A 572775-nucleotide genomic window follows, 5' to 3' on the forward strand; every position below is an offset into this window, starting at 1 on the left:
TGTTTGTTTGTTTGTTTAAATTCCAAACAGGATAACAGGAGAGAAAATAAAAAAAAATTTCATTTAAAACGGAAGTCAACGTTTTTCCAAAAGTTGTTGCTGTTTGTTCTTGCTGAATCTCATATAGTTTTTTTTTCATTTGTTTCAAAACGAAGATTTCATTAATTTTCAATCAATCAATCAATCAATGTTTGCATACACAAATTCAAATACGTTGAACTTGAATTTTTTTTTTGTTTGAACTATAGTGGACACCACAGATAGAGAAAAAAACACACGATAATCATCGATAGTTTTGGTCACTTCACTATCGATTTTTCTTTTGTCAGAAAAAAATGCTGTTTTTTTCTGTTGATAATTTTATATATATGAAGAATTTTTCAACGATAATAATCAGAATATATATATATCTGAACATCAAGAGAGACAGTTTTTGATTGTGATTGAGTGGAAAATCGTTTGGTTGTCAAATTGAACGAGTTTTTTTTTTGTTTGTTTGTTTTACATCCTTTTTATTCATCATCATCATCATAATTCTTTCAGGATTTCATAATTTTTCATAATCTGAAATTCTTTTCTTGTTGTTGTTGTGGTTTAGTTTTTCAATATGATTTACGAGTTGATTAGTGTGTGTGTGTATGGATAATCTAGATGATGTGATTGAAATTTATTTTTTTTTCTATCGCTGTCGACTATCACCATAGTTGATGATAATTTTTTTATGGTAAAAAAAAATTTCTGGTTCAATCAAGTACCGGAAATACAGTTTTCAAAAAAAAAGGAAAATCCATGAAAATTTGCAATAATTCAGGTCACCAGATATTAAAAAAAAAAATCCATCAGATGTGCACTTGTTGATCTCGATGATTGACGGTGGTGGTGGTGGTGGTGGTGTTTAGGAGATTATATATCAAATGATGATGATGATCAATTTGTGATGATTTTTATTTTGTTCAATTAACACACGTACACCAACACGTGTGTATTAATGTGTGAGTTGTCTTTCCACCATTACAGATTTTTAAATACCAGAAATATTAAATTTTACAAATGAACAAAAAAAAGAAAAACTGACATTTGTCATCAATCGAAAGTTTATTTCTATGTGTGTTACAGTGCGATATTCATTTTTTTTTCTTTCTTTCACTTTCTGTCAACCATTATTATCCTGAACAAATATTAAGCACATAGAAAATGAACGGTTGAAATGAAAAGAGAGAGAGAGAGAGACAGAGAGAGAAAGAAAGAGAAAAAAACCAACAAAAGCAAATAAACATGACCAAACGAACTCCACGACAACAACAACAACAACAACAACAATACAATACATGCATGTTTGGTGACAAATGGACAAAAAGAAAAAAAAATCCTTTCATCAGCAAGAAATGATGTGATTATCATCATCATCATCATCATCGTCATCGTCATGATATGGTTGAATGATGACCGTAGACATTTTTTTTCTCTCCCTTTACCATTTTAAAACAGAGCAAAAGAATGGAATATTTCAAAATCATAATGCAATAAATACTCATGTCTATTTGAACGTTCGTTGGTGTTTATTAATCAATTAACTAAAATATAAAAGGTATTTACATTCACTGATGTGAATATATGATGATATTTTATCATGGATATGTTTTTTTTTAATTTTTTACCAAGGTTCATATTAAATATTCCGGTCGATTAACCACGATACATCAAATCAAATCAATATAAATCATCATCATCATTGAATTAAAAAAAAAAATCAATTACCCATTCCTAGATGGCGACACACAATCGACAACCTGTTGAACGAAAAAAAAAATTGGAATTTCAAAATTAAAAAACAAAAATCATCAATCAAAATCAATGATCTTATTTACCCTTTTCCTACAGAAAAATTAAATTAAATCCATTTTAAAATGTTTAATAGAAAAAAATAGAGAAAAAAAAAACATCTGTATTCAAACAACAATATTGTTGAAATAACCAGTTGTTGGCCACAACTCAACATCAACATCATCACTATATCTGTCCTCAATACTGAATGTTTTTCTTGTCTTGTTTTTGTTGTTGTTGTTGTTGTTGTCGTTATCTTATATCGTCAAATTGAATAACCACATTTTGTTGAACCAATCCGTGTAATAATGATAGTGATGAGATACAACAAACATCGATTGTATCAAGGTAAGTCAGCTGAATTCAGGTGAATTGATTTTTTTTTCTACTGTTGTTGTTGTTGTTACCTTGCCAGGGTTTTCATCATCATGGCAATAATAACCTACTTATGACAGCAAAATCACCATGCTACAACGATGATATATCAATGTCATGAATCATGGATTCATGTTATCAATGCCAATCATTAAGAATTTTAAAACCAAAAAAAAAAATCGAATTAAATTCGATGAATCCTTTTTTTTTGGTCTGTTGATGATAATAAAAATTTCTGATTATTATCGGGATTTTTTTTTCGCGGTAGGAAAAAAATTGATCATAAAAAATGGATTCGAACCATTTTTTTTATGATCATCATCATTTCCTTATGTGGCGATTGGATGTGTATCCAAATTGTGAACAAGTTTTTTGCCTAAAAAGTTGAACACACACACACACACAGACAAAAACATTTGTTGAAAAACAACACCAAAGAGGGTAGTCGTCGTCGACGGTCTTTGTCGTTTTTCACATCCATTCATCATTGATTTACACTACTACTATACCACTACTAAGTGGCTAAAAATTATTTGAAATTTTTTTTCCTTCTTTATCATCATCGTCATCAACATTAAATGGTATCGTATTTATTATGGGGTCGATTTTGTTGTGGTAGTGTGTGACCTTTAACATGACAATCAATGATGATCAGTTTTGGTTGGTTTCGATTCGGTCAATATGTGTGTGGTGTGTTAATGTTGTTGTTGTTTTTTTGTTTGCTGATGTTATGATCTTGGTTTGTGTGTGTTCTTGCACACACAAAAACCAAGATCATAAGAAAAGAAGAAGAAAAAAAAACGAGGTCAAACGATCATGATGAGCGATTTTTTATTTTTATTTTATTTTCTGGTAAACAATCTGACCATTTTTTTTCTCCAGTGATGATGTTGGTGATGATGATGGCGACGTAACAAGAAAAAATCCGACTCTCTCTCTATCTCTTTCTTTTTGCTGTTCGAGTTTTTTTTCCACCAGGCAAAGGAGGAAGAGATTCAAGTTTCAAGATTTCATCGATCAACCAACCGACCGACCAACCAACCAACCATGTTACGGTATGTAAAGATATCGATGTATAAATTGGTTTTTTTTTCTCACAATTCAATATTGTTCAACCGAACAACAACAACAACAACAACAAAAAATAGAGAAAAAGAGTTACGATATATATATATATATTAATATGAAGTGAAGAAATCCAAGCGATCCAATCACATTGAACATCACATTTACTTTGGTAAAATTTTTTTTTTTTTTTGGTTTTGGTTTTGGTTTTTCAAGTTTCTCTCAAATTTTTTTTTCCTACCCGTCATATATAGAATTCAAGGAAGAAGAGAGAGTTGACCTTGAAGATGGTGAAAATCTTCGTTGTTTAAAATGATGAATTGATGGTCCGATTATTTTTTTCTTCATCTTTTTTTTTGTTGCTACGTTTGATTGAATTTCGGGAAGCAAATCAACAAATTCATTTAACTGAATCAAACTAGAGAAAAATTTTTTTTTCGTTTTTTTTTGTTTTTTGTTTTGTTTACTACAATCATTGATTGGCTACCGTTTAGTACACATTCGTTGTTGATCGTTCAACGATCAATGATCATATATATCCGGTGGATAGCCAGAAAACAGAACCAAAAAAAAAATTCTTCAGCAATTTTCAATCTGTGTTGTTGTGAATGTGAATAAAAGATTTTTTGTTTTCTCTTTACCATACAGGACGACACCCAAATATTTGAACTTTGACCTCAATCGCATATGTGTGGATTTAAAATCATTTATTTCTATGTTCTATTCAATGTATGATGATGATGATGATGATTCGAGCATTTGTTTATCCATATGAATCCAACAATTTTCATGTTTAATTTTTCATTTTGAACATTTTGATTTTCATCAACAGTCTCTGTATATGAAATATCCATCTGTATAAAGTTTGTTTGTTTGTTTGTTTGTGAAATTCTTCTTGAAATAAATCGATATTGATCAACGATCAAAACATAAAGGTATGTGCTTTATTTATATATGCAGATTTTTTTTATTGGTTGGCTTCTCATTGTTGCATAAATGTTTGGAACAAGATTATCGTTTCCTGTTCGAATCCAGAACGGAAATTTCTTACATTCATTCAATGAAAATGGCTTTTTTTCGATTGAATTTAATTGAACTTAATTATCGTCAATCATTAATGAACAATTTTATTCGATGATGATTCATCAAACCGACGATCGTTTGATTACTTGAATTCAAAAAAAAAAATGATGATGATGATAAAATGAAATTTATCATCAAACTGTGTCCTCCGTTTGAAATGCTAATGACGATGATCATTGATTCATTCAATTTGTAATTTTTCCTCTTGGTTTTCGGCTTCAAATTGCCAATTTTTTTCCACTGTTATCATTCATTTAATTATTTGATTTTTTTTCTATTTATTTATTTTTGATAAATAAACATTAGGGAGACATTTATTATTGGCCAACTATAAATCAATGATGATGATGATGACGATGGATTCAATACAGACCAATGAACTACCAGATCATATTCATCATCATCAGCATTTTAATAATCATAATCTTAATGATGATGATAACGATGATGATGATCATCATCATCAGAAACCACCACCACCATATGAAGAAATACAACGGGAATCAATCAATCAATCACCAACAGCACAACCAATTGAAACATCAAGTAAAACTGCAACAACAACAACAACAACAACAACAACCACAACCACAAAAATGGCTTCTGAATTGTCTTTCAAACAATTACGACATTCACTTTCAATTGAAAATCCAATGGCTGAAGTATTTTCGAATCCAGAATTTGATCATGTTGAATTGAAAATTCAAGGCCATATTAATCCAATTCATCAACAACATGCTAATAATAATGATGATGATGGTGATGGTGACCATGTGAATGATCAAAAATCGAATAAATGGATCGTATCGATTGTTGATGGTGTGGAAAGAAAATCACATCAAGTTTTCTGCCAATGGAAACAATGGCAACGACCTGAAGTGATTGCTATTCGTTTATTCATTTTTTTGGTCACATTATTATTATTGATACAAATGATTCGTGTATGCATACCTAATGATAAAACAACAACAACAACAACAATAATGAATGATGATGAATCGAATAAATCAACAATGCCATTGATGAAACAGACATCTGAATTAAAAATGTATTCAGGACGGACTGGAAAAGCACTGTCTATTTTATCATCAAATCCATCATCATCAACATCAGATTTATTATTATTATCATCATCATCATCATCATCAACGATCGATGATGAACATCAACAACAAGAAGGAATCAATGTAATGGAAACAAAATTATTACAACCAGATCAAGATTTGATTAACGCACAGCCATCATCATCATCATCAACATCATCCAAAAGCCATAATGATGGTGATGATGATGAGAGAAACAAATTTAAATTCAACCACATTGATTCAATTCATTCACAGGAAAATGAACCGGATTTTTCAAGTAATTTTTAGATTTTTATTTTTTTTTCTTTTACAATTTTTTTTATGAATATTTTTTTCCAGGTCAAAATATTGATCATCATTATGATAGCCGAATGGATGAACACCCGGCTGAATTTATTGATGATAATCATCAACATGATGATGATACAACATTGATTCATTTTTCATCATCATCATCGTCGACAACATTGAGTCAAGGAACATCGACATCTGAAACAACAACAATGCCACCATCATCATTGCAATCAAGTAGCACAACGATGACGACAAAATTATTGCCAAGAATCATGAACAATGGTCAAATAACGAATTCGAATCGGATACAATTTCAGCCATCATCATCGTCAACAACAATGGCACCTGTATCAGCCATGACGACAACGGCCAATAAATTGTATAACATATCAATTATTATACATTCAGCAAATGTACCAGATATGGATTCCGGATATTTAATGGGCCGTGCATCCGATACCTATTGTAATGTTTTCATTGATGATGTATTGGTTGGTAAAACGCCAATCATTGATAATTCCAATAATCCAAGCTGGCATTATCTATTGCCAAGACAATTTACAGTAAAACGTGAAACATGGATACGAATCGAATTATTAGATAGTGATCATGTTCGTAATGATCATATTGGTGGTATTTTATTGAATTTCGGTGATTTACTCAAAAATGGTAGTATCAATAAACCAATCAATATGTTTCATGGTCGTGGATATATTTGGGTAACAATTTCGAGTGTTCCGGTTTCATCTTGATAAAGATGATTATATTTATAAGAACCAATTCAACAGCAGCAGCAGCAAAAACAACAACAGGAATAGATCAATTTTTTTTTTCTTGAAACACAAACGCATACACCATTTCGAATTGAATGATTGTGGTTTTTTTTCATTCTCTTTTTACTTTTCTTGACATTTACAATTATTATTATATATCATAATTATCATCTATATATGATTGAAGAAAATGAATATGAATAAATAATTTATTTATGCAAATTACAGATTATTATTTTTTCCAAAACAAAAATCAATATTTGATCAAATAAATCACATGATGAGCAGACAAAAAAAAATTTCATTCATTTTTCAGTGAACGTTATAACCTGGATGGAAACATTGATGATGGAATTGCATAGAAATCGATCTGTGTGGACCGCTGCTGCTGCTGCTGCTGTTTCGATTCTAATGATATCGTCGAAAAACAACATGAACATAGATGAACATTAATGATTGTGAATAGAGCAGAAAATACTATAGAAAAAATCAATAGAAATTTGGAATAAAAAAATTTTTCTAAATCAATCAATATCCAGATTACCTTGACACATTCATTCATTGAGATTAGTTCAAGTTTTCCATATGTGAAACCGTATTTATTTTTTGAATGAAAATTCTGTCCATAATTGACTAGCTTCAATCGATTAGCCAGATCAATGTGACTATTAAAATGTTGATGTTTATCAGCCAATATGTGCATGAATCTGATGCTTGATTTTTGAAATTGTCGGTTAGCTAATGCAAATAATAGATGTATGCCGAATATACAGATTATTTGATCAGCAATAACCGAACCAGCAAGATAACGAATTATCCATGTAGTTTGCATACAAACAACAAATACCAATAGATAACAATTGAATGGAATATTGGGCAATAAAAATATAATTAATGCACGCGAATAAATATTACCAGTTATTATTCGTTCAAGATTTTTTGTATGACGCATGTGAAACCGTTTCAACGTACGCCACAGATTTATTGATGATTTAGCATTTCTATGATGATGATTGCCACGATGAAGCAACTGGCCGGTTTGCCAACAGAATATATACACGACAATTAGATAAGCAATACAAATAGTACCCATCAATATAGTAACATGACCATAAACATAAAGACCAATGAATAAAATCAAACGATTGATTATACATTGAATCAGTCGGATATAACCAAAAAATCCAATGCCAAAAAATTCATTGAAATTATTCCAAATAAATTCAATAGCCGTTACACTGAATGAAATGAGGTATAAATCTAATTTAATGACAAAAAAAAATATAATTCCATATATATATGGAAAATACAGAAAAAATCTCGTAAAAAACTCACCAACATTTATCTTGAAAATATATATTGAATATAGCCAGATTTTAATGATAAAAACCATAAAATTTACAGCAACATATTGTTTATATCGATATGGATGATAAAAGGATCGATTTTCATGCATTATTAAAACACGATCCAATATTTGAGCTGTTGGATTATCCAGATATAACATATTCAGATATCGGTAAGATTGATAAATTAATGCAACCATAAAAATATTGGCATAATAATCAAATCCAACTTCACCCAACATATCGCTATTGATCACATCCCATAATTGATCACGAATATGATGGTAACGAATGGCAAAATAAGCATGTCGTATTGCCAACCAAAACATGAATACATTCAACAACCTGATTGGATCATGTATTTTTCGTTGAAATTTGTTTGGATTTTCTCTGGCCAATCGATGACTATCAAAATAATGTTGTATATAAAATGATGGACGATAAAATAATAATGGTGATAATAGCCGAATAATTCCCACCATATTGGCAGACAAATTATGTCGGATTCTAAGCAAACGTCTTGAATGGATGTTTATTTTTTTAATAAATTTTTTGAACAACATTGTTTCGAGTATTTTTGTTTATTCATTGAAACTAAATCACTGAATGAGAATGGAATAAAATATCAAATATCAACTCGAGAAAAAAAAATTCAGTTTTAAAATTGAAAAATTCCTGAGAATTTAAGTGTGATTGTGTGTGTGGGTGTTTGTGTGTGTAAACATGTTATTAAATTCAAAAATTAGTACCATTGTCATTTTCATTCAACAGTGAATGGTGACGTTTTTGATGAACCAGCAAGATTGAAAACAAAAAGTTAAAAAAAAATCAATTCAAAATTGCTGCTTCTGTTTGAGTTTAAAAGTAAAAAAAAATTGCCCATTTTTTTCCGTTCGATTTTTTTTCTCTACCGGTTTTTTTGTTGTAGTTGTTGTTGCTATCAAGACCACTATTCATCGATCACGTTGAGCGCTTGATAAAAAAAAACTAATGACGGAAACGTTGGTTGGAAATTTTTCTTTTATCAAATCAAAAATTTCAAATTCCAAAAGTCAAGTTTTATGAATTTAATTTATTATTATAGTAATAATAATGGTAATGAAAAAAGTTGAAACTTTTTTTTAAATTGTTCAAAATCCAATGAGTGAAATGGAAAAAAATAGATATTTCGATAATAAAATTTTATCGTCATATTTACTGATAATGAATTTGACCAATTTTTTTTTCTGCATGTACTTTAATTCTGATATGAATGATAAACAACATGAACATAGATGAACATTAATGATTGTGAATAGAGTAAAAAATACTATAGAAATAGCAAAAAAAAAATCAATAATTAAAATTGGAAATAAAAAAAAAATTTTCAAATCAATCAAACAATCAATATCGAAGCAGTTACCTTGAAACATTCATTCATAGTGATTAATTGAAGTTTTCCATATGTGAAACCGTATTTATTTTTTGAATGAAAATTCTGTCCATAATTGACTAGCTTCAATCGATTAGCCAGATCAATGTGACTATTAAAATGTTGATGTTTATCAGCCAATATGTGCATGAATCTGATGCTTGATTTCTGAAATTGCCGATTAGCTAATGCAAACAATATATGTACACCAAATATACCATAAATTTCACTAGTTATAACTGAGCAGGATATAAATCGAATTATCCATGTTGTTTTCATACAAACAACAAATATCAATAGATAACAATTGAATGGAATATTGGGCAGTAAATATAAAAGTAATGCACGCGAATAAATATTGCCCGTTTGAATTCTTTTTAGATTTTTTATATGACGAATATGAAACCGTTTCAACATACGCCACAGATTTATTGATGATTTATTATTTCGATGATGATTGCCACGATGAAGAAGCAATTGACCGGTTTGCCAACAGAATACATAAATAGCCATCAGATAAGCAATAACAATAGTAGCCATCAATATATTACCATGACCATAAACATAAAGACCAATGAAAAAAATCAATCGATTGATGATACATTGAATCAATTGGATATAACCGAAAAATCCAATGCCAAAAAATTCATTGAAATTATTCCAAATAAATTCAATAGCCGTTCCAACCAATGAAATGATACATAAATCTAATTTTTTTTTTTTTTTTTTTGAAAAAAATAAAATAATAATTTCTATTGAAATCTAGTGAAAAACTTACCAATACTTATTTTGAATAAATATACAAAACATAGCCAGAATTTAATGATAGAAACAATAAAATCAACAGCAAAATATCGATTATATCGATATGGATAATAAAAGGATCGATTTTCACGCAAAATCAAAATACGATCCAATATTTGAGCTGTTGGATTATCCAAATATAACATATTCATAAATTGATAAGATTGATAAACTAATGCAGCTACAAATATATTTGACCAATAATCGAATCCAAGCTCATCCAACATATCACTATTGATCACATCCCAGAATTGATCACGAATATGATGGTAACGTATGGCAAAATAAACATGTCGTATTGCCAACCAAATCATGAACACTTTCAACAACCTGATTGGATCATGTATTTTCCGTTGAAATTCATTTGGATTTTCCCTGGCTAATCGATGACAATCAAAATAATGCTGTTGATAGAATGATGGACGATATAATAATAATGGTGATAATAGCAGAATAATGCCTTTCATATTAACATTGAAATGATTTATCAATCTTAATAATCGCCGTGAAATGATGAGAATGTTTTTCACTAATTTTTCAAACGGTAGTATCAATAAACCGATTAACATGTTTTATGGTCGCGGATATATATTGGGTAACAATTACGAATGTTTCGGTTTCATCTTGATGATGATGATGATGATTATATTTATAAGAACCAATTCAGCAGCAGCAACAACAATAGATCAATTTTTTTTTCTTGAAACACAAACACATACACCATTTCGAATTGAATGGTTATGGAATTGTTTTTTTATTCTTTTTTTGCTTTCATTGACATTTATAATCATTATACATCAATATCATCTATATACGATAAATTTTTTTGTTTTCCAAAGAAAATGAATGAATCATTTATTTATGCAAATTCAACAAAAAAAAATCAATATTTGATCAAATAAATTACACGATGAACAGACAAAAAAAAATTCCATTCAGCGTTCAATGTATATTGGAATCATTATGGAATTATTGGAAATAAAATAGATAATGATGGTTTTCAATAATTTTTAGCCAACATTATATTCTGATGGCAACATTGATGATGGAATTTCATCGAAATCGATCTGTGTGGGTTGCTGCTGCTGTTGCGCTGTGTCGATTCTAATGATATCGTCGAAAAACAATATGAACATAGATGAACATTAACAATTGTGAATAGAGTAGAAGATACTATAGAAAAAATCAATAGAAAATAAAAAATTTTCAAATCAATCAATCAATATTCAGATTACCTTTACACATTCATTCATTGTGATTAATTCAAGTTTTCCATATGTGAAACCATATTTATTTTTTGCATGAAAATTTTGTCCATAATTAATTATTTTCAAACGATTAGCAATATAAATGTGACGATTAATATGTTGATGTTTTTTAGCCAATATATGCATGAATGTGATGCTTGATTTTTGAAATTGTCGGTTTGCTAATGCAAACAATAGATGTATGCCGAATATACCGGCAAATTCTTCAATTATAACTGAGCAGGATATAAATCGAATTATCCATGTAGTTTGCGTAAAAATCACAAATACCAATAGATAACAATTGAATGGAATATTGGGCAATAAAAATATAAGTAATGCACGCGAATAAATATTGCCCGTTTGAATTCGTTCTAAATTTTTTGTATGACGCACCTGAAATTGTTTCAACATACACCGTAGATTTATTGATGATTTATTATTTCGATTATGATGACGATGCAGATGATGATTGTCACAATGAAGCAATTGATCGGTTTGCCAACTATATATATAAACAGTCAATAGATAAGCAATACCAATAGTAGCCATCAATATAGTAACATGAGCAAAAACATAAAGACCAATAAATAAAATCAATCGATTGATTATACATTGAATCAATCGGAAATAACCAAATAATCCAGAAAATTCATTGAAATTATTCCAAATAAATTCAATAGCCGTTATACTCAATGAAATAAAGCCGAAATCTATTTTTTTTAATTATAATTTCTAGTGACAAACTCGTGAAAAACTTACCCAAATTTATTTTGAAATAATAAACGAACCATAGCCAGATTTTAATGATAGAAACAATGAAATTAACAGCAGAATATCGATTATATCGATATGGACGATAAAATGATTTTTTTTCACGCAAAATCAAAATACGATCCAATATTTGAGCTGTTGGATTATCCAGATATAACATATTCATAAATTGATATGATTTATAAATTAATGCAGCTGCAAATATATTTGACCAATAATCAAATCCAACTTCATCCATAACATCGCTGTTGATCACATCCCAGAATCGATCCTGAATATGATGGCGGCGTATGGCGAAATAAGTATGTCGTATTGCCAACCAAATCATCAACATATTCACCAACCGTATTGGATCATGTATTTTCTGTTGAAATTCATTTGGATTTTCTCTGGCCAATCGATGACAATCAAAATAATGCTGTAGATAGAATGATGGACGATATAATAATAATGGTGATAATAGCATAATAATTCCTTTCATATTTGAAGACAAATTATGTCGGAATCTAAGCAAACGTCTTGAATTGCGGATAATATTTTCTATAAATTTTTTGAACAACATTGTATTGAGGATTTTTCATTGAAACCAAATCACTGAATGAAAATAAAGTAATATATATGTAATTCTGATAATTCTGATATATATATATTCAATTTTAAAATCCAAAAATTCCCAAGAACTTAAGAGTTTGTGTCAACATGTTATTGAATTCAAAATTGATTCAATTTTTATTTCATTTTTTCTTCATTCGCAGTGATGATGAAAAAATTTCATGAAAATGAAAAGAAAAAAAATTGTTCAAAATTGCTGTTCGAGTTTTTTTTTTAAAAAAAAACAACCTTATTTTTTCCATTTGATTTTTCTTCTCTACCGGTTTTTGTTTTTGTTTTTGTCGAGACCAATATCAATCGATCACATTAAGCGCTTGAAAAAAAAACTATTGACGGAAACGTTGATTGAATTTTTTTTTATTTTTATTGCATAGAAAACGATCTGTGTGAACTGCTGCTGTTGCTGTTTCGATTCTAATGATATAGTCGAAAAACAATATCAAAAGATTCGACGTTGCACTCACAATTTCATATGTAAAATTATCGTACTTTATTATTCTTTTTAGATTAGCTTTTATAGTAAATTTGGGATTCATAATTTGCTTTGTTTTAACAATGTTCATGATGTTCGTATGTTATGATTTTTTTTGTATATTTTGTAATAGACAAAGCAATTTCCTAACATGTATCATTTGTTAGTGTTTTACATCTATTAGAATTTACTAATGACAATGTTGTTTTGATGTTTTTCACATCCTTTGATATTCAGATGTTTGATTGATCATTTTGGTTTGATTTTATGAAAATCATAACAATTCCTTGACAACAATATGAACATAGATGAACATTAAAAATTGTGAATAGAGCAGAAAATACTATGGAAAAAATCAATAGAAAATTAGAAACAAAAAAAATTTCCAAATCAATATTCAGTTTACCTTGACACATTCATTCATTGTGATTAGTTCAAGTTTTCCATATGTGAAACCGTATTTATTTTTTGAATGAAAATTTTGTCCATAATGGACTAGTTTCAATCGATTAGCAATAGTGATGTGACAATTAAGATGTTGATGTTGTTTAGCCAATATTTGCATGAATCTGATGCTTGATTCCTGGAATTGCCGGTTAACTAATGCAAACAATAGATGTACACCGAATATAGAGATTATTTGCTCAGCAATAACCGAACCAACAAGATATCGAATTATCCGTGTAGTTTGCATACAAACAACAAATACCAATAGATAACAATTGAATGGAATATTGGGCAATAAAAATATAAGTAATGCATGCGAATAAATATTGCCCGTTTGAATTCGTTCTAAATTTTTTGTATGACGCATGTGAAACTGTTTCAACATACGCCACAGAATTATCGATGATTTATTATTTCGTTTATGATGATTGCCATGATGACAAAGCAATTGACCGGTTTGCCAACAGAATACATACATGACAATAAGATAAGCAACACAAGTAGTAGCCATCAATATATTAACATGGGCATAAACATAAACACCAATGAATAAAATCGAACGATTGATTATACATTGAATTAGTCGGATATAACCGAAAAATCCAATGCCAAAAAATTCATTGAAATTATTCCAAATAAATTCAATAGCCGTTACACTCAATGAAATGAGAGATAAATCTAATTTAATGACAAGAAAAATATGATAATTCCATATACATAGAAAAAATCCCATAAAAAACTTACCAACAGTAATCTTGAAAATATACATTGAATATAACCAACTTTTAATGATAGAAACAATAAAATTTACAGCAAAATATTGTTTATATCGATATGGATGATAAAAGGATCGATTTTCACGCATTATTAAAACACGATCCAATATTTTTTGAGCTGTTGGATTATCCAAATATAACATATTCATATATCGGTAAGATTGATAAATTAATGCAGCTACAAATATATTTGACCAATAATCGAATCCAATCTCATCCATTACATCGCTGTTGATCACATCCCAGGAATGATCACGAATATGATGGTAACGAATGACGAAATAAGTATGTCGTATTGCCAACCAAATCATGAACACATTCAACAACCGTATTGGATCATGTATTTTCCGTTGAAATTCATTTGGATTTTCTTTGGCTAATCGTTGACAATCAAAATAATGCTGTAGATAAGTGGCTGGGCGATATAATAATAATGGTGATAATATCTCAAAAATGCCTTTCGAATTGAGAGATACATTATGTCGGATTCTAGACAAACGTCTTGAATTGCTGATAATATTTTCTTTAAATTTTTTGAACAACATTGTATTGAGGATTTTTCATTGAAACCAAATCACTGAATGAGAATGGAATAATGATATTCATTTTTTTTAAATTGTAAAATTGAAAAATATCTGACAATTTAAGAATTCAGGAATTGAAAATTAGTTCGATTGAGATTTTTTTTTTGCTTCATTTTAACAGTGAATGATGATGACGTTTATGTACCAGCAAGTTTGAAAACAAAAAGTGAAAAAACAAATCGATTGCTGCGTCTCTCTGTTTGGGTTTAATAATTGAAAAAAAATTGCCCATTTTTTTCATTCGATTTTTCTTCTCTACCGGTTTTTTTTTTGTTTTTGTCGAGACCACTATTCATCGACCATGGTGCAAATGCACTTTAAGTGCTTGAAAAAAAGATACAAATGACGGTAACCTTTGTTGGAAATTTATGGAAATTTTTGTTTGAAAATATTAAAGTAATGCACTTGAATAAATATTACCCGTTTGAATTCGTTCGAGATTTTTTTTATGATATATGTGAAACCGTTTCAACATACGCCACAGATTTATTGATGATTTATCATTTCTATGATGATGATTGCCACGTTGACGAATCAATTGGCCGGTTTGCCAACATAATATATACATGACAATTAGTAAATAAATCAATAAATAAATTGCAAAAAACAATTTTCACACTGGAAATTTTTCCCGAATGAAAAATCAATATTTTATGTTTGCCCATTTTTTTCATTCGATTTTTCTTCTCTACCGGTTTTTTTTGGTTTTGGTCGAGACTACTATTCATCGATCACATTAAGCATATGACGGAAACGTTTGTTGGTTAAATTTTTCTTTTCTCAAATCAAAAAAATTTCCAAATGAAATGAATTTCCAATATCAAGTTTTAATGAATTTATTATTTTCGTGGTGATAAAAAAAAACTTTTTTTTAATTGTTCAAAATAAAATGAGCAAAATGAAAAGAAAAAAAATTATAGATTTTGACAAAAAAATTTTTTATCGTCATATTTACTGATGAATTTGACTAGTTTTTTTTCTGCTTGTACTTTAATTTTGATATTAAAATTGTCGATATACCATACGAAGATAGATGAACATTAATAATTGTGAATAGAGCAGAAGATACTATAGAAAAATCAATAATTGAAATTTGGAATTAAAAATTTTTTTTTAAATCAATCAATATTCAGATTACCTTGACACATTCATTCATTGAGATTAGTTCAAGTTTTCCATATGTGAAACCGTATTTATTTTTTGAATGAAAATTCTGTCCATAATTGACTAGCTTCAATCGATTAGCCAGATCAATGTGACTATTAAAATGTTGATGTTTATCAGCCAATATGTGCATGAATCTGATGCTTGATTTTTGAAATTGTCGGTTAGCTAATGCAAATAATAGATGTATGCCGAATATACAGATTATTTGATCAGCAATAACCGAACCAGCAAGATAACGAATTATCCATGTAGTTTGCATACAAACAACAAATACCAATAGATAACAATTGAATGGAATATTGGGCAATAAAAATATAATTAATGCACGCGAATAAATATTACCAGTTATTATTCGTTCAAGATTTTTTGTATGACGCATGTGAAACCGTTTCAACGTACGCCACAGATTTATTGATGATTTAGCATTTCTATGATGATGATTGCCACGATGAAGCAACTGGCCGGTTTGCCAACAGAATATATACACGACAATTAGATAAGCAATACAAATAGTACCCATCAATATAGTAACATGACCATAAACATAAAGACCAATGAATAAAATCAAACGATTGATTATACATTGAATCAGTCGGATATAACCAAAAAATCCAATGCCAAAAAATTCATTGAAATTATTCCAAATAAATTCAATAGCCGTTACACTGAATGAAATGAGGTATAAATCTAATTTAATGACAAAAAAAAATATAATTCCATATATATATGGAAAATACAGAAAAAATCTCGTAAAAAACTCACCAACATTTATCTTGAAAATATATATTGAATATAGCCAGATTTTAATGATAAAAACCATAAAATTTACAGCAACATATTGTTTATATCGATATGGATGATAAAAGGATCGATTTTCATGCATTATTAAAACACGATCCAATATTTGAGCTGTTGGATTATCCAGATATAACATATTCAGATATCGGTAAGATTGATAAATTAATGCAACCATAAAAATATTGGCATAATAATCAAATCCAACTTCACCCAACATATCGCTATTGATCACATCCCATAATTGATCACGAATATGATGGTAACGAATGGCAAAATAAGCATGTCGTATTGCCAACCAAAACATGAATACATTCAACAACCTGATTGGATCATGTATTTTTCGTTGAAATTTGTTTGGATTTTCTCTGGCCAATCGATGACTATCAAAATAATGTTGTATATAAAATGATGGACGATAAAATAATAATGGTGATAATAGCCGAATAATTCCCACCATATTGGCAGACAAATTATGTCGGATTCTAAGCAAACGTCTTGAATGGATGTTTATTTTTTTAATAAATTTTTTGAACAACATTGTTTCGAGTATTTTTGTTTATTCATTGAAACTAAATCACTGAATAAGAATGGAATAAAATATCAAGTATCAACTCGAGAAAAAAAAATTCAGTTTTAAAATTGAAAAATTCCTGAGAATTTAAGTGTGATTGTGTGTGTGGGTGTTTGTGTGTGTAAACATGTTATTAAATTCGAAAATTAGTACCATTGTCATTTTCATTCAACAGTGAATGATGACGTTTTTGATGAACCAGCAAGATTGAAAACAAAAAGTGAACAAAAAAAAAATCAATTCAAAATTGCTGCTTCTGTTTGAGTTTAAAAGTAAAAAAAAATTGCCCATTTTTTTCCATTCGATTTTTTTTCTCTACCGGTTTTTTTGTTGTAGTTGTTGTTGCTATCAAGACCACTATTCATCGATCACGTTGAGTGCTTGATAAAAAAAAGCTAATGACGGAAACGTTGGTTGAAAATTTTTCTTTTCTCAAATCAAAAATTTCAAATTCCAAAAGTCAAGTTTTATGAATTTAATTTATTATTATAGTAATAATAATGGTAATGAAAAAAGTTGAAACTTTTTTTTTAAATTGTTCAAAATCCAATGAGTGAAATGGAAACGAAATAGATATTTTGATAATAAAATTTTATCGTCATATTTACTGATGATGAATTTGACCAATTTTTTTTCTGCATGTACTTTAATTCTGATATGAATGATATTGCCGATAAACAACATGAACATAGATGAACATTAATGATTGTGAATAGAGTAGAAAATACTATAGAAATAGCAAAAAAAAAAAATCAATAATTAAAATTGGAAATAAAAAAAAAATTTTCAAATCAATCAAACAATCAATATCGAAGCAGTTACCTTGAAACATTCATTCATAGTGATTAATTGAAGTTTTCCATATGTGAAACCGTATTTATTTTTTGAATGAAAATTCTGTCCATAATTGACTAGCTTCAATCGATTAGCCAGATCAATGTGACTATTAAAATGTTGATGTTTATCAGCCAATATGTGCATGAATCTGATGCTTGATTTCTGAAATTGCCGATTAGCTAATGCAAACAATATATGTACACCAAATATACCATAAATTTCACTAGTTATAACTGAGCAGGATATAAATCGAATTATCCATGTTGTTTTCATACAAACAACAAATATCAATAGATAACAATTGAATGGAATATTGGGCAGTAAATATAAAAGTAATGCACGCGAATAAATATTGCCCGTTTGAATTCTTTTTAGATTTTTTATATGACGCATATGAAACCGTTTCAACATACGCCACAGATTTATTGATGATTTATTATTTCGATGATGATTGCCACGATGAAGAAGCAATTGACCGGTTTGCCAACAGAATACATAAATAGCCATTAGATAAGCAATAACAATAGTAGCCATCAATATATTACCATGACCATAAACATAAAGACCAATGAAAAAAATCAATCGATTGATTATACATTGAATCAATTGGATATAACCGAAAAATCCAATACCAAAAAATTCATTAAAATTATTCCAAATAAATTCAATAGCCGTTCCAACCAATGAAATGATACATAAATCTATTTTTTTTTTTTTTTTTTGAAAAAAATAAAATAATTTCTATTGAAATCTAGTGAAAAACTTACCAATACTTATTTTGAATAAATATACAAAACATAGCCAGAATTTAATGATAGAAACAATAAAATCAACAGCAAAATATCGATTATATCGATATGGATAATAAAAGGATCGATTTTCACGCAAAATCAAAATACGATCCAATATTTGAGCTGTTGGATTATCCAAATATAACATATTCATAAATTGATAAGATTGATAAACTAATGCAGCTACAAATATATTTGACCAATAATCGAATCCAAGCTCATCCAACATATCACTATTGATCACATCCCAGAATTGATCACGAATATGATGGTAACGTATGGCAAAATAAACATGTCGTATTGCCAACCAAATCATGAACACTTTCAACAACCTGATTGGATCATGTATTTTCCGTTGAAATTCATTTGGATTTTCCCTGGCTAATCGATGACAATCAAAATAATGCTGTTGATAGAATGATGGACGATATAATAATAATGGTGATAATAGCAGAATAATGCCTTTCATATTAACATTGAAATGATTTATCAATCTTAATAATCGCCGTGAAATGATGAGAATGTTTTTCACTAATTTTTCAAACGGTAGTATCAATAAACCGATTAACATGTTTTATGGTCGCGGATATATATTGGGTAACAATTACGAATGTTTCGGTTTCATCTTGATGATGATGATGATGATTATATTTATAAGAACCAATTCAGCAGCAGCAACAACAATAGATCAATTTTTTTTTCTTGAAACACAAACACATACACCATTTCGAATTGAATGGTTATGGAATTGTTTTTTTATTCTTTTTTTGCTTTCATTGACATTTATAATCATTATACATCAATATCATCTATATACGATAAATTTTTTTGTTTTCCAAAGAAAATGAATGAATCATTTATTTATGCAAATTCAACAAAAAAAAATCAATATTTGATCAAATAAATTACACGATGAACAGACAAAAAAAAATTCCATTCAGCGTTCAATGTATATTGGAATCATTATGGAATTATTGGAAATAAAATAGATAATGATGGTTTTCAATAATTTTTAGCCAACATTATATTCTGATGGCAACATTGATGATGGAATTTCATCGAAATCGATCTGTGTGGGTTGCTGCTGCTGTTGCGCTGTGTCGATTCTAATGATATCGTCGAAAAACAATATGAACATAGATGAACATTAACAATTGTGAATAGAGTAGAAGATACTATAGAAAAAATCAATAGAAAATAAAAAATTTTCAAATCAATCAATCAATATTCAGATTACCTTTACACATTCATTCATTGTGATTAATTCAAGTTTTCCATATGTGAAACCATATTTATTTTTTGCATGAAAATTTTGTCCATAATTAATTATTTTCAAACGATTAGCAATATAAATGTGACGATTAATATGTTGATGTTTTTTAGCCAATATATGCATGAATGTGATGCTTGATTTTTGAAATTGTCGGTTTGCTAATGCAAACAATAGATGTATGCCGAATATACCGGCAAATTCTTCAATTATAACTGAGCAGGATATAAATCGAATTATCCATGTAGTTTGCGTAAAAATCACAAATACCAATAGATAACAATTGAATGGAATATTGGGCAATAAAAATATAAGTAATGCACGCGAATAAATATTGCCCGTTTGAATTCGTTCTAAATTTTTTGTATGACGCACCTGAAATTGTTTCAACATACACCGTAGATTTATTGATGATTTATTATTTCGATTATGATGACGATGCTGATGATGATTGTCACAATGAAGCAATTGATCGGTTTGCCAACTATATATATAAACAGTCAATAGATAAGCAATACCAATAGTAGCCATCAATATAGTAACATGAGCAAAAACATAAAGACCAATAAATAAAATCAATCGATTGATTATACATTGAATCAATCGGAAATAACCAAATAATCCAGAAAATTCATTGAAATTAATCCAAATAAATTCAATTGCCGTTATACTCAATGAAATAAAGCCGAAATCTATTTTTTTTAATTATAATTTCTAGTGACAAACTCGTGAAAAACTTACCCAAATTTATTTTAAAATAATAAACGAACCATAGCCAGATTTTAATGATAGAAACAATGAAATTAACAGCAAAATATCGATTATACCGATATGGACGATAAAATGATTTTTTTTCACGCAAAATCAAAATACGATCCAATATTTGAGCTGTTGGATTATCCAGATATAACATATTCATAAATTGATATGATTTATAAATTAATGCAGCTGCAAATATATTTGACCAATAATCAAATCCAACTTCATCCATAACATCGCTGTTGATCACATCCCAGAATCGATCCTGAATATGATGGCGGCGTATGGCGAAATAAGTATGTCGTATTGCCAACCAAATCATCAACATATTCACCAACCGTATTGGATCATGTATTTTCTGTTGAAATTCATTTGGATTTTCTCTGGCCAATCGATGACAATCAAAATAATGCTGTAGATAGAATGATGGACGATATAATAATAATGGTGATAATAGCATAATAATTCCTTTCATATTTGAAGACAAATTATGTCGGAATCTAAGCAAACGTCTTGAATTGCGGATAATATTTTCTATAAATTTTTTGAACAACATTGTATTGAGGATTTTTCATTGAAACCAAATCACTGAATGAAAATAAAGTAATATATATGTAATTCTGATAATTCTGATATATATATATTCAATTTTAAAATCCAAAAATTCCCAAGAACTTAAGAGTTTGTGTCAACATGTTATTGAATTCAAAATTGATTCAATTTTTATTTCATTTTTTCTTCATTCGCAGTGATGATGAAAAAATTTCATGAAAATGAAAAGAAAAAAAATTGTTCAAAATTGCTGTTCGAGTTTTTTTTTTAAAAAAAAACAACCTTATTTTTTCCATTTGATTTTTCTTCTCTACCGGTTTTTGTTTTTGTTTTTGTCGAGACCAATATCAATCGATCACATTAAGCGCTTGAAAAAAAAACTATTGACGGAAACGTTGATTGAATTTTTTTTTATTTTTATTGCATAGAAAACGATCTGTGTGAACTGCTGCTGTTGCTGTTTCGATTCTAATGATATAGTCGAAAAACAATATCAAAAGATTCGACGTTGCACTCACAATTTCATATGTAAAATTATCGTACTTTATTATTCTTTTTAGATTAGCTTTTATAGTAAATTTGGGATTCATAATTTGCTTTGTTTTAACAATGTTCATGATGTTCGTATGTTATGATTTTTTTTGTATATTTTGTAATAGACAAAGCAATTTCCTAACATGTATCATTTGTTAGTGTTTTACATCTATTAGAATTTACTAATGACAATGTTGTTTTGATGTTTTTCACATCCTTTGATATTCAGATGTTTGATTGATCATTTTGGTTTGATTTTATGAAAATCATAACAATTCCTTGACAACAATATGAACATAGATGAACATTAAAAATTGTGAATAGAGCAGAAAATACTATGGAAAAAATCAATAGAAAATTAGAAACAAAAAAAATTTCCAAATCAATATTCAGTTTACCTTGACACATTCATTCATTGTGATTAGCTCAAGTTTTCCATATGTGAAACCGTATTTATTTTTTGAATGAAAATTTTGTCCATAATGGACTAGTTTCAATCGATTAGCAATAGTGATGTGACAATTAAGATGTTGATGTTGTTTAGCCAATATTTGCATGAATCTGATGCTTGATTCCTGGAATTGCCGGTTAACTAATGCAAACAATAGATGTACACCGAATATAGAGATTATTTGCTCAGCAATAACCGAACCAACAAGATATCGAATTATCCGTGTAGTTTGCATACAAACAACAAATACCAATAGATAACAATTGAATGGAATATTTCGAAATTAAAATGTCAATTTTATCGACAAAAATGTCAAGTCATGTTATGATCATTTCGAATCAATAGAATCCATCCATCATCATACCATATTTGCCAAATTTACCGTATGGTCCATACATTCCGTATTTACCCATTCCGTAACCGTTATAAAAACCACCACGACCCATCATACCATTGTAGCTCATCATTGGTCCAACACCATAACCAGTAGCATGGCCATAATAAGGAACTGCATCGCATTGAATGGTCATAGCCAATACCAATACCAATGTGGCGATAATGATCAACGATTGTTTTATCATTGTGACGATTTTTGTTTTTTTTTTCAAACGTTCAATTCGATTTGTTGTTCAATCGACTAATCGACAACGATTTATATATGAGCAGTGTGAACAAAATCAAAAACAAAAGAAACCTGAAATTCATCAAAATTAACTCACTCACGGATATTACCGATTTTATGGGAAACACACACACACAAAACGATAAATCTAATTAACCACAGTGAATAATTATGATGAGCAATCAAAAAAAAAAAAAATGGAAATTGGAAATCCAGATTTTTGAATTTCACACACACACACACACACACACACACACTTTACACACGCTTTTGACAGTCGAAGTGAACAGACGTCTCTCCTCAGCTCTTCAACAGCAACAAAAAACTCTTTGTTTTTGTTTTTCTCTTTTTTTTTTTCTTTTTTTTCTTTTTTTTCTTTCTTTTTCTTTTTTTTTTCTTTCTTTTTTTTTTCTTTTCTAGGTTCTAGGTTTTTTTTTTCTAGCTATCCATACAGGAAGATATCCCAGCGAATCCTTCCCGGCACGGGAAAAATCACCGAAAATGGGGACTCAGGTCAACAACTCCCCCAGCACAAACGACAACAACAGCATCAATGGGCTCACCATACAACTAAAAAAGATAGCCGACACCCTCAACAATGCAACACATATCTCAAAAAACATGCGAAGTGATGTCAAAGTGTCAGTCGACGAAGCAGCTAATACAATCCGTAACAGAATCCTACCTCAATTAGGAGTTTTAATCTCAAATTGCTCAAACTTTCAAGCCAAAGAAAATGAATATCGAAAGAAGATCGATGATTTGGAAAATGAATTAAAGCTACGTGAAACAGAAGCACCAAGGTTGGCAAAAATCGAAGAATTAGTAAAGCAAAACAGTCAAATGCTATCACAAATCAACAAGCACGAAAGCAACACGTATCATAATTCATATTCAAAAGTGGCCTCATCATCGGTAGCACACAACCAATACCAGCCACCTCGTAACAGCCACGCCTCTGTGTTGTACATAAAAAATGACAAACAAAATACAACGGCCGCCGAAGCACTCAAGATGGCAAGAGTAATAGTCAGCTCGAATCCAGCAGGCACTGCCGTGGTAGCCAACAAGTTGCTTTCAAATGGAAAAATTCTAGTCTTCTCTAAAAACCAAGAATCAAAAGAAAAATTGGACCAAGTCATCAATTCATCAAAAGATATGGTGGCAGAAGAACCCAAACGATTTGATCCACTAATACTGATAAAAGGAGTACCAAAGGATATATTAGGCGACATGGAAGATCGAGAACGCGCGTCAAACCTAATACCAAAATTGATAAAAGAGTGCAATCAAGATATAACCAACGCCTGTGAAAACGAAGAATCGATCGCCGTAGTCTTCTTCCGTAAAAATCGGAAAGATCACCTGGTAAACGTAGGCATCAAAGTAAGCCCGAGAATTCGTAAAGTCATACTAGAAACACAAGACGGCAAAATATCATTTGGCTTCAATCTGGTTCATGCGGAAGACGTTTCACCGCTCAAACAATGTTTCCACTGCCTTGGTTTCGGACACACAAAAAAGAATTGCCCAAAAAAAGAAGAAATGCCCCAATGTAAACATTGTCCAAACAAACATGTGAGCAAAAATTGTCCAGCGAAAAACAACACAGTGATATGTTGCAATTGCCAAAGCCGTACCAACACATCGAAGAATCAACCTATAGACGTTAACCATTCACCTATGTCACTGACGTGTCCAATTTACAAGTCCATGTTGAATAAAGCAATGAATAAGACCAATTATGGATAATGCCAACACAACAGCCAGAAATAATCGAAGTACCAGCAAATCATACAAATGCCTACAAATCAACTGCAGAAAAGCATATGCACCAACAAAAGAAACATTGAACTACATTTTGAATGAAAACATCGACATAGCATTCGTATCGGAGCCGTGGCTTATGAGCCAAAATCACCCTGCAAATATAAGTCCGTTAACGTGTCTGTACCACGACACACCAAACAATCGAACAACAGCAGCCATCTACGTAAACAACAACAATATCAATCCAATCTTGATCCAACAGCTCAGCAGCAGCAAATTGTGCGTCGTTGACGTGTCGTTAAATGGCCAGCTAACAAGATTAGTCAGCGTCTATAGATCACCAGCCGACCTTGACATCGAAAAATTGATCGACGAGCTAGAACAGACGTTCCCATCCACATCCAACCATGACATTATCATCGCAGGTGACTTCAACGCACACCATACCGAATGGTCCTGCCCGACAAACGACAGATTCGGAGAGTACATTTATGATTTCAGCATAGCAAACAATCTCAATATTCACAACGAAGGAACCAGCCCAACATTTGTCAACATATACAACAACACATCATCCATCATTGACTTAACCTTCTCCTCAACCGGCACGAATATCGAACAGTGGAAAGTAAAGCCAGATGCTATAATCGGAAGTGATCATAGCGCAATCGAATTCTCAATTAATCCGTCACCAGCTCAATCGACAGACAACAACAGAAGGAAGTCAACATATAAATACAGAACAGAAGACGTGAATTGGGAGACAATAGCACCAGCTTTTAGAACAGAAATGGACAGGAAAAATATCAGCAAACAAAGCATCGTAGCAGCAAAAACACCGGAAGAAATAGACAATCTAGTGACCAGCATAACAACAACAATAATAGAAGTGTGTGATCAAAGAATAAAGAGAAGAGGCCGCTTCATCATCAAAAAATGTCCTTGGTGGGACGATGAACTTGAACAAATGAAAAAATCAACAATAAGATCGAAACATCAATATCAAAATGCCAAATCGAACGGCCAGCCAAACAACATCTTGCAACAAAAGCTGGAAGTCTACATCGAGAACAAACGAAATTATGCCAAAAAAATCAGACAAAAAAGTACCGACAATTTCACCAAATACCTACAGTCATGCCAAGGTATGACAGATATAAAAAAGATCAACAAACTAATAGCAGACACGACAACAACCAAGTTTCCAACAACACTGATGGTTAACGGCAGACCAACCACTGATCATAATTCAAACGTCAATGCATTAATGGACCGTTTCTTCCCGGCACATCCGCCGCAAAATTTATCGAATCCAAATTACCTTTCCCTATTCGGCGACGACGAAGTACCATTCTCAAACGATGAAATTCTGCAAGCCAGTAAATCAATGAATCACAAAAAAGCGCCTGGAGCTGATGGCTTAACGGCCGACATCATATATCATTTTATCACGGCAAACATCGTTACCGTAAAAGAATTGTTCAACAAATGTTTATCGATGGGACACTTTCCCAGTCCATGGAAAGTAGCGACAATAAGATTTCTCCCGAAACCTGGAAAATCAAATTACAAACTTATAGACAACTACCGCCCTATTGGACTTCTTCCGGTGTTTGGAAAAATATTCGAAAAACTGATAGCTGATAGAATCACATTCGACCTGAGACGAAGAGGTCAATTATCTAACAATCAATACGGATTCACACCTCAAACATCGACAGTCAAGGCGATCGCTGACGTAATTGATTGGATCAAAACGATGAAAAAGAAAAGATATCATGTAAGCGCCGTATTTATGGACATCAAAAATGCTTTTCCATCAGCAGACTATCAAATACTGGCAGAAACGCTTATGAACAAACAAATCAGGACAAATCTCTATCACATAGTAGCCAATTTTCTTACCGGACGAACAGCACAGATGGAAAACTGCATAAGGCCGAACAACATTGGGTGTATCCAAGGGTCAGTTTCGGGTCCAATTTTATGGAACATATTGATGGACACCATCTTCGATATCGCTCTCCCAGACGGATGCAAGCTAGTAGCTTTTGCAGACGATTTGCTGCTCTTAACAAGTGGAAAAGAAATGAATCAGCTCGCCGAACGGACACAAACAGCAATCGATTTGATCATAGAATGGGGAAACGTAAAAAGACTCACCTTCTCAGCAGCAAAAACATATATCATGGGATTTTCACAGATAGCAAGAGCCATCGATGTCAAAATAAATGGTGAAAGTCTGACAATGAAAGATAACGTCAAATATCTGGGCATAGTAATTGACCAAAAATTAAAATTCGATATTCATGCAGAATATGTTATGAAAAAGCTGGCAAATTTTTATCATATGTTTTCAAGACTAATCCGTCCAAACTGGGGCCTGAATCCAGAAATAGCAAAAATGGTATATAAAACGGTGGCGGAACCGATGGCACTATATGGTGCGTCAATATGGCACAAAATCATGGAAACAAAGAAATACGCCCAACGATTGCTAAAAATCCAAAGGAGAATCTTGGTCAATGCTTGTCGTGGCAATCGTACGATCTCATATACTTCGGTATTTCTAGTCAACAACGTGATACCTGTCGACATTAAAATCATGGAAAGGGCGGCCATAGAAAAAGCGAAATCACTCACCGGTATTGAGCCACACCTATGCTTCGGGAACCTAGAGATGCCGGTGCCGACAATTAAATTACCGCACCCAGGAGAACGTGTCAGAACTGGATACACGCAAATGTTGAACCATAACCAGATAGATGAGAAAATATTGGGGGATGGTATCTACATATTCACCGACGGCAGCAAACTAGATAATCGCACAGGAGCTGCAAGCGTGTTCACAGCAAATGGTCAAGTAATAGAGCAACATCAATGGAGACTAGCTGATGGTTGCTCAGTATTTCAGGCTGAATTGATTGCAATAAAAGAATCAATCAGCAGAAGCATGCAAATGAATTACAGCTCGATCAGCATCTTCTCTGATTCAAAATCATCCCTTGAATCAATAGCCAATCGGATGAACTGCCACCCGATTGTTTTCGACATAAACAAACAAATTGACATACTAAGAGGCAAAAACATCACAACAACGCTGCACTGGATTAAGGCACATAACAATTACAAATGGAATGAAATGGCAGACGAATTAGCCAAAGGAGCGACAACACTAAACCAAACCAGTGCCATCTACAAAAACATACCAATATCGTCGTTCAAATACCTGTGCCGGCAAGAATCGAACCAGAAATGGATGATGAGAACAGCTACATCGTGTACCGGGAGATGGACCAACCGATTATTGCCAAACACTGACATCATCAAAGAATTCGACCAAAAGATAAAATCCACCAAACAAATCACCCAATTCCTGACCGGCCATGGACCGACGAAACACTATCTACACCGATTTAAAATAGCAAACGATGACAAATGCCCATGTGATGGTCACTCATCTCAAACCATGGAACACGTAATTCAATATTGTGACGGGTGGGCCCGAGAGAGGCATCTACTAATGATCAAACACAATATCCAACCGAATGACCTATTGGACATCAAAAAAATCCTAGCGTCCAACGAACTGACCGAAGACTGGCGCGATTTCATCACAGCCGTGGTGGATGGAATAGCGAAATTTAATAGCCATTCAACATGAATCACCACGAACATATAATCCTTCACACACACATAGGACACAAATCACACACACACACACACCCAGGCACAAACACACACCCAACATAGGACACACACATTGTTATATTTTTATTACTATCGTTTCATTCTTTTCTTTGTTTGTTATTATTACACATCTTACACGATTTGACATCCACACACATATATTATATTATAATAATTATATTATTATCTTTATTTTACCGTTTTAATTTTACATTTTTTTTTTTTTTTAATTTTGCATACATTATTATACACGTCATGATCCACATCTACACACATACATTATTATTATTACTATTGTTATTATTATTATTATTATTATCCTAATTTTACATTTTCAATATCACACACTTTATTACACACAGGCGATCACACAATACAGATACTGACACATCTTTTATGTTTCCATTGCATGTGATGTGGTTGGTGGAAATAAAAGGAAAAAAAAAAAACACACACACACACACACACACACACACACACACACACACACACACACACTCTTTTTAATCCATGCAAGAACCTGAGCAATAATTCATTATTTTTTTCCCAAATACAATGAAAAAACAAACAAAAACCAATGAAATATAATTTTAATGCACTTGATTTCACATCATCAGTGTTATTATTAGTTCATTATCGATCAATCAATTGATGATGATGCAACCAGGAAAAAAAACCATATATCACACACACACACACACTTGGAAAAAATAATGTTTCATTTCCGGGAAACAAAAAAACATCATAATGATGATGGTCAACATTTGGTTGTATCCAGAAAGTAAAATTGGTAATGGAGGTGACCAATTTAAATTTTCGAAATTTTTATTTTTTGTCACTTTCAAATTCAATGTTTGTCTGTTATTGTGTATGTCTTATCACAATTATATATATATAATATAATATTTCCATTAATATCCACAAATGAATCATATGAATCGTATGCAGGTAATATATTCGTATATTTATACATTTATATATGGTATATATGCGTGTGTGTGTGTGTGTCTGTGTCTGTGTTTATGAATGATTCTCAATGATTATGATGATGATGATAATTTCATGGATCAATGTGTTTTTTTTTTGCAGAAAAGAAAAACGAACTGGTTCAAGATGTAAATTATTTCGCTGATATTCTGTGTCTTAGTGTGTGTGTGTATTTATTTGTGTGAGAAACGTATATATTTCAAATCTATTTTTCTATTGTAGAATTATTCAAACAGAATTATTCTGAATGAATCAGAATTACAATATATATATATAGCTGCAAATATTTACACCTTGCGATCTGAATGTAATGATGATCCATGATACATGAATGAGTAAATAGGCGAGGCAAGTTTTTTTTTATAATATTGATTATTGATTATTATAATCATCATATATATGGCATTTAATCATTATAATATATATACAACAATATATAAATCAATGAGATCGATAATAAATCGATAGATTTGTTTATCTATAAGACGAAAACAAAACGGAAATTAATTCAAATGAAAAAAAAGTCAATAATACAATACTTACATGGAAACAAATTGAAATGTTAAGGGTAGAATGAGAAGGAAAAAAACAAAACCGGATAGGCATTCGTGTGTGTGTGTGTGTGTATAGTGATTAGAATTTTTCATCAATCAAATTTTAAATTCTGGCCACAAACGATATATATAGGAGACCAATAAAAGAATAAGGGTGACACACCAACAAACACAAGGTACACAGAATCTGAAACAATGAGAAAAAAAAATTCAAAATTTTATCATTCATCAATGCGGTTTACCTTGTGACCACAACGATGGCTGGTATTCAGCATTGACGAATACATCGAATGACATACATAGGTGTGTGTGTGATGAAAAATTTTTTTTCTTCAAAAATTTACAAAAATGAAATTTAACCAAAAAAAAAATGATACATGATGTGATGTTTTGTGTGTGTGTGCGAATGACGATTTTTTCTTTAATTTTTACACGTGATGAATAAAATTTTGATTATCATCATCCATAGACCAATAGATGTCGTGCATGTTCCCCAGAAATGAAAGTTTGTTCAAATTGTTGAATTTTCAAATGTGTTCAACGATAATCGAATCGAATGTGATGGATCCATTTGATGATGATGATGATAATGATAATGATGATGAGAAATTACGAAAGACATTAGGCAAAATATGTGTGTTTGTGTGTGTGTGTATGGGCGTGTGGGTGGATGAAAGGTTAGATGAAACAAAACAAAAAAAAAGTGAAGAGAAAAAAAAATAGCCAAACAAAATGATGATAATGATGATGATGAATATTTAGATGTCACATTGATTATCATGATGATTTTTTTTGTTATGTTTCACTTTACCAAATGAATTATTCGTATTGAATCGATAATAATAATTGAATCATTCCAAATCATCAACATCATCATCATCATAAATTGAATGTCATCGTCTTTTTTCCAGATTATTACTTGCAGCAAGAATACCATGTGCTGGACTATTACTAGTACCGGGTATTCCTGCAGCAGCAGCAGCTGCTGCCATCGCTGATGATAGGCTACCATTACCGATACTACCAACGCCTACACTGCCGCCGACGCCACCACCACCACACCCATTCGATGATGATGAAGATGATGTCGAAGATGACGAAGATGATGATGATGATGATGATCCATTACTACCATTAAGATGGCCACCTTTTTGCTGTTGTTGTTGTTGATTATAATATTGATGATGATGATTATAATATGGTTGCTGTTGATGTTGATGTTGATGATGATTATGATTGTAATTATCAGAATTATTCATCATCATATTATGACCAGAATTTTCTTCTTCCCAACCATTCTCTTTGATCATATGTGCCAATTCAATTATATATTTGCCTTCTTTATATTTTTGACTTGATTCGAATGCATGTTCCTGAATGATGGGATAAATGGAAGACAAAAAAAACCGATTAGACCAAAAAAATAAAAAAAAAATCATCATCATCAACAACAATAAAAAACAAATGGGATGGGATAGGATCATATATATAAACGCCTACGAAATGACCGGCATATAATAGAATAGAATAGAATAATTTGAATTAATGAGGTTATCATCATCATCATCAAATGAGAGGATCATTATGAATGAACAAAAAAAAATGGATCAAAATAACTCTACATATACGTCTGTCTGTCATCACCGATTGTGGATTGGATTAATGGAAATCAAACAAACAAAAACAACAAAAAAAAAAAAATTTTTCTTTTCCACTCCCACCACTATGAATGTTCCAATAGAAACTATTTTCACACTATTGAAACTTTTGTTATTTCCACTCAATCACAATCACACATTCATCATCATTTATCTATTTGAACCATGAAACGAAAAAAAAAATTTCGAATACAATCATTATTTATCATCGTTAAATGATCAATGGATGGTTTATTGTGTGTATGACAAAAAAAAAAATCCAGGAAGAGAAATAACCTACGCAACCACCACAAAGTAGAAGAAAAATGATCATTATGTCATCATCCTACACAAACAAAAAAAAAAATAATACAAAACAATGATACAAAGTCGAAATAGTCGAATTATAAACATTCGAATTTTTTTTTCTTGTTCATAGAAATAATAAATAAATCAAATGAGAGACAAAAAAAATCTAATCTTTTTGTTTGTTTGTCCATTGTGATTAGCATCAACGATGATGACGACGACGAAGACGATGACAACGACCATCATCATCATTAATGTCAACCACCACAGCATCAGAAGCAGATAAAATGAAAAATCCAATCCAATTCAATTCATTTCAGAAAAAAAATGAATTGAAAATGAAAAAAAAAATTTTTATGAAACAAAATCTATATATTCGAATGTATAACACACTTCCTGGATATTATCCTATGATGAAGATTTAATCCCTGAAAACTGATATTTATCATCATCATTATCCATATGACAACAGAAACATCACTAAGCAGCAGAAGCAAAAGTCATGAAATAATGAAAATCCATAAGACAATATATTAAACATGAAAATAATCCTTAAAATGTATGTTTTCAATTGTGTATCACACAACAACAAATGAAAATCAATTTCGGTTCATTGGACCACATTGGCAATCTCTCTATCCACGATATGCTATACTATGAATTGAATTGAATTCAATCGATTCAAATTCAATTGTACCAACTGACCGACCAATCAATCAATCAATCCTATACCACCAAACAGAAAACAAAACAAAACCGACATCGACCAGACCATAAATGACCCAAATAATTGATCAATCGAAAAAACAAAAATCAATTCGAGTTACTGTATAAAAAAAAATGTATAAACCTTTTTTTTACACAGGTGAATTGAATTATCGGTCAACAATGACCGTAAAAATAAAATCTCATCTCATTGTACATTGTTCAATCATGTAGCTGTGTGGAAAAAGATAAAGAGAACAGCAACAACAACAACAAAAACCAGCTTCACAACAACAATAAAGTCAACGGAAAAAAATCCAGAATCATAAGTCATATTATACTGAGGTCGTCGTACTTGATGTCGTAGTATATATAGAGATTCTTATGGATTAAAAAAAAAAAATATTCAACCACTACCACTGCTACTACGACCAACCAACGCTAATGGACGCCAATCATCATCATCATTATCATTGTTTTGTTAACCCTTAGTGTCTATATATTTGGGCGCCAAACTCGATTTTTTTTTCTTTGCATTATTCACAAAAAAAATTGATGAGAACCACTTGAGAATTGTGAATACAACATACACACACACACACACCTACATTACATGATTACTAAGCAATGATATGAAGCGAAAAAATATATTCAAGTTCAATTCGACAATAATTTCTCAAGAACCTTAGAGAAATCTATACTAAATGAACTTTGTGTGCAAAGTTAAATTCAACAACAACAACAACAAAACAACTGAAAGAAACTGGTCTTGATGAATGAACGAGGGAGTGGTGGTGGTGATGTTTTAAATGGGGGAAAAGAGAAAGGCGCAAAAGATGATGATCATCATCATCATATGATCGAGGATAGAGGATCATTCACCTTTTTATCGTGAATTTATTCCTCTGGTTTTGTGTGTGTGTGTGTCTGTGTTCTGGAGCAAAAAGAAAACACCACCATCATCTTCTTCATTCTCGATTCTGATTTCATTCTGTTCTATGTAGAGAATCGTACAGAAAAACAAAAATAATTTACGTATGCATCAATAGAACAAAATGATGATGGTGGTGATGAACAAAAAAAACCAAACTGATTGATTGATCATCTCGATACATGGCCAGAACATAATAATCGATCATAATCATCATGATGACAAACACACACATACACACACACACACACTTAGTATATAAACCAAATGACAGCAATATTTTTATTTTCTTGTTCACATATATTCAATATATTGATCGCACACAACCAAAAAAAAAAAAAAAAAAAAATCTCAAACATATGTGTGTGTGGTGGCAAATAATAATGTCCTTGAATTTTGATTCAATTCTTTATATATGTAGATTGTTATAACTCACAATCGTTTTATTTGGTCGAAAAATTTCTAATTGATTTTCGTTTTTGTTGTTTTTTTTTTGGATCATTATACAGGATATGTGCATGTTCATGTGTACATAAATCATACACACACACACACACAGCTGTTTCTTTCACTGTGTCAATATAATGGCCAGGAAGCTTGAAAACAAGAAAATTGTCAACATCAATGAAAATCATCATCATCATCATCATCATACGATTATGATCAAAACATTGAGGCTGACAAAAAAAAAAAATTTAACACATTGTATACCATCACCACTACCACCACCATTACTGATCATAGATTGAAATGTAAAGGCATCACCATCATCATCATCAAAATAAACGACTACGACGACAACAACAACGATAACAGCAACAACAAAATAATCATCACATTGTTAACGATGACGACAAACAGCGATAAATCATATGATGATGATGATATGATGATCAACAAATAAAAAAAAATTGTTGTTGTTGTTGTTGTTGCTCATTAACAAAAGAGAAAAAACCATATTCAATAAAATAAAAATAAAAATAAAAAAAAAATAAGATCATCATCACCTGATCAACAATAACAGAAAAACAAATGTATTGCGAAATCAAAAAAAAAAAAAAAAAATCATTGTGTTTTGTTTGTATTGGTGAAGCCAAAAAAAAAAAAGAAGAAAAGAAGAAGAATATAGACGAAACCCAAAAATCGAATCGACCTATTTTTTTTTTTGGTTCATTTCATTGGTTTTTTTTTGCTTTTAGATTTCTTTTTTCTTTCTCATGTATCACACACACATATATATATAGACACTTGAAATCATGGATAAAAAGAGAGAAACAAATGGACTATGGATTGTGTTTGTTTATTTTGTAAACATACACACACACACACACACAGAGAGAAAGAGAAAATAAACGACCCAAAAAAAAATCGGTTTCAATCGATTCGATTTATAATTTATCAATCAATTTTGTGTTGTATTTAATCATCATGTGATTTTGTTTTTATTATGATAAAATCAAATAATAACCACATCAACACATCAGAATTTTATATATATGGTGGTGGTTGATTGAATTGATAGAGAAAATAAATAGAGAATATATTCTGGTGTAGAATGAATAAAAAAAAATAAACCACCAGAATATTTATTCATCATCATCATCGTCGTCGTTTTTTTTCCTATTTTGAAAACTAATCCTTTCTGACTTCGATTTCGTATTTCATATAATAATAATAATGAAACAAAAAGGCAAAATTCGACAAGTGTTCCAGTGAGAAAATCTCTTCATTCATTCATACACACACACACACACACACACACTCGAATACATTTGCAAAAAAAAAAAAAAAAAGTTTACAAGAATAGGCCCGTATGGAATAAAATGAAACGAAAAATATATCATGTGATATAGCAGCAATATTGGGTTCCAAACATTGGGCTTACTAAATACATTCTATAATTGAAACTTTTCTTTTTATTTGTTGTTGTTGATGTTACAAGGGCGACGACCATGTTGCAATAATAATGCGTAATAAAAAAAAAAAAAAAAAAAAATTCTGGTCCCATACAATGATCATGCGTACAATCATCATCATCATTGATTCAAAATTATTTATTTCTCAATGTCGTTCATCGAACTTGGTGTTTACCGATCATCATCATGAACACCAACACTATGATGATGATGATCATTATTATCAAAAAAAAAAGTGGTAAACATCCAAATTCTTTTTTCTTTTTTTCTTCATTTCAATTTCATTCATCTAGAGCTCAATGTTTATTTTTCATTTTATTTTTTTTTCCACAACATAAACAACAATAATTTTCTTGTCATCAAGAATCTACAATAACAACAACAACAAAAACAACAACAGCAATGTTCCAAATGGATTCATTAGATTGCGCCATAATTTGGATATATATGGGACGCGCGCACACATACAGACATTTTATTCAATTCTGATCATGATGATGATGGAAAAGTATCAATCAATCAATCAATCAAACAATCAAACAAACAAACAAACAATTGCCTGGATACAGACAAATAATAATGATAGGATTTTGTTCTGTGGTTTTTTTTTCCACATTTTGTTTGTTTGTTTGTTTTCGATGCACACGCATAAAACAAATTGAATTTAAAGACACACACACACACAGAGAGAAAAAAAAGGATTGCCCTATGGAAAATTTTTCAATAGAAGGATTGTATGTTTTGCTTATCATTTGTTTGTTTGTTTTTTTTATGGAACATATCAATCAATCAATCAATCAATCGATAATAATGTGACGAGCACACACACACACACACACACATAAAAATGCTTTTTGGAACAACAACATTAAAACAAGAGACACTTACATATTTCCAACCAAGTGTTGTTTTACAGCATTCACAATAGATATCAGCAACGGCATGTAAACCGGTGAGTAGTACACGTTCTTCGGCTATACCGCATTGAACGTTGACACTGTGAAAAAAAAAAATATCAGTTAAAAAAAATTTTTTTTTTTTTCAAAGAAAAATTTCAAACTTACACTGAATTGAATAGATATGCTCGTCCTTGGCTGCCTTGAAATGACTGTGAAAAAATTAAAAATAAAAAAAAAACATCAACAATCCGATAATATAAAGAATTTAAAGAATTTTTCCATCAATTTACCTTTGATATCAGTTCATCATGATTGGCAAGATGAGCACGGCAGTGTACACAGCTATATGTACGATGGCAGTTTGGTTCTAAATATGCCTGAAATGTTTTCATTTTTTTCTCAAATTGTTGTTGCTGATTTTCCGTCATTGATTTTTGTTGCTGTTGTTGTTGTTGTTGAAACGAATCGTTTAAATAATCATTATTATCATTCATTGATGATTGAATTTCTATACGTTCATTCGTTCGTTCGTTTGTTTGTTTGTTGTTTCGTTTTGATTTGATTTGAGTTGAGTTGAGATGAGTTGTGTTGATATTTTGCGGTAAACGAATGTGATAAATAAATTTTCAACTATCTTTTGTCATTTATTATCGATGATGATGATGATGATGACAATATCAGTTTTGTATCGATAATTATCGTTTCATTATTATCATCATTATAAAACAGTGGCCAACATTTTTGCATACTAAACGATAATGATAATGATAACAAATGAATGATGATCACCATCATTGATTGATTGATTGATTGATTAAATGATGAAAACAAAAACAAAAAATTGTTTCAAATAATCGATGATGATGAATACAATAGAGAACCAATATCACTGTAAAACAGAAATAGAGAAAAAAAAGTGAACAAAATTCAAGTCATAATTGATTGATTGATAGAAAAATTTTTTTTTTTTTTTTTTTGAATCAAGAAAAACAACAAAAGATCAAAAAAAGTGACAATATCACATGTACACACACAACACATAAATCCCTGACTATTTATGATGATGATTAAAATGCAAACATTTAACCATCATCGTCGTCGTCATTATGGTGATAATCTTTTTCAAGCAAACAAACAAAACAAATCAAACAACAACAATAACTGATGATAAATACATATTAATTTCTGCATATATATAGAAAATAAAGTGTTAAAAGAAGAAAAAAAATAGAGAAAGCAAAGCCAGAAAAAACACACACATGCACACGTTAACAGCATGGATACAAACCACCACCACCACCACCACCACCACCACCACCATAAAATCATCATCAGCAACAACAAAAAAAAGATGATGCGTATTGGCCAATGTTTTGGTATGGTTGAAAAACCTTTCTTTTTTTTGATGTTATTCTCGTGTTTTCATCACATCATTATATTTTTTTTTTCATCGTTGTTTATGGAAACAAAAAAAAATTGGCTTTGAATATTACACATGCACACAGGCAAATATTCACTAGGTGTGTGTGTGTGTGTGTTTAATGCACACAGCATGATGTTTTGTTCACACACACACACACAGAATGTAGAATCAAGAATTTTTTTTTTGTTACTCGCTGCCATTCATTTGTTTGTTTTTACAAGCGAATCAATTTGAATTTGTTTCTGTATTTCATGAATTCATTAACCGCAAAAAAAAACGAGAAGGGTAAACCAGAAAGAACTTTCTTGAAAGAAATTTTCTCACGAAAATGACAACAAAAAAAAAAATTTTATCTATCCTTTTTGTCGTGGGAGATAGGAGATAGAGGGTGTTAATCATAAAGGCCACCGACCATTCTTCTCACGTGATGATGATGTCTTCACAATAAACAAACAAACAAAAAAAACATCGTTTTTTTCGTTGATTAATAAATAATATAATATATATTAGATGCGGCCGTTGCCATGTTGTTTGCTTGTATTTTTTTTTATATCCATCTTTTATACTAATAATAATAAAGATGCACAATTCTGTATGCGTTTGTTTTGGTTGGCTGTTTGTTTGTGTTTATGAGCTGCCAAAGAAACGACGACACTTTATTTATTTTTTTTTTTTTTTGCTGTTGTTGTTTTTTGTCATCGTTAGTTGGTTGTGTGTGTGTTTGTTGTCAAAAAGCTCAAACACACACACACACACAAAAACATCCGTTTTGATAAATAACGAAAAAGAAAAAAAACACACACACACACAGAGAGAGAGAGAGATACTTGTTGGACTATTCATTTTGTTGGCCAGATGGTGGCCATATAATTTTTAATTGATGATGATGATGATGATCCAGTTTCACAATATAGTAGAGCTATAGTGTGCATCAATATTTTGGATCATCAGAATCATTATGTTTCTGCGAGTGTGTGTGTGTGTGTGCCAGGCACTATTGAAAAAAAAACACAGCACAACGCACAAGAAAAAATTTTTCATCGTTCCAAAAATGATCATGATTCCATTCTGTTTTCTTGTGTGTTTTTTTTAGATTTACCTTTTTCATTACATTGAATGATGATGATTGTTGTTTGTTTTGTATATGTATCAGATTTCCACACATTCACATCCATATAGAACTTGTTTCTGGAACAAAATAATGGATGAAAAATGGGGAAAAAAAATTTTCCACTGACTTTTAGTTTCAAAAATGAAATTAAAAAATGAAAAATGAATCTTTTTTTTATTCTTCATTTTCGAAACAAAACAATTTCATTTCACATTCGTCGTCGTCGTCGTGGTCGTTTTTCGCTTGCTACCTGAGAATTGTTGTCAAGGTGATTCCAGGCACACACACACACACAAAAAAAAGAGATAAGAAAAATTTTCATTGCGAAAAAAAATACAGAATTTCAAGAAAAAAAATCCAAAAAAAAAAAATAAAAAATGTAATTTTTAACTCAAACAAATGAACAGAGCAGAGCAAACAATTAACAACGTCGTCCATCCACCGGGAAAAAAACAGATAAAAAAATAATGAATTTTTTTTCCTCCTGTGTCTTGTTCCAATTTCTACAGAATATAATGACGATGATGATGATGATAACAAGGACAACGGTAACAAAAAAAAAAAAAAAGAAACGACCAGAAGGAACGTGGGAAAAATTAATTTCATTCATTCATCATCAGCAACGCTACTGGATTTGTTTGTTTTCAAAGGGTGTGCGTATCATTTAATTCGTAAAAAAAAATATTGATAACAGCAGCGAACAAAAAATATTCCAGAAATTTTTTTTTTTTGTGAACAAAAAAAAAATCATCTGCTGCTAACGACGACGACGACGACGACGACGACGGCGATGAACAAAAGCAGGTGTTTGATTTGCGAAATCATACACACAAATTGAAATTATTCAATCTATACACATACAATACAAATATAAATGTTCCATAAGTTTTTTTTTTGGTCCAAATACTCGTTACATCATTGAATTGAATTGAATTGAATTCAATTCGATCAATCAATTGATTTGTCGTCATCGTCAATATCGTCAATATCAATCAATATATATAAAAAAAGACGATGACGACAACGTCAAAACTACAACGTTAATTCATTTGAATTCCGTTTTATTGGTACTCTCCATAAACACTACTAAAATTGTTACGCAGAAAATCTAGAAATTTCGAATTTGTTGTTAATGATGAACAACAACAAGAAATCAATCAAATCAATCAATAAATGATCAATTTATAATGGAAAAAAAATCAACACTTGGATTGCTCAAAGCTTATGGGCTACATTATCATCATTTTCATTGGAAAAAGGTCACAAGGATACTGTTTTTGATTGATCTCTACAAACATAAAAAAGAAACGTACCTTTAAAGGGTTAAATTGATGATGACAAGACATATGAAGTGGTAATTTCAATTAGTTGTCAAACACACACAAACACACACACACAAAGAGAAAGATAAACACACGTCTGACCTCTGACACAGAAAACATTCACAAAGAATTTCCAAAATTTAAACACAAAAAAAAAATTCAATCGTTTTTCTTACTGACAACGATGATGTTCATACGTGATAATCAATGATGTTTTTTTTTATTCGATTCACAAAGATTGCTTTGCTTGTTTTTTTTTGTTTGTTTGTTTTGTTGATTTCATTTCATTACGTTTTACATTTCAGTCATCATTATCATCATCATCATCATCATTTTTTTTTATCAAGAGTTAAGTTCATTTTTATAATAGATGATGATGATGATGGTGGTGGTTTTTTTTGCAGTCATCAAAACAAAATGACAACAACAACAACAAATGAAGACGAAGAAGACGACGACGATGATGAAAATTGGTATATGTGTGTAAGTGTTGTTTTTGAAGATTTTTTTTCCACAAAAAAAGCTATATATCGTTGTTGTTGTTGTTGTTGTTTGTTATTTGTTCGATAACACAGCAAAAAGAGAAATGAAGAAAAAAAACAGGATCCATTCACAGTGGTGTTGGTGGTGGTGGTGGTGGTAGTGGAAATTGATTTTTTTTTCTTTTAAAAACAGAAGACGAATTTCGAAATAAAATACCAAAAAGAGAATGATGATAATGGGTTCGTTTGTAGTAGTAGCTCCAAAAAAAAAAAAAAATCAATGATGAAATGTGAATGAAAATAAAAAAAAAAAATAACAACAACAACAAAAAATTCAAGTTTCTCTTTCTCACTCATTCAGCTATATATGAATCGAAATGAGAAAGAGAGAGAGACAGAGAGTCATAGGATTTTGGATTTTTTATTCTTTTGTGTTTTGTTGGAACTTGTTTGAATAATGTTGTTGTTGTTGTTGTTGTTGTGGAAGATGTTCATTGATATTATGATGATGATGATGATGATGATGAACGTCATCATCAAGTTCATTTCAATAGAATGGAAATAAAGAACCAAGGATGGATTGTACCTTTATAATTTTTTTTTTTTTGTTATTCGATAAATGAAAAATATATGTATATAATTTGGTAGTGGCACATATATATATATGTGATGTTGTTGTAATTTTTTTTTGGTAGTGGTAAAATTTTGGTTCAAACATCAATTTGCAAACAACAACACTGCAGTTTATGATAACAGAATTTTTTTTGTTGTTGTTGTTGTTGTTGTTGTCAGGTCGTCCAAATCAGAATTATATATTCTAGCTACTACCACATTTTTTTCTGAATTTTATTCTGGATCTGGATCATTTTTATTTTTCTGAAATTTTTTTTTTTTTTTTTGGTTACCAGGTATTATATAGAATTTGTGGCCATTTCAAATGATGGTATTCAATTTCGATAGTAGTAGTGGCAACTCGACGACAATGAATTAATTGTGTTTTTCTTTTTGTTCACAATCTATCGATACAAAATAAAATTTACGAATGAAACATAAGACACACACACACACACACGAGGAGATTATTCTATCCATTCATTCATCCATGTCTAATCATGTCATTCAAAAAAAAAAAAAAATTTAAATGATCATCGACCAATCGACCAATTTAAATGTCTTGACCATTAATGTATATCTTTGGCTAGTGCTGCTAGTTTTGAACATTTAATCCATCTACATACACACACACAAAGCGAAGAAAAAAAAACAGCTGAGTTGTGTACTAGTGGACGAAAAAATATATCCTTTTAATGCAGAACTGGTAGTGGTAGTGTATTGTGTGTGTGTGTGTGTGTGTGTTTTGAAACATATTGACCAACAGACAAACAAAATTGTGCAGAATAATAAATCAGCACAATTTGTGAATGATGAGAATTTTCATTCATTGAACAATTTACCAATTCAATTATTTTAGAGTTCAAGTTCATGAACTTTGGCCACACACACACACACACACATACATGCACACCTCAACAGACAGACAAATTATTTTCATGTTTTTTTTTTGTGTTTCATTCATATAAAAATACCAGGCCGCAGAGAGAGATAGAGAAGACAAAAGACTTTGTGGCCCATTTACAACCATGACCCTTGAACCAGAGACAAAAAAAAATCAACACTGGCCATAATCAAACAACACACCTTTAGGAATGTACAAACATTTGGATCACGAATCATATATGATCTTTGACCCTTGGGCAAAGCGAAAAAAAATTCAAACAACCAAAAAAAAAAACATTCACATAGAAAGGATATTTGGATCATTTGATTTGATGATTTAATCAAACATGTGTGTGTGTGTGTGTATGTATCAAGCATCAAGTCTTGTGATTAGAACAAATTTTTCTTATTATTCTTCAATCATGCTACATTCGATGATTATGTTCATCAACGATCGAGGTCGTTGAATATAAACCAAAAAAAAAAATTGTTGAATTGAAAATAATGGTGGTAAGAAAACGAAAACGAAAAAAACAACCCACAAGCCAATAATAATAAACACCATATAATATAGAAATCTTTGAATTTTGTCATGTGATTTTTTTTTGTTTTAATATGTGCATGCAATGTTTGTACTTGTGTATTGATAGACATCATCATACAAAAAACACAAACACAAAATTTCTGCTGTGTATTGAAAGCGAGAAATGACGCCTAATGATGATGATCATCATGTGTTTTTTTTCTGTGTTTTGTTTTTGCATCAATCCAATCAACGAACTTGGTATTATCCTGGTTTTTTTTTTGTTTTGATTTTTTTTTCTTCATCATCATCGTTGTCGTAGCAGCATTAGTAGTAATGGTGGATGTTGAAATTGGATCTTTTCTGTTTCAGTAATCAGCGAAAATTGATTTAAAAAAAATGAGCTTAAAACGAAACAGAATAATCTGGAAATGGGCATTGTTTTTTTTTTGTATTTTTCTGGACGAATGATTGGTTCATGATGTTTTCATCATCATCATCATCATCATTACCGGAAATTTGATTTTTTTTTTTTTTTGTTGGTTTTGTTTTGTATTCTCGCTACTGCTTATCAACTAAATATGGTTTCTCTCTTTCTCTTTCAACGATAATAATAATAATAATCCACATGCTGTTGTCAAGATTATCGACATTTTTTTTTTTTTTTTGGTTCTTTTTGTTTTCAAAATTGAAAATTTCGCTGTTTGTATACGGATTTTCCAGTTTCTTTTTGTGTATGTGTGGATTTAGTAGTAGATGTTTTATATTCGAAAAAAAATTGTCACATGAGCAAGAAAAAAAAAGAATGATTTTTTCGTCACATCAATGATGATGATGATGAATTATACAGATATATAAACCATATATATGACACATGTTTTCTTTTGTTTTGTTTTTTTTTCTTACGACAAATCATCCCATACAAACAGATAAACAAAAAAAAAACACACCACATGCCCAGATTCCAAGAATTTTAATGATTTGCAATACATGTAGGTTTGTCCATGTGTCCATGTTCATGTCCACTGGAAAAGCAAACAAACGAAAAAAAATTCCAAAGAATTTAATTTCAAAAACCAAATACCGTTTGTTTGTTTGTTTGAAATTTCAATTTAAAAAAATTTTTCTTCCCTGGAATTTTTTTTATTTTTTTTTTTTTTTTGGCTTTTCAATTTCTGTTTCTGATTTTTTTCTTGTTTTACCAATTTAAACAAATCGAATCGATGATTTTGGATCTGGTTCTAGGTAAATTTCTATTTTCTTCGCAAACATTTTCAATTTCATCGGAAATTGCCCAGGCTAGAAGTAATTTTTATTTGTCATTCGATTCAGTTTGTTGTTGTTCTTGTTGTTGTTGTTGCAACACACATAAATGATTAATGAATGAATGAATGAAATCCAGAATCCAGAATCTGTTTTCATTATTCTTGTTAATTGTGATTATTTCAATAATCATCATCATCATCATTATTGAAATAAATGAGAAAAAAAAAGTTTTCACACACACACATGAATAATTAAACACTAAATAATCGAAGAAAAAAAAATTCTTCGATTCTACCAAAAAAAAAACTTTTCATATGGTGAAAATTCTGTTTTTTCACAAGAATTCATTCATTTACGTAATCTAATTATGATGAATACACACACACGACAAAAAGGTGGATTTTTTTTTATTTTTATTTTTATTCAAAGTTCATCTGTGTCCATCAAAATTGTTTTCGTATGTCATGTCTCTGTTTTGTTTGTATGTAATCCCATAGGCCAGAGACAGGTGCTTGAAAAAAATTAAAAAAAAAAATGAACTACATCAACAATGTAATGGTCGAAAATTAAAATGAAAAATCGTGAGGCATCACACACACACACACACACATTTTATTCATTCGTTCATTTCTCTCATTTTTTTTCCTCATTCATTTTTCCATCTATAAAGATCATATCTCGATGACCGAAGCAAAAAAAAAAAAAGAAGATCCTGTTGTTTGTTGTCCACCACCACCACCACCACCATCGTCATCATTTGAACAAGAAGGAAAAAAAATACAGGAAGCAACAATGATGATTGTGTTGAATATGCGAAACAATCGAAAATTTAAAAATTTCACGAATTTTTTTTTTGTTTGAATTCCATGGTTTTCGATGAATTTTTCATTTTTTTAATGATGTGTAATATTTCGATTTGAAATGTAAATCTCTTTGGACATAAATGATGTGATGATGACATTCTTTCACTCTGTGTGTGTGTGTGTATTATAAACAAAAATCCAGAATTATCCAGTTTCATTCTATGTTTGTTATGTGAGTTTTTTTTTTTTTTTTGCTTTTCAGATTAAATCATCATCATCATCAACAACAACATTAAAATTGATCATCGATTGATTGATCAATCGATCGATCATGATTATGACCAATGAAATTTTAAATTCAAGATCAAATCAATGACCGAAAACAAAACAAAACCAAAACAGAAAAAAAAAATTCAATGACCGTAATTTAGACATTTGTAAAATGGGAGGAGAATAAGAATGAGAATGGGTAGTAGAAAATGTAAAAGAAGAGAGCAAAAAAAAAAAAAGAAAACCAGAAATTCAATTACACCTCATATCAATGACTCATTCACAATCAATAATCATTTATTCTGGCTGTCTGTGTGTGTGTGTGTGTATGCGACTAGAGAATCTAGAAATTCGTGCATAGTACCCGTTTACACACACACACACACACACGAAGAATGAATAATAATTGAACGATACAATACAAGAACAATGAACTTTTGATTTAAATTAAAGTTTTGTTGTTGTTGTTGTTGTTGGTTGAAATCAAATGACAAATTACCTGTGTGTGTGTGTGTAATATAAAATTTCATCTTGATGATGAAACACACACACACACACACAGTGTTAATTGAATGAAATTCGGAATTCATTGTGTGTGTGTGTTTGGTTGTTGTTGCGCAATTCGAACTTTCGGAAGTTCCACTGATGACAAATCAAAAAAAAAAAAATTTTTTTTTTTTTTTGCAGAATCAAAATAAAATGATGCTGCTGCTGCTGCTGCTGTCAGCGATAAACAACAAATGACAACGGAGTTCATTAAACCATTGTGTGCCAAGAAAAAAACCGTTTGTTTTGTAGCCAAATCAAAAAAAAAAAAAAAAAACAGAAGTTACAAATTCTTTATGCGAATTTTTTTTTTTTATTACAACCATTTGGTCCACTCTAATCGCTTGGTTCTGGTGTTTATTATACCGACAGCTATTATGGACTGAAATGAAACGCAAATGATCCATGTTAAAGATTGTGAGAGAGAAAGTCGTACATTTTTGTCATTGTTAACCGGATAACGAATCTTTCGTTTTTTTTTTTTTTTTTTTTTGATGATGTCAATGACTTTTCAACCATCATCGTTTGTGTGTGTGTGTGACATTTTATTGTTTTGAATGAATAAATGAATGGATGGTAATTATAATGAGTGACAAAAAAAAATTTTTTCTTCTTCTTCTTTCCGTTTTCAATTATTGGATGATATCCAGAAATGTTTATGTTTATTTTTATTTATAAAAAAAAAAAATTTGTTGATCAAAAAAAAATGCAAATTTTTTCACATACTCGACCCTGTTGCCATCTGTTGGTTGACGTTCAAAATGATAGGGAAAAATTTCTTTTTTGAAATTTAAAACTTGGCGCCAAAATCAACATGATCATGGTGGTGATTACATTTTTTTTCCCCACAGTTGATTAATGTCCTTCACATTTGTAGAAGGCTACGACAAATTTTTATTTTGTACTGAAAAACGTTTGTTAATCGATTTTCTTCGATCAAAAAAAAAAAAAAAAAAAAAAACGAACTAATGAAAGAGGCAAAGAGAGGGAGAGAACGTGCAAAGATTAATCGAATTGAATAATTTAGATAAATTGAAATTGAAAATTATCAGTGAGAATAAAAATTGATTTTTTTTGATGATAACAAAAAAAAAAATAAGAAAATTCAATCATTGAAACCACCAAAAATAAAACATGATCGATTCAAGTATTTTACATACACACACACATACACACACACACACACATATCGATAATCGATAATGTGATGAATTATAATTACAAGTGAAATGAAAAATTTCATTCGATGATGATAAACGATAATGTTATCGTATTGAATATGTTTTTTTTTCTGCAGCAAAACGTTGTCTGTGTGCGTTCGATTCGATTCAATGTTGAACGTTTTTTTGTTTTCTCTTTTTTTTTTTTTTTTTTTGTTAATTTTTGATCGATGAATATATAAATACAACCACCTTAAAATTCAAGTCAAGTTTGAATTTTCATTTCATTGAAAATTTTTTTCTCTTTTCCTGGCTACCATAATGAATAGTTGTAAATTGTTGACCATCATCGTTGCCATTGTTTTGATTATTCATCAATGTTTGGCAAATGATGATTATTATGTTCATGTCAACACTGGTCTCGGAGAAATTGTTGGCAAACGATTGACCATTGAACAAGTGAATCGTTATGTTGATCAATTTCTCGGTATACCATATGCACAGCCACCAATCGATGAACAACGATTTCGTCGACCACAACCAATTGTTGATGGTTATGATCAAAAACCATTGATGGCTTTAAATTGGCCATCAAATTGTCGTCAAATAGCTGTACCAAAATTTAATGAATATTCTGTCTATTTGAATCAAACATTTCAAGAAGATTGTCTTTATCTAAATATTTGGTCACCATCATCACTTGATAATGCGATGTCATCGAACGATGATCAATGTGATCAACAGAATTGTGATAATCAACAACAACAACAGCAGCAGAAATTACGACCAGTATTTGTATATTTTCATGGTGGATGTTTTCTATATGGTGGTTCTAGTCTACCGCTTTATGATGGCAGAATTTTTGCCGCAATGACCGATGCATTGATTGTAACGGTTAATTTTCGGTAAATTTTTCTTTTCTTACAAATTATCCACTATAGTAATTTACTTTTGATTTTTTTTCAGTTTATCCACTTTTGGTCTTTTATATGCAGATCATATGAATGATGTTAATGGTAATATGGTGTTATGGGATCAAATAATGTCATTACATTGGATTCGTGATAATATCCAACATTTTGGTGGTGATCCCGATCAAATCACCATAGCCGGTAATAGTGCTGGTGGTTGGTCAGTCAGTGCCCATATATTATCACCGATATCACGTGATTTATTCAAACAAGCAATAATAATGTCCGGCAGTGTACAAAGGCAAATAATGACGGCAGAAAAAGCGAAAAAATTCTGGCTTGATAATATTCGCCATACAGAATGTGCCAATGATCAAGATGAAAATATTGATACGGCAATGATTGAATGTTTGATGAAAATGACACCAGAACAATTGGAAATGATTCCATATTATACTGGTAATGGCTGTGAATGTAAGTTTGTATGTGACTGTGTGTGGTTTTTGTTACGTTTTCATTATTTTTTTTTTCTTCACTACAAATCAATGAAGCTTATTTGGTTGTCGATGGTGAATTGATTCCCGAACATCCGGTTGAAATGCTGAGAAAAGGAAATTTTAAAAAAAATTTCAACGTTATCATATCCACTGTTGATGAAGAAACATCTGGTCTACTTCAATTCTTGGCCGGTTATCTAATGGGTGAAGAAATTGGTCAAAAATTTGCCTTTGAAAATGCAGATTCATTATCCACTGATGATGCAATCAAAGTGATTGCAAAATTGTCCGGACAATATGTGACAAAATCCCCTTCATTGGATGATATATCCAAGGTATATTTCAATGGTATCCGTAAAGATGAAGATGAAAATGTATTAAGAAAAATGGTGGGAAAAGCATTCGGTGATGTTTGGTTAGCATGTCCAACAATTGAATTTGGACAAGAAATGGCAAAAAATTCCCATAAAAATGATGATATACGTGTATATCAATTGTATAGTACATTTAAATTGAATGAAAAACCATTCTGTCCAAAATGGGCCGGTACATGTCATATGGATGATTTATTTCCAATGTTTGGCATGCCCATTCAATATCCCGATCATCATCATCAACGTGAACGTGATATTTCCAGAGAATTTCTATCATTATTGCATTCATTTTTACGCTATGGGTATGTGGTTTTTTTTGTCGGATTGAATTTTCATTTGAAAAATTTGTTTTTTTTTTTGTTTTCGGTTATACATGTGTACATCTCCCCAGTCAACCAAATCAATCGGAACAACCAGAATGGAAACCATATTCAATGATTGGCCATGATAATGATCGACAATTAGTAGCACCATCATATGAATTATCAAACGATTATCCAACATATCAAAATTATCATTTAAATCTACATACTGTTCAATGTAAATTCTGGCAAAGACATTATTGATGTGGTTGAAAATGAATAAAAAAAAAATTTTTTTTTTTTTGTTTCTTGTCAAAAATCAAATTTGATCGTCTGTGATTGTTGTTGTTGTTGTTGTTATGTAAAAAACACACACACACACAAAGATTGGATGTAGATGATTAAGAAAATAAATTTTGAATGTCAAATATGTCAACCAGACACACACACGAAAAAAAAACAGATGAACAAATTGTCATGCAAATTGAAATCTAATCACAAATCATGACAATTTAAATGATTAAAAACAAAAATAATAATCGATCGATATATGTGTACCCGGCTACGACAAAACCGATACTATCAAATCGAATCGAATCAATTGATATTGATATTTATCGAACAACAACAAAAAAAATATATAGTTTATATTTAGTTTCTTTTTCGTCTTCAAGATACATTTTAGGCGAGTCTGAAAACAAAAAAAAATTGAATTCAATGATGATGGTGATGGTGATTATTATCAAATCAAGGCTAAATGCACATACATACACACAAATCAAATCGAATGATGAACATGGAAATTTTATTATTGTAGTTGTCGTCGTCGTTGTTGTTGTTGTTACTGTTGTTGTTGTTGTTGTTGTTGTTGCTGTTTTGGTTGGCCACAATTATTATTATTATGATCAATTATAATCAAAAAGTTTTTTTCTTGTTTGTACGTGATTATCATGTCATTTTTGTTGATTTTGTGAACAGTGTATGTCTGGACACTGTAGTGGTTTTTTTTTGGTGATCATTCATTATATAACCGAAATAAAAGCCGAGCCGGTAATTTGATTTTGTTGTGTGTGTATTACCATCATCATTTATTCGAAAAGACATCATCATTTGACAACGGTGTTAATGATGGTTTCGAGAAAATCTTTCATTTTTCTTTTTTCAATATTATCATGTCTTTCATTATTGGAACAAACATTGGCAAATGAAGCCGTTCAAGTTTCAATTGAAAGTGGTAAAATTATCGGTAAACGACAACAAGATGAACAAGGTAGATGGTATGATCAATTTTTGGGCATCCCATACGCAATACCACCAATTGGTCATCGAAGATTTCGTCGTCCTGAACCGATTGAAAAATTGACCAAACAACCATATGAAGCATTAGAATGGCCATCTATTTGTTTACAATCAAATCCATGGGAAAATAGTTCCAGTTATTATAATTTCAATATGGATGAAGATTGTCTTTATATGAATGTTTGGTCACCAAAAGTAGATGTCCATGATGAAAATGAATTACGACCAGTTCTTGTTTATATACATGGTGGTGGTCTTATCATTGGTGGTTCGACCATCAAACATCTGGAAGGTCGTACATTAGCAACAATGGCTGATGTTGTTGTTGTTAATTTCAATTATCGTTTATCAATTTTTGGTCTACTTTATTCGGATGAAGTGGAACATATCAAAGGTAATATGGCATTTTGGGATCAAACATTAGCATTGGAATGGGTACAACAAAATATTCGTTATTTTGGTGGCAATCCAAAACAGGTAACCATTGCTGGTTGTAGTGCTGGATCATGGTCGATTAGTGCACATATTTTATCGCCAATATCAAGAAATTTATATCAAAATGCAATCATGATGTCTGGATCGATACAGAATCAAGTATTATCACGTGAAGATTTTATTGATTTATGGTTAAGACGTATTCGTGCAACTGGCTGTGCTACAGATTCGGATCATTCAATTAGCCAAAAATTGATTGATTGTATAAATCAAATGAATGAAAATGAATTATTAAAAGTGATTGATGCAGATAATTTGATATTCAATGGTTAGTAGCAGAGTAGTTGCTATTGTTGTTGTTTTTTTTGCTACAATTTTTGTTTTTTCATTCATTCAGGTTATACAGTTGTGGATGGAGAATTCCTACCTGATCATCCAATCAAAATGTTACGTGATGGTAATCATAAAAAAGATTTTAGTCTTTTATTATCGACAGATAAAGATGAAGGTTCAGCATTTATGCAAATGTTTTTGACATTATTGAATCGAGTGGATGATGGTCGAAAATTTTCATTTGTAAATCCAGAACCATTAGATTCATTGGATGAAGCTAAAGATTTATTGGCCACAACAATTGAACCATTTTTATCGAAAAAATATCCAGTTCCTACAGAACAGTTAGCAAAAATTTATTTTAATGGTTTAAATCCAAAAACAGATCAACCAGATTTATTAAGACAAACCGTTGGCATTGCATTCGGTGATATGTGGCTAGCATGTCCTACAATTAATTTTGGCCACCATATTAGCCATAATGATGGCCATGCTAATGTTTATCAACTTTATCATTCATATTATCCAATTAAAACTAGTGAATGGTGTCCAAAATGGTCCGGTGCATGTCATGGTGATGATGAATTTCCATTGTTTGGTGATCCAATTCGTCATCCATCTAAATATAATCAACGCGTACGTGATATATCGATGGAATTGATTTCATTTGTACATTCATTCACAAGAAATGGGTAAAATTATTTATTTATTTATTGTGAAAAGAAAAATTTAATAACTTAACTTTTTATTAATCAAAATCAAATAGTCGACCAAATCAAATTGAACAACCAGAATGGCAAAGCTATTTCCATGTAGATGATGGTGAATCATCGCAAAAAGTTGTCGTTGAACCATATTATGAATTATCCAATGAATATCGAACACATCAAAGTTATGGATTGAATTTTAAACAAATTGAATGTAAATTTTGGCAACAATATTATGAATATCATCGTCAATGATGATGATGATGTTATGATTATGATGATGAGATAAAAATTTTTTGTAGTTGATAAATCAATAAAAAAAACAACTTGAACATTGGCCACAATAAAAATAAAATTTTAAAATTTCATTCGAAATTTCAGCATGCGAGTGTAATAAAATATTTTTTTTTTTGGTTCAAAGATGTCAGTCCCGTCGCGTTGGAAACAAACAAACATCTTTTCTCATCATCATCATCATCATTCCAATGTGACAGACAAATCGTCAGTGATTATCATCAATATCATATGTGTTTTCAAGCAAAACAGTTTTTTTTTAATTTCATAAATTTCAATCAATCAATATAAATGGATTATTATTCAATTCATCATCAATATATCATTCTAGCTGTGTTATTATTATGGCCAGTGGCCATTGTTCTGGCACGAACATTCAATGAACCAAAAGAATTGGAATTAAAATCAGTTCATGTTCTAATGCGTCATGGTGATCGTACGCCTACACATTTCTACCCAAATGATCCATTTCAAGATGTGGAAAAATATTGGCCCGAAGGTTTAGGTGAATTAAATGATCGTGGACGTTTACGTATCCATTTTGCTGGTGAATATTATCGTAAAATTTATGATAAATTTTTACGCCAAACAAATGGTTGGCCACAACATTGTTTATCATCACCGGCACATCGTGCACAAGAAACGGCAATATTATTTATGGAAAGTTTTCTTAATGATACAAAAATTGCTTGTGAAATCTATACAGATGGTAAAATGTTATCCACTGGTGAAAAATGTCCCCTTCATGATCGTGTTTGGTTACAACAGATGAATACAAAAATGGTTAAAAATTATCTTGATTCCAAACGAGATTATATTGATTATTTGTCCACAAAAACTGGTCAAGATTATTGGTCCAAAGAATCATATACATTAAGAAATATGGAATTTTTAGCAACAACATTAGAAATAGAACGTGATGAATATCGATTATCAGTACCGGATTGGGTGCAAAATCAAACAATCATTGAACAATTGAATGATATGAAACATCATGCATTCTGGTATGATTGGCAACCACATGAAATACAAAAACTTCGTATTGGATTATTGTTGAACAATATTACTGAACATATTCGTACATTAATGATGATCAATGATGATGATAATGGTGAAAAAAATGATCATCAACGTTTTTTTCTTTATTCAGCACATGATGTTAATCAGGTAATTTTACTTCAATCACTTGGATTATATGAACAAATTGATCGTCAACCACCATCATATAGTTCGGGTATTGTTTTTGAACATTATCAAACCGTATCATCATCTATGACCAAAGAAACAAAACATTTTATACGTATAATTTATCGACAAATTTTAAACAAAAATCCAATCTTACCAAATAATAATCAAACAATGACATTCAATGTTTCCGATCAAATATTAACAATGGATTCTTGTCATTCTTCTAGCCAAATGAAATTCAATAACATTGATGATCATAATGAATTTTGTCCATTTGAAAAATTCATTAAATTTACACAACCATTATTGATAACGAATGAAAATGATTGGTATAATGAATGTTATGAATCGAATCATATTGTTGATCATATTATGGCCAATCAATCGATGATAATTATAACTTTGATATTCACCATTATGATGACCAAATATTATTCTGTAATATAATTATTATTCGATAATAATGTTTTTTTTTTAAATAAAATAAAATTGATTCGATGATTATGGTGAAACAAAAAACACCTGTTAATTTTTTTTTATACATTGATGTTTGCTCACGTTAGATGGCAGTGTTGGTGATTTTTTTATTTTATTTTAGAGAGGCAAGAAATTCGAAATTCAAAAATTCTTATCATTATTCCTTCACTGTTGGATTACTCTAAACACACGTGCTTGACTCAATCAATCCGGTTCCTGAAAATCGAACTTCGAATTGTTGTAGTTGGTCAAATTAGTGTGAAAATTATTTGTATTACAATTCTTTCATATACTACATTAATTGGTGAGCTCATGTGTGTAAAACATGTAACAAATTGTGTTCGCTCGATAAAATGGGAACAAATCATTAAGTTTCCATTTTTTTTGTCTGATAAATTATTGGTAAGTTATCATAATTAAATTTTAATGATATAATAATCAATTACGATTCAATTGATTTTTATTTAGATTGATCAAGAAATTCATTGTATTGTATCCACATACAAAAATAAAATTGATCTGGAAAAAAAAATTCGAAAAATCGTTATACGAACATTGATAACATACAATGTGTATATAACGATATTTTAATTTTCATTTTAATACATGAAGAAAGATGATAATCCGTTCATCAAACCTTTGGACATAAACATATTATTAGATATTAATGATATAATTAATTAATTTTAAAAGGAAAAATTGTTATAGCAATTTTTTCCTATTTTTCTTTCACATAAACAAAGTAATTCCACATCAACTATTGATATTTTGTAATGAAATTATTATTGATATGATATTCACACCATTTCACAAATGAGTGTGGATTCAATATTATATTCAAAAAAAAAAAAAAAAAAAAATTAATAAATTTTTATTTTTTCTATCATAATATATAAATGGTTTTGAATTCATTTTGAATACCAATTTCAGAATCTGGCAGACACTAGATTATGAGTTGATTCTTTGAGGAAGGTAAATTTTTAGGAGTTAAGTATTTTAGTAGGCAATTTCGTTTAACCCTAAAGTTTGCCTACATGTTGCTCTGCCTAAGTGTTAATTGAAAAAATTATGATAATAACGACGTCGATGATGATGATGATGATGATTCGATTGTTATCATACACGTACAATCGATACAATCATAAATCTGTAATGTTTTTATTGTCAATTTTTTTTTTCATTTTTGGTCGATGAATGAACAAAAAAAAACATGTAAAGGCAACAACAACAACAACAAAAAAACTTTCACACTTTATTAGACACACAATTGACACAATTCTTATCTTATGGCCACCACCACCACCATGGTTCAAAAGATTTACGTATGTTCGTGTGTTTTTATGTTTCGACAATCATCGTTTTCACGATTTTTTTTCGTTTAGTCGTCGCGCCTCGTCTCTTTTTCCCCCTCATATAGAACTTTTTTGTTCAATGTAAAATAATAAACTTTCACTTTCACATCATCATTCATTCATTCATTCACGTTTGGAATGCTTGAATGCATCGTTATTCGCCTTACGGCCATCATAATAATGATTATTATCAACATTGAGAGAATGTGAATTTTGAAAAAAAAACATGGATGACCTAGAATCATCATCATCATCATCATCATCGCCACCATTGAATGATAATATCAACATCTATAGATCGTCACAAGTAAGTACAAGACAAAACCAGTCTAGAAACCCTCAATCATATTTAGCTACCGTCAAAACACCTGTTGATAAAATTCAGGTCAAGTGTAACAACAACAAATGGAAAGTGTGTGTGTGTGTGAGAGAGAGAGAGAGACCTTTAACCTTTTTCCTGCCGACCATTTTATATAACAAGCGAAAAAAAATTCAAATTTTTTTAAACTAGAAAACAAAAAAATTTTCAACTTTATTTATTTACATTTACATTTACGGTAATGGTAATGATAATTTTATATGTGATTATATAATGATGATGATAATTTGTGTGTATATATGTGTGTGTGTGTGGGCGTATATGTATGGTTTCACATCTAATGATATAAAATCGATTGATTGAATATTATCGATTTATCCACAATAATGATCAATTTCGATCAATAATAATGAAAAGATGATGATTGATGATTGATCAATTTTCTTGTTGTCTTGTTTGTTGTCCAAACGAACAAAACAAAACAAGAAAACTTCCGTTGATTGTTCCAAACCAATGAAAAAAAAATGTTATGAAAGAAAGAAAAATTAAACAAGATTATGGTATATATAGATTATGTAATGTTTACGTGTGTGTGTGTGTATGTCTGTTTGTTTGTGTGAAATGTAATCCATTTGGATGGATTTTTTTTCTCTATTTATTAATAATAATAATGATCAGGATGATGATGATGATGATGAAAAAAGTGGTAAAAACCAAGCCGATTTTCCGTTGATTTATTATTGTTGTTGTTGTTGTTGGATGATTATTATGAAAATTACACTAAACACACACACATGCACAGTTTAACACAAAACAACAAATCATCAATATAATGTAGGTTTGTTGTTGGTTTCATTTCCTTTTTTTTTCGTTTTTGCTTCCTTCTTTCATTTTCATTTTCATTTTTTTTTTTTAAATCAATTTACTAGATTTTAGCCGTTTGATGAGAGAAAACTCGTTTCATTTCTTCCTGTTTTTCATAATGACGAATAAGAAAAGCATAAACATATGCACATAAAACTATGGCTGATGATGCAAAAAATGATCCAACATCCTCTTTAGATAATTCAGCTATTTCCAACATTAATGCAATTGTCATTAATATTGCATATGTCAATACCAATGGAAAATGTTTACGCCAAACACCAATAACGCCCAACATACAGAATAATATGACCATAATACAAGCAAATATTAATACACGATGATTATTACGAAATTCCGGTTCACCAAGATCACGGCCACTAATCAATACAAATATTGAACCAATTATAACAAGACCATTCGATACAAGTAATATCCATTTTAATATCTTGAATATTGATTCCAATGATGGCATATAATCATTAATATTGATGGCCATTTTTTAGTTTAGTTTTCAAAAACAATGACGACGATATTTTTTTTTTTTTTTGGTGATGCTATGGACAAAAATGATGAGATCTGTTGAGATAATTCGAAGAACAAAAAAATCAAATCAAATCAATCAATCACCAGAACAAACACACACACACACACACGCACAGAAATTTATTTGAAAGACAAAAAAAAAAATTTAAAAAAATTTCAAATTTTTAAAATTTTTATCAATGATGAAAACAAAATGAAACGTTTCACGACAATGATTGCGTTCCGTAAAACTGACTGTAATGTATGTGGTATTTGGCTGAAAACTGAAAATTTTTCTCTTCTCTCTCTCTCTCTCTCTCTCTTTTTTCATTCGTTCGTGGTTCTTTCTCTCTCTCTCTTTTTATATACGATAATGCTGAAAAAAATGTTTCAGATTTTTTTTTCTTCTGATGATTACTTTCTCTCTTTCTGTTTCTCTTATTTTCTCGCTCTTTTCATCACTGCAAATCTTTGCATCAATGTTTATCGATTGCTTGATTTTTATTTTGATCAAATCAAATCAAAATAAAATAAAAAAACTGATAAAAATCGTATTATTAATCACATAATTATCGATTGATTATCAAATATCATTGGTGATTTCATTCATTTGTTTTCACATCACATCATTTCGAATACGTACCTTTTTTTGAAAAAAAATTTTTTTTGTTGTTGTTGCTTTTCTCACTCTCTCTCTTCTTACACGTGTGTTTCAAACGATGATCACTTCTGTGTCTATGATGAGTCAGTGAGCATTTTTGATTTGATTTCGATTTTGTGGATGTTGTTGTTTTCTGCATGCCACACAGAGAAAGAAAAAAAAATCGTCTCAATATCCATCTATCAATAAACAACGTTACCATTCAATTTATATTGGTAACTTTGTTTATTGACTGGATTTTTTTTTTTAGACGATTATTTCTCTCTGTGTTCACTTTTTCTTAGTGGATATATCTTCCATTATCATCATCATCAATGCGTTTAAGTTTGAAAGATGAAAAAAAGGAGGAGTTTTCTTTCGTTTTTTTTTCGAGAGAAAAAAAAATTGCTGATTTTGCAATCATCAAATTCACTGAAAAGAGACAACAACAACAACAACAACAACAGTGACAAACCATAATGATAAGTAAATTTGCTTGCGAATGGCTTTTTTTCCCATTTTTTTTGTTCTCGCTATCTGCAGAGAGAAATGGATTTTTGATTCGAAACTTTTATTTACCATTCAGATTGATTGATTGATTGATTGATGTTCTTAATGATGATGATGATGATAAAGTTATAGTTTTTTTGTTTTGTTTTCAGTAAAATAATAATTGAAACAAATCAAACAAGAATGAAAAAATGTTCAAAGTTCAACAAGTGTCTCAAATGATTGCTTATTTATTCAAGTCATGAGGATAATTTTTTTTTCTCTTGCCTTTACTTATTATCACATTGATCGAAAAAAAACCCATACGGTTTTTTTTGATTATTGTGGTGATGATGAAGAATTTTCATTACAATTGGACATTTTGTATTTTTTTTTTTGGTCTACCTGTTGCTTGATCACTTGTTGCATGCTATGTTATGCTTGCCTGGCTGCCTGTCTACCTACACATGTGACACAAACCTAAATTGAATTTTAAAATTCATTAAAATTAAATTGAATTCAGCAAAAAAAAAAAATTCATTTCATTTCAATTCATCAAAAATTTAATTATTTCTTTTCATTCAATTAGTCAAAATGTCATACATATCATATGACGATTGTTTTTTTTTTTTTTTTTTTTTTTTTTTTTTTTTTTTTTTGGTTGATGATGATTAAGAAGAATAAAACACACGCACACATTTGAGAAAGTGAATGATGAAATTAAATGTACCAGAACGAGAGAAAAAAAAGAAAAAGAAGAAGAACGAATCAAAACAAGAAAATCATACAACAAGTAAACACTGGTTTCATGGAGAAACAAAAAAAAATTTGTGACTTCGAAGCCAAACGCAAACATACAATTGTCTAATTTTGTTTTTTTCCTGTAAAAATCTTTTTGTTTTTTTCCTTCTTCTTCTTTGTTGGATATAAAAAAAACTAAAAACGAACAAAGCAAAAAAAAAAGGACAACAGGATGGTGAGATTATTATTATGATTACCGACGATGACTACGACGACGAAATGACACAGTTATATGAAAATGAAAAAAAAATTTTCTTTGCAACAACAACAACAACAAAAAACGGGACAAATTCATCACCAGAATGATATTATCATCATCATCATCATCATCATGATAATAATATCTTTTCTGTTGTTGTTGTTGTTGAAGACAATTGAGAGAGAGAACGAAAAAAATGGAAAGAAAATTAAGTTTCAAGATGATGATGATGATGATTATTATTATTAACGATAATTATCCACCATTGCCAGCAGCCATCAAGCATTTTTGATCACTTTTTTTTGTGTCCAATTAAATGTTGTTGTTGTTGCTGCTGTTGTTGTTGTTGTTTTTTTTGTCATCATCATTATTTTGGATGGATAGTGATCCGGTCAAATTGTCATAATTTTTTTGTTTTGTTTTACTTACCTTTGTTGTTTGTAGTTTTTTTTTTTTGTAATTAAGGTCGAAATAGCCACACATGATGATGATGATGATGATCTGGGAAGGAGAACAAAACAAAAAGTGAAATGAAACACAAAATCAATTTATGATTGTAAACTATCGACCTGGATATATAATACACACACACACACATCTTTCGATTTGATTTGAAATCAATCCATACACATTTTGTTGTCGGTGATCATTTTTTTCTTTCTTTTTTTTTGATTGATTAATTCCTTATTCAATTAACTTTTATTTGTTTAGACATTGATGATTTTGATTGATTGATTGATCGATTTACTTGTTGATTTGGCTTTCCTTACGAAATTGACTGTTTGAATTTGATTTTATTCGATAGATCAATTGATTAATCATTGATCCGATTTCATTCGTATTGGATATATCAAATTAAAACAAACAAACAAACAAACAATGTTTATCGACACACATAGGCATTAATTTTCGAGGTTAAAATCTCTTTGCAGACAGTGTAAAAAAAATTGAAATTATCAAGTCCATGGACTTTCAATAAAATGATGAGAGATGGATTCTTTTTGAGATGGAGAAAAAACAAACAACAACAACAACAACAACAAACATTTGCACTAGCATCATACGTCATATATGTGTTCATGACCTCATGATGATGATGATGATGGTGATGTGTTCCGCTAATGATGGAAAAAGAAACGTTCGATTTTTTTTTGTTTTATTATTTCTCTCTGAACTGTGACCATCATCATCATCATCATCATCAAAATCAAAACAAAACAAAACAAAAAAAAATGGAACAATTTTTTGTCCAATTCTTGAAGCGATTTTCTCCTTTTCCTCCCTTCACCATCACCATCACCATCACCACCATCGCATTACAATAAAGCGTTGACCTTAATTTATTTTTTCACCTTTTTTACATTCATTCATTCATTCACAATATAATAACTTCTGTTTATTTCAAGAAAAAAAATGTTCTGAATGATACAGCAATAAATGTGTGTGTGTTTGGATTATTCATATTTTTTTCGATCATCATCATCAATGTCATTTTCAATAGCAGAAAAAAAAATTTTTTTTTTTGAAGTTCATGGTATATAGATCCCTTGTGTCGTTTTTTTTTTCATTTCACCATCTCCACTTATTATTCAAATAAAAAATAATGGCCGCATCATTATCGTTTCGTTTCGTTTTATGATGTGAATTTTTTTTCCAAATTTCTTTTTTCCCTCATCATCATCATCATCATCATTATCAAAATGGCACATTAACTCAACATTTGACCAGAAAAAAAACAAACAAACACAATCCATGATGATGATGATGATGTACAACTGTGTGTACCGAGAAAACCAAATTTATGACTACAAAAAAAAAATTGAATGAATGACAATGAAGAGGTCAACAACAACAACAACAACAACGACAAAAAAAACCCAAAAAAAAACGTTTTGATGAACTTTTAACATCTTTTTTTTGTTGAACTTTAAACTTTGTATACTATCAAGTCTAAACAAAGAAACAAAAAAAAATTTCTTTCCATTTTATCATTGTCTGTGTTTTTGGTGATTACATCAGAAATAGGAAAAAAAACAACAACAAGACAATCAACACATCATCATCATCATCATCATTTTTTTTTGGAACATTTAGCATTTGGTTTTTTTTGTGACAGTGATAAATAAACAGTGACGGAGATAAAGAGAGAGAGAGAGAGAGAGATGGAGAAGAAATGAAATCAAATAACTGAACAGAACGGCTTCATCCATTTCATATCTATAATCTCGTTTTTCGAGTTGCTGCCGATATCTATATCCATCTATCTACTATAATAATAAACTGTCAAGGAAGCTAAATAGTTTTTCATGAAATTGGATGATCCACATGGCTTGATGGTTTTTTTTTCACTGTTTATGTGTGTGTGTGTGTGTTTAAAATGTGTCAAAATGAAAATTTTGTGTGACAACAATGATAATAGTGTGTGTGTGTGTGTGTGTGTGTGTATGGATTCATTTACTGAAAAAGGATTTGTTTGGTACTTTTGAGTGGTGGTAAAAAAAAAATCTGTCACAGATATACAATTATTAGATTAGTGTGGAAAATTTGAGAATCCGGACATGTATTGGATTTATCCGTGGATTTTTTTTTTTGCTTTGCTTTGCATTGGATTGCTGTTACCCAAAAAAAAAAAAAAAAAAAAAAAAATCCGTAGTTTTCATTCGAATTTCATTGCATTTCATTTCATTTCATTTGATTCATCATGGATGATGCTAGTGATTCGAAATGATGATTTATGATGATGATGATGATGATGAAGATGATATCGAATTAAAATGGAATAGAGAAAAAAAAACTGAAATAGAATGTCCAAAATTAGAAATAAATGATTATGATGATGATGATATTCATATCATTGATCCAAAATTGGATGTTAAATGGTCGTAATTTTGAAGATAAGTGTGTGTGTGTGTGTGTTGTCAAAATTGTTTCAATTATATAATAATGGCAACGACAACAACAAAAAAAAAATCGATTGACAATCATCGTTATTATGAACAATTTGAAAATTTGAATTTGATTCGATTTTTTTTTCTATTTATATACAACAACAACAACAACAACAATAAAAGAAACAAAATTCAAATATCAAAAAAAATGGCATCCATAGCGACATCTGTTGTTGGTGGATGGAATTTTTTTTTCATATTTTTAAATTTTAAAATTTTTTTTTTGTTACCATCCATTTTAATCATTTTTTATTATTATTATTGCGAACAAAATTACTGGCAGTTTGTTTTATCATCCATAATGATGATGAATCATTGATTGTCATGATTGAAAGCTGCTCAATAATGGTTGGTGGTGGTCATTTTTTCTTGCATTTTTCCTGCGCAAAATTTCCTATTTTTTTCAATTTAAAATGACAAATATTTCCGCATTTTAAAAATCTGAAATTGTGTGCGTGTGTGTGTGTGTGTGTGTGTGCGAAAAAAATCATTACAAATCAATTACAACGATTCGAAACAATTATCATTAAAAAAGGGTTTAATGAGCATTTTTTCTGGTGAAATGACAAACATACACACACACACACACGCAGCAAACGCGACTGACAAATCATTTTTCATTACAAATTGCACAGCACTTAAATTAAACTGAGCTTTTTGACCTGTTGTTGTTGTTGTTGTTGAATTTGAATGGGGCAAAAAAAAATAATGTCCAGGTATCATTTGTTTGTTTATTGTAATGAAAATCGGTCACCGGAAAAGAAAATAAATCCGACCATATATATATTCATACAAAAATGTGACAACAACGTTTAAATAACGTGTGTGTGTGTGTATTTGGATAAATCTAAATTACCAAATGAAAATGGACAATGAAATAGATAATGAATTGTAATGAGAGATGAAATGGAATAGAAAGAAGAAAATTTTCATTTTTTTTTTAAAAATTTTGAAAATAGAAATCGGAAATCTCAAAACAACAACAACGACAGCGACAACACAATGAGCTTAATGATATTTTTTTTATTATTATCATTATTATATAATAATCAATCAAGCGACACTACTTTTTTTCTGTTGTATTTAATGTTCATTTTATTCATTCCATTTTCATTCGTTTTAAAATTTACACAATCATTTTATTTTCATTCCAAAGACACAACACAATGAATTGAATTGGTGGCATGGAAAAAAAACCGAGAAAACGCGAGAAAGTAAATAAATCGAGCCAGTTTTTCGCCATTTTTTTTTCGTTTTGCCTTTTTCATTGGATTATTGATGGAAAATCATCATCATCATTTGTTGATCTATTAATACACATACACACACACATATGATAATCATGGTGTTAATTAGAATAAAATGGCTGAATATAATCAAATGAAAATGAAAGTCATTATTGAATCGATTGATTCAAATTGATTTCATTTCATTTCATTTCATTCCATTTTTTTAATAATTCAAAATCATCATTCATTCATCTGTTTGTTTGAAAAATGAACATCCAAAATTGTCGAAATATTTTGGTGGATCAAAATGGAACAACTATGTATCTTTTTCTTTTGTGTATTTTATTTTTTTTTTCGTTGAAAATATTTTTAGATCCAAAAAAAGCAAAAAAAAAAAAAAATTACACACTGAGATTATGTATATAATTGTTAAATATATTGGATAAAATCTTTCTATAGAAAGTTATTAATATCCATTTTTTTGTTTTGTTTTGTTTTCGAATGAAAATCCATATAATACGTAATTATCATCATCGTCATTATAATTAACCGTTTGCCGATAATTATCATTATATCTTATTAAAAGTAACAGCAGATGATTCGGTTGAATAGATTCAAATGTGATTTACCGGATCTTTCGTTTTTATTTTCGTTCACTAAAACTTTTGTTTCGATGATGATGATGATCATCATCATTATCACCATCACCATTATCATCGTTAGTGACGTTCATATTTAATAATTTGTCGTTTTTGTTTTGCTCTTCTTCACCCGGTTTTCTATACAATTCCATCATCCTGAAGGTTTTTTTTTCTTGTCTGCAAACAATTATCGTCGTCATCTACTCAACCAATATTCAAACGAAGCGACGAAATAATTATTTGCACCAATTGTTTAATGCCATCGTGCCATATTCATCATGATTTATAAATCACTAATACTGCAACGGTGTAAATATGAAACTTGTGCAATAATTATCGACTTTAACCGAGCGTTTTTTTTCTAAAGATTAAACGCCAAAGAAAAAGAACAAAAAAAAAATCCAACAATTCAACACACGATGGTGGTGATAAAAATAACAACGATGAAAAAATTTTTTTTTTTTTTTTTTTTTGGTTGACAAAGTTTTTTTTTTTGTTTGTTTCGGCTGTAAATATATATTGTATTGATGGATTCAATCCAAGCAATAATCGATCATCCACTGTTCATCATCAATGATCGAACGAATCGTTTATTTTGTACGACAAAATCTAGTTTAGTAATCATTTAGTAAGTCATCGTCATCGTCATTATGTTTATGGATTTTTTTTTTCACTGAAAATTTTTTTTTTTTTCACTCTCAATTAGAAACAACAAAAAAAAGGTCATGATAATTTGTAAAAAAAAAAAAATGTACACATTGTTTATCTGTTTGCTTACCTGAAACAAAATGAAAACAAAAAAAAATTAATATCCAACGTTTGGTGTAGCGAAACGAATATGGTAATAATCGTCATATAATAATAATAATTGTAATATATATGGAACAAATTTTTTTTTTCACGCAGAAAAAAAATGATCTGATCTATGAACAATACAATTTCTCCAGTGTCTCCAGTTAAATGCCATTGTGTGTGTGTGTGTGTGTGCATAATTGGTCAGTCCAGTTTTTTGATCAAAAATTTTATTTCAACATTATCGTCAGAAAAAAAAAGCTGACCATTGATTGAATCAAATAATTTTTGACTTTATAGCATGGAAAAGTGTTTTTTTTCTGGTTCGAGGTCAAACTGATTTTTTTTCACCATTAATGACAACGACAAAATTGGTGTAATGATGAAATTCTTGGTGGTGGAAAAAAATTTTTTAGACAGGCCATTGCAATTTGGATTTGAAACCTGAAAAAATCTAATTTGATCTAATTTTACATTTTTTTTTTTTTTGATTGATTGAATCGAAATCGATCCATCAAAGAGAATTTTACAAAAAATAAAAATATCGATGCTATGCTTATTTTATTATTATTATTATTATTCATTTCAAAATTGCAAATCAATCACTGATTGAAAACATCATTTGATTGTCCCAGATTCATTTACCTATTCATTGCATCAATTTTAAACAAAATAAATATATTGATTGATTGATTGATCGATGAATAATAATATCGATGACTATGACAACAATGACGACAATGACGACAAAATGAAAAGAAAATTCATTTCCTATTATTATCATCTTAATTTTTTTACCTGGGTATAAATAGATCAAATTCAATCGTTTTTTTTGTGACACAAACGTGCTCACTCACACACACACACAATGATTTTAATAGCTGTACAAATCATCAATCTATCGAATTGATCAATCATTTGTCATTTGTTTGTATCATCATCAAATCCGAATGAATGAATGAATGAATCGATTGATTCGAATCAAATGAATCAACGAAATGAATTATCTATTGATGAATTTGGAGAAAAAAAAATTTTCATCTCCATTTGTATTCAAAGAATTGGTAGATTTTTTTTTTTTTTTGAAAATGGATTCTTTCACTATGAAATTCCATTGTTAATTTAAATCAATTCACAAGTTGTGTGTGATTAACGCATGCGTGTATGTGTGTGTGTGTGTGTGTGAAGAAGAAAAAGTAACAAAAAAAACAACAACAACAATAACAAAATCAATCGATTGGAAAATGATCACGATGATGACAAGAACAGAAAAAAAATGTTTGAAATCACACACACAATTGAAATCTCTTCAAAAAACAGAAAAAAAATTTCCAATCTCGCTATTTGTTGTTGTTGTTGTTGGTTGCTCTTTTTTTTTCTTTCTTTTACTGAGCTAGAAATATTTATTACAATGATGATGATGATGATGATGAACGACTTTCGATGATGAATCTGTCTAAGTTGCCGTTATTATTTTGTACACCATTTTTGATTCAAATGGAGATATACAATTAGCGATCAAAAAAAAAAAGTAAAAAATAAAAAGTAAAAAGAGAGAACAAGAAAATCTGTTTCTGGATTGAATTTTTTGTTTTCTTTTCGTTTCTTTTCTATTTGCTGAGAATTGAATTATATTTTTTTCCCACTGGTGAGTTAGTGAAAAAGTAAGAGAAAAATATGGGTGAACAAGGTGGTATATATAAAAAGGAAATTGAATGAACAATTATTATTTATCATTTGAAAGTTGTTGTTTGTTGTTGTTTTTTATTGCGGAAAAACCCAAACCAAAAAATTTTGCCTTTTTTTCTTCGTGTGTTTTGTTTTATATTTTTTTTACCATTCTCGCTACTATACCTGAATCGCCGGTGTGTGTGTAAACGTGTGTGTGTGTATGCAAGTGTGAATGTAGTCGGTTATAGGTGTTTGTGTTTTTGTGTGTGAGTGTGCGTGTGTGTGTAGGTCTGTTTTTTTTTTTATTCCAGAATTCCATCAAGAATCAAGAATTTCAATATGAAGAAAATTGAAATTTATCGTTGTCGTACTCATAATAATCAACTTCATCATCGTCATGATTTATCAATGAAATTTATAACCATCATGATTGTCATCATTACAATGATAATGATGATGATGATGACCGTATCGGCTGAACCACAAGAGAAAAAAGGTCTATTTTCACAGATGAATAATTGGTTCGCTAAATTACGTGGTAATAAAGATCAAAATAATCAACAGAATCAACAGGATGATCAGAAAAAAGATGAGAAAAAAGAAGATGTAACAACGATACGTCCACCAATGCCAATGGGACCAGCTGCAATGTATCCACCGATGCCAATGTATGGTATGGCAGCTGGACCTGCATTTGGTCCACCATTTGCTGGTATGGTTTCCGGTGGACCACCAATGTTTCATAGTCCAATGACAGCAATGTCTACACATCAATTTGCTGCACATCATCATCCACCAGCACCACCACCACCAAGACATATGATGCATGTTGGTCCATCACATACACATGGTTTTGGTCCATTTATTGGTGGTTCTGGTGGGCCAATATTTTCACCATATTCACAGCCATCACATCTTATGCCGTAAGTGAATTTTTTTTTTGAATCAACACACCTTTGTTCCTATCTTTTCCAGTTGAATCAAACATTGTCACACACACAATAAATAATAATATATATATCGTGACCAATGAAAAAAAAATATAAATAACACGCACGAATAAAGGAAAAAAAAATGTTCACAATGAAATTATTTAATTTTTTTTACACCGATTACACAATCACAATCAATCTCAATTTTAATCATATTGCATACATTGATATATAGCAAACAAACAAACAAACAAACAGATGAACAACAACCAAAAGAAAATGATTTCAAGTTGACAATCTAATATCAAACACATACACACATATACACGAACGAACAGATTTTCCATCTATTTTTGGGTTTTCATACAATTTTTTTTTCTGTACATTTTCAATTTCATTCATTCATTCATTCATTCATTCAACAAACTTTCAAGTTTTGTGTGTGTGTGTCTGTTTTTTATTTTTTATTTTTTTTTCAACAATCGGGTTATGGTTTTGGGCTAAAATTTCTGTTGTTTTGTTGTCGTTGTCTTCGTTGTTGTTGTTGTTGTTGTTGTTGTTAATGTTCATTTCAATTAGGTGCAAATATAACGTACAATACCCGAACACACATGCACACACACACACACGTCAACAACAGCAGCAGCAGCAGCAGCAGAAAAAAAATAACAGTAAGATTCGGGAATAATCAGAGCAAGACAATTTTCAATTTTTTTTTTTTTTTGCTCAAATACAACAATACCCTATACATCATCAGTATTGTGTTTTGTAGTTTTGCCCATTGCTTCTCTGCTGATGATGATGGATAGTGTTTCCATTTTCATTCATTGATTCAGACAACAACGACAACGAAGACGAAAAAGAAAACGAGAAATGAAATGAAATGAAAAAATTTGATTCAAACAATTCAATCTATCTATATTGATTATATTGTTGTTATATAATCAATATATATATACCAGACACACACACACACCTGAAGCTATATAGATAGATATGATTGATCATCAATATAATCAATTTTGAAGCTAAAAATTAATTTCATCTTAATAAAAAAAAACACATGAAAAATATGAATCAGTATATGGCCGTGTGGTGTTATTCCAGGAAGTAGGTTTTTTTTTATTTTCTCTCTCGTCTGGAAAATTAGTTCCTCAAATTATAGTAGATTTTTTTATATTTATTTATTATTATTATCGATTACTGGATTGTGTGAGAAAGGAAAAAAAATTGATTCAATTCATCCGGGTTTTGTTTTTTATTTTTTGTTTGTTGTTGATTGGAAAATTAATTTTTTTGAAAAAAAAATTTTTGTTTCCAAACGATAGATGGCGATATGTTTGTTAATTTTTTTTTCATTTTAATTTTTTAAATTAATTTTCTGATTTTTTTTTCTTATCCATTTCTTATATATCTATATATAGCATTCATAATGATTTTGGTGATACATATGGTTCATATGGTGGTCCATATTCAAGTGAACCAAATGATCCAACTGAAACATTCCAAGGTGGTGGTCCAATGTTAGGTGGTGGTGGTGGTGGTCCCGGTGGACATCCACATCACCATCATCATCATCATCATCATCTTTCTGGTTCAAATGCCGATTCAATGAGCGATTCGGCTCCTGGTTCATCTAGCTATGATGATCAATACAATAAATGATGATCGATAATGGATAAAAAAATTGAAACACAAATCAATAAACACACACACACAAAACAAAAATACATCTTTATTCAATCACCTCGATTTTTCAAAAAAAAAAAAAATGTTCAAATCTTCACCAAATTCAACAATCAACAACAAAAAAAATCTGAAATTCTTGATCAATTTAATTTCTATTTCTATGCTCACATTTAGTCATCGTATCACCACACACACATTTATATCCTCATCATCATCATCATCATCATCATCATCATATTCATCTTTATCATCATTTTACACTGACCACAAAAAACTAAAATTTAGAAAAATTTTCTAGAATTTTTTTTATCATTATTATTCCCAAAAACAACCAAAAAAAAAAATTTCCGGAAAATTTTCCCCAAATTTTTTCCATTATATTATTATTATTATAAAACACAACAAACAAGAAAAACATTTGCCATATAGAAATTTTTTTTCTCTTTTTCTCTCTTTTTTTGAATTTCAATTTTTTCCACTTTTTCATCCACAGTATTTGCTTGTTTGTTCGTTTGTTTGTTTGCTTTTTTTTCATTTGGCTTGCTCGCTTACTTGCTCGCCTGATTCCGCTTACTAAATCCATATATATTAACATTTAGATAGTCAAAACAATTTTTTTTCCATTCATCCACTCATTCATTTTCTCTGTTTCATTTTCATTTCAATTCAAATTCATTCATTCATTCATTTTCTTTAAATTTTTTTTTCTCATATTCCACATTAATTTCATTCCATTTTTTCTTTGTTTTTCTGTGAATTCCTGATTCTTTGAATTTTTAATTTCTTTTCTTCACATCAACACACACACACACAAGCCACAAAATTGATTTTTTTTTTATTTTCATAAAATTTGTTTCCAAAAATCTAACTAACTAGAAAAAAACCAAGAAAAATTAACCCAGTTCTGATGATCTCTCTCTCTCTCTCTCTTTCTATCCAATTTCACTTTTCTTTTGTTGTGCAGAATGTTTTCTTTACTAAAAAAAATTCAAAATTCTTCAATTCACCAAAACAATTGTTTAATTGAAACTACAATTTTACCGTTTTTCTAACATCAAATTTTGATAATTCTTTTTAAAATTCAAAATTCTGTATTTTTAAAATTCTAAATTCTTGTTTTTTTCACTAGAAATTTTTCACTAAAAAAACATACACACACACACACACAAATCAAACAAAAATGATTCATTTGGATTTTTTTTTCCTAAAAATTTTCCTGAAAATTCATCATCATTATCATCATCATAATTGTCTGTGTAGCTTATTAATAATAATAAAATAAAATTCATTTCGTTCTCCAAGAGTTTTTTTTTCTTTATTACATTCAATCTAATGATCTGAAAATTTTCCATTTTTGTTTTCTGGTGGTACCAATTTGTTTTTTATTTTTTTTTGTTGCCTGATAATTACTTTGAATGAATTCTTCAATTCAATTATCCAAAAAAGTTGATTTTGATTCTGTTCTGCTTACATGGAATGACATTTTTTTTCTCCCAATCAATTTTATCGCCTTGTTCTCAATGATGTGCTTACTAATGATGAAATCAATTTACTGATTAACGTGATCAAGTTTTATTTTTTTGGGCAAAGTTTTTTTTTTACAACAAGATTGATCGAAATCTCTATCGATCGATCGATTCTGTTTTCATTTTTATTTTCAATTCCTACGCACTATTCAAGATTCGTTTATGTGTTTGAAGAAAATAAAAAAAAAAAGATGTCTAAATCTGATGAATGATTATGATGATGATGATGACGATGCAATTTGGTGTCAACATTTAGAATTTTTCATTGTGTAAATAATAAATATATATATCTCAATTGGGAATCTGTTTTTTCCAACTAATCAATCACTTGATTGAAATTCGTTGGAATTCGTTTTTTTTTATTGAAAATAAAAATATCTGTCACCGACACTCGCTACTCATCATGTTGAATTTTATTTATCGATCCATCACATTTTAATCGATCACAACGGAAATAGAATTCAGTATAATCAGGATTACAGTTTTTGTTGTTGTTGTTGTTGTTGTTGTTTTTTGAAATTGAAACAACACAATGTTTCTGAAATAAAGTGGCAAATAACAAATTTTTTTATTTGAAAATTTATGGCTGAAATTTATTCAATTTTTGAACAATCAATAGTCTCTTTAATTGACCGATTGGTAATAGGTATTATTGGATTTGTTGTTTGTTTTGGTGATTGTGGTGGTTGTTGTTGTTGTTGTAATTGTTGTTGCTGTTGTTGTTGTTGTTGCTGTTGCAGTTGCAGTTGTTGTGGTGGTGTTGTTGTTGTTGTTGTTGCGGTTGTAATTGTATTTTATGCGTTTCATATTGTTGCTGTTGTTGTTGTTGTTGAGAAAAATCATCAGCATCCCGATAACGTGGTTCAGTGGCCACAAAAAAATCATCAAAATAACTATAAAGATATTCAAATGTTGGCCGTTTTTCTGGATCCTTTTCCCAACATTGTAACATTATTTGATATAAAGAATTTGGACAATCAACATTTTTTGGTTTAGGCATTCGATAACCACGATCCACTTGTTCCAATACATCACGATTACTCATACCGGGATATGGTACCTGTCCTTTGGTTATTAATTCATATAACAGTATACCAAATGACCATACATCAGATTTGCTTGTAAATTTTCCTTTACTAGCCGCTTCTGGTGCTGTCCATTTTATTGGAAATTTTGCACCAACTTGTGCAATATAATAATCTTCTTCAATAATTCTAGCCAAACCAAAATCGGCAACTTTCACAACACGATTATCACCAACCAAACAATTACGTGCAGCCAGATCACGATGAACTAGTTTTACTTTTTCCAAATATGCCATACCGGATGCAATCTGTGATGACATATCAATCAAATCGATTATCGTTAATGATGATGATTCCGGATGATCACGTAAATAATTCAATAATGATCCTTTTGACATGTATTCCGTAACGATCAATAATGGTTGTGCTGTTTGTTTGTTTGTTTGTTTGTTTTTTAAAAGGTTAATTTACATGAATACAAACAAAAATAAAACTCACACTTACCAGTTGAACAAACACCATATAATGGTACTAATTTTTCATGACGATAACGACGCATTATTGCCGCTTCCTGCAGAAATGCCGATACAGACATTGAACCAGGTTTCAATGTTTTTATTGCAACTTGTGTTTGGCCACGATAAAGGCCATAGAAAACTTTACCAAAATTACCGGAACCAAGTTCACGTATAAGTCGTAGGTCACGACGATCAATTTCATCCGATCGTACGGATGGTCCAACAACAGCACGTGCCACTTTTGGACATGATTTCGTAAGACGAAAACATAGCCCATTACTGGCCATTGAATAATGTTCAACTAGGTCCTGTAATTTTAAAAATGAACGTCTTGATGTAATGAAAAAATCACCATTCGATTTGGTTTGAATTTTATAATGTTTAACATGATTCAATTTCATTGCATCAAAATCTCGAACCGAAAGCGAGAAGCATCCTATGTGTTACACATAAATGAAATAATATTCGATTTTTTTTTCGTTCATCAGAAAAAATAATTTCATTCATTCATTCATTGAATATTCACCTGGATCTTGTTCACTATTACGAATTAAAAATGTACCACGTGGATAATCACCAAATAATAATAAACGTTCAGCTTCACGACGTGATATTTTTGAAAAAAACCATTCTTCCGTTTCAATTACATTCGATACGACAAAATTCATCGGTATATAACCTTTACGTTCTGGTTGTGTTAGTTTATATGCTAGCCACCAATCCGGTTCTGTATCATCCAATATGACTAATTTTTCATTCTTTTCAAATGATAATTCACCTTCATCACGACTTTCATATGCATATAATGCTATAACAATTTTTTGACTATTCTGTTGCTGTTGTTGTTGTTGTTGTTGTTGATGTTGATGTTGTTGTTGTTGTTGCTGTTGTTGATGATTATGATGTGAATGATGAATATGATTATATGATGAAATTGATGTGTTTGCGTTGTTGTTGTTGGTGGTTGCGGTAACATTGTGATTGGTTACATTATTCATTGGTGTCGGTAATGTACGATTATGTGAAAATCCAATGGATTCTTTACGGCCATTCAATAATGGCGCTGCAGATGATGATGATGATGAATTCGCTGTTGCCGCTGATGATGATGATGATGATGATGATGATGAATTTAAATTTGTAATTGCTGAAAATATTGATTTCTTATTACTACCTGATAATTTATTCGAACCACTTGTTGTTGTTGTCGTTGTCGCTGTTGTTGTTGTTGTTGCTGTTTTATTTGATTCACATATAGAATTTTTATTATTTATCATTGAAATTGAATTTGTACGATTTGATGTTGCTTTTAGATATGGATTCTGTTGTTGTTGCGAATGCGATTGCGGTTGTTGTTGTTGTTGTTGTTGTTTTTCATCATTTTGTTGCTGTTGTTGATTTGAATCCATATCATTTGTAGTTATAATTAATTGTTGTTGTTGTTGTTGTTGCGATTGTTGCGATTGTTGTTGTTCTGATTGTTGATTATTAATATTATTCGGTATTGTTGGCAATGGTTTTTTTGGATGTTTTATCGGTTTGGGTGATATACAGCCCATTTTTGATATTAATTTAAACATTTTTGTTGTGGTTGTTGTTGTTGATTTATCAATTATCGATTTTGATTATCACCGTTGATTATTTCAAACACTCAACAAACATATCAACAAAATGGTTATAAAATTATTATTTAAAACTTTGGATTCCCTATGATGATGATCAGATTTTTTTTTTGTTTTGACATTTAATTTGGGTGTGTGCGTGTGTTGGATTTTGATTCTCATCAACGCATTATGAATGACGAATTACAACAACAACCACCATTATGATGATGATGATGACGAAGACGATTCATTATCATCATTAGAAAACGAAACAAAAAAAAATGCCAATGTCAAACAAACAAAAACAACCAAAAACAGGATATGATTTGATAATGTCAAAAATCAAAATTGACAATTGACGAATATTTAATATTGAAATAATGGCAGAACAACAACAACCACAACAACAACATGACAAAAATTTAAATCGGAACCACAATCATCACCATCATCATATACAAATTAACATTGAATAATTGAAAATTTCATCAATGAAATTTTCAATTCAATCAATCAATTGATCTAGAACGCAATAGACAAAACATACAGATGATGATGTTTGATGTTGTTGAAACGAAATCAAAAATATACCATCATGGCCGTCCGTCCATGGTCGAAATGAACAAACGAACAAACACAAATATCAACAACAACAACAACAACATTTGGAAAAAAATTTTCCAACGAAATATCTGGGGCAATTTTGTCGGTTTATTTATTTTTTCCAACAACAACAACAACAACAACAACAAAAAATCCATCCCTCTTTTTTTTGGCTATTGATTTAACGTGATTTTTGTTTTCTCTTCATTATTTATCTTTAAAACCGGAAATCAGGTTTCCTTCCTGGTCTACACATCGTCATGTTGTTGTGGTCGCCACCATCGCCAAACAAAAACATGTACATATGCTAACAAAAAACATTGAGCACCACATTCATCATCATCATCATCATCAGATTTTGGTGTTGTGGTTACTATTCATCATATTTAAAAAAAAAATAAAAAAAAATTTCAATCCAAAATTCTATAAATTTCCGGTATAACTAGAATAAAATGTTCCACTGATGATGTATTTGGATGTTTCATTTTTTTATTTTTTTTTCTATTAAAGAATCCATCACCAAACCAAAACATTGATCGATTAATCGATCGATCCATCAATCAATATGAGTTTATTAGCCAATCATCCGGCCATTATTCAAACCACCACCACCACCGCCAACCAACCAAAATGAGGATGATGATGAAACCAAAACTTAAAAATGGAATGGGTTTATTTTCCATGTTTTTTTTTTAAATTTTTTTTTTTTGGCCACAATGTTGTAAACGGAACTTACAAACTTACAAACAGTTGTGTGTGTGTTTTTTTTAACGGGAAAAATGAAAAAACAAACAAAAAAAACTTTCTAATGTTCTGAGTGGATGACGACAGTAATTTAGTTGAAAAAAAATAAATTCGACTTCCGTTACTGTTGTTGTTATTGTTATTGCTGCTGCTGCTGCTTTTGGTCAATCTCACAAAACAAAACAAAAAAAAACACATCGGTCAATGGTCGATTTCGTTTCGTTTCGTTCGATCATCATCATAATCATTAAAAAAAAATTGTGCAACATTTAAAAATATTTCATGACATGCAAACAAAAGATCAGTAAATATATATGGTGATATTAATTTGCAAAAGTAAAAAAAAAACACAGGCAAACAATTGAAAAAATTCAAATGAATAATTAGTTTCAATTTTTTCATTATTTTTTTTTTCATAAAAGAAAGTTTATTCTTGGGAAAAAAAGAATATTCTGGATTGAAGAAAAAAAAAACGACGACCACGATGATGATGATGATTCAGTTTTATTTAGTCTGATAACCAATACAAAACAAAATGTCTTTTGCTCAATACACTGATGTTAATGATATAAAACAAAGTGGATATTCAAAATGGCGTTCAATATTATTACGAATGAATTATTCTGGTATGGATTATCAATATCATCAAATCAAATTAAATTATCAAACATTTCGTCATACAATATGGCGTACATTGAATTCATTGGCAATAATTATACTTATGATTATATCACTTTTTACATTGAATAATAATAATTTTTTCATCACAATAATTGATCTGGAATTGATTACCAATACAAAACGTCTTGATCTATTGGCCATTGAATCAATATTTCTTTGCATTTTAAATGAATATATGTGGTTTTATTTTTTTTGTAGTGTACTAAATTATCGTTCATCATTGGATAATCTATTATGCAATAAAAAACGTTCATATTCAGAACGACGATTATCGAAATATAATCGCCAATATTTATGTCATTATTTTACCATTTCAAATCGTATATTCATGTCATTGATTCATTCAATTAGCTGTACGATTATAATCAGCATATTTGTGGCCACATATTTATCATTTAATTATTATCTAAATGATGATATTAGTTTCAGTAAATTTATTCTATTCATACCAATCTATTTGATTGGTTCATCGCATACAAATTTTCTTGTCAAATTATTCATTGGTATTGGTAATTATCTATTGTTTTATACAAAATTTCTGGAATTAAGATTTTTACAACTAAAACGTATGATGAACATTATTGTACGTGGACGAAATGTTGAAATGAAAACATCAAAACTAAGATTACCAAGTCATTATTGGTATCATTTTCAAATTGGCTATGTACGTTGTTATGAAGAGCTGAAAAAATTCAATCAAACAACAAGGACATTATTTTTATTCGGCGAAATAATCAATAAATCAGCAACGATATTTGTTTGTTCATTTTATAGTAAACAACAACAAATGAACATGTTCAATTCATCATGTGTATTTGTATCGATATTGATATTCATATTGATGAATATTGTTTATTATCGTTTGGCAACATTACCTGGTTATAATCATTATTGTTGTCATCGGTTAATATTACCGTGGTTAGCACGTATACAAACATTCAATGTACGACGATCACGGACAAGATTTTGGTTGAAAACAAATTTTTTCCTACAAACAATGACTGCAAATCATTTTGGTTTTACTTGTGGACAATTTTTTATTATTACAAAATTTAAACATATTGAATTGATTCTGTTGAATTTACCATGGATAATGTTGTTTTATAAGAAAATTTGTCTTGCTTAATAATATTTTTATCATTCATTCAAATAAAGTAAACTATTTGGTCAAAATGCAGCAATAAAATTGATTTTTATGTCAATTTTCTGTCCCCTTAGCTATTCGCTCATGGGCAGTCAATTTTTTTCCACCATTTCAACCAGTGATCTTGATCTAAAATGACAGATGTCTATTTTTTTTTTTTTTGCTATTTTGCCATTTTCAATCCAGATGTATTGTATTGTTATGTGAATTTTTTTTCCTGATTCTGATGATCATGATAATGATGATGACACTTGATTAACACACACACATAAACACATCATTTGCATGACCGAATATTTAAATTCTAGGTGATTGACATGTTTCGATCGGTTAGCATCCTTGTTATGTCTGCAATATTGATAGTCCGATTTATTGATTAGAGCTGAAAATGGAATTTTTTTTGAATGTTTTGAAACTTTTCGTTTTCGTTTTCGTTTTCGTTGTTGTTGTTGTTGGAACCAGACTTTTTTTTTGTTATTGCAAGGATCATCTCATATAAAATGACCTCGACCTAAATAAAGTTCTTTAGGTTTGTAAACTTCCTTGTCATGTGTGTGTGTATGTGTGGTTGAATACATTCATCATCGTTATCTCGTTGTTGTCGTCGCTGGAATTGGCATTGAACCAGAAATAATATGATGATGATGATAATAATAATGTGTATGCGTTTCAAAGTAAAAAAAAAATTTCAAAACATTTTAAATGGTGGTACGTTTGAATCCATTATGCATATGATTGACATGATGGCTCAATATAAATACTTTGGATCAATTTAGGACAATGGATCCATTTGATCATCATCATCGTCATCATCATCATCATCATCGACGAAACTTTGAAAATAATGAAATATTCAATCATCATCATTGTTAGCATATCGATATTAGTATCGATAATTGGTGATCATATTGTTCACTGTGTTTATGGTGATGGTACGATAATTGTGCAGAATTTTACATCAAAAATTGTGGACAATGATGAAAGTAGCACCAGCACTAGCGACAATGATAATGATAATGATGGAACAGAAAATTCTGAAACTTTTATCGGTTCCGGTGGCTTGAATTCAGCATTAACATCATCACTAATGTTTCCACAACAACATCAACAACAACAACAATTACAACAGCCACAATTACAACAGCCACAATTATCATTATCAATGCCGTTTACATATCAAACACAAACATTTTCAGATAATACCACAAATACAGATAAAGATCGTACTCTGATTATCCCAGCTCCAGGTTCCAGCACTGGTTTTGTTTGTCCAACACCTTTTGGTCGATTTCGTTATGAACTTTGTGAATATTATTATGTGTGTTTTTTTGGCTATCCATTTTTAATCAAATGTCATCCGGCTAAAAGATTTGATATACGTGTTAAAATGTGTGTATCATGGCAACAGGCATACTGTCAGGATGTTATTGCAACGATTGGACCACCAGCACCAATACCGCCTGGTGAACCACCAATGTTACCAACGATAATACCACAGCAGCCAAAACCTTTTATTATGCAACCAATTCGTACACGACCGCCACCAATAAGACGACCACCAAACGGATTTTTTAGACCACCACCACCACCACCACAACAATTTCCACATATATCACATATTCCACATATTCCACAAATACCACAATATCCACAATATCCAAGACCACCATATATTCCAACAATGTCTGGCATACCAAATGGAATGCCTGCAATGCCTATGATACCGCAATTGCCAACCGTTTCCGGTGTACCAATGTTACCTGGCATAATGAAAGATCAACATCAACCAATAATGGGCGATATGAACAACAACAATCAACAAATGGAATTTCCAATGAATAATCAAATATTCAATGGCAATAATCAATGTCCACCACCATCATCATCGAATCGTGTGGGTAAAAAACTTGTCCATCATCATCAAGTGGATAACAATAATAATACATTGAACGATACTACTAATCTAAATGAACGATCATTTGGTCTTTTATTTGGTAACAATAATAATAATAATGGTGATGATAATGATGGTGATGATGGTGATAAAAATGATATTATCTGGTGTTGATTTAATTTTTAAATTCTGGATTCTGGTAATTTTATTGTAATTTGTTTTTTGTTTTTTTTTTTTTTTGAATAATTTAAATTGAAATAAAATTTTTAAAATTTAATATCAAGATTCAAACAAATTTTTTTATAAAACAACAAAACCAATACAATGCTAAACATGATTAATTCAGAATATTTATATTTTGTAATTGAAAACAATTGACCACATGTAAAACCTAAATGATTATCGGTCATTGTTTGCATGAACATGTTCATTTTTATTACCATACGTTTATGTAGACAAAAATTACGTCGCCATTCACGTTTAACATTGTGATTTGTACTCATTGATTGAAAACGTGCATTCCATTCAAAAATCTGTCGACAACATTGTTGATTATATGATGGTACATTCGCCAAACGTGAATAAATACCGGTTGCAGAGCAAAACATTAATATAAGCGATATAATAAATGAAATATTGAACAGATTCATATCGATCTGTTGGCTATAAAACAATGCACAAATTATAATGGAAAATTTTGATAACATATCAATTGCAAATAAAAAAATGCTAACTATTTGATTGATTTTCAATATTTCATCATATAGTATTGAATATTTGCGTTGAAAATAACGGAAATAATAACGACGATTATTGATTTTGATCAAATTTTCTTGATTACGATGACGAAATATTTGTCTAGTTTTGTACATTAATTCTTTCAATTGTATTATATAAAATTCAATGATTATGATTAGAAATTTAAATGCAACAAATCCTTGGCCAATCGTATATATTAAACGGCAATAAATAATGGTCGATATTGGTAATGAAATGATTATTCTTATGATACTGATAAGATTTTTATGCAAATAACTTTTAAATAAAATTATATTCAACAAGATGAAATAAATGGTCAACAATGTTAATCTTATTGATCCCAAAATACCAGTAAACATATTGGTTATTCTGATCAAATTATAAATATATTGATGACCACGTTGGCTAAGATTATTTTGACCAAATTGGCTATATTTTACTATCAAATCATTAATACGTAAATCATAATTGATTAGACGATAAAATGTTGCACACCATACATATTCTAATGTTGAAAATGCACATATTGATACAAATGAAATCAATTTACTACCATGAACAGCGGTCATTTGATCAATATCATCAAATGAAATTGGAAATACATATTCTGGCCATTTTAATATTGCTATCCAGAATATTATGTTCAACCAACACATTGCCGTTATCCATATGGTAAGTTGCAAAATACGTGATTTCCATGGTATCAAATGATTATTATATTCATCTGTAGTATATTCAATACGTAATAAATAGAATTTCATTGATTCAAAACATTGTCGCACTAATTCTTGGATACAATTATTTTTATTACAACGAATTATAAGATGTTTCATATTTTCATATGATAAGAAAAGAATCTACAGAATTTTATTCTTATCTTTTTTGTCTTGTCACAATGAATATAGGTGAATGAATGAATACAACAACAACAAAAAAAATTCAGATCAAGAATATAGAATATAGAATTTAATCAATGAAGTTTCCGTTTCTAGCTGTTGTTGTTGTTGTTGTTGTTGTTGTTGTTGTTGAACAAGAATTTATCCATTTTCATGTCGAAGAACTTTTAACATTGAAAATTCTGGCCATTCATTCTATTGATTATTTATAATGATGATTATACTTCGTTTTTTTTTATTCTCATAGTCACGATTCTTTAAAAAAGGATTATATGTGCATATATATTGATTGTCTGTTTATCACAAAACACAGAAGAATATTATCTAACAGAATAAATAATTTAATCAATAATCATTTTTTTCACAATATAAATAATTCAAATGTATTCAACATTTGTTTCGATTAAATTCTTATTCCGTAAACCATTGATTGTTGTTGTTTTTTGATCATCATCATCATCATCATCATCTACAGTATCCATAGTGGATTTCAAGGCCATTTTATTCTTATTTTTTTCATACGATAATTCAGCCAATAATCGTGCAATCAATATTCTGTTCCGTTCATCTTCATCACCAATGTTCTGTATGTATCGTAATCGTGTATTGATTGATGGATTTTTTTTGTTTGATTTGTTGTTGTTGTTGTTGATGTCGTCGTTATTGGATATCGGTCCATTATTATCAACATCATCATAGTCATATTTGATTGTTTTAGCTATTGATGGACAATTTGGATCGGCACTTGGAATTTTAGCCAAATATTTAACTAGATCAGTTTCATTCATATCCATATTGATTGGTTCAGTAATAACTCGATTTATATTGCTTTTATCATTCAGTTTTGGTTGTTCATTGAGGATCTGGTTTCCATCAATTTGCATTGATGACAAGCCATTATTGTTATGGTTTTTGTTTGTTTTCAAACAACCACCACCACCACCGCAATCATCAGATTTCATTGATATCGATTGATTCAGATGATTTTGACCATATTTTAATGCATGATCAACATTGATTTTACTCGTATCAAAATCGAATGAATTTCTATCAATAATCGAAAATGGTCGAACATAAGAATTTTGTTGAAAATCAAAATTTCTTGCTGTTTCAACATTATTCCACAATGAACCAGACGGCAATGAATTTCGATGATCAGTTTGTCGTTGATGCTGTTGTGGTTTTTGATTTGAATTTATTGAAATTTTTTTCATTTGTTCTGCATCATCATTGTGATTTAAATTTTCATTGAAATCAATTTTTATTGATCGATCCAAATGACCATAAATTGTGGTCATTGTTGATGAATCAACCAAATCTAATTCATTCAATGATGATATTGTCAATAATGAACTTTGATTCGAATTATCGCCCCTTATTTCTGCAGAACTCATCATTTTCATGTTTACATTTTGATTTATTGTTTCCGGAATTTCAGACATTATTCTCAGCTGCTGCTGCTGCTGCTGTTGTTGTTGTTGTTGTTGCTGGATTTTCATTTGTCTTAGCTGCAATTCCAATAAATCACAATGATCTTTTAGATGCATATATTCCAAATCTTTCAATAACAATTCTTCTTCAGTTAATTTCCATTTTGTGTAGAATAAAATATGCAACAATTCATCATCATAAACTTTGAAATTATAATCGGCAATAAATGTACGAAATATGTGATCATATCTGATGAATATTGTTATTATTGCATAACAAAGTGTGGCTATATATGCTATTGATCTTTCATAAATTGTGTTCTGCTGATTTCTGATCAATAATTCAAAGTCCGATGTCGATGTTGACGAATCATGTGACATTTGATTATAATACTGGAAAAAACCATTCAATTCACGTTGGCCACGTTCCATTTCGGCAAACAATTCTCGTATCGAACGTTTAGCATCGATGCGGATGCCTTCAATCTGTAGCCATTGTTCAACATAATCAATATTATTCTGATTTTTTTGTCTTTGCAATGGTTTCGAACGTTGTTGTTGTTGTTGCTGTTTTTGTGATTCATTTCCATATAAACATTCGTGATGATTCGAAGCACGAATAATGACAATATCTTCAAATAATTCAATCAATTCCGATAATACATGACCATCGGATAATTGATGCAGTTCCTGTATCGATGATGATACACAATGTAATGATTTTTGTAAACGATTTATTATTGAACAGCAAATTTTATTAATCAAATGATTAACGGATAATGATTGTTGTTGTTGTGGCTGCTGTTTGAGCATATTTTGTCGATGATTATTATCCATTATTTGAAACCAAAAAAAAAATTCTGAATTTTAAAATTCAGTGGAAGAGAAAAAACAAAAAATTCCGAGCAGGTGAAACAAAACTCCCACTACCATTATCCATTACGACCACAATATTTTGATCAAAAAAAAATCATCATCATGATGATGATTAGATAAAGCATCAGCAAAATTACAACCATTAAAGATTTATGAGTGTCGGTATGGTAAAAATATAAATGAAAAAAAAATTGGCTGTCATCATCATCATCATCATCATCAACGATACAATTAAATGATTTACATCGGTGTTACCTGGTTATCTAGAAACGAAAATTATCGATTACCATTGGTAACCATCATACCATATATAATCTCTATATATGGTTCAACAAAACAAAAAACAAAAAAAAAATTTTTTTGTTGCTGCTATCGAAATTTTGTCAAGGCAGACAAAAAAAAAGAAATTTTTTTCCATCCGATAATTATGAATTATTATTATTGCATAATTGAAAATTATCATCACCATCATCATTGGCATCATTTTACTTGTATATCCAAAATTAATATCCAAATTCCAACAACAACGACAACCACCATATCACCAACAACACATTACATTCATTATTGAATTATGTCTAATGTAGAAAAAAAAATAATCAATGAAAATAAATGATTCCCAAAAAAAAATACAACTATTGTGATGTTGTTTTTCGTTGTTTTAAATTTTTTTTTCCACGAAATATACAGAATTTATTACAAATACAAATTCTTCAACACAGTTGCAAAGTGGGCGCCGCTGTTGTCAACATTTTCTCTGGTATATGAAATGAAATTGATTTTCATTTGTTTCATCATCACATGAAACATGATTTAGAATGAAAGCAAAATGAAAGGAAATGAAGAGGATTATATTTCCTTTGGAAGACCCAAAAAGGGAGAGAGAGAGAAAAAAAATGTTTCTAGAGTTTAGACAAAGTTTTTGGCTCATTTTTTTTTTTTTTTTTTGGTCGATATGGAAAAACTTTCTTTTTTTTCTGTTTCATTTCTCTCAATATACACAACATTATACGGTTAATAGTATGGTCTCCATGTGTGTGTGTGTGTGAGGGTTTCACTTTTTTTCTTTTTCCATCTTTTTCTCTCACTCAGTAACTAATACAAGTTGTCACCTTCAGAATTTCCAAAAACAAAAAACAAAAAAAAAAAATTCTTTCTGTTGACATTATTATTATTTATTATTATTCCATGTGCTTTCAGCAAACAAACGAAACAAACAAACGAAACAAAAATCCGATTCACAAGTGTGAATCAAATGGAACAATAATAAAAACTTTTGAACTTTTTGTTACAAACAAAAAAAAACAAAGATCAAGTCAATTAGTCGATGTTTGTGTGAGTGTGTGTGGACCAATAGTGTCCAAAATGTTTTTTTTTCTGTCAAATGAAAATTTATGGATCAATTTTTTTTCTCATATTTACCTTCTGTTGTTGTTGTTGTTGTTGTCAAAATCAAATAACAAAAATAAGAAGAAAGCTGCAAAATTGTTGATGTTGAAATGTGCTGAAAAATTATCAGATATCTGGATACTTGATTCTGGATGTCAAAGAAAAATTGGTAATGTTGTTATTGAACCAAAACCAAATTGAAAAATGTGGCCTATGGTGGTTTGCGGTTTTAAGATAAATTTTGAAGAAAATTGTCAAGTTAATGTTTTGTTGTTGTTGTTGTTGTTGTTTACTTTTTCTTGATCCAATTTTTGTCACCATTTTTTTTTGTTCGTCTGAATTTAGGAATCCATAACCTTTTTCTTACACCAATCTTGCAGAAAATGAACAAAAAAGAGTGAGAGAAAAAAATGTGAATCGAATTTTAAAATTTAAATTCATTTAATTTTTAATTTTTAATTTTTTTTTTGCTTTCACATTCAAATTAATTTAAATTAATTATAAAAAAATTAAAATTTTTTCGTCTTTGAATTTTCTTTTTTCGGTGTAAATCTTGCTGCACTTTCATTGATTATGGTGGTAGTAGTACTACTACTAGCAGTAGTAGTATGCATATCCGATGGTGTACAACGAAATTTTGATTTTATTCGATTTGGGTTCAAATCATTAGTACCGGAATGATTTTCAGTCAATGTTATCACTAGAATTGTACGAAATAATGCCATTACAATGATAAATATTGCCACCTGGATATAGGTAAAATATCTGGTAAGAAATGAAAAATTCATCAATGGACCACCGGATAGAAACCAAAGAAAGTAAATAATTTGTAATGGTAACATCATTACAAACGTTATGATTGTGATCCATTCTTTTTCAATTATATTCTGTAATTGTTTGGCCAACATTGGTGATGTTGGCGGTGCGGCCACAATCATTGGCACCATCGATTCCAATACAAACGATTTGATCAAATCACTAGCCATACGTAGAATATCGCCAAACATTGATGCCATTGCTTGCTTGCTTGTTATTTATAGAAAATTTACAACCGAGAGGAAAAAAAATACAAATTTAACACTGAGTAGAGGGAGGAAAAAAAATCTTTTCAAAACAAAACAAAAAAATTCACAAATATAATAAACTTTCAAACGGCCAAATTTGGCTGAATTTATATGAAATTTCAACAAAACAAAAAACAAAACACGAATATATTGTTCGAAAGCCCAACATTGTTTCATTTGTTCCAAATGGAAAAAAAATCAGATTAATTTATATTAATGAAGCCAAATTCTTTTTCTCTCTCTGTGTGTGTGTGTGTGTGTGTTTGTTTTTCATTTGAAAAAGTTTTCCGAAATGTTGGCCATTCACATTCATTCATTCATTCATTTTTTTTTTCACTATTCCAGTGTTATTAAAATTTTTTCATACCGTTGAATATTCTATTACTGTGTGTGTGTCTAATACCTAATGACTAATTCAATGATAATTCGTGGAAAATTTTTCTTTTCCATTTCAATGATTCCATTTCTCTGGTAAAGATATCTTTTTTCAATGTAGTGAATTATTTATTCAATACCGTTGAATCCGTTGTCGTCTATCATCTCATTCTCTTAGAGACCAGTATATATTATGTAAAGAATAAAAATAGAATCCACATCATCATTAGCATTGGAATCATCATTCTTAGGAATATTCCAACCTACCAAAGTGAATGTTAGACAGAAAAAAAATTTTTTTTTTTTTTTTAGAAAAAAAATCCACAAAAACTTTAAACACAAGTAGAATACCGGTGTACAAAGCAGTAGTGGAATATTTACCTCCATTGTGTGAATCATTGATGATTTGGATGGAAAAAATATTGGCTCAAAAAATTCAATTCGCTTTTTTTGTATTTTTCCACTTTTTTTAGCGAATTCTTTTTTTTGCCATTTTATTCATTTGTAATGATCATTATGATGATGATGATGATGAAGCAATAAAGTTTCAAAAGATTAAGATTCTGTTGTTTCACACTTTTTTCATCATTATCATCATCATCATCATCATCATCATTTACACAAATAATTTGGATCTGAATGAAAAACAAAAAACAAAATGATCCTGATGATGTGAAGATTACCAAACGAGATGAAGAGAGAGAGAGAGAGAGAGAGAGTCAAAAACTAGAAATAAACAAATAAATAAATAAAGAGCGCCGAGTAAAAAAAAAAAGAATGTCCTTTGAGAATTTAATTCGTCCGACAACAACGACAACAACAACAAAAAAGAATTACGAACGAATCATTTTCTTTGTCATATTCACATTTATATGGTCCCATTTCCAACACAATGTTGATGATGATGATGATGATGATTCACCGCTGCCATCACGGTATTTTTTTTTATTATTATTCTCGAGTTACGGCCATTTTTTTTTTTTTTTTTTTTTTTTTGGTGGACATGATTATTATCGTTGCCACATATTGTCCATACACATTATATTCTGTGTGTGTGTGTGTGTGTGTGTGTGTGTGTGAGATAATCATACATTTAGACTATGTGAAAAAAAATAGAAATGTGGTCTTCACTACATGAATTCGTTCAAAAAAAAAAAAATCTGTAAGATGAATGTATATATAAAAAAAACAATGTGGGCGTTGATATGATGAGAAACAAAAAAGTGTACTACTGTCAAAGGTGGTGGGAGTGTAAGTGGGCGGGGATAATAGCATAGCTTGTATTGTATATGATCATCATCATGATGATGATGATGATGAACACTGAAGTGAATTGATGATTTTTTTTTATTTTATTTTGAAGATGGTAAAAAATCCATTATAAAGATTGAAACAAAATGAAGAAGAAAAAAAACAAAACAGAACAGAACAGAAGAAGATAAAAGAATTTGAAAGAATTTCTCTCTCTCTCTCTCTCACTGTCGCTCTCACTTTTTTTTCTGTATTATCAAAACAAATGTTTGTGACTTGTGTGTGATCATCTTCAATAAACAACAAACAAATAATAATATAATGGTGTCAATCTCAATGAATAACAAACACAGACTTACACACACAGACACACACACACTTAATGTTCCTGGAGAATTTTGTTTTTTGTTGTTCCAGAAATTTTTTTTTCAGTTTTGAAATGTTCTTTTGTCTGTTTTGTTTTGTTTTGTTTTGTTTGTCGGCTAAAATTAATGCCAAAGTTTTCAAAATGGCCAGTTTTTGTTACGTTTTGGTTAATAGAATATATGAAATTTTTCTTTTTTTTTTATGAAAGAATACACCTGAAATCTGGGATATTCTGTTGTTCATAGAATTAAATTATACATACAGAAATTATAAAGAACCATGGTGAAAACTATTGCCTCAAGAATATTTGTTTAAGAAAAAAAAAATAACTTATCCAAATAATGAAATTGATCACTGAAGCCATATTATTCAGACAAACAAACAAACAAATGTATTCAGTGTGCTGTATTCAGTCAGAAAAAAAAATCCCATCATCATTTTGATCATTGATGTAATAAATGATTCTTATAGAATATCAAAGAAAAAAAAATGGTGGAAAAAAAATCGTTTTTCCCATATATGCATGCAACACTATATAATAAATGTTTTTCATTAACATGAAATGATTGCATATTCATTCATGCATGATGGTTTTCCAGAATATTCTTGTAAATGTAAATATTAGAAAGAAAATGGAGAAAATTCTATTTGGAAAATTTCTTTCTGTGTTATGAGACACGCAAAAAAAATATTCTGTAAATATTCTATTCATGGTAATATTCTATTTTTTGGTGCATAGTTATTAACCGCTGGACTTTCTATTTGAGGATATTAGTATATTTTTATTTCAATTTAATTTCATTGTTTGAGTGATAAAATTACGATACTTGTCATTTTTTTTTTTGATTCTCCAGAATTTTCTCATCTGCTTTTTCTCATCATCTAACCATGGCCATCAAACTTTGAAATTGGAAAAAAAAACTAGAGGCCAACATTCTATTTAGATCAGTCGTCAGTCGTACAGAACACAGAACAAGAATAAAACCAAAATTTCGGATTCTGGTGGCACAGGTGCATTTTTGTGTTTCTATGAAATATGAAATGTAAAAAAAAATTCTAATTTTTTTCAACTCGTTCAACATTCAATACAATTTGACATGTGTAAAAGACACAGAAGCCAAAAAAAAAAAAATTCATTTTGATTAAAAAAAAAAAAGAAAAGGAAAAAACCAAAATCAACCATATTCCATTTGTATATGAATGAAAATGATAATGATGATATTGCTTGTAGCATCTTTTTTTCTGGTCAATATAGAAAGCTGAAACTGTAGAAAGAAAAAAAAAGAATCCAGGTTGTCCCGTAGGGTTTGTTTTTGCTTTTCTTTCAGAAAAAAAAATTGCATATCTGTATGCAAATGCCAGATTTTTCTTTCTTCTTATCATAAAAAAAACCTACTAACACCACCATTCATTCATTCATTGTGTGTGTGTGTGTGGTGACAAATTCAATTTTTTTTTGCCTTCATTTTCCATCATCAATGGATATGGTTATTATCATTTCAAATAAATTCTGGGACAAAAAAAAAATTCATAAGCACCATTAACATGCACACACACACACAGAATACATAGAATACAAAGAGAATACAGTGGATATAGATTGTTTATTTAGGTTCGATGATGATGATGATGATCTAGTTTTACATGCACATCCAATATGTGGATTATTTTATTTTGTGTGTGTGTGTTTTTTTTCATTTTTGTTGGTTGTTGTTGTTGACATTATTTTTTTTTTGTGGCTGCTGGGTTTTTTCCTCTCTCTCTCTCTATTTTTTTTTTTTTTTTTTTTTTTTTTTTTGGTTTGTTCTTAAAATGTTTCACATGCAATACATGAAAAATCTATAATTTTTGTTGTTGTTGTTGTCGTTTTTTGTTGTTGTTGTTGTCGTTTTTTGTTGTTGTTGTTGTTGTTGTTGTTTACGGATGACATACTTGAATTACCACTCACGTGTATGTGTGTGTGTGTGTGTGTGTGTGTGTTTGTGATGTGTATTATCCGAAAACATTGACAAAACATCGTTGTCGTTGTTTATGATATCTAATTTCATAAAAAAAAAATTTCATATAACAATCTACGCCCACCACGAATCAATATCGATAATCAAGAAGAAAAAAAAATTTTTTTTTCTCTCTCTCTCAAATGACAAACCAATTTGTGGATGGTGGTGATGGTGGTAGTGGGGGTTTGGAAAAAAAAGGGCACTACAACAAAATACTATCCATCCATCCATTTCATTTCATTCAAATGAGAGAAGAAAAAAACCCCATATTTTTTCTCATATAATGCGAGATTTATCTGTGTGTGTGTGAAGAAAAAAAAGAAGAAAGTTTTTCACACACACACACACACACACACACGCAAAGATTTATTATTATTGATATGTAAATTCAATGAATGGAAAATTGTCAAAATGAAAATGAAAATGATGAATAATAATAATAAAAAAATGGCGATTCAAAAATGACGTTCACCATTTTATCTTCTTATTTTATTTTCTACGATCAAATTCAGAAAAAAAACAGAAAAAACAGAAACGGAATTCTTCACATCATAAGATGATGATGATGATGATGACAATCTGCATGATGTTCCACCACATTCATATACGTCAAGTAAATTTAATTCAATTCATTTTATCATGGTTAGATTGTCTCAACAGTATCCGATGAACTGAATTTTGAAAATTTAATTATTCAAGACGTATATATATATATTTGAAATGGAATCATCATCTTCATTCACATGTTTAATTTTGTTTTTCATTTTTATTTTCCACTCTGACAACAGCTGACGGTGTCATTGTCGAATAAAAAAAAATGCGAAAAAAAAACTCAAACAAAAGTTGGTCAATAAATGAAATTTTGTTTGGCAATCAATTTATGCAATGGATTTTTTCCTTACTTCCTTCTACTCGATAGTCGTTTTCTACCAATCATCATTTATTTTGTTCACTGATCAGTGATCATACAATTGGTTTAAATCGAGAAATTTTCATTTTTCTTAGTGGTTCTTAGATACCTCTGTGTTCTCAATCATCATAATGATTCTCTTCTTCTTTTTTTTTTCTCTCTCTCTCTCTCTCTCTCTCTCTTGTTCTTCGAATCAAATTAATTCAATTAGATTCATTTATATATTGAGAATTGAATCACCAAACCGATCCGAAATGGATCTATGGATAAAAGTGAAATTATTTATCTAACGAACCAGAAATTTGGGTCAAAATCAATTCAAACAGACAAACAAACAAACAAGAAAAAAAAACAAGAAAAAAACCAGAAAATAAAGAATAAGAAACGAGAGAATTCTTTTCACACACACAGACATTACGCACAAACACCCACGCATCACAACACACAGACACATCAGTAAATACAACAGAGAATATTCTCTGTATTGTTTGTTTGGTTGAAAACTACTACAACTACTGCTACTACCTTTCTTGAAGCCATTTATTAACTTTCTCTATCTCTCTTTCTCTGTCGTTCTTTTTCCTAAATGAAAAATGGCATTAATCACTTTTCATCAAAATGAATGAAAAATTTTATTAAAGCAAAGCACTCGCTTTTTCCACACACACACACCTACACACGCAAAATATTAATATTGACCAATCAAAAAAAAAAAAAAAAAAAAAAAAAAACACGAAAAAACAAATTCTAGAATTTTACAATTCAGGTGCACATTGATTGTTCAGTGATGTGAATGTATGTGTGTCTAGACCAAACAGGAAAAAATCGTTTTTATTGTTGTTGTTGTTGTTGTTGGTTATTGTAAAAATGTGTAGAGCACGAAAATGTAAGAAAAATGCACCAAAAAAAAATACCAATGTTGGCGAAATATCAAAAAAAAAATGTTAATATTCTTAATGGAATTGTGGATGTTTGTCGTGTGTGCCTGTGTTTGTCGGTGTGAAAGGTGTGTGCCTATTTTTTTTCCTCTATTGTCATTCCTGTAAATTCCTGTTTTGTTGATAACACAATAACAATAAAATTCAACAATCAAATAATAGTAATAATTCTGGCGTAGAGTGCCAAAAAAAAAAAAAAAAAAAAAATGCTGACATACATTCAAAAAAAATGTACTCTGTGAAAAAAAGAAAAAGAAAAAATCGTTCTGCTGACACACTCACGCACACAAACACACACAGAGAGAAAAATTAACCTTAAATTACCTTTTTTTCTGTGCAAAATTCAGAGAGAGAGAGAGAGAGACTGCAAAAGTAATAAATTTCCTTTTCTTTTATTTCTTACCTAGCAAAACAAGACAAAAAAATTGAATTAAATCCAGAAAATTTTTTCCAGTGCGTCTCTCTCTCTCTCTCTGAATTCTGTGTATGTTCAATTCAATTTAATTAAGCGAAAAAAAAAATTCTTTTAATTTTCTTTTGAATCGATTCTGTGTGTTTGTGAATCGAAAAAAAATTTTTTTTTTGATGAATTCACAAAAACTTGTTCATTTGTAGAGAGAGAGAGATTCTTGAAAAAAATTCTTAAAAACACAAATGTGTGTGTGTGTGACATCTTCATTTATGCAAATTTTTTTTTGCTTTTTATTTTGTTTTTTTCTTGTCATTTTGTGCAAAAATTACACACACACAGAGAGACAGAGAGAAATACGAAAAAAGAAAATGTAAAAAGTTTTCATCGAAAACATTGAAAACATTTTGTGAGACATAAAAAAGAAAATTCAAATTTTTTTTTTTGGATCATCATTCACGAATGATTTTGTTGCACAACTAGAATAAATGGTAAAGTTTTATGGCCAACGAAAAAATTTTGTCGTCGTCGTCCTCCTCATCGTTGATTCTAGATTGACAATTCTTCATCTGATTGGTTTATTTACCTTGAAGTTTATACAGATTTATTACAATGGAACACAAGAAATAAAAAAAAAAAATTTTTTTGTCACATTATGAATATTAAAACTGCTGCTAGAAAAAAAAACAAAAAACAAAAAATCAATAAATAAATTGAAGAAATGAAATTCTTGCCTTTGCCTTTTTTTTACAGAACAATGACATTTACATGAAAATGGATCATATACAATGAATTTAATGTGTTTTTTTTTGTTTTCTCTCATTCCATTCTGGTATGGTGCAACAAACATTGCCATTTTCATTTCATTCAATCCAATTCAATATTATTGATTGGCAAATTTTTTTTTGGTTCGTTTGTTTGTTTGTTTGTATTCAAAAAAAAAAAAAAAAAAAAGAGTGAAAACATTGTCGATAAACAACAAGGAATGGTGGAGAAAAAAATCCTCTGCGTGTGTGTGTGTGTGTGTGAGAGAAAATGGGCAAAAAAAAGTTTGTAGAATTCTCATTTTGAATATACACACAGACACGCACACGCCAACAACGAAAAAAAAAAAATGATGATGATGATGATTTGTAGTTGAAGTGGAAAAAAAAACAAATAACAACAACAACAACAACATGTTTCTTCACTCGATTTATTCATTCATATAGAACAGGATGTTGATAACGGACAACATATCAAACAACAACAACAACAGTATTTCCGGGAGTTTCATCACATACTCATCATTTACCTTTATGTTGTTTGTACTGGCGGATGGAGAAAATGAAAAAAAAAATAAATCGTTATCAACTCGAAAAAAAATTCATTCAAGTGAATAAAAAAGAAAGAAAGAAATTAAAAGAAAAAGAAAAATAATGACTTGAAAATGAATTAAAGGAAATGATGATGATGAGAATATCAAACGAACAAAAAAAAAAAAAAAAACAAACGAAAACAACCAAACAACTTTACTCAACTATTTTTTTTTTTTTTTTTGGAATGGGGGGATCCATCATCATCATAGAATTCTGATGAAATATAAAGGAATTTGTTTTCTTTCTTTCTACACAAGAATTCTTTTCATCATTGTTGAAATTGATGTTTTCAATAATGATAAACATCAACGATTATTTTTTTATTTATAGATAAATAAAAAAAATGACAATTATAATGACCATCATCACCGTTATCATTGTCCACTATTGCCATATCATTATTATTATTATTGACAATTTTGATTGTAGACAATCATCATCATTATTCTATAGAACAAATGATTCTGTCAATGAGAAAACTTTTTTTTTCTTTAAAATTTAGCAATAAAAAGTTATATACTGGAAAAAAACAAAATAAGAAGAAGAAGATGAAAAAACTAATTGGATCGAAATAGTGTACGGAATTTAAGTTTTTCAACTTTTCCAAAGTTTTCATGTCGATTTTTTGTTTGTTTGATGATTATGATGATGTCAGGAGAGCGAAAAAAAAATTGTGATTAAATTCCATGAATAGTTAACCATCGATTACAGGCAGCAACAACAACAACAACAAAAAAATCGATTTATTGATATAACCACGGCCAATTTTTTTTTCATTCAAAACTTTTTTTTTCACTTTACTTCACTGTCTATTATATATATAGAATTTATTTACACAATCGATCATTTTTATGGTGAATACCACCTACCTTACCGAACTTTGATCATCATCATCATCATCCAGAATGGTTATCTATCGATTGATTGGATTGTGATTAGAAAATCGATTTGTAAAAGAAATTGAAGAAAAATGAACCTGAAACAAAAGAAAACAAAAAAAATTTTTTTTTTTTTGAATAAAACATGAGCAAAATGAATGAAAAAAAACAAGACAATTACACAATCATTATTTGTAAATCACGAATTTTTTTTTTTTTTTGGTTGTTTCACCATTCAACAAACATAAAAAAAAGTGCACTGACCTAATGGATAATGATGATGCTTTAACCCTTTGTTTCGTAGAGAATTGATTTTGATTTGATCAAAAAAAAAAACCAAGTAGAAAAAAAACTTGTCTATCAAGTGTGAAATATTGTGGTTACGAAAAACCAATCAAGAATGTTGGTGAATAAATTAATTTCAGAATTTCATTGGTAATCACTCATATAATAATGGATTCGGTAAAATGTTGCAGCCAAGAAACGAAAAACGAAAAAAAAGTTGAAAATCCACATAAATTTCAAGTTTTTTTCCTTTCTTCTTCATTCTCCACACCAGTATCAATACCAATACAGATCAATAAGATCATTTTGATCGTCGGATGATGATCATTTCATTTTATTTCATTTCATTTTTTATTCAATTTCATTTCATATCAAAGAATTGAATAGATTGAATTCTTGATCTATGCTATTCACTGTGTTATTTGATGACAAGAATGATTCAATCTAAATGTCAATTCTCCTTCTGTCATTATTATTTGTTGACAAAATCCATCATCCATTTATCGTTTTGGTTATTATTATCACCATCATCAATAAAATACAATGATTGTCGACTAAATAAACATACAACAGCTGATTTTTGGCAACAGTTTCATACTACATTGGTTAATATTGGCAATTTTCCATCTGTTTCAACATCATTATCAAAAAACGAAACAATTTTACATTTGAATGGCAGTAAAAATAATGATGATGATGATGATAATCGAATTCAATCAAATCAAATAAATGAAAATTGTAATAATCTTGATCATCACCATAATCAATTTCCTGGAATCACATCTAGTTCCGGAAACAATCATCAACGACGACGACGACGACAAAAACGACATAATTCTATTCGTAATAATACGGCCATTTCAAAACCATGGACCACAATACCGGATCGTGTATATTGTGGCATAGTGAAAAAATTATCCAATCAAACAACATTGAATGGTGTCGTTAGGCCATCATATTATTATCATCGTTTAAATGAAATTGTAACACCAAAACGTTATCGATTACGATTACGTTTTGATTTTGAACAGAAAAAATTATTCGGTCATCTAACCATTCAGATACGGATTCATAATAAAACCAATCAAATTGAAATGAATGGCCGTGGTTTGAAAATTTTAAAAGCCACATTCAGTACCGGTTCAATTCAAAGTAAGTTTAATTGAACATCCAAAAAAACGCATGATTTAAAATTTTTTTTCTTCATTTTATACTGAATTTAGTCAATACGAACATGATTTATTATTGTCCAACAACTGAAACGATTGTTTTACATTTTCCTAAACAATTACATCGTGGTGGTGCTAATATTACGATAAATTATTCCGGTAATTTGACCAATCTAATACGAGAACAAATCATTCGTCAATCATATCGTGAATATCAACAAATTTCGTGGATCGATTTTGGACCAATTGATGCACGCCATGTGATACCATGTTGGGATGAACCACGATATAAAGCAACATTTGATCTATATCTAATCATACCGAAAAACACAATGGCCATATCGAACATGAACATTGATCGTCGACGTTCATATTCACATTATTTGGATGAAATTCATTTCAATACTACGCCATTAATATCTACATATCAGATGACCATAATGATGGCACCGAAATTTGAAATAACAAACAGTGAAAAAAATCATACCAAAGTTCGTGTTCGATTAATCACTACGGCAACGGATTCAAATGATTCCAATCAATGGCAATTTGCTCTTGAATCTACGGAACATCTTTTAGAATATTTTCAATATTATTATGGCCATAAATATCCATCAGATAAATTGGATCTAATCACGTTGGAATCAAATCAAGGCCAACAAACATCGATGGAAAAATTTGGATTAATCTATTTTACTCATCAAGATTTATCGATCAAAAATTTGACTTTGATTGGCGAACGTGATCTTCAAACAGTTGTTTCCATGCTTGCTCATTCCATATCACATCAATGGTTAGGCAATATGGTTACATTCGATGATTGGTCTGAATTTTGGCTATTCGAAGGATTGAATCAATTTATGGAAAAACAAGCTATGGATGATGTATTTCCACAATGGCGTTCATGGCAACAATATACAGCTGATGAAATGAGTTTAGCATTACGATTGGATTCAAGTTTGAATGCTGAATCTATTCAAAACAGTATCCGTAATCCAATCGAAGTATCAATGATGTATCCACAAGGTGTCAATATTTATCGTAAAACAACATTCCTGTTACGAATGTTGAAACAAAATCTGGATCATGATATATTTAGGTTGGCGTTACAAAAATTTATAAATAAATATTGGACAAAAACCGGTAGCCTAAAAGATTTACCAGAATGTTTCTTGATGGCTATCGATGGAATTGATCAAAAAGATGAGAAAAAATATCACCAATATCGACAATTTCAAAAACAAATTGTTCGAATATTTTCCAATTGGACTGAAATGGCTGGTTTTCCTGTGTTGCATGTTGATGAACAACGACAAAATGGCAACACAAGAATATTACTCATCCATCAGGAGAGATTTGTTGAGCTTCGTCAAAATTTGTCAACAACAAAAGTTGTTTGGCAGCAAAAATCATTATGGCCAATACCGATTAGTATTGTTAAATCATTTAATCCGTTTACACCGACAAATCAGGCTTTAATCGAAAATGAACGTGTTGAATTACGTATACCGGGCATTTGGTCAGGTGAATGGATCAAATTGAATCCGGTATTCAGTAATTTTTATCGTATACATTATTCCGATGAAATGCTCAATCGTTTTATTGTGCCGATTGAAGAGAAACTATTGCCACCATTAGATCGTTTGAATTTGATTGATGATGTATTTGCTATGATTCGTGCTGGTTATACATCCACTGTAACTGGTTTGAAATTATTACAATCATTCGAAAATGAAGATAATCCAAATATTTGGTCAGTAATCATTACAATGTTGACCGATTTACATTTAATTATTTCAAATATCGAATCCGATCATTATAGACAATCGATACAATCAAATTTTGAATATTATGCTCAACGTTTATTGAAACGTATGTATCATCGTTATAATAATAATTGGTATTCATTGGCCAATCAAAGACCAGTTGGATATCGAATGAAAATCAATCAATTTGCACGAAATCAATTACGTACACGAATATTATGTGCAATGGGACAATTTGGTTATGAAAACTTTCGCCATGAAGCAAGAATTAAATATGAATCTTATATTGAAAATAAAATCAGATCAGATTTACCATTGGAAATACTTGAATGCGTATTTCGTTCATTCAATTCATTTCGGTTATCGATCGATGGCGCTAGAGCAGCAAAAACAATGACATCAAAATTACAATTTGAAGACTTATTCAAGGTAATTACTAATGATGATGATGATGATGATTGCATGCTAATAATCAATAGCTGAATTTGGTTCCAGAATTTCCAGAACCGCCAGCATATTTTTTTTTTTAGTGCAATCAAAATTAATGATAATTTTATTTTTTTTTCTCTTTTTTTTCCCGGAATTTTGTACAATCACAAATTCATGTCTGTCATAAACACACTTGAATGGAACAATAATAATAATAATAACAACAACAACAAGCATTACAATGAATATGATAATGAAACTAAACAGCCTGAAGCTAAACATTTATTATCAATTGCATTAGGTTCGACCAATCGATTTGAAGAAATTCGTCAAGTAATTCAATTTGCCCTAAAGTCGTCCAATGATGATGATGATGATGATGATGTCAATGATTATGATTCACGATTGATGTTGATTGAATTGGCACGCCATTCTCATATTGGTAGACAACAAGTATTGGAAACAATCATAATGGACAATCATTATTTGGATTTTATTACCAACAAATTTCAAACACTGAATCAACTTTATGAATTTTTTCGAGTATGTATTCTTCGGTGAAGAAAACAGAACCAAAAAAAATAATTGGAAAAGTTTTTCACCATCTTTCATCTTTTATTGCAGCAATTTTGTTTCCCTATTGTTTTGGACTAAATTGGATTTTTTTTTTTGATTTTTTATGTTTTTTTTTTGGGTAGGATCTAATCGAAACATTTACGATACGATCAGAATTACAACCATTGGAACAATTAATGGCAAATCATACACGATTATTTGATCCAATCAAACAAACGTTGAAATTATCATTGGAAAAGGTACAAATTATGGAACAATGGTATCGAAATGATATTGATTCTATAAGAATATTTCTTGAACAAATGGCCGAAAAATCTTCACGTCACGATACAAATGGTGATGATAACGACCACAATAACAATAATAATCATGCCATGTCAATGGACAATATTCATCAACCATCAATGATTGATTTTTCAGATTTATCAAATGTAAATCATAATGATAATATTGATATTGATATTGGTTTCGATGATGATGATGTTGATGTTGATGGTAGAAATATTGTCGATGATAATAATCAACTACTACCATCGACAACAGCAGCAACAAATAATTCAGTGATTGTAAATGATTTATTTGATGATGATAAATTTGAAGGTTTTGATGATGATTAAAAACAATCAATTATTGGCCATTTTTGGACATTTGAAATTTCGAATCAAAATAAATACATAAGATACATGTATATTGCTTTGGAAATGATGTGCAGTAAAATTTTCATTTCGGTTATTATTTTTGCCGGTCATCATTATGGTACGAATTTTTTTTTATGATTCATAATATGGCTCATATGGGAAATCGAAAGATATCATTTTTTTATTTGTTGTTGTTTTGTTGTTGTTGTTGTTGTTGTTTCTGGAATAAATAGAAGAAACAGAATTTTTCTTATTCTTCTTTTTTTTGATTTCCCAATTCTTGGTAAAAGTTAAAAATTGAATTGCAGAATTTTTTTTTCATCTTCGTTCTTCGTTGAATATGACAAAAATAAGCCAGAATAAATTCTTGAATTATTGAATTCTTTGCAACAGAACAAGAGAAAGAATATTATTTTCAATTTAATATTCTTATATATTCGAATACTAATTCAAAATGGACCATTCGCATATAGAATAGTTTTCAATAGAAAGAGAAAATAAGATTCTTATTTCATAATAACTAGAAAAAAAAGTAGAAATTCTTAAATTCTGTTTGCCTTTTTTTTCCACCACCATCATCATAAGAATAGAGGCTTTATTCTTTCTCTCTCTCTCGTTCGTTTGCTCGCTATTTCAACACATGAGATGCTTAAATAAAGTATATGACACTGATTATGTTGATGTTGATTGAATTTGCTTTTTTTTCATTTCATTTCATTTCATTTTATGATGAAACGTCATTTTTTTTTTTTTTTTTTGGTTGTTCCAAACAGCATACATGGAGAGAAAATGATGATGAAAAAAATAAAGAGAGAGAATTATGAATCAGTGAACCAAAAAAAACTATGGACCGACACACACACAGAAAAAAAGGTAAGCATTTTTTTTTATTCGTCGAAACTAATAAATCTGCGTCCGGGTGTGTGTGCAGCCAATGGCAAGAAAAAAAAAAGAAAAAGAAAAAGAAAAGATTAACCTCGTACCACAGACACACACAATGTCTTTTTATATTAAAAATGTTCATATTACAAAGTTCTTCGGGTGATATTATTGAATTTTGTTCTATATTTCCCGTGATTTTCATTGTGTGTGTGTGTGTTGTGTGTGTTCGGGACCATTCATCGTTGATGATTCATTGGCCGTCGTTTTAGTTGAGCAAAGAGAAAAAAAAATCGATTATGATTCAATGATGATACTAATGGCATCATTGTTATATAGGTGATATATATCTGAAAATTGAACCATAGAATGTTTGGAACCAATTTTTTTTTCTTTTTTTTTTTTGGACCAAAACAACTACTACCATCATCATCATCATCATTATGGAATTTGAATTGTCCTCACTAAAACATCTTTTCTTGTCGCTGTTGTTGTTGTTGTTTGAACAAATACCGATGCTATTAATCTTCTTTTTCTTTTCATTTTAAGTTCAATTTAAACTTTTGTTATCGACAAAAAAAAACAAAATACAAACATTTTTCGTCGTGAAACATGCTGTTTTTTTTCCTCTTCTTCTTCTTCTCACTCACTCACACAACATATATAAGAATTGAAATTGGAAACAGACAAAAAAAAATAAAAAGATTCTCAAACAAGGTCTCCACGGAGAGCAATACTGAACGTGAACACGGCAGTGGAAAAACAAAAAAAAAATTTCCGCTTGAATAGACTGAAGAAATATTGACTGGTGTTTATTCTCGCTCTCTCTCTCTCCCATTCTTCATCATCAGCCATTATTTCATTATTCTTTGGTGAAGAATCGAACAAAAATCAATATATATTAATAATAATAATAACGAAAATAAAAAGAGATTTGCACATTCATAACAAAAAGGTTAGCGTTCACTTTGTATATATATACAAATAAATAAATAGGCAACTATTTATACAAAACAAAACAAAACAGGCATATATAGTTTTTTTTTTTTTGATTTGATTATCATGAACAACTTATCAGATACAAACAAACAAACAAACAAACAAAAAAGGATCAGATAGATAGAGAGAGAAAAAACTTGATTTTCACATTTTATATGCCAGATTTTCTTCTGGTTTGAATGTTTGATCATCATGATGATCAATTGATGAAAAATGAAGAATGATCGTTTTCGTTTGATAATAGAGACCAGATTTAAAAAAAACATGTAATGATCACATGTTCATCTTCAATGTATGTATACGAAACGAATGATTTTGTTTTCCACAGAAAAAAAAACTTGATTTTTTCTTTTCTTGTCTTTTTAAAAAAAAAAATCATGTACTACAGAAAGACAGACAGACAGATAGATTGATTGTGATCATCGTCTGCATCGATGAAATGAATGATGTCAAGATTGTTGACTTTTCATGATGAAAACACTTAACACAGACACACACGCATACATGAAAACAAAGAATCCCACCATTATCATCTCTCTGAAGAATGTACGAAATACGAAAATTCTTTGAAACAACAGCAACAACAACAAATCATCAAGACTGAGCGAAAGAAGAAGAAACAAAAAAAAAATCCAAATTATGTGCCCCCAGAAATAAATATTGATTGATTCAAATAGTTGATAGTTTGAAATCTAATCAAAAAAAAAAATTATCGACAAACAATTATCAATATCTTATCAAACAACAACTGTGTGCATTTGTGTTTGGAAAGTCGAATTTTTGAATTATAATAAAAATTTCGATGTACAAAAAAAAGCCTGTTCTTGTAATCATCATCGTCTACTTTGTACGAAAAAGTAGGACAAAAATTTTCGTTGAAAAATATTTCATCGATTGAAAAATTCCAAATATATATAGAGTGAAAATTGTAAAATTTAACAAAACCAAAAAAAAAAAAAGTTTCAAATTTCATCGATATTTTTGTTTTCTAGTATCCGTGAATTGAATACATTCGCCATTTATAATATACAACTTTATTACACCAAACACCAAAAAAAATAAAAAAAGTTTGATGAAAAGTTTACATTCGAAAAAGTTGTTCCAGCAGAAAAAAAAGATAAATAAACGATTCAATTCCGTTTTGCTGTTGTGGTTTTTTTTTCTCATTATACACAAACAAAATAATAATATTACCTCACGCACACACACACCAAAGTTTTTTCTTTCTTTCGTTCATTTCCATATTTCATCATTATATACGAAGAAAAAAAGTGTAAAAAAAACTTGACTACGACGCCTTGTAAACACGACCAAGTTTTTTTTTTCGTTGTTGTTGTTGTTGTTGTTGTTGTTCGTTCAATATTGAAACATAACAACAACAACAACAAGAAAATTGAATATTCCATGTGTGTGTGTAACGTAATATCAAGAATTTAGATTCGTTACATTCGCTAAAAAGAATTTACCGTTGAAAATTTTATAACCGAAAAAAAATGGTGGTGTTTTATGGTGAAATGTAATGAAATCTGTGTGTGTGCGCGTGATGATTTGATTCTTTTGGTGATTTTTCATTTGTTATCTTTCACAAAGGGGAAAAGAATCAGAATTTTTTTTTTGCACATCAATTGATTCTGATGAATGAGAAAAAAAACTGAAAAAAAATTCCAATGATTATTCCGCATTGTTTATTCTGGTTGACAAATATAAACGAATTGGTTGCCAAAAAAAAAAAAAAAAAACTAGAGAAACGTAAACATAAACAAAACAGACAACGCAAACACAGACCAACAAAATGCCATTATTACAAACACGATCATCATCTGATTTGATTAATAATGACATCTATTATAATGATCAACAATTTCTTATCAATGGTAATTTTAATGTTACCACCAATAGCAATGAACAACAACACCATAGACGACAGCAATCATCATCATTGCAGAATCAATCATCATCATCATCATGGTTGTTTGCACAATTGGATCGAAAAACATTGTCAATTATCTATACAGTTCTATTATATTATTCATTTATTGCTGTGGTAAGTTTTTTTTTTGTTTTATTCTGTTCCACTACCTTGTTTTCACTCTTTTTTTTTCATATATATTTTTCTCGTAATTAAATCAATTATATCATATACACATCATAGAATTCAATAGAATAACAAAAAAAAAGTTTCAAATAACACCAGGAAATGTTCCAAAAAAATAACTGATGATTGATGATTTAAAACCAATCATCATTATGGCATGATTAAGCAAAAATTGTTATGTTTTTTTTTGGATGGGCCGTTAATTGCATTCATCATCCGATTATAATGGAAATCCTTGGTGAATTGCAATTTGTTTGTTTGTTTGTTTTCATCCAGTTATCTAGTTTTGAATAATTTTGGAACTATTTTCGAAAAAAAGATACCAATTCTTCTTCTTCTTTTTGTTTTTATTTTTTTCGCCTTTTGGCCAAAAAATTTTTCATTTCAATTCCATTACGAATTTTTTCAAAGTTTTTGTTTTTTGTTTTCATAAAAAATTTAAAACAAATCCCCATTTCTGTTTTTGTTTGTTTTCCGAATCCAAATATCAAGTATTACGGTTGAAATTCTCATGACACATGCAATGGGGTCCATATTGCCTGCAAAAAAGGTGAAAAAAAAAATTTTTTTTTCATCATACAAAAATCATACTTGAATGGGAAGTGTGTGTGTGTGTGTGCAATGATAATAATGACTTTCAACAAAAACAGAGAAAAAAATAACCTTGATAAACTGGCATTAAACAAAACAAAAAAAAAATTCTGATATCCAAAACAGAATAAATGGGCCAAACATCCCTAGAGATGTGGATGATGATGATAATGGCATCACACGCACATCTGAAACTAAAAAAAATGGAAAAAATAGAAAAAATGGAAAATTGTAATGAATAATCATGCAGTGCAAAACTAAACAAACGAAAAAAAACCATAGACACACACACACACACAGAGTGAAAGAGAGACGATAATGATGATGGCACAAAAAAAAAGAATTTTTTTCAAAATATACAAACATTATCAAGATGAAATGAAAATTTCGAGGTTTTATGGACCATATATTAATGTGTGTGATGATGGTGGTGGTGGTGGTGGTGGTGGTAGTTATCCGATTAAATCAAGCTTGTCATAATTTTTTTCCATTCATTCATTCATTCTGTGTCGGTTAATTTTAATTCCATCATATCATAAAATGGCGTGCGGTCCAGTCATTTTTTTTTTGGGTTTTTTTTTCAAAAGTTTTTTTTTCATTTTTTTTTCTTTGAAAAGTTTTCGAACCAGAAAAAAAAATTGAAAAACGAAAAAAAATACTAAAATGTCAACACCATTTGTTATGATAATGATAATCCTGAAAAGAGCTGATTATTCATATACATATAATGATGACAAAAAAAAGTGGAGAAAAATCAAACAAACAAACAACCAAAAAAAAAAATTGAATGAATGAAAATTCCAAATTCTAGAAATTCTTTACAGGCAATGAGAAGCCGAAAAAAATGGCAGATATGTGTGTGTGTGTGTGTCATAATAATCCAAATATTGTCTCTCTCTCATGTGTGTGTGTGTGTGTTTAGTGATCAAAACCAAATTTCCATATTTTTCAGTGATACAATCATCAACATATATAAACACATATGACATTCATGCACGATATGCAATAATAATGATGATGATGAATAATAACACTATAAATTTTTTTTTTCGTTTTATTTTTCTTTTTTTTTGTTCGTAAATTTATTCGTAAACAAACATCTAAAACATTCATCTTCATATATTATTATTATTATAGGGATTGTGTGCATCCATATTTAATCCAACATTATTACAATTAAGTCATGTATTCCATACGGATTTACAAACAGTTTCGGTTATATTTCCATTACGTGCAATTGGCTGTGTGGTTGGCACATTGACCAGTAAGTGTGTTTTGTTGTTTTGGATTTCTTTTCAAATTGATTTATCAATGATTAATCGATTTATTTGATATTCTAATTGGTCATAATTTAGATGGACTTTTGAATTCATATTTTAATCGTCAAATATTATTGGTCATTTTTCTAATACTTAAAGCATTGACCACATTTCTTGTACCACATTGGACTGAATTGAAACAATTTTATGTGAATGCATTTTTCAATGGATTTTTTACCGCTGCTGTTGTTGTTATGGTCAATGTTTGGATCAATGAAATGTGGTCATGGTCATCAAGAAAATCTTATCGCCAGAATAATCATGTTGATGATGATGATGGTGAAAGAAGAAATAACGATGATGATGATAATGAAAAATCACGTACAATAATATGGGCAAATGTTACAATGCAAGCATTACATTTTTTCTTTGGTTTTGGCACCATACTTGGTCCATTGATTGCTGAACCATTTTTATTAAATCCATTCAATGGTTTTGATGATCATTTTGTTGCCAATAATCTTGTATGGCCATATACAATATCGGCAATATTGGCATTATCATCAGCTGCAACTATATTTATCATGTTCATTCTCATACCATATGATCAATCATTGTCGAAAAAAAATCAAAAATCCAATCAATTCAATCAAAACTTGTTGCATGAACAAGAAACTGATGATCAACAACAATTACAACAACAACGTAATGAACGTTTATTTCGTTATTCTGTCGTTACATTGGCCGCATTATTTTTAGCAATGTATTCATTTTCTGAATCAACTTATCTACAATTTTCAGCATCATTTTGTTCAAAAATTAAACTTAAATTAACACAATCACAATCGGCATTAGTATCATCATCATTGGCCATTTCATTCACAGCATTTCGTGGTGTCAGTGCATTTGTTGCATTGAAATTAACACCAATCAAAATGATTATTATCGATTTCATTACAATTACAATTGGCAATCTTTTTGTATATTTTTTAGCCGACACAAAAATCATTGGCCTCATTGTTGGTTACATATTATTGGGTGCCGGTTTTAGTTCCGTTGTGCCTAGCCTGTTTCCATTATTAGAACAACGTGGCTACACTGTTACCAATTGGATTGGTTCTATAATCACATTTTCAGGCGGTGTTGCACAAGTACTAGCACCATTTGTTATTGGCATTTGGATTGATCATATACCTTATATATTGGTTTATTTTACATTTTTAAGCATTATAACAGCAACATTAATGTTTATGATTATGTTTTTATTGATGAAATTTGATCAAAAACAACGACAACAACAACAACAAAACCAGCAGCAGCAACAACACCAGCAGCAATAATAATCTGATGATTGAATAATCAAATGTTTATAACCGATAAAAAAAACAATAACAATGAATATGTGTGTGTGTGTGTGTGTAATCAAAATATTTACCGAAATATTACGGTGAAGCAGAAAAAAAAACAAAACAAAACAAAAAAAAATTTCCATGACAACCCAAACAACTGGATTATCAAAGACTAAAAAAAAATCCATAAAACTATTTCGATATCGCCAACAACACCATATTTCCAAGCATGGTAACCACACATTTTTTTTTTTTTTTTTTGATTGAAATTAATCATCATTATCATCATGTTTTTCTTTCTCTTTTGCTCTCTTTTTTTTTGATATATACACATCTCATTTTGTTTTTTTTTATCAATCATATGCCCGTTTGTTGTCAAATGACGTCTTGATGTTTTTTTCTTTCTTTCATTCATCATTTCATTATTATTGTCACTAAAAAATTGTAATTCAAGACATTCGTTTGTTTACCACTAAATAAAATCCGAAAATAAAACAATGTCAATGCAAGTAACCGATACGCTTTCATATATTCAAACATCAAACACCAGGATAAATCTTCAAGGATTTGGACCAAATTTATTGGAACAACAGCAGCAATCATCAACAAGAACCGAACAGCAACAACAACAACAACAACAATATTCATCATCATCATCAAATTATGTACAACATTTACAAACGGAAAATTTTTTTCAACGTATGACTAAAAATGAAAAACGTCTATCAATATTGGTGGGCGTTTTTGCCATATTAACCATCATTTTTCTAATAACAACCATAATATTTGCAAGTAAATATTCTCATTGTAAAAAATGATTGAATAATTAGTTTGACATACATACTTTTTTATTCTTTATTATAATCATAATAATATTTTCAACTGAAATAAAATTTTTTTTTTTGGTCAAAATCAATCAATCAATCAATTAATCGATAACAGAAAAAAATAATAATAACACAAACAAATACCACACACATAAAGAGAGAAAAAAAATAGGGCGACTTTGGGAATCGTCGGGATAATTAAGTTAATTTTTGTTTCAGCGGAAAAGTTTGTTTGTTTTACCTTTTTGAATATTTGAAAAGGTAAATGATGGTGATGATACAGACAAAAAACAATTCAGGTAATCGAAAAATTGTGTATGTGGGAGCAAATGTGAGTGAGTGAGATGTGTGTGTGTGTGTGTGTGCGATACAAACTTATATAAGTCGTCATTATTCTGGAAAATCAATGTGGAAATCTAAGGCATTTTGGGTTGGTTAGGTTGGTTAGGGTGATTTTTTCATATATATCAATGGTGAATGTTTTTTTTATTGTTTTAAATCAGTCGACAAATTGAGGAATCTTTTACCATATTGATTATATCAGCTGATGTACCGTTACCACCAGTACCAAGATTTGGTTTCATCATCAACATTGAATCCATATCATCATCGGTTTTATCCTGTGAACCAGTTCTTGATCCTAATTCCTATTCTTGTCGTAGTCGTTGTCGTAGTTGCCGCTATCGTTGATGATGATGATGATGATGTAGTAGTAGTAGTAGATGATCGATCAGTACCGATTATTGGAAAGATTTTCGTCTTAGAACCGGGTATTAATTTTTTACCAATACCACCATTAACCTGTTGTGATAAACTTTTGTTTGTTTTTCCAACAAAAATTAATGAAAAAAAAATTTTTTTTTTCGTGAAAAAAATTCTAAAATCAAACATACCCAGAATCCTGTACAGATCCTTGTCCGGAACCAGAAACACCAGTTTTGCCAGTAAATTCAGGAAAACATGCAAACATACTTTGTTGCTTTTTCAACATTTTATGTTTTGGTCCAATATTACGCAATTTAGATATCATTCTTGATCTGGTTGTTGAACCACTACCAACACGATCAAATGTTTTATTTGAATCTAGATCCTGATGATGTCCTGTCCATAATTGTTCACGTGATCCAAATGGTGATGCTAAACTTGATGCAATACCACCACCGCCTATACCTGCTGCACCAATTTTTCGAAAATCATCAACACTTTGTCCACGATGTAACATATGTTCAAAATAGAATGAATCAAATGATTGTTCACGTTTTAAAGTTCGAGCTGCTAAAACTGAAACATTCGATCGTGATGATGGTCCAATTAGACCGCGTAACCAAGCCGAAGATTTTTCTTCAGCTGCTGCTGCTGATGATGATGATGATACTGGTGTACCAACCGAAGGTAATTCAACATTGATATGTTGTGATGAATTATTATGATGTTTAATAATAGGTAAAATATGTGAACTTGGTCCAAGCCATACAGCCAGATAAGTAACGGTTAATGATGAATAAACATGAGAAATATTATGATGAACATCCAACATTGATAATCGAACACCATTATCACGAATATCCCATAATTGTAATGTATTATCTTCAGAATATGATAAAGCTCTTGATGCATCCGGTGTTAATATAACACCTAAAATATTTGCATTATGACCCATCAATGTAAATAGATCGGTACCAGTATTCATATCCCAAACAATTAGATTACAATCCTGTGCACCGGATACGACAAGCATTTCATCTAATGCTGCCGTTGCTACACATGATATTGCTTCTTCATGACCAACAAGTACTTGTGTTAATTTTCCCGTCGATGTTTCCCAAACTTTTAATGACATATCCTGTGATCCAGTGATTAATGTTTTACCTGAATGTGTACAAGTAAAACATGTAATAGTATCACTATGTGATACACTTTTTTCCATTTCAGGCTCAAATATATGCCAATATTTAAGGCTTTTATAATAAAATAAAAATAAAAATAGATAGATAGATAGATATGCCAGTTAATAATAATAAATCAAATGATGATGATGATTTGAAAACATTCAAATACATTATTATTATTATCATCAAATTCAAACGACTTACCAATTGTCAATTTTGCCACCAATAGCAAAACACGTTCCACCATGTACAAATAATCCATTTATAGGTTTATGTTGAATTATTTTAATCTGTATACCATTATCCACTTGCCATAATCGGATTATATTCTGCACATCAGCCGATAATGCACGTTTATTATCCGATAATATTCGAATAGTAGCCAATGCATTAGGTATATGTTCACCAAATTTCGATAAATACATTGATAATGTCAATGACCATGAACGTATTTGTCCATCTTCACCACCGGCAATAATAAATTGACTATTTGGTGAAATATCCACACATGTTATTGGTGCTGAACTTTCATCCAATGTTGTATGTGTTTCGGCAGTTGCACTGAACCATATTTTTACTAAACAATCACGACCACCGGTTACAATGTATTGACCATCTCTAGCTACTGAAACACAGGTAATTGGTTCACGATGATTATCGATCGTTGAAACGGAAACTTTTTTTCTAAATGATCCATGTGTCGATGATGATGATGATGATGTTTTATGTTTACGACGATCAGATGATGAACGAGAATTTCGGCCACTACCACTACCACCACCACCACCACTAATGCTTCCAGATTCTTTAGAATCTTTACCCGTATCTTTTCCAGATGAATTATCCATAAATGGATCATTCAATGAAGACATTAAACCAGTTGTCGAACTGATAGCCATCGATTCAACAATATTTATTTCATGTATTGATCGATCCAGACCTTCTACAGCTAATGGTGATGGTGTATGATCTACACGACGAACTGGATAAAAATTCCAGATAATTATCTTATTACCACCACTAGTGAATAGAAAATGATCATCTTTTTGTGGTAAAATCGATGTAATCATTTCACTATGACCATTCAATGTTTGTAGCTGCCGTGATGAATGTATATCGAATAAAAGTAAACGGCCATCAGCATAGCCAACAACACAACGACAATTATCTTCAGCAAAACGTACATAGCTAACAACAGCCGTTGTAGCCATATTCGATGATGATGGCTGCAATGTATGAACACCAGTACCAGTGGTTAAAGCTCTTATTTGTAAGCTATTATCATCCAATGATAATAATAAAAATGTTGAATCCAATGAAATATCCATATGTAATACGGGACGCATTAATAATATTTCATTCAATATACAGAATGAATCCAGACTCCAAACAACAACTGTACGATCAGTTGAACCGGAAACAAGTACATCATCACCGGTATTTATACCAATACAGGTAACCATCGATTTATGATGTTCTAATCTTGTGATTAATGTACCGTTATGAAGATTTACTGCACAAATAGCACCATTTTCCGATCCACTAATCACTAATGTTTCCATATGATTAATGGTAATACATAAAACACTTGCACTATGATGACTATGATGAATGAATAGAAAGAGAGAGAGAGAGAGAAAGAAAATTCGTGAGGAAAAATTCCGGGAAAAAATCATTTCAAATGAATCACAAACAAACAGAAAAAAAAGACTTACATAAATCTATGTCGTATTCTACAATCATTGATTTCCATTAATTCAGCATCAATATACCATAAATGTACGGAACTATCATCCGATCCGGTTGCTAACCATTTACCGCTTGTGGATAAATGCAAACATGTTATCGTTGATTTATGACCTTCTAAACTTTTCGCTACAGTTTTTGTTGGTAAATGATAAAAATGTAATGAACATTGTTCGCATACGATTAAATGTTGTGAATCCGGTGTCGATACTGCACGCGTTATTGATGGCCATGGACTTGTGATCATTGTAACCTGTGGTGGTATTGGTAAATTAAGCCATATATTTATTGGATATAATAATGGCCTATCCATTGATTCAATACAGCTACGATAACATTGCCTCAAAAATTCAGCTAAATAACTTGATGTTGTTGACGATGATGACGATGTTGTTGATAATAATGATGATGATCCAGGTGTATATGATGATGACGATATTGATGTTGGCAGTGATGATGTAGGATGAAGTAATGTATGTGATGATGATTTATTCTGTGTTGATTTATTCGGTTTAACAACCGTATCAAAATTCGATAAATTCGTTGTTGTTTTGATCAAATTTGTCAATGATAATTGTTGTGTTTGATTTGTAGCTGTAAATGGTACCAGCCATAGTAATGCTTCCACTGGTAATTGATTCGGTTCCTGTGTTACTACATGTACAGATTGTTTAAGCATTGCATATAATTGTTCAATATCCCAGTCAAAAATCTGTGATCGTACAGCATCCAATATACAACGTAGATAACAAAATGAAACACCCTGTACAATAGTATTAAGGAAACGAATATTCAATAATGCTTTTGTTTTAAGTTCGACACGATTTCCAGAATACAATAGATGATACCACAGTTCATCGGCTTCACGAACTGATTCGGATTCTTTTCCGGAAGAATTTAGCTATATAAAAAAAAGCATAATTGATAAATTTTTCAATGGAAAAAAATTAATTTAATGAAAAAAAACGGCTTTTTTTACCTCAGTAAATGAATTATAAAATGCTTGTGCCAATTCTAAATGTATGGCTCGAATTTGTCGTATTTCTGTTAGATAACGTTCCTGTATTGCTTTTGTTATTTTCGAACTACGCCATTGGAAATATAATTGTCCCTGTACATAATATTCTTTTAGTAAATGACGCAATTTTGATTTCAATATAATCCATGTTGATGATGTTGATCTTGGTGGATCATATGGATCCGGTGTAGTAGTATTACTTGATGTACATGTATCCGTTGTTGTTGTTGTTGTTGTCGTCGTCGTCGTTGTTGTTGATGTTGTTCGCATTCTCATATGTTGTTGTTGTATTGCTGGCCATATTTGACTCGTTAATGTTTCCTGTACTAATTGAAATAATTCCATTTCTCTTAGGCCATATTTTGTACATGTCAAATATGAACAAATTCTTCTCACTAATTGATATGGTATACAATCCTCAAGATCATCCAGAATTGTCGTTACTAATTCATCTACATTTGTTGGTAAATATTCTGGTGTATAGAATGATTCCCAATTACTTAATACAGCTGTAGCTAACATATTAGCAAATAATGGTGTCATTAAAGCTTCTTGATGCTGTTGTTGTTGTTCTGTACGTTGACTATTACTGTTAATATTGCTTAATAGATCAGATGAACTATTCAATTTTTGTCGTACAAAATCCCATTGAATCGATGTCAATGTTCGTTTTTCATCACGTAATTTTGATTGTACCATCGAATAAATAGAATGACAATGTTTCATAGAATCAATACGATGATCATCATCAAGACAGATAAAATTTTCCGATGAAATACGTGATCGTAATATACTTAATACAGATTCTGATTCTAATGCAACTGAACATATGAAATGTACATTTGGTGGAAGATGCCATGGCATCCAACCTAATAATGCACTAGACTGTAATGCCGATTGTAGATGATGAAGATCATCCAAAATGATTAATAGATCACAATCATTAGGATTACGAAGTTTAAGCAATTCCTGGAAACAGATTGCCAATTCAGATAATTCATGTGCCGATGCACTACGTGTCAGATGCGATTCCAATCCATATGCAACCGATGTTTGTATACAAAGACTGCGTAATAATTCTGATGCAAAATTTGAACTAGGACTTTGACCACATTGTCGTACAATACGAATTACTTGATCACGATCAGAATTTTCTGCTAACCAATCCGGTGCATAGGTAAATACCTGTGCTAATAATGTTGATTTACCTGATCCTGATCGACCGGTAACAATAATTGGTTGATGACGAAAATTCTGTTGTTGTGAATGATGAAGATGACTTGTAGCTGTACAACGTGATGCAGATGTTCCAGTATTTGTTGGTCCACTAGTAACGGTATTAGTGGAACCACTACCAGCACCATGTATATCAGTTATTAATAATTCACGAATATGAAGTAAATGTCCAAAATCAGAATGATTTATAGCCTGTGCCATACCCAATGAACGCATTACACGACGAAAATTTGATAAATGTGAATGTGCTTCACGTACAATATCGCCAGGATATTCAAAACTAGAACCAGGAGCAATTGGACCAAATATTGATTGTTGCATTGCTTTCCAATGTTCATCAATCGATGATTTCAATGTACGTAATACTGTTTCACCAAAACGTTCAATATAATTTGCTGGTAATGTATATGTTCGTGTTTGAATACATTGATCTGGTGGTGGGCTCCATGATATGCTGATAGAAGAAAAATAAATGATTAATTTAAACAAAAAAAAAAAATGGAAAAATTCGTTTTGTTTCACCAAAAAAAAAAAAAAAAAATAAAAATAAAAATAAATCTGCTACTCACTTAAAATAATGTACATTTCCTTTTTTCAATCCAAGTATTACATCTTCAATCAATTGTTGTATATCATTTTGAGCTGTAGGTGCATATAGTTGTCTCATTGTTGATTGTTGTTGTTGTTGTTGTTGTTGCTGTTGATTATTCGATGGAATTGGAAGCGATGAATTCATCGATTGTTGTTGTTGTTTCAATTCATCACTGGAAGACGTTGTTGTTGTTGTTGTTGTCGTCGTCGTTGTTGTTGTTGTTGTTGATGTTGACATTGTTGTTGTTGGTGTAACATCAAAAAATCTTGTTACAGATGCATTGTTAAAATTAACACCTTCTAATTGACGAATAAAACACAACATTCGATCAACTGGTTGTTGCATTAGTTCATAATTTGTTGACACCGATGTTTGTCGATGTGTCATTTGAATTTTTTTCTGTGTTGGTCCCTGTTGTAATGATACCTGATGCATTAAACGATGACGTGTTGGTGTTAATGGTGGTGATGGTTTTTTTACAATTTTCATCGATGAATGTTGATTATCATTATTGTTGTTGTTATTGTCATTTTGATTATTATTGCTACTATTCACATTAGTGTTGATGTTAGATGTTCCAGTTAATAATGAACCAAGTTTACCGGAACCAAGAATTTTTTTCTTTGCTATTGTTGTCGATGATGATGGTGATGATGATGATAATCGTTGTGGTGGTGATTTAAGTGGATGAATTCGTTGTTGTTGTTGGTGCATATGATGAGGATGATGATGGCGATTGGAAGAAATGTTATTATTAATTGTAGTTGGTGATGTAACAAGACCACCTAATTGATATTGGCGAGCACAATATAATGCATGTAATGTTTGTTGATGAACGGCTGACATTACAACACCAAAATTATTACTTAATAATCCTTCACGTGCAGCAACTTTTGAACCGTATTCAACCAGTTTAGCAATATGTTCCAATTCTTCTTCATATTGTCGTGATGCACGACGTGGTTCCAACAATACATAATGTGGTTCTGGTTGTAGATTACGATTTTCTTTATAACATGAACGTAATAGATTCACATCGCCTAAACCGGATTCAGCGGCAGCTGTAAAAATTTGTTGAAAATCATCCGATGCAATCACTGTTGGCAATGCAATTGGTCTATATTTATGACCAATCAAGCACATAAAAAATGTTGATATTGATTGCTGTGAACATTCTTCAATCTCTTTTAATTGTAAATCAAATTCATGTGGATCAATTAGATTAGAATTTTGATCATATATCACCGGTGTTACTGTTGATGGTTGCTGTCTTATCATTGTTGAGCATTTATCACCATTATTATTATTATTATTATTATTATTACTACATGAATTCTGCTGATTCTGTTGTTGAGAATATTCTATTGTAATCAATGGTGGCTGTAATTGCCAATGTGGATCAATAGTTAATAAATCTAATGATAAACTATTACAATAACGTTCTAATTTTGGTAGAATAATTTCATGTAAATGTTGTCGTTCAATTTCAAAATCAGTACGTGTTGAACTTATAAATAATTTTATCAAACGTGATGGTGGCTCTGGAAAACCTTTACAAATATTACCATTCATAATAGCATGTATTAATTCATTTGGATTTGGATATGGTGGTGTACTATTATTATTTGCATTCATTATTGTATTGTTTCCATTTCCGATTGCATGAATATTTGACATCATCGTTGACGATGATGATGATGATGATGATGATGTTGGATTTCGTTGATCCATTTTTTTCTGTTTTCTTTTTTAGTTTTCTTTATTCATCCATGAATAATGAATAATGTTCGAATGAATGAGATGGCCATCTCATAATTTATATATATATTTTGTTTATGAATCTATAGAAAAAAAAGAAGAAAATTTCAAATTAAAAATAAAATTCCATTAACACAGATTAAATTTCAAAGAAATAAACAAAACTGGTTTCCCATACACACAGTAGGAAATTCTTTCAGAAAAAAAACCATGTTGCTAGGCAAGGTAATTTTTCGTCATTGAACATTGATTACATTGATGATAACAAACGTGTTTGTCCTTGAATCAAATCATATCATTCGAATGAGATGATAACATTCATGTATTTTTTTTCCATTCATTTGAGTTTCAATCAAGTTCAAATTCAGTTCAGTTCAGCTGATCATCATCGTTGATGTTGAAGTGAAGTGATTTTTTTTTTGATTTTTCTGAATTTTGAGCCAAAACAACAACCACCAAGATCATAATGGTGAAACCAAAAACAGCGATTATAAATTGTGAACAAATTGTAACAATTTGTTCAAATAATCAACCATTTTTAGCTGGTGAAAAACAAGATAAAATTGAATCAATTGAAAGACGTGATCATGGTGTTGGTGTTTCGATTGTATTCGATGATGATGGCCGTATAATGGCCATCGATCATCATGATCGTATTGATAATTGGCTATGTCAAAATTATGGTAATAATTGTTGGCAAACAATCGATACGATCGATGGTATTGGTCGTTCAATAATACCGGGTTTAATTGATTCACATTCACATCCAATTTGGGCCGGTGATCGTATTGATGAATTTGATCGAAAATTACGTGGTGCAACCTATATGGAAATACATGAATCTGGTGGCGGTATTAATCATACGGTACGTGAAACAATACGTGCCAATGAATCGGAACTTTTACAATCATTATTATTGCGTATCAATCGAATGATCAGCTGTGGAACAACAATATTAGAATGTAAAACCGGTTATGGACTTGATTATGAATGTGAAAGAAAAATGTTACGAGTTATTCAACAGGCATCAACCATGACACCGATACAATTGGTACCAACATTTTTGGGTGCACATTCGATTCCAAGGTAAACAAAGAAAAAAAAATTTGAATTTTTCGAATTAAAATTTTCGTTTTTTTTTCTTCAACTAACCAGCGGAATGACAGCCGATCAAGGTGTTGAACATGTATGTAAAATGATGGAAAAATTATCAAATGATGATCCGGAATTAAAAATTGAATTTTTCGACGTATTCTGTGAAACTGGTGTTTATGATAATCAACAAACTGAACGAATTCTCCGAAAAGCACAACAATTGTATCCAGAATCAAAACTAGCATTTCATGGTGATGAATTAAGTGATCAGAATTCCGGTTGTTTAGCTGCACGGCTTGATGCCTGTTCAGTATCACATCTAGAATATCTTAATACTGCTGGAATTGAAGCAATGGCTGCAAAAAACATAGCTGGCATTATAAATCCAACAACTTGTTATCTATTGAAATTACGTAAACCACCTGTACGTGAAATGATAGCCAATAATGTACCGATTGTAATAGCTAGTGATTACAATCCAAATGCAATGTGTTATTCATTACCAATGGCAATGAATCTTGCCACAATTCATTTAGGTATGACAATGAATGAATCATTGATTGCAACAACATTGAATGCAGCATATGCATTGAATAGATCAAATGAATATGGATCATTAGAAATTGGTAAACGTGGCAATTGTCTGTTATTAAATTGTTCAGATTGGCGTCATTTAATCACTGAATTTGGTAATACATCATCATTGATATATAATGTTATTATCAATGGTAAAAATGTATCATCAAATAGTAATTTTTAAGAAATGCCAAAAAAAAAGATCATTTGTTTTGCAAATGTTTTTTTTTTCACTAAACCATCAAAAACACGAAAAAAATGATTAATTATGATCTGGTGAAAAATGAAAAAAAAAATTTTGTTCGTTCGTTTGTTTGTTTGTTTGTTTGTTTGAATTCAATAAATCAACATCTGCATTTTTATTTTTTTTTCGTATCCGGTAAATTTTTTTTTACCAGATCATTATCGTACATGTCATTTATGAATGGCATAACAATTTTTTTTTCTTTCGCTCATTCTCATTACATTCATTCATTCATGATCATTCTGAATGGAAATTGAATTTCGAATGAAATATCAAAAAAAAAAGAATCTTTTCATTCATTTCGATTTTATTATTATCATTATATCATGCCAATCATCATCATCATCAAAAAATGATCTTATGATTATAATGATGTTATATAAATTGTCATTACTCGTCATCATCATTATTATTATTTGGAAATAATAATCATCATCGATATATTTGAAACATTATTATTGCTACATCATCATCATCATCATCATTAGCAGCAGCAGCAGTAGCAGCAGAATCATCATTATTTCAAGTGAATAAAAATGATGGTAATGAAATTAATGAGAAATGTGTGAAGAAAAAAAAAGAAATTGAATGAAAGAATCTCATCGTCATAGGAATGATGAGAATTACATACACACACAAACACACATTCAGCGAAAATCAAGAATAAGAATAAAAACAATGAAACAAAGTCTCTAAAGAGAGAGAGAGAGAGACAGGCGTGCACACACACATTATATACGTTTTCATATTTGTTTTGTCTATGATGGTGTTCTTTTGTTCCAAGAAGAATTTGAAACTTTTTTTTCGGGTAAGTCATCAATTTAATAAAACCGGATATAATTAGGATGATGAATCTATGATTTTTTTTTTCGTACCAAAAATTCCAATTTATTTATTTATTTATTTATTATTCTTGGTTGAAATGGAAATGGCACTTTTTTTTTCGTGTTTGTTAATTTATTCGCAGTGAAAATGTTTATCATTACAACACCATATGACATTTTAATATCACGATGTATCAATGTATCGTTCGAATTTGCATATAAACCATTCTTCAACACACACACACACATGCACACACAATCAGCAAATAGATTGGCAAATAAAATATTGATCGATTTGATTCGATTTATTCTCGACCGTCTATATATAAAACACAATCAAGTTTGTTGTTGTTGTTGTTGTCGTTGATCGAAAAACGATAACAACAACAACAACAAACAAACAAGAATAATAATAACAAATATATATTCCTTATATTTCTAGGTTTCATAATTAAGAATATTCTAGACACACACACATAAATATTCTATATTTAGAATATATCAACGATGATGATGATGATGTATAGTTAATTAATATCAATCAATCAATCAATTAAATTGAGTGGAAAAAAAATTTTTAATAAAAACTAGTCATCATATAAAATTCTGACCAAATTCTTGCTGTTTTCATTCTGAACAACTGAAGATATCGATGATTCATAATATGTGTGTGCGTGTGAGTGTTTTATCGATAATTGATTTCTTATGTTTTTCATCGTTCGTTTTGTTCTTTTTTTTCCATAAAAAAAAGAAACGATAAGATATGGTTCAAATATTTGTTTTTCATCATGATCATCATCCATTTAATGAATGAATGATGACGAACGAGGACAGCAAAAAAGAATATGGACCCGAAAAAAGTTTTTTCTGGCTTTCAATTTCAATTTTTTTCTCTGTTAGTTTTCCACAACGTCAGTGTTTAATCTCTTTTGTTTTTGATTTACGATAATTTTGTTAATAACCACCGCTACTACTCTTTATGTCGGTCATTTTTTGTGATTTGATTTGATTTGATTTGATTCATATATGATTGGTTATCAAATGAATAAATGTCACGCAAACATAGAGATTCTGCAATAATGATCAGCTTTATGGAAATTCTATATCTCAACATGAGTTTCTCTCTCTCAATGAATAATTAAAAAAGCCCAAAAACAATGGAATAAAAGAAGAAGAGAATTAAAAAAAAACTCGGAATATTATGATGAATATATATATGAATTCATTATTCCGGAACGACAAATTGAATTGTTGATCACGTTTTTATTCTGTTTTCATTGTCTTTGTACTGTTACCATACACATACACACACACACACACACAGAAACATTTTATCCAATTTGATTAAAAACGACAATAATAAAATTAAAAAAAAAACAGAATTTTGACCAGAATCCAAATTTGTAGAAATTAAGTTTTTGTTACAATGAATAAACTTGATATTCTTCTTCTTAGCCATCATGGTGATGATCGATAATATATATACACACAGTATGTGTGTGTGTGTAGAAAAAGAAACAAAGTCATAAAAAATCAATCAGACATCACCAATAGTAATCATCATCATCATCATCATATGATAACCAGCAATATTGCATAACTTTAGATATGCAATATTTTTATGGGTCACCAAAAAAAAACCTTGGCCTAACCATCATGATTGATGATGATGATGATGATGATGATGATAATGAGACCATGGAACGGCAACAACCAAAATATCTAGTTAGGTTGAGTTTCATGAATGAGTTTTATTCATGTTCGTCAGTTGCTTGTTTGCTTGCTTGCCTGTTTGTTTGTTTGTTTGTTCATCCATTTCACCATTATATATTCATTATGAAAGAATTTTAAATTTAATTTTAACAAACCCAAAAACGAAAAATTTGTTCATGTAAACTTTTTCTATTTTTTTTTCACACACACATTTTAAACAGACAGACACCCACACACACACACACACACGGTGAGAGAAACAAATTCTATCAATCTATTTTTTCTCATTTCAATTTCAATTCACTATGTGCAATGAAATCAAAATTCTTTTCTCGATTCTCGGCACACACACACACACATACACAGAGAGAGAATGGGCAATTCAATAACACGTTCATCATCATTTCATTATTATTATATCAACAAAAACATTTTCAATGGAACCAAAAAAAAAGAAAGAAAGAAAGAAAAAAAATTCAATTCATTTACATATGACATACATAGGGTGAATGCAGTGGCAAAATAGATCCAAAAATACACACACACGTATGCAAATGAATGTTATTGAATGATGATGATGATGATGATCGAATACAGATGGCCGATTGTAAATTTTTTTTTTTGGCTTCACAGTTTCAATTTCACATTGGATTTCAATCAACAAATTTTTTTTTTGTTTCGGTTATCAAGCCAGGCAGGCAAGCAAACCAAAAAAAAAAAAAAAATCAATTTTCAATCACTAATCGAATGAAAAAAAAAAATTAAACAGATTCATCATATTGGAACAGAAAAAACAATATATATGTGTATATCAAAGTCGAAATAGCCGAAATTATTCAACAAAACTTGCATTTTCATTCAATTTATTTATCGATTTCTTTTTTTTTATTCACTTCGTCAACATTATAATATTTCGACTGTGCCGAAAACAACAACAACAACAACAACAACAACCGGATGAAATGTAGAAGAAAAGACGACCAAAGAAAAAAAATGTAGTTTAATTGAATTTTCTTGCCAGGCTAAAGAAAAACATTTACACAAACATAACAATAACAACAACAAAAAGAACGCCAAGTCATTATAGACGACGGGGCACGAAAAAAAAGGTAACGAAAATTTTCGGACCACCATACACACACACACACACAGACACATTATCATCAAATTTTATTCCGTTGCGTTGGTTGTGGTTCTCCAAAAACGAACTATCGAAATATCAGATATATATGAAAAGAGAGTGAAAAAAAAACCATAAAATGAAAATAAAAAGATGGTGAGCCAGAAGCAAAAAAAAAAGAAAAAAAAATTTCAAATTAAAAACCATGAATACACAATTTTTCTATTTTCAGAACTTTGGCTTCACTTTGTTGTTGTTGTTGTTGTCGATGTTGATGTTTTTTTTTCATTATAATTTCACATTAATAACAACAACAACAACAACAACAATAGAAACAGCAGCAGCCAATTCATGTTTAAATAATCAAATTGAAAGTGTGTGTGTGTGTGTGTGTGTGTGTAATAATATAAATAACCAGAATTTCAATGTAATGTCTGAATTAACCATCAAATGATTATATGGATCGGTTGTTGTTGTTGTTGTTCGTGTTCGTGTTGTTTGGAACATCGTTATTATTTCGGGCTATTTTTTTCCATTTTGATATACGTGATTATCGTCGGTGTGTGTGTGTGTATTTAGGGCAATAGAAACCAAATACAGGGACCAGATTTTTATTTTTTCCGTTGTTAATCCGAAAATTCTAGTCATAGTTTTATTCTTGATAACATAGTCATAGTCGGCCCCAAAAACAAATTTGAAAATGGAGAGAAAAAAAAAGTCAAAAAATTGATGGTTGATGGTGATTTTTGATCGGATTTTTTTTTTTTTTGGTTTTGTTTTGTTTTGTTTGATTGATCGTTTTATAAGCTTGAAAAATATTTTTATATTTGTACATCATCACCAACACCACTGCTAGAGTGGTTATTAGCTAAACAAACACACAGAGACCGCAAATAAAATAATAATAAATCCATATATTAACCAATCAATCAATCAATCAAATGGAATGATTAAGAGAGAGAGAGAGAAAGAGAAAAATTTGAATTTTTTTTTGTTTTGTTTACAAAAATTAAATGAAAAAAAAATTTACCAGAATATTCTACATTAAGAATGATAAAAATCATCATGAACACACACACAATCAATTAATCATGGTGACATGTTGATTTTGTTGTTGCTGTTGTCGGTAGGTCGGTTGGTTGGTAGATGGTGAAAGAATAATTAGGAAATGATGACCATGATTGAGAAACACGATTGATGATTGATTAGCGGATTGGTTGATTCACAGCACACAGACAAACACACACACACACAAAAAAAATCAATAATGAACAAAATTCAAAACTTTAAATCCTGATGATGATGATGATAAAATCGAAGCATAAAATAATGAATGAAAATTATAGAGCAATCAGAGAGCAATGAAAAAAAAATTACCAGACACGGAAATTCAAGTAATTTTGGAAAAAAAAGTTATGTGCCCGACGACGACGACGACGACGACGATGATGATGATGATGGTTTTCTGTTATGGAGAAGAATAAACACACACATACATAATACATGAACAGCAATGGACAGAAACAACAAATAGATTCTGAATGGAAAAAAAAAGATTGCAAACTGAATGTTCTGTGTTTGTGTATATCTGGTGTGTGTGTGTTGAGAGCAGAAGCAAACCCGCGGGAAAAAAAATGAATATACACTGTTGGCTGGTTCGTTTTGAGCATCCTCATCATCATCACCAATTTCAGATTCTACCTATTCATTGGTTGGTTAGTCTTGGTTATTATTGCTTCTGCTCATATAATATATAAACTTTTTATTTATTCTATAAAATGACGGCCATAAAAAAATGATCATCATCCATGATGATATTCGTTTTGGATCGATGGTTAAGAAATTCGTATTGTTGTTGGTTCAATATTCATTTACCAAAAAAAAAAAAAAAAAAAAAAAATTTGTTGATGTGCGCATAATGTACATATTTGTTTTTGAAGAACAAAAATGAAAAAAAATTTTTTTTTCATTTGATTCAGCATTTTTTAAAATGAAAATGAATTTTGAAATGAGAAAATGAAAATTTTTTTCAAAACAAAACCAAAAACAAAAAACAAAAAAAAATCAATTCTAAATCAGATGTTTATTGATTTTTTAAAAAATTTTTTTTTCTTCACAATTCTCTGTGGATGCTGCCATCTAGTGATGTGGATTTGAATTCCATCTAGAAAAAAATTTTTATTTTCATTTTTTAAATTCTTCAAAATTATTCATATATATGAATATTGCCGATTCTGCATGATAACATATTTATAGATGAACATTAAAAATTGTGAATAAAGTAATGTATACTGTTTTAGGAATGGAATAAAGAAAAAAAAACATACACATGCACACTGATTAATGAATAAATTTCGATTTTTTTTTTTTTTTTTTGATGAAGTTTTTTATTCAAACCTTGACAAATTCTTGCATTGTAATTAGTTCCAATTTTGCATATGTAAATCCATATTTATTCTTTGTATGAAATGCTTGGCCATAATTTGAAAGTTTTAGAAGAATTTTAAAATTTTTTCCAATAAATCCAGAAATACGAATCAAAAGATTGATAAAACAAATGGATGGCTGTTGAAAATGTTGATTACAAATGACAATTATTAGATGAAAAACAAAGATAACCAATGTTTGTTGTAGAAAAATCATGATGAGAAAGAATTCGAGAATAAAACCACCACGTTCAGATAGAATATAGATAATTATATAACAATTGACAGGAATATTGACAAATATAAATGCAGTGAATGCTTCGAAATAGCTCCAGCTTTGTTTGATCATTTGTAAATTATTTGTTTGATAACATTGAAAACGTAGCATTTGTTTACAAATAAACGGCATGATTAGTATGAATTTTTTTCTACCATTCTGTGATACAATTAATGACCAGCATAGATTTAATAATCGTTGTGTTTGCCACACTTTTATATAGAATATGAATAACATGGATAAAGCACAAATGGCCATCAATAAATGTACATGGCCATAAATATAGATGAAAAATTCTACAATTTTCCAATTGATTATCATCAAAATGATTTTCATAAATTGAAAAATCGAATCCATCGACAGATTTTGATGATTTATATTCAGAATAAAATCATGGACATGTTTAATAGTGATAAGATTGAAAATTAATTGAACACAATCTAGGGATTGTATAAAACAAAAACATTTTTTTTAAACAAAAAAAAAAAAAAAATTGACATATTCAAATTACTCACTAATTGCGATGAAAAAAATACCGAATGTTTTGGAAATTTTTCTCAAATTATTTCGAACAATCAAATTGGCCATCTGTTCACGATATTTAAATGGTGGATAAAATTGTCGATGGCCATCGTTTTTAAAAAGTACTGAATATAATTGTGATGCTAAATAATTTTTATAATAAAGATAATGATTACTTGTAGCAATCATTATGATCCAAATGGCTGCAAATAGATTAATAATTGGATCCAAATGGAATAATGAAATTATATTGGCATTCAATATTGATGAATCGATCGATGAATATTGCTCACTAGCATTAAAGAAATAATGATGGAAAAATTTTAAAAATTGTATGACTAAAATCGTATCAATAAAATTAGTTGCCAAACAAATCTGGCAATTAGAATGTATTTCGATCGATGTTTTCTGATAAATGAAACCATCATTAACATCATGATAATTTAAACGTCTACATTCACGATGACCGATATACATTTCAAAATATCTTCGTAAATATTTCATCATACGAATCCAAACTAATGGACCAAGTATAGTCCATATAGCCGAAAATTGTCGTCGAATTGTTGAAAATATTCCGAAACAATATTTGCTCATCCATATTATTTGATGATGATTAAACATCGTCAAATCATTGAAATTCATTGACATTGTCTTAAATGATAATAGAAAAGTGATCTCTCTGACAATCACTACACAATAACTCACTTGTTCCAATAATTTTTTTTAAAAAAATTCAAATTATCAACAATCATTTGAAACCATAACAACGTTCAAAAAAAAAGTAGAATAATGACAATTTTATCATTTATGAAATAGAATTGAATAAAAAATTTTCGTCATTATTCATCATAAATTTATTTATATATATGGAGAAATCGAATAAAAAAGTGAAATCATTCGATATGTTTGCAAGAATTTCATAATATTAAAAACATTTTGCCAACCATTAACTTACTTAAATAAAGTTTTAAATTCAAGCAAATATCATTCATTCATTTTATTGTCACTTTGTGGTCGATAATTGGTTGGAATTTTCTTTTTTCTTCGAAAAAAAAACCTAAGTTCCAATACAAATATAATCGGAAACGAATGTCATCATCATCATCATCATCATCATTCATTCATTCGGCATCAACAACAATCATTCATATATGAAAACAAAAACGGATCAGAGAAAAAAAAAAGAAAAGAAAAAAAAAGAGAAAAAAGAAAGAAAAGTTTCCAAGAAGAAAAAAACACTTGAAATCTACCACATTCACATTTTATTATTATTAAATCGACTATATTCATTGTTTGACAAAGATGGAAACTGTGAAAATAATTGATTTAATCATCAACATGATGTTCATTTATCGTAACATCATTTTATCGATTGTAGATTTATATAATGAATTTGCAGAAATTCTTTTCTCATTCCTCAAATGTGATCTAATGAATCATCTGAAAAAATATTTCAATAAAAAATTGACAATAAAAAAAAAATTCAAAATTTACACCATATCTTTGATTTGATATTTCTGAACTTTCCACTTTTGAAAAATGATTTTTTCTTCTTTAATATAAAATAGAGGTGTGATTCAATGAATAAACGTTAAAATTTAACATAAATAATCAGATTAATAATTTTTATAGCGGAAATAAGTTAGGCATATCAACTACGTAAAATTTACGTAGGTTACCTTTTCCGCAATATCGATAAGGTTACCTTTCTAGGGTTAATTACGATGGAAGAATTTGCAATGGTAAGTATTTCAATGAGTTTTATTCTAATCAAATTGATTATTGGTTCTTTTTTCTTTTACATTAGTTTATTCTAATTTATTTTCAATTCTTCATGTTTGTCTATAAACATTTTTATTAAAAAAAAAAAAAAAAATACACAATACTTGTTCTCAATTCTCATCAAAAAATTGTTGTCAAATTGTTGTAAATATCCACAAACAATATTTGCTCATACAAATTATATGTTATGAATAAACATTGTCAAATCATCATTGAAATTTATTGACATTGTTTTAAATGATAATATTAAAGTGATCACTCTGACATTCACTACACAATTACCCACTTGTTTCAATAATTAAAAAAAAAATTCAAATTATCAACAATTCGATCATTTGAAACCATAACAACGAGCAAAAAAAAAGTAGAATAATGACAATTTTATGATTGAAATTGATCCTAAATCATCATAAATTTATTCATATATGGAGAAATCGAACAAAACAGTGTATTTCATTCTATAAATATTCTCAAAAATTTTATAATGCAAAAAACATTTTGCCAACCATTAATAACTCAAATAAAGTTTTAAATACAAACAAATATCGATATCATTCATTCATTTTATGGCCACTTTTTTTGGTCGATTATTAGTTGGAATTTTCTTTTTTTCTTAGTTTTTATTAGTTGGAAAAAAACCCAAGGTCCCATAACAATATAATCGGAAACAAATGTCATCATCGTCATCATTCGTTCATTAATTCGGCATCAACAACAATGGTTCATATATGAAAACAAAAACGGATTAGAGAAAAGTTTCAAAGAAGAAAAAAAAACATTTGAAATTCTACGCATTTTTCACATTGAATTATTATTAAATCGATTTATTTATTATTGACAAAGATAAAAATGGCCAAAATAATTGATCTAATTATCAACATGGTATTCATTTTTCGAAACATTATTTTATCGATTGTAGATTTATTTAAAGAAATGACAAAAATTCTTTTTTCGTTACTCAAATTGGATCTAATGAATCATCTGAAAAAATATTTAAAAATGTACGCTGAACAAAGAATTTGTAAACAAAAATATGATTATAATCCATACGGCATGGAATACAAATTCAATTTGGTGACCGCATCAACGAAATTTTCATATAATCAACATCAACAATGTCGTATTTGTCGTGTTATTGGATTGATCGATTTGATTATCATTGTCTATATAGTTAAAAATTTCTATGAACATTTCCTTATCAAAAGAAATGTATTTGATAAGCATTTGAATGCCAATGTAATTGGCCTATTCATGCAATCCGATCCAATCGTTTGTTTATTTTGCTATTTATTAGCCATTCAAATTATAATATATCTTCACTGGCTTTATTATTCAAATCCAAATGCATCAGCGTTATATGATATAATATTCAAACAACGATCCGATAATTTTCATCCACCATATCATTATCGATCTAAAATGGCATGTACATTTGTACGAGATATGGCACGAATAATTATCATTTCATTTTCAATTTTTATCATCATAATAAGTAAGTACAAATTGAATCAATTGATAAATTCAATTCATTTATCGATTCTCTCTCTCTCTCCCTCTATTCTTTATTTAGATTTTATTACATTAATGATAGATCTATCAACATTAATATTCGTGTTTGAAAATTGGAATTATTTTTTCCCATTCAATACAAACATTTTCGAATGTTTTAATCATTCAATAACATTAGTAATGATGTTTTTCTATTGGAAAGTGATAGAAATTACAGTCATTTTCTATGCACATTGTTGCATAATAATGGCTACATGTGGATCAATATCAGCATTTGTATTTCGAATCAATGTATGGCAAACAAAACAATTGTTGTCGTCAATCCATGAACATCAAATATTCATTCAACGACAATTGATACAATTTCAACATTTTAATACAAAAAATTTACGTTTCCTTCACTCAACTCGTATATATTTCGAAGCGTTTTTCATATTTTTATTAATTAATATTCCACTCAATTGTTATTTGATCATATTAATTATGAATGGCAACGAAAATAAATTTATCATTTTCTTTTTCATTGCACTTGCTGCACAACAAATTATATGCATTTTCGGTATCCATCTATTTGCTGCCATGTGCAATAAAGAATTTCATTCGTCTTCTAATCGATTTATAAATTTATTGGTTCGATCACATCGATATTGGCATCGGCGACGATTATCAACTTTGTTGAAATTATCACATTATGGTCAAGCATATCATACGAAAAAAAAATATGGTTTCACATATGGCAAATTACAATTAATTACGATGGAAGAATTTGCAATGGTATGTATTTTAGTTTAGCTTTATTCAAATACATTCTGACCAATGGTTATTTGTCCATTTTCTTTTTCATTAGTTTACTCTAATTTATTCTCAATTCTTCATGTTTATTTATGAACATTTTTATCAATAAATAGACTAATGGCACGTATATATACTTGTTCTCAAGTCTCAACAATTTCTGCATCAATCGATTAGAAAAAAAATGTCAATTATTTCTGTGGTCGAAATTCTTTATTTCTACACATAGGCATACAAACTTCAATTGTTTATTGGTAAAAAAAAAATCTAAATTATCAGCAATTCGATCATTTGAAACCATAACAACGTGCAAAAAAAAGTTGAATAATGACAATTTTATCATTTATGGAATAGAATTGAATAAAAAATTTTCGTCATTAATTATCATATATAAATTTATTCATATATGCGACGAGTAATTTTTCAAAAAAAAATTATTCCAAATAAAATAGTGGATTCTTTCGATATATTTTCAAGAATTTTCTCATGCAAAAATTATTTTGTCGGCCATTAATTTAAATAACATTAATAAAGTTTTAAATGCAAAAGAATATCGCTATCATTGATTCATTTTATTGCAACTTTGTTTTTGATCGATTATTGGTTGGTATTTTCTTTTTTCTTCAACCCAAGTTTTTAAAAAAAAAATTCCCATAACAATATCATCATTCATTCATTCAGCATCAACAACAATGGTTCATATATGAAAAAAAACGGATAAGAGAAAAATTTTCAAGAAGAAAAACAAAACTTTAATCATAATCATATTGCATTATTATTAAATCGACTATATTCATTGTTTGACAAAGATGAAAATTATGATCATAATCGATTTAATTATCAACATGGTATTCATTTCTCGTAACATCATTTTATCGATTATAGATGTATTTGAAGAATTGGCAGAAATTATTTTTTCATTCCTCAAATGTGGTCGAATGAATTATCTGAAAAAATATTTCAATATGTAAAGTGAACAAAGAATTTGTAAACGAAAATATGATTATAATCCATATGGCATGGAATACAAATTCAATTTGGTGACCGCATCAACGAAATTGTCAAATAATCAACATCAACAATGTCGCATTTGTCGTGTTATTGGATTGATCTATTTGATTATCATTGTCTTTTTGGTTAAAAATTTCTATGAACATTTTCTGATCAAAAGAAATGTATTTGATATGCATTTGAATGCCGATGTAATTGGCCTATTCATGCAATCCGATCCAATTGTTTGTTTATTTTGCTATTTATTAAACATACAAACTTTGTTGTATCATCACTTGCTTTATTATTCAAATCCAAATGCATCAGCGTTATATGATATAATATTCAAACAACGATCCGATAATTTTCATCCACCGTATTGTTATCGATCTAAAATGGCATGTACATTTATACGAGATATGGCAAGAATAATTCTAAATTTATTAATAATTTTTATTTTCACAATGAGTAAGTACTAATTGAGTCTATTGATAGATTCAATTCATTTATCGATTCTTTCTCTCTCTCTCTATTTCTCTCTACAAACATTTAGATTTGATTATATTAATGGTGAATATATCAACATTAATATTCGTATTTGAAAATTGGAATTATTTTTTCCCATTCAATACAAACATTTTCGAATGTTTTAATCATTCAATAAAATTAGTAATGATGTTATTCTATTGGAAAGTGTTCGAAATTCCATGCATTTTATATGGACATTGTTGTTTATTAATGGCTATATGTGGATCAATATTAGCATTTGTATTTCGAATCAATGTATGGCAAACGAAACAATTGTTGTCGTCAATCAATCATCGTAAAAATGAACAAAAAATGACAAAGATGATATTCATTCAACGACAATTGATACGATTTCAACGTTTTAATACAAAAAATTTACGTTCAATGCAATCATATCGTATATATTTAGATGCATTTGTCATATTTTTATTCATTCATATTCCATATAATTGTTATTTGGTCATATTGATTATGAATGGCAACAAGAGTTCCATTATCCTTTTCATTATCACCATATTTGCTACACAACAAATTCTGTGCATTCTATGTATCCATCTTTATATTGCCATCTGTAATAAAGAATTTCATTTTTCTTCCAATCGTTTTATGAATTTATTGGTTCGATCACATCGATTCTGGCATCGGCGACGATTATCAACGTTGTTGAAATTGTCACATTATGGTCAAGCATATCATACGAAAAAAAATATGGTTTCACATATGGCAAATTACAATTAATTACGATGGAAGAATTTGCAATGGTATGTATTTCATTGAGTTTTATTCCAATTTGATCTAATCAAATTGATTATTGATTATTTTTCTTTTTCATTAGTTTATTCTATTTTATTCTCAATTCTTCATGTTTGTCTATGAACAATTTTATCAATAAATAAACTACACGTATATATACTTGTTCTCAAGCCTTAACAATGTTTGTCTGTATCAATCGATTGGAAAAAAATGTCAATTCCTTATTCCTACACATAGACACTCAAACTCCAACTCACCTACTTACACATTGAAACACATTTAATGCACCAAAAACCAATTTATACACACAGTACACACACACACACAATCCAAAAATTTGTGATCTCCATATTATATCCTTAACTTGTGAATTTTTAATTTTATTTTCATTGTTACATTATTATTATGATATATATCAGAATTATCCGTTGCTGTTTCACTCAATATTCACTCAATAATAATTATCGTGCTTTATTATTCTTTTTAGATTAGCTTATATATAGTAAATTTCAGAATTATAATTTGTTTTGTTTTATCAATCGTATGTTCAAAGGTTTACTGATGTTCCGAGTTTTACCCAGTTGTTTTTTCTCAAAAAAAAAAAAAAAAAAAATTTCCAGAATCATAAAAATAAGAATTGACGATCATTATGAAAAAAATTTCAAAAAAAAAACCAAAAAACAAATAAACAAACGTAATGCCCAATTCATTGTGCATTTGTGTTTGTTTGTCAATTTTAAAAATTTACAATTTTACAAATTTCAGACACTAGATGGAAGCCAGTAATGATAATAAACATTTATTTCAAATTTCAAATTACTAATTTATTATATTGTATTGAATTCTATCGATAAACAAGTTATTATTACAAGTTTTGAAATATATTTGATTGTGATTCAAATATATTGAAAGAAGAACATTATAAATTGACAATAAAGTAATAGAAACTGTTGGAGAGAAATAAAAATCAATTTAAAATAAACAAAAATTGTATCGGTTTTTTATTTCTTACCATAAGGAATTCACGCATTGATATTAGCTGCAATTTTCCATATGTAAAACCATATTTATTCTCCGTATGATATGCGTGGCCATAATTGGACAGTTTCAATAACAATGATAAATTCTTCACATGTGATTGTCTACAGGATTCTCGAGCCAATAGATTCAAGAATCGTGTAGATGATTCTTAAAACTATTGTTACAAATGGCAATAATTCGACAAAAATTTTCGTATTTGACAATGAACCTTTGACATTTTATAATGATTTAAAAAAAATAGAACCAATTTGAAATTTGAATTGATTGTGTTATATGGACTTGTTGGAATTTTCTATGATTCTGAACTGGTCGTGTTAGGTTGGATTTGTATTAATTTGGATTTTGAATTCTGAATTGATTGTGTTAGGTTGGATTTGTTATTTTATGGATCTTAAATTGATTAATAATTGTTTTGTTTGCCAAACATTTATCACTTGTTATCATCATAAACAACAATAAACTGGTCGTGTTAGGTTGGAACAATGTATTTACTGGATTTTGAATTCATATAATCTGAATTGATTGTGTTACATTGCCACATGGCGTGATTTAGAGAAACGAAAATTGGCCTGGATTTTGTCCAAATTTTCCATGATAATTTTCAACGATAATAGCTCCATTGATTGTGATTAACTATGGAATTGTTATTTTCTAGATTAAAATTGAACTTTTCGTGTTAGGTTGATGATCATGAATTTTGAATTCTGAATGATTTTTAGGTTGGATTGTTATTTTCTGGATTTTAAATTTTGAATTCTGCAGGTTGGATATTGATTGTTGTTAGAATTGATTGTGTTAGTTTGGACTTGTTATTTTCTCGATTCTGAACTGGTCGTGTTAGGTTGGATTTGGATTGATTGTGTTAGGTTTGTACGATATTTTCTAAATGATTGTTGTTTATCTATTGAATCAATTCTGCATCAAGAATGGATACAGTTATATTGATAATAAAGCCATGATGAATGATTGTGTCAATCTGGATTTGATGAATTTTACGATTCTGAACTAATTGTGCAATTGCAAATAGATTAACAGTTGGATTTGTTATTTTCTGAATTCTGAATTATTGTGTTAAAAACATTTGATATTAGGATGAATAATGCATATTTTGAAAATTGATTGATTAAACAAACATTATGACAAATGGAAGAATTTTGATTTTGATTTGTTTGTTTAATTATTACTTATTTTTCCTATACCGATTCCACTACAAACAATTGTTCACAACTTTAATAGATATTTGAATAATCGAAGTATATCGTTTTCTTTTCAGGATTACCATAATATTCAAATGTAATCGTAAAAATGGATTTTCATTTTATTATAAAATGGAAATTTCGCGGCACACAAAAGTTTTTCGAAAACAGTGGTTGAGAATTGATTGTTACTGGAATGAAAAAAAAAAAAAAACAAAAATTACAAATGAAAATAAAAAAAAATTTTTACTTAATCTTAAATACTGGTTTGGAAAAAAAAATTCCACTAAAAGGCGAAAAAAATAGCCAGTTTTCTTCACAGAATTATTGACGCAAAACAGAAAAAAAATTTATGTACACAAGAAATTAATCAAGAATCATTGGAATTTTTGTTGCTAAAAACATAAAAAATAATCATGTGTAAAATGTACATTCGAAATATTCATCCGGACCGATGAAAAAATTTATTCTTTTCCCGGACTATGAATTTGACACCGCATGACACACACACACACACACACACACACAAAAAATTATGTGATCAAATAAATGGGATAGTAAATATCGTTTTTGATTGGGCTATACAAAATAAAATTCCTGTGAATAAAGAAAAAACCAATGCTCTTCTTTTATCGAAAAAGAACAAACCAACACCAAACAATCTTATAATCAAAACGGTCGAATCAACTAAAATCCTTGGTGTAACTTTTACGAGAGACCTTAAATTCAATTTACATGTTAAGAAAAAAATTTTGGAAGCTTACAAATATTTACAAATCCTCAAAACATATGTATCGCACAAATTTGGTTTATCAAGTGATAAAAGAATCACTCTATATAATTGTTTTGTCAAGCCTAGCCTTTTAAATGCTTCAGAAATATGGTCAAATAATATTAATTATCAATCAAAAAGAAGCTTGGTCACACTTGATAATGCATTATTAAGAAATGCAATAAAACAGTAATGCTTTCAAATCTACACCGATCGATTGTCTGCTGGCCATTTACAATCTCAAAACTATGTACACGTACTCCACTGATTAATTGTTTTATACTTTTAAATTTTGGAGAAGATTAATTCAAAAAGAAGCTTGCACTTTAATGCATTATTAAAAATGCAATTAATGCTTTCAAATCTACACCGATCGATTGTCTTCATCTACTAACACGTACTCCTCTGATTAATGATATACTAATTTTGAGAAGAAATTCAGCTGCACTTAAAATACGCAAAATTCCTGTTGGACCAGTAGATGCACTGAACAATAACATAATAATCATGGGCAATTGGAACATCGAACACGACATTACTATTGACATAAATTATCAATTCAATGATCATTTCATTCTTTGTCACTCTTCTATTAATATTGTACAAGGAAATCACACATTCGACGTTTACACAAAATACTGGTTTCATACTGGCTTAGTTGATGCAATAGACAATAGCATTCGGAAATCTTTAAAATTGCTGCTCAACCACCACTATTTACATCAATCAAAGATTATTGTATACACACCAATAAAATCTGGTCTCTACAAGATTCAGACAATTTCATCCAAAAATATTATGAAAATTGTTCAATTTTTGAACTTATCATATTCAACAATTTATGTAAAACATATTGAACGATACACATACACAAATCAAGTTGACGTTTCACGAATTAAAATCAGCTTTAAGTACTATGCCAAATCAAAAATCAACGAAATCATTAAATCACATCTGAATGAATCTATGGTTAACTTATCAAATAATTGTAACAAAGAAGAAACGACAACTCTAATAAATCATAAAAATTTCAATATAAATCTAGTTAACCAAGAAATTACATCCTTATGCACAGGCCACGGCCCAACAAGGGCGTACCTGTTTAATAAACGAAAAATTGGTTTATCAGCAAATTGCCCTGTGTGCAATTCTCCACAAAATTATAGCCACATCACCACATGTCCGATGTTTGATGACATTATGAACATCTTTGAAATTAACGGCAACGAACATTTGACCTCCACAATTGGTAAATTGTTAAATAACAACAAACTATCTGATTTCTCCCATCTCGTCCACCGACGCTTAAGGGATATGAATGAACGCCTTAAATTCATCATTTAAAGCTCTATTCTTAATTTTATCTCTTATCTACATGATTATTATCATTGTATGACTTTTATTCTCGTTTTTTTTATTGTATTTACATTTTTCATTATTTGATAATTTTAAATAAAGCTAGGAGTCATGCTCCGTTAAAAAAAAAAAAAAAAAAAAAAAAAAAAAAAACACACACACACACACACATACACAGCAAAAATAGTTCCAGTTTTTTTCGATTAGAATTATTTAACGAAGAGAAAGCTGAATTGGTCGTAATCGATTGGTTTATACTTGAGAGATATGAATTTCTTTCACAGATAAATGTGTTATTATTAAGATTTGACAAGAGGTCTTGGAAGTATTGATTCAATAGTTATATAATATTCAATAAATAGGCTTTTAGAATGATATAAATGATTTTTAATAATAATGAATAACTGGTAAACTATTACACCATTGATCGCACTAATTAAATATGCTTTTATAGTGACATTAAACAGTAAAACAATCTTTCTTTCAACAATTCAAACAGTTAAGTTTGATTAAAATTTCATAAAATTCCTTGAACAATTCTCGGATCAATTAGATAATTCGATTGACACCTTGGATTGGATATCAAATAGGAAACGACGCAGGATATTTCATTTTGTGTGAACAAATTACAGGTTTTCAGTAGAAAATGAGAATTGGAAAATTTTGATTTTAACTTAAATGTATTCAAAGAAGAACATTACAAATTGACAATACAGTAATAGAAACTGTTGGAGAGAAATAAAAATCAATTGAAATAGACAAAAATTGCATCTGTTTTTGTATCTTACCATAACAAATTCTCGCATCGATATGAGCTGCAATTTTCCATATGTAAAGCCATATTTATTCTCAGTATGATATGCATGGCCATAATTAGACAGTTTCAATAACAATGATAAATTCTTCATACGGGATTGTCCACTGGATTCACGAGCCAATAGATTCAAGAATCGTGTAGATGATTCATGAAAATTTTGATTACAAATGGCAAACAATAAATGAACACCAAATATGCACACTATTTGTTGACAAGCAAAAGTGGATAAAACCAAAGAATAGACCAAATCTGAACGTCCAGACATTATGAATAAGATGATGTAACAATTGATTGAAACATTAACGAATATAAATACAGTGACCGTTTCACAATAAACATTTCCCCATTGTATTAATTTCAGATTATATGTATTGAAATGTTGAAAACGTTTCAATCTTTGAAAAATCGATACACGGCTTAGATTGACTAATAATTGTTTTGTTTGCCAAACATTTATCAGAAAGATCATCAGATATGGCAATAAACAAAGAGCAAATAGTGCACAACATTGGGCATAAATAACATGGAAAAATTCATATAATTTCCAAAAGAATGTCATTAACATTAGCCACATAGCGTGATTTAGAGAAACCAAAATATTTCGGTTGAATATAGCGAAAAAATAGTTCAAATTTTCAAGGATAAATTTTACTAATAATAGTTCCATTGATATGATAATCAAAACTGAAATGATGAAACAAATCAAATTTATTAAGATTACAAAACATTTTGAATGACTCACTAGTTATAAACATAAAAAGATTGACCATTTTGATCGCCATCATGGCAATATCTTTGGCTACTTTACCTGCCATTCTAGTGCGATAACGATATGGTGGATGAAATTGTTGTCTATCTTGTTGAAATAATACAGCATTGAGAATGGAAACAGTTTGATTCCGGTAATAAAGCCGATGAAGATAATATTGGATCTGTATGACAAACATGATGATAAACAGAACAAGAATACGACGACCTACTTGTGTGATTGCAAATAGATTAGCAGTAAGATAATTATTAAAAGTATTGCTATCGTCTTGAAACATTTGAACAATAGGATGGATAATGCATATTAATAAAATTAATTCGATGAAACTAACAACTTGACAAATGGAACATTTCTCGTGATGATGTTGACCAATCCATGATAAACGAAATTGTTTACTAATCTGGTCACAATCGAATTGTTTACATTGTCTTTGTGGATCATTGTACATGTCGAAATATCTTTTCATATAATTCAATCCATCTAATCGTAGTAATGGACTAATCATTCTTACTATACCAATGGAAATGATTCGAATGGATAGGAAATTTTTCCGAAAAATTTCAATCATTTTATTCATTGTTATGACTGAAAAGAAAATTTCTTGTGAACATAAATATTCGTTAGATGAATCAAAAAAATAAAAAATAAAAAAAAAATTTACTCTTAAATTTAATCTTAAATACTTAGAAACGAAAAAAAAAATCCAATAAAAGGTAAAAAAATAGCCAGTTTTCTTCACAGAATTATTGACGCAAAACAAAACAAAAAAATTTATGTACACAAGGAATTCATCAAGAATCATTGGAATTTTTGTTGCTAACGATATATCAAATGTAAAATGTACACTCGAAATAATCATCAGGGACTGATGAAAAAATTTATTCTTTTCCTGGGATATGAATTTAACCTCACACACACACAAAAAAACAGTTCTAGTTTTTTTTTCGATTAAAATTATTGAACGAAAAAAAAGCTGACCTGGTCGTAATAATCAATTTATTCATATTTGAAAAATGAATTTCTTTCACGGTAGATAATTGTGTTATTTAAAGTCTATGATGATTAAATGTCGATATTTTATGGTCCAAAATCTCTCCTATTTAATTTGTCATTGGTATTTAATACATAAAATAATCGACATTGATTAATAATAATAATAATAATAAAGAATCAAAGCAGCGAAACAAATTGATAAATATAACCACCACAATGAATTCGGTTGAGCTCGGTCAGCGAAATGATCAAAAAAAATTTCATATCACAAATCACAAATATATGTGTGTTGATTGATAATAAATAAAACACAAATCGAACAACAAAATTTTCATGTCAATGTCAATCGCATTAAAAATATTTAAAAAAAAATTGGTTCATTTTATCATCATCGTCATCGTGATTTTCAACAGAAAAAATATGACATGAAAATTATATCAAATATAACATTACCTCGTGCATGCGCATCAAAACAAAAAACACATGCATAATGATCACAAGGTAATTGAAGTGATAATGATAAAAACTTTTTTTTTGGATTGATTAATATTCAATATATATAAATGGGTGATATGATTTGATTCGATTTAATTTCATTTCATTTCATTTTTTTTTTTTTTTTTGTTAAAACAAATGACGATGGTCACGACGACGACGACAACAACAACAACAACAACGGCGACAAATGGAACGAATGTTGAAAAATTCGTTCATCAAATAATACTTCTATTTATACGTTATGGAATCATATCCATTATTGTTTCATTACTTTTGCTACGTTCAATAAGGATAATTCAACGATGGTTACGATCAAGATCAATGATTTGTAAATTTTCGGGCATAAATGTTCCATTTTGGAAAATTCCAATTGGAAACATTGACATGTTATTCATTGGAAGTTGGACAACAGAAACAATTGTTGATGGTAAAAAAAAAAAATTTTTTGCTTTATAAATTAATGACAAATTCACTTTTCATTTATTAAAAAAACCATCTAGATTATTTTAAAGTGATGACGGGAATGTCCAAACTTTTTGGTGAAACATCTCATGTTTGGCTTTCATTGTTTCCAACTATGATTATTAGTCATGCCGATGTTGCTGAAGTAAGTATAGATTGTGGATTTTTGTGTGGAAATAGTATTCGAAATTTTTTTTTTGCATTTAGAAAATATTATCCAGCACTGATACATTTTTAGATAAAGATTATTTTTATGAAATGGTTAAACCATGGCTGAATGAAGGACTGTTGACCAGTGCATCGAATAAATGGCGTTCACGACGAAAATTATTGACACCAACATTTCATTTTAATATTTTGGAACAATTCTTACCCATCATGAATGAACAGGCACAAATTCTTTCTCGTATAATCAATGATCGTCAACTGAAAGCAGGTGGTAATGGTTATCTAGATATTGTGCCACTAATAACAAATGCAACGTTGGATGTTATCTCGGAAACTGCAATGGGTGTGAAAATTGGTTCACAACTCGATAAAAATCGTGATTATGTGGATGCAGTTACAAGGTTAGTGATCATGGGTGAATTTTTATTCCTGTCATAATTGAATACGTCAAATTTTCAGAGTTACAGCTACAGCTTTGAAACGAATGTTATTGCCATGGTTTCAAAATAATTTCATTTATTTTAATTTTTTGGCCGAAGGACGTAAACATCGTCGTGATATTAATCTAGTTCGTGAATTCACAATGAATGTTATTAAAAAACGTAAAAACGAAATTGTCAACCAAAAGAATCTTGATTTGAATGCGAATGAAAATGGTCGTCGTTTAGCATTTATGGATCTATTGATTGAACAGCATTTAAATGATCCAGATAAATTTACTGAATCGGATATTCGTGAAGAAGTGGATACATTCATGTTTGAAGGTCATGATACGACGGCAATGTCATTGATATGGACATTACATTTACTCGGTAATCATCCTGATATTCAGGATCGTATACATGAAGAAATCGACGAAATACGGCAACAATCTGATGATTATGATCAAACACAGAATTGGTCTCAAAATCAATTAAGACAGATGAAATTTCTGGAGGCCTGTATCAAAGAATCGTTACGAATTTATCCATCGGTACCGGTAATATTACGTTATACACATCAAGATACGGAAATAGAACCCGGTCGTATCATACCAAAAGGAACGTCCGTCGCTCTCGTACTTTATATGATACAAAGGGATCCAAAATATTTTCAACAACCAGAACGCTACATACCGGGTCGTTTTATCGAAGATTCTGAACATTATTGTGGCCGTATAAATCCATTTGCTTATGTACCATTTTCAGCCGGGCCACGTAATTGTATTGGACAGAAATTTGCTCTACAAGAAGAGAAAATCATGTTGGCCACTTTATTGTCTCGATATCGTGTTGAATCTGGTGATAATCGTGGTAATGTCGATGTAAAAGCGGCATTAATTTTAAGGCCAAAATCATCAGTCAATATTCGTTTCATACAACGTATATAATTTTTAATCAAACCAAAATAATAAAAAAAATAAATCCTTTTATTCCACCAACTTCTGTTTATCTTTGTTGTAATAGTTTAGTTTAGGAAGTCCGGATCTATGACGTGTGTTGATAATAAATAAATCAAACCGCACAAAAAAAAACAATTTTGCATGTCAATGTCAATCGTATATATCCGAATAAAATACAATTTTGACTTTTATTATTGTAAATCAGCAAAATTATATCTGTTCGATCAACAATTTTAAATTTAAAAAAAAATTATCCAAAGTTTCAATAAATGGTTACAATTCAAATCAAAATTTTCATTAAAAATGAATAAAACAAAACAGAAGCTGTTGATCATCATGATTGACTCCCCTTATATTGGCATTTTCAGGCTTGACCAATAAGCTTGTTATTCAATTTTAAATCAAATTTTTAATATATCTCAACCAATTCATTATCAGGCGTTGCTGATTAACCAAAATAAAATTTTGACGTAATTGGTAATTGGTAATCTTACATTTTAACGTCATCATCATCGTGATTTGCATCAAAATTTTATTATCGATTCAACACACACAAAAATATATATGACATGAAAAACAAATCAAATAACATTTCCTTATAAGGTATATCTATATCAGTATGTATCATCAGAACAACAACAAAAAAACACACACAAACATTTGAATATAATGTTTACAAGGTAATTGAAGTGATGATAAAACTTTTTTTTCTGATTGATTAATATTTAATATATAAATGGGTGATATGATTTGATTCGATTTCATTTTTTTTCCGGGTTAAACCAATGATGATAGCCATGACGACAAATGGAACGAATATTGAAACATTCGCTCATCAGATAATTCTTCTAATCATACGTTATGGAATCATATCCATTATTGTTTCATCATTTTTGCTACGTTCAATGAGAATTATGCAGAGATGGTTACGATCAAGATCGATGATTTGTAAATTTCCTGGCATAAATGTTCCATTTTGGAAAATTCCAATTGGAAATATTGACATGTTATTCATTGGAAGTTGGACAACAGAAACAATTATTGATAGTAAAAAAAAATTTTTTTAATTTATGACAAATTAACTTTTCATTTATTAAAAAATCATCTAGATTATTTTAAATTGATGATCGGAATGTCCAAAATTTTTGGTAAAACATCTCATTATTGGCTTTCATTCTTTCCAACTATGGTTATTAGTCATGCTGATGTTGCTGAAGTAAGTATATATTGTGAATTTTTGTGTGGAAATAGTAATCGAAAATTTTTGTTTTCGCATTTAGAAAATATTATCCAGCACTAATACATTTTTAGATAAAGATAATTTTTATGAAATGCTTAAACCAATGCTGAAAGAAGGACTGGTGACCAGTTCATCGGATAAATGGCGTTCACGACGAAAATTATTGACACCAACATTTCATTTTAATATTTTGGAACAATTCTTACCCATCATGAATGAACAGGCTCAAATTCTTTCTCGTATAATCAATGATCGTCAGCTGAAAGCAGGTGAAAATAGTTATCTAGATATTGTGCCACTAATAACGAATGCAACATTGGATATTATCTCGGAAACCGCAATGGGTGTGAAAATTGGTTCACAACTCGATAAAAATCGTGATTATGTGGATGCAGTTACAAGGTTAGGGATCATGATTGGACTTTTTTCCCGTCATAATTAAATTCGTCCAATTTTCAGAGTTATGGCTACAGTTGTGAAACGAATATTATTGCCATGGCTTCAAAATAATTTCATTTTTTTCAATTTTTTTGCCGAAGGACGTAAACATCGACGTGATATTAATCTAGCTCGTGAATTTACATTGAATGTTATTAAAGAACGTAAAAACGAAATTGTCAAACAAAAGAATCTTGATTTGAATGCGAATGAAAATGGTCGTCGTTTAGCATTCATGGATCTATTGATCGAGCAACATTTGAAAGATCCGAAACACTTTACCGAATCGGATATTCGTGAAGAAGTGGATACATTCATGGTTGCAGGTCATGACACGACTGCCATGTCATTGATATGGACATTACATTTGATAGGCAATCATCCGGACATTCAGTATCGTATACATAAAGAAATTGACGAAATAAGGCAACAATCTGATGATGATGATGACCAAATAACACAGAATTGGTCTAAAAATCAATTAAGACAGATGAAATTTCTTGAGGCCTGTATCAAAGAATCGTTACGAATTTATCCATCGGTACCGGTAATATTACGTTATACACATCAAGATACGGAAATAGAACCCGGTCGTATCATACCAAAAGGAACGTCCGTCGCTCTCGTACTTTATATGATTCAAAGGGATCCAAAATATTTCCAACAACCAGAACGCTACATACCGGGTCGTTTTATCGAAGATTCTGAACATTATTGTGGCCGCATGAATCCATTTGCTTTTGTACCATTTTCAGCCGGGCCACGTAATTGTATTGGACAGAAATTCGCATTACAAGAGGAAAAAATAATGCTTGCCACTTTATTGTCTCGATATCGTGTTGAATCCGGTGATTATCTTGGTAATGTTCATAAAAAAGCGATAATAATTTTAAAACCAAAATCATCAGTCAATATTCGTTTCATACGACGTACATAATTTTTAATTTAATCAAACCAAAATTAAAATTAAAAAAAAAGAAATATTTTTATTCCACCAACTTTTGTTTATTCTTTGTTGTAACGTTTAGTTTAGTAAGTCCGGATCTATGATGTTCGTTTGCTGAGAGAAAAAAAAAGGAAAAATATTATTAAATGTTAAAAACAAAACTTTAATCATAATCATATTGCAATTATTAAAGCGATTAGAACGATATTCTACAATAATGGGGATTTTGAAAATCATTGATTTAATTATCAACATGGTATTCATTTCTCGTGACGCCATTTTATCGGTTATAGATGTATTTAAAGAATTGACAAAAATTCTTTTTTCTTTACTCAAATTTGATCTAATGAATCATCTGAAAAAATATTTCAAAATGTACGCTGAACAAAGAATTTGTAAACAAAAATATGATTATAATCCATATGGCATGGAATACAAATTCAATTTGGTGACCGCATCAACAAAATTGTCATATAATCAACATCAACAATGTCGCATTTGTCTTGTTATTGGATTGATCTATTTGATTATTATTGTCTTTTTGGTTAAAAATTTCTATAAACATTTTCTGATCAAAAGAAAAATAAACAGTAGTTGGTGGAAATTAAGACAATTTCACCAACTACTGTTTATTTTTATTCAATTTATATGTTTTGGTCCAGATACCAATTGGTAATTCACAAATCATACCTTGTATAACGAGAAGATAATTGGCATGTATTTTTGTTTATTGATCAATCATTGAACATTGATAAACACAGCCACGAATTTAAGATAGATTGTGCAATCCACCAAAAGAAATTTAAAAGCGAATCCAGAATGCTGGAGCATTTGCGATCATGTTTTTTATTCAGCGAAAAGCTCATCGGTACAAAACATTGATGAAAAAGCTTGAATTTGAAAATTATGGATTTGAAACCAAAATATGACTATAAACTCAAAGTCATATTAATTTGACCTGTTTGTGTCGAACAAATTTTAATTGAAATTTTAAAAAAATAAATAAAAAACTAAACTAACAAATTTGAATTATTTTATTCGTTCAATGATTAAGAATCAAGGTCATTTCATCAAGAATCATGAAATATATGCACAAGTTAGAATTCGTTCAAATGCCTTTCTTATCATAAAAAATTTTTAATTTTAAATGTCATCATCATGTTTTAAATGTAATGATGATGATGATGATTTTTGGTCGACTCATATTTTTTTTTTTTTTTTTTTGAGTACGTCATATAAGAATGGTGGCTGTGAATGAGCGTTTTTTTGTGTTGAGTCAGTGATTGACTGCGCAACTCAGTGAGTCAATGTTCTATTGAAAATAGTGATGATGATGATGATAAAAGAAACGTTGCAAATCCGTTTTCTTTCAATTCCGTTTTCGACTTGCTCAAATGTGGTTTGATTTTGATTTTTCATTTTTTGTCCACATTTTTATTTCATCATCGTCGAAATCAAATCATCATCACCATCAAATCATAATTGGTTCAATTAATTTATCGCAATCAATTATTGAACGGTTAATTCACCAGTTTTTTTTCATTGTTGGCATGTTTGATTTTTGTTTTATATTTTCTTTTATGTCTGTTTACCGTTTTCGAGCAGTTTTTCTGCGCGGTGTCGTCATCTAACACGAATAAAATTAAAAAAATGGAATTCATTAATTTTGGTGATGATCAACAACAACAACAACAACCACCACAATTCATATTATAATTATTAATTAATTATATAATTATTATAACTGCACATATGCTGGTTGTAATTTTAGAAAAAAATATAGACAATGTTGTATAGAACACATTGCCAAAATACATACACACACGAAAATCATACCACAGATTAAAGAAACAGTGGTACAGCGCTAAAGTGGTAACAACAACAAAAACGTGGTATGATTTTTGTGCGTGTATGAACATGCGGTTTCCATGCAAGATAGCTGGTTGTGAAAAAACATTTCGCCATCAATGCTCAGTGTATAGGCATATTCATATGAAACATCAAAAGAAATGCCGGCCAGCACCACCATCATCTTCATCATGACCATCTCCATCTCTAAAACCGATAAAAGATGATAATGATAGAGAAGAGTTTTAAGAAATAACAAGCACGAATAATAATGTTTAATCAGAACAAACATATATAAATATCAAGAAAACGTATTGTTTAAACTAATCAAATAACGAATATTCTAGTAATGAACGGCCGTTACAATAGGTTTTCATGTCCATATCAAGGCTGTGAAAAAAATTATTCATCTTCAAAAATGTGTAAACATCACATATCATCTATTCATCACAATGAACAAATTCGATGCCCTATACAGAGTTGTGGAAAGGTATATAGATATCCAAGATGTGTATCGAGGCATCTCTATGCAGAACATTATAATGAATATAATGAATACTCGCCAGCACCACCATCATCATCATCATCATCTAGACCATCAACTTCAACATCACCACATCTAAAGCCGATAAAAGATGATAATGATAAATATCAATGTCCATATTATAGTATGAATATAATAAAAAACACAAATAATAAACACACTAATAATAATTTTTTAATTAATTAATATTTCTTACAAACTCATTCATATTTATACTGCTTTTAACAATCAATTAATAATTGAATTAATTGTAATATTTGACATATTACAACACATATGGCTGTCAAAAAAAAATATACATCTTTAAATATGTGTAAACAACACATATCATGTATCCATCACAACGAACTAATTCGATGCCCTATACCGAATTGTGGAAAAATATATAAATATCCAGCAACTATTTACAGCCATATGAAGAAAAAACATAAAGATGAATGGCCACCAAAAACATCATCATCTACATCATCATCTACACCATCATATTCAACATCATCACATCTAAAGCCGATAAAAGATAATAATAAAAATTATCAATGTCCATATCATGGCTGTCAAAACAATTACACATCTTCAAAAATGTGTAAACATCATATATAATTTTTTAATTAATTAATATTTCTTACAAACTCATTCATATTTATACTGCTTTTAACAATCAATTAATAATTGAATTAATTGTAATATTTGACATATTACAACACATATGGCTGTCAAAAAAAATATACATCTTTAAATATGTGTAAACAACACATATCATGTATCCATCACAACGAACTAATTCGATGCCCTATACCGAATTGTGGAAAAATATATAAATATCCAGCAACTATTTACAGCCATATGAAGAAAAAACATAAAGATGAATGGCCACCAAAAACATCATCATCTACATCATCATCTACACCATCATATTCAACATCATCACATCTAAAGCCGATAAAAGATAATAATAAAAATTATCAATGTCCATATCATGGCTGTCAAAACAATTACACATCTTCAAAAATGTGTAAACATCATATATCATATATGCATCACAATGAAGTTATAAGATGCCCTGTAGACAGTTGTAATCAAATATATAGATATCCTTCAAATCTTTACAGGCATATAAGAAAAAATCATAAACTTGAATGCCCTTTTCTGGAAGATGACATTTGTAAACTAAATGGTTTTTGTTTTTTTTTCACATGATGAGAATCTAATAATGTAGAATCATTTAGCAAATTTCCATCATATATTTGTTATTACTTAAACTTAATGAAAAAATGTAATTGTACCGTTATTGGTGACGTATTTATATACTCACATTTATAATATTCATTCTTTTTTTTTAAAAAACGATTATTGTTCCGTATGTAATACATCTAATTAATAAATAACGTTTTAATATTACAATTTTGTGTTTTCTTTGTTTTGTTTTTTGCTGAAATATTATCACACTCCACAATGGAGATTATTGCCCACTGCCTCAGAATAATTTCGCTGATCTTTTTAATATGATGACGATTTCGTTCATCTATCTTTTTCTCCACAAAAAAAACACTACAATAGCCGATAATTTAATTTTATAAAAAATAATTTATTATTCAAAGAAAAAAGAGAAAAAATAATAATAAAAAAATGTCAGGTGTTATTATTTCAAAATGGCCAAAAATTGTGGATTAGGAATTTTTGGTTTTTCGTTTACCAGCAATAAAAAAAATTATTATAATACAAAAAAAAAAAATTTTCTATTTACAGAAAAAAAGAATATAAAAAAATCATCATTATCCCTAGAAAAATAAGATCGATATTAAAAGTTGTGTTATCATTCTGTGTGTATAGGTGTGTGAATTATTAATTAGGACACAAAAAAAAGAAATAGCTGCCATATTGTAAAGGAAATACAAATGTTTTCTTTATATAAAAAAGTATTAAGTAAGTTGTTTGTGTCTATGCAGGTTGAGAGAAAACAAAAAAAAATCAAAGAATTAAGAACTTTTTCATTGTGTTTGTGGTAAGCTGCCAAAAAATATATAGAAATTTAATACCTTCAACACACAGCAATTGAATCAATGAATAAAAAATTGAAATGAAGAATGACCAGCAAATCTATTTTACATAAGCAGATTAATTTGATGATGATGATGATGATGAATAAAGAGAGAGAAATAAAAATTTGGCACTAATAATCTTTGATTCATTATTATGATTCATCCCATTATAATTGATTATTGTTTTTTTTGCCCATTACCCAAAAGGAACATGCCCAATGTTTTTTTTTTGCTTCGAAAACCCGATAAATGTATGATAATAAATGAAACAATTTGACGAAAAATAAATTTTACATATGTCGTTGCATTGATGGATAATAATCGGGTAATGGTTCAATCAATGATGGATCAGGTGTTGTATATAATGGATTTGGAAAATCCGGTGGATGAGGCAGTGGCCCAACACCTTTTGGACGACGACGATAAGCCATCAGCCAACAGGATATGGCAACAGCAACAGCAACTAATGCCAATAATGTGGTGATAATCATTGAAATGATTAGACCAAGTTTTGGTAAACAAACATGTTCAATATCTTCCACATGAATCGAATCATTCTCGACAATATTTTCCGATTGTTGTAAACCATGTTTTTCAAATGTCAATATGGCATTCGATTGTACCATAATTTCTTCACGAAGTGCACCTTCTTTAAATGTATCGGTAAGTATGAAATCATCTTCATCAACTTCAATTTGACGTCGTCGTCGACGACGACGACCAAAGGCATCGATACCATCACAATTAACGGGTGGACATGATCCAAAACATACACGGATATTACATTGAAATCGTAGATTATTGCTGCTTGGAAATTTAAATGCATTGAATCGAGCCATTAATGATTTTTTATGTGGATCATATTCCCAATTGCCAAATATACTTGGATCAGTTGCACAGCCATTTTCATCTGTAACTTCATATTGAAATTCGCCTTCTTCTTCCATAGTTTTAGCAAAACAACTTCGAGCAAAGCCTCCGTAAATGAAATCTGGTTGTACATCCACTTTGAGTATAAGGTCATCACCAATTTCAGCGCTGTTAATTTCTTTACCATCCAACGTACAGATTGACATGATACATGTTGGTGGTGGACCAGTGTTGGCAATAGTTCCAGAGGTAGTGATCATACTGACATTGAATCCTAACGTAACGGTCTTTTCACCGGTATTGTAAACACATTTAATATGATAAGCTCGAGCACGATAGGTGATAAGTTTAGGATGTTTTTGAATGACCAACACAAACGATGCTTCACCATCGATGTGAATCAAGCCACAATGACCGAATAAAACTTTAAAATCAATAGAATCACCTTCACCACTGGTGACCAATCGACGGCATTGTGGATCTTGACTATGTCCTTTTACATAGATAAGACCATCGAATCGATCCAATTGGACGCTGACTTGTACACCATCAGCCAGACACATGACTAGAATGATTTGAATGCATAAAAATTACAGATTATTTAAATTCATTGAACATTAATTAAAACAAACCTAATATTTCTGATGGCGGTGGAATGGTTCGTGATTCAATCGGTAGATCTGGTTCTTCATAACAGCCAACCAATTTATCCAAAGGTTCCCCAATTCTTCCAGGTGGGCAACTGCAAATAGCTCGATGATCGATAGCCGTACATTCAGTATGCGGACCACAGATATAACATGGACTTATACATTGTTTGCTGCCAATATCGCATTCACGATCACTAGCACAATCAGCTGTAGAAATACAGCCTTCAATTTCGAAACAGCCTTTAACATAGGCATCGCCAACTGTATCCGGGGGACAGCTACATTCATAACCGCCAGGTTTATTATTACAAACAGCACCGGAACCACAATGAACGTGAAGACATTCATTGAGATCAATACATTCACCACTTGGATGATATTCGTAGCCATGTGGACAGACACAGAAACCATTCAAACTTCCAGTGTATACACATTCTTCATTCGTAGGGCATGGATTATTTGTTGTACAATTCAATGATTTCATGTAACAATAATCATTCTCTTGAAGGAAATTCGGTGGACAACCACAAGTATTACTGTCCAAACAAATTAAATTGCCTGGACAATGATAATCAATACCACAGATGATTTTCTTATGACAGGATTTAAATGGATCGCCTTCATAACCACCAGGTGGACAAAAACATTCAGGATTATGATTTTCCGTTATACAAATAGCATTTAGACCACATTTGTAGCCAAGACGATGTTCTCTTGAAACACAAGGATCTGTGTGTTTATTGATAGGAGATAATTAGTTTCACAAATCATGAATCAAATTACTCAAATTAAATACGAACCATAACATTCTCCTAGATGAGCATTACATTTTTTGTTTAATGCACAATCACTATCCTGAAGACAACCTTTCAATGGTGGTGGTGTTGAACGACAACCTTCACGATATGGATCACCATCATGGTTTTCATAACAACGACATTCATATGATCCAGGTAAATTATGGCAATCGGCATTTGCAGCACAAAGTCCTGTTTGTTCAATACATTCGTTGATATCTGTGTGTGAAGAAAATCAGAAACAAAAATTAACACAAAGTTTAGAGAAAAAAAATTCATTTTCATTTATCAACTCACCTTGACATTCGCCATTCGAAGAAAGCCTAAAACCACGCATACAAACACAGAAACCATTTCCTTTGGTGAGGATACATTCTTGATTACCTTTACATAATTTTGTCGATGAACAACCGATCGATGATTCTAAAAAAAAAATTCGAAAATGAGTAATGAAAATAATTTTTTTTTCTTACTCAAAAAACCTACTTATACAATAATCCAATTGTCGTTCATATCCAAGTGGACAGCCACATTTTTGATCCGACATACAGGCCAAATTACCTGGACAATTATTGTCTGATAAACATTCTACAGGTTTACGACAGATAGAATATGGATCACCAAAAAACAATGGCCTACAATTACATTCTTTTCTATGGTTTCGTACAGTGCAGATGGCATTTTGACCGCAGCTGTTTTCTTTCAAACAAGGATTGACACAGTTTGTTTCCACACAAGCTTTGTCCGCATCACAATCACTGTCCACGAAACATCCTTCACGGAAATTATCAGTCAAACATCCTTCATTGTATGGATCACCACCGAATGGACATGAACATTTATAGCTTCCAATCAAATTCGTACAAATGGCACCAGATCCACAGATGTTTGAGTTTTGTTGACATTCATCAATATCTTTGCAACTACCATCCAATGAAAGTTGAAAACCTCGAGGACAGATGCACGTTCCTTGATGAGTATTACCACCGTTTATAAAAACGCATTCTTGATTTAATGGACATGGACTTTGAAGGGAACAGTTGAAACTTTGAGCTAATTACAAATGAAATAAAATATGAGTTTTTCCACTCCAATTAAACAATCACAATCAATCAAACATATTTACCAATACAGAATGTGCCCAATTGATGTAGATGTTTAGGACATGAACAATAATCAATTTGACATTTAAGATTACCCGGACAATCATTATCAGAAACGCATGAATCACCTATAATAATTATTAATAATTGTTATGATAATGGCCAAAAATTTGATCATGTTGAAAAACTTACGAATCGTGCATTCAACATGTGGGTTGCCTTGATAACCATTTTGACAAAGACATTCAGCTTTATAATCAAATCCTCTACAAATGGCACCCTTACCACAGACGCCGGGCCTAGAACAGATATCTAAAGAAAAACAATAATGTGAAATAATCGTAAATGCTGCAACGTCATCGAAATTACCATAACATTCTTGTGTAACTGGATTGCATCGTTGATCCGGTTTACAGTCAGCATCATGAAGACAAACTGGCTGTGGTGATCGACAACCAAATGGTCCATATGGGTCGCCAACCAAAGGCATGGGGCAAGAACATTTGAACCAACCAGGTAAATTAGTGCAACTGGCTCCAGGTCCACAAGGCATTTTTTCCTGCAGACATTCATTTATGTCTAAATGGAAATGTTTTTATATTTAATTGCCAATAATTATAAACAAACTTGAGAATTTTACCTTTGCATTCGTTATTAGCGCAAACATATCCATTACCACAATCTTTATTCTGTTCACATTCGACTGAAAGTTTTGAACATTGTTTCAATGGATCGCCAGTATAAAGAGGCATACATGAACATTGAGCTTCATGGCGTTCAGCACGACAAATTGTATTCACTCCACACATTCCACCGATATTGCATGGACTTTGGCACAAACCATTCACACAGGCTTTATCCATCGGACAATTTCCATGCATTCGACATCCAACTATTTATAGAAAAGAAGAGAAAAAATTTTAATAAAAAAAAGTTTGAATTTTTTCATTCTTTACTTACCAATACATTTTTGTTTCAAACAGATACGTTCCGTACCACAATCATCATCAGTTCGACATTCAGGTGGAATTTCTATTTTGAACAATCGATTGTTGTTGTTGTTAGTTAAAAATCAAACAATTTAAAATTGTTTTTACCTTTGCATTCGAAATTCGGTTCGCCAATAAATCCAGCAGGACAACTGCAAACGGCAACATGACTAGAAGCCAAACAGATTGCGTTTCGGCCACAAGCACCACTTTGTTTACATGGATTGATGCATTTTTCTTGTACACAGGTTTTATCTTTCGGACAATTCAATGTTGATCGACATCCATCTGCATAGAAAAAACGAAATCAATGAATAAAAATTCAACTCAAGACAAACAATCGCGTTAAGAACTTACAGGTACAACGTTGATTTTTGCAAATATGTTCAGTGGGACATTCAAAATCAGAGAAACATTCTGGTGGTGGTAGTACACGTTCACAGGAAACTCGTGGATTTCCGGTAAAATCACTAACACAGGTACAAACTCGATCATGATTCAATGGTTTACATACGGCATTTTGACCACAAGCACCAAATAAATCGCATGGATTTTGACATTGTTTATTGATACAAGATTCTTCAAATCGACAATTAGCATCATTTCGACAGCCATCTATTCGATATTGAAAAAAATGTTATTCATTCAATTTAGACCAACAACAGCAAAAAAAAAATAGCGAGAGAGAAGCTCGTGACGGTTTGGCGATGTCCCGGTGAACCGGGCGAAGCGATACAATCAACAGCTGATCATTCAGGTGTTACAACGATGCATTATTGATGGCCGGAGCTCGCTGTGAAACTAGTTTAGGTTAGGAGGATGAATTTCACCGGTGGATTGTCATAATGGAAGTTTATGTCCAACTTGACTTTGCTTAAAAGGGGTTTTTTTTAAACTTTATGGCGGCAATGGCCACCTTGAAAGGGGGTTAGGTTAGGTTGGTTTTTTTTTAGGTTAGGTTTTTTTTTAGGTTAGGTTGGTTAGGTTAGGTTAGGTTAGGCAGATGAACTGCACCGGTGGATTGTAATAATGGAAGTTTATGTCCAACTTGACTTTGCTTAAAAAGGTAATTTAGGTTAGGCGAATAAACTACACCGATAAATCGCCATAATACTAGCATATTCAACTTATCTCCAGCTTTTAAGTTCTTATTGTTTTTTTCTTCATGGTCGATGACAATGAAAATTGTTGCAAGTATATATTTTTGATCACTTTCGCTCTTTTCGTATATGTATTTTCATTCGCTATTTTGAGTCGGAATCTTCAATTTATCTACAGCAATAGAAAAAAACTTACCAATACATCTGTTGTTTTCACAGATTTTACCCAATGAACAAGCCTGATCTTGTTCACAATAATCGTCTGGAACTAGAATTAAAAGTTTTTATTATTCAAAAATTTATTCTCATTATTTTTATGATTGAAACAAAACAAAAACAATACTTACTTGGTTCACAATGTTCGAATGGATTTCCACGGAAATTTTCGATACATTCACATCGGGCTCGATGATTGAACGGTTGACAAACGGCATTCAAACCGCATGCTTTTGGCAAAAGGCAAGGATTTTGGCATGTTCCATGAACACAAATTCGATCTTCAGGACAATTATTATCTTGTCGACAACCCGAGATACATTGATTATTTTCACAAATTTGACCGACAACACATTCATTATCTCGGAAACATTGTGGTGGAGCATCCGTACAAAGAACATTCGGATTTCCTTTGAGTCCAACTGGACAGCTACAAACAGCCGAACGATTCATTGCTTGACATATTGCATTTCGGCCACAAACACCATATAAACTGCAAGGATTTTGACAAATACCATTTATACATGATTCTTCATCTGAACATCCTGAACTATCTCGACATCCAATAACACACGTGGAACGTTCACCACAAATCAATCGATGACCGCAATCACGATCGGATTGGCATTGTTTGATCTCTTCAAATGGATAACATGAAACACCATCACCGATGAAACCGGAATGACAAGAACAAACAGCACGATGTCCATTCGTTGTACAATCAGCATTCAAACCGCAAGCATTCGGTGATTCACAAGGATTTCGACATTCAGAATTAATGCAGGCTTCATTCGGCACACAATGATCATTATGATGACATCCTTCTATACAAGATCCTTGATTACAAATGTATCCAAAACCACAATCATCATCAGCTAAACAATCTGTTGGCTGTAAGATGATTTGTTGACGATCACAAGCACTGAATAGATGATCATTTTGATCACCACCACCAATACTTGATGATGATGAACATTTACAAACAGCACGATGATTTTCAGCCTGACAAATAGCATCATTATGGCCACAAGCACCGTATACACTGCATGGATCTTGACAACGTTGATTGATACAGGCTGTAACATATGAACAGGTATCATCCGTTCGGCAAGCATCGATACATTTACTTTTCTCACAAATCTGTCCAATACTACAATCAACATCTTGAACACAGATTAACATTGTCGATACTGCACATTGTCGATTAGGGTCGCCAGTGTAACCAGCCATGCAAGAACATCGTGGTCGATGGCCAACGGTCGTACAGATAGTATTCTGACCACACGAATCTGATAAATCACATGGATCAACACATTGTTTGTGTATGCAGGCCAATTCTGATGGACAACTTTTATCAACACGACAGCCAATTGTACAGATATTCAATTCACAGATAAATCCCAATGGACATTGTTTATCATTCGTACATCTTGTTGCTGGTAATTTGGTCATTGGTTTACAATAATCGTAAGGATTTCCATCATAACCAAATGAACAACGACACTGGGGCCGATGAAGAACAGGTTGACAGTGAGCATTCGAACCACATGGTGTTTGAATCGTACATGGATTCTGGCATTGGCTATTATAACAAGCTCGATCGAATGTGCAATCTGAATCACGGCGACATCCACTAATACATTTTCCTTGGTCACAAATTTCTCCCGGATGACAGTTATTATCATAGAGACATTGCTTAATGATATCGACACAATAATGATGTTCACAAACTTTTCCTGGACCACATCCAACATCATCAGAACATTCATATAATTCTAGTTTTTGTTTGCTTTCCACACAATGAACTTTAGCATCGCCAATATAATTTGGCTGACAAAAACATTCGGCTTTATGATTTGCTGGTCGACATAATGAATTTACACCACAAATTTGTTCCAATGAACATGGATCAATACATTTTCGATTATAGCAAGTTTTTTCGAATGGACAATTATCATCGTTACGGCAACCAATAATACAACGATTAGAGATACAAATTTTGCCAATACCACAATCTTTATCCACGTGGCAATCATTTTGTTGAATTCGACAACCTTGATAACCATCGCCGATAAATCCTTCTGGACATCTACAAACAGCTTCATGATTGATGGAAATACAAATAGCATTAGGACCACACGTTTTCATTGAGCATGGATTTTGACATAGATAATTAATACAGGCCATTTTGAATGAACAATCACTATTGGAACGGCAGCCTTCTGTGCAACGGTTATTCAAACAGATTTCCGTCATACGGCATTCATTATCCGAAACACATCCAATCGATTGAACACATTTATTTGATTGACAAAGATAACCAATAGGGCATTCATCATTTTTACGACATAACGGTAATGGTAAACATTCAGTTTCAGGATGACCAATATGGTCAGCGGAACAAAAACATTTTGCATGATGATTAAAGGGCTGACAAATGGCATTGTTACCACAAGCACCACGAGTGTTGCATGGATTATGACATTGTTGTGATTGACAGGCCATATCCAATGGACAATCATCATCTCGACGACATCCGGCAAAACATTTTCCTTGTATACAAATGTTGCCTATAGAGCAGTCTTTATCTTTACTACATTCATTGTTTCGAATACATCGTTGATGGATGCAGGAACTATCCATTGGACAATCGTTCGATGATCGACATGATAATTCTTCTTGTTGTTTAAGCATACATCGTACGGTTGGATTTCCATCATAATTAGAAGAAGGACAAGAACAATATGGTTGATGATCAATAGTCTGACATATGGCATTCTCACCACAAACTTCAGCAAACATACAAGGATCAACACATTGTAAGCTGATACAACTTTCACTGGATGAACAACCAGAATCGGATCGACATCCTGGTTGGCATTTATAATTTTGACAAATTTCTCCATCATTACAATCGATATCGATTAAACAGTCTATATGTTTGCATTCAATTTTTGGATTTCCAGTTTGCTGAGCATGACATGAACATTGAGCAAGATGATTGACAGCAATGCATTGGGCACCAAGACCACATGATGTTGGATTATGACAGGCATTGATACATTTACGATTGATACAAATATCGGTAGTTGAACATTCGGAATCTTGACGACAACCAGGCGTACATTGTTGTTGACCAAATTCACAGACAAATCCACGTGGACAAGCATCATGATTAGTACAAATCGTACTACAAATACCATTCAAACATCGTTCATTATTGTAACAATCTTGATCACGATTGCATTGAGCAAAACAATATGATGATTCACAAATTTGTCCAATTCCGCAACCACCACCTGTTTGTTGATCACAGCTAACAAATTGACGCACACATTCAACGAAAGGATTACCAATCGTATCTTCTTTGCATGAACAAATCTTTTCATGATTATGAACCGAACAAATGGCATTCGTACCACAAGCAGTTGGACTTGCACAAATATCCATACAGAAATTATTCATACAGGTTTCCGTCGATGCGCAATCCGCATCGGAACGACAGCCAACATTACAGAAATTATGCAGACAAATTTCACTTGTCGGACATTCACGATCTTTGGTACATTGAATATGACAACGGCCACTCACACAGCGTTCATCAACGGCACAATCTTTATTGGCCGAACAAACTTGTCGACATTGATTATTCGTACAAATCAATCCGGCATCATGACAATCAGTGTTCGATTGACAGGAAATTGATTCACGCATACAGCCAACATTTGCAGATGGACGACCGACAAAATTTATCGGACAGGAACAGGATATTCGATGATTCACGACACTACAAATAGCATTCGGTCCACATGCTGCTGAACCTTCACATGGATCGATACATTGATTTCGAGTGCATACCAAATGTCCAGCGCATTGATTATTGTTACGGCAACCAGTTTGACAACGATTAGCGTTACAAATTTCATGTGTTGTCAGACATTCATTATCATGACGGCAAAGTAGAACGCAATGACCACTGAAACATTTCTCTCCAATAGCACAATCTTTATCGGCCAAACAAAGCGATTTACAACGACCATCAATACAGATATGATTTTCCGGACAATCAATCGGCGATAAACACATCCGCATGATACGAATACAGCCCATTTTTGAATCACCAGTAAACCCATATTTGCATGAACAAATTGGTTGATGAGCCACCATTGTGCATAAAGCATTCGCACCACAAGCAATCGGTGTATCGCACATATTCTTACAACTATTCAATATACATGCTTCTTTCATTGAACATTCATTATCATTGCGGCAACCAGCTTGACATCGATTATTCATACATATTTCACCGTCTGAACATTCTTGATCACTGAAACATCGAAGCAGACAACGATGATCGAAACATTGTTCATTTTTAGCGCAATCTTTGTTCGTTGCACATTGTGGCCGACATTTTCCAATATCACAAATCGTTCCAATGGGGCATTGATTTTCATTTTGACATTCAATCAGATTACGTTGGCAACCACGTCTTGTATCTTTTGGATTTCCTTGAAATCCATCTGGACATTTACAGATTCGTTGTCGATTCGATACAGTGCATAGAGCATTGATTCCACAACTATCATCCCGTTCACATGGATTCTGGCACATCAATAGACCACGTGATGAATTAAGCTCACAAACAGCATTAGGTGGACAATCGGAATTTCCGTTTGGACATTCATTAGGACCACGACATCCAGGTTCTTCAAATGGTGAACCAATATTTTTATCTATTGGACACATACATTCATAACCGGAAAGTTTATTGATACAGATGGCGGTTGGATGACAAACTTTTTTACTACAATAATCAATACGTTGACAGCCAACGATCGGATCATCACCTTCAAATCCATCGAAACATCGACAAATTGCCGAATGTTTTTCCGAACTACAATATGCATTTTTACCACAAATAAAACTGTTTTGTTGTTTACATGGATCAATACATTTATGATTTGAACAGGCTTGATTCGTTTTACATTCTTGATGTGATGAACATTCAATAGGACGACAACCAAATCGTTCATCATTGGGATTGCCAAAAAATCCTGATAAACATTCACAGATTGGAGAATGATTGATAACTTTACATTGAGAATTACGGCCACAAATAGTATTTTCACATGGATCTTTACAATCATTAAAACCACCAGTATCATCAGCACGACAGGCGGCATATTCACCACATTCATTGTCATTGTTACAACGATTTTCAATACGTCGTATGCATCGCCATTCAACACAGTAATAATCGGATGAACAATCAAAATCATTTTTACAGCTTTGAATACATTTGCCCATTTCACATTTTTCATTTTGATTGCAATCACGATGGCTAGCACAGGAACTACGACAAAAATGATCCATATGACAGAATTCAGAAAATGGACAATCTTCATCTGAATCGCAAGCTAAACGTTTACGGCAGCCAGCAATTGGATCGCCAAAATATCCATCGGCACATTTACAGCTGTAGCTATGTTTTTGTGGAACACAATAAGCGTTTTCACCACAAGCCACAGTAGGTGAAAGACAAACATTAACACAATGATTTTCAAAACAAATATCCGTTTCATTTGTACAATCCAAACTGCCAGTACATTCGACACGTTCACAACGTTCTAATGGATTTCCAAAAAAATTTTTTGAACATGAGCATTTAGGTTGATGATGTATGGTCATACAAATGGAATTCATTCCACAAATTGTTGGATCATTACATCGATCACGACATTTTGGCACACCGGCAACCATTATACAGGTAGAAGAATCGGGACAATCATCATCACCATTGTAGCAAACATCTGATTCATGGCAGCCAGGATGTTCGTAAGCATTTCCAACCAGATTTGTTGGACATTTACAGCCATAACTTCCGGGTATATTTTCACAAATTGCTGTATTATGACAAGGATGAAGATGGCATTCATTTATGTCGACACAATTTAATAATCCATTGTTTTCGAATCCAATTTCACAACGACAAATAGCTTGACGATCACGTATGATACATGAACCATGAGGGCCGCAATCGACCTGATCGCAAGCATTTTCACAGACAAAATTACGACATTGTCTATCGGATGGACAATCTGAATCGTGAAGACATTCAACTGCTTGACAGCCAATTTGATGATTGAAAGCATCGCCACTGTATAAGCCAACTTCTGGACATTTACATTGAATTTTGTGATCAACAACATTACACAATGAATTCGGTCCACATGGCTGATAGGAACAAAGATTTACACATTTCGATAGTCCACCATTTTGATTACTTCGACAGGCAGCATTCGATGGACAATCAATATCACCTCTAGGACATTCACCAGGATTTTGGCATCCAGTCCATCCATCTCCAATTTCTCCATCACGACATGAGCATCTATAACTTCCAGGTACATTTTCACATATAGCAGTAGGATGACAAGGTTCAGTAAGACATTCATCAATATCTACACATCCAACACCAGCAATATATTCGAATCCAGGTATACAAGAACAAAGGGTATTGGCACAGATTTGATTCAATGTACAATCGGCATTTGAACGGCATCCAGTAATGCAGACATGATTGATACAAACTTCACCGGCTGGACAATTAATATCACTGGAACATGTTTGAAAACAAGCATCGGCAATACATTTTTCTCCATCCACACAATCGTTACATTTCGGTCGACATTTATTATTGGCACACACTAATCCAAAAGGACATTCCATATCGCTAGAACAATGATAATATTTCCGTTTACATCCCATAATTGGATCTGGATTGCCTTCGAAATTCTCTTGGACAATAACAGGTAAGATTATGACTTTGAATAGTACATAATGCATTGTTGCCACAAATATTTTTGATTTCACATGGATTCTGACAACGATTCTGGATGCAAGCTTGATCCGCTGGACATTCAATATTGTCACGGCATCCAAAATTACAATAACCTTTGCTTACACAGGCTTCATTCGGTGAACAACTATCATGGACGATACAAGCTTTTACACAGAAATTATCGACACATTTCTCACCATCAGCACATTCACTATCAAGCGTACAAACAAATCGACATTGACCATCAATACATTCTTGGCTATCGTCGGCACAATCAGGATTTGTTTTACAAAATCTTGGAATTCGTGAACATCCAAATGAATTTGGTTGGCCGTTGAAATTGTCCAAACATTGACATTTTGGTTGTTGATCACGTATCTGACAAACAGAATTCGGTCCACATTCGATTTGGTCACATGGATTTTTACATAAAAATAATCCAGTAGCATCAGGCATACACACTGAGTTTGGTGAACAATCAATATTTCCACGTGGACATGCATTAGGATGTTTACAGCCATCAATATCTTTGGAATATGGGTCCCCAATAAAACCGGAAGTACATGTACATGTTAACGATCCAAGTGTATCATTACAATAAGCCATTTCATGGCAAGGATTTGAATCACATAATCGAACCAACGAACAACCGATTCCATAAGGTTCTCCAGTAAAACCAGATAAGCATTTGCAATGAGCATAATGAGAATGTGAAATACAAACAGCATTCTGACCACAGCCATTGATGCATGGATCATAACAATGATTGTGTGTTGAACAAGCTTTATCATCTGCACAATCTTTATCGGTAATACATTCGACACGTATACAGCCATTATTACGATCATATGGATTGCCAACAAAATGACCATTTGTTGGACAACGACATTCAGGTGCACGATTTTCAATCACACATACGGCATGTTTACCACATTCGAATTTCAAACATCCATCAACACATTTTCGAATACCATGTTGATCAGCTAAACATATTTCATTGGACGATAAGCAATCATTGTCATTGTTGCATTGATGTAATGAAATTTGGACGCAACCAGTACGGCTAAGTGGATCGCCAGTAAAACCTGATTCGCAAAAAAAAATTGATTTAATTTGATTTTATAGTTTATCAATCGTTCTCAATTTAAATCAATTACCTGGTTCACATTGACATTGTTCTTTATGATGCATGGCCACACATCGTGAATTCGGCGTACAAGTGAAATCAATACAAGCTTCGGCACATTGTCGTATGCCAAGAACATTCGTTTTACAAGTTGATAATGCTGGACATTGATGATCGGAAACACATTCATCTTTACGTGGTATACAGATCTGATTCTGATCACGTACAAATCCTTCAATACAATCACAATAGGCACGATGTTCAACTGCCACACATATTGATCCAGTTCCACAGGTGATAAATTGACAAGCATTGAAACATTTTTTAACACCATTATTCAATGCTTTACAAACATCGGATCCATTGATACAATCAATATCTTCATTACATTCATCGTGATCTTGTTTAATACAACCGATGGCGAGATCAGTAGCAGAGCCAACATAACCGGGAATACATTCACAGGTAGCATCATGATTATGTATTTGACATTTAGAATTTGGCCCACATTGAACAGTGGTGCAGACATCGATACAATCATTGATTCCGGAACGGGTAGGTAAACATTTGTAATTATATTTACAATCAAAATCATTCTGGCATAGATTATTGATGACCGGTATATGGCAACCATGAATAAGATCATATGGATCACCATCAAATGATGATTGGCAAAAACATTGTGCTTTATGTTTATGTGTTTTACACAGTGCATTTTTGCCACATTCACTGTAAAGACAAACGTTGACACATTTATGTGTGCTGGTAATTTGATCAAATTTACAAACACTATCGTTTGGACAATCGATATCTAATTTGCATTCATCCGGATTATAGCACATATGGAATGGATCTCCACTGAAACCGGGCAAACACGCGCAATGTGCGCGATGATTCAATGACGAACAGATAGCGTTTTCACCGCATAAAAATTGTTTACATGGATCTTGACATATATTAATATCTTCTGGACCTTGTACACAGATTGCATTGGATGGACAATTTTCATCATTGAAACATTCATTAGTGATTCGATAACAGCCACCACCATTTTGATCACTAGCACGACCAGTAAAACCATCTGGACAGGTACAGGTAACGAAATGTTCATTGGTCAAACAAATAGCATTTGGACCGCAAACATTTACCGAACATCCATCCACACAGGATTTGACACCATACTCATTTAGATGACATACTTGTTCAGTATTGCAATCGGTATTTGATGTGCAACGATCTTTTGGAACACAACCGCGGAATAAATCTTCAGGATTTCCAAAAAAAGATTTCTTACATTTACATGTGGCTGTATGATCGATGGCAATACATTCGGCATTCGGACCGCATTTGATTGATTCGCAAACATCGACACAATCCAGTATACCTTTACGAGTGATTGTGCAGATTTGATCATTACGACATTCTCGATTTGTTTGGCAAATATTTGGCGCACAGGTAGCACCGTTAGAATCACCCGATATACGTGTATAGCCAGCCATACAATCACAATGGGGCCGATGATTTTTGGCAACACAATATGCACCTTTGCCACAAATATGATTGAAACAAATATCCACACAATCTTTTACATTTTCGGTGGTCAGCACACATTTTTTATCCACCGGACATTGTTCATCACGTTGACAAAGATGTTGGCTTGGTGTTTGACATTGTCGTGTGGGAGGGTCCCCACTGAAACCAGGTAAACATTCACAAACAGCTTGATGAGCACGGCCAACACAACGAGCATTTTGTCCGCAACGAATATTATCACAAACATCAGTACAATTTCGAAGACCAGTCAATACACGTCGACAAGCTTGAAATTCAGCACAGCTATTATCATCCGAACAAGTAAGCTGAACTGGTTGACAGCCAATTTTTCCATCATATGGATCGCCGGCAAAATTTGGCCGACACTCACAATATGCTTGATGTGCGCGACCACGACAAACACTATTGATACCACATTGAAAATCTTTACAAACATTGTCACATTCACGATATCCTTGTGAATATGATGAACAGATTTCATCCTGTTTACAATCACCATCATCTGTACAAGCATGGGCACTACATCCTTTGATTAGATCATATGCATTTCCTTCAAAATCTTCATGGCAAACGCATTCTGGTCGTCGTCGTTCTCGTGCAATGCAATGAGCATTTGGACCGCATTCTATGATATCACAGACACTGACACATTGTTTCGAATCTGATCGTGATGGTATATGTTTACAAACAAAATTCGATTGACATTCATCATCATGATCACAAGTTGATGGTAAACGAATTTCAGCAGCACTTGGTGAACAACCAATTTCTAGATCATTTGGATCCCCAGAATGAGCATCGATACAAAGGCATTTTGGTTTATGTTCAATAGTAAAACAGAATGCATTCGGGCCACATTGGGTTGTGTCACATGGATCGATACATTGAAATCCAATTTCCTGGTTGACTAGAGCACATACATTGTTACTATCACATTTAGAATCTTCAATACATCGGTTTGGTTGCACACAAATACCACGGAAACATACAGTGTTTGGTGGGCAATTTGAAGTTGTCGAACAGGAAATACCAACACCATTGATTTGATTTTCATATCCAGGTTTTTTTGGCAATTGGCATGAAAACAAAGGGTTACCCACATAACCGGATCGACAGACACATTGATAACTGCCGATAACGTTGATACAATTGGCATTTGTGCCACAAATATTTCCATGATGATTATCGCAAAGATCTTGTAAACATTCATTAACATCTTCACAGGCAATATATGGATTACCATGGAACCCAGCTGGGCAAACACATTCAACACTTGTTGCACTTTCCAAACAATTAGCGCCGGTACCACAACGAATCCTATCACATCGAGGAATCGTCGTACAAGCGATATATGGATTTCCGCTAGTTCCACTATTGCAGACGCATTTATTCGGCGTATCGTAAGCACAATGACTGTTGAGACCACAACCAGGATAACATGTCGGTGGTGTTATCAACGGTGGTATCCTATCGATACATACGTGATTAATACAAATTTGATTCGATGGACATGGTAATTGATTCGAGCATTTAATTTCCGGCGCACAAACACCACCGGCCCAAGGATTACCATAGAACCCATTTCGGCATCGACAAACTGGTTGATTTTGTGTGTTTACAATACAATGGGCATTAAGGCCACAATGAAGATTACTACAAGGTGATAAACATCCTTTAACTAGATCATTTCCTTCACCAGAATAGCCGGAAATACATTGACAGATAGCTGTATGATTGATGCCGATACAATAAGAATTTGGTCCACAAATAGCCTGATTGCAAGCATCGATACAAACATTAAGCTCTTTGTTGCAAATCGTATCATTTGGACAATCATCATTTGATTGACATATTGATGATCCTTGACATCCAGATTCATAAGCATTGCCAGTACCATCAGAACATTCGCAACGATAACTTCCCAATAGATTGATACAAACAGCATTGGCTCCACAAGGACCATTAGGATCTAATGGCAGCAATGATGTACATTCATTTATATCATGACATCCTTCATTTGGATTTCCTATACAACCAGGCTTACATTGGCAATGTGTTCCTTCATCTTTGTCGAAAATACATTCAGCATTTTGGCCACATTGTTTCCAATCACATGGATGTCGACATGATTGACCATCAAAAATGAACGGTGATGAACATTCACACGAATGATTTCGACATTGATAATTTTGTTCGCAATCAGTATTGGATTGACAATGTTGAACAATACGATCGCAGCCAACTTTACCGATACCAGTATAGCCAACACGACAAAGACATTCATAAGCACCGGGTAGATTAATACATTCGGAATTTGATCCACAAAGATTAAATTCTTGCATTTCTGTACATTCATCGATATCGCGACAGAATCCATTAGCTTCCAATGTAAATCCTTTTGGACAGATACAGAAACCAAATCCTGAACTGGTCATCATACATTCTTGATTCTGTGGACATGGATTAGCATTCGAACAATTTCGGCTAGTCATAATACAATAATCGCCTTCACGAACATATGGATCTTTACAGCCACAATGAACACCATATTGAATATCGTTAATACAAGCCGTATTACCGGGACATTGTTTATCATCATTGCATTCGATTATATCGGGATAACACAATGAATATGCGTTGCCAGTTAACCCATCAGGACAATGGCATGTATAGCCACCATCAAGATTCATACAGAATGCATTCGTTCCACATGGTGATTTTTTTGATTCACTACATTCATTAACATCACGACAGGATTCCGTAACCAAATCACGAACATAGCCACGTTGACATACACATTGATTTATATTATGCGCTGAAATACATTCTTCATTTGGATGGACAAGATAAATTATCATTACATTCGATACGATCTTTGCCTTCCAATAGGCATTCAATGAATGCATCGCCACGATAATCGTGTGGACAAAGACATTCAAAAGATCCAGGAGTGTTACGACAGACGGCCAATTTTCCACAAGGATTGTTGTTGGCACATTCATCCAAATCTAATTATGAATGAGACAAAAAAAAATAAATAAATTATTGATCAACAGGTGTGTAATTGAATCATTTTCCGTAACAAATTTAAAATAATATAATATTATTATTATTATCATTAAACATACCGACACAGCCAGGAAGACTATTACTTTTGCCAGTATAACCATCAATACATGAACAAACTGGATTTCCGTGACGATCCAATTGACATTTGGCATGCTCACCACAGAATAGATCATCACATGGATGTTTACAATTTTCACCAAAAAAAGGCGGTGGACAATAACATTTTTCTTGTTTACATATCGAATTTCCTTGACAATCTTTATCATTTGAACAGGTTTGTTCCAGAAAGCAACGTATTTTTGGATCACCATAACTTCCGGGTGGACAACGGCAGCTAAAATTACCGAAAGAATTTGAACATATGGCTGAAAATCCACATTTTCCATTTGCACCAAACGCTAACGAGCATTCATCAATATCTTGACAGGATTCATGTGCATTACCGGTCATTCCGGATGGACAAGAACATGAATAGCTTCCCATAAGGTTTGTACAGATGGCATTTTCACCACACTTTCCATATTGCCCATATCGACGATCACATTCATCCATATCTTCACAATAACGGAAAGGGTCCCCACTTAAACCAGGGGAACAGTGGCAATGATGACTTCCAATAATATTCGTACAGACAGCACCTTGTCCGCAGAGACCTGAAGGACCATGATCAACATCACATTCATTAATATCCAAACATCCGGCGCTGATATTGCTCGGATTAAAAGTAAATCCTGGATCACAAACACAGGCAGCTTCTTGACCATTAACGTGACAGGTTGCATATTGACCACATTGTACTGAATCACAAGGAGATTGACATCCACTTGTTGCATTTCCAATGAAACCTTCTTTACATGAACATTTGAAATGGCCATCCTGATTGATACATACGGAATTTTCACCACAAGGATATGGAATACGAACACATTCATCAATATCTTGACATTTGCTTTTCGCTGATTGTTGAATTTTTTCGTAGCCAAATTCACAAAAACATTCATAACCACCATCTAAATTTATACAGGTTGCGCCTTTACCACAAACATTTTTGTTTGTTCGACATTCATCAACATCGATACACATTATTCCATCGATTCGATAACCAGATTTACATTGGCAATTACCATCAATACAAATAGCATTGGCCGTACAATCGGATTGTTCTATACAATAAACATCGACAGCGGTACGATCACAACCTAATTCAGCATTACCATCACGAGCTAGATATTTATCCGGACATTGACATTGAAATGAACCAATCGTATTCAAACACTTTGCATTCGGTCCACAAGGATTCGTTGAACATTCATCAATATCTGTAATTACAAAAAATGGTTGAGAAAAAAAATCATCATAATTTACAACAAAAATTTAAATTTTTTTTCGCAAACAACATCATCATCATTACCTTTACAGCCACGAATAGGATTTCCTGTATAACCTGTTGAACATTTGCATTCATATGATCCTGGTTTATTATAACATAAAGCATTTGGTCCGCAAAGATTTTCTTGTCGACATTCATCGATATCTATGGTAAAAAAAAGGGTAAAAAAATTTTAAAAATTCACAATAATTATATTATTTATATGAATGAATGGAATTTTGTTGTTTACCTAAACAACCAGCCGAATGATATGGAGTTCCAGTGAAACCAGGCTTACATTGACAACTATAGCTTCCAATATTATTTATGCATATTGCATCAACACCACATGAAGCCGACGGACATTCATCAATATCTGAATATGAGAAAGAGAGAAAAAAAATTTCAAACGATAAAAAAAGGGTAATTTCACTCATAAATCTTTGTTTTTTCCTTTCTCTTTAAGATTTTTTTTTCCATTCTAATGATGATTTTTTATACGATTATTTTTATTATCATCTTCATCATCATCTATCGTGTAATCGAAACGATGATGATAAAGTCATTCAGACACACACACTTTACCTTCACATTGTATTTTTGGATTGCCAGTGAATCCGGATCCACATTCGCAGACAAAACTACCAGGAATATTTATACAAACAGCATTTGAACCGCATATTAATGGATTTTGACATTCATCTATATCGATACAACCACCACCAAGTGCGGTAATATTGTTATTATGATAACCTTCTGGACATGAACATTCAAAGCTGCCGACAGTATTTGTACAGATTGCACCAGATCCGCATGGATTATTTTCACATTCATTCAAATCTAAAAAAATAAAATTAAACACATGAATAATAATAATAATAATAATCAGATTACGAATCATTTACATATAAATAATATATAATATAAAGTACACATTTACCTAAACATTCAATAGATGGGTCGCCAACAAAACCATTGGCACATTCACATGAATAACTACCAGGTATATTGGTACAAATAGCATTCTGGCCACAGTATCCTCCATCTTGACATTCATCAATATCCATACAAGCAATAGTTGCGTTACCAGTGAAACCTGATTGACATTTGCAGACAAAATGTCCAGGTAGATTACAACATTCAGCATTTTCACCACATAATGCAGCCAATGATGGTATTTCACATTCATTAATATCTAAAATAAAGCAAAATGGATAGAAAATGGATTAAATGTTGTTAACAAAATTCGAATAAAGTTATTATATAAAATTTGAATATTTATAGCCATAGGCAATAACAAACAAGAATAATATCTGATGATCGAACATAATATATTCACAATCGATACGTTCAATAATAATGATGATTATTAAACGCCTAACAAATCATAATAATGAATGGTTACCAGAACAAAAAAAAAAAAAAATGTTAATAATCATTCTTCGTAAGAAGATTATCATCATACTGATGATAATAGGAATAAATAACTGTGTTCAAAACATCATTTTTCAAAGCGAAAAAAAATAAAAAAACATTTTTGATGATATAATTATCCATTTTGCTCGAAATTTCATGCATGTTGTTTCAAGAATTATTAATGATATTATGTTAATAGTTACCTTTACATGAGAATCCATCGCCTTCATATCCTGGAAAACATGAACAATAATAGCTACCCATTGTGTTTGTACAATGGGCAAATACATCACATGGTCGATATTTGCATTCATTTTCATCTGACGTCGTCGTCGTTGTCGTTGTTGTTGTCCAAAAATGAAAATTTAACAAAAAAAAAAAAAAATGAGTAAAGGAATTAGAATTTGAAGAATGAAAAATGATTTGAGAAAAGGAAAAAACCAAACACACACACACATTCGAATATATGATAATCAGGGATAAGAAAAACGAAAAAAAAAATTTCTTTGACAATTGATTAAGATGAATGATCATGGAATTTTTTTTCTGTCACAAATCTTTTTTTTTTGTTTGTTTGTTAATTATATCATCAAATATTAAAAAAAAATAAGAAAATTCTGATGAAAAAAAACAAAACAAATAAAAATTCAAATATCAATGGTTTGCAAATCAACAAACAAAAAAAAATTCCGTAAAGAAATCTTTCTGGGAAAAAAAATTGTTACACAACAAATTGTAATCTTTAATTCTGATGAAAATTGAACAATAAAATTATAAATTATAATAATAATAATGATTAAAATAGATTTCATACCTTTAAAAATTACACTGGAACAAAAATCAAATTGATCACAACACAAGCACAAATCATTTGTATACAGAAAGTTCGATAACATGTGCTTTTTTAAATTCATTGAATGTATTTTCACTCTTCATTTTCTGCTTGATTCACAGACAACGTACGGTTACAAAAAAATTATCCATGAAATTAGCATACAATTTTTCAACAACAACAACAACAAAAAAAATCGAGAAAAAATTCCTCACTTGTTGATCATCCTGATTATCCATCCATTATTTATCATTATTATTGCACAGATGGCCATGATGTTTAGACGGTAATAACACACACACACACACACACATTATAATAATCAACATGATTATCATCAAAAAAGCAGAGCAAATGCAAATGCCAAAAAAAAAAACTAAAATTTGCCCATCAAAATCAAAAAAATTTTTTATTTTTCGGAAAAAAAATAAATAAATAAATTCTTAAATGTTGAAATAATTCATTCTTGTTTGGTTGTGAATTTTTGTTTTTTTGTTTACGAACCAAAACAAAAACAAAAAAAAAGAAGAAAAGAAGAAATTATCCATTAATTTTAAACACACACACACACACAGTTATATAATCAACATCAATTACTTTAACGATAAAAGAGTTGTATAATTGACTATAAATACATGACATGACATGACACCAAATGTTTGAAAGAAAAATTATTCATTTTTTTCTGTTCTTCTTCTTCTTCTTCTTTCAAACATAAATTACATAATAATCCTGGATTTTTTTTTTGATGAAAAAAAATTGCAAAAAATTTTTCATCATCATCATCATCATCAGTCATTTATTTTACACACACACACGGATGATCATGATCACTATAATCTTCTGGTAATAGTCTGATTACTTTTTTTTCGGTAGCTTTTGATGATGAAAAAAAAATGTATTCTAAGAGCGCGAAAATTTTTTTCAGTTTTTTTTCTGAAAAAAAATTTCATTAAAAATGAAAAATTAAAATTCTTCAAATCAAATCTAACCTTGCCTAATAATCAGAATAATCACATATACCATTGGATGATCATCATCATAATCAATCATCAAAATTAAGATTATCATATTGAACATTATTATCTGAATGAATAAATCAATTGGTTAGGTTTTCAATTTTTTACTATTTTTTTTCACATGGAAATTTTCTCTCATGATTTATCGTATACGTTTTGCTTGACTTTTATGCAAAAGTTTATTGTACCTTTTTTTTCATAGGTGACAATTGTTGTCATTCATATTGGATAAATAAATGGAAACATGATTTGTTTAGCCAAATATTTGCTGCTATTATAAGATGAAAATTTTCTTCCCATTTTACTATGAATAGGTTTTTTTTCTCGGTTGTTTCTATGTTTGTGAATTGATCATCATCATCATCATCATTCTTTAAGTCATTTCAGCAAGGGCGTATTGTTGTCATTGTGTTTTGCATGTGGTTAATTTTGACAATTTTTCTCCCATACATGCTTATACACACACACATAGCTAATAGTAATTGTATTCACAAACAAACAGAGAGAAAAAGAACAACAACAACAACAACAACAACAGAAAATATGCCGAAATTTGATGATGATGATAATGATAATTATCAAAAATTGAATATTAAAGAAAGCGACAAAAGCAACAACAACGAGAGAGAGAAAAAAAAAAGAATCTCATTATCATTGAATAAAATAAAAAAAAAACTTACCTGGTATATCACAACTTTTGCCACCAAATCCATCATTACAATAACAAAGATGATCAAGGCATACGCCATTTGTACATTTAGATTGTTTTGGATGACAATTATCTATGTTGAAGACAAAAAAAAAAATAAAAAAATTAAATGGAAATAATTAGTAAATATATATTCGGTTTATAAATATGTAAATTGAATATAAAATGTAAATTAGTTATATCATCATCATTGAGATTGCCACTGTTATATTGTCATTAAAATTAACTGTATATAAAAACCGGAAATGGAATCAAGAATTTTAAATTTTTTTTTTGCACACACACACACAAACACACACACACACATACACATATACATACCGTTTATGCATTTTGTACATTGATTACGATCATTACATTTCAATTCTAATGAAACTTCATCAGAACCTTGAAAACATTGAGGTATACCATCACATAGTTTAGATAATTCAAATAATTGTAAAAAATCTGTCGATTCATTCACTTGGCAACCAAAATAACCATCTTCAAGATTTAATACAAATATTTCACGTTGTACATAAGGACTAGGCCATTGTGGACGATATTGTGCATGTACATTGATGGTGGTGATTAAATATTGTGATAATGATGATAATGATAATAAAAATAAAAATTTTAAAATAAAAATGATAAATAATATAAAAATTTTGTTCAATTTTTTCACATGATTATGATGAGAATTTTGTTGTCGTTTTTTAACATTAAATGACGATGATGATGTTGAAAAATATTGATGTGATGATTGGTGATGATTAGATTTCATTTCATTTAATGACAATGAATCATCATCATCATTATCATTTGCATATGAATCACTATTAATGACAATTGATGTTTTTGATTCGGCGGTATTGTTGTTGTTGATGATTAATATTGGCAGCTCATTCATCATCATCATCATTATTATTGTTGATGATAATTTTTCTGATAAAAATTGATCATTTATCGATTTTGAACGTTGTGAATGTCGTCCACCAACATGAATATCATCATCATCATTATTGTTATCCATTTGATCACGATCAGGATCGGTTTTTTTTGTAGATTCTATTTCCAATGTTTATCCTGTGAAGAGAGAGAGAGAGAGAGAGAGAGAGAGAGAAGAAAAAAAATTATTTAGACAAGTCAATAAACAACAACAACAAAAACAAATGTGAGAAAAAAACAAATTTCATTTCATTCTTTATTGCCAATTTTTTTGTTTTTTTAAAAAAAAAAATCGGAAAAAAACCTGTTGCACACTGTTGAACCTCAGCATCACACACACACACAAGGAAGGTATTTCAAATCCATCGGAATGCGACAACAATTTTACAAGTGTGTTTTGTCTACGTTTGTTTAAAATAAGTGATTTTTGTTTTGTTTTGTTTTGTTTTCTTAAAGTTGGACAAAAATCACATCATCATCAATATGGCGGTAATTTCAAGACAAAACGATTATCGTCATAATGATGATGATGATGATGATGATGAAAAATTCAACTCACACACACACATATACATATTTAGTTTTCTATCATTTTAATTGTAGAAATATTTTTTTTACTTTCCGGCCAGAATTATTCGATTGATTCATCATCATCATCGATTCGATTATGAATGTTTTTTTTTTGCTGGGGGGGGGGGGTGATGAATGAAAATTACATAAACACACGCAAATTTTTGTTGTTTGAATATTTGTAGAAAAAAAAAACAGACAGATAAACAGATAGATAGATAGATAGAGTAGATCAATGTGAATGTCATGTTAGATAAATGGATAATGTTATTATCGCGTGTGTATAGCGTGTGTGTGTGTGTGTATGTATCATCATCATCATCATCATCATGAATTCAAATCCTTTATGTTCATATGTTGTGTACTGTTTTATAATGAAAAAATTCTTGATTTTTCTCTATTTTTTAAGTTCATCGAATACTTATAATCACGTGTGTGTGTGTGTGTGAAATTGTTTTTCATTTTCATCTTTGATGGAGAAATAGAGAAATAAAAATTCAAATCTAAAACGTAATATGATATAATGACCATCACCGGTCATTGGCCATAAATTTTTTTTTTATTGTTTGCTGTTTTTGTTTTCTATATATCAACAAATACGTGCTGCTATCATTATAATAATCTAGTAACACTTTTGTTTTGTTGTTTGTTTGTTTATTGTAAACAAATTTTTTAAAAAGTAAATTGTCCGAATAATTTACCTGTCCAATTTATCATCATTATCATCAAAGAAAATATAGAGAAATGAAAAATAATTTTAACCATTCATCCAAGACGACAAATAACGACATATCAAAAAAAAATAATAATAAAGAATACCCTACTACTTTATCCACCCACTACCAATCATCATTGGTGACTGACCATCACTGCCACCACCGCTACCACCACCACCATTCATTATTATAATGATAATCATTCTTGGATTCAGTCATATGGTTAAAATAGTAATTGCAGGTAACGGATAACACACATATAATTGATATATATACACACACACACACAAACATGATAATTTTCATTTTTTATTCTTCATATTTTGTCACATACACATTATGTGTGTGTGAAAACGAGACAAAAGACATAATCAACACACACAACGAATATAAACATGGACGCCAACAACAACAAAAAAAAGCTGCATATTTGAATATAAAGAAGAAAAAAAAAATTCACAATTACAAATCATAAGAAGATGGAAAAGTAAAGAAAAGAAAAGAAAAAAAATTGTCTAAAAGGTCATGACCCTTTTTGGTCGGTCAACATCATCATCATCATCATCATCAAGAATGGTGAAGAGAGAGAGAGAGAGAGAGAGAGAGAGAGAGAGAGAGAGAGAGAGAGAGAGAGAGAGAGAGAGAGAGAGAGAGAGAGAGAGAGAGAGAGAGAGAGAGAAAAAGAGAAAGAGAGAGAGAGAGAGAGAGAGAGAGAGAGAGAGAGAGAGAGAGAGAGAGAGAGAGAGAGAGAAAGATTTTCTTTTCAACCATCTCTGATTTTAAGAATTTTCTTTCTTTTTTTTTCACCTTCTTTATTTGTCAAGTAAACAAGCAATAAAGATCTGGCTAAAGCGTTTTTTTTTTTTTTTTTTTTTTTTTTTTTGGTTTGATTTGCTAAAGTGAAATGAAATGTTGAAAAAAAAGGCGAGAAAAAAAAATTCAAAGAAAATGATTTTCTTTTCGCTTTGCTTCGTTTGGACAGAAAAAAAAGGATTCGTTTTTTTCTTTCGCCAATGTATTTTGCTTATTGATTGTGATGATGGTGATGAGGGATGTGTCACAATAAATACGTTGTCATTATCGTTACGGACCAATGGGGATATATTATAACCTGTTGCTGTCGTTATTATTATTATTATTATGGTTGTCATCATCATCATCATTATCATTTCTTTTGACAAGCAAAGAATGAAAGAATTTTTTTTTTGCTGTTGTTGTTGTTCCTTGTTTTGGTTTTGGCTGGTATTAATTTTCAGAATATGACAATTGTTTGAATTGGTTTTTTTTTTTGGAAAATTGTGGTGGCGGTGACTTTTTTTCCCTTGGTTATGCTGTTCTGTTGTTGTTGTTGTTGTTGTGGTGACAATTATGGTTGTATGTTGTGTGTGTGTGTGAAATTCATATCATCATTATCATTTGAGATAAATTTTTTTTTAAAAAGAAAAAACCGGCAAACGATTCTTTGTTTAAAAGAAAAACGTTTGTTTACGATTTTTTTTTTAGTTGTTGTGACAATTATGATAATGATGATGATGATGGGGGTTTTTTTTTGATTTACCTAGCCAATCGGACAATTTATTCAATTTGAATAGGAAAAAAAATAACGATTCAATTCTTGAGAATATTTTTTCAGTTTGTTTTGGTTCATTGATGATGCAATATAATAACTACTACTATTACTACTACTACAACGATTGACATTCTTTTATTTGAAGAATAATGACATAAATTGTCAGCTTGAATTCATCATTATCATCATCATCATTATTAAAAAAAAATAAAAGGTGATAATGACGATGAAGAGAGAGAGAAAAAAAATTATGTAGCTACATCACTTTGGACACATTAAACACGAATCACGAATTTGACGGTAATTTCATTTTTTCATTTTTCATTTCATTTTATTAGCATCATCATAACAATATTATGCTATCAACATTATAATCATTATCGGCCAAGTATTATGATCATGATGATAATGATAATAATTTACGAAAGGTGATGTTTTTTTTTCGTTGTTGTTGTTGTTGTTATTGCGACCAGGTGAAGGTTATATATCCATCATCATCATCTAATTCAATTTGTCATCATCATTAAAACACACACACACACAAATGGATGATAATGATGATATGAAATGTGGTAAAAAAAAAATGAAAAACAATCAACAAAACAAAAACAAAAATTAAATTGAGCAAAAAAAAAATCGAACAAACATTGACATTCGAATTCGATAATATCGATGTACTTGAAATAACATATTCACATTCGATTATTGGATGTAAATATTCGATGAAAACTGAAAAAAAAAATTTTTCACAAAATGGACAAATAATAATATCATCATCATCATTATCATAACAAGATTTTTGTGTCTTTCGAATTCTTAATGATGATAATGGTAATGGTTCGATGATGATGATGATGATGGTGATGGTGATGGTTTTCCATGTAAGTATATATTCTTTGATGATTATTGTTCAACTATGATAATGCTCTTTTTTTATCTAATGTCTTGATATCTCTTTTTTTTCATTTCAATAAGTGTGCGAAAATGCTTCGGGACAATTCATCCAAAACAAAACATCCACAACACACACACACACACTCACACATACATTGATTTCGGTAAAATTGCTTTATTTTCAATGATCACCATCTCATCATTAACTTTGAAATTCAAAAAAAAAAAACAAAAAAAAACAAGAAAAAAAAATTGTCGAAACAAACAAACAAACAAAAAAAATCATCATCATCATCGTATCTTATTTTCAATTCGATTCTCAATCCACTCACTCAATGCTTATGGGTATTATTTGCATAATTGCATCTTTTTTTTCACTTACAGGTTCCCATCACCATCATCATCATCATCATCATCAAGGTACTTTTTGCACTCACAGTATATTTACTGGTGATGAAGAGGAAAAGAAAAAATTCTCATCAAAAAGAGACAACAGCAACGACAAAAAAACACACACATTTTATCTTTTGTGATGATCATCAATGTCTTCTCTAACTTTTTCAACAGTATTTTTTTTTTATTATATTCCACCAGAATATTGATGCGGCTTGAATTGTTCAGATATAATTATTTTTGTTTGTTTGTATGCCAATCATCTCAAAATGATTACCCCTTCATCATCATTTGTTTAACAAGAAAAGATTTTTTTTTTTTTTGCCATCTATGAATTCCCGGCGCATTTCATTGAAGCATCCATATATCATCATATATCAAAAACAAAAACAAAAAAATTACAAGGCAGCTGAGTTGTGTATAATATAACCATTTTTAGGCATTTAAAAATACATCAATCATCATCATATAAATGAATCTTTTTTTTTCTCTCACACTTAAAATTACCTTGTGGAACAGAATAATTATCATTGAAATATATCTAATAATAATAATAATAAAAATTCCTATCCCATCACAATGAATGATGATGATGATGATCAAAAGATAAGATAACGGTTAACCTTACCTGTATGTTTTTGTGTGTGTATCGTTTTTTATGAACAGGAAAAAAAACAAATATTTATATTGTTGTGTGATATGAATCTTTTCATTTGAAACTTCCTTTATCATCATCATCATGATAAAACTAATAAATCACAGGCGGCAAAACAATTGCGTGGTCATATGCGTGTGTGTTTGTGTGCGTTTCAGGATCGATTCAGAAAATCAAAATCAAAAAAAAAAAAAAATAAAAATAAAAATTCGTTCATATACAATATACACATGCACGCAAATGTCAGAATGTTGATGTAAGATATTTTTTGGATCGTTTGAAATAGCTACAGTAAAGAAAAAAAAAAGAAAAACGAGGACAAGGTCGCAAAGATATTTTTGATCGTTTTTATTATGAATCTCTACTACCACACGTATACACACAACATTCTATTCTTTCATGTCATAACGTAATAATCACATATAGAAATTAAAAATAAAAAAAACATTTGTTTTGTCAGTCAGACAACACCTGTATGAATATGAACAAATAGTTTTATCATTGGATCTAATATTTGGACAATTTTATTTACTTTTTTTTGTGAACCACTACCAAGTTTTTTTTGTATCTGGTCGATATACATATTAATTATGACATTTTTTTCTGATGACAATCAAACATATCATCATTGAACATAACTTGGAAAAGAAAACTTTGAACATGTCCATATAAAGAAGACCTGCTTGCCTGTGATAATCATGAAATAAATTGGATTTATGCGATTTGGCATTGTAAATCAAACGCACACACACACACATCCGTCTTAGTCAGTTTTTGCCAAAAAAAAAAATGGTGTTTTTCTTGGTGTTGAAGTTGATGATAATGATGATGATGAAGATCGATTACATTGTCTATGTAAGGGACAACATTGATAAATTCGAATATTTTTTTTCGAATCATTTTGCATTCACACCCACAAAGTTTGAAGAAGCTCTACATTTTTTTTCCCTGTCCTAATGATCAATTTGTTTCATCTACAAAAAAAAAAAAAAAAAAAAATAGCCAGCAGCCGTATCATCATCATCATCAATGATGATTATCTTCATTTTCATTAAAATTTGGATTTTTTTTTCCAATGTTAATCATTATCGTTACCACAATAACAACTACCGGAAAATTGAAATCTGAATGATGATGATCGTCATCAGCATCATCATGATTATGACATGATAATCATTATCAATTTTTTTCAATCAATTTTCCATGAAATTCTAAACCAAGACAATGAGCAAGATTGAGCAAGAAATCAATCAGATTTAATGTTTAAGCAAGAACATCAAGAACTTGATTCTCAATGTTTTATGTCGAATATCATCATCATCATCATCATCAACAACGATTATCCACCAAAATCGAAAATGAGAAAATTTTCTTCAAATTTGATAACATATAACGGCTGCCATTCGTTTATAAACACTGACAATGAAATAAATCAAAAAAAAGAAGAAAAAAAATCGGTCTACCAAATCGAATCGAATCAAATCAAATCAAACAAGAAAGATCAAATCATACATATACGTCAGTCAGTCAATCATCATCATCATCAACAGCAACAACATTCGATTGATTCGTGTGATAAAGTGATTCACATTTTTTTTTCTCCTGGTTTCACTGATGAACAAATGATGATGAAGATGATGATGACAATGAAGAAATTTTTCCATCAAAAAAACGAAAAAAAAAACGAAAAGAAAATTTTTGTTAAAGATAAAACTGACAGTTGAAATTATTATTGCCATACAAACATACACACACACACACACAGAAGATTGGATTTATTTCGAATCGAAAATTGTTGTTGTTGAAGATTCTTCTTTCGTTTTTTTTTGTTCCTCAAGATCATCACCATTACCATTATCAATTGGATGGTAATAGTGATGACGATGATGATGATGATGATAAAGAAAGAAATAAAAACGCTAAGATAATGACAATAATGATTAAATAATGATGGTCTATCTCTCTCTCTCTCTATCTATCTATCTTGCAAGATTTGCTTCGTGTTGACCATTGATTCATCAGCATTCCAACAAACGAACAAACCATCGAACAAACGTGTTCAAGAAATGAATCGAACCGAAAAGCCAGATTTACGTAAAAAAAAGCATTAAATGATCAATGTTTTTTTTCTGGTGATACACACACACACACACACACACAAAGATCATCATCAACTTTTTTTTCTTCTTGCCTCCTATTTTAGAACATTTTTTCGTATTTTTGTTGTTGTTGTTGTTGTTGTTGTTCATCTCCTCATCACCTCAGCTCATCTAACTTTAAAGAATCTATATATCTAATCTATGATCGTTTTTTGTTGCTTTTGTTGTTTCTCTAAACAAGAAAAAAAAACCACAACTGACAATGGTGTTGAAATAGCAATGTTGATGATGATGACGATGATGATGATTCTTGGTGATGATGAACATCGAATACAATATTGTGATGGTGAGAGTTTTTTTTTCGTTTTCATTTTCATTTTTTTTTATTATTAATTTTTCTTTCAACAAAAATTTGCTCGAGAAAAAAAAATGAAATAATGAATTGAATTTCGACGTCGGTGGTAAGCCGATGATGATGAGTTTTAATATGAACAGAACAGAAAAAAAAATTGCCACCGGAAAAAAATGAATCAAAAAAAAAAAAAAAAAAAGATCCCCACCGCTGTGGTCAGTTGTGTGCTTGGAAAGGAATCATGATGATGATCATCATTATGAATCTGGATGAATAATGAATTGTCAACATTGTGTGTGTCACATAATGATAAATTCAATTGAAATCAACAAAGAATTGAACAATTATGTTGTACGAATTTTTTTTGCGGTTAAATAAATGATGATCATAAGTTATGAATCATTGAATGACCATCATCATCATTATGATAAGTGTTTGTGTTTTGTGTCTGGATAAATAAAATTTAGCGGTCAATAACTTTATACTTTTGAAATTTTTTTTTCGTTTCTTTTGTTTAAATCCATGTAGATTTACAGCAAAAAAAAAAGTTTAAAGTCTTTTTAGGGTTCAGAGACAACAACAACAGCAACAACAAAAAGAACGAAATCATCAAAGGTATGGCTCTCATCATGTCCACTTTTTTTTTGTTTATTTTTAGCTTTTTTTTATTGTTTACCATTTCAAGATTTTATTTTTGTTTTTTTTCCGGCCATTATTTAAGTTCAATCACAACCTTTTTCTTCATGTTGATATATAATAATAAATTAAATCAAGAAATAAATGCTAAAAAAAAGCGAAATCTAAAACCATCATCATCAAGTTTTAAAAAAGGGTTAATTCTATTGCTCTCGATCTTTTTCTCTCTCTCTCTCTCTCTCATATCATCATCGTAAAAAATAGACGATGAAAAAGAATAAAATGCTCGAAATGAAATAAAATAAAAAGAGAAATGAGAAAACAAACAAACAAACAAAGAGTGTGAGAAAAAGAATGAAAGAAAAATTAACCTTTTCTCACATATTTTATTCATCTATTACTGTCAAGTCTTGATGAAATTGAAAGAATCTGATCATAGTCATCACACCATTATCATCCTGTTTTTTTTATTAATCGTTCATCGTCATGGTAAGAATTTCAGGTAACAAAAGGAAAGAAGAAAATTTATTTATGGCGCAAATATTTGCGATAATCTGGCGCCAATGATTCTTTTTTTTTTGAATTTTATAATTAGTCAATCTATACGGTATTATTATTGCTGTTGATGATGATCATGATCAAATTATTTCGGTATGGGCGGTTTTTTTTGTATTTTAAATGAGATATATAATTACACTCATTATCTGGCCATATAAAATGATGATAATAATCATCTTCAATCAACCGAAAATCGATTCAAAAAAAAAATTTTTGTCGCGTGTCATCATGATCAGTTCAACTAGCTGATAATAATGATGATGATCATCATCATCATCATTATGAATAATCTGCGTGCATCAATTAATTAAGCTAATTAATTGATTAAATTTTCTCTGTATTCCCTTGTATGTGCTTTGTATACATCTCATCACATCAATCTTTCCAATTCTTTTGTTTTGTTTTTTAATTTTATTTTATTTGTTCATCACAATTGTGTGTTTGATTTCAAGAATAAACAAAAAAACAAAATTGAATGGAAAACAATGATAATTGTCATTATTTATAGGGAGAGTAAGAGAGAGAGACAGAGAAACAATTTCATTAAAATTTTCAACGTGCAATTCTTAGAAATGATGCGATGTGTGGGTGTGTGCATGTTTTTTTTTTTTTTTTTTTTTTGGTAATGACGATGACAATAATTTATTAAATGAAATGGAAATATTTTCTTTTTCATTTGGTTATCATTGGAATTATCATCATAATGATGATGATGATGATGATGATGATGATCATAATTTTGTTTTGTTTTGTTTTTTTTTATCAATTTTACTATTTTCATCTATAAATTAATTTTCAATTTTCAATTTTTTTTATTTGTTTGCAATGTTTGCAGAAAATCGTGCCAAATGATGGTGATGATGATTCTTTCGATCCAAAAACAAAATGATGTGCGAAAAAAAAAATCAATGTCAAGATGGAAAAATGATTATTATATGATGAAAACATAAGGCGATTTTCGACAAACAACAAACAACAACAACAACAACAACAAAAAAACACATGTCCAGTTTCGATTTGAATGTCACGATTTCTTGAAGAAAACAACAACAACAACATCATCATCGGATGCACAATTGTTGGAACGGTGGACACGATGGACACTGAATATTGTCTATGTTCTGGTGTGTGTGTGTATATTTGGAATCGACTACAGAGTGAGTGAAAAAAAAGATCACTTTCATGACCATTCATTTTATTTTATTCATCATCAATTTATTCGAAAAAAAAATCGAATCGAATTGAATTCAATGTAAAAGAAAAAGCCAACATTAGGACATTAACAACAACAACAACAGCATTGATTTGAACAATTGGCCAACAAACAATCAAATAATAAAAAAAAACTGATCAATAATCGATTGTGATGATCGAATCAACGATGGTGATAATGATGATGAAATGAAAAAAAAAGAAAGTTTATCAAGTATGAGGAAAAAAAATTCTCTTTTTATATATTTTCATTCACAAAAAAATAAGTAAAAGTATTATTTGTGGATGAAACATCATCATCGCACACACACACACATCGAATGATAATCAATTCTGAAAATGAAAATTATCTTATGGTGAAATGTACCTGGAAATAAAACATCAGCAGCAGCAGCAGCAAACAATAATAATTTTTTTTTTGTTGAATTTCATGCTGATATTAATATGTTTGAATCAAAATGTTCAGTTTGATTTTGATTTTGGAAAAAAATCAATTTTAATTTTTTTTCGCTATGAGAATATCATGCTGTGATATGATTATTGTGTATACAGAATCACAATGATTGTTTGTTTGTTTGTTTGTTTGTTTGTTATAACCCATGATGATGATGATCATCATCATTAAATGAGAAAAGAATGATCAGATAAATCTCATTTGTTGTTGCAGTTGTTTTTTTTTTGTTTTCTATAGAAATGACAAAAATTAATATTAAAAGAAAAAACCATATACAACCCACTGTGGTTTGATTCGATTCTTTTATGTTTTTTTGTTGTTGTTGTTGTTGTTGTTGTTGTTACACAATAATTATCAATCCATCATTTACGAGAAACAAAAAACAAAAAATAAAATGAACACAATGTGATCATGACCAATAACAAATGATGATGATGATGATAATCAAATCTTTTTCATCTAACAAAGTTCAGATAAAAGGTCATCATCGTCATAATTGAATAAATCATTAAAAATCTGATAATAATCAATTGATCGAAATTGATTTTTTTAATTTTTTTTATAATTTAAAATGAAATTGAAATTGAAATTACGACCACCACCACCCATGATGATGATCATCATCATCATCATCCTCATAATAATCTTCAATCAATCAATCACCAACTTGTTGATTGAAAAAAGAAAAATTTCATTTTCTTTTTTTTCCCATTCCCTTCTCGTCCATAAACGATCGGTCAATTGGGAAATTTTTTTCTTTTAAACAGAATAAACAAACAAACAGATAACAGACTGACAGAAATAAGATTCAACAATTTCGATCATTATTATCAAAAGAAGAAAACAAAAATTGAATTTATTGTCGTGCAACAAAAAAAAAAAAAAAAAATTCTCCTTTCACTGATGACAACAAATTTTGATCGACGTATTTGGATGGATGAAATGTTGAATGTTTGTCCTACGATGTTTTTTTTTTCTTGAACAGCAACAGCTATATTTGATCACAATTCCAAATTTGGTATGTGTTACTCAAGGATTTCAATGGTTCGATCTTTTTTCTTCTATTGAAAAATTTTCTATGAATGAAGACGTTGACGGCTACGACGACGACGACATTTTTAGCATCTTTATTCAATGATGATCATGATCTTTATAATTAAGAGAATGGCAGTAACAAAAAAAAGGAGAAAAAAATTTGCCAAAAAAAAAATAAAAATAATAAATTTAGTTAACCCTGAACCTCTTCCTCCACACACACACACACACACATAAACAGTCACAAAAATTACCACCAAAATCAACGCCATCGCACCAATTTTAATGTTCATTATGATGATGATGATGATGATGAATCATTGGATTCTAATTTTTTTTCCGTTATTAACAAAAAAGAAACAAAATACAATCGATACACAAACTTGTTGCTGTAGTGTAGAAAAAAATTATTGAATCAAGGTTAAATCTGAAAACAAAATAGATTCAAATCAATTCAGAAAAAAAAACGAACCGGAAATAAACAATGCAATCATCATCATCGGTGAACAATATTTATGAACACCCCCGGAATGAATGTTTCAAGTAAAATAAAAGTATTGATGATGATGATGATGATGATGATTATCATCATATGATATGAGTGAGTGAAAGTGATTTTTTTTTTTGGGGGGGCATAATTGATGGTTTATTTGGTGATAATTTTAATTTTTTTTTCTCGTTAATGATGAAACGCCCATCGATCGAAATGATTTCGAAAGTTTTTTTTTTTTTTGCAAGCCATTTTTATCCGGGTCATCATAATCATCATCAACCATCATCATCATCATCATCATTATTACGAAGACGGGAATAGTCTGGGGAAAATTTATTAATCTTGATATTTTCATCATCATCGTCAACTTTGTTTCATTTCATTTCATTTCATTTTTTTTTGCCATTTTATTAAAAGAGAAATGGAATGTCTGTCGTGAAACAGCGTGTTTTATTATGAGATTTTTCCGTCCGCGGATCATCATCATCATCATCATCTTGATCATATCCATCCGCATCAATTGGATCTGCTTCTTCTTTTTTTTGTCTTTGTGTGATGGATTATAACACAACTATGATGATGATGGTGATTATATAATCTCAACATTACAATCTAATTTCAACAACATTAACCAGACTGCTCCTTAAAATACAAGACAAGAAAGGGAAAAAAAATGAATGAACATTTCGTGCATCGTTTTTTTTTCTTGTTCTGAAAAAGAAAGCTCACACAGTCAAACATTTTTATATTCATCCTCAACCAGTGTAATTTTTTGGCCATTGTTCCATCATCAATTGATTTGTAAACCTAAAACCTAGTAACCTACTGTAATAATGAGAATATTTTCATTTAAATTTTGTTGTACACAACACGGGTAGAAACAATGGAAAAAAAATCATTCAATATAGGCCATTTGTGATGTTTAGTGATAATTATTATTTAACAATTTAAACAAAACAACAACAACAACAACAACAACAACAACAATAGAAACAGAAAGCGCACATTGAATCATCTACAAAATCAAGTTCGACATCGATAAATAACAAAATGGAAACAAAAAATAACAAAAAATAGAAACGAGAAACATTCATTCAAATTAACTAAAAAAAATGCGATTGAATGTTTCGGGTGTGTGCGTGTGTGTGTGTTATAGATATAGATAAATCTATATGTTTATATTGGCCATGGCCAACATGGTAATTCATAAAAAAAAAGTGATAATAAAAAAAAAATTATTGTTCAACAACAAGTTGTTATTTCAATGTTGTTGATGATTATTGAACGATAATTTTCGATGTTGTTCATGATAATGATCATGATTTTTGTTTATTACTTTCGCTCTGATATATCTAATAACCACACAGACATAAATGCCGAAAATGAAATAAAAATCATCATCATGTTTGATGATTTTTGCAGTCAATGGATCAAATTTGTTTATTTTTTTTTTCTTTGCCATCAACATCGTCATATTGATCTTGGTCTTTTATGTGAAATTTTTTTTTTTGAATGAAATTCATGAATAAAACATGAACATTTTCTATCGTACTCTCTGACTTTTTTTTTGTTTTTTTTCTCCAATATACCAGGATCTTCAGATCATTGATAAATAAATAGATCAAACAAGAAAAGAAAATAAAAAACGAAAATGAAATTATCATGATATTAACATACCTGGATGTATTAAATATTAGATTGATGATCGAAAAATTTAGATCAAAGAAAAAAATTCCAAGTTGAATGATTATCAATGTTGTTAGTCGGTGGTGGGTGGGTGTTGCCAGACAATTAAAATTTCACAGATATCAAATTGGCAGTTGTAGGTATCGATGTTGTTATTGTTGTTGACGAGAGACCAGAAAATAACGGTCACCGGTTAATTAAAATATCGGTCATCATTTATATTGATTTTGAAATTCATAAAAAATTAAAATAAAACAAAATTTTTGAATCCCGATTCAATCACGATGGGATCAATCGTCGCACACACATCGGACACAGACAGACACACAATGGTCAACTACACGATGATGATGTTGGATCAAAAAACAAAAAATTCGTTGACCATAATAATAATGAAAATAAAAAACCGAAACTAACCAGAAAAGAAAACAACGAAATAGTTTATTTTTTTTCTATTTCTCATTCATTTACAAAATTGTAAATCAAAATCTCATCAAGTTATTAATAACGAAAAATAAAAGAAAAGAAAATTATTTCCATCAAACATGCAACAAGTGTTATGAAGTAGAGAAACCGCCGATGAATGAATGAATGAAAAAAAACGGAACAACTGTTGTGGATGTGTGTAGCAACAAGTTAAAAAAAAAGAAAAGAAAAAAAAACTAGCACAAACTGCATCTGAATAGAAACTGAAAATGAAAATGGACTGACGACGACAACGACGACGACGACGATGATGATGATGATGATGATGATGAAGACGAAAAAAAGTTATAACTGGACTATACAAACAAACAAAACAGGAGTTCAGGTTCTACATACATTCATTCATTCATTTTGGAACTACCATCTCTTCAAATGGCCTTTCTCTTTATGTTTTTTTTTGTTCATTTTATTTTCTTACCTGTATTTTCATTAGATATGAACAGACAGACAAAAGATGAAAAGAAAAAAAGAATAGAACTAAAGGCAATGGATGCTTTTGATGCACACACCACACACACACACACACACACACACCGAACACAGAGAAAAGAAGAAGTATGAAAAACAATTGAATATAAAAAACGAAGAAAGAAATTAAAATCTTGAATTTGAAGAAAACAACAACAACAACAACACATACACACAATAAGAAGAAGCATTGAATTTGAATCTGGCAAAAAAAAAAACATTCATACAGGTGATATAGACAACAACACCAAAAAGAGAGATTCACTATTATATACAGGATATGTGTGTGTGTGTGTTTGTTGACTACAAAATTGATCAGACCACTTATTACATACACACTATTCAAGACGATATATCCGCTGTTTTGGATGATGATGATGATCAAACAGGATTCAATGAGAGATATAGCGAGAGAGAGAGAGAGAAGAGAAAAATTCAAACTTTCCATTCATGACCAAAAAAAACATACATGGATTGAATCTGAATGAAAAAATAAAATTAAAATTTAAAAAAAGCGAAAAAAAAATTTTTTTTTTTGATTGATCAACAAACAAACAAACATTGCATGCATGATGATGATGATGATGATGATAATGGACTAGAATTCAATGGTCATCATCAATAATAATGATCATCATCATCATCATCAGAAATCTGTATTGACCACACACACATAACCACCATTTTTGAGCCGGTTAATATAATTCTTTTTTTTTTTTTTGGTCAAAACAAGTAATTTTGAACCAAAAAAGAAAAAAATTAGTTACAAAATAATTGAATGAACTATTTGATCTATCTATCATTATAAGAAATAAAAAATTATCCGTAACTAACCGAAAATTGAACGTGAATCAACTGGAACCAACCAACTAAGAGATCGCACATCACATACACCAAAACATACCTGGTTGAAAGTGGACATACACACACACATCATGAAAAAAAATGGATGGACAACAACAACAACGATAGCAATTTGTCCAGAGAGTATATTTAAAGATTTTTTTTTTCTTTTTTTTCATAAAAATGAAATGAAAATGATCATCATTTGTCGACAGAAAAAAAAGGACGAAGAAAGATTGAAGACAATTGTATAGAAGCCGATGTGATAGAAGCATCGAAAGTTGATTTATCATCATCATTATGACGATGATAATAATGGTGGTGATGGTGGTACTGTTGAACATCATGACAATAGATTTTTTTCAGATAAGGTGTCGGCTTACGGTTTGGATTTTTTGTTTTGTTTTGTTTCATTATCTATTCAAATCGAAAGGAAAATCATGAAGCCAGTGAACATTTTTTATTCTGTCATTTTGTTTGTTTGTTTGTTTTAATTCATTCACAATTGTGGTGAATCGTTGATTGATTTAAAAGTGGTGAATCGCAATTTAATCTTATTTTAATTTTTTTTTTGACAATAAATTGTTTGTGTGTGTGTGTGTGTTTTATTATTGTTTTTTTTTTTTTTTTTTATTTATTTCACATTTCACCATTCATTCATTTCGATTATCATGTCAAGTGTGTGTGTGTGTGTGTGTGTATGTGTGATTTGTCAGTTTATTATATTTGTACGACGACAAGAATGGATAATCAACAGGTCAAGTAATGGGAATAATAAATTTTAATAAAATTGGATCAACAACAACAACAGAAAAAAAACTTGTTGTTGTTGTTGTCTTTGTTGTTATATGGCTTTTTTTTATTTTGAACGTTAAATGAATGATTTACAAATAAAAAATAATAAAAAAAAACAACATTCACCACAAACAATAAAAAACAACAACAACAACAACAATGATGATGATGATGATGGTCAAAATAATAATGATCAATCCTGGAACTTTTCAATCTTGTATATCATTTTTTTTTCTTTGAATAAATGAAATGAAATTTATGGACACACGATATTTTTTACAAACGAGTTTATTTCGTGCATGAAAGCAAAATTTTATAATGTTTGCATGTGTGTGTGTGTATGGGAATTTTAAAATTCTTGTTGATGACACCCATGACAGATGATAATGATGATGATGATGATGATGGTGATTAAGACGTGTGAGAAGTGAAAATTTTTAAAACAAAAACAAAAACCATTGATTTTTAGAATATTTCATGATTTTCTCGAAAAAAAAAAATTTTTTTTGATTTGCATTTCAATGAATTTGTTCGAAAAAAAAACAATTTGAAGTTCAATGATGCCATCTCGGATCGTAGAATGTAACTGTAGTTTTTAGTAATATCAACTTTATTCAAATGAAATACAATCATTTATTATTATATACAAGCTTAAAAAATAGAAAAATAAACAAATAAAAACAATATATATAGTAAAACAACCATGACACGACTTGACATTCACAGTGTCATAGTCATGTTGACACAACAATGTCTGCATGAAAATATTCAACTTGCAGAAAATTCGAGTTTTTTGGAATCAGTATTCAAATCATAAAATTTTTTTGAAAGTAAATAGAATTTTAAGAGACTAGTGTGGATATAGTCGATTTTTAGCCTCTAGTGTGGATATAGTTGGTTTTTAATTTTTTTTCGTTTTTTCATTATGTGTCCGTTACCGGTATGAGCAGCAGTTGAAATCGATGAACATAAACATTTTTCATCATCATTTCGATTTTGTTTTTTATTCGTATTCGTTTATTATGTCGTTTTAGGTTCCATTTAGAATTGAATGATTGGTTGCAGCGTTCACAAAAATAAAGTAGTTTCTTGCCAATGGATGCTTCATTATTCAAAATTTGGTTCTGTCTATGCAGGCAAAAGTATGCCGGTTATTTAGCAGTCCATTTAAAATCGACACATGGTGTCGAAATTCAGGTGAAAAATTTGAAATTTAAAGATTTTGAAATGTTCAAATTATTTTTGGAGAAAACTGAAGAAGAAACAAATTATATTTGCTCGTGCCGTGGAACCATACCAGCTAATAGATCGGAGCGAAAAAGAGCTGCAAAATCAAACAAAACAAAATTGGCAATACAGTAATACCCCGCTTAACGCGGGGGTTACGTTCCAAAAATTCTGAGCGTTAAGCGAAACAGCGTTAAGTGGGGCTATTTTTACATAATGCATTTTTACCCTTCATATACAACGTAACAATGTAATGTAATGTAGGGTAATTGTACAGCGTTATATCGAATCAGCGCTAAACAGGGCAGCGTTAAGCGGGGTATTACTGTATATGTCCATCCCAAATTAGTTTAACCAGGATCAAAGATGGCACATGAAACACTGCTAAATGGACAACAACCCATGTCGGTCATGAATTAGATATGAAATTTTGTCGATTGCCCAATAAACACAAAGAATTGATTGCACATTATCTAAAGATTGGATTGCAACCATCCGAAATACTTTCAATTCGAATTTGGTCATATCAAACTATTTTCAGTCAAATTTCAAATGTGAATTTATCAATTTTGATTTTTCATCACATTTATATTGCAGTAAAAATCCAAAATATTCGGACTTGGAAAAATTTTTCATATTTTTTGGCACCGTTAATAAAAATAAATATGTTACTGTTATAAGAAATGATACAAGAAAAATTTATTTACACGTTACATGATTATACGTTTTTTTTACTTTCAATGTATTAATCAGGCTCAATGTAAATGCCCTCGCTTTCTCATCATATATAATCTCCTCCCACCGTGTACTTTTCGCTGTACATCATCAACCCTTGATTGAGGTTGCAAATTTTTTTACTGTGTGTACAACTGTATCTCTGGACCATGTTATCTTTCTTGATAGAAAACATGTTTGACTGTAAAAAAAAAAATCAAGCTACAATTTAAACCATGCATGCCAGCGCAGTGTATAGCAACGGCGGATATTTTTCTTTGTGTGTTGGCCATCCTGAAGTTTTATTATATTAGAGATGAATAGTTGATGAACATTGAGTTTTATTTTCTATGTTTGTATGTTATGTATCTGCATATATATGAAATATATTTGTTATACCATCAAGCGTTTTTTTTTGAGATCGGCATAATACCATTATTACTTTTTATTATCTAAACACCATTTAGTTTGTTATGATTATATATGTTCGATCATCATAACATTTAATGATTAAAAAATATTCTATGAGAGCGAGAAAAGTTTGTCTTCCATTGATGAGTATATATATTAATTTGTGCTGATTTATTATTTTCTGTTTTTTTTTTTGGAAATTTTACTGAGTCAAAAGGTAAGTTTTTCTATAGATTCGTTGCTATTATGATTGATTGATTGTTGGTTCATTTTTTTCATTCTAGAATTCGGCTTTATATAGTTAGTGATATTCATGTTGTGATATAGTAGAGAAAGTGTAAGAAAAACAACGTGGTATCACTAACGTTCGAGCATTTTTATTATTGAAACCAACCACCACCACCAAAAAAAATGGATAAATCATCACTGCAAGAAATAAACCAAAAACGTCGAAAAGCTATACGTAAATTTGATGCTTATTTTGATAGTTTTAATGATGGTCATACATCGGAAATTATTGTGGATAAAATCGAAATACGTAACGTAATTGAATTGATACGTAAATTTAATCGTAATTTGGCCGATGATGATAATCTATATGATGAAGAATTGGTTGATAAATTCAAAATGCGTGCACGTCGTATGGCTAATTTTTTAAATGATTCCACTGCAAATAATGAGGATAGTAATAAGAAAGAATCATCATCATCATCATCGGAGAAAATAGTGGCCAACAACATGGATAAACAGCCAAAGACAGAACCATCACCATCACCGCAACAACAACAAAAACAAAAGCAACAGCAACGACAATGTGAACCAGAAATGATTAGAAAAAATGATAAAAATCATCATCATGCTGTCATTGGTAATGAAGAAAATATCGATGCATTATTAAATGTTTATTATATTAATAAACTGGAATTAACTTTTACAAATTGGTTCGATTATTATCCACAAATGATGGAATTTATTGTAAATGGCCCAAAATCAATGGACATGAAAACAAAAATGGATTATTTGAAAAAAACTCTTCGTAACAATCCGAAAGCATATTTATTAATTAGAAATAAAAATGAAATTAACGATGCTGTTATGATATTACGAAAACGATTTAATGTTTGTTGCCAAGCTATACGTGAAAAAAATGTCGACGATCTAATTGATAAATTTAATCATAGTATGGATGAAAGAGATAATGAAAAAAATTTTCGTCAATTATTTCGTATTGCATTACATATTGCTTATACGGTTCGTGAAGATTTTCAAACATATTATTTTCACAAGTTGATGAAAAAATTGCCAAAATTATTACATTGTGGTACACCATTTCAGTTTTTAATAATGATTAGATCAAAACTTCGAATATTTGATGGCCATCATGTTTTGAAACCAGGAACATTTGAAGAATTAGAACAACTATTTAATCGATTAATCAATGATGATGTTTCATTATGTCCAATCTGTTTTAAACTTAAACAACGTATTCGATCACATTCAATAGTCAAATGTCGCTATATTGACGAGCTAATCTATACATATGGTTTTCGTAAAATCAACTATTCATCAATTTCATCTGCTCAAAATTCAATGGTTTCATCGGATAAAACTTCAATTAACCGTAATCGTTCCAGTATGAACAATCGAATAAACAATCAAAATAATGGTAATGATCAAGTAAATCAGAAAAAAATTTCTAATACCACAAACAATGATAATCAATCAACTGAATCTGATCAAGTGAATCAGAAAAAAATTCCAATCATTATTATTGGTTCAAAAAGTGAACAAAATTATCGAAACGAAGCATCAATCATCGATCAGAATGCCACTAATCATGAAGCATTTATCGAAATAGACTATTTGAGATCATTGGAAATTGATGAGGAAATAGATTACAGAGAATTTTCCGATTTGAGATCACGTTTTATTATTGGTCATTTAGAGCTTAAAATAGCCATTGGATTTTTGGTTCGTACGATAAGATTTTCGGTTTTTTCCTCACAAAAAGAAGAGCCAACCATATATATGTCGGCCGATATTCTCAAACAATTTTCATTAATTTGGCCATCAAAATTTGAACAACGTTTTGCTCAAATAATTGATTGTTCAATTGAAAGAAAGCGACGAATTTCAACTAAAAATTTAGATTTAAAGATCGATCCTTTATATGATGATGTGGCTGACAATGTTTGTGATGGTAAATCGAAAAACAATGTGTTGCAAAAATTACTTACCGCCAATTTCATCGTAAAATCTTCATTGTCAAATGTTCAAAATGATTTGTTGAAAATTTCTTCAATTGATGATAACACTGCTAATGAAGATTATTTTATCAATCAAGATGATCATATCTATTATTATTGTAATGGAAATCATTCATTTAAACAAGAAATGAAATATAAACGTGCACACATTTATCATTTTAAAGGTGAAAAAATGAATTCTAATAATGATATGGATTCCATGTTGATCAAATTTGATGATGAAAATTTTTCAATTCTCATTCAATTACCATATACAAATGATGAAAAGAATGAACAAATCAAACGAAAAATTGAAGAATGTCGTAAATTGTTGGACTAAAGAAACTCACTTTTTTTAAAAAAAATTATACCACTTGATAAGAAATGATAAATTTTCCCAGAACATAATGAGCCATCATCATTATGTTTTTGAAAAATTTTTCATTTCATTACAATCGAATTTTTTGCTGCTGCTGCTGCTGCTGCTGGTCCTGTTGACATGACAGGTTTTTTCAAGGCGTGATTTTCGATAAATTTTTTTTTCTATAAAAAAAAATTCCTGATTGAAATTTTGTTTTTGCACATTTGCTTATTCAATAAAATTGACAATAAAAATTTAAAATTTTTGAAAAAAAATCGAGAAAATTTTTATTCAAGACAAGATTAAAATTATTTAAAAAAAAGGTATAAATCATTCATGTAAACAAATGTGAGTGTTTGTGTGTGTGTGTGTGTGTATGTTTTTTTTTACAGCACAGATCAATAATCAATAATCAATAAAATTATTATATATATCATATACAAAAAATATAGAATATAGTGAAATGAGATATTTGGGAAAAAATATAGACTAGATGAATTTTCCGGTTTCGTTTCGAGTTTGTTTTTTGTTGCTGAATCAATTATCATCATTTTTACCGTTATTATTGTTATTATAATAGTAATGATAATGATGAAATGAATGTGCAAATATTGGATAACGAAGTGTTGTATGTAGATTATCATTATGTTCTTCCAATGATGTCTTCGAATAATGCAATACAAGACTCATTAGATCTGGAAAAATATCATATGGTTCAGAAAAACCATAACCACGATCCGTTTGTGATATCAGACAATGATAGATATTTCCATCACTAACAATAGACAGGGCATATTTGCCCATTTGTTGTCTACTTTGTCGTATTAGGAATGTACCATCTTTTTTATTCTTCAACAATTGTTCAGCTTCATTACGTTTACATTCATTTATTAGCCATGTTGTTTCGATTTTATGTGGTTGTAAATCAATTTCATCAGTATTTTGTTCAACAATTTTTTGCAAAATATTATGTTGTCGGCCAAGAAATTGTAATGTTGGTTTAATGGAATTACGTTCACGATCCAATAGACGATTATAGGCAATCATTAATTTAAGATCATTCTCCAGATCACCGATACTTTTAGTGAAAAAATTCAACCGTGTTTGTAATTTAAGTTTTTGTTCTTGCATTAGATTTGCTTCATGTGGCAAAGCCTGGACTTGTAGTTTATTATTAAGATTAATATGATCCTGTATGAAACCCATGATCAATTGATATGAACGTATTGCTTGCCGTTGTCGTTGTATGCATTTATTATTCTTATCATAATCTTCACTCAATTGATCATATTGACTGTTTTTTGAATTCAATTCTTTTCGTACTTCAGCTAGACGTGCTTTCACTTTTTCCATATCATTAATTTCAATGCCTTCAATATCCGGCTGATAGAATCGTGATACAGGATACAATAATTTTACATCCAATGATGGATTATATTTGGCCAATGATTCAGTCTTGTAATAATTGATTAATTCAATAACCGATTTGAATACAAATGGTTCGGAAAAACCAAACAAACCATCACGGCTGGTTATTTTGATCAATTTGTTACAATTATTTTTCCGTAATGTTAATGTATATTCACCAAAAATTTTCGATATCGAATCACGTACTAGATATGTTCCATCTGGACGATTACGTAATTTTTCATTAACTTCTTCACGGCTAATTTTACCCCAATACCATTCAGCATCTTCAAGTTTCTCTTCTTCCGTTTCCGATTGTTGTTCTTGTTTCTGTTCTAATTGCAAAGATTTTGGCTGCTTTGATTGTGGCTGTTGTTGTTGTTGAATTTCCAAATCATCATTTTGGCATTGTTCAGTAGTTGTAGTTGTAGTATTAGCCGTCAATGATTGACATTGTTCAGTAGTCGTATTTGTAGTCGCTGTTGATTGTTCCTGTTCTTCTTCAGTTGTCATTCTGTTATCAGGACGAGAAAAAAATATGAAAAATTCATACATTAATTATGAATGTAATATCAAATGAGAGAAAAAGAAAAATTCTTATACCTCGAATCAAGTAAAAAATAAATCTTGGAACAGAAAACCTTTTTTAAAAGTCTCTTGATATGAAAAAAAAAATATTTTTAGCAAAAGAAAAAAGAGAAGAGAAAAAAACCATTGGCCAACAACAAGTTAAATGATCAGAAAATAAAAGCAAGCAAGAAAAGAAAAGATAACGAGAAAAAAATAGGAAATCATCAACAGGTTGATGAGTGGCCAAGAATGAATAATTTTTTCAAGTGGATCCGGATTAGATAAGTTTGTTTAAAACAATTTGATCGTCGAATAATTTCGTGCACAAGAGAAGCCCTTCACTGGGCAGCTTGCGATTATAATTTTTTTTTTAATGTTAAGAAATGGAAATTATATAATAATCATTTCTTAACTTTCACTTTTTCATATATATCGAATTATTATTATGTAAATAAAATTCAAACATACATAAAAAAAAGTGAAAATTAAAATTTTTTAAATATGACAGCAATATGCGACCCAATGATGGACTGCTCTTATAGCCGAATACGTTTTACCACAGTTTGTGTGTGTGTGTGCGTGTGTAGCCAAACAACTTGTTGATTTGGAAATGAATGAAAAAAAGAGAAGAATATTCAGAAAAAAATAAGCGAATAAAGAGACAGAGAAAAATTTTTTTTTTATGAGAATTTGGAAAAGATTCGTGAAAAAAACAGAAAGAAAAAGTTCAAACACTTTTGTTCGATTCGAATGATCGAATCAAACTGATCGATTGATTGATTTTTGTTTTGAATAACGAAACAAAAAAAAAATTTTCATTAAATATATGGCCACTATTTAAATTGGTGGAAAAATAAAAAAAAATTTTTTAGTTGTTAATGATGGGGCGTGTGTCGCAAAATCACAAACAAACATACACATATACACACACATTCGGTCGTTGAACATAATTGGCCTTAAAAAATTGACGACAATAATCATCCTCGTCATGGTTGTTGTTGTTGTTGGTCAAAAAGATATATATCAATGTGGAAAAAATGATCATACAAAATTAACAGGATTTTGAAGAAAACAACAGACACACACACACTTATAAAAAAAACACATGGCAAAAAATTATCAGAAAAAAACCAGCCATCGAAAAAGCTATCGATAAAGGATATCCTGGGGATCATGATCATCGTCAAATGCCAACAACAAGAATCACAGCAAAAACCAAAAAAAAAACCGACAAAAATGATAAAAGGCTGATAAAATACATGAAAAAAAAAAAATTTCATTGGTTCCCTAGTAAATCAGAACAATATTCATATTATAAATAGCGAGAACAATCAAATTTCAAATTATCAAAAAAAAAAAAAAAAAAACTGAAAAACACAAAATAAAATCAACCTTAAACCAAACACAAAGAAAAAAAAATTTTTATGACTATCAATTAAAAACAGATTTTTCGGGTCATGGCAAATTAACCAGATTATAATTGAAAACAAAACGAAAAAGATTCGATTTGGCAACTATATCGACAGAAAACACAGGCACAAACACCAAAAGGAAATCGAATCATTTTCGCAATCCTAAAATCCAAACACACACACACACACACACAGGATGCACAAAGTTACTTGATTCGATGAATACCATGTTCCAATGATGATTTTTATGATGACGATGATGGCCACATTTAAACATGATGATGATCATCATCATTATCATTGAGGAAAAAAAATAAAACAACATTCGTTCGTTTATTTTTCCGTTTTTTTTTTCTCTCTCTCTCTCTCTATCTCACGTTTCAAATGTTGATGGATTGGCCAAAGTTTTTCGTTTCCCTTCTTTTTCTTCGAATGGGGCATCTCATCATTATAGGGCCATCACACTTTTGATAACTGGTCAAAAAATTATACATACACACTGGATGATGAAATGATTTTCACATTGTTCATCATCATCATCATACAAACAAACACAGACGCGTGCAATCATCATCATTTCGTATTTTTCATTTTCATTCTCGTTTTCATCGGATTTATTTATTATTATTATTCTCACATCAAATCCATCTTAAATCAAAATAATCAAAAAAAAAAAAAAAAAAAAAAAAAAAACAGAAAACAAAATCCACATACACATACACAACAGGTGGGGATGTAGAGAAAAAAAACAAAATTCAAATGGGAAAAAATTGATGATGGTTTTCTGTTCAAACACCACACACACACACACATCCTAACTCAAAGAATGATGATTGGTGGTGAATGGAAGACAAAAACATCACATCACATTATCATCAACCATTAAACCATCATCATCATCATCATCATAATCATCATACGGGACCATAAAAAACAGGTTTCTCTATTTTTTCGTGAAAAAGATTTTCGATCAACAAAAAAATAAAAATTTACATGTTGTATTCGATTTATGAAAATTTTTTTTTTCGTCGTTGTCGTTTTTCTTTCAATCATCAACAACAAAATATATATGGCCATTTGATTATTACCGATTTCAGGTGAAATTTTAGATTTCCATTTATGGTGAATGGGTTAGGTATTTTTTTTGGGTAAAAATTAAAGAAAAAGGCAGATATTTTCTCATTGTAGAGATAATCCCGACTTTTAAAAGAGATTTTTCTTCTCTGTTTTTTTTTCTTTGGTTCCAAGACAGAGAACAGAAAAAAATGAGCACAAACATCAGACAGTTGTGTAAATGAATGGAGCTTACCTGAAAATCTTGAATTCAAATCAAAAGGCACATTTGAAATTGGAAGAAAAAGAAAAAATTTTTTTTTTTTGAAACAATGGATGATGGCGAAACAATAAAAAAGCCAAATGAAAAAAAAATGGATCAACAATGATGACACTTGTTGTTGTCGATGATAATGACGATGATGATGATTATTTTAAATGAACAATAAGCCAAAATAAAAAATGAAACTTGAATGGAAAGAAAAAAAAAAGAAAGAAAAGAGATTTAAATGTGGAAAATGTTCTTTTTGTTTCTTGAGTACGTACCACACAAAATATATATTGTGAAATAATATATGGACCGCACGAGTTTTGCTTCTTGTAGATTTTGATAATTGAATTTTTCTTCTGGTACAAACAAATTAATGACGAAAGCGATAAAATCAGTTTATGGTTGGTATATAAAAAAAAATGATAATGGCAATGATTATTGATTCAATTTATTAACAAATCCAAAGATTTTCAATCATATATTAATCAGATGGCAAATGTGTGTATATTATATCGATTATGATCGATTGTTGATCATGATGATCATCATAAACACACACACACACACATGTACATTGTAGGTCATCATCATCATTTTTTTTAATAATATAGTAAAAATTCTCAATTTATTATTATCATCATCATTGTTTTTTTTTTTTTTGCTGGCTGAGAGCAACATTTCATTTTTTTCTGGTTATCATCATCATTATAAAAACAAAAAATATACACAACACTGCAGCAGCAGCAGCAGCAGCAGTAGCAACATTCGAGAAAAAAAAATCGAGGATCCACTTCATCGAAGATAGGACAAAAAAATTTTTTTTTTTTCATTTATTTAAATGCCAAATAGCGCCGTATTCATTTTTTTTCAAATATTGAAATTGTATATAGCATGGTTGGTTGAATTTTGATTTTTGTTGTTGTTGTTGATTTCATTCATCCATTTACGTAAAATGTTGTTTGTTGGTTTTTGTTTTTGTTTTCAGAATTAAAATCCTGAAAAAAAATTGGATAATTTATGACGACCATGATGATTTTGCCATTGTAATATATTGATCGATTGATAATTTGTTGTTGTTTGTCGGTCGATTTGTTGTTTGTTTTTTTTCTGAATGGTAGAGGTGAATAAAAATGGTGATGATTTTTTTTCAAACAATTTGAAGTGGATCTCTATCCACTTCCGACATTGAAATCGATAATGATGAAAAATTTTCAACAAAATAATCATATAAAACATTACGAATATATCCTCGTTCAGTGTTTGAATGTTCACATAATGCTATCGATGTTCCAGAATGAATGGCATCCAATACTTCATGATGAGACATTTCGCCTGTAATGAAAAAATCTATTGATGGTCGTATTTGTCGAAGGATCGATGAACCGGATCCAGCACAAACACCAATCGAATGAATCATAGTATCATCGGCATGATTATCGGCTAATGCTAAACGAATTCTATCTAAGCCTAGATTTGTTTTCAATGTAGAAACAATCTGATTAATCGTTATAGATTCCGATAATTTTCCAATTCGACCCATTCCTTCACGTAAAATTGGCCATTTTTGACAGCTAGTTATCGATGATAATATTGTTCCTTGTTTATTGATTTTGTCCAATATTATGGGCAAAATATCACCATTACAGTATATTAATCCATGGGATTTATTTCTAACAATTTTAAGAAGATTAAAAAAATAGTTTAAATTATTGGCTGATTTAATAAATTATTAAGATATTACATTTGAGCTGGAATATTCATGGCTTTCAATTGATCAAAAATAAATGATTCTTGTTTTTCGCCATCATTTAGATGAATTTGATATTGAAATTTAGGTTTTTGTGTTGACATTTCCACTGGTCTTATATTTGAACATTTAAATGGTCCAAGAAGCCAATCATTAATGCCACCATGAATGGCATCAAGTGCTGTATGCGGTGAATAGACGGCAATTTTGTTCACTAAACATTTGGCAATAATTCGTTCTTTCCAATTTGATTGACAAATCGATTTGAATGGACGAAAAATTGGTGGATGATAAGCGATGATTAGATCGACATTTTTAACGATCGATTCATCCATAACTTTTTCGGTCAAATCATTTGTTAACATTATACGTTTGATTTGAAATTTTTCCATCGGTTCCACCAACAATCCAACATTGTCCCAGTCACATGCTAATTGTAATGGAATTTTTTCACCAATTTTAACAAGAAAATCTTCAAGCAACATTTTTGATGAAAAACGACGATATTGATAATTGAAACGATATAATCTAGAAGCGGTAAAAATTGTTGAATTTTTTCCAATCAAAAACAGCATCATCACTTGCAGACGAAGCATTTAACAACTAAAAAGCATGGATCTACGAAGGAAAAGTTTCGAACATATTTTGATTTTGTTGAAGAATTTTTTTCGGAAATCTTTCTTTTCTTTTTTGGATCATTTCGAGTTCAATATATATATATATTGTTGTCGTTGTTTTTGTTCCATATGTTTTGGATCATTGTAATCAACGAAATGGTATGAAAAACGAAATTTTATGGAATTAATGGAATGGAACAACAGCAGCCAAATAATCAACAACAAAATGATTCAATGAAATTGAAACGTGATAAATTATATAAACAACAACAACAACAACGTTTACAACAAAATGATATAACTCGAAATAAAGATCTTTCAGCTGATCAATTGATCAAGAATATTCTTGAAAAAGTTGATACCGATGCTAAGATAACGAAATTTTATAATACTCATCATTATCAACAACAACAACAACAGCAGCAACAACAACAATTACTTAATGTAAATACTCAACAATTTCATCAAAATCAATGTAATCAATGTAAGCCTTTTAAAATTATAAATTATTCTGATTTTGAATTTTTTTTTTCATTCTCAGCATGGACCAACAATATACATTCGAAACCAATCGAAACTTCATCGGCCACAAATTCATCAACGAATTTCTATTCACCACTTGTGATTCCACAATGTTTTTATCTACATTCAGAAATTCCAGAAATCTATCTTAAAATATGGCAATCAGTGCAATATAATTTTGTCGGTAATGGTGAATCAGAATTCTGTGATCGTGATCGATTATATCAGATTTTAATCACATCTAATCTATCCAATGATGTGTTGGCAAAATTATGGTCATTTGTCAATCGAACTAAACCGGGTGAATTGACAAGAAATGAATTATTCGTCATGTTGGCTTTGATTAGTTTAGTTCAACAAAATGTCGCCAATCCATTACAGGAATTATATTCAATACAAACGATACCGGTGCCATATTTTTCAGGATTCTCATTTGCAAAGTCATTATTTTGTCAAGAATCTACCGCAACAACAGAGCCAATAAAACAAATTGAAAATTTATCTGAATCTTCGTTTGGTGAGAATGAATTTTGTGAATTCAAATCAGCTTCAACAAACGTCGATGATAACACACCGTTAGCCGATCTTTTTGTTACACCACAAAATTCCACTTTGAACCCAATTAATAATAATAATATTATGACTGAAGACCTATTTGAAGTATCAACAATCACTAGTCAATTAGAGCAAACTCAAACAAAAAATAATAATAACGATGATGACGATTTTGGTGATTTCATTCAAACCGAAATTGTTGAAACCTTTAATAATGAAGAAGAAGTAAATCACACCAACAATGATTTCGGTGATCAAGAAGATCTTTTTGCCTGTACCGTCGTTCAATCCGATACTGGGGAACAAGAAGATAAATATAGTTTTTTTCGAAAATTTCAAAATGAAATATCCGTACAGGAAGAATTTGGTGACTTTCATTCACAACCTATCGAACAGGAATTTTCAACTAATCATCATCAGGAATATGTTCATACACAATCGATGTCATCAACAGCATGGTTTGAACATGAGAAGAAGAATCTTATGAATAAGTATCAAATAAGAGAAAGAATTCTAACGGCCATCAAACAAGTGATGCATAAAACATTCAATGTTTTGGCTGTAAATCATGATGAAACATCCGTGATCGAAGCATTAACATCAAATAAGGGCCATACATTTGTTGATGGTAATTTTAAATTTTTTTTTATGCTTACCTAAATGAGTTTTTTTACCATAGATTTATATCAGGTATATAAGATTGCTGAACGAATAAAATTCACCGTAAAACATGATGATGACGATTCTGATGATAAGTGTCGTACATTAGTGGATGAAATCGACCGAAATTGGAATTCTATACATAATTTAATGAAAAAAGCATCGATTACATTGAATGATCGCATTTCACAAAAAGAATTTCACTATGAAAATGGTGATGATGATAAAAAATGTTGGATTTGTTCCACACGAGTAATTTTGGGTAACAACAACAACAACAACAACGACGACGACGACGACAATAAACAAGTTGAATCGATAACAAATGATTCGTTAGGAATGACGATCGATGCCAATAATGGTGGTAATGACATCCAATATCATTTGACTTGTGTCAATTTTTGGCTCAATTTTGTTGACACAACAACTTTACCACATCATGGTGAACGTGGCCATGATAGTATTGATGATAACGATGACCATTATGGACACTTTCATTCTATAACCACAGCAAATTGATCGATTCAAGATTCAAGCGAAAACGAAAATAAAAATTGAAAAGAAAAAAAGAAGACAAAAAAAAATTCCATGAAACGACAAGAAAAAGAAAAAGAAAAAAACAAATTCCACACATAGCACAACTTATAAAAACGTTTTTTATTCTGTATAATAGTAAGAATAGATAAAGAACAAAACTTTGATTTTTTTTACTTTGAAAGAAAAAAAAAAGAATTCAATAAAATATCAAATGTTGAGCCATTCAATCAATTTAAAACCCGATTAAATTTCCATTATTCTGGTCTTTATTGAATGTTTTAAAAAAGTGGAAAAAAAATTCAATCAACGATGATCCAATGGTACAATGAACGCGTGTCTTTGTTGTTGTTGTTGTTGATGCTGTAGATTCCATAGTTCCATTTGTTGACCCAAACATTCGAAAGAATTGCCTTTTCTTTTCATTGTTTGTTTATTCAATTTAGCTGCAGCTGATGTTGCTGCTAACGTTGTTGCCGTTGTTGATGTCATCATCATCAAGTTGACAATATCATTGATGCTCTGTGATCGTTTTCTTTCATAAATGTTCAGTATGTTTGAATCGCTAAATGTTAAATGTTTTTCTAGGTTATCGTTGTCATCGTCGTCGTCGGGAATTGTCGAGTAAATTAGATTTGTTATATTGATATGGCTGTCATTCGTAGTAGTATTCTGTACTTTTGCTTTTATCCCATTTAACAGCTCATCGTTGTTACGGTTCGGTGATTTGAATTCCTGAATAATAGAATCAGCCATCATTGTATCCAGTAATATTGTTGTTTTCTTTGTTCTTTCATTTAAAATAGAATCCAAATCATGGTTAAAAGTTTTTATTTCGATATCATCAACATTGCTTTCATTGTTCCATTTGGAACAATGGATCATAGTTGAATAGATGTCGTCTTTTTTGTTTTTAGAACAATGAACCTTATGATCATGATTGCTAATGTTATGATGATCATCATCATTTTGATCAAAATGATTATCATCTTCATTGCATTTATTTTTATCCATGTTTAATGATACGCTTGGATTGTTGTTTGGTTCATCTTTTTTGGAACATTGAACCACATTTTCACCAACATCATCATCAGGAGCATCGTTGAGGCTATTCTGGTTATTGTCCTCTTTTTCATTCTTTTCTATCTTCACTTCTTTCTCCGCCTCTTCTTTTTCATTCATCGAATGTTTTTTAGACTCGTCTTGGTTATTGTTAAAGCGTCGATTCGAATTAGTTTTACTATCTATTTCATTTCCCACGTTGATCGTATGTTGGCCATTATTATTATTACTATCCACCATCATCATAATACAGATGCTCGAATCATTTTTAACGGCCGCTATTTTTTCCTGCTGCTTTCGTTCTTGATTTTCGATTATATTGATAGGTACCATAAGGTTTGTTGGTTGTTCCATTCTATCGTCCACTATTTCTGTTAACATTTTATTCGCAACGGAATTATTGTCATTTATTATCTTGGATAATAATAGGCCATTTTCTTTTAAAATTTTTTCTTCACTACTAATATTATCATCATGATTTTCATCTAGATCATTCGTATCTTTTTCTTTCGAATATTCTTTACTTCTTTGTTCATGGATATTATCATGAACACTTGAATGATGATGATCATCATCATCATCATTATTATCACTTGTTTGGTTCAATGATGTATGATGAGTGGCAATGGTGATCATTTTTCCATCATTATTATCAAAACACATGTTTTCATAATATTTCATTGAATTGATGAAATTTATATTCTCATAATTTATCTCTTGGGGCTTTTTTAGTCGAAAATATGATGATGAAGAATTCACTGTTTCATTATATATCCTATGTTGTTGTTGTTGTTGTTGATGATGATGATGATTTGATTGATTACAAGATGATTTAACAATGGTTGCGTATCCGCTACTACTACCACCACCACCATCATTATGGATTGATGAGCTATTCGTTGAAACAGCGGCTGTTGCTGTTGTTTCATAAGTAATTCCATTATGAAAACAATTAACTGGTGATTGCATTGTTGTTGGTTGATCATTTTTTAAAAATCTATCATATACAGATTTTTGGCCATAAAATCCATCACAGTGTAAGCTGCTGCTACTGTTGTTGTTGTTGTTGTTGCAAAAGCAGCCTGAATTTTCGGCTTTTGTTGTTGATGTTGTTGCTGCTGCTGTTGAACATTTGGAACCACGACAACAACAACAACAACAACAAGAATAATAATAACAAAAACGGCAACAACCATTCAATGATGATGAACAGATTTTTTTCTTTGTCATATTTGTTCCATCATCAACATCATGATGATTATGTAGACTCGGTTGTTTATCATCAACATCATGGCCATTAATATTATTATTATTATTATTATTACAAACGCAAACATTATTCTGCTGTTTTTCGCCATCATCATCATTTTTCTATATTTTTTTGTGTTTAAAAAAACAAAACAAAAAAACAGAAAAGAAAAGAAATTATTTTACAACAAAAACAAAACAAAAAAAACTTGTGTGACCATAATATAATCACACAAAAAATGGAACAAAAAAAAATTCCGTACAAATTGATAATATTGACCACCAAAAAAAAAAAAAAAAAACAAAAAAAAACCAATCACTTACCATCATGATCATCATGCACAAATTTTTCGGTATATCATAATTGTCCATTGCATTGGAATTTGTTGTTGTTGTTGTTGTTTGTGATGTTTTTCTATTTGTAGTAATAATTCCGGGAAAATTAATTCGATGATACGGATGGTCGATTATTGATTCTTTGTCCTATTCAATAATGATGGTGGTGAAAACCGGGAATGTTCAAAATCAAAAAAAAGAGAGGAAAAACAGAAAAGAAAAGAAATCAGCAATGATTAATGACCCACTATATATATGGGATGTTTTTTTTGTGGGGTTTTCGAAAACTACAGTCATTGTCGTCGAAACGAAAACAAAAACTCTATCGATCCGCTAAGAATGTTTTCCGTTTCTTTTTTTCTTCACTAACCTTCATTGAATCATGATGATGATTATGAGATCGTAATAGAGTATGAGAATCGATTTCTTTATTCGTAATTTTCGACATTGTTGTCGTTTGTATTGGTTCATGTATATTTTCATTATGATCATCATTAGTAGTAGTACGATTGGTACAAGTTGTGAAATTCAAATGAATATTATTCATTCGACTAGAATCATCATTATTATTATCATTATTTCCAACATCATGGAAATGACTATTTGCAGTCAATCTATTCGTATAATTGCCATTCGTTAATGTTGTTGTTGTTGTTGTTGTTGTATTGAACGATTCAGCATTTGTCGTACCATTCATTTGACTTGAATTGAAAAGTGAAGAATTTGATTCATTAGAATTGCATATGATTTTCATTGTTGTTTTGTTATTTTTGGTGATGGGAGGTGATGATGAAGTGGAATATCTATGATTCTGTAGATTATTATTACATAAACTATGAACGTCATGGATGGATGAATATGATGTTGATGATTCGTGATCACAATTAATGATTGTTCTACTATTGCCGTCTTCAACAATATTACTGGCATTCATTGGATTCAATGAATTAAAATTTGAATGTTTTAATGTCATAGTACTTGCAGTGGATATCATACAAAGGTTACTATTTTCATTATTTCTGTTATTTCGTTGTTGTTGTTGTTGTTGTTGTTGTGGGTGTTGGTGGCAACAAACGAAAGAATTATGAGCATGATGATGATTATGATGGTGATGGTGGCAGCATTCGATTAAATTGTTTTGTACATTATTTGAACCCGTTAGTTTTGAACTGGACGTTAAATTTGAAAAACGACCTATTGTATTCGAACTGAATGATGATGAACATTTTGTGGTCAGAATATTATTATTATTATTCAATGATGATGATGGTGATAGTGTATATTGTTTATTGTTAATAGTTGTTAGATTCATTGTTGAATGATAGAATTCCGGATTTTTCACTGTTATCATTGAACCATCTGCACCAACACCACCACAATAATAATTTGCAGATAATGTATCAACATCACCAAAACAACTGGATAATAATTGTGAACTAGAATCACCGGTTGAACTATCTGAACTTGGTACTGATCTTTGTTTATGTATAAAACCATTATTATTACCACCACCACCACCACTACCACCACTATAATGTGAAATTGAATCCGATTTTGACATTGATGATTCAAATGAATTTAGCTGATCATTTGATGCAAGATCAAAACATCGTATTAATTCTTCAGGTTCACTTGTATAAAGAATATGTAGGCCAATACCTGAAAAATTGCAAGAGAAAAAGTGAAAATGTGAATAAAACAATCAAAATAAACACAAAAGAGGAAAAGAAAAAAATGTTTGAACAACAAATAAAATGGATGATCCGACCACACACACACACACACACATACATTCGTAATTATTATAATCATTATATCTTGTGTCTCATAAATTTATGAATAGCTAGAATATAATTAACGAAAATTACATTATGGTTGACAGACAAAAAAAAGTTGACACGAAAAACACAGAATTATGTTTGGGTTTTTTTTGTTTCTCTCAAAATAAAACCAAAATAGAAATCTCACACATGACACACCCAAACTAATGGATCTGATAATGATCAATCAATCGATTGATTTTTGTTTATGATTCTATTCGAATTTGATTGAATATTTTTTTTCGAATCGGGATTCTTTCATCCATTGATTTGATTACATTTTTAAAAAGAGATTATAGTGAGAAAATAAAACAAAAACAAACCTTTACCACATTGTGATCCACCTTCAAAACAGAATTTACCATCAATCAAACCAAAACGTCGTAATTGTTTGATCGACCAATAACACATTAATGATGGCGGTATTCCGGTGACTAGGCAAAAAATTGAATCCTGTAATAATAATCGTGCTGAACCACATTTAATTTTATTCTGATGATGATGATGATTCGATGTTATCGTATTATGGCCATTATTGGGTACATTGACCACTTGAACAATAAAATGTCGTTCTACATTTTTTTTTCGTCGTCGTCGTCGTTGTTGTTGTTGTTGTTGTCGTTTGCAGAAAATGTGAAAATTAGAATGGAACCAAACAAAAACATAGACAAAAACAAAACAAAAAAAAAAACAATTCCAATTTGTGATGAAAGGAAAGTGGAGTGAGAGAAAAAAAATAAAGCTTACCTTTGCAAAAATGTTCCTGTAATTTTGTTTGCCATTGAAGCAAAATTTCTCTTGTTTCAAATGCCAACAATATTGTCTGTTCGATGCATATAATGGCCATTGTATTTGATTCACGATCATGAACAAAACCACTTTCAATACCAAGATAATGTTCCAATTCAAATATTGGTTTCAATTTCATTGCCGATGATGATGATGATGATGATTGAAAATATTTCATTTTTTCCTTAAAATTCTTGTACATCATTACTTGCAGCGAATCTAAACAAAAGGAAGAGGGGGAGAAAATGTATGAAAAATGTGAAAAAAACAAGCACATTTGTTCCAGGAAACCATTGAACACATTTAGTGAAGAAGAAGAAAAAAAAGAATTGGCTTAATCGGATTTTTTGTGAAAAACGGCAAGCTAAAAAAAAATATAAATCCAAATAACTTATGGCCATCTCATATATTTAGATAACAAAAAAAAAAATATGAATTTCAAATATAAACTAAACAAAATCACTATTCTGTATGATGAAATTTCACCACAGGGAACAACGGAAAATGCCATTTGCATTTCATTCAATAAAACCACATCAAATCAAAAAAATAAAAATAAAAATAAACAGCGATCCTTTGGGAGTGAAATCAAGAATGAAGAAAAAAATAGTGTTTCCTGAAAGACAAAAAGCGGTTACTCCGTTACACCGAGAGAAAAAAAAATCAAAGATCTGAACCATTTAAAATGTTCAAATGGCTTCAAATGAATGCCAGCAAACAAAAACCAAAAAAAAAAATCAGAAAAAAAAGAAATTCATCTTCCGTCATGGCAAAAAAAAACAAAGATATCAAAAACAACAGAAACATTGAAATAAAAAGGGCAACATTTCTGTTGAACAAACGGCAAAAAAAAGAGAAAAAAAAATAGTTCATTTCGAATGAATATGATCATCTTGAGTAAGAAAAAAAACCGACCCCACACACACACACACACAAACATTGCAGCATTACACATTTTTACACGAATGAATCATGATGATTCATTTATCACATATAATATACACTCGAAGTATTTCGTTTGTATTTTTTTTTTTTTGCTTTTGCTGTTGTTGTTGTCTTGTTTCTTTTTTTTATCTGGTTTTCTTATTATCTATCTGTAAATATTTGTAAAAATGGTCGTCATGTGTGTATTTTTATGTGCAAATGAAACATCATTGCAAATTGGTTGGTTATGGAATTTACTTGTATATATATATTTCCATCTCATTCATTCATTCTATTCTATCATCATCTATTTATTCTATCGATAATTTGGTTATATTATTCACAAAGAATAAATTCTTGGTGGTTAGAAAAAAAAACGAAAAAAAAGTCATTTTTTTTCGTCGAATATTTTTCAGTGATGATTTATGGCCATCTTGAATATTCTTCATCACTTCAAATAGATAATACTTCAAACAATAACAACAACAACAACAACAGCCGAAAAAAAGTTCTGTTAAATTCATATTGTTCATCGCGATTTATCGATTATTTTTCCGGTTGAAAAGTTTCCAAACACATACAAAAAGAGTGATAGTTGTTCGTTATGCTTCTCGAAATATAGGCATACAATCGATCCACAAATACTTGGAAAAAAATTTTTTTTTTTGAATCATTGAAATATTCAACAAAAACATAATGATAAATGTGAATGAATCAAACTTGTACGTTGAACATGAAATCAATTTTTCAATACTGAAAACAAAAAATTTCAACGAGTTTATCGAACTTTGAAAACAAAATTCCAATACAACCAAATTCTGACATCTTCATATCAAATGTAGATGATTGTTTCATGAATTTATTGATGAACAACCAAAAAAAAAAAAAAACATGAATAACCATGATGAATGGTTTCCAGTATTTTTTGTTTCTGGTTGTTTAGATACACAAATCACACACATTGTGAATGTTTCGAATGAATGTGTGTGGTTTGTTTTGTTTTGTTTTCTCATCATCATCATCATTCATTAATTTTTCATACATATGAAATGAATGTAGATCTGATCCGATCCGATTCAGAATGATATTCCAAAACAATCATGATTTATGAATAATAATAATTTTCAATCATCATAATAATGTCGACATTAATTATAATGTTCATATTACATTCGTAATGTGTAGATATATAATAATAATCATAAAAACCATTTCACATTGATGATAAAATTCTCTGATACTTAATTATAATTAATAAATTTAGTTGCAAACTGATAACATCAAATGGATTCATTGCATGCGGTTTTTTTATGTAAATTATCTAGGAAAAAAAACGCAGACAAACAATAAATTAACAAACTTACCTGCAATTGGTGATAATTTCGTAATGATTGCCCAACGGGATTTCCACTGTGGTTTTTGTTGGTGTTGCATACAATGATTTTTTTTTTTTTTTTGATTAAATCAGATTAAAAATACACAGAGTTAACAAACCTTTTTCTGGTCACGATATTTAATCGGACCTTCCAATAGAATTATTTGTGAGGATTCCATCATCGTTGTTGTTGTTGTTGTTGTTGTTGTTGATGCTGTCGTAATAGTCATGATGTGAAAATTCGAATGTTTTTCAATGAAATCGAATAATGAACATCATATAATCGATTGTCAAATAATCGATTATCACAATGAAAAAAAAAATTTCAAAAAAAAACGTAAACAGAAATATTAAAATGCAGACCAGACCATGAAAAAAAATATTTGATGCACGTGTTTCACAAAATTCAATTTAATAATTTATAAACGAATAAACGAAAATGATGCCATAAACACAAACAACGCTAATTCATTCATTCAAAGTTAAAATTAATTGATATTCAACGACACTGGATCGAATGATCATGACAGCGGTTGAACGACATCAATAAAATATAAAAAAAAAATTCACCCGACAACGACGTTTTGTGTGGCGATTCATTCACAAAATGGTTACAAAAATGGAATGGAACTTTAATTTAAAAAATTCGGTTTGGTTTGCAATTCAAAATATTGGCGAAACATGTAAAACACACATGACAAAGATCCAGACGCACACACACACACACGCAGGAAAAATTTACAAATTTTTTTTCACTATTTTTCAGTTTCTATGTGTTAAACGTTGATGAACAACTAACAAAAAAAAAAAAAAAAATAAAAAATAAATTCTCAAACAACCAAGCAAGCCCGCCCGAGGATCTCGAAAAAAAAAATTTTTTTTTCCACTGAAATTCATATGTAAAATGTGTGTGCGTGTGTCTGTGTGTGTGTCTTGGATTCGAATTTTTTTATTTTGTCGATCCAACACTTGGATCCATACAAATTTGATCTTTAATTTTGGGTAGATCTGGCTTTCTTTTATATATATAAAATGAATTTGTTCATTTATCGTTTTGCTGCTAGTAGATTTGTTGTCTGTCTCTCTGTAATGATGATGATCAGAGAACGAAACCAGAAATTTGAATATAATGTGTTGGCACGGTGGCGGCTGTGGTGGTGGTGATGGTGATGGTGTTCCAGAAATCATTGGCCATTTAACATTGATTCATTGGTATACAAAACATACACACACACACACACACACATCATCATCATCATAAACAGACAGACAGAAAGAGAGAAAGACAAGCATACGGACAAAACCAAATTGTGAACAATTCGTTCGGTAATGTCGTCGGTTTTTTTTTCATTTTTAATGTTGTCTTTTTTTTCTTGTTTTGTTCATTTTCAATATCACATATCATTACAAACACACAACACACACACACATTGGTTCAATTCACATTTCATTCATGTTTGAATTGAGAAGTAAAAAAAATTTTAACTTTGCTTTTTATCTTTTGAATGAATACAAAAATGAAAATGAAAATAACTGGAAAATTCTAGTTATGAAAAAGTTTTTTTTTATATTTTATTTTATTTCAAATTTTTTCAATATTTTTTCATTTCTTTGTGAATAAAAATTGCATGTAGTTTTTGGGAGTAGTGTTCCACAGAGAGAAAAAGAAAAACAAAATAATATCATAATGGGTGACCATAGTGAAAGGTCCATTCTGTGTGCAATTTGTGTCTATGTGTGTGTGTGTGTGTGTGTTGTATGAACCGGAACAACAACAACGAAAAAAAAGAAGGAGAAAAATTGAACATTTCCTATGAAATGTTCAAATCGATCATCATCATGAGTATATCTGTTTTTTTTTTGAATTTTTATTTTCATTTTTTTTCTGTGAATAAATATAAATTTTTATTGAGATGGGCACCAGAGACAAAAAAAAAAGAATCAGAATGTTCAGATAATTTTTGAAGAGAGAGAAAAAAAAACGATGTGATGCAACATTGCAACAATTTTTGATTTGTAATGATTTCCGGATGATATATTAGGAAAATGAATTTTTTTTTTGTTGTTATCGTTTTTGTTTGCGTTTTCTATCCTTATCGCTATTCGAAAAAGAAGAAGAAGATGATGTTGATGATGAAGACGTAGATGATGATGATGATGATGACGATGATGATTTTCGCCGTTGTTGATGTTTGTGCTCAATTTGTGTTTCAACCATATGTCTAGTACCATGGTAATCATCATCGGTCATTATTGTTTCCGTTTCGGTCATAATTATTCTTGATGATTCTGTTTGTCCGGTTTCTTCTTCTCTTTCTCCTTCTCTTCTTCCGTAGATGTTGCCTAAATGATTAATGAACAAAAACGAAAATTAATTCAAAACAAAATTCATTAAAAACAATTTAAAAATGTGTGTTATTGACATTCGATAGACCAAAACAAAAAAAAAAAAAAAAAAATTGGAAAACAAGAAAAAAAATCAAAAAGAAAAGTAAAATTTCAAAAAAACCAAAAAATTCAAATTTAAAAAAAAGTTGAACAAAAGAAATGAAAAAACGGAATAAAAATGACCATAAACCATAGTTTTGGATGGATGAATTCATATAATCAAACCTCAAAAGATCATCATCAGATTTCTATGAACTGTTTTCTATGATTTGTTTTGAAAATTTTCCATATTTTTATGCGTTATACAATAACAATCTGAATTTTTGCTTAAATCATCATCATCATCATGATCATCATGTTTATCATTCAAATTGAGTGTTGTTGTCGATATAGCCGTTGTAGTGGTCATCATTCTTGATTGTAAATGATCATCATCATTCATAATAAAAGCATCAAATTTGCCATTCTTAAAATCTTCTATGAAATGAAAAAATTTCTGAATTATCAAAAGTTCAAAATGATAAATTGAACATTCAACCAAAAACAAACAAAGAATTCATCCAACAAAAACGAAAACAAAAACAACAACAAAAGAAAAATGAGATGCAAAAAATCAAATCAGAAAAATAAAAATTCAAGCATTCAACATTTCAACCAAAAATAAATTGTTTGAAAATTTTCTTTCAAAATCATCATCATCATATCAATATAAATCGTACCGGCAAATCGATTATCATCATCAACACCAGTGGTGGTTGCCTGTTCGATTGATTGTGTCATCGATGCAATCAATGCTGGATGTGGATGTTCAATGTTGATATCATCACATTGTAATATAGTAGTATTTGTATCAATATTTGAAGCGGCACTCATGCTCATCATTGATGAATCAAGTGAACTAAAATCACAATCCAATACTGGATTTATATTTGAATCCATACTGCTGCTAAGCATTGTTGTTTGTTGTTGATGATAATCTGATGGAACTATTGGATCAAAATCATCTAAAAGTTGTGGGCCACCACCACCACCATCATCATCTCCAGATGATTGTTGTTGTTGTTGTTGAATCACATTGGTCTCTCTACTAGGTTGTTGTTGTTGTTGTCGATTATTTGAAATTTTTATACACGTAACCTGACTAATCTCTGAATTTAAACTTTCTGGATTAAAATCATCTTGATCATCGAATAAAAGATTTTCTGATTGTACAATTTGTTCCGATTCACCTGGCTCTAAATTCATTTGCTTAGAGTCAAGTAACTGGAAATTATTATCATCTATATCGATCAACATTGCCGATGATCGTATAGATGATGATGATTGCAATTGTTGTTGTTGATTCGATGATGACGATGCATTTGAAAACATTTCACATTCTAGTCTTTCAAATTCTTTCAATGAAGAAGAAGTTGAAGACGTTGTTTCCGTTTCAGTCAAAATATTACTACCACCAGTACGATGACCAATTATATTGGTCATATTTTTTGGTGATGCTTGGTATGATGATGATTGTAAACTACCAATACCACCACCACCAACAACATATCTATTACGCAATGAATCTGAATTATCACCTTCACTCATTTCTTCTTCTACTTCAACATGTGTATATAAATTCTTATCAATATATTCTGATGGTGATGAAATTATCATCGATGATGATTGTGGTTGTTGGCTAGCAGCTGTTGTTGTTGTTGTTGTTATTGTTTTCTGTGTATAAAACGATGTCATTGATATTGGTTCAGGATTATCATATGGTTCAATATAATATGATCGACTTCTATCGGCCGTTGTTTCCATTCGATCATTACCAGTATTTGTAGTAGATGATGATAATGTTGATGATGCAGTTGGTTTAGTCAACCATAATTGTTGATCATCAATATCATTTTTTAACATTGATGATGGTACATCATAATTGAATGGTTCAACATTTGTTGTATCAATCTGATCGATTTTACGATAATTATCATCAAAATAATTACCAACATCATCATTATCCATTGGTGAAATACGATCATCATCATCTTCATGAACAATTGTTTCACTTATTTCGGATAAATCACCAATATTACTTGATGAACTACCAACAGTTTCAACGGATTGTGAACTACTTTTTGCACTCAAATTTGATTGAGGTGTATAATATTGGCTGGAACTAGTCAATTCTTGACTAGGTACCGTATGAAATGATGATGAATCACGTGTCATTGTTGGACAAGTAACATATTCTGAACTTACATGACTGCCAGACCTAGACATTGTTTCTGGTATGATTATCATATCATATTCACTTGATTGTGGTCGACTTGATGATGGTGTTCGATACTGTTCCGATAATGGTTGTGATGATTCAGAAGATGACATCATTATTTCTTTAATTTCTTCACGACTTGGAGATATTTTTAGGCCACTTTTTGTACTGCTTGAAATTTTTGCATTCAAATTGGAACAGCTAGCCACATTCATTTCCATTATTGGTTTGATTGTTTCAATCGTAGGCGTTGTTTCTGTTGGTGATTTTGATGATCGTTTACCTGAACGCAATAATTTATCTTTTATCTCTTCAATATCACCTCTTTCAACCATATCTTCATCGGAAATTTCAACAGACAATTTTTTCGTTACAGGCATTATCAAAGATTTTTTTGACAATTCATTTTTAGCACATTCAACAATGTTGGTCGTTATTGTGATTGCTTCACGTTTTATATCTTTCAAGCTATCATCATCATCATCATCATGATGAGTGAAAGTTGATGGAGGTGGAATCGATTGTTGTTGATGTTGTTGTGGTGGTTTTTGAACTGAAATAACTGTATTTTCAACAATCGATGGACGTTTTGAAATTTGGTCCATCGTTTGAACACTTTGAACATCATTTTTGATTGTATTTGATTGTGATTGTATTGTTGGTTTTGTTTGACTTACAGTTGTTTCAATTAGTTTTTCCTGTTGTTGAACGACATGAACAACATCACCTTCTGGTCCTGGTTCTTTTAATTAATAATAGTTGAGAATCCGTGTTGAAAAAAAGCAACACACACACCAATGAAAGGAAATGAAGGGAAATTGGTTTGGTTTACATGCAAAAGAAAGAGAATGAAAGTGAAAAAAAAATGTTAGCCAAAAGAAATTTCTTAAGGAAATTATAGTTGTTGCACGGAACACAAAAAAATTCATCAAGAATCATTTTACCTGATTGCTGTGATTTGACTGTTGTCTGTTGAATGTGTTTGACGAAACCATCTTCATCTTCTTCAGTCCATTCTGTAACCGGAAAAAATTGATGATTTTAATTGATTGATTGATTGATTTTTTTTGGAAATTAAAATACTAGAAACCTTTTTGTTGAACAATTGTATCCATTTTAGAATCATCATCATTAACATTGCTAGAAATTGTTAATGATGGTTCAGATTTTTCATCATCTGGTAAACTTGTTACAGAAACTTGACTGGTATCCTGTTCAATTGATTGCCATGTTTCCATTGTTTCTGGTTTGGTCATTGCATCAGCTGTTTCTATATATGTAAATTCAAATTATCAAAAAAAAAAATCTAAACATTCTAATGAATTCATTACCTCTTTGAATTTCAGTTGCCGTAATGGTTTGTTCAACAATTTTTTGCTGCTGCTGTTTCGCTTGTTGTTGTAATTTTTTCTTCTGATCATCATTAGACATACTTGATGATGATGATGATGATGAACTACTAGAACTACTGGTTCGTTTCTTTTGTTCAACCGATTTTGGTTGAGGTTCAGCAACATTCATTGTTGTCGTCACCGTTGTTTGAACCGTTTCTTCGATTATCTGTGGTTCTTGTATTTCATGATTGAAACCATTGGTCATTGGAACTGCTGATTGTTCAACTTGTCGTTTATCTCGTTTAGCGGCAATTACATCGCTAGAAATAAATCCTGAACGTACAGACATGGTAGGAATTTCAGACATTATTTCCGGCAACGTTAGATTCAATGTACAAATCGGTTGTTGTGGATGATCCGATTTGATTTTTCTACTATCACGCATAAATGCTATTCGACCAAATGGTGGACCTTGTGATGGATCTTTAACACGTGCAATAAATGGTAATCGATTCTCACGGAAGGCATTGAATATCAAATACAATTGTTCACCGGATTTTGTCACCGGTGTTAGATTTCCAGCAAATTCTAAAAATTGTGCCTTATTCTCCAACACTTCTACATCACGACTTTTAGCAATTTCGGTAAAATGTTCCTGATGTTCTAATGTTTTATCCTCTTTATCATCGGTCATACAAAACACTCGAACCTGTGCTTCATTCTGTTCCATACGTTTAGCAAATACAACAAATTTAGCCATAAAAGGCACGTGTACTGATTCCTGATATAATTCGGTTGCATATTTTGTCGCATTATTAATTTCACGACAATCAATCAACCAAAATCTTGCCGAAACCGTTGTTGTGAATGAAACACAAGAATTAACAAATGTTAATGGTGTTGAACCGGTTACATCTTCCCATTGAGCTTTTGCTGATCCTCCTGATCATATAACAGAGATAAAAAAACAAAAACAAAAAAAAATGGGAGAAAAACAAAACAAAAAAGAAAAAATTATAAAATGAAACAAAAACAAAAAAATAAAACGGACCTGTAATGCTACACAGAAGCCTTAACGTGGGTGTATCAACCGAATATTGGTTAATCATTCCTCGATTGGCAGCCTGTGGTAACGGTATTGTCAATGTAATTGGTTTATGAAATTTTCGTCGCCTCGGCTCAATGGTGCAAATCGGTGATACGGCAACACGATTTCCCAATAGTTTTGTAACCAATTCATTTGGAATAGGTTGGGCCTAATTTTCATTAGAAGGAAAGAATTTTTTTTTTTTTTTTTTGATAGACAAAAAAAAAAGAAAAAACAGAAAAAAAAGAAAAAAAGAATTTGGGAAAGAAGAAAAAATACAATGATCAGCAAAAGTTTTTCAATTTTTGTTTTTTTTTTTAATATAAAATAAGCTTTTCGCGCGTATATAGTGTGTTTGTTTTATTCCGGTTAAAAAAAACAAACAAATCAGAATGGCAAGGCTTAAATTCTCAATGGAAAAAATTCATTCACATATGTAGAATATGAAGAAAAGAAAATGAAACAAAGAATAATAAAAAGGAAAAAAAAGGAAATGAATGAAATTTATTCATTTTCATTTTAAAGAATTTTTGTTTGTTTGTTTTTTCGTTTGAAACAATTTCATTTTTCGATTTTTTGTTTGTTTTATAGTGCCATAATGAAATACAAGGAATTTGTGTGCAATGTTTAGTGGTTAGTGAAAGTGGAGAATTATTATTTTTTTTGTTCATATATAAATGATGAATGAATGAATGGGAAACAAAAACAGAAACAAATTAGTAACAGAACAGATTAGAATTTTTTTTTTGTTTTGAAGAAAAAAACAGATTAAACAATCAGACAGATGTGTATATAAAGACAAAGACAGATAGAGATAGAGATAGTGAAGATTGGAAAGAAATGATAATCATGTATTACAGAGAGATAGAGACAGTGAATGAGGGTTAATATATTGATTTAAATTGATTGATGACTGATTTTAAAAAGTTTTTCTGATTGATTAGATATTTGATATGAAAACGCGCTTTTTTTTTGGATAAAAATTTCGGCAAAACAATGATAAAATAATGAAGATATGTTGCGTGTGTGTGTGTGTGTGTTTGTTTGTCTTGTATGAATCTCAAAGTGTCTGTGAAAGTAGATAAACTCTGGGAAATAAACGATTCAATGTACGTGATATTAATGTTGATCGTCTATTATCGATTATGATTCTGTTACGATCACGATCATCATCATTGGATTCTTTTTTCTTTTTTTGTTCTTTTTTAATTTTTTTCAATAATTTTCTATCATCATCATCATTATTTTTATTCGCAATGCTGTTGTTTGTTGTTAATATTTTTGTCAATGATTTATCATTGTTGTTATTCGTAATAATGTTATCTGTAATGGCAATTCTATCATCATTATCATCAACATCAACAACTAATGAATGTCTTGCAGGTCTGATATTGACAATATGTAGAATATTGTTACGACGTTGTTGTTGTTGTTGTTGTTGTTCTTGTTGATTATCATTATTGTCATTGATTCGATCTGTTTTATCATCATCATCATCATTATTTTTCAATTTCATTTGATCATCATTCGAATCATTTTTCATCATCTTATTATTATTGATAACTACCCATAATTCGACCTTTGAATCACGTTTTATATGTTGTCGATTATTATTATTATTGATTGGTTCTACTATTGGATCGGATTTCATGTTATCTAATGCTGAACGTACAGTGGTTATATTTGAAATTAATGTTGTCGATGATGGCTGTATGATTGATGATGTATCTAATGTTTCTTCTATAGTTTTTTTACTTTCAGATTTTACATTATCATTATCATCATCATCATCATCATCATCATGGTCATTATTATTGACATCGGATTTTTGTTTTTCAATCACTAAACTATCATGTTTTTGTTGTTGTTGTTGTCCTTCGACAATGACAGCTATTTTATCATTTTCGGGTAATGTTATCGTTGTTGTTGTTGTTGTTGTTGTCTTTGCATTAGTTATTGTATTATCATCATTTTTATTAAGAATTTTTTCATCCCTGATATCTTTATCATCATTAGTATTATTCCTGCTAATGTTTTGTTGTTTATTCAATTTATTATTATGATTTCTACATTGACAACTACGAAACCAATTGAATGGATTCCAATAGAATCGTTTTTTGGCCTTGACATTCGCTACATTTGTTTCATTATCATTGTTGCCTACCTGCAATCCAACTTTAATCTTTTTGGTCAATGCTCCTTCAGGGAAAATAGCTTGCACTTGGGGAACAACAGTTGAACTAAGTATTCCACCTTCGGGTCCTATTGCATGAACTTCTTGTCGTATACGTGTTATGATTGCAAAATATTGTGGAAAATCCGTTGTTAATATACGTGTAATACGATTATTATTGAAATCATCTAATCCATTGACATCTGTACCCGAAAAAATGTATGAAATATAATATTTCATGATTAGTATTCGAAGACGTTATACGAAAACAGCAAATAATACCATTTTCGCCATCAAAACTGGCATTCAAAACTTCAAGTACGGCCTCTTCAGTTGCTTCCAATGTATGTTCACGCCATGTTTCACCATTATCACTACGAAAGATAACGATATCTCGTTCTTTACCACGTAATGATGCAAAATGTGGTACTTCAATTATAACCGGCCTGTGAAAAAAAAAACAAACAAAATTAGGTCAATACGGAAATATTCAAGATACTATATTTACCCTAAGAATTTGGCTCCTGATGGACCCATTTCCAATATACGTGATGCACATGCTTCACCTTCCATCAATGGTGGTGGATGGACAAGTTTTTCACGTTTTACATAACGACATGTAATACGCATTGGCATCGGTGCTTTACGCGGTGGTATTATAACACGTACACCGGAATGGCGACAACCACGCATTGCACCACCACGAGCATCGACCATAAAGCTCACCAAGAAGCTAGAATTCAGAATGGATGAACGAAAATTACATTAAATTAAATTTAATAGTTAAAATACAGAATTTTTGAAAATCAAAGCAATGATGATAAAAAAAAGTATCCAAAATTCCAAATCAAAACTCACTTTCTCCATTTTAATGGTCTTTAAAAATATAAATATAATAGCCATAGCGATAGCAGAGAATAGATGGAAATTTTTTGTTTTGTTTTGTTTTATTGAATCGTTTTAATCCAATTGGGACAAACAAAACAAAAAAGCATTAATGAACCATGATCATCATCATCATTATCGATGGGTAAAAGCAGAGAATTTGAAAAATGAAAAACAAAAAAATGGGAAATCATTATTAGCAATTTTTTTTTCAGCATTTAAAAAATGACAAAAAATAAAAATAGGGAAAATGGGTAAAAATAACAGCAGCATTTGGAAGTGAAGAAAAAAAATTTTTCTTTTTTATGAAAAAAAAATCCAACAACATGCACACTATATATATATGATCATGAAAAGCCATTCGATTGCGTTGACAATTTTTTGATACACCGAAGAAAACAAAAAAAAAAAAAACATTGGATTACACCATCACGAAACAAAAAAAAAATTCTTTCAAATTCACAAAACTTTCATATATGAACAAAAAATTTCGAACCTTGAACGTGCCATACGTTTGTATGGTATTAATGGTTTAGCTGTCGATGCATTTGTTATCATATCTATTTGTTCATTCAATTGTTGATTTAATAATTCCTGTTGTTGCTTTTGGAGTTGTTGATGGCGAATATCATCACTTTTTTAATTTTAACCAGAAAAAAAAATTAACACAATTCATCATTGTGTTTGAACATATACGACACACAATGACAACGAATCAGAAAATCATGACGATGATGATGATGATGATGATGATGAGCATGTAAAATTAATAATTTCACCCATCAATATAATGAATGATGACAATACAGTCAATGAGAAAGAGAAAATAAACAGACAAAAAAAAAATTTCATGAATGACTGAATGACTTTGCATGTGTTGGATTGATTTTTGTTTGGATGTAACCAAAATGGGACACACACACTTATTCAACAACTTCACTTTTGATGATATTTTTTTACATTGAAATTCAATTTTAAAAATGAATCAGGGATGGTGTTTGTTTGTTTTTTGGATGGGAAAAAAAATACAGGAAAAAAAACTTACCCAGTATTGACCGGTGCCTTTGATATATCAATATTATCCGGTGGTAATGCATTTACATAATTTTCAGTCATGGTAAAATATTGTGGTGATATTAATTCTTCGTCAATGGTGATTGGAGCTATGAAAATTGAAAAAAAAACAAAGGAAAAATTTTAAAAAAATCAATACCAACACTAATACAAGACGTGTTGTATTAAAAACAACAGATTTCAGATTAAGATGTCAACAACAGATCAGATTTTTATTGATAAACAAAACAAAACAAAAAATCACTTCAGCCTTTTTCTTTCGTTTTTATAAATGTCACACCAACAGTATAGTACTAAATAACTAGTAATAGAAACGGTATTTACCGAAACACAAAAAAAAACATATGAACAGATGAAAATCAAGGAATCTCAAACCAAAAACTATATGTGTGTGGATAAATAGGGTGTGTTAGTAGTAATGATGTGTATATTTGCACAGATTTTATATTTCAATAATCATCATCATCATTATCATCATGATGATGGTGGCTACATGGATACAAAGATGTTTATGACACTACTACAACGATACTTAAAACTGTATTTCTTTCTTTTTATTTTTATGTTGCTGCATTCATCAACAATTTGATGATGATTATTGTTTATATGGTTGTTGCAATACACGCCAACAACAAAGACATTGGTTAAAGATATTGCTTGCCATGCCACGCCACGCCACAATATAATAAGATATTTGGCTTGCTTGTATTTGTATTGACCTTCCTTTTTTGTTAGATTTTTTTCCCTATGCTATCCCCTATAACTGTGTTCAATTTTAGAGGTTAATATTCATTTTTTTTATATATTTTCAATTACAATGTTTAAAAGCCTGTCTGTTGTTGCAAAAAAACACGAATATTTGTACACGTGAAACAACAGAACAAAACGAAAAAAAACCAATGGATTAAATTCATTCAGGGACATGAACAACAGAAACAAAACAAAAAAATCAATTAAGGTTTTTTTTTTTGTTTGCGATGTTGTTTTCATGTTTGGAGTGTGTGAGGGGGACATTTCCTAGCTACAAATTGGGTGTTGTTGTTGCGGTAGTTTTCATTGGTGATAAAAAAAAGGTTTTAGTTCTACATACCCATTGAATCTTTACCAAATGTATCATTCATACGTTCATCTTTGGTCACATCTATAGGTAATGAATCATCGCCCAAAAATTTCATTTCATCACCAGTTAGATAACGATATGGATTATCAACAAAAAGCTCTTCGGCTATAATGGAAGAAATACAAGAAAAAAATGTGAATTTTTTGAAATACAAAAAAAAAATCAAATTATGAAAGCTATTGACTTGTCAAATTGAAAAAAAAATCATAGATTTGTTTTTTTTGTGTGTTTCAAGGTAAGAAAAATAAAACGTTTAAAAATTGTATAGAGAAAATAAAGAGAAAAAAAAACAAAAAGTTTCAACATATATAAACACACGTGACCTGAATAATTGACGTGAACATAAAAACGATGCAAAAATCAAAAAAATTTTTAAACAAAGTAAAAAAAAAATTAAATTTCGACAATCTGTGTATGTGCGTGTGTGTGTGTGTGTCACACTTACTAGATTTGGTGAAAACTTTTGTCTGTGGCCGTGATAATTTCAATTCATTTATATTGGATGAATGTTTTATATCATTACCGGTAATAATATTGCCAACACCATCATCATGATGGTTTGTTTGATGATGTTGGCCACCAACACCATTTTGATTGACATTATTGACTATATATTCATCTCCTTTGATTTGATATGTTTGTGTTTGTTTGTTTATGTATAAAATTGTTGTCCGGAAAAGATTTCAAAAGAAGAAGTAGAAGCAAAAAATGAAGAATAGAGGAAAAATGAATGAATGAAGCGACAAAGACCGGATAACAATAACGATGATGGATGGAAGAAAAACAAACGAAGTCCATTTGAGAAAAAAAATGAAAGATAAACAAGATATATGAAGAATGAAAGAATGAAAAGAGAGAAAGATAAAAAAAAAGATTGCCAAATCATTCGAATTGAATCGATTGATTGATTGATTAATTAATATTTTATGATAAATAAAAAGGAAATTTATCAGGAAATAAGATTCTTTTCTCTATCTCTATTCTCTGTTTGTGTGATCATTATCATAATATACGAACCTCCTTCATCTTCAGAATCGCTCATAAATGATTCGTGCATTATTTCCGGTGAGACAACCTTGTATTTCTCTTCAGTTATGGTTGTTGTTGTTGTTGTGACAATGGTTTCCGTTACAACTTTTAATGTTTCCACAACGGAAATATAGCCCAATTTCTGTGCAATCGACAATGCTGTTTGTCCTTGATTAGTGATGACATTAGGTGATGCTTTATGTTCCAATAATAAATTGACTATTTGAACGTGACCTTGTTGTGCTGCTTGATGTAATGGGGTGTAGCCATGCTATTTAGAGGAGACAAACAAAATTATCGAAACAATCGAAAGAATTCAAGAAAAAAAAACTTACACAATTGGTCGTATTAACATTGGCACCATTTTTAAGCAAAAATCGAACCATATTCATTTGACCAAAATGTGCAGCTGCATGTAATGGTGTATAACCTTCATTGGTCTGTGGCGAAATATCGGCATTATTTTTAGCCAATATTGATGCCACATTAACACGATCATTTTGTGCACAAAGATGCATCGGTGTTAAACCATTCTTTGATTTGGCATTAACATTGGCTCGATTATGTAATAATAATGCAACCATATCGGCATGTCCTTCTTGAGCTGCCAAATGCAATGGTATGAAACCAGCCTAAATAAATCAATAAATCGTTGAAAATTTTATTTTTTTTTCCATTCAAAATTAGCTTCAATATTGCTTACTTTTGATTCGGCATTTGAATTGGCCGAATATTCCAACAATGTTGTAGCAATATCAATCTGATTTTTACGTGCAGCAATATGTAAAGGTGTATAGCCATTTTTAGCTGTTGCATGTGGTGATGCTTTTTCCTCCAATAACAATAATGCAATGTTTACATGATCATAATGGGCAGCACAATGTAATGGTGTTACATTATTCTATTTGTGTCAAATGATCATTTTATTAGTGATTTGTTTCATCGAAAAAAAATCAATTATTCAAGCACATGAACAACGAACCTTTCCTTGGGCATCGACCGGTGCATTACGACTAATCAATAAACGAGCCACTTTAATATTACCATATTTAGCTGCCAAATGTAATGGGGTGAACCCTTTCTGTAAAATTGAACGAATTGATTGATTTTTGAAATGAGACCATGAAATTGATAATTATTGATATAATGCAAACAAAAAAAAACAACAAACCTTTGTTTGAGCAGTCAATGAAGCTCCATTATCGATCAAAATTGCTGCCGTTTCTTCATGTCCTTCTTTAGTAGCTATATGAAGGGCAGTATATCTTTACAAAATTGATTGATTGATTATAAAACGAACGAGTTATTATTAGTATTAGTAAAAATCAATTAATCGATTTACAATATACAATGAAATATACACTTACTGATCTTTAGTAATGGCATCGATCGATGCACCATGCTGTAACAGTAATGACACAATATCTGAATTGCCTAATCTTGCTGCAATATGAAGTGGTGTTTGATTTTCCTAAATTATTTTTTTGTTAAAAAAATCATAAACAAGTGTAAAACAAACATAAACACAAACAAATACATACCCGTGCTTTAGCATCGACTTGTGCACCATTACGTAATAATACACGTATAATATCCGTTTGATTGGAACGAGCAGCCAAATGTAATGGTGTTTCACCACGAATTGTTTGTACATCTGGATTTGCCATATGTTGAATTAAATAGATGACAATATTCATACAGCCCATAAATGATGCAACATGAAGTGGTGTTAAACCAGACTATTTATATGGTTTGTTTGTATTATGAATGATGAATGAAAACAAAATAAACGAAAAAAAAATTAATTAATCAATCTATATATATTGAGATTATATTGATAAATAAATTCATTTACCTCTGTAGTTGCTTCAATAGATGCACCATGTTTGAGTAATAATTCAACAACTTTAATACGATTCTTTTTACATGCAATATGTAATGGTGTAAAACCATTCAATGCACGAGCATTTGGATCGGCTTTTTTATCCAATAATAATTTAGCCACACGAACATGGCCACAATGTGATGCAACATGTAATGGTGTTAAATAATCAACGGTAACATCATCGACTGGTGCTTTATAATCCAGCAGAACTTTTGCACAATCAATATGATCACCTTGTGCAGCCATATGTAAAGGTGCTAGACCATTCTATTTTTTGTTTGTAAATCATCGAAAAGAAAAATTAATTTTTAAAACCATTAACCGTTTTTTTTCTTTGAATTTTACCTTCGTTTTAGGTGAAATTGGTGCACCACGTTCAATCAATAATTGAACAACAGATTTATGTCCACTACGTGCTGCACAATGAAGTGGTGTTAATCCATCTTGTGTGGCTGAATCGATTTTTGATTTATAATCCAATAATAATGATACCATATTTCCTTTGCCCCATTTAGCAGCCACATGTAATGGTGTGATTTGATGTTTAGCAGCAAAATTAACATCGGCATTTTTCTCTAATAATAATGCAGCAATATTTTCATTACCATAATGTGAAGCAATATGAAGAGGTGTGAATCCCGATTTGGATGTTACATCCGGATAATGATCATTTTGTAACAATAATGTTGCCGCTTTACAATCATCTTTTTTAGCCGCTACATGTAATGCTGGTAATCGTACTTTGCCTTTTGTATCATTTTCCAATAAAACAGCTACAACACGATCATGGCCTTGTTGCAAAGCAACAGCCAATGGTGTGAAACCATCTTCAGTGGCTAAACTTTGATTAGCACCATTGGCTAATAGATATTTGACAACACCATCATAATTTTCTTGTGCGGCCATATATAATGGTGTAAAACCATTTACAGATTGCACATTAACATTGGCGCCATTTTGTATTAGAACTTTGACCACTTCATCTTGACCGGCTAATGATGCTATATGTAGTGCCGTATTTCCTTTCTATTAAAATGAAAAAAAAATGATAATTTTAGAATTTTAAATTTAAAGTGTTGCAATCAAACCTTGGTTGCCGTATTAACATTTGCACCACGACGAATCAATTCGGTAACAACATGTACATGACCTTCTTTAGATGCTAAATGTAATGCATTCAAACCATTTGCATTACAGGTATTGATATCAAAACTTCCTTTTAAATATTCCAGTACTTTATCCAAATTTCCAGCACGTGCAGCACGTAAAAAACTGGCAACACCATCGGTCTAGAACAAAGAAAAAAAAATTATTAAAAAATGAAGAAATAAACAAATCAGGTAATCATAAACAGATTATTATATACACACAATCACTATAGTGATTGATTGATAATCTAATCAAAACCAAAAACAAAAACAAAAATCGAATCGAGAAAAAGTAAACAATGATCCAGAATGTTTCATCTTCATCATAATCATTACCTGATGATGTTGTACATGATGATGATGTACATCATTGACAGCAGGATGTGTTGCTGATGATGTTTGTTGTTGTTGTTGTTGTGGTGGTGGTGGTGGATGGTGTTGAATTTGAGTTTCAGTTACCATTTTTTTTTGTGAAATAAAATTTTTTTTTTTTACAATAAGATGACGGTAATGTTGAATAATGTGATGCAAATATGAAAATATGAAAACAAAATCAACAACAGACAAAAATCTAATCTAAAAAAAAGTTTAAAAATTTTTTTTCTGTCAAATTTTCAATGAATTCTTATTATTATTTGGTTTCTTTTCTTGCTGAATATATATGGACAACTACAAGGATATTTTTTATTGTCGTCAAAGATGAAAAAAAAGTAGGGCGAAAAAATAAATCAAACAACCCAAATCAATAATAAAAACAAGCAACAGCAAGATACAGTTGTTTTCTTGTAAATAAATGATATATATGACAAATCTTGATAATTGTGGACACACACACACACTCTGAAACATTCACTTTTTCAGTAAAAACCAGAAAGCAACAACGACAACAACAAGGTGATATAAGAATGGCGATTAATAATAATGATGATGATGATGATAATATAGTCGTTGTCAGTGATACCAGTGTCTGTATGTGGATAAGAGTTTGATATCAAAAAAAAAAAATTTCTTTTGAAGGACTAAACAACGACGGATATCACTGTGACACAAAAAAAAATTTATATATATGACGATGATTCAAATCATTATCAATCAAAATTCAAAGCAAACCAAGAACTAATCAAAGAAGTAACGAAAAAACGAAATATCCGCATTCAAAAAAAAAGTGAATATAATATATTCTCAGACTCTAACTCAAATGTTCAAATGAAGAGAATATTTGTATATATATACCACACACATAGGTTTTAATGGCGTTTCATTCATTCAATTCAATTCAATTCACAATTGAATCTACATGAATGTTGCATGACGTCATCATCAATGGTGTATCAAATCGATTCTATATAATTTTTCTTCTTCTTTTTTTCATGTGGACCAATCCAGAGCTATATATATATTGTGGATTTATCTGCAATGTGTAATTTCATAAGTTTCATTTGGCCAAGATGTCAAACGGGACGGTTATAATTCCCGGTTTGATATTTTTCAGAATTGATAGAAAAAAAAAATTCAAGGTACATCAGCAGCAACAGCAGTAGTAGTAGTAGTGGTGGTGGTGATTTGTTATTTATTGTTGTTGTTGTTGAAACACAATGATGACACACATTAAAAAAAAACCAGAATATTCTTCTTTCGTTATTGTTGTTTATTATGTTTTATTACTGATTGTCATATTTGGGATTTTTTTTTTGTTCATCTTTTATTTCATCACGCAATTTGATCTTAAGTAAGGAAGTGATGATTTTGTTTTGTTTTTTTGGGGTGGATTATTTGGAACACGAAAATAAATAATGGGTGTGTGTGTGTGTGTGTGTGTGTGCGTGTTTGTTTGGTGTTTGAATGTCACCATATAATTTTCAAGAAAATCAAAATCATAATCAAATTCGTCAATGATGACATGAAAAGTGGTGAAAAAGATCAATGAGAATGAATGAGTGAGCAAGAATTTAAATAAATCTCACACATACACACAAACAAACACAGCATGAACACTTATTGCTGATTTGAGAAAAGAAATGTTTTCATTTCAAAAAAACAAAAACAAAAAAATCAAATTTTAATGATTTTCAATTCAACTTGTTGCTGTTTGATAAAGTTTTTTCTCTATGTGTGTTTGTTTATAATTATAAAAATAACTGACTGATGATGACTATTGAAAACATCCGAGCAAACAAAAAAAAAAAAAAAAAAAAATTCAAAGAATTGATCAGGCATTTGTCTATATGCAAACGCACATAACAACATCAAGTATTACACAACAACAAACAAACAAACAAACAAAAGTCGCATCAAACACACACGTATATGAACATTTTGAAAAGGAAAAAAAAAATTCTTTCTCGCTGTCACTATGTGTGTGTGTGTTTATAATATGTTCGCGTATGGGGGGATGTTATTGTTGGCAATGAGTTTTTTTTTATATTCAACATTCAATCACAAATGCCAACCGGTTATAGTTTTTTTTTTTTTTTTTTTTTTTGGTTTGATCGGGTTTTTTTTCACTCATTCATTCATTCGTCGTCGTCGTCGTCGTATGATGATGATGATGAAGATAAGATGAAACATATACACCAACACTTTTATAACAAATATATAACAATAAATAAATAAACAATAAAAAACAATGATGATTATTATGTAATCAACACAGTGACTTATGACATTGAATTACTTTATTATTATCATTCGTTTTTCATTTTCTTAATTCAATTGATGATGAAAAACAATTTTTAATTGATCATGATGATGATGGATAAAAATGCAGCAGCTTCAACTTTAATCAATCCAAATACAATTCAATTATACATTTTTAAATCATTTTGAAATATGTCGACGATACCACTCTATCATCATATAACCAAAATAATAATGCATATATATATAAAACAAACAACACATACCAATATATACACATATAAGGCTGCCTCACCCAAAAAAAAAAAAGAAATAACATCAACACCAGACCTTCATCCGACCAACCACAATTTTTTTTTGTGATGTGTTGATGATATAAACATCAAGATATCGTATGGAGTGTGTATATCCAACCAATAAATAAAAATAAAAATCCAGTTGTGTATGAAAAAGCTGTCTGTAATTCAGAAACAAAAAAATAGCTTAGAAAGCAATACGATCATTATTCTCTTTGGTATATAACACACACACATACATGAATGGTTTCAGTTAGCGCAAAGAGCATGGACCCGTTTTTTTTTGTATACATGCATGCATGTGAATGGATCGAGCCAGCTGTATAAGCCAGCCTGTTTTACCTTTGGCTGGGTACCAAGCAGGGGGGGCGGCGCAGCCGCCACACCTGCGGGTTGATTGACCGCTCGGTTTGTTATTATTGTTGTTATTATATTATTATTATTATCAGGTTGTAAGGTTGGTTCACAATGTCAAGTTTGACCGTTTTTTAATCGATCAATCAATCCAATCAATTGTGATCAGCCAACCAAAAAAAAAAAAAAAAGAATCAAAAGGTCAGGTCATTCATTTATAGAACAGAATTCTTTGGACATGTCCAAAAGTCACCATGCTGTCTGCTGATTCAGAAATTTTTCGTATTTTAAAAAAAAAAAATACCAACCAAATCACATTCATTGAAGAATTTTTCATTAAAAAAAACATTGTGCCATCTATCGATAGCGGATGGAAAATGTTTTTCAAAAAAAAAAAAAAAAATTCATGACAATTATCCAGATTTTTGTTTCGTGACCAATAAAAATCATTTGGCTGTTTCATTGATCTTTTTATGATCATGATCATGATATAAATAATGGTCAATGATTTTTTTTGTTTGTATGTGTGTGTGTTTTTAATGAATGGCGTTGGTGTTTAATTTCAACGTAGTATTTTTTTTTTAGACACAAACAACACACATGTCATTTTTTTTTGTATTTCAATGGGGGTGTATAATTGGATGAAATTAAAAATCAAATTCATCACCAATAGCAACAACAATAGCAACAACAACAACAACAACTGATCTACACATGTGTCAATGACCATAAGACAAACGAAATGAGGACAAAATTTTTTAAAAAAAAAAAACAAACAAAAAAACAAGACAACTTACTGTTGATAAACTACGGCAACGATTTGGTAATCGGAAACAGGCACCAAATAATTTTGATGATGATAAACGTTTACGAACACGTTTCGATAGATTCTCTTTACCATTGTAATCTTCCGATGTATTCGTCTTTGTTGTTGTTGTTGTTGTTGTTGTTTGTTGTTGTTGATATTGAAAATGGTAATGATTTTTATCATGATAATCATCATCATCATAATTATTATAACCATAATCATCATCATAATCATCGTTGTTATTGTTGTTGTTGTTGTTGTTGGCCATTGTCAGATTAAAAAATATTCACAACAATTAAAAATTTTCACTGATTTAATCGAATGAATATAATGTTCTGAAATGATCATATACATGGACAACTTCATACAAATCAAAATGTTCAAATTGGAATGTGTGTGTGTGTGTTTGATTGAAATCTAGATCAAAAGCCAAAAGAATCGATCTTTGACCCAATATATTTGGATTATTGCAATGATAACTGGTCACTGTTGATGGTGGTGAATTTACATTTGAAGATGAAGATAAATATTATTAGATGGGCGCGACCCGCTATTTTGATGATGATGAAACAATAATGTGAATGATGATGATGTGAATGAATGAAAAACATTAATTGAGGCTATTATTATTTCAAAAAAAAACCAACAACAAACGAATCGATATTGATAATAATAATAATAATGATTATGATAATGATAATGATAATTGCCAAAGTAATGATGATAATCAAATTGAAAATCGAAACATGAATAATAATAATAAAAATGGACAAAAATAGAACATCATCATCATCATTGGATTTTTGATTTTGTTCTGATTCTGGTTCTTCGTTTCGTTGTTCTGGTTGTTCTGGTTGTTTTCGTTGTTTGGTTCGGGCACATCATCATCATGATTAGTTGATGTTCATTAATAGAAAAAAATTGTATTTTCAATGGAAAGAATTTATTCATTTTGTTGTAATTTATTTTTTTTTTGTTCATTCAATTACCACAAATTCCATTCAGAATTTGTTTATTTCATTTGATGATTGATTTTATATAACACACACATGAATGGATGATGATTTTGCTTCCTTGAAATTGAAAAAAATCAATTTTTCTCCTTGGCATTCGAATTTCGAATGTTTTTTTTTTTGGTTTTGAGAATTCGATTCGAATGATTCGATCTCTGTCACTTGTGTGTGTGTGTGTGTGTTTGTGTATCTATCACCATCATTCGGTGAGATTTTTTTTAACGTTCTGATTTTTCTGATTTTTTCATTTCATTTCTATTTCATTGATAGTGGGGTGTGTGTGTGTGTCGGTGTGTGTATTGAAACCTAAATTTTATCAACTAGAACGTGATTTGAAATGTTCGCGCGTTCATCATCATCATCATCATAATCATCATTTCTGTCCAATCATCATCATCGTCGTCGTCGTCGTCGATAGTGATACAATCTCATTAATTCTATATTGTTCTCAAACACCATTCATTCATTCATTTTCGATATATTTTTTCAAGTATCATATTCTATTGGTTGATGTTTGAAAATCATTTCTTTCTTTTGTTCATTGATGATGATGATGATGATGGTTTTCCAATCACCATTTTCCAGCTTATCCAGGTTTGTTTTTTTTCCACATTTTATGAAAAAAAAAAATAAAATTTTTATGATTGGCCATATGCGCGCGTTCACAGCATATATATGCTGAACTAAGTAATGTAAATTTCGAAAATTTGCTTGAGGCTAATTACTTAGGCTATCTACTACAACGACGACGATTGGCGTCAAGCAGTCTGCAAATGTAAATTCCACGTAAAGTTCAACACATACACACACAAACAGCTGTCAAATAAAGAGAGAAAAAGAAAATTCTTTCCACTAAAATCTTATAAACATTCTTCATTACTAACGCGGTCAAGGCCCATATGGCATTTATTCTGTAATTTAGCAAAATGAAGAAAATTCTGCAAATTAATATTTGCACAGGTGTCAAAGGATTGTTTATGTATGTGTGTGTGTGTGTGTGTGTGAATGCGGGGGAAAATTGGTAATTTTCACCACCACACGCTGATTATCCAACAACAACAACAACAACAACAGCAAAAAATCAATGAATATTGATGTTGTTGTTTATACAGGGTAAATAAATGCCGAACACCTATCTATAGGTCGTCCAATATATAATATTATTATTGGCCTTATGGCCTTAATGAATTTTTTTTTCTTGTTCGTTTGTGTTGACAAATTTGTTTGTCAACTACCGCTGTGATTATGTGTGACATATTTGTGACACACACACACACACTCAAAATGATTATCTCTTTTTTCGTCACTTTTAATTGATTTTTATTGAGAAAAAAAAATGAGCGAAAGAGAAAACATTTGAATATATAGAAATTCTTTTTTTTACATTTTAAATTACATTACATTAATTAATTGATTGGTAATTGATTAAATTATCAAAAAAAAAATGAAACAAATAAAAGTGCTGAGATATCAAAAAAAAAAAAAACAATTGGCTGGTTGGTGATGGATTGGTCAATATGTAGTGGTCGAATTTATTTTATCACAGGATTTTATCGAATAACAAATTGATTGATTGGTTGTTTTCAATCCAAATTTTCCATTATAGTTTTACGTATCCATTGTACGACATTCGGTACTTTTGCATAGATGCCATATTTATTCTTTTTACCACATCCTTCACCAAAACTTGTAATACCATAAAGAAACCATTTTGTATCCGTTATCGTTGTTGATGTTGTTGATGATGATGTAGATTTTTTACTAAATAATAATGGACCACCACTATCACCTGCACAGCTATCGATTTTTCCTTTTTTATAGCCAGCACAAACCATATTATTCGATATCATGTATTTATCTTTATAAACATTACGACAATCATCATTATCGGCTATCGGTACCTGTGCTTGATGTAATACATCACTACCAAACATTGCAGAATTTTTCCGTTTACCCCAACCAAGAATTGTACCAAGACTATTTGTTGGTAAAATATCCTGATCAGATGGTAAACAAATTGGCGATACAAAACGATTCATTTGTAATGGACGACGAAGTTTTAACAATGCAATATCATTATCCACTGTATCGGGATCATATTCTGGATGAACAAATAATGATGATACTGGTTCCTGTTGTTCTGAACCTTCCGGTATCATAAGATCATGTTCACCGGCACGAATATAAAGTCGACGACGAACACAATGTGCAGCAGTGATAACAAATTGTGATGTAATCAATGTTCCACCACAGAATGCTTCATGATTACGATTCAATATGGCAACAACCCATGGCCATCGTCCTTTATTTGCTTCACGGCCACCAATTATACGTAACATACTGGCCAAATCATTACGTATAAATGAATGGCCACAAGTTTCATCATTAATCATACGACTTGCATTTATTGATTGTCGATATGAATTTGTGTTTGTTGTCGTGGATGATCCATCCAAATCAAATTGTTGATGTTCATCTTCTTTGGATTTGAAATATTTTTCACAATTACTACCTTTTTTTGCACAGATAGCATCTTCATGTATTGTACTATTACCACAGATTTCTTTCATTTCACAAGTACGATAACGTCGTGTTTGACAATGTTCAGTACATGGTGACCATTTTGACCATTGTGAATAAACATAACTTTGTAGATGATAAAGTACTTTGAATTCAGTACCACCACGGCCACGTCCATTACTGCTAACCCGATGGTCGCTGTTCAATTAATTGTTGATAATGATGATGATGATGATGGTGATGATGATGATAAGCGGATGAATTTGGTCGACATCGATCACCAGTACAACTACGTTCCTCTTTCTGTATATTCGATTGACAATCGGATGGTCGGATACAGATTCTGGTACGAACTTGTTTACATCGTTTACGACAACGTGACCAACTTGACCATTCACTATAGATTGATGTTGATTGATTATTTTCATTACCATTATTAATAATAATCAATGTAGAATTATCATTCGATTTTACAGCTGGTTCTTGATGATTATTGGTGAATATAGTCGATGAAATTTGTCCATTCATTGAAATTAATCCCGGTCTCTGTTTGAGTTAAAATATTAGATTCGAATGAAAACAAAAATTGATTCGATTAGTATTCGTTGATCAAAAATGAAAAAATAAAAATACCAACCATACGACCAAGTCTAATACGACGACATTCAACCAGAATCATGGTCGATTCTATTGACAGGAAAAAAAGATGATAATTCTAAATAATAATTGTTTCATTCTGAATTCTGTAGCGAACAAAAATCCACTATGTAAAAACAAAAACAACAACAAAAAATATGTGCGCGATCAATCAATCAAATAATGATAATCAATCGATCCAACATGTGCAAGGTGCATACAACGAATGAAATATCATCAACTTTGAACATTTTCATTTTAAACCTCCAAAAGAAAATTTTTCTTACCTTTTACTAATGTATGTTTGTATGTGTGTGTGTGTGTGTGTGTGTGTGATCACCTGAATTTTTTTTTCAGTAAATTCTTGATCATTTTATTTTTATTCAAACCAGAAATAAAGCCATATATATAAACGCACGTGAATGAATGAATGAATGAATGAACTGAAATGTGCATGTGCATGTGCATGTGCATGTATTGGAAAAAAAAACCGAGCAGGTGTCATGGGTCAATCATTATTGCTGTTCTTCTTCTTTTTTTTTCTTCTTCTTTATTTGTCTTATTATTAGAGATGAAGAAACGAAGAAATATTAACCACCGACCGGGATCGACCGAAACGTACACACACACACACACACACACATACACCGGTGTGGTTGGTGTTGATCCGTTTAACCACCATCATGTGTATTTGGTAAGAAATTCTTAATAAAAAGCTTTATATATATAAAAAAAAGAAAGAAAATAATCTCAAGATTTTTTTTTCTTTTAACTTTACATTTATAATTTGTTTTTTTTTTAATTTTTACTATAGTCAAAAGTTTGTACACCTGAATTAATGAATTAACGATACACACCCAATGAATGGCATATATATATACACACACACACACACACACAATCAGGACAAGATAGATATATTGTCTTTTGGCTAATCAAACAAATTCAAAAAGATCAGAAAGTAAGAAAGAAAAAAACAGCAACATACAGATTAAGAATAATTTTTTCTTGCTTTAGATGTTTACCATAAGATGAAATGGTCGATGTCTTTCAATATGAACTCATAAATCGCGCCATAATTCAATAAATCGGTGATTTATTTTCCAATAATAATAATAACCAAAATAGAATGGTTTGTTTTTTTTGTTAACCATCAACATCATGATCAGTTAAGAAGATTTTGGCCACATTTGAATCACACAGATGTTATTTTTTTTTCTCGTTATTGTTCATGTTGCTAAAACATTATTTTATTTTTTTTTTTTTTTTGGAATCCGATTCTGATTTTCATTGGAAAATCAAATCAAAATTGAATAATGAAATGGGATCCACCCAATTGAATTTTTCGATCGCGATTGGCTTTTTTCGAATAATCAAAATCCGAAACGAAAATCCTAAATTTGAATTTAAACAAATTATATCTTCATGGTCATTATCAATGTTTGACATCATAATCTTGTTGATGTTTGTGTGTGTGTATGTGTGTGTTTACCATGTTGTTGTTTGGTCATGGATTTATACATTTTGCTATACAAAGAAAGATGTGTTTAGCAGAAGAGAAACAAATTTTTTTTTTTTTGGACACCAAGTGAGAATTTTCTTGTTTTGCTTCGTTGGTAATCATCATCATCATCATCATCATGGCACAGGTGCGCAAGTTTTTCGATGGCCATCTATTCCAGGTATGGATGATATTTGAATATTTTTTTTCTTGTTCAAGTCAACAAATGGCCACATTATTATTATTAATAGTCAACAGGTTTGTTGTACATTAGGGTTTTCAAAAAAAAAAAAAAAAATTCTTGGACCCGGGCAAATAAACAAACAAACAAACAGAGAAAAAAAAACATCACCTGGTTTAAACAGACGGGCCTAGATGTGAATTTGAAACATCCATTCATTTCATCATATATGAAAGGTAGGGTTTAAAATTTTAAAAATTAAAATTTTTTTCATTTTATTCATAATTTTCAAGGCAATGAAAGAAAACATTCACACAGAAAAAAAAGTTGGCTTTGAGCAAATCAAAAGAAAAGAAAAGATTCATTGGAATAATTTTTTGTATATCGTCAAGGAATATATGATATTGAATGGAAAGATCGAAAAGAAAAACAAATAATGAAGACAATTAATTTTGAGCTAACCTATCATCATTTGAACGAAAAAAATATATATGGAATATTATGCTATATGAGAAGAATTGAATTGATGAAGAAAATGCAGTTGTAGTTCCAGTTTGATCAGAAAGCAATTAAACGTGTCAATGTTGACATAATACATGGAATCTGTTTTTTACGATGCATTGAAAAATTATTCGGCACTTTTGATTCATAATTAATGGCCACTTTTTGACAAACAATAGTCAACAATGTCATAACATCATATTTTCGACCATATTCATCAAATACTTCGCATAATGTTTGAATGAACCATGATCCATGTTCAACATTACGCCATGAGTAATATCCAGGAAATGTACTATAAAAGATGAGAAAATCTGCATAATTTGGTACCATAAAATAATTCGGTGTCGATAATGGAGAATCATGTGCCAATACACCTGAATCAAATTTTTCACCTTGACATGCTTGTATGAAAAATAATTTTGGTTTTCCAACCAATGTTGGACAACGTGAACCAGTGAAAAATTCAAACATTTTATTTGTGTCGAATTTTTTATCCTTTGTATGTAAAACTATAGAACGATAAAAAAAATAGTGAGAATTCAAACCAAAACAAACAAACAAAAAAAAAAGAACAACATACTTCCATTGGATCCATGTGTCAATACACAAATGACAAAACAATTATAATTGGTATGATCAAACATTGATTCTGTGTAAAGTATTATAAAATTTATATATTCACATTCATCTTCAACAAAAAAAAAAAAATTTACCTTGTCTAAAAATATCGAACGTTTTTTGCTGTGTGAGATCATTGTACATTTGAACAACGAAATTAAGCTGTTTAAATGTTTGTAACAATTTTCGTACATCACTTTCAGTGCCACGACGACGGCTAAGCTCTTCAGAATCGAATGATTCATAATTTAAAATTATACAACGTCCTTGATATTCATGTCCCATATTATAATAAAGATCATCACGTTTCGATGAAATCTGTATACTTTGTTGTTGTTGCATTGTTGATTTTGATTCTGTTTTAATGCTACAACTTTTTCCATTAGAATAGGGAAAAAAAGAAAGTTTTTTCGGATCACTTTTCATAATAGGATTTTTTTTTAATTGTTGGATTCAAAACAAAAGAAAGAAACAAAAGAAAACTTGGTGTTTCAAATTCAAATGATTACTTACAGATTGAATAAGAATCCAGAATCAAATTCAGTATTTGATTTTGAACCATTATTATTATTATTATTATTATTATTCGAGGTATCATCAGTCTTTTGGTTATCAGGTTCCATTTTGTAATTTAAATAAAGCTCTTTGAGCTACGTCTTTGTTTTTACTAAATATTAAAATATCACTGGAATAAAGTGTCACACACACACATTGATTTATTGTGTGTGTGTGTGTGTTTGAGAAAGAGAGAGTGAAAAAAAAGAATAAAAATTCTTTCTGTTTTTTCAATATCGCGATACAATCGATTTTGTATTTTATTTCCATACCTGTAGCTCAAAAAAAATTGAACGTTTTTTTTCAATTCTTGCTCAATAGATGGCAATAAATTCGGTTGAAAGTTTTAAATCTGGAACATATCTATACTAACATAAATTCAAAAAAAAAAAAAAAATCATCAAAACTGCTGTGAACACACACACACACACAAACACATCAGGAAATTATCATCAAGCATTTTGTTGGTTTGTTAGGAAATTTCGAGACTTCAAGCCATCATCATCATCATCGTCGTCGTCGTCATCATCATCATCATCAATATCGAAGATCAAAGGTGCAAAGTTCACTTTCAAAAAAAAAAAAACGATATGTGTAAGCAAAAAAAAAAATATATATACCATACTCATGTGTATTACATTACATACACTTCTTTTTCTCGATGATCTTATCTTATCTTTTATAAGTATTAAGATTTGTTTGTTCAACAATATAAACGCGCGTTAAGCCAAGAATTGAATCCATTGATAAACAAACACGTAGTGGTCATAATGACAAAAAAATCATCATTATTTTGATGTTTATATGAAATATCTCATTACGTAGTGGAATTGTGACTATTACCTTATTTATATTACATGATGAATATGAAATGCAGAGCAGCAGTAAACCATGGAATACATGCAAAAAAAAAAAAAAATGGGCGGGCATTAATAATGTACACACACACATACATACAAGGACAAGTGTATATCAGCCAATCATAAATAACTATGACCAGAAAAAAAGGCCTAGTAGTAGTAGTACTAATAGATGATGATGGTTACAAAACCAATTATAGAATAAATCTTTACTTCTACTTTTATGGATACAACCGGTGGTGGTGGTGGTGGTGGTAGTTTTGATTATTATTATGGATCCAATCGGGTCCAAATCGACGACAAGGGTAGTTTAGTCTACACAGCATTCGAATTATACAAACCAATCCATACACATACACATAGTCTTAACCTGTTATACAAAAATTTTTCTGTATTTTTGTGTGTACCCTCCTGTTATTTATGTGCGTCAAAGTAAAAAAATTTCTCACTTTTTTTTGGCGGTTTATCACTGAAAATTTGAAAACCAAAACAGAAAAAAAAATTCTTAATAATTCCGTCAAATTGAAAAATTATTTAGAAAAATTATCATCCACTGCATTCATCATAATCATTCACATCATTTGATCCATTCAATGAAATTAATCATCACAATTTTCATCATATCAATCAATCAATCAATCAATTGAATTGGAATGGATTGATAGAAAAACATCAATCATCATTTAGTTTTTTTTTTTTGTTGATATTATATGTGTGCTATGTGTGTGTGTGTGTGTGTTGATTTGATATTAAAAAGAAAAAATTTTTTCTGATAAAATTATTAAAATTATAATAATTATGCGTCGTAGCCACACACCACCATCACCACCACCACCACCCCCAATGTATATTAAATAAATCCAGCATACATGAAAAAGTACTCGATCGATTTCAATTTGAAATCATCAAAATGTTGCGGCGGATGACGATGACGATGATGTCGAGGATCTCATAATGCCGACAATCAATTGGAAGAAAGAAGAAAAAAAAATTCAATCATCTTCTTTTGTCTTGATTAAGAAAGTAATGTTTTGATTTTGTGTTTTTTCTACATTCTTTTTTTTTGTGTGTGTTCGAAAGTTTAATGTGTTCTTGCCAAACGAGGCTATATACCTCATGTGTCTATTTTGTGTTCCATAAAAAAAATGTGTGTGTGTGTGTGTCAACACCAATCGTATGTGTTCCAAAAAAAAAAAAAAAATGTCTGGTCTCATCATTATCAAATTATATAAAATCAACATAATTTTATAATCTCATCAATAAAAAAAAACCAAAACCAAAAAAATAAATAAAAATGCCGGTCGGTAGTACATCGGCCGAAGATCTTGCATCTTCGGATGAGATTAAAGTTTTTAAATTTGAAGGTGAAGATGAAAAACGTGCATCAGCTGATCTAACTGATTTGAAATCAAGTTTAATCACCGAAAGTGATCAGGTAAGTGGATAAAAAATAATGAATATCTGTACATATTAATTAAAATAAATATGTCCAATATATCATCAAATGTGATTGATTGATTGATTGATTGTGTGACACTGCCCAAAAACCCAACAGCAACAAAACAAGTCACTTATGGTTTATTTCGACTCATTCTTATCATATTTTTTCGTTTTTCGTTCTCGTTCATTCGTTAGCTTTTAGTATGTTTTACAATACATACATACAAACTAAGAAATTTTTTTTCTGCTTACTCGATTGTTGTGTTTATAAAAAAAAATGTGACATTTTATATCCAATAACAACGATAACAACAACAACAAAAACAAAATATAGAGACTAAATCATCATCATCATCAAATATATACCGTACTTTTCCTTTCTTTATCTACTTGCATAGATATATTCTCTTTCTAATTTCATTTTCTGATTTCGATGATGTATCCAATCGGAAATTTCTTTCGTTTTGTTTTGTTATTTTCATGTTAGTAGTGGATGTGTGAATCCAATCCTTGTAGTATTTGTGTACGTGGTGTGGGGGGTGGAAAAAAAAGAAAAAAAAAGCCACACCAATCAAACATTGCAATCAATCAATAGATCAATTATTATTTTTTTTTCTTTTCTGCGTATCGATAGATATCATTCATTTTTTTTTTGTTTGTTATTGTACCAAATATTTTTGTCATATTGAAAAAAAGTGCGTATTGTGGTTTGTTTTTTTTGTTAATTTGTATGCCAAAAAAAAAAACAACAACAACAACAACAATGGAATGAAAAGAAATTCCAAAAAGAATTCAAATCTTAATGGTAAACCTACACGAAAAACAAAATTCGGATAAGAAAAAAAAAATATTCATTTTCGATGGATTTTCAGCAAAAAAAAACGAATAAAACTAAAACGAGCAAAAAGCCATAAAAAAAATCTATTATCACAAACAAGTGGTCTTACCTTTTCATCTCATTATATACCACCTTGATAATGTTGTCGTTGTTGTTGTTGTTGTTTTCATCTTTTCACTCACTCAATTGCTAGGGCTTAAAGCCTTTTTTTCAATTTATAAAATCAAAAATACCACATACACCTCTCTCTCTCTCTCTAGGTAATTTTTTTTTTCAACGCATTGATCTGATCCTTAATGTTTGTTTGTTTGTTTATTTGTTTATTTATTTATATGCAACAGGTATTATTGGTGTGTTTCTCTGTGTGTTTGAGTATGTGTTTTAGCTTACCTAACACACACCAATATAATCGTAATATTTTTGTTTTTTTTTTGTTTTTGAAGATTTCGTAAAAAGCTTTAAATTTTCTGCTTATTTATTTCACAATTCAAGAGAGAGAGAGAGAGAGAGAAACAGAGAGGAGGGTCATTGAATTGATGATTTCAGAATCATAAATTCTTCATATGATTATAATATATTACCCCTGTGTTTTATATCACACACACACACACACACATATACAGCAGTGGAAACAAGAGAAAACAAAACAAAAATTCATCATTGTCGTTTGGCCCTGTGGCCATGAATTTTTGTCGAGAGTGAAAAAGAGAGAAAAAGAAAGAGAAAAACATAAAAATTGTCGTCATTTTTTGTTGTTGTTTTTGTGGATTTTTTTTTTATTGCGCCTTCATCGATAATTGCATCGAACCAGATTTTTTAATTTGTAAATTTTGCAATCGACAAAATGGAATACCAGATGAGATGAGAAAGAGAAAGATGGCAGAAAATTCTTCCATTTTGAACAAAATAAAATGTCATCATCATTAAAATGTGATTTCTGTTTCGGTTGTTGTTGTTGTTGTTCGTTGTTGGTCATTGATTTTTATCATTGGAATTTTGTTTTTTTTTCGCAATCACAGAAAAAAATATCTAGAAAACAGGAATAAAAAAATTTTTTTTTGGAATGAAATTCTCACCACTTACTACTGCTGTGGTGATGATGATGATGATTTGTACTAGAGGCTAATTAAGTTTAAAAGTTTGAATCATTTCATCAACTGAAATGAGGGGATAAAAACAAAAAAAATTTTTTTTTCTATTTGCCATCAAAATCTTTAAAATGTGATTGCAGCCATGCAAACAGCATCAAGTGGTTCGTTATTGGCTATTTGCTTGCTATCTGTTGGTTATAGTTATAGTTAGTTGGATCATTGACATATCGACAAATGTCAGATGGAAATAGTGGTGTTGGTGGTGGTGGTTATCTTGTTTGAAAAATCTTTAAAGTTTTTTTTCCTCTGTTGTTGTTGTTGACCCTACGAAAAAAAAAAAAATACAAAACAAAACAAACATTAACCAGGAAACCAGATTTTCCTCTGTCTTTTTTTTTTTTTTTTTTGATCTTTAAGAATTTGATATATAGACAAGAGAAATTAATTTTTTTTTCTGTTTTGTTTTCGATTTTTTTCTTCTTCAAAAGGATAAAAATTCATTCACCGGATCGAATCGAAAATCATCGACAACAGCGTCATCATCATCACCATCATCGACAACAGTGATAAATGTTAATGGTGGTGGTGGTGGTGGTGGTGGTGATGTTTCAAACGGTTCAACAACATCATCAATTAAACAATCATCAAAATCGTCACCTTCTTCAGCATCAGTGGTAGCAGCAGCAGCAGCAGCGGCGGCTGCTGCTGCGGCGGCGGCGGCATCATCATCATCATCATCAACATCGACAACAATTCCAAATGATCCAATAAATAATCGACAAAATTTAACAAATGGTGTTTTAGGTGATATCGGTAGTCTACATTCATCATCATCACCAATCAATCGTACAACAACAGAATCAAATTTCGGTGGTAAGTTTATCTTATATATAAATCTAAATCTCTTTTGTTTTCCAACGGGGAATCAGTCATCACAAATCAAATGATGAAAAGAAAATCCAGAAATATAATAATCTCCATTCATCAAACAAACAACAAAACAAAACAAAAAAAATAAAAGAAAAACATTGCACCATAGATAACGACGGCCACAAATTACAATAATAATAAAAAAATCGGAAAAGAAAACATAAATTCCGACAAACTTATTACAACCAATAATCATCATCATCATCACCATTATTGTTTGTCTAGGATTATCAATGTGTTGATTTTTTTTGTCAACGAATGAAAATCAATGTTCAAAAAACTTTTACCATTTCAAAAATTTTCTATTATTCAGAATCAATCAAGAAGAAATTTTTTTCTTTTTGTCATTGATTCACTTTTTTTTTGTTATTCAACACTGATCTTGGTGACGATTATGATTATGATTTCGTTTGTTTTGTTTGTTTGTTCTAGTTTTTCATCTACTTCTTATGATTATTGTTAATAATCATGATGATGATGATAATAAAAAAAAAATCAGAGAGAAAAAAAAAAAGATTTTTTTCTCTCTCTGATGTTTACTCGAGATATACAACAACACAAAATGATCGTCATCATCATAATCAAAATGTTTTGATCCCCTTACTATGATGATGATTGAGTATTGCAATCTTCTTGTTATTATTACAAGGATCACACCCTCATAGTTTATAATAATAACTAACTCATCATATTAATGATGATGTTGATGATGATAAAATCCATAATTTTTTTTCTCTTGGATTCTTTTTCTTATCATCATCAATGATTATAATGTGGCACAAACAAAACACACACACTTAAGATTATAACAACAACAGAAAAAAAATATAATCCAATTTTTTATTATTATTATTTGTTCTATGAGATTTACAACATTTACACACGGAAAAAATTGTCAGACAGACAGATCACTTGTTGAATTTAATCAAATTAATTTTTAGAAAATTCCTTTTTTTCTCTCACCACTGGTGTTTCAATTGGTATTCCATATTGATATATATACATATATGACATTAGAGACATAGTTTCATTCATCGCTCTTGTCATTCTTGGTCAAATTTGTTGTTGTTGTTGATTTTTTTTTATTTTCTAAAAAGTCTAAGATTACATATGGATAGAAACTTTGTTTCAAGAAAAAAAAATCCACTAAACAACAACATTAAAAAAAATTGTGCTAGGTCTCAGCAACCACCACAACCATATGATGAAAGTGACCATATGAATTTCATTTTCCCAAAAAAAATCCAAGTTTCTCTTATACAACAGAAAGATTTATTCCAAACACTATCGTTTGCTCAACATTTTCTGATGTTGTAAACAATCTTGAGATCAATGCTCACTCTCACTCTATCTCGAATGACGAAAAATTTTTTTTTTTTTGAAAGTCCAGCATCAAACGTTTAAGGTTTCAGTTTCAAGTCAGAACAATTCCATCATCATATGTGTGTAGCAGTTGTGTGTGTGTGTTTTAGAAAACAAGTAAGCAAGACAAAAAAAAATTAGTTCATTAGTGTGGAATATGTTCCGATTTTTTTTCTTTTTTTTTTGGTTATATGTTTCACAATCATCATATGTTGGTTGTGTATAGAAAAAGCCGGGGGTTTTCTTGCTTTTCATTTTCTGTTTAAAATTTCAATTCTTTTTTTTCGTTGAACACATTCGGATGATGATGATGATGATGATGGTGGCCCTTTGGCCTATTGATGATGATGATGATGAACATTCGTAATTCTCACAGTAGCTATGTTGATGATGTTGATGATGATGATGATGGACTATTTAATATACACTTCCGATTCGTCTTGTCTTGTTTCTGTGTCTCTCTATTTTTTGATTGAATGACTTGACTTGTATTTTGGTGTTTTCATTCATTCATCTATTTTTTTTTACAAACAAACAAAACCAGATGTTCATATTGACGTTGTTGATGATAATGATGATGGTGGCCAAAGTAGCAGGATCATCATCATCATCATCATCATCATCATAATCATTTCAAATGAGAATTCTGTTTTAACAAAACAAAAATCTTATGAATATATAATAATCCTATTATATGTCTAATTTTTCTGATCAATGATGATTATTTTTTGACGTTTATTAATTAAATTAAATTAATCATTAATTTATAATGATTTTACATAATGATTATGATGATAATGATGATGAGCGCCATCTTTACAGCCATTTACACTTAATTATCAGAGATAAAAATTTTGAATTGAATGTGATGGAAAATTATTGAAATAAAAAAATGGCACCCATTTTAATCATCATCATCATATATCATCAGGATGATGATAGTAATACCGACCATTAAAAAAAATGATGATTAATGATACCACCACCGTTGTCCTCATATTTATGGTTATGGATGTATCACACACACACAAACACACTATTCATTGTCAATGATTTGATTTGATTTGATGATTTCATCATGTTATTTTGAATATTAAAACGATTAATAATCAGAATCAGATTCTGTTATCATATTCATATATTACTGGTAAATGGGTAGCTGTTGTTGTTATCTATAACTGGATGTTTGATGATGAAAGGCTTGAGTTTTTCTTCTTTTTCATTCATTCATTTATTCGTCCGATAACAACGATGACATTTTCATAAAAAAATCTCATTTTCTATTCAAATTTTCATTCATTTTTCTTAAACTTTTTTTTGTAGGAAAATTTGAATCACCATTACAATATTCACCATTTGGTTATCCAGCATTCGGTAATCCACATTCACCATATCATCCACACAATGGAACAGCATTGGGTCAAATGGTAGGTGTTGGTTTTTTGAACATCTGAATTTCTTTCATTCTAACCAGTTAAATGACCGGTTATTTATCATCAGTTCTTCTGGTGATGAATAACCAGATTTTGGCGTCTGTTATACTGTATACATAATAATAATCATGTCATGTCATGTCATATTATTTTACACTCGATAATTGCTCAATCAACAACAACAAAAAACAAGATTTTGACTTGTTTTCCTATTTAAGTTTCAAGATGTTGTTGTTGTTGTTGTCGTCGGTGAAAAATTAGTGATTATTTGTCGTTTTTAATCACAATCATCATCATCATCATCGTCCAATACTTTTACCAATGTAGAATTGTCTATACTCATCACAATCAACATGATAATAATCGGTTCATATTAACAAGTCTAGCCATCCGAAACCAAAAAAAAGAGCCAGGGAAAAAAATTCCCTTGTCAATCAGAAGCAGTGATTTTTTTTCTGTTCAATTTCAATTTGTTTGCAAGCGAAAAAAAAACAAAAAGTTTTTTCCCCCAATTCTAGTTTACTTTTGGTTTTTAGTTATTGTTGTTTTGGAGAGATTTTTTTTTGTTTTGTTTTTCTTCTTATTGTCAGAATCTTCTGTTGTTGTTATAATTCTTGAATGACGATTGTCTATGTGTTTGTGTAATTGGATGAATGGATGGATTCATTTCATTGGAAAAATGAGGATTTAAATGAATGCTATTTCTCTGTATTCTGTGAGTGTGTGTGTGTGTTCTAATTTTACAATTTTATTTACATTTTAAAAAAAGAGATTTTTTTTTTTTTTTTTTTGGTCTTTCGACTCATTTTAATAAGCATTTGTTTGTCAGATGTGTTCATTTAGTTTTCAAATGAATGAATAAATGAAAGCAAAGATTCAAGTTCCATTCGTCATCATCATCATCATCGTCAGTGTTTATGGCAAAACATTCACATCAAATGTTTGGATTTATAAGAGGGAATAAAAAGATATACAAACTGGTGGTGGTGGTGGTGGTGGATTTTTTTGTTTGTTTGTTTCACTTTGAATTGAATTAGCCAAATTGATGAGAATCAATTCGTGGCTTTTTTCCCGTTATTAATATACGATGTTTGGTTGTTGTTAATCACAATTTGACCACGATATTCTTATGATGCTTGTCACTTTGTTTTGTTTTTGGCTTTTTCTTCTTCTTCTTCTTCGTTCAATCTTTATGCTGACGATGACCACATGCTGTTGGCTAGTTCAATTGGATGATTTTTTTTCTTGTAAATATTTCGCACACACACACACACACCTACCAAACAAACATCAAACAAAAATCTCATTTTGTTTATAAGAAACAAACAAAAGCGATCGAATCAATAGATGGGATATTGAATAATCAAACAAACATGGAATCATTTGAAATGAGAAATGAAAAAAAATATTCGAATCGATACTATCGATTATATCGTTCTATTCATTTCTTTTCGGTTATTATTTATCTTTATTATCCAAGGATTTATGTGACCATGTATCACTTTCTGATCATCTCACGAAGAGAAAAAAAATTCTCAAGATAAATTCCAATGTTGCCACAGACACACATGAAAGTGATGATCATTTTTTTCATCTGGTTTAAATTGAATTAAAGCAAGTTTTTTTTTTAATCTCCAAAATACTTTGATGATGATGATGATGATAACATCTAAGTTATAATCATCATCAATGAAAGTGAATGACATTTTGGAAATGAAAATAACCGAATTTTTTTTTCTTTCTTAAAGAATTTTTTTTTCAACAAAACATGATGAGATCAAATCACCAATCAATCTATCTGAGATTGCTATTTGATTTCAATGAGAAAGAAAAAGAAAAATTCGTCATTGATGATCATCGTTTTTGATAAAAGTTGTCAACCAAAAAAAAAAAAAAAAAAAAAGACGACCGGACAAAATCGGCCATCACCTTACAAACGGTTAATAACCGGTTATATATTAGCCACATGTTGACCATTTGGCAAAACATTTCTTCTTATCTTTAAACAAAATTCTTTTCATTTATTTTTTTTCTCTCGTTTTCGTCTAGAATCTTTACAATAAAAAATTTTTTTTCTTTTTTTTTCTTGAAAGTAAAAACAGGTATCTAGTTACCCAGGTACAGTGACACTTTTTTTTTCTTTTGATCATCATCATCATCATCATCATAATCAATGTTGTTTTAATGGCATGGCCACACAACGTGTGTATGCATCGATGATGGTGATGATGATGATGATGATGATGGCGATCGATAAGTCCATTTTTATTCAATGTTTTTTTTTTAAAAAAAAATTGAGTCATTTATCTGATGTAATGGATGTCTTTCTTTCTTTCATTTCATTTCAATTGATATGCTTGTCATCGATCAACAAATAGTGTTGTTGTTGTTGTTGTCCATTTTTGATTGGTGATGGTCTTTAGGACCCAAGGACCTTTATCTTTTTTTTTATTGATAAACAAATGCAAAGTTTTGTTGTTGGCTTGTTGTAACAAAATCATCATCATCATCCCTATTTTTTTTCGGTTTGTTTGTTTACCAATTTTTTCTGTGAATTTCTCTTTTGATTTTATGGATCAAATATATTTATATATCTCTATTATCTGATAAAATATCAATGTTTTTGTTGTTCCAAATGGAAAAAAAAATCTTTTCTTTTCATTTTGTTCGATCATAATAAAAATGGTAAATAGTTTTCATCAAGTTTTTGTGTGTGTGTGTGCATAAAGGTTTTTTTTTCGTTGCTTTTAGCCAGACGGGTGGTGGTGGTGGTGGTGACGGTGGGTCAATCTCAATCGAAACAATTTCATCGTCCATTTGGTTAACGAAAAAAAAAAATTTTTTGTCTCTCAAATATTGATCCATTTTGAAACATATAAACTTTGTCCTTTCTTTGGTCAAATATAAAATGGTTTCATTTCTTCTTCATTTTTTTTTTACTATTTTATTTGTTTTGCTAGTTTTGTGGCCCTTGTATTATTATTATTATTACCATTTTGGACAAATATTGGACCTAGTTTATATCGACGGTGTGACCAATGAACTTGTTGCCGTTGTTGTTGTTGTAGTAGTTATAAATCTACACGCTAGGTCCAAGGGTTTTTCTGTTTCAAATACAGGATTTCGTGTGTGTGTGTGTGTGTTTTTTTTTTGGTGTATAAATTGGTTGTTTGTTTGTTTGTTTGTTTGTTTTTTCAATATGGGAGAAAAAACTATTGGAATCCGTATTTCTCTCTATGTTACGGTTGTTGGAAACCATACCATAGATATAGCTAGGCAACCTTTGAACACCATAACTAAATAGTTTGGTTTGCTTTTTGAACTATGATTCATTTTGTTTACTTGTATGGTTGTTGAATTTTTTTTCTTCAAATATCCAGAGATTTTATTCGCTTGAATTATATTTAGTTACGTTATGTTTTTTGTTTTTTATGCATTCATGTCTTGTTGTGTGTTTGATTTTCATTTCAATTTCAATTTTCAATATGTTCTTTGACCTTAAAAGATTTCTTTCTTTTCTGTTTTAACAAGTTCTTGAGCTTCACAACCGAACCGAACAACTGGTTATCGATAATCGATTTATTATGGATATTTAGTCTTGAACAAAACAAAACAAAAAAAACAACAGATTCTATTTTGATCCATTCAATATTTAAGAATTGTCAATGTTTTTTGTTGTCTTGATCATCGAGATTGTCTGTCCACTAGTAAAGCGTAAAAATGTTTTTTAATTGCCCAATTTGTGTGTGTATGTGTGTGGGTGGATATGGCTATTTTGCTTTTGATTTTTTTCTGTGTGAATCATCAATTTTTAAAATAATTGGCCAGAAACCATCCTTTATTCACCTATAAAATTCACATATATGAAAATATCGCGTGAATATTTACAATGTGTCCGTGTGTGTACGTGTGTGGTGGTAGCAAAAAAAAAAAAAAAAAACGTTTGACATTCCATTTCTTTTCACAATCCAATATTTTGAATATACACCATTGATGATTGTTCAAAGACCATTTTTCTTTTATCGATCGAAACGCAAAAAAAATTTTCTTTTCATTTTGTTCGTTTACTTCATATATGCTGATGTCTCAATGTCCACTGCAATGTTTGTGTTTTTTAGGGTTCTTTATTTGCCATTCTATTCTATTCACCATTTTCTATATCCGATTCATTGTGTAAAAAAAAAAAAATTTCTTCGTTATCATTCATTCGAAACATTCCTATATATATGACCTATGGACTGTATGTGTATGTGTATGTGTGTGCTTGACCCTACCCTAGTAGTTGTAATCTAAACAAGCTCATGATTTTTTTTTCATGGTCAAGAAAAAAAAATACTAGCCAATTTTGCAATTTGACCCTTCGACTTTGATTTGGATCATATTGTTGTTGTAAATGTAACAAGTGTGTGTGTGTGTGTGTCATTTCAATTTTTTTTCTTTCTCTCACTCTCTTTTCCATTGAATCATTTTTTTTTTTGAATTTGAATTCATTTCATTCATTCATTGAATGACACTGAAAATCTTGGTAAAAAATTTCCATTTTATTTATTTATTTCGTGCTTTTTAAAAACTGTCGTCTGTCTTCTTTTTTTCACTTTCAAGGGAAACAGTTGAGTAGTAGTAGTTAGAATTTGATCAAGTTATTCTCCAATGTTCATTTTGGTTCAATTTTTTGTTGTTGTTGTTGTTGTTGTTTTCGTTGTCAGAAACATGTCATTATCACATTTACAATTGATAATATGTGAAGAATAACAGTGTGCAGTGAGTGCGCAGGTAGAAAAAAAATTGAAAAATTTTCTCAATGCAAGGGCTATTAACTGAATTTTTAGAAAAAAAAATTTTTGAATGAAAAAATATTTTGAAAATTGGTTGGCTATGGATTCAGGTTTTTTCTCGAATACCACCACTAACAAGGAACATAATGGTCAATCATCATCATCATTTACTTTATGGTTTTCTATATCTGTACAAGTTTCTTATTTGGGACCATCATTAGCGATAGAACTAGACTAGTAACGTGTTAGATTTGCCACTTTTTTTCCCTCCAACACTAACTAACACCGTCAACACCACCACCACCACCACAGCCATCATAGATCAATAACATTATCTTTTTCGTTTGTTTTCAATATTTTTTTTTTCTTTCGAGTAAGAAAACTGAAAACTATTGTTATTATAATAATAATAATTTTTTCTTCATTTGAAACAGAATCTTGTTGTTGTTTTTTTTGATCATGATGATGATGATGATGATAATGGTGGTTCAGAAAAAAAAATTCAAAGATCCTTGATTCGATTTGATTTTTATTTTTTGTTAGTTTGAACAACAACAAAAAAGATTAGATGGTTGGATGGATGGATGGATGGATGCTTGTTGGATGATGATAATGGTTTTTTGTTCATATCATCAGTGAAAGTATTTTTTTTATTTCTACCTTTGACCTTTTTTTTACTTTTATTCTTTCTTTATATATATGTGTGTGTGTGTGTGTGAAAGGTGAGATAATCACGCTTCTTTTCATCATCATCATCATGATCTGGGTGAATCTTTTTCTCTTGGTTTGAACAAGAAAATGATCCTCAGTGATTGAACTATATTAATAGTTGAATAATCTATTCGTAAAAGTTCGCGCCTATTTAAATATCTATATGGATAGAAAACAAAAATATATTGTGAATGAACCTTGTTGTTGTTGTTGTTGTTGTTACAGGTAAAATACCTAAAATACACCTAGGTTGTTGTTGTTGTTGAATGATAATGAATATGATGATGACCCTATTGACCCTACCACTTGGAATATTCGTTGTTGTTGTTGTTGTTGTTGTTATATCTGACACATATAGAATAGACATATTTGATGATGATGATGACCTGACCTGGCCTTTATTATATTTTTTTTATCTCGCATTGACACGCCATTTTTACCAGATATAACCACCCCACTTCATGATGATGATAATAATGATGATGATGATGATAGAATGAAAATGAAAATGTGAAAGAAAAAAAATTTTTCAGTGCAAAAACAAACAAGACCTTTTTTCTATGATATAAATCAAAAATTCTATTTTATCTCATTTTTCATTTATTATTCGTGATGAACGATCATATCACGAATTATTGATGATTGAACTACCATTATCATCATCATCACACATTGATTTGAATGAGAGTGGTGATGATGATGATGATGATAAAATGCAAATCCTTGAGGTTCAATATGTGAAAACTAAAAAAGTATTTTGCACGCGTAACCATAGATAAGGTATAGGAATGCGTGCTGTTTTTTTTACATACACACACACACACACACCTATCTTGAAGAAAAAATCTATCAATCTTTTAAATTCTAAGTGTATATGTGTGTTTGACACCTCCATGTTTGGTTTAAGAATTTAAGCTTGCTGTTTGAATTATTATTATTTGTTGTTGTAGTTGTTGTTGTTGTTGTTGTTGTTGATGTTAGTTATCATAATAATAATAATAACGAGGATGTGTCAAATCTAATCGAGATTGAGGGGTGGACCATATATATAGGTGTCTATATGCATTGCCCTGTGGTAAAATTGATCCTGTTTAGATTCGGATTTTGATTTGTTTTTTTTTCTCTATCCATATCAGATTAGATATGTGTAGGTTGTGTATGTGTTTATATCGATTATCGGATCATCTATCGATCAATCGATAGTTGATGATGATGATGATGATGATCCATCGTGTATGTGTGCGTGTGTGTGTGTGTGTGTGAGGTCATTTTGGTCAAGTTAATTTCTTTGTTTTTTACATAAAATGAAAAAAAAAATTAATCTTGTCACGAGTATAGTGGTATTATGATGTTGAAGTTAAAAAGGAGGAGTAGTAATAGTAAAAGTATCTGATAGATGATGATGATGAAAACTTGTCAAAATTTCATTTTATAAATCAGTAGAAGACAAAGAAGTAGAATTATTATTGCTGTTCCAAGGCCATAGAACTTTTTTTGGTCAACTGGAAAACAAAAATGAAGAAAAATTTTAGTTTTCTTCTTCCTTGATTTTGTGTTTTTTTTTCACTCATCATCATCATCATACGATATTCAACGTCTTCGTTGTCATTTGTTGCTGTTGTTGTTCATGGTTCGTTTGATCTTGATCGTTTGTCTTGATTATTATTATTTGTATGAATCGAGAAGAATCGATCTGTGTATGTGTGTGTGTGTGTGTATTTTGCATGTAAAGAACATGGTATGTGGTAGGTGGCCAAAAATTGTTTTCGTTCAACGTTTTTTTTTTTTTTTTGGTTTCGTCCAATCGGAAGGCGTCGGCTTCAACAGCAACAAGTTCTTATCGATTTGTTTTATTATCTGCATGTTTTTTTTGCATTGCAGAAGAAAAAAAGAAGGCAAAAGTGTCACAATAAATATTGGTTCCAATTTTATATTCAACAAGTGGCCAAGGCCATTTGACAGAGAGCGACAGAGAGAGTAAGATTGATTCGGGTTACTGATGAACAAAAAAAAACACACACAAACGAGATTGTTTTCTTTTTTTCTGACCAAAAACATAATTAGCTCTATTTATCCATCAGTTAATTGATTCAAAATCCTTTTTTTTCCGCTCTCTTGCTGTGTGTGTGTCTGACTATGTCTGAGTTTTTGTTTTGTTTTGTTTTTGCCGGTTGGTGGTTGGGCTCTTCAATACCAAACGTTCCATTTCATTTGTGTTTTGGTCATTTCGTTGATTTTGTTGTTGTTGTTGTTGTATTTTTGATTGATTTTGACAGGCCAAACTAGCTTTCCATTGCATGATTTTTTTTTTGACTAGACGAATGTCTCTAGTTATTGTCTCGTTCTCTCATTAGAAAAAAAAATATTGTCGATTGATGATCGATCCTTGATCAGATCTTGTTATCGATAAATCAATTGTTGTTTCATTTTTTTCCAATGGAATTTTTCCGTTTTCTTTTTTTTTGAATCGAGCTTTTTCATGAATGTGGTTGTTGGCTGTTGTTTGTAACGATTTCGATTCAATGTCATTCCATTTATCTGTCACTTGGACGAAAAAAAAAATTTTACCCGATTTTAAACAAGAAAAAAAAATTCACACATTTTTTTTCCGTGGCCATCATCATGTATCATGAAATGATCCTATTTTGTCCATGTCCATACAAACACAAACAGAATTTTTTTGATTTTATGACCCGCTAGAAAAAAAAACAATTTTGCCAATAACCATGTCAATGGAAACAAAACAAAAAATTTTAGTCGCGTGTCACTTTGTTTTTTTTGTTTGCCGCCATTTGTGTTGCACTAGTTTTTTTAACCGTAATTTACGATTACGTAATTGAAACCGGAAAATTGAAGTTTTTTTTTGTTCTTTACAAACAACAACAACAACAACAACAACAATCGATTGATTCTTATGAATGAATCGGATTTTTTTTTCTTTTTGATTCAATTGAATGGAACATTTGGTCGGCTCGGCCCTAGGAGAGAGAAAAAAAAAGACGACCGTAATCATCATCATCATCACTTAAAAAAACAACATAGGTAAACGAAGAAGCAAAAGCAAAAAAAAAAAAATTTTGAGAAACAGGCCGCTTATGCACACACACACACACACACAGAAAAAAAGATCGCCGGCATTTTTTTTTCTTGTTTTGTTTTGCGGTAAAACTAGAACTAAACCAACTTGACATGGTACTAGATTGTGGTAGTTCCCCCCCCTCTCCAAAAAAAGGAAAAGAAAAACAAGCAACAGCTAAGGAGGCGCTAAGAAATGAATTTTTTTTTTCAAGTGATGATCATCATCATTATTTGGTGGTGATTTTTGTGTGTGTGTTTTGTAACAATGATCATTGATGATGATGATGATGATGACATGTTAAATGGCCTAGGCCCCAAATCAATAACAACAACAACAAGATGTAAGAAGAATGGGGCCGCCAATAATCATCATCATCATCATCGGTCAATCATCATCAGTTATTGATCATAATGATCATTAGACAAGGTTTTTTTTTTTTGCTCAAAAAAGACCATTTATATCAATGGACCATAATTATCGCACAAAATTATACACACATATACATACACACAATGTATATACATTGAATTTTTTACACCAGTGTATTTATCGTTCATTTTTTTTCTTGATATGCAGTAGTGGATGGTCAATTTATTGACCAATGGTCAATTCATTGAACACACGCATATTGTCAAATATCATCATCAAGTTTAAATTGTGAAATCCTTTGGGTAGCCTTGAATTTCTGTTTATTATTGGAATTTTTTTTTATAATAATAATAATAATGAACCAATCAATAAAACAAAACAAAAAAAGCAAAATGAAATTTTTGGTCTGCATTTATTTTTTTTCGGAAATATCTCATAAATTTCTCATGTGAATGTCAGAAGACAACCAGCAATCAAAACAAGATGAGGAGAGAGAGAGAGAGAGAGATGACACGCTGTTTGTTTCACCCGAAGTTTTATTTTTTCTTACGTGTTTGTGTGTGTGTGTATTTCGATTCGATTCGATTATTTATTAGTTTTTCTTTTCATTCATTCACTGTTGTTGAACTACCTGGTAGCTTCTTTATTTAGTTTTTTTTTCTTATGATTCTTCATCATCATCATCAATTCACGGTGTATGCATTGCATGCATGGCCATGTGTCTGTTGTTGTTGTCTGTATTTGGTCAGGTTTTTTTTCTTCCATTTTTTTTTTTTTTTGGCTGTCGAAATGATAATTGCTCTTTGTCTTCAGACACGTTTTCCTCTACGATTTGGTTTTTGTTGTTGTTTGACCATTGGTGTGGAGAGTAAATGAATGAGAATCAATGAATGAATGAATGAATGAACGAACGAATGGAGAGGTAGAGAGCAAAAAAAAAAATTGACCCGAAACATACCTACCTATGGCCTATTCCAAATACCTATGATGATGATGATAGAATAAAGAAAGTGAACAAACAAGATGATGATGATGATGATGATGAGCTCATTCAACAAAGTCAATTCCAGTCCAGTCGATGTTTTTCTGGTAAGAAGAATTCAATCTGTCCAAGTCATCATCATCATCATTGTTGTTGTTGTTATTATTATTATTATTTTTTGTTGACTATATAGTTTTGCTCCCTGCTAGGTCTGCTTGTCTTTTCACACACACACACACACACACACACACACATTCAAATACAAATCTACCATTATCTTCCACCGTAGACGATGATGATGGTAGATGGTAGATGGTGATGATCATGGCGATGATTGAGGCTAGAAAAATTGTTTAAAGATTCTGACTATATACACACACACTTGTTTACCTGCTTTTTTTTCTTACCTAGTTAGTTTTTTTTCTTGATGATCTTGATGGCTATTGCCATTTTTTATTTATTTATTTATTTTCTGCACAGAATTTTTTCCACTTGCCCCTTGTTCGTGACACCAATTCTCTCGTATGTTATATGTAGAATGAATGATAAAAAAAAACAACAACAACAACAAAATCGAAATTGGTTTTTTTTGTCGTCATCCACCACTATCACACACATACACACACACACTAATAATATCGATCTATCGAAATATTGGTGGTGGAAACAAAATAGACCCTATGGTCTATCCAATACAAACATCGAACACATACACACACATCAAAACATGCTGAGATCAACCTTCCAATTTTGGTTGTTGTTCAGTGATTGGCAATCATCATTGTCATGATCATCATCCATATCATTATCATCATGATGAATTTTGACAAAACGAAACGTTCGATTCTATTTCGAACCAAAATGGTCAAGGCAAAGGCAATAGAAAAAAAAATCCAAAATCACGATCATCATCATCATTATTGATTTGATTTTTGATCCATAAATCTAATCTCTTTCACATACAAATACACACACACACGCATAATTTATCTTTTGAACAACAATAACAACAACAACAACAATTTGTTTTTCCATTGTTGTTGTTGTTGTTGTTTCTTTCCGTATATTATTTATTCAACACGAGAATTTTTTTCACACACACACACACTGGCCATATATTGATGAACGATGATGATGATGAAAAAAATCCGAAATGCACGAATTTTTCGACCATTTTGTTTCGGTTTATTTTTAATTTTTTTTGTTTGTGTTTGATCGTGTGTTGTAAGAGAGAGATTTTGTTTTTTCTCTCATATCCACAGACAATATATAATTAATTAATTTGATTCTTGTTAATTAACATTGACCTTACCATCAAACAACAACCTGTTGTGTTTTTGGTTAACCAAATTTAAACCCGAAACTAACTATAACAGGAATAATAAATGTAGATGAAAATGATTAAATCAACACAACATAATAATAACAAGATTTAAAGGCGTTAAAAAACAAATGACCATCATCATAATTCATTGGTTAACCATCACCACCAACAACAACAACAACAACAACAACAACAACAACAACAACAAAAACAAACAACCATGTTGAAGATGATTATCATCATACAAAGATTTTTTTTGATGATAATGGTATATCGATTAATATTTGTTGCTGGCTCATCATCATCATTATCATCATAAATCTTATGATGATAATAATTGGGTTCCATTGTGTGTGTATATGTGTAACATCATTATCATCGTTGTTTGTTTTTCATTTTTCTTTCTTCCGTTTATCATTGATTCCATAATGTTTTTTTTTGTCTTTTCTTTCTCAACGATAAAGATCAAGAGGCTTCAAGATTAACGATCAGAAAAAAAAGTGATGAGGTAGAATGTGAAAAGAAAAAAAAAATCATTTCGTTTTCAATCTATCACGATCACATGATGATGATGATGATGATTATTGGCCTTTTATCATATTAGAATTCATCCATCTTGTGTGTGATTATATAATGATTGTCTTCGAATACAGAAAAAAAATGGAAAAACGAAGGTGGATTGTTTGATGATAGTGGTGTGTGTGTGTGTGTGTATGTGTATGGATTCTCAAGTGTTAGGTAACAATCACTAAACAACACCAACCATCATGACCATATCATTGGTGAAAAACTTTTTTTCAGTCCAGGTAGTATAATTATTATTATTCAAATAATGTGCACGTATCATGATCATGTCAAATACAACAACAACAACAAAAAAAAACAAGGAGAAGTGTATTTGAATAACCAGAAAAAAATGAAATGATAATTTGATTGAAAGATTGATTTGTTCGTATCATACAAACAACAGTATACGTAATCGTGATTACCATTGAAACCGAACAAAAAGTAAAAGTTCAAAGTTGAAAATATTGGTTATTATACATAAAATTGATCGATATTGTCAATCAATTCAATTTCTTAGCTATCAAAAAGAAAAAAAAAGATTCGTGAGAAGGAATATTATGATGATCAGGTGTTGCTGTGTGTATGTATGTGAATCGCAATTGAATGAAATTGAAACCATATCACATATCTTTGATGAACGATAAGATATTTTTAATGTTCCCTTTGCTGCTGCTGCTGTTTGATTTCTGGTTAATGATCACATAAATTAATTCCTTGTTTATATAACTAAAATGTTCATGTTTGATTGTCACCATATAATAATCATCATCATCATCATAATCGTTAATCGTTTTAAATTGTTTGGACATTGGTTATTTATTTGGAATCAAAAAAAAAAAAAGAAAAAAAACTCACCATTGAATTTGTGCTGAAGGATAAAGATGTTCTTTTTTTTGATTCTTTCATTCAATTCAATCTGATCATATCTCTGATCTGATTTAATCTGATCATAGATAGCTTGTTCAATGTTTATGTGTGTGTGTATACCCTATCCCCTACTGTGTAAGTAAGCTTTTTTCGTGTTCGTCTTCGTTTTTTTTTGGACAAATTTTTGGTCCTCAGTTAATTCTTCTTCTTCTTCTCAATTTTCATTCAAGTTTTAATGGTACACAAAAAAAAATCAACACAATTACCACGACCATTGAACACACATTCGTAATGAATGAGAGGAGACTAAGCAATTTTTTTCTGTTCGTTCGTTCGTTCTGCTTGCTCGTATTTTTTTTTTTTTTTTTTTGTTCTGTTCATTTGTACCATCAACAAGTTTGATTTTTTTTTTCATTTGTTGTTGTTGTTGAATTTAATGGAAAAAAATCATCATCATCCAGAAAAAAATAAGTAATAATAAGCTTGACGCCTCAGGCAACCAAAGGCGACCGTCCGACTATCCATCTATCCAAAATAAAAATAAAAAATAAAAATAAAATAACGATTGGTTGTTTGGTTTGATGACGATGACGACGACAGGTCTCTTTCTAGGGTTCTTTTTTGCCTTTTTTTTCATCATCATCATCATAGGTAATAGGTAAATGTATGGCTGCCTGTAGCTCGTTTGTTTCGTTGATGTGTGTGTGTGTGTGTATTTGTGTGTTGTGTGCTTATATGTCTTCACCGTCAGGTTTTTTTTTTTTTTTTTGCCAATGGTTCTTGCTGGGGCTTTCATTTTATTTATTTATTTATTTTTTATCTTTGTTACCTGTATTTACCTTAAATACACATACACACACAGAGAGAGAGAGAGAGAAAGAAGTCAAGACAAGACAACAACAACAACAGATAAATAGAATTCACACTGTGTGCTATATAGCAAACAACGACAACAACAAATTGAAAAATTCAAAAAACGTCAGCCTCCTACTGGAGACAAAAAAAAATAAATAAAATACAGCCGTTTTATACACAAGACAGAATTTATCAATAAAAAATTTTCTTAAATTGAAAAAATTAATCAATAAATACAATTGATGATCGATAAAAATGATGATGATGAAATAAAAAGTTCCATGACGTTTAACGTTTGAGTATCTGTCTGAGATTTCATTCCATTTTTTTCAGATGTGTCATTAAACATCTTCACCAATTAGTATCGTGTATCGTGTGTGTGTGTGTGTGTATTGTATGTGAGAAAAAAATGACTATCACACTTATATTATTGAAAATTGAATATTGCAGGTTGCAGCAGGTATAAAGAAAATGAAAAGAAATTTTTTTCTTTTTCTTCTTCTTCTTCTAAAGTAAATATTTAACCTAACCTCGTTGTAAAAGGTCGTTGTTGTCTATATAGAAAATTTGTAGAAAAAAATTCAGACCACGCCATAGCCGCGTAAGCTTTGAATACATCATCATTTCTTTACCTACCCCCTACCCTCCACCCTGAATACATAAACACACACCGTTCATTGTTGATGCTGATGATGATGATCATCATTGATTAAAATAGACAGAAGCAACAAAAATCATCATGATGAAAGTGATTGGTAAATGAAAAACAAAACTTCATGGTCAATTGAATTTTTTAGTTTTCAGTTGTGTTATATATATTTATGATCAACGAAAATGATAAACATTCCACAGAGCAGAGGAAATGAATTATGAAAAAGGGGTGAAGAAGAAGAAATTCATAACCATAACTATTGATGAGAACAACAAAAAAAAATTTGATTAATTTGATGTTTATCGATTCTAAGAATTTTTTTTTCTTCATATCCACCTTGATAATCACTCTATTTATTTACAAGAGTTTCACAGAAACAAACAAAGCAAAACACACACACACTGACAATTTAAATCTGTGTGATTGATTAGCATCTAAATATGTGTTAAATGGCTCAACACGATCATCATCATGTCATGTGATGAGATGATTTGAACAAAAAACAAAACAAAACAAACGAAAAAAAAAACATATCAAATTCAGTTTGATGATTATCGTTAACTGCCATAATCATAATCATCATCATCATCATCAACTACAACGAAAAAAAAAACGCCTCGATTATGATCTTTCGCTTATTAAATTGATGATGATTGTCTTCACCAGACACATTGAAATCAATTTTTTTACCTTGTTGTTGTTCAAATAAATGATTTAAGAAAAAAAAATCAAAATAACCATTCAATCTGATCAATTTTTTTTTTTGATCAAGGGGCACACATTATCATTACCATCATCATCATCACACTTGAACTTGATGATCATCATCATGATGCCACTCCTGGAAATTTTCTTTGCCTTTTTTATTTTATTTCTACACTCATCATCATCATCATCATCTTTCGAATGGCAGGATCGGTTTTTGTTTTTTTTTTCGATCAAACGATAACGAAAAATGAGATGAGATGAGATTTGTATGTTTATCTTTAAAAGATATTATCATACAAGTGTTTGTGTATTTACACCAGCCAAAAAGATGTGCGATTATCATTATCATTATCATCATCATCATCAACATCATATCCAAACAATAATTAATCTAAACAACTTTTTTTTTCATTATTCTTTGCTTCACTTTCACACACATACACACACAAATTCTCGCCTCAAATAGTCCGGATGTATTTGAAAAATGGTCATCAATTCATTCAATTCGTGATATGTGAACGAATAGCCAAACGGACAAACAATCATCAGTGTTTGGTGTTTGGTGTTTGAACTAATGGTCTGTTGTTTTATCAATAAGACATTCCCTACATATTTACAAAATAAATTTGCATTTTTTTTTGCATCCTTATTCTAGTTTCGTTTATATATTTGATTATTACCCATGTAACAATAAATGAAGTTTGTTTTGAAAAAAGGTGATCGCATATAAATGATGATAATTATATATATTTAAACAAAAGAATCCATATATAATGATTAACAAGATAAATAATTCTTGATGATGATGTTCTGTTCACCATGATTATCAGATCAGATTGGATGATTAGTGAACATTAATCGGTATCATTTTGTCAACAGAATTTCAAAAAAAAAAAAAAAAAAATTTCTTCTGTTTCTGTTCACCGAATATTTGACCTATATCGACCTATTATAATAATAAAGAATTTAATTGTCCTAAATTTTTTTTTCTTCTTCTCATTCATTTATTCTTTCATTGATGATGATGCTACTGTGTGTTTTTGTTTCTGGCAATCATTATCATCATCATTATGATGTTGATGATGATGATGATGATAATTTTGTCCAAAGCAAAAAATTTCTTTCCTTCCCTATCATCATTTTGTTATATTTCAAATGTGTAATCATAAAGTTGTTACTTTGTCTTTTTAAACATTTGTTGTTGATGATTACCTTGATGATGATGATCATGATGATGATGATGATGATGATGGTTGTTTAATGATTAACATTTTTTTTTCTGTTGTCAATTTGTTTTTGTGTTTGTGTCATTTGTTCATTTCACAGGTAGGACACAAAACACACAAACATTAGTTGAACCATAGACTGAACACATATACACATCCTCTCTTGTTTTTCTTACTTTTATATTTGTATTTTTTGTGTGTGTGTGTGTGTGAAAATATCAAAATACCAAAAAAAAAAGATTCTAATTATTCTATTTACATGGTCGCTGTTGTTGTTGTTTGCACGCCAGTAGCATCGTTCGATTATCATTATTAAATTTTTTGTTTTTTTAGATTTAGCCCATGGTAATGATGATTTTTTTTTTTTGGTGAACACCAATTCATCGAAATTCATTTTATCCATTAATATAATATAACCATATTAATGGCGTTGTACATTTTACTATATTATTACAATCAAGTGTCAACTTTCAAATAATAAAGTTATATATATAGTAGAATAGTAGTGTATGGTTCCAGGAACAACAAAATCCGATTGGCTGATGTGCGTGCATGTTCAATCTACCGTATAGTGAAAAGTTTTTTGTTGTTTGTTTAGTTCGGTTATTGTCTATATATCCATTATATACATGGTATACATAAAAACATTATTATAAATAGCCCACAAAGTGGGCATGTACTCTGCATCCATTTCTGGAACACTTAATGCATAATAATATCTATGTTTGCGCAATAGTGAAAGAGAGATAGAGAGAGAGAGAGAGAGAGAGAGTGGTTTTTTTTCACACATTTTTATCCATCAACCACATTTGTTCCATCATCTATTGTTAATAATCATGAATGCATGAATTTCGATTTTTTTTTTTGGTTGGAACCAATAGGTATTTGGTTTCCATCATTTCATTTGAGACCTATTAATCTAGTAAGATCTAGTTTTATAGTTTTAGTGTTTTTTTTTTGTTATTGAATAACATGTTTATCCAGGCGAAAGAATTCATGGAATTAAAAATTTGAGGCCCTATGATTTTTGTTTGGTTTTTCGTTTTCAAAATTTCCATTTCCATTAACATTACTAATCGTAATCGAAAAGAGAGAGAGAAAAAAATATCAAAGTGATAATGATAATGTTATGGATTGATTGAGTGGATTGTTACTGCTGCTGCTGCTGCTGCTGTTGTTGATTAGTTTGAGATTTCAACATTTAATATTTAAGGGCGAATGTTTTATGCTACATTTTCCACATTCATTCCATCATCATCATCATCATTTTTTATCAATCAAATTTGATTGATTTATCATTAATTGATCAATTGATTGATTGATTGATTGATTGGGAACGCAGAAATTTTTTTTGACTGTATATTTCCATTAATTAGCCATGATGATGATGATGATTATCATGATCATTATCAAATGATCAGAAGAGAAAAAAATTTCAAAAATCGATTCAGATAATTTAATTGAACAAATAATGTATATATTGATTGCATAACAAAAAACCAATTGGTCTGGTTGATTCCGTTTTTGTTTTTTCCACATTTTCATTTCTTTTGATTTTTGTCCGAAACAAAAAAAAAACATGTTTATAGATGAAATATATTAACAATAATAATAATTTGATTTAAGTGTATCCACCACTTACTATCAGTGATCAAAACATTCGTTGTTATCATTTTTTTTCTTTTTGGTGATGATGGGCTCTTTGAAATTGAAAATTTCAAATTTCAAACAAACAAACAAACAACAATTATGATTATGATGACATCTTTTTTTTTTGATCATCATCATGGTCATTTGAGATGTTTTTTTTCACCGTAGAAAAAACAAAAATATGGCGCCGTCCGACCAATGTCAAACACACACACATATTATATGTATTGCCACGAAATTATTAGCCGAAATAGTCGTCTAACAACAACATTATTTCACACACACACTCATTTGCACAGATAGAAAATCTTTCGCATTTTCAATTCGTATCGTTTAGTTTTTTTTTATATTTGACGAGATTCTGTAATAATAAATAACTAGTTGAAATAAAAAATTTCATTCCAGTCTAGCATTTGAATTTGTTACTGTTGTTGTGGTGGCTGAACAGCAAAAAAAAAATTTGATTATTCGGTTTTTGTCGTCGATAATATAACCGATAATATCAATGTAATCTCTATATATATATGTTAGTGTATTACTTGTCTTGTGTACTTTGCCCTGTCTGTGTGTGTGTGTGTTGTTCATGATGTCTAGATGATTCGTTTAGGTTTTTTTTCCTCATAATAATAATAATAATAATAAAAATACCATAGAAACCATAACTTACCATTTACGATTATAATGTTGATGATGATGATGATGATGATGATTATCGAATTTTTTTTTCATTTGCTTCTTTTTTTACGAATGTTTCATCATTTCAATAATAATAATAATTATAATCAACATATGAACACAAACACACACACACACACACACATTTATTTTGATTATAAACACCAACGAAAATAAAACTAAACAAAATCAAAATGAATATGTGTGTGTGTGTTTGGTTGTTAGTTTTTTTTTCTATTCATCATCATTATTCATTTTTTTTCAATTTTATCGTTTATTAAATTTTGTATATATACTTATGATTCATCGTCATCATCATCATATTCGGATGATGATGATGATGATGAGTTATCAGTCTATTCATTCAATGATGATGATTGCTTTTCTTTTGGTTGATCTGATATCAATGGTTTACGTTGTTGTTTAGACAAAATAAAAAAAAACCGAGAATCATATGGATCATCCAGATCAAAGGTCAAAGGATTTTTTTTTTGTTCGAATGAAATGAAAAAACATATGTAATGGGTATATTGATGACAAATGAACCGGAAATCTTTTCAGATTTTTTTTCTGTTAGTTTCATAATGATTTGGAATGAAATAAAATTTTTTTTTAAAAAAAACATCACCAAATCTGTGATTTTCTCAGCTGGTGGTTGATGATGATGATTTTAAACTTTTTTCATTTCATTTTATTGTCCACAATGTCCTGTGTGTGTGTGTGTGTGTTTAATATATTGATTGAAATGTGAACATTTTGGTTTTTTATGTGTTTGGACATTTTTCACTGGGTAAAATCAATAAATATGAAATAATAATAATAATAATAAACAAACAGAAAACGGGGAAAAAAATCAAATAAATCAATCATCAAGATAGGTGCGAGAATAATGATCGTCATCATCGTGAAAAAAAAAATTTTACATCCATGTTTGATCCGATTTTGATTCAATTCATTCAATTTGGAATGGATTTTTTTTCAATTTGGTGCAAACAACAACAAACCAAATGATATGAAATCGGATTTTCGTGAAACGAAAAAACGAAAAAGGAAAAAACAAAAAAAAAATGATAAATAAACAACAAAATTTGAATGACAACCAAAAAACCGTACCGACAAACGAAAATTCAAATTTTTTTTTTTGCTAATTCTAATTCTATTTTTCATTCAAGATGTTTGTTTGTTTGTTTGTAAGGATTTTAATACTAACGCGAAAAGAAAGGATTCCATTCCATTTTTCTAAATTGAATTTTTTTGTTGTTGTTGTTGTTGTTGTCTGTATCTAACTAATTTACATTTGTTTTATTTTCAAAAATATACAAATATTCCATATATGGTGATCACTAATGATGAATTCTTATTATTTATTCTTTTATTTTAGGCCAATAAAATGGCTTCAATGGCTGCAGCCGCATCACATCATCATACGGCAACTGGTTCACCATTGTCACCGTTTGCAACAATGATGCCACATTCACATCATCCACAAATAGATGCCGCATCAAGACATTTACCGCAACCACCGCCAGCACATATGGGTATTCCACCCGTACATATTGAAACAAAAGCGGTGAGCATTTCCGCATGGATGGATTTTGATCTATGTAAGTGTTTTTTTTTCTATTTTATTTGTTTTCGTGATTTCCGGTTAGAGATTCTATCTCCAAATTGCACTTCAATTTATTTATTTTTTTTTATCACCTGTTTTCATCACCATCATCATCATTTCACCACATTTATTATCATCATAATAATTATCAAAAAAAAAAAAAAAAAAATTCCGTTTTGTGTTTATCATCCTGATGATGATTGTTGATATTATTAGTAGAAAAAAAAGATGCAAAAACTTTTTTTTTTTGCCCATTTCATGATTATCATTTCATCATCAACATTGTAGCAACATTTTCTCTGTGTGTGTGTGTGTGTGTGTATGTATGTTTACCCATTTCTCATCATCATCATTATTATTATCTTGTGTTATCATTATTATGATGATGATGATGATGATGATGATGGTTACGATTTCTATCATCATCATATGATCGTCTGAAAAAAAACGGAAAAATTTTTTTATTTATTCTGACCAAATCAACATGATGATCATCATCTTGATTCTGTTTGAATTTTTTTTTTTCACAATTAATGAATATAGAATAGAATAGATGTGTGTTTATCATTTATCAAAAATGATAGAATCTCTCTTCTGTTTGTAAACAAATACATTGTTGATGATGGTGGTGGTGGTTGCACACAAAAAAAATAAATTATACAATCAACCACTGCCATCACATTCAATCGAAAATGAACAAACAGACGAAAAAATAAAACTTATCATCATCATCATCGTCATCATCATCGTCATCGTAGAATCAAAGTCCAACGATATTACATTTCATGTTGTTTATAAGAAGAAAAAAAAAAGAAAAAGATTCAGGCTTGATTCCTGGTGGTTACACATATATTGGCTAGCGTCGTTTGTTTATTAGCCAGAATTTTTTTTTATTGGTTTTATTTCTCGTTTGGTAAAAATACAAATGACCAGACGCGTAGAGCATACACAGAGAAACATCATCATGGAATTTGTTTATCAAGTCAAAATGGAAATTTTTTTTTTTTGCTTGTTTTGTTTTGTTTCTTGTCATTTGTGAATTGGATTTGAAAGAAAAAAAGAAAAGAAAAAAAAATCTTTGTTCTCGTTTGATTTTGATGATCACACACTTATCATCACACACACACTTTATTTATTGCTACATGAAATTGAATGTAAGAGGGGGTAATATTTGAAAATTGGTGTGTTGTTATTGTTACGATTGATGATGATGATGATGATTTTCGATATTGTTAACGTTTAACGATTGATGAAATTCTTTTTTTATTTTTCGTTTCTGTTTGTTTATCGTCTCTGTTTTTCATTCATTCAATTCAATTCAATTCCATTCAATACGGTCATTGGTGTGATCTTCGTTGTTGTTGTTGTTGTTGTTGATGTTTTGAATATTTTTTTCCCCTTTTAAAAATGCTAAAACGAAATTTATTTTCAGGTTCAAGAACACATCACGTAAACACACACACACATTATAGACACAAAAAATGCTTAGCAAAATAATTTCCAAAATAAAAAAATAAAAAATAAAAAAAATAAATCGATCGTCAATATATATTGCTTGTTGTTGTCGTCGTCTTTTTTTTCATCATATTCGATCTTTGACATTTGAAATTTTTTCAATTTTTTTTCCATTATTTATGATCATGTGATTATTAGTTATTCAGTACTAGAAATTAGCATCTTATTTCAAATTCATGGAAAAATTTTTTTTTTCATAATTTTCAAAATGAAAACAAAAATTTGAACAAATAAAATGTGTGTGTGTGTGTGTGTGTGTGTGTGTGTGTGAAAATTATCATCAATATGGCCATGTTTTTTGTATTGCGTGTTCGATGTGATCACTTTAAATTTTGATGATTTTTTTTCTTCTTCTTCTTTTGATTTGAATGTTGTTTTTTTTGTTTACGAGCATGTTATTCTAAATTGTTTTTTTTCTCTCGTTTTTCACTTCATTTTAGCCAATATTGCTAGAAATCATTCATTATATAATCTATCTGGACATGGACAATATTCTCATTCAGTCCTATCGGATTTGACACAACAATTACAATGGTATGTGTTTTTTTTCTTTCGTTTTTCGTTATCAGAATTTAACATTTTCATTTCCATTTTTTTTTTCCTATTGTTCACTTTTTAACAGGCCAAATCCCGCAATGTATCAGCTGCAATCGGCTGCATTTCGTAGTCCATATCCACTAAGTTCAGTTCCATCGGCTACATTTCCTGGTTTTGCCGTAAGAACACCACCAATTATGCCGCCACATCCGGCTTCATTGTCTGGTCATCATCATCATCATCATCCACATCATCCTCATCATCCAACATTTCCACCACATCCGAGCTTTTTACCAACAAGTATGTTTTGTTTTGTTTAATCCATAAATTCTAATTATTTGAAAAAAAAATTTCATCATTTAGCATCAAATAATATCCAACCAAATAATGTGAATACAATGACAACAACAACAACAAACAATGGTTCGACAAATAAATCCAATCGTAGTAGTAGTAGTACTTTATCATTGGGAAAAAATAATGGTTTTCCATTCTTCCATGGAATCAATGGTAGTTCATCATCATCATCATCAATATCACCAACATTAGCCAATAATAACAATAATAATAATACGACGACCACCACTAATAGAATGTCTTCATCATCATTATCATCATCGACATTAACTAATGAAAATAGTAGTGTTAATCGAAGTCACAATCGTCATCATATCAATAATAATAATAATATGGATATGGATGATGGCCATAATTTTAATAGTAAACTGTTGAATACTGTTAGCCAACAACAATGCAATGTAAATGGAAATGGTTCCAAATTAGTCAATAATAATAATCATAAAAATTCTCAAACAAATAATCATTCAATATCATCATCATCATCATCATTGAATGGTGGTGGTGGTGGTGGTGGTCAATCATCATTGCAACAACAGCTACAACAACAAAAACAACAACAAGAACAAGAAGAAAGAGAAAGAGAACAAAAAATGCATATTAAAAAACCATTGAATGCATTTATGATCTATATGAAAGAAATGAGAGCCAAAGTTATTGCTGAATCAACATTGAAAGAAAGTGCTGCAATCAATCAGATTTTAGGCAAAAGGGTAAGTTCAAAATTAAAAAAATAAAACATCTGAGTTTGATAACTAACCTAAACTCTGTTTTCTTTGTTTTTTTTAGTGGCACGATCTAGGCAGAGCTGAACAAGAAAAATACTATGATAAAGCTCGACAAGAAAGGTATGATTCATTTGATTTGTTTTTTTTTTGCCATAATAATTTTTTAATATTAATAAATTCTGTTTTTTTTACAGAGAATTACATATGGAATTACATCCAGGATGGACAGCCAAAGATAATTATGCAATTAATGGTAAACGAAAAAAGAAAAAACGTGAACGTAATGCCGATGGAGGTATGCGTTAATTATTTGAATATTTTAATCATTTAATTATTTAATTTTTTATTTCTCCCTTTTTTCCCCTATTCTTTAATCAGAACGTGGAGCATTGAAAAAATGTCGTGCACGATATGGTCTCGATCAACAGAATCATTGGTGCAAACCATGCAGGTATGTGTTTTTTGGTTCATTTTTTTTTTTGTTTAAATTTTAATTTTCAACAATTCCATTCATTACAGGAGGAAAAAGAAATGTATACGATATCTGGAAGCAGCAAGAGCAGTGGCTGCTGCTGCTGCTGCTGTAGCTGCAGCAGCCATTAATGGCAATACATCTCGTTCAGATACAAACGAATCGGATAATTTCGGTAGTATCAGTAGCGTTGAGGCACCAACGCCAGAATCAAAAACAACCAATGAAAGTGACCATTTACCATCACCATTATTCTATCCATCATCTGCTCATACACATCATATGTATCCGAATTCCGTTGCAACAGTTACATCATCATCATTACCATCACCAATAGGATCTCGAATGTCATCATTATTGACACCAAATTCACCATTAACAACAGCATCATCATTCTCATCATCATCAGGCATTGGTAGTAGTTTATCATCTGCTTCATCAACAACATCAACATCATCATTTTCATCATTAGTCACATCATCATCGTCATCATCATCGACATCATCTTCTGGATCATCAAATGTACCACCAAGGAATAGTCCATTCAGTATTGAACAATTGGCACGGCCACATTGTCCACAAAGTCGATCATCAATATCATCATAATAATAATAATAATAATAATATCAATGGATTGAATAGTAAAACTCAGAATAATAACCACAATAATAATTCTGTTACAGTAGCCGTGATTACACAGCTACCTACACCTCCATCATCAACAGATTCTACTGCTGGAACACCAGCCATGTTGTGGGTAGCATAAAAAATTCTGAAAAAAATGGAAAATTCAATTCAATTCAAACAAAAAAAAAATGAACATACTATCACTCACAAACAAAATCCACAAAGCAAATCAACCACCAGTGCTATGTTTTCATTGATTTTTTTCACAATTTGTTGTCATTTTTTTCTGCATTTCTGCATTAATATTATATGTATAAAAATATAAATCTCCAAGAAGAATATGATGATGATGATGATGATACAAATAATTGTGGTAAATTTTTTTGATCTTGAACATTGATTTTTTTTTCTCATCACATCACATTATCATCATTCATTCATTTATTCATTCATTTGAATACAATTTTCTTCATCTTCTTAACCACAAATGTATAAATGTCATTGCTGAAATATATTATTATTAAAATAGTGAAAAAAACTAACGGTTTTTTGTTTTTTGATTATTCCAATTACATTTTGTTTGTTTGTTTATTTTTTTTATTGCATCCGATTTCATTTCCAAATTTTTTGAAATTATATATCATATATTTATATATATCAAGCAAGTATACACATAGCAAACTCTTTGAATTGCAATTAGAAAAAAAAGTTTCCTATACATTGTGTGTGTGTGTGTGTGTTTATGTATTTTAAGAAAAAAAAATTCAATTGGTTTAAGATCCGATTATATTAGTTTTCTCAATCAAGAGAATACACAATTAATAAATGAGATACTTTATATTAGGAAAAAAATTCTTGTTTTCTGTTGTAACAACACAAGATAGAGAAAAAAACCTAGAAATCTTTATAGGTAAATAAATGTGGTGTAATGCGTGTGTTTGAAAAAAATTGGATATTTACAACAACAAAAAAAATTGAAAAAATTGAAAGAAAAAAAAATCAATGATGAATATTATCTACAAAGACGATCCAGATCAAAAAAAAATATGATTTGTTGTGAAATATCATATTCTGTTTTTTTGGGGGGAAGAGTGGGGCTTCATCTGTAGTTTTCTATGATGATGTATGTGTATCTGTATGATCAATATAGCAGATTTTTGAGCAAAATTTGACTACAGAATTTTTGTGACACAATTGTAAAATTTTTTTCTAATTTAGAATTGAATAAAAACAGAAAAATGACGTGAATGAGTTCAATAAATGAGATGAATTCTAGTTCATGGCGATAAATGAACAGAATTTTTTTTTCGAATAAATATAAATTAAGTTTCATCCGTAGTCATCATCATCATCATCGAATCGTCGTTTATCGATGGCATCATTAGTTTCGTAGTCGATCCTGGTGATTGTATCATTCCCATAACATCATGATCATCTTTCGTCATTGATGATTCATTTGAATTTGTACCACTATTCGATTCATTCATCATGACCAATGATTGTTCGCCATCAATCATCATACTTATATCTTGTGATTGATTTGGAACTAAAATTTCATCATTCGTATCATCTTCGACAAAACTTTCGGCATCATCGACATTTTGAATTTCATCTTCATGTGAATCATCATTGCTATCAGAATCAAAGGACTCGTTCAGTTCAGCACCTCTGAATATGTATCGTGATGGAGCAATGAATTCATATTCTTTTGTTTGCTGTAGCTGTCCGTTGACATTGTCAACATTATCTTGTGGAATTTCTTCGGTTGCCGATTTCGGCAATTTTTCTATATCGTCATTTTGATCCTGACCAAAACAAGATCTCGACCAATTATCGCCAAGTCTATAATAAATGAGAAATTAATAGTTAAATTTGAAAAATGAACGAAAAGATTGACTTACAATTGACAAAGATATCTAATGATAACATCACAATCGCCTAATAATTCGACATCAAAATTCAAATGATTCAATGGCTCACGATTGATTAGAATCTGTGGTATATTTTTTGGTATTGAACCTGGTATTAATGCTACTGGGCTAACTTTCAACGATGATCCAATTACGATCAATAAATCGCATTGATCTTTATCGATTGTCATAGAATTATGAAATTCATCAGAGAGACCTTCACCAAAGAAAACAATATCCGGCTTCATTACTGGTAAAATTTTTCTAAAATTTCGATGATGTGAAGATGGATGTATATTTTGTGATATATTATTATTATTATTATTTCTAGGTGCACAATGAGGACAAAGAGGTATGTTTTGAGCAAAAATATCATTTCGGATGGCATTTGAATCGCAACGATATCCACAAACAGTACATGTGGCCGTAGCAAATGATCCATGACATGTGATTACATTCTTGATTCCAGCTGTCTGTTCGAGTGTATCAATATTCTGTGAATAATTTCGAAGTAAACGGCCTTCAATTTCAAGATATTTTATAAATTTATGTGACGGTGACGGTTGAAATTGTCCAGGATATATTTCCTATTGATTTCAACAATAATTGGTCAAATCTTTGTAATGAAAAATAATTCAAAAATATTTTTACCTTGGCAAATTTAAAAAATGGATAAGGATTCTTTTTGAAATAATGAATATCAAACATTGATTGTGGATCAGGAAGATCAGGATAATCTTTACTGAGACGTGCATATACACCATTACGTGAACGAAAATCTGGTATACCACATGAAACGGATACACCAGCACCAGTTAGAACAATAATTTTTTTAGAATTTTGTATCAAATCAATGACATCACTAATAGTATTGATATAATCTAATTTAGATCGTACAGATGGCTCGGATAGCATTCGAATGAGTAAACGCCATGCATAAGCATTATCAATATCGCCAATTAATTCACTTCCGGTCAATTGTTCGATAATTTCTTTGGGATCAGATCCATTAGATATTTGACGTTGTATCCATTCGATATTTTTATTAATAGGTTTCCAATCTTCACCACTTAAATTGGATAGATCGCTTGCATAGGAAAATTCACTAATATTATCATCATCATCGTCATCATCGATTTCATCATCAACATCTTCATTATGATGATTATTCTGATTACTATTCGATGATGATTGATATAATCGTTGTTGTTGTGCAATAATTATATCCATAGTATCACTATTGGGAGATTCACCAGCAACCGATGCTGATTTGGTCGCCATTGTCATTTGATTTCTCGATATAGAATTTGTCGTACTATTATTACCGTCAATGGCTATTGCATCTTCCATTTTATTAGTTAAATTATTATTACTATTATTTACAGTTTTATTATCCGAACCAACGGACAGACTATCATAGGGTATTTGTAGCTCTTGAAAACCCGAATCACCATTGCTCATTAATTCGTTATCGCTATTTGATGATGATACTGTTGAAATGAATATTTCAAAAAAAAATGAAAGAAAAAGAATTCGATTAATCATTCAATAGTTAAACTCTAAACGCGCCACAAAATTCAAATTTGGAAATATATAAATCTATAGATCTGCCCCTCCCAACAATTGTGGAGCATGCGCAGAAAAAAATATGATTGAAATGAAAAATAGCAAACAAGAGAAACGATACATACCAGTTACAGTTGTATATGGTGGTGAAGAAAAAAGATGGCGGCTACGACTACAGCAGCTTTCATCATCAATGGCAGCACTGATCCTGCTGCTATCGCCAACGTCGTACAACACGTCGATATCTCGACCTTCAACAAAGGGGGCGGCACTAGTAGCAACGTTCACTGTATCAATTGTAGTGATGGCAGCAGTGTTGTCCTTTGTCGTCCTCGACGTTGTAACTACGTCGTAGCAATTTGATTGCTCACGACGTAGTCGTTTTGTTGTTGGCACAAATGGCTCAAAAATTTGGCCCGTTGAAAATTCGATTTTCTTTTCTGTAAAACAATTGAAAGATATTTCTAGATCATTATTCCAGGAAGTGGATATTGGTTCCGTTGTTATGGAACGGAAACGTTTAGAAGATCTAGATGATGAAAAATTTTGATCATCATGATCATTATAATGGCTATGATGATGATGATGATTGTTGGCAATAGGCAAAGAAAACGATGATGACGAAGAATTCTTCGACGACGACGACGAGGACGACATCATTCGACTCTATGATTGGATTGGAAAAAAAACTCACACACACACAAACTCCCGACTCTGTTTTTTTTTCTTGTTTTTAGCTCACAAACGGGTATCATACAGACAAACAAAAAAAAAAAAAAAAATTTTTTCTTTCTTTCTTTTTCAATTGTAGATAATGTGGAGGTTGATGTCGATGTCGATTACTACTATATACACAGCACTGGTCGTTTGTTATTCAGGTTTTTATCGAATCAAGTTTTTTTTTTTTTTTTTTGTTATTTTAGTTGCTCACACAAAACACAAAAAACACACTCCCTCAACTTTTTATACATGGCCATATATATATACGACAACGACGACGACGACGACGATAAAATTTTAGTGAATTGTTGAATGGTGGTAAAAATACGAGATTATTTTTGTGTATAAGCCTAAAATGAGTCATTCAAAGACTCACCCACATTTAATACATTCATTCATATAAAAAAAAAAAAAAAAAAAATTATCAAACGCATGCGTATTTTTAATTTTCGGCATTTTTTTTTTTTGTTTCTTTAATATATTGACAAAAGTAAAAGAGCATGCACATGCGTATTCGAAACTGAACCAAAAAAAAAAACATAAGAGCCGACTATTTCAATCTATATGAATACACTATTTTATTTAAAATTAACATTTGAACTTTTTATATACCGCTCACACACACAAAAATTGCGTGGTGGCAAATTTCGCGCGCTTTTTTTTCTTTTATCCATTGTCTTCATCATCATCATCATCATCATCATCATCATCACAACGTCGACCTAAAATTTACAATCCCATTTGGTTGTTGAATACTGACGTGATTTCATTCGATATTTATTTATTTATTTTTTTTTTTTGATATTCGATCTCAATCAATAATAAATACATTCGAAAATGTTTGAAGCTAAATTGGATCGTGGTATTGTTTTGAAAAAAATTCTCGATGCCATCAATCAATTGGTTAATGAAGCTAGCTGGGAATGTACATCATCGGGAATGTCATTACAAGCTATGGATACATCTCATGTATCATTGGTCGCAGTCAATTTGAATGCCGATGGTTTTTCCAAATTTCGTTGTGATCGTAATATGGTTCTTGGAATGAATCTTGTTAAGTATGTTGTTTTGGATTTCAAATTGCCTCATTATTTATTCTTTGTGTATATAGCCTTTCTAAAATTCTAAAATGTGCTGGCAATGATGATAAAGTTACAGTTAAAGCTGCTGATGGTGATGACAAGATCAAATTGATTTTCGAAGCATCAAGTAAGTGTTCGTTCAAAACGCATTCGTTCAATTTGTTCAATTTTTCTTTTTTTTCAGACGAATATGAAGTATCTCAGTATGAGATCAAATTGATGAATTTAGATGCTGAATATTTGGGTATTCCGGAAACCTCTTACAATGTGACAGTAAAAATGCCTGCTGCAAAATTTCAACGTATCTGTCGTGATCTAAACCAAATAGGTGATGCTGTAACCATTACCTGTACAAAAAGTGGTGTTGAATTTTCTGCAACCGGCGATCTCGGTAATGGCAGTGTTACATTAAATCAGAATAGTTCATTCGATAAACCAGAAGACAATGTTAGCATATCGATGCAGGAACCATTATCACAAACATTTGCCCTAAAATATTTGAATCAATTTACAAAAGCAACACCACTTTGTTCACAGGTTACATTGTCATTATCACCTGATGTACCATTGGTTGTTGAATATAAAGTAATCGAAGAAGCTGAAGAAGATTCTAAAACTGAAATTGGCCATATCCGATATTATTTGGCACCAAAAATTGATGATAATAATGAATAATAATTCTTTATTTGTGAAAAAAACAGAATATTTTTTTTTAAATAAGAAATATCAATAATCGAATGATAAAGGAAATTATTATTATCATCATTTTTTTTTCATTTCATTTTTATATATTATCATCAATCATTATAAATACTAATTTACTAATGGGCAACTTATTGCCGACTAGAACAAAAACAACAACAACAAAAAATCGATAATTATCAATGATGATGGTGATGATAACAAATCAATGAATGTTGTGGATTGTGGATAACAACAACAAATGAAGTATTAATAACATTTTTTTTGTCTTGTGAAATTTTTTTTTTAAAGCCAACAAAATTAAATTTTTTTTCTGCTTTTTATACAAATGTGTATGGAACATGTGTGAATGATATATGGATTTTCAATTTATTGTCAGATTCAAATGTTCTTGCAACATATGATAGATATTCATTTGGTCTTCTGGTTTTAATTGATAAATTAGATGCAATATTTTCGTTGGATTCGGTGCCCGTACAAAACTATAAATGTAAACATTGACAAACGATGCCATTAGATATTGGCAATCGAAACGATCCACTAGACCACCATGGCCTGGTATTACATCGCCAAAATCTTTGATTTTAAATGCCCGTTTAAAACCGCTGGCAAAAAACCCGCCAAATGGTCCAATAATTGAACTAAATAATGATAATGCCAATGAATGTAATACGAATGGATATATCGATATGGTTTGTGGTAGACCAAACTAGTAGTGAAACAAAAAAAAAGGAAAACAAATTCTTAATTAAAATGCTAAAAAAATCTTGATATAATTACAATTTTGAAAATAAATTGCAACGTTTCTGGTAAACAATATTCAGTCAATTGAAATAGTTTAGATGGTGTACATTTAAATACACGTTCGATTGGATCATATGATTCGATTGGACAAACAAAAAATTGATAGCCACAAAGTAAATGTGATACCTGAATATTATTAATTTGATGATAAAAAAATGAAATTGTTTTTTTTTTGAATTAAAAATTCATTAGTACATACAATCATGCCCAATATGACAGTCGATATAACACCACCGATAAAACCTTCCCATGTTTTTTTCGGCGACAATTTAATCAATGGTGTTTTGCCAAAAAAGAATCCAAACAAATATGCCATTGAATCATTGATCACAATCATAGATACTGGTACAATGAACCAGATTAAACCTTCAAACATGTTTTGTATAATCAGATATGATTGCGTAACAACAATCAACAATGTGACATGTGTCCAAGCAAACTAAAAATTTGAGTTTTTAAAAAAAAATGAGAAAAACAAAGATTAAAAATTTTTTTTTGATAAAATTAGAATTCTGGCCCAAAACTTACCAATGAGAATTGTCGTAGATAGTATCGTTTGACTAAGCTAAGTACGAACCATACAAAACCAATAACATATAATGTGAATGAGATGAAACGATGATATGATATCAAAGGTTGCATGATATTCTGATTGATAGAAAAAAAAACAGAATATTAGAACACAATCGTTAATCACATATTTGTTGTTACTGTACTTACTGGTTTTTTCAATACCAAAGCAAAATATTCAACTAAACTTTCAGCATAGAAAAAATAATTTGATGTTATCAACATATACCATGACAATGAACGAAACCATGGTAAACCATGAACACGGTACACTGAATAACCGATGGCAATAATTTCTTGAAAGCATTTCACTTGAATACAAAGTGTCTAATGAATTTTTTTTTTAGAAAGAAAAAAAAAAATATTAACAATTTATTATTGAATGAATGTTTTTTTTTTAAAAAAAATCAATCATACCAATATCATCAATGCTAATGGTCCCCAATAGATGACCAAACCGAAACCAATCACCATTAATAATGTGAATATAGAACGAACAATATAATTTCTCCATCTATTTGGTAATACGGCCAACATATTGTCCAAAAATTGTACAGTTTTATCCGATGATTGTGGTAATTCTTTTACTAAATCTTCAATATTTGATTCATCAATCAATTTATCTTCACCATCCGAATCAACATTATCGACACTTGGTTTTCGTACAACATTTGTATGTGATGATTGTTTTTGTTGTTGTTGTTGCTGTTGTGACAGTGTTTGTGTATTCATTGATGATGATGATGATGACGTTGATGATGAATGTGGTGGTCGATCACCACTTTGACGATTTATTAATGTTGATGACATGATGATGATTATTATCAAGATGATTCGTTCTTAAGATGGCTAAAATAAATATTTTGAATTCAATGAAAAAAAAAAATTTTTTTGATAATGAAATTATAAATATTCTCTCTGTGTTTATTTTTGTGTGAGTGAAAAATTTCGGGACAAGGTCGCCCCTTTTGTTATTTTTTTTTTCATCTATATCTCTATATGACAGTCGATCGATATATATTGTCTTTGGTTTGTTGTATGTATATGAGTGTGTCAAACATTAATAATAAAAACAAGCAGAAAATTAAGTTATGATGATTCTATAATACACTGAATATATAATGTCAACAATATACAAGAAATGTAGAATCTGCTCAGAAGAATCAAAACACAAAGAGGATTTTAGGTAGTGTTATATAACCAGAAATTCTGGTTATATAGCCAATCATCATTACAGAATATTCTGGCCAAAAAAAAAACTGCCAAATTCTATATCATAAATATATGTTATTGAATGGCAATATATAACAGAATCGAATACAATCAGTTTAAGAAAATAAATAAATCCGATTTTTTTGTTGTTGTTGTTGGAAATATTGGAATAATTAATTACCTGATGATCATTCAGTCAATCAATCCAAATTGTGGAAATCTTTTGTTTTTATATAATAATCAATATATAATTTGTGATCATTTTTTTTCAAGGAATTTCGTTTCGTTTTCTTTTTTGTTTTTGATAAACAAAACAAAAAAGAAAAAAAAAATTTTTCACTTAAACAATTCAATTCAAAACATAAGAATATATATACAGACAAGAATTATATTCGATTAAAATTGATTAGAATTCAATTAATTGAAAAAAAAATGAAGAAATATTGCATGTCGTCGCAGTAGTAGTTGTTGTTGTCGTCGTCGTCGTAGTCGTTGTTGTTATTGTTGTTGTTATCGACGTTGTTAGGTTGTACCTGTGCGCGCAATGTCAAAAACGAAAAAAAAGAAAGAGAAAAAAAACCACATGCATGCAAGAAAAAAAAATTGGGAAATTTACTGTGTGTGTGTGTGTGTAGTATATATTTATTTGATTGATTGATTGAATAAAATCGATCATCATCAATAAGACAAAAAAAAACTTGTACGTCTTGTTTTCAAATGATGAATATTTAATGTGGGGGTGGATGGATGGGTGAATGGATGAGGAAAAAAAAAGAGTAGCGATAAAATGTTTTTTCGAATTTTTTTTTTTACAAGACAAGATAAATTTACTTGTTGATCAAATGATTCGATCGGTGTGTGTGTTCGAATGGAATTGTTCGAAAAAAAAACGTTAACCTACAATTCAGATTGTCACGATCATTCAAAAGGAAAATTTTTTTTGCAATTTATTGATTGATTGATTTATTGTTTATCTTTTTCTCTTTCTTTTTCTGGCTAACCAAAATGATGATCTGATTATATGTTGCTTTTTTTTGATGTTATTGTTTGACATTTGTTGTTTATTTTATTGAATCGATCATATATAATGATTATAATCATTATCATCATCATCATCAAAAAAAAAACTTATCACCATTAGTGTATTCGATCGATCATCAATCAATGTAAATATGTTGCAAAAAAAAAAAAAAATTCCAATTATCGATTTATCCACTAATCATCATCAGCGTTGCTAAAGGCAAACTGAAAAAATTCAAACTTGAAAATTAACATTTTCAATCAATCAACAAAAGCCTTTCTCAATAATTTTTAGACTTGGAAATGCAAAAAAAAACAGACTAAACATATATATGTGTGACAGTGGCATCGAAAAATTATCGGAAAAAAAATCGATCGATTGATTTTTTTTTATTTTATCAATTTTCACTTTGTCTATATATATTTACAACCAACCAGAGAGACAGAGAAAAACAAAATAAAATTAAATTAAAAAAATGAAGACCAACACTCACTCGTCACTCGCACACACACCGACACACACACACACAAACAAAGATGAACATCGTTGTAAATTAATAATTAATCATAAATTTTTAAACTTTTGTGTTCCTATAAATGACAAACGAGTGAGAATGGAAGAGAGAGAGAAATGGGGGGAAAAAATGCGTTTACAAACTTTGTACATTTGATTGATTTGACTACTTCTACTAATGATGATTGATGATAATATGAAAAAAAATGTGTAACATAAATGAATGCGTGTGTGTGTGTTGTATAATAAGAAGAAAATAAAAATTAAAAAAAAAATAATTCATCGAAAATAATTCCAGTTTAGAGAGTGGGTGGCTGTACCTGTTGTTATCATTGTATACATAATAATATATATGATGATGATATGAAGAATTACGTTCGATGAATAATTTTACATATAAAAAATTGATGATGATGGATTGATGAATTTTTTTTTTGTTCAATTTAAAAATCCACGACAACCAACCGATCGACATAGGCAAGGTATTTTATTATCATCTTCAATAGGAAATTTATAATCATAGGTAATCTCTTGTCCAACTTCAATCAATTGTTTTGAATAGATGACGATTCGTTTTTGGCCTTCGACCGTTATCACTTTGGCATAACAATTTGGCTAAATAATAAATAAATGAATGAATGAATTATTGATTAATTCAAATCAACGATCAATGTCTAATATACTTACATTACAACTATGATTAATGAAACGGGCCACATTACCACAATGTGTAGCATCGATAATTGTATCCGAATCAATTTTAAACAAATATGAACTACCTTCATGTAGATATTTTTTCTCACGAATTTCTGCTACCATTGGCCGTATTCGCTGTCCAATATATTCAATAACCATTTCATCCGGTGGTATTGGTTGCATGGCAAATAATCCCCATACATGAATCTTACTACGAGCAAATTTCACCTGTTTCTTACGGAACTATATGAATGCATATGGAAAATATTGTTATTCAATTTAGTAATGCTAAAAACCTGACAAACCTTTAATTGATTTAATTTAAGAAGATCCGTATGATAACTGGATGCTTGTTGTTCAACCAAATTATATAATCGACGTTGATTACGAGCCTCTCTGGTTAATTGCTGCGTTGTAACGATTTGTTTGGGCCGATTCGTATCTTCCATTTCATTGCTGGCAATCGGTATGTTAGCAATATGATGCATCTTTTCCATACGATCTAATTTATAATATCCTTCACTACGTGCACATCCTGTTTCATGAACACGAACAAGATTATCTTCTTTACGTTTCTTTTTAGGCGGTTGCCAACAGGTGGCCGGATGATCCACCCAATGAATATCATTTAACCATGGTAGATTACTATTATCCTCCTCTAGTAGCTGATGATATCGACGTTTAAGATAGCCAATCTCTTCCAATTCCAAACCATTATGAAGAAATTCAAATAGAATTGTTTCTTCAGTTTTAACATTACGTATTGGAAACGTAATTGGTGGCTGTTCTGGTGTTGTTGATTTAATTTCATCTTTAAATAATTTATTTTCATCAGTAACCATAAGATTTTCAGATGAAACCAATTCCGGTTGTTTAACAGATTTACGTTTCGCTTTTCTCCATTCAGACGCAACGGCCAATACACTTGGCGTAATATTCTCATCGGTAACGATTTCATCCTTCTTTTTTCGTTTTCTTTTTGGTTCGACAGGAGCTGTTTTAGGTTGTCGTTTTCTCTTACCACTAGTAACCAGTAATGGAGATAATTCCTGTCTTTCGATTACCATTCGTCTGCAATAATTATGTTCCATTTGGATAAGATCATTTGATGACAGTGGCATGGAAAGTTTTGAATCTTGTTGTGATTGATTTTGAAGATGTGAAAAATCATCACCGGATGGCTGTTCAAACCAGGAAGCGGCCAGCGAAATAAGCGCTTCAGATGCTTCAAATTCTTCACGAGTTTTAGAATTCTTTATATCGTCAAAATTCATTCCATTAAGGCTTATCGATTCCCGACGTCGTAACTCTTCTTCACATACCTTGGTTTCATCAGCTGAACATGTTCGACTTGAATCGGAATCATAAACATCATCATCATCATCATCATCATCAAGATGTTTTGCAGGAACAGATTTATCCATTATATCTCTACTGATTACTTGAGCTTTAGTTTCAATTGCTTTGTTCTCGCCTGTTTTCAATGCAGCTGCAGCCAATGAAGATTTTGTCGAAGATTTAGTTGATGATTTGGTTGTCTGAGATTTCTTCGATAAAATTGAACTAGCAACAGATGCAGCATCTGCTAATGAAGATGCTACAGCTGACGAAGATGATGATGAACCTGAGGCATCTGATTCAGAACCAGATTCTTCTTCAGCTGAAACTGAACCAGAAACAGATGCCGATGAACCGTTTTCGTCTTCTGATTCTTCATCAGATGAACCGGATGATGATTCAGATGATGATGATGATGATGATGCTGACTCGGATTCTGATCCAGATGATGATGAGGATGACGAGGATGAACCGGAAGATGATGATGATGATTCAGAAGATGATGAGGATGAAGCTGATGAAGATTCCGATATATCACTACGATGTCGTCGATGATGGCGACTAGGCAAACTTTCTGAACTAATAGATGAACGTTTACGTCTATGATGAGGTATTCGTTGATGAGGTCTTCGTCGAATGGTTCGTCTATTGTCAAGATCATCTTCATCCGATATGTCTGATAGTTTATCATCAATAGGCGATTTTGGTTTAATAATTTTTCTTTTAAATGATGGCAATTTGCCCATTGCAGCACGTAATCCACGACTGACACCATATTCGAGATTTGAGCTATTTATTTGATGGCGAGAACGATTCTGGATAGAATTCTCAAATATTGGATTAGTCAAAAATGGTAAATGAATTTCGGCAAGTTTGAATGGTGATAATGGACGTTCGCCCACTTTATTCTCATGATCACCACCGGTGACTGCATTTATATGATCAGAAGAATGGTGATGATATTTCCTTTCAGAATCTTCCCACCATTGATCAAACATTTTGAATGAAAAGTTTTCAACAATTTTTTTATAAATATCTTTGCGTAAAATTTCTTTCAAATCTTTTATCGATGCTTTAAGCGTATCATCAAGTAATTCTTTGAGAATATCTTCATTAGATCTTGCAATACGTGAACGTATATCATTTAAATCTAATGATGGCATGGAAGGCATTGCAGTCGTTATAAAACTATTAAAAAAACTAAATGCCGGCTGTGCTGTAAAACTATGATACATAAATGGTGGAAACAATGAATTTGTTATTGGATTATATGCATTGGTAGCTGCCGTTGCTGTTGATGAATTCCATTGGGCCATCATTGTAGATAGATCATTATAATTCATCGTTGTTCCTGCCATCGATGCCGTCGTGGTCGTATGATGATGATGATGATGATGATTAGTAATCACAGAATTATCTTCAAACTTATTATCACCACTGCTCAATGATGATAATGACATTCGATCATCATCGTCATCATCATTGTAGTCAACATTATTATCATTATGGCCATCTTGGCTATGTCGTTTTTTGACAGACATCGCATTCATATCATTAGTCTGATTTTTATCACTATCTTTATTATCAATTTCTTTTGTAACCTGATGCCATTTAAGATATTCGGAAGCAGAAACAAATGGTGATGGTGGCGTTCCTAATATAGCATCCGAATCATCGATTCTTTTTTGTGAATTTCTACGATGAAACGTATGTTCATGATTATTTAATATATGAGGCAGTGGTGAAAAGTTTGGATCTTGATGATTATTACCAGAATCGGGAAAGAATGGTGCAACCATTCCGACACAATTTTTTCTCAACAAATTGCTGATACGTTTTTCTAGGCTTTCACGAACAGGACTTTGATTACCTGATTCCTTTTTATCATTGGTTTTCCAACCACTTACTGTACTCGGTGTAGATGCCGTATCAAATGTGTTTATAGTATTGGTGGATGATGAATAAAATGATTGATTTTCAAACGTTGACGGTGTGGACAATGTAGCGGAATTATATTCACTTGAAACATCATATGATCCATAATCAGATGTTTTCGTTAATCTTGATTTATTTGGATCAAGATGATTTGGATCGATGAAATTATTATCAATATTTGACAATGAATTAGCCGGTGGTGGATTGACAATCGATTCATAAATTTGATTAATTTTTTTAGCTAAAACAAAACAAACAAATTTATTATTACATCAAGTTTAAACCGCGCAAAAAAAACTTACCGAAAGGATCGAAAAATACATTGATAATATTGCCCATAAGAGATGTTTGATTGAGTTTAGTGACACAAGCTCTTGCTCCTGATGGCGTCATAAAGATAACTTTGGCTAGGCCAAGATGTTTCTTTGTTTTAGGATGATAAAATATTTCAATCTCTTCCATGGAATCAAATTTTTTCAATGTTTCAATTAGAAATGATTTATTAATATTATCATTTAGATTAGTAATGGAAACTTCAATCGATGGCGGTGTTCCAACATAATTTTTATCAATCTTGAATTATGAAAAAAAACAAGTCATCAACATATAGTCATTATTATATATGAAAAAAATTGATTTAAAAATTTACTTTGAATCGAGGAACAATTAAATCAGCTGGTTCCCTGAGAGTCCAATGTAATGATACAGAATGTTGACGAGGATCTTTGACAATGATGGCCAACTCTTTCTGTTTTTTTTTTTTTTTTTGGAACGAAAACAAAAGAATTTTAGAAACAACAAAAAAATTAAATTCAAAATAGAACATACCGATGAAACGGTTCCATCATAACGATATAATTTGGTTGCTCCTTTTCTTAGTGCTGGATCGCTTACTAATTTATAACTTTTATATTTTGGATGATTAGGCAACGTAGACGATGGTGGATATTGCTGTGATAATATTTGCGAAGATTGTTGATGATGTTGTTGTATTTGAAAGGATGGAATCTGATTTTGATGATTTGTAACATTCGATTTATGATTCTGATTATTTGGATGATGAGTAGAATGAGGATGATGATGATGAGCATCATTTTGGCGGTGTTGTTGTTGCTGTTGTTGTTGTTGTTGATGATGGTGATGATGATTTAAATTTTTTTCATTCAAATCATTATGTGGATGATGACGAATAATTTGATTGTGATTAGGATGATGGCCAATTGATGAATCTATATTGGTTGTTGTTGTTGTCGTTGTCATTCGATTTTTTGGATCAATTTTTATCAGATCATTTATCGAATCTTGGCCAATATTATCTTTATGATTATTATTATTAGTTGAATATTTTTCAATTGTCTCATCTTGTATTAATAAATCATTAGCCGATTGATTACTAATAGGCGATGATTCTGATGATGAAAGTTTGTCCATTGAGGCCACCAATGAATCGATATTACCATTCATTTTTTTTTATTTCGTTACAATTAATTCAATTAATCATATCAGGATATTTCAAAAAATTTGAAAAAAAATTCGACAATTTGAAAATCGGTTCGAATTTTCTTTCCAACATCAAATAGGAACAAATTTTTCATTAATTATTACGCCATTGCATTTTCTTATCGATTATTATTATGGAAAAACTATATATATTTTGAGTCATTTATCGATTCGTATTCATATATGTGGAATAGTTTTCGATCATCAGAATATATTAATAATTTTCTTTAGTTTTGTTATAAAATGAAATAATAAAATTAAATTAAATTCGTAGAATTTTGATTTATCTCGTATGATGATGATGATAATAATAATAATAATATTTTGATAAATAATTACGATGATGATGATAATGGTAAAGAATTTGCAAAGAAATAATCATTGAAGAAACGAAGAAAAAGAATGGTGATTGGTGCGAGTTTTTTTTTGTTATAAATGTTTGTGTGTGTGTGTGTAATACCTCACAAATATACACACACACACAGATATCACAAGGAGCTCAATGAATATAATGGTTATAATCACATCCAGCAGATGACTCTAGAATCGATTCTATTCTAACTCTAAAGGTTTCATAATGGTTTCCATAGATGATGACTGGATTAAAAATTTCCAAAAAAAATGGATCACCAAATGGTTAAATGTTTTCAATTCAAAACTGATTCTTCGATGATTAGACTGTCTGATTCTAGTGATCAAAATGATGATACGATAATTGAAATAAAAATTTTACAAGTTAGTTATAGTTTCTTCGAAAAAAAAATTACGTTTTTTTCTAAATAATTTATTTTTTTAACCGATAAAGATAGAATTCAGATAATCGATATTCATCGATAACATGGCCAAGTGCTGATCTGTTATGTCGATTCATGTTGGCTAATCGTACGGTTTTTATGGAGAAAACCGTTTTAGAACTTGGTTCTGGTACCGGAATCTGTGGCATTATGGCAGCAAAAATTGGCGCCAAAGTTATTCTTAGTGATCAAAATGTTTTTGCATCGGAATTGATCCTAAAAAATGTTGAACTGAACAATGTCAATGCACAATTCATTCCATTAGATTGGGGTCGAAAATCTGATTTGTTGAATGATCGAATTCCTACTGATATTGATTATATAATTGGATCTGATCTTTGTTACGAAGATGAACAACAATTTGAAAAATTATTATTGACCATAGCATTTTTATTGAGAAACAATCGACAACAATCGATACCATTTTATATGTCATATCATTTTCGTAGCTCTAATTATCAAATCGAATGTTTACTTAGAAAATTTAAACTTCAAAGTAAATTATTGTTTTATAGTGATAATTTAAAAATTTATTTATATGAAATCACATTGATATGATTATTATTATAATAAATTATTTTTGATTATTAATCATTGTAAAAATCATCCTGAATACATCATCCAATGATTTGATCTGTTTTCGATCCGAAAGATCTAATGGCAAACGTTTTGTTTTAAGACCAAGCTTTTTACATTTTGATACAGTTAATTCGATAATTTTTCGTCGATCAACAATACCGCCAATGATGAATATAGTATCCGGATCAATTGTTAATGGATCGATTGTTTCTGATGCATGTGGTGATAGATAAATGATTTGTTCATGTGGAAATAAATTGTCGAATGATTGATTATGAAAAAATACATTTGGATAATTATGACGATGAGATGAATCGAAATATTGATCCAAAAAATTACGTGTCGATTCACTTTGTAACAAACCGGTAATATGAAGATTGAACCAATTTGTTTTGAATTCTTGCCGATTTTGGCGTATTATTCGAATTAATTGTTCAGCTAGATTTTTACATTCTAACGATGACATATAATTATCGAATGTAATATCGAATGCAATGTTCGGCACAAATGGAATCATCGACAATCGTCGTCGCCACTCAAGACGATCAATTTTAGCTTGACATATTGGTGCAATCAATGCATGACCATCAAATGATTCAATTTGTTGAAGTTGACAAAGATAATTATATCGTGCACGATATGAAATATCAAGCCAACAAAGACGGCGATATTTTTTTGTTTCAAACATTTGTTCAAGATAATGTAAATTTTCGATAGAAATATTCATTGGAACCATTGTCGGTTTCATATATCGAAGCCATTCAATTTCAGATTGAATTAATTTTCTTTTAGCACGAACAAGATCAGAATATTTTCTTATAATCATTATCATTATCAGTTATCATCAGAAAATTTTAATCAGCTGTAAAAATTTAAAGTTTCTTTTTTTTGTTTTTTTTTTAATGAATAATTGTACAGTAACGTCATCTGGATGTAAAAAAAATAATAATAATAATAGTGTGCTTTGTTTTTTCTTCATTTGATAATGATGATGATGATGGTGATAGAATGAAAAACAAAACCGGCTTATTATCTTGGCTTTTGTTGAATATTGAAAGAAATTTATGCTACATCAAAAAATCATCATCATTCAATCTGATTACCATTGAACACAAGATTTACATGAATATGATGGCCATGAAGATGTTTTCATTCATGAGGCTAGCCTCATCATCATCATTATTATCATTGACGAATCTGAATTTTTTTGACCATCATAATATCGCACATCTACTACTACCATCATCATCATCATCATAAATGCCAATGATGATAATCCAGATTCTATAAACATATTCTGTTGACCAAGATAATGATTTTTTTTTTGTTTTTGTTTTTGTTTGGTTTGCCAACAATTATAAACATTTTCAATGATGTGATGATAAAACTATGGCTTTAATAAAATGTTGGTTACGTCAAACTATTATCATATTATGACGACTACGACGACTACAAACACCGGATTTAAGAAATATGATACGATACGAGGCAAACATTTTCTGATATATAAATATGATAAACGAAAAGCTTATCAATTTATTTTATGATAAAAAAAAATAATCATTGTTTTTTTTTGACAAAAAGAAATTTTCTTTATATTTTTTTTTCGTTGATTTTTCGTTATAAATTTCCATCAAATTATTGCCATTATATTTTTTTTTTCAATCAATGAGCTCATCATCATCATCGTCGTAGTCGTCAGCTTTTCATCTTTCGTCAATCAAATTTGTTCTTCTCGTCATCATTGCTGCATATCATCGCCGAATTTTTAATTCATTAATTTTCTTCCATTGTCAATCAAACTATGGTCATGAATTTATGAATTTTTTTTTTCGTTCAACTCTTTTTTCAGCTTCGTATTTTGATAAAAAAAAACAACAAATACGTCATCAACTTTTTTTTCAATATTTATGATGATGATGATTATCATTATTGTTGGAAAAACAAAAACCGAATTACAGTAAAGAATATAGTAGACAAAAACTTCCAAAAAAAAAGAAAGAATTCGAAATCAACAAAACCAAAATCATCATCCCATTCGCCACAATAACAATGGAATCATCAAAGGCAGCTACAGCCAATTCGAATGGTGAACATTGTATTATACAACGGCCATCATCCGAATCTTTATCATCAAATCCATCGAAGATTAATGATCATAAAATGATTATTACAATACCCGATGGTGCTGAACAATTACCCTTTCAGATTGCTGGCCATTGTTTTGGTAAAAGTAAACATAAATGGGGTATATTGAAACATTCCCAATCTGGTGATATATTGAAACCTATTTTTGATAAAAGAAGTCATCGTGAACAATTATTCTATGAGAATATAATCAATGATGATGATAATGATAAAGACAATGGCTGCTTGAAAATATTACAAAAATTGGTGCCTCATTACAATGGTTTATTCCATGATGATCATATGAATATTGATTATATCCGTCTAGAAGATATTACTGCCCATATGATAAATATTTCATTATTAGATGTTAAAATTGGCTATATTACTTATGATCCTGAAGCAAGTGAAGAAAAACGTCGTGCTGAAATGAGTAAATATAAATATGCAAAAGATCTTGGATTTCGAATATTAGGAATGAGAGTATGTTTGTTCTACTTTGTTTGTTTTGTTTTTTTTAATTATTCGAATTTTTTCTATTTTTTTTTTTTAGTATTTCGATAGTACAACCAATGAATTTGTTGATAAAAATCGTGAATATGGATTACAGATAACACCGGATAATGCTTCCAGTGGTATGTGTTTTTTAAATATCAATCAAGAATTTCGATTTTTAATCCGCATTTTTTTCCATCTTTTCCTCAATAGCATTTTTATTATTTGCTCAAAATGATCCCAATATATTACAACAATTTGATAATCAATTGTCCGAAATTGAACATTGGTTCACAAAGCATAATATACGACGATGGAAATTTCTATCATCATCCATATTGTTTGCTTGTGGTGAAAAAACAATCAACACCAACATTAACAATGATGATGGCCATAATAATAATAAACGTAAAACAATTGTCAAAATGATTGATTTTGCACACGTGTTTCCAAATGATGACCAAGAATTGGATGAAAACTATTTATTCGGCCTAGGTAAATTACGTTTTCATATAACAGATGCGATAAAGATTTGTGAACAACAACAACAACAACAATCTAAATAAATGAAATATATATGTGTATGGGCTGCAGCAAAAAAAAAAAAAAATGAAAAAGTTTTTTTATTTTAATTATAGAATATTGCCACAAATTGAAAAGACAAAAAAAATTATTTTTAAAAATGAAAAGATTAAAAAATTGAACATGATCAATTTGTTTGTTTTTTTTTGGTTATGTTCCAAGTAAATTTTGTTCTTTTTTTTTGTATGTTCATCAGATAAAATAATTCCTAAAAATTGAAAAAGGTCATTATTACTGCGTTTCAATTGGAGCAAAAATAAATTGGTTTTGAATTTTGAATTCTGAATTTATTGTGTTAGGTTGGGTTTGTTATTTTCTGGATTTTGAATTTTGAATTCTGAATTGATTGTGTTAGTTTGGACTTGTTATTTTCTCGATTTTGAACTCTGAACTGATCGTGTTAGGTTGGATTTGTCATTTGTGATGTTGATTGTTGCAAATTTGTCGACACAATATTTTTTTAATTTAATATTTATGTTGGTGATTTGGTGGGCCGCACAAAAAGTTGCAATGGGCCGCATGCGGCCCGCGGGCCGCAGGTTGCCGACCCCTGGTATAGGGCATCTTATAACTTCGTTGTGATGAATACACGATATGTGATGTTTACACATATTTAAAGATGTATAATTTTTTTCACATTCTTGATATGGGCAACCACGTGTTTTTTGTTGCATTGATTTTTTTGTATTATGATTAAAAAATTTCTTTCTTGATTATTAAAAAATAAAACCATTTTTAAACGTGATTATTATCTCCTGATCCTTAATCCTTAACATATATACCTTTTCACAATTCGGTATAGGGCATCTAATAAGTTCGTTGTGATGAATACATGATATGTGATGTTTACACATATTTGAAGATGAATTTTTTTCACATTCTTGATATGGGCATGAAAATCTATGACGAACATGCCTATAAACTGAGGTTTGATGGCTGAATGATTTACCACAACCCGATATCCGGCAGGAAAACCGTATGTTAGTATGTATTATATATTTCAAACAATAATCTAATAAAAGAATTGTTTGTTATTTGTTGATCAAGTACAACAGCAGTACATTTGAGTCACAAACGGAATTGAGTCCAAAACGGAATTGAATCCGAAACGGAATTGCAACGTGTGACTCACTGAGTTGCTCAGTCAATCACTCAACACAAAAAACACGCACACACATAGGCACCATTCTTATATGACGTACTCAAAAAAAAAAAAAATATGAGTCGACCAAAAATCATCATCATCATCATTAGTACCATTGGCACATTCAATTATCGTTTGATGAATATTTTTGTTTAACAAAAAAAATTGTTTTTTTTATAAGTTATCCTTTTTGATAATTTTTTTGAAAATATTGATTTTGTGGTCAGCGTCTAATCTTTTGTCTTTTCGATTTACTCAATATCCTGTCATTAAACAACGTCACCAAAATTTTTTCTCTCTGTGTGTTGTGCGTTTAAATTATTTTGGGTAAATGACAAATCCAAACTGAATTTGAATTATTATCGGCTATTGTAGCGTTTGATTTGGTTTTTTTACTATTTATTTACCAGGAGAAAAATGCAAATGTTTGACAAATAATAATCAAAGAATTTTTATTCATTTATTGTGTTATGAATTGTGACAAGACAAATAAAATTTGAGAAAGCAGAAAAAAATACTATTGACTAATCTATCTATCTATCTTCTATCTTCTATTCTATTATGACGCTTAGGATGTCTGTAACTGCAATTTTTATACTTTGCAAGTGCTTGCACTGTGTACTGGCACTGTGTATTAACTTGGCATTTGATGCAAAGAAACTCAGCCCCGCAGGGCTAGAATGGAGGAGGCGCGAAGCGATAAAGATGCGATAAAGATTTGTGAACAACAACAACAACAATCTAAATAAATGAAATAATAATATATATGTGTATGGGCTGCAGCAAAAAAAAAAATGAAAAAGTTTTTTTATTTTAATTATAGAATATTGCCACAAATTGAAAAGACAAAAAAAATTATTTTTAAAAATGAAAAGATTAAAAAATTGAACATGATCAATTTGTTTGTTTTTTTTTTGGTTATGTTCCAAGTAAATTTTGTTCTTTTTTTGTATGTTCATCAGATAAAATAATTCCTAAAAATTGAAAAAGGTCATTATTACTGCGTTTCAATTGGAGCAAAAATAAATTGGTTTGATTCAAAAAAAATTTCCTAGAAGACGACGTTTTTTTTGTTGTTGTTGAATAACAAAAAAATTCAGCCAAAATTTTTCAATTGGTCAATTGATTAGCCAGAAATCTAGATCCAATTCACGGCTATAAGGCATAATCGATTGATTTGCTTTTGGACATGGATGATCCAAATGATAAAGCCATGTACGACCATTATTATAATCATTCAATGATAATTTGAACATTCCATTTGACAATGATGATGATGCCGACAACGACGATGATTTAGTTTGACGATGAAAATTTCGGCTCCAATGACGATAGAAATCATTTTCATAATAATTTTCTAAAGTTGATGATGATGAGGACAAATAAATTGGTTGATCACAGTTGGTATTATTATCATCATCATTATTGTTCAACAATTGTGTAGCCACCATCATATCGGTATTACGTATGTAATCCAATATCTCAATATCATCGGAAATTACCGTCGTTTCATGATCATAATCATCATCATCATTCATATTCGAATTTTTCTGTTGTTGCTGTTGTTCATCATGAAACGATTTGATTGTTCGTTCAATTTTAGCCGGAATATCATCGACAGCCATTTGAATTTGTTTTAAAGCCAGATTTAATTTTCGTAATTCTTCAACAATTTCTTTTTGAAAATCATCCGTTGTTGTTGTTGTTGTTTCTGTCGTCGCCATTGTCATTGTTTTGGATTGCAACGAATTCAGTTGTTTTCGTTGTATATAACGATCATATATTAGTTTAGTCACTTCCATTGGATCATCCCATGAACTGCTGGTGTCCAATGAAGTGAAATCATTTTCATCAATCGATGATGACTGGAACAAGAAATAATGGGAATCATTTAGTCATTTTTAAGAATAATTTTAAAGAATAAACTTACATCCTTAATTGTGCACATGGTTCTCAATATCACTGCCTGAGTTATATTCAATTAAAATGAATATATAATCGATTCGATTTTATTGTGTTGACACTCTAAAACGCACTTAATTGGTAACGAAATCAAAGTTTAAGATATTTTTTTCTGATTATCAATAAACAAAAAAAAAATTTCTTTTCTTTTTGGGACATTAAACGATTTATTATATCGCATGTGTGTGTGATATCATTGATCACTATGATAACTCACAACAATGTATACAATACTATGCGCAGTATATGTGTTGTTTATAACAAAATCGAATAAAGATGTCACGTATTTACCTGATCATTTATGAACGCATGCGTGTGCAATTTTTTTTTTCAATTTCATTTGGTCATACTGTTCAGATATAATGTTACCGATGAAAAAAAAAAATAAACCGGCGCAATTTTTAATTGTTGTTATATTTGAATGAAAAAAAAACTTTTATGAATGACAAATTATCAGACTATGTGTAAGTATTGAAAGAACAGATTAAATTTCGAGGTTAAATTTTCAAACCAATTATAATCATCATCATATATCGGAAACAAGACAACAAGTTTATGGATGAAGTTTTAGAAATTTTTGTTGATTTTTTTATTTCATTTTGTACGACCTGTCTATAGGAGGATATTATGAAAACAGAAAATGAAAATCCCGCAAAGTCATCGTGACTTTTGACAAAAAAAAAAGAAAGAACGACGAAAAGATGGATGTTCTTCAATGTTAAATGGTGATAGATTTGGATATCGAATCGACCGAAAAAAAGTTGATGGTGGTGGTATGAAATTAATTGGTTTTCCGATTATTACCACCACCACCACCGGATTGGGTCGAATTTTATTTACAACAATTAACCCGAGTATAAAAAGAGCGTTGGATGTTGAGGACAAAATGATTCTTGGATATTGATCATTGTTCTCGTCGTATTTTTGTTTGTTTGTGATTGTTCTTGAAACGTTGCTGCCACCCCAAAAAAAAAACTCTTTTCTGACAAAAAAAATGATGATCCTTTTCCTCATGACTTTGTGCCTGACCAGCACATTAGGTACGGAATATGGAGAAAATTTGAAATATAACATTTATCTAGTATTGACCTTTAACTAATTTTTTTTAGGCTTGGCTGATGTTAAAGAAACCAATGGACCATCATCAAGTGCAATGCCGTTGATTACAACATCGGCTGAAATGTTAGCACAACCAGTGTCCAGTGCACAAACAGCCGAACAAGTTACAGCAGCAATCAGTTGTTATGTATGTACTTCGAAAAATGATACGGCCTGTTTCGATGAGAAAACATTGCGAAAAGATCATATCCATGAATGTCATCCAGTTAATGGTCAACAAAGTATTGGCTGCTGGCGTTTAGAACAATGGGTTATCTATGATGAAACTTCGGGTATGAAACTTTCCATTGAATTCAATTAAAAATAATATTCTGAAATTATTATTATTTTAATTATAATTAATTAGAATTGAAAGCTCATGATCGAATTATTCGTGGATGTGCATATAAAAAACAAGAACATGCATGTATCTATCGTAGCGGTTTTGGTGGTATGATTTCTCATTGTCTCTGTAATAGTACTGCTTGTAATTCGGCCATGACAATGTCGACGGTTACACCGATCAACGCTTTCTTTGTTCTATTTTCAACATTGTTATGCATTGTTACCATCAAATCATTCTTTTAAAATAATTCTTTAAACTGAACAAATTATTATCGATTGATTAATTGATTGATTGACGATTCTCTGATCCATTAATAAACCCAATATTATATATTGTTGTTCCATATTTTGATCCATTTCACTTTTAGAAAAACACATAAATTAATTTCTGTTGATTTGGCAATAAATTTAAAATTTAATTTATTCATCAGCTTCTTTTTCCTGTAACGAGAACCAAAAAAAATATATTTACATTAAAAAAAACACAAAAATCCATTATTATTTCTTCGAACAAGCACGAATTTTCTGACGAATGGCCATCATTTTTCTTGATGATCGTCGACAATTTTTATTTTTATCAAATAATATTTGTTCACGAAAATTACAGGCATTCGTTTGTATGATCGGTGCCTTAGCTGTTTCGATCAATTCATCTAATGATAAAATCTCATATTTTGTTGTTTGAGTGGTCACTGTTTTTGATTTGGCCAATTTTTTCTTTTCTCGTTTATTCTTTTTCAAAATTGTTGGATCAACTTTTCGAATATTTGTATCTGGCTTTTCGGTGACGGCTGAATATTCCGTTTCGATTTCTTTGAGAAAATCTTCAGGCAATTTTTCAATTTTCATTTTTTTCTGCTCAACATTACGTTCCAATTCACGACGTCGTTTTTGTTTTAATTTTTCATCGATAAAATTTTTGGCCAATTTTTCTTGTTTAAAATTTTCTCGTGCTTGTTGTTCGGAGAATTTTTTCGATACTTCAACTGGTGCATCATCATCATCAATATTGTCGTGTGGATTCATTTTGGATCGAAAAATAATAAAAAATCAATAAAATATATCATCACAAAATTTAATCATTCATTCGTCCACACACACACACACGTGAGTTTCACAAGAATTTTTTTTTCATCTATTTTTCTTGGAAACTTTCTTGTAGCATTTTTTTAAAAAATTTCAATTTGGCGCGGAAACTTTTCTCCCATTCGAACCATTCACTTGAACCACACTATATATCGTGTATATGAATTAATTAGGTTTTTTTTTGTAAATTTTCACCGGTATAATATTCAATGTCAATTCGGTTAGATTCGAATCCGGTGTGTACACATTGAATAATGTTGTCCAACATACATTCGAATTATTAATTAATTTAATTCGTTGATGACTTTTGGAAAAAAAAGAAGAATTGAATTCATCCATTGAATTAAATAGAAAATTTTTTTTCACTCCTACAATGATTCTTTAAAAAATCATAATACCTGTGCTTATGAGTGTGTGTGTGTGTATGGTAGTAGTTGTTCATTCTTTCAATTTTACAAATCAATCAATCAATAATCGGTTTTTTTTCATAATTGGGCGTGTGGATACCAAGTGTGGATCAAACAAACAAACAAACGAAAAAAAAACAAACAAACCATGCCTTCATCATTTCGAATATTTAATTATCGACTTTCATTCAAATACTCATCAGCATTATATCTAAGCAAATGGAGTCTAGTAATTTTGAATGTTATTTTCATTGTTACCGATATAATAACATCATCAATTATTTGGGTTAATCTTTTTGATGATTATCAACCATTTATGAATCAAACATCATTACATATTGATACTGATGATGATTTAGAAGAATTATTATCAACAAAAAAATTTGGCATCATTCTAATCGGTATACTAATAACCACTGTATCAACAATCGGCATATTTGGTGCTGTAAGGAAAAATATTAAAACTTTAATGATTTACGATGCATTCGTTGGATTTGTATTAATATTATTATTGTTTGGTTGGCGAAATTATCAAAATATTTTCTATTGGTGGATCACCGTCATTGTTTCCATTTTGACAGCATTATCGTTATCATTTATTTACATAAAAACAATTCGTAATGAACCAATGAGAATTCGTAAACAATTATTATTGAATCATGTGAATAATCGTGAAAGTTTTATTTTTTAACAAAATAACAAAAAACAAAACAAATATCATGGTATTTTTCTTCTTTTATTATTATTATTCATTTGATAAAAAAAAATATTCTGTAATACAAAAATAATAGAAAAAATAAAAAACAAAAATATAAACAATAAAATCTTATAAATCGAAATCATCAATAAATTTTATTGTTGTGAATAAATAATCAATTGTATATATTCATGTTCAGTCCCAATCTTCGAAATTTTTGTCATTTTCATCATCATCATCATCGTCATCATCACCATTATCATCATTCCTTTGATTTGATGTTGTTGTTGATGGTGGTGGAATCAATGCCGACATATTAGCCATTGTTGAAGCAGCATCAAATGTCGGTAATTTTATTGTTGTTGTACGATCTGTATTATTTGATTTATGTTGATGATCACTACTAATGCCGCTACGTCTTGATTCAAGACGTTTTCGAAGTTCAGCCATCATATCAAGACCTTTGTTATTATTATTTGTTTGATTAGAAGTATTCATTGGTGATTCAGTTATCGAATCTTCTAAGGCATCTTTTTTCTTCAATTTTTCATCATGTTTTCGTTCTTTAATTGTTTTCTTTTTTGGTTTACCACCAGCTGCTCGAATTGATTCCAAAAGACTAGCTCTACCATTATCCAATTGTCCATGTTGTGAAATTGACTGTTGTATCTTATTAGTTTGTGGACTTGATCCAACCGATAAAACCGAAGGAGGTGATGTTGGTGGTGGTGGCAATAACGCTTGTTCATCCAACATTGACGTGGGGGGAGGAGGAGGTGGTGGTGGTGGTGGTGGCGGAATAAATGGAGGAGTTGCAACATCATATTCAACAGAAATGGGCAGTTTTGGTAGCTTATCAACATTGATATCAACAATTGGCTCGGATTGATTTGATGAAGGTGGTGAAGAAGGCGAAAAAGTAGATTTAGATAATGATGCTAAATCAGGTAGATTTAAATGACCAATAATATCCATTTCACCAGTATCTTTGAAACGAAATTCATCAGCTATACCGGGTAATGAAGGCAATTCGGCAGGCAAATCATCAAGTATATCTGGTTTTGTATGAAAAGTCAATTGAAAATCATCATCTTGAACATCCGTTTTTTCCGAAGTCGATGTTGATTCAGTGAATTTTTGTGAATCACTTTCATTAGATTTTATTTTATTCCCTGTTTGCGTACAACGTTTAGCGAATGTTGTTGGACTACCAATAGTGTAGGCGTTTTCAGATGAATTAAACAATAATAAAGAACTTAGACTAGATATTTGCCTCCATGGTATATTCGATTCAGATAGATGATCAGGTATTGATGACTTCTATTTTTTTACGAGGAAAAAAAAGAAAATATGTAAATAAGAATGGGAAAAAAAATTCATAATCATAGAATCAGAATTTCTTACATTAGGTTTTTTGTCATAAATATAGAATTGTGATTTCATTTTCGAATCATCATCATATGGAACATGTGTAGCATCAATGGTAACCCGTTTATCGTCATTATCATTATTACTGTTGTGGTTGTTAGTGGCCAATCCATGAATGTCACGATCAAGTATAAGGAAACTATCATAAAATTCTTCCACTTTAATTTCATGACTAGGATATTTTGAATGTGAATACAACGTAATGGCTTTCTTTTCATCTTTAAGTAATGAAATTTTCTTTGCACAAATTTCGGTTCGTTTATTAATATCCTGTAATTTAGTTTGAACATTATGAAATTCTGTATCCAAACGTTTGAACAATGTTTCCGAATAAGAATCAATCAATTTTAGACGTTCTGCAATTTGTACCATTAATTCTTCACGGCGAAGATTTTCGGGCGTTGCAATAAATTGAAATGCCATATTGAAACCATTTGGACAATGATGGTTAATATATATGTTAAACAATGATGAAAATAAATAGCGAATGATTTGAATTCAAAATAAAATTTCAAAATTGATTATCATGACGTGATGATGATGATGATGATTAAAAAATTTTCAATTCATTTGGACCAAATGCATATTAGTCTTTTTCCACACAACAAGCTGGCTAAAGTCGAAATGGATTTTTTTTTTGAAAATTCTAAATCTAAATAAAAAATAAATTGCCAAAAAAAAAAGTTTTAGGTCTCTTTGGAATTTTTTTTTATTCAATTTTGATCGAAAAAAAATTTATAAATAAAATAAATTCCGAATACATGAGTTGATAATTATAATTTATACATCATATAAATAACGGCAAAAATGACGAAAAAAAATCGTGATCAATTCTGACAATCAACATCGTCGTTCATTGGAATATCATCATCAGTGTTGCCATCACTAATATATACCAGAGAAAATAAAAAAAAGAACGAAATTTTTTTAAAAATTTGTGATTTTTATTATGTGTATGTGAGAAAAAAAATTATATATGATTTGATCATGGATGAGGATGACTTGGAAAACGAAAGACTTGAACTTACTCATCGGCCATTCCATTGTTTGCTAAATTCAATATCTGTGAAAGACATTCACCAAATTGATCAAGAATCAAGCTTTCGATATTTTCTTCTTTAAGATTTTCAAATTCACCTTCTTCAGCTTGTGCAAGTAAACAGCTAGCAGTGGCTTCTAAAATATCATTAGTAAGCACATTGAATGGATGGCTATGGAATTTTTTTTTTTTTTTATAAATTTCAAATGTGAATAAATTAAAATCTAAAAAAATATCAATTACACATACCAATCGCTTTTGACTTTGACCGGAAGTTTTGATTTAAATTCAGGTCCCCATACATGCATTTTTGATGCTACTGTTTGTTGTTGTATCGAACGAACAATAGCCGCATCGGCTAAATGCATCAATGTTTTACGTTCATCACTTTCTTCAAAATTTTTACAACCAACACATTTACATTTATCTGAGCAAAGAATTTTCGCTTCATAACATTCGCAATAATTTTTTAAACAACCACTACGTTTACAGCAACATCCTTTCGTATGACGACGTTCAATATCACCATGATTACTTTGGCCAATTTTTGGATGAAAAGCATTGGGATTTCGATCCAAACATAAACGTATAGCTTTTTGTCGTAATTCTTCATGTTCAAGATTATTACAGCAGCTAAGACAATTACAACCGCTACAAAATTCTCCGTTGGCAAAACAATCGCAATATAATTTCAAACATTGAGACCGGGTACAATTGCATGGTTTTCGTCGTGTTTCTTCGAATCCATCAATTCTGTTGTATAATGAATGGCTGTTAAAATATTATCATTCAATCAAAAAAAAAAAAAACAATCTTACAAATTCTTTGGAACAGTATTGACTGTTATTTTTGCACCATCTGTACCGATAGTATTGTTTGCTACATTTGGATTAGGTGCAATAGGTACGTATTTTAAATTACCACCACTTTTAGATGATCCATGACTGTCATTCGCTTTGATTATCTGCTTTGGTAACATCCAAACTGATGTAGCATGATTTTTCGATTTATTTGTTGCCGATGCTGTCGTTGTTGTTGTAGTCGATGCAATAGTCGTTGTAATTGATGACTGCAATGTAGTGGCAGTACCCGAAATCTTGATCGTATTTGGATTAACTATAACCTTTTGACCATGACCAACTTGAACTAGATTCGTCGATTTGATTGCCGATGATGATTTCGATTGTTTAATAGGTAAGTATTTGGTTGAAATTTGTCCAGCAGTTGTTGTACTACCAATTCCAGTGGCGGTAATCTGTTGTGTCGAATTGTACGGTACAAAACTTATGTATTGAATATTTTTATTTGTTGTAGTTGCTTGAATTGGACGAACATTAGCTGGTGTTATTGATGATACTATTGTTTTTGTTATTGGGGCAGGTGCTAATGCTCGTTTTGATGATTGTGATGTTGTTACCACTGATGGTGCCATCGTAACATTTGCCGTAGTTGATGATGATGATGGAGGCAAAATTTTAAATGATGGAATAAATTGTGTTGGTTTTGTTGTCGAATTTCCGCCCGGCTTGACTGGTGATAATATAATCAATTGTTGTTGTTGGGATTGATTAGTAATAGAAGTGTTAGGAGCAGCGGCTAATATTGTTCCTGGTTCCAGAATATTGTTGTGGTTAAGAATTATTTACCAGAAAAAAAAGTAAGCAGGATACACTGCAAAATTGAATTTTTTTCAACCTTGCAGTGTATCCTGATTACTTTCTTCTCTGTATTAGTTTTATTACCATCGACTATTCGTTGATTGGATTTGGTACCAGCAATCGATTTTGTCATCAAAGTAGTATTACCAACAACATTTCCAATAGTCGGTTTAATCGGTGAAAATACCAAATGTCTTTGATTAGTAGATTGAATCAATTTAACATTCGCAGGATTGGTTGATGTGACCAATTTTTGTGGCTGAATCGATGTTGTATCAGATACCGGTGCATTGATTACAATTGGTGTATTGATCAATGCAGTTGTCGATACTGTTTCAGTAGATATATTTGGAGCAGCTGAAACTATTGTTGTAGTAGATTGATTATCAGATTTCTGTAATGATGATGATTTTTGTAATGAATTTTGTGTAGGCAAAATATAACTGACAAAAGTATTGGCTAAGGTTGATACATTTGTTGTACCAGTAGGTGCTGCTGCAATGATACCTTGATTTGAAACGAAAATTGGTTGTGTTGATCCAGTTATTTTAATCGGCAGTTGAACCGATGCTGGAACTGCTGTTGTTGTTATCGATGTTGTTACTGGTGCCGCAGCGAATATAGAAGTTGAAGTTGGTGTACTATTGTTATCATTAATCATTACAGTTGATTGTTGTAGTAATTGATTATCAATGACATTAGTCTCTGTTGTAGAATGTGGTGGTGGTTGTTGTTGTTGTGGTGATTCTGTAACCATTTGTATTATATGTTGAGAATCATTTCCTACAATACCAGTTGCTGTTAATGTTGAAGATGATGAAACAACAACCAAAGCTGGATCAACGGAAATATTCGATGTTGATGCTAATGATGTGGCTACTGATGTTGAAGAATTATTATCGGTTATGTTTACATCCAATGAAACAATATCGGTAGCAGTTGGCTGTTGAATATTTTCCGCTATAATCATAGCATTATTTGAATCCATTTTTAATGAATTATTTTTCAAATATTCGAACGAAAAAAAAGAAATTTTTTTTTATTCACTGAAGCAAAGATTCCAGAGCGAGCATTTTGAAATAAATTCAAGGTATAGGAGGCAGCATTTGAATACCAATTTTATATGTTACAAGTTTCTTTTTCGATATACGACGTTTTTTTTATCTAAATTGATTTATCTAATTTTTTTTCAATTTTATCATCACCACATTTCTGTGGCCATCATCTAATCTTGTTTTCAGCAAATTTTTAACGTTTATTCTTGATTTTTTTCCGAATTCATTAGATACTATATTCTTGATACACTTGCATTCTATAAATAGAGTGATCCATAACTAAAATCTTGTGTGCATCATCAAGACAAAATTGAATTCTTTAATTTCGAAAAATTTTTTGATTAAAAAAAATGTCAAATTCTAATCCAATTCTCAAGCAACAAATACAGGCTTGTTCACATGGTAATCCTAAAGATTTCATCGAAAAGTAAGATTATTGATTGTCAAAGTTTTCATGATGATTTAATCAAAAAATAATTGAATTTCAGCTTTTGTAAGATTCTCGATTCGATTTTCAAAGATAGCGGCAACGATCTATTGGATAATGTCAAATGTTTTGTTGATGAAAGTAAGTTTACGATTTATGATTTTATGATGGATCATTTATTTTGTTTCAACAGTTGTCCATGAATCATTTCCATTGGTCAATTCTCGTACCGTATTGAAAGCATTGTTCGACAAGATCACTACGTTGCCTGATGATCAAATCCTAACATTATTGCGTTATGTTTTGGACAAACTAAATTCACGTGCCCTTTCATTTGAAGATCAAGTCGTTTTCATTCGACAAACATTATCACAAATTTATGAACGTAAAAAAAGCTATTCAGAAGCGGCCGAAATTCTTGAACCAATACCATTGGTGAATGGCCAAAAAGAATATCCGACAGATTTTAAAATTGAAATCTATCTACGTATTGCTAAATTATATTTGGCCAATGGTGATAAAGAAAAAGCCGAAGGTTTCATCAATCGTGCCAGTATGTTACAATCGGATGTAAAAAATGAACAGCTCAAAATACAATATAAACTATGTTATGCTAATTGTATGGATTATAAAGGAAAATATTTGGATGCAGCTCAACGTTATATTGAAGTATCGAATAAATTTTTCATCAGTGAAGAAGAACGTTATGAAATATTGAACAATGCTATACTATGTACAATGTTAGCCAATGCTGGTAAACATCGTTCACGATTATTGGCCATCCTATTCAAAGATGAACGTTGTCAACATTTACCATCATTTAAATTTCTAGAGAAAATGTATCTTGAAAAGATAATTAAAAAAGGTGATCTAGAATTATTTGCAACAATGATCAAACCACATCAACAAACAAGTCGATCAGATGATACATCTGTATTGGAACGTGCTATCATTGAACATAATCTATTATCGGTATCGAAACTATATAAAAGTATTACATTCAAAGAATTGGGAACATTGCTTGAAGTTGATTTGGTTAAAGTGGAAAAAATTGCCTCACAAATGATATTCGAAGATCGTATGAATGGACAGATTGATCAAATATCCAATACTATTGTATTTGAACAAACAAATAGTTTGATCACATTTGATAAACAAATTGAAACAATCTGTTTTCAAGTCAATGATATTGTCGATTCAATACAACAAAAATATCCAGGATGGATTGAAAAAAGTATTGAAATGTCTTAAATGATAGACAAAAAAAAATTCATGTCATTTTCTTTTCTTTTCTTTTGTTTCATTCGTTTATGACAGAATAATAACAATTTTTCATAATAATAATAAATTGATTATATTAAATAATAATAAAATTCTAAAATTCTAGCATTTAGATATTGTTATATACACGATTAACACCTTCTAATTCACCAATTTCATTGATTGCTTCAACAACTTGTTGAAATGATTGTTCCGATATTTCTGTCCGTACATATGGTATTAATTCGACACCATTTTCAATGACAACAAATTGATTGGCATAATTTTTTTCAATATGCAATTTAACACGTGTATGTGAATATTGATCACCAACAAACATTAATAATGTATCATCTTCATCATTAATGCGAACCTCTTCAGCATCGGCTTCTATAGCAATTTCTTCGGCTTTTTCCATATCAAAATTTGTATCAGCATTTACATTTTTCACACGTACAACACCTTTTTCTTCAAATGATGATAATGCCCGTCCTTCATCGGCAAAACCGAATCCAATTTTTTTCTTCAATATTTTACGAACTTCATTACGAAAATGATTTCTATTATCAACTTCGGCATCAATCACTAATAATGAATTTTCAGGACCAATAATCTCTAATTTCAATAAAAATGATTTCTTCTCCAATGCTCTTTTCACTGCTTTATCTATTGTAGAATTTGGCATATTAGCCTTACGACATTCTTGAATTACATCACCAAATTCTCGATTTAGATTCTGATCAGCACCACCTTGTTTTTGTACGGCCGTTCGAATTTTCACTATTAAACGATTGAATAATTGAGATTTTTGTTGATCTTTCGAAGCTTTTATATGTTTAATATTTTGCCATTTTGAATGGCCAGCCCAGAATGTAGGCGTCAAATGAAAAAATCTTTGTTGTTGTTGTTGATGGCCACCGGTCTTGAATAGAATGGTCGACCTATACATTGAACAAGGACTACGACCATAAAGAAGACGAACAATTTGGTTTAATGTCATTATTGCTTTTGGATGGAGAATAGGATTCTGTTCAGGAAATTATGGATTTTCAAGAGAAAAAAGAAAATTTTAATTTTAACATTATAATTTCGTCAATGAAAAAAAAAATGCAAAAATAATAAATAACATGCATGCTTTTTTTATTAAATAGAATCCATTTTAGCATGAATGGCTCGAACAAGTCGAAATGGTCTCTCTATAATTTTCATTTCGAAAACCATTGTTCTCCGTTTTTTTGTCACTTGTAGATTTACAATTTTACAATAATTGATAATTCATCTTTTTTTTTGGTAAATCATGTTTTACGTTCCAGAAATTTTGACCCAAAAAGGTCCATTAGCGATTGTATGGTTGGCAGCTCATTGTGATAAAAAATTAACTAAATATCAGATTGTATCGTCAAATGTTGATGATTTAATCTGTATAATAACATCATCAAACATGAAGATTTCTTTACGGACCACTTGTGATCTTATAATTGGCTTATCAAAATTGGTCAAATTAAAGAGTAAATTTTTTTACATTGAATCTAATCGTACAACAACGGCCATCCATATGATGGCCGGTCAAATTAGTGGCCGTGCCAAAACTAAATCCCGACAACGGGTAATTAATTTACCAGATGATCAATTTTCAATCGATTTAAATCTGCCAGAAATTTATGAATTCATAGACATGAATCTACCAGCTCCTTCAACTTTGTTTCCACAATCATCTGTTCCTCTAGAACGTAGCGTATCAAGAGGTTCGATTACCATGCAGGAGATACCACCATTAACCGAAGATGAGCTTCGTTTGGAACAAGAGATTCATGATCGACTTTATGGTGATGTTAATTCGGTAGATTTCAACGAATTTTTTGACGATGTTTTACCGTCGCCACGTCCTCAGCAACAATCACCGCCTATTCCTATTGCTTCACCATCATCACCAGAACTGATGCCGCCGCCATCGACAATCCCAATGGAAATAGAATCTTCTCATGTTGATGCTCAACAAATGGCTGATGATCACACAATGACCGGAATAGTAACACCACCGTTGCCTTTTTTTCAGCCTAGTCCTCCACAAGCTATTGAAAAAACTGCAGAGAATGGTAGAACAAAACGTCCTAAACCAGAACAGAATTTATCTTCAACCATTGAAAAACGACGCCGTACTGATACTATTCGTTCTGATCGTGATCATCTTGGTAGTTTAGAATTGCCCGTTTTAGATGATTCGTCAATACGACATAAACCACGAGCACGTCCAATTCGAACTAGACGTTTTCGTCTCATCAATGATTATAATAATATGATTTCTGATAATACTATTCGGCAGAATATGCTTGAATCATATAATTGTTTAAATACATTGTCAAATGTTTTCATCCCGAGAAAGAAATTGTTTGATACTTGTGCTGATCTATTCAACCGGCCAGAAAGATCATTGGCTAAAGGTTTTGCTTTTCATTTTCAAAATGCTTGTCTTAATTCACAGCCAGAACCGGAAATTCTAACAACAACAATTGAAAGAATCAATGGTGATGATCAAGTTCCTGATATCGAAATGTCATCACATTTAAATGAGGATTTTTTTCAAGAAACGTTACCTGGACCACCACTACCATCAATTGAAGAATTACCACCACAATTATCGCCATTACCATCAATTCATGGTGATGATTATGTTCCTCCACAAATTGATTATGATCATGGTGAAATTCCATTGGCCAGAGGCGAACATACTGGTACAGATAATTATTCAATGCCAATGCCAAGCATTCCAGAATTCTCTACAACTGATCGTACAATTATTGATGAAAAATTCAACGAAACGTTAGATGATTTGTTTGCAACATCTGCAGATAATTTACAATTTGATCAGCTTAGAATTTATGATAATCGTAAACGTACGGCACTTTTGTATTTCTATAATCTGTTGTTGATGAAAAATCGTGAATTAATCGACATGGAACAAGAATCATCATTGGAACAATTTAATCCTATCTACATTTATCGTATTAATCGATCAGAAGCGATTTAATTTTCATTTTTTTTTAAAGATTTTTGTATTTTGTTTAATTTTTTTTTTAATTTTAAATTTTGTTTCAATAACTATCAATATTGAATCAATGTAAAATTCAATTTCATCATAATTTAATCAATCATTTAATAAAATTTCAATCAAAATGAAGATTTTGTTTTTTTCACATCATCATCAACGGGTATTATGCCCAAATTTTTTGCTATACATCGACATTTGATTAGAATTTCTTCTTGAACCAGATTGAATGACATTGCCAATAATGAAAGACCAATCATCATGTACATACAACAGATTATGAATCTAGTTGCACCACCATTTATTTGTGAATAACGTGCCGATCCAGGCACCAGATCACCAAAACCGATTGTAGTTAATGTTGTGAAACAAAAATATGCACCTTCAATTGGTGACCAATCTTCCCATAGATAAAACATAATTGTTCCTATGATAATATAACCAATGACAACCATAATTACTAAACAAATTGGAACACGATGTTCTTTTTTCTTCGGATATATTGATTGTATTTTATCATCATCATCATCATGATTATTTATAGTGGTGGTAGTTGTTATCATTTCATTTTTTTGATGGCCATTGATAAACATTGTTGTTTTCATTTGTTGTGGTAATTGTTGTTTTCTTTGGATTTGTGAATGACTTTTTATTGAACCATGGCGGCAATCAGAACAGCAAAAATGTTTGTACATAAATCGAAATGCATTGGCCATCAGATTGCCTAGATTGGCTAAACATAAAAATGTAATCGGTATGCCAATGATGGCATAGAATATGGTAACTATACGTCCAAGATCGGTTTTACAAGTTAAATTTCCATAGCCTGTTCAATATGATCAAATGTGAATCATTCATCATTATTATAATATTCAGAAACAAAATCAAAATCTTACCAATCGTAGTGATTACAGTGACACTGTAAAGAAGTGCACTAGAAAATGACCATTGTTCAACATCAATTATTGAATATCCATCTTTTTGTACGGCTTTTATGATTGTCTCTTCGAATCTCATGATACGTTCGAATGCCATTCGTTTCCAACGATCTGGATATACAATATTATTGGTGATTGTATAATTCCAAAGATCAAAAATACATTTTTTCCGTTCAAAATCCATTTTATTACGAATTTTATGTTCATTTCGTGATTCAATATGTACAAACATTGATGCACCGATACATGTATAGCAGATGACAAAAAAACATAGACCAGTTGTTGAGAATAGATGAGCGAAAAATATTTTTAGCAAATAAATTTTTCTTTGAAAATTCTGACATATCTGTTGTTTATTTTCATGTTTCAATCGAAAATTTTCATTAATAAATGATTGTAATGAATAATGAATTTTTTTGAATATTGATTTTGAAACATTATCATCATTATCATTATTGGATGATTTTGGCTCATCAACACAAACGTTATCACCATCATCATCATCATCATCATCATCGATAATATCGATATAGTTTATTGTTTGATCATACTGATGTTCCATTCTGGTATGACGATTTTTGCAAAATGAAATGAAAAATACAAAACTGAATGAATGAATTATCATAATCAAATGAAATGGAATGGAATCACTATGTAATAATAATAATAATAATGAAATGTTTTGATCATAAAAACAACACAACAAATGATCCATTTTGGATGAAATGTGGTAACAACAGCAACAACAACTTCAGTTTTTTTATGATCATTTTTTTTATTATAATGGATTTCAATCAATTTTTTTTTTGTATGAATAATAAAATAAATTATTATTATCGATGAATTTGAACAAAGTGTTTACGTAAACGACAAAGTGACCGAATTAATATTCCATCGTTTTTCAGCTTCCAACACGGTATTTTGAAAAGTTGACATTTCTTGAATCAATTTTTTTACCAATTCTTGAACTTCTTTTGTATTAGAATATAAATTCAATTGTTTTAAAGTATGTAAATCTTTTCGCATCATATTGGATAGATGAGAAATATGTTGTGCATCTTTTGTTGCAGTAGCATTTTCCAATGAACTAAGATAGCCAACATCTATACCGGATTGTTGAATTAATTGGTCAATTAAATCACTCAATTGAGGCATAGTTAAATCATTGCCTTGATCATATAGTTTAATAAGAAGCTGTATAAAAGTATTCATTTTATCCAAATCTTTGATTGTATAATCGACCAATTTTTGCATGAATGGATGATTAAGATATTGTTTATAGGATTTAGCACGTTTAATTAATATTTTAAAATAATCCAAAGATTCTGTCATTATGTTGTTATAAGCATTCAATTGGGTTTCTTTCAACCGTTGATGTGCTTGCTCATATTTGGCCACAGCTATTGTCAAGTAACTGTCAAATGTTGAATTTTTATCTTGAATGTCTTTTTTTGTTGTTTTGAAGAAAAAAAAACGATAAATAACCAATTGTGAAGTTAGTTTTATTGTGAAATTTATTTAAGAAATCAAACCTGTTGGAATAGAAAATGGTGAAACCATGTACGCTACGATGTAGCAAATAATCACCATGAAAAACATGGTCATATTAATGTTGCTTGATTTAGTCATAATTACGTCACGATCAAATCGATATAAATAATAATAAAGATAACGACGATTAGATGGTTTTGATTTATGGCCACTTTTATACTTTTTTTAAAAAAAAAAATTTCCAATTCCAATCAATAGTTTCCAAAGAAAAATCAAAACATCAATTCTATTTGAAACAAAAACACTTGATGATAAAAAGTGATCGTTATGTAAATGTATGTAGGATGTGTATATTTAAAAAAAATCGATAATTTATCGATTCAATTCTTATGATATTGCAACCATTTTGATAATAATAATTAACACTCAAACAAACAACAGACATCTTCTATGTCAATGAGATGATGATCACATGTGTGGAAATGAAAAAAAATTTTGTATCTTAGATTGGACCAAATGGATCGATTTCAACAATATTATATCATATTTTATTGTAAACAAGATTAAGAATAATAGAAATCATTATTAATAATATAGCCTTGGATTAAATTAAAATAATGTCAGAGAAAAAAAAATGATTCATTTTATCGAAGAAAAAGAAAAATATCTTGTTGTTGGTGTTGACATCGTTCTGTGTGTAGAATGATCATGATGATAATGTCGATAATAATCATCACCATAGTATTGTTTTTCCATTTCAAATAGACGATCTTCAACAAATCGAACATAGATTAACATTCGATCCAAATTATTTTGATCAAATCGATCGGAACGATGTTGATTAATAAAATCTATGTAGAGTTTAATAACCTGAATGAATTCATTAATTTTCGTCTGATCATTTCCTTCTTCATGATGTAGTTCAAGATAGCCATACATAGAACGTAATCGTTGTAATAGTTGTTCAAGTATTGGTGTAATTTGTTTACGTATCCATTCATTGGATTGATCATGAAAATCCCAACCAAATTCATCCAAAATATCTAGAGTTAAACGAAGTTGTTCACCATGTTTCCATAGTGTATCCGATGATCGTTCGACAAATAGACGAAATTCACGCATTTCATCTGAACGCATTATTCGATGCCTAATCTCTATCCAAATTCCAGTCACATCTATTCGTAATTGTATTAATTGTGTTTCTACTGTTCGCAGAATATGATTTGGATTGCTCGAATTTTGATGCGGATAATGTTGTCGTAATTTTGTTTCAGTTTTATTGGCCAATTCTTCACTTTGTCGTAATACACTTGTTAATATTTCTAACAATTCACGATATTGATCATCTGGTCTATTCGTAGTTCGATTATCCGGACGAGCAGTTGTTGTATAACGATTATCTATTATTTCAAATAGAAAAAAAAATCATCTATTGAATGGTAGAAATGGTAGATCACTTACCATAATATCGCAAACGAATCCGAGAACAGGCCAATAATTGTGGATTTTGTCTTGAATCAGCATTGGAAAAATATTTATCTTCAAGAGTCAATTGATAGTTTAACTAAATAAAACAATTAGCCATTTATTTGATCAATTACAATGAATAATTTATAATTACCGCAAATTGATTCATATAATTGATTGATTTATTAATTCTATATATATGATTAGCTTCAATAGGACATTTTTCGATATTATATTTACTTGGATTCTGGCATAGATCACCAACAATATTGGTAATATTTTTCGTACCGGATTGTAGAAATGTTTCATTATTGAAAAATTTACTTGAAGTGGTTGCCGATGCAAATGTAAGATAATAAGTAATAGAATTTTTATCCACTATAACACATTCATCATTGCTGGATAGTTGTTCATCACAGCCATCAACGTTTACTGAATAAACATTGTGAAGTCCTAGATAAATTTAAAATTTTTATCAACATTTCAATCATCAATATATTAATTTATTAAGCTTACCACAATCTTCATAATTCAAATTTATTCCCATTACCGAATGATAATTGAATATGATCAAAATGGTGACCAGAATAATGGTAAAATAAAACGTTCGAAATGCCATTGTTTGTGAATACGTTATTGATTATCGGCAAAAAAAAACGATGTCATTGGAATGATGATCAAAATATACTTTTTAAACCCGAAATAAATAAGAATCAAGATTTTTGTTTTCGTTCATATAGCTATATTGTCTTAAGATTTCTTTTATTAGAACACTTGACTTATTGCTACAGGTGATTATCAGCAAATAAAGAAAAACAATATTAATCAATCAACATCATTGAATTAGATTCGGAGAAAAAATAATATTGATAATACAAATGTAATCGAAAACAGTGTCATTGCCAAACAACAACATTTTTGCAACAATCACTATGAAATATTTGGTTCTTGCTTTTCATTCTGGCCTTGGCCATTATTATCGTTTGAAGTGTCATCAAAATGACGAAATTGATCGATCAATGTGAACAAGAGAAGAGATTGTTCTTTGCTAAATTTTCCCGGAAACATTAATTCAATAAATGATACATCTTTGGGCATTTCATTCAGAACCATAACGATTTCGGTGGGTGTTAACGAAAAATTCTGCTTCAATTCATTGGCTAAACATTTGGATCGTTCGTGATTTAAATTTTTGATTGCATCAGAAGAATTCAGTTTAATGTGTTTGTCAACATCTTTAAGGGAATTTCGAAATTGTCCAAATGTCGATTCTTTGGCAATGTTGTGCAATATTCGATCACAATCCGTTGATGATAGGATTTTATCGATTTTTGATGATTGTTCTTGTAAAATTTGTAAGGCACGATAATTAGGTATCAAAGAAATATGTTTAAAATTCGATGATGAACCGGAATCTAATTGATTATCCATGAAATGAATGTGATGAAAAATATAATCTAAAAAAAAGAACTGAAATAATGAAAACAACAACAACGACGACAAACAATTAGCAATCATGTGGTTTCGATTTATTGTTTCAAGGTAATCATCATTAGATGGCAGCAATGATCGGAATTTTTTTTTTTTTTTTTTTTTTGATAGAAAAAATATTCAAATTTTAATCGAAAATTTTCAATTGAATGTCAAATTCAGAAAACTAATAATTATAATTAATAACATTAGCATAATTAACACTGAAACGTTTTTGAGAATCCAACATGAAATGTTCAAATTTGGCCATTTCAGTAAAAACTATTTTGATTTGATTATAAACATCTTGTGGGTTATCAGTTATTCTTTTTGATTGCAAATCTTGTAGACGATCACGTAAAAATTTGGATCTATCATAAATCTGATCAGATTCAGGTTTTCGATTTTCACGCAGTAAAAAAGTTGCTTCGATCTGGGCTACATCAACAATTTCATCGATTACATCACTTAATCCAGAAATGCCTACATAATAGCTATCATCATCGTCTTCATCACCACCGATTAGATCACAAAGGAATGGAAAAAATTTCATCATTGATTCCATTTCATCCATACTGAATTGAGCTGATTGTTGCAAGAACGGATTGTCCACATGTTCGGCTAAAGATTTCAATCGTTTCGTTAATGATTTTAAATATGCTCGTTCATCCGATAAGATCATTCTCCAGAATGTTTGTTTATTATTTTCACTTTCTGGTGCCGTTTCAGCATGATGGCCACCATTACATGATGAATCGGTCAACATTTTTTCCGATCGTTCCAATACATTTTTAATTGATTCTATATTTTCCAATTATTATTGGCCAAGCATTAATTAAATTAAAAGGTAACGTACAAAATAATAATACTTGCCAGCTAACGGTGTGGCTGGTTGATTGGCCATTCGGACCCGTCGTTTGTACGAAATGATTGATGCTGATGAACTGATGATAATCATTGAATGAACAATAGAAATGATGACCAAAATGGTCATAATATTAGATAAACGTAGAGTCATTATTGAAATGAGTACGTGTTTCATGCGAAATGATTCCAATACAATCACAAGCAATTAGAGCTGTTAGATTTAAGTCCAATTTATATACAATCATTGTAATCATGATCTTTACTGTACTTCAGAAATCAAAAATCACGATCCGGATGATGTACTTGAATGTAGAGAGAATTTCTTTAATCTTTTACCGTTATCTATTTATAAATCGATGTTTTGAATTGTCATTCAATCTATAAATCGCATGGAAAATTATCGATCCATTTGATCCAATTGACTACGTCTTGGCAACAAATCATAAAAAAAATTCATTGTAATTCCATGTGATATTTTCCATTGTGATCTAAATTGTTTTTTTTTCATATCATTTCTAATGAATTCTAATTTTCAACAATCAATTTCACCACTAGATGGCGATATAAAAGTGATGATATTTGAAAAAAAAGATTGAATAAATAAATTTTTTTTTTTTTTTTTTGATGAATTGGCGCCAGTTATTATTATTGTTCATTTTTGTCATTGTATAGAGAACAAAAAAAAATGAAAAATTTACGATATTTATTGACACGTCATCGATCATCGATCATTGATCATCATTATGATTGTCATCAACGTTTAATCAATCAATCATCATCATCATCATAAGATTTATGTTGATTGATTGAAAATTAAAATAAAAATTGGCGCCAAATGATAATTATTGCAAACACAATATAAATATTTTAGACAAATGAAAATATTGACAATACACACACACATATATATATACACATATACATCGACTAGGTGATGAGAGGCTTTACAAACACGGATACCATATGGTTAATAATAATAATATTCCAGAACAAAAAAAAATTTAGGTCATCAAGTCAAGTGTCTCTGTGTGTGCATATGTAATGTAATGTAATGATCAATGTATGTGATAATCAATACTGGCGACCATCATCATCATCATCATCAAAAGTAATAATAATTTACGTCGTAAATTTTACGGAAAAATATATGACGAAAAAAAAATCAACAACAAAAAAAAACTTGTGAAAACAAATTTTGTTTACCAATTATCATCATTATTATTATATATGATTTTATTATTTTTTGTGATGCAAACAAAGTAATACGACAGTTTTTCCCTTCTCTCTCTTCCAATACCAGGGGGATACAACGATGATTTTATTTATTAGCCAGAATGGTCGAAAAAAAAACCAATGTAAATCATATCCAACAACAACAAGGATTTTCACTCGAAACAAATCCATTCATTCAATGAATGATCAATGATCATCAATGGCAGTCATAACAAACAGAGAAAAAAAAAGACTATGACCAGAAAAAAAACAAAACACAAATCAAACAAATCGGTACATTACATACAATATCATGATTGAAGTGAAAGTGATGTTTAGAAAAAAAATCATTCTGCTACACATTTGCTGCTACTTGAAATACGAAAATTTGTGGAAATGACCGGAAAAAAAACTAACTAACTGAGAGAAATTTGATGAAATAAAAAAAAATCCAATTATTATGCAGCATAAAATGTTGATCGTCATCATATATTAATTAACGTTTAGTTAAGATGATGACAAATTGTAATGATGGACCTATATATTTTATTTAGGAACAACTAGCAGGGAAATAAGAAAAATTTTATGTCCATGTTTGGATGAAAGAGATAAAAAAAGAGACAGAGAGAGAGAGAGAGTGGACGAATTAGGCCAATGACCAATTATCATAATAGATGTGTGTTTGTGTCATTATTTTTTTTTTTGTTTCGGTCAATCTTCATTATCGTTTTCGGTTTTCAATCAATACGCATAAAAAAAACCACAGAAGAAAAAACTTGTGTGGTCGTCGTTGCCGATGATGATCAATGTCAATTATTTTGACGATAATCATAATAATAATTGTCTGCTGTCTTGTCTTTTTGATTAGTAAATAGATCAATTCGACTTGTTTTTTGGTTATTTGTTCGGACAGTCCAGGCCAATCAGTCAATCATTTTTTTCTGTTTATTATAAAAAATTTTTTTTCTTTGTTTTTTTTTTTTTTGGATGATCTTGATCGTGATTATAAATGACCATATTTGTGTGCGTGTGTGTGTGTGCATCATGTGATTGATAAGTTCATTGATTAATCAATCAATGGTATAATTTAAAGATAAGTGAAAGTGTTAATCACAATGGGTAGTGGCTTTTGAGTGGAAAAAAAACAAAAAACAGGCACCGCCTTTACAAACATTTGATGATATTGAAATTTTTTCAATTGATCAAATTTGATTTGATTAATTATATGTCTACAATGTAGTTGATATGTGGGAAATTATTTATTTCTCTACTCTTCGATGTGAATAGATAGGATCCATTTGGGAATTTTTTTTTCGTTGACTTTTTTTCAGAAATCAATTACTGGGACCATGAAAATTTTTTTTTTTCAATTATCATTGCAGCCTTTTTTCTGTTCGCATGAATTGAACCAATTGTATTGTGTGTGTGTGTGTATGGGCCATCATTGACTGGAATTTCAATTAAATTCATCATTCAATCATTCAATGTATGACAAATCATTACGGAATGCATCATGTTCATTGAAATCATCAATAAGGTCAAGATCAATTCAATTCAATTCAATTCAATTCAATTTGTTTTGATTGATGAAAAAAAAGGCTTGAAATAGATTTAATTGAAAGTTTTTTGATTAATTTTATAGATTAGAAACATGTTTATAAAGCATTAAAATTAACGGTATATTCAAAAGAATCATTTCAATGAATTTATATTTTGTTATGTAAAAAATATGGCCACAAGTGAAACCAAGTTTATTGTTAGTCATTGTTTGTATGAAAAAATTCCATTTCATTGATTGTCGTCCATGTATTTGTTGAATTTTATGGCTAAACCAATTAATGTGATTTGTTTTCACGAATTTCTGCGACCATTGTGAACATGCTAACCATTTAAATATGATTTGAATACATTTTGTATTATATGTTGGAAGTGATGCTATTTGATAATACATAAGATTTATGAATAGAATGGTAGATATCATACAAAATATTCCTAATGAATTGATCATAGCCATTTTGACTTGTTTACTATAGAATACACATGCAATCATGGCCGTTGATTTGCTTATGATTTCGACGGCCAGTAAAGAAAATTTTGTCGATTCATTTAATTTAGCAATATTTGCATATAGAATAATGTATTCACGTTGAAATAGATTCCAGAATATTTTTTTCATAAAATATGGTGATTTATATCGCCGTTTAATGGATAATGACAAGAAAGTGAATAATTCTTTGATTTTTTCTCGATAAAATATCAAACAGAATAGAAAAAAAGATTCCAAACTGAAAAATTGAAATGTAATGTAAATCATGTCCATTCCATATAAAAATGAATAAGGAAAACTGGACATAAATTGAACGAAATTAATTCCAACGAGATCAAAATCAGAATGCTAATACTTAACATCAATAAAACAATTCTTTGATTATGATAAAGAATATAATTTGAATGATCAATACAAATATATAGCTGAAAGAGTAAAATTCATTCGAAATGATCGTATAAATATGAAATGAAAATTCAATACAAATGTATTTCGTTTGATTATTCAATAATATGTCATTTTTGATGTGATTTTTTCGAATTTCAATGATGACATTCGTATCAAATTTGTATTGTGCAGCATATATTAAACGACTTTTTTTTATAGGAAAATTATCATTACAGTAGAAAACTTTCAGAAAAATATTTTTCATTTCGTAGAATTTAAAAACTTTTTTTCAATTAATAACTCAAATTAATGGAATTCCTTATTCACAATGAAAAAAATTGATCGTTTCATTGTCTAAGAATTATGGTTGCTTAGCATATTATGACTAGAATTGAAGCCAAAAAACAAAGTAATGATTCGGGAATTTTCGGGAAAAATTAAACTTTTAATTTTATTTTCATTTATTTATAAAGAAAATTAATCAGTAGTGAGAGAGAGAGAAAGAGAAATAAAATGAAATGTAAATGAAAATGATAATAATAATGAATAATAATGATCATCATGATCAATCAATAATTGATGAATGATCGATCTCTCTGTCCATTTGTGTCTGTGTGCGTGTGTGTGTGTGTATGTTTGAAATGTCAGATTAGAATGAATGAGGAACACATGCGAAAAAAAAATTGAAATTGAAAATAAAAATTAAAGATTAAGTTCATGGATACACAGGGTTACATGACACATTGTTTTTTTTTCTCTGTTTGCTATATGTGTATGGTGAGGTTCAAATGGAAATTTAAAAAAAAAAGCAAAACAAAAAAGAAATGAAAAAGAAAAATGTACAAAATTTGTAATAAATACAAAAAAAAACATGAATTCCATACACACACACACGAAGAGTCAATAGAATTTTCAGATATTCTGAATTGACACAAAACATTGAACAACGAATGATGTATCCAAACGAAACGAGGCCAATCAAATTGCAAACAATGAGAGAATAGCGATGACAAAACAAAAATCAAAAAGAAAATCAAGAGATCGTAATGAATTCGTTTTTTTTAATATTCAAATTCTGTTGGCCATTTGGGAATTATTATTTTCCACGTTGTTACGAATTTTGCGTGTCATGTATAATGATGGTGTTTGATGATGATGAGGTTGGATTAGATAAGTGAAATGAAATGTGATGAAAAAAAAAAACGAAATGAGGTGTGTGTGTGTGTGTGTATGGAGAGGAAAAATGTTATTGAAAGAAAAAAAATTGTGACTGGATTATTATCAGAATATTTATTTTAAATTCTGTTATTGGCGTTTAAAACTTTGTTGAATATTCTTACAAAAAAAAATTCTACAATCAACTGTGTGTGTGTGTACGTGTCTATGTAGTAATCAGAAAAATATTCATTTTCATATCTGTTGTTTATATCATATACAAAATATTCAAAAAAAAAAAAAGAAAAAGAAAAACAATAATAATAATATTGAATAACGCGGATAGTATAGGATAGGAAGAGAGAGAAAGAGAGAGAGAATCATGTGATAATAGTTCGATTATTTATCAATATTCGATGTATTCATCAATTGAACCTCTTCCGAACAATTTGATTGATCAAGGCCATTAGCATTTTTCTGTTTTTTCATTGAATTTGATGATTTTTTTGCATTCAAATACATTTTTTGATTCTTTCGAGATCGATATCCTAAGTAACAATTAAATCAATAGAAAAAAAGGATTAAAAAATAAAAAAATTGCATAAAATGAATTTTGTTGTTGTTGTTGTTGTTATAAAATTTATTCATTCATTCATCACTTACTTATAATCAATATGGGCACAAGAATAATGATGGCTAAAATGACCAACATTGTCGTCAGGATTGCAAATGTCCATACTAATCCACTATCATGTGAATTATATGGACCACGTGCAGATGCTTCAGCCAATTCCGGTGCAATCGATGATGACAGATGTTTATTGTTGACATAATGTTGTTGTTGTTGATGATTATGATTATGATTTGCATAAATGTTTACATTATTTGGATCATCACGTTGATGATCAATATCATTTAAACTTGGTGGTTCATTTTCTTCAGATATTGGTATTTCTTCCTGTTCATCATCATCATCATCATTATCATTATCATCATCATCAATACTGACATCATTCCTGTTTGGTTTGATATTATCAATTGTTTTTGGTTCATCAATATTATTCACTTTTGGTGGTAATGGTAATTTGGTTACAGTTTCTGGTTTCATTGTCGTTGTTGATGTTGTCGTAGTCGTAGTCGTCGTCGTCGTGGTGGTTGTTGTCGTTGTCGTTGTTGTTGTAGTTGGACTAGCGGTTATTGTTGATGATTCATTTTCCAATTCGGTTGAATTGTCATAACAATTTAATAATTCACGTATAGAACCCTAGATGATAATCGGTGAAATTAGAAAAAAAAATATTAAAATTCATAATTTCTTTTCAAAGAAAAAAAAATCAATCACCTTTGGAATGAATCGAATTTCATCATGTGGATTCTGTTCATCGAAATTTGTCCATATAAATTCCAATATTTCCATATTATCTGTTAAACCAAATGAACGATGTTTAGGAACAAAATTAAACATTCCAATTACAAATTTTCCATCAATCATTTGATCATTAAGATTTTCCCATGATGATGATTTTTGTTGCCTATCGTTTGTAGTGACCGTTAATTGTTTACGAATTATACGTTGTGATAAACCGGTCATCGTATCATATACAGAGAAAAATAAATCCGATTTATCCGATACAAATAATCCAGAACGATAGTAAAGATTGCCAGATTGAACACCTAATGATAATGTTGAACAAAATTGATTAATGGAAAAACATTCATCATATTCAAATGAATCAATTTACCATTTTGTGATGGCCAAAATGATCCATACATAATGGAACCTTCACGTTCTAACATATTAATATCTAAACCGGTACGATTTAAACGTGTTAACAATGTTGAATCCAATGATTTTCGATCCAATAAACGTAATTTGCCATCACCATCATCATTAAGATCATATAATGCAAGACCATATGAACGATCTTTATCAATAATACGGCCACCGATAACAATGTGTATACGTTCAAGATCATGATCATATTGATCACCTTGACATATGTCTGAAATTTTGCATACACCATTTAAACTGATGACAGTATCAATCCAACGGAAATTATCTATTAATTCATCACCATCATCATCAAACACGTGGCAAAATATGAAAAAGAAAAAAAATCAATTATTAGTGATATGAAGAAAATAAACATGGAAAAAATCATTAAAGCAAAACGAAATTAATTTAAAAAATCAAATCATTATTGACTGAGAATTTTCAAACACAATATATTTCTCGATCGATCAATGATAATATAATCATTTTAAAAATCAACATAAACAACAACAACAACAACAACAACAACAACACTGGGAAAAAAACGTTGATGATGATCCAAAATGATCATGAAAATGAATGGGCGTACATGGGTCACGTATCATTTTCGAATCATCATCATCATCATGATTATTATTATGATTATTAAGAGAAAGTTTTTTTTCTACAAAGTTAATTAACCCTGACGAAAACCGATGACTATCGCAACAAAAATATGTTTGCCGCCAATGTGTGTGTGTGTGTGTGTGTGCGATTCGGTAATGTCAGTGGCAATATAAGTAAAGCGACCTGTCATCATCATCATCATCATCATAATGATAATTTCAAACGATGATGATGATCATGATGCGGTTGGTTGATCATGGTTGTTCATTATTTACAAAACAAAACAAAACAGAAAAAAAAATTCGCATCATAGTCATTCACATGAAATGAACGTGGCTATAAAAACAACCACAATAAACAGGCAGACAATAATGAAATGAAATGAAATATAATTTATGACCCCAACTAACTAACTAACTCACTATATATATATATTGCCGCCCCCGCCTGTGAACTTAAATGATGATGATGATAATAATGATGAACAATTGAAAAAATGCAACCTTTGACCCTAAGAGTTTTAGAAAAATTTTACATTCAAATGTACACATTCATCATTAGTGGATGTTTTTTTTCTTCATCATCATCATGATGATGATCATTGAATTTGAAAATATCTACTTTATCTAATTCGATCTACCTGAATGAATGAATAAATGAATGGAATGGAATGGAATGAAATGAAAAGCTCAATGAACATTTGGTGATGGTTTATAATTGTAATTTTATGGAAATTTGTGGAAAAAAACGACCACCATCATCATGAAATGTGTGTGTGTGTGTGTGCGAATGAAATGAAAAACCAAAAACTACAACAGCAACAATTTCAGGCAACCGATGACAGGTAAGCAAAAATAAAAAAAAAATTCAAAATTTAAATTCAAAAAAAAAAATCCAAATTTTTTTTTTCTACAATGTCATCGTGATGATGATATCACATAGATTTTCTATGCTGGGAATCCAATGATGATGATGATGATGATGAGCAATAATTTAATTCGATGTTATATGTTTGATGATCAATAATTTGTTTGAATAACAAATTATTTCTCCCCAAAAAAAAAAGAAAAAATATACACATCGGAACTAATAGCAAGTTATCATCGGACAAATTTCATTGGAAAAAAAATCACTAGATGTTACAAACACAGAGTTTAATTTGAATTTATTATGGTTCCTCTCTCTCTCTTGATTAATTTTTTCTGGGTTTATTTTCTTCAATATATACCACCATACACTAATCGTTTACGGTAAAACGATAAATCAATTGTGTGCCTCTTGATGAAAACAAATTTTTTTATTCATCGAATTCAATAAATCGCGTATTTCATCTGGTTGGATTTGATTTTTTTTTTTTTTTTTTGATTCAGATTTTCCAACAAGAAACAAGAAAAATCCTATCAATTGATAAGCATGTTTAGTCACGTTTTTTTTTGTTTTTTGTTTTTGTTTTTGTTTTTGTCGATCACAGAAAAAAAATTAAATTTTGAAATTTGTTGAAAACAAAAATTTATGTGTGCGTGTGGCCCATAGTGATTGTCATGTATATATGCACCAGAAAGGCTCCTGTACCCATGGTCTTTATTTGTGTGTGTGTGTGGCCTGTAGTAATGATATGGCCGGAATTTTTGATTTTTGTAGACAAAAGAATTTTTTTTTTTTGCCAGAAAAAAAACCAAACAAAACAAAACAACGGCGTGAACAAGATTTTTGGAAAGAACAAGAAAACAAAAAATGAAAATCAATTAATCTGGAAATGCGAAAAAAAATGGTAAAGTGAAATTTTTGAATTGATTGGAAGACGACTACGACGGTCAAACAAAACAGAAAAAAAACAATTAGGCCAAAAAATCAATTCACTAAACATTAAGTATGATGACCTTTGACCGTAGTAGTAATAGACTTAGGTCCTAAAAATGGTTACAACATACACACAAAGATATGAGTCAAAACAAGCCAAAGAAAAAAAAGTCCATTCCATTCCATTCCATCATCATCATTATTGGATTTGGCGGTTCGTAAGTTGTGTCATACACACACACACACACACACACACACACACAGACAACAAACACAAAGTGTCAATTAAAAAAAAAATTGGACAGGTCAAAATTCGTTACATCAGGCCATATAAACAAACGACAAAGTCAACAACAACAACAATTCAATTAGTCAAAAAAAAAACAAATTCCAATGTCGAAATTTTTATTTTATCTTTGTTGGCACCAATTGAACAACAACAACAACAACAACTGAAAAACAACAACATTTTTTTTCTCTGTTTTATTCAAAGAGAATTTGACCGAATTTTTTTTTTTTGTTTCATTTTTGTTCTTAAATCTAGATCTAGATATAACTATGTGTTTGGCTAGTCGATGCATCGATGATGATGGTTAGATCGATCGATGCTGTCGGCAATGAAATATACAAATTGAAGAAGAAAAAGAAAAAAATTCGACGACATTGACAAGATGGTATACTGAACAATATTAATAAAGTTGTACGATTTTATATTGTGTAAAAAAAAAGAAAAAAATTTTTTTTTTTTTTTTTTTTTGATAAATCCAAGATAAATTCAAAATGTTTCAACAACAGCGGAAAGAAAGAAAAAAACGATTGTTTGGCCCAGATTTTGCATGAATTATTATGCAAGAGGAATTTTTTTTTCCCCACTGATAATGGAAATATTCTCTCAATTCATTCAATAAGAGAATATGAATTTTTTCGTTGAAATGATAAAAATGATCTGAATGTCTGGATTTTGTTGTTGTTTTTTTTTTTTTTTTTTTTTTTGATCTGTTTGTCTAATACAGTGGTGAATAATCGATGGATCAAGTAGGAAAAAAAATAGATTCACAGTCAAGATAATTGTTTATTGATCAAAAGAAAGAAAAAATTTTTAAATTAAAAATTGATTGCCAAAAAAAAACGGAGAGAGCGAGAAGAAAGTTTTTGTTGTCATTCATCATCACCATCATCATCATCATCAATGGTGAAGAGGAAATCAAAATCTATTTATACATTAGTCACATATGAATCAAATAATAATAATTTTTCATTTCCAACACCTTGAAGAAACAAATCTTTTTTTGATTGCCTCGCGCATACACACACACATCATTTATCATTTTTCGGGCTTTCATTCCTCATTTCAATCATGATGATCAAATTGATTGATCAGTGAAGGAGAGTGGAAAAAAAACATTCAAATTTGACATCTGATTTGTGTCACAGGGTAAATCAGCAGCACAATGTTTGTCAAATGGATGGATGGATGGAAAAATGAAAAATTCACCGAATCGATCCGAATCTATCGATTGGGCTGCTGATCAAGCAAAAAAAAAGAAAAGAAAATTTCGAATCAATCATGGACCGAAAATAGCAATTAAACCCATTTATTATATTCATCATCACCATGGAACTATTAAATGTTCAACGAAAATAACTTGAACCCTTTTTTTGGCAAGAAAAAATAAATTCATTTCATTTCCCACTATTATCAGTTTGTTTACGATTTCCGTGTATAAAAATTAATGAATATTCATTAAAATGTAACGAGAAATCAAAAATTTAAATGCTTGTACATGATGATAATGATGATCTGATTTCGTTTTTATTTTATTTTTATTTTTTCGTTTTCTCATCATTGGTCGGCATTTTTTTTTTGCATTTCTCAAAATAAAAACTAAATTTATGCACTGGAAATTGTGAAATACAAAAATTTTTTTTTCTGTGGATAAATTCTACATTTGAATAAAATCAATGGGTTTTTTTTGTTGGTGTTGAAAGAAGAAGAAGAAGTCGATTCGATTAATTTGTGCATTGACAAAAATCAATTGATGATTGGGCCATCATTGATTTAGGTGGAAATTATTGATAATTTTTTTTATATCGATAAATGATTTTCAAATCCTTTTCAATTAATATCGATCGATAGATCGATCAATCGATCAATCAATCAATCAATAACGGAACCTGATAATTTGAGAAAAAGAAATGTCCGTCTGTGTTGTTAAAATGTATCAATCATAATCCTAAAAATATGTCTTTGGGTGGATTTTTTTGGAGTGGGGGGAAAAAGAATTATCGATTATCGACCACAATAAATGCAATGCATATATGAATATGATGATGATAAAAATCAACCGTTAGTGATCGATTTCATTTCATTTCATGTCTAGATTTCAAGTGTGAAATATTCACATTGATACAAACAAGAAAGGAAAGAAGAAAACAACACCAAACCAAACCATCACCGTTTTTGATGCTCGGATGAGGTCGCACCCAAATTTATTTTCATTTTTTTGTACCGAAGAACGAAAAAAAAATCAAGAATGATCGATAAATCAAATTGATTGGGATTTTTTGATTTTTATTCCTCTCGTCAATCATGTTTGTTTGATTCAAATGATTTTACTACATTGAATTATCCGGTAGTTGAATATTCATAGTGTAAGTATCTTCGGGCTTCAGGCTACCGACGCCAAAAAGAGATACATTCATATTTTTCAATTGATGATGATGATGATGATCATGGTTAAACGGTAATTTTTTTTCATTCAATTCATGTTTGATATCATATCATATCTCATCATCTTGCTTCATTGGCCATCGTCATCATCATCATCACCAACAAAAAATGGTGGTGGTACGTAAATCAGAAGAACGAAACGAAAAAAAAAGTTCAACAAACCCGAATATTGTTTCATCAACGGTTTAATGGTGAAAAGAAAAAAAAATTCAAAATTTTTTTCATTTCTACAGATGTATGGATAGATCACTATCATTCTATGCTAAAGAATGCATACATCCTACAGCCATAAATATTCACATTTTTCAAATGAAAATTCATTATAAATTGGAAAAATTTTTTTTCAATCTCGTGATATCATCATCATCATCATGGTAAAACAACGCAGTAACAGTAACATGCCGAAAACAACCTACAGGTTACAAATATGGGAAATGTGTGAAATGAATCAAATTTAAATAATGATCCAAATCTTTAAATTTTATCCAAACGGACGCAATCGCTTTCTATATCAATTTTTTTTCTTTTTTTTTTTTTTTTTTTTTTTTGATAATTTTTTTGTATTTCATCACAATTTATCACCACACACACACACACACTCGGAAAACATCTTTTTTCATTTTTTTTTCATTTTTATTCACTTTCATCATCATCATCCCAAAATTGGAGAATGTGTCGATGGTGTGTGTGTGTGTGTGTGTGAATACAAACATCGTTCATTTTAATTTATCTTTTTTTTTATTTTCCTACTTTGCATTAAAATTTTTGTGGCTAGCAAATTATCCGTTTTTTGCCCAATAGCTAGGTTTTTGTCCACTTTTTTGGATCAACAAATAAAAAAAAAATTGATATGAAACAATCCCACTCTCGAATAGAGCAAAAAACCTACATCATTTTTTTTTATAATTCATGTGGGGTTATCAATAAATATCGTACATAATGTGGAGAAAGAATCAAAAAAAAAATCAACCATTTACAAATATATATAAGCATTTTATTTTTGGTCAGCAAAGATAAAAATGACAATTAAAATTGACCAATAAAAAAAACATTTGAATTCAATAGAAATAAAATTCAAATGTCCCAAAAATGATGTGGTTATAATTCAAGATTAGTAGATACCAGGACAAGAATAGATTTCAGGTGGAAAAATTAAAAAAAAAACTACACAAATCACCCTGACCAATGACAATGTCGGGAAAATCGAAAAATCTGTTTTTTTTTTTTTTTTTGCTTGTTGTTCATTCACAATCATTCACAGATTAACACACTGTGAAAAAAAAAACTTTTTGTGATTAAGGTCAAAAAGATGTATCGAATTGGTGAAAGATACGATGATGATGATACTGATGTGAATTTGTGGTTTTTCGTTTTTTTTTCTTTTGGAGAAAGGGGACGCCCACGCGTTAAAATTATTATCGCAAAAATTATTTTTTTTTCGTATTGTTTTTTCTCATTGTTTAAATGATAAATGCAAAAGAGATGTATGCGATGATAATGAATATATTTCTTTCATCATCATGATCTCTGCATCATTTTTATTCATTTTTTTTTTTTGTTTTTTGAAATTAAAAATTCAAAAAAAAAACAATCTTTCTGGATCACTACCGTTGTTTGTGTGTGTGTGTGTGTGCGTGCAATAATTGTTTGCATTGTTATCCATTCATTCATTCATTCATTCCTTTATATAACCGGATCGCCTACATAAAATGATAATCAAATAAATTTTTCGCAATGCGTGTGTTTAAAATCACGTAAATACAAGAATTTTTGGATTATTTAAACAGGAGAAACAACAACAACAAAAAAAACATTGAACTTCACGCTCACCAATCATTGGTGGATTATCATCACTTGGATTTGGACTTGAAACATTACTGTATATACAAATATTCATAACATATGGCCAAACAGAAACAGAAAAACAAAAACAAAATAATTATCTACGATGAATGAATATTATGATCATTCCATTAATAATGTCGGTCATTCTTTTTGTTGTTGTTGTTGTTGTTTAGATTTTAATTGAAAATTTTTTTTCATTTTGAAAAAAACAACAACAACAACAACAAAGATTGATAAACGATAACAAAACTAATTTTAAAATGAAACGACGAATATTTTTTTTTTTTTAATTTCTTTTTGGCCGTAAACAACATGACGAATTTTTTTTTTTTTTTTTTTTTTTTTTGATATAAAAAAAGGCTGCGTATGTGAATGTGGGTGGTGTGGTTTACAACATTCAAAGAATTTCATTTCATTCCACATGAAGAAGAAGACGAAAAAAAAACCGAAACCATTATCATCATCATCAAGAAAATTAATGTCAATCATCATCATAATGTCGATGAACTTCTTTTGATTCTTCATTTATTCGTACAGTCTGTTGATGATGAGTGTGTGTGTGTGTGTGTGGTAAAATATTCATTGAAATGACTATATGTGTCACACATACACATATTCATAGCATTCAAATTTTACCGCAACGATAAACTAAATGTGTGTGTGTGTGTGTGTGTATGATATAATCCCGAAGAAAATTTAACACACTCTTTCATTCATTGCCGAAATGGTTATTTTGATAATTATTATCACTAGGAACCATAAAGATCATCATCATCATCATCATCATCATCATCATCGACATTTATTTGGCATCATATCAACAGAAATTAACTAGGCAGAAATAAGAAATCAACAATGAATTCTGGATGGATCAACAATGAATTCCATAACATCATCATCATTAGCCATTAATTTTATCATAATAAATTCTGTCAAAATTCTGCCAACAACGACTATGATGATGATGATGATGATAATCGATGATGATTATTGTCGTCATCATCGTTGCTCATCAACATCCATTTATCATTCATTCAGCTATGTCGGAATGATATATGCTTCATGAAAAGTTATTTTTCTTTTCATTTCAACTTTTTTTTTATTGCTTACCGGAACAAAAATGAAAAAAAGGAATATGAAAAAAAAACTCACACATCATGATGATGATGATGGATATTTCAAACAAATAAAAATCGTATTTTTCAAACGTTAAAAAAAAATCTGCAAAATACGATTCAGGTAGTAAGAAACAATGTATACGGTGTGCAACTACGAAACAAAATTTCTAATTGATCGTAATATTGGCAGTGTGGAGCTTTTTTTCGTCTTAATGATGGGCAATTTGTCAATCATTACTACCAAATAATGACATTTTATGATGATGATGCTGAAATCAATGAAAAAATAAAAATATTTCCCCTTCCAATGAATTCTAATAGATAGAATTTTTATGTCAAAATAAAACTAATTTTAGCAACCAAAACAAACGAAATAACAATAACCATATACTGTGTACCGTTGTTATTCGACCTGGATTTTTTTTGTAATTTTTTTTTCATTTCATTCTACGTTTCCGGGATCTCCATGTCCAAAAAAAATAAAAACAAAAACAAAGACAAAATCGGATTATTTTACTGAATATATGAATCGATTCGATTTGATTCGATTGAAAATTTGATTCGCCAAGCATTGCTCCCCTACAATACAAAATGTGGCATCAAAATCAGAAACGAAACGAAACGAAACGAAACGAAACGAAACGAAAAAAACAAACTAAACAAACACAACAACGCCCAACAAATTAAAATGAGATGAACAAATATTCAATGAATTAATTTTTTCTTTTCGACAGTCGATGTGATTGTTTGTCTGTCTGTCTGGTTGGTTGGTTGGTTGGTTGGTTGGTTGGTTGGCACCCAATGATTAATCAAACCAGTGGAAAAAAAATGCATACATTTCGTCTTAATAATAAAAAAAAAGCAATTGTAACAAATGTTTCTGTAGTTGAAATCACTCTATACTGTCAAAAAAAATTTTTTTTTAAATCTAAAACTGTGTGTTTTTGTTCCATACATATTTCATCATTGCTTGAAGCAATTTTTCATTGAATTAAATTAAAACTGACTGTGACTTTTTTTGGGTTTCAGAATGAACAATTTGCAAACTGAATAAATTTTTTTTCATTTTCAACCATTCATATATTGAATGATCAAAGGGCAACAAACAAACGAACAAACAATAAACAGCAAAAAAAAAAGTCAAATTTGCTCGAAATATAGCATATTTGACGTGTTAATCCGGATTGGTAACAATGACTACAACGACGATGACGACGACGACGACGAACCTAAACTATTGGCTATGCATGTTCTGTTTTGTAGGTAATATCGTCTATCTAATATATATATATATATTTGGATCAATTCAAGTGAATGCCAAAAAAAAAAACAAACAATCAAATCAAACGAGAATGGGTGACACACCCAAAATGAAAATAGATAGATGGGATATATTGTGAATTTTTCTATTTTTCTATTTTTTTTTTTCGAGAATACTGACAATATAGATGATGATGATAAATTTAGAATTTGTAATATAATTCAATTATTATCATCGTTGATGAGCTATATCTATGTGTATGATGTATATGGATGATTTAATCGAATAAAAAAAAAATATTTTTGTTGTCGTTATTGTTATTGTTATGTAGTTGATTGATTGATTGATTGATTGATGTTATGATTATGATTAATCATCGTCATCATCGTCATCATCATCATTGAGAATACTGCAATAGATCAATGAAGAAAATAAACAATGGCTACAATGTCAAACTATTGACATTGAAAGTGGGGGAAAAAATTTATAGAAAAATATATCGGATGACACTTACTTTTACCAAATAATTCATTAATATCATATTTATGTTTATATAATTGTTTTTGTTTCACATCAAAACGATAAATGGAACGTGAATTTAATGCCAGATAAATATCATTGCCAATATTATATACTTGATTTATATTGGCATGCGATTGACAGAATGGTGATTCTGATGGTTTTTGTTTCAATACCAATGATGATGATGATGATGATGATGATGATGAAACGGGTAATGAACAAGTGTATGATATTAATGTTGTCGATATTATTGTTATCAATAATAATGATGATGATGATGATTTGGATCGATAAATTTGGGCCATTTTTATTTCTGTCACTGTTGTTGTTATTGACTAATTAATTTTTTTTTTTTGGATCACGATTGTTGATTATCATAAGCTTTGTTTACACATTTGGATGAATGATGATTAAAAAAAAAAAATTCTGTTTATATCGTTGCAGTCAAGTTGATCAGAAAAGATGATATCATATTTGAATAACGTAGTAGTAGTAGCAGCAGCAACAGCAGTAGAATGTTGATTGCATCCAATAATCCTGAATATTATTGCGTGATATTATTGTAGATAACCAATGAAATGGGTGAATGGATGAGAGAAAAAAAAATTCAAGAATTAGTTACATTCAGTTAATCATATTGCAAAGAAAGGAAAAAATGTGCGTTTTTTTTTATTGAGAAAGAATGCTGTATGCAATCTCCATGTCAGACACACAACACACACACACGCAATCCAAAGAACAAAAAAAAAAGGTCCGAAGATTCTTTCATTTTCGAATATATCAGCAGTGAATAACACCATCTTTTTTTTCGTCATCAACTCAATCTCTGACACCTCCACTTTTAGTGAGCAAAACAAAAAAAAAAAAAAAACACCAAACCTTTCGTGTTAATTTTGTCATATCATTCATGATGATGATGATGATGATAAAAATGACAGGAGCAGGACAAAAATGAACATAACAATTACATTAGCAAATTATTCAACCCATTTTTTCACTTTTCGGTGACGTTCGTATTTTTCAAATGCAGACCAAAAAAAAAAAAAAAAAAAACAACCACGGAATTTGATCATCAAACCCGGAATTATTGAATTTGAAAATCTGTGAAATGTAAAAATCTGTCGCTTATTTTTGACAACAACAACAACAACAACAAAAACAACAACAACGATGTAAAAAATAAACTTTTTTAAATACAAAACGATTCGCAATGATCTAAAAACGTCAATTTACCGCGTATTCACTAAGAAGAAGAATCATCAATCAATCAATCAGAAATCATTTAAAAATACACACATATAAACAAACAAACACTTATTTCCGTCAATACAAATACCAAAAACAAAACCAGAAAAAAAACCAAAGAATTCCAATTGAACAGATGTATTTAGACACACGCACACACACACACACACACACACATCGACCGATCATAGACATAAACAATGAAACACACACAAAAAAAAACACAGAGACATTTGTATGGCAGCAAAAAAAAAACATGTTGTAAAGTGAAGAATGAAAAAAAACAACGAATTGGTGATGTAAGCATATTATTAACACACACATACATACAAAATACTTATACACATCATACAGCTATAATCTGCATCATAATTATGGAAACGGACTCATGTACGGGGGAATGAATGAATGTGAGAAAAAAAAATAAACGGGTTAAAAATCACTTCCGACGACGATCAACAACACTATTATCATCTTTGACACAATGTCATGTGAATTCATTCATTCATTCATTCATTAAATTCAATTAAATTCTATTTTCAAAAAGGAAAAAAAATGATAATTGGTGAATCGTAAGCGCAACGATGCATGCAAATGACAATCATCATCATCATCATCGCTATCATAGTTATGAATAATTTTTTTTAGCTTGTTTATTATTTTGAATTATTAACCCATTAGAGACATAACAAGGCAATATAACAAACTAAGTGTGTAGTCAGAAAATAACAACAACAACAACAAAAAAAAAATCATCCATCTGTATCTTTAGCGAGAAAGAGAATTTCTCTCCCTTTTTTAGTGAAACGGGATAAGCCAGAACACATCAGTCAATTAGACGATGACGACAAACAAACAAACGAAATGAAATGAAATGAAATGAACATAGAGAGAATAAATAAACAAAACCCACCAATGAACACACATGAAATGACACATAGAATGAAAATAGATTGTCCAGATGGTTAATGGTAGTGGGTGAAAAAAAAATTCAGATTATGACGACGATGATGATAAAAAACTAGATCAAATCAAATGAACCGAATGAATTGTTGAATTCTTCTTGGATAACGAGAAAAATTTTATTTTCTTTTTTTGTAAACTTTGAACAATTTTTTTTTTCGTACACTTGATGATAATCATAAAAAATTTTACATTTTTACAATCATGATTACAATTTGTGATTATTTATGATGGTGGTGGTGGTGGTGGTGGTTTTATAAAATCACTGGCAATAATGGTATATTGGTGGCAATAATTTTTTTTTTTTTTTTTTTGGTTCGACGGACAATGATAATCAAAATAGACAGCCAGGAAAAAAAAGATAATTCTGGATAATAATAAAAAATTCAAATGGCAACAAAAGTGTTAATTGATGAAATTGTATTAGAAATGTTAAAAAAAAAAATTTTTGTTTCTGGTTCAAACAAACACATAGACATCAGTTTTATTTTATCATTCAATTATCTTATAAAGTTAAGTTTGATCCAATTATACACATACACACACAGAGAGCCTATATTACCATGGATATCAAGGATTTTTATCTGTTCCAACAACAACAACAACAACAACGTCAACAGCAACGTCAACATCGATTGATGCAACAAACACACACACACACACCTAGATTCATAAAATCCGGATATTGTTATAGTAACCAAAAATTAGTGTTTTTAGACACACACACACACACACATTCAATTAATTACAATTAAAATACAACAATTTGAATTGATAAATATATTGATTTTATGTGTGTATGTGTGTCTGTGTCTGTGTGGATATTGTGCAGCAATTAATTAATCTTAATCAAAATTGTTATTGTTATTGTTTTAATGGGAAAACATTGGCGAAATCGTATGAAGAAAAAAAAAACATCGAAACATCAATACAAAAGACAGGCTATAATTTATTGATTAAATTATTATAAATTTGATTCAATGATGAAAGATGAAAAGTGGAAAAAACATCATCATCATCATCATCATCATCATCGTTGTTATTACCGGTGGCGCCAACATGGCACCATCATTTGTAATAATTAACCATAACCGGATTGTATGCACGTATGTATGTATAACATACACACGCCTTGTATTTGGATGATAATCATTGATTTAATAATTTTGGATTTTTTTTTGTGTTGAATGAAAATTGATAAAAAAAAACCAAATCAAAAATTCAATCATTCATGTATGATGATGATGATGATTAAAATCATGGGTGTAGTACAAATGAATGAAACTGTTATTATTATTGATGGCGCCAGTGATGGCATCTTGTATGATTCTGAATGAAAAAAAATTCAATAATCAAGCACAAAAACACACACACACACACAGAGAGAGAGATAAATCATCGGTGTGTATATTGCAGCAAACTAACTGGATGGATATCTAATATCTACCATGTGTGCACATGAATGGAACGATTCATCATCATTTTTTTGTTTTGTTATAACCAGCTAGATTTATTTTTTTTTTTTTTTTTGGTTAAATAATTGTTTTATGAAACAGAAATGATAGATTCAATTTCGGGTCATGAACCTGCTACTGCTGCTGATCCAAAATCAATAACGTTTTTTTTAGTACTGATGTTTTAAAAAAAAAATTTGAAACAAAATCATTCGAATCAATAGGACATTGATCTTAAGATTGATCAATCAATCAATTGACCTTGGATCAAACACACACACACATACACACAAATCATCATTGAATCAAAATTTTTTTTTATTGTTTCTTTAAATAAAGCAAACAAATGTCAACAAACAAACAAAACTTTCACTTTCATCAAACAAATTGAAATCGAAAAACTTAACCTTGAAAATGAAAAAATTTTTTTTCTTGTTCTTTATTTGCGAAAAAAATCAAAAGATGCCAATGATCTGAAACAATTAAACAACGAAAACCGGGGGGGATAAAAAACATCCATTCGAATGATGATGATGACATCGAAAACAACAAAAGAACAAGAGAAAAAAAAACAAAACAAAACAAAAAAGGTCAAAGGCAATCGTAAAAAGAAAAAAAAATTCATTGTTCAAAGATGACATATGATTGACAAGTTGTTCATTTCAAAAGAAAAAAAACTCATTGATGAAGATGATTATCGATACGATTTTGATCAAAAGATTTTATCGATAATCGATATTCATATATATGTGAATGATGTGTGTGTGTGTGATGTATGAGCAAGTGCTGTACATATACAAACATAATACGTATATATAATATATCATCATTGCAAACAAAGCACCGACCCAATCAAACTAGAAATAATACGATGATGATTGACGACCTTAAACTTTGACCCGATATTGTACAAAATACTCACATGAGAAGAAGAAGAAGAAAAATTCGATATTTGAAGAAAAAAAAATGAAAAAATGAAAAAAATCTTTCCAATTCAAATAAACCGGGATGAAGTGATGAAGAAAAATTTTATTCAAAACAACAACAACAATAATGACAGATGATGATGATGATGAAAAACTGAAACCATTTTTTCACCATTTTTTTGTCAAAACAAGCAAAAAACTGTGGTGGCATACAAAAATGTCTAAAAATAATAAGAAGAAAAAAAAGTTTCGACCATGTACAACGAACTAACGACGAGTTGAATTTTTTAAAATATTTCTCACACACACACACACACACATACCAGAAGAAGATATGAGCCGGGTTAATTCCAACGAAAGAATTGCAATTCTTACTAGCAACCACGTTCAGGCTTGACACATCTATAATCAACCTACCAACCAACCAAGCTCAAAGTTCATGCATACTAATTTATTTGTGTGTGTGTGTGTGTCAAGCAATGCCTCGAGGCTTCGGATATTTAGATTCTTTCATTTTATTAAAAAAAAACAAAAAATCTCCTTGACAGACCACCAACAAGTAATTCTTGGGAATTTTTTTTTCTCTTCACTCGATTCGTTTTTTTTAACAAATTTAATTTTCTACATTTCAATATTTATGTGCATAATAATTAATTGCTCATTTCATTTTTAGTGGTTATGAGGCGATTCAAACATTCAAAATAGACCCACACAAACATACACACACACCCATTACAAGTGTACACGTGTTCGCCTCACCACGCCCATGATGATTTATCGAATGTTGTTGTTTTTTTTTTATTCATTGATCTCTAGTCAGATCATGAACGGATCAATGATCATTGATGACATGATTGTTTTCGTGATCTAGCAGCCATTTGAATTAGGAATTTTTCTTCAAATTCGATTATAAATTGTTGCTTGAATGAATAGGTGAATAAAAAAAAAAAAAAATTCCGGCCCATAAACTATACACGAACGCGTGTTTATATTTAATAAGGGGCACCCGATTCGATTTGATGAATGTATTATAGTCACGCACGAATGTATTACATACACACACACACACGCACATTCGAATAAATTTTTTTTTCTGGAATTGAAAAATTCGTTTTGGATTGTTATATTGTCATTGAACTGATATCATCATGAACCGATGATTTTTTCGACGATCATTAACTTTGTTTGATATTTGTTTCATGCTTAGTAGTAAAAATAGACATTAAGCTTAGCGATCTAAATCTGGATAGACCAGACACACACGCGCGCGCAAACACAGTGAGTTCCAGTTGTTACCCAAAAAAAGTCAAGTTAATCGATTTTTATGATCCAAAACAATGTGGACCAGAGCAAGAAAAAGATTTAGGATATTTGACTTTACATTCAATTATTTCATTGATTCATTCATTCATTCTGTATGATCAAATATATAGGACACAAATGTTTTTGGTGTTGCGATTTGGGAATTAAGTTGTCCGTTGTACGTTCACGATTGTAATCGACCCCAATAATTTTTTTTGGTATATGAAAACCATAGAATAACTTGCGTGACTCATCATCATCATCATCAATGGTTCAATTGTTCTAACGGTGATGATGATGATGAACTTTGACCTTGGTCCTGGGTCCCGGATTGACAAAAAAAAATTCGGACCAGCTGTAACTGTGTTATTTTCATAAACATCGATAATTATATATAGACATTAACAATGAAAAAAACAGACACACACACACACACATTCACTTGGAGTTTTTTTTATTTATCGATATTTATAAAAATAAATTCAGGTTAATCAGGTAAATAAGCAATCAAGGAAAATTTTTTCTTTTTTTCATTTCGACCAAACTAAACCAAACCAAACCAAACCAAATAAAAGCAAAGCAAAGTAGAAAAAAACACACAAAAATTGAATTAAATCCAAAAAAAAAAATCGTAAGCAAAGGGGCAAACACACAAATACATAATCATCATCATACATTAAAATAATCAAATCATAATATCGACATCATGATCATCATCAAAAATATCGACAGAAAAATGAAAATTTTTTCACAACATTACACTGTGTATTGAAGTGATCCAAAATAACCAAAAAAAAAAAAAAAAAAACCAACAGCAACATGCAACATGTACAAAATCAAAACAACATATATATTCGAAACATTTCAAAATATTTATATGATGATGATAATTATGATTTTGCCGATGATGATGATGATGATGATGACAGAAATTGAACCAGTTTACATATATATAAAGATAGAGATAGTTATCATAATAAAATACCCCATGTTCAAAACTCAATTAGTAACTGGAAAAGAAGAAATTAAAAAAAAAATTACACATCATATTCAATTTTTCATCAACCATTTTTCATTTAACCATCATCATCATCATCAATATCAATATATTATTATTATTATTAGTAAGTAATTAGAAACCTGAACCTGTCGACAAGAAAAAATAAAATAATTGGAGCCAAAAAAATCAAACAAAATTTCATTCAATTGAATTTTTTTTTTTTGTGTACACACAACATTACAAGAGTTAAATTACCGTTAATTTTATTACATACACACTTACACACACACAAAAAAAAGAGGAAACTTGATACCTTTGGCCACTTTGTGTGTGTGTGTGTGTGTGTCCACTTTATATTATGATTATCATATATGATCACAAGTGTGATGTATTATCGTACATGAATAAAAATCAGACGTAAAAAAAAGAGTTAAAATGATTTTTATAATGGTTCAATGGTTCGTGACATACATATATATCAACAGGCCAATCAAAACCAGAAACAAGAACTTTTTATTATTGTTACAATAATCGTTAATCCCTTCTTAACGGTAAAAAATTTGATCTGAAATCAAATCGGTGGTAACATTGTCGATAATCATGATGATGATGATGAGAAGTGGTTGGTGGTCAGACAGTGGCTCCTTTTTTTGTTCACAAGGACCCTTTTACAACAAGCTAACTGAATGAATTACTGAAATAACAAAAAAAAACAAATAGACAAGCTACAATTGGATGACAAACATGCACACACAAACACACAACAACAACAACAACAACAACAACAATGACATGACCAATTTTCATAATTTCTAATTCATAATTGTCAAGACTTATTTTTATCATAAAATCCGCCCATTTGCGTAATTGAACAATTGTCAAAAATGATTATTGTCACTATACTTGTATAGGATTGGTTGACATTTTTTGTTTTTGTTTTGTTTGGTTTTGTTTCATAAATATCCGGTTATTATAAAATTGTATTCAACATTTTGTTTATTTTATCATTTTGTTCTGAAAATTTATGAAATACAACAATCATCATCATCATCATCATCATAATGGTATCCAAATGCAATTGGACTTTGTTTCCATTCACATTCATAAACACTACATGACGCCATTTTGTTGGTATGTGTGTACATATAATATATAGAACTGGCTCATTTGTTTCATTTTTCATTTTTTTTTCGGTTCAAGGTGGCCATTATTTTTGTTTTTGCAGCTATAGCATTTTATTGTTATTGTTATGATGATGATCATAGTTTGTTATTGTTGCCGGTATTTTATTCGTATTGTTGTTGTTTATGATGATGATGATTATGAGAAAAAAAAACGTTCAGGTTGCTGCTGCTGCTGCTGCTGTCGATGACGATAATCGCAATGAGATTGAAAATAAGGTTAACTAAACAAATCAACACACACACACATAGAGAGAGACAGACAGAGGCAACAACAACAACAACAACAGGAAAATCCTGAGAAAATCCTCAACAAAAAAAAAAAAAAAAAACAGAAACGAAAATTATTTGAAAAAGTGGCAAATTCAGAAAAAAATACGGTAGCACCGAAACAAAAATTTTCAAATTTTTTTGGAAAATTCATTTCTGAATTGAGTGAAAAAAAACAACAACGGAACCAGGAAGCCGGATTCTCGGAATTATTCCGTATTTCTAAGTAAATATGAACTTTGAAGAAAAGAAAAAATGTAAACTTTTGACGAAAATGAAGAGAAGAAAAAAAAATTTCATCAAATTCAATGAAGACTGAATGAGATATGGAGACACACCTAGATGGCAAATATGTAATTCATTCATTCATTCATTCATTCATCATCATCATCATCATAATACCCATACGGAAAGGCCAAAGTTGATGATGAACAACAACAACGAGAAAAAAAAGTTGAAAAATGATTGACCGATCGATGAACTTGGGTCATCATCATCATTTTGGTGGTGGTCTAAGAAGAAATAAAAAATTAATTGATTTTTAAATCATCATTTTTTTTGTTGTTCGAGAAAAAATTTTGAAACAAAAAAATCAGAGTTAATTGAAAAACAAAAACTATGCCCCCAAAAGAAAAAAAAATTGAAAATTCAAAGATTGCAAAAAATTGAAAAAAAATAAAACAATAGCCTGTGTGAATGTAAACAACAACAGCAAAAATTGTTTTTCCTACTAATGAAAACATCCACTGAATGGTGATGACAATAGAAAGCAGCGAAAACAATGGTAAAATTAATGAATTGAAAACAAGATCCATTTATGGTACACCATCATCATCAAGAGAAATAGATCCAGGATCAAAACAATGGGAGAAAAGTCAGAAGTGACAACAAAGAAAAAAAGTGATAGCTCCGATAGATAATCCATCAAAATATCACCTACGAGAAAATAAATTAAACAAAACAAAAACAAAACAAAAACATAACATAACGTTCAACTGTCATGCGTGTGTGTGTGTGTGTGTGTTTTCATCCCATTATAATCGTATGTGTGACAATGAAGATGAATGAACCAAAAACGTATACGGCGGATTTTTTAGGTGATTCACCACCACCACCACCACCACCATTATCGTTGGATTCTATCACTTTTTTTCAGGCGCATTCATTTCATTTGACCAGGTGTAAATATTGGTTGCCACCATTCACCATAAACAAACTGGGCCAGGTGTTGTATTGAATTTTTTTTCATTTGAACAAAAAAACAAAACAAAACAAAACAATGGTGAACAGAAAAAAAAGAGACAAACCAGATCAAATGGTAAAAAAAATCAATGTTCATTTGTGGTTAAATCCAGAGATTAGAAATAAAGTTAGAAATAACAAAGAAGAAGCAAGACAGATGAATTAAATGTTGAAATTGGTGAACAAGAAGAAATCGATGATTATTCACAAGCAAGTTAATGATGATGATGATGATGATGATCATAATGATGTGGATGATCATCAACAATGATTGTCTGGGCAAATCTCGATAATCATGATGATGATGATCATGATGATCATCATCATCACCATTCAATTTAAATGAAAAAAATTATGCAAAATTCAGATTGACCAACATCATCATCATGTCATGGTGATTCAAAATTTGTTTCAAATTTTTTTTTTCATTTTTGACATATTCTTTACACATTATGATATGGTCATCAACCACACACACATATGAATAATAATTCAGAATGAAAAAAAAGTTCATTATGAATTCAAAATATGTAAAAAAAACACACAAACAAACAAATGTCACACATATGTCTATGAGAATGTGTCATCCAGATCATTATCATCATCATCATCACCCATACAATATATTCACTCTCATCCACCCACCCACCAAACACACCGTATTTCCATCAACAGAAAAAAAAATGACAAACCACAAGCTACAATCAAAAATATGTTTTTCGTTATCAAACACTATTAATCACAAGCCCAACATATGAAAAAAAAACTCACACACACACACACACCCGAATCTTTGGACTTATGGAATTCATATTCATAATTTAATATCACTTCATTCATAGAGTGGGAGAGATAGAAAAAAATGAACGGAAATTCTAGCCAAAACAACAGACCAAACAAACAAACAGAATAAAAATGAGAAATTTATTCAACCATAATCATTAAGTAAAATCTAATGGTCGTGGTGGTGGTGGTGGTGGTTTGATCATAATACAGATCATAAACTGAAGCACGTATATTTCGATAGAAGATGGCTAATATTCGTATGTTTCTCATATATGACAATTTTCATTTGTAGATGAATGAATAAAATTATGAAATGATAAATGATGATTATACGAATGAATGAATGTTTGTTGTGGTCACACCCCAAAAATTTTTCAATTTTTTTTCAAGAATTTCTCAAGTATGTGTGTGTGTGTGTGCGCGTCAAAATGATAGATTGCCATTCAACATTAACATTGTAAATTGATTTTCATTTTTCATTGAAAATAATTATCAAGAATCAATAAATTTTTTTTTTTGTTGCATACATTCATAATCAAAGGTCATATTTTCTCGATGCTGCTGATGATGATGATGATATCTATCATCAGATTTTGTTTTATTTTTTTAACTAGCATAGGTCGCCGACACTTTTAATAATAATGAATAAAAAAAAAGTTATAATCATGATTCATGATTGAATTTGGAAAAAAAACAGGTATAGTTGAAAAAAAAACAAACATTAAATCAAAAAGTTGAATATATATATCGTTGTGTATAGATGGAGATGAAAATATGTAAACACTGTAAAACCTGTAAATCCATGATGATGATGATGATGATGATGATGGATAAAGTGAGATAAGATATTGATTTTCAATTCTGGAAATGAAAATCAACCAAGCTGTCGTGGTCATCATCGATCGATCGATTGATGATATTGATGTTAATGATCATTTTTTTTATCATCATTGAGAACACTTGTTGTTGTTAAACTCATATGATTGATGGTGACCTTTTTGTTTCACTTTCGTCGATCAAGATATTTTGTAAACTTTTTGGTCAATAATCAACATCATTGATTGCAGAATTTCTGTTACATTAAATATTCCTAGTTTTTTTACGACCAAATGTCAAAGTTCATCACTTAATGTCATGTAAGGATCATCATCTTTATCATCAAAATAAAATTATGAACATAATCATCGTTATCATCCACAACAACAACAACAACAAACGTAAAATTGATCGTGATGATCAGATTATCATCATCATCATCATCATTATTAAAATCATGATTAACAGCAACAAAAAAAAAACATCAATATCGATAGGTCATCATCATCAACAGGACAACAAGAAAAAGGCGTTAATTGAATTCTTTCAATAGAAGTATAAAGTGGGGGGGACGGAAAAGGAATTAAATTCCTATTTCCATAACAACAACAAAAAATATGAATAAAAACTATTTTTATCCAAGTGCAAAAATGCTAAAGAGAGATTAAGTCAAAATAGAAAAAAAAGATGCTAATGATGAGAAAGAGTTATATATGTTTTTAATCCTTATCATATAATCATCATGTAATATATATACACGGTGAATGACATGTTATGTTATGTTAAGCTTATGTTTTTTTTTCTTCTTCTATCAATCCATGTTCCATTTATCTATTAGGACAAGAAAAAAAAAGAAGATGACACATGACACATGACAAATGACATATAATGACATATGATGATGATGATGATGAGACCGCACACAAGATTAATGGCAATTTAATCCTTTTCAAATAAATAAATTATAATATTACATCATGTGGAAGGGTTTTTTTTAAATCAAACGATAATGGACATTATGATGGAATTGATTCAGTTCTGTCTTAAAAAAAAAATTTGTCGTCGTCGTCGTCCAGAGAAAATGAACATTTTTCTGAATTCGTTCACCTCAAGTGGTCATTATGAATTTTCATCATCATCATCATCATCATAGATTTCACATCTTGAAAAGTTTATCTCACACACAAACACACACACAGAGAGAGATTCATCAGTATATGATGATTATCCGATATGTTAATTTTCAGATTTAATTTTAAATTTTCTTTAAAAGTTTTGAAAATTTTAATGCAAAATCAAGCACAAGTTTTTTTGTTTGTTAATGTCTGATTCTGATCTGATCTGTATGAATTGATTGATAGCTGTCCATCATTTGTCATTTGTCGATTAAATCACCACCAAATATTGTTTGTGTAGTGGTACAAACAATAATAATGTTGTCAGTTTACAAAATCTGAAAAAGAAATTTTTTTTCTTGGTTGAGATTAAAAATAATTTAAATGCAAATTTGATTCAATCAATCCAGATTATGTAAATCCATTTTAAGCAAGAGTAAGAAAAAGGAAGAAAAAGAAGGTGAAAACAAACAAAATCTGAATCCAGCTTGTTTCAAATTGACCGTTCCTGGATCACCATCATCATCATCATCATCATCATCGAAATCGGTATTTGACAATCAGTAATCCAACAGAAAAAGATTAAAATCAATTAAACGGAAAAGATTTTGCAAAAAACAAAAAAAAAACTATGATGATGATGATGAAATGTTTTGACAGGTTTTTTTTTCATTTCATGTTTACTCCTGAAGTATTTTTCAAATATTTAAACATTGTAGCTTTTTTTCTGTAAATTCACAGTATGGTTGACCAATAGTTTGACGTCAAACAATCATCGTTTATCAATATATATTGGATGATGATTGTTTGTTTTGTTTTGTTTTGTCTTATTATTGTTAGTTTCCGTAAAAGGGTTGTTGTTCGGAAATTTTTTTTTTTGTTGTTGTTCTTTTTATCGGATTTATCGACAATGTGTGAAAAAAACTAAAGAATTTGATTTTCTTAAATTGAATTTTTCTTTCTTTTTTTTTTGTTTTTTCATTGATTTCGTAAATTGTGAGGGCGGATATGCGACGGAGAAGAAGAAGAACAAATAAGGTGTTTATAAAAACACGCCGAATGAATGAGAAGAAATGTTTGAATTAAATATATAAAGATGTCGATATCGATTGAAAGAAATTTTTTTTTTAAATTTTTATTGAAACACAATATCAATCAATCAATCACTATTATAGATCGATGAAGATAATCAAAAATTGTTTGAAAGAATAATAATGACATGGTATTGGCCATTTTTAAACGTGTGGCTAAATAGAGATTCATCACCATTTCGTCAATCAATTTGTAAAAAAAAATAAAATCTCATAATATGGTTGGCCATCAATTTTGACTAGAATGCCACCAGTCGTCGTCATAATCGTGGTCATATATGACCTTCATATCTTTGACATTCGGTTTTGATATTTGTTATTTATTTATTTATTTGCATTGATTTTTTTTTTTTTTTGCCAACATATTCAACATTGTCATTCAGTTGACTATATTCGGATTTCTTTCTTTCTATTTTTTTTTCTTTTTTCTTAAAAAAAAAAATCCTAAGAAGATTACATTACAGAAACATATATAAAAAAAAATTCATTACTGGAGGCAAACACACAGTAACAACAATAACAACAACAACGACAATCTGAAAGTAAAGTTAAAAAACTAGATCGAATTTTTTTCACTTATCTACTGTCAATATCTTTGAACAAGAAGCGACAGAACAAAAAAAAAATTGAAAATTCCAAGAAGAATATAAAAGTGAATTGTTTGTGATTGTACAAAACCAAGCCCAAGGAGAAAGAGAGAGAGAGAGAGATAGTGCAGTATGCTGGATGTGTGTGTGTGTGTGTGTATAGCCGCCCATATATTATGGCTAATCTTTTGGATACACATCAAACACACACACGTGCAAGCACGTGGATTATTGGGTCATTTTTTTTCAATGTATATTGAAACAGAGATTGAAAAATTGCAAAAAAAAACTGAAAAAGACACAGACAGACAGACAGACACACAATCTCAGCATCATAATGGTGGCCAAATAATAATAAAAAAAAATTAGCAACAGAGAGAAAAAAAATCCCATAAAATAAAGCTGTCGTATATATACACAAAATTGAATTTTTGGTCATAAAAAAAAAAATTTTGAATTCAGAAACAGCAAAAAACGAAACCTTTCAAAATTCCATCAAGCACCATACTTTTTGATTTGAGAGTGAAATACTAGGGAAAAAAAATTTCAATTCAATTTGTAATTTGTAATCGTCATGGAAAAAAAATGTCTGGTTAATCTTATCATCATCATTTCGGGAATTAGAAAATTACAAAATGAAAAATGCAAGAATTTCACCAAAGCAAACACCGAAAAAAAAACCATTTATCGACCCCATTACCATAAAGCAGAACATTATTCATCTAGGTAAAAAAAAATCATATTCAGTGCTAGCCAGTATAAATATCATTGGCAATATACACCCACACTGTTTCTTATCACAAGAAGAAATATTGTAATGAAATGATTAAAAGATTGTGAATATTTCATCTTGATGAAATGAGCACCCAAAAAAAGAGAGAAAAAAATAATTCAAATTTTTTCGCCCAAATGAAACAAATTGATATGAATTCAGCCAACATTATCATCATCATCATCATCATCATCCACAGATTTTTGATGATTACCATAATTATTATTATGATATGTTATCATCATCACTCCTCCACACATTCAATGAGAAATTAAAAAAAAAATCATTTTAATCAATCTAAATTGAAGAGAAAAAAAAATAGGTAGATAGATAGAGAAGAAACATAAATCAAATGTAAATGAAAATTATGTGATGATGATGATGATGACGATTCGGGTTTGTTTGATGAATTTTCAAAAATGACCAGTAAAAATTTTTTTTTAAATTTTCATCAAACAAACACCAGTGGCAATAATATATGGTGGGCGTATAGCAATGGTTTCATCATCATCATCATCATCATCGATTGATCAAATTCATGATTCAGAGGGGAAAAAAACAAAAAAAAACTTTTCGTGATGCCCACAACAAAAAAAAAACAAAACACAAATGATGAATATCATCATCATCATATCTATAATTCGTGCAATTTACAATCAATAGTGATATCACGTATGTATTTGTATCAGTTCATCTGACATCGAATAAATCATCTTTTTTTTTGTTTTGTTTTGTTTTTAGATTTCATTCTGGAAATAACAACAACAACGAAAAAAAATCACCGATTCCATCTTGAATCTTTTTCTATACCAGCACCAGTTTGTTGTCGTTCGTTCATATATGATAATTCATCATCGTTGAAAAGAAAAAAAAAATTGTCCGTTCCAGGAAGCGTTTGCCCAGCCCGAACACAACGTATATATTTATTACCTTTTTGGTATAAGCTGGTTTTGTTTTGTTTTGTTTTTTTTTGTTACTTTTCTCTCTCTCTCTTTTACCACCAAACACCACTTGGAGGCGAATGAACTTGACATTCATTCACATTTGTAACACGAAATGTATCCTTCAGTTGTTTTTTTTTCCTGCAAACACACCAGACATACATGTGTGCGTGCTTCAACACTAATTCATTCTAATGCTGAATTCAATGCTATGAAATAAAAATGTTAAATTTGAATGAATGAATGAATGAAAAAAAAATTGCAAATTAAAATGAATGGATCCTTCATCAATTTTGATCATCATCATCATCAAAATTCAACAAATTATCGAAAAATGCACACACACACACACACAAATATACGACAAAAAAGAGTGGATTACCCTGTCGTGTTTGTGAATAAAATGGAACAATCCAGTTGAGGGAATTTTTTTTCCAGAAAAAAAATTCCCAGAGTAAAAAAAAACATCTCGCATACCCAAACAACAACCCGTAGGGTATGAATCATAGACGGAAATCGAATCGATTTTTTTTTTGGTCATCATATCGATATTTAACATTTTTATTCATCAGTTTTTTTTCATCCCTCAAGGCAATCGAATGTAGATCAATGTTTTTTTTTGATTATTTACAGCGGAAATCGAAAAAAAAACTTTCCATTAAATCCTCAAACACACACACACACAGATGATGATGGATGGATTAAGTTTTCAAAATGAACGACTTATAATATTAAAGAAAGAGAATTTGATGATGATGATGATGATGATGATAAAGGAACAATCACCCAGGACGAAAAAAAAATGGTAACAATTGACAATCATTGAAATTGTCCTATTTGTGTGTGTGTGTGTTTTCATCACTTGATGAATAATGTAGAAAAAAACATAAACGAAATAGACGAAATGAAAAAAGAAAAGACAATGGCCAAATACACATCCAAACCATCATCATCATCATCCACCTACTGAACTTATAAACCTTACTATTAAAGCCAATTCGATTTCCATTGTGCATGTATGAGATTCCATTTCTATTGGAGATTGAATTCAAAACAAAAAACAACAACAACAGCAACTGATTTGAAATATGAAATTGAAAATATTAAATGATGTTTGAAGGCAAGAAATGAAAATCCATTTTGAAGGTCATGAAAAAAAATGACGATATTTCTACTGTGTGTATGTGTGTGTCTGTGTCCAGTAATTCAGAAATGAAAATTCATAATGTTTGTTTTGACGCTTTTATAAACCACAATATGAACAAAATGAAAAAAATAACAACAACAACCAAAGAACAATAGAATCCATTGGTTTTATTCGAAAATTTCAATCATATCAAATGTCTTTGTATGCTCAATGTTGGTGTAATAATCATTCATGCACAAAAAAAAGAAAGAGTTTTTTTTGAATGAATATAAATCATCATGATGGAATCAAAAAGAAAATTGGCTTTTTTTTGGATCTATTTTGTTGTTGTTTTGTTTGACCACATGGATGGACGGACAAATTATGTCAGTGTCTAACAAAAAAGTGAACATTTACATATCATTTTTGTGTTTGTTTGTACATAATACATGGACCATACATACACAAATTACATGATAAAAATGATGTGAAAATTTTTTTTGTTTTTTATTTTTGCACTATGAAATTTGAGCCAAAATGTAACCAAGCCACATGTGGCCTTTTTTTTAATTTGCATCCATTACCATTGTCCTTGAACAAAAATGCGTGTGTGTGTGTTGGTTTGTGTCGAAGAACAAAGAACAAAGATGAAACAGAAATGAGAAAAAAAAATTTGTGTATTGGATGGGTTTCAATGGCCAGTGGGGAAAAAAATACCATTTCAAAATGAAAATTTTTTTTTTTTTTTTTTTTTGGTTCACAATTCACGGTTAAGACTATGGAGAGCTTGTGTTCTCACATATATGCATATCAAAAAAAAAAAAAAAAATATTTTTTCCTTAAACAACAACCAGAAACAATTCAATTTGGATTTCCAGCGCTTTCAAACAAATAAACAAAAAAAAAAACGGAATGGAATGGAACGGGAAAAAAGGGTTTAATAAAACGAATTCACCCATTTGGTTTTTTAAAAAAAAACTCATTGATTTATAAAGGAAACGTTTCCTATTCATACATTCATTCATTCATTCACCAACAATAAAATTCAGGAAAAGATAAAAGAATCCGATTTTTTTTCTTGGAAATCTGTCTTATACAGACACACACACACACACAGAGCACACAATCTCATAATATGGATCATTCAAAGTTCAGATATACCATTATTAGCTATATATACGGTGTATGTAGGTAGATAAAGAAAGGTTAGTTTCTGAGAAGAAACAAAAAAAAATGGGCAGGGTAAATCATTATTATCCAATGGAAATTTTACAAAAAAAAAAATCTCATTGAATGATATAATCACAATTCAACCCTTTCATTATTATACTAATCATCATTGTAATTATCATCATCATCATCAACATCATGTCGGCGACCTTGTTATATATATAGACATTCAAGGAAATGAACACAGAAGAAAAAATGTCAAAATCATAATGATGGAAAAAAAGGGGTTAAACCTAATGACCTAAAGATGAAAATGAAAAAAAAATTGAAAAACTCGGTCGATGCATTGTGTGTGTGTGAAAGAATTTCATATGAATTTATTCATCCATGTAAGAAGATGATAAATGTTGTTGTTGTTGATGTGACAATCAAATGAAATGTGGATCAAAACAAAACAAAAAAAAATTAAATGAATCTAGGTATAATTAAAAGAGTGAATGGTTTTTTTTCAATTTTTTTTTTGAAAAAATTAAAATCCAATCAACTAATTATCGATACGGATCAATGGTCATATTGACCATGACCTATTGTCATCATCATTTAAACTCTTTCATGACTAAAATGAAACAAAAAAAAACAAAAAATTACACCATAATTCATCAAAACAAATTTGCTGCATTTTCAACAACAACAACAACAAAAACCATGTTTCATTTGAAAGTGGAGAAAAATCCACCACCACCACCATCATCAAATATCACGAAAAAAAGAACTTAAATCTCATACATTCTCATCTCATCTTAACAAAGACATCTGAAAAACCAAAAAACAACAACAAAAACCTACAATTATAAGACTCATCATCATCATCATATATTTCGCAATGTTATGCTGTGGAAAAATAATACCTTGATTTATGGTCAACAACAACATATATTTGGCCGGCATTTTTTTCTGTGTGTTTGAGTACCGGTCGTATATAATAAATAAAATATGAAAATAATACGACTATATAGGTGCCTATTATCAAATAATCAACTTTTGATATTTTTCTGTTGTAAAATAGAAAAAAAATGAATTGACTTTTAGGTGAGGTTTTTGTTTTCATTATTTGGACCTCACTCTCATTGGTATAAATATAAACAGCAAAGGTGAGATAATTAGAGCAAAAAAATAAAAAATAAAATGAAAAACACATTCGGTATATGTATGTTTTCATTTTTCTTTGAATTGTACATTTGTGTGTATGATATACTTGTGGCATACGCACGAGACAAACAACAAGAGTCAAGACATTATCATCCAATTATCAGGTCATTTTTATTCATCATGAGGGACCATTGATACTCATTCATTGGTCCTTTGAACGTGTGTGTGTGTGCGTGTCTAGCCAGCCAAACTATATTTAAACGACCATAGAATAATAATGATAATTTCCATCATTTGACCAGGCTATGACGTTTTTTTTTTCATGAGCAAAACCCATCGAAAATCTAACTAATCGTCATCATCAAAAGTTCATCGACACTTTTACTACCACCATAATAATCATCATCATCGTAAATGAAGATGAGCAGCAAAAAATATTGATCACAAGTAAAACCAACACACATATACACACAGAGAAAAAACTAACGAGATATTTAAGTGGAAAGCTTTTGTAGAAAGAAAATAAAAAGGTAAAAGGTCGAATCAACCAACCAACATCAACAATCAACAATAATGATCAAGAGAAAAAAAAGGAAAAATTTATACCAGTATTTAGCAGTAAATATTTGGACAACAAACCATAATATTTCATGCTACTTTTTCCAATTTCATTTCATTTCATATTTGATCATCTGATCATCATCATCATTTATGTAAGCAACAACAAAAAAAAAGTTAAATCACACAACTTGTATGACTAGTATTTCACCGGGTTTTTTTTTGATTATATTTGTCATCAAAAAAAGTCATCACCATTATTCCTATGATGATGATGATGATGATGATTGGTAATCATTCGTTTACATTAATTTTCAATGTCAAAGAAAATATTCATATCCATGGATCTGATTCTGCCAGTTCTGACTTTAACTTCAATCCGTTATCGGTTGATTTTCATCCAAAATTCCATGGAATGTGAAAAGAATAAAATAATTGAGAGAGAGAGAGAAAGAGAGAAAAACAAAAATTTGTTGGCTATATGTGGTATTTCGCTTGCATCACGTACACACACAGCATATATTTAATGTTGAAAAAATATTTACACTTGTCAATCAAACATTTTTTTTATTTTATTTGTCATAAATGATTAAAGAGGCAACAACAATAAATTGGGTAAAAAAAAATTTGTCACCAAATTGTGATTGGTGGTCGGTGTTTCAAATTTTTTTTTCTTTTTTTTTTTTGCTATGGATTTTGCCAGGCAACCAAACAATGACAACCAAGTGTGTGTGTGTGTGTGTGTGCAAATGGTACTTGTAATCCAAATGATGAGATAATCTCTCTCTAGTTTTTTTTTGTGTGTGTTTGTGTTTGTGTCGAATCATCTTGAATCGCACTGTATTTGATATTTCAGGAATCAAGCAATCACCAGAAACTACAATGGAAAATTTCCCCAATAATTAATCGCTATATGGTGATAAGTAAAGTGATGTCAACCAACAAATTGTCAAGGCTCCAGTCAGTCAAACCAAAAAAAAAATTGGAATTATCGGCAATTTTCTTTCCAACTTTTTTTTGATACCAAAAGTTTCCAATCAAAGTTTAATTATCGATGAATAAAAAAAATCATTCGTACATGATGATTGGTTTTTTACCAATATAGAGAAATCATATAAAGTAAGCATCGATTTTACAAGATTTGAAAAGAGATTTTATTATTATTGAAGGAAAAAAAAATGTCGCCACGGAAATGCAATACCAAAACCATTTTGTTTGTATAACCTGGATATTTCGCTTTCTCTAAGTGATTGGAGAATAAACAATCCAAGTGGTTTTTTTTTCTGACGGAAATTTTTTCTAATCAAATTCCAGAATAGAAACAGAAATTTTTTCCATGAAAAAAAATTGACAGAATCAGGACTTGAAAAGAAAAATCCAAAAATGTGATAATATTAGACGGTAACCAAGGTAACCAAGTAATATGATCATCAACATTTGAATGAATCCCAGTAGCAGCAATAGCTTATTGATTGTCATAAACATAGACATTAGATAACACAGGACAAAGATTACTACCGGAATTTATTCATCAACACCAAAAAAAAGAATGATCAAAGGAAATAATAAAAAAATGACAGTTTTGATTATCAAAAGGAGTTTGAATTGCACAAACAAACAGAAACAACCAAATCCAACACAGCATTCAAATTTATGGTTGTTGATTGTTAAAAAAAAACGATAACAAATCAGAAAAGAAAACAGTCAATTAACTTTTAATGAACTCTAGAAACAAATGAGAAATAAATTAGGTCAATTTTTTCATCATCATCATCAATTATTAATTACCCATAAAATAGGGTGGACAGGTGAAAATGTGAAAAATACGCGTGATCCGTGATGATCACGTGTTGTTGATTTTCAAACAACAACATGACCTTCATTATGTTTGAAAATTTTTATTCTTGATTTTTTTGATGAAAAAACACAAAAAAACCAGATTTTGTATCGGAATTTTTTACATTTCATTATTTAGACAATAATAAACAGTAATGATGATGATAATAATAATAATAACGTTGACCTCAAGGTCAACGAAATAAAAAGAAATTCCTGGAATCAATCTAACACAAATGAAGAAGCAAAAACCACAATGATGAATGAATGTAAACACCAAGGTCCTCAGGGTCAAAACAACGACCCAAAATAGGATAGATTTTTTTTTGTAATTAACTAACTACTACTAGCTACTGATGACCACTATCACAATCAATAGATTCTAATAAATTCCTTTTCGGTTTCAAGTTTTATGTCGATCGATTCACCTGTGGCAAGTGATAGTACGGTATTTTGTTTGGTTGGTGATATTTGTGTGTGTGTGTGAATGCATTATGGAACAAAAGCAAAAAAAAATCGTACAAAATTTCTTTTCTCATCATAAACGTATTCGTTTGGTTTTTCCAATGAACAAAAAAAAAAAAAAAACATTACACAAAAACGAAACGAAACAAATCAGTCAATGAAATATTGTGGAAGATGGAAATATTTGGCCAAACAACAAACAAGAGAAAAGAAAAATTAGATAAGATAACAAACGAAAAAGATCGTAAATTTTCAGCAAAAAAAAAAAAAAAATCTTTTTTTTCACAAACGTGAAATGAAAAGTTTCTTGACAAACAAGGATTTATGGCAAATTGTCTGTATTGGTTTAGAATAGATTGAAATAAATGAATCGGATGGATGGATGGTTGAATGAATGATAAACAAAAGTGTTGTGGGAGTAAACAACAACAACAACAACAACGACAACAACAAATTCATGAAAGGTTTTCAAATGAAGTTTTTCCATTCCCATCTTTATTGTTATGCACTCCAGCAGTGAATATTCATAAATTCATAGAGCCAAAATTTACATGGTTGAATGGTTGATATGCTATCGGTGTGATTATAAAAAACAACTCAACCAACCAAATCGACCAACCAACCAATCGAATAAACAAAAAAAAAATGGTAAATAAAAATGGATGGTATTCACATCCATTTTCCATGTGGATAATTTAAATGTGACATAAATAATGTCTTCATCATCATTTGAAAATTAGAATAAAATAAGCTGTCCATCATTATTTCGGACATCACTGAATAAATAAATAAAAGATGAGATGAGAATTTTTTTTTTGTTTTTTATGATGTGTTAAAGAGTATCCAGAAGGTATTCTTTGTACTTTTCAAGTTGTTTTTTTTATGAAAATATAACCGGAAAAAAATTCTCAAAAACTTCCGGTGTATATATCAAACATCAATTTAGACAAAATTTCTTTTTTTTCATTGCTAAATATAGTCGTCATCGTCGTCGTTCATTCATTCATTTATTATCTGTTATGTAATGGATAGATAGCAAAACAACAACAACAAAAAAATCAAGAATGAAATAGAGCGAAAAACAATGCCAAATATTTTTAAACATTTTCAGTATTTACAAGATATAAACAAAACAACACGACACATTTCGACACTTGTTGCACATAGATATATACAACAAAACCAAACAGGTTGACAACAAGACAAGATAAAAACACTTGAAACAACAACAACAACAAGCGAAAATTATTATTATTTTTTTTGGGAAATTGTTGTCGAACAATAACAACAACGACAACAAAAATAATCGACAAGATAAAATGAAATGAAATTGTGGAAAAAAATGAAATTTGAAATTTCACAATTGAAATTTTTCATATAAAAAATACTGTACTTTTGATTCGATTTGATTGAATCGATCATCAGATGATTGAATCATATGAAGAGAAAAAAAAATTTTTTGGGAAAATTTTTTGAAAATATACCCGCCATGTATATAATTATCAGGTTTATATATTATCATCATCATCATCATCATGATAGTATCATCAACATGGTTGAATATGATAGTGATGATGACCTGACACACACACAAACATATGTGGCCCATAGGTCATCATCATCATCATCATCTTTGACATATGAACTTTTAACTTTCATAAATAATATGAAATTGATCCCTATAGGAATCTATCATATCATCTCATCTTATATTATCTTTTCCACCTGGCATTCATATACAACAACAACAACAACAAAAAAATATTTACGAAACAGGATCTTTTTTTTCTTGCTGGGGTTATAATTTTTTTTTCTTTCTGTTTTCATATTATCTATGATGATGATGGTGGTGGTTGATCATTTTATTATCAATGAAGAAAAAAATGAGAAAGAGCTAGAGAGAGAGAGAGTGAGAATCAACCTTTGAATCAAGAATAATGGTAAAGCAAAAAAGTATGAAAAAAATCAAAATAAACAGAAAAAAAGCTATTACAATGACCACCAGTTTCGTGGAATGGAATGGAATCGTCAAAACAACAACAACGAAAAAAAAGTCAAAGTCAAACGCATGCCGAGATGAGTAAACAGACAAACAAATGAACAAATTGATGATCAGAATTTTCGGCTTTTTTATTCATTCATTCATTCTCAAGCTTCTGATTCATAAACAACAACAACGAAAAAAAAACTACCTGAAAATTATTCATCAATGATAATGTTGATTCTTACCACCTAGGGCCAATGTAAACGGTTTCCGTACATTGTTCATCATAATAGTTACAATAACACAATTTCTTTATTGTTCTATATAGATGATCATTTGGCAAAATGTAGGGCAATCAATCAAATCAAACAAACAGCAACAACAAAATGAACAATTCTATTAAGGTAGATAAAATAATAACATTCCACATTATTATCATTCATTGACAAGAAGATATGGATAGAAATGTGTAGATTTCAAACCAATATCAACAACAACAACACCATGTGTTGACTGTCAATTATTTTTTTTTTTTTTTTTTTTTGAATTCCATTTTAAATTGACCATAAGGTCAAGGTGGCTGACTGGCTAGCTAACAATTTTAGTTTGTCGACATTAAAAAAGGGGTTGTTGATTGTCGGCGGCTAGCAAGAATGAAGAAAAAAAACTAGCGATCCAATTGTTCGTATGAACAGTAGTAGTAAAGACAAGGTGATAACGACGAAAACAAGGTCGTCGAATGGTACCAGTGAAAAAAAATGGACAGGCCATCACATAGACAGACACAGACTAACACACATACACACACACAGATGTGGACATTCGACACGAGCCATGAAACAACTACCGTCCAGGTAGTTTGTTCCAAAAAAGAAAAAGAGAAAAAAAATCCAGGTGAACCAACAAACCTAGCTAACACAACCTAAAGCGGTAAAGACACCTTTATGACCCATACAACAACAACAACAACAACAGATGACAGTCATGACCATCAATGAAATGAAATGAGAGAAGAAAAAAAAATATGTCAATAAAACATAACTACGAATAATGATTCGAATGAATGAATGAATGAATGGATTGAAATGATTTGAATGAAATTGTTCAAATTTAGATAAAACACACATTTGGCTCAACAAAACATACACACACACACACATATGGCGTGGGAGTAAAGCAACAACAACAAAAAAGAAAAAAAAATAAGAAAAAGAAAGTTTCAGGAAATTCAAATACATTTCATTTCATTCATTGAAAATATTTAAATGATCAACCTTGATATAACCATTTGAATGATATTCTTCAACTTGATCATTATGAATCATCATCATCATCAATTTATGGTAACATGACAATCATCTCGTCGTTGTCTTCGTTGTCATTTGGCTTTAAAACATGATCAAAGATAAAAATCATTTGTTTCTATAAAAAAAAACAAGATCATATTTTTGAAATTTGATCATCATGTCAAACTTAATGATATTTAGTTCAAAACAAGAAAAAAAGTTTTTCAACTTGAAACAAACAAAAAATGCCATGAGATTCTACAATGATCATGATGTCAGACGATTCTATCCACCACCACCACACACACACACACACAAAACGTCCTTTTCCCATTATTTAACTATCAAATTCAAAACTTGAGAAAAAACCGGAAATATAAACCATGTTTATTTTATTTTGTTTGTTTGTTTTTCAAGTGGGCAAAAAAAAAACAAACAAAAAACAAAATCCAATTACAGATACAACCAGCTACTGTTTTTTGTTTCCAATCTGATATTTTTGCAAAATGAAAAAATTGAAAATGATTCATGGTTTTTTTTTCTGTATCCAGGTAACCATGTAATAATCATCAAACGAACAACATTGAAAACATTTGATTTGATTTTTTACATTCAGAAAAAAAAATCAACCACACACACACACGAAACAAATACATACATTTTCCTAATGGCTAAAGCCATGACATAGATTGAAATGGAAAGAAAAAAAAATTTTTTTTTCACATTTACTTGATGAATATGATGATGAAAGATGATGATGATGATGATAACGTGTCATCATCGTCGTCATCGATAATGATAATATCAACCAGTGTATATGTGGATTTGTAAGCTTAAAAACAAACAAAACAAGCAAAAAAAAAAAATCATCGAATGAGTGAAAACGAAAACAAAAACATTCAAGTTACCTCGACAACCTCGATCATGACAACCGATATTTTTTGTTCGTTCGTTCGTTTGTTCGTTGTTTTTGGTTTTTTTTTTGGATCAAAATTAAAATAAACAAGAAAAAAAAATTCTTCAGTTAATCTTATAATATGCATATAGAAACACCAATGTTCATTTCAAATTGTAAATGTGTTTGAATGTCAAAAAAATGTAAATAAAATTTTGAATAAATTATCAAACAGGCTAAACAAATAGACAACTTGTTTGCATGCATGAATTTCATCTTCATCATCATCATCATCATTTAACTACCAATGATGAATTGTTTGGTTTGTTGAATTATCCATGAATTTTTCAATACATAAATGTTTGATGTGTAAGGATTCTCTCAGGTGAAGGGAGAAGGAAGAAAGAAAAAATATTATGGAAATCAATGTGTCAATGTTGTCTAAACAAATGAAACAAGAAAAAAACAACATCATTTTGGTTTCAAATGAACAATGAAATGGAAGCCAATGGAATGGAATTATCAGAAAAAAAATATGAATGTATATCATTATGGCATACCATATGAATAGAGACATGAAAATCCAAATTTCAATTCATATGCTCAAATTCGGTTATTATCAATATATTCAATGGATAATTGGCCTTATTTATTATGGCTTCATATGGATAATGATAATTTCAATGTGATATCATCATCATCAAAAGGGAAAAAAAATTTTTTGTTTGCTCATTATTGCTTATATTGCTAGAAACCACCACCATTTCATTATTACCTATAGGGGAAGAAAAATTATCATTTTCATTGTTTTGTGGATATCAACAAAATGATAATAAAATATCAATATCAATATATGTTTGACTGGTTCACGATTTGAAAATGAGAAACCAACAGAACAAGGAAAGATTCGATGTCGACAAACAGTACCCGAAACGGCAATCAATTTGATTGTTTTTATTTTGTGTTTGTTGTTGTTGTTGTGTCATAGTTGTTTGTTTCATCATCTATTTGTTTGATGATGAATGGATTGTTGCATATATTTAAATGATGATGATGATCATTCACAATGAATGAAAGGTAATCATCATTCAAATTGAAATAATGTCAATTTGATTCTATCGGTTTTTTTGTATCTGATCAAATAAAGAATAAATCTTTTTACCTGATCCTGTATGAATCAAATTATCTATGTGGATGTACGATACTATCGATTGTTTTGAATCGAATAATCGAACGAATGTGACCAAAAAAAAAAAAAAAAAAAAACACTAACCTTTTTTGTTGTTAAGGATTCGAAATTTCGAAATTAATATTGACGACAACAACAACAAAAAATGATGATGATGATGATGATGAATGGATTGAACACAATAATAACGACAGCAAAATAAAAAAAAATGATGAATTTAAATTATGAATAGATTATGAATTTGATAAAAGCCAATGACAACAACGACAACAACAACAAAAAATCCACAATAAAAACATTGATACAATGAAGAAAAATGGATTCACTTTCAATACACAACACACACATTGATTTTGTAGATAACAAATTGTTGTCGTTTAGTAGTTTGTCGATGATGATGATGATGATGATGAAGATTATGATGATGAAGATTTGCAAGGACAAAATCAAAATTAAATGCACATACACACACACACACAGACATACACAGAAAGGTGAAATGATGAAAATTCAATAGCGAAAAAATATTCAACACAATGTAGACTGCCAACAAGAATCGAATGGCAACAGCAACAAAAAAAAAACAAACTGATTCTATCGATTTGAAAGAAAATTTTTCAAGATTAATTGATTGCGATCAAAACAGAAATCATTTTGGCCATTCTTTTGGGTAATTGATAATCAAAAAAAAAAAAAAACATTCAATTGTTTGATTGATGATGAATGAATGAGGATTTTTTTTCAATTAACAATTTTGACTCGTTGACATGTCACACGAAAACAGACACAAAAAGGTAATAATTTCGAAAAGATTTCCTTTTTCGTTTTTTTGTTTACAGTGTATGAAATTCGAGAATTCGATGATTTTGAAAATTAAACCTGTCGAATATGAATGAATGTATGAAAAATAGAATTTTCAACAGGAAAATTGATGAAGATGATGAAATTTGGTTTTTATTTTCTGTTTCAATTAAATTTTTGAAATTTGATTAATTTTTTTTTGTTGACGAATCGTTGGTTCACGGATGAACAAAAAAAAGGTGACATCACCAATGATCATCATTACATGACGGATAACAATTTGAAACTGATCATCATCATCATCAATGAACGGACAATTGGAAAAAGAAGAGAAACGTTTATAAAAGAGAAAAAGAGAGAGAATGAAAAACGAAATAGAGATATATGAAGAAAAAGGCGGTAATTATTAGTTTGTAGTAGTAGCACATAATTTTTAATCATCAAATTCGACCGAACATAGAGTTCAATTCAGTATATTTACTTGCTACTACTGTGTGTGTGTGTGTGTATACTACATAACATTAGATCAGGCAATAGGTTATATGTGCTATTAGCAGTTGTTGTAGGTAGGTATTTTTAATAGGTAAAATAATAATGGCGCGCAAATTCAAAAAGAAAAGAAAAAAAAATTCGAAAATAGATCATCAACCCTCGATTTTTTTTTTTGGTTTATTTTTGTCGATCATCATCATGTCTAAATAGTTACCACTCATTGAAATCTAGTTTTTTTGATTTGACTTGATTTGATTTGATTTGATTCGATTTGACTTTACCTCACACCTGATACGATTTGATACGAAAGCCATTCCATTATAAATAAATTTATGACGTTCAGAAGATCAGATGGCCTCCAAATATTAACACTTTTATCGCCTAAAAAAAATGATGATGAAAATTTTTCATTTAATCCGATGATGATGATGATGATGATGATGACAAATACCGGGCGTGTTTTTTTTTTGGGAAAATTTTTTTCTTTTCTCAATCAAATAAAGATCGCACCCGAAATGTCCGAATCATTAATCGTCTAATTTAAACGTGAAAGGTAATGGTAAAGATTAAAATCCAATGATGATAATGATCAAAAAAGAGGAGAAACAATCGTGTGTTGAGAGAGAGAAAAAAAATTAGACAATCATTTCCGCCCGTCATTTATTGAACAACATCGATTCGAATTTGATTCATCAGTCAATCGATATGATTTAGATTAAATTCAGCTTCATATCATATAATATAAACAAAATAAAGCCATAAAAAAAGGGTTGTCTGATGATGATTTTGGCCATATATAATAATTAATGAAGAATTGAATGAAAACTATGACTATCGATTCAAACAATCGATTATGCTGTCCATCCAATTTGGATATATGCATTCGAAAACGAATATACAGACAAGACATGGGGGGCATGACAAGTCTGAAAAAAAGTTATTAATAAACAAAACATAACAAAACAAAAAAAAATCGCAGACAAACAAGAAAAACAAACTATAAAAAAAATTAATGAAAATAAAAATAGTGCCAAAAGGATTCAACGACGACGATGACGCTTGTTTTTTTCTTTTTCTTCAAGAAAATTTCTCCACTACATATCCGGATTTCAACGATTGAAGACAACAAAAAAAACTTGCATTTTCATTTTCATTACTCAATTTGTAAAAAAATTTTCTTCATTAATTAATCAATTGATGATGATCATTTGCAAAAATGTTTTTTTTTTCGCCGTTTTCGTCAAATTGGACAACACCCCTGTGATTTAAAATTTTGTTTTTACCACCATCACCACCAGTAACCATTATCATTGTTCAACCAAACGAAACAATGGCAGAAGATATTCATTCGAATAACACAAACAATCAATCAACGAAAGAACCGAGTGTCGAAAATGAACCGAAATGGTTATTTTCATTTCATTTCAGTTAGTTGTTGTTCATTTTTTAATTTACCGTTTTTTTTCTAAAATTTTTCTATTTTACAACCAAAAAAAAAATCGACCACACATTCACTAAAATGCACTCATTCAGCATTCAGATATTGTGTTGTTTTTTTTTCGGCCAAAAATAGACCGGTGATTAGCTACCGAATGCCAACCACAACAAGCAAACAACGTAATGGTAAATATATTGCCATTGATTGATTTTTGATATTAATTTTTTTTTGTTTTTTTTTTTATTTTACAGCCAAAATTAAAAATAAAAATCGAATCAAATCCGTCAAGATTCGATCCATCAAATGTAATCAAAAAAAAAAAAATTTTGAAGTTTTTTTTTCTTTTCAGCCCATTCAATCGGTCTGTAAAATTTTTTTTCTATGGGGGTTGTTTCATTTTTATCTATGAAAAGCTGTCAACCTTCTGGATATGTGTGTAACGTGTGATGCTGGTTAAAGATCATTGATGATGGTGATGGTGATCAGATGATGAGGAGATTAGATTGCGTAGTGGATAAAAGCGAAAACGTGTTTTATTTTCATGTGTGTCTGAGTGTTAGTGAATCGATCAAATCGATAGACCCAAAGTAAGTAGTGAAAACAACGACAACAACAACAACAACAACCGCAACAATCTATTATTGATTGAATAAGATACTTGATATGAAAAATTTCGGCTTTTGTTATTGCGTAGGACCTAGATCTAAGCTTTCGTTCATTTTTTTTTTTTTTTTTTTGCAAACATTTGTTCCAATTGATTTTGATTACGTTTTTTTTCTCTCTCTTTTTTTCTTTCTACCCTACGATCGTGGTCAATTCAATTCAATACAATACACACACACACACACACACACACACACACACACACACACACACACACACACACACACACACACACACACAACCAACAAGCTTATTGAAGCGGATTGAATGGACTTTGTATGCATGTGATAAGCTGTTATGATGATGATCATCATCATCATCTTTGATTCGAAATATTTGTGTTCGTGTAACACAACCGTAATTTGTGTGGTTTGTTATTATTATTTTAATGAAAAAACCGGAAATGATTTGTCCCCTTCTCATTTTTTGTTTTGATCCATTTGGTTTATGGTCCAAACTGTGTGTGTGTGTGTGTCATATCGCTTTTTTTGGGACTAGCTTAGTCAAAATTTAAATTCACAATTCCAATGTAAATTGCTTAATATTGTTGGCCGAGAATGCTTTTTCACTCTTTGAGCATCAAATTTTTTTTCATCATCATCATCATCATCAGCCTCCATTCATTCAATTTGATCATCATTCAATAATGGTTGTTGTTTGTCAAATAATCGACATATGGTTTCGTCGTCGTCGTCGTCGTCATCATCCAAATAAACCAATGATTGTCAAAACAATCATTTTGGGCTGGTTCTTTTTTTTTTGTTATTGTTTCTGGATCATCATCATGATAAACACACAGACACACACACAGTATGATGTTCATCAGTATCCGATCAATTATTCATCAACGAAAAACACAAATTTCACATTATACTATCTCTTATCCATTATCTAAATCAATCTATATCTAGCCCATTGAATTAAAAACACGTTCTGTATATAAAAAAAAATGAGACAACCCACCTCCCCAAAAGCAAATGTTTACGACCTTGGGGCCACGTGTCTTATCATCATCATCACCATCAATTGTCATTAAGATGAAACATGGTTTTTTTCAGGCAACGAAAAAAAAACCCGACCAGGGAAGATTAAATGGGCTAGAATTGGATTTAGATTTTTTTTTCTTCAAGTACATCATCATCGAATTAAATTGTGGTTAATCATTTCCGGTTTTTTTTCATCGTTTTCTTTTTCAACAACCAACGGATAAAAACTTATTTGAGATGAAAATTTAAAATGAATGGAAATTTTTTTTTGTCATTTTCGGTATCACCACCATCACCATCATCATCATCATCATCATCATCTCATCACTAAGCCGGTCAAACATTATCGGTGATATATATTCACAGCAGCATCATGGTGGTCATCATCGTTCATCGTTTTTTTTTTGTTGAACTTCCACCAATCGTTTGCCGGCATGTATGAATCAAACGGTTAATTAATTGGATTCAATGCTGCAAAATTTCACAGTATCATCACCATCTTCATCAGGTTTTTCTTCCCCACTACTACCTGGCCATGAAATTTGATTGCGAATGAAAAAAAAAATGAAATTTTCAATTTGGAGTTAATCAGAAAAATTTTTTTTTTCACAAACATACGTGATTAATGTCATACACAAAAGTGACACACATGTCAAAAGGTTGAATGTTATTTTTCACACATGTATCTCTTCTTTTCTTTGAAATCAAATAACAACAACAACAACAACAACAACAACAAAATATCCAATGCCAATGTTCATTTGGAAACAAAAATTCAATGATGATTCAAGTGAAAATGTCCATTTGATGAACATCAATCTTGAGTGTGATAATGATCATCATCATCATCATTGGATTATCATCGATTAAAATGCAATAATTATCATCATTATCAATGGAAATAAAGTGTTATGTTTTGTTGAAATTTGTTGAAATCAAACATGATTGATGAATTTGTTCGAATGTTAATTTATGAATTAAAAACTTTTCGTTTTTCTCTTTTCTCTGTCATTGGCTTTATACACACACACACACACACACGCGAATGTGGTAACACAATGTTGTCAAACAAGGTATAAAAGAATTTGCAATTTGTTGTTGAAAATAATTGGAATAAAATTGATTTAACAAGCTGTTAATTCCAAGAAATAAGTGAACAATTTGTAGGTGTGTGTGTGTGTGTGTGTGTGTAAGTGTGAAATTTGTGTTCCATTAAGTGCTCCATTTTCCAAATATGATGAAAAGATTCTATATAGATCAAATTTATTCGTTTTGTCGTTTTTTTTCATTCATTCATTCATTCATTTATCCAAAACAGAAAAAAAATGGTCATAAACAAACAAAAAATGAAAAAAAATAATGACATTTTTATTCATTGAACCAAACACAGGATATTCATTCAACGGAATCATCCCATTAAATTAACCACAATAGAAGCAGTGGTGGTGGGTGGTGGTGGTGGTGGAAAAAAGGTGACAAATTTCAAATAATAAACCTTTTTTCATCATTATATTGACCCATGGTCAATATAATAATAATAATAATAATAAAACAACAACAACAACAAAAAAAGTGGCCTAAATGATGATCAATTTGAATCAAATCGACCGGATCAAATATAGAATCGTTGAATAGGTTTTAGAGGTGATGGTGGATTTTTTGTTTTTTTTTTCATTTGGTAATCGATATTTATCACCATTGGATAGGAAAATTTATTCATAATAATAACCAAAAATAAACTAATCAAACACATGCATTTAATACCATATATAGTGTGTGTTTTATGACCATTGGGCCCTGGTTTTTATATCCATTTGGCCGTGTGTGTGTGTATGTCCCTGTGTGTGTACAACAGACAGATGGTCGATCGACAACAGATCAGGAAGACTATGTCCTGGTTGTGGATCGATCCAGGTTTCAATTTTTTTTCTTCTTTCTGGACCAAACAAAACATAAAAGCCTTATATATACGGTTATGTCATGTCATGTCATGTGATTATTAAGGTTAATTTATGACAATGGATTGATTTTCAGTGGATCGATCCAAGGAAAATAAAAAAAAATAAAAATTAAACAAACAAACACATGTATTACATATCGAATATCTTCATATTAGTAAAAATAAACAATGAAATGAATGAATGAATGAATGAATAAGGATATGGCGTCGGATTTTCTTTTTTTTTCATTTATTTACCCGATAACAACGACAACAACATAACGGATATTTGATTACAACACAATGCAATGTATTGAATATCCGATAACATTACATGACCACCACCACCACCACCAAACACGTGTTCATTTTTTATATGATAAACAGAATCATCATCATTATTAATGACGTTTATTATATTCATGTTGACCATTGGAAAATAAACATTGGATGGATCCAAAAAAAAAATGAAAAAAAATCATCAATGAATAAACAATCATGGAGAAAAAGCCAGAAAATAAATACCGGATCAAACATGTGTGTGAATATAACAACAGATTTAATATATGAAAAAAAAAATCTGGTTCGGTCAATTCTGGAGAATATTCATCTACATTGAAATCATGTCTGTGCATACATTGTATGACAAAAAAAAATATAAATCAAGGACTTATTCTATGAACGAATTTCATAGATTTATTCATTGCATACGTTTGGCTGATTATTGATTTTTGTAGTTGTTGATCTAGGAAATCCATGAAAAAAAATCAATGCTGATCAATATAATGATAATAATATGATGATGATGATGATGATGATGATGGATCAATTAAATTCAAGTAAAAAAAAATCACTGTAATCGAAATTGAAAATGAAAATGTAATAATTTGGATTAATGGTGATGAAAAAATGATTCGTGACCAATTTGATGATTTTCATATCAAACATGATGATCTGTATATACAGTTCTGTGTTCAGTGCTGCAATTTATTGAGAGAGATCAATAGAGAAATAAACGTGGCCATCAATGGAAATCAATAATCATTAACATTAAACGAAATTATTAGAGAAATTGAATTTCAGATTACTGTAGCAACAATTTGTGGTTTTTAATTTTGTTTTGTTTTGTTTTTTTTTTTGACCAAGCCAAACAAAATTGCACGATGTTGCACCATCCATAATAATGATAATTATTATGAAATTGTTTTTGGGAAAAATCTGGACAATGGTGATATATATGTTTTTTTTTATTTCATTTCGTTTGCTGAATGTGTGTGTGTGTGTATAATTATCACCTAAAAATTTTCATTAAAAAAAGGTGTGCCACAAAAAAAATTGATGATGATGGACCACAGTATTATATCTGTGAAAAAAAATCAAGTGATGATTATCAAAAATTTTTTTGATTGATTGATTGATTGATCAATCGATGCATAGTGTCATGTGTGTGTTGTAACATTAATAATCATAATCAATGAACATAGATGTCGCTCTCAGCAGCAAAAAAAAATTTTTTTTTTCAAAATAAACATTCGAAATGACAAACGATTGGAATTTCGACTTTTAGTTTTTTTTCACATTTTTTTTTTGGTTTTGTTTTGTTTTTTTTTTTTTTTTGCTCCAATCATTTCTGGGTATTTTTCTTTTCTTTCTTTCATTTATAATCATATTATCATCATCATCATTATCATCCACCAACAGCACACACACAAATAGAACGATGCTGTCAAATCGTTTGTTTGTTTGTTTGTTTTTTATTTATTTTTGTTGTTTCATTTCAAAATTTATTCGTTATGCGTATTCGTATTTGTTATCATCATCATCATTATTATTATTATTTCATAACAAGATAATCAGAATGCAATGATTATCGAATGTTCCGGAGAAAAAATTGGTTCACGATTATTATGGCTGCCATATTTCAGCACATGATCATCATCATCATCATCATCATAATCATCAACATCATAATGATAATAATAATAACGATATAATATATAATATATTGTGATGTGATTTGTTGAAAACTTTATTGCCATTGATGTTGATATATATAAATCCATGTTTGTGTTGATAATGATGATGATGATTTTAAATGTATTGCAATGATAATGATAATGATCATTATTTATATACCACTACCAAATATACCATTTAAAAAAGAAACTTTGATGATAATAAGGATGATGATTGGTGATCATCATTGTATGAATATCCAAATTAGGTGTGTGTGTGTATGTGTGTATGTGTGTGTATAACATGAACATAAAAAAATTTTTGCTCTCGTTACGTAGTGTTTATCGAGATTGCTCTCAATCATTTTTTTTTCTTCATAAAAAAAAATTTCTTTTTCACTCAATTTGCACTTAAAATTGAAATCTTGATAAATCATTAAATGATATATTGTAATGTCCATTTTCAAATGATCCAAATGAATATTTAGGAATTTTTTTTTGTTGTCCATTCAATAAATGATTGTTGATCATCATCATCATCGGATCAATTGACCAAATGATGATAGACTTGTTGAGAATGACATGAATATTAGATAAGAACAGAGTGTCAAAGGTCAAGTATTTTGATCAAAAAAAAAAAAAAATGATTGATCTGTTTGTTATTGAAGGGTATTCTGTATAGGTGTGTTCGAGTGTGTGTGTGTGTGTTGACACAACACATTTATGCCACTTATATGTATGTATGCATGTAATGGATGGATCAATTTATTGTTTTGAATCAAAAATCATCAAGTATTTGAAAGAAAAAAGCTTTTGATTGATCAATCGATCGATCGATCAATCAATCAATCATGATCAATCAATGAGAGAGGACAATGAATTATTTATTCACAAGAATTTCTTTATTTTTGTTTATTTATTTTATTTCCGATAAATTGCAATGTTGATGACTGATTTGTATTATCGACATTTTGTTTTTCTAAGCAATAATTTTTTTTCCAAATTTAAGTTCACTATAGTGATCATTTTCAATCTAATTTCTTTCTTTCTTTCATTTTTTTTGTTTGCCAAATTAAAATTGGGTTAAAAAAAATCTTGTGACAAAATCTCATCGATATATATTGTATAAATTCAGACACATATATGTGTGATGTGATATGAAATACAGTGATTATTATCGGCTAATGTTCCGAATTGAGAACAAAACAAAAAAAAAATCCTTTTGATCGTAATAATTATCAATCAATCACATCACGGCTACTGTGTGTGTGTGTGTGTGTGTGTGTGCCTGTATGAATTTGGATTTTTACTTTCTATGTTCATTTATTGATGTGATGATTCGATCAATTGGATTGTTTACATTTACATGTGACAAATTGTTGTTGTTGTTGTTGTCGTTGTTGTTGTTGTTGTTGTTGCCGTTGTTGTTATTGTCGTTTTATATTGGTTTATTGATCATATCATATCGCTCATTCATTCATTCATTCATTCAATGGATTTGCATCGAATAAATGCAATCGTCATTTGCCTAAATATTTTCATTTCATTCATTTAACAATTTTTATTTCCAGATTTTTCATTTGGAAAATTTTCAAACAAACAAAACAACAATGGAATTTGATCCATCAAAATATTCAACAACATCGTTCGATTCGATGGGACCAGCACTACAATTGGTGAAAATGATCCAGAAACAAAATGTTGATATAAATCAGTAAGTCATTTAATCGCATACTGTCATTATATATAATGAAATTTGAATTAAATTACAGGCCATTAAGAATCGTAGATTTAGGATGTGGTCCTGGTAATTCATCTAAATTATTGGCCGATGCATTTCCAAAATCAACTATAATCGGTTTGGATGTCGTATACGAAATGATTGAACATGCAAAGAAAAATTGTCCAAATGATCGTTGTAAATTTTTTGTACAAGATTTGAGCAAACCATTTGATGAATGGCAACAGGAGATAAAAGAAATATTGTATACAAAATCAGCAGATATAATATTCTCAAATTATGCATTACAATGGATATTCGATCCATTCATATTAGGTGATTCAATCAAAAAGATTTTAACACCAAAAACTGGCATGTTTTTTGCCAATATATTATATAGTGATATTCTATCGGTTGTTGATAAAAATGATCAACATGAATGTGCAATGTTGGAACGTTATCTTCGTTATCCAAATGAACAACAATTCATTAGTGATTGGATTTTCGGTCTTAAAAATCGAAGCCAACTACATGATATTTGGATCCATTATTGGCAACCAAGATCTGTTTATCCGGAAAAATATTATCGTGAATGTATGTAACAATTATTTTGATGAAAACACACACACACACAATTGTATTGTATTTCTTCACAAATAGCATATGTGAAAATACCACTTAAATGGCATGAACATTTCATTGTTAATGATGTATCGGCAGATATCCATGCACGAATGTCGGAAATACTTAAGAATTTAATTCTTAAAAAACGCGTAAAACGTATTATACCCAGAAATATGAATGGTAAACACGATGAATGTGATTGTAATGTTAATGGCAACAATCATGTTAAAAATGGTGATAATGATGATGGCGAAGTGAATGATATTGAGATTGAACAACAAGTATGGACAATTGTTGCTCGATCATCAAACGATTCTTGTGTATGTGTGTATTATGTATTTTTTTTTTTGGCCCAAATGATAATTAATTTTCAAATTTTTTTTTCTTTAAATTTAATTTTACAACAATGAATACGGTACTGCCATCTGTAGATGGGTGAATCATGTATTTACAAAAATCTTTTCTAGAACAAAAAAAAAATGATCATCATCATTGGAATAAAAATAAAACGATCCTGAAATCAAATCTAAATATATTGAAAATGAAAATCATAATTAGATTACCTGTCTTCATTTTTATTTTATTTTCTTTTATTACTACTAAACTTTAGTTTTCTTTCTATCATCATCATCATCATTAAAATTAAAATTCATTCCTACAATCAATCGATCGATCAATTATTTATACCTTATGACTGGTGTTGTTCATTAAGCTTACGACCATATCACGTTGAAAATACCGGTGTTCTCAACGTGATATGGTCGTAAGCTGAAATTACAGGCGTTTCAATAAATTTATAATGTTCAACATGAGTTGTGTATTTGATATTTCAAAAAAACTGGATGAAAAACATCAATTAGTCTCTTTTTAATAAATTAAATGAAAAAACAAAAATTGTGGCCTTTTTTATCATTGAAATATTGTTACAAGCTTCTACTTTACGAATTGAGAATCACCCCTATCCTTTCAGCTTACGACCATATCACGTAGAAAATACCGGTTCTCGTCTGATCACCGAAGTCAAACTACGTCGAGCCGAGTTAGTACTTGGGAGGGGAACCACTTGGGAACACTCGGTGTCGTAAGCTTTTTCATTTTTTTCAAAATTTCAATCCATTACCATCAAAAATCGTATCATTCATCCAATTAATGATAAATAAAGGTCAAGGTAACATGTGTGAAAACTTTTTTTGTTTGTAATATATGAAATTCATATTATAAACTTATAGGAAGTTGTCATACAAGCAACAAATATAAGAGAATAATGATTAAAAAAAACACAGTAATTTCATCAATGAAGATGGAAGTCTTCGGCAATTTCTTTGGCTTAATTTTCAACCATGAGCACATGTCTATTTGATTGGATATCTATTTGGATTCTATGTCGCCCGTACTGACCGCAACTATCACGGATGGATGGATCTTCGATACATTTGTTGGCCAATTATAATCGGTGGTTATCTATTCTGTATTTATAGCCCCACACCATGGATTTATGGCCGACCATTCAATCCGATTTGGTCGGCAATACTTTGGCCATTAAATCGTATCTTTTGGATGAATATAGATAAACAAAAATTACTTCCCACCGATTTGAAATCGACCATTGTAAATGATTTCAAATTAATCAATTCACATTCGACAAACAATTATCATTAAAAAGTTAATTTAACCGTGAAAACATAATAATTTTTTTGTTCAAAATAGTAAAAAGATGTCTAAAAATTAAAAAATGAAAAAGCTTACGACACCGAGTGTTCCCAAGTGGTTCCCCTCCCAAGTACTAACTCGGCTCGACGTAGTTTGACTGCGGTGATCAGACGAGAACCGGTATTTTCTACGTGATATGGTCGTAAGCTGAAAGGAAGATGATGATTCTCAATTCGTAAAGTGGAAGCTTGTAACAATATTTCAATGATAAAAAAGGCCACAATTTTTGTTTTTTCATTTAATTCATTAAAAGGAGACTAATTGATGTTTTTCATCCAGTTTTTTTGAAATATCAAATACACAACTTATGTTGAACATTATAAATTTATTGAAACGCCTGTAATTTCAGCTTACGACCATATCACGTTGAAAATACTGGTAAGCTTTCCCATTTTTTTTATTCATTCAATTCTCTTCAATTTGTATATTGTCATCCTCAATGATCAATCGATTTCGGGAACAAAAAAAAATTCAAATTATATCAATATCTACTGCCGTCTGATGTGGTGGAATATCAGCACTAATATTCATCATTGATTAAATATTCAAGGTAAAAACTGTCGAAATATTTTCATTTTTTTTTTGTTTTATTTTGTTTTATAAACGAATTTTCTATTGATTTAAATGAGAAAAAGAATTTTTCAAATTTTAAATGTCAAAAAAAAACAGCAGCATTTCATTTTCATCCTTATATATTTAGTCAAAAATCGAAATGGTGGTGACTAATTCCGATTAACATTGCAAAAAATAAATTAAGGGGCCATGAATGAAGTTGAATGATGATATTTTTTTAATTAAGAATTTTTTCTTTTTTCTTTCTTCGGTTTGTTGCCAATGATGGAAATTTTTTTTTTCAAATTAATTACCACAAAAACAGTATTGATCAATATTGTGTAAGTTTCCATTAAGATTCGACCAATAGCATAGGTACATTTTATTCGAATTTTAAAACAGTGAACAAAAGACAGCGATCGTGTGAGAAAGTGAAAAGAAGAAGAAGAAAAAATGTTGTATCAAATGCATAAACTTTGTTATAGACAAATCTATGAAATTGTCAATGAATCTAATAGCCATGATTATCGGCTAAAACGTATCATAGAATTTAGTCTATTCATCATGTGGATTTTACGTATAATAATGGCATTATTTAGTTTTCTTATCGATTACAACAATTATTGGCTTTATGATCCACATAGTCAATTTATATATAATTTAAATGAAAAATTATATGTTTATTATTCAACCAAAGCATTGCTTACATTATTTGTCATTATGGTTGCATTATACATTGTATTCATACATCGTACCGATTCAATTGTTTACAAAATTTTTGATGATTTTATCGTCATAAATTCACAACAAATACAACAATGTTATCATCCAATGGCTATAATTGAAAATAAATTACAATGTTTATATAGACAGAATTTACAGCAAAAATATTCATCATCATCATCATTATTATTATGTCCACCATTCAAATCAATCATTGAATGGTATTATTGGCAAAAAACTCGTATACAATTCTATATTGAATTACGACATTTGAATCTGAAAAAAGTGGCTACATTTGAATTGAAAAATTTATCACATTTAACCGTCCGTACAAGATCAATGATAGCATTAACGTTGACCGTAATGGATCATTTTAATTATGTGGCACATATTCTAACTTGTATGTGTATTTTTTGGAATATATGAATATTCTGTAAATGTTTTTCATTCTCATTAATTTTGTTTTTTATTTTTTGCAGTCATCTTCCTTTTACCGATATTATATTTCTATTATTTCAATACAATCATACATTTAGATCATTGGTATCAAAAATTAATCTCTTGGATAGATTTACCGACAGTAATTTTTATGTTTTTCATAACGGAACGATTATTTTTGATTGGCATTACATTTATCGCCATCAATGCTATATCATCGAAAATTCAATTGGAACCAATTGAACGTTTTCTATTCAAAATGGCAAATGAAAAACATTATATGACCATTAGAAAATGTCAATTAAATCATGCAGTTGATTGGCGTTTGGCAAAAATTTTAAAACTACATACATTACATTGTCGTAATAATATGATTATTTTTCGTAAATTTTGGGGCCGACTAGTATTATTGTGGATTGCATTCGGCATACCATTGACAGCATCGATTCTGTTCATATTGATTATTAAAAATCCAACATGGATTGAACAATTTTGTTTCACAGCCATATTGATCGTTCATTCGGCTGTCATAATTCAGGCACATCTGATTCTGGCCAGACAAACAAATCAATTACATAGACCAAAATATCATCTTACACGAATTATTCCAAATATTACGTGCATAAAATTGAAAATTCGTTATGATGATTGGCACCATCGTTTGGTATGTGGTAATCAACAAAAATATGGTTCAACCATACCCATTATTGGTACTATTACACGTCAATTAGTTTTTGAGGTAAATCTGATGTTTGTTTTTTTACTAAAAATTCAAAAAAAAAAAAAAAATTCATTTTCATACACAGATGATCACCATCTATGTTGGATTCCTGTTGTTTTTATTTCAATATCTTCGCGACATCTATCAATGATTATTATTATTATTTGTGGCCGGAAAAAAAATTTTCGATTAACAAATATATATTCAATTTAATTCGAAAAATAAATTCAATCAATCAATTGATTCAAGAGAGAGAGAGGGAAAAAGTACAAATGCATTCATGGTGAGACAATAATAAAAAAAAATGATGAGAATTACTGATCAATGAACGAATATTGATATATTACAAAGTTAATGATTGATGGCTGATTTGATTTGATTTTCTTTTTTTGGCATTTCTGATGAAAGTTTGGTTGTTGATGCTAGATTGTTAGATTGACAATATATTCAATTCTTTGGAATAAGTATCCGTATGTTGTAATGAAAAAGCGATAAAAATACCACCCAAAATGGTCAAAACACAATGAATAAGTAGATCATGTGTAATCAAACGTACAATGCCAACATAATAGGCGGCCAATAAAATGATCATAGCACATGTATATGCTAAACAACCGGTAAATGATTCACGACGATCACTTGATTCAAATTCTGTATAAGAATATTCACGGCCACATACACCGATAGCGATAAGACCGAAAATTCGTACAACAATATTGGCAATCATGGCCGTAAAATTAATGAATCGTACAATTGAATAGGCATCACGATTCGTTGGATTAGTACGTTGTGATATTAAATAATCATGTTTTTCCAAATGTTCTTTTTTGTCTATTTTATTCAAATAAATAGATGTATAGATGACCATCGATATGATATTTATAATAGTCAATATGATAAATATTATTGATAATAAACGTCGATAGCTCATTTTGAATGGTTTTTTTAGATTTTTATGCGAAAATTTGGCCACCATTTGTTTTTGATGATGATGATGAGGTAGATTGATGATCATTTTATCTTGATCCATTATATTTGTCGTTATGCCATTCATTTTTCCATCAATTTTTCATCAATCTAATGAATGAAACAATGAAAAAAACAATCAATTCTTTAATTCATCAAATTCGAATAATATCGATTACCTTTCATTGAAGCACAAACACTTGTTCAATCAAGAAATCCAAAAAAAAAATGAAAATGTCAATGTGTTTTTCTCCCACGTCTCAACACGTGTCTGGTCATCAAAAACGTTAACTTTGAAATGTTGATCAAAATGTATGTTGTTGTTGTGGTGGTGGTGGTTTGTTCACAATCAAAAGTCGTTGTGATCCATTCAAAAAAAAAATTTATGGCCGCACAACCAATGAATGGATGAACGAACGAACAGCAACAACAACAACGAGCACAGTTATATGAAAAAGAAACAAAAATAAAATTCTGAGCGTACTAAGAACTCAACAACCTCACATACACACACACACACACACACACACCATGCATATTACACACAAAGACACAGATACCTGTAAACAGAAAACGAAATGATTCGATGATCCGATGAAAAAAAAAGAAACAAACCAAAAAAGACCACCACGACCACTAACAAGAAACACACCGAGAAAAATGTGTTGATTTATGAACAAAAAAAAAACTGAAGAAGAAGAAGAAGAAAAATTGACTGAAAAGAACTGAATTGAATTGAAAACTGAAATACTTGCCAATCAAATGAAATCAATTTTTAAATCACTTCATTAACGTCAATAACGTTTGTTTTTTTTTAAAAATTTCTTTTAGCTTTACAGACAAACAAACAAACAAACAGGACGACCAAAAAACAATGGTAATGATGATGATGATGATGATCTTGTCATCGTTGTAAAACAAAAAGTTCTAGTATTTGTTGCCATTTAAACATCATCATCATCATCATCATCATCAACGTCGCTACCAACATCACCAACAACAACAAAAAAACCATTAAAACAAACCTTTTATTTTCCCTTCAATTTGACTATTGTTTAATTTCAAATACACAACATCCTCTTTCGAGCTTCCTTTCTCTCTCTCTCTACATTCTCACATTCACTATACATGCATGTGTGTGTGTGTGTGTGGTTTGAAGATGAAAAATAAATGACCATGTTGATTTTCATGGATGATAATGATGAATTGGACGACAAAATTTTTTTTTTTTTTTTTTTGAAAATTGAAATTGAACAAGCCAAATTTTGAAAATTTCAGGAAAAAATTGATCATTACATTTGTATAATAATAATAATTTTGAAATAGGGAAAATTACCAAAATCAATTGATTTTGAACGACAACAACAACAACAACAACAACAACAACAATGACAAAACAAAATAACGACCATAAAAATTTTGATTCAAATTGATTGATTCTACTTGAATGAAAAATAACAACAACAACAGCAGCAACCAGAAATCAAATCATCATCATGTTCAACTATTTTCGCTTCTACTCAACTGGTGGTTGTTGTTGATGTTATTTTAAATTCAAAATACACATTTGTTGCTTGCTGTGTGTGTGTGTGTGTGTGTGTGTATGACATTTTTTTTTCATTTTTCTAATTCTGATTTATGTGGCTTTCTCGCTCTCTCTCTTTCGGTTGATGGATTTCCCATTTGTAAATGTAATTTTTTTTTTGTTTTGTTTTTGATTGCTCATTATTTTTATGATTATTATTAATAAGTTTGGTTGTTTTGTTTTGTTTTTTTTTCTCATTTATTGATTGCAAATGGCGATAATGTTTGTCATTTTGATTCATTGATGATAAAATGTACGATGAACGATTGGCGATGATGATGATGATGATGATGGTGCATAAATACATAGCAAACGAAACTTTTATTATTTGAATTTTGATTCTGGAATAAAGATTTTTATTTTTTTTTTTTTTGGCTGTCTTCGTTGTTTGAATGAATTTGAAATTTCTTATCGTTGCCACCATTGGTTGATGATGATGATGATGATGGTAATTAATCATTACATAAGCTAATTATTTATTCATAGAACTATTGATGATGCGAAATGATCAATGTGCAAAAATTATCTTGATCCATAGAATGTGTGTGTGTGTGTGTGGATGTTGTTTTTTTTGTAAGAGTGATACATGATGAAACAATGTTAATGAGTGTTGAAAAAAAAGGTAAAATCATCAGACATCATATGACAATCTTTTTATATAACATGGTAAAGAATACAAAATTAAACATAAACATTTCTACAAGTTTCATTTTATCAATGAAAAATATTTGTCCAAAATAGAATCCATAATGATTACGTGTAATTGTTTGTAAGAATAGATTTCTTTCTATAGTTTCTCGTAAATAAATTATCCGTTTGAAACTTGATATGTTTGATCGATAGGAATATATGTTTGATTGATTTTTTGCATTCCAATCATAAAACATTTTAAAGAATTTTTCATTATTTTTAGGAAATCTTGATATGACAATAAAAACAATTTCTGCATATATGAATGTCATGATAAACACAATAATCATGAAATAACTATTTATGCTCAAGTTCATTGTTTTACCACAAACAATTACGATGATCAATACTAAACTTTTGGACATTATCTCAATAAACATGAGAAAATTACAGTGCATGTTGTTAAAATTAATCATTTCATTATAATGTCTTAAATATTGGCGACGGATATTATATTGAAAAATGGCCATCCTACGATTCCAAATAGATTGCCATTGTTTCATTTCATCGATCAATTGTTTCATATACGATGTTAGATAGCCCAAACTGAATATTAGATAAATCATCTCCATACTGAAGCCAATTATAAAATGATTAATATTGATAAACATTATAGCACCAATGAAAAATTGATTCCAATCAATTTTTTCATCTGCAACATATTCCATGAGCATAATGATCATTTTTATAGTAGTCAAATAAAAACCTAATCGAAAAAAACGATTCAATTTTTTGGTGAATCGATTAGATCGTATAAAATATTTGACCAATAACAGTTGATTATGATTGTAAAGATTTTCGCCAATCGTATTACCATATTTGATTAAAATTTCATTCAATGGATAACGATATTCCAATAATTGTCTGACTGTGGTATACCATTTATATTCTTTCAACAATAGTGTAGCTGCCGAGAACGATGAAAGTAATTGCATATCAAATCCAGTCATTTCATTTTGGATTTTTATAATAAATCTTAAACTTGGAATATATTTAGTTTGCGTTATTATCAACATGAATGCCACATACATGGTGGAAATAAAATGATATACAGTTTTTGCACACCGTTTTTTGAACGGTATCGAATGAGTTTGATATTCATACATTGAATAATTGATACGTTGATTATAGATTTGTGAATGTTTGAAATACATTTGAAAAATGGTCGAAATTGATGTTATTTCTTGCGAATTCTCCATTTTTTTTTTTTTTTTTTTTTTTTTTTTTTTTTGATAAAATGATCATCAGTACGAAAAAGACACACACAAGAAATGAGAGAAAAAATTTGAAGTTATAGACTTACATATTTTGGCAAAAACTTTTCAAATTAATTTTCTTGTAAATGTCTTCTAAATCATATGCAAACAATGAATTTTTTAATCATTCAGTTTGTTTGAATAATTAATTTTTTTTTTTTGGTTCGCCAGAATAATAATTAAAATAACCGATATGAAAATATTAAAATTTGTACCGAAAAACGCACACACAATTTCAACATAAAAGACACATTTTTTTTCGCTCCAGGTTCCAATTGGATTGTGTGTTGTTGGAAGGGTGTGTCTTCATTGATCTTCAACAACAAACAACAACAAAAAAAAGTCAAACAAACCAAAGAAAAAAAAAGACCACCATCCATGATAAACAAATGATTGAATTCCAACAAAAAAACGTTGAAACTTTTGTTTGTTCGTTTTTTGTCACTGCATGTGTGTGTGTGTGTGTGTGTGTGTGTTTATATCCGAAACCATTTAAACATTTCAAACATTTTAAATTTAACGATATAATTTATGATTTGTTTAGAATTTGCATGTTTAGAAAAGAAAAGAAAAAAAAAGTTTAGTAAATGATTCAATTTCTGAATCGTTGGACAATTGCCATCTATTTGTGTGCAACAGTTTATTTTCCAAGAAAAAAAAATTTTTACTTAGATCAACAGAAAAAAACCGTTTAATGGTGAAAAAAATTCGGGTCATCGAAATGATGATGATTAAGCATTACGCGTTGTGGATATTTATTTCAATGAACGACGTAGAATAGAACAACGGAAAAAATTCTCTCGATGTGTATATGCAGAAATAAATCAAAAGTAGAAAAGGTAATTGACATCTACACTTGTCATTAGGATTATTTTCTTCACATAATGAATATAAATCCATGATGATTGAAAACAAAACAAAAAAAAACACGAAATGGCAAAAGAAAATGTACCAGAGATTGATTGATGAATCTATCATGCATCACAACCTGTTGTACCTTGTTCTATTGATTGATTACCTGATACATCATCAATCACTATTTTTTATTTTCCACAACAACAATTGTTTCTCGATACTCAAGCAGAGGGAGAGAGTTGATCCAAATATCAATGTCCGATGAATCAATAAATCAAATAAAAATCAATCATCATTGACTTTATTTTTTTGTTCATACCTATTCAGATAAAAGTTCAACAAACAAACAATAATTAATCAAACTGTTTTGTGTATTTTGAAATATAATGACAACAGGTTATGTTGAATCACCTGATTAAAAACTCAACAACAACAACAACAACAAAAAAATTATGAAACTAGATCACTTTTCATCAACATTTATAATCATTAAAATCAATTGAACGTAAATCAACATCCACGATGTTTATTATTTGTTTCAATGATGTGAAACATTTATTTTCTATTTGGATGTTTTGGATGTTTTTTTTTTACTATCCAAATCAAGAATAATCCTTTGATTTACAATGGAAAAATATAAAATTTGTTCACTTCACAGGATAAACTTGGATTTTTTTTCTTCAATTTTTTTCAATGTAAAATGAAATGAATTGAATTGAATTTTTCTTTCTCTTTTCTTTTTTTTTTTTTTTTTGGTATTCAGGACATTTTAATATTTATGATCAAAAAATTTATTTAGCTTGAACATTATGATTTTTCTTTTCTGATGAAATGATTATATACTACACAATGTAATCATCATTATTATTAGGTACATGGCTATAAAAAAAAACAGGGGAATTTTTTTTCATTCATTCATCCCAACCAGCTAGCTTCGTTTATCATTTTTTTTTACGATGATGATGACGACAACGACGATGATGATGATGATAATAATGGTCATATGACGAAGATGGTGATGAGGATCCTCAACAGGTCATGATCATCATGATCATGTTCAATAGTCGGAAGAATTCAAGGTTTTTTTTCCAAAACTAAAAAAAAAAAAACATTCAGCAAGTTGATTTGATTGATTTTATTGTTGTTTGTTTTTTTTCTAAACATAGATCGGTACATTCAAATATCATCCAGATCCATATCACGTGATTTAACCAATGGTATACAAGCTGATCGTGCACGTATCCTTGATGCAATTTGTCGTCTTTCTTCGGTGATTAAAGCAATTAATATGAATGTAAATAGCAGAATTATGATGACAACCAATATGATGAATGGTGATGGTAATAATGATGTCCATAATAATTGTGATGTCGATGTTGTTGTTGTTGATGATGATGTTGATGATGAAGCTATTGTAGTTGTCGTTGCTGTCGTTGTCGTTGTCATCGATGAATATTGATCAACATCATTAAACATTGCTTTAGTCACTGAATCATTCATAACACGTACGACGACAAACAATAGAATTAGATACATAATCCATGACATAGCCATTAAACCCATAAGTGTCATCAATTCCATAATGACGGCAAAAATAAAAATAAAATTCAATACAATCAAAATTGACAGAATGAATAATGGTCGTGGATCAAATGGTTCATCATCATAATCATCATCACTATTAGCAGCATCATCATTATGTAGATTTAAATTCGAATCTTTTGGATGGGTAAAAATTGTTGATGAACTATGATGTGGAAATAGCCATGATGATAATCGTGTAAAAAATTTTGATAAAAATGTTCGATTTGAAACATTATTATTATTATTATTATTATGCAAATTTACATCATTATCATGATGATCATTTGCCGTTGCCAATGCATTCAATTGTGATAATTGATAACTTTCACCAGTTTGATGATCATAATGTTGATGATTTGATGGCCAATCTGTATGATGATGATGATGTGCATATGATTTTGTAATCGATTCCGGTGTACGTTGATACCAAACACCAAATAATTCATTCATTGTCATTGTATATGTTTGATAACGGATTGAATATTCACCAATCGATCCGATAATTGCTGTAATGATTTCGGCCACTAGGCCAAATTTGACGATCAATTTGATTGTACAACGCATTTTTTTGTTGTTGTTGTTGTTGTTATATAATGATTTCACATTTAAAAATGGCAGACACAATGAAAAAAAAATGATATAAAGATGAATAAAACACCTACGATGATCGTGATCAACATCCAACACACACAAACACACACACACAACACAGAAACCCACTTTATGATGATGGCAAACTTCTGTTTTTTTTCCGAATTTAAAAATTATTACATAATAAGAGTTGTGAAATCAAAAAACAAAAAAAAAAAAAAAAACAGATTCACAGATGGATGAATGAATGAATGAATGGACGGCAAAATATAAATGAAATGTGGAACGAAATAATTCGAAAGACAAAGTCAACCTGCCGAAACCGCAACAACAACAACAACAACAACAACAATGACGATAAATAAACATGTGAATCCAAATTAGCAATTTTCATTAAAAAAAAAAAAAAATACAAGGCAAATGACAAAAAATTTTTGCATAAACAAATTGATCGAAACAAGAAAAGAGAGAAGAAGAAAACTTCTATGTTCAGCACGCAATCCTAGATCAATGTTGAACATAGGAAAAAAAACAAACAAAAATATCGCGTAACCAATATATGACAATGATCTATGTACTACTATGATATCAATATATCAATCAGTCAGTCAATTTATAGCATGTATAACTAGGATGATGAAGAATTATGATTATTTAGATGAAATCAAAATGTCATGACAAACATGGTTGTATACACAGGATAATAACAACAACAATAACAACAACAACTAGATGAAGGTAGACTGAATCACGAAAACCGTTATTTATAACGATATAACGGTAATGTATAAATATATCAAAACATACACAAACAATGGATAAGGCAATAAGTCACAGAGGCAAATAAATAATAATAATAATATATATGACAAAGTAATTAAAGATTCGGTTAGATTTTTGATGGTTTGTTGTTGTTGTTGTTCAATTTTTTTTTTGGCTGTCAATCACTGTTGTTGCTTTCCTAGATTTAGAACATATGAATCACATACACAGAGAGAGACAAAATTATCATTGATCGATCGATCAACAATTGAATGATGATGACGATGACAATGACAATTGGAATTTGGGTTTTTTTCCCAATGAACAATGAATAGACGAGTGAAGAATCAATTTAAGTTTTTTTGGCCGTCGCCGTTGTAGTTGTTGTAGTTGTAGTCATGATCTTCAATGTCACCAAATAACGAAGTAAAAAAAAAATTCATTTATTCGTTTGTCTTGTAAACATTGAAAATTGAGATCTTAAAATGTTGTTGTTGATGATGATGAAGTGAATGGATTGTAATTTTTTTCTTTTGATGGTATTGTATTCGAATACCAATGGGAAAATAAAACCGCACAGAAAAAAAAGACGACAATAGCAGCAACAACAACAAAAAAGATTGGCTTCAATTCAATTTCCAGGCAATCAACGACAACAGCAGCAATAATGAAGATGATGAAATTATTACCGAATAGCAATTTGTTGTTGTTGTTGTTGTTGTTGTTATTGTTGAAATGAACTATTTATTTTTCTTCTTAAGTCTGTTGAGCTTGAACAACAATGTTCTGGTTTTTGTTGTTGTTATTGTTGTTGTTGTTGATGATGATAATAATTGAAAATGATGATGAATAGAAATTAAAATAAATCAAAAAAAGAGATCAACAGGCTATATGAATCAATCGGCAATAGTTGTGGATATACAACAATATTGTCGCATCAAAGAGAGAGAGAGACATCATCTTTATGGATAATATTTTATTATTCATACAACAACCAAAGACATTTATCAATCGAATCAAGTAGAATAGTAGTAGTAGTAGTATGTTAACACTGTTCACAAATGTTCAGAATGTTCTTACCTATAGAAATACAAAAGAGAAATAAAAATGAATTTTAAAATGCAATCAAAACATGTATCATTAACATACCTATTTTCATTTTTTTTGTTTTGTTTCGGTGATTGAAATCAAAATCGAAATTTGTTTTACCAAATCAATCGATGTTTGATCACGAAATATATCGATAATGACAATTTTTATGATTCAGATTGTAATTTGGTCGTTGATCATTTTCGATCACCAATTGGATGTATGTCGAATAAATATATAACCAAAACGAATTATATATATTACCATTAAAATGTTTAATTTATGCCAACACTTACGTTCGTTCGTTCGTTCGTTCTTGTGTTGTTGGCGGTGGTTTCTGGTATGTTTACATTTGATCAAAATAACTGATTTGTTACAACATGATGATGATGATGATGATGATTGTGTGATTTTTCACATTCAAAAAAAAAAAAAAAAAAAACAAAACAAACATTTGAATATTATGTGTTGGCGCCGAAATTCATTTGTTGTTGAATATTTTCATGATCAAAACGATGTGTACCTGATGAATGGAAACGACGGAAATATTTTTGTATTTTTTTATCGAAAATCACAGGCAGCAATATAGCAGCAGCAGCAGCAGGTGGCCGTTTTTATATTTCTTGTTGCGTTGATAAGAATGAATTTTTTTTTCTTTTGATCAAATTTTTTTCTCTCCATCTTTTTCAATTCTTCAAAAAAAAGAAGATGCAATCAAAAGGCGGAGATTTATCGGTCAATTTAAGAAAAAAGGAGAGAGACAGAGACATTTACATTGACCTAAAGACACTCATTTCTCTATTCCTTTTGTGTTAAATCTTGTGTAGCCACCAGTTTTTTTTCGGGTTTTGTTTACCATTCGACACACAGTTAAAAAAACATAAAAAATGCACTTGTTTCAAAGAGATGAACAAAGTTCATGATCAAAACAAATGATGATGATGATGAGATTTTCTTTTCTTTCTTCATTATTTTGATTATTACTTTGAAATCGTTTTTAAAATGAAGATTGGAATGAATGAATGGATGAAATGGATGGCTTTTGACTGAATTGATGAAGATTTTCGGGTTATCATCATCATTATATTATTATTATTGTTTATCGGACGTCGAAAAAAACCCAGACTTTCCATTTGATTCCGATGGATATTTTTGGATTATAAAAAATTTTTTCTCCTTGCATTCGTGTCATTCGATTGTCATGGAACGATGATGATCATGATGATGATAGGAAAGCAAAAAATATCGTAGGTTTTTTTTTGAAAAAAAACCTACGATATTTTTTTCTCCAATTGATTAATTGATTTTTACTATTTTGATACGAATCATAGATTGAAATCATATCATCAAACACCTGGAAATTCAATATTCAATACATGATTAAATCTAATTATTATCCAAGGATCATCATCATGAATATTAATTGGAAAACAAGATTTGATTTTCAATAGAAACAGAGAGAGAAAAAAAATCAATTTAACGATAAAAGTATTCATCTTGATGATGATGATGATGATGATGGTGATAAAAATCATTTTGATAACCATGATCTTGATAATAGAATTGTTGCTGCTGGCTATCATTTTGATGAATATATTGCTGCTGTTGTCTGTATAAATGTGGATCAGAAATAGCCAAATTATGATGATTATGATGATGTTGATGATGATAATTATCACCATATGATTGAGCATGTGAATATGTTGTCACCAATGATTCAGAGCTTTGATGTTTTTTATGTCGTTGATGATGATGATGATGATGTCGTTGTTGTTGTTGTTGCTGTTGTAGTTGTCGTTTATGATGTTTAAATGATGAATCGTTTTCATCATCTGATTCATAATCATTTTCCATACCGGGTACAGTAAGTAGATTACGATTTGACATTGATCTTGAATTTCGTGATCGATTTTGCTGTAGTTGTTGTTGTTGTTGTTGTTGCTGTTGCTGTTGCATTGTTGTTGTTGTCATTGTTTTTGTCGTTTTATTCACATCGGCCGATGATTCAGAATCTTTTCGGCGTTCATTTGAATCATCATCATTTGATTCACGTCGTTGTTGTTGTATAGCTAACGGTGATCGTGAACGGCTACGATGATTACGTCGATGACGATGTCTTTGTTTTTGTTGTTGATGATGTTGATGTAAATCTTCAGATAAATGTTCAATAACACTTAAAAGACTACCAAATTGTTTTTGATCACTTTGTCGTCGTATATTTAAATGTTTGTCATCATCTTGGCTCGAACGACGTTGCTGTTGTTGTTGTTGTTCCGTTTCTGATTTATTATCAATTTGTTGTGGTTGTTGTTTTTGCTGTTCTTTAGATTCTGTTTGACATTCATCAACACTTTTATCATCACTATTAACACCATCATTTTCATCATCCGTTCCAGATATAATAATTGATGGTGGACTTGCTGTCATTGGTGATAATTGTCCAGCATAACGTCTTTGATGTGGCATCATATGTTGTCTTGATGTTGTTGAACCCGGTGATCCAGGTGATCCAGGTATTGTTTTCATATGATGTTGATGATGATGATGATGACGGCCATGTTGTTTATGACGATCAAACATTTGTGATAATCGCCGTTGTTGTTCCAATTGTTTTTCAATACGTATCGCTTGTTTATGACGTATCAATGTAAGTAAAAATAATAAACCGGAAATTTCACTAGCCGATGTTGAACAAATAATCGATGATTCCATTATGGAATATTGACCAAATGTAGCCAGATTATAAACGAGTACGGCAACCAAAAATATGGCCATTACTGTTATGCCATAAAAATTTTCATGTACAATCATATAATTATAGACAAATGTAAAAACAATCATTGAAATCAAAAACATTGCAATCATAAATAGGCTAATTGTATAGATTTTTTCCGATGTTGTTGGCGATGAACCAAACAGGCGGCCAAGACGATCATAAAGTATTACTTTATGCACGATTGCATGAAGAAGATCATAGATTAGAAAACTGGTTCTATTGAGGAATGGAGAAGAAAAAATTAATTTCAATGTAAAAATTTATATTTTAATTAAACCAAAAAAAAAAAAAAAATTCCAAATAAAGATTGATGGAATTTTTTTTTTTAAATTCACCCGGCCACTCCCTCCATAAACAAACCTTGTGGTAAACAAAATTGCTTGTAATATTTGCATGGCTAAAAATTTTTCCGTTTTTTCATCACCATCACCATTATTATTTGGTCCATTGAATCGTTGTCTTGTATATCGTTGTTCATTGTTTTGATGTTCTGATGCTGCTGCTGCTGCTGCTGAATGTTGTGGGCTACGTTGCCTTTGAAAATTAGAACGTGATGAACTACTACGCATTTTTTTTTTTTTTTTTGGATATTTTCAAAAACAAAATTAAAATTTATTGAATCGAACCGATGGAATTTGAAAGGCGAAAAAAAAAAATTTTTTGTCATCCACATGCACACACACACACACACAGAACATTGATGATGATGATGATGTTTATAATTAATTAATTGCGTTCGATTAATGATGATGAATTTTGATCTTGTCGAAACAACAGCAACAACAACAACAACAGCAAAAAAAGATTCAATAACCGGATCTACATGGTTATAAAATAAAATGTCCATGTCTGTTCATGTTTGCATGTCGACATGGAACGGAATATTCGTTACACTGTGAAAAAAATGTCATCACAAAAAATTTTTCAATTTTTTTGTTCCAGAATTAAATTCATAAAACAAAAAAAAAATTCTTCAATAATTTATTATCCAACATTATTGTTTGTGACTGTGCAACGATTCAGTTTTCTATTTTCTATTTTCTATTTTTTTTTTCATCATTTGTCACAAAAGAAAGAATCAGAAATTCTCTTCTCAACTGTGAAATCATAGTGAATAAGTAAGAGACGAAAAAACTACAAAATGACCAAAAAAAAGGAACTGAAACAAACTGAAAATGGATTTCATCTTTCGTAGTCGTTATGTGCTTGTGTGTAGATGATAAGAAAAGATTGTCGACAAGATTGTTGAAGACAACAACGGCAACAACTACAATGATCATTGATGATGATGATGATGATGATGATGATAAGTGTAGGACAGAAACGACATTTTGACAAACGAAGCGAATAGTTGAATGAATCACATCATCAACAACAACAACAACAACAACAGCAACAACAAAGAAAAGAATTGTAAAGCCAATTCTTTCAAAACTGATTCCGGAACAATGGACACAAGAAAAAAATGACCAATGATTGTTGTAAATGAATATTATCAATGAAATCATCATACAAATGTAACGAAATTGATTCAATTTCATCATTTTTAATCGATACAATTTTCATTGTTGTTATGATGATGATGATGATTCAAAAAATTCTTTGCTAATAATTCAACCAATCAATGATTAGATGCGCAAATAATGATGCGTCGATTATTCTTATGCATAAATGACGCCCACACACACACACACACACATTGGATTTTGATATTGAAATGATTTCAATCGATATCATCACCATTTGATAGTACGGGTTGTTTTTTTTTTTTTTTTGTTGTTCTGGGTCGATCAGAAATTCACAATGAGACACACAGATACATACATAGAAAATTCAACAAACAGTTTTTTTTTCAGTGAACAGAAAAAAAAATTACCAGTATCCACAAAACGAATCTGGTTTATAGTCGACCAAAATTCTTCGTCTTGTATAAGCAAACAATAAAAAATGATACATGTGTTTTTTTTCTTTCTTCTGGATGCATCAATTTCTTGATCAACAACAACAACAACAACGAAAAAAAAGGAACAACAACGATGATCTATGGATTGAATTGTAAATCAATAACAAACACAAACCAAAAAAAAAAGAATAAATCGACAACAGCAACAACGATGAACGATTCTTGTCGAAGATTCTTCTTCGTCGTTGGTAGTGATTTTTTTTTGTTGCTACTGTTGCTGTAGTTGCATTTGTTGACGAGAATCGCGAATCGGGGAAAAAACATTCCCGAACATTGCGCCAGCAAAAAAAAACCGGAATGATTGATGAGTGCTCATCATCATCATCATCATCCAGAAGAAAAAGGAAAAACCATCGACTTGGTTGTCGTTGTCGTTGTCGTTGTTATTGTTGTTGTTGTAGTTGTCGACGTTATATTGTTGTTACTGAAAACGATCCAAAAGATTTTCATTTTCAACTAGAAAAAAAAATTTCGTTCCAATAAAAAGAATTGAGACATTTTATACATTATCATAATTCTTGTTGTCATCATCATTGCCATTGTCATTGTCGTTGATCATGATCATGATGATGAAGGCGATGGATAATGTTGTTGTTGTACACGACAAACAAGCAAGCCATGCAAAGAATTTTTCTGTGATTTTAGAATCTGCTTTTTTTGGCCATATATAATCAGAACAAATTCGTTTTTTTTTTGTTTGAAAAAAAAACTTTTTTTCACGGACAAATATTATTACCATGTTGATGAGGATGATGATCATCATTTATGAATCATCATCATCATTCATTATGTTTTCAATTAAAAACAAAATAAAAAGATTTTTCACAACTTTGAATTTTCTAACCAGAAACTTTTTCAAAACAAAAGATCACCATCATTCTTAATGTTTTCACACACACACACACAGACACACATTGTTTTCCGGTTACATGTTATCATCGCTTTTTTTCTGGTGTTCGGTTCGTTGATTTTTAAATTTGAATTTAATTTCAATCGTCATCATTTTTTTTCTGTTTCATTTCGATAGGAAAAGTGTGAAATGTTTCAAATGGCTCAAAAAAAAATTATGGTTTTTTTTTTGTCTCGACACTCATTGAACTCAAAACTGCAAGAAGAAAGAACACTTAAAAGCTTTCAGAGAATTTTAAAGTATAAAATTCTTCAAATGTGCCGGAGAAACCAGAGAGGAAAAAAACTCGGAACCAAAAAAAACAAAAAAAAAACATATGACTAGGGCATGAAAAGAAACATTTAATCTACTTCAATCTTGTGCTTGTGGTCAGAATTCTGACCACTAAATCAATAAAATGTCGAAACATTATTATTATTATTATTCAATGATAATGATGGATTGGCCATTAAAATGATGTGTGTGTGTGTGTAGTGGAAATGAACTTCCGATAAAAGTGAAACGGAAAAAATTTCCAAAAACTTTCTCATTCTGTAATAAAGTTGAAAGTTTTTCATTTCATTTCAAATGAATTTCTGACATTTCGACAGTTTCCATATCATAGGGCAAAAAAAAATCTCAACTTTGGTCATTCGAGCAGAGAAAGAATTTTTTTTTTTTTGGTCTGTTTTAAACATTCAGCAATTTTTTTTCTGATTCTATCGTTTTGTCATTCTTGTCAACAACAACAACAACGACAACAACAACGACAACAACCAAAAAGTCATCAAAGATCATGATGACATTATTGCTGATGTTTATTTGATGATTTCATTCTCGTAATCATCATCATCATCATCATTATCAAACATTCAGATACAAATTGATTCAGAAACAACAAACAAGATTTAGGATGTTCCACCACCACCACCACCGCAACCAGAGTTTAAAGTTCAAAATCAATATTCACCAAAAAAAAAAAAAAAAAAAAAAAAAAGAAGAAACAATTGTTTTCAACGAACGAAAAAACAAAATTCCTGATTCTGTATTTTATTTCATTTTATTTTTTTTCGGGTTATAGCTAGAATCGAGAATTGAATACAAATTCTCTATCTATCTATGTGTGTGTGTGTGTGTCTGTTTGTATTTTCTTAAATTCGACATTTATTACAAATGATAATGATCATAGACGAATGTTGTTGGAAACATTCTTGCCAGATTTGTTTTGTTTTCGAATGATGTACCAAAATTGCTTGTGTGTGTGTGTTTAAAATCGGAAAAAAATATGAAATTCAACAAACACACACACACACACAGCTTGATTTTTTTTGTCTCATTTCCACCAACATTGATCCGTGTGGAAAGTTTCCAAATAAAAAAAAATCTGAAATGAAATGGAATGGTTTCAACAAACGATTAACGACAACAACATAAGGAAAAGAATAACAAGATCAACAACAAAAAACAAAATCGACAACTACAAAAATATAACCAATTTGTGTGTATGTATTATATATATAGAATGAAACTTCGATTGATCAAAAACATTTGTGAACAACATTTGAGTAGGTTCAGTAGTTCCGGCAGACAAAGTAAAAATAGTTTACTGTGATTTTTTTTTGTTGTTGTGTAACAGAAAGAGAAAAAATTCTTTTTTCGCCGCCATTGTTGTAGTGTAGATATATATTTCCGATAAATTAAATCGATTTTTTTCCCACTGGTTTCGATTTCGATTCATTGTGTGTGTGTGTGTGTGTGATGATTTTGATTTCAAATGACAGGCTGACGATTGAATTGAATTGAAGAATCAAGAATTGTCGAACATTGGATTCAATTCTATACACATTGTATTCATGTCAAGATTTGTTCAAGATATTTTTTTCTCCCAGATTTGAAATGAATATATTCTTCTTTTGTTCACGTTTCAACAACAAAAAAAAAACATTTATCCACTGATGTCCATCTTTGTCGTTATGGTTGAAATATGGCTCGAGGACCAAAATTTGAGATTCAAGAAGTCAAGTCAAAATCCTGCAACACACACACACATGGTTTATCATCATGGATCTATATGACCAAAAGAGATGTTGAATAATGTCTCAACAATTAATTTCCGAAACAACTGAGAATCTTAAGAAAGAAAAAAAAATCGAGAACAAGGAAGCGACGAGAAAAAAACCGATTACTTACTTGATGTGGTGTTCATTCTACTCATTGTAAATCTATAGGGTCGTCGTTGTATTCGTGCCACATGTATAAATATCGACCAATGGTCGCGTTCACTATTCGGTCATTATTATTATTCTACGATACTCCGAATGTGTTGTATTAATCAATTAAGCGATTGTTCACCATATAATGAATTGATGAAACAAAATTGAATGCTAACAATACAGAATCGAACAAATACAATGTCATTTAGCTGAAAATATCGATCTTTGATTTTGTTGATGATGATGATGATGATGATGATGATTATAATAACGATGATGATGATGATGATGATGATGATACGAGCAAGTTGATCAATTTCAATAAATGACTTTTTCACTTTCTCTTACAGATGAGAAATGTTTTTCTTTTCTTTTCTTTTCCTTTATTTCCAATTCCAACAACAACATTGAAAAAAATGAGTCCAAAACATAATGAGAAAAATCTGTTTCATAAACTTTTTTTTTCTCTTCTGATGATTCTATTAGTTAAGAAAAAAAGAAAAAAAAACGAAAAATTTAATGAAATTCATTTTTTTCTCCTGTTATCGTGTATTGGTATAGAATTTGGAATTTGGAATCCATGTCATTTAAAAAAAAACTTACGATTTCATATTTAGATGCCAAGAATTTTGACCCGAATCTTTTTTTTTTTTCTGGATATTCTTCCATCTCCACTTGATCATTGTATAATTGAATTATATAAAAAGAATAAATCAAATTAGATAGATGAGCGGCGACATTTTTTTTCTTTGGGCTTCGATTTTGATGACATACAGACATTGGAATGTTTGTCTGTTTGTTTGTTTTGATTGTTTCGCATACACACACACACACGAAGCAATCTAATTACAAATGGACATTCAAGTTCGAATGTGTGTCGTTGAAGTTATTTTTTTTTTTGTTCGATATTTTTTTGGCTAGATAATCGTTGATATTGTTGATGACCAATTTCATTTGATTGTTTTCGGAATTTTGGTTATTCTTGTTGTTGTTGTTTGTGATGTCAAAATCATTATTGTTTTTTGAACCGAAATTAATAATAACGTTATATAAAACATTTGTGAATGTATGCTGATGATGTTAATGATCCACGAAAAATGATTTCCACACACACACACACATACACAGAGATAAAACATTTGTAATCTTTTATTTTGATTTACGCAATATAATCATTAGCATTGAATATAAATGATGATTATTCATTATACATCGATTATCACAATGGTAAAAAAAAAAATTTTTTTTTTGCCTTTAATCGTTAATCAATGAATACAAAATTGTTAACACAAATCAGATTTATTAAATGAAAAAAATTGCATTTTACGCCATCTGTCAACAGTAATTCTAAATATAACATTGAATTTTCTATTATTTGCCAATAGGTGGCGGGAATATAGTCATTTTATTGGGGAAAAAATTCAAAAAAAAACCGAAAAAAAAAACAAAACAAACGAAAACAATTGTTGAAAGCTAAAGTGGATAAAATGTGACTAAAATTTACAATAAATGTGGGAGTAAATAAGATTCAAAGATTCTTGTTAGAAACGGAATGTTGAAAGAAATAGATTCATGGAATCAATGAATTTCGAGCACAACTTTGGCTCATCACAATTGTTGTTGCAATACGATTACTATGATCATTCTGGCCATTTGTTGACAATAATCGTTGATTACCATTATCATCATCATCATTATTATTATCAACATTTATTTGTCGTTGATCATTCATCGATGTATCAGTTCCGTCTGTATTGGACAATTCATTCATTTCGATTGCATGACCATTTGGTATGATTCGAACATGATCAACAGGATGATGATTATTTTGTTGACCATTCAATTGTTGTTGTTGTTGTTGTTGTTGTTGTTGATATTGAACATATGGATGTCCATGAATTCTAGCTGGATATCGTCGTAATAATAATGTGTAAATAAATACCAATATGGTTTCAATAAAACTAATAATAACTTCGATTAGATCGGTTTTTGTCATCCAATCTAATAATTGTTCAGCATCCATTTTTTTGATTTCATGATGAAAACGTTCTGCATTCGTAAGGGAACGATATTTAAACCATTCAAATTCGTCATTATTTTCGAAAATAAATTGCCGTAAACGTAATAATAATGATACAAATGTTAGTATGGCAAAACAAAAAATGGGACAAAAACGTTCCTGTTCAATAATGTAAACATATATTACACAGTAAAGAATTTCAACGAGAATAATTCCGGCCACAATTGTCATGGATAATACTTTAACTTGATTATTATTCACTGTTGTATCGCCAAAGGAATGTGTCATATCTGATTCCATTGTTAGATTTGGATTTTCAAATGATTCATCTGGAATATCATCAGGTAGAATTTGTGCTTCAGCTTTCGGCATACGTTGTTGTTGTTTTGTTGTTTGATTTCCAGCAGCTACCACAGTATTATCAGTAGTGTTAATCGGTATTATCATTTCTTCGATGGGAATTTCTTCATCCACATTTGTTGGTATGAGAATTCCTTCATCATCATCATCATGATGATGATGATAATGGACATCATTACTAATTGAATGTAAATTATTTTCATATTGATAATGTAATTCAACATAACGTCGGATATAATATTGTTTTATAATCAATAATTCAATCACCGTATATAATAGGAACAAGAATATTGTGATGATCAATGAAAATTTTATATAACGACTTAAATGGTATGGATTCATTTTGAATGGCAACATGATAATTCTATAGATTTTCGATCATTAAAATTACGATGAATGAAAAACGATGAAAATACGATTTTTTTTTTTTGGTTTTGTTTTGTTTTGTTTTGTTTGTTTGCATACACCACCACAAAGTTCAACCTGAATAACAACAATCAGGTTTATATTATGTAGTTGTTCTCATTTTTTCTTATGAATCATCATCATCATCATCATCATCATTGATCATTGAATGTTTGAGAAAATAGCAACAGCAAAAAAAAAAAAAATATTCATTCAAGCAAGTCGATTGTCGAAAAAAAGGGCGTTGGACTTGATTTTTGTTTTTGAACAAAAAAAAACGTATAATGTCATCAACCGTATTTTTTTTATTACTATTATGACATAAGGCGGTAATCGACGATAACTGCAAGCAAACAAACAAAAAATGTAGCAGCATGTAACAAACGAAAAAAATAAATAAACAAAACAAAATTCTTCCAATTTTCGTTATTAATGATGATGATGATGATGATCCATGATGGTATTTGTTCAGACAAATTCAAATGAATTATTTGATAAAGTATATGAGAATAAAGTGAAAAATATAATACGCAAGTACCGGATAACTGTGCATACAGGTAAATGAACTCGAAACTGGCAACTGGAAGAAAAAGAAGAAGAAGAATAAAAATTGACATTTAAAATGCAATAATAATAATAACCGTAGTGTACAAGAAAAAAAAACCCACGTACCTATGAATCCAATTAAATCATCTAGAACATTTGGAATAACATTTTTTTTTTCATTCGCTTGCCATTCAAAATCCTTTAATAGCCAATATAGGTTTGTTTATGTCTCTCTCTCTTTCTCTTTCTCTTTTTCGAAGATGAACGTGGCTCAATCGTATGGCTCCCTGTTGTTTAACATCATTTATTCATGATTATCATTTGAAGGATTCAATGCTTCTACGACATAGTAATGAATACGAAAACAACAACAACACAGAAACAGGTTCTTGGGTTTTTCATTTCATTCATTCATTCAGGTGTTTATTTACAAATATATGAAAATGATCAGAAAATGTGTGTTATGAGAATTTAGAGTAATAACACAAGTATTACATACGTTTGATTTACGTTTTTTTTTTTTGGATCTATCACCAAATGATGAAGATGTTTCGTAATCTAAAAATGGGGTGGAAAAATTGATCGAAAAAAAGAACATTTTTCAGTGCGTTTGGTTTTTGTCGTTTTTTTTTTACGAAAAAAAAAATTTATTTAGATCGATCGAATGAATAACATCATCATCAACAACAAAACTCATTATTTCAATGTCAACTTTTTCTTGATTCTATAATTAATGTTTCGAAATATTCAATAATAATAATAATGATAATGAATGTTTTTATGTAATCATCTGGCCTAATTATCATCATGATGATCATCATTAGTTTTTTTTTTGTATTTGATGAATCGTTTTTTGTTTCTTATTGATTATCATTATTATTGTCATTCTTTGTATTCTATATCCATGAAGCGCGGAATAAATTTACTTTTTCTGTGTGTACTTAATATTTTTTTTTTTTTTAGTTAGAAAACTTTTTGACAAGTTTTTTTATTGTCTTTCTTGATGATTGATTTTTATATAGTTATGATGGAAATTTTTTATTTCTTTTTTTTTTTTGATCATTTTAGAAACAATAAATCGATCAAAAAAAAATATGTTTTCAAAGATATGAACATTTTTTTTCCGGTGAAAATACACAGTTGAAAAAAACGACAACAATAGTTTTCTTCGTTTCCTCATTACCGGAGAATTTTCATTAGTTGATTTTTCATCATAAAACCAGAGTTTTGTCCCTATTTCGTCCCTATTCGATGATTTTCCATTTAAATTGTTTTTTTATGTTTTTCGATACATTCGATCATCATCATTTGGAATAATTTCTTCATTTGATAAACAACTAGCTCTTTGGAAGAGAATTGAATTTTTTTTTTTGTAATTTCAAACGATGGCAAATGGAAAAATTATGGATATGATCACCATGATTATGGTGATCATACGTGATAATATCTTCTCCATAAGAATGGTATTTACGAATATGACTAAAATCCTTTATCCATTCATACTATGTGAAAGGATGGATTTTTTGAAAAAATATTTCAATTCATACATTGATGGTAGAGAATGTAAACAAAAAATTATTCATAATTCAATTGGTAAACAATTTCATTTTGAATGGACAACAACATTATTGAAATCATCATCATCATCATCATCATCATCATCATGTCATCAACATCGAAATTGTCACATTTGTTCAACTATCGGATTGATTCAATTAACTTTAATCGTTGCTATAATAAAAAATACATATGAAAATTTCTTTACTCAAAGAGATTTTATTGGCCATTATGTAAATGGCAACTTAATAGCTATCATGCATTTGGATCGTATTGCCAGTTTATTTGCTAGCATGTTATTATTGAAATCAATTTCATTTCATCATAGACTTTATTATGCAAATCCAGCCATAACCATATTGAATAATGTATTATTTAATAATAATCAAAAATATTTTCATCCACCATATCGTTATCGATTGAAAATGGCATCCATTGTTGTTAGAAATATGACACAAAAGGTTATTAATTCATTTGTATCATTTATCATCATGCTCAGTAAGTATAATTATTGAATATATAATATTACTATCCACTATTGATTGATTCTATTTATTCTACACATACACACACAGATTTGACAATATTAATGATGGATTTAACAACATTAATATTCATTTATAATAATTGGAATTATTTACCCACCATTGATATTGAAATTATTGGCAATTTATATCGTTACATGACAATGATTATAATGTTTTTATATTGGAAAATGTTTGAATTATCAATAATATTCTGTGCATATTGTAATACATTAATGGCCACATGTGTATTGTCATACTTGATTATATTCTATATAAATGTTTGGCAAACAGAACAATTATTGATTGATGATTATAAACAAATGAAAATGATGCCACGAAAATTGATATTATTTCAACATTTTAATACAGAAAATTTACGTTTACTTTGTTCTGGCCGTGTATATTCTGAAGCATTACTAGAATTCTTAATCCTAAACATTCCAGTCAATTGTTATTTGATTTTAATCACTATTTCAGGCACTGTTGAAGGATTTTCCAATCTATTCATAATCACAATGATTACACAACAATTATTAGGTCTTTTTGTTTTTCATTTAATGTTTGCCATTTGTAATAGTAAATTTCAAGATTCATCCATTCTATTCATTAAACAATTGATTCATTCACATCGATTCATGCAAAAACGATTGCCCATATTGGTTAAACTATCAAATTATGGCCAAGCATTTCATACGAAAAATAAATATGGCTTTACATATGGTAAATTAGGATTGATTACCATTCAAGAATTTGTAATGGTAAGAATAATTGGTTTTATAATAGAATATATTTTAAATTTACATTTGGATTTTTTTTTATTTTCTATCTTTTACAGTTTCTTTTGCTTTATTTGGAATTTTTCATGTTCATTTATAAACATACAACATGACAGCCATTTGGTTTTGTATTGATAAATTGCATAAATTTTTTTTTTTAGAAATAGTTTATCACTGAGATTTGATATTCACCAGAAAAGCAAAAAAAAAAAAAAAAACGATTCACATCAAATGCGTGTTATGATTAGATTTAATTTAGTAAAATAAAATTTGCTGATTTATGAGTCGATTGTAATAAATTGATTATTTCCAATTCCGGTTCAATTTGATTTTCTCTCTCTCTCACTCTTTTTTTAAAATTCAAATCATTATCATTATCATCATCATCATCATCATCATTGATGTAAATTGATAGACAAACAAACAAATGGAAAAAAAATGACTAAAGAAAATATATTTCATCGAGCCAAAAATGTGCCTGAAACGTGTCGATCAGAGAAAATGAGAGATCACCATGATGATGATGATGATGATGATGATGATAAAAAACAACGATTATGAATTTGGAAAACGACCAAATATTTTTTTTTCTTTTTATTTTCGATTTCGACCAATCAATTTTTATATATGGATCATCAGCGCTGATTGATGATGACGATGATTGACATAAGGAAAACATCATCCATTCATTTGTTTTATTTCGAGGTCAAATCCTGGGTCAAGAACATATGTTGTACATTTTTTTCATTCACAGATAAACAAAACAAAAAAACATTGAATGGTATCCATCATTTTAATTGAATTTATTTTTATCATCATCATCATCATTGATGATTTTTCTGGAATTTATTTTGTCAACATACCATTTGGATGCCATTTTATCATCGAACAAAGTCTTTATTTTTTTTTTGTTCGTTTATTTTAAAATGAACCATTTTTTTTCCACACATTTTCACTGATCTTTATACAATGACTTAGCATAAAAAAGAAATGGCGCGAACCATAAAGTAAATGATGAATGAATGTTTACTACACACAAGTGTTCGAAGTTTGAAATTCGTATGTTTCATTCATCAAAGCAGAGAGAAAAAACGTATCGGAAAGAGTTCAAATTAATATTTTTTCTTGTCCTTATAGACAGATGGTTATTGGTTTTCATGGTATTGATTTTGGAATTTGGACTTTATCATACATTTGTGATTCGAATAAAATGATGAAATTTGGTGGTGATTGCCTATCAACAACGGAAAAAAAATCGTATGTTTTTTTTCTTTTAGCTTTTTTTTTTGTTTTGTTTTAAAGATTTGATAGAAAAAAAATTGATAAAAATCTTTCTTTGATTACATATCAATCATTGATTGAATGGACTATAGTGTGAATGAATGTGTGGGAGGAATTTGGGAAAAAAAATCGAACCATACTTTTTTTTTGTTCTTTATCAAAATCGATACGAATCTTGGATATAAAAATGTGAAAATTCATCGAAAATTGAACATGTGGATATATCAATTTTTTTTGTCCATCATTTTTTTTAGGTCGTCATTGTAGCCGATTTCATTTTTCACATCAACACACGAATCATTTGAGTTCTAGAAATTTCGAATTTATTTCAATTCTTTGATTGTTGTTGTTGTTGTTTTTTTTTTTGGTGGGGAATTTACATTTTTCATCACTTTGGAATTTACAATAAAAACAAATTTTGAGTGATTTTCAAATTTTTCATTCATTCATTGATTAAAACTGCCACAAAGTATCTATTTTTTTGAAGAAAATGTCGATTGCAGAACAACAACAACAACAACAACAATCATCAAATGGTGATCATGGTGATTCCAATACACCAATTACCAATGGTCATGATGATGGTAACATTAATATTATGGTCGATTCGAATAATAATCATCAACAACCGGAAGAAGTGTTTCTATTCACATCTGAATCGGTTGGTGAAGGACATCCAGGTTAGTAATGATAATAATTCGCGTACGATATATAACCTCTAACCTTTTTCTGTTTTGTTTATAGATAAAATGTGTGATCAAATTAGTGATGCTGTATTGAGTGCATTCTTGCGATTAGATCCAAATGCAAAAGTTGCATGTGAAACAATCACAAAAACCGGAATGATTATGGTTTTTGGTGAAATAACATCATCAGCACATATTGATTATCAGGATGTTGTACGACAAACAGTAAAACGTATTGGTTATGATTCAAGTGAAAAAGGTTTCGATTATAAAACCTGTAATGTATTGGTAGCCATTGAACAACAATCATCAGAAATTGCATCTGGTGTTCATTATGAACGTTCCGAAGAGGATATTGGTGCCGGTGATCAAGGTATAATGTTTGGTTATGCAACCAATGAAACAGAAGAATGTATGCCATTGACCGTTGTACTTGCACATCAAATTAATGCAAAATTAGCCGAATTACGACGATCAGGTGATCTGTGGTGGGCACGACCTGATTCTAAATCACAGGTTACATGTGAATATCATATTATCAATGGTCGAACAATTCCAACACGTGTTCATACGGTCGTAGTGTCAACACAACATTCAGAAAAAATTGGTTTAGATGAATTACGACGTGAAGTAAAAGATAAAATCATCAAATCTGTCATTCCGGAACGATTATTGGACGAGAAAACACGTTATTACATTAATCCATGTGGTAATTTTATTCTTGGTGGTCCATACAGTGACGCTGGTTTAACTGGCCGTAAAATTATTGTCGATACATATGGTGGTTGGGGTGCACATGGTGGTGGTGCATTCAGCGGTAAAGATCCATCCAAAGTGGATCGTTCAGCTGCTTATGCTGCAAGATGGGTGGCTAAAAGCTTGGTCAAAGCTGGTCTATGTAGTCGATGTTTGGTTCAGGTATGTGTGTGTGTGTGTACCAGCAATTTAAGAATAACTAACTATTGCCTTTTTTCCCAAAAAAAACATCTAGATTTCATATGCAATCGGCGTTGCTCAACCAATTTCAATTACAATCATGGATTATGGTACTGGAAAAAAATCAACAAAAGAATTATTACAAATTGTTAAGAATAATTTCGATCTTCGTCCCGGAATGATTATTAAGGAATTGAATCTACATGCACCAATCTATGATCAAATCGGTGCATATGGACATTTTGGTCGTGATGATTTTACATGGGAACAGCCAAAAAAATTAGTTTACTGATATAAAATTCGATTTTATCGATTCATTCGAATTCTGATTGTTTTCAATATTATCGTTATCGATATTATTATTATAAAATTATTAATTTTTTTCAATTTTACTAATAAAATCTCTTTGCAAAGAAAAAAAAACACAATTGAACTTTCGAACAAAAATTTTAATTCAAAAAAAAAAAAAAAAATTTCAATCAACAACACACACACATGCACACATACAACCAATTAGAATTCACATTCGATTCTAATTCATTAATCAATCAGTAGTTCCGGTTGTGGCCATTTGATTTGCACGTTGAAATGCTGCATCCACAGCACTACAAATACATGAATGAACTTTACCCTTTTCCAATGTCATTAGGCCATAGACAGCACCGCCGGATGGACTACATGCTTCATCTTTTAAAAAATCAGAATTCTTTCCCGATGAAAATAATGTTTGTGCAACTGAAGAGATCATTTTAGCTGTCAATTTTGTTGCATTATTTCTTGCCATTCCTAATTTAACACCACCATCAGACATTGCTTTTAGAAATTCAAGAGACTAGGAAAAAAAACCATTATTAAGAGATTTCAGTGAAAAAAAAATCAAGAAAAATACATACAAATGCAATTCCAGCACCAGCAATAATGCAGCAAATATCCATCATATCTGCTGAAAGATATTCCAATTTTGATACCCGTGAAAGTAAATCACGTACTGGTTCAGCTAGATTTGTACTATCGGGTTCAACATCAAAATAACAATTACCAGCACCAAATGCAACCGATGGACTAATAACACAACGATGAAATTTTATCGTATATTTTGCCGGATCTTCTGGATTCAATAAACAAAGTTTAATCTGATCGGTTGTAAATCCAAACACAACGGATAAAACATATGCTGGATGACGCATATTTGGAATGAAATTTGTTGTCAATGCAGCCGGTTGTGTACCACCAATACGATAAAGATTACGAATTACTTGTGGATTAACACAAATGAAAATGATATCACAATCATAACGACCAAATATATCAATATTTCGTTTAGTTGTTTTCAAGCCTTTATATTCCTCTTTAAGATGATCAGTATTCGTTGTACTAGGTGCCGATACATGAATACGTTGTGGTTCAACACGTCCATATTTCACTAGACCTTGAATGATTGCTTGAGTAATTTTACCTGCACCAATAAAACCAATTTTTGCTGCACCTGAATCGGCCATTTGACGATTTGAACTTTTACGTGATGTTCGTGCCATTGCTCTTCTCTAGCTTTTTCTACTTTTTTCTTTTTTCGATTGAAAAATTCACAAAAATTCGATATGGAAACAAACAAAAACTTTTTCGAGAAAAAAAAATAACAACTAATAAACACAAACAAACAAAAAACAAAAAACAAAAAAAAAGAATTGAAAAATTTACAATTTTGCGGCATTGTATTTATATGGAAATTTGTTGATTTTTTCGGTGAATTAAAAAATGATTAAATTTCATCGAATAAATCAATTTTTAATTCTTTATTTCGAACAGAAATCAAAAAAAATTTTTTTTGTTGTTGTTTACAAAATTTTTTGTTGTTGTTGTTGTTGTTTCCCTTAAAGTTTTTCCAATGCACGTTCATGATCATCTAGAAATGTTTCCATTGTTGGTTTTGGTTCACGTCTTATACGTAATTCTTGGCTAATCTTGAATTCTTTATCCTCTTCACGTTGCATTAAAAATTGAATAACGGATAATGTGGCCACAGCAAATGGAAATACAAAACAAACAATTGAACCACGTAGATATACATTAGCCAGTCCCCATACGGCAAACACATATGACAATATTGATAATGTAATCAATTGATATTGATTTTCAGCATGAATACCACGTACAATAAACATTAAACCAAGTAGATCGGCCACTATGACCGATGTAACTGTCCACCATTTCCATGTAGTGACCGCAGAATATCGACGAGCATTCTCATACGTTAGATTGTATTCCCAATCAGCTTGTTCGAAAATGAAAATAAAAATCCATACCGATGATACTAGATATGCGATTGCCATTACAAGATTAAAATATTTAACAAAACGATATTCAGCTGTACGTGCATCTTGTGCATCATGTTGATAACGATATGCATAATCAACTGGATCACCACGTGTTTTTGCAACCATTTTTTTTCGTTTTTCGTTTTTGTTGTTTCAAATCAACAAAAAAAAAACCACAAATCATGGATCGTTTACGAATGACAAACAAAACAACAATAATGTTGAAAACAAATTGGATAAAAAAAAATCCAATGAATCATAATTAGATGTGATGATCATAAAATTCATTGATGATTGCTTACATTTGATTGTTGATTTGACGACGACAACAGCACCAACAGCAACAGAAAAACATTGGCAACAAAAATTGCGGTCTTCTTTGATCCAGTATCATAAACTAATGATGATGATTTTTGATCATCATCAGTTACCCAGGTAACTACGTATCAATTTCCGGTTACCCGGTAAACTTAACATATGTATTCACGAGCACGCATACAAGAAAACAAACACAGAAAAAAACAAGAAGAAAACAATCAAAAGAAATTTTATCAGAAAAATTTTCAGAAAAAAATTTTCCGGTTCATCAATCATAATGAATCACGAATGTTTTGTTTGTTTGTTTTTTTTTTTTTTTTTTTTTTTTGAAAATCTATAGAGAGAAAAAAAAAGTTCAATCCATCATTATATCAGAATAATAATCAACAAATATAATCACTATATATATAGTGATGTAATGTGTATTTCATCATTAACTAGGCATCATTTTGTGTGTGTGTGTGTGTGTGTTTTGAGTAATAACAAACAAACAAACAAACAAACGAAAAAAAAGAACAAAATTAAAATTCAATATATAATAAAATCAATAAACTACTCAATAACGAGCTATCCAACATCACAATTTTTTATAATAAAAATAAAGTTCTCTTCGGTTTTTTTTTTGGATACAACAAACCCCCTTTGTGTGTAAATGAATGAATGAATGAATGAATGATGAGAAAAATTCAGCAAAAACATGATTCGATTTTTTTTTTCGCTATTAGTTTTGGTGTAAACAATTGTAATAGTTGATTAACAAGAAGAAAAAATGATAATTACAGCCAATTAAAACAGATAAACAGATGTGATGATGATGATGATGATGATGCAATTAATCAATCAATCAATCGATCGATCGAATATATAAGGGATTAGAAAAAGTTTTTTGTTTTTTTTGCTTTGTTCCATATTTTCATTATTAGTCGTTTTGGAATTGGCTTTTTTGTTGTTTAGATTATTATTATTTATCATGATTATTTTATTATTATTATTATTATGGAAGTAGTTATGTTGTTTGTTTTTTGTATGGTGTTTGCATCAAAAAAAAAAAAAAATGGTCTATTCATTCAGGCAAATTGTTCGTACCAATTGTTCGCATACAACATATGGATCCATATTGGATGCTGGTCGTCGATCTTCCAAATAACCATAACCATCATCGGCAACTTGTCTTGGGATACGAACAGATGCACCACGATTAGCAACACCGTAAGTGAATTTATCCATCGAACTGGTCTCATGTTTACCGGTCAAACGACGTGCATTATCAGCACCGCCACTTGGATCATATTTGACAATATGTTTGGCATGATTCTTTTCCAATCGTTTACATGCGGCTTCAATCTCAGCCAAACCACCTTTTTCACGCATAGCTTTGGTTGAGAAATTCGTGTGAGCACCAGCACCATTCCAATCACCTGGAATTAATTTCGGATCAAATGTAACGGCAACATGAAAATCTTCGGCAACACGGTGTAACAAGAAACGTGCCATCCATAGATCATCACCAATCGAGATGCCTTTGCATGGACCGACCTATATTTTGATAAAAAAAAATTATGAAAATCACGAAAATCAAAATCAAGAAATCGGTTTTACCTGGAATTCCCATTGCGATGGCATTACTTCGGCATTTTCACCGGCAATCTTAACACCAGAATACATACATGCTCGATAATGTGCTTCAACAATATCTCTTCCAAATACACGATTAGCACCAACACCACAATAATATGGACCTTGTGGTCCAGGGAAACCACCTGTTGGCCAACCTAATGGCTTGTTACGATCGGTACCATCCAAAAGTGAATATTCTTGTTCAATACCGAACCATGGTTCTTGATCAGCAGCCATATCCATGACAGCATTACATGTATGTCTAGTATTTGAGGGCGTCGGTGTTTTATCATAACGGATTGTTTCACAAAGAACCAATTTATTATTGCCACCACGAAATGGATCACTATAGACTTGTACCGGAAATAGATAAACATCGGCATTTGAACCTTCTGATTGATAGGTAGAGGAGCCATCGAAATTCCAAATAGGCAATTCGGATGATGATTTCGGAACAAAATTCAATGTTCGTGTTTTAGCACGAAGACCTTGTTGACCATCGATCCAAACGTACATTGCTTGTACAACATTTTCCGGTTGTCGAAGGGCCATATATCTGGCCAAAAGGCCAGCATTCGATTCCAAACTGGTTATGTTTTGCATGCTGATTTCTATACAGTGGGAAAACAAAACAACAAAAAAAAAAGAATTGTAAGAACAAACGACAAAACAAACACCACAAAAAACAGAAAGAGAAAAAAAAAAATGTTATGAATGATTTAATTTGAATAGAAACGGGTTGTATATAAAGGCAAACTTTTTGTAAACGTATAAAAATGGATGGATTATTTTTTTTAGGAAGGGGGAGTTTACTGATAGGAGATTAAAAAAAAAGATAAAAACGAATGAAAAACAGACAGACAGACAGACAGACAGACACACAAACACAATCATACATGGTAAAAGTGATGATTGAGAGTATATAAGAGTAAGGATAAAAAACAAATTGAATTTGATTGATTAATTCAAAATTAATCAAATGACTAAAGTCAATAATAATAATAATGTTGTTATGTATGTATGTATCATGGAAATGTATGGTATGATGAAAATGATGATTTGAAGTTGATTGATGAAAATCCTTGAGCATTTATAATCAAGACTATCATCATCATCATCATCATCATCAATATTTGTCGTCATAGCCATAGCATTGATTACACACACACACACACACACACAAATACATTATGAATAAATAAAGAAATAGAAATTCGAAAATTGAAAATCAAATAAACAAAAAAAAAAAGAAAAATATCTTCTTATTACCATTTTACTGATTTTTTTTCGATATATATGATATTATCATCATCATCATCATCATTATATCAAATATCATAAATGAATGAATAAGTGAATAGCGACATTTTTCATTTCTTTCAAGTTAACATCATAGTATATCATCAATCAATCAACATAGTGAAAATAAATATTCGAATATAAATATTTGATTCGATTTCTACCCAAGTATGGTTGTGCAATCACATAATGGCATAAATATAGTGTGAAAAACAGTGAAAAAAAAATAGAAATAAAAAATCACCTGAGAAACGACCCTCAAACATCATCACTTTTTTTTGATCAAAATCATGGACAACGCCTACGCATAATATATTTATTTATTTATTTGTTGTTGTTGTTGTTGTTGATGGCAACAAATCTCATTATTCATTCAGTTTATTTAACATTTGTTATTATGATTAATGATGAGAGATGGAAATCCACTTGAAATGAGAATAATAAACAAACAAAACAAATAATCCTTATTAAAAATCGAATCCAAATGCTCCATTCTCTCATTCCCACATACACACACAAAAAAAAAATCCGTTGGCCTATGAAAACGAAAAAACAAACAAACAAACAAATAGGAATCACCACGAGAAAAAAAATGAAATTAAAAACCTCTAAAACACCCCTGCAAAATGATTATTAGAGAGAGAGAGAGAGAGAGAAAGAGATAGAAAAAAACCGATCCAATTATCATACAACTAAAAAACATGATCGTATCATGATCATGATGATAATATATACCGAACCCGAAACATTAATCAATCAATCAATTTATTACTGTTATCATCAAATTAACCATATTCGGAAATGAATAAATTGAACAAAATGCCAGACAGAACAACCAGTGAGTGAGAGAGAGAGAGAGCGAAAAAAAAGAACCCAATACCAGATAAGAAGCAATGAATTGATTGATTTCAATACATCGATACTGATGATGATGATGATCACATGATGACCAGATGATTTGATCATCAATGAGAGGCGTGTGTGTGTGTGTGTATGTGCGTACATTATTATTGTTTGTAATTATTAGAATATCAAAAATCGAATGATTAAGGAGGATATACCATATCATTCTAATAAATTATGTGAATTTATCATCATCATCATCATTATCACTGTCATAAAATTGAATATATACATAAATGGGGTTTTTTCCAGCAGAAAAAAAAACTTTTTTCAAAAAATTTTTTTTTACAGGATAGATTTTCATCTTCTTGAAAACAGACACAAACACACACACACAGTTTATCACCACAATACAATGGTGATGGAAAAAAACATTTGACAAAACATTTATCGAATTATTCAAATGCCGACTAACTGGCTGACTTTTTTTTTTCTCTCTCTCAACCATTCAATCAATAATATTCGATCCATCATCATCACATTAAATCCCAGATGTCCGGGTGAAAATATCGAATTGAACTGGTAGAAATTTTTTTTTGTTTTTGTTTTTTTTTGCTTTATGTACTGTAGAAGGTCAAATTGATTTTTTTCTCTCTCTCTCTCTCTCATAAACTTCCAGTGATATTCGCATGTACAAAAATATTAGAAGGTTTAGGATTGCCGCACTATTGAATTGTACAAATTAACAATCAATAATCAATATATCAAATGATGATGAACGATGAAAAATGATTAATGTTTGCCAATGGAGAGAAAAAAAAATGAATTTTGATTCAATTATCATAAATAAAGGAAAAAAAATGACCATGAAAATTGATTAAAATCAATCAATGTCAATTATTATATTAAGCAAAAACGGAATCAATGGCCCCACTACATAAAACATCTGGAATCGTTAAAATTCTTCAAATGAAATTCTTTTCTAGAATTACAATTTATTCATGTGATGACAAACTTTCAGGTTTATATTTCATACACTCACTCACACACACACACACATCTGTTTGAATTGATGATGAAAATCAAAAAATTTTCTCTTGAATTTTTTTTTTTGTCGTTGTCGTCGTATTCATTTTCTTGAAAAATCACAATCGCACGAGCACACAAGATGATGATTTTGTATATATGTATGACACTCTTGTTTCAACCAACAAAAAAAAGACAGTCGTTTTTTGTTTCACCATTGACGACAATGAAAAAAATGATGATCGTCTACAAAAATTTAGTTCAAAAAAAAAAAATGATGATGATGACGATGATGATGACAATCTCTCTTCTTCAGTCATCGATGATTGTTGTTGTTACTAAAAATAATGTACTTTTTTTGTCTTCTGTTAATCCTCGTCAAGGTGAATTGTTTATTCAATGTTCGTTTTTCATTTCATTTCAGATGTTTTTTGTTGTTGTTGTTGTTGTTGTTCAAGAATTTACAAAACAAAACAAAAAACAACAACAACAACAAATCAGACGAAATATTCATAGATTCCATTGATGATGACCACCAAACAAGAATATTGAGCAAAATGAATAAAACAAAACAAATCTGCCTGGTTATTACGTCATAGGAAATGATGATGCAATAATTAGCCGAAAATAACATTCAATGTTGATGAAACGCGAACGCAATACACACACACACACACAGAGAGAGTTCAATACTTTGATTGTTTATGTATCTACTATATTGAATGTATAGAATAATATCAAGAATTTTTCAATTTGAAAAAAATCAAATTTGATTTTAATTCCGATTTGTTCAGAAAAAAAGCTATAAATAATGCAAAAAAAAAAATCCATCATGGTTGCTACACAACTACACAGAAAAAAATGGCCATTAATTAATGTGAATGAAATGGACGAAAGAAAAATCGTCATAATGGTAGAATTGTCATTATGGAATAAGAATATAGAATTCAATAATAAAATAATGGAACAGAAACAGAAACATGTGTATAGACCTTGGAAACGGCCACACTGAAAAAGAGAAAGAATAATTATCGTTCATTTCATTCTGCTGTTATTGTTGTTTGTGTGTGTGTGTGTGTGAGAGAGAAGAAAATTCTAATTACATTTTTGGAACATATAAAAGGAATTGCATTCAATTCAATTCAATTCTTGGCATAGTTTTATTATTCCTGGAAAATCTGATGATGAGAGTTTCTAGTGTGTGTGTGAGAGAGAGAGAGAGAAAAAAGTTGCTCAATATTTTTGTTATGGTCGATTCATAGATTTTTTTTTCGTTCATTCATTTAACAGAATAACACGGATGAGGTAAAAAAAAGACATATGTTAACACACAATAACGTTAATCACATATATAATTTGATCGATTAATCAATCAATCAAATCAATCGATTGATTGATTGATTGATTGATTGATTGATTGGCTATTTCTCTAGCTAATACAATCAAAATAATAAAACTCACCTTGATTAGATAATAATAATAATTTTGTACAATATGCAAATATGTAAAACAAATATATTCACATAATAAAATCAATTAATTTACAAACAAACAAAATCAAAATCAAAAAAAAAATTTCCATAAAAAACTAATAATTGAATTGGACAATGATCAAGTTTCAATGTTTTGGTTTACAGCACGTCATAATATACACTGATGACTGATGATAAAAACTATACATCCAGCCATGCACAAATATTTTTGTAAAATAAAAAAAAAAACTAAAAAACAGAAAAAAACAGAAAATCAGAAAACGAACGAATGAAAAAAAAAATTCATTTAAATATATTCAGCATATATATGATGATGATGATGATTATTTGATGCGCATAATTTGTTGAATGTAGCGGCCTGTTGTTGTGTGTTATATACAAAAGAAGGAAATGATTTCCTCATTCATACATTCAAACAAACAAACAAAAACAAACAACCGAGAATGAAATTTAAAAAATGAACTTGATTTTCAAAAGTAGAGAAAAAAATCAACAGAACACAGACACACTAGTCATTAATTAATATATATATGTGTGTGTGTGTGTGTGTGTGTGTGTGTGTGTGTGTGTGTGTGTACAACAACCATATAGATCGACAAATGTACAAAAATTCACTAAATCATCATCATGATCATCATGATCATTTAGATTTTGACATTGAATATAATAATAGATTTATAATCATCATATATCATACAAAATCAAGAATATCAAGGCCAATGCCAAGGGCAAAGGGGGTTGGTTAATGATTTGACATTTATTTATTCATACATACCCAACATAATTATTTTCTTTCAATGGTGATTTATTTTTTGATATCTGGAAAAAAAAATTGATTTGTGATTGAATAGTTTATTTTTCTTTTTTTTTACTCCTCTTATGTCGATCGATATATATTGTAATTGTTTATGGATTGATTGATATCATGAATTGATTTTCGTTGATAATGATGTGGATGATGTGGATGATGATAGCACAATTTAATATTGGATGAAATGAAAAAAATATCAATGAATGAATGGCACTAATATAGTAAGCAGTGATTTTTTTTATTTGGAATTTTTGAAAACAAAAATTTTTATCACACACACACACACACACGCACATTACAAAAAAAAAATACCATTGATTGATGATGAATCGAAGAACAAACGAATCGATTTTGTTTGTTTTTTGTTTGGAATATTTTTCGCTCTCTCGCTGCAGAGTGTGTTTTGTGTTTTGAATGCGTTGTTTTAATTTACTAATGGGCCAGTAAGTGTATTCTTCCGTGAATGATATAACAGAGAGAGAGAGAGAGAGAAAAGAATTTTTGGTCCATTCAGAGAAAAGTTTTGGTAAAGAAATTTTCGTTTTTTACTTTCATTCATTCATTCAATTTGACCACCATCATCATCATCATTTATATATTATTTGATGAGATGAAACAGGACAATGTGAAATGAATGATTCTGTTTTTTTTTTTTTTTTTTTTTTTTTGGCAGAAACAAGAAACAAGAAACACAAAAATAAGCTCGAAACTCATACGCATGTTTTTTTTTTTTTTTTGGTTTTCTCCATTACAAAAAGTACACAAGAATATCAGCTACGAAAACGAAAAAAAAATAAATCAAGAACGTGACTTGCAAAAGCCTAGAATTTTGATGTTGATGATGATAATCAATGAAAACACTACTACGTCGCTGTGTTCGAAATAAATTCCTATGTTGTGTAACTACTGCTACTGCTGCTGCTGCTGCCAGCCATCATTCGATGATCATAAGTTGCGTAGTTATTTTTTTCCGCTGTGAAAAAAAATACAGAATAAATATGGTTTTGAATCAATTTGAAAGATAAAGAAGAAGAAAAAAAACGTAGTGGTAACCCAGAAAAAAAAATGAAAACAAAATGAATTTAAACGATGGCCATGATCACCATCATTCAATGATTTTTTTTGTGGTTAATCAAAAAAAAAAAAAAAACTACAAACACAAACACACATTGAATATATAGAAATGAATATTTTATTACTGGAATATATCAGTATAAATATATGTGAGTGGTTTCACAAAAAGTCAATATTCTAAAAATAAAAATAAAAACCAAAACAATGGAACAAATGGTTTTTTTTTTTGATTCCATGTTGTGTTGTATATTGTCGATATAATCATGCGTGTTTATGAAAAGTGATTCAAAAAGAAAAAACATTCCAAAACAATGCCATATACATAATTCTATTCATTCAGGCAAATTGTTCGTACCAATTGTTCGCATACAACATATGGATCCATATTGGATGCTGGTCGTCGATCTTCCAAATAACCATAACCATTATCGGCAACTTGTCTTGGGATACGAACAGATGCACCACGATTAGCAACACCGTAAGTGAATTTATCCATCGAACTGGTCTCATGTTTACCGGTCAAACAACGTGCATTATCAGCACCGCCACTTGGATCATATTTGACAATATGTTTGGCATGATTCTTTTCCAATCGTTTACATGCGGCTTCAATCTCAGCCAAACCACCCTTTTCACGCATAGCTTTGGTTGAGAAATTCGTGTGAGCACCAGCACCATTCCAATCACCTGGAATTAATTTCGGATCAAATGTAACGGCAACATGAAAATCTTCGGCAACACGGTGTAACAAGAAACGTGCCATCCATAGATCATCACCAATCAAGATGCCTTTGCATGGACCGACCTTTATTTTGATGGAGAAAAATTATGAAAATCACGAAAATCAAAATCAAGAAATCGATTTTACCTGGAATTCCCATTGCGATAGCATTCCTTCGGCATTTTCACCGTCAATCTTAACACCAGCATACATGCATGCTCGATAATGTGCTTCGACAATATCTCTTCCAAATACACGATTAGCACCAACACCACAATAATATGGACCTTGTGGTCCAGGAAAACCACCTGTTGGCCAACCTAATGGCTTGTTACGATCGGTACCATCCAAAAATGAATATTCTTGTTCAATACCGAACCATGGTTCTTGATCAGCAGCCATATCCATGACAGCATTACATGAATGTCTTGTATTCGATTGAGTGGCTGTAAAATCTTCATACAATGTTTCACAAAATATTAATTTGTTATTACCACCACGAAATGGATCATTATACATTCGAATCGGTGACAGATAAATTTCAGCATTTGTTTCCGTTATATAAGTTGAATGGCCATCAGTAGTCCATATTGGTAATTCATTAACAGATTTCGGAACAAAATTCAATGTCCTTGTTTTAGCACGAATATTTTGGTGGCCATCAATCCAAACGTACATTGTCTGTACATAATTTTCCGGTTGTTTTATAGCCATATATTTAGCCAATAGGCCAATCGATTTGTTGCTATTCATATTTGATGATCAATAATAAGGCAATAATAGTTTCTCAAAAACTTTTTCTTTTTACCAGTTTTTTTTTAATATTCGAAAAACAATAAATTATCATCATCCAAATATTCAAACATTAAATTATCATCATTATATTTATCTTTAAAAATCATATATCATGTGAAGACAAAAACTAATGATAAAATGAAACATAAGACTAAACAAAACAAAAAAAAAATTTTATTCTATTCTGGTTGTACATTATATTTTATTTAATCAAAGTTTATCGATTAATGAATGGACGGATATCGGTTTTTATTGGTTTTTCTAAACGGTATCATTTTTCATTCTTATGTCATTGTGTGAGTCTGTCATGTCTGTGTGTGTATTTTGCAATTTAATATTTTTTTTTTCTTAATAAAATTAAACCAAACAAAATTGTTCGGAACCGGTATGGAGATTTGAGAAAGAAAGAATTTTTTTTTCTCTCATTTATTTTTTCGTTCCATAATTTCGAATCGTTTCTTCATACAATGGTGGATATTCATCATCAGTTATATCGGATGATATTGAATCACGACAACTGCGATTACGATGTTTTCGGCCATTTTTATTACGACCAAAAGATGGTTGTACATCTGTCGATACCATTGTTGAACCTTGTGGTTGACCATAATTATTATTCACATAGATATATTCATGTATTTTCGATCCATGTGTATCCATTTGAGATTTTGTTGTTGATTTATGACATGCTTGATATGGTTTACGTTCGATTGTATCACCTGAAATGGAAATATAATTTCCTTTCGGTATGATAAACATTGGTGATTGATCCGAATAACGAATTCGATCACACATTCGACATAATAGCAAAAGAATGTACAAAAATAAACTTGTTGCGAAAAGAATGAATAGAATTCGTGTACCAAGCCAGAACATTTCTTCGGTTACTGGATCCATATCAAACCATCCATCGGATGTGTCACGATGATGCAACAATGATGGATCTTGTACATAGAACATACTTAATGATGATCCACAGTTGAGCATTTCATCATGGCCATTACCACAATTGTCTTCACCATTGCATCTATTGTTGAAATGGAATTTTTTCTAATTAAATTTCAAAAAAAAATAGAAAAAAAAATAACTCACATCAAACTATTTGGAATGCAAACATGACCATCTGAATTGCAATCGAATGTTCCCGATGGACAACTAAGGTGTTTTTTTGTCTTTTTCGAATGTTTATGATGTTTAGACGATTTCTTTGACGATTCATCATCATCATCATCCATCTCTTCATCTTCATTTTCTTTTGGTTTGAAATACAAATTGATAATCAATTCTTCATCACTATCTTTATCCATATCGTTGAAGAAAATTTTTCTTTCCAATAGGATCCATTTTTCATCGGCAATATTTAAATCAATTGATCCGTTCGGTGATAATAGTTGAACAATATCATCCATATCAATCATATCGATGAATGAATTTGATTTTATCGAACGTTTTGTTCGTTTAGGCTCGGTTTCTTTACTTGTTGTTGTTTCTTTCTCCTTTTTGTTCATTTTTTCACCTTCATAGAAAAATTCAGTCATTTCTGGATCTGAGGTGAAAATTTTTACATTTTTCCAGAATGGATCGTTTTTCATTGCATCCTTCTGCCGGGTGATACTGCTGTCGGCATCCTTTTCAAGTGAATCGAATCTGAAATTTAAATACAGTGAGCGTATTTCATAAACCTTATTCAAGATACTTACATTCCACCAACAAATTTTCGAATGTTGATCATTAAACCAAGTTCAGCGTTTGATGGTTTTGATTTTTTTGGTTTTTTAGTCGAAGTTTCTTTTTTTGAAGATTCTTTTTCTTCGACTTTAGATGTTGATATCGATGATGATTCTTGAACTTTATCAACGACTTTAGATTCTTCTTTTTCTGATTTTTCTGATGATGGAGGCTTTGGTGTTGCATTTTGAACTTCTTTTTCACTCGAAACACTAGATGGTGATGAGCTTTCGGGGATTTCTTTTTCACTCGAAACACTAGATGGTGATGAGCTTTCCTGGATTTCTTTTTCACTTGATGTTTTTTCTTTTGTCACTGACGATTTTTCATCATCAGCAATGGTCAAAATCGGTTTTTGTTCTTTTACATATTCGACGGCAGCGATCATTGGTTTTTCTTCCTTTGGCGATGGTGATGAAGTTATAGCAACTATCGATTCTTCTTCTTTCGTTGTTTTAACAACTTTATTTTCGATTGATTCTGTTTCTTTTGGCTCAGCTGGAACCATGACTTTTTCATCTGATTCAGCCAAAGATGTTTTTTCTGGCTCTTTTTCATCTTGAACAATGTTAGATTTTTTCTCAGATTCAATTTCTTTGCCCTTTTCTTCAACAACTAAAGTTGATTTATCTTTTTCTGGCAATGATTCGGATTCTTCAACTGGTTCAAGCAAAGTTTGATTTTTGTTTGAATCTATATCCACTTCGGAATCAAGATCATCACTTGATTCTTCGGTGGCATTTTCAGGATTCGCTTTAAATCGAATCAACAGGCGACATTTTGCATAAGTACCATTATTTTCAGCATTCGTTTCATTTAAAACTGTGTCATTTTCATCAAAAACTTGTGTAGGTAAAGTACTCATTTCGAACATTGGATTATCGGTATTTGTTTCATCACCAACAGCATCATCTGTAGTATCGTTCATTAAAATGGCTGATCGTTTTGCACGAATCACAATCGATGGTTGTTTAACTGGATCAAGAAAGATTTGTTTCAATTCTCGTTTGACAAGTACTTTTTCCTGTTCATCTTCTTTCATTGTTTCTTCAACATCCGGAGCGTTGACTGGTTCATCATCATCAACGATTGTATTCAATGATGTAAGATTTTGGATTTTTTTCTTAAATTCTAAAACAAATTTTTTCTTCTCATCACCTTCTGGTGTTTTTTCCACCTTTATTTTTGCTGTCATAGCTTGATCAATTTTTGTCGCTGTATTATTCTGAAAACGTTCGATCCATTTTGCATGTATTTTTTTAAACGCTCGTTTCCATGACCAACTACCATCTTCTTGTACATCACTATCGTTGGCTGATTGTTTATTATAATCCAATAAGATAATATCTTTATCATCACTTTTCAATTTCGATGCAAATGATGATGCAGATGTTGCTTGTCTTGGTACTCGTTTCAATGTATCTTTTTCAGTTTTGTCCGTTTCTTTTACATTTTCAGCTTCTATTGTTGTTGTTGTATCATCAATGACAGATTTTGATTCAGATTCTGGTTCAGGTTCTGGTTCTGGTGGTTTTTTTACACGAGTAAAATCTGGTCGAAATTTTTCACAAATCGTACATGATTCAGTAATATAGTAAATTTTACTCGAAATAGTTGGTCCAGGTGTTGCAAAATCCTGGAACGGTACCTGTAATTTAGCCGAATCGACATTGGTTCCAATCGAAATGATTATTGCCAATAATAATAATATGAATGTCGAATAATTAGACATTGTTGAATGTAGTGAATAACGAAATTTTGTTGTTGTCACCATTAAATAAATTGAAAATATTCGAACGCATATGAATCATTCAATAATAAATAATAAATTGAATTCATTCATTTCATTTCATATTTCATTTTGGCTAAAAGATGTGTTCATTTTATTATCAAGGCAAAGACAAGAAAAAAAATAAATTTCCCTTGATTATGTTATAAATATCGGGAGATATTGCACATCAACAACAACAACAACAAAAACGACGACAGCTTGTGACCAGAAATCATATAGATTATGATGACAAAAAAAAAAAATTGAAGACATTTCTTTCATTATTATATTGATGATGATGATAAGTTCTTCAGTAGCTTGATTGAACAATGATGATAAGATAAATGGTTTGATTTATTGAAAAACAAAATTTGAATTCATAAACAGATAAAATGTTATTTGGTGCAGCAATAACGCCATTGATTTCCAATCCATTGTCAATCTATCAAAAAAAAAGGACATTGTCGTCTATAGTTTTCTGGAACAATCAATATCGGCTGATCTTATGGTTTTTTGAATAAATCCATTTTTATAAATGCACATAATTTTGTTTTATTTTTCGAGTAACAAAAAAAAATGTTCAACGATTGCTTCAAGTTATGGCAACCAAATCGTTTCGACATTCCTAATACCGATTGAAAAATCAAGATAATCACAATTTCAATGTTTATAATATTAGCCATCATGGATAATCATTGTTTAGATTTAGATTTCACTCTTTTTTATATCTAAAAAAATTTCAATCTGAAAAAAAACAAACAAAAATATTTATATTTCAAGTATTTAGAATGAAAAATAGAATCCCATTTAGCAAACCTCAACACAATTGATCATCCATCGTCGTACCATTTAATCGGAATCATTTATTTATATGCCAACCATGTCATGTGACTTTATTCTTGTATATCATGAAAATGGTGATATCATACATGATAAACAAAGACCATAACATATGTTGAGCCAATACCATTTCAGATGGTTCAAAGTTTTTCAACATCGTTGTTTCAAAATAAAACACTGGATGGAATATAAACCACACGGAAAGTGACCAACATTTAGTTGGCCTGCAAAAAAAAGTGCGCAGAATCAAATTAAAAAAAATGAAATGAAAACAGAAAACAAATTCAGATTTGGGAGGGTATTATTTATCGAGATTCTTTTGTTGTTGTTGTTGTCAATCAATGATGATGACAGTCATTGACATGATCTTTTTTTAGACATTACCATCATCATCATCACTTTTAAATGTTTTCATTAATTCATTCGATCGTGATCGAATTATATTGAAGATTATTGTGAAAAAAAAATTAGTCTTGGAAATTCGAATTTACGACAATGTCTTCATTGTCGTCTGCAGCTATAATAAAAAATCGAATTTTTCGAAACGGAAAAAAATTCTATAAATTCACGTATTTATATATCGACAAATTGCCAAGTCATTTTTCATTGTTTTTTTCTAATAATTCATTGTCGTTTTTTCCAGAACAAAATTATTCGAAATCCTGCTCACACACTTATCAAACAAAAACAGCAGCCGTAAAAAAAACATTTGTGTTGGTGTTTTTTCTCTTCAGGTGGTTCAGGTGTAATTCAAACGAATCGTTGAAAAAAAGACAAAGTTTTCAATTTTATAACTATGCGTGAATGTGTTACAATATTGACTGGCCAGGCTGGCATACAGATTGGCGATACATTTTGGGATATTATCCGTGCGGAACATGGAATCGAAACCGATGGTAAATTTGATGATCAGTGTAACCGCAATGAAAATGAAACTATTGACACAATGTTCAATGAAGCCAGTCGTGATGGTTATTATGTTCCACGTACTGTAATGGTCGATAATGATCCATCAGTCATCGATCATATTTTATCCGGTCCAAAAGGCAAGAATCTTTTCTCAAGTCGAATGACAGTCACCGGTACAGAAGATGCTGCCAATAATTTTTCTCGTGGTTACTATACGCTTTCATCGAAAATTTTGCCACCAACTATCGATGTGATACGTAAATCCGTTGAACTTTGTGACAGCTTTCAAGGATTTCAAATGTTTAATAGTTTTGGCGGTGGTACTGGATCTGGATTCTCGGCTCGTTTAATTGATCAATTAGAATTGATGTTGAATGGTGATAAATGTCAACGTTTAGAATTCAATGTATTTCCTTCGCCAAGATTATCGACGGCCATTGTTGAACCATATAATGCATTGTTTCGTGCTCATCATTCATTAGAACGTTCGAATTGTATGTTTTTGTTCGATAATGAAGCCTGTTATGAAATCTGTCGTCGGCAATTGGATGTTGAACGTGCTCATTATGCCCACATAAATCAATTGATTTCGTTGGTGGCCAGTTCGGTGACGGCATCAACACGTTTCAGTGGACCATTAAATGTTGATCTTGCCGAATTCGAAACCAATCTAGTCCCGTATCCAAGAATTCATTTTCCAAGTGCATCATATGCACCGATATCGAATCCATGTTGTCAACCATTCAATCTACCGATTAAAACATTGACACAAGCATGTTTTGAAAGCCGAAATCGTATGATCAAATATTATTCATCTTCCACATTACAATCAAAACATCGACAACAACAAGATAGTGGAAAATATATCACCTGTTGCCTATTATATCGTGGTGATTGTACACCAAAAGAAGTTAATGCATCAATGATTGATCTGAAACAACAGGAACATTTTGTCAATTGGTCACCAGCTGGTATGAAATGTGGTATTGCATCTGAACCACCACGAATGCTTGAAGATATTGCTCAAACAAATCGTGCCGTTTGTGCTTTATCAAATCATACCGGTATGGTTGAATGTTGGCGTTTATTATGTAGAAAATTTGATCTCATGTATAAGAAACGTGCATTCGTTCATTGGTATGTTTCTGAAGGTATGGAAGAAATGGAATTTAATGAAGCACGTGAAGATCTTGAATGTTTAATTGATGATTATATGGAAATTGATCGTACTAGTAGTGAAATGGCAAGTTTTGATACAATGGAAGAAATACAAATGAATAAGAAAACAACATATGGTGATGTGAACAAAAATGGAACAATTGAAAATGGCCATCATGATGGTGACAATGATGACGTAATAATAAATGATGATTTATGAAAATTTATTTACATACCCCCCTCCGCACACATCTTTATTACCTCAATATTTTGTCCATTATTATTTTTACTAATATATATTATTCATACTCAAAAACTTTTTTTTTTATTGAAAATTGAAAAAATAAAAAATCAGATTGAATAATAATCAATAGCAATATGATGTGTAACAATGATGCCAAAATGTCCACAAATCAATGGTAATAACCATGAAGAAATACTACCACGTAAAAATTCTGAAAATGAACCAAAACTAGCAAACAAATAGAATAAAATTGTCGTTATGAATATGGGCCAATATTTTTGTCTAATGGTTGCATAAATAGCCACCATTGTTGTTATACAATTCAATGATATGATTGCAATAACAATCGCTTGCCATAAATGTCGTTGTACGTGTGACATTGAATATAATCGACCTGTGTTGGGTGGAAAGAAAAAAATTATGAGAATCTTTTTTGAAATCAAAATTAAAAAATGAATTTACCATCAATCGGTTCGCCAAGTTTAATTTTAATCGATGCAAAATGCATATAGATACTATTCCAAATAACTAGACAAATATTGGCCACCAATAGTATAATGTAAATAATTTTCGAAAACATTAAATGTGGACGATCAAAACTTTGATAATAATTGGAATAATAATTTGTATGTCCAGTATCGAAATATCCGATACTATGGCCATTTTGTTGTCGTTGTTGTTGATTATGGCGCATTAATTGTGCCGAACCATTTCGTTTTTGTTCATCATCATTACTATTAAAATGAACACGATTATTAGTGGCTGAATGATTATTATTATTATTATGAACATTGAAATCATAAGTTTGTATTGATTTATATGATTGATCTAAATGTTCTTGAGAGCTAATACGAAAATCTGGTGCCAATGATTGTTGTTGACGACGTTTAAAACTTGAATCAAGCTTATTATTATTTTGTCGTCGTTCTTTTTCCACTAATCTTTCGGTACTTTGACACATTGGATCTGGTGTAAAATTTCGTCGATCACCTGTTGTACGAATAGAATCATTCCTAGTGAAATCAGAATCTGGTGAGTCATTCGTAAATTTTTCATGATGATTATCTTTATGATTCAGAAATGGTTCTTGTTCTTGATTTTGAAATTCAGTTTTTACAGTTTTATCATTCGATAATAAACGATGATGATTTGAAGCTGATTTGGGAAAATATTCTTGAAATTTTCTAGGTTCTCTATTTTGATCGGGAAGTCTAAAATTGGCAGGATATTTTTGTGGTTCATTTTTCACCGGAACATTGTTGTCATTTTTTTCATTATAACCGGATGATGTTGAATTGATCATCGTTTTACGAGCGCCTATTTTGTTTCGTTCGAATCGACCAGCTCGCTGTTGATTTACTGAACCGGATTGATTTGATGAATCGTATGAACTGAAACTTGAATCATGTGGTGAAAAATGTTCATTTTGAAATGTCCTTACTGAGGATAATGGTTTCCGATGATGTTGTTTTGATTGATGATGATCAACATCTTTATAATCGATTGGATCATTTAGATTAGATGCTAGCTTCTCAATATTATCGCGAGTCGGCTTTATTGATGAAACATTGACTAATGAATGATAACGGCTATCACCTTTTTTTGTACGATGACTACTTTGTTGAAAATTTCTTAAAACAGGTGTTTGCCGATGAAATGAATGTCCAACATTTTCATTGTAATTTGAAGCAGTAAGATTGCCCATACTTGATGCACCATTCAACCTACCACCATGGTTATACAATTGTTGTCGTCGTCGTTGTTGTTGTTGTTCAACAGGACTTAATGAATAACTACGTCGATGATGATTTGAATAGTTACTTTGTTTACGATTACGCCAATATCGTTCTAATTCAATAATTTCTAATTCATCTTTCGTTAATTTACCATTGGACATTAATTGATTAAGATATGTTGATGATAAACGACGCCAAGAATTTGCATCATATGGAACAAAATGTTCACCTGGACGATGATATGGTGGTCGTTCCATCGATGTGGTGGTCATCATTTGACCCATTTTGAGCTGTATGAAATCTATTGAAACAAAAAAAAAATTAGAAAACTTTCAAGTGGCTTTTTTTGTTGATCAAGAGCAAAATCTTTACCGATTAAATCGCATCAATCTCCTGCACACACACATATACCTGCAGCAAACAGCCAAGCCAAGCCAAAAACAACATGAATTGATATGATCCGAGTAACCAAAAAAAAAAAAAAAAAAAAATCAAAATTTTTCCATGATATCTATGGTGATGATGGATAATCAAATCGCCGTAACCAAGTTCATCGAATCACACAATATCAACAGTGTAACATTTTTAATCCATTCATGGTAGTGATGTTTTGAGAAATGATAAATGAGAAAATCTATTGCAAATCTATTTTATTGACAAAAATTTTGTTTGATTTTCAACAATTTTGACAGCTGTGTGACAAAACGTGATAATTGCCATATATGCAAAGCAATATACATGTGTTTAAAATTTCAAATAAACGATGAAACAACAAATAATTTAATTATCGAAAAAAAAACAAAACAAATTCAATTCAATTATCAATTATCAACATAAATTATGATGAATTGAACAACAAAAAAAAGTATTTTCATTGTAATTGTGTGAATTTTGCAGAAAAAAATGTCATCAAATTCTACATTATTATCATCAAGCGTTACGTCCAATACATCACCAACATCTACATCATTATCGACGGCAACCGAAATAACCACCGATGTAAATGTTTGTAGATTCTGTCTACATTCTGGTTCGAATAAACTTATAAACAATGTATGTGAATGCACCAATCCACGATTATCATTTAGCCATTTGGATTGTTTACAAACATTTTGCCGTCGATTTCGTAAAACATATTGTGAATGTTGTCAAAAAGATTTCATTTTAATTATCAACAATTATAATAAAATGATGATTATTAATGATGATGATGGTGGTGGTGGAATCGATAACGATAATTTCCGTGATAAATTTCGAAAAATATTCCATACGATCATCAATGTTGAAGTATTACAGGATGAATTCTATTATCTATTATCATCGATAATTGATTTATTTATCGTAACAATTTTATTGGCCATTATAATCGGTAAAAGCAAATTTCTCTGTCCATCATCATCATCATCATCAACGAAATGGCAAACAATAATTTGTCAACCAAAATCGACAACAACGTATATCATTTGTATTTATTTAATTGTATTTTTATTCATGAAATATTGTTACCATATTAATCGTTTTAAACAATTTTTTAAAAGAATAAAAAAATTTCTCTGAAACCACCTTGAACTTAATTATGTCAAAAAATTTATTTATTGTAAAAAAATAAAAATTAATCTATGTTTTTATGTCATCATCATCATCATCATCATTATCGTTATTGTGTATGTTTTGATTAATGAAAATTTTTTCAAGCCAATCCAACAATCCATCATTTTTCAAGCAAGCAAATTACGGCATTTTTCAATCATTCGATTGATTTGTTCATACTGTTCATCACTTGAATTAGTTAACAATTGAATGAGAATCAAAAATTTCTTTTCATCAAATTTGATCAACATGGAATCCATATAATCGTTGTCTATTTTTGAATCATTTTCACCTTTGAATAGAAAAATATGAGCCTTTTTATATTTCAATTGATCCAATGATCGATCTTCATTGGCAGAATTCCAACCATAATAAATATTATAATCTTGATTAACCAAATAATTATCATCATCGGAAGTGTAATCATTTTTGACCAATAAAATTTTGAACGATTTTGAAGAATTATTTTTGATATTCGGCGAAGATTTTAAGAGAAAATTTGCGGCCATTAATTTTTGTATGGTTACATTTTTCGGTTTGTTTTTATCATCATCATTATATAATAGTAAATCGTTGTCGATAGCATCTGATGTTTCTTCTGCCTGATGATCATTATCATTATATAAACTATCGATTTTCAAATCAAGATTTTCAGCAATGGAAATTTGTCGTTTATCATCACCACCATTGGTAAATCGTTCAATTGAACGATCAATGATTTGTGTAAAACGTTGTTCAAATTTCGATGGTGACATTATTGAAAATTGTTTGAGAATATCGGCTGAAATAAGTATGGCTGGCTCTTCTTTTTCTGGTGAAAAAACCAAAAATTTTATCGTACGGATCAAAAATCCAATGGCTATTTCGATTTCTACATGACCAACAATATAGTCACGTTTTCTCCAATCGACTTCATAATGATGGATTTGGCCATCAATTTTCAATGATTTTAAATAATCGATTCGGATCAATGCATCATAGTCTGTAGCATTCTGTTGATCGATGATCATTGCATTGATTTGATAAAGTGTTTCTCGTTTCGAACCAATAATAGTGATAGGAAAACTATCTTGTTTCTCTGAATCAGATTCAGCTGATCTATCATTATTTGACAACGAAACTGATGAAGATTTTGGTGATAAACCAGGAATTGAATTGGATTTATCTTTTAATGATTTGTCTCCTGAAAATCCAAAACGTCGTCGATTATTGTTGTCGTTGGTAAAGCCAATTGAACTAAGGTTGGAATTAGTGAATATCGAAGTTTTTTTCTCATCATTTACTTTCTTATAACGAAATCCATTTTGATTTAAAGTTTGATCCGATGAAATTGAAAGATCAGCCATTGAAGTTGATGTATTGCCTGCATATTCTCCATATTTGTAACAAAATTCTCTCAAATTTCGACATTGAATAATCGGATGTGATCGAATATGTTTTTTAAGTTTATAACAGATTGGACATGGTTGATCATGATCGATTAGTCGACGATATAGTTGTTCTAATTCTTCGTTTTTACCAAACTTGAAAGAAGGCAAAGCATCATAATATTGAAGTTTTTCTTTAACCATAATCTTAAAATCATTTATCGAATTACGATGAAAGTTCTTTGGTAATTTATCAAGCAACATGTAAAGATATTTTTGCCGATATTCTCTATGGATATTATAAGCTATATGCAATGCAATAATAAATAATTGACGATAATTTTTCTCATCATTATTACGATTTGTATCAAATTTGAATTTTTTAATCATTTCTTTTAAAGCCATTTCCCTGGTTTCTGGATTGGAATGATAACTAAATTCTTCACGTAGAATGGCGACGGCATTTTTCATGGAATATTCATTTTCAAGCAATTGAGTTGCTTTCTTATTTTTTTCAATAGATTGTTTTAAATATTTAATTCTTGTTGGTTCATTTGGAATTTTTTTATCTAATACAATAAATTCCATCATTTGTGGATAAAATTCCAACCAATTTGTTTCTGTTAATTGAACATGAAATAAATGTTGTAGAGGATGTTGTTGTACATTTTCAACAACATTATCATTTTGAGACAAAATTTTTGATTCAATTTGTTGTCGTTTTGTTTCTTGTGATTCATCATACACACTATTACTAGTTGAACCATTTAGAAATTTAGCCAATCGATGTGCACGTGAATTGAATTGTTCGACTAATTCATCTTCATAAAGATTATCATCATCAGCCAAATTACGATTCAAATAACGTATCTGTTCAATCAATTGACGTATATTTGATTTTTCCGAACAGATTTCTTCACCATGACCATCATTTAAACTGTTGAAATAATCATTAAATTTACGTAAAGCTTTTTTACGCTTTTGGTATGATTCTTCAAGAGAAGCCATTATCATTAGAATATAGTGTGAGCAGTAATAATAAATCAGATTAAGACACAATGAAATATCGAGTTGGATTCGATAATAAAAAAAAAATAAACCACAAAGTATGAATTCAATTTCTGAAAAAAAATAAAACAAAAATAGCAAAAATTCAACAATAAGTACAGAGAAACTTTTATACCTTTTTATACTTTTGCAGAAAAAAAACAAAATAGTTAGCTTATTATGTGTTCAATGACGACGATTTGAAAAATGACAAATGACCAAATCTTTTTTTACAAATTATATATGTATCAGGCAATATCCTGGAATAAAATGATGCAACAAATTATGATGATGTGGAATACATATGTATATTAATACAAGAATCTACTTACCTTTATCTTGTAAAATAATCTAAATCAAAAACTCATCCAAAAACTACGCATCAATGAGATATATATAGTGACAGATTTATATTATATATTTATTTGGTGGTAACGCAGTTGAAAACAACAACAACAACAACAAAAACTCCTCTCATAAACATTTATTAATGTCAAAAAGATAAACAAACAAAAAAAAACAAAATTCCTATTGGTCATCATCACTATAGCCATCTAATCATCATTGAATTGAAATAAGAACCAAAAAATTTCTTCATTTTTATACTCACAACAACAACTTGTGTGTGTGTGTGTGTGTGTGCGAGCACACCATGCTTGAATGTTATAACAAAGTTTTCAGGGTGTATGCACACAATTTCTATTTCTATATTTATTATATATAAAGAATAGCGGTACGCTCTAGCGGCTATAGCCATTGATCACAAACAAGCAACAAATACTTCATTGTCCGTGAGAAATTTTTTTTTTCGCATATAATTCCAATAAAATTTCAATTTCAAAAAGGTGGCCATATTGGAAAAATTTGTTCGTGGCCGAAAAAAAGTTTGGTACACACTGTTGGCCATACACTGTTTTCCAAAATAAATTGATTAGTCACCAAAAAAAAAAAAAAAAAAAATGATAATGATCGTTTCCAGAGCATCAGCATATATATTTTATGGAATTAGGATGTTTTGTAAATTGTTGCCATCGAAATGTATTTTTTTTTTTTTTTTTTTGCTATAGAAAGTTCACTATACATTTTTTATGGTTATAAAAGTTGAGAAAAAAAAGCTGTCATGGTTACGATATATGATCTGATCGTCGTCATTAGGAACAAAACGATAAACGCATATTTTCAATGTTTGGCCAAATACAACACTATATTATAGAAAAATTTATGATGACTAAACTTTTTTTTTTATTTCTAAAATTTACTATATTGATTTCTGGTTTCTGGATGTGATATATTTAATCATCATTATATCGATATAAGTGTACACGATTATGATCATCAACCATGTTAATTTGATCACATGATAATGATGATGAATATGGTTGTAGTAGATAATAAATATAATGATCAATCATCAACGAATAAATTGAATTCATCATATTCACGAATAATATGGCAAACATTGATGATAATCACTGTGATTGCAACAATTACCACAACCATCTATTTGGCCATATTTATGAAACAATTCATCGATGATCGTAACATCAATGGTATACGTTCATCGAATCCATTACATTCGAATCAGAATTCTGATCAAGCACAATTCGATTCATACGGTAGACATTTGGAACCATTGTGGCGTGCATTTTTAATTGCAAACATTGTGGCCATTTTATTATTTTCTTTTTACATACCATTGGCCATCTGGTGGAATCAATATTATGTAATGTTAATATTCATTGGATTCATGTTCAATGAAATGATATTAACCATTGGTACTGAATATTTTGCCGTACCATATCGTTTCGCAACAATCATTTATTCATTAACAGCCATAATTGCTCATTGTTTTTGTCATCAATTTCGTTTAGATATATTGAATGAAATGAATGTTATTAAAAAATTTAATCGTGAATAATGAATAAATATTTAAAAAAAATGATGATAAACACAGTATCATATACTGAAATGTTTTTTTCTGTTTATTATTAATCATCATATATATCATATATATACCATATTAATATATTAAAATTCAAAATCATTCAAAATAATGGATTGCCCCTTTTTTTCACCACTTTTACCATTCTTTTTCTTTCGCCGTTTAATTATTTCGTTGATTGATGATTATTTATGTTCAGAGTAATGAAAAAAAAATTGCTTCAAGTTAAGTCAAACGAACCGTTTGATCTTCTTTATTTTGTAATATAATGTTTTCATCACCATTTTTGATTGCTTCTACCAGATTGATCATTCGACAATTGATTTGATGAAATTGATAGATCAGCCATTGACATTGTTAAATTATTAGAATTTCGATTATTAAATCTATTACGAAATTCATTCAAATGTCGACATCGAACAATTGGATGAGCTTTCATTTGATTGTGAAGATGATAACAAATTGGACATGGTCTTCCATTGACAATTAAACGATCAAATAATTTTTCCAATTCTTCGTATGTTCCAGCTTTTAAAACATGTTGTGCATCATATATTCGAAGTTTGGCTCTCATCATTCGTATGAAATGTGAAAGTGTTCGAGCTCGAATCCAATTCGGTAATTTAAACAAAATCATGGGAAAATATTTTTGTTGAAATTCTTCACTAACATTAAACCTGATATGTAATGCAATATCAAGTAATTGACGAAAATTAGCCTCATCACTTTCGCGATTTTTATCGAAATGGAATTTTTCAATCATTTCTTTAATGAACAACGCACGTTTTTGTAGAGTCCAATCATCAAAATGTTCTTCTAGAATCTTTGTAGCATTTTTTATCGATCTTTCATCTTTAATTAATTGAATTGCTTTCGGATTTTTTTGAACAGTTTGTTTCAAATAATTGATTCTGGTCCTTTCATCCGGTATTTTTGGATCTCTCACAATGAATTCCATTAGTTTTGGATAATAATCAAACCAGTTGTTATCGGTCAATTCCAGTTCACCAATATAATATATAGTGAGTAACGAATCGATATGATCATTTTCATTGTTTAGATCAAAATCATCATTTTGAAACATTCTTGGTTCAGATTGTCGTTGTGATGGTTTTATTTGTATATCTTTGTTGATCATCATTTTCTTTGGTAATTCTTCGTCCATACCAATATCTGTTGAATCATTAAGAAATTTAGCCAAACGATGTGCACGTGAATTGAATTGTTCGACTAATTCATCTTCATAAAGATTATCATCATCAGCCAAATTACGATTAAAAGAACGTATCTGTTCAATTAATTGACGTATATTCATTTTTTCTAAACAAAGTTCTTCGTCATGGCCATCAGTTAAACTATTGAAATAATCATCAAATTTACGTAAAGCTTTTTTACGCTTTTGGTATGATTCTTCGAGCGATGACATAATATTAATTTGATTTCAGAATCTTTCAAAAAGTAAAACTTCCAAAATAGAAATCACAAAACGTAGATAAAACACCAAAAAGCAGCCAAAAATAAAACGAAATCTACAATCCAATCAAAATGTAATAGGAGTAAATACGTATACAAAAAAAAAATTGTTGATCATTGATCAATAATTACCTTGCAATTAATGAAAAGTTTAAAAAAAAATCAGCACACAACCACTGACCAGCAACGATTATATAATAAAAATGGCAATCTTTTTCGAAATGGTTCACTCTTTGTTTTTTAGCAAAATAAAAACACCATGAATCAGAATGCTTTCAAAATCAATTCAGCACGTAGAAAGAAATGGCTATTTTAACCAACATACAATGGATTACTATTTTCATTCATCCTTGGATATATGAAAAAAAATGCTCAATTCTTTTCAAAATGGATCAAAAAATCAAACAAAAAAAAATTGTCATAACAATAGATTTAATCATTAAAAATGATAAAAAAAAATCAATCACTGTATTTGTATTTATTGTTTTCCCTTCATATCAAATCGATAATCATATCGCAATATTTGGGTGTGGTTCAAATTATCGCAAAATTCTAAATATAGATTCTTGGATGAAACTATCCACTGGTGGTGGTGGTGGTTTGTTTTCTAGAATTTTCGCCAATAATAAATGCCATGAAAAGATGGATGAATTTCAATGACAATAGATGAAAAAAAAATAAAATTGTTTTCGAGAGAAAATCATTTTTCTTTTCAAATTTCCATTTTTTTCACTTGTTGAATTTTTTTTTTATTAAATGAACACACACATTCATAATAGTTTAAACAGATTGTTTTTTGTCTTCATTTCATTCGATTATTTGTACAGATGATTATACCTGAAATTTAAATCTAAATCAAATTGTTTAATCAGCTGATTTGATGTTTTTTATTTCACTGATTGATTGATTGATTTATTGGTTGATTGATTTTAAATTTTTTTTTGTTCATATATAAAAAGAACCTAGGAATTGAAAATGTGGAAAATCATTACCAAAAAAAAAAAAAAAAAAACAAAAAACATCGAATCACATTCAACAGGATGATTGTATCATCCAAATTAATAGACAGGATTCCTGTCATTATAACAATGATAATAATGATCATTATCATTATTCCAAATGAATGTTTTAAAATTTTTCAACCGCCACCACCATCACCAACATATGGATCAACATTTTCGTTACCGGCAGATAAATTACCGGATATAATGCCTGTTGATGATCAATTGTTGATTATTGGACAATCTGATTTGATCAAACCATCGATGATGATGATGATGATGACACCATCACCAATACCAACATTATCACCATTGGCACAATTATTCATTCCGCAAGCATTAATGTTACAGATGGATACAATGAATGTTGAACATCGTGATATGGATAATATTGATCCAATTTCATTAACAATGGATCAATCATCATCACAGCAGCAAGAACAGCAAGCACAACAACAACAAACATTACCAACAACATTATCGATACAGGAAATTGAACAAAATTTAATTGAAAATGATACAAAAATTCTAGCAATGAATAAGGAATTGGAAAAATTTCCAATAAAATTTCAAGGTTTTATTGCTGAAATGAAAATTAAATGGAAAATTCGTCCAATCAATTTTGATTATGATGATCATGATGATAATGAATTGGATCATTATCATTATAATAAGCAACGTATGCGACGACGTCATCGTCGTCATCGTCGTCATTATTATCACCACCACCATTATGATGATGATGAAATATTCGAACCAGGTAAATTTCTAAATTAATAATTTGATTAAATAACAAAATATCAATGTTAATTAATCGTATTCTGTTAATTTGTTAATTGATCGATTTTTATTGATTTTTTTTTCCATTTTTCTTGTTTTGTTGAATTGAATAAAACGTGAAAATACTTTTTATTTTGTTTTTCTCTTTTCTTTTCTTTTTATTCATATTGAATGAATTGATTTACATAAATTCAATCAATCAATCGAAAAGTTAAATTGATGACCAACAAACTATCGCAGTATAAAAGACGTACAAAACGGCAATCAATTAATGATGTTGGTGGAATATTTAACAATATTTTTCGCCAAGCACGAACAACAGCTACAAATGGTATGACAAAAATGCAACGGACCATACAGGAAAATACTCGTCGATTGTTTGGCAATGTTTTTAGCAACAACAGCCGTAACAATAGTCTAAATAAAATCGGTGAAAGTATGGGATTATCACAATTATGGTCAAGAATAATGAATATTTACGATTTGAACAACAACACTAATAACAGTAGGAATAGCCGATTGAAAAATATTTGATTTTTATTCAAAAATAAATTGATTTACTCTGGGATTAATAATAATAATAAAAAAATGAAAATTTTTTCAAGTTTCATTCATTCAATCATTTCGTGTTTGATAAATAAGCGATACATAACTGATAAGAAAAAAGAACCAATTAAGACAAAGTGTTGCATTGATTGTAAATAGATAATTTACTGGTAATTTTAATTTTTCATGATAAATTTTTAGCCAATTAAATTTCGAATAAATAGCCACCGTTGAACGATCATTATTAATGTTAATCTTTCGTTTTACTCTATTCATTGTATAGTGTGTATATGTTTGTCTTTGTATTAGATCCTGTTTTCGACAAACAAGAACATTCTGTGCCCATTTGAATTGTTGTAGATTTTCATTATTAAGCCAACAAATACCGATATAGAACAATGTTCTTATGATACGTTCCAGACATTTATGCCAATAATTTCGAAAACCTCGGATTAAAATTTGATTCATTGTATCGACAACATGTAATGATTCACTTGTGAATGCAATGAACATTATCGGTGACATTAATGTTTGTATTTGGCCATTTAATTGTGCAAGATTTTTGATGCGATTAAATAAACGTTTTTTATGTTCAATTTGATCCGGATATTGTTGCCAATCATAATGACGATGATCATGATGATGATGTTCATGTTGTACTTGTAGAAATTCTTGTCGATAATTTTTCAATGCTAAATTGATGGCAATCTGTTGATAGAATATCAATAACCATGTGATAAGCAGATAACAGTAAAATATATAGAATATAAAAAATTCCTGAAAAGCTTGCCAATCACCGTGGAATAAAAATGATCGAATATAATAATGACGACTCATCATATAAATACCATTCATGAACAATTCAATTGAAATGGTATAATAAAATGATTGTGGCCAACATCTATACATTGTTCTGGTGAATAATGAATGATCCAATAATTTCATTATTGAATGGCCATTATGAAAATAATGCCATATGAAACCCAAAAATATCATTGGAATGACAACAAAATGATGTACTTTAATATAATAAACAAATAATGGTTGTTCATTATTTTTTCTGGATAGATTATTCACTTCGTTGGTCGCCAAACGATATACATGAATGAATGACCATAGATTTACGATAATATTGATCAATGTCCAATGGATATTTCGCCATTCAAATGGCCGTAATGGCAATATAAATCTTATTGTATTGAATGAGAAAAATTTCATTTTATTCATTTGGATTTTTAACACTTACCCATGAGTGAAGATGATATTTTTCAATAATGGATTTATGATTCCCGGTATAATTTCCATTGCTTCTGGTAATACAAATCAATTGACACCTGTAACAAGTGTGTGGGTGTGTGTATTTGTATGTGTACAATGTATGAATGAAATGAAAATGAAATACGGAAAGATTTTGAAAACTTGGATATCGAATATCTAGAATAATAATCGATAAAATTCCATTTGTTGTTTGTTATGCACAAGAATAAAAAAAACACAAAATTCAAGGACATTTCATATGAATATAATTTCAAATTCCTATATATAAAAAATGTAAAGCTAATTATTAATGAGTAGTTCAATGAATAATTAACAATTTGATAACGATCATTATCGATTCACAAACAAAAAAATTGTATGATAATTTTATGGCAAAATATTCATGTTGACAATTAATTTTTGAATAATGAATAGAATTTCAGCATAACGTAATTAACATTTGGATACAAATTTAATGAATATTCTTGTATGTGTGTGTGTTTATTAATCTAAAAATAAAATTCAAATTCCCTTGAGAGAGAAAGAAAAAAAATAATTGTCGAAAAATAAATTTCAAATTTTTATGTCCGATTTCCATGGCCAGATGGCGGTTAAATCGAATGAGAATTTTGAATTTTTTCTCTGTTATTCAATGCAAAAATACAAAATTAATCAAAAAAAAAAAAAATTCATTTAAATGATAAAAACAAATTAAGAAACATCAATGACTGCAGTCTTTCTGTGTAATTGTCATGTTGATGTTGAGACATTGGTCAGCTATTTTTCCAATTCAATTTATCAATGCATTCAAATGGAAAATTAGAATTTGCAAATTTGGTTTTTTTCTACTTTTTCTTCTTCTTCTTCTTCTTTGCACAACATCACATCAAATTCCAGAATCAATTAGACGATGAATGGAATTTTTTTTCCCGGTTACTCGTATATATCGATTTATTTCGATTAGAATCCTCAAAATAATCAAACAACATTAGACATAGGAATACACACACACAGAGATAAAGATTGAATGTCAAAAACTGACTGTTGTTATCGATAGATATTACTGCCAGTATTTTTATTTCGTCATCAATGTGTGTGTGTGTGTGTGTTTTTGCCTGATAATATGAGAAATAAAATGTGACAAGTAAATGACAAAAAAAAAGAAAAGAAAAACCACTAGTCAAAATAAATGATTCTCGAATGAACGATATAGAATCAAATCTGATTCATGATTTTTTTTTTATCTCGGTTCGCTGGTGGCAACATTTTTTTTTCATTTTGAAAAAAAAAGAAATTTCTGCATTGCACCATAACTACCATTGAAGGTGATCATTGTTGTTGTTGTTGTTGTTGGAATCCAATGATAATGATGATGAAACTGATTATGTTTGTTTGTTTTTTTTCATTTTTGCGCATTCTGTATTCATTTACTATTCTTGACGATACAAATGTCTGACATTTTGTTGTTGTTGTTGTTATTGTCGTCTACAACTTTCTTTTTTTTTTTGATCCAACATCATCATCATCATCATCATTATCATAATTTTCGTTGTCAGCAATCATCGTTGTAATCAAGTTGAACGGCTGTATCTAGGCGCCAATAAAGAATATTTTTTTCTACATTCATAATCCTCATGGTGGTGGTGGTGACGGTGGTGGTTAATGGTCAATGATTGCTACAGATCATTGCAGTGGCAGCTGAAACTTTTTTTTTGTTGTTGTAATTGTAATTGTTGTTGTTGTTGCGCACATTCACATTATGCAATGATGATAATGATCCAAAAATTTTTTTTTTATCTTGGTGATTGTCAATTAAATTTCATACCTGGTGTTTTTTTCTATATTCTGCTGTCAAGGATACGATTCAGGTCGACGTCGTCGTCGTTGTTGTTGTTGTTGTTGTTACAGAATCTGGTATAGTGAAGAAAAATAAAGGGAGTAACCATTTTTAACGATTACAACAACAACAACAACCGAAACGAAACGAAAAGAAATCGACGAAATGCCAAAATAAAAAATCGACCAACGAATAATAATAATAATCAACCATTCCATTTTCTCTTTCTCCCATTTTTTTTTCGTTTTTTTGATTCATTGCTAATTCATATCAACGGTGAGAATATACACCAAAAAAAAAAAAAAAAAAAAAAAAAAAAATATATACATTGTTTGATCGGGTGTTGTTGTTGTTGCTGTTTATGATGATGATGATGATGGTGGTACTTGTCATTGGTGGTATATGAATGGTGTATGGTGGTGGTGGGTTTCGTTTTTGCCATTGAATCCAATATTATTTGTCACACGCCCGATGGTTGATTTTTTTTTGTTTTTTTTTTGTTTCAAATATATAGCAAATAAATGAAATTCTTCGTTTCTTCGGTTTCGATTTTATGATCATCATCATCATCATCATAATCATTACAAAACTCATGATTATAATCATCATAATAAAGTAGAGGAAAAAAAATTATTAACAACGACGACGACGACGACGACGACGTACCAGTGAATTCATCAGTCAACTTCAAGTGACCTTTACGCATTTCTTTACTTTTATTTTTTTTTCGGTCATTTTATCCTGTCTCTATTTGTGTTTATGTGGGTGTGTGAGTGGAATTTTTCGTATGATAAAAAAAAATTTTAAACTTTGAACTTTGAATTTTTTCAATAAATCTCTAATAATGGCTAATCAAGATTCAAATGATGAATATTATTCATATTCAAAATTGGAAAAATTTCGCCGCTGTGAACGACATTTTCGTTCAGTACAGGCTGTATTGTTATTGTTTATGGTCGTTTGTTTTGTTGTAAGTATTGAGTGTGAAAAAAAAAATTTTTTTTTGTTTTCTACAATTTGATTTTCAATTTTTGTTTGTTTTTTTTTCCCAAAATTCATCCATAGTTTTACATGATAACATTTGGCATCGATATAGCAAAATTTCTAAATGATCCACCATTATTAGCGGCATCATTAACCATAGTTATTGTGGCAATGATATTTTTAATTATAGGCATTCGTGGCGTTGCATTCGAATCATTCTGTATGGTATTATCATTTACCATCATATTCTTTTTGATTACCATTGCTCATGGTGTTACATTCATTTATCGTCATCCGGGATTGACTGCCACTAATTTAGTACTTGCATTATTATTATTCATCGGTGCTATTATCTATCTTTGTTATCTATGTCGTATGAATCGTTTGAAACCACCAGATTATGGTAAAACAACAACCGGTGGTCGTACAGGAAATGATGCCGCTGATGATGATGATGATGATACAGAATCAAGTATGGCATTAACTAGTCCACAAACCGATGCAACTATTGAAAAGATTGTAACAAATGTTAAAAGTGGTTTCACCGATCTAAATCGTGGCTTGACCGATTCTGGTGAACGTGAATATGGTCGTATTAAACGTGAAATGAGCAATTTTAAAACCGGAATTGATGGTGAAGTAGAAACGGTGAAAAAAGAATTTGCAAATCTACAAACTGCTGCCGGTGAAAATGTTGAAAAAGAATTCATTGCCGTCAAACGTGTCATGCTGAATGAAGCACAGACCATTCGTGATGGTGTTGAACGTGAATATGATAATCTACGTATCGGTTTGAATGATGTTAAACGTGAACTTGGTGAAAACCTGCAACGTGAATATACGGTTGTTAAACGTGAAATCAGTAACGATATGGATCGTTTGGTCGGTGATGTTAAAGGCCGTTATGGAGATTTGGAAAAAGAACTACGCGGTAGTTTTAAAAGTAACCTGGGCGATATTGAAAATGAATTTAATATATTTCAACGAGAATTTCCGGATACTATAGGTGCTGATACTGGTGGTGGTGGTGGTGATGGTACTGGTGGTGGTGGTGATGATGTTGGTAACGATTCAACAACAATTCAACGTATGGTAACCAATGTTCGAAAAGGATTCGAAGAATTTAAATCTGGTGGTGAAAATGTTAAACGTGAAATTGTCGAAGTTAAACGTGATGAATCAGGCAATATAACCAGCTATATTGAACGTCGTCTTACAGATTCAGGTGTTGAAATCTGTTCAGTTAGTGTGGATAAAAATCGTGCACCAATAGCTAATTTTACTAATTCATAATTTTTGACAACAACAACAACAAAAATTTGTAATAATCGTATAGAAAATTTTCAAAATTCCTGTCACATTTCAAATTTTAATCACACCCACACACACACACACACACAATTCTATATCATCAACATATCCATTGTAATGACACTGTTTGTTGTTTCATTTACTTGTTTTTCGCTGTTTGTTTGTTTTTTGTATTCCCTTTTTTTCATATAGATAAAATTAACAGATTCTCATGTCTAATTATCATTCAGCATAATACAAACACACACACACACACCTACTCATTGATTGACCATAATCCACACACACACACACACACACTGAATAAATCATAATTGCATGCATACATACAAAAAAAAGAGCTACGTAATCAAATTATAATTTGAAATTCATTATTATAGAATCAATCAATCAAATTTGATGAAATTTATTCAAATAAAAATCGGACATATGATAATATGATAATGATTTCGTTTTCATGATGAAATTTTTTTTTTTTACAAATGAAAAATGAAATAGAATTTTCTAGTAGTAGATGATGATGATGTTCATATTGTAATATATCATACAAATGTTGCAAAAGAAGATTCTGGAATTTAGTCAGTAGTAGAAAAAAAAATTCATCTAAAACAGACAAAGTTTTCGATTTTCGTTTTTTTGTTTTGTTTTGTATGTTCGTGGACAACAAAATATGAATGTAAAAGTGTTGAGAATAAGCAAAATGAACGATTCGAAATTTTGGTCAGTTAGACACACACACACACCCCCAGCGACCACGAATTTTTTTTGGAGTATTTTTTTTTGTTTTTGTTTTGTTTTCTTGAGTATATTAAGAATGGCGGTGGTGTATGTAGTGTCAAAATGTGAAATGAAACACACAAATACAAACACGAAATAGAGAATAAATTTTACAAAAAAAAAATTCTAAATATTCTACAGAATTAGAACAAAAAAAAAATTCAAGGTTCTGTGTGTACGAGTGGGCGTATTTGGTTGTATACATAAGATATAATGGAATTATATGCATCAATAAATGCATAAATTTCGACTAGATGGACGAGATTTTTTTTTTTGTATGATGATTAATTGATGATGATGATGATGATGTTTTTTTTTTTTTTTTTTGGTCGATTAATAAATTGGATCGGAAATGTGAGTGTGTTCAGCTTTTTTTTTTGGTTTTTTTTCTTTCAAAATTGAGCAATAATTGATTTTTTAAAAAAAAGAAGAGATTAAAGTATGGTTCGAAATTGTGATCCTAATGAACTTTTTGATGATCCAATTGTTGATCCATGATGTTGTGGACAACTAGCAGTAGTAGTATTATATTGTTGTTGCTGTTGATGATGATAATATGGATAACGTAATGAATTATTTGTTGTATATGGATAAATAGATGAACCAGCACCAGCACCACCACCACCAGAAACAAAACCTCCTGCACCACCACCACAACTATCTTCTGAATTCAAATCATCATTATCACAATCAGCTGCTGCACCAAGATAACCACCACCACAATTATTATGGCTGCCACCAAATTCATTTGCCGATAGATAACGATCATCAGATGATTCAAGAATTTTTCTTGTCAATTTTAATGATGTTGCATATAGTATTGCAGAGAATGTAATCAATATAAATGATTTTCCAATATACCACCATGATACTTGATGATGAGCAGTTAATATTATTTGAGCATTATTATTATTATTATTATGACCATTCTCATTGATTTGATTTGAATTTTTCATTTTTGAATCATCAATAAAATCTATAGTAGGTAATATATGATTAAATTCATTCATAAATGGACCATTTGATATTGTTGTTTGCTGTTTTTGATCATCATTATTATTACGATTCTGGAATGATTCAATTATCGATATTGATGTTGTAGTAGTAGTAGATGATGATGGTATCGTTGTTGTCGTTATAATTGTACGTTGATTTAATTTACCAAATACTTCCCAAATTGTACCACATAATGCAACAAATACAACGAATAAAAATATAATCAAAGTAGACATATAAAAATTGAGCAAACAATGATTATGCTCATAATTACGTAATGCACCAATAATGCCCAATAATGAAACAAATATAGTTGTTGATGCCATTAAAAATATGACTAGTTCTTCATTATCAGTACGACGTATTTGATCAGCTAATGAACGGCCAGTATTACCTGAACGTTCTGCTTCTTCAATAATACGACCAATCCATGGATTATAATAGATTATAATGATAATGCTTGCAACAGTTAACGATGTTAATTGTAACATAATCAATGTTATACGGACTGTTGTTAATTTGGCCATTTTTATTTTCTTCATTTTTGTTTTCTGTATGAATGAATACAGAATTCACAACAAGAAGATATGTGTTCAATTCAATTTTATTGATGAATTGTGTGAGAGGGTATCCGATTGAAGAAAGTGAGAAAATGTTCACCACAAAAATGTAGATGAATCGATCGTAAATACAACCAAAATAAACAGAAAAATATTCGTGACCTTGTTGTTTATATTTTCAATGCATTAATCTAATGAAAGCAGAGAGAAAAAAAAAACATTGCCAATTAATTTTTTCATTAATCTTCAAAGAAATTAATTAAAATTAATATCAAATCGATCGATCAATCAATCAATTTGAATTTTTCCACTTACTTGATGCAACAAAAAAAAATATTTCAACGACGACAAAATCCAAATGAATGGTTAAAATGTTGTTTGTGGGGAAAAAATAGTCTGTTGATTTAAAGTGATTTAATCCAATAATTTAAATTCTGAAAGCCGATTCCGTTTTTCATGCTTCTGTACTGACCATCATCATCGTCATCATCGGTGGTATGGATATGAAAAAAAACTAGATTTTCAAGTAAAACGAATACGATTTACGTCGTTTCTATAAATACAACAACAACAACAAAAAAATGATGAAAAATTAGTTGATTTTTATTTAGAAATAAAATAAAATAAAATTTATGTGACACACACACACACGCAGACACATATTCACTAGAACACAGGAAATATATTCATCCGAAAAAAAATTGTCGAAAATTTCCAATGAACAAAAAAAAAAAATTTTTTTTTTTTTGCTTTTGTTTTTCGTAGCAACTGGCTTATTTGGTTTTTTTTTTGGTCCAAAATATTATTATTATTACACATATCCAATCAATTTTTCTCCATGACCTAAAAATAGCCACATTCATGTGAAATTCAGATAGATGACTAGCCATTATCATTATCATCGTCATCATCTTATTTGGCTTGTTTTTTTTATCGTAAAAAATTTTTTTCAATGGTCAAATAAAATTTCAATTTAGCTTATTATTCAAGAATCAAACATCGTCGAGGATTTTTTTTTTGCATGTCCTCTTGTACCTGACACTTTGGCAGTGGCAAATACTTTTTTGTTTATGATTGACATAATCATGATGATGATCAATTGATCGATGATAAAAACAAAACAAAACAAGACACAAAATGAAAAACAAGATTTTTTTTGTTGTTCAAATCAATAAATCATCATCAATTTAATCGATGTTCATTTTCGTTGTTGTTTTCCATTTGATTCTGACCAAATTTAGCATTCAACAATCGATGATAGTGAAACGTTTTTCTCATTCATGTGAAAATATAATCATCATCATCCGTCGATCGATCGATCGATTGATAGATCGCTATCATTATTTAACCACTATAATGAATGAATGAATATTTCATTTTTATTACCCGTATAATTTTCATTTTCAATAATTATTTGGAAAAATTTTCTACAGTTGTTGTTGTTGTTTTGGCGCCAATTTTAGCCAAAACATAAAATGAACCTGAATCAACAACAACAAGTTAATTAGACTTGCCATTTTGTTTATCATCATATGGAACAATGGTTGAATAGCCAAAAAAGAGAGAGAGACAAAAAAAAACTTTTAACACATTCAGTTTCATCAATTATATATATCTCCCACCCACAGTTGATGATGGCTGAATGAAACTAAAAAAAAAAACAGAAAGAAAGGTTTCACTTACGAATTATTTTCATGTAGTGAAACAAAACAAAACAAAAAAATTAAATCATCAAATCCTTTTTACTGTTTTAAATAGTAGCTAGTGGAGCTAAATTTAGAAATGCCAAAAAAAAAATGAATGAATGAATCGGACAACTTTTGTGGCCAGCAACAACAACAACTACCATATTCGGGTTAAATATGATGATGATATGTCAATAATATATATGTACCATATATATACACAACAACAACAACCGAAATGAAATCAACCAACCAGCCAACTAGCCAACCAACCGACAATAATGATAATGATGATGATAACGAAAAATCTCATTTTTGAAAAGGAAAAAAAAATTTTTTTTTTCATATGCAAATGAATTTCAATTTGGGTTAATGTGTGTGTGTGTGTGTGTGTATGTCAACCAAATGACCAATGATTTTTTTTCCCCCATTTTCAACAGTTGTATTTTTGAACATCATAGCTAATACGATGGTAAAAGCGACAAAACAAACATGACAATCAATCGATTTATCGATATCAGATGATTGATAAATGGATCAAGAAAAAAAAATTCATTTCTCTCACAAGCTCTCCCAATTTTCTATTCTTTGTTTTTTTTTCCATTTGCATGATTGATTATTGACAATTATATCGATACGATGATGATTGTCGGAACAGACAAACGAACAAACAAAAAAAAACATTCGACAATCATTTGATCAATCGAATTTGATGAGAAACAAAACAAAAACAAAAACAACAAATGTGAATAAATAAAACAGGATACCATGGCAACAGCAACAAGGAAATTATTATCATCATCATCATCGACGTTGAATGACGACAGCCAATGGCTGAATTTGTTATATTTAAAAATTTTTTCTCTTTCTCTCTCTCTCTCTTTCTGCTTCTTCTGGAACTAAAAACCAATCAATCAATCAATCAATCGATGATGACAATTACTGTTTTTGGATTTCAATTCCGTTATATCCGATGTTGTTGTTGTTGATGATGAGAAGGTCACGATGTTTTTTTTTTGGTTGCAATCATCAATGATCATCGTGGATAGAATCCAATCCAATAAGCTACAACTGAAATTATTGTCACATTAAAAATTGTTTTTGCCATGAAAATCATGAATCATTTTGTTTTTCATTTCCTTATTATTGTTGTCGTTTGGAACATTAGTTGTGGATGAAGGAAAGAACAAGAAACGAATGTCGAACCAATGAATAAGGTAAACACAAATAAATTTAACAAAAAAAAAAAAAAAAGAAATGAAACACAAACACGTGAAAAAGGAAATTTTTCGCACCTTGAAAATAAGAAATAAACACCAAAAAAATAAAATGCAATTCAACAACAACAACAACAAACAAACAAACGACACTCACATGTTGCCACAGTAATTGCCAAAAATGATGATGATGGTAATGTTCATCATCAAAAAAAAGGAAAAATTCACATCCATCAATGCTGAAAATTGCAATGCATCCGTATTACACACACACACACACACTGAGAGGGATTCACATACACAAATTACACGTATCAATTCATTTGAGATTCAATACTTGAACAAAAAAAAAAATTCTTTAGTGGAACACACACACACCATACACACACACATCATGTGTTTGGTATGGATCATTAGCATCATGAGATAATTACATGTGTTTCAAATACCACACATAATACAAATGTTTTTTTGATTCAAAGAATAATTTTAATGGTAATTTTTGGATTTTGGATACACACACACACACACACTTGATCATCGAATGGGAGAAAAAAAAATTAATGCTGATGATTGAAAATGAAAGCGTTTTACATCATCATCATCATCATCATTTATATGTGTGTTAGTGACTATTTAACACAAAACTTTCGAGTTTAATGATCAACACATAAAAAAATTAAAGAATGGTTGGCTGGTTGTGTGTGTGTATTGTTCAAGTTTCTCTTTTCTTGAAAATTCATCTTTTTCACATATATAATGGTATATATCGTTAACCTCGTCAATCAATTGGTTTTCAACAATAAAAAAAAAAATTTTGTTTTGCCATGAAGAGAGCTTTCTCTCTTGTGTTCTTCCTAGAAAAAAGATGCAACATTTCGTTCCGAAAACAAAAAGTCACAATGTCTGGACAAGAAAGTCGGATACACACAAACAAAGTTGACCATATGAATCATGAAGATTTACATTTTTTTCCGATCTTGAATAATGATAATAATAATTTAATGATGATGAAAGATTTGATTTGATTTGCAAAAAAAAAATGGATTGGGAATTTAAAAAAAAATGATTATGACACACACACAGTGTTGAAATGGTCAAAATCTTTATCATAATAATAATCATCATCATCATCATGATCAGGATGATGATCAGATTTTCATATGGACAACAGCAGCAACGCCCCAGATAGGAGATTTTTTTCAGATAAAAAACAAAAACTAAGCCAAACGACTATTTTTTTTTCTCTCTCTCTCTCTCTCTCTCTCTCTCTCTCTCTCTCTCTCTGCGTATAATGTGCCAATTTTTTTGGGAGAAAATAAGTTTTATATATTGGGAAATGTTTGAATAAAAAAAATCAATAATCAAAAATAGGGTGTAACAATGTGATGTATACGTGATTTTTGTTTTTGTTTTGTTTTTCATATCATTTCAAATTGAAAAAACAAACAAACAAATGACCTGTGTGTGTGTGTGTAAATAAGACAAATTTTTTTTTTTGTTTACTGGAAAAATTATTCAAGGTTCAACCAAAAAAAAAAAAAAAAAAAACAAAACAAAACAAAAAAAAATGGACACAAACCTCAGATTGTTTGGAAACCAAATTCAATTGTTCAATTACACCAGAATATATTTATTGAATATGAATGGCTCGAATGTTTTGGATTGTCGAGAAAATGGATCGCTCTTGTTTATTTATTTATTTTCTTTGTGGATCAATGTCCGTAAACACAACAACAACGACAACGACAGCAGAAATCAGTGATGTGAATGTTCTAATAGAATTGACGTTTCAAGAAATGAGTTGTGTTGTTATCGTCGTTTGTTTTTTTTTTTTTTTTTGGTTTGGTTTGGTTTTTTGGAACTTTGAATAGGAATTTTTGTATTGGATCTGTCTGTGTGTACGTGTGTGTGTGGTAGTAGTTTTCAGTCGTTGTTGTCGTCATGGGACAATATTATATACATTTGAGTATTAGTCTGTATAGAATATGGATCAAATGGTGGTGGTTAACCAAAAGGTTGGATCCAGAATTGAGATAACTATAGTTTCACAAATAATAATAGAATGGCCCAGCATTGGATGTTTCTATAGAACAATCCAATTCCAATATTGGAACGATGAATAATATTGCGGAACACAAGTATTTAAACCACCACCACCATCACAGACTTGAATTGTCCACACACACACACAAGCACTCAGCTGGATGATGTTTGATTATTTGAACATTGGATTTAGCCAATGTTTTTTTTTTTTTTTCGTTTATGTTTTATGGATGGCAGTATGCATGTGTATATTATGTGTTTATGTCACACACACACACACACACACACACACACACACACACACACACACACACACAAAACAAGTCTGCCACTCCTCAGTTGTTGTTTTTTTTCCTTGTTATAAAATACAGTGTTGTGTCGGTTGATGAAAAAAAAAAATTAGTTCCAAACAAATAAAAAGGACACAAAAATTAACCACAGATCATCATCACATTGTTAATCGTGACACCACTATTATGCGCATATGCGCATATGCCTGCTATTTTGCATTTTTTTTTTTCGTCAAATTGATAGTGGTATAGAAAAGACAAACACAAATATTTGTTTAATTTATTGCATAATAATTCAATGTATGTGTGGTGTGTGTGTGTGTGTGTGTATGTGACAAGACTTGAACTCTGTGTTGCAACAAATGATTAATCGATTTTGATACAGTTGCACTTGTTAATTTTTACCATAACTTGTAGCGACTTCTATTGGGGAAAAAAATGAATTTTTTTTTCTTCAATGTTTCGAATTTTGAAATAATAAATTTTTCCATCAACAGATTTTATTCCATCAGAACAAAAAAAATGTCCATAATTAATAACCCGGAAATGGAATGACATTTTTTTTTTACTTACCTATTTCAGTTTCTGGAACCCATTATCATTATTTATCATTAAAAACTGCCCACTTTTTGTTTTCTCTAAATCAGTAATCATCATCGTCATTTTTTTATGGCTAGACTTTTCATCATCATTTAATGAATGAATTATTTATACACTCTCATGTAGTGGATGGGTGCTGTAAATCTCATGGCGATGATGATGATGATGATGATGATACTCTGATTGTACGCATTATGTCATTGAAATTTCAATTATACTGCGACGTCGTCATTTATTTTGGCCATCGTCATTTTTTTTTGTCCAACGATATTTAAAAAAAAACAACTGAAAACTGATTCATTCATAGGTTATTCACCTATGTATTTTTTCGGATTAGATTCTGGTCAAATTCTGCTGTCATTTTTTTTTTTTTTTTTGTTACATTTGGTTGATTATCTGACACACACACACACAAAGTTCACTGACACAATATATCCATACAACTATATTAAACATGATGAAAAAAAAGAATTTGGTATTAGGAAATGATTTTAACAAAAAAAAATCCAATAAACAATTCCAGAATAATCATTGAATCCTGGACGAAACAAAAACAGACAATCAAGTTGTCTATTTAGTTTTCAAGAATATTCTGTAATCGAAATATTGAAATTTTTTTTTCTCCATTGTCACACACACACACACAACTTCGTAAAAGTAATCATTAAATTCTGTTTCAAAGGAAATTAATACCACTCATATTTTCATTCTATGAAAATATGAAAATGAAAATTTAAATTGATTACAAAATGATCTACTTTATCACCAATGGCAACATGTATTTCAGATATGAAAAACATAATTTGAACCAATTTTTTTAAAAAAAAGGAAAAAACATTCATTCGTTGCATTGGACATCACATTCGAATCATTTGAATTTCAATCATCATAACAAAAAAATTTGAAAATTGAAACAGAAAAAAAATGAATCATTCACAGCATCAATTTGACCATATAATGAATAAATCATTTTGTCATTTGAAATATTATTCATTTCGTATGGAATATTCACTTGATGATTATGTTGGACGAAAAATATCGACAACATATCGAACATTTCGTCGTGCTATTTGGATTACATTGAATAATTGGATTTCCATTTTATTTTTATTTATCAATGTTTTTTACAATAAAAATTCTAATCACCATCATCATCACATAATCATCGATATGGAACATATGGAAACAATGACCAAAACAAATCGAATTGATTTATTATTTTTAGAATTATTGATAATATTCACATTGTTGGAAATAATGTGGATATTTTTGTTAAAAATGATCATGAATTATCGCTGTACGTTGAATGATTTTTTCATCAATAATCTATCAAAATCTATTGGTTATGATAATGTAAATCATTTAGATGATGATGATCGTGAAAAATTGATCAAATTTTTCATTAATATCAATCGAATCACTGTAATCATGCACAAAATGATTATCTATATACTCATTATGATCAATACATATTTCATCGTTCATTGTTTTCATTTATATCAAAATGATGAAATCACTGGAATGCAATTGCTATTTACATCGATCATGTTTTATGAATATTGTCGCCACATTTGTTACATGTTAGGACAGTTATTTATATCATTGAAAATTCTACTATTATTGATTGATTTTTGTATCACACGTATACGATCATTATGGCGTTCATTGTCGACGATATTGTGGCGACCAATATCGAAAATTGTATTGGTGAAAAAAATATTCATACGTCATTTTCAATACCGATATGTACGACTATATGAAGAAACAATCAATTTTAATCATGTATTGAGTATGATTCTATTTTTCGTTGAAATGATTTCCAAATCGGCCATTATCATGTCCTATATATTCTATAGTCAACAGATCAATATCAGTGCATTCAATACAATATCGATAATGTCATTAATATCGACATTTTTCCTCACTACATTTCTAAATTTACGTGTATCCCAGCTACCAACCTGTAATATTGAATGTTCACGATCATTGTTTCGTTGGTTAGCACGTTCACAATATAATGAATTGAATGGCAGTGAACGAATCCAATGGCAACAACGAACCAGGAATATACGGCCAACAATTAGATTGAATTATTTCATTCAAATTATGATCAATAATCGTTTCGGTTTCAGTTGTGGCCATTTGTTTTTCATCAATAAATTCACATACATTCGTATGTTGATATTGAATTTTCATTTAATCATTAAATTTTATAAAAAAATTTGTATGTAATCATCATGTTTAATGTGTCGGTGTTTGTTAGTTTTATAAATTCCATGAGTTTCTTTTTTCCATTTTTTATTTGTCATAAAACTTTGTCTTGTTTTTTGTTTTCAATGAAAAAAAAATTCATTATGTGAAATTGATTTTTTTTTTGTTTTCTTCAAAACAAATTTTTTTTTATTTTTCACCAAGTACCCAACCCGGATAACACACACACACACACGAGAGAGAGAGAGAGAGAGAGAGAGAGAGAGAGAGAGAGAGCGAGATGAGAGAGAGAGAGAAGAAGAGAGAGAGAGAGAGAGAGAGAGAGAGAGAGAGAAAATCACTAGGGCAACCAGAGTAATTTTTTTTCCAAGAAAAACATTTTGTGAAAAAAAAATTAATTATTAAATTTGTCCATGGTCTGATGATTTAAAATTTTAAATGGTATGGATCAAAACCATAAAAAAACACCAAAAAAAAAAAAAAAAAAACAAGAGAACAAAACATTTATCAGAACCAAAGTGTTTTACAAAGACAACAACAACAACAACAACATAGGCATGATGAAAATTTTAAAATTATTGTGGAAAAATTTTGAAAATAAAAATCTTCAAATGAACAATATATTCATTGAAGGTTTTGAAAATTGGAAATTTTATTCATTTCGTTTGAATTATTCATTATCCGATTATCGAAATTGGCGAATTGAAAAATGTTCATATCAAACAATCAATCGTTCCATTTGGATAACAATAAATGCATGGATCATCATCATTGGTATGGCTACAATGATTTTTTATGAAAATAATCCATATCTACTAAATCTACATCATATTGAACATATATACAATGTGAATCGTTATGATTTATTAGTAATCAATTTAATATTCTGTTTTTTATTATTCTGGAATATATGTGGTTACATTTATTCACTGAAGTAATCATTTATCGTTCATCAATCAATAATTTTCTCATCAACAATATTCCATTTGATTGTAAACAATTGAAATCGAAATCACTGGAATATCTAATATCATTGTATTCGTTTACGAATTTTTTTGCGAAATTATTACACCGAATTGTGGCCATTAGTTTGATTATGATTTATTCGCTTTTCATAGTTTTAGCATTAATTTTATATGTAAAAGAACAGATTAATTTAATTCAAATGATTTCATCGTTACCATTTTTAGGTTTTTTATCATTGCATTTAATGTATTTGATGGGACAATTGTTTATCAATTTAAATTTTATACTATTTCTGGTTGAATATTTTCAAATAAGAATGAAACATTTATTACACATATCAAAATGGGCATCGAATAATCAAATGATGATCACAACAAACATTAATGGTGAATATAGACGACGAATATTCTGGAATAATTTTCATCGTAAATATTTGCAATTATATTCTGAAACAATTAGTTTTAGTCCAACATTAGGTATTGTTTTGTTTACATTGGAAATGATGTCAAAATCTTCAATAGTTATTTCCATGTTGTTTTATGTACGTCAAACACATATGAATCTATTCATTATAGTATCATTAATGATAGCATTGATGGTATTTTGTTTTCCAATCATACTTTATTCACGTGTTGCACGTTTACCATCATATAATCAATTATGTTCACGTTATATGTTGAATTGGTCATCACGTCCACAATGGCTATTGTTGATTGGCAATCAAAATAACAATAATGATGGAAATAATAATTTTATCAAAATAACAACAACAACAAATTATCGATCAAGAATTCAACATTATTCATTGAAATCAACATTATTCGTGCAAACAATGAATAATAATCGTTTTGGTTTCAAATGTGGCCATTTATTTTTCATTACAAAATTCCGATATATTCAGCTATTGATTTTCAATATTCATTTATTGCTTAAATTTTATAAAAAACTCATACATTCATCATCGACAAATTTATAGGTTAAAAATCAATTTTTATTATTATTTACTGACAATTGGTGTATAAACAACAATTGTGCATTATTACATTTTACAAATTAAAAATCAATAATATAATATAAATATATGTATGTATTTTTTTCTCATTTGTTTTGTTTTTAAATATCAAAAAAAAACAAGAAAAAAAATCATTTTCTTCATGTTGGAAAGTAGTAGTAGATATATAAAATGTTCATGTTGGATGTGTTTATCAATGTTTGCAACATCTTTATGAAAGTTTTGATACTTCAGTACAAAGCCAATCAAGACCTTCATATAGGCCATCACCTTGTGTAGCACATGTTGCCTGTATATACCAATGACGATTACGCATCTGACCTAATCCTAAACGATCTTTTAATTCAGATGTTGACATTGCATTCGGTAAATCTTGTTTATTAGCAAATACCAATAATATTGAATCACGTAATTCATCTTCATTCAACATTCGTTGTAATTCTTCAGCAGCTTCGCCTACACGTTCTCTGTATGGAATTGGAATGTTTGAATTTAAGAAAAGAAAAATTGGTTATATATACAGCAAAAAAAAGTAAACAGTTACTTACTTATCATTACTATCGACAACGAAAATTAAACCTTGTGTATTTTGAAAATAATGTCGCCATAATGGACGAATTTTATCCTGGCCACCAACATCCCAAACAGTGAAACTAATGTTTTTATATTCAACGGTTTCAACATTGAATCCAATGGTGGGAATAGTTGTAACAACTTCACCTAATTTTAATTTATATAAAATTGTCGTTTTACCGGCCGCATCAAGTCCAACCATCAATATTCGGACCTGTTTTTTACCAAATAAACGTGTGAATAGACTGGATATGGTTAGACCCATTATTGTTGGTCAAAATTGAATGTTAAAATTGAGATCGATCAAATATTGAGACGAATGTGAATGATGATGAATTTGTATTGAAATTTATTTTTCAGATCAAAAAAGAAAAACAAAAAGAAAATCAAATTTACAAATCGATGACGTTATCCTTTACAAAAAAAAAATTTTATTCCTGGTTAGAGTACACAATTAAATAACTCAGCTGCATTATATATACACCTCTTATATTGTGAAAAGCTTTTCTTTTTCGTGTATTTGTGTATGTGTTGAAGCACGTTCATAAATGACAGTATTATTGTAGTTTATAATTTCTTTTTTCATTGTTGGATGGCGCTACACCACAATGTGGTTTTTTTTCCATTTGTATTTTCTCATCATTCGAATCATTTTTCATCTTGCTGTTTAATCGTGAATCATGAATATATATTCTTTTTTATTATTTTTAATCTAATTATTATCTAATTATTTAAATTATAAATTAAAATGATGCATTCATACATATTTTTTCATAAAACATTATAATCAATGGTATGTTCATCATAAGCATTTCAATATATTTGAATTTTGTAATGAAGAATAAATGACCACATGTGAAGCCAAGTTCATTTTTACTCATAACTTGTACAAATAGATTTGATTTTATTGTTGTTCGTCGTACAATATGTAATTTTTGTATTCTTAAATTCCGATTATAGAATAATGTATCCGGTCCTGACCATTGTGTTCGTGCTAACCATTTGATTATCGATTTACAACAACGACGATTATATGATGGTAATCGTGCAACACGTGAATAAAGACTGGTTACACAAACAAATTCTGACATTAATGATAGAATGGCCATTAAACAATATTGACTTAGTTCTTTTTGTCTACTATAAAACATGCATGATATTATGATGCTTGTTTTTGATACCGTTTCCATATACAAAAGCATCGAACCGAATGATTTATTGAAATCGGCAATTTCGGCATAAAGTTTGACATATTGTTGTTGAAACCGATTCCAGAATAATTGTTTCAATTCATTATTTTGCCAAGAACGTGTAAACATTCTCTTTGCAAGTCTATATAATTCTTCCAATTTTACTTGAAAAAATTCAATGACAAATACAATGAATGTTAAAACGGTCGTAAACATTTGTCCAAGAAGATAAGCTATATCTATACATATGAAAAAAAATATAGGCATGCTTAAAATTAATTTTTTAAAAGTTGTAAGATTTTCCATATAGAATATGATGGCCCAATAATATCCGAATATAATTGTAAATATAGCATTGACAATATATAATCGAAAAGTAGTTATTCCGATAAAATAAATAATGATATAGAATCGTTTTAAATATTTCAATGATTTTGTTGATAGTTCATTCTCATTATAATCAAGATTATTAATGACAAATTGTACTAATGATGAACGATAATTTAAAGCATTGGTTGTTAAATGTAACCACATTGCTTCTAGTACGATCAACATAATGAATATTGCCAATATGAATATATCCATACGTTCAGTTTTTAGAATTCGTTCAAAATTATCATAACTCATAAATGGATGTGTATTTGGTAATAAAGCCAATAATCCAAGACCAATTATTGCCACCCATGACAATGATGTAAACAATACTGTACTGCGAAATGTATTCCATGTCCATGGTATATTTTGATTTTGATAATCATCAATAGAAAATTGTAATCGAAATGTATAGATTTTCATAAAATCAAAACCACGTATAAATATTGTTTTAAAGTCAGCTTTTTTCCATGATTCTGATATGATGGCCATTATTTTCAATGTTTGAAATTTGAAGTTTTATTAAACAGTATTCTTAATGTTTGTATGGCTGAATGAATGAATGAAATGTTTTGTTTTGACAATCAACTCTTTTTATATCTGCTGAACTACTAAAAAATTGTTCACCAATCGAACTGGAATCGAACCATTAATCATCTCAATAGATCGAACCATTAATTATCATTCATTCATTATATATAAACCTAAAATTAATGAGTTCTGTATGAATTTTATTCAATGTCAAAACAAAATATACATTTATTTTGCACTGAATAAAATTTTTCATATTTCTCCACATATATAAATATATGATTTGTGAAAAAAAAATTTGCACGGAATCGAAAACTATTTTTTTTAAAACCAAATTTTCTTTTTTTTCACCAATAATAATCGATCATAAAACTTTGATGATGATCAAAACACAAACAGCAAACACTTATAGATGCTGTTGTGATGGCAACCATTTTTTTATTACTTTTTGATCAATTGATGATCAATTTATTATTCTGGAATGAAATAAATTCGTAGAATTTTTTGCATGAAATTTTGAATTGTAATAAAAAGAAAATTCTCAAGAATCCTAATCATTATATATTTTAATGTGCAAATAGCATTTCTATGTATATATATATATATATATATATATATATGAGATGATACACAATACAATAATGTGTTGCAATCAAAAATTTAATGGAAAAAACGAATAATTTTTTTATAAAACATCATAATGACTGAAAAATTTAGTAAAAATAATTCTATACATTTATAACGTGTTATAAAGAATAAATGGCCACAATGGAAACCTAAACGATTGTTGGCCATTGTCTGTATGAATAGATTTGATTTAATCATCTGATACCAAATGATACGTTCTGAAATGATATTTAATTTTTTACCATCATTTTTACGATAATATTGTAATCGAGCCAACCAATTTGAAATGGATTTAATATATAAATGATTTATTGCCGGCAATCTTGCTATACGAAAATAGATACCAGTTGTATATGGAAAAATGGCCAACATTGCACCGATGACCATTGTATTATGGAAATCCATTTGCCATTGAAAGCTATAATAAATACAGCTCATTATGATGGCCGATTTTGAAATTAATTCAATGCACAGAAATATTCTGCTTGCCGTATGATTAAAATGTCTAATTTCAGCATATAATTGTACATATTCACAATGGAATTGATTTCTGAATTTTAATATTTTTGTTTTATCGGCGAAATTTTTTGATTTTTCAACCAAATAATAATGATAATAAAATGGTGACAATTGTTGTAGCCATATTTTGAAAAATTCAATTATAAAAATGATGAAATTTAATGAATAAAATAATTGACCCAATAAATAGCATATATATGCAGTAATAATGACAATTGCTGGCACACTTATTATCAATTTCAATATGGTAATCTGATTATGTGAATAAAATATTATTGAACAATAAGTGAATAAAATATCGACGATAATCAATGCAATGATCAGTGTATAATAAAATGTGACTGATAAAAAATCAGTAATAATATAGAAACGGATAAGATTTTGTCTTACACGTCTATCCAATCGTTTCGATATAAATGATGACCATTTTTTAAAGGCAATAAAATTACTAATGGAACAACGATATTGTAGAACATTATTGATTAAATATAGCCATGTTAATTCCATTATAATGGATATGATTATTAATTCAATGGCTAATAGATCATTTCGTTGTGAGCCTAACATTTGATCAAATAATTTTATATTAATGAAAAATGAATTTTCTGGATAATACATATCAATAGTAAATGAAATAATCATTGCCCATCCAATTATTGAAATGTATATGCCACGTTTAATTGAATGATTAGTTTTTGATATACGTCCAATACGATAATCTGATAATGAATATTCCATACGTATTGTAAAATATTTCCAATGTTCAAATCCTTTATTGAATATCTGTTCAATTTGCAATTTTTTCATTGTAAATCGTTGTAATAAATTCATGTTTCAAACACCATTCATTTATTCATTCATACACACAATTCTTGAAGTCAAATGAGTAAATGTTGAAATAATGAATTTATATCAAAAATTTTCGTTTGTCAATTTTTTTTTCTAAATTTCCTGTCCATAATCAATAATCAACAAACAAAATCATTAATATAGAACAAACAACAAAAACAACGAAAAAAAAAATGTTTGTTTTGCAATCGTTATTGTATACACACATTAATGTTGTTATTAAGGTGGAAAAAAAACGAAATTTTTAAATGAAAATTTTTCATTCAGTCGTGTTCTAGCTAATCGATGAATGTATGGAGAGTTTTTCATTTACTTTCATTTTTTTTTTATTTGTTTTTTATTTGATTCAAATGTTTAATTGGAACAACAACAAGAGAAATTCAAAATTCAAAACTAACGGTATGGTTTAACAAGAATAATTCAATTTGTGTATAGTGCAGTAATTTTTTTTTCTTCATTTAATGTACCACCATGTAAAATGTTTCATGCTTATTTTAAAATAAAATGAATAAAAATTCACAAAAATTTCTCATCTTAAAGTCATTTAGTTGAATTGGTTCTATGTGTACAAAAGTGAATGTCACCCAAAAATGTCTAATGATAAAGCCCAAAAAGTTAAATATATTTTTTCGGTTTTTGTAATTGCAAAAAAAAAATATATCAGAACCAGGTTACCAGGTGATTGAATGATGATGATGATGATTATGATTATGATGATGAAAAACATGAAACACACGACATGACACTCATTTCTATTTATTTTTTTTCGTGTAATGACGTACAGTTGATTATAGTTGCACAACAGGTGTATTATTTCGGCCATAATTATCACTAATCGACCATAATATTGGACATATGTTCGGCGGTGGTGGTGATGGTGGTGGTGGTAGTGGTGATTAAGATGATATTGATCAGGAAGTATGATGATTCAATTTATCGACCATAACCAATAGCTGGACCATAAAATGGATGTACTACTTTTCGATAATAATCATATGCAGGCAATACAGTTTTACATTCATCTTCAACAATGATTCTATGAAATTTATGAAAAAACAAAAAAAAATGATCAATTTCAAAGAATTTCTTCTTTCATTATAAAAAAAACTTACATTTTACCACGTTTATTTCGTTTTTTATGACCTTTAACTATGATATTTGGTGTGTTACAATTTTTACCACCAAATACAAAACTAAAAGTTCCAAAAAAAATTCATAAAATTTTTCATTGATTCAACAAATATTGAAAACTTACACATCATTACCGGCACCTTTTTTGCCAGCAATTTTAATGATATAGGCAATTTTTGTATCAATAATCACAATCATCATCGATGACCATATAACAATGATGAAAAATATTATGAATAAAATCGATGATGATGATGATGATGATGATTGCTGATATCGGTGTTGTTTATGTTGAAATAGTTTCATCGTATTTTTGTTTTATTTTTTATTTATTTTTTTTTTTTTTTTGAGGAATGTAAAATTATAAAAAAAAACATTCACCAGAAAATAAAAGAAACGAAACTATCAATGATCATAACATTTCATCGTCCAAAATCAATGTGGTGGTGATTATCATTTGTTTCATTCCAACACTTTTTTTTGTTTGTTTGTTTGTTTGAAAAAGTTTTTTATTCGGTTTTATTCGATCCAGAAATGGAATACACACAATGCAGTGAAACAAAAAAAAAGTAGCGCATGTAAATTTAATTATTATTTTTTTTTCATTATTCAAACGAAAGAGAAACCTGTCCCGTTGTATTACTGAAATCATGTGTTTGTGGTAAAAAGGTATTACACACACACACACTCAGACACATTTTCTGGTAATAAATAAAGATGAAATCAAATCGATTGACGATTGTGTCAATTCCTTGATGATAGATTGATTGATTGATTGATTGATTGAATGTCGTTCAATAGGAACAACAACAACAACGACAACAACTTGATGAAATAATCAATTTTTCTCATTCTTTATATGCTTTGTTTGCCAAATTGAATCATATTGTTCAATTTTTTTTGGATTTTTTTTTAAATTAATTTTGATATTACCCGGATGATAATGTTCTGTTTTTTTTTTTTTTTTTGATTCGAAATCAATTTCCGTTTCGGGTGATTTTTTTTTGTTGTTGTTGTTGCAATGAATTGATTTTGATTATCTTGAATGGAAAAAATAAAATTTTCCTCTACGTTTTATTTTTTGAAGTTCAAGTGAAACTTGTTCACACACTTTAAAACAAACAAAATCTGTCTTAATTTAGTGAGTCACAATTTGGTTGTCCACTGATAAAATGAACAAAGATTTTTTTTTTGGACCAATGGTCGAGGTTAATGGATTTTTATTGTTTTTTTTTCTCTCTCTCTCTCTTTATTTGTTCATTCATTGTGTTGTTGGTTGTGTGTTCATTCTTCAAAGACGAAAAAAGAAAAAGTTCAATTTCAAACCTGTTGAAGCGTTTCACATGCCCGTTGAATTTGTAATTACCGACTAAAAAAAAAAAATTTTTTTTTTTCACATTTTTTTAGACAAATTGAGAAATTATCCGATTCGTTGCCAAATGTTTCCGATGATGATGGTGGTGGTAGAAATTCGACAACACACAAAAAATTTAGGTCAAAAAATTTTTTTATTTTTTCATTTTCTTTAATCATTAGAAATGACAAAAATAAACAAACAAACAAAATTTATTCAATTGGATCACATCCACATTCATGACGAAATTGAATGATTTTTTTCATAAATTTTTCATCATTAAATCGATTACATTTTTCATCATTATTATGGCCATGTTCATAAATGTAATGTAATTCTTGTCGTTGATTATCATGATCTACTGATTCGGTTGTAGATTTTTGTCTGGATAGCATTAGTTGATGACATTTATCAGCAAATTTTTCCACACGTTTTACATTAAAACAGGCACGTGATAATAATTGCATTGCAATACGATCAGTTTCTTGTTCTAATGTTTCAGAATAATTCATTTTCGACAACATTTTCCTATATTTTTCATAGCAAATATCACGTGCCCATTCATCGGATGTGATTATAAAACGAAAAAAATTGGTCAATTTTTCTTTCAACAATTCATTCGGATGAAAAATCCACATTAATCGACTTGAATATATCATACAAAGGCCTTTCCAGATTTGTGTTGGACGAAGATTTGATAACTATATGGTGGTTGAGTGGATGAATTATTAGAAAAAAAAAATCAATTTAATTTCATTAGTCAATCATTAAACACATACCGGTTCACGATAATGTTTTAAAATTACATGCGATAATGAATGTGCAATTAAATAGGCAAGCTGATGTTCATCATCATCGCAAAGATCAACTAATTTTTTCGTTAGTATTAAAAATTTTTCCGAACATATTGTTTGTGAATAAAAATGTTCATCATCATCATCAATAATTATTGTCGACCATGTTGTATCAATATGTTTTTCATCATCAATATATTCTTTATTCGTTTCGATTAATTTCTTTAGGATTTTATCACACATTTGAATGGATTTATGTGATGATTGTAAAAATTTACCATCATATTCAACAAGTAGATCATTTAGTAACAGTTGTTCGTAAAGTTCATTGATAGCTATTTGAATGAGAGAAAACAAAAAAAATGAATGAATGAATGTTATAATTAATTACAAAAAAAACAAACATATCCACTTACTATCAGGTAGCAATCGTATAAAATATCGATCGGTTATTTCATGTTTTTTTGTCATAGAAGCCAGAAAAACAATGTGTATTATTATGATTGCAAAAATGAATATAACGTATTGAACACCATTGAATACCATAGAATTGATTTTTTCTTGTCGTGATGATTCTATCCATTCGCCTATTGCACTATTGTGATGAAAAATCAATACAAATATTAATAGCACAACACAATTGAAACAATCCAGAAAAAAAACAAATCTTACACTGGTCTCCATAGAATCATACGAAAAAGAAAATTTTTTTCCGATAAATTTTTCATTTGAATTAATAATGATGAAAATTGTTTACCAGTAATTACTGGCTGTTCAGCAATTTGAGCATTTATAACACGTGGTTCAGATTTTTTTGTTATTTCTAAATTATCGGACGATGTTGATTGGACAATTTTTGTTAATTGAATTTTTGATCGTTTTGGATCATTATCATTGATGTTTGATGATGATGATGATGAAAAGAATTTCGATGACAATATGAACGATGATTTATAGTGAAATTTTCTATACAACGCCAATCTTAACTCTGATGATGATGATGACGATGAATATGAACATAGAATAAATCGATAATGGTGATTATAACGAGCTAGAAACGTCATTTTTTCTCACAAAGAAAAAAAAAGAATTACGAATTCAGAATTGAAAAAAAAAACAAAAAAAAAATTCTAGAGATCAGCTGATTTGAGCCAAACAAAAAAAAAGCAGCATGAAACTGTGGGGTGGCACATGCGTGAATTCAATATGAAAATCAAATGGTATTCATTGGTGTTGTGGTAATTATTCGTTCAGAATCAATGAATGCCGATTCTTTTTGATTTTGTTGTTGTTGTTGTTGTTTCGTATCGGTTGACATTATAGAATTATGATCATGATCATTATGATTATGATTAATAATCCATTCATTTGTTAATTCAATTGGATTGAAACCTGTTGGCGTTGGTTTTATTGATGGTGCAATCTGATAAATATGATCATCAACATTATCATTATTTTTGTTGTTGTTGTTATAGTTGTACCTAGAAAACGACGTTTCATCATATTAGATGTTTGTAATTCTTCTAAAAAACGTTTTTGTAAACGTCTTTTATGAATGATTTCTAATTTCATTTTCAAATACATTGATAATAGATATGAAAATGTAAATAATGATGATATAATTTGCAACAAAATTATTGACCATCTATATGATTGAATGGCCATCGACAATGTGGCCAGAATTAAATTCAAACTTGCAGCTGTAATAAGAAAGAAAAAATGTTCTTTAAATGTGGCCAATAATGTAACCAAAGTAATTATGAATGTGGCCAAATATGAACCAAGTAAAATAATAATCAAATCATCATCATTTGAATTTTGGACAAGAAATAAATGTCTTATAAACAAAGTGATTAAACCGATGATCAATAATGATAATGTACAAATAAGCATATATTTGAATATGTTGACAATACTTATTTCATCATCATCATCATCATCATCGTCATCATTATCGTGATGATTATGATGTGAACGATATGATGTTGTATGATGATAAACATCGCAGGTATCCATTTTATCATCATTACATTGAATCATCATTTTGTTGAATTTTGAACAACAACAGCAACGACAACAAAATCACAAATGATGATTAAATATCAATCTTGCAATATAACAAGAATGGAATTCGATTTGGTTGGTATGTAAAAGAAAAAGGTAACAATAAGGATTAGAAGATGTTGACGATGATGATGGTCGATGATGATGAGTCATATCCTTTTTTCAAATCATCATCTTAGCAAGAATTATTTGCAATAACTCGTTCACTTATACACACACTCAAAAAAAAAAAAAAAAACTTATGACTTGCTCGTCGTTGCCGGTTTTTTTCCATTCCACTTTTTGGTTGTTGTGTGATATTAATTTCGGTGAGTGACTGTCTGTCTGTGTCTGTGTGTGTGTGTATGTTTGTTCGTGGATGTGAATTGCAATGCAACAAGCTATTACATTGAAATGAATGTGGTCAACATTCTCGTTGAATCATCATCATCATCAAATAAAACAACAACAACCAAACAAACAAGAAAAAGGTAAGATGCAATCAAAAATTTCGGCTATATATTCACACACAGATATATAAACATGAATGTTGTTGATGAACTAGAGACATTATTAAACTCGAACTTGGTTATTGAAAAAAAAAAGATTTTTTTTTTGTTTTGTTTTCATTTCTCATTTTTTATCATTTTGATTGCTACTGGAACATATTGTGTGTGTGTGTATGTATGTCTTCCAGTTATTAACATTTCTGACATATACAAATCTGTTCCAGCAGCAGTATATTTTGATGATGATGATGATGATGATGATGGTGGCTTCCTCCTTTTTTTTCCCCAGCTAATAGGTAGAGGCAAGGCGTACGTCTCTCATCATTATCATCGTGATTGAAATTATTATTGTTGATAATGATGATTCTTCGTCCGAATTATATAAATTTTATTTTCCTATAAATTATACGGTTTTGTTTTTTTTTATAGCCAGGTGTTTTTTGTGTTGAGAGCTGAAAGGTTTCCATGTCGTTGACGTTGTCTTGACGTTCATTTTTTTTTTTGTTTTGTTTCTAAGCGACAAATAGTTTTTGAAACTTGGTTTTTTTTATCATTCGTTTCATTTATTGGTCATTGATTTTCATTGACATACATTAACGAGCACCCGTCTGTAGGTGTAAAATATAAAATTAGGTTTTTTTAAAAAAAAAGACAACGGTCGTTCACCATTTTATGTTTGATTTGATTTTTTCATACCTGGCAACCAATGATTATGATGATGATGATGGATTTGTAAACAAAAAACAATATGGCGTCATAATGATTTTGGATTTGAAAATATTCAATTGCAAATCGAATCGATTGATTTTTTTTTCTCGAACGAATTAATCGTTTCCTTGCTGTGTACATTTTTTTGCCATTCATAAACAACGTGATGAACGCAAAAGAAAAAGAAAGAAATTCGACAAGTTGATAAACTTTAAACAGGAATGTTTTTTTTTTGTAGATCATTGCTCTCCCCCTACCACCACCACCACCACCAATATTGAACACGAACAACAACAGCAATAAAAATGAAAGGAAAAAAATTGAAAAAAAATGACGATGATGATGATCAGACAAGGAGAAAAAAAAACAGAAAAAATCGTCATTGTTAACGCCCACTTAATTGTAGTATACCAATGGTGATAGTGGTCATCGTCATCATAATCATCATCATCATCATCATTGATCATGTCGGCATTACATACATTAATAATTTGTCGACAATGACCACCACCACTATTACTATTCATCATTTAAGAAGAAAGAAGGTTATAACCGATTGACGATTTGAAATTCCAATGGTTCTTTTCCCAGGTGAACGATACTGTTCATATCATCATCATCATATGTTATGGATGTTCATCATCATTGTCGTGATCATCATCATTCGAATATGAACGACGTTGTCAAATTCAAACCAAAAAAAAAAAAATGTTTGTGGTCATTTTCAAAAAAAAAATCAATCATCGATCGATCGATCGAAAATTGTTGCAAGTCATTTAAATATTTTGGCCATATCACCACAAAACAAAATTAATGATGATGATAATATTGGCCACAGTGGAGGTGGTGGTGGTGGTATCTCACACGAATAATCATCCTCATTTTGGACTTCGGTGATCAGAATTTGATGATCATTAAACAAAAAAAAAACTCGGTCCGTGAGAAGTGCCCTAAAGGTAATTTTCGGTATGTTTCGGGGGTGGTTGTATGGATGGATGGATGGATGATGATGATTGAATATTTACCTGAACAACAAACCTAAAACAAAAAAAAATATACAAATTCAATCAATTGGGTCTTCTTTTCTCATTCATTGTAGTCATCGATATCCAGATAATTGATGGTTTCCAATTTTTATCCAAATAATAAATTTCACAAGTGTGTGTAGGTGTGTGTGGGAAATTGGTAGAATACAAATTCCAGTTGCAAAATTTTTTTTTGCATGAATTCTTACAAAGAGAAAAAAATGTATGGAATGTTGATAATTCTGGAATTTTTATTCGTTGCCGTAACATTGAAAAAAAATCCATGCGTTTTTTGTCCACCATCATTTTTTTTTATCGGACATTATCGACATGTTCAAAATAATCGTGCAGAATCATTTTGTCTATTCTGTATTTGGAAATAGTAACACTTGAATGACTGGCTGATTTTTTTTTTACTATGATGGACCACAGTACACACACACAATCAACCTAATGTACTAAAATTATCAGTTAACACGAGTGGTCAATTAAAAAAAAAAACTACGACATTGACGACCATTGAAGACCATCGTCATCATCATCATCATGATAATGATAAAGACCATGTTTTTTTTCGTATTTTGCACGACGACGACGACGACGATGAAAACGACTAAATGATGATGATGATGATGACCTCCTACTCTTCCTCCCACTATTTCACTTATATGTAAACTTTCTAAAATAGCAAATGTTTTGTTGTTGTTGTTGTTTGTTAGTTTGTTTTTTTCACTTAAAATATGTAGAATGACCCTCCTCCTACAACAACAACAACAACAACAAATCACCATTTTTATGTATAACGATCGGTTGTATCATCATCATCATATAGATTGACAATGATGAAAGAAGAAGAAAATTCGTGATTTTGTGTGTGTCTATGTGTGTGTGTGTGTGTCTAGTTAGAGATTGGGATGTGCTTTACTTGGTTTTATTCTCACTTTATGTTGTTTCAGATCAATATGATTTTGTTGTTGTTTGAAAATCAATTCTCAGATCAATTCTAAATGTTCAATTGTAATGAACAGTGTGTTTATTTTTTATTTTTGGATCCAATTGTAACCCATTTCCATTGATCATGGCCATTGTTGATTGTTGGCATTTAAAAACATCAGAAAAAAAAATTCTTTTTTTGTTTCAATTCTGTGTCATGATTTCCGGTGGAAAATGATTAATTAATTGATTGACAAAAATACAAATTAAACAGTGTCAATTTTTCACGATAAACAACAACAACAACAACAACAACGACGACGACAACAACAATGTATTTGCCGGTAAGTTTTTTTTTCATTTAATTTTCGTGAAAAAAAATTCAAAATTGGTAAAAATTGTCCTACAATGAGACCAATCTATCTATGACCTGAAAAAAAACTTTCAAAATAAAATCATCAAATCAAATGTAAGAAACAAAAAAAAACGTGAAAAAATGATTTATGCTGATCGATAGGATAAATCAATAAATCGGTGAAAAAAAAACGAATCCTCATCATCCATTAGAGATTTGAATGAGAGAAAATAATTTCTGGATTCCATACATGTACAGCGATTATCTGGCATTTAACATATGAAAATTTTCAATTCCATCATCATTTGATTTTTGATTTTTGAAATTTGTTTGCATTTTATTTCAATTTTTTTCCCCACCCCACTTCTCGCTCTCTCACTCATAAACACTATCATCACCCCCAAAGTTGTCATTCATTCATTCATACAAAAAAAAAATTCAAATTGAATTTAATTTTCTGGTCTCTTTTTTTTCGCCCACCTGTTGATCTATCAAACAAATCAAAAAAAAAAAAAAAAAGAAAAGAAAACGCTCCACATGGTACGATTATATCACAAGTTGTTGTTGTTGTTCCGACCTGGATCAATAATAAATCGATCGATTTGATGATGGCCTACGTTGAAAGTGATCATCGCTGTCGCCGCATCACCAATCATATATTCGATGGTGGTGGTGGTGGATTTAAATGAAAAAAAGGTCAACTTGTGAATTGTGAAAAATTGATTTGCATACAATCTAATGGATCAACGAGAAAAATGGTAATGGTCTCTGCATATTACACATTTTTGCAATGATTTGCAATGAAAAGAGAGAGATAAAATTTTTTTTTTGTTTTTCATCATTTAATAATGAAAAATGATTAAAAAATTCAAATTTTGTCGGAATATTTCTTTTTTTTCTCGTTACAAAACGATGATAACTTTGTCGGCGGCCATATTAAATAATAATGATGATGATGTGTGGATTTGACAATAAGTTAGACAAATTACCTGAATATTTTTTTTTCTCTTTTCGGTGTTTATTTGTGTGTGTGTGTGTGTGTGATTAATTTCGGAATTTGCAAAAAACCGAAATTAATAATAAATGATCATTGAATAAACATATACACAGCTTCCTGTGGTAAAAAAAATTCTTCATTTCAAAATTTGGTGAGCCAAACTTTTTTTTCGATGATGATGATGATGATGATGATGTCAAATCTAATATTTCAATCAGATCAGATTAAAAATTATCAAATTGTTTATGATACTGTCTCGTGTATGTATTCACAATGACCACAAACTTGAAAATAAAAAATTTGTCATAATCATCCAGACATGGGTGTGTGTGTGTCTTTAGGTCTGTAAAAGAACAAGGTACGAAGGTTTTTTTTTCTCTCTCTCTCTCTCTCTCTCTCTTGGAGAATATGTACACAAAATCGATATTGGACATGTATATTTAATTTGAAATTCATTATCGATCGACGACAATTAAATGATGACATAATTGACTACGACGTTATTCGATCGATCGATCGATTGATTGTCGACCAATCAATTTGATTGTCAACAATGATAACAGACACATATAAAATGTTCAAATTTTTTTTCCAAGGTCTCACCCTATTCCAGTAAAACACACACACACACACACACATGTCATTATCGTTTCCGATTTTTTTTCCAATTCATCTGATATTTTTCCTTTTGTTAACAATGATATGATGATGATGATGACATTGACCTGTTGATGGGTCATAATTATTTAAAGTATTTTTTTACGACTTTTGTCCATCACATCAACGGTGGTGGTGGTGGTCAGCATTTTTGTTCATATAATAATATTCTGTGACAATAAAAAAAAAACACTGGCCATTTTTTTTCCATGAGATTTTTTTTCTGGTCAAGTTTAGTTAGTTTTTTTTTATTACTATTGTCATTCTGAAATTTTCAACAAAAAAAAACGAAAAAAATGAAAAATCGTGCTGCCACATTATGAAATGAAAATGGAAATGGATATCGTTAATCTTCGGTCGGTCTGTTTTTTTTTATTTAGTCGATTTACATATATAGTCATTATTATTCAACGAAATTGACTGGCACTAAAGAAAAATGAGACTCGAAACAAACAAACAAAAAAAAATAAATAAACAAATTCCATACCTGAATAAAAAGAAAAGAAAGCAAACAAACAAATCCACATTTTAACCCGTTGAGAGCTATGTTTTTTTTGTGTGTGTGTGTGTGTGTGTGTGATATGATTTGTGTAGTCGTTGTCGCCAGTAAAAAAATTTCATAATGATAATCATAAATTCCTAGATTAAAATTCTTTATTTGTTATTGGATTTTCATTTTTTAAGCTTTTGAAATGAAAAATTTTTGAAAATTGTGAACAACATCTTTGATTGCTCTGATAAACGATAAAAGAGGCAAAAAAAAAATGACCCAAATTTCATTAATAACAAATGCAAAAGAAAGAAAAAAAAAATAAACTATGATGATGATGGTTAGTGTACTGTGTAGAAAAGACACATGCATGACCTGCTGACCAACAATAATAATGGTCATGTCAAATGTCATTGTTATATACGTTTTAATATGACCTTTAAGGTCAAAAAAAAGCTTTTTTTGTTGTTGTTGTTGTTGTTGAATAAATGAACTTACTTATACGTTCTCATGAGTAAAATAAATGAATTTTCATTGAAATTTTTTCTGTTTTGTTTTCTTGGCTAGTTTCCATGGTGTCCATTAACACATAGTTCATTATCAATCAATTATCGAAATTATGAATTGAAATGAAAAAAAAATTTTTTCTGAATGAAAATGAATTATCAATATTTGTTTTACCGCATGGCCATCATCATATTCGTTGGATTGGTCAACCACATGTTGTGTGTGTGTGCTGTGTGTGTGTGTTTTGATTCATGGACGTGTATTTGTTGTTGCTGAACAATGAACGTGTCTAAATTAATTGTAATCATCATCGATCAAATCAAATTATGGTTTTGTTCTTTTAAAATCAATCAAAAAATTAATAGAATGAAAGTATCCAGAATTCTTGAATTCCGATTGGCAATGTTAATTAATCATTTGAATTTTTTTTGTTTTGTTTTGTTTTTTCATATATAGCTGCATTATGTGTCAATGATTAGTATTGAGAAAATCTGCGTGAGAATTTACGTTTTCTTTTTTTTTCTGGAATTTTGAAATTTCAAATTTTTTTTTCCATTCAAATGACTTTTTGTTTTTGTTTTTTTTTTTCTTTCAACAAACAATATAAATGACATCATCAACCAAACATGATCAATCAAAACTCAAAATTGTTTCGGCAAATTATTGATTGAACAATTCGATGAAAATTGATTATTTCTTGCTTTTAAATCTGATCGGATACAGGCATTGTTGTTGTTGTTGTTGAAATTATATCTACCTATTGAAATAATCATGATGATTTCGGGCAACAATTTGTTTGTTTTGTAGTTGTTGAAATTGGCTGCAAAAAAATTCAATTTTTTCTCATTTTTTTCCGAATTTTTCAACATAATAATTTGATTGAACTTGGCAACAAATCATTCCATTTTTTTTGATGATGATGATAATGTAATTTTCCAATTACATGTAACAACAACAACAACAACAACAACAAAAAAAACATGCCGAAAATGGCATGAAAATGAAAGGTAAAAATGCCGCCAAAAAAAGAATGAAAATTGTGTCATTTTTTTTGTTTGTTTGTTTGTTTGTTTTCTGCGATTGTGTGCACAACGTGATCATTAATGATGATGATGATGATGACAACTTTTTTTTTCTTCTGTCTCCATGATTTGTTTCCAAATTGAATTGGAAAAAATCAGCTGAATTTTTCTCGTAATTTTCGGATTCTTCAATTCATTTTTTGTTGTTGTTGAAATATTTTTCCAATGAGAAAAAAAATTTTCATTACAAACAACCAAAAAAAAAAAATACTTTGTTTGTGAAAAAAAATTCTTGTTTTTCTACTTCTTTTGTCTCTCTATCTCTTTTTTTTTTGTATGCTTTAAAGCCAGGTAAATCACATCATCATCGTTATTGATGATGATGATCTTATGGTACCAAATCTCACCCTCTCATTTACTCATAAGAAAAAATTTTTTTTTTCTGTATCAAGTCTTGTCGTTGTCGTTGTTGATCGATCTAAGCGACCACCAGACCGACGGTCAAATCGTGACTGGCCGTTTTTCTTCAATTTTCCTTTTCTTTTCTATCATCATCATCATCATCATCAAATAAATATATAAAGTTCAATTCGTGATCTTCGATATTTTTCAAGCATAGATTTTTTTTTTTTTTTTTTTGACTGAATTTTTCTACAACGTTGTGGGGGGGGGTATAGTAGTGTGTGTGCGTTTTGTATATGTTTGTTGTAGCCACCATTTAACAACAACAACAACGACAACAAAAAAAAATACTGACCGATCATCAAGCCGTCAATTATGTGCATAATAAAAAGACACACACACACACATTATGAATCTGAAACAAATTTTTTTTTTATGTTTGGCCTTAATCATCATCATCATCATCATTGGCATGGATAAATCACCATAAGGGTAGAAAATAAAAATTCACACAAATGTTGTGATTCAACAAAAAAAAAACAAAAACAAAAACAAAAAATTTCCATTCAGGTTCATTTTTATTTTTTCAAATTTCAATTCAGAAATAAAAATCAGAATTGAAAAATGTGTGTAATAAAATTATTATTTTCCATTTGTTTATACGTTGTACGTTGTACATTGTTGTTGTTGTTGTTGTTGTTATTGTTTTATTTTAAACACCATCATCATCTGTCATTGTGGTGGAAAATTCTCTTACACGACGTATTGATGTTTGGCAACAAAAATAGCCAATAAAAATGATTAATATTAAATCAATTATAATAATGATAATGATACCGATCCAGAACCATTCTTTATCATATTGTATTGGACAATAATCATTCAATATTTCCGTTGTTGTTGATGATGATGAATCTGTATTTGTTGTTGCTACAGTCATGATGTTTTCGGGTTTTCGTTTTTTTTTTTTTTTTTTTTTGGTTTCACAAATTCATCGACAAAAAAAAAAACAAAAATGAAAACGAATAAAAACCGGGAAAAAAAAATTCCTAATTTTTATTTTGTTTGATTTACAATTTAATTAATTTATGGAATTTTTTTTTTATTCCAAAACAGATCTCATTATTGTTACATTTTTTTTCTATGCAATCGTTTATGATTATGATGGTCGAATCAAGTGATAAAATACAATCAACATCAACATCGAAAACAACGACAACAATACGAGCATATCGTTGTTATCGACAACAAAATCAAATTATATGTCCAACAGATAATAGTCAACTAACGAATGTATATAAAGCATCGGAATCAAATTCCAGTATTAAATTGGGACCAAATTTGTATCATAGACAATTTACAATATCATCTTTACCAGCAGTGGATCAACAACAGCCATCCAAAACAAAATCTCGTACACATGTGATCTATTATACAAAGCAATATTCTGATAATAATGGTGGCGGTGGTGGTGAGCAAAATACATTCGATTTAAATGATGAAGATGAACATCAATTTATGCATCAAACAAATATCGATGAACATATTATCGATGATGGTGGTGGCCATCAACAACTTAAATTAAATAAGTAAATTTTTTTTTCATTTTTTTTTCATCATAAAAAAGTTAAATTCCGTTTTTTTTGTATTCTTGTTTCAGAATCAAAATTAACACATTCATCGATGATAATAAAGCAATGATTCGACGAATGTTTGGCGATTATCATCATCATTCTAAACAACAACAAAATGATGGCCATTTAACGCCATTGTTACCTGATGTTGGTGATGATGATGTTGATGGAGAATTTCGTGATCATTTTTCAAGTTTTCATGATCACCATTCAGGTCATCATCGTAGTCGGCGTTCGATTAAACCAAAATTATTGTCTGGTAATAAGTAAGTTTTTGTTTTCACTATTTTATAGAGATATGAATCGTGTATTATTGTTGATTGGAATTTTTTTTTTCATTCAATGAAATTTTTACAACTCAAAAAATCTGGTGTTCCGGTCACGAGTTGTTTTTGTTGTTGTTGTTGTTTCACGAGACCTATCTATACGACGACCTTGTTACGTTTTTTTTTTCTTTCTCTTTTTCTCAATTGATCTAATTGTTTCTTTTTCTTTCTTTCTTTTTTTTGATTGATTGATTGATTCATTCATTGAATTCAATAAATAATTAGGGTCGATTCATGTGAATCAACAGTGGAAATTGTAACACCATATTGGGCATCAAATTCAGCAGGAAAAATTCGTGCCATTGTTAATACACAACATTTACAGCAAGCAATACAACAAGAAGTTTGCCAGTAAGTGTTACCGAAGCTAAAAAGATGGCGCCATGTGTTTTAATAATTTTTTTTTTCCCCCATAGAGCTGTACAAACACGACGATGTAATAAAGATTGCCGCTGTGAACAGAAATATAAATGGCATCGTTTATTAGCCTATGATCCGGATGATGATTGTAAAGGAATATTTATGGATTGGTTTCTATTTCCATCATGTTGTGTTTGTCGTTGTGCCAAATATTGATATTGATTGATATATTGTAATATTGTTTTTTCCCACCCTCATTCTCGGACACAAACGGATTCCGGTTTCTGTGTGCGTGTGTGTTTGTGTTTGTATTTATGTTCGTTTGTAATTTCATCACATATCACATCGTTATCGTAATCGTAAGCATTCAATCTGTATTATAATTGCAATTATTAAAAGAGATGGATTTAAAAAAAAACAATCATCATTTTGTAATAAAAAGTATCTCGTAATTTATCAAAAGAAAAATGTGAATTTGAATCATGTTATGAAATTCTAATCATTTCAATGAATGAATGGAATTGACTAGTGGACACACACATATGATTTGTCCAACCTGTGTATTACACATCATCATTGTTATTGTCAATCGTTTATTCATGTTTTTTTTTTGTTGTTGTTGCAATTTTTTGATTGAAATAATTCATCAAAGTCACAAAAGCCCCCAATTGTGTGCCAAATGTTTCGAAAAAAAAAATCATTGTGTGTGTGTTGTAATTTTTTTTTTTTATTCATTTCGTCTTTGATCAATGATCGATGATCGTTTACAATGTTTCAATGGATGAATTGAATGTAAATTCAATGGATGAATGGATGAAAAATGTTCTCTCTCGTTCTCTCTCACTATGATTGATTGATAAGTTGTGATTAATTTCCGAAAAAAAAATACCGTTGATGTCAATGTAAAAAATACATTGAGCAATAAATAGAAACACTTGACCTTTGTCCTGTTTATTATATATATTGTTATTATTATTATCTGAACGGGTTTCTTTCATTTTTTTTTTTTTGTTGTCTAAAAAATTGTTATTGATGATGATGATGATGAGTAGGTGATGAAATTTTTTTTTTTTTTTTTTTTTTTTTTGTAAATCTTGAATTATAACGATGATGGTGGCCTGTCCAATGATTAAAGTTTGACAATTAATTTCTACTATTTTTTTTCTGCCGAAAATCAACATGTTAAATCATGTGATTTAACAAGAAATGAAAAAAAAACAAATCTGAATATTCAAACACAATTGTTGAACAAAGAAGCGAGAAAGTGAGATAGAGATGGAGAGAGAGAGAGAGAAATATGGTCAAAATCGAATGATAAATTGAACAGTAACCGTGTCGGATGATTTGTTACCATCTCTTTGCATGTTTTTCTTTTGCTCTCTTTTGGTTTTCATTTTTCATTTTTCAAAAAAAAAATAAAATAAAATTTGTTCCATATTGCGATAAAACAAACGTTTTGAAAAAAAAATACAATTGAATTGAATGAAAAAAAAGCCAACACTTTAACACAATTGTGGTAGATGTGTGATAATAATAGAAATAAAAGGTGTGTCATATATTATAACGATTTGTTGTTGTTGTTGTTGTTGTCGAAACATGAGACAAATTGAATTTCAACCATCATCATCATCATCATCATAGACTGACGCATCCGAATCAAATTTGATTATTCGACATTGTGATTTGAAATTTATCTATTTAAAGTATTTTTTTTTTCGTTACAAAAATATTGCTCGATCATTCGATTCAAAAAAAAAATGGTAAACAGTACATCGACTATTTGTGAACAATTATTCTGTGATTCTGTTATTGATAATGATGAACAAGAATTTGTTGAAAAAACAATGACAATGAATTTTGATAATAAACAACAAGAACGGCAACAAGAATCTGACAATGATAATGTATATCGACGACAAATCGTTTGGCGTAATGTGATTGCAATGACAATACTACATTTAATGGCTATTTATTCATACATTTATTTTGGTCTTGATCGTCGTATCACTTGGTATGTTTTATTCTGGCCAGATATTCTTGCACGAATTTCAGCATTAGGTGTATTAGCCGGTAGTCATCGGTTATGGTCACATAGATCATATCGTGCACGATTACCATTACGAATATTTTTAATGATTCTACAAACAATGGCATTACAGAATGATATCTATGATTGGTGTCGTGATCATCGTGTTCATCATAAACATAGTGATACTAATGCTGATCCATATAATGCACGTCGTGGTTTTTTTTTCTCACATATGGGCTGGCTAATGGTACGTAAACATCCAGATGTTATCCTTAAAGGAAAAACAATCGATTTAACTGATGTTTGGGCTGATCCAGTTGTTCGTTTTCAACGACGTTTCTACATTCCATTGGTATTATTAATATGGGGTATATTACCAACATATTTCTGTCATTATGTAACCGGATATACGATGGTTGATTGTTTTTTGGGCGCCGTTATTGTTCGTTATGTTCTATCATTACATTATGCATGGCTTGTGAATTCGGCTGCACATCTTTATGGTTATAAAATGTATGATCAATCAATGGAACCAAGAGAAAATCGTATGGTCGTGTATGCTAGTATGGGTGAAGGTTATCATAATTATCATCATACATTTCCATGGGATTATTCAGCAAGTGAACATGGTTGGTCTGAATGTTTCAATATAACCACTGCATTCATCGATCTATGTGTATGGCTAGGATTGGCTTATGGTCGTAAAAAAGCTAATGAAAAAATCATACAAAAACGTATCGAACGTACTGGTAATCGTGATTATTATCGAAAATATTATGGTCCAGGAACATTGGCTGATTATTCATTAGGAATATTATCATCATATGGTTTTCTATTCATCACTTGGACATTACGTTATCTTATCAATGGACAGTTGTAATTTTTTTTTCTTATTTTAAAATTTCATCAAAACTTATATATGTGGTATATATTTAAAAGACGAAAAAAAGAAAAAAAATTCTTTTCCATGTATATGAAAATGGAAAACTTTTAAAAACTTAATCAACCATTGAATCTGAATCGATCAATAAAAATAAAATTGTATTGGCTAATATCATCATAAATTATAAAATTCAGTTTTCATCAAACATTTGCCAAGAATATTTCCAAATATTTTTGTTTTCCGAAAATAGACTATGGTCGATAGTTGAGTGATTGACGCAGTTTTCCAATGTATTTATGATCGATAAATTAAGTCAAATGATTTCGATTTCGTTTGTTGTAGTTTTTTTTTCTGAAAACTAATCATCTAAAAAAATACAAAAATTCATATTCGTCACCAATGGTAACAAGTGCGATTTTTTTTTTCTTCTAAAATTCAACTTGATCGATTATCATGGTTTTTTTTTGGTAAAATTATACATTCAACATTCGATAAATGTCTAATCTGAAAAATTTTGATACAACAAGAAGAAATAAAAAACAAAACCAAAAAAAAATGTCAACTATATTGAAACTGATAAGAAAAAATCTCAGTCTTGAATTGATACGCCATAAATATGATGGAAAAATTTTTGAATTATTGTACAATGATTTTGATGTATTAAAATGGTACAATTTTCGAATGAATTTTTCATTATGGGATTATGTAAATCATTGTATAACAAAAACTATTCGTTCGTTCAAACCGGCCATAATGATAACATCAATTTTATGGATGGCAATGTTTGCAACAATAATCATGATTATTTATCCATCGAATTCTGTATTGATTGATTTGGCGATTTATGAGAAAATGTTAAATTCGAATCGTGGTGATTTAATACTGATACAAATTGTGGTTACATTCATCATTCTTGAATTATTGTGGATTGTGTTTTTGATTGAATTGTTAACTTATTGTTCACCATTACTATTATTTCTGACAGTATATTTGCCAAATTATGAACGAAAAATGGATGTAAAAATGCGAAAAATTTTGATCAAATTTCAAGCATTTTCAAATTTTGCAGTCACTTTCAGTTATTTGAATGTCATTGCCATCATGACCATTATCGGTGTCATAGTTCCATTTCTGTGTTTCGAATTATATATGAAAAATCAAATCAATTTCATCAAATTTTTTACTAGCATACCGTTTGTCATCATTATGGATATGGCAATCATATTCATCACTGGTCAATTATTTGTGTCTGGAAAAATATCCTATTTTTCATTGATATTTTTCAAAGAACGAATCAAAAGATTACATAATGTTTCAGTATTATTGATACATTATTCACATTATTCTATGGAACGAATGTTTACGAATCAATTTTGTCATAAATACATTATTTTGTATTCAGAAATTTATCGTATCAATCAAACAGCGAAAACTGTTTTATTTGCACTTGAAACGATATCCAAATCTGCCATAATGATTGCCGTTGTGTTCTATAGTAGGCAGACAAAAATGTCCATCGTTAATACATTGTTCATATTCTTAATGCTGTTAATATTTGTATTCATGAATTTTGTTTATTCAAAAATAGCTTGTATTCCCAGTTATAATGAACGATGTGTACAGAATCTTCACCACTGGTTAATACGGTCACAATTTCATTCAAAATTCAAACCAATTAAACGATGGAGACAATCAATGAAAGCAAATCTATTCGTACAAGCAATGGCCAATAATCGAATTGGTTTTACTTGTGGTCCATTATTTCATATTAATAAATATAAATTCTTTGAATTACTGTTGATGAATATATCGTGGATTCTGCTTTTTCATAAACAAATGTGTTTAAATCATCTATAGATAGATGGAGCTATATATATACATATATCTAAAGTTGAATCAAATTGAATCTTTTCGTGCAGCAGGCACATATTATGACAAATGGGTCGTTTGGGTTTTATTTGTGGTCATCTTTTATTTATAATAACCAAATTTAAATTTACTGAACTAATCCTAATGAATATTTCATTGATTTTACTTTTATATAAAGAAATTTGTTTGAATTTAAACGTCCATTTGAAATATAATAAATTAGTTAAAGCTTAAATCGAGTACGTAATAAAAATTTTTTTTTACTTTGCTGATCCCAGATATGAATGATTTGTTTATGCACTAGATTTTTTTTTTTGTAAAAATTTCTTTCTGAATATCGTGAAAAATGGACTTATGAATCGATTGAGTTGTGAATAATAATAAAAAAAACGAGAATTTTTCCTGACAAACAAAGAATTTTCATCGATCTTGTACATATTTTTTAGCGAAAAAAAAAATTCAGAAAAAAAACCAGTTCAAGAATTTTTCGCACAGTTTTTCATTCAATGATCAGCAGAAAAAAAACCGAAAAAATGTCAGCTATATTGAAACTGATAAGAAAAAATCTCAATCTTGAATTAATACGCCATAAATATGATGGAAAAATTTTTGAATTATTGTACGAAGATTTTAAAGTGTTCAAATGGTACAATTTTCGAATGAATTTCTCATTATTCGATTATGAGAATCGATGTTTATCGAAAAATTTTGCCACTTTCAAACCAACCATATGGTTAACATCAATTTCATGGATGACCATTTTTCTTTCAATATTCATGATTATTTATCCATCGAATTCTGTATTGATTGATTTGACGATTTATGAGAAAATGTTAAATTCGAATCGCAGTGATTTAATACTGATACAAATTGTGGTTACATGCATCATTCTTGAATTATTGTGGATTGTGTTTTTGATTGAATTGTTAACATATCGTTCACAATTATTATCATTTTTAACAATAGATATGCCAAATTATGAACATAAAATAGACATCAAGATGCGACAAATTTTGATTAGATTTCAAGCATTTGCAAATTTTGCAATCACTTTCAGTTATTTATATGTCATTGCCATTATGACCATTATCGGTGTCATAGTTTCATTTCTATGTTTCGGATTATATATGAAAAATCAGATCAATTTCATCAAATTTTTTACTAGCATACCGTTTGTCCACATTATTGATGTGGTAATCATATTTATCACTGGTCAATTATTTGTGTCCGGAAAATGGGCCTATTTTTCATTGATATTTTTCAAAGAACGAATCAAAAGATTACACAGCGTTTCATTATCATTGATACATTATTCACATTGTTCTATGGAACGAATATTTACGAATAGATTTTGTCATAAATACATCAGTTTATATTCACAGATTTATCGTCTTAATCAAACATCGAAAATTATTTTATTTGCACTTGAAACATTATCCAAATCTGCCATAATGATTGCCGTTGTGTTCTATAGTAGGCAGACAGAAATTTCCATTGTTAATACAATGTTCATATTCTTAATGCTGTTAACATTTGTATTCGTGAATGTTGCCTATTCAAAAATAGCTTGTCTTCCCAGTTATAATGAACGATGTGTACAGAATCTTCACCACTGGTTAATACGGTCACAATTTCATTCGAAATTCAAACCAATTAAACGATGGAGACAATCAATGAAAGCAAATCTATTCGTACAAGCGATGGTCAATAATCGATTTGGTTTCACTTGCGGTCCATTATTTCATATTAATAAATATAAATTCTTTGAATTATTGTTGATGAATATATCGTGGATTATACTTTTTCATAAACAAATGTGTTTAAATCATCTATAGATAGATGGTGCTATACATAAGTTTCTGAAGTTGATCATAAATAAATGTCATTTAAAATTTAAACAAAAAAATTTTTCATTTTAAATAAATTATATAATTAAATCTTGAACCGGGAACGAAATAAATGATTTTTTATTTTGCTTAACCCAGATATAAATGATTTGTCTGTACACTAGATTTTTTTTTCATTTTTTTTTCGCAAAAATTTTTCTTCCGGACACCATTTTTTTAAATCGTGAAAAATGTACTTATGAATCGATTGGGTTGTGGAGAAAAAAAACGAGAATTTTCATCGATTTTGTACATATTTTTTAGCGAGAAAAAAACAGTTTAAGAATTTTTCGCACAGTTTTTCATTCAATGATCAACAGAAAAAAAAACCGAAAAAATGTCAGCTATATTGAAACTGATAAGAAAAGTATTAAGTATTTTAAACATGTCGTTAATTTTCAAAATTTTCAAACAAAATCTAAGCTTATTATTGCCAAGGCAAAATCATAATGAAATAATCACAAGAATGTTCAACGAAGAGTTGATTTCGACCATATTGTTGACATTCAGATTGAATTTTCCGTTATCTGATTATTACTTTCATCGAGTATCAATCAATTTTGTGACATTAAAACCGGCATTCCTTATAACAACAATTTCATGGCCAACTATTTCTGTATTTTTATCAATGATTTTCTTCCCAAATAATCAGTTATTAATCACTACAAAACATTATGAAGAAATGTTCAAAACACCAGCAATGAATTTATTATTCAGTCAAATAGTTATCATGTTTATGATCTTGGAATGTTTATCTTTCTTTTATATGAAAGAAACATTGATGTATCGTTGCTCATTGATAGATTTATTGGCGGTCGATATACCGGTTCAGGAAAAAAAATTCACTACTGAAATGCGACAAAATTTAATCAAATTATTTGTAATAATAAATTTCATAGCAACAATAACCTATTTGAATATGATCATCTTAATACTTTCAATTAGTATCCTTATGAATTATTTGTACTTGCCATTTTATTTAGATAATCGCATTACAATGATACAATTTTCAACTTGTTTTCTATTATCAATGTTACTTGTAATGAAAATTATATCCTTAGCTTTTCAATTATGTACATCAGGAAAATTATTCCTGTTCTATTTACTGTTCTTTATATATCGTATCAAACAATTGTACAGGATTTCATGGTCGATAATCATTGCATCATTACATTCATCATATTTGGCTAAAAAAAGATTCTGGTTTAAATTCTTTCATGAATACATTATCTTGTATGACAGGATTGTTCGATTAAATCGATCAGTCAAAGTAGCTTTATTGATCATTGAATTAATAAACAAATCGTTCATCATATCTGGCTGTGTATTTTACAGTAAACAAACTGGAATGTCAGTTGTTAACGCCATATTTATAATGTGTGCAATATTAACATTTATTTTGACCAATTTCGCATATTCACGAATAGCCCGTATCCCTGAATACAATAGAAAAAGTGCTCAAAATTTACTCCAATGGTTATCACGATCACAATTTCACAATACAAAGGTGAATGTTTCAATCAAACGAATAATTGAATTACGGCAAATAATCAAATCAAATCTATTCGTACAGACAATGACCAATAATCAACTTGGTTTCACATGTGGCCATTTATTCTACATAACTAAATACAAATATAATGAATTGATCTTGATGAATATATCATTGATATTGATGTTCTATAAACAAATTTCAAATTTAGATTAGATTAACATTCATTCAAAAAAAATAATCATTTTAATAAAAGTTAAAAATTGTTTCACATGTGGTCCATTATTTCATATTAATAAATATAAATTTATAGAATTAATCATGTTGAATACACCATGGATTTTGCTTTTTTACAAAAAAATTCTTGTTGGATATTTATTCATATTAGTAGCAATAATTGGTATTTTCTTTTCGTATGGATTATATTATCAAATTGCATCATTACCATCAAATAATGAACAATGTATTCGGGCTTTATCACGATGGTTAGCACGAACACAATGGTCAACCAGATTTATGTTACAAGGAAAATCACGATGGCATAAAAATCATCCAATCAAATGGCGACAATCAATCAAAGCAAATCTATTTGTACAAATGATGACCATTAATCGATTTGGTTATACATGTGGAAATCTATTTGAAATAACTAAATATAAATTCTTTCAATTAATGTTATGGAATTTACCATTTATTTTGATGTTTTATAAACAAATTGCTGGAATCTATTGAATAAATGATCATTAACAATTGTTTGTAATGTCCATTAACACGATAAAAATCTTTCTTTTCATTCAAATATTCTTGTCACAAAAAAAGAGAAAAAAATTTAACAGTTTCCCATTAATTTCCAATGAAATTGTATGTTGAAATATCATTGGTTTTTGTTTTTTTTTTCTTTATACACAAATGGAATTTGTAGAATTACTCATGGTGAATACACCGTGGATTTTGCTTTTTTATAAAAAAAATTGTATAAATCATTGTTACGTAAATATTCTTTATATTGATTGAAATTTTTTTTTCATTATCATTCATTCAAAATGAATGAAAATTTTGTTTTCACCATTCAGGATAATAATAACAACACATGATTATCAAATGACAGAAATAATTTTATTGATTGAATACTACCGACACATATTTTTAATAATTATAAACTGATAATTATGAAAAAAATAGTAATTTTTTTATTCGATTACGAAAATTTGTGGAAAAAACAATTTGGCCAAAACAAATGAATGTGAGAAAAATTACCTGGGTAACCATAAATTTTTATAGAGAAAAAAAAACAAGACCATAAGTAAATGTACAAAAAAATAACAGTAAAAAATCAATAGTTTATTCGTGAAAAATTTTCGTTCATCTGATAATTTGAGAGAATTTCATGCATGAATTGATAGTAAATCACGCTACTATCGATCAGCATTGATCATTGAAATGATGATCAAATAAATTAAAAATCATCATCATTCTTAAATGAAGAAACGAAAATCTTTACCTTTTGGTTAAAAGTTTTTATGATTTATTTCTATGACGTACAATTTCATTATTTTCATCAATTTTTTCTAGAGAAATATACCAAAAAAAAAAAAAAAAATAGAATTTTAGACAGTGATATATTCTATTCATCATTGAAAACAACTATAAAATCAATTCTATTTGGGCAAATATAAAAAACAGTGTAATGATTGTCAAGGGAACTAGACTGAATCAACAAATATGTTCATTTTTTAATTTCAATTCTCTAGAAAATGCTTGTCATTTTTTTTTCATTCGAATGAGAAACAATGCTTAATTTCATAATTTAATCAACAAATCTAATGTTATTCACATAAACCACACAAATATGACCACTATAATCAAAATTATTAAACGAAATTTAAGTCTTTCATTTCTACGAAAAGATTATCATGGCAACATTAATGATTTTATTAATGATGAATTTCAAATGTGTGTCTTGTTACTACTACGTATGGATTTCAGCATTACAGATTATCGTGAAAAACGGATCCGTAGAAATTTGAAAACATTTCAACCAACATTATGGATAACAACAAATGCATGGATTTCGTTTGGTTTATTGATTTATATACTGATTTTTCCACCAAACGATTATACAATTGATTTAAAATTCCTAGAACAATTGATGAATTGTCAACGTTTTGATTTGATTGTATGTCAAATGATTATTGCTCATTTAAATGTTGAATGGTTATGGTTAGTAATGGCACGACGAACATTATTATATCGTTGTTCATGGATAGATTTTATGACCATTGATCATAGTGATGATGAACAAAAATTAGATCGAAAAATACGAAAATATATGAATAAATTTCATCCATTGGTTAATTTCATCACTACTAATGTTTATCTAGTAATCGTTATCATTATGATGACCAATGTAATATTAATTCCATATTATTGTCTACAATATTATCAAAATGGTACAATAAATTTCATTCAATACTTAACATTATTTCTAATGATACCGATCTATATTGATACCGAACAAATGCTTGGACAATTATTTGTTGCAACAAAATTTCAATTATTCACACTTTTATTCTTTAATGGACGTATAAAACGATTGCATTCAATACTATTATCATTGGTTTGTCATGCTGATTATCCAACATATATTTCGGAAAAAATTTTCTGGAATCGTTTTCATAATGAATACATTATTCTACACGATGAAATTAAACAATCAAATGAGACGACAAAAATCATTGTTTTCGGTGTAGAAATAATATCTAAATCAGCAATATTATTATCATGTGTATTCTATAGTTGTCAATCGAAAATGGTTCTTGTTGGATATTTATTTATATTATTTGCAATAATTGGTATTTTCTTTTCGTATGGATTATATTATCAAATTGCATCATTACCAACACATAATGAACAATGTATTCGTGCTTTATCACGATGGTTAGCACGAACACAATGGTCAACAAGATTTATGTTACAAGGAAAATCACGATGGCATAAAAATCATCCAATCAAATGGCGACAATCAATCAAAGCAAATCTATTTGTACAAATGATGACCATTAATCGATTTGGTTATACATGTGGAAATCTATTTGAAATAACTAAATATAAATTCTTTCAATTAATGTTATGGAATTTACCATTTATTTTGATGTTTTATAAACAAATTGCTGGAATCTATTGAATAAACGAACTCAGAACAGGACTGTTTGTTTAAAAGAAAACTTTATTGATGGAATAGAAAAGAACAAAATTGTAATAGATTAAAGTCAGTAATTGTGATATGAGTTGAAGAATAATTTATTGAAGGTTGATTGTTGACCAAAAAATTAAAACCAGAAGACGATTTTGGAAAACGTTGTTATTGATTCGATAGTATACGTGCGACGTGAGAAATGACCAGACCACTTTAAATCAATGGTGAATATCTGAAAAAACATGAAGACCAGAACATGAACACAAGAAAAATAAACTCAAGAAAACACAATACACAAACACGAGCATAATACTCACAAAACGATTCTAAAACTGCACCATCGTTTTTCTTGCGCTTTTATGTTGGCGTTTGTGTCAGCCGATGATGACAGTTCAAGCTCTGTCTTTCTCCGGCTGATGGACCCCTTCAAATAATCCGTTACATATCCTCCCTCCTCTCGAAAGCGGCTTCCAGTGGCGCCAAACGTTGTGCTGGTCGTTCGAATATTCGGTCGCCGGCCTTTACTCGATAAGTTCGGATTACACCACGAGCGTCCGGGATTGTTTCGACAATGTTTCCGGTGGTCCACAATGATACAGGCAATCCTTTGTCCACCAATAGCACCTCATCACCCACTTGAACATATTGATAATGTTTGATATTCTGATGATAATTTCTTAGGCTTTTGAGATATATGTCTCGATACGTTTTCCATGCACCGTCCACCAATCGTTGCGTTCCCCTCCAATACTTTAATAAACAACTTGGTTGTACCCCTCGTCGTGGTGGTGCCAATGATCCGTTACTGCTAGCTCCGTACATCAGGTGATTCGGTGTGACAATGGTTGAATTATCATGTATTAACGGTCTGGCGTTCATTAAGGATTGAATTCGATAAAGCACAAGTCGAACCATCGTGGGTTTAATGTCCTTTTTCCACATTATACTGTAAAATCCCTTCTTCATGGATTTTATAAGCGATTCAAAGAAGCCTCCTCGGAATGGTGCGGCGGGCGTATTGAATCTCCATTGGAAATTGTCTTTCAATACGGTATACGCTTCATTAAACATGTTTCCCAGTCGTTTAAAGTTCGTTCCATTATCTGAATATACTGTGGACGGAACTCTTCTAAGAGCCGCGAATATTTGAAAGGCGTCACATACACATTCGGCTGTCATATTTTCCAATACTTCGAAATGCACCGCCCGTGTGACGCAACACGTGAATATCATTCCAATGGTTTTCGGGTCGGTTTTCAGTTCAAAAATGTCCACTCCGATATGTTCAAAAGGATGACTTCTGTCCAATCGTGTACTGGGAGGATTACCGAGAGATACTTGCAATGGTTTAGCACGTAATTGGCGACATTTAGAGCATCGGTTTTTGATTTTTATGAATTGTTGTCGTGCGCGTGGTGTGAAATACTTCATTCGAAAATTGGCCAATGTATAATTCACCGAACCATGTTCATCATTTTCATGTGTACGTTCCATCAATGCTAACGTAAATTCACATGTCGGCAAAGCAATCGGGTATTTTTCGTCGTAACTCAAATCTGAATTCTCCAGTCGTGTCAAACATCGTACCAGGCCTTGATCATCACAAAATGTTGGAATGTGTTTGTCGAAATGGTCATCCAGGAACCTTCGTTGATTAATTTTGATTAATATGGTCAATTCATTCATAGTTTCATCGATGGATTTTTTCCAATCGTCAGATTGTTGTTGCACAAGCTCGATCCATTGGTTATAAGGTCGTTTGCTATCAAGATCAAATTTAGAAATATCATATTTTTCCGAGGAACCGTTCACCGTCAAACCAACACCAACTACCACATCTTGTAGTTCAATAATATCGTGATAATTTAATCGATGTAACTTCTTCAATTCGTCAACCGTCACTCCTCTAGTGAATGCATCAGCAGGATTGATTTCTCCTCGTATGTGTCGAATATCACTGATTTTTGATTTTATGTTGAACAAATGGACGGCCACAGGATACGGATATTTGTTCATGTCTTCTTCTAAACGTTTTACGTTATCCATGGAATCAGAGAACAATATTATGTGTCGAGCATTCACGAGATCTCCCAATGTTTTGGCTGTATTGGCACCGGCCGACAACGCCAAGAGCTCAGCACTTACAATCTTTCGTGGTTTGATCAATTTGGATTTGGCATAGATTAACGTTAGCTGCTGACCATTTGTTAGATAGCTTGCGATACCAATTGCATGTTGACTTGCATCGACAAACACCATTAAATCGAATTCTTCTACTGACTTGTCAAATATCCGACGGGGAAAACTGAATTGATCCAATTCTTTGATTTCGTGAATAATTTTCCGAGCTTTCTTCTGTAGATCTGGACTTAAGGGATCATCCCATTCGTAGCCCAATTTCCATGATTCATGTATCATCATTTTCAGCTTCAAGGTCGTTGCCAACACAAATCCGAATGGGTCGTAAATCGATGCGTGATACTTTAACAAAGCCCGTTTTGTGATGTTTCCGCCATCAGTAAATTCGGGAATCAACACCCGCATTTGATCATCCTCGGTCCATTCTACGCCTAAGACCTTGGTTTCGGCAAGTCCATCACCCCAACGATCATTAAGGGCTTTGTCCGATGACCGCCACTTCCTCAACATCATTGATGCTTCAGCAAAGATCATCTGGCTATCACATTTTATCTGTTCAACTTCGCGTTGATTGTTGGCGGAAAATATCAGGTCATCGACATACAGTCCATTAATTATCGCGTTCACCGTTTGAGGATATTTGGATCGATACTGTTTTAGATGATGCATCACCACTGCGTATAAAATGAACGGACTTGAAGAAAGGCCGAACGGCAGCCGATTGAACTGGTAACAAACCGTGTTTTCGTCATTATCGATCCATAAAAACTTGACAAACTTTTTATGTTCAGGTTGTATTGCGATGTTGTGAAAGGCAGATTTTATGTCACTGATCACTGCCATGGTCTGCAAGCGGAAGAACAACAATGAGCGGATGATATACCAAGCTGTCACGCCTTTGAAAATGGCCTTGTTAAGTGGTTGTGTTCCGTTCGAGGCATTAAATACGATTCGCATTTTCGTGGTGTTTTTATCATTGCGTGTGACCACAAAATGTGGCATATGGTATCCGTCATCGGGGTTGATTGCCACTTGTTCAACAATTTTATTTTGGACCAAATCGTCTATCAATTCTTGATATCCGGTTCGTCTTTCGTTTGTCATGTGTTTTACCATGCTCCACAACTGTTTCTTGGCCGCATCGAAATTTGGTTGAACTTTCACATTTGGGATAAACGGCAATTTTACTGAATATCTTTTTTCTTGTTGGTCGTACTTGACACTATCGCCGGTACAATAGTTTTCCAGGAATTTTTCCATGGCTTCTTTGTCTTCATCCTCGATGTCCACATCCAGTGCCGGTTCCACCGATAACGATTGATCGTAGCTCAACAGTACATTCGTTCGATTGGTCACCCCAAAGACTACCCAACCCATTGTCGTACGTTTAGCGATAACGTCATGCATTACTCGTCGTTCATCTGGAAGCTGAATCTTGTTGATGTTGTCAAGTCCAATTAACATGTCAACCGGACGTTGTTCGTCTTGGAAATCAATACCTTGTTGTCGTAGCTGTTTTTGCACGTCGATAGGAATACAATGAAACTGCAATTGGTCCAATTTATCGTTCAGTCGAAACCCGAGATTCTCGTGTTGTCCGCCCCACGTTGGCATCTCTATATGTACCATTTGATGACCAGTGGCAGTTGGTTTAGCGTTGCTTAAGGTGTCCATGAAAATTGGTTCAGCTCTGGATGCAACAAGATTCCATTCGTGTGCCACCTTGGAAGAGATGAACGAGGTCCCGGCTCCATCGTCAAACACAACTCGTATTTTTCGTCCATTAATTGTGGTAGTCAATGTTTTATGAAGACTTCGGCCAGCTGGTATCAATAACGTCGGTTGACTTGAGCTTTCTGAAGCTTCATTATTAGCGTTCGATGATGTTGGCATGGTTGGCGTTAACACACTTGGTTGATTATGTCGAAAACAAAACTGTGACGCATGTCTTCGCTGGCAGTGATTGCACTTCAGTATTTTTGGACACTCCCGGCCATTATGTCCACTTTCACCGCAACCAAAGCATAGTCGATTTGTAAACAAGAACTGCCGTCGGGCATCACCAGATAGTTTACATTCGTCAGTTTTATGATCACCATCTTGAAAGAAACACTTGTTGTTGGTTGTCATCATCACATTGTTGATGGGACGTCTGATCATCGATCGAGGCTTATCAGCCGTCGTCCATGGATTTTCGTCGAGCCGGCCACTTATGGCTGCTTTTCTCGCCGCACCGCGTTCGAGAAATTCTTCTAGCTGTGCTAGTTTTATTTTGTGGTCACCATCGATTTGTTGTTGATATACATCATCTACCTTGTACAATATATACGTCGTCATATTGTAATCTTCATGTAGCAGATTGGATGCGGCTAATGTATCACGAATTATTACCACTGTTTCCAGCCAGGTCGTCCAATCTTTGACGGTTGCTCTCTGTGACAAATGCGGTAACAATTTGATTTTATTTTTTAATGCTGGAATGATTTGATGTTCCGATGCGTAAAAATCATCGAGCTTTTTCAATGCATCTTCAATGCCTGCTTCGTTACGAATTACTCTGTTCAACAAATACCGGTGATGATTAGGCAGCAGATCTTGGATTTCGGTTAACTTGTTTAATCGTCCTTGAATTTGTGGATTTTTGATGATATAATGTAGTATGTCATGTCGAAATTTATAATAGTCGATGGGATCGCCATTGAATTTTGCTAATTTTTTCTTTTCGATCTTGACTCTGAACTCATCGCCACGTTGTGCGGTGGTATAACTGTTGATGCTGCCCTGCGATCGATTGGATGATACTGATTGCTGTTCGATTTTTTCCTTCCATTCGTATAGTTTCTCAAGCCAGTTGTTGTGATGGACATCCGAGAATGGAAATTTTCTTTCTGTATGCTTGATGAGTTCACATGCTTCTTCCAGATCTTTCCAATTTGGTGAAAACGACATTTCTTCTTCCATGGTCAAGACGGCGGATTGCAACTTTTCTACTGCTTTAGCGTAGCTGAACATTTGATCTACTTTCGATTGATAGCTAAACAGCTGAGCTAAGGCGGCTTTATCCGGTGACTCTTCATTGATTAGTTCAGCTGCTAGTTCGTTGAATTCAATGTACAATACCTCGACACCGCACAAATCTATTGGTTTTCGAAGTTTGAATACTTTTAATAACCACATGTCGATCTTCATTGTCATTGCGTTTACACGAGAATTGGTATTCATGTACTCGTCATCCACGATAGTGTCGTCGTTGCTGGTGTTGCCATTACTGTGATCAGTTTTGTTTGACGCGGTCTCTGTTGTCTTTTTTTGTTGTCCTTTGGCCATTGGTTGTCTTAGCTTCGAGCTGATGTTTTTTGGTGCTGATAACGAAATGTAACAGAAAAAACGAAAACGAACTCAGAACAGGACTGTTTGTTTAAAAGAAAACTTTATTGATGGAATAGAAAAGAACAAAATTGTAATAGATTAAAGTCAGTAATTGTGATATGAGTTGAAGAATAATTTATTGAAGGTTGATTGTTGACCAAAAAATTAAAACCAGAAGACGATTTTGGAAAACGTTGTTATTGATTCGATAGTATACGTGCGACGTGAGAAATGACCAGACCACTTTAAATCAATGGTGAATATCTGAAAAAACATGAAGACCAGAACATGAACACAAGAAAAATAAACTCAAGAAAACACAATACACAAACACGAGCATAATACTCACAAAACGATTCTAAAACTGCACCATCGTTTTTCTTGCGCTTTTATGTTGGCGTTTGTGTCAGCCGATGATGACAGTTCAAGCTCTGTCTTTCTCCGGCTGATGGACCAATTTAACTATTCAATTATAAATTTTACATAATGCCTACAATTCAATCAAATCGAAATGTAATTTCATCATTTTTCTGGCAAAAATATACCAATGGATCACTTGTAGAAATGTTATTGAATGATTTTTTCTGGATGAAATGGTTTTTATTTCGATTGAATATATCATTAAATGATTATTATCATCATCGGATACGAAAAACATATGAAACATTTAAACCAACCATATGGATTATACCGATTTCATGGTCATTTCTAATATTGACAATAATAATGTTTTTATGGCCATTGAATACACCATCAACCGAGCTTAAATTCTATGAACAAATTTTACGATTACAGAGTAGTGATTTGATAACATTTCAATTTTTCATCATTTGCATCATGGTTGAATTGGTATGTTTTTTTCATCTAGAAGAGATAATCAAATATCGTAGTAGATTTTTAGATTTTTTGATTATCGATCTGGCAAAATATGAACCAAAAATCAACATTGAAACACGACAATTTATGATCAATTTTTATTTTATGGAAAAATTTATAACCATTTTCATTGCATTGAATTTAATCGTAATCGCAATGTGTGGTATGCCATATTTTTATTGGTGTATAATCGATTACTATCGAAATGATCAAATTATCATCAATGAATTTCTGTACCTTTTAATACATTCATTATTATGGTCAATTGAAACACTATATGTAGCCGGTTTTTTTCTCATTTCAGGTGGATCATTTTTATTCTGTTTGATTTATTTCAAAAAACGGATACAATTCTTATATAACATTCTGTTACCATTACAAAATGATAAATCATCATATTTTAGTCAACAATTGTATTGGAATTATTTCCATAATGAATATACAATTCTTTATGATGAAATTTATAGACTAAATAAATCATTGAAAAATCTACTATTAGTAATTGATATTCTGTCAAAAACAGCAATAATAATTACATGTGTATTCTATAGTCAACAAATTCAAATAAAATTTATGAATACATTGATCATATTGGCATCGATTTCAACATTTGCCGCTGCCAATATATTATATTCATTCATATCAATAATACCAACATATAATGATAAATGTTCACGATCCATATTACAATGGTTGGCTAGAATACAATATACCATACGATTGATGCAAAAACAACAAAATAAATTTCATACCTATTAATACACAATTATTGATGTGGCGTAAATCATTAAAATCAAATTTGTTCGTACAAACAATGAACAATAATCGACTTGGATTTACATGTGGACATTTTTTCCATATAAATAGATATAAATTTTTTGAATTATTATTATTGAATATACCATTGATTATTATGTTTTATAAACATGTTTCTTCCTATATTCATTATTGATTGGCCATCAATCAATCAATGTATTTATTATGTTGAGTAATTAAAATTTCAATTTTTTTTAATACCAATATTAGTATTGACTTTTTTCCCTTTTTTTTCTGTTCTTGGTTTGGCCCAAATTTTATTGTTTTACAATTATGGTTTGTTTGATATATATCACCTAGGAAACATTCATTTGATTCTCTTGAATATATATGATGATTAAATTTCGAAAAGTTTTCGTTAATTAATCACCACAAATTATCATTAAAATATGATGATGATGTAATATCGAGTAATGTTGAAATGGCAAAAACAAAAAAAAAATACATTCATCTAGCAAAAAAAAAGAGTTGTTCATTCATTTCTGAAACAAGAATCGAAATTATTTCAATAAAACAGTTACAACTGCCTAATCATTAGGCTTTTCAGATCATCATCATAAATGATATTGATATTGAAAAAAATTGAAATTGAAACTTTTTTTTTTAGTTTTGAGAAACGACAAACCAACAAACATGTCAATCATTCAAAATATTATCAAACGAAATTTGTGCTTATCATTGTTACGACAAAATGATAATGGATTAATTACACGAATATTTACTGAAGATCTGATGATGGTCAGATTGATAACATTTAGAATGAATTTTTCATTAATTGATTATCGTTATCATCGAATAACATTAAAATATAAAACATTCAAACCGGCAATGGTCATGACACCAATATCATGGATTATGATCACAATATTTTTATCATTAATTTTTTGGCCAAATAATCGATTATTAATCACTGCGAAACATCATGAAGAAATGTTCAAAACACCAGCAATGGATTTATTATTTATTCAAATGGTCATTATGTACACTTTTTTAGAAATGTTATGGTCATTTTTCATGAATGAAGTATTGATGTATCGTTCACCATGGATAGATCTTTTAGCCATTGATATACCGATACAAGAGAAAAAATTGGATAATAAAATGCGACAAAATTTAATCAATTTCATTATAATAATAAACTTCATGACAACAATATTGTTTTTGATCATGATGATCATAATGTTTTACATTGGTATACTTATGAATTATTGGTACTTGCCATTTTATTTGGATAGCCGTTTAACATTGATACAATATATAACCGGTTTTCCATCAACATTTTTGTTTGCAATCGATGTTATTTATACGTTTGCTCAATTTGTTACATCAGCCAAATTGTTTCTATTCTATTTATTGTTTTTTTCGTGTCGAATTAAACAATTGTATCGCATTTCACGATCATTAATCAATAGATCATTTTATTCATACAATTTAGCTAAAAAAATATTCTGGCAACAATTTTTTCGTGAATACATTATTCTTTATTCACAAATGGTTCGTTTGAATCGATCAGTTAAAGTGATTTTAATGTTTATGGAAATAACGACAAAATCATTTGTAATGATTTGCTGTGTTTATTTCAGTAAACAATCTACAGTGACCGTTGTCAATAGTATATTTATATTGATGGCAATAATAACATATATTTTCACAAATTTTTCATATTCACGTATAGCCCGTATACCTGAATACAATAAAAAATGTGTACAATATTTATTCCAATGGTTAGCACGATCACAATTTCACAATACAAAGGTGAATGTTTCAATCAAACGAATGGTTGAACTACGGGCAATAATCAAATCAAATCTATTCGTACAGACAATGACCAATAATCAACTTGGTTTCACATGTGGCCATTTATTCTACATAACTAAATACAAATATAATGAATTGATCTTGATGAATATACCATTAATATTGATGTTCTATAAACAAGTTTCAAATTTAGATTAGATTAGGATTCATTGCAAAAAAAAATAATTTCATTAAAAACATAAATCACCCAGGAAACGTTAATGATTCTTTTGAATACGGTGATTAAATTTTAATTTCAAGGCATACAAACAAAACAATTTAATGTATTCACTACAGAAATGTTTTATTTTTGTTCGTTTATTCTTGAGACATGTATAAAACTTTTTGACAACAAACCAAAGAAAAATGTCATTAATATCAGTCGTTAAAATATCAAATGATTATTGTAGTTTTTTTTCAAACAAAAAAAAATTCATTATCACAATGAATAATCATTTGGCAAATTAATTAATTTTCTTGAATTTTGAAAAACTTATAAAAACTGAATAACTTAAATGTTCTGCTACAACTTGATTTCACACGCTGTCGTTTGTTTGACTTAAATAAAAGTATTTTAAACATGTCTTTAATTCTCAAAATTACCAAGCGAAATCTAAGCTTATCATTGCCGCGGCAAAATTATAATGGATTAATCACAAGAATGTTCAACGAAGAGTTGATGCTGACCATATTGTTGACATTCAGATTGAATTTTTCGCTATCTGATTACTACTTTCATCGATTATCAATCAATTTTAAGACATTCAAACCGGCATTCGTCATAACAACAATTTCATGGCTAACTATTTCTTTTTTTTCATCATTGGTTTTCTGGCCAAATAATCAGTTATTTATCACTATAAAACATTATGAAGAAATGTTTAAAACACCAGCATTGAATTTATTATTTAGCCAATTGGCTATCACGTATACGATCATGGAATATCCATCTTTCTTTTTAATGAAAGAAACATTGATGTATCGTTGTCCATTGATAGATTTATTGGCGGTCGATATACCGATTCAGGAAAAAAAATTCTCTACTAAAATGCGTCAAAATTTGATCAAATTCTTTGTAATAATAAATTTCATAGCAACAATAACCTATTTGAATATAATTATCTTAATGTTTACAATTAGTATCCTTATGAATTATTTGTACCTGCCATTTTATCTGGATAATCGCATAACAATGATACAATTTACAACTTGTTTTCCATCATCATTGTTAATGACAATGAATACTATATTCACAACTGCTCAATTATGTACATCAGGAAAATTATTCCTTTTCTATTTACTGTTCTTCACATATCGTATCAAACAATTGTACAGGATTTCTTGGTCGATATTCAATACATCATTTTATTTATCATATATGGCTAAAAAAAGATTCTGGTTTCAATTCTTTCGTGAATACATTATTTTGTATGACACAGTTGCTCGATTAAATCGATCAGTCAAAGTAGCTTTATTGAGCCTTGAATTAATAAACAAATCGGCTGTTATATTTGGTTGTGTATTTTACAGTAAACAAACTAGAATGTCCGTTGTTAACGTTGCATTTATAATATCTGCAATAGTAGCATTTATTTTCACCAATTTTACATATTCACGCATAGCCCGTATACCTGAATACAATAAAAAATGTGTACAATATTTATTCCAATGGTTAGAACGATCACATTTTCAGAATAAAAGATTGGATGCTTCAATCAAACGAATGGTTGAATTACGGGCAATAATCAAATCAAATCTATTCGTACAGACAATGACCAATAATCGACTTGGTTTCACATGTGGCCATTTATTCTACATAACTAAATACAAATATAATGAATTGATCTTGATGAATATACCATTGATATTGATGTTTTATAAACAAATTTCAAATTTAGATTAGATTAACATTCATTCAAAGAAAATCATTTTAATAAAAGTTCTATAACATTTTTTTGCGTCAACTTTTTTGAATTCTTAGTATTTGATGTCAATTTTAATAATTTTTCTTAATTTATCTGAAAACCATTCAAAAACACGTTTTGATCATCTAAATTAACTTATTTACCGAATTCGATAATTGTTATCCGAAATAGTGAAGTTCTTGCCTCCTACCCCCGATATGACATTGATAACCATGGAAACAAAAAAAAAAATTTTTGAAAATCAAACAAGATCATTGATTTTGACAATGTTCTAGAATCTAGATCAGTCATTCTCAACCACTGTGCCGCGGCACTTTTGTGTGCCGCGAAATTCTAAGATTGTGCCGCCAAATTTTAGATTTAATAAAATGAAAATATTTTTTGTTTTGATACATTTGAATATTATGGCAATCCTGAATCAAAAACATGTACTTCGATTAGTCAAATATCTATTAATAGTTGTGCGAATTGTTTGTAGTGGAACCAACATAGGAAAAATAAGTATAATTAAACAAACAAATAAAAGCAATTCTTCTTTAAACAATTTTTTATTAATCAATGTTTTACAAAAAGTGCTAGATTCTAGAAATGGCAAGTCCAAACTAACACGACCAGTTCAGAATTCAAAATCGAGAAAATAACAAATCCAAACTAACACGATCAGTTCAGAATTCAAAATTCACAATCGAGAAAATGGCAAATCCAAACTAACACGACCAGTTCAGAATTCAAAATTCACAATCGAGAAAATGGCAAATCCAAACTAACACGACCAGTTCAGAATTCAAAATTCACAATCGAGAAAAAGGCAAATCCGACCTAACACGATCAGTACAAAATCAAGAAAATAACAAATCCAACCTAACACGACCAGTTCAGAATCGAGATAATAACAAATCCAAACTAACACGATCAGTTCAGAATTCAAAATTCACAATCGAGAAAATGGCAAATCCAAACTAACACAACCAGTTCAGAATTCAAAATTCACAATCGAGAAAAAGGCAAATCCGACCTAACACAACCAGTTCAGAATCGAAAAAATAACAAGTCCAAACTAAAACGACCAGTTCATCTTCAATGGCAGAACATCCGATACATATCGAATTAATTAAATGTAACAAACATTATTTAACTCTGAATCTTGGAAAACACAATTCATCATTGAAAATAATTTTTAATGAATCTAAAAAACGGTATAGAAACCAACCAATTCTGGTAACTAATTCCAATAACTAACCATCTGAACTGCTCGTGTTAGGATGGATTTGTTATTTTCTCGATTCTGAACTAGTCGTGTTAGTTTGGATTTGCCATTTTTTGATTTTGAATTCTGAACTGGTCGTGTTAAGTTTGACTTGTTATTTTTTTTATTTTGAATTTTGAATTCTGAACTGGTCGTCTTAGGTTGGATTTGTTATTTTCTCGATTCTGAACTGATTGTGTTAGGTTGGATTTATTTTCTCGATTCTGAACTGATCGTGTTAGGTTGGATTTGTTATTTTCTCGATTCTGTATTTTGAATTCTGAACTGCTCGTGTTAGGTTGGATTTGTTATTTTCTCGATTCTGAACTAGTCGTGTTAGTTTGGATTTGCCATTTTTTTGATTTTGAATTCTGAACTGGTCGTGTTAAGTTTGACTTGTTATTTTTTTTATTTTGAATTTTGAATTCTGAACTGGCCGTGTTAGTTTGGACTTGTCATTTTCTCTATTTTGAATTTGGAATTCTGAACTGGTCGTGTTAAGTTTGACTTGTTATTTTTTTTTATTTTGAATTTTGAATTCTGAACTGGCCGTGTTAGTTTGGACTTGTTATTTTCTCGATTCTGAACTGGTCGTGTTAGGTTGGATTTGTTATTTTCTCGATTCTGAACTAGTCGTGTTAGTTTGGATTTGCCATTTTTTTGATTTTGAATTCTGAACTGGTCGTGTTAAGTTTGACTTGTTATTTTTTTTATTTTGAATTTTGAATTCTGAACTGGTCGTCTTAGGTTGGATTTGTTATTTTCTCGATTCTGAACTGATCGTGTTAGGTTGGATTTGTTATTTTCTCGATTTTGTATTTTGAATTCTGAACTGGTCGTTTTAAGTTTGACTTGTCATTTTCTCGATTGTGAACTGGTCGTGTTAGGTCGGATTTGCCTTTTTCTCGATTGTGAATTTTGAATTCTGAACTGGTCGTGTTAGTTTGGACTTGTCATTTTCTCGATTGTGAATTTTGAATTCTGAACTGATCGTGTTAGGTTGGATTTGTCATTTTCTCGATTCTGAACTGGAATAAACGAATTAACAACAAATACGCTACATACTGTTATTTTTGTAGTACATATTATATATTATTTTATTTAGCACATTTAAAATCATTATCATAATCATTTTATACAGTGCTTTTTCTTTGTGTGCCGCCAAATTTTGAAATCGTAAAATGTGTGCCGCAACAAAAAAAAGGTTGAGAATCACTGATCTAGATCAATATCGAAAACATTGTGGGTTGAAGCAATAAAAAAAATTCCTCGTAAAACAAGGTTGACAGCAATTGAAGTTAACGGAAAAAAAGCTAAAATTAATTACAAAAAAGTTGATTCATTCAATACCTTTTTGTTTGGTGGAGCAATTATTTCCCAATTTCTTTAAAGTTCCAATTAAAGAATAAAATTCGGTAGAATTCTGTCAATAAAATCAGTAAAAGTTTGAGATAAATTGCAATTGTATTTTTTTTAAATTAACATTTCTATTGAATTATAGAATAATAACTGAAATAATATGGCAAATCAACACATTTCATAATTCAGCATTTCATTTTCATACAGGTTTTTCTCATTTACGATCAAAGTTAGTTTGTTTGAATTTAAAAATTAAATTGTACGATTCCATCTACAATAATCATGTCACCCATTTTAAACATTATTATTAGAAATCTGGACTTTTCATTTATGCGACGAAATGATAATGTATCAATCATGGAAATGTTATCAGATGACTTTATTCTGTTAAAATTGTATAGTTTTCGAATGCATTTTTTATTGGCTGATTATCGTGATCATCGAATCAAGAAAACATATGAAACATTCAAACCATCAATATGGATTACGATTCATTCGTGGACATTTATTCTACTAATCACATCTATTGTTATTTGGCCAGAAAATGATTTCATTATGGACTGCAAATTCTATGAACAAATGTTAAATGTTCAAAGATTTGATTTGATAATTCTCGAAATTATTGTTTTAAGTCTGATTGAAGAATGGTTATGGTTATTTTTTTTTAAAGAAGCAATAACATATAGCTGTCGTTATCTAGATTTCTTGGCCTTTGATCTTTCTGAAGATAGAACAAAAATTGATTTAAAAATGAAAAGATATCTAATTCGATATCATTCAATCATGAAATTCATCACTACATTAATCTATTTCACGGTTATTTTATGGTCGATGTTTCTATGCATAATGCTTCTCTATTCTATTTTTTTCTCATATTTGGATGACAATATTTATTTCATTCAATTTATCACTAGTATTCCAATTTCGATTCTAATTTGTACTAATATCATATACATGTCTGGTCAATTTTTCATTTCTGGTACATTTTTTTTATTTTTTCTCATATTATTTCGTGAAAAAATCAAACAATTAAAAAATTTATCATCAACATTACTGCAATATCACGCCAATGTATCACAATATATTGTTAAAAGAATATTCTGGAATCAATTTTATTTTGAATACATTATTCTTTATGGAAAAATTTCACGTTTAAATGAATCGGCAAAAGTTATTCTCTTAGCCATGGAAATGATAGCTAAATCAGCAATAATGATGTCCTGTGTGTTTTATAGTCAACAAATCAAAATGGTCGAATCGAATATATTTCTGGTGGCCATTTTAATTATTGTTTTTCTTTATATCAACATTATGTATTTGCGTATTTCCATTCTGCCAACATATAATGAACAATGTCTTCAATCCATATTACGATGGCTGATACGATCACAATGGCGTGAAAGATTTTCAGTTGTGCAACCGAAACAATCTACATTTCATGATCATATTGTTCAACGGATTCATTGGCGACAAACATTGAAATCAAATTTATTCATCCAGGCAATGGCCAATAATCGACTTGGTTTCACTTGTGGCCATATGTTTCATATTAATAAATATAAATTTACAGAATTGATATTGTTGAATATACCGTTTGTTCTGATGTTATATAAACATGTTTCACGTTGATTAAAAATCGAATTTTATTGTGAATAAATTGTAGTCAAATTGTTAACTCATCAGTCAAACATCCAGACAGGTCTTGATTTGAATAAAAATTTTTTCGCATTTGAATGGTGATGATCGATAACATGATTATCCTTAATTTATGAATAAAATTCTCTCAAATTATTGAATAAACAAAATCTTTTCCACTCATAAACGATTGATTTTTTTTATTCTATTCTTCGTAACATTTACTTAAATTATTGTATTGTTTTATTTTATCAGTTCATAATTATCAAAAAATATGTGTCGTTTGTATTCTATCAATAAAATTATTTATCATTTGTTTTTATTATTGGGAATGGTAAAAACAAAATTTTCATTCATTTTGAATGAATGAAAATGAAAAAAGAAAATTTCCATCATTATAAAGAATATTCACCATGATACAATGATTGATGAGTGCAAATTTTTTTGTAAAAAAGCAAAATCCATGGTGTATTCAACATGATTAATTCTATAAATTTATATTTATTAATATGAAATAATGGACCACATGTGAAACAATTTTTAACTTTTATTAAAATGATTATTTTTTTTGAATGAATGTTAATCTAATCTAAATTTGAAATTTGTTTATAGAACATCAATATCAATGATATATTCATCAAGATCAATTCATTATATTTGTATTTAGTTATGTAGAATAAATGGCCACATGTGAAACCAAGTTGATTATTGGTCATTGTCTGTACGAATAGATTTGATTTGATTATTGTCCGTAATTCAACCATTCGTTTGATTGAAGCATCCAATCTTTTATTCTGAAATTGTGATCGTGATAACCATTGAAGTAAATATTGATTACATTTTCTATTGTATTCAGGTATACGGGCTATACGTGAATATGCAAAATTGGTGAAAATAAATGCTACTATTGCAGATATTATAAATGCAACGTTAACAACGGACATTCTAGTTTGTTTACTGTAAAATACACAGCCAAATATGATAAACGATTTGTTTATTAATTCAATGCTCAATAAAGCTATTTTGGCTGATCGATTTAATCGAGCAACTGTGTCATACAAGATAATGTATTCATGGAAGAATTGAAACCAGAATCTTTTTTTAGCCAAATATGATGAATAAAATGATGCATTGAATATCGACCATGAAATCCTGCACAATTGTTTGATACGATATGTGAAGAACAATAAATAGAACAGGAATAATTTTCCTGATGTACATAATTGAAAAGCTAATGATATAACTTTCATTACAAGTAACATTGATAATAGAAAACAAGTTGAAAATTGTATCATTGTAATGCGATTATCCAAATAAAATGGCAAGTACAAATAATTCATAATGATACTAAATGAAAATATTAAGATGATCAAATTCAAATAGGTTATTGTTGTTATGAAATTTATTAATACAAAGATTTTGTTTAAATTTTGTCGCATTTCAGTAGTGAATTTTTTTTCATGAATTGGTATATCGACCGCCAATAAATCTATCCATGGAGAATGATACATCAAAGCTTCTTTCATGAAAAATGACCATAACATTTCTAAAAAAGTGTACATCATGACCAATTGACTAAATAATAAATTGAAGCAACGAAAAAAAAAATCTATTATTGCATTGATTTGAATAAAAAATTTTTTTTTCTTAGATTTTAATATTGTTGATTATTCATTGTTATTACAAGTAGATGGATAACTACATTATAAAAAGGTGAAGATAAAAGAAAGGGTAAAAAAATAAAAATAAAACATTTCTATAGTGAATACAGTAATAAAGCGGCGGTTACAATGAACGATCAAAACAACGCTAATTGGGGGCCATCTTAACATGCAGTTGTCCCCCATTTTGAGGAGTAAAACATATTTTTCCCGAAAAATTTTTTTATTCACCGAATTCCAAAATTGTTATCCAAAATATTCAAGTTCTTCTTTCATACCACCCATCCAAAATGACATTGATAGCCATGGAAACAAAACAGAATTTTTTCAAAAATCAAACAAAAAATTTCCTAATGATCAATGATTTTGGCAATGTTTTAGATCGATATCGTAAACATTGTGGGTAGAAGTAATAAAAAATAGTTCCTCTTAAAAATCGAACGAAAAAAAAACAAAAAATCAATGAAAAAATACGAATTTATTCAATACATTTTGGTTTGGTAGTGCAATTATTTTTCAGTTTTTTTCCCGATTCGATTTTGAAAGTTTCCATCAGAGAATAAAATTCCATAGAATTTTGTTAATAAAATCATCAGTAAAAGCTTGAGATAAATTGCAATTTCATTTTTTATTTTTTTCAAAATATTACTTATTCTATCGAATTATAGAATAATAACTGAAATAATATGACAAATCAACTCATTTCATTATTCAACATTTCATTTTTATTCAGGTTTTTCTTATTTACGATCAAATTTAGTTTGAATTCATATTAAATAGTACGATTCCATCTACAATAATCATGTCATCCATCTTAAACGTTATCATAAGAAATCTTAGTTTTACATTTATGCGACGAAATGATGATGTATCAATCATGGAAATGTTATCAGATGATTTGATTCTGTTAAAATTATATAGTTTTCGAATGAATTTTTCATTGGCTGAATATCGTAATCATCGAATCAAGAAAACATATGAAACATTCAGACCATCAATATGGATTACGATTCATACATGGACATTCATTCTATTAATCACATCTATTATTATTTGGCCGGAAAATGATTTCATTTTGGATTACAAATTCTATGAACAAATGCTAAATGTTCAAAGATTTGATTTGATAATGATGGAAGTTATTGTTTTGAGTCTGATTGAAGAATGGTTATGGTTATTTTTTTCAAAGGAAGCAATAACATATAGTTGCCGTTATCTAGATTTCTTGGCCTTTGATCTTTCCGACGATAAAACAAAAATTGATTTAAAAATGAAACGATATCTAATTCGATATCATTCAATCACAAAATTCATTACTACATTCATCTATTTCACGGTTATTTTATGGTCGATGTTTCTATGCATAATGTTTCTCTATTCTACTTTTTTCTCATACTTGGATGACAATATTTATTTCATTCAATTTATCACTAGTATTCCAATTTCGATTCTAATTTTTATTAATATCATATACATGTCGGGTCAATTTTTCATTTCTGGTACATTTTTTTTATTTTTTCTCATATTATTTCGTGAAAAAATCAAACAATTAAAAAATTTATCATCAACATTACTGCAATATCACGCCAATGTATCACAATATATTGTTAAAAGAATATTCTGGAATCAATTTTATTTTGAATACATTATACTTTATAGAAAAATTTCACGTTTAAATGAATCAGCAAAAGTTATTCTCTTAGCCATGGAAATGATAGCTAAATCAGCAATAATGATGTCCTGTGTGTTTTATAGTCAACAAATCAAAATGGTCGAATCGAATACATTTCTCGTAACCATTTTCATTATTGTTTTTCTATATGTCAACATTATGTATTTACCTATTGCTATTCTGCCTACATATAATGAACAATGTCTCCAATCCATATTACGATGGCTGATACGATCACAATGGCGGCATAAATTTTCAGATGTACAACAGAACAAACAATCGACATTTTATGCTCGTATTGTTCAACGGATTCGATGGCGACAAACATTGAAATCAAATTTATTCATCCAGGCAACGGTCAATAATCGACTTGGTTTCACTTGTGGACATATGTTTCATATAAATAAATTTAAATTTACCGAATTGATAATGTTGAATATACCGTATATTCTGATGTTATATAAACATGTTACACGTTGATTGAAAATCGATTCTACTTTTGGTTGAATTCTACTTGCATTGTCAATATTGATATAGCATAATTTTCAACAACAGTACCATTATCTTTAATTTTAAATATAAAATTTAAATTGAATGTCATTAGAGTTTTATTTGAAAAAAAAACAAAATAAAATAAATTGCTGATTTTAGGCAATAACAATAAAAAAAAAATCAGTTTTTTCATAGAAATGTCAAAAATCATATGAAATGAAACACCTTTTTATTTACGGTGAATTGGTGTGAATCGAATGCTATTCATTTATAACGTGTCATATAATGACGTCAATACGTTTTAAGGTGAATTTGATAACATTGATGATTTTCATATTCCAGATTTTATTTTCGATTCAAAAATCCGAATAAAGTGGTTAGTATTGATATGGATTTGAATATATCAAGTAACTCGACATGATAAAAAATGACTCGTCCATTCAACAAAGTTTCCAAAAATAATATAGGAATCGAAGATATTCTTCGGGATGGATTTCATTCATGGAAACGTTATGTATTTCGTGTGGATTATTCTATTCAAGATTATCGCCGCCGAACAATACAATGGAATTATTCGACATTTAAAATGGCTATTCGTATCTTATTAAATGCATGGATTTCAACGATATTTTTAGCAATACTTGGTATACGTCTCGATAATCATTTAACTATCAATACCAATGCAATTGAAAAAATGTTAAATTCACAACGTTTGGATCTAATAGCCTTACAATATGCTATTGTATTTGCATTACTTGAATGGCAATGGATAAGATTATTTTATGGAATGTTCAAATATCGTTCATCATGGAATGAATTCTTTATTGATAATCTACCATATGTTGATAATCAATTACGAAATGATTGTCGAAAATATCTTATCGATTTTTACGTCGTATCAAATATGTTTAGTAGAATAACTTTTAAAATTTCAAAATTATTAATGCTTTTAACCAATTTACTATACATCTATGGTACAATAATTCTTCATCGTGATGGCCATATTGATCTCATACAATCGATTATTTCGATAATTCTGATGGCATTTGTTGTCCTATCTATATGGGAAATGTTTGGTCAAATTTTTATTGCCATGAATTTTCTGCTATTTCTAGTCGAATATATCAAAATCAAGCTACAACAATTATTTCGGCTGAAACAAAATGTGAATGGTGGACAGAAAAACGATTCAATAATTCTTATAATAATGGAATGGAGAAAAAAATTAATATGGAATCGATTCCAAAGTCGTTATGTTAGATATTATGCTGAAACAATCCAACTAAATGGAACCGTTCAAATAGTTTTGTTTTATATGGAAATCATATCCAAAATATGCATCATAATATCGTGTATATTCTATAGCCGTCAAAAACAATTGGGTTTTACCAACACAGCATTGATTCTGTCAATGGTATCGGAATTTTTTTTTGTCACCATTGTTTATTCACGATTGGCAAATATTTTCACATGCAATCAATTGATTGCAAAATCAATAATGCAGATGATTGCACGATCACAATGGTTACGTAATAAACATCGTAATCGAAACAATAGATCAATACATTATTGGCCATATTCAATCAAATCAAATCTATTCGTACAGACAATGACCAATAATGGCTTTGGTTTTACATGTGGACGAATTTTTCAAATTACAAAATATCGATATATTGAATTAATTTGTTGGAATATTCCAATCATAATTATATTTTATAAGAAAATTTGTTATCCATAAGAAAAATTTAGTAATTTAGAAATTTTGTTAGAAAAAAATAATAAAATGTACACTAGATGTCACTAGAATTTTATGCACTCAACAGGTGTTTATTATTTTTTGTCATAGAAATTAAATAGAAAAAAAAACAAAACAAAACAAAACATGAATACATCAACTCATCAGTCATATATTCAGACAGGTATTGATTTGAATAAAATTTTTTTCATTAATTTTAATATATTGTTGATTATTCATTGTTATTACAAGTGCTTGGTCCAATCAAACCGGATCAATTAGGATTTACATTATGTCATGAACATCTTTATCATAAAGCTTATACGCGATATTTTGTACCTAAACCATTGGAGAATAAATATTCGCATTTGAATTCAACACCAGTTACAATAGAAAATCTTTGGCATACCGTCTATCATCCACATACTCATGAAGATAATCTAGATTTGACTAGTACAGCCGTACAAAATGCTATCGGCGATGAATTGAAATTTTTCAAACGTAATGGTGGTAGTTCTATGGTCGAAGTCACCACTTTTGGTACAGATTTAGCAAAGTTGGCCGAATTTTCTCGTAAATCTGGTGTCAATATTATTGGTAGTACTGGTTTCTATGTACATCAAGCGTTTTCAGAATCGATTCGATCCAAATCGATTGAAAATCTATATGAAACAATGAAAAATGAATTGATTTCTGGTGTTAATGGTATCAGACCCGGTGTTATTGGTGAACTTGGATCATGTTGGCCTATTGATTCATTTGAAAAAAATGTTTTGATTGCAGCTGCTCAATTACAAAATGAATTACGAGTGCCCGTTATCATTCATCCTGGTCGTCATTCTGAAGCACCATTTGAAATTATCCGTATATATACTGAAGCTGGTGGAATTGTTTCAAAAACTATCATGTCACATCTTGAACGTTTGTTAATCATTAGTAATTTTTGCTAATCATAGTAAATAATCTAAATGTTTTTTTTTTAAAATTTCAGGAACATTAGATATCGAACAATTGATTGAATTTGCTCATACAGGTGTTATTTGTGAATTTGATTTATTTGGCACAGAAATATCTTATTATGAGGCAGCAAGTCATTTTGATATGCCCAATGATGCTACTCGTATACGATTGATTCAAAAATTAATCAATGAAGGTTATGATGATCATATAACAATATCACATGATATTCATACTAAACATCGTTTAATGAAATGGTCCGGTCATGGTTTTTCACATATACTATTGAATGTAATACCAAAAATGATTAGTCGTGGTATTAATGTTAAACAAATTGATCAAATGATGATTAAAACACCATGTCGTTGGTTAACAATCAACATTTGAATATATATATATCTGAAAATAAAAAAAAAACATGAAAACATGAAACATTTTATTATTCAAAAACACACATAGAGAAAAATAATAATAATAATAATAAAAGTTGTGTAATTATCTACCTAAATCGAGAGAAAAAAAATGGAAATAAAACTATTATATATATATATATGTTGTCACTATTTTGTTTGTCTGTCTGTATGTATGTTAGTGTGTGTGTGTGTGTATCATTTTTATTTTGATATTTCAATTTGATATATAATAAAAAGCAATAAATCTTAAATGTAAATGTATATATATATATCACAAGAATATGAACGAAAAAAAAAATTGTTGTAAAATACTACTAATATATACACGTATGAATCATCATTGAAAATTTCTCTGTTTGTTTGTTTGTTTGTTACAGATATATATCAATATATCACATATGATGATAGTGTTTGTGACAAAAAAAAGAGATTTTTTTTCTCAGATTTGTCTCTCTCTCTCTCTCTCTCTCCGTTTGTGTGTGTGTGTATGTCTCCAAATATTAAAATTTCTATAATTTTGAAACTAATTCAATAAGAAAAAAAAACACTAAAATAAATTAAAAATTGAAAAAAATAAATGAAAAAAAGCCTAAAAATGAATGAATGAATGATTGATTGATTGTTCCAATGATCAAATGAAAATGAGAAAAAAAATCAATGATGATAAACAGAAAAATTTGATTGAAAACAAAAAGATTCAAAAAAATGATGATGATCGGAATTTGAAAAAAAAATTTATATAACCTAAACATGGAATGTGTATGGAATGTAACATAAAAATGAATGAAAATTGTTGTGAAATATAAAATACGAAAGCCAAAAATGGTAAATATCAAATAATCTAGTAATAATAATAATAATAATAAAAATCGTTTAAAACAACAATTGATTGATTCATTGCCCATCAAGTGTGGCCAAATCATTGTTTTCGCCATCTCTCTGTTTTTATTTTTCGGTGATCATTTCGATTTCATCATTCATCAATCTGTTTATCGATTATCGATGTTTCAATATTAAATCAATCGATTTTTCCGGTGTCGTAATCATACGTAATTTTATATCAATTTCTTTATCACTTGTTGGACGAATATGGAATCGTTGTACAAGCTATATATATATATATATATGGATGATAATGATAATTATTTAATTATTTGGGTACAGATTTTACATACTCGTGATAGAAAAAATTGCATTTGAATTTCGGCAACACGACGGCCAATACAGCTACGTACGCCAAGACCAAATGGTAAACATGCATGGCTATTGGCAACACGATTACGACCATTTTGACGATCACGTAGCCAACGTTCGGGTTGAAATTTTTCTGGCTCATCAAAATATTCATTTTTTCTACCAGTTGTAAATAATGATATGACGACTAATTGCTAATCATTTTTAAATAGAGAGAGAGAAAAAAAAATCAAATATTAACCCATTTGATTGAATGGCCAAAAAAAACCACCATTAATCAATTGTGTGTGTAACTTACTCCTTTTGGTACATGATAACCACCTAGTATAAGATCATCGGATAGATAACGTGTAAGAAATGGAGCCACGGGGTAAAGTCTGTGAAGATCAAAAAAAAAGAAAAAAAAAGAATGAAGAAGTGATGAGAAATGAAAAATTTTTTTTTGTTTGTTCAAATCAAAGTTAGTGAACAAGAAAAAAAACAGGTTTTAACATCATCATCATCATCATATGACCCTAAATCAAAAAAAAAAAGGTATTCCCTCGAAAAATTGAAAAGAAAAAAAAACAAAATATTCACCTCAATGATTCTTTGATTATTCCTTTAACATAGGATAAATTTTGTAAATGTTTTACATTAATCGATTCACCACCGGTAACCTGTTCAATTTCATCGCATAAACGTTCCTGTACATTTGGATGTCTTGATAATAGATATAATGCCCATTGTGTTGCATGAGAAGTCTATTTATTTAAATGAATAGAAAAGTGGTAAAGAAAATTTATATTGATTTTTTTTTCTTGTTCCAAAAAATTTTTTTCCAATCATAATCATAATTATTGATGATACACAATTGACATACATACCGTATCGGCAGCAGCAATAAATAGATCGACAATTATACGACTGATTTCATCTAATTGCATATGACCATCATTCATCAATTGTTTAATAATACCTTGATTATTCATTGATGATTCATCATCATTATTATTTATTTGTCGTGCATTTTCATTCACATATTGAAATGCTAAATCTAATGCTTTACTGGCTGCATCTTCAAATCTACGCCATACTGGTAAACGAAAATAATGTGCCAATTTTGGTGGTATTAATTGCATATTTGATGATTCAATAAAAATTCTTTGTACACAGTTAACAAATTCATGTATATCAGGTAATGCACTTGATGGTTGTGGTGTTATACAACCAAGACGACGTCCAAAAATCATTGTTCCTAATGCTAGTAATGAATATAGGGAGAAAAAAACGAAAAAAAAATTTTATTTTCATCATCATATATACTTCAATTATTGTCGAACAGCTGTCCCGGTGTCATGAAACAGTTTCCCAGTAGCTAAACAAAACAAAACAAAAAAAAAGGGTTTATAAATACAACACTTACATTCAATTGACCAATTGTATAGTTCTTTTTCAAGACCATCAATCAATAGGCTATCCACATGATTTTCTACCATTTTCATTGACCATTTGTCCAGGATATCGGTGACAACTTGATTAAAAACTTCCGTATAATCATTTATGATATCCGGTTTTAAGAATACTTTATTCAATGCACTACGACGTATACTCCATTCTTCTCCTTCCCTATTAAAAAAATATGAAATAAAATTATTAGGTTTTTTTTTGCAAAAACAAAACAGTCAACAGAAAAAAAACATACATAAAAAATAATCCACGTTTAATTCCTTTATTTTGATTATAAATAATCCATGGTTCTGGTACCATATGTTGTGGATATTTTCCTTCATGTTTATATACTTGTTGTACTAGATTAGCATCGGCAATAAATACTGCTTCAACATTGCCCAATTTTTCACGATAAATTGGTCCTAATTGTTCATGACGTTTATCACAATATTGATGTACATATTCAGCACCACCGGCACGTATAAGATCATATAATGTACCAATCAATGGTAATCCGGCCGGTGTTGGTATCTGTTCAAATGATTGATATTGTTGTTGTCCATTTTTTAATTGATTATAATGATGATGATGATGATGATGATTATGATCAATATTATCATGATGATGAAATGGACACCGGATTTGATCGGATTGCGTCATCGTTGTTGTTGTTGTTGTTGTATCCATAGCTGCTGTTGCTTGTTGTCTATTGATTGTTGATTGTATCATAATTGTACGTTTATTATGTCGTTGAATATCGATAATTTTATTTTTTTTATTGACCAGATTATACCGGGTTTGTTGTTGTTTTGGAAAATGTGCAAATTTTCTCTGTGATTGTTGTTGGATCGTTTTTGTCCAACAATTTGATCGAATATTTGCCAATAATAATAATGATGATGACGATGATGATAATTGTTCATTTATGAATTTTTTTACAAACAAAATTGTTGATGATCGTTGTGAATGCATTTTTTATCGATTTTCTTTTTTTTCTGGAATGCTAATCACAAAATGATTATATTGTCATTTGAAAATCGAACAAGCGAAAAACAAAAAACAAAAAACAAAAAAAAAAATTTTCTTGGTTCCAAAAATTGTCAGCAAAAAAAAAAAAAATGAATAAAACTAAAATCTGACAACTTATGTTTGTCAATGTTACTCTCTCTCGATGATGACGATGGTGATCGAATGAATGATTCAATCTAAATGGATGCAATCTAATAGAAACGGACTGGTTATATTTATATAGATATCCCGTATACATAGACAACAACCAAAAAAAAAAAAAACAGACACGGATAGATGAAAAAGAAAAACATCGACAAAAACACTAAAGACACACACACACACACACACAAATATTAACCATTGGAAAATCAACTTGGACCTCTATCGAAACAAACCAAACACCATACATACACAAACACAAACAGATGGATACACTTAACACTTGATGACGATGATGATGATGATGATGATGAAGACGAAAAAAAAAAATTTTTTTTTTTTTGTTGTTGAAAAAGAGACGTGCAAAAAACGAAACGATTTTCTTCGTTTTATAAACGTCTGCTTCGGTTTTTTTTCAATTTATTTATTTTTGTTTTGTTTTCTTTCTCTGTTCACACCTTATGTGTGTGTGTGTGTTGAATGTAGAAAATGAAAAAAAAAAAATTTTTTTTTGAAATTTTAGAAAAAAAAAAATTATTGTTGTTATTGTCGTCGTCGTTGTTGTTGTTGTTGTTGTCGTTGTTGTTGTTGTTGTTGTTGTTGTCGTTGTTGTTGTTGTTGTTGTTGTTGTTTTCTATTCGTTTTTTTTCCTATCCTAAAGACACACTTTATTTTATTTTATTTTATTTTTTTTGTCATTTTAATTTGCAAATATGAATCATTCCAGCAATGATAATAATAATAATATTTGGACTGATGACGTAGTCAATTTTTTTTTTTTTTTTTTTTTTTTTTTTGATTTGGATCCATATTTTTTTTCACTAGGTGAAATTATTTTTATTTTTTTTTTTTGTTGGGTCCTACCCATTTGTATAGGACTTTTTAATGTCTAGGACAAAGGGGGAGTATAGTCTATCAAGGTGGAGTTTGTTTCAATGAATTTTGTTGTTGTTGTTGTTCTGCTTATCGTAAAAGGAGGCACCTTTTGTATAAACATATCCAGGCTCAACAAATAATGATGATGATGATGATCATATGGTTACTATGGCCATAATAATAATAATCATATAATGATTGTGTGATGGTAGAGTTTTTTTAATTTTATTCAATCGATTTTGATCGATTCAAATATATCAAACAAACATTCAGTGTATTGATTCGATATATATTGAATTGATTCGAATAAAAAAAAAATGTAAAATTTCGGGCGCTGTCCGGCCATTATCATGAAAACAAAACAAAAAATCGATTGATCGATCAATCGATTCAATCGATCGAACCAATCCAGCCAGTCCGATTATTTAATGTACCAGCAATAATAATAATAATGGGACGGGATAATAATGAGACAGGTTATATGAAAACATAATATATATAGAAAACAACCGAGCCATTCATTTATTCAGTCAAAATTGAACACAGAAAAAAAAATTTTCCATTCCAGTATCAGCCAGTTTTGTTGTTGTAAAGAGTTTTTTTTCATTTTGGTCATGAATTGCAGCAAAAAAAAAAAAATCAAATCGATGATCGAATTTTTTTTCCAAAAATGAAAAATTGGTTATTGAGATCGTATACTTCACACACACACACACACACACACACACACAAAGAATGTGAATTTGATTCAAGTTTGAATAAAATAAAATCAGGTTGTACATTACATTCCTTTCTATTTGAAGAATAATAATAATAAGGGGTGTTTAGGGGATGAAAAAAAAGAATGATGATGATGATGATGATGAAAATCGAAAGGGAATGTGTAGTATATAAATATATAAAAAAAATGCAATGTTCACGAATTGACAAATCAGCTAAAAACAAGAAGAAAAAGATGAAGAAGAAAAAAAAAATTCTTTGCAAACATTATTTATACACATCCACACACACACACAGGGCAACAGTTCAAGGACAATTGAAATTTTGAAGGGCACCTTTACTTTGTGTGTGTGTGTGTGTATAAGTAATAGCTGATGGTGGTAAAGGTCAGCGAAGCAATCAAAAAAAAATCATTTTATATCATCATCATCATCATCATTATTATAATGATTGTGAAAATGATTTCTCAACATCATTAATAATTAAACGATTCTTAAAGTTAAATTCCATTTCGTCATTTGTGTGTTTGTGTGTCTGTGTGTGTGTGTGTGTGTGTTTTGTAAACCAGAATTTTCTTGAATAAAAGAATAAATAAATTCTGAATGAATTTCAGTTGAAATCAATGAAAAATAAATAATTTTCAACGATCAAGGTTATGTGATTCATCAAAATTTATTCATTGCACTGGAAATTTTTGTCATTTACGTAATTTGTGTGCATCTGTGTCTGTGTCTGACTGTGTGTGGGACCAGATTGATGGCTGAAAAAAAAATTTAAAAGTACGCGCAACTTGAAATTCAACGTGTTTCAGATGAAGACCAAAAAAAAAAGAAAAAAAAATCTAGATGACGATAACAAAATCAGGTGCTAACCAGTTGAAAGAATTTCGCAATCAATTCAAAAGAGTTTAAATGAAAACGAAAAAAAAACAAGAACCAACCGGTGAAAATAATCACCAAAAATGAATCCGAATGAATAAAAAGTGTGGGAAAATTTAATTGATTGAAAAATCCGGGATCAAAAACAACAAAATTTTTCGATTTGAATGAAATGTATTTTATGGTACAAATGACAATTACAGAATAGAGAATTTTTACAGAGAAATTGTGGAATTTGTACTCGATTCTTGATGATTAGAAATGGAAATTTGAATTAAAATTTGATAAATAACCACAACAACAACAATAACAACAACTCAATCACAATGAAAAAAAAAACAAGGTTAGCTGGTAATCCAAATCAATATTTTTTTTCACACATCTAATTATATCTTTCAAACAAACAGACTGGACATTTTTTTTGCCGGTTTCTGTTGTTGCCATTGAAAATTTGGCCTTGGTCTTGACATCGATGACCTAATAATCTCAATTTACGTCTAGTATATGCTCATTCATTACCACAATGAAAATCAGTTAGTAAGGAGAAACAAAAAATGAAATGAAATAAAATGCAAAGCAAACACACACACACACATATTATATGCCACAAGGTCATCTGATTCATGGCTAGGTCGAAACTAGAGTAGGAGGAACCAGAATAAGTAGGAAAACAAAATAATTGTAGAGTTGTTTTCCTGTTTTATTCATTTTTCAATTTTTTTTTTTTTTGCTGTTTTCTGCAATTGTCTGCTGCTGCTGTTGTTGTTTGTTATTCACACAATGATAAACAAGGACAAATGATTTTGTTTTTTTTTCTGATCATTATGTGATCGATTACCTGTATGAAGGTCAAAGGTTTTCTTTTCGACAATTTTTTTTTTGTTGTTGGAATTGTCACCCAAAAATAACCAAATGTTGATGACGACAGACAAATAAATGGACAAAGAATGATGGTGGTTTTTTATTTATATATATAAAAAAAGTAAAAGTAAAATAAAAAGTGAAAAATTTTATTTTGGAATTTATAAATCCAAATGTTACACACATATGTGTACTACAGGATTAATATGAAAAAAAATTTCCACGTCAAAATGATCAATAACTATACAACCATCAAGCCATTGAACCCGAAAAAAAAACAATAAACCGTAAGCTGTGGATCTCAACTGTAAAAGGCAATGATTTTTTTTTTTTGAACAGATTTTTGATGAAAAAGCAAGAATATGAACCAATCAGGATCAAATAATATTGGATGAGGGGAAAAAGAAAGAGAGAGAGAGAGAGAGGGTTTCTTTTATCCAACAGTTCAACAAATCCTAATCATTTGTGGATACCTGTTTCGTATATATATCTAAAAATGATGTTGATGGAACCATCCATAATATATACACACATTTGTGGATGGTCATTGGCCATAGAATAAATGAATGAATACATAAAGAAAATGATGGTCAAATGATTATGTGAAAAAAAAACTCGATCGGACTTGATTATCATTTACTCTTGTTTGGGTTGTTGTTGTTGTTGTTGTTGTTGTTGTTGTTGTTGATGATGATGATGATGATGATTGTGGTCAAAAAACTTTTGATCATTTTTTTTTTACTTTTTTTTTGCTTTTCGAATACTAATTTGAAAAGGAATATTTGATGATAAAAAAAAAGATTCCAAGAAGATGGATTGGCCCAACGGTCAATTGATGTGTGAAAAAAAAAACACAACAAAAAACGGATGACGATGACCTTCAAACTTGAAATCAATGACAAGAAAAAAAGAAAGAGAGAGAGAGAGAGAAAGAGAGGGAAAAACATTATAACTGATGATGATGATACGTTATCTTACCAAACCTGTTGAGAATTAATTTTTTTTTTCTATTTTCCTATTTACCGGATCTATTTCGGATTATTATAATTACCGATGTTTGGTTACTATTGCTGATGATGATGATTTTTTCATCGGTCATCATTTTATCAAAGTGAAAAAAAAGAAAAAGAGAGAGAGAAAGAGAAAAAAAATCATTGGTCAACAAACTTTTTCTCATTCAATTAATTTCTTATCATGAAGGAGAAAAAAATAATTATTACGGTTCCGATATCATCATCATCATCATCATCATCATGATCATCATTTGACGTGACAAATGTTATGGATTCCATGAGTAATAACAAATGATATACGAACAAATCTACAATACCGTTATTTGATCGAATTTGAATTGAAATCAAATGGAAATGAATGAATGAAAAACAAAACACAAAATGGGAGAAAACAATGAAACCGAAATTTTTTATTTTTTAAATGTCTTTGCATGTGAACATTGTTGAATATTTTTTTTTTGTTGAAACCTGTTGCGTCTGGTTAGTTATGATGATTAAAGAAAAGAAAAATAAAGACATGGCAACAAGTCATGTTTTGAATAAGCAAAAGGAGAGAAAAAAAAACAAAATTTATTGTGACAATTGAACCTTGAACTTGAAATTTAAAAAAAAATTATTATTATTATTACCTGGTGTGATTATTGATTGGATATGATTGAATTTTCTCCATTTCAACATTTGTTTGCACCCATAGAAAATTTGTTTACAAATCATTGTTATTGTTGGTCCATGTTGAAAATGTAACAGGCAAACAAACACAGATCCAAATTGCACCCGTTAGTTACACTGGTTTACAAACATTTCTGTCCACTGTATTTGTCAATTGTTTTCGGACAATAGAATCAAATGAATAATGGGTTTATTTGTGCAAACCAAAAAGAAGAATAGAGAAAAAAAAATCCAAAGAGAGAAAAATAAAATGAAAAATTTCTGGACCAAAAAAAAAAAAAAAATGGAAAGTTGAAAACACAAACTATTATGTCACTATTATTGAATACTGTCATCATGTCAAGGTCACTCATCATCATCATCATCAGGTGTTGTTGTTGTCCATTTTTTTTTTGTTTTGTTTTGCACACCCTTTACTCTTCTTTTGAAATAATGGTCATTTCTAGACACAAAAAAAAACAAAAATTAAATTTCATAGAAATAAAGTCAAAAAAACATTGAAATCTAGATCAGTAGTAGTCAATCTTCCTGGTATAATATACAATATATTGGTCATCATATATATATTACAAATATTCTGCTATATAGATTTTTTTTCCAGTGATTTCCCCTGGTTCTTAAAATGTTTCAGTGGTAATTTTTTTCTCTTTATTTTTAGAGAAAAAAAAATTTAATTTCGAAATTTTTGAAATCAAATTTTTTATTCAGACTTTTTTTTTGATATCGTTTACACTTTCACACACACACACACATGCTCACATATAGTTGAGAAAGTCAATCTCAGGATCTACCAATCGACTAACCAACCAACCAACCAACAAACCGACCGATCAACCAACCAACCAACCAACCAACCATTCCTCTTAGACAACAAAGCTAAACAGAAAAAAAAACCAACCAACCAACCAACCAAAGCAGTTCAAGAACAAGTAGAAACACAAAAAAAAATCGACCAACAAACCAACTAAATCTAAAGAAAGAAACAAAAAAAAAATTTTTCACCAGTTTAAACCAGTGAATGGATAATGAAAAGTAACAAAAAAAAATATAAAATTTTTACATCATCATCATCATCATCATCATCATTATTATTATTATGACCATCAATGCCATCTTCATTATCATCATTATTCTCACAAACATTCAATGTCAGTCAACACACACACACCAATGAAATGAATCTAGTCCTTTTAAATATCAATCAATTCAATGTGGTTAATAATTTTTCGTTCATTTAAATTTCACTTATTCAACTTGATTACGGAAATGGAACTAGTGATATCTACTACTACTACCAATGCTGATATCACTTCTACTACTATAGTAGTAGTACTACTACTACTACTACTTTCTCCGGGAATGTCTATTTTTTTTTTTTTTTTTTGTCCAAACATTTCTAAACATTGGAAAAAAAATACCTGATTATCCGGATCCATTAGAAAATAAATAATCGGATAAATGAATCGATTAAATGGCCATTTTTGATCAAATGAATCGTGTGTGTGTGTGTGTGTTGTAATTTTCGTTTCTATAAATTCATGATCACGATCATCATCGACCTGTTGCTTTTCACAATCAAAATCTGGAATTTTCTAAATTTTTTTCAATCATTATTATCGATGATATAATAATTTATCATTTATTCACCAAAAAAAAAAAAAAATTATTTAAAACGTTTTTTTTGTTTCTCTTATTTTAGCCATCAGAAACAATCTGATCATCATCTAAGGGCCAAGACCTTGACATTAAAATTTATTACCATATGACAAGAATATTTCGAAGAAGAAGAAGAAGAAAAAGAAAAAGAAATGAAGCAGTTTGTTCTAGTGTATGGGATTTTTTTTTTGTCCAATTCATTCATTCATCCATTTACCATCATCGTAATATGGTTGACTGATTTGTGGCCAAATAAAAAAAAACCACTTGTTGCACTTGGATGCAACACGTTGAACTAGCAACAATAGTACACACACACATACACACACACACATTATTAGTGAAGTTGTCCATGGAATCAGATTTAGACTAGATTTTTTTTTCATTCATTCATTGATTCAAAATAATTCATGGATACACAGAACGTACATCTATGGTAATTTGTCACTAGGTGTTAGTTATTTTTTTTTTCTTTCTTTTTCTCATACTTTTTTTTTGCTCTATACAACAACAGAGAAATTTTTTTTTCAGACAGGAAAAACACAGAAACACAAAAAAATTCTTCACTAAATGTGACTACCACATGACAAGAAGATCGAGGCCAATGCAAGAAAAAAAAAGAATTTCAAATGGCAAACCACATCATCATCATCGTGGACATTTTCAATCACCATGATGATGATTGTTGTCAAGGGGACAGGTATGGTCTTGTGATATTCACATTCACAACATTTAAACTTATAAAACACACACACACACACACACGCAAAGAGAGAGAGAAAAAAAATCCAACATAAAATACATTTAAAAGCTTTACATAATTTCTTTGTGATTGAAAGAAAGAAAGAAAGAACGAAAAAAAAACAAAAAAACCAAAAATTCCATAACCATTTGTTTTCAGATTTCATCATTTGTTTTTGTTTTGTTTTTTGTTTTGGTGACATATTTTGTACAATGATTATGATCAGGAAAAAAAAATTGAATGAAAGAAATCTCTATCATCAACATCATCATAAATAATGTCAAAATGATCATTATGATGATGATGATGATCTTGATAATCAATTTTATCGTCAAATCACAAAAAAAAACATTTCATTATCATCATCATCATCATCATGTCCTTGGCAATGAAATTAATAACGGATTGAAAAACAGAAAAAAAATATATTTAAAAAAAACGAAAAAATCCCGGCAAAAAAAAATTCACACTGCGATTGGAATTTGACAAACATATTTTTTTTTTGCTTATCATTTTTTTTGTTGTGAAATAACACATAAACACAGCAAAAAAAAATAACCCAAAATGATGAAAAAACATATAATAAATTTTATTATGAATGAACACCGCAGGCAATCCGTTTAGTACCAGAAAAACATGATAACGGTATGATAACATTTTTTTTCAATAAATTTCTCTCTCTCTCTCGCTCTCTATATACTTAATAAATAACTATTTATAAATGCCAAGGTCAAGGTCAAAGACAAAACTTATTTGTTTTCTTTTTTTTTCTTGATTACCACATATATTACTACACAACACAGCACATTGTGGTTTATCAATAAATTCAATCCATTGATAAATGATGATGATGATGATGGTGATAAACAAGAAAAAAAAACAAACATGTTTTCCTTCATTTCCGCGTGACTTATTTCTCCTATAAATAAAGGGAAAAGAAGGGAGAACAAAAAAAAATTTTTCTTAAAGAAAATCCAAAAATGACGTTACAAATAAATATGAAAAACAAAAAAATTAAATTCAAATTTTGAAATGACGTTTATTTTCGCCATCTAGTGATGGTGATTTTATTTTATTTTTTTATTCCAAAAAAAAAATCAAAAAATTAATTTTTTAGGAAAATTTTTTGAATAAAAATCCAGAAATAATCAACAATATGATGGTGGAAATAATATTCAATGCAAGACCATTATAAACATTTGGATGTGTTATTGGCCATGAACGTAACATTACATTACGTAATGATTGTGATGGTATACCAATAGGACTGAAATCGACTAAATATTGAAAATTTTGTGGAACTAATTCACGTGGAAATATTGTACCACTGGTGAATACTTGTGAAAATGTTATGAATATTGAAAACATTGTTGCTGTTGATCCTTCTTTCACTATAGATGATATTAATAATCCTAAAATTCCAAAAAAATAAATTAATAAAAATGAAAAAAAAGTGTACACAAACACAAACCAGTTGCAACTGAAGATAAAGCCTGTGCCATGACCATTGTGAATACAAGCCAAATTGGACCTTCATTAATCATTTCGAATAAAAATAATCCAACATATAACATTAATGTAACTTGAATGGCTGATGCAACAAAACTGGAAAAAAAATGTGATAATAAAACAAGATTATGGCTAACACCGGCCACTAATGAACGTTCAAATAATCCTTCACTACGTTCTTGTACTAAAAGTTGTGCTGATATTGTTAATTGTGAAAGATAAATGAATGCAATCAAATAACCAGGTAAAAGAAAATCAGATAATTTTGAATCTTTTGCATAGATTATATCATGTAAATCTATTGGTGCTTCAAATCTGGTTAGATTTTGTTCTTGATGTACCATTGTAAGAAAATTATATACAGTTTGTCGTAATGAATCAATAAAACCATTGGCAAATAAAAAATTTGAATTATCCATATGAATACGTATGATACTTGATAGATATGTTTCATTTGTCATTGAATCTGGATCATTAACACGTGTAATCATGGCATCGGTGAAATTTGAATCAAAAATCAATATGCCAACAATATGGCCATATTTCAATGCATTCATTGCTTGTTCTTCATTATCATAATATTTTGGTTTCAAATAATAGATATCGACTTTTTCAATAAAATCAAATAAACGAACAGAATAATATGGATCTGGTTCATTGTTACAAACACCAATGGGTATCTATAATGGTAAAAGAAAACAAAAAATTAGAATGATAAGCATGGTAAATTTCAATATACAAATAAAAAACAAATACCGCAACTTCATCCACATCGTACATAAGACCAAGAATGAGAGCTTGAAATGCCGGTATCAAGAATATTAATGTAGTGATGTTTAGTTGAAAAAATCTGGATAAATTTTTATGCACCAAAACAATCAGTATCCATAAATTGAGAATAATTTTAGACCAATTTGATGTTTGATACATGTTGGATGTTGATTCTTCCGGATTAATAGTATCGATCGTTTTATGATTACCATTTTTGACGATAATTTCATCAATTTTATCAGTTTCATTATTATTATCATCGTTATCGATAATTTTTGGTTTTGGATCATTATGACAAAGATAGAGAAAAACATCTTCTAATGTACGTTGTTCATAACGTTCTATCAATGCCATAGGATCATCTTCTTCAAGCATACGACCTTCACGCATAATACCAACAATATGTGCACGTACAGCTTCTTCAATATAATGTGTTACAACAATAATGACAATATTATCTTGTTGACAAAGTAGATGCAGATATTTCCAAATATAATCACCCAATGTTGGATCACTACCAACTGTTGGTTCATCCAATATCATTAATTTTGGTCGCTGTAAAAATGTCACTGAAAGTGATACGATTTTTTGTTGACCACCGGATAATTCTGAAATACGTTTATCATCATCGGGTAGGCCAAGAATTTTTTGCAGATTTTGTTTACGTACACGAAATTCTTTCCCCGTTAATCGATAAAGATTGGCAAAATATTGTAATGTTTGTCCAACGGTAAACGTACGACATAATGCCTGATCTTGTGGCATATAACCAACGATACGATTATTTTGTCCGGGCAAACCACCTAGTACATGGATTTCACCGGAATTGGCTTCAATACGGCCAAGTATAAGTCGAAGTAAAGTGGTTTTACCGGCACCACTTGGTCCAAGTAGACTATATATTTTACCATATGGTACCTGAAGATTTATATCTTCCAATATTGGACGTTGTTTTGCGTAGTAAAAATTCACATTCGATAATTGTACGGCTGTCATTGTTTTTTTTTTATTTTTTTTCCTTCAGTAAAACAACAATCGTTGTCAAAATGATGAATGATTGAATATCAAATTACCTGTGTTGATGTGGAATTAATCATTATTTTCGACAGCCAATTTTTTTTTCCTATAAGATGTGGTGCAAATTTTTTTTATATTCACACCATCAACAACAAACATACTGATGATGATGATGACGAATGAATCAAATAATAATAGAAAAATTTTTTCAAGGAAATTTTGATCTTAAAAACTGTTAATAATAATATATCAAAGACATACTTGAACATTTTTGTATTTTTCAGTTTTGACATTGAATATGTTCATTCAATTGGGTTGCGCGCCAAAATCACTATGGAAAATTCAAATTTAAATGACAAGAATCAAATTCGTGATACGTTATCTATGACCGGTTCTATGTTGGTTCTGTTTTGGTTTTTTTTTCTGGTTGCAGAAAATAATCAAAACAAAATGACAAATTCATGTGTATTATCATAAAAAAAGAAATGGGAAAAATTTTCATGATAAAATTAGAATGATTGATTAAAAATTTTTTCCCCCACCCAAATTCTAATCATCAAATTAATATTGAATCATGTCAGCAATTTTAAGTGATCATAATCTAGCCATTTTATCGTGGAAAAGGCTTCATTTAGCACGTGCCAAATTGAAAGCCAGTTCACGAACATCAGCATTATTATCTGGATTTGCCATGGTAAGTTGATTTGTTTTCAATGATATCTAATCTAATAATTTTTATTTGAATTATCATATTTAGGTTGCTATGGTTGAATTACAGATAACAAGCAAAGTGCCAATGGGTCTATTGATAACATTTACAGCATGTACAACATTATTAGTATCTGTACATATGCTTGCATTGATGATATCTACTTGTATATTACCAAATCTAGAAGCAGTTGGATCAGTTACATCATATGAATATGGATTAACAGCTGTATGTATTATAACTATCAACTATCTGATATATAGATTAATTCTATTCTATTTATATACACAAACAGGTACAAGAATCACCACATGAAAGGCTAAGATTTTGTATAGAAATGGCATGGTCATTTAGTACGGTTTTTGGTATATTTTTATTTTTATTCGAATTGGCCATACTTTGTTGGGTTAAATTATGGGACATTCAATATGGAAAGAAAGCAGCATTGGTTGCAACAATAATGCTCATACCGATTGGTATTATATTTATTGGATTTGCTATACATTTTTATCAGGCATTAGTTGCACATAAATATGAACGTACTGAACGTAATTATCAAGAATTGGAATATCTTGTCAATCAATTAAGTAGTCTACGTAGTGGTGGTGGTGGTGGTGGCGGTGCTGTCAGTGTTAATGTTGAAAATATAATCGATGCAAATAATCATGCCAATTCAACTACGACAATACCTATTGAACAATCAATACCGATTGTCGAACAAAATATGCCAATGAAATCAACGATTCAAACATCAACAGTAATTGAAAGTATTTAAACGAAAAAAAAATCAAAGATGGAGAAATCAATTGAATTCGAACATTCAAACATTTGCGAAAAGCTTTGTCATGTTTTCATCATCATCAACGCCATGATTTTTTTTTCTTGTTATAAATTAGAAATTTTAATAAAAATAAAAATTATTCATTAACTGGAACGTGATTGATGTAATTTTATCGATGAAAATGTTTTTTTTCCCATTTTGGTTGTTATAAATGAATCTATATCCAATACAAACTGATTATCATTTTGAAAATTCATCATGATCATCAACACCAGATAAACATATCGTGTGTTTGAAACAAAACAAAACAAAAAAATTCGTGAACAAAAAACAACGAATATATAAGTAATTGAATATAACGAAACAAACCACGATAACAATTTTTTGATCAACAGGTTATCATGTATATGATTTGACTAAAAATAATAACCACACACACACGCACACAAACACGAGCATGACTATAGTTCCGGTCACCTATAATCATCAAAATAATGATCAAAATTATGGCTATCGTTGATCGAAAACAGCAGCATTCATTTCTAAATTTTTAAAGAAAAGTTTCTGTAAATTTTTTTCCAATTGAATCCATTCAATTTTTTTTTCAATCCAATGTATGAATGGGCGCCATAAAAAAACTTTCATTTTTTATTCACTTCTCACATTCGCAATTATGACCATAATGAGCTTAATGATAGTAGACATTTCCAAAGACCCATAATTGATGTAATCCGTACAATAAATCGATTTGTTGTTGTTTTTTTTTCGGACACAATTTCAATTTTCAATCATCACGAATCAGATAGGGAAAACAATCATATGTGCCTGTCATTATTGATCAAATTCATCAAAGAAAATCTTTATTATTTTTAACACGAATAAAATTGAAAAAATTTTTTGAAAAACAAAAATTTCAAATGTCCATCAAATCATTCGAATCAATCCAATCCACCGAAAATCATTTCATTTCATTTCCAGGATCAATTATGAAATATCATCGACAATTGATAGGAAAAAAACCTGAATACATTTGATCCAGCGATCGATAATCGTTGAAAAAAAATACAAAAATAAATCAATCATTCATCATCATCGATTGATTTTTCATTGAAGATTCTTCTGATCAATCTGGACTGTAATTTTTTTTAATGAATACAATCATTCAAACATTCAACATCTATTCACATTCATCAATCTAAATCTCATCATCGCATCAAATCTTGTCATGTCATATCTCATCGACATAATCATCGCCATCATCATCATTTTTTTCCGGTCAATTCATTTTTTTGGTTTCTGTTTCTGTTTTTTTTTTTTTTTTTTTTTGCCATGGATATATACCATAAACTGACAACAAAAAAAACAAAACAAAACAAAGATGTTTCGATGTAACAAAAAAAAAACTTGCCAAACAACTCTCTCACGCGCAATGTCTCTTTTTTTTGTTATTTGAATTTCATATATTCATCATAAATGGCGCCATTGCATGCAATTTGTTTTTTTTTTTTGTGTGAAAAAATATTTTTATTCACCTGTAATTAGTAGTAGTAGTAGTAGTAGTAGTAGTAGTGAAAGCAGTAGTAGTGGTAGTAGTAAAGCAACAGGTAAAATAAAAGCCGTACATTTTAAATCATTCAATTTAGTGGGTGGTTTCAATCTCTTTTTTCGGAAAAAGGAACAAAAAAAACTATTTGCTTCAATTGTTCATTCAATTCATTCAAATCATTCATTCATTCATTGAAAAAAAATTTCAAAAAATTTTTATTTTCTCCTGTTGTTATTGAATCTTGTTGCATGAATGCAAAATGATTTTTGATCTGAATTTCATCTTCACAATCATATTCAGATTCAGCAATGATAAATAATCATTAAATCCATAATATGTGTGTGTTGCAATGATCGTTTGATGTGATATTGTTGTTGATGATGAGCTTAATCATGTTGCCATGAATCAAAAACAGGTGAGCCATTTCTTTCTCTTTTTTTTTCTCTCTCTAGTTCTTCATTCACTTGCATATATTTGAAGCAAAGCTGAAAAAAATATATCCAAAAAGAAAGGTTTCCAACGTCATTGATGATGATGATGATGATATGTTTTTGATGTTGTTGTTGTTGTTGTTGGCTCCAACAAACGAACGAAATATTCATGGCTACACATGCTGTTTCATGTTTTAGTTTAGTTTTTGTTGTTGTTGTTGTCTGAATCCTATACACACATTTGTGTGTAGGTTTTAGATTTTTTTCTAACATACCAAACTACCACTGTCTTTAATCAAGTGCTGTGTGTGTCCAAAATCACAAAAAAAAAGATTTTTTTTCTGGTTGTTGATAATTTTCATAATCAATTCCTGTAGTATTTGTTTGACCGTTTTTTTTTTGTTTATCATATTAATCGTCCATGTGAATCCAACTGTAAAAAACACTATGAAAAAGTTTTTTTTGTCATTTCAAAGTGATTGATTTTAGATTGACTGGAGAAAAGTTTTTTTTTTGTTCTTCCATCTATGATGGTCATCATGTACATTGCAAACCATTCAAAGTGCCAACCAAAAAAAAAAAAAAAAATTTGCTTTCAAATTTTCAAAATTTTGTGATTTCAAATTGGTGAATTGTGTCCGTGTGTGTGCAGTTTGTTTCAACCTGGTAATATTATGGTGGTGCCAGATTCATAAATTCTTTTTCCATAAATTCAATTTACACACACACACACACATTCATTTCATCATAAAATGTCCATATTTAGATTTTTTTTTTCGTTTCGTTGATTGAAAAAATGATTTTGTTTGGGCGAGTTCGACAATAATTTTCCATGAAAATGAATATCATCAAGCCACAATAATAATATCATCATCACCATTTACATCATTCAAAAGGTTTTCTTCATCATCATTGACAAATTCGGCTTATTCAATTGATTTTGACGCCATTTTTTCATGTGCAAATTTGTGTGTGCGTGTGTGTTTTTTTTTAGATTTTCTTCTTGAAGCTTTAAAGTTTTTTTTTTCGTCCTCCCACATTTTCATCTTCATTGTCATCATCATTCCAATACGGGTAAATATTGTCAAATTTTTTATCATTTTTTTTCTCCATAAATATCGATCGATAGAATTCATCATCATCATCAAAAAAAAAAAATTGGTGAATTTTTCAACACAAACAGGTGTCAATGGCATCGGCATAAAAATCATACACACACACACCAATAGAAATTTCTTGTTGTTACGAAAAAAAAACAACATCAACAATAGGTATGATAAAGAAGAAGAAAAAAAATAATCGGACAATGAACACACACACACACACACACACACATGCATGGGTAAACAAATGTGGATTATATCCGGTGGCAATTCATTGTCCGAATAATATAGACAAACACAATGTGGTAGGCAAAGTAAATTTATACTTTAAAAAAAAAGAAAACAAGACAGAAAAACAACATTTATAACCATTATACCATAATTATATATTCAGAGACAAAATCCAATTGGAACAACAACAACAACAACAACAACAACTACAATGATAAAACCGGACATTATCATTGAAGAAAAAGACCATCACCATCACCACCAAAAGAAAAAAAAAGACAATGATCATTATAATTGTATTGTGTGTGTGTGTGTGTACAGAAGAGACAAATTTAAATTTGAAAAAAAAAAATTTTTTTTTACTTTTCATTTTAAAATTGTGTGTGCATATATTTTATGTGTTCAATTTATATAGAATAAATAAACACCGTGAATGAAATGAAATTTTCCATTTCATAATATATTCGGTAAAGTTAAGAACAAAAAAAAAAATTTAGTCGTTACGTTTGGTTTCACAATAAATTTTTGTTTTCCGTTTGTTTTGCTGTTTTTGTTTGTTTGTTTGAAGAAAGAAATTCGGCCAGAAAACAAAAATCTTGTTATCGTTTCTCATTCATTCATTTGTTCGATGATTTACACGATTTTTTTTTCTTCATTGACATACAAACACAAATAGACACAGATGAATGATTTAATAGTTTTTTCAGCACTTCAGCTCCATTTTTTTTTTTGATTTTTTTTCTTGTAAACTTTACGATGTAAATCTTGTTTTTTCACAAGTTAATCAATCGATTAATAATGTAATATAATCAGATTATCGATCAATCAGAATTATATTGATAGATGAAGATATACTCTAAATATATTCAGAGTAAGTTTCACAACAATTTTGTTTGTGTGTGTGTGTGTGAAAAAAATTATTATTGTCTCACTTGACTTGTTTGGATAAACGTTGTTGTCGTCGTTGGTCTTGTTGTCACAATTTCTACCAAAAAAAAAAAATTAGTTATCAATTGCAAAAAGGTAATAATAATGATTGTTTGTTACACATGTGAACACACACACACACACACAGTGTGTGTCATTGACAGGTCACACAAGGTTTTCTTTCTTCTGTTAAGTTTTCTGGTCAAGCGAATCAAATATTTTTCAATTTAAATTCTGGAATTTAAAATGTTGAAAAAATTTATGCAAATTCAATTTGAATGATAACACAACACGTGTGTGTTTGTTCGCGTGTTTGTATCCACATCATATCATCACCATTATCGTTTTTTTATCTGGATATGACATGATAACAAGGTGACATTTTATGGTTTATAATGTCACATCATCATCATCATTATTATAAATGTTGTTAAAAGTCACGAATAATTGAATGAAATGAAATGAAAAAGAAAAACAAAAAAATTCTCACCATTGTTATCATTATGTATTAATAATAATGATGATGATGATAACGATGGTCTTGCTGCTGTTATTGATACTGATAAAGATGGTGACAAACCTTAATCTTGAATGAAAATGAAATGTGATAATAATAATAAGAATGATGATGATGATGAGGAAGAAGAAGTGAAAAAAAATGTCGCAACATTATGATGGCCATAGGCAATGTCATCGTCATCATCGAATGATTGACATTTTTTTTCCTTATCTAAAATGTCGTGATGCTTTTACATATATGTCAGCTGACAATTCCGAATCTAGAGCTGAGAATTTTTTTTTGTCCAAATCAATTTGATATATATGCACCTAATCAAGTTAATCGAATAAAAGAAAAAGAAAAAAAATTACCATCAAATGATGATTAACATTGACATTTGATGATCGATTTGTATTGAAACCTAAAACTAAATGTGACAATTATAATAATAATCATCATAATTTTTCATAATTAAAGAGCATATAATGGGCACATACTGGTTTGATTCGGTTGGTTGAACGATTGGTTGTTTTTATTTTTATTTTTTGGCCGATATTAATTAGAAAGAGACGCGACAGTATAATTATTGGCTGAATCAACAAAAATTTTTTATGTTTATTGTCTTCTATCACATTTGCCATCATCATCATCATATGATATGACCTGATCAATGACCTAGGTGATGATGAGTTAAAAGGCAAGAGCAACATCAACAACAACAACAACAAAATTAAGGTCAACAAAATCAGGTATCATATATGATTTTTTTTGTTTGTTTGTTTGTTTGACGTCCTTGAAATGTATGGTAACCAATTTTTATTTTATTCATTCAATCGAAGACGTTTATTTGCCAAATAAAAAAAAGCTCACACAATTTTTTTTATATTATCATCATCATCATCATTATTATTATGTAAGAGAAGAAAAAATAATTCGGAAAAAAAACACTATCCGCCGGCATGTTGTTGTTATGTATGAAATTTTTTTTTGGTGGTGGGATTATACAACGATGATGATGATGATGAACAAGTGAATAACCTGATTTTTTTCCGTTCGTTCGTTGTTGATGATGATGATTGCACTTACCATGGATTCAGGTGAATTTTATTTTTCCAAATTTTCTCCTTATTCGAATCACTTATTGAGAAGGATTTTGAGAAAAAACAAAAAAAAATGACGGATTGTAAATGTCGATGAGATTTTTTTTCTGCTTCTTCTTTTTTTTCTTCTTCGTTTCAGATATTGTTTGTGGTCATTGGAATAATAATGAATGAAATGTTAATTCGGCAGCCAAAGGTTTTTGTTTGAACTTAATTTTTTTTTTGTCAAAACATTCATTCGAAAAACGTTAATCGATCACTATATAACTAATTAAAATGAGATGATGATAATGATGGATATTTTGGGTGATTTCAAATTGAACTTGTTCTACTCTCCAAATAAAATGCCTCGAATCAAAATCTTTTTTTCGTTTCCATTTTAACCTTGGGCTATTTTAATGGGTAAAAATAGTATGAAGAACATATATTGACATTCGAAAATAATTTTCTTTTGTGTGGGTATATGTTACCAGAAAAAAAATTATCTGAATAAATGACTTGTATGTTCTTCGTGTTGTTTTTTTTTTGTTGTCATTTTTTTGTTGTTCGGCACACAAAAACCCGATGATTACGGTCATCATCATAATCATCATGTGTTTTTTTTTCATATATAAATTCGAATTCACAATCGATTGAAAAAGAAGTGATTGTGAGAAAGAATTGTGTGAATGAATAAAAGAAAAAGAACAAGAACAAGAAGAAAAACTCGTTTACAATCGATTCGGTTTGGATTTATTGATCATCATCACCATCGCTATTGATGATGATCATATACGATTATCGTTACCATCGTCATCATTGTAATACCATTGGGTAAGAAAAAAAAACCTAAATAAAACTAATGGGTATATTTCTGTAAAGGATTCAATTAACACGACAACATATAAAAATCCATCAAACATTGAATGCATCCATTCATTTGATCGATCAATCGATCGATCGATTATTATTATGATGATTATCTTTATCCTTTTTTTTGAATCTTGTTTTTTGTCCGATTTTCAATTCAACGTATATGAATGAATCGTTTTCTTTTTTTTTGATTTTGGATGATGACATCGATTAGATTTCTATCATCATCGATTAATAATTCATCTTTTCTTGGAATTTTTTTTTTCTATTTCCATTTATCAATCCTTTTTTTTCATTTCTGTGATGTTGTTTATTTTCAACAAATTACAAAACCTCAAAAACTAAGTTGAACTATTTTTTTTCATTCGTTTTATTTGATGAATGAATTTATTTATTTTCCAGAACTAAGTTTAATCGTATGTGAAATAATTTATACAATGGTTGAAGGAGCTAATGAATTAAAATTATCATTGATTGATATGTTTGTCATTGTCGTTGGCCATAAAAAAAACCATCATTACCACCCATAATCAACTTTATCTGTGCAAATTTTCATCATTTTCAATTTTGAATTGCAAATTAAATTCATCAAAATGGATGATATTTTTTTTTCTTTGTTATTCGAATTCGAATTCAAATCAAACTAAGAAAAATCGATTGGCTGTCAAATCAATCAAACAAACAAAACTTGCTTGGCTGATATTACATTGACACCTCTGTAATTATAGTAGTGAATAGACAAAAAAAAACTCTGGTTTTCCATACTACGGAAAACAACACCGGAGACAGTCTTTCCCGTTTTTCGGAATTGACATGAACAAAGAAAAATGAATAAAAAAAACAAATCCTGTCATTCGATCTGTCATTGTTGTATTATATGTGTGTGTGTGAGTGGAGGGGGAGGGGAGAGGGAAAATAAGAAAAAGAAATACCGTAACTAGCTGTAAAAATTTAGTGAGAAAAATAAATAGTTAAAAATTATATTGACACCTGTTGTATTTTTTATCACATTTGAACATTCAATCACACTCAATCAGTTTTTGTTTTTCTTATTCCGGATGCCATTCTTTGATTTAACATCGATTCATCTTTGTCATGAAACACACCAAATAGCTTCAAGCAGTATATTTGTGTGTGTGTGTGTGTGTGTATGCAAGTGATCAATAATCAAGCGATGATAATGATGATTGACAATACATACGAATTTGAATTATAATCATCATTAGTCTGTGTCCGTGTGTGTGTGTGTATGTTTGTTTGGTCATGGCCATGGCTAGAAGATATCGATTCGTAATGGCCATCCAAGAAATTGGAAGTAGAAGTGAAGAAAATAAAAAAAAAATCTGTTCAATAATTTTCACGGTATTGATCATTGTCTATATCATTTCTTTATGAAAAACAACTATATAGCAGTAGTGGCGAAAAAAAAGTGAGAGAAAAAATTTTTTTTTCTGTTTTTTTTTGTCTTAACGAGAGAGTTGAATGAGGCCAGAGAGATTTTTTTTTGCCTAAATTTGGATAATTTTTTTTTTTGGCCATTTTGGCGACAACAAAAACTTTATGAATTTAAACGAAAAGTTTTTGTTTTCAGTGGATGAAAATTTAATTGAATTCAATTTGTTCCAATTAAATAGTTTTTGACATTGAATCGATCTGATTGATTGATTGAAAAATTTTCCAATCAATCCTAAATATGAACTTTCATATGTGTGTGTGTGTGGTTCAAACTTTTATCACCATATATATGTGACACACACAAGTTTCATCAGTTCAGTTATATGGAAAAACATTTTCTAAATTTATCATTTGTAAATTATACAAGTAAATTCACAACGAAAAACAAAAAAAAATTGTTGATTTTTACCATTTTCTTTCAGGTGAGTGAATTAAGTGAGAGAGAACGAAGAGAGTTTTATTTTTTTTTCGCTATAAAAAAAAATTTCAAAATCATGATTATCGTTACTCATACAAAAACATCTTCCATATGTGTGCATCGATTTAGATTTTGAATCAACAACAAAAAAAAAACTTGATCAAACGACCTTTTTTTTCTATTTTCTTGTTATTTCTCTTTTTTTCTGTTTCAACATTCGTATTTTTAGAAAATGTTTCTGGAATTTTTTTTTTTTTTTTTTGATGATCATTGACTTGACCAAAAAAAAAAGTTGATATTAACCCTTTTGAATATCCGTATATATTTTTTTTTCGAAAGGTTTTCAATGGTTTTTTTTCTGTAAATATGATCATTGAATAGCCAAATTGTTGTTGGCTTGGCCTTGTTGTTGTCAATGTTTTTATTTTCTCATTCATTTTGTTTACTCATTTTCTTACACTGTGTTTAACCGGAAATATAATTAAGCAACAAACAAACAAACAAAAAAAAAGCCTGTGACAGGTTCATTTTGGTTGTCAAGTCAGGTCTAATCATCAATCATTGGTGTGTGTGTAAACATTCAAATCAAGTCAATTCGAGTAATATTCACAGAGAAAAACAATGTTATTTCGGTGTAAAAAAAATATATTGCTAGATTTTTTTTTCTTGTTGTTTTTTCTATATTATAGTATTTATAATGACCAAAATGACCAACAAAATATGCGATTTTTGACATGTAAACATTCATTCATCAATCATAATCTCATCACCACCATCATATTTTTTTTTTTGCTAGATGTCGAATTGTGAATTTGTATAGAGAAAGAGAGAAAATTGCAATTTTTTCATTCGAAAAACATAAACATAAACATAAATTACAAAACGAAACGAAAGGAAAAAAAAATCAAATACAAATATCGAAACAAAAAAAAAATTTGTTTCAGGATCACTATGGTGAAATGGAAAATCTTGATTTTTTTCCCTGTTTTTTTTGTTGATCATCATTGAATGTAATTTTGTTCTCTTTGGATCAAGATCATGTTGATGATGATGATGATTACATTCACTCTAAATATAATCTTGATATGTGCATCAATCAGTTTTTTGTTGACCGATTTCTCCTTTAATTTTTTCTTGTAGAAAGATTTTTTTTTCTTTCTTTCATATAATTAGATATGTATCATTAATACAACATGGATTCAACAGCTATATATATTCATCTTTTACATCATTTTTCTGCCTTTAATTTTTCGTTTTTGTTTTTGTTTTCGTTTTCTACTTTGAAAAACTAACAATTTTTTTTTCTATTTTGTTTCTTATTCCAGGTTATAAAATGCCGAATGAAATGGAATGATAATCATAATAACAATCAAACAGCAACAAGTGACTTATATAAGCTTTATATAATTTTTCCACATAAAATGAATGAATCCAGAACAAATAAACTAGCAAACAAACAAACAAAGAAACAATGGATAAGATGATGAATTAGTGTATTATTGAAGTTTTTTTTTCTTTATTTTCTTGGCTAAATGTCAATTATAATCATTATATGAAGATGAAAATGATGATGATGATGATGATCGTGATCCATAAGACAGAATAATAATAGAATGAAACAAGTAATGAACAACAATTGCAACGAAGCATAAAATCATTCGAGCAAAACCATTTGACCATCGACCATTTTTTTTTCTTATTATTATTATTATTTTGTTTTGTATTTTGCAAATGTGAATGAAATTATCATAATGTCCATAACGGCAATCATTACCGTTAACGCCTCTTCATTTCAATTGAATTTTTGTTGTTGTTGCTGTTGTTCAAGACATTCACCTTCATTGTAACAACAACAACAAAGAAGAAATTTTTTTTCATCATCATCATCTTTACTCCCCCGGTCGGTTTTCTTTTTCAATATTATTATAAATATAATAAACTGAAGAAAAAATGAAACCAAAGTTCATTTACATATTATGGCTACCATTATCATTATTATGGCTACTACTACTACTACTACTATTACTGTTATCGATAATGCCATTTCCAGATGTTGTCTATGGATATCATATGAACAATAATAATGATCCAACAGGTGTCGTTGTTGATGATTTAAATGTTGAATGTCCATTATCATATTTAATTGAATTGAAAACCGCTTCGAATCATCTATATTCAATCGATAAAACAACAACAACAACGAATATTACATATGTCAATCAAGATGCTGATATATATTTTACAGTATTTCTTCCTGCATTCGATTGTCGTCTGGATACAATACAGAAACGTGATTCATTAATATATTTAAATGCAATAAAATATGCATTAAATCTATTAAATCATCACCAACCTAATGGTAACGGTCAACATTCAACGACAAGCGATGATAATAATCAAACAACGCCAATATCATCATCATCATCATCATCATCGTCATCATCATTATCGATATTGAATCTATTTCCATTGTTCTCTTCGATAATGAACAATAGAAATGGACAAATGAATAAACAACGAGTCACTTATGGTGCTAAAATCATTTTCATCAATAATAATAATGATAATAATGGCATTGTTGGTGGTGGCAACGGTCATCAACGACAGTCTTTTGATCATGTTGAACATTTGGTATGTTTGTTGTTGTTCAATTTTTTTTTCTTTTGTTGTTAATTGCACGTGTTTCGTAAGAAATGAAATTTTTTTCAATTAACTATTTTTTTTTCTATTTTCCTTTTTTTAAATCAAAATTTTTTTGCGAATTAATGAAAAATTTTGTATGTAGAAATGTGTACCAGTTAAAAAACAACAACAATCTATTAATGATGATGTTGATGATGAACTAATGAGAATCAAAACGAAACAAACAATAGTACATGATTTAGCATTCATCGATGGTGCACAAATATTTGATAAGAACAATAAAGAAGCATTGGATAAACATATACCAATAATACCATTAACAACATCCGAATCAATTTTGACCGCACCATTTCGTGCCAGTTTAATCATCAATCTGCTTGATATACTTGAATGGAAACATTTTTCCATAATCACTTCACGTAATGAAGATTCATTGTATATTGTAAGTATTGTGTGAAAATTTCACATGAACATTTGCCATCATCATCATCATCATCATCATCATCAATAATCATAATCGATTTTTCTTTGTCTATTAATAGGTCAAAATACTAGGTCAATTGACTCATAATGAACAAATTTGCATTAGCGATTTATTAGAATTGCCTACAATCAATAATGAATTAGATGAAACAATTATTTGGTCACAATTTGAACAACGTCTTTATACATTCATTAATGCTATATTTCATCCGGCCAAACGAATACCGATATTGGTCATATCAAGTGATCAAAATGAATTGATACGTATAACGGAATTATTGTCAAAAAATTATGATAAACAGATACAAAATCATCAATTTTTTTTTACAATCATACCATCACCGGAACTATTGATTCGCCTGCAATATTTATCGCAATCAACCAAAGTATTGACTTTAACATCGAAATTACCAGATGTACCACTATTGAAAGAGACAAAGGTTAGTTGGATTTTTTTCCTCGATTTTTTTTTGTTTCGTTTTGATGCAATTACGTAATCAATAACTGATTGATTATGGTTTATTGTATTGAGTTTTTTTTATCAAATCGAATGTTTTAATTTTTTTTTCTTTTTATTTGATTACATAAACGCACACACACACAGGATTGTTTCAATATTAATGACCAAAATTTCAATAATGACATCTGGAAAAATTGGCTTTCATTTTCACCAATACGTTATATTGTATTCATGTCAATTGCACTTAATCTAGCACGTAATGATATCTGTGTCAATAATAACAATACTGATCGAACGACAATCACTGATTTTTGGTGTGATGATCTTATCCAATTTGAACGGAAATTATTTTTCAATTATCTAAGCGATCTAGAAGATAAAGTTGAAATGCCTGTTATGAGTCTTAGTTCAATAGATAAATCGGGTCATTATCAAGATTTATTATTATATAATGGAAATGAATTTAAATTTGTTGATGCTGATTATTCATTGGATCAAAGTAATTGTATTAATAATAATGATTGTCAATCATGTATTAAATTTCGTCAATCACGTACACAAGCAATGTTGGATGATGATGATTTGGCTAGTAATACTAGTGATGATGAAGATGTAAATCATAATAATGATAAAACTAGTCACGAAGATTTAAATCATAGACATCATCATCATCATCATCATCATAATCATCCGCAGACAAATTCTATATTAAATGATGAAAAAAATAATGTAGTGGCCACTAGCAACAATAATGAAGATGAAGAAATGGTACCGAATGAAGATGTATCAATGATGCATGTTGAAACATATGAAATTACACTTGGTCTATTACTTCCTTTACATAAAATTGGTAGCTCTATATTGGATTGTTCATCGGAACTTAATTTACCTGCATATTATATTTATGAAGCATCCAAATGGATTGTTGAAAAAATCAATCAAAATAATTATCTTATACCGGGTATTGAAATAAAATTAGAATTAATCGATACTTGTTCATCACCATTCTATGCAACACAAGAATTAGCACATCTGACAAGTTCAGATGCAAAAGTTCAACCAATTGCATTCGTATCATCATTACCACGTGATCATTATAAACAAATTGTTGAATTTGTATCATCTATTAATTATACATTGATTGCAACACAAGATATATCAATAATGGATTTTCCATTTGGTCCAAAACATGGTATACTTCAAACAGCAACAACAAGTCAATCGTTGATTAAAACAACCATTGAACAATTGAAATATTTTGGTTGGCGTTATGTATCCATAGTAATCGATCCAACTGATTTAGTTTCATCGTCAATGTATCATCATTTTCAAGAGATGGCTATACAGGAAAAAATTTGTTTCATATCAATAGAATTTGTTGATGGTAATGGTGGTAATACTACTGTCAATAAATTGATCGAAAATCATAAAAATGGAGCAAACATTGTCATTCTATTCACCAATTATGTGAATACAATAAATCTAATGCAATCATATCGATCATACAATAAATTCAACAACAATGAACGTAATTTTAATAACAATTTACATTTCATAATTGTACGTGATCAAAATCTTGAACTTGTTTATGGTTTTGAAGAAGAGTATTTGGGTTCTATTTTTATACGTGAATCGATTGGCAATATAAATCATTTTGACAATCATTTTTTGGATCTTGTTTCCAATCCATCATCATCATCATCATTATCATCATCAACGACATCGACTTCAACTTTATCATCGTCGAGAATAAAAGATAAATTGTTACATCAATTTATTAAACAATGTGGCGTGAATAGTCAACAATGTTTACGTACAATTTCATCGTTCGATAAAACGATCACGACAAATACAATGCAAGCAATTTTATCTATTGTTGGAGGTTTGTATTTATCTATAATTTTTTTTGTCGAAATCTTTACAATTTTCATTCAAAAATTTAGTTTATTTTTATGCCTACCTTATTTTTTTTTTTGTTGATTGATCAATTTTTTTTATTTTTATTTTTTTCCCCGTTTTTTCAAATATATCAACCACAACGACAATAACAACAATTGGTAACAAAAAAAAAAAAAAAAAGGTTTCGCACGAATGCGTAATCAAACCTGTGCAAATGAAAAAGGAATCTGTAATGAAATGCTTTACGCTGATTTTCATCGTAATCTTCTCAAATTTATTCTCAATACTCGTTCAATGCGTATCGATTCAGAGTTGGATAAAAAATTTAAAAGTGAAAATTTTGACATTTTCGAATTCGCTACCGATGGTTCATCGGCTAGAGATATAGAAATATTGAATTTTAAACATGATCATTCAAATGGATTTTTTCGTTTCGATAATGTTGCCTTGTATAATCATAATCAACAGGCATTGATGAAGAATCCAAATGTTCGTTATATATTCTATAAATTCAATGGTTTCATAAATGGACATAAAGAATATAATGAAACTGAATTTATTGGTTCAGATTGTATAAATCTAAAGAAATGTATTCAATGTGAACCACAAAGTCCGGAATTTATTTATATGCCATCATGGGATAATCTAATTGTTAGCGGTATTTTCGATGTACACCAACATTCAACACAAAATCCATTCATATGTGAACGAAATGAAACGATATTCGATAATATACAAAATGTTGAAGCATTCATTTGGACTATTGATTTAATTAATCAAGATACGAATATATTGCCCGGTGTACATCTTGGTACATTAATCTTTGACACTTGTTCATCATATCAGAAAATTTATCGTGATGTTTCAAATTTTCTAAGTAATTCTTTATTGCTTGGTGATTATAAAGTTCAGATACCAAATTCTGAATCATTAGCCGGTTTTATTGTCGATGGTAGTACAACAAAAGTTATTGATTCAGTATTGGATCTAACAAAACCATTGAATATGTCTGTATTGGCAACCGATGCACGTGAAATCAAATATAATGATATTCGTCATTATCCACAATTTCTTGGGTTTTCATTGCCAAACAATATCTATGTTGATGCAATGATTAGTTTTTTGAAAAAATATTCATGGACCTATGTTTCAGTATTATATGAAAATAATAATTTCGTCACCTATCGTCATGTGGATGCATTTTCATATTTTCAACATAAAGCACAACAAAATGGTGTACAAATTGCAACAAAAGAAGCATTCAATGAGAATAATATTCCTAACACTATTAAGAATCTGAAATCATTTGCTCAAATTGGATCACGTTTAGTCATTGCATTTTTATCACCGGAAAATCTAAGAAAATTTCTTGAATTTAATGGTGAACAATTGGAAGAAAGTGGCCGATTACAATCACATGAAGTAATGTTTGTGACAATTGATTCACAAAATGTTCTCCAAGAATTTGCAAGACAACAACCAGAATCACAAACAATGATAAATGCTATTAGTTTAGGACCAGATGAACATATTATTACGGAATTTGAAGAATATTTTTTCGATTTATCCATACAAAATAATCAAAAAAATCCATGGTTTGTACAATATTGGGAAAAAGTGAACAATTGTAAAGGTTATAATTGTAATAAGATTCAAACAAATTTAAGAAAGAAAAATATAACGATAAGTTCACGTACTACAAATATAATACATTCGGTTGTAGCCATAGCACATGGCCTAGAATATCTTCGAAGAAAACTTTGTCCTGATAGCTATAGTGGCCTGTGTCCAGAATTTCATCAACATATTCGACAAGATTCACAAATGATTTATAATTTTATCAAACAAAATGGATTCATCAGTCTTGATGGTAGTCAATTTCGTTTCACACCAAAATCCAATTATCTTGTTGGAAATTTAAATATATTTCATCTGCAACGACATCATAATATGCTCATGTGGAACGAAATTGGCCGTTTCGATTATGAGAACGGTTTACAAATGGGAAAAATGAAAATAAAATTCAATGCAATTAACGGTACAACCGTATCATTTTCGAAATTAATTTCCTTGTGTCAGAATTCATACGAATGTGCAGCATTAAAAGAGATGAATCAAGTGAATCAAACATTATTACCATTGTTACCAATGAAATTAGCGCAGGCAACAATTGCATTATTCATACCATTACATGATATAGAAAGATCATCAAATGGCGTGAATCGTACCTGTGGCCACATTAATCCAGGTAATAACCCATTAACGATTTTATTATTATTTTTTTCAATTTAATTTTATTATTTTATTCATAGATGTATTTGAAAAATTTATGGCCATCTACTATTCACTTGATCACATAAACAATCAACTTCAACAGCAGCAGCAACAACAACAACAACAACGACAATTGTCCTCAAATGAACTTCCAACTTCAAATTTAAATATTCTTTTACTTGATCTTTGTACATTGAATGAAGAAAAATTGACTACCATTTTGTCTGATTATAATTTTACGCCCAAAGTTGTTGCCGTACTTAGTCTAGCTGGTGAACAAAATTTGATGATCAATGGTAATAGAAATGGCAACGGAAATAATAATAATAATAATAATAATAATAATGTTGTTCATCAACTTGGCCAACGTTTTAAGAACCAGTTTTTGAATCTTCTTGGTGATTATAATCCTTTTGTCTATAGTTTCCATCAATCATCGAAGAATGAGAAGCAAAATTTTTTCTTTACAAACAATGAAAATAATGTGGCTGAGCTTGATATGAAAAAAAATCATCAAATGTTAACATCACGTTTGATTATTGATCTTTGTGTACGAATGAAATGGACGACAATCAATATAGTCTATTCAAATGAATTTGTTAGAAATTATTTTCAATTTGAAGCAAATAAAATGAATATTTGTGTGGATAAAACCATACAGATTACCATAAAAGATATTGGAAGGCCATTATTTGCCAACGAATGGCAATCATTCACACAGACATTCGATACAAACATCATAATTCTATTGACCAATACGGATATCAATGAATTTCTTATCAAATATTCACCTAAATATATTCTAGATCGTTATATATGGATTGGTGATAAATATCTAAAAACAGCGGCAACAAATTCATTGAAAAATTATCGAAAAAGTGTTGAATATGCTATCGTTTTGAAACGTTATCAAAAAGATCATTCAATTGATCAAGAAATGACCATGGCATTAGATGATTTATCGAAATATTTTAATATCAATCATAAACGAGTAGGAAATAAAATGATCAATAAATGGCTACATGAATATTGGCAAAGAAAATTTCATTGTTCACCGTATACACAGAAACATGATTCAAAATGTTTTGATAGTAAATATGCCCGTAAAGCAATGTTGAATATCAAAGATATTAAACGATTAATGGATTTTGGTAAAACATTGAGTACATCGATAACAAAATTCGTGGCCAATAAATGTCTAAATGTGACCACAAATCAACAGCAGCAGCAGCAGCAGCCACAGCAGCAACAACAACAACAACAACAACAGTTCGATGAACTTTGTCTATACAATTTTCATCTACGAAATGAACTAAAACAAAATATAATCGAAGATCTAAGCAATAATAATTATTATCTAAATGATTATAAACAAATCAATATAGATAATCATTATGAAGTTGAAATTTTATCAAATCAGGCCAAAACAATCAACCTTTTTAATTCATTAAATTGGCCAAATATTTCGGATTTTTTGGCCACACACATTAATGGCCGTAGCCATGTTATCAAATGTCGTATGAGCTGTAACTATTGTACGTTACAATTATCACAAAGTAAAAATAAAAGTGTTAATATGTTATTTTCTGGTTAGTATTATCATAATGATTCTGGAGATTTTCATTCTATAATTTTTATTCATTTCACATTAGATACATTACAATCATCATTGATCAGTGAAAATAATCTTTATCGAACATGGTACATTGTTCTTTCGATCTTGTCTACGTTAGGCATCATCATGGTTTTGATTTGTGTTCTATATTTTATTCTTATATTTCCCGTTGCATTGGGCACAACCATTATTGGCTATCAGATTCTTGTTGGATTATTTTTTTGTTTTTTGATTAATTTTGCCTATTTACTTCCAATCACTCATACAGTGTGCTGGGTTCGTCAATTTGGTATGTATACATTTGAAAAATTTAAATTTTTTTGACTAATTTTCCCTTACTAAATATAATAGGTCTACCATTTGCATATTGTATTGTATTGAGTGGATTTTTTGTTAAATCCTATAATTATTGGTGCCAGATTCTATTGAAAAAATCCACCACAACACTACGATATAATACACCATTTGCGCAGATTTCCATATCATTGGTTTTTGTCATCATGCAATTAATATTAACATTAATCACTATGCATCAATTACAAATTGGTCCTGCTTTTGATATGCTATCCACTCGTTGTACATTTATCGATATGAATCGTTTTGTTCTATCACAACCACAATTCATATTACCATTAACATTATTGATTATATTATTCGGTTTTATCATGTTTTTTACGATAAAAACTTTTAATAATCAAGAATCCAGATGGATTTTTGTTTGTAGCTTTATAACTGCTTTAATATGGATTGGATGGCTTACAACAATCACATTACGTATGTGTTTATTATTAATTATTATATGTAAAAGTTTTAAAATTCGAAATCTAATCATCAATTTCATTATAGATTTACATGAAAAATTCATCTTAACAATTGTGGCCAATTTGACCAATGCATTCATCATCATTGTATTTCTATATATTCGAAAATTGTATCTATTTTCCAAGATATCTCGAAAGATTCTCAAAGAACGACGTATGAATATGGAGGTGACATTGCAGGGTGAACCATTTGCCGATAGTCGTCAACAGTATGGTGGTAAGTGAATTTAGAATTTTTTTTTATTCAATAATTTCAATATTTTGTTTTACTATTTACAGCATTCAAAACCTGTACTGATCACATCTCCTGGAGTAATGTACATAATCGAATCAATTTTCGACAGGCAACAAGATCTCCATTCGAAGGTGACCAAGAAGATAATATTAGTTCATGTGGATCGGTTAAATCGACCAGTTCATCACAGGTACAATGTCAAGAATTATATCCAATGGAAGTGTATGATAATCAACAGCTAAATAGCAGTAGCAGTAGTAGTAGTGGTGTATCATCATCGAGTAGAGAATCTAAAATAACACAATCAACTCGTTCAATATATGATCTGATTGATGATGAAAATATGAAATGATGACAAAATCAACTTGCCCAACAACGGATAACAATGGGTTCCAACTTTTTGATGATTGGAACATATTTTTTTTTTCTCAAAATCTGGTCCTCATCTATTTCTGGTCATTATTCAGTACAATTTCCTACAATTAGGAATGTTTTTTTTTATTTCAACACTTTTAAATGCCATCCACTCATTTATTTTTTATTTTTATTTTTTTATTGAAAATAATTTATCATTTTCATTTTTACAACCATAAATGATGAATGAATGAATACAGTGATTTTGAACAATATTGCTGATTTCAGTGTTTTTTTTCAGATATATACTCTTTCATATTAATTTTATGACAATTTTTGCTCTTTCTTTGATTGTGATAATTTTTTTTTTGTATTTTACTTCCGGATTTTTGCAAATAAATTTTGTTTTTTTTTTGAAATTTCACTTCTATATTGATCCATTAATTCAATTGAATCACAATTTTTTTTTCATTGTTATGGTACGAAAACCTTGATTTATCGATTATTTTGAATGATATGATATGATGATGAATAGAAAAAACCAAAATCGATCATGGCCAAAAATTCTTGTTGTAGTCGTCTGTTTATTTTTTTTTTTTTTGATTAATTGTTATCATCACCATTCTAAGGCAGCTAAATTGCATTGGACATACATACATCAAAGGATTATTAAGTTTTGATAATGATGATGATAATGATAATATGAATGTAATGATAATGATGGGAATCGTTTATGTTATGTTAAAATGAAATAAAATAAAAAAGTAATGCCATCATGCCCTTGAATAATTGAATTTTTCTTCTTTCAATTATTATAATAATAAAAAGCGACATATTTTTTTTTTGCACGAATCAATGTCATGATGTATCAATCGATAGATAATGATTTGATTTTTTTTCTTTTTTTTTATTAATCAAAGAAAAAAAAACCGAATGAAAACAAATTTGATATATACCATAACATGTACACGATGATGGATTCATCATCATCGAGTGATGGACTGACAACATATAAAGATTGTTTATTTGAAAGAGAAAAATGTTTGAAATATTCGACATTTTCTTTCGAATTTACATGATGATCCATATACGATAATCCAGTTTTCCAAAGAAATTTTCGGAATACTTGTACTCCCTCTATGTATGTAGAAGGGTGGACGATGTTTTTGGATTTTTTTTTTTTGGCTTTCATTCGCAATGAACTTTAAAATTGTGATTTTTGTTTTGTTTTGTTTTTAGTTTTATGTAAGTGTAAAATGTTTTTATGTTTTGCTTTTGAATTTTTTTTTTAATTCATCATTAATCATCATTGCAATCGGCCATAAATGATGTATACATAATATATGTGATTTATGTTTTTAATTTCACATTTTCAGATAAAATTCTAGTGTTTAAAAAATCAAAGAAACAAAAAAAAACTTTCAAACACACACACACATGTGATTTTCTAATGCATTAAAAATCAATGTCAATGTCGTCGTTATTATTGCTGCTGTTGCTATTCTGGCCATTTCAAAAAAAAAAAATCCAAATTGATAATTGAAATTTTAAAATAATAAAAAAAAATTTCATTTTCACCACATTCAATCATCAATAGCTTATTCTGCTACAGCAGCAGCAGCAAAAAAAAACTTTGATTCACCTCATTTTTTTCACACTTTCTCTTCTGATATCGTAGATAATAATAGTTATTATTATCGATGAAATTTCTTTTTTTATGTTTTAAGATTTGTCATGTAAAAGAATGAAACAGAAAAAAAAGACGAAATAACTAGATAGCGCTAGCCATCACACATCATCATTACTCGTTTTTTTTACACCGAATTGTGCACAATTGGTGTACCTCTAACCCAAAAAAAAAAAAAAATTTCATTTTTCCGGTTGCTTGCATCTGTTTGTTTGTTTGTGCATGTGTCAAATATGTGAACAAAACAAAACAAAACAAAACAAAAAAAATTCCAAATATTGATTCGATCAATTCGTTCCGGTTGAATCATCATCATCATCATCATCATTGATCAAACTGAAAAAAAAAATTTAAATTTAATTTATCGATTATGAATTTATGTATGTATGTCAAACTCACGAATTTTTTTTTCATCATTGAATCGTAAAATAACAAAACGAACAAAAAATTTCATCTGATTGACGAAATTATATTGTTTATGTGTTTTTGTTCTTGCCAATGTTTCGGTGTGTGTGTCCAATCGTCTTGTATCAATCATATATATGAAAAAAACCAAATATATCCATTTGAATACATCATCATCATCATTAGTACCTGGGTTTTTTTTATCGTCTTGTTTATTATGAGAGAGCGAGCGAGAGAGAGAGGGAGAAAGTTGATGAAATAAAATAGATTTCATCACATATATTTTTTTTCACATCATTGACATTTACATTGAAATAATTTCGATGTCATGTCATTTTGGTATTGTTTTTTGTTGTTGTTGAATTAGAAACCAATCAATTGGTCATCATCATCATCATAGTTGTGTTTTCGCGGTGATGGTGTACTTGTTTGTCTTTAGTCATCATGTCATGTATATATAAGTGGACTGAATCACATTAAAATGTTTTGTTGTTTTTTTTTCGTTCTGTTTTGACATTGATTCAATTCATAAGTGATATATAAGCATAAATGTGTGCGTGTGTGTGATTTTAAAAATAACAACAAAAAAAAATTGACCCATAAACCAGATTAATGAGGAAGTTTTTCTCTTTTGTATTTTCTGGTTGTTAATCGCACTAAACATTTGCAATTTTGTTCCAATTTTTTTTTTGTATCTCTGTATTTTAGTTTTGTTAATTTTAACCTGTATTTGTATTTTTCGTGTTTTTTTTTTACTCGATGATGGTTAATGGTGGCCACTTGAATTGCAAATTTTTTTTTATCTTTTCCCACCGTTTTTTGTTCTTTCAACTTGATTTTTTTTTGCATTCATTCATTCATTCATTTTTTATTGGTTCCGCACACACACACACACAAAGCACAGCAACTGGTGAAAAACTTTAGCTTTCAAAATGAATGATATTTGCTACATTTCTTATGATCCGTTTTCGATTCCGGATCAAATGAATGAATCGACTACCATACGACATAATGGATATCTATTGAAAAATGTAACGGAACCATTGATATTTAATCTAAAATCATTGTTCAACATTGATCTCAACGGTCAAGATCATCATCATCATCATCGATCTGATATTAATCTCAACTTTTTACGTATCATTCTGTGCTTTCATCATGAAGCTAGTTTAATAGGATTTTTATCAATTTTTTTCATTCAACAATTCATTTCATTTGTAATCAATTGTTTTGGCGTCAAAATTCATCAGTCAAAAATTGATTATTCATCCAATCATAATGATAATGATAATAAATTTAATCATCAATATGATCAGAATAGAAATTCAATAATTGTCAGTGATTATAGATCAACAAAATTTGCCACACATGATTCATATCAAACAACTAGATATTATAGAATTAAAAAAGTGAGTCTTTTTCAATTTAAACAAACAAAAAAATGAAAAATAAAAACTCATTCAATTTGCAATCAGATCATATCCGGAATAATTGTCTTTACATATTTGGTGGAAATTTCCATAATTTTATCTCTATATAAATATGATGTTTTCGGTGAAGCATTGCCATATTTTTGTTCAAATTTCTTGTCATTAGTTTGTACGGTAAGTTTTCTTCAATGTTTTCAATAATTTTGAATTTTCATTTTCTTTTCTTTGTTTTAATAGCTATTTGCAATCTATTATATGTTCGTTAATCCATCGGTAAATCGACAAAGACAAAAATTCATTTGCTTTTATTGGCTCATATCAATGTTGAATTTCGTATGGAATATTATTTCATTATACATTCACATAGATAGTGATGGATATTCTATATGGAAAATTTGTTCAACATGTCATTGGCAATCATCAGAATTTTTATTTGATAAACATCAATTATCGTCGTATGATAAAGATTTCCATAATCAGATCATTATATCCAATCACAGTGATGATGATCATGATTTTCGTTACAAAACCAGCATTATCTGGATGCATTTCAATTATTTTTATGCAATACTATTTACGTTACAATTTTTTTGTTGTTATTTACCCGATTTTGAACCAATTGTTTCCGTACATCCAGAATCGAATGCAACATTGATTGGTCGAACAATTTATATATGGATGAGCCATACAATTTTCTGTGGTTATCGTCGACCATTAACTTTTGAAGATATATTTCCAACATCCATACCTGTTGAACATGTGGAAAGCTATTTCTATCGTTGGCTTATTCAACAATCAAATAAATATTCAAAATCATTTAAATTGATCAGAATTTTAATCTATCAATTTGGTGGTGAATTTATTCGAATTTCATTCATTAAATTGATACCAACATTGACTACGTTTATTGGTCCATTATTATTAGATCGTTTGATCAAATTTACTACTACTACTACTACTAATACATCATCGATAATCGATAATGAACAACCACAATGGCATGGATATTTCTATGTAATCGCTATGTTCATTTTGTTTGTGAATGAATCAATATTGAATTCTTATTCTGATTATCAACTAATGATATTGGCATTAAAAATACGTTCATGTTTAACGGCTTCTATTTATAGACGTTTACTTTTGTCGAAAAATATCGGCAATATGACAATGAATACAAATTTAAAACGGAAACAAACTTTAAATACATCTGGACAAATTGTTAATCTTATGTCAACTGATACACAACGTATTTTTGAATATGTTAAGAATGTCAATCTATTCTGGATTTGTCCACTTCAAATTACCATTGCTATATTTATGTTATGGCAACTACTTGGATATGCATCATTAGCTGGATTGGCCGTATTATTACTATTGTTACCATTTAATATGTTTATTGGAGCTCGAATACGATCATTACAATCAAAATTACTTGAATATAAAGATCGAAGAATTAAATCATTGACCGAAACATTGAATGGAATAAGAGCAATAAAACTGTATGCATGGGAAGATTTTTTCCATAAACGAATCGATCAATCAAGACAATTAGAATATTTAAATCTTCGTCATCAAGCATTGTATTCGACTGCCATTTCATTTGCATTCACATCGGCACCATTTTTCGTTGCATTATCCAGTTTTTCATTGTTTCTATACATTAATGCAAATACGGTTAATGAAAATTTAGATGCCCAGAAAGCATTCGTATCATTAGCCATATTCAATATAATTCGACGTCCAGTAGCCTTTATACCACAATTAATCACTAATTCGATGATGTTTTTAGTTTCATTGAAACGCATCAGTGATTTTATCAATGATAACAATGATGTCAATACAATTCAACTACCAAAAAATAATAATAATAAACAATATCAGATAGCGATATCATCAGTGACCAATAGCGTCAAAACTTGTCCACAAATTCGGTTACAAAATTGTCAATTTTCTTGGTCTCAACATATTGGATCATCATCATTTCGATTGAATAATATTGATGTTAATATTAATCGACCACAATTATGTGCGATAGTTGGTTTAATTGGTGCGGGTAAATCATCATTATTGGCAGCCATTTTAGGCCAGATGAATTTGAAGCCCAATGATTTCTATCGAAGTATGTGTCATATTCAAGGAAGAATTGCATATGTTCCACAGAATTCTTGGATTCAATCTGGAACCATTCGTGACAATATCCTATTTGGAAATGAATTCGATCCAATCCGATATTGGAAAGTTATTGATGCCTGTGCATTGTTGGAGGATATTAAACAAATGATTGATGGTGATAAAACATTGATTGGTGAAAAAGGTGATAATCTAAGTGGTGGTCAACGGCAACGAATTTCGTTAGCACGAGCTGTTTATTCAGATGCTGATCTTTATCTACTTGATGATCCATTATCGGCACTTGATTCACAAGTTTCTCGTCATGTATTTCGACGTGTTATTAGTAATCGTGGATTATTGGCAAACAAAATCCGATTGTTTACTACACATAATATGGCTTTGTTACCAAATGTTGATCATATTGTTCTCATGGAAAAAGGTTCAATCGTTGCACAAGGAAACTATCAGGATTTGATCAACATGGACAATGAATTTACTGAATTTCTAACTACTTATTTCTCATCAATAACTAAAGATATTAGACATTCAACAAATGAAACTATCTATGATGATGATGATGATGATTATGGTAATAGTTTGATAGTCGATGAAGAAGAAAATTATAATATTCTCGTTGAAATGGCTCAACGATTAGAGCGACAATTTGCTTCATTTACACGACGTGGTAGTGTGATGAAAAGAATTTCGTTATCTAAAAATCATTTGATTGAAAAAGCAGACAAAAATAATAATAATAAAAAGAAAAGAAAAAATATTTTTAAAAATTTTTCAAAAATTACCCCGAAAAAAGAATTGGAATTGAAAACAGATTACAGTGAAACCAAAGCTAGTACTGGTTCAATATCGTTGAAAATTTATTGGTATTACATTCGAACTATTGGATTATTGCCTTTGGCATTGATATTATCAAGCTATACATTTGGATACTGTTTTGTTGTATTGACCAATGTTTGGCTAAGTTCGTGGAGTAATGATTCTAAAATACCATCATCATCATCATCATCGAATAGCTCAATAATAATTGAAGATAATTTATGGATGAATAATCTATTGATTCGATTACGATTAATTGATCCATTAGAATCTATTAACCAATGGACACGATTGAATGTTTATGCAATACTTGGTTTTGGACAAACGATATTCATTTTGATTGCCACTTTATTACTACAATTAGCTTGTCTTCGTGGATCACAACGATTACATCGGTCAATGTTATATCGATTAATGCATGCACCGATATGGTTTTTTGATCAAGCAAATTCTGGCCAAATATTGAATCGTTTTAACAAAGATATTGATCTAGCCGATACGACATTGATATCATCACTTAGATTATTTATGATTGAAATATTTCGTGCATGTGCATTATTCACCATCATTGTTACCGGAACTGATTCACCAATTTTAATTGGAATATTTTTACCACTAATCATTTGTTATATTCTCATCTATAAATATTATGTTTCAACATCACGTCAATTGATGCGTATTGAGTCAACATTACGAACGCCGATTTATCAACAATTCAATGAAACATATACAGGTGTAACCGTTATACAGGCATTTGGACGTGTAGAAATGTTTCTTAGAAAAATCTACAAAAACATTGATATGAATACTAGTGCAATGCATATGAGTATTGCTGCTGCAAAATGGCTTACCGTTCGATTAGAATGTCTTGGTAATATTGTTGTTTTGATTACATCATTAAGTTGTGTACTGCTTCGTGGTCATATTTCACCTGGTATGGTTGGTCTTTGTATCACCAGTTCATTGTCCATAACTGGTACGTTGAATTTTCTTCTACAATCATCCATTGAATTGGAAAACAATGTCGTAACAGTTGAAAGATTGGTTGAATATACCAATCTACCACAAGAAGATGATTGGCATCATCATAAACAAAGTGACATGACCGAAACAATAACAAAGAGGAAAAATTTCTTCAATTTTATTAAAAATTTTCTCCATAAGAAATTGTTTCGAAATTTTCTGATTTCAGAAATTGTTGCCGATACAATGCCAACCGGTGTAGTTTTTTGTTCCAGTAGTCAAACTAATCAAAATCATTGGCCAACGGATGGTTCAATTTCATTTTTTCAATATTCAGCACGATATCAAAATTCTTCGACATTGTGTTTGAAACAGCTGAATCTGTATATTCCATCCGGAACGAAAGTCGGCATAGTTGGCCGTACAGGTGCTGGTAAATCATCATTTGCATTGGCTTTATTTCGATTGATCGATGCTGAAACCGGTGCTATACGTATTTCAAATAGAAATATTCATGAAATTGATCTACATGAATTACGATCAACATTGACGATAATTCCACAGGAACCATTATTGTTTGCTGGAACACTACGTAATAATCTTGATCCATTCAATCAATATACGGACGAACAAATAATCATTGCATTGAAAAAAGCTAATCTTGGCCATATGATCACAATGTTAGATCAATCGATTGATCAACAATTAAATCGTTTATCATTTGGACAGAAACAATTACTTTGTTTATCACGTGCATTATTACGAAAATCTCAAATTCTTGTATTGGATGAAGCTACAGCTGGTATTGATCCGGCTACCGATAAATTAGTACAGGAAACCATACATCATGAATTTGTCCATTGTACAGTGTTGACTATTGCACATCGTTTGAAAACAATTCTATCATATGATCAAATCCTAGTGCTTGATCAAGGACAAATCGTTGAATTTGATACACCAAAATCATTGATGTCTGATTCATCAACATTTTTCTATAAAATGATTGCACAATAAATTTTTTTTTTTCGTAAATTAAAAAGGTAATTTTTTTTTATTAAAATTTTCATAACATAATTGATAATATATTTGTTTTCATTTCAATTTTTTTTAGATCCAAACCATGATTTTTTTTGTAACATTTTAATGTTTTGGCTTAGCTGTTGTGCCCAATACAAAATGTCCAGCGGATTTACAATCTTTTATTGTTTTATCAAAAAATAATGTACCTGGACAATCGAGCAAAAATGGTACAAAATTATCACAAAGATAATATTTTTTTGGATCAATACGACATGCAAAACGTCCATGTTGTGCAGGACAAAGAAAACGTGGATGACTTGGTTGATTATGATGTGGTGTAGTTGCTGAATGTTGATCACCACCACCACCACCACCACCACATTGTACGGATGGCTGTTGTTCAATCAATTGGATGATCACCATGAAACCAATAATGGTCCATATAATTTGACGAAATGAATTGTACATTTTTTCGATGAAACGAAAATTTTTCTGTTCACTTGTTTTTTTTACTGTAAATTCAAAAATAGTCAGAAGAGAATGGAATTTGATTTGATCTATGCATTCGATTCGATTGTTTGCAGTCGATTTAAATAGGCTGCAAAGAAAATTTTCATCGATTCCTTTTCTCATTTGGTGATTTATAACTTTTATATAATCAAAATACTTATGTGATTGACATTTTTATTTTTATTTTTTTTATTTTGTAAATATTTGTATTTTGATTGATCAATTACATAGGTAGATTAGGGATATTAGCATACAAAATGTGTAAAAGAATTTATATATATAAAAAAAAATCAAATTTATGATTATTATGAAAAATGACATTTTTAGACAACTACAATCATCATTGTGGACAATATTACAATTATTATGTACATGTTAATTCTTTTTCATTCCATCTTGTATTACCTGGACAACTTTTATGTATAGCTTCCCAATTTGAACAAATATAAAATTTACATGGATCTTTCGGATCGGCAAAATAACCAAATCTTGTTGGACATTCAAATTCATCTTCTGGTTGTTCAGTAGTAGTAGTAGTAGTTGTTGGAGATGGTTTTACCGTTGTTGTAGTTGGTTTTACCGTTGTTGGAGATGGTTTTACCGTTGTTGTAGTTGGTTTTACCGTTGTTGTAGTTGGTTTTACCGTTGTTGTAGTTAGTTTTACCGTTGTTGGAGATGGTTTTACCGTTGTTGTAGTTGGTTTTACCGTTGTTGTAGTTGGTTTTACCGTTGTTGTAGTTAGTTTTACCGTTGTTGGAGATGGTTTTACCGTTGTTGTAGTTGGTTTTACCGTTGATTGAGATTCTGATGTTGTTGGCATGGAACTCGGTTGTACTGTCGTAGTTGAAACATCATCAATCATGGTGTTTCGATCATCATCAGATTTAGATGTGGAACTATTCTGATCATCATTATCGAAATGATCAATATTAGCATATGATGAATGAATCAAAATGGCCAATGAAACAAAAGCGATAGTTATGTTGAATTTCATTTTTAAAATGGTTATGAGAATATTGATATTTTGGTGTCAACGTTGGATTTTTTTTTTTTTTTTTTGATTAATGATTTGTATTGATCAATGGAAATCAATATCATTTATATACTATTCAATTATGGTGACATCGATTAATCAATTGATTGATCCATGATTGTTTGCGTCAATATGCTATCAATAGCACATCTCTAATCTACGCATCACAAATCTACACACAAAGATAGACATAATCAATTGTATCATCACTTTTTTTTAGTTTTAAACAACAATAAAAAAAATAGAAATTTAATAGCAAAAAAAAATATTTCAATGATAAGATAACAATAACTTTTTATATGATTTCATTTTGTTTTCTTGGATTATGGTCGAACACAATCAGTTAAATGATCGCAATTCAAAATTGCCTGATTCCATTGAGTGCCATTAGCACATGTCTTTTCATAGGCAATTCCGTTACCACATTGGTAAAACATCCAACAATTTTCATGTGGATAATATCCATTGGATTCAGGACATTCAAATTGATTATGAGAAGTTGTTGTTGTTTCATTCTCAGTAGTTGTTTCCGTATCTTGATCATCATCATCATTATTATTATCATCGGAGATAGTTGTCAAATCGATTTCGGTTGTTATTTCTACCGTAGTCGTTTCTTCTTCATTTTCATTGTTTGATGTTGTCGTTTCTTCTTCATTTTCATTGTTTGATGTTGTCGTTTCATTGTCTTGTACATCGTTGGTTGTTGTCTCATCCATATCGGGTCGTACACAATCAGTCAAATGGTCACAGGTTAAAATTGTCTGATTCCATTGAGTGCCTTTTGGACACGTCATTTCATAGGCAATTCCGTTACCACATTGGTAGAACATCCAACAATTTTCATGTTCATAATATCCAGATGGTTCAGGGCATTGAAAACCGCCTTCAGTGGTTGTTTCCGATTCCGTGCTGGATTCCATGGTTGTAGTTTCATCATCGTTGTCGTTATCATTAGATGTTGTCGATTCTTGTTCTGTTGTCGATTCCACAGTCGTAGTTTCATCATCGTTGTCGTTATCATTAGATGTTGTCGTTTCTTGTTCTGTTCGATTCAATGGTTGTAGTTTCGTTGTCGTTATCATTAGATGTTGTCGTTTCTTGTTCTGTTGTCGATTCAATGGTTGTAGTTTCTTCGTCATTCGAATCGGTTGTTGTTTCATCCATATCGGGTCGTACACAATCAGTCAAATGGTCGCAGGTTAAAATTGTCTGATTCCATTGAGTGCCTTTTGGGCATGTCATTTCATAAGCAATGCCATTTCCACATTGGTAGAACATCCAACAATTTTCATGTTCATAATATCCAGATGGTTCAGGGCATTGAAAACCACCTTCAGTGGTTGTTTCCGATTCTGTGCTGGATTCAATGGTTGTAGTTTCATCATCGTTGTCGTTATCATTAGATGTCGTGGTTTCTTGTTCTGTTGTCGATTCCACAGTCGTGGTTTCATCGTCATAGTCGTTAGAAGTGGTTGTTTCTTGTTCTGTTGTCGATTCCATAGTTGTAGTTTCATCATCGTTGTCGTTATCATTAGATGTTGTTGTTTCTTGTTCTGTTGTTGATTCAATGGTTGTAGTTTCTTCGTCATTCGAATCGGTTGTTGTTTCATCCATATCGGGTCGTACACAATCAGTCAAATGGTCGCAGGTTAAAATTGTCTGATTCCATTGAGTGCCTTTTGGGCACGTCATTTCATAAGCAATGCCATTTCCACATTGGTAGAACATCCAACAATTTTCATGTTCATAATATCCAGATGGTTCAGGGCATTGAAAACCACCTTTAGTGGTTGTTTCCGATTCTGTGCTGGATTCAATGGTTGTAGTTTCATCATCGTTGTCGTTATCATTAAATGTCGTGGTTTCTTGTTCTGTTGTCGATTCCACAGTCGTGGTTTCATCATCGTTGTTGTTATCATTAGATGTCGTGGTTTCTTGTTCTGTTGTCGATTCCACAGTCGTAGTTTCATCATCGTTGTCGTTATCATTAGATGTCGTTTCTTGTTCTGTTGTCGATTCCATAGTTGTGGTTTCGTTGACATCATCATCATCGTTTGATGTTGTCGATTCTTGTTCGGTAGTTGATTCTATTGTTGTAGTTTCATTATCATCATCATCATCATCGTTATTCGATGTTGTTGACTCAATGGTTGTGGTTTCTTTGTCGTCTTCATTGTTTGAAGTTGTCGATTCTTGTACGGTAGTTGATTTCATTGTTGTAGTTTCATCATCATCATCATCATCATCATCATCATTCGATGTGGTTGACTTAATGGTCGTGGATCTAATTGTGGTAGGAGTTGATGTAGTGGGCATTGTAGTTGTTGTTTGATTATGATTCGATGTTGTTGTAGTTCCACCGATATCAGGTCGTTCACAATCACTCAAATGATCGCAAGTCAAAATTGCCTGATTCCATTGAGTTCCTTTTGGACAAACCATTTCATATCCGATTCCATTACCACATTGATAGAACATCCAACAATTTTCATGTGGAAAATACCCAGCTGGTTCTGGACAACTGTATCCTAATGCTGGTCTTGGACAATCGTATATTGGAACACAATCTTGTTGATTTTCATCGAATTGTGTACTTTTTGGACATGTCATTTCAATGGCATTCCATTGTGTGCATTGATAGTATTTATAACATTCTTTATGTTTAAATCGGCCATTTGCTTTCGGACATTCAAAACGAGAATTATCTGATTTACGGGTTGTAGTTGAAGCTCGTGTTGTTGTCGTTGTTTGCCTTAGGGTCGTTGTCGGAGCCCGAGTTGTTGTTGTTGGTCGACGGGTTGTAGTTGTTGGTCGACTTGTTGTGGTTGTTGGTCTTAGGGTCGTTGTCGGAGCCCGTGTTGTTGTTGTTGGCTTTAAGGTCGTTGTCGGAGCCCGAGTTGTTGTTGTTGGTCGACGGGTTGTGGTTGTTGGTCGACTGGTTGTGGTTGTTGGTCGACGGGTTGTGGTTGTTGGTCGACTGGTTGTGGTTGTTGGACGACGGGTTGTGGTTGTTGGTCTTCGAGTAGTTGTCGGAAAAAACGATGGTCGTTCACAATCGGTGAGCCATCGACAAGTAAGAATTCGTTGATCCCATTGTGTAAACGGTGGACAAGTGATTACATGCGGTGTATACCATGAACATTGATAAAATTGCCAACAATTTTCATGTTCATAATAACCAAATGGTTGTGGACATTTAAATTTACCAGCATCAACATCATTCGGTACGAATGAAACAATGATTATGATGATGGATAAAGCTATGATTGCTTTCATCCTTTTTTTCGAATGATTAATTAACAATTACAAAAAAGCTGATTAATTTGTCGATTTATTTTTGGAATTATGATTAAAAACTTAATTAGTAATGATGATATGGTTACAAATTTTTTCGGTCATTTTTATATTAAAAAAAAATTAAAATCCAGAAAAAAAAACAACAACAACAACAAAAGACAATGAATTACATCGAAATTAATTATTATCCCATTGATGCATTTGTGATGTAATTTATTATTTTATGATCCATATATTTTTTTTTGTTTTGCATCTTGTTATAATCCATAAATGGATGTTTTTTTCCGTTGACAATCGTTGCAAACAATTGATAATGAATTTCATTTGAAATTTGTAAGCCATTAAAATGTAATACAACAACAACAACAACAACAATTAGCGAACCACATAGTTTATTCACGTGGTTTTTTTTTGTTTCTGGTTTTTAATCGATTACTATTTTTGAAAAACGGGTGAAAAACAGGTTTGTACCCTGTTTTTTTTTGTCAGCAGAAAAAAATGCCATAAATTATTAAATCATTCATACCAAAATTGGTCATAAATAGATCAAAATTTTTGATCATGACATTTGTCCATAATCCAATACAATTACCGCATACAAACGGATCATATCGTGTATAGATTATATGCGAAACCGACATGTCCGTAATGTTTTACGTTTGATAATTATGACAAAACGGTTTGTATGATAACAAATGATTTTCAGTTGTTGATTGCAAAAAATGGATTGCACTCATTTTTTTTTGTTATTTTATTTTTATTACACTAAAAAAAACGGTACTCATTATTATTTTCAAGAGGATTAATCTAGAATTTTTATTATCACGTGAAAACATAATGCCATGATATCATTATAATTGATTTATTATTGTGACCAAGTAAAAAAAAAAATAAAACTTGTTGATAATAATGGTAATAAAAATTGATCAATTTGATAATCGAAGTTCGTTGGATTCGGGCAATGTACAACCACAACATCGTATCACCTGTTGTGCTGCATATGTGCCAGCATTGATGCAATCGATCATTGAATGTCCGGTCAGATGGTAGGCAAGAAATCCGCCAACAAATGCATCTCCAGAACCATTAGTATCGATAATCTCACCGGTTGGTATTGATGGTACAGGAAATTTTTGAACAAAAGAATTGGTTGATACAACAATGATTTCGTCTGGTCCTTGTGTAATGATCACTGTGCGATTGGTTTTCTTTGATTCCAGATGGGCCATTTTTTCCACAATATCATCAATTTTATCATCTTTATCCCATTCAAGTGTTTCGGCCAATGCGAAGGCTTCGTTTTCATTTCCAAATAAAAGATCTACGTATGGAAAAATTTGTAGTAAACGTTGTGAATGATTTTTCACCACATACGATGCAGATAAATTCAAAGCAAATTTAATATCGTTTGATGATTTTCGACACAATTCGGCCAACAATTGTACACAATCAGGATTTGAAATCAAAAAAAATCCAGATGTATAAATAATACGTGTATTATTGAATAATGAAAGATTTTGTTGAAGAATTTCCATACGGAAACCATGACAAGCGTCTAGAAATGTGATCAATGATCGATGATGACTACCATTTGAATCAACGTTAATCAAACAAACACATTTGCCTGTAGGTCTTGTATTATCAATACAATAAACAGATTTAACGTGATCTTCTTGTTCAATTTTACATTTCATTTGATGACCAAAATCATCATTACCTATACAGCCAAAAATTGTACATACATTTGGTTGATCAAAAAACCATTGTGCAACACGTATAGTATTCTGTATTGAACCACCTGGTACGAATTGAATATCATTAAAATTTTCAATCAATTCATCGCATAAAATTTGATGACGTTCATTATCAGCCAATATTGCATCATCAGATTCAAGTTGATAACGATGAAGAAATTCTTGATCAACATTCGTAACGATAAGATCAAATAATGGATGACCAATGCCAATGATGGCCGAATTAAAATTATTTTTCAATATTGTGGACATTTAGAAAATTCAAAACTATTTTAATAATAACTTTGACTTTGATGAAAAACATAAACTAGAACGAATGATTTATGGATAAATATAGTGATTGATTACAAATATTTGGTACACACAGTTTTCTTTATTGACAAGATAAGATCTTATGATTTTTATTACTATTAGTTAAATATAAACGATGATGATGATGATGATGATAAAAATTGAAATCAAGAAAAAAAAATAACAACAACAACAACATAATGTTGTCATAAGATATGAATGAAATAAAAATATTTATTATTTCCGAAATTTGATAATAAACAAATCTACTACAATCAAACACAACAACAAGAAGCTAGAAAAAAAAAATTCAATAATAATAATGGTCCATTCATGTTAGAATTTTAAAAAAGAAGATTTATCTATAAGTTTTTCATTTTTTCTTTCTTTCTGTCTGTGTCTTCATTTAAACAAGTTTCATACGATTTTCTTTAGGAAAAACGCAACCAGATTGTTTAATCACTTCTTGTGCAGCAAAAGTAGCTGCTTTTATACATTCGGCCATTGGTTTGGCTGCCAAACGATAAGCTAAAAATCCACCAACAAATGCATCACCAGCACCATTAGTATCGACAATTTCATTATCATTCAATAATGGAACTGTAAACATTTCCATTGGTAGTCGTTGATTTGTATAGGCAACGATAATGGGATTTTTTCCTTGTGTTACAATAACTGTTCGTGGACGATGACATGGTTGCCAATCAGCCAATTTTTGAGCAATAATTTTCATATCATTTGTCTAGTGTTTAGTGTGAACAAAAAAAAAAATATATGTTAATTTCACCGCAATGCAAAATTCATTCATTCAATTTACTTACCTCCCATTTTTGCATCTTAGCAAAAGCTTCAGCTTCAGTTTCATTACCAAACAATAGATCTACATAAGGCATAACTTGAAGTAATTGTTCTGAATAAAATTGAGAAATATACGGTGCAGAAAGATTGATTACAAACAATTTATGTTCAAATTGATGTGCATGTTTAGCCAATAATAGTGTTGGTTCCAAACTGATAATCAAATGAAAACCAGAAACATAGAATATACGTGACGATTCAACGTAATCGAAATTTTTATGTACATGATCGATTGAGAATTTTTGTGATGCTCCAAGATATGCACATAATGATCGACATTTACCATTCTTAGTGATCAAACAGGCACAAGTACCGGTAGCTGTTTTCGGATCAACCATATAAACAGCGTTTACACCATCTTCATCTGCTTTACTTTTCATTTGTTTGGCAAAATCATCTTCACCAACACAGCCAAAAAATGAACATACATTTGGTCGTGGCATAAACCATTGTGCAACACGCATCGAATTCTGTACCGAACCACCGGCTAAATATTGAACCTTAAATTGTTCACTCATATCGGCACAAAGTTTTTCATGTTTAGCTTCAGCCAAAATGGCATTGTTGGCTTCGAGATCATATTTTTTAAGAAAATCTTCATTACAAGTAGCAATAACATCCAATAATGGATTTCCAAGGCCAAGAATTGATCTGTGACAACAATAATAAGGAAAAAAAATCAAAATTAAATTCACTATACTTGTAACATGATAACTAGGACATACTTTTCTTCTTGTGACATTGTAGCTAGAATGAATGGACAATCAGAATCACAACAGAATGGTTTATATCTAAAATGAAAAAATGAAAAATCAAAATTACAATAAACTCTAAAAAACACTGAATTCAAATAACAAAATGCAGACACCGAACATGTAAAAGAATGTGAAAAAAAGTCCTTGATCAAGGATAAAGATTATATTTCAAAAATCAGTCCATCATGATCTTATCGTAATTTTTTTTTTGATTGATAATTACAATAATCAATGAATTAAAATCTAAATCAAATTTTATTCGTCTTACCGTAGCGTTTTTTTAGTTTTTTTTTGTGTGTGCAATAACCACAATAAAAAAAGTGCTGATAATATTGATAAGGATAAATGGGCTGTTTGTTTATTGATCCAATTGAAACCTGCAGATTTTTTTTTCACTTTGAGTATCTAAATAATACAACAATGACTTGCAAGAATTGAGTATTTTCGATTGTTTTTTTTCCGTTGGAATTTATAACAACAAAAAAAAAATGAATGTTGATATCTGTTTGAATATGGTCGATTTATTTTTAAATTATTATTTTTGCATTAAATAAAATTTAAAGAATGTTGTCGTGCCAATTTTGTTTTCATATACATCTACCGATTCACATAACAACAACAACAATCAAATGTGCTGCTGCACGTGCAAATTATTATATCGAATAATACAAACAACAAAAAAAACCATGGTTTCAAATTTCATGAAAACTTTTTTTTCAAGAATTACGACTTTTAAAAAAATGTTTCCGGAAAATTTCTCAGAGATTTTTTTTTTGACAATCAATTTGATTTTCAAGTTAAAACAATAAAAATCATTCCTCATCGGATGATAAATCAAATGCTCCTTCTAGGTCAAGATTTGGATTAAGTCCACGAGCTTTTTTCCTATTCTTTTTCGAACGTTTTCGTTTCTTTTTCTTTGGTTTATCATCATCGTCATCATCTGATGGTCTGGATCGTTCATTATTCGATAATTTTCGTTCAGCCTTTTCAATTTTAGCCTGGAGTTTTTTCATTTGTTCTTCGGTTAGCTCAACTTTGTCATTTTCACCAAATTCTTCAATACTTTCATCATCATCATCATCATCATCACCGTCGTCGTTATCCATGTCAAGTTCATCAAGTTCAGATTCATCTAGTTCTTTGTCGTCTTGGTCATTATCATCATCATCATCACTTTCATGTTCTATATCTTGTCCGATATCGAATTCACGTACAACAGAAGTGGATAGTGCATCTTTCGCTAATTCCAACGGGGCATCTTCGTTAGTTTCTGATGTAGATTGTTTGGATTTGAACTGACGCCATTGTTCATAGAATTCAACCAGTGGCGTTTTTAGATTTCGTATTTCATTCTCAAATAATTCCTGTTTAAAAACAAAGAAAAATTTATAAAAATTAATCACAGAATGTAGATAATATAAACACTAACGATTCTTTGTTGATCAATCAATTCTTTGAGCTTTCCATTTAGGTTTTGTTTTTCACGGTGTTCAACAATGAATTGGGCATTTTTATCACATTTATCCATCAATTGTCTCATCATTGTCTGACCACGAGCATATGGTATTGATTTGATTAGTTTACTACATTCTCCATGAAATATGAGAATAATTTCCGGAAACGATATTAGATGTGAAATAGATTTCAGATAATATAACAATAACTCATAGATTCTGTCCACAACTTTTTGAATGAAATCCATTTCAAATGTTTGTTCTTTTGATATTTTCAAAGTTACATTTAAATTGATTATTTTGTTTGCACTTTTTGGTTCTTTTTTCTTTACAATTTCCATTGGTTTTGTTTCTTTTTTCTTCTTTTTGTTTTTGATTTTATTCTTAAGAATAATTTCATTTTTATTCTGTGCCAATTGTACGATAATTTCACGGAATGTTCGCAAAATCGGTATAAAATGACCGGATTCTGATGATAATTTTATTAATGATTCTATAATTTGTAGCCTATATGGAACATATTTGAATGCAGAAAATAACCTTAATGTTTCAAGTGAAATATTCGTAACGGGCATTAATAATTGACCAAATAGGTCATTTTGTTTAAGACTTGTGCCAATCAGTTGTGACCATAGATTCAATGAATGGATAAATTGCCAATTATGAACACGTTTTAAGGCATCTTTTTCTTTCACCATTATAGATTTACGAAGATTTATGGTCAATTGACGCATAAAAATAAAACATTGTTGATAGGAAATCATTGGTTCAAGTTGATAAAGTTCAACTAGTGAATTTCTCATAAATTGAATTTTCGTTATAGTAATTTCATTGGTTGTTTTTGATGTTACAGCATAGGTCATATATAATTGTCGTAATAAATGATTGATTAATGTTTGTAGTTCAGTATGGGTCATATGATTTTTATTCGATCGTATAACACGAATAGCACGATAAAGAATAAGAAAAGATAAAACACGTGAACGTTCTTCTTGGCTTGAATGCCATTCTTGAATTGAATAACGAATAATTCGTTTTAGTAGATGTGGAAATACTTGATAATATGGTAATAGTTCAAGAACATGACGTTCAAATGATAACCGTGCTTCAATCGATAATGATGAAATCATTTTCAATATATCGGTTAAATAAATTTTCATGGATGATAGAATTCGTTTCCAATTTCGTGAACGACGTGGATCAAATAATTGACATTTCATTGTTTCATCTTTGTTCTGTGAATCATCATTTTTTATACTTAGATAATATGAAATAGCAGGCAATAGATCAACCAGACAGGTATTGATAATCATATTGAACAATGATGGATTCATAACGGCCATTGGTTTCATTAACATTTGATCAGATATATCTTGTGTTTGTTGAACTGATTTTCGAAATGCTTTGATCGATGATTTAATTGCCATAAGGCAATTGGCTTTTGTTGTTGGATTTTGAAGTATTTGTTTCCATTCTTTGACATTATCAATGGTGACATTTCTCGTTGTTTCCTCAGTTGAATCTTCATCAAGATTTTGGCCAACATCATCATCATCATCATCATAATCACCTTCCGATGGCAATTCTTGATCGTCATTGAAATCAAGCAATTGTTTATCATGTTTTTGAAGATATTCATAAAATTCTGGATCTTTATCTTTTAAACTTTCCAATGTTTTTTTATGCGTTGTTGCATCCATAATAGATTCTTCACCATCCGAATCGTGTGAAGATGATTCAGATTCATCATTATCATTCGAATCGAATTCTTCCCATTCGTCATCCATGTCGTTGTCTTTGGGTTTTTTTGATTCAGGAATTTTAACTTTTTTGATTTGTTTACGCTTTTGTGATTTGAATTTTTTACCACCCATTTTCATTTTGATTGCCATCATTTGTTCATCAGCTATAAAAGTGATAAAATAAAATATTTAGAGAATAATTTAAAATGTCTGTCAATAAATTTTTACCGCTAAATAAAACTTAATTTTGGATGTTGTTAAATGATAATATCGGTGAGCACCACGTGCTACAGCAAAGTTTATTATAGTCGACTATTTCGACTGCCATATGCTTGCAATAATTTTTCCCATTCAACCTAAGAATCTAATTTGAATTTTGGAAAATTCGGGTAAAAAACCAAAAAAAAACACATAATACCAATTTACCAATTTGAAAAAGATAAAAAAAAGAAAAATGTGTCTTCCAGGTTTCGAACCTGGGACCTTCTGCGTGTAAAGCAGAAATGATAACCACTACACCAAAGACACAGAACCATGTAAAAGGAATTCACTGCTACTCCAGTTAAGGCTGGAACTACGTTCCAAAAATTTTGAGCGTAAAGCGAAACTCTCATTTTTACCCTTCATATACAATGTAACAATATTGTTGCATGATAATGTCTAAACATACGTCCTTTTTTGATGGCACACAGCCCAGTACTTTTTAAACACTTCGATTAAAAATGCATCAACTTTGCGACTAAAAAAGCTAGACAAGTTTTGTTTTTTTTTAAATAATATCGGATAACATTTTCCAAGTTTGTTTGACATTCAACGATTCGTGCCGGAAATGATTCGGATTTTTGTTTAAAAAAATATCATTAACCCTACTCATTTTTCAAAAGTATGGAATCATAACATAGCTGAAAAAGCAAATAAACGACCAGCAGTGAATCGTAAAAATTTCACTCGTATTACATTTGACCCTAGAAAGGTATTTCTCTCTGGCCATGGGAGATTCGCTTCCTACCTTGAAAGATTTAAAATTCAAGAAGACGGAAACTGTTGGTGCTGTTTTATTTTATTGTCAATTTTGAAATTATCATAGCGTCAAGAGAAAATAAAAAATAATCCTGTAAATAAGATTAATCAATTGATGATTGTATTTCAAAACATGATTGGCAAATTTTTATCTGATTATTATTAAGTACCATAACATATTATTAGTAGTATTAGTAGTGATTTTAAATTATAATCATTATTGTCAGTATTAAAACAATTTCTACAGTCATGTACATTCATCATGTTTATCTTTTCATACACTATGTACCTTCTTTGAGCATATATAAGCTCCACTGTTCATTTCATCAAGACACTTGATGTCACACCACACCAACATGCCTTTTCTTCAAACACACACACACACACATATTTTCTTTGTTATGTTACACACTTTTTTAATCCAAATTAAACTTAATAAAATCATTCATTTTATCTAAAAATTATTAACAGATTTTATGTTTTTTTTTTTATTCATTAAACAGTTTTTATTCGCCACACACACATAAGGCGATGCAACAACCGTTTATATCCGGTCGATCTAACCATGATAAATCTTTTTGAGATTGATTCATTTTAATTTTTTAAATAAAGTGAAAAATATTCAACATATGAACAGGCAGGGCCGGCCGAGAAAATCGCGAGGCCTTGTGCAAAAATAGCTTGAAAAGTTGGAGCTGCGAGGCCCTGTGTTGTACAGCGGAAAGGGTGAAGGCAGCGCGAGGCCTTGTGCGGTGCACAGTCTGCACAGGCGCCTCGGCCGGCCCTGTGAACAGGAAAACATGCGATCTGCGTTTAGACGTGTCGTGCATGTGATGTGGCTGGTTCATTGAAAAATGTACAAGTTATTTTTAATAGACAATATATCTTCCTGTTCTTGGTTTTGAAGGCTAAAAACACACAACGAGTTTTTTCTTAATCAATAAAATATAAGTTTTTTTCTATCATCATCTTTCCCGAGTAAAGTTCTTTCAATCTTCTATTCAAGCTTTTTCGTCGATTTTATACCGTTGAGCTTTTCGCTTCAAAAATGACTGAAGACATGATTATTGCAAATCAAGAATCATTCTTTTTTAAAAACATTTTTTTTTTGCTTTGAACTTTTCGATTCCATTGAAAGAAGAAAGAAAAAGTTTCAATATAAATGAATCAACCAATTGAACAGACAATTGTTCCAATTGTTGGAACTAGAAAATGATTCTATATATTCAATGTGTGTGTGTGTGTGTGTGTGTGTGTAAGTGTGATGTCACCACACCGACGCTGTAAATTCTCTTGTTTCTTTATAAAGAGAGTTCACTCGTTGCTGATGATAATGATGATGATGATGATGATGATGATCCATAGTTGATTGTTTCAAGCACATTTTTCTCTTTTTTTTTCTATATGAACTGATCCCTATCGATCGATTAATAGATCGATCGATCGCTCGACCCTTTTTTTTGGTTCCTATTTTATAAAGAACAACATTTTCATACATGGAAAAAAAAGAAAGAAAATTACCTAGAAACCTAGATTATTATATAATAGAACCGAAGATTATAATGCTAACAACCACTCAAATGGAGATGGGGATAGTGGGGGTTGGGGGAAAAAATTTCCAACCACTGGATTCTATATATATCGATATAACAACAACAACAACAACTAAAAATGGCCTGGAAATATATGAAACACACACATACACACAAACACAGATATAGGAAATGGATAGAAATTTTTTCGAATGTTTTTGATAATTATCAACGCATGTGCATGATTGATAAAAAGATACAGGACAAACTTCTATATACACCCAACTAACACCACACACACACTTAAACACAAACACCGGAGATTGAAGATCACATTGATAATTTGAAACTCAAACCACGAATTCGATGTGTATTTATGATCACACACACACACTATACACATCGGAGAAAGCAGCAGTAGCAATTTTTTTTTTCGTTTTGTCTGTTTGAAATTATATTTTTTTACTTCATTGCTACATATAACAACCAACCAATAGCATTGGCATTTACAGAGAGAAATATATTCAACGAAAATCAACCAACAACGATTCCACACGAACGTTTTTTTTTGTTCTGCAAAATCCCCTCACATATTTTGCATCATCATATAATAAATTGATGAATGAATATTTGCTTCTACTATCGCTACCGCTGCTTTTTTTTTGAAATGAAAACAACTACAACAACTGGCAACGGCAACGGCAACAGCAACGGCGATGATGATGATCATGGAAAAGAAATTTTGTTTTTTTTTTCATTCATAAATGAAGAAAGATTTCACTTTTTCGTTGTTTTCAACTCAACAGTCGTGGTCGGCGTCGGCGTTGCCCGTTTTTGTGTCTAAATATATTCTTTTTCTAAGTGTGTTAGTTTGTATGTGTGATACAATTTTGATTCAATTCACAAATGTGAATGTGTTTTTGGTGTTGAGTGAAATTTTATTTTTATTTTTTTTATTTTTATCAAATGATTATATTATCGCATGATATTTGAGTGAAATGTGTATAGATAGTATTGTCGTGTACACAAACAAACAGACAAACAAACAAACATACATACACAGAACGATTGAAATGATTCGAATTTCGAGTATATTGTGTGAATGAACAACAACAACAACAACGACAACGACAACAAATAAATAAATCAACCGAGAATTATAGATAATGAAATTAAAGAACAATTATCATCATCAATTTTCTATAGTTTTTATCACCAAAAAAAAAAAAAATTTTTGATTCTTCAAATCATCATCAACAATAACAACAACCTCGATATTTTTTTTTTAATTTCCATTTATAATGAATTGGCATTATCATTATGATGATGATGATGATGACAACAACACAATCAACAAGAAAATAGTGAAGAAAAATTGTTGCCGCATCATTCAATCCATCGATTTAATTTCATTCATTCATTAATGATGATGATGATGATGATGATGGAATGTAAACGAACGAAAAACAACAACAACAACGACAAGTGAAATAAAAAAAAAATTTCCATCTCTTTCCACATTTTGATGGTGGTGTAAACACACACACACACACACACACACTATCATTTTCAAGAATTTTTGGTTTCTGTTCAACTCTTTCAATTATAAAGTTTGATTATTTTGGCAGCCATCATCATCCATAACGACGACGACGACGACTTCTTGGTAATTTGTGTCACCATTCGTCTGTGTGTGTGTGTGTGTGTGTAAATTCACTTTTTTTGTTTTGTTTTGTTTATTTGTCATCTGAGTGATTTTTAGTGTTTACGAATTCGACCTGTTCCTGTTCTCTCTCTCTCTGTATTCGTCCAATCGACCGTGATGGAAATCAGTCGAATAATTTTTTTGTTTTGTTTTGTTTTGGATTCTTCCTAATTAAAATCATCATTTTTTATTTGATTTTTTTTTTGTCTTGTCGCACCGAGACGAGAAAAAAACGCCTCTTTTTTTCAGCAACAAAAATTCTGTTAAGATTTCTATTATTTCATCTGTTTTTTTTTCGTTTTTCACATTTTTGTCCTTGCTCAATTTTAAATTTTTTTCGTTGTTGTCGTTATACTCATCATCCACGTTGTGGAATGTGAAATGTGAATTTTTTTTTTTTTTTTGCCAATCTTACACATACGAACAGATCTTATTTTTGTATACAACAACGAATAGAATTCTATTCATCATTTGTGAATTGAATTGAATAACAACGGCGAATTCATCATCATCATCATCCATTGATTAATCGAATATAATATCAATTTTGCGTGATATTGGATCATCATTTGATTTATATGTACCTGATTTTCATCTGATTGCCAATCAAATCAAACCAAATTTGTTTTCTTCACGTTTTTGTTTTTTGTTTGTTTGTTTGTTTGTTTTGTTTCCACCATTTAGGTGTGTGTTTGTTTTTGTGTGTATGTGTGTATTGTGTGTTTATTACGGAAATTCCGTTTCCTTCAACCAATTTTTTTTTTCTCTCTCGGTGTTTGTGAATTCAATTGTGATTAACTTTATTTTTTTTTTTACTTATTCTGTAACTTTGATATTTTTTTTATGTGTGTGTATGTCTGTGAAAAAAAAATAAAAAATTCATTAAACATCATCATCATCATCATCATCATTGATTGATTAAATAAAAATCCATTCAAGGTTGAAAAAAAAAATTCAAAGAAAGAAAAAAAAAATTTTTTCTCTGCTTAGCATCGCTACGTGTGTAAATCATATCGATAGCACAACAACAACAACAACAACAACAACAACGACAACGTTGTCATTCAAGGTAAGCAAATTGTGTGTGTGTGTGTGTGTCTGTGTATTTTGTGGAAATTAACACCTTTCTATCGATGTTTATAACATTATCGATATTTTTATGCATGAAAGTCTGTCTGTATGACTACAAAATACATTTTACTTTACGTTGTTATGCCATAGATCCTGAAACATCCTGATTGTTTGTGTGTGTGTGTGTGTGTGTGTGTGCAATAAATTTTTTTTTATTTTTATTTTTACAACTTTACAATGTGTGTGTGTGTGTGAACTTAAACATTTTATATTTTCTTTCTCAAATAGTTTATTTCAATCATAAATTGAATTGATTGATTGATCTATTTGTTTATTTTTGTTGTTCGTTTGTTTGTTTCCGGTTTCAAAATTTTGTTTTTGTTTGTTTGTTTGTTTGCTTGATGATTGATTTAATTTGCCGGAAGGTGAATTTTTTTTTCTCTGGTTGATTATGAATTTATGGAATTTTTTTTTTTTTTTTTGGTAAAATAGAAATTTTTCCCGTTCATAATAAACAAATTCAATTACCTGGTTTGTGTTACCTGGAAATTTATGAAAAAAAAGACAGAAACCATCTGGCTGTTGTTGTTGTTGTTGTTGTAGAAGAAGAAGGAACAAATAATGTCGATTGTTTTCTTTCTCACAAATTCGATCTGTTAACCGAATAATTTTTAAGAATGATAATTATTGACAACAGAAAAAAACAACAAAAAAATACTTGACACACATTTAACCACACACACAAAAACACATAGACAGTGTTATATACAAATGAATGTGTAGCAAAATCGAGTATCGAGAGAGTTCATCATCATCAAAATGGCCAAAATCGATCGAATATATGGATCGATCCATATATATTCGATCGATATATATTGAATGATTCCATTCCATTCCATTACAGACATTGTAGAATTTTGCTTCTTAATAAATGTCTTTTTTTCTATATACGACCAAAGTTTATTGTTTGTTCAAATGACAATTCTTTATGTGTGTGTGTGTGTGTGTGTTTGTTACATTGAAATACATTATCGTAATCAAAAAAAAAGGCTACCAGGTAAATCAGCTAAATGATAGACATATTTGCCTGTAATGAATAAACAAAACAACAGAATAACAGAATTTTGAGACACACAGGTGTAGACACTATTATAATGAACTATTTCACCGTTTTCGTGTTCATTCATTCATTCATTTACTTTCTTTACGATTATTTATATGTGTGTGTACCTGTCTATTTTTTGCGGGTATGTGTGTTAGATAGATAGATAGATAGGTATAGAATATCTATTTTAGTTGACCTACATCTGTCTTTTGGATTCTGTTTATGTGCAAAAATCAATGTTTCTATGTGTGTTGTACCGTTTTTTTTTGCCTTGTATTGGTATTTCTCTTTTTTTTCTTCTTCTTCTTGCACTCATTATTTCTGATTATTGTACTTTTTGTTATAGTATTTCTCTGATGAAATCTGAATTCTGATTTTTCTTTTTCTTTTCTTTTTTTTTCGTACTCTATTGTTTATAATTGTTGTTGTTGTGTTGATCTCTTTTATATGTGATGATGTTGTCCATATATGAAATGATTATGAACGAATTGAATGAATTTTTTTTTTTTTTGGTTCAAATATTATATATATAGTTTTGTTGTTGTTTTTTTCACCAGGTAATTTTGCACAAGAAAAGAGAATTCTTGTTCAAAATTTCGCATCTATAATGCTATGAAAATTCACTCGTTTAGTCCTTTAGGCCAAACAAATGAATAAAAGCGAGAAAAAAGTTTTTATTTTTCTTTTTTTTGTATTATTCCATTTCTTTCATTAAATTAGTTAGATTTCTATGAACATTTATTCTTTTTATTCTTTATAGAATCTTGTGTGTGTGTGTCTAATGTGTTTTTGTGTTTGTGTGTGCGTGTGTGTGTGAACAAGGAATTTGGCTCCAAGTGTAGAGATGTTTAGACACACACACACACACACACACACACACACACACACAAAACGTGCAGCTGTTGATGTTTTTACAGGAACTTTTTTTTCTCTCTTTCTCTTTTTGTTTTTTTTTGTCTATAAAAAAAAGAAAACTTTTACTTTCCAACTTGACAAATATCATTTTTCTCATCATCATCTAATGTCTTTTATGATAATAAAAATAATATACTCACGTTATGTATATAAATGTCATGTGTGTATGTGTGTTTTTGGTGTTTATTTACATTATCTATCTATCTAAATATATATTCACTCTCTATATTTTGTTTCACTGCCTATAGTAGTTGATGTTTATTATTATATTATGAATATTCTTTGTACATAAATTTGGTTTCCATTTGGATAGATTTTTTTTTCTTTTTTTTTGGTTCCATAGGATGGGTTGATGATGATGATGATATGCTAATTAGATGATGTTGTTAATGATGATGATGATGATGTGTATGGTGACGTGTCAATTTCTCTAAGTTTGTATATGTTTGATGTCCTTGTTGTTGTTATTGTTGTTGTTTTCGGAATAATTTTACTTGTTACATTGATGTATTTATTATTTATGTTGGAAATTTTTTTTTTATATTGATTTTCAAAAATTTCAACGAATAAAAATATGTTGAAAATTTCATTTTCTCATCCATGATGATGATGTTGATGTTGATGTTTATTTTAATAAATACACACATCCAAAAGAAATGTTCACTATTCACGGTCGATTCCTTTGAAGAATTCCTTTGATGGAAATTTATAAATAATAAATAAATAATCCAAGAATATTCCGTGATGATGATGAAAAATAAACATGATACACTTGTGTATTTTTTTTCACTTTTTCACAATAAAACCACGTTATAATAAAAAAAATGTACTCATTTTTGATTTCCAGGAATTTGACCGATCGGTTAAGATTAAAATAGTACAGAATAGAATGGAATTGAATGAATGAATGAATGAATGAATGCATGGAATAAATGGAAAATCTTTTCGTAATAATTTATTTTTCTGAATACCAACGTCTTTTCTATTTTTCGTTTTTTTCTTCGAAATAATAATAATAATAATGGTTTCGATCAATATATATATGATATTTATAGTCATCACACTACGTAATTTTGTTTTCTTTTTCATATTCTGTTTCACTTATTATTATTATTCATTCATAGAATCAAAACTCAGCATGACAATTCATTATTTCATAATAATGAAATAATCGATAAATCTTTGTGTTATCGTGTGATTCATCACCACTTTTTGCACCCAACTGGATAGCGGAAATAAGCTTAAAACAGTGGGAAAAAATAGTGATAGGATTTTTTTTTGTTTCTTGTAAATTGATCGATTTGAGAATCGTTTTCCTTTTCCTGTTTCTTGATTGTTTCTTTTTTTTGAAAAGGGTCATAACGATCAAAATGGGAGGTGATGATGGTGTTGATGATTCTCTTTTTTTTTTTTTTTGGTGTTGGTGTTGTTCCACCATCAACATTGAATGGAATTGTCTATTTCATGAATTCATTATAATGGTGATGATGACGATGATGATAATAATGACACAATGACAAAGATAACAATGACTATTTTAATCGATAAAATTATTTCCAATTGATTCTGTGTGTTCATCAATTATAATAATCATCAAAGAGGTTTATTGAGGTTCATTTTAAATGATTTTTTTTTCATTTGACACATAACACTTTATCGATTTACAGGAATTGTGTATTCACTAGAATTTGTTATAATATATAACAGGAATGAAAAAAATTTGTTGTTTTTTATTTCATAGAAAATTTTCGTTTTTATCGATAACTCGTTTTAGATTAAGATTGATGAATACTTTTTTTCCACTTTAGAATCATGTTGCAATTCTTATTTTTGTTTCTTATTTTTTTTTATAATCTCAAATTTCATGATTTGAATTTTGTTTTGTTTTTAGCTTTTAACTTTAGTGTAATTTGAAATTTGAAGAAAAAATTTTCGCTTTGAAATTTGTGTAAAAATATGTCTCATGAATGTTTGTTTGTGTGTGTGTGTGTGTGTGTGTGTGTGTGCGTGTGTCTATGAATAAATCTCATTTGTAAAATTATTCAAGTGGGTGTTTTTTTTTCCTGCACACATTGACTTTTTCACACCCAAAAAAATTGTTTGATATTTGGTTTTTCAATAAAACTACTATAAAAAAACTACACATTGGATCATCATCATTTTTTAATCCGATAATAATAATAATAAAAACTGACGAGTAGAGCATAGAGTATATCCAAGGATTAAAGACAATACCGACACACACACACATCGACAACATTGACAACATTGACAAACACTAAGAAAAAAAAAATATCATTTTAATGATAATAACCAAACCATCTACCTATTCATATATTGTAAAAAAAAAACTAAATATAACTAACCGAACAACATAAACAACAACGACGACAACTAAACTACACTAAATATATAAACACCATGACGCCCAAAAGTTGACAACCCAGTCATCTGATCCAAATAGATGAATTCATATAAACCAGAAAAAATGCATACAATAATATGCTTTCTCTCTCTCTCTCTCTCTCTCTGGTCTCTAGGTCTCGGTTTTTTTTCATTTTTTTCAGGTATGTAAATTATTATTATTATCATCATCATCATCATCATTATACCTTTATCCATATTTAATGATGATGATGATAATCTTTTAATCATATATGTATGTGTCTCATTTCAGGGTTTTTTTTCCTATCTTTACACTTGGCTGGTTGGTTGGTTGGTTGGATTTTCTTTTTTGGTTGTTTTTGTTATTGTTGTTCATACAAATTTGTGTTTCTGGATCGGTTTATTCTGGTTTTTTCGATTTTTTTTGTTTTGTTTTGTTTGTTTGCTTCACTTTTGCTTTTTCCGAGTAGTAGTGGTAGAAATTTTTTTTTTCTTGAAAATAAAAATGAATGACTTGAATGTGGTTCAAGATTTTGTTTTCATTTTTTTTTTCGTTATTGTTATCGTTGTTCATTGGATTATTTTTGACAAGCAAAAATGAAAAAAAATGATTGAAATTTGATTGTCATGGCCATTATCTTTTACCTTGTTGTTTGTTTGCATGTTTTTCTCTGCTGTCAAGATAAGATTGGCCATGATAATAATAATAATAAACAAAAAAAAACGATGATGATGATGATGGAAATTTTCATATTTTCATCAATGGAAAACAACAGTCATAATTAATTAATTCGACATTGAATTACTGAAGAAAAAAAAACAAATTAAGCCAATAATAATATTCAAAATAAGTGAAATGAAAATTTTTGTTCAAAACATTCAACATATATATAATTGCAACATGCTGCTACAACTGCTATGACTATCATTACTGCCACTGTTGTTACTACTACTACTACTACTATTACCACTATTACTATCTAGTTTAGATACCTGGTTTTTTTATCCAAAAAAATTTTTTTTTTTTTGTTTGTTTCATTTTTGGATGCTCAAGATTCATTTGAACTTAAATCCATTTGTAATATAATGTAGCTCAATCATTTTTTTTTTTTTTTTGAGCACAAAGTTAAAGTAATATTAGGTTCCAGAATAAAATTCAGGTATTATTTTTTTTGTTCATTTTTTAAAATTAAAATGTTGAAAAATTTTACTTATTTCCTTATTTATGAAATAATGAAAAGTCAACTTGTTCATTGATTTCAAGATTTTTTTTCTTTATTTTGATTCTAGTTCAGTTCTTTTTTTTTAAATCAATTTCTCAAACATCCTGAATCTACATTCAAAAAATTCGGTTTGTGTGTGTGTGTGTGTGTGTGTGTGTGTGGTTTAGTTCGTTCAGTCATCTGATAATGGATTTTTCTGGTAACAATTCTTTATTATCATCCATAAAAGAGAATTATAAGCTTGAAATTTTTTTTTCTTGTTTGTTTTATTTTCATCCATCCATATATATAGAATATATAATACTTATTATGGTTATCCTATTTACAACATCAATGTTTTGTTTTTTTTTCCACCATATTCTTTCACTTTCATTGATTATTATCTTTGATTGATGCTTATTGTTGTTTGTTATTTGTATGAAAAAAAACCACCTTCACACACACACACACACACACAGTGTCTGCATGTTTATCTTTAAGATTATTTCCTTTTGCATCCATATAAAACAGAAACTGAAATAATGAGAAATATATAAAAAAAATGAAAGAAAAAAAATGATTAGGATAATGTTAATAATAATATTAGTTTTTGGTATGAAAATAAAGATTATGATGAACCTAATTTCATTTATTTATTTATTTATATCAAATATTCAAATAGAAAACGATTTACCATTTTATCATTATTATTCTTGTACCATACACCTTCATTTTTTTTTTTTTTTTTTGTTACCTATTTAGAAAATTTAGGAGCTTTAAACTAGAAGGAAAAAAAACAGAATTTTCATTTGTTTTCAACCTGAATCTTGATTATATAACAATAATAATAATTCATTATGATGTATATATCATAACTTTTGGTTGGTGTTGGTATTGGTGTTGGTGTTGTTGTGTGTGTAGTGTAGTGTAGGGGGTGGAGGTGTTATTTTTTTCATTTTTTCATTCATTTTCACTTTCTTGGATATAATTCTGGTTTATTTTTTGTCGGTTGATTATTTGATGTGTGTTGCTTTCATCATCATTGTGGCTCTTTGGTTGGTTGTCTTGTTGGAACCCAGGAGATCCAACCAACCAACAAATAGCTACGACATATACAACACACACACACACACGCACAGACAGAGTGAATGAGAAAGACATATATATTTGAAATGAAAGAAGAAGCAGACAAAAAGTTATGGCAAACATCAAGGTGTGTGTAATAACGTCAAACAAACAAACGAAAGACTAGGAAGAAAGTGAAATGTGGAAATAAAACTATTCCCGTATATAAAGAGGCATATGTTGTATGTATATCACACACACACACACAGTCATACCCGAATTCTAGCCCAAAACAATGCCGTGATGATGATGGTGACCGAAAAAAAAGGAATTTCTCTCAATCTCGCTATCTCTTTTTGGATTCTGGAATACCGATTCTTGTCAGATGTCGTTGTTGTTGTAAGTGTTGCTATTTTTTTTTTAGCGAGTAACTGCGGGTTGTAACATACCTCTGGTTCACTGGTAATGTGTATGTCTCACACTCATTCAAATACTACCTACTTACTTGATTCTGTTTTTTTTTCTTCATTCTGAATAAAGAGAGAAGTGAAATTTTTTTTATGGTTCGTCAACTCACAGACACATAAAACATTAAATGTGAACGAATGAAAAAAGTTATGTTCCAAAGTTCCAGGATTCAATCCATTCCATTCTATACTACTGTTGTTGTTGTTGCTGTTGTTGTGCTGCTGCTGCTGCCGCTTTGTTTTGTTTTTAGTAGTTGCCTGCCGCCATATCATTTCATGTTTCTACATGATGAATATATATCGATGTGTCTGTATCTGTATGTGACCGTTTTTACGCCGACTCTAAACGAAATAAAAAAAAAATGAAAATAATATATGAACCCAAATTATGATGGAAAAAAATGTGAAAATTTCTAGCTGACCCAGAAACTAAAAAAAAAAATAAATAAGAAAATCATTGTAAAACTTATTTTCATTAATTTTTTTTCTTTGAATCTTTTAAAATTTCTTTTTTTTTCTATAGAAATCAAGTCATAAGATGAAAATATGAAAATTTTTCCCTAGACATTCTGTATGATATTGATTGATGATTTTCGATTTTTTTTTTGTTTCTCTTTTGTTCACGCCATCTTAATTATCACTACTACCATTTCAATTATATATCAATCGCTGATTATGATGATGATACTTAAATGATGTGTGTGTGTGTGTGTGTGTGTAGCTGAAATGATGAACAATACGAAAAACGAAAATTAATCACATTCAATATGTTGGTTGTTTGTTAGTTGTTCATCTAATGATGATGATGAACACTCAGATCATAATTGATTGATTTTTCTCTTTTTTTCTATCTGGTTTTTTTTTTAATTCCAGGTAAATTCCAAATAGAGTCATCGAACAACTCATCGAACAACAACAAAATGTATAACTGGAATCCAGGTTCTGGATATCGATGAATTTTTGATTTGACTTTCTGGTTTCTGGTTTCTGGTTTTTCTCTTGCTTGCTTGATTTCACATTAATTTAGACATTTTTTCATTTTCATAGAGTTTTTTTTTCTTCTTTTCACGCCGGAAACAAAAAAATTGCTGTTGAAAGAATTCTGTATATATCTGTTTGTCGGTCGACTCTGTTTTTTAAACACTCAGTCATAAATCTGAATATTTCTTTGAGTTTTTTTTTTAAATTTATGTCTCACATTTTTCATCAAAAAAGTTTTATATCAAGTTGAGAATTAAGTTCCAACAACAACAACAACAAAAAAAGGAAAGAAAAATCTTATTCCATTGTCTTTTTCGTTGATTCTATTCTATACATCAGAATAAAATTGAATGGAAATCAAAAAAAAAAAAAAAAAATTCATCATGATTTAGGTCGTCATTTTATTTTCTACTGCCACTATTTTTTTTTTTTTTTTGTTCTACTCTGATGTTGTCGTTGTTTTTTGATAATAATGATGATTAAAAAAAAAATGAGAAAAAGTCATCGACTTTTGTGTATGTATATGTTTGGCGTATAATCGATGTAAATTGAACAAACGGAAATTGAAGTTGTATATTTGATGATGATTAGAATCAATGAAAGAATATATGGTGTTTGTGGGGTGGTGGTTTGTAAGAAGGGGAAAAGCAAGAAGAGATAGGTGTAACACATTTTTATTACCCAAAAATCGCGACTATAAGACGCATCTTTTACAAAAATTTTGTTATGGAAAAAAATATCTGCATTGCGTCTTATTAGTCTCGATTTTAGGGTATTTTGTTTTTTTTTTTTTTTGTTTAATTTTACTAAACATGTTGTTGTTGTTGTTGTTTTGGTGGTGTCAACTAATTTTTTTTTTCATTTCATTTCCATTCCTCTCTGAATATTTTTCATCATTATATAATTGAATATTTTTGTTGTTGTTGTTTGTTGTTTTTTCCAATTGCATAATAATAGTTGATGATGAATGCCAACGCCTATTATCATCAAATGTTTTGTGTTTTGTTTTGTTTTGTTTTTCCGGAGGCCATTGCTAAACTTTTTTTTGCATTTTTATTTCATTTTTGGTCGTTTTTACATGGTCTTGCACAAGAATTATTTCACTTTGATTTGAAAAACCACCACTACTAACAACAATAGCCGGACTATTTTTCTCTCTCTCTCTCTCTCTCTCTCTCTCTCTCTCTCTCTCTCTCTCTCTCTCTCTCTCTCTCTCTCTCTCTCTCTCTCTCTCTCTCTCTCTCTCTCTCTCTGTGTGTGTGTGTGTGTGTGTAAATTTCATATTCATTATTAACCGGAAATGATCAATTGTGAATGAATCGAATAATTTTTAGATGGAAATTTTTTTTAGGAAAAAAAATTATTGGAATTTTTTTTTTGATTTATTCTTATTTTCCTATTTTCTAGATTCTGAATTCATGAATCAGTCAAATGTCGTCTGTATTGTGAAAAATTAAAAATGTTACAACACACAACGGTACTACTACTACTACTATTACAACAACAACAACAACAACAACAAACTACTACAATTTTTTCATGATGAGAAAAATAGCAGTAATGGTGGTAGAGTATATACCGTTATAAATATTTCAACTATATCCTTTGCAATTTATTTTGACTGAATTTTTTTTTTATTTTTTTTTTGCTGTTTACTTTCGTTGTCATTAGTATACATATGGAATTTGTATTTGCCATTTTTTTTTCTTCTTGCTCAATCCATCTATAATTCTAATCTAATCGGATCTCTGATCCTATTCAATTGTTAGATTCTGTTCATCATTCATTCATTCATTCATTCATTCATTCATACAATACAAAACAATGTTTGATGATTTGATGTAAAACTTAACGAACCATAAAGTGTACTGCCATCACCACCACCACCATATTACCACCACTGAAGATATTTTACTCCCTTTGAAAATAGAGAAAAAAAAACACAACCACTTCTTCAATGATTCCAAATAGTGGTTAGAGAGAGTATACATGTGTTTTTTCTCATCTCATATATATCTAATATAAATATTTTGGATAATTTGTAGTAGTAGTGATTGTAGTAGTAGCATCCATAGACTCCAGGATATATTATATTAACCAGAACCAAAAAAAAAAAAAAAAAAGCCAGAACCTTGGAGCCTGTGAGATGGATAGTGGAAAAAAAAGAAAGAAAACGCCAATGAAGAAAAAAGCAAAAAAAAAAAAAAAGAAGTGGTGTGGTGGCGATAATGATGAGCAAGTAATAATAATAAACTCTGTATATGTGTATACTAACAACAAATATTCGGTAAAAAAAAAGGCGACAACGACTACGAAGACGACACCAACAACAACATTGTCCTGTCGTCATCATTGGATATATCGGGGAAAAAAAGGAAAAACAATTTCTTCTTTTTCATTTACTCCTGATGTATATTATATTTGATTGTGTTTCTTGTTTCTTATTCTATTTCCATTTCTATGGTTGGTTTGTTTGATTTGTTTTTTTCTCTCTCTCTCTGTGTGTGTGTGTGTGTGTATATGGATTTGATTTGATATCAAACATCGATAATGCTAAACTGTCTCTGTCATATGAAATTGGTGAATAAATAAAAAAAAAAAAAATTCAATTCATTTGAATTGAATGTGATTAATAATTTTGATTGATATTTATCTTACTTTTTCTTTGTGTTCGTGTTCGTGTGTGTGTGTGTGTGTGTGGGTGTATTAATCATTATTTATTATAAAATAATGACCGGCTTGAAAATTTGTTTGTGTTTGTTTCTGTTACCATGAAATCAAAATACCGGTAAATATTTCTGTGATTTTTGAATATTGATTTGCTGTATATATGTGTGTTTGTGTGTATTTATGTGCATTTAAAATACCGTATATGTGATTCATAATTCATCATCATTATCATCATCATTGCCATAATTATTCATCAATCTCAGGTTAGTAGTAGTAGTAGTAGTAGTTGTTGTTGTTGTTGTTGTTGTTGTTGTTGTTTTCCATGCCAAAACAAATGAATGACAGGACATATGTATTCTCTAAGGTGAATTATCATTGAATCATCATCTTTATTTTCTGTCCAAAGAAAAAAAAAATCAATTTTTCAACAAGAAACTTTAAACTTTTTTTTTCTATCCATCTTCCTCATATATTTTGATCTGATGATCACTAAATTGAAAATTTAATAATCATCATTCATTTATTGATGGTTGATTTTCAAAAATTTTCATCTTTTCACTTAACTTTACCTGGAAAAAAGATGATGATTGAATATCATTTATCATTCTACATGAAAAAAAAAGGATTTAAAACCTGAAAATTGATCGATGCATGCATACGCAGTGTGTGTGTGTGTGTGTGAAAAATTGTCATCCAGGTTTTTTTCCATTCAATCAGTTGCTGATGATGATCATCATCATCATTATCATCATGAATTTAACTATGTGTTTTTTCTATTGCCAAAATGTACCATTTGATTTTTCAATAAAAACAAAAAAAAAAGAAACGTCTGATGATGGATTTTTTTTTCTGATCATTCCATTTTCCTTATGCAAAAAAAAGAAAAGAAATTTTTCGACCTTCTCTAGTGCAAAGACTGTTTTTTCCCTTCTTCTTCTTCTTCTTCTTGTTGAAGGATAGTCATCATATCATTATCCATGTCATTTTTTTTTCATTTTTCGTTGTAACAAAAAGCAAAAAATTATTCATTTTTGTCGTGTTTGTTGTTGTTGTTGTTTTTTCTAACCAACAACGTAATCCTAAAATCAATTAATCAAATTATTTGATGAAATATGAATATGAACATTGATGATTGTAATTTTTTTCTCTTTGAATTATAGAAGGAAAAATAGAATTTTTTTTCACCCCTTTTTTGTCAGATTTCATTTCACATTTCTATCTTAAGAATCAATCTGGCAGATGATAAGATTTGTTTTCGTTTTTTATTTTTTGTTGTTGTTGTTCACTTTTTTTTTAATTCCTGGATCGCATCTTTTTTCATCAACAAAAAAGATTTTGGAACATAGAGAATAGAGGAAAAAAACTAAAATTCTACGGTACAATGATTATGTATTTGTGTGTATGTGTGTGTGTGTGTGTGTGTGTTTGTCATCATTCGTTATTTCTATTTTCAAACATATGTAATTCATTTGATGATTTTTGATCAGATTTTTGATTTCTATATCTAGAAAATTGATTTTTTTCTTCTTCTTCTCTTCCCCTTTGTCCTGTCAATTCAATTTCTTGTTGTTGTTGTTATTGTCGTGAAACATGTTTTTTTCAGATTATGGTTTATAGTTTTTTGTTTGTTTGTTTGTTTGTTATCAATTTTTACTCTGAAAAATTGAAAGTTAGAAAAAAAAAATTTTCTGAACCAAAAAAGATTTCAATTTTTGGTTTGTTTATTTTGTTACCACATGCAATAAATTTTGAATCTCATTTGATTTCTTCATTTTCAGTTAGTCAAGGATTATGCATGCATCTATACCGATCATTACCGTTTTTCCATATTTAGTATTTATATTCCTGATGATGATTATTATCTAGCCATCTGTCCATATATGGTTGCTTGCTGATCATCATCACATTAAATGAATGTTGTTTGTTTCAATAGGAACAAAAAAAATGAAGAAGAAAATAAATAGCTTTATAATCGATAAAATAATAATAATTTTAATTGGATCGTTCCAACACACACACACACACACAAAAAAAAATCTTCTTTCGAAGTAATAACCTGTTTTGTGTTTGTTGCAAGCTAAAATATGAATCTTGCTCTATTCGTAACTTTTATCTCTTCAATAGTTATCCTATGTGTGTATTCAAACAAATTATGTTTCATTAATAATAATTTGCTAATAAATATTAACTAGATTTTCTTCTACCATTTTTTTGTGGTTATAACAAAATTCTTTATATTGCTTTGTGTTTTTTCATCCATTCATTCATTCATTGATCATAAAATTTTCATTTTCATTCACTTTTTCTTGTTAATCATGTTGTTGTTGTTGCTGTTGCTGCTGCTGCTGCTATATGTTTTTTTTTTCATCCACACACATGGAAACTGATTACACAATCTTGAAAATGAAATGAAATGAAATGAATCCAGTGATTTTGGTCTACATTTTCAGTTGCAAATGTTTTTTTTTGCTCCTTCATCTTTTAATTTTCATATATTGTGAAAGTTTTTATTTTTCATATTCTTGAAATGACAAGACGTATATATAATGAATAAATCTTTTTTTCCTTTCTTGGCCCGAGAATATTTTCGTGATTCTGAATTCATGAGAATTTTTTTTTCATTTTCAATATGATTGTCATAATTCTTCTCTGTACAAACACAC

At 29.9% G+C, this 572775-nt stretch overlaps 99 protein-coding genes, 3 long non-coding RNA genes and 3 other non-coding genes across 154 annotated transcripts in view; 41 read left to right on the forward strand and 64 right to left on the reverse strand.

The window, feature by feature from the left end:
• The first annotated feature begins 1268 nt into the window (after window positions 1-1268).
• Window positions 1269-6721, forward strand: LOC124496555 (uncharacterized). 6 transcript variants are annotated; one of them, XM_075732762.1, is made up of 5 exons: window positions 1269-1390; window positions 1489-1588; window positions 1663-2172; window positions 4654-5709; window positions 5772-6721. In XM_075732762.1, exons 3-5 carry the CDS (start codon window positions 2133-2135, stop codon window positions 6476-6478), a joined length of 1803 nt encoding a protein of 600 aa, XP_075588877.1. In that variant the 5' UTR covers window positions 1269-1390; window positions 1489-1588; window positions 1663-2132; the 3' UTR covers window positions 6479-6721. The 6 variants fall into 6 exon arrangements, with proteins under 6 accessions (XP_075588877.1, XP_046916039.2, XP_046916042.2 ...); XM_075732763.1 differs by lacking the exons at window positions 1269-1390; window positions 1489-1588; window positions 1663-2172 and adding exons at window positions 3257-3436; window positions 3519-3590; window positions 3913-4199; XM_047060083.2 differs by lacking the exon at window positions 1269-1390 and having other exon boundaries at window positions 1480-1588.
• Window positions 6722-6779: 58 nt separating this feature from the next.
• LOC124496452 (uncharacterized) lies at window positions 6780-8440 on the reverse strand. The gene is made up of 3 exons (XM_047059971.2): window positions 7835-8440; window positions 7044-7759; window positions 6780-6976 (listed from the first exon to the last, which is right to left on the reverse strand). The coding sequence occupies exons 1-3, from the start codon at window positions 8406-8408 to the stop codon at window positions 6908-6910; spliced, it is 1359 nt and encodes a 452-aa protein (XP_046915927.2). The 5' UTR covers window positions 8409-8440; the 3' UTR covers window positions 6780-6907.
• A 1778-nt stretch (window positions 8441-10218) lies between these two features.
• On the reverse strand, window positions 10219-12640 carry LOC124496617 (uncharacterized). The gene is made up of 3 exons (XM_047060156.2): window positions 12070-12640; window positions 11296-12020; window positions 10219-11233 (listed from the first exon to the last, which is right to left on the reverse strand). Exons 1-3 carry the CDS (start codon window positions 12560-12562, stop codon window positions 11165-11167), a joined length of 1287 nt encoding a protein of 428 aa, XP_046916112.2. The 5' UTR covers window positions 12563-12640; the 3' UTR covers window positions 10219-11164.
• A 3334-nt stretch (window positions 12641-15974) lies between these two features.
• LOC142597674 (uncharacterized) lies at window positions 15975-17604 on the reverse strand. Its single transcript, XM_075732706.1, has 3 exons — window positions 16902-17604; window positions 16111-16826; window positions 15975-16040 (listed from the first exon to the last, which is right to left on the reverse strand). Exons 1-3 carry the CDS (start codon window positions 17473-17475, stop codon window positions 15975-15977), a joined length of 1356 nt encoding a protein of 451 aa, XP_075588821.1. The 5' UTR covers window positions 17476-17604.
• Window positions 17605-17968: 364 nt separating this feature from the next.
• On the reverse strand, window positions 17969-19707 carry LOC124496455 (uncharacterized). The gene is made up of 3 exons (XM_075732707.1): window positions 19113-19707; window positions 18331-19046; window positions 17969-18235 (listed from the first exon to the last, which is right to left on the reverse strand). The coding sequence occupies exons 1-3, from the start codon at window positions 19705-19707 to the stop codon at window positions 18155-18157; spliced, it is 1392 nt and encodes a 463-aa protein (XP_075588822.1). The 3' UTR covers window positions 17969-18154.
• A 252-nt stretch (window positions 19708-19959) lies between these two features.
• Window positions 19960-20955, reverse strand: LOC142597301 (uncharacterized). The gene is made up of 2 exons (XM_075732852.1): window positions 20374-20955; window positions 19960-20311 (listed from the first exon to the last, which is right to left on the reverse strand). The coding sequence occupies exons 1-2, from the start codon at window positions 20935-20937 to the stop codon at window positions 20243-20245; spliced, it is 633 nt and encodes a 210-aa protein (XP_075588967.1). The 5' UTR covers window positions 20938-20955; the 3' UTR covers window positions 19960-20242.
• A 1166-nt stretch (window positions 20956-22121) lies between these two features.
• Window positions 22122-23401, reverse strand: LOC142597709 (uncharacterized). The gene is made up of 2 exons (XM_075732982.1): window positions 22650-23401; window positions 22122-22586 (listed from the first exon to the last, which is right to left on the reverse strand). Exon 1 carries the CDS (start codon window positions 23281-23283, stop codon window positions 23041-23043), a length of 243 nt encoding a protein of 80 aa, XP_075589097.1. The 5' UTR covers window positions 23284-23401; the 3' UTR covers window positions 22122-22586; window positions 22650-23040.
• Window positions 23402-23825: 424 nt separating this feature from the next.
• On the forward strand, window positions 23826-25076 carry LOC142597685 (uncharacterized). The gene has a single exon (XM_075732751.1). It carries the CDS (start codon window positions 23826-23828, stop codon window positions 25074-25076), a length of 1251 nt encoding a protein of 416 aa, XP_075588866.1.
• Window positions 25077-29591: 4515 nt separating this feature from the next.
• On the reverse strand, window positions 29592-41332 carry LOC124496616 (uncharacterized). 3 transcript variants are annotated; one of them, XM_075732752.1, is made up of 7 exons: window positions 40570-41332; window positions 37013-37611; window positions 36888-36931; window positions 36712-36820; window positions 30568-31698; window positions 30315-30512; window positions 29592-30249 (listed from the first exon to the last, which is right to left on the reverse strand). In XM_075732752.1, exons 2-5 carry the CDS (start codon window positions 37214-37216, stop codon window positions 31219-31221), a joined length of 837 nt encoding a protein of 278 aa, XP_075588867.1. In that variant the 5' UTR covers window positions 37217-37611; window positions 40570-41332; the 3' UTR covers window positions 29592-30249; window positions 30315-30512; window positions 30568-31218. The 3 variants fall into 3 exon arrangements, with proteins under 3 accessions (XP_075588867.1, XP_075588869.1, XP_075588868.1); XM_075732754.1 differs by having other exon boundaries at window positions 30315-30435; window positions 40570-41137; XM_075732753.1 differs by lacking the exon at window positions 40570-41332 and having other exon boundaries at window positions 37013-37885.
• Window positions 41333-47262: 5930 nt separating this feature from the next.
• Window positions 47263-49528, forward strand: LOC124497206 (acetylcholinesterase). Its single transcript, XM_047060829.2, has 4 exons — window positions 47263-48030; window positions 48092-48510; window positions 48588-49209; window positions 49299-49528. The coding sequence occupies exons 1-4, from the start codon at window positions 47447-47449 to the stop codon at window positions 49471-49473; spliced, it is 1800 nt and encodes a 599-aa protein (XP_046916785.2). The 5' UTR covers window positions 47263-47446; the 3' UTR covers window positions 49474-49528.
• A 329-nt stretch (window positions 49529-49857) lies between these two features.
• On the forward strand, window positions 49858-52358 carry LOC124497207 (acetylcholinesterase-1-like). The gene is made up of 3 exons (XM_047060830.2): window positions 49858-51271; window positions 51341-51968; window positions 52043-52358. Exons 1-3 carry the CDS (start codon window positions 50335-50337, stop codon window positions 52236-52238), a joined length of 1761 nt encoding a protein of 586 aa, XP_046916786.2. The 5' UTR covers window positions 49858-50334; the 3' UTR covers window positions 52239-52358.
• Window positions 52359-52452: 94 nt separating this feature from the next.
• Window positions 52453-53986, forward strand: LOC124497279 (prostatic acid phosphatase). Its single transcript, XM_047060918.2, has one exon. The coding sequence runs from the start codon at window positions 52569-52571 to the stop codon at window positions 53910-53912; it is 1344 nt and encodes a 447-aa protein (XP_046916874.2). The 5' UTR covers window positions 52453-52568; the 3' UTR covers window positions 53913-53986.
• A 2529-nt stretch (window positions 53987-56515) lies between these two features.
• Window positions 56516-57844, reverse strand: LOC124496538 (uncharacterized). The gene is made up of 2 exons (XM_075733170.1): window positions 57646-57844; window positions 56516-57056 (listed from the first exon to the last, which is right to left on the reverse strand). The coding sequence occupies exon 2, from the start codon at window positions 56974-56976 to the stop codon at window positions 56539-56541; it is 438 nt and encodes a 145-aa protein (XP_075589285.1). The 5' UTR covers window positions 56977-57056; window positions 57646-57844; the 3' UTR covers window positions 56516-56538.
• An 8619-nt stretch (window positions 57845-66463) lies between these two features.
• On the forward strand, window positions 66464-70327 carry LOC124496570 (uncharacterized). The gene is made up of 2 exons (XM_047060107.2): window positions 66464-67335; window positions 68769-70327. Exons 1-2 carry the CDS (start codon window positions 66752-66754, stop codon window positions 69007-69009), a joined length of 825 nt encoding a protein of 274 aa, XP_046916063.2. The 5' UTR covers window positions 66464-66751; the 3' UTR covers window positions 69010-70327.
• Window positions 70328-71122: 795 nt separating this feature from the next.
• On the reverse strand, window positions 71123-74326 carry LOC124496865 (tyrosine-protein kinase Src-2-like). Of its 2 annotated transcripts, none has more exons than XM_075733089.1 (3): window positions 72629-74326; window positions 72089-72538; window positions 71123-72011 (listed from the first exon to the last, which is right to left on the reverse strand). In XM_075733089.1, exons 1-3 carry the CDS (start codon window positions 73680-73682, stop codon window positions 71209-71211), a joined length of 2307 nt encoding a protein of 768 aa, XP_075589204.1. In that variant the 5' UTR covers window positions 73683-74326; the 3' UTR covers window positions 71123-71208. The 2 variants fall into 2 exon arrangements, with proteins under 2 accessions (XP_075589204.1, XP_075589203.1); XM_075733088.1 differs by having other exon boundaries at window positions 72083-72538; window positions 72629-74299.
• A 3338-nt stretch (window positions 74327-77664) lies between these two features.
• Window positions 77665-79049, forward strand: LOC124496866 (uncharacterized). Its single transcript, XM_047060429.2, has one exon. It carries the CDS (start codon window positions 77723-77725, stop codon window positions 78944-78946), a length of 1224 nt encoding a protein of 407 aa, XP_046916385.2. The 5' UTR covers window positions 77665-77722; the 3' UTR covers window positions 78947-79049.
• A 1269-nt stretch (window positions 79050-80318) lies between these two features.
• LOC124496361 (uncharacterized) lies at window positions 80319-82807 on the reverse strand. Its single transcript, XM_047059873.2, has 2 exons — window positions 81396-82807; window positions 80319-81329 (listed from the first exon to the last, which is right to left on the reverse strand). Exons 1-2 carry the CDS (start codon window positions 82692-82694, stop codon window positions 80805-80807), a joined length of 1824 nt encoding a protein of 607 aa, XP_046915829.2. The 5' UTR covers window positions 82695-82807; the 3' UTR covers window positions 80319-80804.
• Window positions 82808-84558: 1751 nt separating this feature from the next.
• LOC124496565 (uncharacterized) lies at window positions 84559-85234 on the reverse strand. Its single transcript, XM_047060096.2, has one exon. The coding sequence runs from the start codon at window positions 85136-85138 to the stop codon at window positions 84632-84634; it is 507 nt and encodes a 168-aa protein (XP_046916052.1). The 5' UTR covers window positions 85139-85234; the 3' UTR covers window positions 84559-84631.
• Window positions 85235-94298: 9064 nt separating this feature from the next.
• Window positions 94299-98584, forward strand: LOC124496867 (puromycin-sensitive aminopeptidase). Its single transcript, XM_047060430.2, has 4 exons — window positions 94299-95108; window positions 95180-97320; window positions 97555-97863; window positions 98019-98584. The coding sequence occupies exons 1-4, from the start codon at window positions 94382-94384 to the stop codon at window positions 98511-98513; spliced, it is 3672 nt and encodes a 1223-aa protein (XP_046916386.2). The 5' UTR covers window positions 94299-94381; the 3' UTR covers window positions 98514-98584.
• Window positions 98585-100586: 2002 nt separating this feature from the next.
• LOC124497348 (sodium-dependent glucose transporter 1A) lies at window positions 100587-106626 on the forward strand. The gene is made up of 4 exons (XM_075732802.1): window positions 100587-100704; window positions 100801-102456; window positions 104236-104362; window positions 104454-106626. The coding sequence occupies exons 2-4, from the start codon at window positions 102205-102207 to the stop codon at window positions 105695-105697; spliced, it is 1623 nt and encodes a 540-aa protein (XP_075588917.1). The 5' UTR covers window positions 100587-100704; window positions 100801-102204; the 3' UTR covers window positions 105698-106626.
• Window positions 106627-106976: 350 nt separating this feature from the next.
• On the reverse strand, window positions 106977-121804 carry LOC124496558 (uncharacterized). The gene is made up of 7 exons (XM_075732801.1): window positions 121375-121804; window positions 112992-114855; window positions 111148-112876; window positions 110138-111069; window positions 108627-110024; window positions 107427-108491; window positions 106977-107347 (listed from the first exon to the last, which is right to left on the reverse strand). The coding sequence occupies exons 2-7, from the start codon at window positions 114743-114745 to the stop codon at window positions 107149-107151; spliced, it is 7077 nt and encodes a 2358-aa protein (XP_075588916.1). The 5' UTR covers window positions 114746-114855; window positions 121375-121804; the 3' UTR covers window positions 106977-107148.
• On the forward strand, window positions 115109-116804 carry LOC124496359 (putative imidazolonepropionase). The gene is made up of 2 exons (XM_047059870.2): window positions 115109-115858; window positions 115928-116804. The coding sequence occupies exons 1-2, from the start codon at window positions 115239-115241 to the stop codon at window positions 116625-116627; spliced, it is 1320 nt and encodes a 439-aa protein (XP_046915826.2). The 5' UTR covers window positions 115109-115238; the 3' UTR covers window positions 116628-116804.
• Window positions 121805-122554: 750 nt separating the features above from the next.
• LOC142597675 (uncharacterized) lies at window positions 122555-124265 on the reverse strand. Its single transcript, XM_075732708.1, has 3 exons — window positions 123563-124265; window positions 122742-123487; window positions 122555-122635 (listed from the first exon to the last, which is right to left on the reverse strand). Exons 1-3 carry the CDS (start codon window positions 124218-124220, stop codon window positions 122555-122557), a joined length of 1485 nt encoding a protein of 494 aa, XP_075588823.1. The 5' UTR covers window positions 124221-124265.
• A 13120-nt stretch (window positions 124266-137385) lies between these two features.
• On the forward strand, window positions 137386-139664 carry LOC124497018 (cytochrome P450 4c3). The gene is made up of 4 exons (XM_047060604.2): window positions 137386-137795; window positions 137869-137975; window positions 138038-138399; window positions 138458-139664. The coding sequence occupies exons 1-4, from the start codon at window positions 137504-137506 to the stop codon at window positions 139365-139367; spliced, it is 1671 nt and encodes a 556-aa protein (XP_046916560.2). The 5' UTR covers window positions 137386-137503; the 3' UTR covers window positions 139368-139664.
• A 478-nt stretch (window positions 139665-140142) lies between these two features.
• Window positions 140143-142051, forward strand: LOC124497019 (cytochrome P450 4c3). The gene is made up of 4 exons (XM_047060605.2): window positions 140143-140426; window positions 140489-140595; window positions 140660-141021; window positions 141079-142051. The coding sequence occupies exons 1-4, from the start codon at window positions 140165-140167 to the stop codon at window positions 141992-141994; spliced, it is 1647 nt and encodes a 548-aa protein (XP_046916561.1). The 5' UTR covers window positions 140143-140164; the 3' UTR covers window positions 141995-142051.
• LOC124497022 (uncharacterized) lies at window positions 141827-143166 on the reverse strand. Of its 2 annotated transcripts, XR_012832336.1 has the most exons (4): window positions 143024-143166; window positions 142694-142961; window positions 142057-142117; window positions 141827-141913 (listed from the first exon to the last, which is right to left on the reverse strand). It is a non-coding gene; the product is annotated as an uncharacterized LOC124497022 (long non-coding RNA). The 2 variants fall into 2 exon arrangements; XR_012832335.1 differs by having other exon boundaries at window positions 142694-143060.
• A 75-nt stretch (window positions 143167-143241) lies between these two features.
• LOC142597694 (uncharacterized) lies at window positions 143242-145892 on the forward strand. Its single transcript, XM_075732795.1, has 2 exons — window positions 143242-144519; window positions 144793-145892. The coding sequence occupies exons 1-2, from the start codon at window positions 144201-144203 to the stop codon at window positions 144993-144995; spliced, it is 522 nt and encodes a 173-aa protein (XP_075588910.1). The 5' UTR covers window positions 143242-144200; the 3' UTR covers window positions 144996-145892.
• Window positions 145893-145959: 67 nt separating this feature from the next.
• On the reverse strand, window positions 145960-184938 carry LOC124496844 (uncharacterized). Its single transcript, XM_075732803.1, is given in 26 exon segments — window positions 145960-147869; window positions 147937-148683; window positions 148755-148970; window positions 149049-149174; window positions 149238-149804; window positions 149878-149982; window positions 150047-150166; window positions 150224-150433; window positions 150495-150746; window positions 150815-150886; window positions 150952-151131; window positions 151201-151458; window positions 152140-152211; window positions 152291-158957; window positions 158959-160085; window positions 160158-164514; window positions 164516-164688; window positions 164809-166068; window positions 166161-166283; window positions 166369-166494; window positions 166704-166958; window positions 167059-167313; window positions 167738-167854; window positions 170066-170167; window positions 170416-171159; window positions 184336-184938. Coding segments are annotated over 25 exon segments (19323 nt in total). The 5' UTR covers window positions 171107-171159; window positions 184336-184938; the 3' UTR covers window positions 145960-146724.
• A 4162-nt stretch (window positions 184939-189100) lies between these two features.
• LOC124497228 (uncharacterized) lies at window positions 189101-192170 on the forward strand. The gene is made up of 2 exons (XM_047060854.2): window positions 189101-189505; window positions 189573-192170. The coding sequence occupies exon 2, from the start codon at window positions 189700-189702 to the stop codon at window positions 191872-191874; it is 2175 nt and encodes a 724-aa protein (XP_046916810.2). The 5' UTR covers window positions 189101-189505; window positions 189573-189699; the 3' UTR covers window positions 191875-192170.
• Window positions 192157-197380, reverse strand: LOC124497231 (phosphatidylinositol 3-kinase regulatory subunit alpha). Of its 2 annotated transcripts, XM_075732807.1 has the most exons (3): window positions 196884-197380; window positions 196594-196805; window positions 192157-193816 (listed from the first exon to the last, which is right to left on the reverse strand). In XM_075732807.1, exon 3 carries the CDS (start codon window positions 193813-193815, stop codon window positions 192433-192435), a length of 1383 nt encoding a protein of 460 aa, XP_075588922.1. In that variant the 5' UTR covers window position 193816; window positions 196594-196805; window positions 196884-197380; the 3' UTR covers window positions 192157-192432. The 2 variants fall into 2 exon arrangements, with proteins under 2 accessions (XP_075588922.1, XP_046916814.1); XM_047060858.2 differs by lacking the exons at window positions 196594-196805; window positions 196884-197380 and adding an exon at window positions 193906-195516.
• Window positions 197381-197518: 138 nt separating this feature from the next.
• Window positions 197519-209611, reverse strand: LOC124496843 (uncharacterized). Of its 3 annotated transcripts, XM_075732806.1 has the most exons (9): window positions 208917-209609; window positions 208787-208832; window positions 206457-206717; window positions 206033-206281; window positions 204260-205548; window positions 203878-204036; window positions 202674-203676; window positions 198350-198779; window positions 197519-198278 (listed from the first exon to the last, which is right to left on the reverse strand). In XM_075732806.1, the coding sequence occupies exons 1-9, from the start codon at window positions 209025-209027 to the stop codon at window positions 197756-197758; spliced, it is 4071 nt and encodes a 1356-aa protein (XP_075588921.1). In that variant the 5' UTR covers window positions 209028-209609; the 3' UTR covers window positions 197519-197755. The 3 variants fall into 3 exon arrangements, with proteins under 3 accessions (XP_075588921.1, XP_075588919.1, XP_075588920.1); XM_075732804.1 differs by lacking the exons at window positions 197519-198278; window positions 198350-198779 and having other exon boundaries at window positions 201350-203676; window positions 208917-209611; XM_075732805.1 differs by lacking the exons at window positions 197519-198278; window positions 198350-198779; window positions 208787-208832; window positions 208917-209609 and adding an exon at window positions 207176-207417 and having other exon boundaries at window positions 201350-203676.
• Window positions 199048-201473, forward strand: LOC124497229 (uncharacterized). Of its 2 annotated transcripts, none has more exons than XM_047060855.2 (3): window positions 199048-199456; window positions 199514-200677; window positions 200729-201473. In XM_047060855.2, the coding sequence occupies exons 1-3, from the start codon at window positions 199165-199167 to the stop codon at window positions 201226-201228; spliced, it is 1956 nt and encodes a 651-aa protein (XP_046916811.2). In that variant the 5' UTR covers window positions 199048-199164; the 3' UTR covers window positions 201229-201473. The 2 variants fall into 2 exon arrangements, with proteins under 2 accessions (XP_046916811.2, XP_046916812.2); XM_047060856.2 differs by having other exon boundaries at window positions 199048-199447.
• A 727-nt stretch (window positions 209612-210338) lies between the features above and the next one.
• LOC124497208 (uncharacterized) lies at window positions 210339-228153 on the reverse strand. Of its 10 annotated transcripts, none has more exons than XM_075732810.1 (26): window positions 225514-228153; window positions 225118-225318; window positions 224375-225055; window positions 224000-224296; window positions 223686-223883; window positions 223512-223615; window positions 223316-223409; window positions 223127-223225; window positions 222848-223045; window positions 222480-222776; window positions 222133-222415; window positions 221561-221737; window positions 221086-221220; window positions 219967-220084; window positions 219418-219555; window positions 218895-218912; window positions 218545-218769; window positions 218319-218482; window positions 218028-218239; window positions 215828-216032; window positions 214774-215718; window positions 214533-214712; window positions 214387-214458; window positions 211905-214184; window positions 211411-211662; window positions 210339-211140 (listed from the first exon to the last, which is right to left on the reverse strand). In XM_075732810.1, the coding sequence occupies exons 1-25, from the start codon at window positions 225637-225639 to the stop codon at window positions 211448-211450; spliced, it is 7662 nt and encodes a 2553-aa protein (XP_075588925.1). In that variant the 5' UTR covers window positions 225640-228153; the 3' UTR covers window positions 210339-211140; window positions 211411-211447. The 10 variants fall into 10 exon arrangements, 9 of the variants coding, with proteins under 9 accessions (XP_075588925.1, XP_075588928.1, XP_075588931.1 ...); XR_012832338.1 differs by having other exon boundaries at window positions 211018-211140; window positions 211369-211662; XM_075732813.1 differs by lacking the exon at window positions 219418-219555.
• A 2476-nt stretch (window positions 228154-230629) lies between these two features.
• LOC124497216 (uncharacterized) lies at window positions 230630-236562 on the forward strand. The gene is made up of 6 exons (XR_006959401.2): window positions 230630-230879; window positions 234011-234135; window positions 234256-234402; window positions 234459-235123; window positions 235194-235359; window positions 235417-236562. It is a non-coding gene; the product is annotated as an uncharacterized LOC124497216 (long non-coding RNA).
• On the reverse strand, window positions 231698-234013 carry LOC124497210 (uncharacterized). The gene is given in 4 exon segments (XM_075732819.1): window positions 231698-233003; window positions 233005-233351; window positions 233443-233492; window positions 233729-234013. Coding segments are annotated over 3 exon segments (1524 nt in total). The 5' UTR covers window positions 233485-233492; window positions 233729-234013; the 3' UTR covers window positions 231698-231868.
• On the reverse strand, window positions 235373-237368 carry LOC124497214 (caspase-1). 6 transcript variants are annotated; one of them, XM_075732822.1, is made up of 6 exons: window positions 237230-237368; window positions 237073-237163; window positions 236759-237018; window positions 236341-236663; window positions 236208-236276; window positions 235373-236136 (listed from the first exon to the last, which is right to left on the reverse strand). In XM_075732822.1, the coding sequence occupies exons 3-6, from the start codon at window positions 236866-236868 to the stop codon at window positions 235682-235684; spliced, it is 957 nt and encodes a 318-aa protein (XP_075588937.1). In that variant the 5' UTR covers window positions 236869-237018; window positions 237073-237163; window positions 237230-237368; the 3' UTR covers window positions 235373-235681. The 6 variants fall into 6 exon arrangements, with proteins under 6 accessions (XP_075588937.1, XP_075588938.1, XP_075588936.1 ...); XM_075732823.1 differs by lacking the exon at window positions 237230-237368 and having other exon boundaries at window positions 236759-236912; window positions 237073-237203; XM_075732821.1 differs by lacking the exon at window positions 237230-237368 and having other exon boundaries at window positions 237073-237201.
• A 595-nt stretch (window positions 237369-237963) lies between these two features.
• Window positions 237964-269581, forward strand: LOC124496842 (transcription factor pangolin). The gene is made up of 11 exons (XM_075732818.1): window positions 237964-239095; window positions 241518-241902; window positions 244645-244748; window positions 264576-264798; window positions 266759-266852; window positions 266941-267155; window positions 267219-267925; window positions 268002-268060; window positions 268135-268235; window positions 268319-268391; window positions 268460-269581. Exons 1-11 carry the CDS (start codon window positions 238955-238957, stop codon window positions 269016-269018), a joined length of 2661 nt encoding a protein of 886 aa, XP_075588933.1. The 5' UTR covers window positions 237964-238954; the 3' UTR covers window positions 269019-269581.
• Window positions 269582-269857: 276 nt separating this feature from the next.
• Sirt1 (Sirtuin 1) lies at window positions 269858-273644 on the reverse strand. Its single transcript, XM_047060832.2, has 4 exons — window positions 272641-273644; window positions 271601-272439; window positions 270941-271536; window positions 269858-270881 (listed from the first exon to the last, which is right to left on the reverse strand). Exons 1-4 carry the CDS (start codon window positions 273173-273175, stop codon window positions 270362-270364), a joined length of 2490 nt encoding a protein of 829 aa, XP_046916788.2. The 5' UTR covers window positions 273176-273644; the 3' UTR covers window positions 269858-270361.
• Window positions 273645-273795: 151 nt separating this feature from the next.
• On the forward strand, window positions 273796-275076 carry LOC124497215 (proliferating cell nuclear antigen). The gene is made up of 3 exons (XM_047060837.2): window positions 273796-274293; window positions 274347-274444; window positions 274502-275076. Exons 1-3 carry the CDS (start codon window positions 274073-274075, stop codon window positions 274990-274992), a joined length of 810 nt encoding a protein of 269 aa, XP_046916793.1. The 5' UTR covers window positions 273796-274072; the 3' UTR covers window positions 274993-275076.
• Window positions 274973-278251, reverse strand: Cds (CDP-diacylglycerol synthase). Its single transcript, XM_075732820.1, has 7 exons — window positions 277787-278251; window positions 276811-277242; window positions 276544-276720; window positions 276352-276471; window positions 276023-276262; window positions 275800-275949; window positions 274973-275728 (listed from the first exon to the last, which is right to left on the reverse strand). The coding sequence occupies exons 2-7, from the start codon at window positions 277201-277203 to the stop codon at window positions 275384-275386; spliced, it is 1425 nt and encodes a 474-aa protein (XP_075588935.1). The 5' UTR covers window positions 277204-277242; window positions 277787-278251; the 3' UTR covers window positions 274973-275383.
• A 730-nt stretch (window positions 278252-278981) lies between these two features.
• Window positions 278982-285121, reverse strand: LOC124497343 (SET domain containing 1). Its single transcript, XM_075732817.1, has 6 exons — window positions 283937-285121; window positions 283758-283856; window positions 283411-283681; window positions 280141-283349; window positions 279827-280078; window positions 278982-279754 (listed from the first exon to the last, which is right to left on the reverse strand). Exons 1-6 carry the CDS (start codon window positions 284570-284572, stop codon window positions 279578-279580), a joined length of 4644 nt encoding a protein of 1547 aa, XP_075588932.1. The 5' UTR covers window positions 284573-285121; the 3' UTR covers window positions 278982-279577.
• An 84-nt stretch (window positions 285122-285205) lies between these two features.
• Window positions 285206-285993, forward strand: LOC124497346 (histone-arginine methyltransferase METTL23). Its single transcript, XM_047061011.2, has 2 exons — window positions 285206-285343; window positions 285418-285993. Exons 1-2 carry the CDS (start codon window positions 285230-285232, stop codon window positions 285958-285960), a joined length of 657 nt encoding a protein of 218 aa, XP_046916967.1. The 5' UTR covers window positions 285206-285229; the 3' UTR covers window positions 285961-285993.
• Window positions 285904-286898, reverse strand: LOC124497345 (mitochondrial ribonuclease P protein 1 homolog). The gene has a single exon (XM_047061010.2). The coding sequence runs from the start codon at window positions 286811-286813 to the stop codon at window positions 285977-285979; it is 837 nt and encodes a 278-aa protein (XP_046916966.2). The 5' UTR covers window positions 286814-286898; the 3' UTR covers window positions 285904-285976.
• A 72-nt stretch (window positions 286899-286970) lies between these two features.
• On the forward strand, window positions 286971-289316 carry LOC124497344 (inositol polyphosphate multikinase). Its single transcript, XM_047061009.2, has 3 exons — window positions 286971-288591; window positions 288662-288743; window positions 288817-289316. The coding sequence occupies exons 1-3, from the start codon at window positions 288034-288036 to the stop codon at window positions 289167-289169; spliced, it is 993 nt and encodes a 330-aa protein (XP_046916965.1). The 5' UTR covers window positions 286971-288033; the 3' UTR covers window positions 289170-289316.
• Window positions 289317-291096: 1780 nt separating this feature from the next.
• Window positions 291097-292518, reverse strand: LOC124496456 (uncharacterized). The gene is made up of 2 exons (XM_047059976.2): window positions 292260-292518; window positions 291097-292194 (listed from the first exon to the last, which is right to left on the reverse strand). Exons 1-2 carry the CDS (start codon window positions 292275-292277, stop codon window positions 291448-291450), a joined length of 765 nt encoding a protein of 254 aa, XP_046915932.2. The 5' UTR covers window positions 292278-292518; the 3' UTR covers window positions 291097-291447.
• A 164-nt stretch (window positions 292519-292682) lies between these two features.
• On the forward strand, window positions 292683-294157 carry LOC124497341 (uncharacterized). Its single transcript, XM_047061005.2, has 3 exons — window positions 292683-293331; window positions 293401-293682; window positions 293757-294157. Exons 1-3 carry the CDS (start codon window positions 293286-293288, stop codon window positions 293975-293977), a joined length of 549 nt encoding a protein of 182 aa, XP_046916961.1. The 5' UTR covers window positions 292683-293285; the 3' UTR covers window positions 293978-294157.
• LOC124497342 (uncharacterized) lies at window positions 293703-294760 on the reverse strand. Its single transcript, XM_047061006.2, has one exon. The coding sequence runs from the start codon at window positions 294758-294760 to the stop codon at window positions 294233-294235; it is 528 nt and encodes a 175-aa protein (XP_046916962.2). The 3' UTR covers window positions 293703-294232.
• A 606-nt stretch (window positions 294761-295366) lies between these two features.
• Window positions 295367-296077, forward strand: LOC124496559 (uncharacterized). The gene has a single exon (XM_047060089.2). The coding sequence runs from the start codon at window positions 295376-295378 to the stop codon at window positions 295916-295918; it is 543 nt and encodes a 180-aa protein (XP_046916045.1). The 5' UTR covers window positions 295367-295375; the 3' UTR covers window positions 295919-296077.
• LOC124496399 (WASH complex subunit 1-like) lies at window positions 295546-297888 on the reverse strand. Its single transcript, XM_075732826.1, has 2 exons — window positions 297329-297888; window positions 295546-297244 (listed from the first exon to the last, which is right to left on the reverse strand). Exons 1-2 carry the CDS (start codon window positions 297773-297775, stop codon window positions 296120-296122), a joined length of 1572 nt encoding a protein of 523 aa, XP_075588941.1. The 5' UTR covers window positions 297776-297888; the 3' UTR covers window positions 295546-296119.
• Window positions 297889-298036: 148 nt separating this feature from the next.
• LOC124496560 (uncharacterized) lies at window positions 298037-301213 on the reverse strand. Its single transcript, XM_047060091.2, has 5 exons — window positions 300134-301213; window positions 299210-299999; window positions 298641-299144; window positions 298381-298563; window positions 298037-298237 (listed from the first exon to the last, which is right to left on the reverse strand). The coding sequence occupies exons 1-5, from the start codon at window positions 301035-301037 to the stop codon at window positions 298180-298182; spliced, it is 2439 nt and encodes an 812-aa protein (XP_046916047.2). The 5' UTR covers window positions 301038-301213; the 3' UTR covers window positions 298037-298179.
• Window positions 301214-301251: 38 nt separating this feature from the next.
• On the forward strand, window positions 301252-302912 carry CSN4 (COP9 signalosome subunit 4). The gene is made up of 3 exons (XM_047060092.2): window positions 301252-301531; window positions 301593-301672; window positions 301725-302912. Exons 1-3 carry the CDS (start codon window positions 301455-301457, stop codon window positions 302780-302782), a joined length of 1215 nt encoding a protein of 404 aa, XP_046916048.1. The 5' UTR covers window positions 301252-301454; the 3' UTR covers window positions 302783-302912.
• LOC124496562 (putative transcriptional regulatory protein Kole_1935) lies at window positions 302801-303934 on the reverse strand. Its single transcript, XM_047060093.2, has one exon. The coding sequence runs from the start codon at window positions 303789-303791 to the stop codon at window positions 302922-302924; it is 870 nt and encodes a 289-aa protein (XP_046916049.2). The 5' UTR covers window positions 303792-303934; the 3' UTR covers window positions 302801-302921.
• An 82-nt stretch (window positions 303935-304016) lies between these two features.
• LOC124496388 (uncharacterized) lies at window positions 304017-305965 on the forward strand. The gene has a single exon (XM_047059906.2). It carries the CDS (start codon window positions 304089-304091, stop codon window positions 305817-305819), a length of 1731 nt encoding a protein of 576 aa, XP_046915862.2. The 5' UTR covers window positions 304017-304088; the 3' UTR covers window positions 305820-305965.
• Window positions 305916-307490, reverse strand: LOC124497284 (potassium channel subfamily K member 18). The gene is made up of 2 exons (XM_047060926.2): window positions 306734-307490; window positions 305916-306663 (listed from the first exon to the last, which is right to left on the reverse strand). Exons 1-2 carry the CDS (start codon window positions 307488-307490, stop codon window positions 305960-305962), a joined length of 1461 nt encoding a protein of 486 aa, XP_046916882.2. The 3' UTR covers window positions 305916-305959.
• Window positions 307491-307530: 40 nt separating this feature from the next.
• On the reverse strand, window positions 307531-308715 carry LOC124497283 (uncharacterized). The gene is made up of 2 exons (XM_047060925.2): window positions 308308-308715; window positions 307531-308220 (listed from the first exon to the last, which is right to left on the reverse strand). Exons 1-2 carry the CDS (start codon window positions 308402-308404, stop codon window positions 307634-307636), a joined length of 684 nt encoding a protein of 227 aa, XP_046916881.2. The 5' UTR covers window positions 308405-308715; the 3' UTR covers window positions 307531-307633.
• Window positions 308716-308787: 72 nt separating this feature from the next.
• On the reverse strand, window positions 308788-311241 carry LOC124496840 (uncharacterized). The gene is made up of 4 exons (XM_047060402.2): window positions 310250-311241; window positions 309888-310186; window positions 309728-309830; window positions 308788-309666 (listed from the first exon to the last, which is right to left on the reverse strand). Exons 1-4 carry the CDS (start codon window positions 310350-310352, stop codon window positions 308906-308908), a joined length of 1266 nt encoding a protein of 421 aa, XP_046916358.2. The 5' UTR covers window positions 310353-311241; the 3' UTR covers window positions 308788-308905.
• Window positions 311236-312283, reverse strand: LOC124497257 (uncharacterized). Its single transcript, XM_047060893.2, has 2 exons — window positions 312077-312283; window positions 311236-312004 (listed from the first exon to the last, which is right to left on the reverse strand). The coding sequence occupies exons 1-2, from the start codon at window positions 312243-312245 to the stop codon at window positions 311391-311393; spliced, it is 783 nt and encodes a 260-aa protein (XP_046916849.2). The 5' UTR covers window positions 312246-312283; the 3' UTR covers window positions 311236-311390.
• A 3857-nt stretch (window positions 312284-316140) lies between these two features.
• Window positions 316141-356976, reverse strand: LOC124496622 (uncharacterized). 4 transcript variants are annotated; one of them, XR_012832339.1, is made up of 7 exons: window positions 330687-331216; window positions 328521-329065; window positions 318614-318931; window positions 318214-318545; window positions 317535-318135; window positions 317079-317419; window positions 316141-316326 (listed from the first exon to the last, which is right to left on the reverse strand). XR_012832339.1 is itself a non-coding variant. In XM_075732828.1 (7 exons), exons 3-7 carry the CDS (start codon window positions 328831-328833, stop codon window positions 317271-317273), a joined length of 1713 nt encoding a protein of 570 aa, XP_075588943.1. In that variant the 5' UTR covers window positions 328834-329065; window positions 330949-331103; window positions 355962-356137; the 3' UTR covers window positions 316141-317270. The 4 variants fall into 4 exon arrangements, 3 of the variants coding, with proteins under 3 accessions (XP_075588943.1, XP_046916114.2, XP_075588942.1); XM_075732828.1 differs by adding an exon at window positions 355962-356137 and having other exon boundaries at window positions 316141-317419; window positions 330949-331103; XM_047060158.2 differs by lacking the exon at window positions 330687-331216 and adding an exon at window positions 355962-356976 and having other exon boundaries at window positions 316141-317419.
• Window positions 356977-364433: 7457 nt separating this feature from the next.
• On the forward strand, window positions 364434-367160 carry LOC124496613 (uncharacterized). Its single transcript, XM_075732829.1, has 4 exons — window positions 364434-365865; window positions 365924-366465; window positions 366532-366815; window positions 366927-367160. The coding sequence occupies exons 1-4, from the start codon at window positions 365762-365764 to the stop codon at window positions 366960-366962; spliced, it is 966 nt and encodes a 321-aa protein (XP_075588944.1). The 5' UTR covers window positions 364434-365761; the 3' UTR covers window positions 366963-367160.
• Window positions 367161-367464: 304 nt separating this feature from the next.
• Window positions 367465-367583, forward strand: LOC124497352 (5S ribosomal RNA). The gene has a single exon (XR_006959405.1). It is a non-coding gene; the product is annotated as a 5S ribosomal RNA (ribosomal RNA).
• A 651-nt stretch (window positions 367584-368234) lies between these two features.
• Window positions 368235-368353, reverse strand: LOC124497358 (5S ribosomal RNA). Its single transcript, XR_006959411.1, has one exon. It is a non-coding gene; the product is annotated as a 5S ribosomal RNA (ribosomal RNA).
• Window positions 368354-369222: 869 nt separating this feature from the next.
• On the forward strand, window positions 369223-370968 carry LOC124496367 (uncharacterized). The gene is made up of 3 exons (XM_047059880.2): window positions 369223-369880; window positions 369960-370657; window positions 370725-370968. The coding sequence occupies exons 1-3, from the start codon at window positions 369223-369225 to the stop codon at window positions 370788-370790; spliced, it is 1422 nt and encodes a 473-aa protein (XP_046915836.2). The 3' UTR covers window positions 370791-370968.
• Window positions 370969-371018: 50 nt separating this feature from the next.
• LOC124496368 (uncharacterized) lies at window positions 371019-373186 on the reverse strand. The gene is made up of 3 exons (XM_047059882.2): window positions 372166-373186; window positions 371785-371896; window positions 371019-371716 (listed from the first exon to the last, which is right to left on the reverse strand). Exon 3 carries the CDS (start codon window positions 371691-371693, stop codon window positions 371070-371072), a length of 624 nt encoding a protein of 207 aa, XP_046915838.1. The 5' UTR covers window positions 371694-371716; window positions 371785-371896; window positions 372166-373186; the 3' UTR covers window positions 371019-371069.
• A 3525-nt stretch (window positions 373187-376711) lies between these two features.
• On the reverse strand, window positions 376712-378355 carry LOC124496482 (uncharacterized; the record flags this gene model as incomplete). Its single annotated transcript, XM_075732714.1, has 2 exons — window positions 376712-377375; window positions 377448-378355. Coding segments are annotated over 2 exons (1116 nt in total), but the record flags the coding sequence as incomplete, so codon positions are not given.
• A 768-nt stretch (window positions 378356-379123) lies between these two features.
• Window positions 379124-383362, reverse strand: LOC124496839 (uncharacterized). Its single transcript, XM_075732715.1, has 3 exons — window positions 383154-383362; window positions 380314-383009; window positions 379124-380008 (listed from the first exon to the last, which is right to left on the reverse strand). The coding sequence occupies exons 1-2, from the start codon at window positions 383360-383362 to the stop codon at window positions 381494-381496; spliced, it is 1725 nt and encodes a 574-aa protein (XP_075588830.1). The 3' UTR covers window positions 379124-380008; window positions 380314-381493.
• A 5860-nt stretch (window positions 383363-389222) lies between these two features.
• LOC124497333 (uncharacterized) lies at window positions 389223-391992 on the reverse strand. The gene is made up of 2 exons (XM_075732830.1): window positions 391316-391992; window positions 389223-391223 (listed from the first exon to the last, which is right to left on the reverse strand). The coding sequence occupies exon 2, from the start codon at window positions 390593-390595 to the stop codon at window positions 389429-389431; it is 1167 nt and encodes a 388-aa protein (XP_075588945.1). The 5' UTR covers window positions 390596-391223; window positions 391316-391992; the 3' UTR covers window positions 389223-389428.
• An 838-nt stretch (window positions 391993-392830) lies between these two features.
• Window positions 392831-394240, forward strand: LOC124497337 (uncharacterized). Its single transcript, XM_047061002.2, has 3 exons — window positions 392831-393244; window positions 393322-394031; window positions 394109-394240. Exons 1-3 carry the CDS (start codon window positions 393004-393006, stop codon window positions 394160-394162), a joined length of 1005 nt encoding a protein of 334 aa, XP_046916958.2. The 5' UTR covers window positions 392831-393003; the 3' UTR covers window positions 394163-394240.
• A 1299-nt stretch (window positions 394241-395539) lies between these two features.
• On the forward strand, window positions 395540-397375 carry LOC124497331 (S-adenosylmethionine synthase). Its single transcript, XM_047060992.2, has 3 exons — window positions 395540-396010; window positions 396075-396934; window positions 397008-397375. The coding sequence occupies exons 1-3, from the start codon at window positions 395821-395823 to the stop codon at window positions 397242-397244; spliced, it is 1287 nt and encodes a 428-aa protein (XP_046916948.1). The 5' UTR covers window positions 395540-395820; the 3' UTR covers window positions 397245-397375.
• An 11-nt stretch (window positions 397376-397386) lies between these two features.
• Window positions 397387-398635, reverse strand: LOC124497336 (pyrroline-5-carboxylate reductase 3). The gene is made up of 2 exons (XM_047061001.2): window positions 397846-398635; window positions 397387-397784 (listed from the first exon to the last, which is right to left on the reverse strand). The coding sequence occupies exons 1-2, from the start codon at window positions 398485-398487 to the stop codon at window positions 397497-397499; spliced, it is 930 nt and encodes a 309-aa protein (XP_046916957.1). The 5' UTR covers window positions 398488-398635; the 3' UTR covers window positions 397387-397496.
• A 33-nt stretch (window positions 398636-398668) lies between these two features.
• On the reverse strand, window positions 398669-399968 carry LOC124497338 (uncharacterized). 2 transcript variants are annotated; one of them, XM_047061004.2, is made up of 2 exons: window positions 399570-399968; window positions 398669-399365 (listed from the first exon to the last, which is right to left on the reverse strand). In XM_047061004.2, the coding sequence occupies exon 2, from the start codon at window positions 399280-399282 to the stop codon at window positions 398824-398826; it is 459 nt and encodes a 152-aa protein (XP_046916960.1). In that variant the 5' UTR covers window positions 399283-399365; window positions 399570-399968; the 3' UTR covers window positions 398669-398823. The 2 variants fall into 2 exon arrangements, with proteins under 2 accessions (XP_046916960.1, XP_046916959.1); XM_047061003.2 differs by lacking the exon at window positions 399570-399968 and having other exon boundaries at window positions 398669-399533.
• A 127-nt stretch (window positions 399969-400095) lies between these two features.
• On the reverse strand, window positions 400096-407316 carry Gs2 (glutamine synthetase 2). Of its 3 annotated transcripts, none has more exons than XM_047060994.2 (3): window positions 406639-407316; window positions 401185-401813; window positions 400096-401121 (listed from the first exon to the last, which is right to left on the reverse strand). In XM_047060994.2, exons 1-3 carry the CDS (start codon window positions 406643-406645, stop codon window positions 400645-400647), a joined length of 1113 nt encoding a protein of 370 aa, XP_046916950.1. In that variant the 5' UTR covers window positions 406646-407316; the 3' UTR covers window positions 400096-400644. The 3 variants fall into 3 exon arrangements, with proteins under 3 accessions (XP_046916950.1, XP_046916954.1, XP_046916953.1); XM_047060998.2 differs by lacking the exon at window positions 406639-407316 and adding an exon at window positions 405832-406215; XM_047060997.2 differs by lacking the exon at window positions 406639-407316 and adding an exon at window positions 402099-402258.
• A 529-nt stretch (window positions 407317-407845) lies between these two features.
• Window positions 407846-413780, reverse strand: LOC124497328 (uncharacterized). The gene is made up of 6 exons (XM_075732832.1): window positions 413580-413780; window positions 410965-413507; window positions 410357-410911; window positions 410223-410291; window positions 408617-409214; window positions 407846-408553 (listed from the first exon to the last, which is right to left on the reverse strand). The coding sequence occupies exons 2-6, from the start codon at window positions 412764-412766 to the stop codon at window positions 408077-408079; spliced, it is 3501 nt and encodes a 1166-aa protein (XP_075588947.1). The 5' UTR covers window positions 412767-413507; window positions 413580-413780; the 3' UTR covers window positions 407846-408076.
• Window positions 413781-413886: 106 nt separating this feature from the next.
• Window positions 413887-416037, forward strand: LOC124497330 (tubulin alpha-8 chain). Its single transcript, XM_047060990.2, has 2 exons — window positions 413887-414172; window positions 414247-416037. Exon 2 carries the CDS (start codon window positions 414400-414402, stop codon window positions 415888-415890), a length of 1491 nt encoding a protein of 496 aa, XP_046916946.2. The 5' UTR covers window positions 413887-414172; window positions 414247-414399; the 3' UTR covers window positions 415891-416037.
• On the reverse strand, window positions 415970-418275 carry LOC124497329 (uncharacterized). Of its 2 annotated transcripts, none has more exons than XM_047060988.2 (3): window positions 418023-418275; window positions 416377-417951; window positions 415970-416308 (listed from the first exon to the last, which is right to left on the reverse strand). In XM_047060988.2, exons 2-3 carry the CDS (start codon window positions 417932-417934, stop codon window positions 416022-416024), a joined length of 1845 nt encoding a protein of 614 aa, XP_046916944.2. In that variant the 5' UTR covers window positions 417935-417951; window positions 418023-418275; the 3' UTR covers window positions 415970-416021. The 2 variants fall into 2 exon arrangements, with proteins under 2 accessions (XP_046916944.2, XP_046916945.2); XM_047060989.2 differs by having other exon boundaries at window positions 418062-418134.
• A 278-nt stretch (window positions 418276-418553) lies between these two features.
• LOC124496542 (uncharacterized) lies at window positions 418554-419283 on the forward strand. Its single transcript, XM_047060069.2, has one exon. The coding sequence runs from the start codon at window positions 418554-418556 to the stop codon at window positions 419205-419207; it is 654 nt and encodes a 217-aa protein (XP_046916025.1). The 3' UTR covers window positions 419208-419283.
• Window positions 419221-421621, reverse strand: LOC124496614 (uncharacterized). Its single transcript, XM_075732833.1, has one exon. The coding sequence runs from the start codon at window positions 421619-421621 to the stop codon at window positions 419369-419371; it is 2253 nt and encodes a 750-aa protein (XP_075588948.1). The 3' UTR covers window positions 419221-419368.
• Window positions 421622-422920: 1299 nt separating this feature from the next.
• LOC124496838 (uncharacterized) lies at window positions 422921-423615 on the forward strand. Its single transcript, XM_047060400.2, has one exon. It carries the CDS (start codon window positions 423012-423014, stop codon window positions 423570-423572), a length of 561 nt encoding a protein of 186 aa, XP_046916356.2. The 5' UTR covers window positions 422921-423011; the 3' UTR covers window positions 423573-423615.
• A 1-nt stretch (window position 423616) lies between these two features.
• Window positions 423617-425429, reverse strand: LOC124496615 (uncharacterized). Its single transcript, XM_047060154.2, has 2 exons — window positions 425202-425429; window positions 423617-425125 (listed from the first exon to the last, which is right to left on the reverse strand). Exon 2 carries the CDS (start codon window positions 425020-425022, stop codon window positions 423874-423876), a length of 1149 nt encoding a protein of 382 aa, XP_046916110.2. The 5' UTR covers window positions 425023-425125; window positions 425202-425429; the 3' UTR covers window positions 423617-423873.
• A 621-nt stretch (window positions 425430-426050) lies between these two features.
• LOC124496837 (uncharacterized) lies at window positions 426051-427459 on the forward strand. The gene is made up of 2 exons (XM_075732857.1): window positions 426051-426830; window positions 427062-427459. The coding sequence occupies exons 1-2, from the start codon at window positions 426110-426112 to the stop codon at window positions 427382-427384; spliced, it is 1044 nt and encodes a 347-aa protein (XP_075588972.1). The 5' UTR covers window positions 426051-426109; the 3' UTR covers window positions 427385-427459.
• LOC142597698 (uncharacterized) lies at window positions 427365-429655 on the reverse strand. The gene is made up of 2 exons (XM_075732856.1): window positions 428643-429655; window positions 427365-428585 (listed from the first exon to the last, which is right to left on the reverse strand). Exons 1-2 carry the CDS (start codon window positions 428699-428701, stop codon window positions 427466-427468), a joined length of 1179 nt encoding a protein of 392 aa, XP_075588971.1. The 5' UTR covers window positions 428702-429655; the 3' UTR covers window positions 427365-427465.
• A 169-nt stretch (window positions 429656-429824) lies between these two features.
• On the forward strand, window positions 429825-433221 carry LOC124496447 (uncharacterized). Of its 3 annotated transcripts, XM_075732834.1 has the most exons (4): window positions 429830-430912; window positions 431005-431460; window positions 431556-432417; window positions 432481-433221. In XM_075732834.1, exons 2-4 carry the CDS (start codon window positions 431335-431337, stop codon window positions 432765-432767), a joined length of 1275 nt encoding a protein of 424 aa, XP_075588949.1. In that variant the 5' UTR covers window positions 429830-430912; window positions 431005-431334; the 3' UTR covers window positions 432768-433221. The 3 variants fall into 3 exon arrangements, with proteins under 3 accessions (XP_075588950.1, XP_075588949.1, XP_046915922.2); XM_075732835.1 differs by having other exon boundaries at window positions 429825-431460; window positions 431556-432471; window positions 432562-433221; XM_047059966.2 differs by having other exon boundaries at window positions 429830-431460.
• A 117-nt stretch (window positions 433222-433338) lies between these two features.
• Window positions 433339-440275, reverse strand: LOC124496432 (uncharacterized). 3 transcript variants are annotated; one of them, XM_075732837.1, is made up of 3 exons: window positions 439603-440275; window positions 435434-435671; window positions 433339-435309 (listed from the first exon to the last, which is right to left on the reverse strand). In XM_075732837.1, exon 3 carries the CDS (start codon window positions 435098-435100, stop codon window positions 433997-433999), a length of 1104 nt encoding a protein of 367 aa, XP_075588952.1. In that variant the 5' UTR covers window positions 435101-435309; window positions 435434-435671; window positions 439603-440275; the 3' UTR covers window positions 433339-433996. The 3 variants fall into 3 exon arrangements, with proteins under 3 accessions (XP_075588952.1, XP_075588954.1, XP_075588953.1); XM_075732839.1 differs by lacking the exon at window positions 439603-440275 and adding an exon at window positions 437747-438626; XM_075732838.1 differs by lacking the exon at window positions 439603-440275 and adding an exon at window positions 438178-438625.
• Window positions 440276-445102: 4827 nt separating this feature from the next.
• Window positions 445103-446187, reverse strand: Arf4 (ADP-ribosylation factor 2). Its single transcript, XM_047060061.2, has 2 exons — window positions 445694-446187; window positions 445103-445612 (listed from the first exon to the last, which is right to left on the reverse strand). Exons 1-2 carry the CDS (start codon window positions 445981-445983, stop codon window positions 445357-445359), a joined length of 546 nt encoding a protein of 181 aa, XP_046916017.1. The 5' UTR covers window positions 445984-446187; the 3' UTR covers window positions 445103-445356.
• Window positions 446188-446396: 209 nt separating this feature from the next.
• Window positions 446397-447818, reverse strand: LOC124496522 (uncharacterized). Its single transcript, XM_047060046.2, has one exon. It carries the CDS (start codon window positions 447770-447772, stop codon window positions 446462-446464), a length of 1311 nt encoding a protein of 436 aa, XP_046916002.2. The 5' UTR covers window positions 447773-447818; the 3' UTR covers window positions 446397-446461.
• A 2289-nt stretch (window positions 447819-450107) lies between these two features.
• LOC124496834 (uncharacterized) lies at window positions 450108-451431 on the reverse strand. The gene is made up of 3 exons (XM_047060396.2): window positions 451062-451431; window positions 450919-450999; window positions 450108-450842 (listed from the first exon to the last, which is right to left on the reverse strand). Exons 1-3 carry the CDS (start codon window positions 451241-451243, stop codon window positions 450740-450742), a joined length of 366 nt encoding a protein of 121 aa, XP_046916352.2. The 5' UTR covers window positions 451244-451431; the 3' UTR covers window positions 450108-450739.
• Window positions 451432-452426: 995 nt separating this feature from the next.
• Window positions 452427-454150, reverse strand: LOC124496518 (uncharacterized). The gene is made up of 4 exons (XM_047060042.2): window positions 453758-454150; window positions 453502-453680; window positions 453071-453420; window positions 452427-452992 (listed from the first exon to the last, which is right to left on the reverse strand). The coding sequence occupies exons 1-4, from the start codon at window positions 454147-454149 to the stop codon at window positions 452504-452506; spliced, it is 1410 nt and encodes a 469-aa protein (XP_046915998.2). The 5' UTR covers window position 454150; the 3' UTR covers window positions 452427-452503.
• A 144-nt stretch (window positions 454151-454294) lies between these two features.
• LOC124496530 (uncharacterized) lies at window positions 454295-455264 on the reverse strand. The gene is made up of 2 exons (XM_075732842.1): window positions 454614-455264; window positions 454295-454566 (listed from the first exon to the last, which is right to left on the reverse strand). The coding sequence occupies exons 1-2, from the start codon at window positions 455126-455128 to the stop codon at window positions 454299-454301; spliced, it is 783 nt and encodes a 260-aa protein (XP_075588957.1). The 5' UTR covers window positions 455129-455264; the 3' UTR covers window positions 454295-454298.
• Window positions 455265-455456: 192 nt separating this feature from the next.
• On the forward strand, window positions 455457-465521 carry LOC124496526 (protein spaetzle 3). Of its 5 annotated transcripts, none has more exons than XM_075732840.1 (5): window positions 455457-455619; window positions 463850-464322; window positions 464394-464633; window positions 464919-465044; window positions 465110-465521. In XM_075732840.1, exons 2-5 carry the CDS (start codon window positions 463877-463879, stop codon window positions 465267-465269), a joined length of 972 nt encoding a protein of 323 aa, XP_075588955.1. In that variant the 5' UTR covers window positions 455457-455619; window positions 463850-463876; the 3' UTR covers window positions 465270-465521. The 5 variants fall into 5 exon arrangements, with proteins under 5 accessions (XP_075588955.1, XP_075588956.1, XP_046916010.2 ...); XM_075732841.1 differs by lacking the exon at window positions 455457-455619 and adding an exon at window positions 457222-457301; XM_047060054.2 differs by lacking the exon at window positions 455457-455619 and adding an exon at window positions 458502-458647.
• An 886-nt stretch (window positions 465522-466407) lies between these two features.
• LOC124496523 (stearoyl-CoA desaturase 5) lies at window positions 466408-468146 on the forward strand. The gene is made up of 2 exons (XM_075732843.1): window positions 466408-467711; window positions 467769-468146. Exons 1-2 carry the CDS (start codon window positions 466811-466813, stop codon window positions 467960-467962), a joined length of 1095 nt encoding a protein of 364 aa, XP_075588958.1. The 5' UTR covers window positions 466408-466810; the 3' UTR covers window positions 467963-468146.
• A 2491-nt stretch (window positions 468147-470637) lies between these two features.
• Window positions 470638-471646, reverse strand: LOC142597717 (uncharacterized). Its single transcript, XR_012832354.1, has 2 exons — window positions 471005-471646; window positions 470638-470943 (listed from the first exon to the last, which is right to left on the reverse strand). It is a non-coding gene; the product is annotated as an uncharacterized LOC142597717 (long non-coding RNA).
• Window positions 471647-476420: 4774 nt separating this feature from the next.
• LOC124493697 (uncharacterized) lies at window positions 476421-482360 on the reverse strand. 3 transcript variants are annotated; one of them, XM_075733100.1, is made up of 3 exons: window positions 482266-482360; window positions 476726-482180; window positions 476421-476640 (listed from the first exon to the last, which is right to left on the reverse strand). In XM_075733100.1, exon 2 carries the CDS (start codon window positions 481872-481874, stop codon window positions 476847-476849), a length of 5028 nt encoding a protein of 1675 aa, XP_075589215.1. In that variant the 5' UTR covers window positions 481875-482180; window positions 482266-482360; the 3' UTR covers window positions 476421-476640; window positions 476726-476846. The 3 variants fall into 3 exon arrangements, with proteins under 3 accessions (XP_075589215.1, XP_075589216.1, XP_075589214.1); XM_075733101.1 differs by having other exon boundaries at window positions 476726-478910; window positions 481179-482354; XM_075733099.1 differs by having other exon boundaries at window positions 476726-482354.
• Window positions 482361-485873: 3513 nt separating this feature from the next.
• Window positions 485874-487621, reverse strand: LOC142597677 (uncharacterized). Its single transcript, XM_075732716.1, has 4 exons — window positions 487554-487621; window positions 487222-487246; window positions 486615-486649; window positions 485874-485928 (listed from the first exon to the last, which is right to left on the reverse strand). Exons 1-4 carry the CDS (start codon window positions 487619-487621, stop codon window positions 485874-485876), a joined length of 183 nt encoding a protein of 60 aa, XP_075588831.1.
• Window positions 487622-497207: 9586 nt separating this feature from the next.
• LOC124496832 (N-acetyltaurine hydrolase) lies at window positions 497208-498632 on the forward strand. The gene is made up of 3 exons (XM_047060393.2): window positions 497208-497314; window positions 497383-498051; window positions 498122-498632. The coding sequence occupies exons 1-3, from the start codon at window positions 497278-497280 to the stop codon at window positions 498472-498474; spliced, it is 1059 nt and encodes a 352-aa protein (XP_046916349.2). The 5' UTR covers window positions 497208-497277; the 3' UTR covers window positions 498475-498632.
• Window positions 498633-499224: 592 nt separating this feature from the next.
• On the reverse strand, window positions 499225-502696 carry LOC124496517 (cytochrome P450 315a1, mitochondrial). The gene is made up of 7 exons (XM_047060041.2): window positions 501379-502696; window positions 501100-501302; window positions 500561-500937; window positions 500274-500437; window positions 499993-500071; window positions 499676-499888; window positions 499225-499607 (listed from the first exon to the last, which is right to left on the reverse strand). The coding sequence occupies exons 1-7, from the start codon at window positions 502095-502097 to the stop codon at window positions 499497-499499; spliced, it is 1866 nt and encodes a 621-aa protein (XP_046915997.2). The 5' UTR covers window positions 502098-502696; the 3' UTR covers window positions 499225-499496.
• An 8050-nt stretch (window positions 502697-510746) lies between these two features.
• On the reverse strand, window positions 510747-513167 carry LOC124496514 (ABC transporter G family member 20). The gene is made up of 3 exons (XM_047060032.2): window positions 511976-513167; window positions 511182-511899; window positions 510747-511122 (listed from the first exon to the last, which is right to left on the reverse strand). The coding sequence occupies exons 1-3, from the start codon at window positions 512984-512986 to the stop codon at window positions 510824-510826; spliced, it is 2028 nt and encodes a 675-aa protein (XP_046915988.2). The 5' UTR covers window positions 512987-513167; the 3' UTR covers window positions 510747-510823.
• A 200-nt stretch (window positions 513168-513367) lies between these two features.
• On the forward strand, window positions 513368-514650 carry LOC124496528 (calcium release-activated calcium channel protein 1). The gene is made up of 3 exons (XM_047060055.2): window positions 513368-513701; window positions 513765-513944; window positions 514012-514650. Exons 1-3 carry the CDS (start codon window positions 513582-513584, stop codon window positions 514489-514491), a joined length of 780 nt encoding a protein of 259 aa, XP_046916011.1. The 5' UTR covers window positions 513368-513581; the 3' UTR covers window positions 514492-514650.
• Window positions 514651-516482: 1832 nt separating this feature from the next.
• On the forward strand, window positions 516483-534264 carry LOC124496508 (uncharacterized). Of its 2 annotated transcripts, none has more exons than XM_075732845.1 (11): window positions 516483-517548; window positions 524385-525690; window positions 525845-526144; window positions 526245-526625; window positions 526790-528527; window positions 528726-530792; window positions 530857-532407; window positions 532471-532722; window positions 532785-533207; window positions 533280-533471; window positions 533534-534264. In XM_075732845.1, the coding sequence occupies exons 2-11, from the start codon at window positions 525010-525012 to the stop codon at window positions 533839-533841; spliced, it is 7893 nt and encodes a 2630-aa protein (XP_075588960.1). In that variant the 5' UTR covers window positions 516483-517548; window positions 524385-525009; the 3' UTR covers window positions 533842-534264. The 2 variants fall into 2 exon arrangements, with proteins under 2 accessions (XP_075588960.1, XP_075588959.1); XM_075732844.1 differs by lacking the exon at window positions 516483-517548 and adding an exon at window positions 520912-521147.
• A 747-nt stretch (window positions 534265-535011) lies between these two features.
• On the forward strand, window positions 535012-543138 carry LOC124496509 (ATP-binding cassette sub-family C member 3-like). Of its 2 annotated transcripts, XM_075732847.1 has the most exons (4): window positions 535012-537344; window positions 537411-537539; window positions 537603-542314; window positions 542386-543138. In XM_075732847.1, exons 1-3 carry the CDS (start codon window positions 536868-536870, stop codon window positions 542286-542288), a joined length of 5292 nt encoding a protein of 1763 aa, XP_075588962.1. In that variant the 5' UTR covers window positions 535012-536867; the 3' UTR covers window positions 542289-542314; window positions 542386-543138. The 2 variants fall into 2 exon arrangements, with proteins under 2 accessions (XP_075588962.1, XP_075588961.1); XM_075732846.1 differs by having other exon boundaries at window positions 537603-543138.
• On the reverse strand, window positions 542290-542927 carry LOC142597696 (uncharacterized). Its single transcript, XM_075732849.1, has one exon. The coding sequence runs from the start codon at window positions 542925-542927 to the stop codon at window positions 542415-542417; it is 513 nt and encodes a 170-aa protein (XP_075588964.1). The 3' UTR covers window positions 542290-542414.
• Window positions 542962-547212, reverse strand: LOC124496511 (uncharacterized). The gene is given in 3 exon segments (XM_075732717.1): window positions 542962-543825; window positions 544164-544911; window positions 544913-547212. Coding segments are annotated over 3 exon segments (3609 nt in total). The 5' UTR covers window positions 547117-547212; the 3' UTR covers window positions 542962-543168.
• Window positions 547213-547934: 722 nt separating this feature from the next.
• On the reverse strand, window positions 547935-549242 carry LOC124496524 (adenosine kinase). The gene has a single exon (XM_047060048.2). The coding sequence runs from the start codon at window positions 549141-549143 to the stop codon at window positions 548064-548066; it is 1080 nt and encodes a 359-aa protein (XP_046916004.2). The 5' UTR covers window positions 549144-549242; the 3' UTR covers window positions 547935-548063.
• Window positions 549243-549398: 156 nt separating this feature from the next.
• On the reverse strand, window positions 549399-551454 carry LOC124496525 (adenosine kinase-like). Its single transcript, XM_047060049.2, has 4 exons — window positions 551064-551454; window positions 550766-550831; window positions 550004-550691; window positions 549399-549924 (listed from the first exon to the last, which is right to left on the reverse strand). The coding sequence occupies exons 2-4, from the start codon at window positions 550780-550782 to the stop codon at window positions 549589-549591; spliced, it is 1041 nt and encodes a 346-aa protein (XP_046916005.1). The 5' UTR covers window positions 550783-550831; window positions 551064-551454; the 3' UTR covers window positions 549399-549588.
• Window positions 551455-551485: 31 nt separating this feature from the next.
• Window positions 551486-554333, reverse strand: Noc2 (Nucleolar complex protein 2). Its single transcript, XM_047060031.2, has 3 exons — window positions 554223-554333; window positions 552228-554158; window positions 551486-552162 (listed from the first exon to the last, which is right to left on the reverse strand). The coding sequence occupies exons 2-3, from the start codon at window positions 554145-554147 to the stop codon at window positions 551608-551610; spliced, it is 2475 nt and encodes an 824-aa protein (XP_046915987.2). The 5' UTR covers window positions 554148-554158; window positions 554223-554333; the 3' UTR covers window positions 551486-551607.
• A 116-nt stretch (window positions 554334-554449) lies between these two features.
• On the reverse strand, window positions 554450-554522 carry TRNAV-UAC (transfer RNA valine (anticodon UAC)). The gene has a single exon. It is a non-coding gene; the product is annotated as a tRNA-Val (tRNA).
• A 2523-nt stretch (window positions 554523-557045) lies between these two features.
• The window catches only part of LOC124496516 (protein phosphatase 3 catalytic subunit alpha), a 42800-nt gene continuing 27070 nt past the window's right edge, over window positions 557046-572775 (forward strand). The window contains exon 1 of one of the 4 annotated variants that reach the window (XM_047060036.2): window positions 557046-559320. The gene's annotated coding sequence lies outside the window, so the exon portion shown is untranslated. Of the gene's footprint in view, window positions 559321-569535; window positions 570376-572775 lie in introns of those variants that run through there. The other 3 variants (XM_047060039.2, XM_047060037.2, XM_075732848.1) reach the window with 3 other exon arrangements.

The sequence above is a fragment of the Dermatophagoides farinae genome, chromosome 7 (genome assembly GCF_024713945.1).
Source record: "Dermatophagoides farinae isolate YC_2012a chromosome 7, ASM2471394v1, whole genome shotgun sequence".
Taxonomy (NCBI): domain Eukaryota; kingdom Metazoa; phylum Arthropoda; class Arachnida; order Sarcoptiformes; family Pyroglyphidae; genus Dermatophagoides; species Dermatophagoides farinae.

What these genes read in the sequence shown, in the direction of transcription:
- LOC124496834 (XM_047060396.2), bottom strand. Translation starts at nt 451,243, where the DNA reads ATGAAACTATTTCAACATAAACAACACCGATATCAGCAATCATCATCA. An exon ending in AAAGGTGCCGGTAATGATGT is followed by an intron (nt 451,000 to 451,061) that starts GTAAGTTTTCAA and finishes TGGAACTTTTAG; the next exon opens with TTTTGTATTTGGTGGTAAAA. An exon ending in CGAAATAAACGTGGTAAAAT is followed by an intron (nt 450,843 to 450,918) that starts GTAAGTTTTTTT and finishes TAAATTTCATAG; the next exon opens with AATCATTGTTGAAGATGAAT.
- LOC124496530 (XM_075732842.1), bottom strand. Translation starts at nt 455,128, where the DNA reads ATGATGATTCAATGTAATGATGATAAAATGGATACCTGCGATGTTTAT. An exon ending in AGACGTTTACAAAAACGTTT is followed by an intron (nt 454,567 to 454,613) that starts TTTAGAAGAATT and finishes GTCGTTTTCTAG; the next exon opens with GTACAACTATAACAACAACA.
- LOC124496525 (XM_047060049.2), bottom strand. An exon ending in CTAAGATGCAAAAATGGGAG is followed by an intron (nt 549,925 to 550,003) that starts GTAAGTAAATTG and finishes ACTAAACACTAG; the next exon opens with ACAAATGATATGAAAATTAT.
- LOC124496452 (XM_047059971.2), bottom strand. Translation starts at nt 8,408, where the DNA reads ATGTTGTTCAAAAAATTTATTAAAAAAATAAACATCCATTCAAGACGT. An exon ending in TATTTTCAAGATAAATGTTG is followed by an intron (nt 7,760 to 7,834) that starts GTGAGTTTTTTA and finishes TCATTAAATTAG; the next exon opens with ATTTATACCTCATTTCATTC. An exon ending in CAATGAATGAATGTGTCAAG is followed by an intron (nt 6,977 to 7,043) that starts GTAATCTGGATA and finishes TTTTTTCTATAG; the next exon opens with TATTTTCTGCTCTATTCACA.
- LOC142597698 (XM_075732856.1), bottom strand. Translation starts at nt 428,701, where the DNA reads ATGGAAATTATACCGGGAATCATAAATCCATTATTGAAAAATATCATC. An exon ending in AATATCATCTTCACTCATGG is followed by an intron (nt 428,586 to 428,642) that starts GTAAGTGTTAAA and finishes CAATACAATAAG; the next exon opens with ATTTATATTGCCATTACGGC.
- Gs2 (XM_047060994.2), bottom strand. An exon ending in CATCGCAATGGGAATTCCAG is followed by an intron (nt 401,122 to 401,184) that starts GTAAAACCGATT and finishes ATCAAAATATAG; the next exon opens with GTCGGTCCATGCAAAGGCAT.
- LOC124496359 (XM_047059870.2), top strand. Translation starts at nt 115,239, where the DNA reads ATGGTGAAACCAAAAACAGCGATTATAAATTGTGAACAAATTGTAACA. An exon ending in GGTGCACATTCGATTCCAAG is followed by an intron (nt 115,859 to 115,927) that starts GTAAACAAAGAA and finishes TCAACTAACCAG; the next exon opens with CGGAATGACAGCCGATCAAG.
- LOC124497343 (XM_075732817.1), bottom strand. Translation starts at nt 284,572, where the DNA reads ATGAATGGTAATATCGATTCATTGGTGGCCTCAATGGACAAACTTTCA. An exon ending in TAATTGTTCCTCGATTCAAA is followed by an intron (nt 283,682 to 283,757) that starts GTAAATTTTTAA and finishes TCATAATTCAAG; the next exon opens with ATTGATAAAAATTATGTTGG. An exon ending in TTAAATTAAATCAATTAAAG is followed by an intron (nt 280,079 to 280,140) that starts GTTTGTCAGGTT and finishes GCATTCATATAG; the next exon opens with TTCCGTAAGAAACAGGTGAA.
- LOC124497346 (XM_047061011.2), top strand. Translation starts at nt 285,230, where the DNA reads ATGGATCACCAAATGGTTAAATGTTTTCAATTCAAAACTGATTCTTCG. An exon ending in TTGAAATAAAAATTTTACAA is followed by an intron (nt 285,344 to 285,417) that starts GTTAGTTATAGT and finishes CGATAAAGATAG; the next exon opens with AATTCAGATAATCGATATTC.
- LOC124497018 (XM_047060604.2), top strand. Translation starts at nt 137,504, where the DNA reads ATGACGATGGTCACGACGACGACGACAACAACAACAACAACAACGGCG. An exon ending in GTCATGCCGATGTTGCTGAA is followed by an intron (nt 137,976 to 138,037) that starts GTAAGTATAGAT and finishes TTTTGCATTTAG; the next exon opens with AAAATATTATCCAGCACTGA. An exon ending in TATGTGGATGCAGTTACAAG is followed by an intron (nt 138,400 to 138,457) that starts GTTAGTGATCAT and finishes TCAAATTTTCAG; the next exon opens with AGTTACAGCTACAGCTTTGA.
- LOC124496432 (XM_075732837.1), bottom strand. Translation starts at nt 435,100, where the DNA reads ATGAAGAAAATAAAAATGGCCAAATTAACAACAGTCCGTATAACATTG.
- LOC124496832 (XM_047060393.2), top strand. Translation starts at nt 497,278, where the DNA reads ATGAATACATCAACTCATCAGTCATATATTCAGACAG. An exon ending in TCAGTCATATATTCAGACAG is followed by an intron (nt 497,315 to 497,382) that starts GTATTGATTTGA and finishes TGTTATTACAAG; the next exon opens with TGCTTGGTCCAATCAAACCG. An exon ending in TATCATGTCACATCTTGAAC is followed by an intron (nt 498,052 to 498,121) that starts GTTTGTTAATCA and finishes TTAAAATTTCAG; the next exon opens with GAACATTAGATATCGAACAA.
- LOC124497336 (XM_047061001.2), bottom strand. Translation starts at nt 398,487, where the DNA reads ATGGCACGAACATCACGTAAAAGTTCAAATCGTCAAATGGCCGATTCA. An exon ending in CTGGTGCTGGAATTGCATTT is followed by an intron (nt 397,785 to 397,845) that starts GTATGTATTTTT and finishes TTTTTTTCCTAG; the next exon opens with TCTCTTGAATTTCTAAAAGC.
- LOC142597677 (XM_075732716.1), bottom strand. Translation starts at nt 487,621, where the DNA reads ATGACTGATCTAGATTCTAGAACATTGTCAAAATCAATGATCTTGTTT. An exon ending in GATTTTCAAAAATTTTTTTT is followed by an intron (nt 487,247 to 487,553) that starts TTTGTTTCCATG and finishes TCATCAAGATCA; the next exon opens with ATTCATTATATTTGTATTTA. An exon ending in TTATATTTGTATTTAGTTAT is followed by an intron (nt 486,650 to 487,221) that starts GTAGAATAAATG and finishes TTGTGAATATAG; the next exon opens with TATTCATTGTCATTAACAAT.
- LOC124496528 (XM_047060055.2), top strand. Translation starts at nt 513,582, where the DNA reads ATGTCAGCAATTTTAAGTGATCATAATCTAGCCATTTTATCGTGGAAA. An exon ending in TATTATCTGGATTTGCCATG is followed by an intron (nt 513,702 to 513,764) that starts GTAAGTTGATTT and finishes TATCATATTTAG; the next exon opens with GTTGCTATGGTTGAATTACA. An exon ending in ATGAATATGGATTAACAGCT is followed by an intron (nt 513,945 to 514,011) that starts GTATGTATTATA and finishes ATACACAAACAG; the next exon opens with GTACAAGAATCACCACATGA.
- LOC124496361 (XM_047059873.2), bottom strand. Translation starts at nt 82,694, where the DNA reads ATGGATAATAATCATCGACAAAATATGCTCAAACAGCAGCCACAACAA. An exon ending in AAAATCATCTGAATCAATCG is followed by an intron (nt 81,330 to 81,395) that starts ATATCAATGAAA and finishes AAAAACCATAAC; the next exon opens with AATAATGGCTTGTCATCAAT.
- LOC142597694 (XM_075732795.1), top strand. Translation starts at nt 144,201, where the DNA reads ATGAACGGCCGTTACAATAGGTTTTCATGTCCATATCAAGGCTGTGAA. An exon ending in ATATCAATGTCCATATTATA is followed by an intron (nt 144,520 to 144,792) that starts GTATGAATATAA and finishes ATAAATATCCAG; the next exon opens with CAACTATTTACAGCCATATG.
- LOC124497331 (XM_047060992.2), top strand. Translation starts at nt 395,821, where the DNA reads ATGTCGATTGCAGAACAACAACAACAACAACAACAATCATCAAATGGT. An exon ending in GGTTGGTGAAGGACATCCAG is followed by an intron (nt 396,011 to 396,074) that starts GTTAGTAATGAT and finishes TTTTGTTTATAG; the next exon opens with ATAAAATGTGTGATCAAATT. An exon ending in GTAGTCGATGTTTGGTTCAG is followed by an intron (nt 396,935 to 397,007) that starts GTATGTGTGTGT and finishes AAAAACATCTAG; the next exon opens with ATTTCATATGCAATCGGCGT.
- LOC124493697 (XM_075733100.1), bottom strand. Translation starts at nt 481,874, where the DNA reads ATGGCCAAAGGACAACAAAAAAAGACAACAGAGACCGCGTCAAACAAA.
- LOC124496616 (XM_075732752.1), bottom strand. Translation starts at nt 37,216, where the DNA reads ATGAATGATAATAATGATTATTTAAACGATTCGTTTCAACAACAACAA. An exon ending in ATGATGAACTGATATCAAAG is followed by an intron (nt 36,932 to 37,012) that starts GTAAATTGATGG and finishes ATTTTTTCACAG; the next exon opens with TCATTTCAAGGCAGCCAAGG. An exon ending in CAACACTTGGTTGGAAATAT is followed by an intron (nt 31,699 to 36,711) that starts GTAAGTGTCTCT and finishes CCCATCATTCAG; the next exon opens with GAACATGCATTCGAATCAAG.
- LOC124497345 (XM_047061010.2), bottom strand. Translation starts at nt 286,813, where the DNA reads ATGATAATGATTATAAGAAAATATTCTGATCTTGTTCGTGCTAAAAGA.
- LOC124497283 (XM_047060925.2), bottom strand. Translation starts at nt 308,404, where the DNA reads ATGACTAAATCAAGCAACATTAATATGACCATGTTTTTCATGGTGATT. An exon ending in ACCATTTTCTATTCCAACAG is followed by an intron (nt 308,221 to 308,307) that starts GTTTGATTTCTT and finishes CAACAAAAAAAG; the next exon opens with ACATTCAAGATAAAAATTCA.
- LOC124496837 (XM_075732857.1), top strand. Translation starts at nt 426,110, where the DNA reads ATGATTGTATCATCCAAATTAATAGACAGGATTCCTGTCATTATAACA. An exon ending in TGATGAAATATTCGAACCAG is followed by an intron (nt 426,831 to 427,061) that starts GTAAATTTCTAA and finishes TCAATCGAAAAG; the next exon opens with TTAAATTGATGACCAACAAA.
- LOC124497215 (XM_047060837.2), top strand. Translation starts at nt 274,073, where the DNA reads ATGTTTGAAGCTAAATTGGATCGTGGTATTGTTTTGAAAAAAATTCTC. An exon ending in CTTGGAATGAATCTTGTTAA is followed by an intron (nt 274,294 to 274,346) that starts GTATGTTGTTTT and finishes TTGTGTATATAG; the next exon opens with CCTTTCTAAAATTCTAAAAT. An exon ending in ATTGATTTTCGAAGCATCAA is followed by an intron (nt 274,445 to 274,501) that starts GTAAGTGTTCGT and finishes CTTTTTTTTCAG; the next exon opens with ACGAATATGAAGTATCTCAG.
- LOC124497333 (XM_075732830.1), bottom strand. Translation starts at nt 390,595, where the DNA reads ATGTTGCCATTCAAAATGAATCCATACCATTTAAGTCGTTATATAAAA.
- LOC124496509 (XM_075732846.1), top strand. Translation starts at nt 536,868, where the DNA reads ATGAATGATATTTGCTACATTTCTTATGATCCGTTTTCGATTCCGGAT. An exon ending in GATATTATAGAATTAAAAAA is followed by an intron (nt 537,345 to 537,410) that starts GTGAGTCTTTTT and finishes ATTTGCAATCAG; the next exon opens with ATCATATCCGGAATAATTGT. An exon ending in TCTTGTCATTAGTTTGTACG is followed by an intron (nt 537,540 to 537,602) that starts GTAAGTTTTCTT and finishes TTGTTTTAATAG; the next exon opens with CTATTTGCAATCTATTATAT.
- LOC124496617 (XM_047060156.2), bottom strand. Translation starts at nt 12,562, where the DNA reads ATGAAAGGAATTATTATGCTATTATCACCATTATTATTATATCGTCCA. An exon ending in TTATTTCAAAATAAATTTGG is followed by an intron (nt 12,021 to 12,069) that starts GTAAGTTTTTCA and finishes TAAAAAAAATAG; the next exon opens with ATTTCGGCTTTATTTCATTG. An exon ending in CAATGAATGAATGTGTAAAG is followed by an intron (nt 11,234 to 11,295) that starts GTAATCTGAATA and finishes TTTTTTCTATAG; the next exon opens with TATCTTCTACTCTATTCACA.
- LOC124496570 (XM_047060107.2), top strand. Translation starts at nt 66,752, where the DNA reads ATGAAGAAAATTGAAATTTATCGTTGTCGTACTCATAATAATCAACTT. An exon ending in CAGCCATCACATCTTATGCC is followed by an intron (nt 67,336 to 68,768) that starts GTAAGTGAATTT and finishes ATCTATATATAG; the next exon opens with CATTCATAATGATTTTGGTG.
- LOC124496538 (XM_075733170.1), bottom strand. Translation starts at nt 56,976, where the DNA reads ATGGCCATCAATATTAATGATTATATGCCATCATTGGAATCAATATTC.
- LOC124497208 (XM_075732808.1), bottom strand. Translation starts at nt 225,639, where the DNA reads ATGGTAACTGAAACTCAAATTCAACACCATCCACCACCACCACCACAA. An exon ending in ATGTTAATACGACCAATTGT is followed by an intron (nt 222,416 to 222,479) that starts GTAAGTTTTTTT and finishes TCCTCTAAATAG; the next exon opens with CATGGCTACACCCCATTACA. An exon ending in TCAGGAGCCAAATTCTTAGG is followed by an intron (nt 218,483 to 218,544) that starts GTAAATATAGTA and finishes TTTTTTTCACAG; the next exon opens with GCCGGTTATAATTGAAGTAC.
- LOC124497206 (XM_047060829.2), top strand. Translation starts at nt 47,447, where the DNA reads ATGAATAGTTGTAAATTGTTGACCATCATCGTTGCCATTGTTTTGATT. An exon ending in ATTGTAACGGTTAATTTTCG is followed by an intron (nt 48,031 to 48,091) that starts GTAAATTTTTCT and finishes ATTTTTTTTCAG; the next exon opens with TTTATCCACTTTTGGTCTTT. An exon ending in CATTCATTTTTACGCTATGG is followed by an intron (nt 49,210 to 49,298) that starts GTATGTGGTTTT and finishes ACATCTCCCCAG; the next exon opens with TCAACCAAATCAATCGGAAC.
- LOC124496514 (XM_047060032.2), bottom strand. Translation starts at nt 512,986, where the DNA reads ATGACAGCCGTACAATTATCGAATGTGAATTTTTACTACGCAAAACAA. An exon ending in ACGATGTGGATGAAGTTGCG is followed by an intron (nt 511,900 to 511,975) that starts GTATTTGTTTTT and finishes TTACCATTATAG; the next exon opens with ATACCCATTGGTGTTTGTAA. An exon ending in TTTATCTTCAGTTGCAACTG is followed by an intron (nt 511,123 to 511,181) that starts GTTTGTGTTTGT and finishes TTGGAATTTTAG; the next exon opens with GATTATTAATATCATCTATA.
- LOC124496559 (XM_047060089.2), top strand. Translation starts at nt 295,376, where the DNA reads ATGCCTTCATCATTTCGAATATTTAATTATCGACTTTCATTCAAATAC.
- LOC124497329 (XM_047060988.2), bottom strand. Translation starts at nt 417,934, where the DNA reads ATGGGTCAAATGATGACCACCACATCGATGGAACGACCACCATATCAT. An exon ending in ACTTGGCGAACCGATTGATG is followed by an intron (nt 416,309 to 416,376) that starts GTAAATTCATTT and finishes CACCCAACACAG; the next exon opens with GTCGATTATATTCAATGTCA.
- LOC124496542 (XM_047060069.2), top strand. Translation starts at nt 418,554, where the DNA reads ATGTCATCAAATTCTACATTATTATCATCAAGCGTTACGTCCAATACA.
- LOC124496522 (XM_047060046.2), bottom strand. Translation starts at nt 447,772, where the DNA reads ATGGCCATCATATCAGAATCATGGAAAAAAGCTGACTTTAAAACAATA.
- Cds (XM_075732820.1), bottom strand. Translation starts at nt 277,203, where the DNA reads ATGTCATCAACATTAATAAATCGTCAAAGTGGTGATCGACCACCACAT. An exon ending in CATTAGCATTGATGATATTG is followed by an intron (nt 276,721 to 276,810) that starts GTATGATTGATT and finishes AAAATTCATTAG; the next exon opens with ACACTTTGTATTCAAGTGAA. An exon ending in TGCAATTTATTTTCAAAATT is followed by an intron (nt 275,729 to 275,799) that starts GTAATTATATCA and finishes TTTCACTACTAG; the next exon opens with TTTGGTCTACCACAAACCAT.
- LOC124497344 (XM_047061009.2), top strand. Translation starts at nt 288,034, where the DNA reads ATGGAATCATCAAAGGCAGCTACAGCCAATTCGAATGGTGAACATTGT. An exon ending in TTCGAATATTAGGAATGAGA is followed by an intron (nt 288,592 to 288,661) that starts GTATGTTTGTTC and finishes TTTTTTTTTTAG; the next exon opens with TATTTCGATAGTACAACCAA. An exon ending in ACCGGATAATGCTTCCAGTG is followed by an intron (nt 288,744 to 288,816) that starts GTATGTGTTTTT and finishes TTTCCTCAATAG; the next exon opens with CATTTTTATTATTTGCTCAA.
- LOC124496865 (XM_075733088.1), bottom strand. Translation starts at nt 73,682, where the DNA reads ATGTTTAAATTAATATCAAAAATGGGCTGTATATCACCCAAACCGATA. An exon ending in TAATAGTGAACAAGATCCAG is followed by an intron (nt 72,539 to 72,628) that starts GTGAATATTCAA and finishes TGTAACACATAG; the next exon opens with GATGCTTCTCGCTTTCGGTT. An exon ending in TGTTTGTTCAACTGGTAAGT is followed by an intron (nt 72,012 to 72,082) that starts GTGAGTTTTATT and finishes ACAAACAAACAG; the next exon opens with CACAACCATTATTGATCGTT.
- LOC124497338 (XM_047061003.2), bottom strand. Translation starts at nt 399,393, where the DNA reads ATGGTTGCAAAAACACGTGGTGATCCAGTTGATTATGCATATCGTTAT.
- LOC124496839 (XM_075732715.1), bottom strand. Translation starts at nt 383,362, where the DNA reads ATGCGTAGTAGTTCATCACGTTCTAATTTTCAAAGGCAACGTAGCCCA. An exon ending in GCAATTTTGTTTACCACAAG is followed by an intron (nt 383,010 to 383,153) that starts GTTTGTTTATGG and finishes ATTCCTCAATAG; the next exon opens with AACCAGTTTTCTAATCTATG.
- LOC124497257 (XM_047060893.2), bottom strand. Translation starts at nt 312,245, where the DNA reads ATGAAACACGTACTCATTTCAATAATGACTCTACGTTTATCTAATATT. An exon ending in ACCAGCCACACCGTTAGCTG is followed by an intron (nt 312,005 to 312,076) that starts GCAAGTATTATT and finishes TGGAAAATATAG; the next exon opens with AATCAATTAAAAATGTATTG.
- LOC124496388 (XM_047059906.2), top strand. Translation starts at nt 304,089, where the DNA reads ATGTTTTACGTTCCAGAAATTTTGACCCAAAAAGGTCCATTAGCGATT.
- LOC124496517 (XM_047060041.2), bottom strand. Translation starts at nt 502,097, where the DNA reads ATGCATTCACAACGATCATCAACAATTTTGTTTGTAAAAAAATTCATA. An exon ending in AAACGTGGATTATTTTTTAT is followed by an intron (nt 501,303 to 501,378) that starts GTATGTTTTTTT and finishes TTTTTTTAATAG; the next exon opens with GGAAGGAGAAGAATGGAGTA. An exon ending in ATAATCAAAGAATCATTGAG is followed by an intron (nt 500,072 to 500,273) that starts GTGAATATTTTG and finishes TGATCTTCACAG; the next exon opens with ACTTTACCCCGTGGCTCCAT.
- LOC124496523 (XM_075732843.1), top strand. Translation starts at nt 466,811, where the DNA reads ATGGTAAACAGTACATCGACTATTTGTGAACAATTATTCTGTGATTCT. An exon ending in TTATTCAGCAAGTGAACATG is followed by an intron (nt 467,712 to 467,768) that starts GTTGGTCTGAAT and finishes GTGTATGGCTAG; the next exon opens with GATTGGCTTATGGTCGTAAA.
- LOC124497019 (XM_047060605.2), top strand. Translation starts at nt 140,165, where the DNA reads ATGATGATAGCCATGACGACAAATGGAACGAATATTGAAACATTCGCT. An exon ending in AACAGAAACAATTATTGATA is followed by an intron (nt 140,427 to 140,488) that starts GTAAAAAAAAAT and finishes AAAATCATCTAG; the next exon opens with ATTATTTTAAATTGATGATC. An exon ending in TATGTGGATGCAGTTACAAG is followed by an intron (nt 141,022 to 141,078) that starts GTTAGGGATCAT and finishes TCCAATTTTCAG; the next exon opens with AGTTATGGCTACAGTTGTGA.
- LOC124496562 (XM_047060093.2), bottom strand. Translation starts at nt 303,791, where the DNA reads ATGACATTAAACCAAATTGTTCGTCTTCTTTATGGTCGTAGTCCTTGT.
- LOC124496842 (XM_075732818.1), top strand. Translation starts at nt 238,955, where the DNA reads ATGCCGGTCGGTAGTACATCGGCCGAAGATCTTGCATCTTCGGATGAG. An exon ending in GATAAAGCTCGACAAGAAAG is followed by an intron (nt 268,061 to 268,134) that starts GTATGATTCATT and finishes TTTTTTTTACAG; the next exon opens with AGAATTACATATGGAATTAC. An exon ending in CATTGGTGCAAACCATGCAG is followed by an intron (nt 268,392 to 268,459) that starts GTATGTGTTTTT and finishes CATTCATTACAG; the next exon opens with GAGGAAAAAGAAATGTATAC.
- Sirt1 (XM_047060832.2), bottom strand. Translation starts at nt 273,175, where the DNA reads ATGATGTCGTCCTCGTCGTCGTCGTCGAAGAATTCTTCGTCATCATCG. An exon ending in CATTTTTTAAATTTGCCAAG is followed by an intron (nt 271,537 to 271,600) that starts GTAAAAATATTT and finishes TGAAATCAATAG; the next exon opens with GAAATATATCCTGGACAATT. An exon ending in ATTAGATATCTTTGTCAATT is followed by an intron (nt 270,882 to 270,940) that starts GTAAGTCAATCT and finishes CATTTATTATAG; the next exon opens with ACTTGGCGATAATTGGTCGA.
- LOC124497330 (XM_047060990.2), top strand. Translation starts at nt 414,400, where the DNA reads ATGCGTGAATGTGTTACAATATTGACTGGCCAGGCTGGCATACAGATT.
- LOC124496838 (XM_047060400.2), top strand. Translation starts at nt 423,012, where the DNA reads ATGATAATGATGATGAATATGGTTGTAGTAGATAATAAATATAATGAT.
- LOC124496508 (XM_075732845.1), top strand. Translation starts at nt 525,010, where the DNA reads ATGAAACCAAAGTTCATTTACATATTATGGCTACCATTATCATTATTA. An exon ending in TTGATCATGTTGAACATTTG is followed by an intron (nt 525,691 to 525,844) that starts GTATGTTTGTTG and finishes TTTTGTATGTAG; the next exon opens with AAATGTGTACCAGTTAAAAA. An exon ending in GCTTACAACAATCACATTAC is followed by an intron (nt 533,208 to 533,279) that starts GTATGTGTTTAT and finishes ATTTCATTATAG; the next exon opens with ATTTACATGAAAAATTCATC.
- LOC124497328 (XM_075732832.1), bottom strand. Translation starts at nt 412,766, where the DNA reads ATGGTGACAACAACAAAATTTCGTTATTCACTACATTCAACAATGTCT. An exon ending in CGAAAATTTGTTGGTGGAAT is followed by an intron (nt 410,912 to 410,964) that starts GTAAGTATCTTG and finishes TTTAAATTTCAG; the next exon opens with ATTCGATTCACTTGAAAAGG. An exon ending in TATCGCAATGGGAATTCCAG is followed by an intron (nt 408,554 to 408,616) that starts GTAAAATCGATT and finishes ATCAAAATAAAG; the next exon opens with GTCGGTCCATGCAAAGGCAT.
- LOC124497342 (XM_047061006.2), bottom strand. Translation starts at nt 294,760, where the DNA reads ATGAATCCACACGACAATATTGATGATGATGATGCACCAGTTGAAGTA.
- LOC124496558 (XM_075732801.1), bottom strand. Translation starts at nt 114,745, where the DNA reads ATGGATCAACGAAATCCAACATCATCATCATCATCATCATCATCGTCA. An exon ending in TTTATAATTCATTTACTGAG is followed by an intron (nt 111,070 to 111,147) that starts GTAAAAAAAGCC and finishes TTTTTTATATAG; the next exon opens with CTAAATTCTTCCGGAAAAGA. An exon ending in GGTGGCAAAATTGACAATTG is followed by an intron (nt 108,492 to 108,626) that starts GTAAGTCGTTTG and finishes TTATTATAAAAG; the next exon opens with CCTTAAATATTGGCATATAT.
- LOC124496368 (XM_047059882.2), bottom strand. Translation starts at nt 371,693, where the DNA reads ATGAATGGCATAACGACAAATATAATGGATCAAGATAAAATGATCATC.
- LOC124496622 (XM_047060158.2), bottom strand. Translation starts at nt 328,833, where the DNA reads ATGGCCCAAATTTATCGATCCAAATCATCATCATCATCATTATTATTG. An exon ending in ATTTTGGCCATCACAAAATG is followed by an intron (nt 318,546 to 318,613) that starts GTAAATTGATTC and finishes CATTATCATTAG; the next exon opens with GTGTTCAATCTGGCAATCTT. An exon ending in TGTGCCCATATTGATTATAA is followed by an intron (nt 317,420 to 317,534) that starts GTAAGTGATGAA and finishes ATTGTTACTTAG; the next exon opens with GATATCGATCTCGAAAGAAT.
- LOC124497207 (XM_047060830.2), top strand. Translation starts at nt 50,335, where the DNA reads ATGATGGTTTCGAGAAAATCTTTCATTTTTCTTTTTTCAATATTATCA. An exon ending in AGATAATTTGATATTCAATG is followed by an intron (nt 51,272 to 51,340) that starts GTTAGTAGCAGA and finishes TCATTCATTCAG; the next exon opens with GTTATACAGTTGTGGATGGA. An exon ending in CATTCATTCACAAGAAATGG is followed by an intron (nt 51,969 to 52,042) that starts GTAAAATTATTT and finishes AAAATCAAATAG; the next exon opens with TCGACCAAATCAAATTGAAC.
- LOC124497284 (XM_047060926.2), bottom strand. Translation starts at nt 307,490, where the DNA reads ATGGATCATTTGTTGTGTTGTTTTTATGATCAAAACATTTCATTATTA. An exon ending in CACTGTAATCACTACGATTG is followed by an intron (nt 306,664 to 306,733) that starts GTAAGATTTTGA and finishes CATATTGAACAG; the next exon opens with GCTATGGAAATTTAACTTGT.
- LOC124496866 (XM_047060429.2), top strand. Translation starts at nt 77,723, where the DNA reads ATGAAATATTCAATCATCATCATTGTTAGCATATCGATATTAGTATCG.
- LOC124496399 (XM_075732826.1), bottom strand. Translation starts at nt 297,775, where the DNA reads ATGGCATTTCAATTTATTGCAACGCCCGAAAATCTTCGCCGTGAAGAA. An exon ending in TTTATGACAAAAAACCTAAT is followed by an intron (nt 297,245 to 297,328) that starts GTAAGAAATTCT and finishes GTAAAAAAATAG; the next exon opens with AAGTCATCAATACCTGATCA.
- LOC142597674 (XM_075732706.1), bottom strand. Translation starts at nt 17,475, where the DNA reads ATGTTGTTCAAAAAATTTATTAAAAAAATAAACATCCATTCAAGACGT. An exon ending in TATTTTCAAGATAAATGTTG is followed by an intron (nt 16,827 to 16,901) that starts GTGAGTTTTTTA and finishes TCATTAAATTAG; the next exon opens with ATTTATACCTCATTTCATTC. An exon ending in CAATGAATGAATGTGTCAAG is followed by an intron (nt 16,041 to 16,110) that starts GTAATCTGAATA and finishes ATTTTTCTATAG; the next exon opens with TATCTTCTGCTCTATTCACA.
- LOC124497229 (XM_047060855.2), top strand. Translation starts at nt 199,165, where the DNA reads ATGGAACAACAGCAGCCAAATAATCAACAACAAAATGATTCAATGAAA. An exon ending in TCAAAATCAATGTAATCAAT is followed by an intron (nt 199,457 to 199,513) that starts GTAAGCCTTTTA and finishes TTTCATTCTCAG; the next exon opens with CATGGACCAACAATATACAT. An exon ending in GGGCCATACATTTGTTGATG is followed by an intron (nt 200,678 to 200,728) that starts GTAATTTTAAAT and finishes TTTTTACCATAG; the next exon opens with ATTTATATCAGGTATATAAG.
- Arf4 (XM_047060061.2), bottom strand. Translation starts at nt 445,983, where the DNA reads ATGGGTCTAACCATATCCAGTCTATTCACACGTTTATTTGGTAAAAAA. An exon ending in GTTGTCGATAGTAATGATAA is followed by an intron (nt 445,613 to 445,693) that starts GTAAGTAACTGT and finishes AATTCCATACAG; the next exon opens with AGAACGTGTAGGCGAAGCTG.
- LOC124496843 (XM_075732804.1), bottom strand. Translation starts at nt 209,027, where the DNA reads ATGACTATTACGACAGCATCAACAACAACAACAACAACAACAACAACG. An exon ending in AATATCGTGACCAGAAAAAG is followed by an intron (nt 208,833 to 208,916) that starts GTTTGTTAACTC and finishes CAAAAACCACAG; the next exon opens with TGGAAATCCCGTTGGGCAAT. An exon ending in ACAGGAACATTTTTGCAAAG is followed by an intron (nt 206,282 to 206,456) that starts GTAAGCTTTATT and finishes AAAAAAATGTAG; the next exon opens with AACGACATTTTATTGTTCAA.
- LOC124496518 (XM_047060042.2), bottom strand. Translation starts at nt 454,149, where the DNA reads ATGACGTTTCTAGCTCGTTATAATCACCATTATCGATTTATTCTATGT. An exon ending in ATGATTCTATGGAGACCAGT is followed by an intron (nt 453,681 to 453,757) that starts GTAAGATTTGTT and finishes TCATCACAATAG; the next exon opens with TGCAATAGGCGAATGGATAG. An exon ending in TAAAACATTATCGTGAACCG is followed by an intron (nt 452,993 to 453,070) that starts GTATGTGTTTAA and finishes ACCACCATATAG; the next exon opens with TTATCAAATCTTCGTCCAAC.
- LOC124496367 (XM_047059880.2), top strand. Translation starts at nt 369,223, where the DNA reads ATGCATAAACTTTGTTATAGACAAATCTATGAAATTGTCAATGAATCT. An exon ending in TGTGGCACATATTCTAACTT is followed by an intron (nt 369,881 to 369,959) that starts GTATGTGTATTT and finishes TATTTTTTGCAG; the next exon opens with TCATCTTCCTTTTACCGATA. An exon ending in CACGTCAATTAGTTTTTGAG is followed by an intron (nt 370,658 to 370,724) that starts GTAAATCTGATG and finishes TTTCATACACAG; the next exon opens with ATGATCACCATCTATGTTGG.
- LOC124496614 (XM_075732833.1), bottom strand. Translation starts at nt 421,621, where the DNA reads ATGATAATGGCTTCTCTTGAAGAATCATACCAAAAGCGTAAAAAAGCT.
- LOC124496613 (XM_075732829.1), top strand. Translation starts at nt 365,762, where the DNA reads ATGGAATTTGATCCATCAAAATATTCAACAACATCGTTCGATTCGATG. An exon ending in CAAAATGTTGATATAAATCA is followed by an intron (nt 365,866 to 365,923) that starts GTAAGTCATTTA and finishes ATTAAATTACAG; the next exon opens with GCCATTAAGAATCGTAGATT. An exon ending in GATCATCAAACGATTCTTGT is followed by an intron (nt 366,816 to 366,926) that starts GTATGTGTGTAT and finishes TGCCATCTGTAG; the next exon opens with ATGGGTGAATCATGTATTTA.
- CSN4 (XM_047060092.2), top strand. Translation starts at nt 301,455, where the DNA reads ATGTCAAATTCTAATCCAATTCTCAAGCAACAAATACAGGCTTGTTCA. An exon ending in CCTAAAGATTTCATCGAAAA is followed by an intron (nt 301,532 to 301,592) that starts GTAAGATTATTG and finishes ATTGAATTTCAG; the next exon opens with CTTTTGTAAGATTCTCGATT. An exon ending in CAAATGTTTTGTTGATGAAA is followed by an intron (nt 301,673 to 301,724) that starts GTAAGTTTACGA and finishes TTGTTTCAACAG; the next exon opens with TTGTCCATGAATCATTTCCA.
- LOC142597709 (XM_075732982.1), bottom strand. Translation starts at nt 23,283, where the DNA reads ATGATAAAACAATCGTTGATCATTATCGCCACATTGGTATTGGTATTG.
- LOC124496455 (XM_075732707.1), bottom strand. Translation starts at nt 19,707, where the DNA reads ATGTTAATCGGTTTATTGATACTACCGTTTGAAAAATTAGTGAAAAAC. An exon ending in TTTATTCAAAATAAGTATTG is followed by an intron (nt 19,047 to 19,112) that starts GTAAGTTTTTCA and finishes AAAAAAAAATAG; the next exon opens with ATTTATGTATCATTTCATTG. An exon ending in CTATGAATGAATGTTTCAAG is followed by an intron (nt 18,236 to 18,330) that starts GTAACTGCTTCG and finishes CTATTTCTATAG; the next exon opens with TATTTTCTACTCTATTCACA.
- LOC124496560 (XM_047060091.2), bottom strand. Translation starts at nt 301,037, where the DNA reads ATGGATTCAAATAATGCTATGATTATAGCGGAAAATATTCAACAGCCA. An exon ending in GTCAAAGTCAAAAGCGATTG is followed by an intron (nt 298,564 to 298,640) that starts GTATGTGTAATT and finishes AAAATTCCATAG; the next exon opens with CCATCCATTCAATGTGCTTA. An exon ending in AACAATGGAATGGCCGATGA is followed by an intron (nt 298,238 to 298,380) that starts GTAAGTTCAAGT and finishes GGTATATATTAG; the next exon opens with TGATGGCAACACTGATGATG.
- LOC124496840 (XM_047060402.2), bottom strand. Translation starts at nt 310,352, where the DNA reads ATGGCATTTCGAACGTTTTATTTTACCATTATTCTGGTCACCATTTTG. An exon ending in TTTGAATTATGAAGATTGTG is followed by an intron (nt 310,187 to 310,249) that starts GTAAGCTTAATA and finishes AAATTTATCTAG; the next exon opens with GACTTCACAATGTTTATTCA. An exon ending in ATTATATGAATCAATTTGCG is followed by an intron (nt 309,831 to 309,887) that starts GTAATTATAAAT and finishes TGTTTTATTTAG; the next exon opens with TTAAACTATCAATTGACTCT.
- LOC124497348 (XM_075732802.1), top strand. Translation starts at nt 102,205, where the DNA reads ATGCCATTATTACAAACACGATCATCATCTGATTTGATTAATAATGAC. An exon ending in ATTATTCATTTATTGCTGTG is followed by an intron (nt 102,457 to 104,235) that starts GTAAGTTTTTTT and finishes TTATTATTATAG; the next exon opens with GGATTGTGTGCATCCATATT. An exon ending in TGTGGTTGGCACATTGACCA is followed by an intron (nt 104,363 to 104,453) that starts GTAAGTGTGTTT and finishes GTCATAATTTAG; the next exon opens with ATGGACTTTTGAATTCATAT.
- LOC124497337 (XM_047061002.2), top strand. Translation starts at nt 393,004, where the DNA reads ATGCATTTGGATCGTATTGCCAGTTTATTTGCTAGCATGTTATTATTG. An exon ending in ATCATTTATCATCATGCTCA is followed by an intron (nt 393,245 to 393,321) that starts GTAAGTATAATT and finishes ATACACACACAG; the next exon opens with ATTTGACAATATTAATGATG. An exon ending in CCATTCAAGAATTTGTAATG is followed by an intron (nt 394,032 to 394,108) that starts GTAAGAATAATT and finishes TATCTTTTACAG; the next exon opens with TTTCTTTTGCTTTATTTGGA.
- LOC124497214 (XM_075732822.1), bottom strand. Translation starts at nt 236,868, where the DNA reads ATGGAACCTGATAACCAAAAGACTGATGATACCTCGAATAATAATAAT. An exon ending in GTTCGATATTTTTAGACAAG is followed by an intron (nt 236,277 to 236,340) that starts GTAAATTTTTTT and finishes TACTTTACACAG; the next exon opens with AATCAATGTTTGATCATACC. An exon ending in GACACATGGATCCAATGGAA is followed by an intron (nt 236,137 to 236,207) that starts GTATGTTGTTCT and finishes ATCGTTCTATAG; the next exon opens with TTTTACATACAAAGGATAAA.
- LOC124496555 (XM_075732762.1), top strand. Translation starts at nt 2,133, where the DNA reads ATGATAGTGATGAGATACAACAAACATCGATTGTATCAAG. An exon ending in CAAACATCGATTGTATCAAG is followed by an intron (nt 2,173 to 4,653) that starts GTAAGTCAGCTG and finishes AATAAACATTAG; the next exon opens with GGAGACATTTATTATTGGCC. An exon ending in AAATGAACCGGATTTTTCAA is followed by an intron (nt 5,710 to 5,771) that starts GTAATTTTTAGA and finishes ATTTTTTTCCAG; the next exon opens with GTCAAAATATTGATCATCAT.
- LOC124496565 (XM_047060096.2), bottom strand. Translation starts at nt 85,138, where the DNA reads ATGGCATCAATGTTTGGCGATATTCTACGTATGGCTAGTGATTTGATC.
- LOC124497228 (XM_047060854.2), top strand. Translation starts at nt 189,700, where the DNA reads ATGGATAAATCATCACTGCAAGAAATAAACCAAAAACGTCGAAAAGCT.
- LOC142597675 (XM_075732708.1), bottom strand. Translation starts at nt 124,220, where the DNA reads ATGTCAATGAATTTCAATGATTTGACGATGTTTAATCATCATCAAATA. An exon ending in TATTTTTTTCATCGCAATTA is followed by an intron (nt 123,488 to 123,562) that starts GTGAGTAATTTG and finishes TACAATCCCTAG; the next exon opens with ATTGTGTTCAATTAATTTTC. An exon ending in CAATGCAAGAATTTGTCAAG is followed by an intron (nt 122,636 to 122,741) that starts GTTTGAATAAAA and finishes TTCCTAAAACAG; the next exon opens with TATACATTACTTTATTCACA.
- LOC124497279 (XM_047060918.2), top strand. Translation starts at nt 52,569, where the DNA reads ATGGATTATTATTCAATTCATCATCAATATATCATTCTAGCTGTGTTA.
- LOC124496447 (XM_047059966.2), top strand. Translation starts at nt 431,335, where the DNA reads ATGGCTAATCAAGATTCAAATGATGAATATTATTCATATTCAAAATTG. An exon ending in TTATGGTCGTTTGTTTTGTT is followed by an intron (nt 431,461 to 431,555) that starts GTAAGTATTGAG and finishes ATTCATCCATAG; the next exon opens with TTTTACATGATAACATTTGG. An exon ending in ACTACGCGGTAGTTTTAAAA is followed by an intron (nt 432,418 to 432,480) that starts GTAACCTGGGCG and finishes CGGATACTATAG; the next exon opens with GTGCTGATACTGGTGGTGGT.
- LOC142597685 (XM_075732751.1), top strand. Translation starts at nt 23,826, where the DNA reads ATGGGGACTCAGGTCAACAACTCCCCCAGCACAAACGACAACAACAGC.
- LOC142597696 (XM_075732849.1), bottom strand. Translation starts at nt 542,927, where the DNA reads ATGAGAAAAGGAATCGATGAAAATTTTCTTTGCAGCCTATTTAAATCG.
- LOC124496867 (XM_047060430.2), top strand. Translation starts at nt 94,382, where the DNA reads ATGACAAGAATGATTCAATCTAAATGTCAATTCTCCTTCTGTCATTAT. An exon ending in CAGTACCGGTTCAATTCAAA is followed by an intron (nt 95,109 to 95,179) that starts GTAAGTTTAATT and finishes TACTGAATTTAG; the next exon opens with TCAATACGAACATGATTTAT. An exon ending in AACTTTATGAATTTTTTCGA is followed by an intron (nt 97,864 to 98,018) that starts GTATGTATTCTT and finishes TTTTTTGGGTAG; the next exon opens with GATCTAATCGAAACATTTAC.
- LOC124497341 (XM_047061005.2), top strand. Translation starts at nt 293,286, where the DNA reads ATGATGATCCTTTTCCTCATGACTTTGTGCCTGACCAGCACATTAG. An exon ending in GTGCCTGACCAGCACATTAG is followed by an intron (nt 293,332 to 293,400) that starts GTACGGAATATG and finishes AATTTTTTTTAG; the next exon opens with GCTTGGCTGATGTTAAAGAA. An exon ending in TATCTATGATGAAACTTCGG is followed by an intron (nt 293,683 to 293,756) that starts GTATGAAACTTT and finishes ATAATTAATTAG; the next exon opens with AATTGAAAGCTCATGATCGA.
- LOC124497231 (XM_075732807.1), bottom strand. Translation starts at nt 193,815, where the DNA reads ATGACAACTGAAGAAGAACAGGAACAATCAACAGCGACTACAAATACG.
- LOC124496615 (XM_047060154.2), bottom strand. Translation starts at nt 425,022, where the DNA reads ATGTCATCGCTCGAAGAATCATACCAAAAGCGTAAAAAAGCTTTACGT.
- LOC124496526 (XM_047060054.2), top strand. An exon ending in CAACAACTTAAATTAAATAA is followed by an intron (nt 464,323 to 464,393) that starts GTAAATTTTTTT and finishes TTCTTGTTTCAG; the next exon opens with AATCAAAATTAACACATTCA. An exon ending in AAATTATTGTCTGGTAATAA is followed by an intron (nt 464,634 to 464,918) that starts GTAAGTTTTTGT and finishes ATAAATAATTAG; the next exon opens with GGTCGATTCATGTGAATCAA.
- Noc2 (XM_047060031.2), bottom strand. Translation starts at nt 554,147, where the DNA reads ATGATGGCAATCAAAATGAAAATGGGTGGTAAAAAATTCAAATCACAA. An exon ending in TGATTGATCAACAAAGAATC is followed by an intron (nt 552,163 to 552,227) that starts GTTAGTGTTTAT and finishes GTTTTTAAACAG; the next exon opens with GAATTATTTGAGAATGAAAT.
- LOC124496524 (XM_047060048.2), bottom strand. Translation starts at nt 549,143, where the DNA reads ATGTCCACAATATTGAAAAATAATTTTAATTCGGCCATCATTGGCATT.
- LOC142597301 (XM_075732852.1), bottom strand. Translation starts at nt 20,937, where the DNA reads ATGGCTACTATTGGTATTGCTTATCTATTGACTGTTTATATATATAGT. An exon ending in CAATGAATGAATGTGTAAAG is followed by an intron (nt 20,312 to 20,373) that starts GTAATCTGAATA and finishes TTTTTTCTATAG; the next exon opens with TATCTTCTACTCTATTCACA.